The following is a 576,716-nucleotide window of genomic DNA, read 5'->3' as shown; positions in this document are numbered from 1 at the left end:
AAAAAAGAAAGAAAGAAAGGAATTGGTCAAAATCAGGTGAAAATACAACCAAGGAATTTAAGAGAGCAGGATATGGCTGTGTATAATTGAGGAAAAGAGGAGATTAATAATGATTAAGGAAATCCCAATACAAAATTTACACATCAGGTATAAATAACAATAAATTATTTTTCATTGAAATTCCATTATGCTTGCATATATTTTTTTAGGCAGCCTAAAAAAACAATTCTGTCATGAATTCTAGAGAGGCTGAAAAGTTGTCTTACCTCATTTCAAAGTCCTATTTATATTCAGTCAGGAAATGGTGGCTTGTAGAAATACCTGACAGAGGAGCAGCATCTAGAGTGAAGTGCAGAATACACGTGTTGATGGTTAACTGATTCTGACACCTGGCACATTTGTTTCCTGGCTCTCGGAATTCCAGAGTACACTCCCATATGAAGGTAGTCTCCTAAACTTAAGTAAAATATACATCTTTGCTGGTTCTGGGAGCTGACACACTTTCCCCTTTCCTCCCTGCTTTTCCGTATCACATTAGTTTCCTTCCTCTTCCTCTAGAAATCGGCACTGTGGTCTCTTCTTCACTCATCGTGAGCCTGCACTGCCTCTTCACACAGCTGTTTTCAGTTCTCTTGTGGGTTTTATCCATCACTTTCCCATTAAGAGTACAAAATCACAAATGAAAGCAGAAGTTCTTGAAAGTTCTAGGTTTTTCAGAAGCTCTTTTATAAAATACTCTCCTTCCTTTCTTATGATGAATATTTCTGAAAAAGAGGCAATGTCCCTGTTACAAGGACATAACAGTAGCTCAGCAAAAAAGGAAATAAAAGGCAGGTTCCATTTACTTGGAGACTGTTAAACATTTACAGGGAAAGAGAGCCACCAACTGGTCAAAATGCACCAAGACAGCAGCCAAGTCTGGAGAGCAGGCTGTTAGTGAGAAGTAGGCCTCCTTGCAGGAGATGTATCTTCATAGCTAAAAAGAGGCTCTTCCCAAGAAAGAACTGACCCCGGTACTGGATTTAGGCCATTTCCCTAACTTTTGGATCCTAGAGAGAAAAAATATTCCCAGCTTCAGACAGGACCTGTCCTCTTGGGGCAATGGACAGCTATGGGGAAAGAAAAAGGGTCAGGATGTGTCCCTTTCCTCCACCCTGCCCAGCCTCCCCGGGGCCTCCTAACTTATCCCTTCGTCTATGTATTGTGCAACCCTAGGAATTAGAACAGCCTGCCAATCTGGGTGTAGATTTCAAGGGTATTTGACTTTTGGTCTCTCTATCAAGGTTGTGGAACTCTTCATAGATGATATCCTGAAATATATTTTCCAAGTTATTTGCTTTCTCCCTGTCTCTTCTAAGGATGCAAGTGATTCCTAGATTTGGCCTCTTTATACAGTCCCCTGTTTCTTGGAGGTTTTGTTCATTGCTCTTCATTTATTTTCTTTAGTTTTGTCTGACTGTCTTATTTCAGAGAGCCAGCCGTCAAGACCTGAGATTCTTTCCTCAGCTTGGTCTATTCTGCTGTTAATACTTGTGATTGCATTGTGAAACTCTTGTAATGTGTTTTTTAGATCTATTAGGTCCATTAGGTTGTTTTTCATGCTGGCTATTTTGTCTGTCACCTCCTGTATCCTTTGATTGTGATTCTTAGTTTCCTTGGTTTAGGTTTTACTGTTTTCAGGAATCTCAGTGAAATTCCTTTCTATCCATATTCTGAGTTACATTTCTGTCATTGTAGCTAACTTATTTTGGTTAAGAACCCTTGTCGGAGAACTAGTGTGATTATTTGGAGGACCTAAGAAACTCCGTCCATTTGAGTTACTGTAGTTCTTGCATTGGTTCTTTCTCATCTCTGCGTATGAGAGTGTAGCTTGAGTTCAATCAATAAATAGACTTCTTTTCTGGATGTTTTCATAGGGCTGCAGCTTTGTGCAGGGTCTTTATTTGTAGCTGACTTGTCTTTGGTTTAATGAGGGTATGTTAGTGAGATTTTTTAGTGTTGAAGCTTTGGGCATGATCTAGTAGGTGACCCTTAGGTGTAGTGGTCAGTTGTCAGGCTCTTGCTCAGTCATGTGGCTCCCCTATATTTCCTCATGGTTGCAGCCGTGCTGCTCAATGCTATGAAATTGTGGGCTCCTCTCCCACTTGAGTGCTGACTGTAGCTTGTATCTTGGCACTCCCAGGCTGCCCACAACAGCTCTGGTATTATGTCAGGGTTAATGTTTACTCCCCAGCTTGGAGGCATCGAAGGAAGGGACCTTAGTAGTAGTTGTAACTGAGGGTCTTTTGCTTGTCTCCTGGGTGCTCCACTCCAGAGATGCAGGCCAGCAATCACTCAGTGCAATCTGCCTGGAATGGGGGTGTCTGTGCTGTGGGCCCAAGCCAGGGGTTCCCTGCCTGGTGATGTGAGGGGTGGGTGGTTGACCAATGGGAGACAGACTGGCCTCCTCTCTTGGGTTGACTGTAGCTTGTTGGAGGTATGGATAAGGCACTTGGGGTCTTTGCTGCATCATTAGTCCCAAGGTAGCTGGGGTGGCACCACTGCAGAGGCAATGGTAGACAGGCTTTCTGTTGCCCCTGGTTTCTCCACCTCCAAGAAATGTGAAGCCATGTTAATGATAGTGTATAGCCAGAGGGGTGGGGTGGCTGCACTGCTGGTGTAAGCTTGGAGCTTCACTTACTGGGAAACAAGAGGTGAAAATCTCACGAGGAGCAGAGACTTTTCTCCTCCCCATATGGTAACTGCAGCGTGCAGTAAGTTCAGGTGACTGTGGCGTGCTGTAAGTTTGTAAACAAAGAGCTTCGGGCTCTTTCTTTCTTCCCCAGACTCAAGGCAGCAGGGATAAAACTGCTGCGGTGGCAGTGGCAGAGGTAGGATGGCTCTGGGAGCCTCTCCCCAGGGAAACTCCAGGCAACTACCAGTGGATATGCTCAGCCATGGGTGGGGTGACTGTTCTGCAGACACGGGCTGGGGGCCATGCCTCCTGAAGAATAGGGATGTGGATTCCCAGGGAAGAGGGGCTAAATTCCTCTTTCTATGGTGGCTATGGTGTGCTGGAGGTGCCAGTGTAGTGACTAGGCCATTTGTTCCTTCCCCAGCCAAAGGGCTGCTGGGGCTGTCCCACTGCAATGGTAGTGGTGGATGGGTTGTGGGTTGACTCTGGGATTTCTTCCTTGGAGAAATGCTGGACTGCCTGATTGAGGTGATAGGCAGGGGAAGGGTGCCTGTACTAGAGTCTCTGGTCAGGTGTTCCTGGCCAATGAGGAGAGGTGACAACCAGGAATTGCATGGAGAACAGTCTGACCATTCTTCTGTGAGGTAGTTGCTCTGTGCTGGGGATCTGGACCACCCCCTGTTCCCTGCAGACTCTCCAGAGCCTGGAGACAGCAATGGCAAGAGCTGTGAGACAGCAAAGATGGCAACTCACCCTTCTCACTGGGAGCTCTGTTCCAGGGAGTTGCAGAGCTGCTATTGGCTCGATAACCCCAGCTGGTGGCTGCAGACCCACGCCTGGCAGACACACCCAGTGAGGAGATAGGAGATCAGGGATCCACATAACACACAGTCTGGCCATATTTCCATAGGGCTGCTGCAATATGCTGGGGTCCACTCCAGACCACAGTCACCTTGCATTTTTCAGTACCTGAAGGTATCAACAGGGAAGGCTATGAAACAGTGAAGATGGGGGTCTGCCCCTCCCTCTGGGAGCTCTGTTCCAGAGAGGTGAAACCTGTTGCCTGCTACAACATACCTGCAGGAGGTGACTGGAGACCCCAGTTGGGATATCCCGCCCACTGAGGAGAAACAGCATCAAGGACTCAGGTGAAGAAACAGTCTGACCACTTTTTGCTAGAGCAACTGTGCTGTGCTGAGGGTCTGCTACCACTCCCAGCACAGAAGAATGGCATTTGCAACAATGGCTAAGGCAGCTAAACAGCAACAATGGCGACCTACCCCTGCCTTTGGGAGCGCCATCCCAGGGACATTCGAAATTGCTGTCCACCTGAAAACACTGGTGGAGGTGAGTGGAGACCACACTGGGGACATTCCACCCAGTGAAAAGAAACACATTGTGGGATCCACGTGAATAAGCAGTCTGACTGCTTCTCTGTAGAGCTGCTGGGCTGTGCTGGGTGGCTGCTCCAGTCCTTAGCTGCCTTGGATTCCCTAGAACCCAAAGGCTCCAATAGCTAAGGCTGTGAGACAGCAAAGACGGCAGCCCACGCCCTGCCGCTGGGAGCACCATGTCAGGGAGGTGTGAGGCTGCTACCAGTGGCTGGCTGGATTCCCAAGCCAGTGGGTCTTACCCTGAGACAGGCCGTGGAAGGGGGGACTGCCACTTGTCACTGCTCAGCCCCTGGATGAAACCCCTTTCCTAGGGGTATGTAAAGGGGTCTAGCCTCCTGCTTGACTGGAGTTATAGCTTCTTTTGTGGGAGGCCTGGGTAGCTAAGACTCCAGGGTCCCCACGCATGCCTGAGCAGCTGCTCTGCTGAAACACCAAGTAGCCCTGCATGTCAGACTGAAGGCTGTGGTAGAGTGGGTTCACTAGGAGATCTGATCTAAGGATTGCAAAGATCTGTGGAGGAAGCGTGGGTCCCCAGGGCTGCTCACTTACTCACCACTTCCCTGGGCAGGAGAGGCTCCCCTGGCTCTGTGTCACTCCTGGGTAGGCAGTCATCCTGCCTTGCTTTGCTCTGTTCTCCATGGGTCAAGTTGTTTTCTTGAGTCCGAAAGCCTGTACCTGGATGTTTCAGTTGAAGGTGCTGTATTTACTTGCCTCTTCCATTTCTCTCCATGCGAGTGGCACACACTAGTAGCTTCTAGGTGACCATCTTGGCCAACGCTGAAAACTATTTTTTTCTAACTGTAAGTCATGCATAAAAAGAATGCCTTCAGAGAAACTGGAGTCCAATGTTCATCCAGACTCGAGCTCAGCCAGGCCAGCAGCACCCTCGTTTCCCAATGGTCCTCCTGCTTCTTCTACTGGTGGCCCTGGTGCTTTGCAGCTGTGGCCCTGTTGGATCTCTGAGCTGTGATCTGCCTCACAACCATGGCCTACTTAGCAGGAACACCTTGGAACTTGTGGGCCAAATGTGGAGAATCTCCGCTTTCTTGTGTCTCAAGGACAGAAAAGACTTCAGTTTCCCCCTGGAGTTGTGGATGGCAACCAGTTGCAGAAGGCCCAGGCCATGTCTGTCCTCCATGAGATGCTGCAGCAGATCTTGAGCCTCTTCCCCACAGAGCACTCCTCTGCTGCCTGGAACGTGACCCTCCTGGACCAGCTCCACACTGGATTTCATCAGCAGCTAGAAAGCCTGGAGTCTTGCTTAGGGCAGGCAACAGGAGAGGAAGAATCTGTGGGGGTGATTGGGGCCCTACACTGGCCTTGAGGAGGTACTTCCAGGGAATCCAGGGAATCTGCCTGAGAGGGAAGAAATATAGTGACTGTGCTTGGGAGGTTGTCAGAGTGGAATCATGAAATCCTTCTCTTCATCAACAAACTTGCAAGGACTGAGAAGTAAGGATGAAGACCTGGGGTCATCCTGAAATAATTCTCATTGATTAATCCACCATATCACACTTGCACATGTGTCTTTGGTCATTTCAATAGACTCTTATTTCTGCCTTTGTCACAGAATTTATTGAATTAAACTCAGCAAATACCTTGTTAATGATATTCAGCAAGTATATGTTAAAAACATTCAGTGCTGGCCTTCGGTTCCTAAAACATGACTACTCTGATGTTATTTATTTGCTTACTTATTTCCACTCTTTCTGCATCTGTTTCATTTATAATATTTAGAAATTTTACATATAATAACATGTTCATCTTTACATTGTATTAACATTTACAAATGTATTTATCTTTCCATGTTATTCAATTTGCATGTGTTTTATTCATTAAATTCTCATTTGTTTTACCGATTAAGGAAAATATCTTGAAATAATGTTTTCTAAAAACAAAATCCACACCCACATTTTGAACAACGTTGAAGAAAGGACGATAAAATGTATTTACTCATTTATTCCATTCGCATTATATGTGTAAGTTAAGTAAGTGGCAGATTGTAGAGTTCCCCTTAAGAAATACAATTGAATGAAGCACTCTCAGTCTTACAGAGAAAGAGATGTAAAAACAGTATTAATGCTTACTTTATTGCAATTCTTTTAAATGCTAGGAAAAGAAGTAAAGGAAAACAATGTTCTCACAGCAGAAGCTTTAGGTACAAATGATGACAGGAAGGGAAAAACTATATTAGATGTCCTTCTTAAGGTACTTGGGATATATGTACAGTTGACCCTTGAACAGCATGGGTTTGAACTTTTGAACTGCATGGGCCCACTTATACAGGTTTTTTTTTTTTTTTCCTCAAATACAGTTCACTTTCCACATCTGCATTTTCTGCATGTAAAACTAAACATGGATAGAAAATACCGTATTTGTGGGATGTGAAACTCGCATATACGAAGGGGACTGCAGGACTTGAGTATGCACAGATTTGGGTATCCGGAGGACAGGTGTGGAGCCTTAGAACAAAAATCCCATGGATACCAAGGGAAACAGTGATTCCAGAATCTTATTGGCAGCTGGGAATATGGGTCTAGAATGAACAACAAATGTGACGGGCAACGGTATTAATTTGGGGTTTTTTATTGCATGTCTGGTATTGAGGGCATGAGAATGGATAGTAGGGAATCCATTACTTAGCATAGTTATAAAGAGGGAACGTTGAGACAGGATCTAAACCTAGTCCTGCAGATCCTCAACAGTCATAGGTAGGGCAGAGAAGGAGAGTCTGTGAAGGGCAAAGAGCACTTAGGAGAAGTGGTCAGTGCAGTTGGAAGGAGAAATAGGAAAGAATGAGGGAGAGACAATGAGGGGTAGACAGTGGTGCTTTCAGGGAAGATGAAAGCTGACCTATCTTAATGGACTCAAAAACAGATGCCATCAGTGACCTTAGGTGGATCTGGTTTAGTGGAATGAATGGGACAGAAACTTGATGGGAGTGGGTTGAATAAGACACACAAAAAGGGCATTTGGGTGTACTATGTATAAAAAATTATCTTGGGAAGCTTGTTTGTGGAGTTGGGAAATATGATGATACCTGTAGGAGAATGTGGGTTAACATCTTCATGCATATGTTATTAGTGTTTTCTGAAAATCATTTTCAAAGAATAGATGAATTGGAACAAAATCTTTAAACATTTTTGTATATATGTGGTTGAGAAATTTAAATTTATGGATTTAAGGTGCACAACATAGTGTTTTGCTCTAATTATCTCTTGTGTAATGATTCTGACAATCAAGTTAATTAACACATCCATCACCTAACAGAGTTATAACATTTCATTGTGCATGGTGAGAACATGTAATATCTACTCCCTTACCAAATTTGAACTATACAATGCACTATTATTAACTATATTTCCCATGATGTACTGAACATCTTAAATATTTGATTTATTGAACCTATTACTTATTTAGACATTTGATTTAAAATGTTGCTTATTTATTTGGCTAAAATGGTAATTTATCATTATTCTAATTAATATTTATTGGTAGTAAATTTCAATAGTAACCCATTTACTTGCTAGTTTAAATTCTTTTTTCAATCAAGTTTTACAATTTTGATTTTATTTTACCTGTTATTTCATTTACTGTAGTTTCTGTGTAGGTTATTTACATTATTGGTGTATAATTTTATAATTCCTAATCATTGTCAAAACATTTCCTATACATTGTAGCCATAATATTTTGATGGATATTTATTTTTTATTTCATTTGTGTACCAAGCACTGAACAGTTCTGTGTATATTTTTCCAAGCACTGTCTAGAAAATAGAACCACATGCCTCCTTAACTCTTGATTTTACACATATTCAGTTTCTGTTCTTGTAAATATGCTTTTACATTTAATTATGTAATATATTATAATTTTTTCATATGATATGAGAATCCAAATTAATTTTTTCAGAGTGACAAGCAATTATTGCATAACAGTCTATTGAAATTTTATTTTTTCTCATTAATAATAGATGCAGCTCTACCATAAATCTAGTTAATTCTGATAATACAATGTTCTGAGGTTATTTCTGTATTAATATGGTTGCTAAACTTACTAATTGCTACACTTATATTACTTTTGGTATTTTGAAACTCATTTAATTCTTCTGATTGAGCTACCTAAATTCAAGAATTCCTTTATACATTTTAATATTATTGCTTGCATTATTTCCTGATTAAATTTAGAGTTGTTCTAAGATAGACAGCATTGGCTTCATGAAATCATAAACATTTGTGAATCCTAAAACGGCTAATTATACTATATAACCAAGAATGTCAGATAACATAAAAATGAACGAGAGAAACTAGATTAGAGACTTGAGTGTAGGCTGTATTTAGTGATATGCTTCTACCATGTAGTGTGTAGAAGGCAAAAATAGTAACTTTATAGGGCAGAAGTGTAACAAACAGCATCTTAACCAAGTGATTAAGTTAACATCAGCAGTAATAAAACACATCAATATCTTGTGTCTTGGATATTGTGTGATGAGATGATCAGATAAACTCTGTGGTTTTAATCCTTTAAACACATAACCTCAGCATAATCATGAGTTAACATTAGACAAATCAAATTGATGAACAGTCTATGAAATAAATGACCAATATTCTTCAAACGTTTCAATGTCATGAAAGCCAAAGAAAGACTGAGCATGTGTTATAGATTGGAGGAGACTGAAGGTATGACAAGAAAATGCAATGTGAGAGTCTGGATTGATTCTTGAAATAAGACAAAACATCGGTTTTTAAAAATCTGAGGAAATCTTAGTAAAATCTGAATGTTAGTTAGTAATATTGCCCCAATGTTCATTTCTTTGTTTTGATTCATTATACCATGGTCATGTATGTTGCTAACATGAGAAGAAGCTGGGTTAAGGCCTAAGCAAAATCTCTGTAGTGTCTTTGTAATTCTCTGTAAATCTAAAATTCTTTCAAAGTAAAAAGTTAAAAATGAATAGATTTTCAAGATTCTAGACCTTACTGATTTAGCATTTGTTAATGGTTTTAATTGTTTTAAATCATTCATTAGATTCCTAATTTTTTTCAGAAGACAGAAAATTCTATCTATAATGTAACTGTCTGAAAGATTGTTCCTTAGCCATTAAGTTTCCTCCAGTCAGAATGTACAATCAATCCAGAAGCAAACTCTCTGGCCTGCAACATAAAAGGCATCAACCAGCTGCCAAGTGAGGTGATTTAGACTTCGGTCATCGCAGTCCATCTCCTCTAATTCACTGGGCTCTCCTCTCTTCCCCAGAAGTGCTTACATTTCCACACCTCTAACTCCTTTAGTGAGCCCTTCTAGATGTGCCCTCCCTGAGCTCCGAGCCTTCATTTGGTTGGTTCAGTTCTGATTTTAGTGCATGCCTATATCCTGGTGATGACACAAAGGTGTGTGGCAAACAGATAGAAATCTAAAGCCTTGTGGACATTTTCATAAATGGATAGAACTATGTAGGGTTTCAAAGAGTTGCTTATGGATATATTACTGGGGTGAACAAAGTGTTTGGCCAATATATTCAAGTTTATGAAAATACAGTCTCAGGAAGACAAAACCAGGATATATGGGTAAGTAACATGGGGCCCAATTTAATAACAAAACATGTCTGACATGAGCAAATGAAGCATTTCGGTGGAGGAAAGGAAAAAGAGCAGAAGAGAAATAATCTGTCATTATTTAGGTAGGACTCTACTGGAAAAAAAAATGTGGAGTCTAGAAATCAGCTCTGGTTGTTATGACATATGACCAGCACATGCAAGAGTTGAGTACTCTAAATAGGATTTTCTGGGTTCCAACAGTGGCTCCACAGTTCAATAGTTCCCTTGTTCTCTTAAAAATGGGGAAAATACTAGAATTTATCACTGCCTGCTGTAGTCACAGATGTCTCCAGTGACTTAATGGTACAGGGCACATAATAGGTGTTCAACATGTATGAAACATGGGGCCTACTCTTCATTGGGTAAAATGCGGATTGATTTGTAAATACTAACCACAATGCCTGACAGTAAATATCTTCTACAATTTAGCTATTTCGTTCTTTTTGTTAACATTATTTTTGTTATTTAGCTCTATTAAGTTGGGGAAAGTATTGTTTCCAATTATCTATTTCCTTACTTCTTGTTAGACATATGATGAGCAAACTATTTATCTGCTTAATTTATTTATATACTAGGGAAGAATTTAGTGCAATTAACGTTTGCCCACTACACAGAAAGAATTTGAAACTCCCCAAAATTTGCCTTTCTTATGTATAAACTCTTCTGAGTTAGTTGACATGTCTCCCTTGACTCTGTGAAGACAGGATTCAGCAAATCTGAAAGCCAAAACCTGGACCAGAAATGCTTGCTTTTCTTCGAGCCCATGCCCATGCCCACATGTACCATTTTAACCATTTTTAAGTATACAGTTTAGCAGTATTAAGTAAACTCACATTGCCATGCAACTAATCATCAGTTTTTCATCTTGGAAAATTGAAACTGTACTCGTTGAACAACAAGTCCTTATCTCCTCTCCCCTGGACCTCCACCCCTAAAACCATTTTACTTTCTGTTTCTATGAATTATCTACCCTAGATAACTCATATGATTGAAATCATACTACATTTGTCTGTTTGCGCCTGGCTTACACTAGGTCCTCATGTTGTAGTATATGTCAGAATTAGGCTAAATATGTCTCATTATCTGTATATACCACATTTTCCTGAATAATATGATAAGGCAGAATAATCATCCATGGTATAAGAGTGAATAATATTCCCTGATATGTTTAATGGAATATATATAAGGATGAATGGTAGTCCATTATATGTATGTATCACATATAATCCATCTATCAATGGACACTTGGGTTGCTTCCAACTTTTGGCTATTGTTATGAACACAGATGTAAAAAATGTATCTTTGAATCCTGCTTTCAAAAAGTGTTCTAAATATATATCCATACTGGAATTTACTAGATTACATGATAATTCTGTTTTTAATTTTTTTAGATACATCATGTTGTTTTCCACTGTGGCTGTGCGGCACCATTTTACATTTCCACCAACAGTGCACAAGAGTTCCAGCTTCTCCACATCTTCACCAACACTTGTTATTTTCTTTATTTTGATAGTAGCCACCCTGATAGATGTGAAGTGAAATCTCATTGTGACTTTAATTTGCATTTCCCTAATAGTGATGTTGAGGATCTTTTCATATGTTCCTTAGTTCATTCGGGCTGCTATAATATCATCAATTAGGTAGTTTATAAAGAACATAAATTTATTTCTCACAGTTCTGCAGGCTGGAAAGTCCAAGAATCAAGGTACCAGCAGATTTGGTGTGTGGTTGGGGCCCGTGTCCTATTTCACAATGAGCCATGGTGGAATTAATCACATCCCAAAAAGGCCCATGTCCTACCACCATCGCCCTAAGAGTTAGGGTTTCAACATACAAATTTTGGGAGCGCACAAACATTCAGGCCATAGAAACATGCTTGTTGGCCATTTGTATATCTTTTTTGAATAAATATCTGTCCATATTCCTTACTCGTTATGTTTTTGTTGTTGTTGGAGATGTGAGAGTTCCTTCTATATTCTGAATATGCTGTTACCCTTTTATCAGGTACAAGATTTGCAAATATTTTCTGTCATTCTGAAGGTTGCCTTTTCACTCTGGATTTTGTCCTTGAATGCACAGAGATTTTTAATCTTTGTAGAGTCCAATTTATCTATTTTTACTTTAGTTACCTGTGTTTTGGTGTGGTATCCAAGAACTCATTGCCAAACCCATTGTCTGAGCCTCCCCTGAAGATTTTCTTCTAAAGTTGTTATAGTTTCAGGTCTTATGTTTAAATATTTGATCTATTTTGAGTTAATTTTAGCACATAGTGTAAAGTAAGGGTGCAACTTCATTCCTTTGCATGTGTATGTACAGTTTTCACAACCTCATTTTTGAAGAGTTGATCTTTACATTGTGTAGCCTTGGCACTTTTGTCAAAGTTTATTTGACCATATACATGAGAGTTTACTTCTGGGCTTTCCTTTCTCTCCCATTGGCCTATATGTCCATCTTTATGTCAGTATCATACCATTTTTATTACTGTAGCCTTGTAATGTGCTTCAAAATCAGGTAGGGTGAGTCCTGTAGTTTTGCTTGTCTTTCTCAAGGTTAATTACAGTCCTTCAAGATTCCATAAGAGTTTTAGGACTGATTTTTCTGCTTCTGCCAAAAATGTCTTAATGATTTTGATATGGCTTGCATTGTATCTGTGTATTGCTTTGTATAATTTGAACATTATAACAACGATAGTCTTCCCAATCCATGATCAGCAATGTCTTTTCATTTCTCTTCCTTAATTTCTTTCAGCAGTGTTTGCTAGTTTTCAATATATAAAATTTTTCCCACTTTGTTTAAGTTTTTTCCTGAGTACTTTATTGTTTTGATGCTATTGCAAATGAGTTTTTTTCTGGTAGTTTGCATGTGAGTGTGTGTGTGTGTGTGTGTGTGTGTGTAAACTTTAGAGTTTTCTGCATATGCAATCATGCTATCTGCAAAAACATAATTTTTCTTATTCCTTTCCAATATGAATGCTTTTTATTTCTTTTTCTTGTTAATTGCCATGGCTAGATCTACAAATGTTATGTTGTATAAAAGTGGTAAGAGTGGCATCCCTGCCTTGTTCCTCATCTTAGAGGAAAAGCTTTTAGTTTCTTACCATTGAATAAAATGTTAATTGTGGGATTCTCATATATGATCTTTATTATGTTGAGCTAACTTCCTTTTATTCCAAGTTTGTCGAATTTTTTTGTCATGAAAGGATATGGAATTTGGTCAATTTCTCTTTCTGCATCTATAGAGATTATTATGTATATTTTTCATTCATTTTGTTAATATGATGTATTGCATTGATTAATTTTCATATGTTGAAACATTCTTCCAACCGAGTAGTAAATCCCCTTTGGTCATGATGTATAATCCTTTTATTGTGCTGTTGAATTTGGTTTACAAGTATTTTAGTGAGGATTTTTGTATCAATATTTATCGGTGAAAGGGATCTGTAGTTTTCTTTCCTTGTAGAATCCTTGTGTGGCTTTGATATGAGGGAAATGCTCATCTCATAAAATGAGTTTGAAACTATTCCTTCCTCTTCAATTTTTTGGAAGATTTTGAGAAAGATTGGTATTAATTCCCTAAATGTTTGATAGAATTATCCACTGAAGCCATCTGAGTATGGTTTTTGTTGGTGTCGTTGTTATTGGGAAGTCTGATGACTGATTCGATCTCCTTACTAGTTATAGGTCTAGTTAGATTTTTTGTTTATTCATGATTTGGTCTTGGCAAGTTGTTTGTTTCTAGGAATTTATATATTTCTCCTAGGTTAATCAATTTGTTGAAGCATAATTGCTCATAGTAGTCTGTTATAATCCCTTTTACTTCTTCTTCTTTTTTTTTTTTTCTTTTTTTTTTTTTTTTTTGAGATGTAGTCTTGCTTTGTCGCCCAGGCTGGAGTGCAGCAGTGTGATCTCCACTCACTGCAAGTTCCGACTCCCATGTTCAGGCCATTCTCCTGCCTCAGCCTCCTGAGTAGCTGAGACTACAGGCACCTGCCACCATGCCTGGCTAATTTCTTTCTGTATTTTTAGTAGAGATGAGGTTTCACTGTTTTAGCCAGGATGGTCTCAATCTCCTGACCTCGTGATCCACCTGCCTCGGCCTCCCAAAGTGCTGGGATTACAGGCGTGAGCCATCACGTCCTGCCAATACATTTTACTTCCATGCCGTCAGTTGTTATGTGTCCTCTGTTGTTTCTGATTTTCATCCGATTTTTCTCTACTGATCTCTTAATACAGTTAAGGGCTTGTCAATTTTGTTGATCATTTCAAAAGACCAAGGCTTAGTTCCATTGATTTTTTAATTGCTTTTCTATTCTGTATTTTATTAATTACTTCATTAATAAAATTTCATCTTTCTTATTTTCTTCCTCTTCCTTGCTATGGTTTATTTCTTCTTTTTCTACTTCCTTAACTTTCAAAGTTAGTTCATTGGTTTGATGTCTTTCTTCTTTTTTAATATAAGTTTTTATCACTTTCAATTTCCACTTTAGCTCTGTTTTCACGGCATCACATACATTTTGGTATGTTGTGTTTTCATTTTCATCTCACTCAAGATATTTTCTAAGTTCCCTTCTGGTCATTCTTTTTTTTTTTTTTATTATGTTTTAAGTTCTGGGGTACATGTGCACAATGTGCAGGTTTGTTGCACAGCAACACATGTGCCATGTTGGTTTGCTGCACCCATCAACTCATCATGTACACAAGGTATTTCTCCTCTTACATGTTTATCACATTTGGACACACATTTCTTTTCTTTTAGTTCCCACAAATTAAGATGAAAAATCAGACCACTTTTACCTCCTAGGAAAAGTAAAGTGAGAAATATAAATATATTTGTTGTGAATGCCACACAGAACCAACGTATAACCCATTTAAAAATTATATTTATATTCTTTCATTGATATTAACCTGAATATGAAAATGAAAGAAATCAAAATATAGAAAAACACATTTTTACAGTAAAATACTACATAAAAAATGAATATGCAGAAATTCTCCACACAATCTCAAGTAAACAAAGAAAAAATACTGTCTCCCCCAGTGTTTCAAAGACTAAGAATAACAACTTGGGCAAAAATGCCCTGTATTCTCAGGGTCTGATAAAAAGGATGAGCCCAAAATGTAATACAAACTTGTTGACTGAATAAACTACTAAATACATGTATAAAATATACATTTCTGAAATCAAGTTTCCTCTATTATGGAAACCCCGGTGCACATTTCACAATGCAGACTATTTTAATTGCTCAATGATACAAAGAATTTATTTGAATCATTTAAAATAATGAATAATAAAATGTGTTTGGTTATTTTCTAAAATTGATCCATTTCATAATCTCTACCTTTATATAAACAGGCTCATTTTCTACTAGTGTCATCTAAAGATTATCACGTGATTTGAAGCTGAAATTTATAAATGATAGAAAAATGATGTCACAAGTATTTACAGTTCACATACACATTCTGGGGATTTGATCCAGGGAAGGAAAGCTGTAGGATTATCTGGGGGACAGAGGCTATTATTCCTTACTTTTGGGTAGAGTAAATTGTCTGATTCCTATAAACTGTGTGATTGGGAGAGTTTGAATTTAGATATGTGAATCTGTATTTGACACCAGGCTGGTTATTTTCTATTATAACAAAGTAGAGGGCAGATCAAAGATGAAGTCATAAATGGTTAATATAGTGCTGGGCAGAGGATGATATTGTGCTGCTCTTGTAATTGGGATCCCCAGATCTACATGCACCTTAAAAAAACTAGAATCCCAGTAGTTTTAGCAGTAAACTACATGGGCATTATTGACTCTCAGTAAGAGCTGAATGGAAATTTTTGTCATTGTCTATTATAATCCCAGCAACTATGGCCATGATGAAGCAAAATAGCTTCATTCTTGAACACTTCCTAGTAGAAGAAAAAATGAGAAACTAGTAAACCTCCATTTACAAAATATCTGATTTGCTAAACCAGAGCTCATTCCATTTAAGGACTCAGTATCTATAGGGCCAAGACAAACTAACTCCTTATGCAAAATAAAAAGTTAGAGTTAGCCAAGACAAACTAACTCCTTATGCAAAATAAAAAGTTAGAGTTAAGGACCACTCTGAAAGTTAATTCTTTACAGGATAATATTCAGTATTGGTAAATTTATGATTTTAGAACAAAGATGGTCTTTTTTATTCGATAAGAATTGACTTGGATAAGAACTTCTGAAAACCTTTGAAAAATGACAATGATTTAATTGATAATATATTCTAAGTCACATATATTTATTGGAATGATGTTCTTCGAAGGTTACAAAAATTAGTTCTCATAGTATACACAAATCTGACATATTACAATAGTTTGTGACTCTCCAACAAGTCTATCCAACAAAATTTGATTGCTTAATATACATCTTTCTCATTGGGTTTTGTTGTGTAACACATGAGAAGCACTGATATTGAGTTCAGGAAGATACACAAAATATGTGCAAGATCAGTGTCACAAACCTAGGGCAAATAGATGACCGTGATTGGAGGACTTTCTGTCCATTTTCTGCTGGACCTTAAGGTCTTATCACAATTTGTCGATTTAGCCTGCAGAACTTTGGGCTGCCATTGACTATCTTACGGTTATTACTTATGTTTGATCCTCAGTTTTTCAGGATGTTTCGTAGACTTTGAGAATTAAATGCAAATAGCTTATATTATATGATTTATTTCTACTAAAGTTAGTCACACATCAATATTTATGTTAAGTACTGAAAAGAAAAAAGTGTTGGCAATACCTGGATGAATACTGCAGCTAGTGAAGTTTACAAATTATTTTCTCATATAAAGGAAAATTCAAAGCTTCATATACTATGAGAAAAATTTTTAAAACTTATTCACATTTTTAGCAGTTTTGAATGATTGGGTATGTAATTACATTCATATTATTAATGTGTATTTATATAGATTTTTATTTTGCATATGTAATTTCACACAACAAAATTTACATGAACAAATTACATTAAAAGTTATTCCACAGTTCTACCCATCAAATTAAGTTAAATGTCAATAGCTTTTAAACTTAGATTTTAGTTTAACTTTTCTGTCATTCTTAACTTTACATTGAATAAAAAGAGCAAAGTTTATAGTTTTTATCTCTGAAGTAGAGGTATACACAGTATACATAAATAGATATGCCAAATGTGTGTTATTAAAAGTTCATGAAGATTTCAATTAGAAAATAATACCATAAAAAGTTTTGAGTGTAGGTGAAAAATAGGCAATGATGAAAAACATCTTTCAACACATGTAGAGAGTGAATAAAGAAAGCAAAAACAGAGATAGAAAGTAAAACTAGAGCATTTAGAAAATGGAAATTAGTATGTTCACTATTTAAGATCCATGCACAGAGCAACGTCTTCAGAAAACCTAGAGGCCAAGGTTCAAGGTTACCCACCTCAAGTAGCCTAGCAATATTTGCAACATCCCAATGGCCGTGTCCTTTTCTTTACTGATGGCCGTGGTGGTGCTCAGCTACAAATCCATCTGCTCTCTGGGCTGTGATCTGCCTCAGACCCACAGCCTGGGTCATAGGAGGGCCTTGATACTCCTAGCACAAATGGAAAGAATCTCTCCTTTCTCCTGTCTGAAGGACAGACATGACTTTGGATTCCCCCAGGAGGAGTTTGATGGCAACCAGTTCCAGAAGACTCAAGCCATCTCTGTCCTCCATGAGATGATCCAGCAGACCTTCAATCTCTTCAGCACAAAGGACTCATCTGCTGCTTGGGAACAGAACCTCCTAGAAAAATTTTCCACTGAGCTTTACCAGCAACTGAATGACCTGAAAGCCTGTGTGATAGCAGAGCCTGGGATGGAAGAGACTCTCTTGATGAATGAGGACTCCATTCTGGCTGTGAAGAAATACTTCCAAAGAATCACTCTCTATCTGACGGAGAAGAAATACAGCCCTTGTGCCTGGGAAGTTGTCAGAGCAGAAATCATGAGATCCCTCTCTTTTTCAACAAACTTGCAAAAAAGATTAAGGAGGAAGGATTGAAAACTGGTTCAACATGGAAATGATCCTCATTGACTGACATGTCATCTCACACTTTCGTGAGTTCTTCCATTTCAAAGACTCATTTCTCCTATAACCACCATGAGTTGAATCAAAATTTTCAAATGTTTTCAGGAGTGTAAAGAAGCATCGTGTTTGCCTGTGCAGGCACTAGTCCTTTACAGAAGACCGTGCTGCTGTCTCTGTTCATCTGTTTATTTAAATATTTATTATTTACATATTTTTAAGATTTAAATTATTTTTATGTAATATCATGTGTACCTTTACATTGTGGTTAATGTAACAATACATGTTCTTCTTATGTAGCCAATATGTTAATTTCCTTTTTCATTAAATTTTTACTACACAAAATGTCTTGTGTTTGTTTATTCTTTAAGATAAAACACCAACCCTGACTGTACACCTTGACTTAAAAATAGATGATTTAATTAAGTTACCTATCATAATTTTATTCAAGTTATAGAAAAATATATTTTTCTATACCAGGTTATATGTTGTCATCAGGATACAAACATGAACATAAAAACTACAGTTCCTGTTTTCTTCTATCTTTGATTTTTGTCCAGAAAGAAATCTAAAAACAATAATAATGCTGAATTAATATCAGTTATGCTAACTGCTGTAATATGAAGAAGTGAAAAAGCAATGAATTCCTCTTAGCAGAAGGTAGATTGAGACATGTCTGGAAATTAAAGCAGAGATATTCTCTGTAAACTGACTTTCAACATGTAATTGAAAATGTACATTGCCAGTCAGATAAATGAGTTTGCAGTTTTCAAGGAATACCATATCTGAAAGTTCCTAACTGGCAATGGAAAGGCCAAAAATGAAATGGAATGGCTATCCATGTGGTGAGCAAGTGAGGGGGAAAAAGAGACATAAACTGGATTCTGAGGACCTTCCACCATTAAAGTGGGGGAACTGAAGAGACACAAAGAAAACAGAGGTGGAATACCTTAACAGCAGAAGAACAAGAGGGAATAGTGATAAAAGCATATTTAGAAAATAAATGTGCTTAGAAAAAGAATCAATAGACTTACGGAAAATGTGAATTAAAACTGAGCACTACAGCAAGAAAAGAGATGGCAGTGCAGAGCTTACTGAGAGCTGGATTGATATAATTAATCAGCAGAAGCCATACTGGGGTAGGTAGAAGAGTGAATCCGAAAAGAAAAATCAAGATAACACATATAGAAAATTGTGAGAGATCTGCCTTTGCAATGGAGGGAAGTAATAAGGTTGCACTCTCCAAAAATGTGGATTATCTTTTATCTGCATAGTGTTTCCTTTTTGAAAATATATGTCACTAAATTTCATATATTTGATGCATTGGTAAATCATATTAATACATTTAATATTTTATATTTTTAAAGCATAAAATATAGAATTATTTACAATAGTAATTGATCATTATTTTGATTAATTCTCTGTTAAATGTCAGTAAAAACTGACACATTTCTTTCATAAAATAAAATCGGAAACTGGAAGAGATTCTGTTTCTCAATACTTTAGGAACGGGGAAAGGATTCCCTATTTAATAAATGGTGCTGGGAAAACTGGATTGCCATAAACAGAAAACTGAAACTGAACCCCTTCCTTACACCTAATACAAAAATTAACTCAAGATGGATTAAACCTTAAATGTAAAACCCAAAACCATGAAAACCTTAGAAGAAAACCTAGGCAATAGTGTTCAGGACATAGGCATGGGCAAAGATTTTATGATGAAATCACCAAAACCAACTGCAACATAAGCTAAAATTGACAAATGGCATCGAATTAAAGAGCTTCTGCACAGCAAAAGAAACTATGAATCATCAGAGCGAACAGGTAGCCTACAGAATGGGAGAAAATTTTTGCAATCTACCCATCTGACGAAGGTCTAATATCCAGAATGTACAAAGAACTTAAACAAATTTATAAAAAAACAAAACAAACGAACAAAAAAAAAACATCAAAAAGTTGGTAAAGGACACGAACAGACACTTCTCAAAAGAAGACTTATGTGGCCAATAAACATGAAAAAAGCTGAACATGACTGATCATCACAGAAATGCAAATCAAAACCACAATGAGATACCATCTCATGCCACTCAGAATGGCGATTACTAAAAATTCAGGAAATAACAGATGCTGGTGAAGCTGTGGAAAAGTAGGAAAGCTTTTACACTGTTGGTGGGAATGTAAATTAGTTCAACCATTGTGGAAGAAGCCTGTGTGATACAGGAGGTTGGAGTGGAAGAGGCTCCACTGAGGAATGTGGACTCCATCCTACCTGTGAGGAAATACTTCCAAAGAATCACCCTCTATCTGATGGAGAAGAAATACAGCCCTTGTGCCTGGGAGGTTGTCAGAGCAGAAATCATGAGATCCTTCTCTTTTTCAACAAGCTTACAAGAAAGATTAAGGAGGAAGGAATGAAAGCTGGTTCAACATGGAAATGATCCATATTGACTAATACACCATTCCACACTTCCATGACTTCTGCCATTTCGAAGTCTCATTTCTGCTATGACCACTACACGAGTTGAATCAAAATTTTCAAATGTTTTCAGGAGTTTAAGGAAACATCATGTTTACCTGTGCAGGCACTAGTCCTTTACAGATGACCATGCTGATAGATCTGTTTATCTATCTATTAAAATATTTATTTATTTATAAGATTTAAATTTTTCCATATATTATTATGTATACTTTTACATTGTATTTGTTATATCAAAATATCTTCTTTATATTTAGTCAATATATTATTTTGCTGTTTTATTAATTTTTAGTATTAAAATTTCTTGTATTATTTGTTTATTCTTTAATAAAGAAATACCAAGACCAAATGTGAAATCTCATGAAAGAATGGGTGGTACAATTCATTTACCCATCATCATTATATCCAAATTGTAAGTAAAAATTGACTTTTTCTAAACCAAGTTTTATATTGCCCTTAGGATATCTAGGTGAACATAACAAACACAGTTTTCGCTCTCTTGTGTCTTTTATTTTTGTAAGGAAAATAATAACTCTACTTTCTAATACCTGGTACATTAACTGCTATAGTGAGAAGAAATAAAAACAAATGAAATTCAGTAAAACTGAAGGAAGGCATATCAAAAAAAATTTTTTAAAGTAGTAGATACCCTCTACTGTAGAGAAATAGACATCTAAGTGCAAGTGTCTATTGGCAACCTGTATTTTTGTATGTAATTTAGAAGCAATACTATGAAGTGAAACCCTGGAAACAGAAGTTGTCACATAGGTTGAATAGAACGAGAAAAAGACTTAAAATTTATTCCTGCAAACTTCAACTTTAAAGGGAGAGAAGAACCAGGAAAGATTTGGAATGGCCATGCATTGGGACAAGACAGAATGTTGTTAATAGCATATTTAAACGACTGAAACTGCTTAGAAGAATCAATGCATTCATGCAAAATGTGGATTGAAAGTGTCCACTGCATCTGGAAAATAGATGGCATTGTCACTTATAGAGCTAGTTGGGTGGAATTAAGCATAGTGGAGTAAGCTGGAAGAGTGAATCAGAGAAGAGAAATCAGTGACAATACATGTAGAAAATGATCTTGAAAACTGTTTTCAGAATTGGAGGAGAGAAATAGAGTAGGACTTTGAAAAGAACGTAGATTTTTTTCTCTGAATAATTTTTACTTTAAAAAATTTATTTGTCTCTGGATAGATTTTGTGAATTTGATGGACTGCCAAACCACTTTAATATATTTAATATTTTGATTTGAAATTATGACATTTTAATTAATTATAATAATTTATCATTGTTTTTCTTCATTATTTTGATTAATACTATGTTAAATGTCATTAAACTGCTCTGTCGATTGAAACCATTCACTACAGTGGGAACACAGATCAGTGCTGACCTTATGAGAACTGGACAAGTGGAAGTAATAAGCGGAAACTGGATCCAAAATGATAAGTTGAAATTAAAAAGCAAATGCAAAACATCCTCTCATAACTTTCCATTTCAAAGAAAAAAGCAAAATTAGTAATAATGAGACGTTGAGGACAAGGGATTCTCTTATCAGAAGCTTGAAAAAGGGATATCAAGAAAGGAAACAAACATTTGCTTTATTTACTTACATAGTTCCAGAAAAATTGCATAATATGGCATAGAAACATGCCGTTTTAAAACATAATCTGACTGAAATTTTCTCATATCTTTTGACATTTCTTCTTTGATCCATGAATTACTTAAAAGTGTATTATTTAATGTTCAAATATTTGGGAGTTTTCAGATATCTTTATGCTACTAGTTTTTGTTTTTGTTTTTGTTTCTGATTTTGTTTTTGAGATGGAGTCGCACTCTGACGCCCAGGCTGGAGTGCAATGACGCAATCTCGGCTCACTGCAACCTCCGCCTCCTGAGTTCCAGCGATTCTCCTGCATCAGCCTCCCAAGTAGTTGGAATTACAGGAACCTAATTTGTGTATTGTTAGTAGAGATGGGGTTTCGCCCTGTTGGCCAAGCTGGTCTCAAACTCTTTAACCTCAAGTGATCCACATGCCTCAGCCTCCCAAAGTGCTGGTATTACAGGCATGAGCCACTGTGCCTGGACTATGCTACTGTTTTCTAGGTTTGTTTCGCTTGAAATTAAAGAGCATACTCTATCATTTTAATTCTTTTCATTAAACAGAAACTTGTTTATAACCCAGCATATGATCTATATTGGCGTCCGAAAGAAGTCTGTAGAAAAGCACATTATATATAGCAACCACTTTACTATGTATATCAAAATATAAAGTCAATTCTGCTTTCTAATGAGTAGTGTGTTCATGGTATAATTTTTCCATCTTTAACTTTAACCTATCTGTGTTTTTATATATAAAGTTGGATCTTTTTGTTTGAGTCTTATTTTCGTTTGCTTGGTTTTTGGTTTTTATTTTGCTTTTGTTTTCCCAGTATAGCAATCTCCACTTTTTTATTGGAAAGTTTAGACAATAAACATTTAATCTAATTATGTATATGTTTGGGTGTATGTTTCCCATCTTGCTTATTTTATTTTTTCCTGTGGTCCTTGTTCCCTTCTTTCTTAATTTCTTGCCTTCTCCTAAATTAGTTTACTGTTTTTAATAATTCTCTCTTATCTCCACTATCATTTTATCTGCTATTCTTCTAGTCTGTTTTGTTTAAATTTTAGTTTTTTTGTAGTATTCATCACATAATATTTTAAGTTATCATATACTACCTAGAAATTGAGCTATTGTGCTGTATTTATTACTGCTACATGTGTTTTATATCACTGAATAAATTTTTTTGTTTTTTTATTAAACAGTCTAATACTTTACATTATTTTGTGTAGCTCCAAGTTTTTATCTGATATGATTTCATCTCTGCTTGAAGAGCATTTTTAAACGATATTTGTAGTATAGATCTGGTAGTGATGAATTCTCTTAACTTCTGTTTCCCTGAAAGAGTCTTAATTTTACTTTCATTTTTGAAGTATATATTAGCTGGATATAACATCCCAGATTAACAAGTTTGGTGTCATTTTTTCCTTTCAACTTTTAAACATGCCATTTAATTGGCATCTACCTTGCATGGTATTTAATGAGATGTTTGAAAGCATTCTTATCTTTCCTTATATGTAATGTGTTTTTTATCGGTAACTGCTTTTAAGATTTTTCTTTATCACTTGTTCTCAGCAATTTTATAATGATGTGTTTTGTTGTGGTTTTAAATATATATTCGTGTTTATGCTGCCTGAAATTTATTGAGCTTCTTGAATTCATAAATTTTTTTTGTTTTGTTTTAATCCAATTCAGAAAGTCACCTGACATTATTTCTTCAAATATTTTCATTAACTCCCCTCTTCCTTCTTCTGGCACTCCAAGTATCAGAGGTTCATTTCATTCCATGCTTCCTTTTTGACAGATTCTACTGTTTGTCTTTAAAGTAACTGAGCTTTACCTCTACACTTAATTATCTCATTTAAAGTATTACATTTTTCATCTCAAAAAGTTGATATTGATTTTTATTTATATCTTCTGTTTGTTTTCTTCACTAAACCTCCAGGAAGAAAGTCAGGTAAGTTATGAAACACAAGATTTTTGTTTGTTTGTTTGTTTGCTTGCTTGCATTAGGGTCACATTCCAGAGCTGTCTGTCATCCAATTTCTGTAAAATTATGCTGCATATATTTTTTTGTCAGTTCTGTCATTGTTAAGGTAGTAGGACAAGCTCTAACCTTCTCAATAGTTAATAAAACTTGTACTGTACAAATTCTCTTTCAAAAAAATCTTATCTTATGTCTTTCCTGTATTCCATCAAGATCATATTTTCATCTATTGTTTGACAGGAGACTTTGCATTGATTTTTAGTAATCACGATCGCCATAGAGTCATTTTATTGAAATATCACTTTTACCATTTTAATATCAGATAAGTTCTTTCTCGTAAATCTAATTACCACTATAATATAACATTTTTTAGGAATCATGTGTTTTAATAATCTAGTTACCTAAGTTTTCTTTTTGTCACATTGTTTTTACTGTTTTTAAAAATGTGCCTCAGCTGAGTGCAGTGGTTCACACCTATAATCTCAGCACTTTGAGAGGCCAACGCAGGCTGATTGCTTGAGCCAGGAGTTTGAGACCAGCCTGGGCAACATGGAAAAATCCCATGTCTCCAAAAATAAACAAACAAAACAAAACAAAACAAAACAAAAATTAGCTGGGCATGGTGGCACATGTCTTTAGTACCAGATACCAGGGAGGCTGAGGTAGGAGAATGGCTTGAGTCCAGGAGGTAGAGGCTGCAGTGAGCCATGAGTATGTCACTGCACTCTATCCAGCTTGGGCAACAGAGTGAGACACTGTCTAAAAGAAAAAAAAACAAAAACAATCTTTATTATTCTCATTATTCTTATCTATCACTTCCTTTCTTTCTGACTAAGTTAAGACTTGGTCTATAAGTAGAACAATGATTTCATAAAAATTGTTAACTTTTAGGGATTCACAAATAATCATTTTATAATGAACATAACAATCTGGGACAGTTCCTTTATAAGATGGAAAAGTGAAACTGGATCAGAATACTTCTCTTCCCCAGTATTGAAATTAAAGAGCAATATAGGGTGAAAATCAGTTTAAAAATACAGCAACATCCATGAATGAAAGATGGCCAATGAGCAAGAGTGTATAATTTGGGGATTAAAATGTATCAAAATTTCAAACTATAAAATTTAATTACTTATGCAATATAGAATTCTGCATTCAATCTAGATTTGGCCAGGACACATCTGTGATCCTAGGTAATTCAATTAGCCCCTCTGAGCCTCAGTTTTCACAAATGTAAAATAAGATGGAAATAGTCCTGGAGTTTCTGTATCAGAAAAACTAAAACATTTTAAAGCACTTAGCAGAGTATCTTCCAGAGTGCTTAAGGGATGGTGACTATTTTCTTATTGATTCATACAGGTCTATGTAAGAATAGTGAACTCTCCTATTCCACTGTCTGTAAGTGGCTGCAAAATGCTGACAGTCTAAAAAAAGAGAAATGGGAGTTCTGAAGAAGACTCAAAGTTAGATACCATTTGACACTGAAGATATATAATTAATATTTAATCAAAAATTGATGGTTTGTAAATATCTGGTACAGGGATTAGTCTCCTAAACTGAAGTTAAAAGTGTATATGTTATATATTATTATATTATGTATAACATATATTTTAATATAATAATAAATATTTTAACAATATAGAGTACATAATATATAGTACACAATATGTATAATATATAGTAGGTAATACATAATATATACAGATATGTGTATATATGTATGTATATAAATGCCTTTGCACATTTGTGTGCATATACACACGCACACACTTCATTTGCTAATTCTGTTGCATGCCACACTTTTCTTTCCTCCCTGCTTAGCGGATCCCATTCTTTCATTCCCATATCGTAATAGTTTCCTCCCTCTCCAGTGTAGAAATCTCCAGTGTGCCCTCCACATTCACTCCTCATTAACCTGCACTGCCCACTCATATAGCTTTCTCTTCCATCGTGGTTTCTGGCTGTCAGTTTCTCCCTAAAGTGTACACAATTACCAATCGAAAGCAATAGTTGAGTGCAAATTTTTGGTTTTTCAGAAACTCACGTATGAGAGGCCTTTTTCTCTCCTGGTAAGTATTTTTGGAATTAAGGGAATATTCCTGTTACAATGACATAATAGCAGTTGTAGCAAAAAGGAAATAGAGGGCAGGATGCATTTTACCCTGGAGGTTATCAAAAGATTTACAGAGGAAGGGAGCCACCTACTGATTGTGACCGACAGAAACAGCAGCCAAGTCTGGCAGGCAGCCTTCTCTTCTATGCACAATCCTGTTCCCTGGCAGGAGATTTTTCTCCAGAGCTAAAAGGGGCTCTTTCCTGAAAAGAATTGACCTCAATTCTGAAAGTTCATTTCCTTAGCTTTGTGTCTTACGGAGGGGAAATAGTTCCAGCTTCAAGCAGGACAGGTCCTCCTTTTTGGGCAACGGGCAGCTATGTGGAGAAAGAAAGGGTCAGGATGTGTCCCTTGCCTCCAGCCTGCTCAGGCTTCCAGGACCTCCTGACATGTATTGAGCTACACTAGGAATCTGTACAGCCTGCCCATCTGGGTACAGAACTGCAAGGAAAATAAAGAAAAAACTCTTGTTTGATATTACATGAATTCTTTTTAAAAAGATACCTTGCTAATTTACAAATTCACTCCTATGAGATCATGTCACTTGATTTTGTAGTTAGGAGAAAATTCTCATTGTTGCTTTGAAATTTGACAGACTTGTATCCCTTCCAGTAGTACTAAGATACGGCAAGATGTAAGTAAAGGAATTTCAGAGACTATAATAATTGCCAAATGAAAGCATGTGGTCCATTGGGTAGGAAGCATTAGTTTGTGCAATGTTGTAATTGAAGAAGTTAATCAGGAAGTTTATGTGAATTGCTCAGCTAGCAGGAAGGGACTTCGGTGGAGGAGGAATCTTTCAAATGTTTGCTCACATTACAAACCCAATGTTTAGATTTCTTCTTGCTAGATGGGAGGAGGGATGAGTTGGGAAACTCAAAGTTAGAATATTTGACAATATTTTTATCCTTGCCTTTCTTTCTTTGTCCACTGTTTATGGGCGTTCAGTTCAGGAGCAGGCAAAAAAAAAAATATTTCTGGACTCATCTGGGTCAGTCTCTCTCTCTCTCTCTCTTTCTCTGTCTCTCTCTCTCTCTCTCTCTCTCTCTCTCTCTCTCTCATTGCTTAACACCTTTCAAATATTATGACCCCTTCAATTCTTTGGTTTTTTTCTTTATGCTGCTTATTTTTCTAATGTAATTTTACTTTGTTGTTGTTTGTCATTTTATGTTCGGTGGGCAAACATTCCATGATTTTGCTCTGCATTCTCACCTTACCCTGAAAAACTCTGTAATTATATCCCAGTTATATACAATGTTAAAATAAAAAAATTATGCAAGTTACATTTCGCAGAGTTTAATTGAGCAAAAACTGATTTGCCAATGGAGCGGCTCTCAGAGCAGAACATGTTCAGAGAAATTTGAGGCTGCCCCATAATAGGATTATATTTATCAACAGAAAAAGGAAAGTGATATATAGAAAAAAAAGAAGTGAGGTACATAAAGAGTTAGATTGGTTATAGCTTGGCATTAGCCTTATTTGAACATGTTTTGAATAAGCAGCCACCTATGATTGACCAAAGCACAAGTGTGATGATTGGCTGGGACTCAGCTATTCATTACAGAAGTATACTCCAAATTAGGCTTTCAGATTATTTAGGTACTAAGTTACATTACAATTCATTACGTAAGAACTACGTGAGTACAGAAGCTTTCTCACGCTAAATTTAGTTTAACAAACTTTTCTTTGTGGTTAGCCTCTCAATTTTGAGAAATTGACCATAACTTTTGGTGTTGTTGCCACTCTCTGTTATCATTTTAAATGGACGTCTTTGGTCTCAGTATGAAATTCACAATTTTCAACAACACATTAGTTGAAAAATTCTTTATGTTCTTGCTGATCTAGTTAAAGTAAGATCATTAAATGTTCAATGGATGACTGCATACAAAACATTTAAGACTTGAGAGGATACAGTGCACCACGGGGAATATTATGATGACTATCAAGAGGATAATTTCAAAAACCCAAAGGGTACTCCTTAACAAAAGTCCTTGTGAAATAAACTGAACCAAAATCAAACAAGTCAAAGTGCAGGCAACATAGGCAGTTAAGCAGTATTTGAGTCTAATTTTTTCCCAAATGAAAAATTAGCTTCCAATTTACATAATCAGTACCCAACTACCACCAAGAGCAAGACCCCAGGAGTCCCACTAGGGAAACTAGCTTGTCTTTGTCTATTTGAAGGTTAGTCCTAATTCTGGTTGTTGACTATTTTGGCCTCTGATCATATGAGCTATTATGGGACGTTCAGGGAAAGTTAATCAAAAGGCAGGAGTGAGCCAAGCCAAATAGAATGATCCAAACCAGTGAGGAGGCAGAATGGAATAAGCAGATTCTCCACAGACCCAGACCTCAGTGACTGGAAAAAGGAAAACCTAGTTGTGCTTGAGCAAGGATCAGTTAAATTTATTTACCCATAAATCTTCATAGCTACTGAACAAAGCCCAGTGGAAATTTACTTTTTTGTGTGGTTTATTTATAGCATGCTGTAAGGGTGTATAACCACATTTGCTGAAAAAGGACTTTATTGGATTTAATCTGGTGACATTATACAAGCAATTACTTTTACCAACGTGGTAATTCCTAAGCCTCAAAAGTGTATTACCTGAAAGCAAAATATCCTTTTTTTCAGGCAACACTTGAATAGGTTTTCTATATTTGGCAATGATCAGATTATTAATTGGAAAGGTTAGAATGCTGTTTCTATTGAGTGTAAAAAATCAAGTAACAGTGATGTTCAGAGCTTCAAGATTAGCTTTTCACTCTTCCGTTGAAGTGTCAGCATGACTCTCATTGAGAACACAGACATTGGCATTAGTAGATTTGTTTTCTTAATTTTTTTGGTAGTAGCCCACAAACCCAACAATTGCTCTGGTTTTGTGTTAGAACATAAGCTTAAGCTAAAGCTTGCACTGATTATGGTCCCATGTACGTTCCTGTACAAAAAAAAGAGAAATGATTAGGACAGCATGAAGTTAGGTATGCAGTTCCAAGAATCTGAAGGAGTTTTTTTGAGTCGTGAGATGTGGACCAAAGGTTTGAGGCCTTGAAGCTTTACTGCAGTGTAGGTAATAAGAAGAACTTGGTATGGTCCCTTAAAATGGAGTTCAAAGTCAGTATTCCTCTGATGTCTTTTCTAAAAGACACAAACTCTAGGTTCTAGGTCATGAAGAATTTGATTGTCCTTAGTTGGTGGATCATGAAAAACTTCTGAGAGACAGAGAGAGAGCCAAGATGGCCAACTAGATACAGCCAGGAAGAACTTCTCTCACCAAGAAAGACCAGATCATCAAGTAGACTGGCACATTTTAAACAGATCTTTGGAAAGAAGGCATGAAGAGTGGATGGAGGGATGACGCAGACCCCAGACTGAAAGGTGAGGAAGTTGGGAACCCTGCATTTGGTTGCCAAGCTCCAGGACTTATTCCTGACTTGAAGCAGCTTCTGGGGAAGGGGTGAGTAAAATAGGCATAGAGTAAGCCACTCTTGTCATGGACCTCTGGAACCCTAGCTTCAGGAGACCTCATAACCCCCACAGACATTTGAGCTGGCAGGGATAGCTACCTGGAGAGTTGAAAAAGACAGAACTCCAGCCTGCATGGAGCTGAGGGTTTGTGTAGGAAGAGCTGCAGTGGAGCACAGCTCATTCCCCAAGGCTCACATGCTCCTCTAGGTGGCTTTAGCCTTTTTTGGCTGCTGGACTTGGACGGAACAAGTCTATCTTTCCCACGGGATGGACCAGTCCAATGTGAGCACCCCAAGATCTACCAGCCTATCCCAGTGACTCTGCCTGTCTACACCCACTTTTAGCATGGCCTCTACTGCCAAGCTGAGGCACTTGCCAGTGGGCACTGCCTTAGTTCTTTCACCAACAGACCCTACCTAATAGTTAGAGATCTGCAAATGGGCCCCTGCTGGCAAGCACCCACCCACAGCCCTCCCCCACCAGGACTCACTCACTGTAGACTTTCCCTGCTGCTTTCCCAGCATGTCGTACATGGGGGCCCCTGCTGCTCACCACCTCCCCACTGAAGTATTTTTGGCAGCACCCCTCACTGGAGTGCTGTTGCCAGCATACAAGGAACACCTTGGCCTCAAGGTTAAGCATAGCATAGCAGATGCTTAACCTTGAGGGACCAGAGAAAAAAAGCCATAGTCCTGATCCCAGCACCCCCACACCCCAGCATTAAAACATGAAGTTCAGGAGTGCTGAGCTGAAACTTGTACCCCTGAAATCATTCAGAAATGAAACCAATCAACTAAACTCAACTTATACCATAGTCAAACTCTCAAGGGCATCAAAGAATGTAAAATTTTAAAACCCCACCCAAAGGACAGCAACTTCAAAGACTAAAGGAATATCAACCTATACCGATGAAAAAGAATCAGCACAAGAACTCTGGCAATTCTAGAAACCAGAGTGTCTTCTTACCTCCAAATGACCACACTAGCTTCTCAGCAGTGGTTCTTAATTGATGGCTAGAACAACAGACATAGAATTCAGAATCTGTATGGAAATGAAGACCATTGATATTCAAGAGAAAGTTGAAATCCAATCCAAGGAATGTAAAGAATCCAATAAAACAATACAAGAGTTGAAAGATGAAATAGCCATTTTGAAAAAGAAATGGCTGATCTTCTAGAGCTGAAAAACAAGAATTATATAACACAGTCAGAAGTATTAACAGCAGAATAAACCAAGTTGAGGAAGGAATCTCAGAGCTTGAAGACTCAGAGCTTCCCCAACCTTTCTAAAGAAGTTGACATACAAATTCAGGAAATTCAGAGAACCCCAGCAAGAAACTATATAAAATGAACATACCAAAGTCACATAGTCATCAGATTCTTTGACATTAACATGAAAGAAAAAATATTAAAGAAAGCTAGAGAGAAGGGGCAGGTCACCTATAAAGGGAACCCCATCAGGCTAACAACACACCTTTCAGCAGAAACCTCACAAGCCAGAAGAGATTGGGGGCCTACATTCAGCATCCTTAAAGAAAAGAAATTCCAACCAAGAATTTTATATCCAGCCAAACTAAGCTTCCTAAGCAAAGGAGAAATAAAATCCTTTTCAGATAAACAAATGCTAAAGAAACTTGTTACCACCAGACCTTCCTTATAAGAGGTCCTTAAGAAAGTGTTTAACATGGAAATGAAAGACTATTACCAGCCATCACAAAAGCACACTTAAGTACATAGGCCACTGACACTATAAACCAACTGTCGCCCAGCTCTACATAACAGCAGGCTAACAACACAATGACAGGATCAAATCCTCACATGTCAATATTAACCTTGAATGTAAATGGGTTAAATGCCCCCATTTAAAAGACTGAGTAGCAAGATGGATAAAGAAGCAATATCCAAATGTATGCTGTCATCAAGAAATCCATCTTACATGAAATGATATCCATAGACTCAGAGTAGAGATGGAGAAAGATCTATCAAACAAATAGAAAAATAAAGAGCGTAGGGGTTACTATTCTTATTTCAGATGAAACAGACATTAAACCAGTACAATCAACAAGAACAAAAAGTGGCATTACATAAAGAGCTCTATTCAACAAGAAGACTTACTACCCTAAATATATATGCACCCAAAACTAGAGTGCCCAGAGTCATAAGTTTTTAGAGACCTACCAAGAGACTTAGATAACCACACAATAATAGCAAAAGACTTCCAAACCCCACTGACAGTGTTAGACAGATCAACACGGCAGAAAATTAACAAATACATTCGAGACCTAAATGCAACACTTGATTAAATGTACCTAACAGATATCTACAGAACACTCCACCCAACAACAGCAGAATACACATTCTCGTCTGCACATGGTGCATACTCTAAGGTTGACCACATGCTTGTCCATAAAGCAATTCTAACAAATTAAAAAAAAATAATGCCAAGCGCACTCCTGGACCATGGTGCAATAATAATTGAAATTAATACCAAGAAGTTCTCTCAAAACCATGTAACTACATGGAAATGAGACAGCCTATTCCTAGATGACTTTCAGGTAAACAAAGAAATTAAGGCAAAAATGAAGAAATTTTTGGAAACTAATGAAAACAAAGATACAACCTTCCAGAACCTCTGGGGCACAGTTAAATCAGTATTAGGAGGAAAATTAATAGCATTAAATGGCTACATCAAAAAGTCAGAAAGATCCCAAATTAGCAAGTTAACATCACACCAAGAATAACTAGGAAAACAAGAGTAAAACAACTCCAAAGCTTGGAGAAGAAAAGAAATAACCAAAATCAGAGTTCAACTGAAAGAAATTGAGATACCAAAATCCATACAAAAAAGAAACAAAAACAAAGGTTTGATTTTTGAAAGAATAAATAAAGTTGATATACTACTAGCTAAACTAATAAAGAGAAAAAGAGAGAAGATCCAAATAAACACAGATATGACAAAAATGATGTTACACCAACCTCACAGAAATACAAAAAATCTCCAGAGACTGTTTTGAACACTTCTATGAACACAAACTGGAAAACCTAGAATAAACGGATACATTCCTGGAAACATTTAACCTCCAAAGATTGAATCGGGAAGAAATTGAATACTCGAACATACCAATAATAAGTTCTGAAATTGAATCAATAAAAAAAAAAAAAAACTTACCAACAGTAAAAAGCCCTGGATCAGATGGATTCACAGCCAAATTCTACTAGACAAAAAAAGAACTGATACCAATGCTATTGAAACTATTCCAAAAAATGCCTTGATCATTTTATCCATTAATGGTGATTATTGTATTATTTTATTTTACTTTGTTTTAGAGATAGGGTCTCACTCTGACACCCAGCCTGGAGTGCAGTGATCATAGCTCACTGTAATCTCCAGATTCCGGGCTCAAGCGATCCTCCCGCTTCAACCTCCTGAGTAGCTGGGACTACAGGTGCATGCCACAATGCACAGCTAAGTATTTTTGTAGATACAGTGTCTTGCTATGTTGCTCAGGCTGGTCTTGAACTCCTGCGTTGGCCTCCCAAAGTACTGAGACTACAGGGAAGAGCCACCATGTCCAGCCAATGGTGATTTTGATGACAAGTTTCTTTCAATCCTGTCATTGTATTTTAGGATTTTTTTAATATGATGAGGTTAGAAAAATAAAGACAACTATACTAAGTACTGTGGTGGAGTTTGGGGTTAAAATAAGATTATCCTTGGTAAGTATCCCTTCACTGCTTCTATATAGAAAGTACATATAGTCTGCCATCTGGCTTATACAATAGGTCTTTTTGGCACTGGACACTCAACCATTGTCTGGTAAGATTAGGAGGAGAAGAAATTCCTACTTGGAATCTATCAGTAGACAAAACAAAGTCTGGCCTGGAGGTAAGCTGTCCCTTTCAGAAATAAAAACAGTAGGCTGACCTGAAGGAAATGGCCTGGGGAATCAATGACATCCTCAGGGAGAAACTCAGAGCCCATATGGCTGAGCTATTGTTAGACTAGAAATTGTTAGGTCCTTTCTGTTTATTCTTAAAATGACAAAAGAAAACCTCAAGAGTCAAATATAAAAAGGCTTCTAAGTGTCTGCAGTTGATGAGTCAATAAAGGTTTTACTGTAATTCAGTGAATTAATTACTCATTAAATCTTAGCCCTTTTTTACAATTGGCAGAAAAATATACTCAATTTTGATTATTTAAAAGGTCTACTTTTACTTAGGGCTTAAAATTAGTTCAATTTACTCACAACACACACCCGTTGCTCTGTCTACAAAGTAATAGATGGCAACACATTGGTATGTGATGTGGAACTCTGAATCCCTTGTCATCTCACCCGTCCTGCTCACCTGACTTCATGCCCTGACCTCTCCTTGGTTTATAAATTATCTGCTCATATCCACCCTCCACTTCTGTTGATGGGGTCTTCCAGAGAAGCCACTATACTGACTACCCCTAAAGGTTTCACCTTAAATCATTGGCGTTTTCAGAATAGCTCATCTCTCCAGATATATATTTATCTCCAGAAAGTTGCATAAATGAGTAGAATCTAAATATGGTTATTGAAAAGATTGAGTTAATATTTTCAAATATCTTAGAACAGAGACTGGTCTTAGTCAATACGCAACAAATTCCAATGTTATCATTTTTAGTATCATCGTCATCATTATTATCCAGATAAAGAGCAGAATCTTTGGGATTATCCAGTTCTCTTTATTTTTTACCCTGGGTTCCTCAAAGCACTCTTTTCATTGCCTAGGTGGATTTATTAACTTGGTAGCGTGCTCAGGCAAGGCTAACATCTATTATCCTGCCAGAGGAGGCTGCTTGTTCTAGTAATTGGGGACTGGTTGACAATCTCTTGTGAGCTGGTTGGCGTGACGCCTCCCTTTCCTCCTCAGAACTGATCCTATGTATATTAAATGAAACAAAAGAGCAAGTGTCTGGTCTTGCAAAGCTAAGAGCAATTCATTGACCCAGGACTTGGTCTTCTCTGAGCCTCTAGCAGAAACAGTCGTTTCCCTGCCTTTGTGTACCTCAACATTGGGCTCATTCTTCCCCTCTGCCAGAATCCCTAGTCATTGATGTTGCTGCATTTTATTTTGCTACCTTATACTTGGCCATTTTATGAGCAGAAAGCCACTTCCCTTCTTTCACTTTCATGATATTCAGACTTATGTTTTCTGTTTTCTTTCTTGCCCCAAAACAACTATCAAGTTTTGCTTTCTAAGAAAGTTGAAATGAAAAAGAAAAAAATTTGAAGTCATGTAAATTACAGATAAAAATAGCATGGCTCCTTTGCCTTTCTTTTACTTTCTTTAATTTGTGTTATTTTGTCATGAACTAGAATGTAATGCAGAAGCAGCAAGACAAACCTTGCCCAGTAAACCACTATGTAAAAATAAGATACAAAATTTTAAAATAAAAAAATTACAAATAAGTAAAGTAAGGAAGACTCTTTCTCCCTGACAGCAAAGTCTGGGTCTAACTTCCCTGCACTGTCAGAGTGAGTCAGAGATAGAGGAGGAAAGAACCCTTAGATAGAATTGCAATGACTGGATGAGCAGCTGAAGACCATTAGTTTCTGTAATATAAGCTTCTAATGAAAGACAACACCATCATTGATCCCCTGTGCCCACCTGAGAAACACTGAGGATAAGAAATGTTCAATAGCTTACGTAAAAGAATTGAACAATAAAAACCATATCAGGATTCCAAGCTGGGATACTGACATAGCCAGAAGAACACTATTGACCTCAGTTAGCAAATGGTGGAAAATTATTTGACTAATGATGGTAAAATGATTATAATTGGGTAATCCTTTCACCTTTCTTAGACAAAAGAAACCTTTGCTATCAGTATCTGAAGGCTGTCAAAACTTTTGACACCTGGACACATGGGTCAGGAGAAAAGGAGATCGTCCCTGAGAGCTAGGGTCCTTCAGACAAAAACTCTAGGGACACTGGCAAGGGTCTTGGAGGGTTAATTGTTTTGCTCACAAAGTAACCACTCCTCTCTCACCAAAAGAGTTCTGAAGTTATCAGGATGTTGTGAGACTGCTCCCTGGGAGTGAGTCTGGAAGAGTTTGGGTTGAGAGTACTTGTTACTCTAGAGGAAAAGGTATTACTAGATGTGATAAATACCTTGTGAGTGAGGAGATGCTGGGAAAGTAAAATATCTGAGAATTAGAATCTCCACATCCATATGCACCTGTAAAGAATCAGGATTCCAGCTGTGATATTGACACAGACAGGGGAGCACTATTGACCTCAGTAAGCAAATGATGGAAAGAAAAGGCAGTGTATATTAATCCTCACCTGTGGTCCCAGTGAAGCGTAACCACATGGACCTGCATGAATGTTTTCTAGAAGGAAGAAAAACATTAGAGAAGCTCATTCGCTAATCATCATCATCCTCTGTTGTGAATAAAACAGCAAACAAACCCGCGTTTTTGGCTCACATCTGTAATTCCAACTACTTGGGAGGCTGAGGCAGGAGGCCTCAGTTTCAGGCCAGAAGTTTGCAATCAGCCTGAACAACATAGTGGGACCTCATCTCTAACAACAACAACAACAAAAAATCAGCCAGACATGATGGTGCACACTTGTAGTCCGAGCTACTCAGGAGGCTGAGGCACGGAGATTGCTTGAGCCTAGGAGTTAAAGGCTGCAATGACCTCTGATCATGCCACTACACTCCAACCTGGGTGACAGATTAAGACCTCATCTCTAATATCTCTAAAAAACAAACAAACAAACAACAGCAAAATCCCGTTCTTGGTTCTAAAGAGCTTATTTGCTGCAGATAATCTTGTATATCCTAAAGCAAATATAGAAACCCATAGGGCCTGACTTCCTATGTAAAGTAAGGAGGGTAAAAATGGAAGTTAAGGGTTAAAATTTTGTTTCTAGAACAGAGAAAAGGATTTTTTTCATATATATATATGAACATACATTATATATACAAATATATATTATATACACATATATTATATATACAAATATATATTATATACACATATATATACAAATATATATTATATACACATATATTATATATACATGTATTCTGTATATGTGTATATATAAATATATAATATATAAAGTTAGTGTAGTGTGAGTGTATCTGATTATTTACATACATATAGTATATACACTTATGACTTTAGTACCAAAACATTTTTCATTTGATTAAGCATTCATTTGTACTGACACAGCTGAAGTTTACTCGAGTTTGGCTGAAGTCTAATGCAAAATTGATAGATTGTTGTCATCCTCTTAAAGTCATAGGGAGAATACACAAATGAAAACAAAAAAAGAAAGTGAAAGTACAGAGAAATGTTCAGAAAATGAAAACCATTTGTTTCCTATTAAAAGCCATGCATACAAGGAATGTCTTCAGAAAACCTAGGGTCCAAGGTTAAGCCATATCCAGCTCAGCAAAGCCAGCAGCACCCTCATTTCCCAATGGCCCTCCTCTTCCCTCTACTGGCAGCCCTAGTGATGACCAGCTATAGTCCTGTTGGATCTCTGGACTGTGATCTGCCTCAGAACCATGGCCTACTTAGCAGGAACACCTTGGTGCTTCTGCACCAAATGAGGAGAATCTCCCCTTTCTTGTGTCTCAAGGACAGAAGAGACTTCAGGTTCCCCCAGGAGATGGTAGAAGGGAGCCAGTTGCAGAAGGCCCAGGCCATGTCTGTCCTCCATGAGATGCTACAGCAGATCTTCAGCCTCTTCCACACAGAGCGCTCCTCTGCTGCCTGGAACACGACCCTCCTAGACCATCTCCACACTGGACTTCATCGGCAACTAGAACACCTGGAGACCTGCTTGGTGCAGGTACTGCGACAAGGAGAATCTGCTGGGGCGATTAGGAGCCCTGCACTGACCTTGAGGAGGTACTTCCAGGGAATCCGTGTCTACCTGAAAGAGAAGAAATACAGCGACTGTGCCTGGGAAGTTGTCAGAATGGAAATCATGAAATCCTTGTTCTTATCAACAAACATGCAAGAAAGACTGAGAAGTAAAGATGGAGACCTGGGGTCATCTTGAAATGATTCTCATTGATTAATTTGCCATATAGCACTTGCACATGTGACTCTGGTCATTTCAAAAGACTCTTATTTCTGCTTTAATCACAGAATTGATTGAATTAATTCTGCAAGTACTTTGTCAATTTATTAAGCTAGTATATGTTAAAAAGACAGGTTCTGGGGCATCAGTCCCTAAGATGTTATTTATTTTTACTTATTTATTTATTCTTACATTTTATCATATTTATAATATTTATTCTTATATAACAAATGTTTGCCTTTACATTGTATTAAGATTACAAAACATATTCAGCTTTCCATTTGGTTAAATATTGTATTTTGTTATTTATTAAATTATTTTCAAACAAAACTTCTTGAAGTTATTTATTCTAAAACCAAAATTCAAGCACTAGTTTTCTGAACCAAATCAAGGAATGGATGGTAATATATACTTACCTATTCATTCGTTCCATTTACATAATATGTATAAAGTGAGTATCAAAGTGGCATATTTTGGAATTGATGTCAAGCAAAGCAGGTGTACTCACTGCATGACTCTATCAAAAGATCTCGTGCAACCAATAAATATATACACTTACTATGTACCCACGAAAATTTAAAAAGTTATTTTAAAAAAGAAATACAGGTGAATAAAGACAGTTTCTTTCTGTGTTGAATAGTTTTCATTCTTACAGGAAAAGAAACAGTAAAGCTGTACCAATTTCACCATATGAAACACTACAAAGATAAGGAAAAGAAAATGATGTTCTCATACTAGAAGCTTTAGGTGCAAATGATGATGAGAAAGAACAATATTAGATGTCCTTTCTAAGGTGCCTGGGAGACATGAAATTGCAGAAATCTTATTGACAGTTAGGAATATGGGTCTAGAGTGAACAACGAATGCCATGGGCAAAGTTATTAATTTAAGATTCTTTATTGCATGTCTGGTAACAAGGACATAGGAATGAATGTAGTCACTTATAAACAGAGGGGACAATGAGACGAGGACATAACCTTGTCCTGCAGACCCTCAGCATTCAAAGGTAGTGCAGAGAAGGAGAATATGTAAAGGAGGCTGAGGTAAAGTAGCCAGTGCAGTTAGAAAGAGAAATTGGAAAGAATGAGGTAGAGTCTAACGAGGGGAAGACAGTGGTGCTTTCAGGGAAGGTGAGGGCTGAACTGTCTTAGTGAACCTGGAAACAGACTCCATTGATGACCTTAGGAGGATCTGGGTTAGTAGAATGAAAGGGATAGAAACACAACTGGAGTAAGTTGAAGAGGAAATACAAAAAGAGAAATTAAAAACACTGGTTAGAAAATTATTTGGGGAAGGTTGTTTGTCAAGTGGAAAAAGGAAGTAAGGTGGCATCTAAAGAAGAATGTGGATTAAAGTTTCCTGTTATTTATTTTCATGTTTTTTGAAATATGTTTTTAAAGAACTGTTTTCAGAGGGCAGGCGCGGCGGCTCACGCCTGTAATCCCAGCGCTTTGGGAGGCCGCAGGTGGCGGATCGCGAGGTAGGGAGATTCCGACCATCCTGGCCAACATGGTGAAATCTCTTCTCTACTTAAAAAAAAAAAAAAAAAAATGCAAAAATTAGCTGGGTGTGGTGGAGTGGTGGTCCCAGCTACTCGGGAGGCTGAGGCAGGAGAATCGCTTGAACCCAGGAGGCGGAGGTTGCAGTGAGCCAAGATGGCGCCATCGCACTCCAGCTGGCTACAGAGCAAGACTCTGTCTCAAAAATTAAAAATAATTATTTTCGGAGAATGAATACAAAACTTGTGAACATTTGAATATTTGATTTACTTGCTTATTTGTTTGAATAAATAGTAATCTATCCGTGTTCTAATTAATATTACTTTGTAATAAGCTTCAAAATTACCTATTTGCTTGTTAATATTCTTTTTTTCTATCAAATTTTACAATCAGATTTCATTTTATTCTGTTATTTATTTACTCTATATTATATGTTAGTCTATATACATTATTTGTTTATGATCTTATGATTTCTAATCACTGAGATGTACATTTCTCTATATTTTATGTTGGTCATATACATTATTTGTTTATGATCTTAGGATTTCTAATCATTGAGATGTACATTTTCTAAAAATTGTAACCATATTCTTGTGATGGACACTTGTTTTTAACTTCACCTGTATTCAAAGATCTGGACAATTCCTTTTTTATTTAAATCATGGAATGTCTAGCATGGAAGACTAAGCCTCTCTCTAATTGTATTCTACTTTTGACTTGACATATATTTAGTTCCCTCTCGTGTAAATCTGTTTTTATATTCAATTCATTTTGATTTATTTTTGAAATTTACAATGAACACTTAATAATAATGTTTATGGGGTACAAAGTTATGTTTCCATGTATGTATGCATTGTAATGAGCAAATCAGGGTAAGTAGTACATCCATCACCTTAAATATTTATCGTTTCTTTGGGATGAGGACACTCAAAAACCTGGCCAGGTGCAGTGGCTCAGCCTGTAATCCCCAGCAATTTTGGAGGCTGGGGTGGGAAGATTGCTTGAGCTCAGGAGTTCAAGACCAGCCTGGGCAACACAGCGAAAACCCACCTCTACAAAAAGTAGAAAAATTAGCCGGGCATGGTGGTGCGCACCTGTAGTCCCAGCTACTCAGACGGCTGAGGCGGGAGGATTACTTGAGCCTAGGAGGTGGAGGTTGCAGTGAGCAGAGACTGCACCACTGCACTCCAGCCTGGGCAACAGAGACAGAATGTCTTAAAAACAAAACAAAATCTTTTAATTATTTTGAAATATATATTACTGTTAACTCTATTCATCCTACTATTGTATAGTCCATCAGAATTTTTCAAATGTGTGATACAAATGGTAATGTAAGTTGCTTTTTGTTAGAGTGTCAGGTAATATTCCTAGAATATTTTATTAAAATTTTCTTGTATTTTTTATTAACAATTGATACTGTAACAGTAAAACAGCAAAAGAACTGTAACATAACTAACTTCATTTTTATTTAAGAGGCCTTTGTCCATCCCTGCACATAGGCTGGGATAATTTCAGAGCATTGAGAAAATGTGCAAAAACAGCCATCATGTAGTTTTTGAAACTAACTCTGAGATTAAAGGGGAAGTATGTAAGCAACTATGTTTTGTTAAAGATTTACAGCATCATGACTTGATCAAGGACAAAGGTGTCCCCAACTTCCCAGGACCATTGCTGGCACCCAGTTGTCTGCAGTCCTCGGTCACCTGTTGATACCAATCCCCTCTGCTTCCCCTCCATCCAGACTGAACAATTTAAGACGGTATTTTAAAATGCAAGTTTTGCTGGCTTTCCAAACAAACTTGCTTTTTCTCCCATCAATTCTCATCTCTCATGTTTGACTTTTTGAGTGGCGAGCCGCCAGATCTGAGTTTGGTAACAATATATCTTTACCGTAAGTGTAATTACCACCGAGAGTAGAATGCTTTTGAGATTATTTGCCTTATAACTATAATTAGTAAACTTTCTTCATTGTTATACTTTTTTATTACTGATACTTTAAAACATCTAATTTTTCTAGTTAAGCTAGCTAAGGCTAGAAACCTACTCCCACCACTTGACATCAATTTACTTAAATAATTCAATTTACTTAATATTTCAACATATATTGCATTATCAAAAATTTTAATCCACCTCCTTGCAGGAAACAACTTTATTAACTAGAGTACAGTGTTTATGAACAGATTGTTTCACTTTTAAACTTACAGATACCACTTATTTTCAAAATTACATAGGTCAGCAACTTTTACCTTATCCCCCTTTAGTGGGATCGTTTCCTACAATTATAATTCATTTTAAATTGTTTTGTTAAATTCTGCATTCATCTTAGAATCTCCCAACCTCTGAACTGATTTTTAAAATTTGGATACAGTAAGGTCCACTCCTCATGCTATAAAGTTTTATAGGCTTTTACAAAGGCACAGTGACATATATCCACCATTATAGGATCATACAGAATAGCTTCACTGCCTTAAAAAATGTACTTTCATCCATTCACCCCACACATGCTCTCTCCAAACTCTTGGCTACACGAATGTCATACACTTGAATCATGTGTTCTTCTCAGGGTGGCTTCTTTCACTAAGCAATATGCATTTAAAGTGTTTTTATGTCTTAATGGCTTCTTTTAGTCATTTAATGATATTGTATTGCATGGGTATCATACCGTTTTTATTATTTGACCTATTGATGGACATCTTGGTTGCTTTAAAGTTTAGGTAATTATTAATAAAGATAATGTAAACATTTATGAGCAAATTTTTTGGACATGTTTTCAAAGCAGTTGGGTAAATACTTAGGAGCCCAATTGTTGTTTCCTATAGTAAGACTGTTTAATTTTGTAAGAAACTGCTAGGATGTCTTCCAATGTGACTGGACATCTTGTATATCCACCAGTAATGAATATGTGTTCTTGTTGCTCTGCAATTGACAATAATTAGTATTGTCAGTTTTTTTTAAATTTTAGCTATCCTTATATATGTATAATGACATATTTATTATTTTAATTTGCAATACCCTAATGACTTATCTGGGCTTTTTTTTCCCCCCATAAGAGCTACTCCATTCAGCATTTCAATAGCGTTGACCTGAATGACATGGATGTGAACTTACATGGCAACTTTGTTCACATTGACTTTCATGGTTTGAGTAGGGGTCTAAGGTGAGCCCTAGAAACATTGCATCTTAACCAGAAATTGCAAGATCTACCTGTAGGGCATGAGCTCTGGGTGTACCCAAAGGAGATTTTATACATCTCTACTAAGGACATGAAGTTCATGGGAGTCCTTCAGCCCTAAAGGGCCATACATCCACACTGTATTCTCACACTGTGTATTTTTTTAAAGAACTCCTGGAAAAAGGGCACCAAAGTCACTTACCCAAAATGAGACTGCAAATGTCCTGCAGACATCTTTCTGTTCAAAGGGTACCCACATAGTTTTGACAGGATAGCACCAATGTGCTCTACAGGGCCCTCATCAGTTGTAAGCATGTGGAGCCTGAGTCAGGTTGTGTGTGTCAGGAGAGAAAGAGGGAGATGTCTTGACTAAGTACAATGGTGGCATTACCATTCCTTCCAGCTCATTGGGTCATTCCTCCCCTCTTCACTTGTTCTTCCTCTTTCCTGCTCCCCCAACCTCCATTTTCCTCACTCTGCCTCATTTATCTGCAGCCACTGGGTGGCTGCCCCATAAATATTCCCTTCCTGATTACTATATGATACCTTGTCCTGCAATGATGTCATCAAGCTAGGCACCATATAGTCTCCAAGGGAAGAGGTTTACCTAGGAGAAACTCAATGGGGACAATTTATTATTGAGTTCAAAATCTGTGTCTAAATAAACCCCACAAACCCATAGAAGATCACTTATTTTGTGCCTGGGCCTTGCCACATCAACTCCAGCAGTAACCACCTCAGCAATATCACACAAACACTCCCTCTCCCTAAAGTTCAATCAGTTCTGTGTCCATTGGGGATAGTTTTTCTAACAAATACTGCTGTTTTCAGGAAAATATTTTTATCCCTGAATCTTTTCAGATGTGGGCTGTCTTGTGGAGGTTGAGAGGTATATCAAGGTGACCCAGTTTTCATGTCCCTAGCTTTGAAACCACTGGAGAAACCAGTGGAGACTTCTTTCTCAAGGAATGTGAAGAAACAGGAAGATACATGAAGATTTTTCCCGAGTCTGATAGTGTGTTCTCCTTCTACTCCAGATTTTCTAAAACCTTATATCTATTCTGGCTTTTCTTGGGCCTCCTCTCCTTCCTCTCACCCTCCTCACCACCTGTACAGAGCCAGGAGAGTTGGGGTCAGCTCTACTTTTTCATTAAGGCCAAAAAAAGAATTATTGGAAGCAGTGCTCGTCTCACATCCTATGTCAAGAATAGAGCGGAGATCTGGGGGCAAGTAGAAGCTATTCCCCACCAAAAGATTCGAAGTCATGGAGATTTATCCCTACCCTTCTGAACTTAGGGCTACAAAGGTCTAATGCCATTTTTTGGACATATGAAGTATCTTGTCTCCTACTGTTTTTACAGGCTGAATAGGAAATTTTTGGCTCTATGATGCCTGCTTAACCCCAACTACTCCATCCCATGACTGTATAATGTTATATTATTACATGGTCCTTATCGAGGGGAGGATTAATAAATCTATGTTGAGACATGGTATGTATTAGATTTTCTTATTTTTAAAGCCCCTATTTGTATTTTTTGTGTTTTTATGACAATATTATATTAATAAGATTTTTAAACTGAGATATAGTCACAAATACAAATAAAAAAACCCAAAATGAGGTCCGGTGTGCTATGTCACTGTTAACATCCCTCCCTAACCCTGACAACCTTCAAAAAGTCAAAACTGGTTCTCAACTTGGTCTGAAGCTGACTCATTTGGTTTTCTGAGCCCAAGCTCCTGACTAACGCTAAACCTTTCCTAAATATGGCTGAAGCAAAAGACACTTTTTTTTTTTTTTTTTTTTTTTTTTTTAGAAAAAAATAAATATATAGGGAAATATAGATAGGCTACTTATAGTAGAGACAGCCTACTTTGGAGGATGTGGTAAATGAAAACTGATTAATTTTCTCTGATTTAATGGAAACATTTCTTTGAGATAAATTTTTCAGGCAGTGGGGAATGCAGGAGGACATTCTGGTTGACCTGAAAGAAACATGGTCCCAGAGACAGAGAGTGGGCAGGGTGAAGAACAGCCTGATGGATCTCCGGCTGTGTTCCTGAAGTCATGCCAGAGGCCATTATCCAGGGCTTCACATAGCTGAAACATTTTGGGGGCCCTCACTTGGAACCATGAAAGATGGAGGACAGTGAACTGAACCACTGGATACTTGAAGTGTGTCAGATTAGGGGAGTGGTTAAGATCCTGAAAGTGGAAAGACAGGATGAGGTGGGGGCAGGTAAGATGGTGGTATCCAAAGATAAATGGGATCTGGGTTGGAAATAGAGTTTGGTATCTGAGTGTGCTCTGGGTGTGGAAGGAAAAAGATAAGTTGTAGGGGTTTAGGGTGGTCCTGACAACATGGGATCCAGTGACAAAGGAGGTTCTGACTGAGGAAAGGAATCCAATGGTTATATGGTTAAGAAGAAAAAAGTAAGTGGGTGATAAGGTCCAGTCAGAAGGTAGAGGCAAGAAGTAAAGAGGCCAGAGTGAGCTACAACTCAGTGAATCCCAAAGGTGACATCACAAGATATGTATCTTCCCCTGGCTTCATGAGCAACATGATGTCTGCTTTTGTGGTTGCTGTAACTCAGTCCTCAGATAAAGGATCTTGCTATAAATCCTTCAGGAAGCTACTCTGCAAAGGAAGTTTTGCAGGTGCCTACAAGAGATAAGAGGTACAACATATATTCAGAAGCAGGACAGGACAGACAGGCCTGACAGGAGTCATATTCTTCCGTATTTCTGACTCCATGACACTTTTTCCCTCACTCTAAGGTTTGACCTCACATCACTTTGTCTATGGGTTCTCCCTCTCATGTCAACTCCAGGCTTCACTTGGGCCCCAGATTTCCATAGGCAACCTAGGAAGACAGATGTCTGGAATAACGAAGGAGTATAATCACATTTTCTGAGGAGAAAATAGAGCTGGTGCCTCTTTATCATCTTTGCAATGAGTTCTCCAAACAGAGAAGAAAGGAGCCTGAGTACATCAAGTGAAGGCAGAATCTTGTAGGAAGCTGAGTAGAGTGCTCCACTGGGAAAAAAATCTTTTAAGATTAGAATCTGAATGCTCATGATTTAGGATTCAAGTCAAAGTTCCAAGGACAATAATAGTAAGGTTTACTATATAGAGAGCTAGGTCACTTTAAAACACTTTCACATACATTGTACCAAGTGATCATAACAAAAACCCATGAGGTTTGGAGGTTGGCAATCTCTGAAACAAGGAATCTGAAACTTAGGGAAGTTAACTTGCAATATGTCCAAAAGCAGGACTCAGAAATCTTACCTCCAAATCCAACGGTCCTTTCACTACATCTCCCACCACCACCAAGACCCATGGCCCAACTCAATCATTGTTCAGTTTTCATGGATAGGCAGAACAGATATTAGGAGAAATGTCCCAGGCCTGATAGTCTTCGTAAAAGGCTCCCCTCCAAAATCATTACTTTCTGAGAATGAATGATTCTAAGAACTGATCTATTTTATGATTCTAGACCCATGAGCTCATAGAAGAGAGATATTAAGATTAACCTGGGGAGAGCCTGGCATTCAATAGCAGATCATCACCCTTGAAAGCTCCAGACATGGTTCTCTTCCTGCCTCTGTGTTTATGCTGAAAGATAAGAAAAAAAATTTGCCTGGTAAGATAATTTCACTTCCCTCTTTCTAAAATATCAGCAGATATTCATTATTATTAGGTTGGTGTAAAAGTAATTGCAGTTTGTGCCATTATTTTTAATGGCAATTACTTTTGCAGCAACTTATGGTAAATAATGTTATCCTCTACATTGATTTTTAAGATCTGTGTTCTTTCCATGTTAATCATTTTGATCTAGATAGGGATATTTTTTCTAACTCTTTTCTGAGAAACTAAAATATAGAATGGAATTCTGCACTTCTTAGACAAATATTTCACACACTACTCCTCTGCTGAAGAAAGGCATGGAATTTCAGATTTTCAGGATTGCCTGTGCTCCGTGTAATAGGACTTCCTGAGGACGTGTTGAGTGCTCTCTGATTGGAGACTTTGAGAGGCTCAGCATTGCTCTCCATGTTGGCCCTGGGACAAAGGAGAGGCTTCTTGTAGAGACACCTGAGCTGGGAAAGAGGCTGATGAACAAGGCCTTGGGGCCTGTTCTCTTAGGGTGCCTTAATAGACCAATCCACAGCCTCTGCATCTGTGGTCTAAAACTTTATTCTGGAGCCATGTACCACACCCAGGTAGATGGTCTGTGAACAATGGATTGAAGTCTTAGTCCTCGCTGTATCCCTCATCCTAATCATTCTGTTCTATGCTGATGATTTCCCAGTCCCTCCTGAGACTTCCTATTCAAAAACTCTCTATTCTAATAATTAATTTAGAAAAGCAGAGAGAGAGAGAGAGAATATAAGAGTCCATTTATTTTGTGAACTGAACCTAGGGTTCCCTTACCAGACTGATGTTTCAGATTTTTTCAAATGTTGGTAAATATCGACTCCACTGAGTGTATTTACATGACAGCAAGAAGATCCTAACGGCACACAAAACTAAAAGGTGGACCCAAAGTCCCAATGCTAAATAAAATGCAGAAGAACCTAAAGTTCTCCATGATCTGAAGTGTGTTGCTGCCTCAGTAACTGGACACAGAGAATACATGGTTTCATATACAGTCCCAGATCAGCACCACAAAGTTATACTATGATCCCAGAGTGTTCCTACGAGTGGAGGAGGAGACAAAAAAGTGGAAAGGGAGCAGACAGCCCCTCCATACTCTCCATCCTAGCAGATCCCACCATGCCTCTGGTCTCTGGATCCTTCTGCTTTTCTCTGGGACTTCCTGCTTTCTGACTTCAACCTTACAGCATGTCATAAATATGTATATATCTTAGTGTGATGAATAAGCTATCTGACCACTCATTTATCCACTCTCCAAGGAGCTCTCAGATACTATGTAGCCATATTTATACAGACAACCCATTCCCTGAGTCAGGCATTGCAGCCTGAAATCTTTTTTCTTTGATTTGTTAGCTGTTCTCTGTGTAATATTTAGCTTCTGAAAGATATGTGTTTCAGATGATTATGCCTAAATTACCAGGTAATAATTTAAGTCACAGTAACGTATTGTTCATGCTAATAATTCCTATTCCCCTGTGAAATCTACCAATAGGCAAATTTGGTACAAGGAGAGCCAGAGGGTCTCTCATGCACTCTAATTTGGCAACTGTGGCACTGTCATGGTGAGGACCAAGTGACAGCCATCAAAATCAACTGCTGAAGTCTACTCTGTGATAAATCAGGTAATATCCTCAACTTGAAGGTGTTCTCAGTCTCTTGGGAGAAGACAGGACACATGCATATTAATTTGAATGCAGGATAATTGGTGAACTAAAAACAGCCTGTGGAACAGGCTCCAGGAGCTCACTATTGACAGTGAAGAACTTTGTCCAGGATGTGAGGAGCAATTTCCAAGTAGACATACAGCAGAACTGCATTCCTGCAGACAAAACAGCTTGAGCAAAGGCACTTCCTAACTGCAGTGTGTTCCTGTGTTCCTTTTTCCATTTTCCAGCTTTAATTGATAAAAAATGGCATACCATAAACTGCATATTTGAAAATCATGCAATTAGATGATGTTTTAACATATGGATATGCCCATGTAACTATCACTACAAAGAAAAAAAGAAAATATTTACCATCCTTAAAAATTCTCCAGGGCTCTTTTTAATGCTTCCCTAACTTTTCCCTGCCTATCTTTAGGCCACCACTGATCTGAGTTCTGTCATTGCTAGCTTCCATTTCATAGAATGCTATAGTTATGGGCTGAGTGTCTCCCCAAAATTCATTTATTCAAGTCCTGCCCCCCAATGTGTTGGTATTAGGTGGTATGCCTTTGGGTGGTAAGCCTTTGGGTGGTAATTAGTTTAGATGAGGTCATGAGGGTGGAGCCCCATGATGGGATTCATGCCTTTATAAGAAGAGGAAGAGACATTGGAGCTTTTTCTCTGCTATGAGAAGACACAGTGAGAAGGTGGCTGTCTGCAAGCCAGAAAGAGAGCCCTCACTAGAAACAGCATTGGCCAGCACCTTCATCCTGGACTTCCCAGCCTCCAAAAAATGTGAGAAATAAATGTTTGTTATTTAGGCTACCCTGTTTATTTTGTTATGCAGGCCAAGTAACTAAAACAGATATATAAGTGGAGCAATATTATAGGGACTCTTTTGTCTGGTTTCCTTCATTCAACCTAAGTAAGATTCATCCATGTTATTATTGTGTTTATCAATAGTTCATTCATTCTATGGGTATATAGTATTCCATTGTATGATTATACCACAATTTGTGTTTCTCTTTACTTTTTTATGGATATTCGGGTTGTTTACAATTTTTGATTTCACAAATAAAGCTGCTATAAACTTTATTGTACAAGTCTTTGCGTGGACATATTTCTGCAGTAAAACCTATAGGTGGAACGTCTTTGTCTCACAGTAGGAGTATTTCAGAAACTTTCAAACACTTTTCCAAAATGGCTGCCCCATTTTTATTTCCATTAGTGATGAAAGTGTTCCAGTCACTCCACAACCTTGCCAATACTTGATACAGTCAGCCTTCTAAATTTTAGTCAGTCCAGTCATTCTAGCTGGTGGGTAGTGGTATCTCACTGTGATTTTAATTTTAATTTTTCTAATTATTTATGATGTTAAGCATTTTGTGACGTTCTTGTTTGTTATTTGGGTATCTTATTTGGTAAAATGTCTGTTGAAATATTTTTGTCCATTTTTGTGCCTTCTTTGTTCGGTTATAAGCATTCTATGGTTTTAGTTATAAGTACTTTGTTAGATAAACATTTTACAAAGTTTTCCCAGACTCTACCTTCCCTTTTCATTTTAATAATTTTGATTAAGTGAAATTTACCAATTTTTTCATAGATTGTGCTTTTAGTGTTTCTAAGTAAAAAATTTTTTAATATTCTCAAAATTGTACAGTTTTGGGTTTTATACTTAGTTTTGTTACCAATATTATTAGTTAATTTTTTCATGTGGTATGAGGTGTGGGTCAAGATTTATTGCTTTGCATAGGGATGCCTATCTCTTCCAACACCATTTGTTTATTCAGTTATTTTTTTTCTTTTTTTTAATTATACTTTAAGTTCTGGGGTACATGTGCAGAACATGCAGGTTTGTTACACAGGTATACTTGCACCATGGTGATTTGCTGCACCAATCAACCCATCATCTACCTTAGGTATTTCTCCTAATGCTATCCCTCCCCTAGCCCCCCACCAGCTGGCAGGCCCCAGTGTGTGATATTCCCTACCCTGTGTCAATGTGTTCTCATTGTGCAACTCCCACTTATGAGTGAGAACATGCAGTGTGTGGTTTTATGTTCTTATGTTAGTTTGCTGAGAATGATGGTTTCCAGCTTCATCCATGTCCCTGCAAAGAACACGAACTCATCCTTTTTTATGGCTGCATAGTATTCCATGGTATATAGTTGCCACATTTTCTTTATCCAGTCTATCATTGATGGGCATTTGGGTTGGTTCCAAATCTTTGCTATTGTGAACAGTGTTGCAATAAACATACATGTGCATGTGTCTTTATAGTAGAATGATTGGTAATCCTTTGGGTATATACCCAGTAATGGGATTGCTGGGTCAAATGGTATTTCTAGTTCTAGATCCTTGAGGAAATGCCACACTGTCTTCCACAATGGTTGAACTAATTTAAGCTCCCACCAACAGTGTAAAAGCGTTCCTATTTCTCCACATCCTCTCCAGCATCTGTCTTTTTAATGATCACCATTCTAACTGACATGAGATGGTATCTCATTGTGGGTACTGTGGTTTTGATTTGCATTTCTCTAATGACCAGTGATGATGAGCTTTTTTTCATATGTGTGCTGGCTGCATAATTGTCTTCTTTTGAGAAGTGTCTGTTCATATCCTTTGCCCACTTTTTGATGGGGTTGTTTGTTTTTTTCTTGTGAATTTGTTTAAGTTCTTTGTAAATTCTAGACATTAGCCCTTTGTCAGATGGATAGACTACAAAAATTGTATCCCATTCTGTAGGTTGCCTGTTCACTCTGATGATAGTTTTTTTTTTTTTTTTTTGCTGTGCAGAGGCTCTTCAGTTTAATTAGATCCCATTTGTCTGTTCTGACTTCTGTTGCCATTGCTTTTGATGTTTTAGTCATGAAATCTTTGCCCATGCCCATGTCCTGAATGGTATTGCCTAGGTTTTCTTCTAGGGTTTTTATGGGTTTAGGTCATACATTTCAGTCTTTAATCCATCTTGAGTTAATTTTTGTATAAGATGTAAGGAAAGGATCCAGTTTCAGCTTTCTGCATATGGCTAGCCAGTTTTCCCAACACCATTTATTCAATTGCGAATCCTTTCCCCAATGCTTGTTTTTGTCAGGTTTCTCAAAGATCAGATGGTTGTAGATGTATGGCATTATTTCTGAGGCCTCTGTTCTGTTGCAATGGTCTATACATCTGTTTTGGTACCAGTACCATGCTGTTTTTGTTACTGTAGCCTTGTAGTGTAGTTTGAAGTCAGGTAGTGTGATGCCTCCAGCTTTGTTCTTTTTGCTTAGGATTTTCTTGGCTATGTGGGCTCTTTTTTGGTTCCATTATGAAATTTGAAGTAGTTTTTTCCAATTCCATGAAGAAAGTCAACGGTAGCTTGATGGGGATAGCATTGAATCTATAAATTACTTTGGGCAGTATGGCCATTTTCACAATATTGATTCTTCCTATCCATGAGCATGGAATGTTTTTGCATGTATTTGTGTCGTCTCTTATTTCCTTGAGCAGTGGTTTGTAGTTCTGCTTGAAGAGGTCCTTCATATCCCTCGTAAGTTGTATTCCTGGGTATCTTATTCTCTTTGTAGCAATTGTGAATGGGAGTTCACTCATGATTTGGCTCTCTGTTTGTCTGTTGTTGATGTATAGAAATGCTTGTGATTTTTGCACATTGATTTTGAATCCTGCAACTGCTGAAGTTGTGTATCAGCTTAAGGAGATTTGGGGCTGAGACAATGGGGTTTTCTAAATATACAATCATGTCATCTGCAAATTTTTTAGTTGAATACCCTTTGTGATTTTGTTGAAAAAACAATCAACAATATATGTGTGTCTCTATTTGTGCATACTTCTGTCTGTTCCATTGATGTATTTGTGGTTTTTTTTTATTCTAATGCTTTACTGCCTTGATTACTTTAGTCCTGAAGTCAGATAGTATAAATCCTTCAACACTTTGTGTACTTTTTAATATTATTTTGGTTATTTTTTGTTCGATACATTTTCACATAAATATTAGAATCCGTTTTTGGATTTCTATACAAAAAACCTGGTGGAATTTTGATTGGTATTGCATTGAGTCCACAGATTGATTTGATTACAATTGATACATTAACAATATTGAGTCTTTTAATCCTTTAACATGGTATCTCTCTCCATTTGTTTATGTCTTCTCTGTTTTCTCTCAGCAACATTTTATAGTTTCCAGTGTACAGTCCTGGCATATTTTCTATCAGATTTGTTCATAATTGTTTGTTAATTTTGATGCTTTTATAAAAATTAGAAATAGAACAACCATATGATCCAGCAATCCCACAAGTGAGAATATATCCAAATGAAATGAAATCAGTGTGTCAAAGAGATACCTGAACTCCCATGTTCATTGGAGTACTATTCACAATAGCCAAGATATGGAAACAACCTAAATGCTAATGAAGAGATTAATAGATAAAGAAAATGTAGGAATAGTAGGTACACAATGGTATACTATTTGCCATTTAAAAAAGGAAGAGAAATTTTGTCATTTGATACAACATGAATGAATCTGGATGACACTGTGTTAACTGATATAAGCAAGGCATAGAAAGACAGTGCATAATCTCACCTACATATGGAATCTTAAAAAGTTAAACTCATAGTAATAGAGAGTGGAGTGGTAGTTACCAGGGACTGGAGGAGGGTAGTATTAGGGAGATGTTGATCAAATGATACACACTTTCAGTTAAATAGGAGGAATAAGTCCAAAAGATCTATCAAACAGTATGGTGACTGCAGTTAGTCATTAGTAACAATGTGTTATATTCTTGAAAATTGCCAAGAGTGTACTTTTTAAGTGTTCTTACCACAAAAAAATCATAAGTATGTGAGGTAATGCTTATGGTAATGCACTCAATTTGTCCATTCCACAACATACATATATTTCAAAACAACACGTTATACCTGATAAATATAAATTGTTTTGTCAATTTAAAAAATAAACTAAAAAGGAAGAAAAGATTCTTTCTTTTAAATCACAAGCATACGTAGATGTCACCTATGATAAACAGATGCGTTAGATTTTAAGTATGCTGTCATTGAGAATAATAACAAAACCACAGAAAGAAAGGATTGTTGACTTTTTATTGAAATAAAATAAAAAACTGGGTATGGCTTGTCTTATGAAATGAATAAATGTATTTTTTCAATATATTGACATAAAAATGCTCTTGGCCAAGGATATGAAAATGAAGCAAAGATGGCAGATATATACAATGATGAAAAAGCCATTATTTCCCTCAAAAATTGTTATGCTAAATTTGTGCCTATTCAACTAATAATTCTGATTTGATTTGTAATAATGTTGACTTGGTGACTTGAAATATGATAATCTTTTTTAGTATTGTACAAAGGATTAATACATTTTTGAGCTTTGACCAATAGAATATCCTTATATCTGTCCTAAAAACTGTATTAAAAACATATACAGACATTCAATGGGAATCAAGAACAAACAAAATTATGGCACTTCACACACAAACTAAAGATGTTTATCAAATATTAATGATACAATATCAAATGACATAGTACATTATGCTGAAATCTAAAGTATCTTGGCACAAATAGACTGGAGATGTTTATGCAATTTAATTTGGTGGTATATTTTGAACCAATTGGGAAAAAATAAGAAAGCTTTATTTAAAAAGAAAAGTCTTTATATAAAGCAGCTGGCTTCATAAAGGACCTACCCTTTTGTTCACAACAAATGAAAGTAACTTTGAGAGTATGTTTGATAAATGTAAAATGCTAGTAAGAGATATGAATACACTTCCTAAATCTGAAAGTAAATTGGCAAAATGTTAAGCAATTAGAAATGGAGAAATCACTGGATTAAAGTATCAATTCTTACATGATATTATTTAAAATAGGCGTTTATTCACGTCTTAATTTCAACTCTGAAATGGAGATACAAAAATTTAAACTAAGCGTCTTCAGATGTCAAATATTTAAGAGAAGAAATTTTTCAATGAATACATCTGATTTGCAAAAAAGCAGCTAGTAACTTGGCTTTTAAATATTCTGACCATTTACATTCTGTAGAAATTTCATTTTAAATGGTTTTAAGCATTATTCAACATCAGTAATCTGAAATACAAAACCAGTTTCATGTTTAGATCTTCTAAAATGATTCATGAATTTGGTTTAGTATAATTGAATTCAAATTTGGAAGTGGTCTTGAAAATTTTATAGAAAAGACAAGATTAAAAACCACATGATTATTTCAATTGAAGCAGAAAAAGGATTCAACAAAGTTAAACAGCCTTTTCAGACAAAAACTCCCAATAGCTTAGGTATCGGAGAAAACATCCTCAACATAATAAAGGCCATTTGAGAAAAAGTCAGAGCTAACATCAAAATCAATGGGGGAAAAATAAAGCTTTTTGTCCTAGAAGTTCTACCCAGATAAATTAGACAAAAAAAAAAAAAAGAAAGAAAGAAAGAAAGAAAAGAAAAAGAAATAAAAGGCATCCAAAGGGGAAAGGAAGAAATTATCTCTAATTGTAGATGACGTGATTCTGTATGTAGAAAACTCCAAAGAGTCCACCAAAAACTGTTAGAACTAACAAATAAATTTGGTTAAGTTGTAGGACACATAATCAATGTAACGAAAATCACTTGCATTTATATACACAAATAACCTAGCTGAAAAAAATCAAGAAAATAATCTGATTTATAATAGCATTAAAAATACTTAGGAATAAATTTTACCAAAGAGGAGATAGACCTATACACCAAAAACTATAAAGCATTGATGAAAGAAATTGAAGAATACACAAATCAATGTAAAGCAATCCTGTGTTCATAGATTGAAAGAATTTGATGTTGTTAAAACGGCCATACTACTGGTATGTTGTATATTTACAGATTCAACATAATCCCTATCAAAATCTCAGTGATGTTCTTCACAAAAATAGGAAAAATCATCCTAAAATTTGTATGGAACAACAGAAGACCCCGAATAGCCAAAGCAATTCTCTTAAAATATACTTTAAAACTTGTATGCATAAATATATTGCAGTCCGTGCATATAATAAGATCACAAGCAACAATAAAAATTAAGAACTACAATTGTTTACACACAGATGAGCCTCACAAACATAATGGTGAGTAAAAGAAGCTGAATCCGAAAGAATACATATTCTATTTATAGAAAGTTTAAAAACAGGCAAAACTGGACCACATGGTTTAGGATGAAATTAGAAAGAAAACTCAGAATAGTGGTTACTTCTAGTGAGCAAGGATAGAGATACGTCCAAGAATGGGCACATGGGATGGTAATGGTGGCAGAGGTTCCAGTATGTTGCAAAATCTTGTTTTGTTTGGTTAATGGTTACATGAGTATTTGCATAATTATTCCTTAAAATTTACTCTTACGTTTTGTGCACTTTTGTGTATGATTGTTATATTTCACAATAAAAGAAAGCTAATAAACCAAAATGTAAACTGGCAGGCATATTGTACTTACCCTTAACTAAACCTTTCAGGGGATAACCCTGAAAAATATAAACCACAAGAGTATAATGTTTTCCTATATTTCTCAGTTTTCTAAATTATAATTTTAAAAGACAGATTTGGAAAATAGGCAAAACATGAAATTCAAACTCACTCTAGGCAGTAAGTATCCTTTCACATCTATCAGTCGTTCTCCAAGTGTGATTTGAGGACTGCTAGGACTCTTTCAGGAGTCATCAAGTTCCCATCTTTTCCAACTACATATCTGAGACTCGATTTTATTCATAGATGTCAAACAAAACAACAGATCACAAGAGACTTAATGCAGAGAAGTTATGAGAATCCATCTATCTTCTATTCAGCCAGACATTAAAAAGGTTTGAAAACGTCAAAACATTGCTACTGTTCCCATTAATTTGTTGTATTAAGGCATGTAGTTATTTTCTATAAGACTTTGTTTCTATGTTAATACGTAATGGGCTTAGTTTTGTTATTTTTAAGTGGATATATAAAAATTTTTGTAATTTTAACTTATGATAAATATCAATAAATAGAAAAACACAACTACAATCTCTTTGAGGGGAGGCCTATAATTTATGAGTATCAATGAGTGCTGAAACTAAAACATCTGAGACCTGTTGGTATGGACATTTACAAGTATCTATCTGGGTTTTTAATTGGGGGTGAGTATTATGGGTTTATAATAATATTAATCTCTTTTTTATTGGCTGTCCTTTTCAAATCACAGGAACACAAATGTTGCATTTTCCTGACCATACATAGTGACTGTGGTGTAGCACCAGACTGCATTTGGAGGAAAGTCTGTTGGAAAAAGGTGGGGTTGGGAGATAATGAGGACACAGAAAAGGAGGACGAGCTTGGTTCAAAAATTGTATTAAAAAAATGAAGAGTAATCTCACCTAAAATGAGATTTATTGTGATTACTCCACAATAAAAAAAAATGAGGAGTAATCTCACCCAAAGTCTTAATTTAACTATAAAATTTTGCTTAACATAGAGAGTTCCTGTAAAACTTGGGAATCACAAAGAAAAAGCCTAAGTTCAGGGGAAAGGAAAAAGAAGAATCTGTCTTTTTGTTTTCCACTTGCAGGCTCCTTCTCACCCTCACTCTGTGCCTGAAGCTGCCTCTTTTCAGACTGGGGTTTCCCTATAACCACAAGCCAACAGCTGGTGGGGTAGGGAATCCACCTTCAGGGCTCTGACCTGAGGCGATGAGGCAGAGCATGTGCCACTGGTTTCAGACATTTCTCTGTTCCTTCCACCCTTTTCACGTCCTTTGACTAGACTCATTCTTCGGTTTCCCTCCTGGTGACCTAAGGATCAAGCTGGATAATAGGCCACTTTGCTGGGGTCCTTGCCTAACTCCTGCTAATAACAACCCTTCTCCTAAATACAAACACAACACAGGGTTTACATACTTTGTGCCCCAGCCACAGTTGAAAGCTTCCCATCAATAGGTTGATGGCCCAGGGACATGTTAGGGCTGCCCATGTAAATTCTCCCACCATTCGTTGCCAGAATGTCCATTGCTAGAAACTCCACATTGGCCCTATCTGATACAGACTCCAGTTGGCCTCCAGCCTGGATTTACTTTTCCCTTTGGATACCAGGTACTTTTCGGAGCTGGATGGATCTAATCGTCACAACCGTTCTTTGGGGTGAATTAAGCCAGGCCCAGGGTTAAGAAGAAAATACACTGACATATTTACAGCAGTTTAGTTTAAAACCAATACCCACTACAATAATAAAATGAGGGGAATCTCACCAAAGTCCTAATTACATTGGAAAATTTTGCTCAGCAACCTAAAAAGTTTCTGTGAAACTTGGGAACCACAAAGAAAAAGCCTAAGTTCAGGGAAAGGAAAAAGAATTTGTTTTTCTCTCTTCCACATGCTGTCTTCCTCTCACCCTTATTCAGTATCTGAAGCTGCTTCTTCCCACTATGGGCTTTCTCTATAACCACAAGCCAACAGCTGGTTGGGTAGGGAATCCACCTTCAGACCTCCGACCTGGTGTGAAGAGGCAGAGCGTGCTGCTGAGATGTATATGCCACTGCTTTCAGACATTTCTCTGTTCCTTTTCCCTTTCCCACATTCTGGATGTCTTGTCATAGTCAAAAGTCTTTGACTAGATCCATTCCTCAGTTTCCCTTCTGTCACCTTGGAACCCAGGAGGGGCTAGGCCACTTCACTAGGGTTTGGTGGGGGAGCGGGGTAGCTCTGCCTAACTCATGTTAATATCAGGGATCCCAACATGCTACCCCAAAATAATGGCACCTTGAAAATTGAGAAAACTGCAGAATCAAGAAGGTCATTGTCCAACCTTTCTCACCTTTCTGTGTGAAAGTTGGCCATAAAATAATTCTCTGTCCTATCTCCCCTGAAAGTAGGTTGTAAGACCCCCATGTGACAGGTGTCCTTCCCTGCTTCTGGAGGAAAGGAATAAAGACACAGGGACACCAAGAATAATCTGAACAAGCAGGCCTTGCTAAGTCCCCTCTCAGTTTATTACCATTACTTCATATCCCCTTTTTATCCAATATGCTTTTACACGACTGTCCATTTTTCATTAAACCTAAGCATAAAAATAGACAGTTTCCCTGGGTTTTTGGATCTTCATTTCTAAAGCCTCTTGTCTCTCATAAGAAAAATTGTTTCTAAAATTAGTTATGGTTTTCTCTTGTTAATCTTCTTTTATTATGGGGTATTAGCCATGAACCTTGTAATGGGTGATGAAAAGACACTACTTTTTCTTTCTCACAATAATGACCCTTCTCCTGTATGCAAACACAGCCAGAAAGTCCTACACTCTTCACCCCCAGCCACAGCTGGAATGCTCTCATCAATGGATTGATGGCCCAACACAAGGGCTGTGCTGAGGCTCAGAAAATAATACCCCAAAATGACGACCACAGAAGCAGCCTCAGAAGCAAAACTTTCTCTGACTTCCTCCTGCCCCTCTCTCTTTGACGCTTATTCTCTAGAATCCCTCTTCCCAAGGCAGACCATAGAAACCAGAATTCCTTTCCCCAATAACAACCATAAAACCTAATCATATTAATTCAAACTTCTCCCTGTCTTTCTGCATAAAAACTGTCCATAAAGAAATGATTTTATTATAACTCCATTCAGAGAGGGCCCTGCCCCATTCCCACAGTAAAGAATGTTGCACAAAGAAGCCCAGAAAAATCTAGACAGACAGGCCTTGCTAGGCTTCCTCACTCAGTCTATTAGCATTAAATCAGGCCCTCTTTGTCCAGTCACTTTTCTACATAGCTGTCAATTCTTCATTTACTTAAGCATAGAAATGTCATCTTTGGCCCTTCAATCTGAAGGCTCCCATGTCACACAAAACTATGATAAAATTAATTTGTATGCCTTTTCACCTATTAACCTATCTGCCTTTTGTCAGTTGATTTTCAGTGAACCTTCAGAGGTCAAAGGGCAAGATTTCCCCTGGCCCTTACAGCTGCCTACCCAACATCTTCTACCACGTGCTACCTGGACTCCCTCTGCTAGAAACTCCACATTGGCTCTATCCAATACAGACTTCAGTCAGCCTCCAGCCTGGGTTTACTTTTCTCTTTCGATATCAAGCACTTGTCTGAGCTGGACGTATTTAATCCTCACAACCACTCTCAAGGGTAAAGGCAGTCAGGCCTAGGGTTAAGAAGAGAATACACAGACAACACATTTACAGCAGCTGCTGAATAAGCACCAGTTCCATTCCCTCCACAAACACGTGGACATGTCTATTGTTAGTTTTCTGTGGGAGCTTCCTGTCTCTGAAGCAATTTCTGGCACTTCTTTAAAGTTAAACCAAAACCCTTTATATCATTAAAACTTACAACTAAATGTAGTTTTATTTCATCATAGATAAACAGGGACTGTACAATGACTGTACAGGGACTGTACAGTGAACCGGATGGTGCAAAAATAACAATGAGAATGATGCAACAAGTGAAAAGGAAACTAAATGTGAGCTGACAAATTGGATTTGAAGAATGGAGCGGGGATTCCCCTCTTGCCTGGCACTTGCCTGAGGAGAGTGCAGCTTATCTTCACAGAGAAGACGAGTCTTTTTCTGCCTTCCTGAAAGATGCCTGTGTTAGTCTGGTGAAAGCTTTTAGCTCCTTGAATGGTGGACAGAACCAAGAAACCAGGAAAGTAAAGTCTACCATTGTGGATAGCTGGTATGTGTGCCAGGTAGCAGTGCTTCTGTCTATACCCTGGGATCTTTGCTGCAACATGCTTGCCTCAGTCACCAAGCGAATAGCTATTTCTGCCTCTCCGTTGTGAGTATTTGAGCTGGCGTTCAAAAGTTCCCTGGCCAGTTCTCTTGAAATTAACTCACCTTCCTGCAGAACTAGAACATCAGGGAATAATCCTCCAATCAGTTTCAAATAGGAGAGCTCACATGTAAGCACCCTTAGTTACATGCCAGGCATCATTCTGAGTGTGTTATATAAATTAAACAATTAATCCTCACCACAGTTTTACAAGGTAGGACTGTGGTTATCTTAGTTTTACAGATAAGGGAACTGAGCACAGAGAGGTCTATTTCCTTTTCATGTGTTAAGACATCCAAAAATAGTATTCTGCTCCTTGAAATAAAAAACATGATATGGAATATGAAAGGAAAATCTTCAGTGAAATAGCATACATGGCACATGTATACATATGTAACAAACCTGCATGTTGTGCACATGTACCCTGGAACTTAAAGTACAATAATAAAAAAAAGAAAAAAAATCACAACTTCTGGAAATCAAGGACACACTTAGAGAAATGCAGTCTTAACAACAGAATTGAACAAGCAGCAGAAAGAACTTCAGAGCTCAAAGATAAGGCTTTTGAAGTAACCCAATCCAACAAGGACAAAGAAATAAGAATTTTAAAAAAGAACAAAGTCTCCAAGAAGTTTGGGATTATGTTAAATGGCCAAACCTTAGAATAATTGGTGTTCTCAAGGAAAAAGAGAAATCTAAAAGTTTGGAAAATATATTTGAAAAAACAATTGAGGAAAACTTCCCCAGCCTTGGTAGAAACCTAGACATCCAAATACAAGAAGCTCAAAGAACACCTGAGAAATTCATACCAAAAAGATTGTCACCTATGCTTGTAGTCCCCAGGTTATCTAAAGTCAAGATGAAGAAAGAAGCTTAGGAGCCGTGAGGCAAAAGCATCAAATAACCTATAAAGAAGAAACCTATGAGAGTAACAACAAGTTTCCCAGCAGAAACTCTACAAGCTAGAAGGGATTGGGGTTATATTTTAAGCCTCCTTAAACAAGTATCAGCCAAGAATTTGGTATCCACCAAAACTAAACTTCATCAGTGAAGGAAAGATACAGTCTTTTCCACATAAACAAATGCTGAGACAATTCACCACTACTAAGCCAGCACTACAAGATCTGCTAAAAAGAACTCTAAATCTTGAAACAAATCCTTGAAACACCAAGCTAAAACATAAATAAAGCATAAATCTCACAGGAACTGTATAACAATAGCACGATGGAAGAAAATGTAAAAACTTTGTAACAATAAAACAATGGGGATAAAAAAGGTTTTTAGGCAACAACTAGCATGATGAATAGAATAGTACCTTACATCGCAATACTAACATTAGAATGGCACAACTGACAGGAATTTACCAATCAAGTTTCTGCTGTTTTGAGGAGATTCACCTAATACATAAGGACTCACATAAACTTCAGGTAAAGGGGTGGTAAAAGATATTCCATGCAAATAGACAACAAAAGTGAGCAGGAGTGGCTATTCTTATATCACACAAAACAAGCTTTAAAGTAACAGCGTTTAAAAAAAGACAAAAAGGGACATTATATAATGATAAAAAGACTAGTCCAACAGGAAAAGATCACAATCCTAAATATATATGCACCTAACACTAGAGTTCCCAAATGTATAAAACAATTACTACTAGACCTAAGAAATGAGATAGATGACAACACAATAATAGTAGGGGACTTTAATACTCCACTGACAGCACAAGACAGAGCATCAAGACAGATGGTCAACAAAGAAAAAATGGTCTTAAACTATACCCTACAACAAATGGACTTAACAGATATTTACAGAACATTCTATCCAACAACTGCAGAATATACATTCTTTTCATCAGCATATGGAACATCCTCCAAAATAGACCATATGATAGGTCACAAAACAAGTCTCAGTAAATTTAAGAAAATTGAAATTATATCAAATACTCTATCAGACCATAGTGGAATAAAATTAGAAATCAACTCCAAAAGGTACCCTCAAAACCAGGCAAATACATGGAAATTAAGTAACCTCCTCCTGAATTGTCATTGGGATAACCATGAAATCAAGACGGAAATTTAAAAATTGTTTGAACTGAATGATAATAGTGACACAACCTATCAAAACCTCTGGGATACAGCAAAAGTGGTGTTAGGAGGAAAGTTCACAGCATTAAAAGCCTACATCAAAAAGTCTGAAAGAGCACAAATAGACAATCTAAGGTCACACCTCGTAGAACTGGAGAAACAAGAACAATCCAAACCCAAACCCAGCAGAAGAAAAAAAATAACAAAGATCAGAGCAGAACTAAATGAAATTGAAACAAAAGAAATACAATAGATAAATGAAACAAAAGCTAGTTCTTTGAAAATAATTAAATAAATATTTAATAAAATTGATGGACCATTAGTGAGATTAACCAAGAAAAGAAGACAGAAGATCCAAATAAGCTCAATTAGAAATGAAATAGGAGATATGACTACTGATTCCACAGAAATACAAAAGATTATTCAAGGCTACTATGAACACCTTTATGTGTATAAACTAGAAGACACAAGAAATGGATAAATTCCTGGAAATATACAAACCTAGATTAAACGAGGAAGATATAGCAACCCTGAACAGACCAGTAACAGGCAGTAAGATTGAAACGGTAATCTAAAAATTGCCAACAAAAAAAGTCCAGGACCACACATATTAACAGCTGAATTCTATCAGCCATTCAAAAAAGAATTTATACCAATCCTATTGACACTATTCCAATCAAGACTTTTTCTCTTAATACAGAAGTTTAAGCAATTTATATTTATTATTTTAATCATTATGTGCTTAGTTCTCAATTTTGGTTTCTGCTTTATTTTTACATTACTTATATATGTTTTTGATGTTTTAACTGCATTCAATTCTCCAATTATTATTAATTTTAAAATAATATATTTTTATTAAATATTTTTAAACAATATATTTTTATTAAAGAAATTTAATTTTTTTCTTAATTTTTTAATTAACATTTTTCATAATACTTTTAATTGATTTTACTCTTCACTGCCAGTTCTAACTAGGACTGTCACATTTCTAGTTAGCATAGTTTGTGTAAGAGATACGATATTGGTAGACATGCATGTTAATTTATGTTCATATGTAAATTGATAAGAATGTCCAAGAAGTCAGTGAATAAAAATTGATTCCTGAATTTATGAAATAAAAATGCATTAATCTGAATGTTCTTAGAATGAATGTGATTTGGAAGCAATATGATAGATTAGTACCACTTATCCAAATATATTCAAGATAAAATCTTTTAAGGTAAAGCTTATGACACCATACTCATTATTGGCGTGTTCACATTTTCTATTTCTCATGATTCAGTCTTCGTAGACTGTATGCTTCTAAGAATTTCTGTATTTCTTCTGTGTTATTCAACGTATTAGCATATAATTGTTCATAGTAGCCTCTTGTGATCCTTTATATTTCTAAAATATCAGTTGTTATGTCTCCTTTGTATTTATAATTTTAGTTGAATCTTCTCTCTCTTTCCCACCCCCCACCTTTTTTTCAGTTAGTCTACTACACATTTGTCAATTTTGTTTATCTTCTCAAAAACTACTCTTAGTTTTGTTGATTTTTAAAAATTTTTCTTTTTATTCACTCATTTGAATCTGCTGTATTTAATATTTCCTTTTTCTGCTAACATTGAGCTTTGTTTTCTTTTTCTAGTTACTTGAGGTGAAAAGTAGTTTATCTGAAATCTTTCTTTCCTTCTTATGTACACATGTATCACTACAAGCCTCCCTCTTAGAACTGCTTTTGCATCATTCCTTAAATTTTGTAATGTTGTGTTTCTGTTTTTGCTTCAAGATGTTTTTTGACTTCTTTTTTAACATATTGGTTATTCAGGAGTACGTTGTTTATATTTATGTATTTGTAAATTTTCCAATTTTCCTCCTGTTAATTGATTTTTATTTTTTTATTATAGTCAGAAAAGACACTTGATATGATTTCAATCTTTTAAATTTGTTTCTTCATTGGTTTACTGTAAACCATTCAAAATGATCCATCCATTGTTGAAAATGGGGTATTGACGTCTCCTATTATTATCATATTGCTGCCTATTTCTCCATTCAGATCTGTTAATATTTGCTTTGCATATTTTGGTGTTCTGATGTTGAGTACATATATTTTTATAATTGTTATATAGTCTTGATGAAATTCTCTCTTTAACATTATATAATGAACTACTTGTTATAGTTTTTTTACCTAAAGTCTATTTTGTCTAATATATTTACCCCAGCTCTCTTTTGGCTATCATTTGTGTGGAATAATTTTCTCCATCCTTGCACTTTCAGCCTAGTTATGTTCTAAAGCTAAAGTAAGTCGTTTGAAGGCAGCATATTGTTGAATGTTGTTTTTAATCCATTCAACCATTCTATGTCATTTGATTAGATAATTTAATCCATTTGTATCTGAGGTACTTATTGATAGGTTTTAGTATTTTTATATTGTTAATTGTTATCTGGTTATTTTGAATTCTTTTGTTTGTTTTTGCCTCTTTTGCTGTCTTTCCTTGTGACTTGTTGATTTTTCTTGTTGTGGCGTGCTTTGATTCCCTTCTCTTTATCTTTTGTGGGTCTACTATAGGGTTTTGCTTTGTGACTATCATGGTGCTTATATAAAAAATCTAGCAGTTAGAATATTTTAAGCTGATTACAACTTAACTGAACTTCAATTATATACAAAAAAATCTACACATTTACTCCCTCCTCCACATTTTATGCTGTGGGTGTCACACTTTATATCTGTTTTTTTGTTTTTTGTTTTTGAGATGGAGTCTGGCTCTGTAGCCCAGGCTGGAGTGCAGTAACGCAATCCCGGCTCACGGCTCACTGCAAGCTCTGCCTCCCGGGTTCACGCAATTCTCCTGCCTCAGCCTCCTGAGTAGCTGAGACTACAAGTGCCCGCCACCACGCCCAGCTAATTTCTTTTGTATTTTTAGTAGAGACGGGTTTTCACCGTGTTAGCCAGGAGGTCTCAATCTCCTGACCTCGTGATCCACCCGCTCGGCCTCCCGAAGTGCTGGGACCGTAGGCGTAAGCCACCGCGCCCGGCCTTTATCTTTTTGTATTGTGTATCCAATAGCAAATTATTGCAGCTATAGTTATTTTTAATAATTTTGTCTTTTAACTTTTATACTAGCGTTAAAAAGGATTTATCCACCATGATTACAAGTATTAGATAGAATATTCTGACTTTGACTTTGCATTTATTTTTGCCAGTGAGTTTTATGTTTTCATGTTATTGGTTAGCATCCTTTCATTTCAACTTGAAGAATTCCCTTAGTAGTCTTGTACAGCAGGCCTAGTGGGCGTAAACTTCCTCAGCTTTTGTGTATCTGCGAATGTCTTTACCTCCCCCTAATTTCTGAGCTACAGCTTTTCCAAATGTAATATTCTTGGTTGTCAGGTTGTTGTTTTTTTCTTTCAGCACTTTGAATATATCACCTCACTCCCTCCTGGTTTGCAAAGTATCTGTTGAGAAGTCCACGGATAGCATTATGGGGCTTTCCTTACATATAAGGTCTCTTTTTTCTTGCTTCCCTTAAGATTTTCTCTTTGTCTTTGACTTTTAACAAGTTCATTATACTACGTTTTAGATTAACTTTCTCTGGGTTTATTTTGCTTTGGATTCTTGATCTCCATAAATCTGGATGTCCATATTCCTCTGAAGATTTGGGGTGCTTTCAGCTCTGTTCTTTAAATAAGCTTTGTTTTTTCACCTCTGTTTTCTATTATGAGATTCCCACTCCCATAATGCATAAATTTATTTGCTTGGTGGTGTCCCATAGATCCTGTATGTTTTCTTCACTTTTTTTATTATTTTAAGTTATGGGATACATGTGCAGAATATGCAGGGGTTTTACATAGATATACATGTTTTCTTCACTATTTTAAATATTTGTTTTTCTTATTCTTCTAATTGGCTAACAGCAAATCATTTGTCTTTGGCTTCACTTATTCTTTCTTCCTCATGATTGAGTCTGCTGTTCAAACTCTATATTTAATTTTTGAGTTTTGTCATTGTATTCTTATGCTCCAGGGCTCCTTTTTTGTGGTTTCTATTTCTTTATTAAACTTATTTTGTTCATGAATTCTTTTCTTGATTTTATTTAGTTGCTTGTGTTCTCTGCACCTCACTGAAGTTACTTTAAGATGAATATTTTGAATTCTTTATCAGGCCATTCTTAGATCTCCATTTCCCTCATTGGAGCTGGTCATTGGTGCTTTATTTTATTCCTTTGTTGGTGACATGCTTGCCTGATTCTTCATTTTATATGCACCTTGCATCAGTGTCTGTGCATTTTAAAATACAAACACCTCTTCTACTCTTTATAGACTGGCTTTAGCAAGTAAAGATCTTCTCCTGTAACATCCCTAGGCTGATGGGATTGCCTCTAGGATCACAGTCAAGAGAAATTAGAGCCACATCATGTGGCTGTTGCTAGATTTGTAGTGGAATCAGCAGATGGTGGACCTGTTACCGGAAGCTTAGGTGGGCATGGATCCTTTCTGGTCTCTAGGTAGACAAAACCAATTGGTCAGTAGGGCTGATACTGGGACAAGGATCCACTTCAGGTTCCACAGTTGAGTCTGCATATGGTGGGCCTGTTGGCAGGTGTACAGATAGGTATGGCATTCACTGAGTCTCTGCGAGGGTACCCACCAGTGACTGGGAAGGTCTCTGGGTAGGCAGAACTGACCCTGGACCACAGCTGAGCAAGGCTGGAGTCATCGTGGGGCTGCTGCAGGATCTGCAGTCAAACTGAGGTAGGTGAGTTCACCTAAAGGCCATGGAGGAGTGTGTCTCTCACCAGTTACCTGAGTGGGTAGTACTGCTACCACACCATCATTGAGGGGGACTACAGCCAGGCCACAGGGTTGTTTCAGGATCAGTAGTCAAACTGAGGCTTGTCTTCCACCAGGTCCGTGGGCGGGCAGGACCACTCCTGGACCATGTCTAAGAGGGGCCGGAGCTGGATTACTGGCCACTTCAGGGTCCACAGCTGAGACTGAGTACAGCTAGCCTGTTATGCAAGGCACAAGCAGTCATGTCTTCTCCTGGGTCCCTTGGCAGATGTTGCTCGTTGCAGGCCAAAGCCAAAAGGGATGATAACCAAGTCCACAGAAAAATGGTGCTATTTCTGGTTCCGTAGCCAGGACCATGGTCAATGAGCCTGCCACTTGGGTGCAGGCCTGACTTCTCAAAATGGTCTTGTTTGATCTTGGGCTCCAGTGGGGTTTCACAGCCTCTTATCTGAATCCTGGCATGCCCACACAGGCACTTTTGCCCATGGATAGTTGCCAAATTATTGTTTCTGTGTGATAATTCAAGCAAGGGACTTCCTTTCCTCCCACCCTACTGACATCACCTCATAGGTTTCTGATCAAATTGTGTCCACTTTAAAAAATAACCTAAAATAAATAAATATTTGGAAAAATATCTAAGTAAGCTACATATGCAAATAAACTATAGAAGCAAATAAGTTCCTAACCTTCTGAGTCTCCACACTTGGTTAGTCTGATGACATGACAATGAGCTTTGGGTGTTTGGTCAATGTACCTTTCTGATACATCCAAAATTCTTAGTAAAGCTCTACTTTAGGTTCATCTCTTTGCAGTTTGGAGATGTTTTCTAAGTCTGTACCAGAAGACCTTTTCTCAACACCTTCCTTTCATAAGGTACATTCCAGCAGAAGCTCCATCATGATAACTTCATTATAATGTCCTTTCTGATTGGAACAGAGATAAGTGGAGAAATTTTTGCTATAACTTAACTAAAGTTGCTAGACTAGCTAAACATTAGTTTGGAGCAGGTCCTAAGGAGAAAACAAACCAGAACCAGAAGGGGCTGAAACATATCTCCAACACTCAGAAGGGTCTGGAGAAGAAAATCAGGCTGTGCTTTCTTTTCATTCATAAACTACAAAAATAACTCATATATTCAGGAAGATATAAACTTTCAGGAATTCAAGCATCATTTATTTTTAAAGTTTTATAAAGTCTTTATTATATGAAAAATATTAATTAACATTATCTTATTTCTGTATTGATGGAAAATCTTAACTTTCATCTAAAATTTTAAGTGATAAACACTGTCTGTTCTAACTTTGCCTTGTAATAGAGTTCAATGAAGCATTCCATTCACATTGTTCCCTGCTGATACAAAGACAGGAATCATCTTCTAGTACAGACCATAAGAGAAACTGAGCTAAGACAAACTCCCTTTGCTTCAAAATAGTAAAAATGTTGGGTGTGATACAATATAATTAACTCTAAATACTTTGTTAAGATTAAAAGAAAGAGAGGAAGGAAGGAAAGAAGGAAGAGAAAGAGAGAGAGAAGAGAGCTACCTCAGTTCCAGAAATACAACAGGGATTTAAATATCTCATTTCTATGCTCTATTTCCTCAAATCCTACTCTTTAAAGAATAATCAGATATATTTTCACTAATGAGATCATTCTCCTTCCTTAACTTGTTTTTTTCACTCAACATTACTTAATGTGTCATAAACACATTGGAAATTAGTGGGAAAGGATTTACCTCATTGAATTTAATGGCTGCACCATATTCTATAATTCAAAGATACAGTCATTTACTTAACTATTCTCTGCAATGGAATAATAATTTGACTTCAGTTATTCTTGATATAAATAATGCTGCAATAAATAAATTTGTGTTCATATTTGAAAAGATAGATACTTAGGACTGTAGTTGTTTGGTCCAATGCTTTAAAGATCATAGTAGATTTTACAAAATTAACCATCAATAATGGTTGAAATTTTTACACTTCTATCAGCTGTGTATGAGTTCGCAGTCTTACTCAAACCATCACCAATCTTTTTGGTTTTGAGTTAATTAGATTTTTCATATAATTCAAATATTTATGATCACCAGAGAAGTTGCCTATTTTGGTTCTTCTATATATCCACTTGTGTGTATTTCTGCTTTTGTAAATTGCCTTTTCATATTTTTGCTCATATTTATATTTGGTTCTTAAACTTTTTTTTGCCCTTTCTATGTTAAACTACTAATAATCTTCTATATGTTTTAAATTTTTTCCTATCTTGTGTCTTTGAATTTTCTTTATTGTCCTTTGCTGAACAGATTTTTTTTAAATTCATGTGTTAAAGATAGTTCTTTTTCTTCATGGCCTTTTGGTTTCAAGTTACTCAGGATGAGTTTTTCCATATAAAGACATTAAAACTTATTTCATACATCCTTTTCCAAATATTTAATAGGTTTGCTTTTGTTTTATATATTTTGGTTTACCAGGTGTATTGTTTTATATTTACTGAGCATGACAGACATTGTTCTAAGATCTATCTATATATATATATATAAAAAACTCAGTTCATTCTTACAAACATTCAATTATTTAGCTACTTTTATAATACCCATTTAATGACTAGATAACCTGAGGCATAGAGAAGCATAGTAACACGGTCATGGACACAAAATTGTGTACAGTAAAGCTGCTACTGAAACCCAAAGTTGTCTGACCTCCTCTTCTACCCATCCTTTCCTCACAAAAGGTGAGAGTAAGTTGGAGCTAGAAAGAAAGAAAGAAAGAAAGAAAGAAAGAAAGAAAGAAAGAAAGAAAGAAAGAGAGAGAAATGAGAAAGAAGAGAGAAACAGAAAGAAAGAAAGAAAGAAACAGAAAGAAAGAAAGAAAGAAAGAAAGAAAGAAAGAAAGAAAGAAAGAAAGAAAGAAAGAAAGAAAGAAAGAAAAAGGAAGGAAAGAAAAGAAAAGAAAAGAAAGAAGAAGAAAGAAAGAAAAGAAAAGAGAGAGAGAGAGGGAGGGAGGAAGGGAGAAAGGGGAAGGGAAGGAGAGAGAGAAAGAGAAAAACACCCATTATACTGATTATCATACCAGCTAAGAATATCAGTATTCTCAAATAAACTCAATTTTTGATCCCAAGTAATTTTACTCACCTTGATAACCCATCTTGCTCCTCTGACACAAATCCAAATGACTTCCTATTCCTTTCCTTTTTTTTTTTTTTTTTTGTTAGAGAGAGGTATACTTTATTTAGTCTAAGGCTTACACTGAATCCCCTACCACCCCACCCCACCCCTTTTTTAAGACAGTCTCATTCTGTTGCCCAAGCTGGAGTAAGGTGGTATGATCATAATTCACTGCAGCCTTAAACTCCTGGGTTCAAGCAATCCTCCTGCCTCAGTCTCCCAAGTAGCTGAGACTACAGGTACACACCACCTCACCCAGCTTATACTGAATCTTAACCTATAAAAAACTTCACTAAAACAATGAGCAGTTAGCTCTTTGATGTAGACAAAAACTACAGGATTTATTGGTCAAGGGAAACCCTGCCCTTTGTTCTGCTCAAACCTCACTCCACCCTTCCCAGGTATTCATCTCCACCTTCAGTGCTGGAAACTTGGCTGAACAGGATTCCACACTTCTAAGAAGCTGGATTCTCTTGCATCGAAGATAAATCAATGGGATTCTTTCTGTGTGATGGTCCTTTCGCTGCATATCTGCTATGTAACACTGGATACTTAACCCTACACATACTTGCTACATGTTGGCTAGCTTCAGCCTACCGGAAATGAGGAAAATTGCCACCAAATTTTATTACTAATTCATGAGAAGTCTAAGCTAATGTGCAAACAAGTTGTTTTTTTTTTATGGACCAATGAGAAGAATGTTAAGAATTTTGTCCATTTACACTATGTGTAGTATTGTTTTCGTTTTTTTTTTTTTTTTTTTTTTTTTGAGACAGAGTCTCACTCTGTTGCCAGGCTGGAGTGCAATGGCGCGATCTCGGCTCACTGCAATCTCCGCCTCCTGGGTTCAAGCAATTCTCCTGCCTCAGCCTCCCGAGTAGCTGGGATTACAGACATGTGCCACCATATCCAGCTAATTTTTGTATTTTTAGTAGATACAGGGTTTCACCGTGTTGGCCAGGATGGTCTCAATCTCCTGACCTCATGATCTGCCTGCCTTGGCCTCCCAAAGAGCTGGGATTACAGGTGTGAGCCACTGTGCTTGGCCTCATAATATTTTTTTAAATGTTAAGTGTTTTAAAATATGATCCAAAATGATCCTGTTGGAATAATTCAAGTTAGTGCCAAGGGTTTCTTTAAAGTCCTGACCAACCTTTACCAGACTAATTGGGTCCCAAGGAGTAGGTCAGGAAAAGATTATCCAAGATGACCAAACCAGTGAGAGAGAAGAGAGGTCTCCACTGCATGTTCTTCTCTACATATCAGGTCCTTATTTTATTGTGCCCTTACCAGTCACAGATGTAAACCACCTTTTCATCAGTGATAGATGCTTTCATTTTTGAGTCCAGGAGTAGTTGCTCCAAATGGTCTGTACAGAAAAAATAGAGGGCTAAAAAATTTTTATATATAGTAGCTTAACTTCTTAGCAGACATATGTAAAAAAAAATCTCCTTTATTATTTTGCATGTCTTGGAAACATAAAGTAGACCCAAGACTTTCTAATTTCCATATAGGTATTTTCCTCAAATATCTAACTGACTGTGGTAACATGGTTCTGATTTATCTCTTCTTTGTTTTAAGCCTCCATTTAAAAAATTTAAAATGCCATTAAATTAAATTGTATTTATAGGTTTATAAGACTCTACCATATTCCATTATAGAAGGACTAGATTCGTATTTCTAAACTAAACATATTTGGCGTCATTCTTGGTTTAGGCACTGCCTTGAAGAATAAAGTAGAACTTTCTGTTTCATTAGGAAGGCATCAGGGGGTTGGACAGGATGGTTTCACAGATTTTATGCTTACTTCTCTTAGACATTTCTCCTCCCCAAAATTTATAAATCATCGTCTTAGTCCTTTCAGGCTGCTGTAACAAAATACCATAAACTGGGTAGGCTATAAACAACAGAAATTTGCTTTTTGCAGTTCTGAGTTCTATGAAGTTTGTGGTCCAGACACCAGCAGATTCTGTCTGGTGAGAGCTTGTTTCCTGGTTCATAGCTAGCTGTCTTTTCACTCTAACCTCACTTGGTGAACAAGACAAGGGAGCTTTCTCGGGCCTCTTTTATAAAGGCACAATCTCATTCATGAAGGCTCCACCCTCATGATGTAAATCACCCCCCAGAGACCCCCACCTCCTATTTCCATCATTTTGAGGGTTAGGGATTCAAGACATGAATTGGAGGCTGGGCATAAACATTCAGTAGTCATTTATGAAATTAGCTCCTTATCTCTTAAGTTTTGTTACCAGTTGAAAGACCTCAGGTCCCTGGAGGAAGACTGGGAGGATCCTTAGGAAACACTCTCTAAAGAGCCGTGGCCAACTGAGCTGCTTAATGAAAATGGAGGGGAACATGGTAAGCAGTAGAGGAAGAATATCGTACTATCTGATTGTTACCTCATAATCAGTTACAAAATCGGATCTACAGTTTCTATCAGATGTTCGTTCTTTTTTTTTTTTTTTTTGGACTGTATAAAAACTGATATTTTAATTATCCTTTTACTTTTTTAATCTCTTTTTTAAAAGAATCTCTCTCTCTCTCTTCCTTTTTCATATTGGTTTAGTCACACCCAAATTGTCCAGTTGGTTTATCAGCTTTAAAAAAACTCAGGATTGTGATAACATATCTAGGATACTGTTTCTTCTAAGAACTATACTGTCATGAAGTTTATTTGATGCAGCTTATAAACATATTTGGTGTTTCAGCTTGAGGGTATTACAGTTGTAGAGGAGATAAATGAATTGAGCATCTTTGAAATAGTATCAATATAAAGAGGAGTGTAGGTATCGACAAGCAAAGGTTTGGAATGTAGTAGACCATATCTTTTGTTTTCCCTTCTGTAAGATCAGCTCTGCAGCCATGGTAATGGGGCCTGCCAGCTATGTTGTTACTGCCTATGGCCAACAAAAGCAGTATAAGTCAATCAGAAAATGATTCTAAGAATTTGACTCAAAAAACCTAAAGCCTTAGAGTTAGAAACTAAATAATGCTAATGAGAATGTTCTGAGAATGATGGAATTTACCTAGTTCTCACCTTTTCTGATGTCTGATTGTTTAATCTTTACTTGTATTCTGTGAGATATAATAGTATTCTTGCAATAATATCTTGCAGCCTGTATTGATAGAGGTCGTCATGTTTTGTAAAAAGCATGTGTGTGTGTGTGCGCGTGCGCGTGCATGCTTACATGTGTGTTAGGACAGAGAGAATTAAGTCTAATAAGTGCCCAAGTGTATAGAAGACTTCTAATCCCCCATCATCACAGAGTTACCACTGTGGTTGTTTGATTTCCAGTCTTCCACAATCAACCCTCTGTTTTCCAATATGGCATGGACCAAGGTGAAAAGTATGCTTCCTAAAGTTTAAAATTATAATGTGTTTGCCACAATAGGTTCACACTGGGGAGTTGACTTACATGTTTTTTATTCCTTATTTCCTTCATTATTGCCTTCTTGTGTGTTTAATTTTTTTTTAGCATACTGACCAGTTTACATCACATTCTGATTCGTTTATATTTTTAAAACATTTTCTTAGTGGTTACCATGGAAATTACAATTAACATTCTATATTTACAACAGTCTAGTTTGATTTGATACCAGCTTAGATTTAATAGCTTACAAAATCTTGACTCCTATGCAGCTCTGTCTCCCCTCTGACCTCTCCTCTTTAAACATTGTTTGCCCATTCATATAGATTAGTAATTATTGTTTTATGCATTGGACTTTTAAATAGTATAGGAAATAAAAAGGGGAGTACAATAATATTGACATTTATATTTACCTACCTTTACCAAAGTTCTTTATATGCCTTCAAGTTACTGTCTAGTGTCCTTTAATTTTAGCCTAAAAGGCTCGTTAGCATTTCTTGTAGGACAGGTCTACTAATGATGGACTCAGTCAGCTTTTGTTTATCTGGGAATGCTTTTATTTCTCTTATATTTTTGAAGAATAGTTTTGCTAGATATAGAATTCTTGGGTTATTTTTTCTTTCAGAATTTTATATATGCCATCCCACTACCTTCTGGCATCTATGTTTTCTAATAGGAAACCTGCTGTTAATGTTATTGAGGATCCTTTGTATTTCACAGTTACTTCTCTCCTCCTGCTTTCAAGATTTTCTCTATGTTTTTGGCTTTCAACCATTTGATTATCCTGTGTGTCAGACCTATTTGTCTTTATTCTACTTGAAGTGTGTTGAGGTTTTTTGATGTGCAGACTCATATCTTTCATCAAACCGGCAAAGTTTGGGGCCACACTTCTTCATATATTTTTGCTTCCCCTTTTTCTCTGTCTTTTCCTCCTGTAATTCTCATTATGTATATGTTAGTATGTTTGGTGGTGTTCCACAAGTCCTCTAAACTCTATATATTTTTCTTAATTCATTTTTTTGCTGTGTGGTCCTCAGCTGCGTAATTTCAATTGATCTATCTTCAAACTCATTGATTCTTCTGCCTACCCAAATCTTCTGTTAGACCCTTCAAGTGAAGTTTTCTTTCTCAATTTTTGTACATTTTAGCTACTAACTTTCTATTCAGTTCCACTGTATAATTTCTTTCTCTTTATTGGTATTCTTTTTGTGATCAGATGTTATTCTCCTATATTCCCCTAATCATTTAGAAACAACTTCCTTTAGGTGTTTGAACTTATTTAATACAGCTGTTTTAAGTTTTTGTCTAATAAATTTAATATCTGGGCTTTTGGGGGAAGTTTCTATTCGTGACTTTTCCACCTGTGTATAAGGCATAGTTTCTTTGCATTCTTATTTTTTTTGTTGAAAAGTGGACGTTTTAATAATATACTGCAGCAACTCTATTAATTAGTTCCCCATCCCTCAAGAGGTTGTTGTTGCTGCTTGTTGTGGGTTGTTGTTATTTGTTTACTTGCTATCTTTTCTGCACTAATTCTGTAAAGTCTGTATTCATTAGCACATGTGCCCACTGAAGTCTCTAATCAGTTAGCTTAGTGGCCAACTAATGACTGAACAGAGATTTCCTTAAGTATCTGGAACAAATAAATCTCTCAGTTGTAGCCAAGAAGCTCTGTGTGCATGTTGAAGCACATGTTTAATACTTAGCCAGGCAGTTTTCAACCCTGCCTTGGCCTTCAGTTTCTGCTTATGATAAAAGTCAGCCAGAAGTGAAAGATTGAGTCTTTCATGAACATGTGCATAAACTTACACAAGGATGATGCCCTTCTAGATTCCCAAAAGTATGCTAGAATTTGTCACAGCCCTTATAGACATCTCATCTCTGTTTTTCCTTTTAAGATTTTCAGTTGGTTATTATTTACTACAACTGTTATTAATCACCTCAGGTAGATACTACATTAAAACACTAGCCTGTAAATGTCTTTAACCAAAATCCCTCAGGGAGAGTCTTTTAGCTTTGAGTGAGCTCCCAGACAGATTAAATAAAGATAAGTCTTTCTACTAGGATATTTCAAAGTCAAATAATGACAATCTTTAGGAATGAAGCTATGAAGGCGCTCCAGATTTATTCTATTCCCTGTGGTACCAGGAAGGAGGTCCATTGCTTTTTAAGGCTACCATTGAACTTGACAATGGGTGATGGGATTAATTCAAGTTAAAATGCCACAAATCTTGCTATACTCACACTTACAGCTGTCTTCCTCAAAGAAATGCTCCTGGGTTGTTGGATGCCTTGGGATAACTTATAATATTGTAAAAAGATTTATTCTGACAAATTTTGCTCATTTTTTCTTTACTTTTATGAAGGGGCAAAGCTTTTAGAGATTTTTACTCTGCCATGGTTTCTCATGGCACCCCTCTCTACCCATTTTTATAAGTGTTTGAGAAAACTAACCCCTAGAAACAAAATTGGGCCCTCCCAGAACATTAATTTGAACATAATGTCAGGGTTTAACAACCCTGAAGTTCAGTTTTTTGTTTCATTGAAAACACAACACAAACAAATACAGCCTTGTTGTTCTGATTAGTGTCGTGTGTGAATGCATATTCCCTTTTCTTTTTTTAATTATTTAACAAAAATAAGAAATAACAAGATTATCTTGGGAGTAAAAAAGAAAACAGGGATCGAAAAACAAATTTCGCATTTCTGGGATCACTATTATGAGTTAGAGGTTTTATGTGTGCTTCGTTTATGCATTTGTTTCTTTGTTTTTAAATAGGCAGGACATCAAATGTCCTTTCTTTTCATTCTAATTTCCTGAATTATTCCCAGCTAACGACTATGGTAAAGTTATCAGTATGTCCAGTCTCTGAGACAGTATTTGAACTACAGCCAGTAGATGGCAGTATAACATCAAGCATACATATCTGGTTTAGGGTGACAGCACTAGTCAAAGCAACACTACAAAGCTGAGGGTCTGGAGCACAGAAAAAGAGTTCCCTAAAATCTTTATTATTCCATTGTTTTAGCTTGATCCTGTCCAACTTTGGATCAGGATCAGCAAAGAAAGACCATTAAAAACCTACAGAAATAGATGGAGAGCATGGTGTAATGAGGGAACCCTTGGTGCTTATGTGCTACACTCAGACCCAAGAGAATTCATCTGCCTTCTTGGTAAAAGGTTGGGGTAGAGTCTACATGGTGCTCAGGTAAAACTTTCAGTTGTTCATTTCATTATAAATGTACCTTGCTACAGTTTCAAATATGTCTTGAAAAACACTTCAGAAGTTATAACAATCAATGATGGCAACAGTATTACCAGTGTTAAAAAAGTTTTCAATTCCAGGATGAGAACTGTCTTCAGAGCCAGTTTACAGGCTAGACAAGAATATCAAACTCATCACTTTATATTGATAGTATGTTTCTTCTTGAAATGAAAATTGTTTAAGTTGATCACTGTTCTATTGATTACATGACTCCTGAAACTTCCAGGAATATATTTGGAATAGGTGGCACTAATCTAGCATATTGCATCCAAATGCATTCCTTCTAAGAGTATTTAAATTAATATGCTTTTATTTCCTAAAATCAGGAATGAATTTCTCTTCACCAGCTTCTTAGAACTTCCCATATATTTATTTATGAACATAAATTCACATGCATATGGATCTACTTATTTCATATCTCTTATACATACTTACTGTGTTGAGCAAAAGCAACAGTACCAGTAAGAGCTGGCAGTAAATAATAAAATCAGTTAAAAGTTCTGAAATACTTTTAAAATGTTATTTTAAAGTGCTATGTAATTTTTAGTTCAAAAATAAGAGAAAATTTAAATTTCTTTTAAAAATATATTGTCTTTAAATTAATAATAATTAAATAATTGAAGGAAGTATAAATGTCAAAAACATATAAAAGTAATGCAAGAAGTAAAGCATAAAGCAATAAAGTGAAGAACCAAACATATAATAGTTAAGATAATAAATATAAGCTGCTTAAAGTTCTCTATTAAAAGAAAAAAGTCTTGATTGGCTTAAAACCAAACCCCATTATTACTCTACATATGGGAAAAGCCTAAAATTAAAAATACTAAAACAATAGAAGAAAAAGATGGGCAAGAAAGAGAAAAGCAATACAACAAAGGAAAAATAAATAGAGGTGGCAATATTAATATCAATGAGATACTGATTAATATAGATATTGATATCTCCAGGAATTCAATGAACATTTGAGAAAGAGTATCAATATACATAGGAAACAATAAGATTTATAACTAAATTATAAAAGACATAAAACTGAAATCTAATATAAAACATACAGAAAAAAGGTTAGCAAATATAGAGAAACACATAGAAACATCATTGTAATATTGACATTTTTAGCATTGTGATTTAAAATATAGCACAGAAAAATAACAAGAATAATGTAAAATACAATTGAAAATGATACATTATTGGCTAAGATTCTGGAACACTAAGTTATAACTTAGAATAAAAAATATGTTTTTCATGTTTATAAATCATTCACAAAATTTACCCTGTATTAGATTACAGAAAACTATCAATATTCCTCCAGAGAAAAAACTCTCTAAGTTGTATAACCAGATCACAATGCATGGAATTACATTTTAAAATAATTTTTAAAGCAAACATTTAAATATTTAACATCATACTTCAGTTAAGTAAGGAAGAAAAAGTAAAATAAGTAGTTTTTTTAGTTTGAAATGGAACTAAAGCACTATTCTTAAAATATATTGAAGCAAAGCTACATACAGAGGTAAACATACATTCATCAAACATAAGAATTAAAAAGAGATTAGCCTCACTCCTTAAAGTCAATGAAAAGATGCTCAAAATACACTAATATAAATAATAAAAACTACTGTTTATTGAATGTTCACACTGCAACAAGGACTGTGCTAAGCACTTTACAGGAAGCACTTTAAATCCTCACCAATCCTATCAAGCTCTTAAACAATGTCTTATTCTCCACAGCCTGCCAGTAAGTAATAATGACTCTCATTTATTGAGCACCTACTCCGTACAAGAGTATCTATTATGTAGTAGAACTATGATTCAAAGCTAACTTATCTTTCCCCAATTCCATGTTTTCCACTGTGACATTTAAAATCACATTAATAATTAATCATGATTAAGAAGACTATCTTAGAAATAGAAGGAAGATTTGGTGCTATAAAAAATACTCATATAATGCATCATGTAACATTTCAGAGTTGGATAAGTGGTAATTCCATAAGGATTAGTTGTCATGTGGAATTTAAACCAAAAAAATGAATTTTCAAATTATGTTACATAGAAGCTTATTAATAAGCCATACACTGAAATGATCTCTTTTGCCCATGCTAAATCTTATAATATATGAATTGGTTATTTAGGAAATATTGGTTCACTGAGTTATGCAGGTGTTACAAATGTGTATTTAAATTTCAATCTATATTATCGAATGATTCATTGGCTAATATCACCACTATTATCACCACAAAAGTTTTAAGAATAAGGAAGTTATCAACCTCATAAGGACAGATACAAATTTTTCCAAAATTCCAATTTTCTATGAAGATCTCAAATGTTATCACTGGTAACAAATACTGGTGATTGTTGCCCTTAAAGTGACAGGTTCACTTGATAAATATTTTGAAAAACTGTCAAATGCCCAAGTCTCAGTAACTATTGTTTTTCTGTCTGTCATTCTTTCAAGTAAAAATGTTATTCTGCTAAAGAGTGGCTATTTCAGTTCACAATTCAATCGCATGAGTGCATTTCCTTGACACAATCATTTTTTTCAGTATGAGCCGTAAGCACAGTCATGCAGAATATTAAAAAGACTATCACATAGAATATTAAAATGATTGTACTCAAAGTCAAGATGTTGAAAAATTGTTAATTTTTACTGTGCTCTTAAGGGCATTCTTAAAAGACTAGTATTTTGTTTGAATTCAGGTACATCATGGTGAAAAATGTAATAATTACTACTGCATTTTGATGCTACTGCCTTGATTGACACTCAGGCACCAGCAGTTTTACCCACCATGGTTTCTGCACCATTGGTGCAAGTTGCTCACTTGGTGAAAGAGGCAAGTAACGTCAATTTATTACGGGAATAGTTTTGACCTCATGGAGCCTCTTAAAATGTCTTGGGGACCCCTATGGTCAGATGGACCACATTTTGAGAATTTTTGGTCTAACAAATTTCTTTGTACCTGCTCTGGCAAAGCACTCTTCAGCTTTACATCCCAAAGTAATTTTCCTTGGCTCTCAAGTCCAGCATCTTTAACATAAAGCTGTCACTGGGCCCTTTTCCATTTCCCCAGCATCATTACATGACACTTCACCCTTTACCAGTACAGTCTACCCACCCCAGTCTTTTTCACTTCTTTCAATTTTCCGGGTCTTTCCAGCTACAGGGTCACTCTCTATGCAGTTTCTGTTTTTGTTTTGCCCTGGGAAATTTTTCCCTCCACAAGATACTTAACAAACTCCTACCTTTCCTTCAAGTCTCTGACTTCATATTACTTCCCTGGGGAGGGATGAAGGCAACCTAAATGAGCTGTCCGTGACATTCGCTGCCATAGCCTCTTTTATTTCTCCTGTGTAGCCCAGATGCCAAATGTAAATTCCAAACTAGATTATAACTTCTTCAGTGGCTGTGTCCTTTGCTCTATTGTGAATTCCATAAGGGCAAGGATTATGCATCTCATAGTCGAGATCTGTCACCAAGGCCAAAGAATGACTGTAACAAATATTTGTATATTTTGTGTGTAGAATTCAAATTTGAGAACAAGTTTTCTTTAAAAAGAGGAGAATAGCCTTACAATAAACTTAATGAGTTTTTTAAAGTAGCATTTCTATTAATGAGGAAAATGTAAATATATGCTTATATAAACAATACAGCATATAAATACAAATACCATCAAAAATGAATAGACAAGTTAATAAAAATACATATTTATAACCTGAATTTCAGACACAAGATACGATTGACATTTCTTCCAATTCTGAAAGTACTTAGATAAAAGATGCATTTAACATTACTGATAAGAATATGCCAAAAAGGATTCCAGTTATTTTACCACTGAAGGCAAAAAGAATAGTTATGGAAATGACTGAATGGAGTGTGAGCTAGAACATTAGTCATTGAGATTTGGGTTCCCTCTTCTTTCTTGAATTTTCTTAATATATTTTACTTACACTCAGACAATCTCCTGGGCACAGTTCCAGAATTTCCTCTCTTTCAAGAAGAAATGTACTCACTGGAAGTACCTCTTCATGGCCAGTGTAGGGCCCTCAATTTCCAGGGCAGACTCCTGCTTCCCATCCTCTATACCAAGCAGGTCTCCAGGTCTTCCAGCTGCTGATGAAATCCAATCTGGAGTTTGTCCAGGAAGGCCCCATTCCAAGCAGCAGACAAGCCCTTGTGTAAAAGAGGCTGAAGATCCGCTGGTGCATCTTATGGAGGGCAGAAATCACTTGAGCTTTCCAGACAGGAAAGAAGGAAGATTGTCCCCATTTGGCCCAGAGCTTTCCCAAGGGAAGTCTCAGAGGCAGGTTGCAGATAAGGGAATAGATGTGTCAGGAGATCATCACCAATGCCCAATGCTGCCAGCAAGGAGACCGTTGGTAAGTTCCAAAGAGAAGCTCTTCTTGTTAAGATGGGATATTGGGTGCTTTGCTCATGAGCACCTTAAATATTCAGAACATGATTTCATTTTCTGAATTTTCCTCAGATCTTTTTACTTCCCCACTTTGAACTTTTTCTTCTCTTCAAGGACCTGGGAGACAACTCCTTCTGTCTTCTTACAATTGAGTTAAAATTACTCACTAAAAAATTAAAAGTTCTAATTCCATGGGATGCTTATCACCTCAACAAAAATTGACTTTGAACTAATGATAGAGCTGTCTGGGTCTTTCTTCCTGATGTTCAGGACAACTTTTGAGAAAGCTTTACCAGGTTTCTTTTAAAAGATCTTTTCTACCCCTCTAGATTTCCCTCTGGAAAGTGTTGATATACTAGATCATATATGTAAGATACATTGTCTTTTGTTTGTTTGTTTGCTTGTTTGTTTGGTTGGTTTTGTTTTGTTTTGAGGTGGAGTCTCACTGTCTCCCAGGCTGGAGTGCAGTGGCCAGATCTTGGCTCACTGCAAGCTCCACCTCCCGGGTTCACGCCATTCTCCTGCCTCAGCCTCCTGAGTAGCTGGGACTACAGGCGCCCACCACCACACCGGCTAACTTTTTGTATTTTTAGTAGAGACGGGGTTTCACTGTGTTAGCCAGGATGGTCTCGATCTCCTGACCCTGTGATCCGCCTGCCTTGGCCTCCCAAAGTGCTGGTATTACAGGCATGAGCCCCATGTCCGGCCATAAGATACATTATTTATGTGCATAAATCTCAACTTATTATTTGCTATATCCTCAAATACCAGGAACTTAGAAGTCTTCTTGCTTAATTTATGTGTTTTTAATGAATAGGGTTCTTGGATTTCTTTAACATTGGAACTTTCACCTGGCTCAAGATTGGTTCAAGGGACATAGAGCTAGAACAGAAGTTGTTCATCCTTATTCCCATTTGTATGAATTGGTTGGACAATGGCCTCTGGCTTCTAATCCCATAGCATTATATTAAAGTTCACCATTATTATCTAGCTTTCGTGAAGCATCCTCTCACCTCACTGGATTTCCACTATATAGTGGACTTTCCACTCAAGACTAAACTATGCACATCTAGCTTAATATTTCAGACATCCACATTTCCACAACTGTAAACTTTTCTCAATCACTTCCTGAAAGTAAAATACATATCAGCAACCTTCACCAGGATGCTTCAGACGATATTGTGTTAGGGGCACAATTTGAGAATCGGGGGCAAGCTTGCTGTACATACAAGCCTAAACTGTTTTATCTCTCAGGTTTCCTCCTTTCAACTCAAACATACCTAAGCAGAATATATGAATGAATATCCCACTATAGTCAGTAGTGACTTCCTTTTTTTCCTGATGTACAATAATCTGCTAACCTCTTCTCTTCAAAAGGGGGAAGAAAAAGTAATTCACACTCAAAGCCAACAAAAGTAAATAGGAAATGACAGGAAGTGATTGAGAAGATTCTCAATCCAAATGAAAATGTCAGCTGCAGACAGGTCCAGCAGTGGGGGAAACTGGTTGTTTAAAGCAGGTGGTTACCTATAGGGCTAGTTTTCAGCTTTGCAAAATCAGGGAATTTATTTATTTAGTTAGTTGTGTATTTCCTTTTTTTCACTATACACAGTGATTATCAGACTCTGAAGAGTTAGCCACACCAACCACACTCCAAAGAGACTGGGTCATACACTGCGTGTCCATTTAATTCATGTTTGAGAGGTCAACTTTCCCACGAGCTAATAGATGTTAGTCATTTGGAAGGAGTACTCACTCCATTTACATGCTCATGTTCACAGTAAGAGGTGACATTACGATAACAATGTTTATTGATGAGTTGAGAATTAAAGGAAGAGAAGCAGATCTTTTCCAGAAAATTTCCACCCAGTTTCCATAGTTGGGGTTACATTCATTTTCTCCATTGTGGGAATGGTGCCAAGTGCTTATTTTATTCAGGCATTGTACTAAATACATAATATCATCCAATTCAATTTATTTCATCAATGTTTCATAGTTTTATTGTAGATATCATTCACTTATGGTTAAATTTATTCTTAGGTATTTTATTTTATCTTATTTGTGTCGCTTGTTAATGGTATTACTTTCTTGGTTTCTTCTTCAGATTGTTTGCTGTTGGCATATAGAAATGCTACTGATTTTTAAAACTTTTTAAAGTTGGGGGGGTACATAGTAGGTGTATCTATTTATAGAGTACATGGGATACTTTAATACAGGCATGCAATGCATAATAATCACATCCTGGTAAATAAGATATCCATCCCCTCAAGCATGTATGCTTTATGTTACAAATAATCCAATTATACTAATTATTCTAAAATGTACAATTAACTTATTATTGACTATATTCACCCCATTGTGCTATCAAATACTAGGACTTCTTCATGTTTTCTAACTACTCTTTGTACTCATTAACCATCCCCACTTGTCCCCCAGTCCCCCATTACCCTTCCTAGCCTCTGGTAACCATCCTTCTATTCTCTATATCCATGAGTTCAATTGTTTTAATTTTAAGCTCCCACAAAATAAGTGAGAACATGTGAAGGTTGTCTTTATTTGCCTGGAGTATTTCACTTAACATAATACCTCCGGTTCCATCCATGTAGTGACAAATGACAGAATCTCATTATTCTTTACAGCTAAATAGTACTCCATTGTGTATATATACCATATTTCCTTATGCATTCATCTGTTGATGGACAGTTAGGCTGCATTCAAATCTTGGCTATTGCAAATAGTGCTGCAACAAACATGGGAGTGCAGCTATCCCTTTGATATACTGATTCCCTTTCTTTTGGGTGCATACCCAGCAGTGGGATTGCTGGGTTATGTAGTAGCTCTATTTTTAGTTTTTTGCAGAACCTCCAAACTGTTTTCCATAGTGGTTGTACTAGTTTACATTTGCACCAACAGTGTACAAGAGTTTCCTTTTCTACATGTCCTACCAACATTTGTTATTGCCTGTCTTTTGGATAAAAGCCACTTTCAAGAAATGCTGATTTTTGTAAGTTGATTTTGTATCCTGCAACTTTACTAAATTTATCAGTCCTAATAGTATTTTTGGTGAAAAATTTAGGTTTTTTTAGAAAAGGATAATTTGACTTCTTCCCTGTCAATTTGGATGCCTTTTGTTTCTTTGTCTTGTCTAATTTCTCTGGCTGGGACTTCTAGTACAATGTTGAATAAAAGCAATGAAAGTGGTTGGGCTCGGTGGCTCATGCCTGTAATCCTGGCACTTTGGGGATACAAGATGGGTGGATCACCTGAGGTCAGGAGTTCGAGACCAGCGTGGCAAACATGGCAAAACCCTGTCTGTACTAAAAATACAAAAATTTAGCCAGGCATGGTGGTGGGCACCTGTAACTCCAGCTACTTGGGAGGCTGAGGCAGGAGAATTGCTCGAACCTAGGAGGCAGAGGTTGCAGTGACCTGAGATTGTGCCACTGTACTCCAGTCTGGGCAAGACAGTGAGACTCTGTCTCAAAAAAAAAAAAAGAAGTGGTGAAAGTGTGCATCCTTTACTTGTTCTAGACCTTAGAGAAAGGCTTTGAATTTTCCCATTCAGAATGATACTAGCTGTAGGTTTGTCTTACATGGCGTTTGTAGTGTTTAGGTATGTTCCTTCTATACCCAGGTTTTTTTTAGAGCTTTTATTATGAATGAATGTTGAATTTCATCAAATGCTTTTTGAGCATCAGTTGAAATGATCATAAGGTTTTTGTCCTTCATCTTCATGACAACCCATCAAAGTATGTGTGGTTACCATGAACACATAGCAGAGGATAATAAGGTGCCCAACATTATAACATGGGGCAGGCTGAGGCTATGACAAGAAGCCCAGCAGTCCAGCCACAGAGTCCCCATGGTAACCATTAGACTGCTGTTCTAATACATTACACTTCAGTTCTCATTTTCCTTAGTTACCAAAAGGCACCATTCTCTTATTCCAGAGACACTATAATACACTTGAATAGGAGGCAGATAACTTTCCAGTTTCTAGTTCTAGCCCTGCCTTTCAAATGATAGGTTTTGTTGAGTTCAGCTGGATCTTTCAAACTTTCTATTCTCATCTCAGATATTTTTAGACATTATCCAGCTCTTCCTGGCTCTTTTGTACTTGCCCTATACACAATGTACAGACTTTAACCATGCTATGATACAGTAAGAACACTCTCACCAGATGTTGGTACTGTATTCTTGGAGCTCCCAGCCTCCAGAACTGTGAGCTAAATAAACTTCTTTTCTTTATACATTACCTACTCTGTAGTAGTCTGTTGTAGGAACAGAAAACAAAGACAACTAGCCATGAACAATTCAAAAAAATTAAAATAAATATTCCATTTACAATAACATCAACAAGAATATAATACTTGGTAATAAATTTAACCAAGGATGTATAAGATTTGTCCACTGAAAACTAAAAATATTGCTGAAATAAAGTAAAGAAGACCTACATAAATGGAAAGGCATCCTATGTTCATGAAGTAGAAGACTTAACATTGTTTAGATGCCAATATTCCCCAGAGTAATCTATAGATTCCATGCAATTTTGATTCAAATACCAATGGCTGGTTTTGTAGAAATTAAAAAACCAATACTAAAATTTATATGGAATTGCAAGAGACTCTGGATACCCAAATTAAATCTTTTTCTTTTCTTTTTTCAAGATAGAGTCTTGCTCTGTCACCCAGGCTGGAGTGCAATGGCACAATCTCAGCTCACTGCAACCTCCACCTCCTGGGTTCAAGGAATCTTGAGAAACAAGGGCAAATTTGGGGGGGCTCACCCTTCCTTGATTTGAAAATATATTACAAACTACTGTAACCAAAACAGTGTGGTACTTGCATAAAGGTAGACATATAGACCAATGCAATAGAACTGAGTGTCCAGAAATAAACCCATATGTTTATAGTCAACTGATTTTCAACCAGGGTACAAGGACCTATCCAGTGCTAGGGCAACTGGATATTCACATGCAAAATAATGAAGTTGTACCCCAACTTTACATCATATAAAAATATTTTTAATATATCAAACACCTAAATGTAAGAGCAAAGTCTTAGAAGAAATCATAGAGATTAATCTTTATGATTTGAATTTGCCAATGAATCCTTAGATAAGACAGGAAAGGCATAAGCAACAAAATAAAACAGATAAATTGGACTTCATCAACATTTAAAACTTTTGTGCTCAAAAGACACAATCAAGAAAGTGAAAAGGCAACCTACAGAATGGAAGAAACGATTTGCAAATCTTGTATCTTAGAAAGGACTAGTATTCAGAATATATAAATAACTTTTACAACGCAACCAAAAAAGACATCCAATTATAAAATCTGCAAATAATTTGAATATCAATTTTTCCAAATAAGATACACAATGGACAACAAGAACATGAAAAGTTGTTCAACATCATTAGTAACTGAGGAAATGCAAATCAAAACCCCCAAAACATACCACCTCTCACCCATTAAGATGGCTATGATAAAAAAAGAAAAAGAAGAAAGAAAAAAATAACGTGTTGATGTAGAGAAATAGGATCTCTTGTGCACTGTTTTTAGGAATGTAAAATGATGCAGGAATTATGAAAAACAGTATGGTGGTTCATCAAAAATTAAAAATTGAATTATTATATATCCAGCAATTCCACTACTGAGTAAATATCCAAAGCAAAAGTATTCACAGTAGTCAAAAGATAGAAACAACCCAAATGCCTATGGATAGATGAATGGATTGAAAAAAAATGTGGTCAGTACATATCATGGAATATTATTCAGTTTAAAAAAAGGAAATTCTGACACATGCTGCAAGAGGATTCTGGGGCACAGTATGCTAACTGAAATAAGCCCACCACACACGCACAAAAATGGCATATGACCACCTATATCAGGTATCTAGAATAGTCATTTTTATAGATACAGAAAGTGCAGGATTTTGGGAAAGGGAGAAACAGAGAGTTGTTTAGTAAGTATAGGGTTTAAATTTTGCAAGATGAAAAGAATTCTGGAGACTAGTTTCACTACAATGTGAATATAGCACTACTGAACTGCACCCTTTAAAAGTATCTAAGGTGATACATTTTATGTTATGAGCATTTTACCTTAATTAAAATTTTGACATATGGTGGCTCATGCCTATAATTCCAATGCCTTAGGAGGCCAAGGTGGGAGGATAGCTGGAGGCCAGGAGTTCGAGATGAACCCGGGCAATATACTGAGACCCTGTGTCTATTTAAAAATTTAAAAATTAGCCACATGTGGTGGCATGCACCCATAGTCCCAGCTACTCAGGAGGCTGAAATGGGAGGATTGCCGGAGCCCAGCAGTTGGAGGCTTCAGTGAGCTATGATTGTGCCACTGCACTTCAGCCTGGGCAACAGAGCAAGACCTTGTCTCTGAAAAGACAGATACATAAGTAAAGTAAGTTTTTTAAAGTGCTGCATAAACATCTGATTATCATTATATTACTGGGGCTAAGATCATGAGATTTGTTCAGATTCTGAACCAGTATTTAAATTCTGGCTTCCCACTGATTAATTGTTTGACCTTGGAAAATATGCTTAACATTTTTAAGCAGCCTCAGTTTCCTTCTCTATAGAATGGGAATAATAACATCTTTTCTATAGGATTGTTGAATTGATTACATGAGATAATGTATGCAGTACAGAACAATACTTGGCCCTTAAACTGGATTATCATTAATGTTGCTATTAAAACTGAGAAAAGTCTAATGAATTTGTCAATCAGTACCTTGGTGATCATGAGTTAATCAGTAATGAGTTAATCATAGACTGAGGCCTATCTCTGCTTGGTCCACTGAGGTAAAGGTTGGAAAATCACAATGAAGCTTCTTATTCAGGAGCAAAAGTCTTACTTGACTGTTCAAAGTGGAGTAAAAAGACCAAAGCAGGCTGAAGCTCACAAAAAGATGGATAAGCAGACGCAAAGTTAAGTAACTGCCCTAAAGAGTGTTACTTTAGAGAACTAAAGAAGCTTTCTTGAGTTTATTTATATTTATAAAAAATACATGAATGTATTGTCATGATTAAAAATTAGAATAATTCATACAAGTGAAAAGTCATATTGACCTGTTACCATCCCAATTTCACATAGTTAATACTTTAATGAGTATCCTTTTAGTCATTTCCTCATTTATTTAAAAAATTTATACATATAGAAATACTTAGTGGATATTAAGTGTGTTTGTATTTCATAAATGTTTAATTTTTTTTACTTAATAATAGATCTTAGAGATTTTTCTCTATTAGTTCATAAAAATCTACTGAATTGTTTTTAATTGCTTTATTATACACATTTATACATAAATTCAATGCATTCCCAAACAACATATCAACAAGATTTTTAATTGGAATTTGATGAGCTGACTACAAAATGCATCAAAAAATAATACATCAGAAAATCTGAGAAAGGAATAAATTTACAGAGGGACTTGCCTTGTAAAATACAAAATGATCTTATAAGACTGCAGAAATTAAAACCAAATGGTATTATTGCAAGAATAGAAAACTCAGTCAAGAAAACAGAATCAAAGTTAAGAAAAAGAAAATTGAATTTATTGTTTCTTGGCATAAAGTAAAAGTGGCTTTTCAAACCAATGGGAAAAGCCTGTGTTGGGACAGTCAACTAGCCATTTGGGGGGAAAAAAGCCTAATCCTTGTGTTACAATCTCGCAGATTCTCCTTGCTGCTATAGGCCTAGTTCCACAATAACAAGTGCGGAGGCACTACACACCTGCTAGAATGATCAAAATTCAGAATGCTAACGGCACCAAATGCTGGCGAGATGTGCAGCAATGGGAACTCTCTATCATCCTTGTAGGAATACTGCCCTACAAATTTCAAATTATGTGGACTGAGCAAATGTGTTCATTATTTTAGACTCAATTAGCTAAGTTGTCTGTTACTTATAGTAGACGGCACTCTTAATAGATGCAATAACATTTATCAGAGTTAAGCTGGTTCTAGCCTTGGTAGGCTAAGGTGTTGCTTTTTAATTAATATGGGAATTTATTGGTACCTTGTGAGATTAGTGTATTTTTTCCCTTTGTCACATACTAATATAGTAATTACATGAACAGATTATCGTATGTTACCACTGAATTATTGGTTACATTCTAGTTTTTTATTTAGAGCACATCTCTGGGTTTGACTTCCTAATATATAACATGGTACTTTTATCTTCATGTTTATAAAAGTGTCCTACAGTTTGTTGGCTTTTCTTGTTATCTTGGTTATACAATTTTATTTTCATAAAATGAATTGGTTAGTTTTCCATTTGCTTCTATTTCCTGTTAAAACAGGAGCTAAGTATGTTTTACTGAATAGTCTTATGACATAATTTGCCACTTTGCTGTCTCTTCAAGGGCCTTAATGAGGAACTATATTAAAATTTAAACACTTTTGATTATGGATTTGCATTTCTTTTGGATGCCAAGAGAGTCAGAGAAGGAGCAAGAAGACCCACATGTGTTGGGGCTACATTTATCTAAAATAATATTTAGTGTTCTTTTCAACATAAATTGTATTCTCTTTTGAATTTTATTTTTCCTTTGTTCACATTGCCCATCAATGTGCTCATGAGATAGGTGGTTCTCAAATTCTTGTCAAGAGAATTCATTAAATGAACCCTCAGCAAACATTGCCAAGACAACTCCTTGATATTTGACAGTCACAAGCTCATTGAAGCATATATTGCAGCATATATTCATTCAATAAACAATCCTTAAGTTTCTACCATTGGCTGCTGTGCTAATGACTGGGGAGACAAAGTTCAGATTTAAAACACTAATCTTCTGGAAAAGAGAGGATAAAACAAAACATTGATTACTGAACAGAATGATGAGTGTTCTGCAAGTGCTGTATTTGCAAAGAGCCACAGGCTCAGAACAGGGCGTAAAATGGAGAGACATCCACAAGTAAACAGTATTTTAGAACTGATGGAAGGATGCAAATGACATTGAAAATTTTGGAAAAGGGGAGAAAGGACAGAGATGTGCAAGTCATTTGAAAGCAAGAGTTAAGCTAAGAGTTGGCAGAATTGTACATTTTCTAAAAATAAGAAATAAGTGAAAAATAAGAGCTAGGAATGAGACCAAGTTTTCTTCCCTCCAGGGGTCCAGAGTGAGAAGGGAAAGATGAACCAGACTTTGAATGTTCCTACTAGAACTCAAGGAGCAGAATGCTGTTTTGGGATGTCATAACGGGAAAAGGAAATAGACCTTGCTTTGCCCAGTTCCCTTATCTGTAAAATTAAGATAACCACAGTCCTACCTCGTAAAACTGTGGTGAGGATTAATTGTTTAATTTACATAACATGCTCAGAATGATGCCTGGCACTTAAATAAGGCTGCTTACATGTGAGCTCTCCTATTTGAAACTGATTGGAGGATTATTCCCTAATGTTTTACATCTGCAGGAAGGTGAGGTAATTTCAAAAGAACTAGCCAGGAACTTTTTAATGCCAGCTCAACTACTCACAAGCGGGAGGCAGACAGAGCCATTCACTTGGTGACTGAGCCAAGCATTTTGCAGCAAATATCCCAGGATGTAGACAGAAGTACTGCTACCGGCACACACACCAGCTGTCTACAATGGCACACTTTACCTCTTGGTTCTCTCTGCCTTTCGAGGAGCTAAATGTTTTCATTAAAATAACAGAGGCATCTTCCAGGCAGCCAGAAGAATCTTCGCTTTGTGAAGATAAGCTGCACTCGCCTCAGGCGAGCGCCAGGGCAAAGGGGAATCCCCGCTCCATTCTTCAATTCCAATTCGACAATTCACATTTAGTTTCCTTTTCACTTGTTGCATCACCCTCGTTATTTTTGCACCACCTGGTATATCGTACAGCCCCGATGATGAAATAAAAATGTAATTAGTTGTAAGTTTTAATGATGTACAGGGTTTTGGTTTCACTTTGAAGAAGTGCCAGAAACTGCTTCCGAGATAGGAAGCACCCACAGAAAACCAAAAATAGACATGTCCACGTGTTTGTGGAGGGAATGGAGCTGGTGCTTACTCAGCAGCTGCTGTTAAGTGTGTTGTCCGTGTATTCTCTTCTTAACCCTAGGCCTGGCTGCCTTTACCCCTGAGAGTGGTTGTGAGGATTAAATACGTCCGGCTCAGAGAAGTGCCTGGTATCCAAAGAGAAAAGTAAACCCAAGCTGGAGGGTGACTGAAGTCTGTACTGGAGAGGGCCAGTGTGGAGTTTCTAGCAGAGGGAGTCCAGGTAGCACGTGGTAGGAAATGTTGGGTGGGCAGGTGTAGGGGTCAGGGGAAAACTAGCCCTTTGACCTCTGAAGGTTCACTGAAAATCATCTGACAAAAGGCAGATTCATAGGCAAAAAGGCATACAAATTAGTTGTATAGTAGTTTCACGGGAAGCTACTATAGTCGTGACATGGGAGTCTTCAGAATGAAAGCCCAAAGATACTTCTACGCTTAGGTTAATGAAGAATTGGACAGCTATGTAGAAAAATGACTGCACAAAAAGGGCATGATCTAATGCTAATAGACTGAATGAGGAAACCTAGCAAGGCCTGTCTGTCTGGATTCTTCTGGGCTTCTTTGTGCAACATTCCTTACTCTGGGAATGGGGCAGGGCCCTCTCTGAGTGAAGCTATAATCTACCATCAGATAAGGCAGGTCAGATAATTTCCTTATGGCCATCTTTTACACAGAAAGGCAAGGAGGAGGTTGAAGTAATATGTTTAGGTTTTAGGGCTGGCTTTGGGGAAAGGAATTCTGGTTTGTATGGCCTGCCTTGGGAAGAGGGATTCTAGAGAGATTCTAGAGAATAAGCGGCCACAGAGAGAAGGGCGGGAGAAAGTCAAAGAATGTTCTGCTTCTGAGGCTGCTTCTGTGGCCGTCATTTTGGGGTATTGTTTTCTGAGCCTCAGCACAGCCCTTGTGTGTCCCTGGGCCATCAATCCATTGATGAGAGCATTCTAGCTGTGGCTGGGGGTGAAGACTGTAGGACCCTCTGGTTGTGTTTGCATAAGGGAGAAGATGTCATTAGTGTGGGAAAAAACAGTAGTGCCTTTTCTCACCTATTGCAAGGTTCATGGCTAATACCCCTATAATAAGGAAGATTAACAAGAGAAAACCATAACTAATTTTTAAACTAATTTTTATGGGAGACAAGAGGCTTTAGAAATGAAGATCCAAAGACCCAGGGAAACTGTCTATTTTTATGCTTAGGTTTAATGAAAAACGGACAGTTGTGTAAAAGCATATTGGACACAAAGGGATATGAAGTAATGGTAATAAACTGAGGGGGACTTAGCAAGGCCTACTTGTTCAGATTATTCTTGGTATCCCTGTGTCTTTATTTCTTTCCTCCAAAAACAGGGAAGGACGCTTGTTACACAGAAGTCTTACGACGTGCTTTCAGGGAAGATAGGACAGATTATTATTTTATGACCAACTTTCACACAGATAGGTGAGACAAAGTCAGAGAATGACCTTCTTGATTCTGCAGTTTTCTCAATGTCCAACGTGCCTTTTTTTTTGGTATCATGTCAGGAATCCCAACATTAACAAGATAGGCAGAGCCCCCAGTGAAGTGACCTAGTCCCTCCTGGATTCTTAGGTGACAGAACGGAAACTAATGAATGGATCTAGTCAGAGGTCTTTGACTTTTGACTGTGACAAGACATCCAGAATGTGGGAAAGGGAAAAGGAACAGAGAAATGTCTGAGAGCAGTGGCATATACATCTCAGCGGCATGCTCTGCCTCTTCACACCAGGTCGGAGGTCTGAAGGTAGATTCCCTACCCAACTAGCTGTTGGCTTGTGGTTATAAAGTCCAGCATGGAAAGAAGCAGCTTCAGGAACTGAATGAAGGTGAGAGGGAGGCAGTAGGTTGAAGAGAGAAAAACAAATTCTTTTTCCTTTCCCTGAACTTAGGCTTTTCCTTTGTGATTCCCACGTTTCACAGGAACTTTCTTGGTCACTGAGCAAAATTTTCCAATGTAATTAAGAGTTTGGTGAGATTTCCGTTTATTTTATTATTGTGGAGGGTATTGTTTTTGAACAAAGCTCTTCTGCCTTTTGCGTCTGCATTACCTCCCTTTCCCATCCTTTTCCAATAGACTTTCCTCCAAATGCAATTTGAAGCTACACCACAGTCACTACCCGTGGTCAGGAAAATTCCACATTTGTTTTCCTGTGGTTTAAAGAAGACAACCAATAAAAATAGAGATTAATACTATTATATGCCAAATTAACCACCTAAATAGGCTCTTGTAAATATTATCAACATCAGCAGTTCTCAACTGTTTTGGTTTTGGAAGCCATTGACAATTAAAAATTGTGGACACATCCAAAAAGATTGTGCTCATGTGTTTCTATTTATTGATATTTGTCATATTAGTAATATAATTCAGGAAGTTTTAAATGTTCACTTAAAATAACAAAAATACATATATACATGAAGTGTAATGAAAATTAGTCCCATTAAAAAGTAGAAAAGGTAATGAAAAAATAACTGTCTTCAAACTATAACAATAATAAAGCATAAAATACACTGGAATAAACTCAGAAAGAATGCACAATACATATAATCAAGCCAACAGCATAACTTTATTGAAAGACATTTTTAGAATAGCCCAATAATATTCCAATATTCATTATTTCTATTTATGGAATGCTCAATATATAGTATTAAATATTCAATAAAAATATAAATATTTACCAAGTACTTAATATTCATTAATACATTAATTAATAAATATTTATTAAATAAATGTGTATTTATCAGGTGAAAGAAGTAACTGCCTTGTCCTGGCCTTGATAGCATCCTATTGCAGTCTGATTTCCCACCTTAATGATGCTTACCACCCACTATGTGCTTAGCTGTCCCCTGCTCGCTTACAAAAGTAGCAAATGAGAGAAGTTGATTAATCTTCATTGGTGATCAAGGTAAAAAAAAATCACTCTCAACAGAAAAAACTCTGTAGTAATATAATAGTTTTCAATGGTTTTTGATCCTCTTACTTGAATTAAAAATTCAATTGTAGCCACTTCTACATGTAAGGAGCTTGAAAATGGCCACTCTGTCCTAACAAGCTGAACAGACGTAAAATCCAAAAACTCTGTTTGGGTCCATAAGAAGGGAGGACTCAGAGAAAATTACTACTTCCAAGATTGGAGAAACAGGCAGGCAAATCCAGAGGGTTATAGCTCAAACCAGAACAGAGATTCACCAGTGGAAACCACTAAGGGAACCAGGAAAAGGTGATGAATTGGTGAAGGCTCAGTGTGGACAACTGAGAATTAAAAACTCAAGAGGACTCAGTTATAGGAGGGTCCTCATACTTTTTGCATTTTATCTCCAGGTGATTGAGCTGGTTCTCACAGGAAATATCAGAGAAAAAGTCTCTAGTGCTTCCAGCAATAAAGGTGAGAACATTTGGAAGCACTCCATTCTTCTTAACAAGGTCTGCACTCAGTAAAAGCTAGTTGACTAGAGCTTAATCTCCTGGGCTTTTATTAGAGCCTATTTTCATCTGACTTGGAGGAAGAAAAACACCCAACTCCAGCCAGTTCTAGCCACCCTACTCCACCTAAAGGGGGAGGGAGGACACAGAAACACTTTTGAAGTTCACAGTCCAGAGGCACAGGCTCACTAAAAACAGAGACCTAATGGACTAGAGAACACCTCACCTCCCCTTCCTAATACCTTACGGACACATTTTTAAAGGCCTATTTGCAGTAGTAAAATGATGAGGCATACTAAAACACAAAAAGACGGAATTTGAAGATACAGAGCAAGCATCAGAACCAGACATGGCAGGAATGTTGGTATTATCAGACTGAGAATTTTAAACTATGATTAAGTGCTCTGTCAGATAAAGTAGACAGCATGCAAGAACAGATGGGCAATGCAACCAGAGAGATGGAAAGCCTATGAAAGAACCAAGGCTGGGTGTCGTGGCTCACGCCTGTAATTCCTAGCACTTTGGGAGGCCAAGGTGGGCATATCACGAGGTCAGGAGATCGAGACCATCCTGGCCAATATGGTGAAACCCCTTCTCTACTAAAATACAAAAAATTAGCTGTGCGTGGTGGCGTATGCCTGTAGTACCAGCTACTCGGGAGGCTGAGGCAGGGGAATCACTTGAACCCTGGAGGTGGAGATTGCAGTGAGTCAAAATTGTGCCACTGCATTCCAGCCTGGTGACAGAGGAAGACTCTGTCTCATATATTTAAAAAAAAAAAAAAAGGAAGAACCAAAAAGAAATGCTAAAGATCAAAAACAGTCTGATAGTGTAGGGGAATCTTATAATTTTAAGTTGCTTCAGCATACATTTTGAATGTAAGTTTAACTTTGTCATGCCAAAGCAGGGCTCAGTCACCCTCGCACAGTTTATAGTTCTACACCACACCCAAACAGCCTAAGTCAGTGGTCAGAGATAAGAACTTAGTGGCATCTCTCCCACCTAGCAGACTGGGCTCCCTGCTTTCCGGCCATTTCGTATAAATCATTCAAGCATTTTCCTGTGAACTTAAAGTGACACTTACCCTACTCCCTTATATATTCTGCCAGTTGCCCATGTGATTTCTCTCGTTCTTTGCCTAACTCTTCATTCCTGCCTCATTACACCTTTCCTGCCTAGGAGCTGTAAGTAAAGTCTTTGAAGTTCTTGCCTATTGTGGTGGTGTACTAAATTTGAAGGAGGAGGAGTTGCCCCATGCCAGATGTTTTCTGGGTGGCTGGGAAGAAGACAAGCTCAGGCTCTCAGGACCAGGGGGATGGACAGGCAGGCATAAGCTGTACACAGGTGAGAAAAAACTCACGCAGGCATCTGCCAGTATAAACAGGTTTCCCATGTGAGGGATCCCCTGGTCATGGATTGGACATCTAGGCATTATTCCATCTGCCAGGAAAAAGAATTGCCTCGTGAATGACAAATTGTAAACACCCACGACCAGTTTCCTTTCATTTCCCATCAGGGCAAGGCTGCTAGCTGCTATGGTACTGGAAGCTGAGTTTAGATAGAAGTTCTCAGAAATCAAACAAAAACTGAAAAATGCCTTTGATATTATTGGTAGACCAGACAAAGCTGAAGAAAAAATTTCTGAGCATGAGGATTTATCAATGAAAACTTTCAAAACTGAAAAGAGAATAAGAACTAGGAAAAAAGAGAACAGAATGTCAAAGACAGCAAGATAACTACAAAATGTGTAACATCCATGTAATGGAAATATCAGAAAAAGAAAAGAGGGAAAGAAAGAGAAGAAATATTTGAACAACAATGACTGAGAATTTATTCACATTAATGTCAGACATCAAACTACAGATGCAAGAAGCGCAGAGAATACCAACTAGGATAAATGCTGGAAAAATTACACCTAGGCATATCATTTCAAACTACAGAAAATCAAAGGTAAAGAAAATATCCTGAAATAAACCAGAGGAAAAAAAAATACCTTACCTCAAGAATTTAGAAAAAAACCCCACAAACCTAGAATTCTGTATCTTGCAAATTATCCTTCAAAAGTGAAGGAGAAATAGAGACTTTCTCAAACAAAGAAAAATTGAGGGAATGTGTTATCAGTAGACCGGCTTTGCAATAAATTTTAAAAGGATTTTTTTTTAGTGAGAAGGAAAATGATATAGATCAGAAACTTAGATCTAAATAAAGGAAATTTCTCAGAGAAGAAATAAAGGTAAAATAAAAACTTTTTAAAGTTCATAATTTAACATATAACAGTTTTCTCAAAATAAAAATAGCAGCAAGTATAACTGATATGCTAAGAAATGAGAGAAAACAGAATTCTATTAAATGCTCAGTTGAAACCACAAAAGGTAGAAAAAGAGTGGAAAACAAAATTGGGAATGAAGAAAAAGAGCAACAAGTAGAAAATAGTTGTAAGTATGGTAGATATTAATCTAATTACATCACTAATCACGTTCAATGTCAATAGTTTAAATGCACCATTAACAGACAGAGCTTGGGCCAGGCGTAGTGGCTCATGCCCGTAATCCCAGCACTCTGGGAGGCTGAGGCGGGCAGATCACGAAGTCAGGAGATCAAGACCATCCTGACTAACATGGTGAAACCCCATCTCTACTAAAAATACAAAAAATTAGCTGGGCGTGGTGGTGGGCGCCTGTAGTCCCAGATACTCAGGAGGCTGAGGCAGGAGAATGGCATGAACCCAGGAGATGGAACTTGCAGTGGGCTGAGATCGCGCCACTGCACTCCAGCCTGGGCGACAGAACAAGACTCCATCTCAAAAAAAAAAAACAAAAAAAAAAAAACAGAGCTTGTCAGAGTGGATCAAAAAGCAAGAACCAAAAATATGTTGTCTACAAGAAATCCATTTTATTCTTTAAAAAAAATTTCCCAAACCAGGATACATTGTAATATAAAGTGGATATTAGACCAATGCAAATTTTGCATCATGCCAAAACAGTTCATTTAAATCCTTACCACACACAAGAAAACTATTTTATTAATGGCTATGGCTTATTACATCTGCTAAGATACAAGCAAAAAGTTCTAACTATTAATTTGAATTGGAGTCTCTAATTCTCTCAGATCCTGTGATGCATTGTAAAAGGGAAGCATGTGATTTTGGCAAAATAAAGTCACCTTTGACTTCTTATATATATATAATTTAATGTATCTTGTATATATTAAATTAAAGTGGAAATATATTTATGGAATAAATATATTTAATGGAAATATATTTTCATTAAAGTGGAAATATATATATGATATATAAGATATATATCATATATATATTTCCACTTTAATGAAAATATATAATATATATTAAAGTGGATATATACAATATATACATAATTTAATATATATTATATATAATTTAATATATCATATATATGATATATTAAAGTAGAAATATATTATATATAATTTAATATATCCTACATAATTTAATACATATTATATATTATATATAATTTAACATATCTTTTATATATATATATATATATTTCCACTTTAATCTTCATTTTACCTTTGGGTACCATGGCCAAACATTCAGTTTGCCAAGGGAGACGCTGTTTGGAGACTGTTGTTTTGGCTTATAGTGGACTCTTGAACAACATAGGCATTAGGAGCACTGACCCCCGTGTAATTAAAAATCTCTGTACAACTCTTGATTCCCTAAAACTTAACTACTAGTAGCCTACCTTTGACTAGAATCCTCACCTATAGCATATAGTTGATTGACATAAATTTTTATGTTATATGTATTATATACTGTATTCTTACAATAAGGTAAGATAGAAAAAAGAACATGTTATCAAGAAAATCATAAGGAAGAGAAAAATATACTTACTATTTATTAAGTGGAAATGAATCACCATAAAGATTTTCTTCGTTGTCTTCATGTTGAGTAGGCTGAGGAGGAGAAGGAAGAGGAGGGGTTGGTGTTGATGTCTCAGGGGTGGCAGAGGTGAAGAGGTGAGGAGGTGGAAAGAGAGGCAGAAGCAGCAGGCACGATGTAACTTTATGGAAATAAATTATAATTTCTGTGTAACTTTTTTGCTTTTTCATTTTTCTGAAAATTTTTATATATATGGTACCAATCATTCTTCCATCACTTGCTTTAGTTTCAGTGCCCATGTCGTAGAGGGGTCCATGTCCTAAAAGAAGCCAAAAGTAGTCTTGAATAATCAGAACTCTTCTGCCAGATTGTCTAATGCCAATTTGTTTTCTGGCACTGCTTCTCCTATGTTTTTCTTCCTCATTGTCTGGCACTGGTTCAGAAGCACTTATCTCTGTCAAGTCATCTTCTGTTAATGCCTCTGGTGTGGTGCCTATTAGCTCTTGAATTTCTCCAATATCTATATATTGAAACCTATTTCATTAAGTTGATCTTCAATCTCTGATATCCTTTCTTCCACTTATCAGTTCAGCTCTTGATACTTGTGTACACTTTGTGAAGTTCTGGTGCTGTGTTTTTCAGCTCCCTCAGGTCATTTATGTTCTTCTGTAAACTAGTTATTCTAGTTAGCAATTCCTCTTTTATCAAGGTTCTCAGCTTCCTCGCATTGGGTTAGGACATGCTCCTTTAGCTCGGAGGAGTTTGTTATTACCCACTTTCTGAAGCCTACTTCTGTCAATTCATCAAACTCATTCTCCATCCAGTTTTATTCCCTTGCTGGTGAGGAGTTGTGATCCTTTGGATGAGAAGAGGCATTCTGGTTTTTGGAATTTTCAGCGTTTTTGTGCTGGTTTTTCCTCATCTTCATGGATTGATTTACCTTTGGACTTTGCTTTTGGTGACCTTCAGATGAAGATTTTCGTGGTCATCCTTTTTGTTGATGTTTATACCATTGCTTTGTGTTTGTTAGTTTTCCTTCTAACAGTCAGTCCCCTCTTCTGCAGGTCTGCTGGAGTTTGCTGTGGGTCCACTCCAGACCCTGTTTGCCTGGGTATCACCAGTGAAGGCTGCAGAACACAAAGATTGCTGCCTGCTCCTTCCTCTGGAAGCTTCATCCCAGAGGGGCATCTGCCAGATGCCAGCTGGAGCTCTCCTGTATGAGGTGTCTGTCAACTCCTGCTGGGAGGTGTCTCCCAATCAAGAAGCATGGATGTCAGGTACCCACTTGAGGAGGCAGTCTGTCCCTTATCAGACCTCGAGCACTGTGCTGGGAGATCTGCTGCTCTCTTCAGAGCTGGCAGGCAGGAATATTTAAGTCTGCTGAAGCTGGGCCCACAGCTGCCCCCTCCCCCAGGTGCTCTATCCCAGGGAGATGGGAGTTTAATCTATAAGCCCCTGACTGGGGCCACTGCCTTTCTTTCAGAGATGCCTTACCCAGAGAGAAGGAATCAAGGGAGACAGTCTGGCTACAGCCGCTTTGAGGCATTGCGGTGGGCTCTGCCTAGTCCAAAATTCCAGGCAGCTTTGTTTACACTGTGAGGGGAAAACTGCCTACTGAAGCCTCAGTCATGGCAGATGCCCCTCCCCCCACCAAGCTTGAGTGTCCCAGTTTGACTTCAGACTGCTGTGCGGGCAGCAAGAATTTCAAGCTAGTGGATCTTAGCTTGCTGGCCTCTGTGTGGGTGGGATCCACTGAGCTAGACCACTTGGCTCCCTGGCTTCAGCCCCCTTTCCAGGAGAGTGAACGGTTCTGTCTCACTGGTGTTCCAGGCACCACTGGGGTGCAAAAAAAAAAACTCCTGCAGCTAGCTCGGTGTCTGCCCAAATGGCTGCCCAGTTTTGTGTTTGAAACCCAGGGCCCTTGTGGTGTAAGCATCCAAGGGACTCTCCTGGTCTGTGGGTTGTGAAGACCATGGGAAAAGCATAGTATCTGGGTCAGATAGCACTGTCCCTCACAGCATGGTCTCTCATGGCTTCCTGGGAATTCCCCAACCCCTTGTGCTTCTTGGATGAGGCAATGCCCTACCCTCCTTCTGCTTGCCCTCCATGGTCTGTACCCACTGTCTAACCAATCCCAGTGAGATGAACTGGGTAGCTCAGTTGGAAATGCAGAAATCACCCACCTTCTGTGTTGGTCTCGCTGGGAGCTGCAGACCAAAGCTGTTCCTATTCCTACAGTAAGTTTTATTCTTTCATGTTTTTATTTTATTAACTAGAATCCTTTTATTCAGCTTGAAGAATTCCCTTTAGCATTTCTTGTACGTAGGTCTAGTAGTGCCATCCTACCTCAGCTTTTTTGGCTGGGAAAGTTATTTTTCCTCATTTCTGAAGGTCAACTTTGTTGGGTAAAGTAATCTTGGTTGGCAAAAGAAACTTTTAAATATATTGAACTCAATGAAAATAACACAACTTAACAAAAATTTGTGGAATCCAGTGAAAGCAGTGTTTATAGGGAAATTTATAGCACTGAGTGCTATATTAGAAAAAAGAAAGTTGTAAAAATTAATCACCTAAGCTTCTGCTTTAGGAAAGTAGAAAAATAAGAGCAAAGTAAATCCAAGGTAAGTAAAAAAATAAATAAATAAATAAAAATTAGAGCAGAAATCAATAAAATTGAAGACAGTAAATCAATAGAGAAAATCAACATAAAAAAGCTGGTTCTTGAAAAGATAAATAAAATTGATAAGCATCTACCTAGGATAATTAAGGAAAAAAGAGGACACAGATTACTAATATCAAAAATAAAAGTGGGAACATCACTGCAAATTTTATAGGCATTGAAAGCGAATTAAAAGAATACTATGAACTATTCTATGCCTACAAATTTGATAACTAAATAGAATGAACCAATTCCTTGAAAGACATAATCTGAAAAATGTAAAAAGAATAAATAAACAATCGAATAGCCTATGTCTATTAAATAAATTGAATCAATAATTAATAACCTCCCAAAACAGGAAACACAATGCCCAGATGGGTTCACTAGTGAATTCTATCAAATATTTAAAGAAAAAAATTATACCAACTTTCTACAATCTCCTTCAGAAGATAGAAGCAGAGGGAATACTTCCTAAATCATTCAACTAGGCCAGCATTACCTTAACACCAGAACTAGAAAATGACATTACAAGAAAAGAAAACAACAGACCAATATCTTTCATGAACAAAGAGACAAACATTTTCAACAAAATATTAACAAAAAGAATCCAAGAATGCATCAAAAAATATACACCACAACCAAGTAGAATTCATTCCAGATATGCAAGGGTGGTTCAACATTTGAAAATCAATTAACATAATTTGTCCCATCAACAGGTTAAAGAAGAAAATCACATGGTCATATTGATAGATACAGAAAAAGCATTTGACAAAAATTTAATACCCATTCATGATGCAATCTCTCAGTAAACTAGGAATAGAGGAAAACTTCCTCAACTTGACTGTATCTTCCTCTCAATTTTGCTATGAACCTGAAACTGCTCTTAAAAAGTAAAGCCTTTCATTTAAAAAGAAAACAAAAAACATGGAGGAGAGTTAATGTATCTCATTTTAGACCAATCAGCCATGGATAGCTAGGCAACAGCACAGATATCTGCTGTACTTCTGTTTCTGGCAATATTCCAGACAACATTAAAAAAAATTTTAATTATAGACTTGTACTTAATGGTCAAGAAAAATATGAAAATGGCTTTGCCATGTTAATGCTACTCTTTTTTTTAAAAAAACTAAAGTTCAAACTTCATTTACATTTCAGTAGTTTTTTAGCTACTGTTCTTTTTCTATTCTCTGATCTCATTCAGAATGCCACATTACATTTAATTCTCATGTCTCCTTGGGTTCCTCTTAGTTTTGACAGTTCCTCAGACTTTTCTTATTTTTGATGACCTTGATAGTTTTGAGGAGTACTGGTTAGATATAGGGTAATGGTTTTAAAAGTATATTTGTCATGACTTATACTGGGGTAAGGGTTTGGGGAGGAAGCCCATGGGATAAAGTACTGTTCTTATCACATCATATCGAGGTTATATACTATCAATATTGCCATTGATGCTACTCAGCCTTTTAATATTTTTCTAATTTAGTGTATATGCAGTGATAGTTCTCTGATTTCTGAGATTGAGTTTCTCATGTGTAATGATTATTTAGAGTTTCTCTTTTGTCTGTTCAAATTTTTGTCTAGTTTTATTTTCTACTGATTTGTAAGACTTCTTTTTATAATCTGCATATTATAATTCTCTTTTCTGGAGTGTTACAAATATTTTCTGTCATTCTATGGCCTGAATTTTCTCAATGGTTTTTTTTTTTTTTTTTTTTTTTTTGAGACGGAGTCTTGCTCTGTTGCCCTGGCTGGAGTGCAGTGGCCGGATCTCAGCTCACTGCAAGCTCCGCCTCCCGGGTTTACGCCATTCTCCTGCCTCAGCCTCCCGAGTAGCGGGGACTACAGGCACCCGCCACCTCGCCCGGCTAGTTTTTTGTGTTTTTAGTAGAGACGGGGTTTCACTGTGTTAGCCAGGATGGTCTCGATCTCCTGACCTCGTGATCCGCCCGTCTCGGCCTCCCAAAGTGCTGGGATTACAGGCTTGAGCCACCGCGCCCGGCCCTCAATGGTTTTTTAATTTTAAAAATAAGACTTAATATTCATGCCATCTACTTAACAATCTTTTCTTTGTGGTTAGGACTTTGAGTCATAAGACATTTTTCTCTACACTGAAGTCATGATGGCATGCTTCTATATTATTTTCTAAAAGGTTTAGAGTTTTGCCTTCTCCATTTAGACTTATAATTCACTGGATTTTTTTTGTGTGTGTGCATATGGTATGACATATGGGTTCACTTTTACTTTTTACATATAAATATACAGTTATTTCCCTGTTTTTCTAAAAAAGAAAAAGATCATCATTTTCCCATTGTAAAATGCCATGTTTTTTCATAAGTCATTTACATATATCAATGGGTCTTTTTCTGAGCTCTACTCTATTTTATCAGTCTCACTGTCTATCCCCACACATCTCATGCTTTGTTCTAAATCTTGATATTTAGTGGAACATTCTTTCCCATTTTGTTCTACAAGAATATTTTTGTTATTGTCTTTTGGACTTCTATATAAATTTTAGAATGAGGTTGGCAAGTTAACAAACAGTTTTTTTGGGGGGTGAACATATTGACTATAAATTTATGTGGAAAGAAAATATACCTTCACAATATTAGGTCTTTTAGTTCATGAATATGGTATGTCTCTCTGTTTCTGCATTAACTTAGATATTCATTAATTTCTCTCACAATTTGTAAGTTTATTTAGATCTTCATTCATTTAGATCTTCACTAACCTCTCATTTACAATTTGTAAGTTTTCTGAGTAACAGTCTTGCACTTCTTTGCCTAGATTTATTTCCAAGTAGATTATTTTTATACATTGTCTATGGTGTCACTTTTAAAATGCAATTTTTCACTTTTTTGTTGCTAAAGAGAGATGATTGTTAATATTGATCTTGTGCTTGGTGACCTTGCTGAATTCTAATCGTTTATCTATAAATTCTTTTGTATTTTGTATGTAAACAATTACATCATCTGCACATAATTTTTAAAATCTGACAAGTCAACAAGAGATTGAAACAAGCTCTTCACAAAGAAAATATCCAAATGGTCAATAAACATATGAAAAGATGTTGAAACATATTAATAATCAGAGAGATGCAAATTAAACTATAATGAAGTATTATTATACAACAATAGAATGGCTGAAATTAAAAAGACTGACAATATCAAAGTTGCCAAGAGTCTGATACAACTGGAACTTCTCAAACACTGATAGTAAGAATGTAAATTGGTACAAACATTTGGGAAGTCATTACAATATTATCTGCTAAATCTGAACATATACATATTCTATGATCCAGTTACTTCATTCTAGGCATATACCCAAGAGAAGTATGTACTAATGTGCAGTAAAAAATACAGACAGGGAATTTCATAGCAGCATTAATCATCATGGCAAATATTTTTTAAAATTATTAGTAGTAGAAGGGATAAAACATTGTGGTATACTTCTAATTAGAGTAAGATACATTAATGTAAATTAATAAACTATAAACACAAGATAGATGAATTTCACAGATATTCTATTGAGGGTAAGAAACCATTTATACAAAGCTCAGAAACAGGCAGAATATAGAATGTTAAAAGACTGCATGGTAGTGACGTTGGGAGAAGAAAGTAGTGACAAGAGAGAGGAGAGAGAATAATGATTGCGAGGTGCTATAGTTTGAAGGTTTGTGTCCCCCAAATTTCACATGTTAAAACCTAATCCCCAGTGCAATCATTTTAAGAAGTGGGTCCTTTAGTAGGTAATTAGGTAATGGGAGAAGAGCCCTAACAAGTGGGATTGGTGCCTTATAAAAGAAGCCTGAGCCTGAGGGACCTTGTTTCCCCCTTCTACCATATGAGAATGCAATGAGAAGGTGCTGTATACAAAGCAAAGATCAAGCCCTCATCAGACACTGAATCTGCTAGGGCCTTAATCTTGGCTTTTCCAGCCTCTAGAACTGTAAAAATAAATGCTTGTTGTTTATAAGACATTCAGTCTATGGTGTTTTGTTAGAGCAACCCAAAGAGACTAAGACGAGGGAATAAGAGGGCGATTTCTGTTGTGTTGATAATGTTTAGTTTGTGGTTACAAAAGAGTGCAGATGTTTTTATTTTATAATAATTCATTGAGCTATATACTTAAGATTTATGCATAATTTTCTATATATATTATTGTTTTATAAGCTTTTTCTAAAAAGAGGAAGTGGGAATTCTCCTGTTTATGTATTAATCTCTTATGAAAGAATTTGTTGGCCTCCCAAGGTATTTCTGAAAGATTATTTTTGGCTTCATTTCTTTTCTGCCACTGTTTATGTACTTCTCAATAACTCTTCATCTTGTATAATTTATCATTCTTTGACAGGGACCCTCTTCCTTGAGAAATAACTGAAGATATGAGAAGGAAGAGAAGACAACTGAAATGTTCATTTCTAGATACATATAGTCCTGTATAGATAATTATATTCAAAAGAGGAGGACAAATTGGTTCCTATCTCTGAAATTTATAAAAAAGCATTTCCAAATTAAAATGATTTCAAATGACTAGAAATGTCATTCAAGTTTTACTTTCTAAATGTCACTCTGTCTCTCCAAACCTCATTAACCACAAGGAACTGGTACAGGGACTGGAAGTAGTTTTTTCATACAATGAAAAGTTAACCAGGGGAGGAGAGGATATGTACAAAAATAATGTCCACAGAAGGGACAAATAACAAAGGGAAAGACGGCCAGGCGTGGTGGTTTACAGCTATCATCCCAGCACTTTGGGAGGCCAAGGTGGGCGGATCACGAGGTCAGGAGATTGAGACCATCCTGGCTAACATGGTGAAACCCTGTCTCTACTAAAAATACAAAAAAATTAGCCAGGCATGGTGGCAGGTGCCTATAGTCCCAACTACTCGGGAGGCTGAGGCAGGAGAATGGCGTGAACCCAGGAGGCTGAGATTGCAGGGAGCCGAGATCGCACCATTGCACTCCAGCCTGGGTGACAGAGTGAGACTCCCTCTCAAAAAAAAAAAAAAAAAAAAAAAAAAAAAAAGCGGCTGGGGGAAGATGACAAGAAAGGGTTGGGGCATTAATCCTTACAATGCAGATACACACTGGGCTGGTCTAAGAAATAGGTTTCCCTGGTAGACAGAAGGTTAAATAAATTTTCCAGGTTATTCTGATACAACTCCAATAAAAGAAGAGAAATGAAGCTAAAACTTAAAATGATGTATTTAAAAGGAAGAAACTTTAACCCATTCGTAGGTGAGCTTCTGCCAAGATTATTACCAATCCTCAGGAGAAGGGGTAGAGGAGAAACTCCACAAAGGCAACTGGAAGTGGAATATTAGGAAGTGCCTCATGAACACATTAGCAGGAAGTAGCTAGAGAACCAAGAGAAGAAACCAGAAAAAAAAAAAAATTCCCTTTTTATTTTTCTGTTTCCATTCCTTTTGCTGCATTTCCATAGCTATGGCCTTTGTTTCACCCTCCACAGCCATGAGAGCCTCTGGGCAGGACTTCTCCTCACGTCTCCTGGTTCCGATCACCTCTAACATTTCTGCCTATCGTTCTGCCCAGGGAAAAAACTCCAGTCTCTTCTTTGACAAAGACCTCTTGAATGAAGTCCAAATGCTACACTCTGGCATTCAAGACTGCACAGTACAGCTCAACCTCATTTTTCCACCCTTAGTCTCCTTGATTCCTAAAATAAAGCCTGTCTACAATTGAAGCTCCTTGTCTTTGCTCCTGCAAACTTGTTCATTCTCCTGGCTGTGCTTGTTCTGGTCTCTGTCTATCTAGAGCTTTGGATATCATATCTATTGTCTATCATGGTAGCCATTAACCACATGTGTCTGGTGAGCATTTTATATGGCACTAGTCCAAATTGAACTCCACCATGAGTGTAAAAATATGCATCATGTTTTGAAGAATGTACACAAAATCTAATTATCTCATGAATAATTTTATATTGGCTACATGTTGAGATTATAATATTTTGGATATATTGTGCTAAATAAAACATATTATTAAAATTAACTTCACTTGTTTCTTTTATTCTTTCAATATGTCTACTAGAGCTTTGTAAATTGCATATGTGACTTTACTGGACAGTACCAATTGCATGCCCTCGACCACGTCACCTCACCACAGCCATCTCTACCTGTAGTGATCACACCAATTCTTTAGGCACACTGCCTGCATTTAGGGCAATGAATACCTCCTCATCTTCTCCACTAGATGTATTTTCTTTTTTCTTTGAGAGCCATCATCACCACCATGGTTGATACCATGAACCTATCTGAAGATGTCAGCCATAGTCTGCTTGATATTCTACAGGAAAGACCACAGTTTCAAATGCAATCTACCCATGTTAATAGCAGTGTGTATCTTGGGCACATTACGCAGCCTCTCTAAGCCTCATTTCCCTCTTGTGTAAGATGGGGATGATAATAACCTATCTCAAATGTTTACTATGAGGATTATTCAAAGAATGGCAAATAGTAAGTGCTCAATAAATGATAACTAGTACTACTGCCACTACTGCTGTTCTTATTGTATTAGATTATGAACTCTCTAAGGACCATTTCAGGATGGAGGATCAGAGACCATTTGATGTGGGCAGTGATGAGGCCTTCGGTTGCACCTAGAAAGGTCAACTCTATACAAGCCTGCAAGTCACTCTATAGGAGTAGGCCCCAGTGACCCAACTCTTTAGACTGTCTCCTCTTTCCTGAGAGGGACGGCCATCTGTAGGTTGACTAACCTCTGAAGCTCCTTGCATTGGCTTTTGTGCTATGAGCCATGGATGATTCCAGACTAATCTGAGAATGCTTTTCAAAACCCCAAGGAATTACTCAATCACTGACATAACAGACATTTTTGAATGGAAGAGCCGAGATTTTTTTTGATATTCGAAAACTCATTATTTTTAAAATGCATGAGATGGCCAAGGTCTTGCTAAGAGCTGGCCTGCAAAGGCCAGAAGTCCAGAGAGAATGAAACCCATAGAGAGGCAGAATAACCAGAAAGGTTGGGACTTGTTTATTTTATAATGTAAATTAGTCTATTATGAAACAATACTTGTTTACTGGTAGAAAATTGGAAAATACAAAGAACATAAGGAGGAAAAAAATCACTCTTTAGTTTCACAAGCCAAATCAAGCCACTATTAAAATGGTGGTTTACTTCCTTTTATTAATTTTGTCTACATATTTTTGTATAGTCATATTGTATGTATAATTTTATATTCATTTTTCAATATTAACTGGTATCTTTCAAATTTCCTAAGGACAAAAATAATATATGCTCATAATAGAACATTTTAAATGCAAATAAAACAAAATAAAGGTTAACATTTAGTAACATTTATTAAATTTTCTCTAAGTGCACTAAATTACAAATGTAACAACCTAATTCCCTAGTAGCCTAATAACCCTGTTTCCCAGACCTCTTCTTATTACAAGGAAAAACTCACATACAGATAGTTCTAAAGGCATGAAGTGAAAAGGTGAAGATTTTTCTTCCTTGCTGCTTCCTCACCCCATCAGTATTATTCTCCAGGGTAACAACTATTAATAGATAGTAATTCTACCCAAAGGAAAAAAAATATGCATATAACAGCATCATATGTATACCTTTCTAGTAACTTACAAAACAAATGATAATATCATATCCTTTCTTGTATGTATTGCTCTTTTCACTAAATGTATCTGTGATATGGGTCTGTATCAGCTGATTGTCCTTTTTGATGGCTGAATAATATTCCATCTTGTCCACATGATAGTATTACTTGAAAAGCTCCCTACTGATGGACATTTGTCTTCTATGATAGTAATATAATAAACATTTATCTATGTTTTGTATGTATCTATAATACACACGCACATACACATGCATACTTCTGCAGGGATAGCCATAGGTAAATAACTAGTAATGGTATTGCAAGTTAAAGGAACAGTTTCATTGCTTGAAATTTTAAATTCTGAAATACACTGCCAATTTTCATGGTCTCTCCTTGTCAGCTAGTTTGGGCTTTCTCACAGCACGACAGGCTCAGGGCAGTCAGACCATCCTGGCCAAAGGCTTCAAGAGCAGAGTGTCACGGACCACAACTGCTTCTAATCAGCCATCTTCCCAAAGCCTTCTCTTTTTTCTAGTAATAAATTTATATGAGATTCCATCTCAGTACTTTTCTGTTGTTTGGTCTTACAAGAGCTTATTTTTCCTGAACCAGGAAGTGGTTCAGGGTGGTTTTTCTAACTTCACAGAGCTCCCTCTTCTGTCAGCTTTTGTGAAATGGTCAAAAACATAGTAGCCTGCCTTCTGAGTTCTCCATCCCACCCTGGTTGGGGCTTCTCTATCCTTGTCTCTGTTGTTTATATCCTGCTGAAGTGTGATTCTACTTGTGGCAGTTTCTCCTCTGTGTAGGATCCTATCCAAAAAGGGCTGTGACTGGTTGATTTGAAAATTTCTTATACCCTAGACTATTCCAGTGCCTTTCAGAAGTTTCCAAGGCCCTCTCACAGTAAACTATTATCATATTCGGCAAAACTCCTTCTAGTTTCAGCTACTATTCCCTGATTGGCTTTTCAGTAAATCTAGGTATCTCTCAGTCTCTCAGTATCCAAAGAAGATTGGTTCTAGGATCACCATCCTGCTGCCTCAACAGAATCAGGATGCTCAATTTCCTTATAAAATGATGTGGTATTTGCATATAATCTGCACACGTATTTCTGTATATTTTAAATCATCCCTAGATTACTTATAATACCTGATACAAAATAAATGCTATATAAATAGCTGTAATACTGTATCTTTAAAATTTACATTATTTTTGTTGTTGTATTATTATTTTTATTGTATTTTTAAAAAATATTTTCCATCTACAGTTAGTAGAATCCACAGGTACAGAACCCATGGATAGGGAGGACCAACTTTATCTTTTGGCTGTTTTGAGGTTCTTGAATTCTCAGGTCATTTGCTTTCCTTTGCTTTCTCCCAAGTCTTTTTTCACAATTTGCTTTAGTCATTCACTGAAACTTTAAAAAACATTAGAAAATCTTAGAATTTGTATATCTTTTTTTCTAATATATATAACATAAGATAGGAGTTTAAATAAAGAGTTTTAGAAACTACTACATATGCAAATGACATAGGAAAACTGAAAGGGAGAACTGAAAGTGGGAAATTCCTCTGAATAGAGAGAGGACCAGGTCATATAAATAGGCCATACCCATGGAGAAAGGACATTCTAACTGCAAACTTTCGAAGCCTTCGCTCTGGCACAACAGGTAGTAGGCGACACTATTCCTGTTGTCATCATGACCAACAAGTGTCTCCTCCAAATTGCTCTCCTGTTGTGCTTCTCCACTACGGCTCTTTCCATGAGCTACAACTTGCTTGGATTCCTACAAAGAAGCAGCAGTTTTCAGTGTCAGAAGCTCCTGTGGCAATTGAATGGAAGTCTTGAATATTGCCTCAAGGACAGGATGAACTTTGACATCCCTGAGGAAATTAAGCAGCCGCAGCAGTTCCAGAAGGAGGACGCTGCATTGACCATCTATGAGATGCTCCAGAACATCTTTGCTATTTTCAGACAAGATTTATCTAGCACTGGCTGGAATGAGACTATTGTGGAGAAACTCCTTGCTAATGTCTATCATCAGATAGACCATCTGAAGACAATCCTAGAAGAAAAACTAGAAAAAGAAGATTTCACCAGGGGAAAATTCATGAGCAGTCTGCACCTGAAAAGATACTATGGAAGGATTCTGCATTACTTGAAGGCCAAGGAGTACAGTCACTGTGCCTGGACCATAGTCAGAGTGGAAATCCTCAGGAACTTTTTCTTCATTAACAAACTTACAGGTTACCTCCGAAACTGAAGATCTCCTAGCCTGTGCCTCTGGGACTGGACAATTACTTCAAGCATTCTTCCACCGGCAGATGCTGTTTAAGTGACTAATGGCTAATGTACTGCATATGAAAGAACACTAGAAAACTTTAAAATTTTTATTAAATTATAAGTTATTTTTATTTTTTATTTAAACTTTATTTTGGAAAATAAATTATTTTTGATGCATAATTCAACATGGCAGTTTTAATTTTATTTTGATTTATATAACCATCCATATTTTAAAGTTGCTGAGTACCTATTAGTTGTTCTTTTTAAAATATACCTGCAAAGTAGTATACTTTCTGGCCCCTGCCTTTAAGGAATGTAAAATTCAAGAAAGCCATGTGGAATATACAAGGTAAGAGACAATAAGGGGACCTGATCCTTATGGGGGAATAAATATGTATGAACTGCTATGGGACTAAGAGAGAAGAGGCAAGCAGGAGGGTCTGGAACTAAACCTGGGTTTCCCATTGCTCCTACTGTGTGCTCCAGATTCTCTGCTCATAAAGTTAGAATTGAGCTGGCCATCAGGAATAGCCAGAGGAATATGTCAGCTTTTGTGTTCTCCCTAACCTCCCCATGTTATCTGGGGGATACTTTGCTCCTGGAAAGATTTTAAAATAATTATGTGCTCCCCACTATCCCTGCAAGCTTAAGTGTGAGAAGTCCCACTTACTTCCATGACACTATTAAGCAGCAATCTCTTTATTCTGCTCTTCATGGGACAGCCAAGATGTGTGGGTATCTTAGGGGAGCGTGGGTCTCTGTCTGCTGGCATGGCACAGGCATCAGAGGAAGAAGAACACTTTTTATACCCTAGCCATGTGATTAGTTTTCTCCCCATTTTTTCAAAAAAGTAAGTCTGCTTCCGGTCCCCACTGCCTTGTTCATACAGAATTACAGGTATGTCCTGTCCAGTTTTCTGTCACTCTGCATTGCGGATGCCACATAGTCCCTAAAGCCAAATTAAAGGTGCAGCAGTTTAAGTCTGGCTTCAAACCAAGCAAAAAGCCAGGGAACATAGGAGAAAGGGAAGTTTAGGTGGGATAGAGAGGGCATTAATTTTTCCCAGGGCTTACATCGGGAAAACATCAAGGTTTTCTAGGAGCTCTTTGGGCACCTGGTCAGCATGGGCCGACTGGTTAGGTTTTTGTCTTTGTACCGAAACTCAGGAACTTGGGTTATAATGGCTACTACCGCCATTAACAGTTGCTGTTTACTGAGAGATTCTAATGAAATAGGCACTGTGCTGAGCTCCTATGTAGGTAATTGGACTTAATCTTCTCCACAAGCACCCCTCAGGTAGGCACAAGTACGTTATTGCCATTTTACAGGAGAGGAAACTAAATCTCAAAGAAATTTAGTAACTGCCTATGGTCACATAGTGATTTCATTCAGTCTCTAGTGAGTGGAGGTTTAAAAAAGAAGTTCAAAGGGAAGAATCATAAAAGTCTTTATTTGTATCTGGGCATTTTTTTCCTAGAGCAGTACAGAAATCTGAGTTCCTTTTAAAAGAAGCAGCTTTCTGGAGAAGTAATCTGTTCATTAAGAGTTCCAGACAAGCTACTATTGTATAGACAATGAACTCAAGTCTCCCCCTTCTGGTTCAAAGTGGGTAGCACACGGGCTATGCAAACAAGAAATGTCATCCTGTGGGGCCTGCTGCCATTGACTCAAACCAGTCAAGCCCCCCTCAAGCTTCACTCTTCCCCCAGCTCTCCACACCTGCTCTGCCAAAAGCCCTTCTGTAGCCGAACTCCCCTTTTTCTAGGAGTCAAGGACAAGATGAGCAAGTAGCAATGCAGAGTCCAGGCAGTGTCTAGAGCAGCAAAGAGGAAGCTAAAGAAATCTCTCTCAGCAAGGGGCCCCTATTGTCTGCTGCTTTCTCTGGGCTAAACTGCTAAACTGGCCCAGAAACTGGCAAGTTCTTGAAAAGACCTGCTGTACCTCCATGAGGGGACAAGAATGACAGGAGAGAGGCCACTTCTGCAGAATTAGAAATACTGTATCACAGCTTAGCATGTCAGCCCATCCAGAATGCCAAAAATATGTCCATAACCAGTAGAAGATAAATAACAATTAAAATTAATTCCAATAAAAATGAAGGCGACTAGCCCAAAGGTGTACATTTGCATGTGCTGAACCGATGACTAGGCATGAGGAACAAAGTAAAATAATAATATTATTTTGGCTGGCACCAGAATACCTCGTAAGAAAAACACTCTTTGTTTAGAAAAATATCTAATGAGTCTGTAGAAAAATATCTAATGAGGCTTCACTCAATATCTAGTGAGATCTTGAGGTTATGGGTGTGGCAACAGAAAAGACAGTAAAATACTAATAGCACATTTTGTGTGTCAGCTTGCTTTTAAGGAGAAAGGAGACAGACAGAAATCCCCCAAAGCTCTGGAACTGTGACACTACTTGGAACAAGGCAGACAGTGAAAACCTCTGCTGGTGGGGATGAAAAAAGAACTTTTCCAAACAGGGTAGCTCATGTGCGGTGTGAAATTGTGTGCGCTGATGTGTTGAAAATCTGTCCGCCATCATCTCCAAAACTTCAATAAAAATGGCTACCATGAAAAGTCTTTATGTGCATAGAACTTCCGTGTACAAATCACAGAAAGTGCCCGGGCTCATGTTTGAAATAGTATGGGGTAAAAAACATGGGGTGGCCAGACCTTCATAGATAAACCAAATTAGAAGAAACAGAAGGCAAAACAATGACAACAGAGCCACCTTACCCCTTCCCAAGTCACACCTTAGGAATCCACAGAGCTGGATTAGGAGAAGGAGCTGTCTTATTAGCTCTTGAGCAGTAAGAAGGTGCTGGTGAACATCTGGGTTCCATATAAATATTTGAATTTTGCTTAAAATTGCCATACAGATGCAGGGTAGTATCAGCACACATTTGTATCATCTTTTTTGTCATCAACAAAGTTGTTATTTAGGCATTTTAGGTGGCATTAAACAAGTTCAAGTATTCAGATAACATCTGATCAGGAATTTATTCATAAAATACTCTTAAGAAAATGAAAGGAACATGCCACAAACTGGGAGAAGGTATTTGTAAATCATATATCTGATAGAAGACTCGTCTCCAGAATGTATTTTTTAAAATCTCTGAAAACTCAATAACAAAAACACTAATAAAATAATAAAATAAATAATAAATAAAATAATAAAAATGGATAATATATTGGAACAGATGCTTCATCAAAGACATGCAAATAGCAAATTAGTATGTTAACATGGTAAAAGCTTTCTCAAGGATTGTTGTTGGTGTAGGTCAGATAGTGAATGTGAAATGATTTGACTCCAGGGGAGCCCTTTCCACCATGAGGACCTGCCATAGCTTCTGTCCTTTCTGAGCAAAGTTCACCAGCCCTCTTGGACAAGTTCTATTTCTGATGCATGAGAGGTCTGCCAACCAGAGACTGTGGGGGCCCTCATCAACATGGATTTCTTCTTGGCTGGTTTGGCTGTGGGACACACACAGAGAGCCAGCAGCTGGTAATAGAGTCAGAAGATGAATGTCACCCAGAACCATACCTTGTTGATTGCAAACATTTTCTCTAAACACATTGCATTGGTGCTTGTTGAGTCTAAAAAATGAACTGTTTTATGAATCCCTTTGTTCTGAACATTAATTGTTGCTTTTTAAACATTAGTTTTATTGCCTAAAATTTACTAGGATAGTTTAAGACAAACTCAAAAATTGGACCAGAAGTACCAGCACAAAATTATACTCTCTTAATTTAGAATCAAGTTAACAACTTAACTCGTTAATTGACCTGATGGAGAGTACTCCAAAAACATGTTCACATCATAGTTATCACCAAATCAGACAATTACATTTCAATTGTTATTCTGTTTTGACATTCACATGGAGGGTGTTCCTAGAAAACCTATAATGCATTATTCAAATTATATCCCCCAACAATTAGCCTATGAATTTTTTAAAAATGGAGTCCACTTCAAAAGACTCTCTTAAGAGGATTAAAAGACATGTCACAGACTGAGAGAATATATTTGCAAGTCACCTCTCTGATAAAGAAGTTGTATTGATACATAAAGAATTCTCAAGATTCAATGATAAGAAAACAACCCAATAAAAGACAGACAAAAGATTTCAACACATATTTTAGGAAAGAAGGTACAGAGATGGCAAGCAAGACAGGAAAAGACAAATATCTTAACCTTTAATAATGCAAATTAAACAACAATAAGACACTGCTACATACTTATTAGAACAGCTGAAGTTAAAAGGACTCACCATATCAAGGATTGGCAAAGATGTGGAGCAACTATAACTTTCAAAAAATGGTTCAATGACTTTGGAAAACCATTTTTGCAATTTATAAAAAAGATAATCATATACCTATCGCATGATCCAACCAGTCGACTCCCTAGTACTTATCCAAGAGAAAAGAAAGGATGTGTCTATACACAGACTTGTATATGAATGTTTGTGGGCACTTTATTTGTCCATCACAAATGAATGATTAAAGAAATTGTAGTATATCCATACAATGGAGTATTATTCAACAATAAAAGGGAACGAATCATTGATACATACAATAATATGGATGAATCTCCAGAAAAAAGTATGCTGAATATAAGAAAATAGGGCCAGGCACAGTGGCTCATACCTGTAATCCCAGCACTTTAGAAGGCCGAGGCAGGCAGATCACCTGAGGTCAGGAGTTCAAGACCAGCCTGGACAACATGGTGAAACCCCATCTCTACAAAAATACAAATATTAGCCAGGCATGATAGTGATTGCCTGTAATCCGAGCTATTCAGGAGGCCGAGGCAGGAGAATCATTGAGTTCAATCAATTGAACTTGGGAGGTGGAGGTTGTAGTGAGCAGAGATTGCACCACTGCACTCCAGTCTGGGTGACAGGGGAGACTCTGTCTCAAAAAACAAGGAAAGGGAAGGGAAGGGAAAGGAACGAAGGGAAGGGAAGGGAACGGGAATAAATTTTGTATTGGCCTATTTCTATAAAACTCTAGAAAGGAAAATTAATCTATAATGACAGAAAGCAGATTAGCGGTTACCTGGGGGTGGGGGCAGTTGTATTGAGGAATGAGATGGAGGGAGAGTTTACAAAGCAACACAAAGAAACTTTTGAGGGGACAAGGACATTTTCACTATCTTGATTGTGTTGATGGTTTCCGGGGTGTATATACATGTTAAAACTTATCACGGTGTCCACTTTAAATATGTACGGTTTATTACATGTCATTGTACTTCATTGAAACCTCTCACAAAATAAAAAAGTACACATTTACTGAAAAATAAATAAAATGGAGCCAAAGCATCTTGTTGTGTTCCCTTGTTAAACTCAACATACATCGTTTGATGTCTTAAGATCTCTTTTATGAGACTCCAAGATGAGATTAAATCAACAGGCTCTTAGAAATAAAAAGTTATGTTACAGTCTAAGTTCATTGTCAGTTAGAGGTTAGATTGTTAAAGGTTTTTACTTATGGCACATTTGCAATACTCCGTCATATTTTAAATCATAGTCCAAGAAGTGGATCACAATCCCCGCATGCTAAAACTATGGGGGGAAAAAGTCAAGAGCACTTCACACATTGCGTATCTGCACCAAGTGCAATACAAGTTACATATTACAAAGGCCACTGCTTAAGGAAATGATTTTTCCCATTTTTATATTGTGGCCAAATATACTTAAAATGTAGCATTTAAACCCATTTTAAGTTACATCTTAAGTTCTGTAACATTCAGTACATTCATATTGTTGTGCAACCATCACCACTCTTCATCTCCAGAACTTTTTCATCTTTTTCAGTTGCAACTCTGAACCCATTAAATACCAACTCTTCATTTGTCCTTCTCCAAGCCCCTGGTAACCACCATTCTACTTTTTATCTCTATGAATTTGACTACTCTAGGTACCTCATATGACTAATAATATAATCTGTGTCCTTTTGTGACTGACTTATTCTACTTAGTACGATATAATGTCTTCAAGTTTCATCTATGTTGTTGCATGTTTCAGAATTTCTTTGTTTTAAGGCTGTGTATGTTTGTGTGTGTACCACATTTAGTTTATTCATCTGTCCATTGATGGATACTTAGTGTGCTTCCTTTTTTTGGCTATTGTGAATAATGCTGCTATGAATACGGGTATACAAATATCTATTCACGTCCCAGCTTTCACTTATTGGGCTGTGTACCCAGATATAAAATTGCTGAATCATGCAGTAATTCCATATTTAATTTCATGAGAAATCATCAAGGTATCTATTTTTAACTTATGTCTTCATAATGGAAATATTTGCAATGATAGTACAATGCAAACACAACAATAACAGCCACATTTCTTAAGGACTCACTTTCTGCAAGGGATCTGCTGAGGAAGAACTAGCTATCTAGCTAGCTATCTCGACAGATGACAGAGAGATGGATGGATGGATGGATGGATGGATGGATGGATAGATAGATAGATAGATAGATAGATAGATAGATAGATAGATAGATAGATAGACCATGTTATTCAATCATCCAGAGAACCCCTATGAGGAAAGTATTGTTCTCTCCTTTTAATACATAAGAAAACTGAGGCTCAGAAAGGTTAAGTAACTTGACCAAATCCACAGTAGGTAAAGAACAGAGACATATTTGGAACCAGGGATCATACTCTTAACTACTTGTAATCATCTACTACCACACAAAATGCTATTTTTACCCCACTACATAGTACAAATATTGCAATTTAGAGAAGGAACAAGAAGCTCTACTGCCCGGCGGCTAATGCAGCAGCACAACAGCTCCTGGCTTTGTTCCAAGTAGGTGCACTAATGTCCAGTGGCCTGTGGGGATCTTTTGCAGAAAGGGCTGCTATCCTCACTCAAGCAGTTGGTCTCCTTCCATCCCCATTCAAAAGGGAACTCTCGATCTCTCTTCCTTTCTCTAAAGAGTATAGCAGGAAATTCCCATCTGCTCCTTTGCCAGACTCTACGGAGAATATTTTCTCTAAAGGTTTTCGTAAGCAACTGTCTGAATCATGAGTCATCGTTTTTCCCTTGGCAAGGCTGCATTTCCTTCTCTTGACCACTACATTTTTATCCATGTACTAGCAAGACAGCCCTGTGCGCAGTTTCCCTCTCAAGTCTGACACAAGCTGCTTTTGTTATCTCATAGGAATGTTTAAAAACTAAAATGGCATACATTATTTAATGGATATACACAGAAAATTTCTCTTTCCTTTCACTTTTTAATTTCTTGGCTCATCTTCTTTTTATGAAAGTCCAGAGGTAAAACAAATAACTTTCAAAGCAGAAAATGATTTACTAATCTAGAAATGCATGAATTGAAAATCTGTGCATTGAAAGTACAAAGTTTTTTTGTTTGTTTGTTTTGTATTTTTAAAGTTTCCTATACTCTGATGGAAAAAACACAGGGCATGAAGTAATACAAACCTGAGAGCTACTGTGGGTTCTCCCACTTTGTACCTGTATGGTCTTGGGCAAGTTACATAAATTAGAAACAATCATACCCCAAACTCTTCAAGATTTCTATGAGAAATAAATGCAAAAATGGGATGTATGACTTCGTCCAACACAGGGCCTTGTAAATACCACAGGATCTCACTTATATGTAAAATATAAAAAAGTTAATCCCATGGAAACAGAGCATGGAATAGTGGTTGCCAGAGCGGAGACAGTTGGGATGGGTAGGAGAGGGTTGGGGAGATGCTGGTCAAAAAATACAAAATTACAGTTATATAGGAGGAATAAGTTCAAAGGATCTATTGTACAAGCATGGTGACTATAGTTAATGATAATACATTATATTCTTGAAAAATGCTAAGAAATTGGGTGTTAAATGTTTTCACCACAAAAAAAAAAAATAACTATGTGAGATAATGCACTTGTTAGGTAGATTTAACCATTTCACAATGTATATATAGTTCAAAACCCCATGTTGTATGCAATAAATACATGCCATTTTTATCTGTCAATTTAAAAAATTAAAATAATAAAATGCCACAGAGATCTTCAAGGGCTATTAAAATAACTTCTTCCATTATATTTGTTATAAGCCTTATAAATAGTTTAAAGTATGATATATTTTATATTTGGCGAACTGGGTTTAGACCAATTGGTGTCTGTCAGGCATATGTGGCACCTTAGCATCTATTAGGGAAGAGTAGGCCACACAAGGGAGAAAAGCAACATTCAATACAGCTTCCTCCCCTCCAGGCTGCAACGGGATCTCTCCTAAACTCCAACATACCTTTGAGTTCCACCGATTATTTTCCTACTATAAGCCACACCTCTGAAATAATAAATGTGATATGCATGAAAAACTCATTTTCTTTCCATTTATCTAAATTTGTTCTTATTTCTTATGGTTTAATTGTGTTCATTAAGTCACGAGTGCTCAACTTCCCTGGGTTATATTATAAGACTTACTATAATAGTTGACAAAGAAGGGTTCACTTTCAAATTGTTTCATTCAAAACCCTTGACTTCATCCCAGGTTCCCATTGGCTTGGGAGGTATGTATGAAGAAGGAAGTGGGGGAGGTAAATAACCCTCTATGCACCTACTACCTGTGTAGGATTTGTCCAGAAAAACTCCTGGCATGTAGTTATCAATAAATGGTAGCTTTTTCCCTCTTTGCAGGCAATTGTTATATATTATTCTCTTGCTGAAATATAGGAGCCTCTATTTTAAAGCATCCCATCCCTATCCAAAGTAAAATTTCACAAAATCTGTAGAAATTCCCAGATAGTTCAGACAATTATCTCTGTAATTAAAAACAACACCATGACACCATGATCATGTAATTGTCTGGTCAATAAGATAGAGCCTAACACAAAGTGCATGGGCATCTCAAATATATTCATATAATTAGAAAATGGTCTAGGCTCTTATTTTCTGATTGCATGTCCAATAAGCTTTCTGTCTTTCATTGCTCAGTTTCACAGATATTATTGCCGGAACTCAGCCTCCCACTTGAAATCTCATTAGCTTTGGTGCCCCACACTGGACTTCTAGACTGATCTCTCTCCCTTATCTCCTGGTAACCTAGACACATAAATGCAAAAATGAAAAGGATGACAGGAACAATGTTTCATCTGTTAGATGTCTTGTCACAGGGAGCTGTTACTCGTCCCTAATGAGCCTCTGTTCCCTATTCTGTTCTTACTTCCTTATCCAATCATTACTTGGGAATGGAAAAACAGAGGCTACTCACCAGCGGAATAATGTGGGGACACTCAGACAGGGCCAAAAAACCTTCTAAAGGTTCTGAGAAGGGATTGTGGCTATAAAGCTGTGATAACTTCCAAGGAGACATCATCTTATTCAGCAGCAGCATTTTCACCAACAGTCTAAAAACTCTCCTGATTTTTCCTTCTCTCTCTGTCTCTCTTTTTGATTTGCCACAAGTGATAAATGATAATAAGCCAAAGGGAAAACAGTGGTGGAGGGAAGCAGTGAAAGAACTATTTACATTTCTGACATTTTGACCTTAATGAACTGCTGCCATCGATCAACTGGGAGAAGACTGACCTTGTGGAACCCACTGCCTGATTGCACCTTGCTGTGATATGAAGTGGTCACCTACCTGGTTGCGTGTGAAACACAGTTTGTCTCCAGTAGAGAATAGCCTATCGACTAAACCAAAGTAGAAGGAAATAAATTTTCATTCTTTCCCCCAGGTCTGACCATAGAGTAATAAGCTCTGGCGGTGCTCCAAAACAATGATCTTCAACTAGTTGCAATATTATTTCCATCCTGGCCAAATAGTTAACCCAGAAACACACTAGTCATAATGCCCTCTGCATGGATTATACCTTTATCAATACAGCATTTGAATTTCAAAAAAAAATACACTTGTCAAAGTGCAGATTAGAGATCTGAGGACTGATAAATAATTTGCTTTAACTGGTGAGTAAATAGCAGAGGCAAGGTTCTAAGATATGCAAAACTTTAATTGATTCAGGCCAATAGTACTATTTAGTAACTCTTTTCATTTATTAAGTGGAAAGACTGTATTTAGGACACATTCACATGACAATTGAGGACTTCTTAATTTTCTGTATATTTGTTTACACACTATTCATTCTATACATGTGAGTTGGACAGCTTATAACATTCAAGGCATTAGAGCCACAAGGCCTGCCCTCAGGGAGCTCAGTCCTATTGCAGAAGATGAGCAGTTACAAGGCAAGATAAGTGTGTTCACAGAGGTTTTAGAGAGCTATTGAAGCACAGAATGAAGATAGGTCTTTCTTGACACCCACTACTGGGTTCCCTAGCTGGCAAAGCAGACACTCAGTCACAAATACCAATCTGCTTTAACCATAGTGATGAGTCTGCCTTCTCTCCCTCCACCTTCATTATTCTCACCCAACAATCCACATGCCCTCAAAGAAAAAGGAGGATTTCAGCTGCCACCCTCAGGACCCTTTCAGCTGAAAGTGATGGAAACTCAACTCCAACCATAGTAAGTAAAAATGGGATCTATTGCAAGAATAGAATTGCTCATAGCATCAAAGCAATTGTTGCAGGAAGGGCAGCTCAGGGGTCTCAGGAACAGGAACTAGAGATTTTCCTCTATCAGAAATCTTTTCTCCCCTCCTTTCTTTATACTTCTTCCTGAATGAGGCAGGGGGTCTGGGCCACTCAGGAATCACACCTTTATTGCTCCGTGATTAGAGGAGAGAGAGAGAGAGTATTTTACATATATTATTGCTAACCCTTGAGTTGCTATAAGATAGCACTTTCATTGCGTTTGAAAGGAGGAAAGCAAGTAGTAAAGAATTAAGGAATTTGCTTCAAGTTCCAGGGTTGGTGAAGAGCAAGGGAAGTATTCAAGGACTAGTTGGTCTTTCTGATTCCACAACTAACTAATTGCACCACACCGCCCGCCTATCAACATTTGTTGAATGAATGAATACTTGAATACATAACTCATAGATCTGCATGAAAGGTAAACCCTTTCCAAATCCCCCTTGGTTCCTCCAGAGGCAATCTTCATCTTCATCTAACCTACTGGCTGCCAATACTTTCATTTTACTATACACAATCCCCCAGAACGAAGACAGCTCCAGCCAAAAATAAAAATAAAAATTCTGAAGCCTCTAATTGTTCTGGTTTTGATGGGTAGAGACTTTCTGCTCCCAGGAATCATCAAGGGCTCCTCAAGAGGAAATACACCATGAGAGATGGAAGAGTCTGGACTGGTGGCTGAGTACCATGCAAGAAGAGCAAAAGCATCTTCCAGGCACTTCATGTGACTGACAACACATCTCTCTTGATCCAGTCATTTTTGGAATGTGCTTTGAAAATAATGGATAAATGTGAACATACACTTGAAAACTCCAGCAATGCAAGCCCAGGTCTGTAGTAGCATAGGGCCATAATAGCTAACAAAGATCACTGTAGTGTGGGGCATCCTGCTATCCATGCTTTGGCAGAAACACTAGCTTTTTGGAGCATCTGAGCTATATGACAGAATGAAAGTACCCCAGAGGAAAGGGGAAAATATTCTAGGTCGTGTGAAGCTTGAGACAATTAAGTATACAAAAGAGATGGATATTCCTAGTTCAAGATGGCAAATAATCTCTCTTTAACCTCTTCCTTATTCCAGCATCTCTTTGAATATAACAGTAAACACATGATTAAAGAGTGGAATCAGTCATAAGATGTTGTCTAATGAGGACAAAACAAGAAATGAGAGATTTAAGTGTATCATTATACTCATATGTATTCCCACACTATATTATTTTATTATACTTATAAAGTTACCAATGAAGAACCAATGAAGAATGAAAACAACATAACTATTTCTATTAGGAATGCATCCAGCTACAACTAACAAATAGCCTTATTAGCAGTAAACTAAAGGGGTTTATCTTCTCTACCTACAAAAGATCTAGATGGAGGCAGTTAGAGCAGGCCAGCTTTCTAACAATGTGCCTGGGAATTGGGCACTCTTTTTCTGCTCCATTATTTGTACCATGTCACTGTTATATTTGTCAACTCATGGCTATAACATGACGGTTGTACCTGCAAGCATTGCCTCCACATTTCATCAAGAAGTAAGAGGGGTGTTGTCTGAATTAGGAAGTGGACGATCTCTCAGAGTTCCTGATCTTTCAAATGGAGCCTTGGAATGTGAGTGTTTATAGCTGGACACATTGCCTCTGTTAATAAGGAAAACAAAGAAATAGAGAACGCGTAATAGTTATAAAAATAATTGTAGCAATATCCAACAAAATCTGAGAGATAAGAGAAGTGGACATTGATATAAATAAACTATAGTTAGAACATGAAGTCAAAAGTTATAGTCTAAATTGGTAAATCGATAAAGATTTTGGTACATTATATAGATTTACATGGTATATAATAAATGGCAAAAGAAAAGAAACAAAATGAAAAACAAGTTACTTCTGTAGATTGGAAGTAGGGATGGAAAACTGAGAAAGAATGTTTTTTCATTTAACTGCATTGTATAAATCTTTTTTACACTGTGTGCATGTGATGCAGTAATAACTCTAGAGAGAAAAGTGTGAGCTTGTTTTTGTACTTTAAGCAGGTGAGACAGGATAGAATTGTTCTAAGTGTACCTAACATCAGTACTGAACAAATAGTATTTGTGAATAAAATATTTATTTATAAAACTATTTTTAATAAAAATAAAACTAAATATCTGCAAACTTCCCCCCCCTCAAAAAAAGAGAAGAAGAATCACAAAAAGTGACCAATGTTAGAATATCTGGCACTCTTCCATCTGATGAGAGCCAGTCAGTACTTTTGATCAGTGCCTGGTCTAGGTTGGAAAGAAAAAAATAATTTCTCCTGAGTCAATAAAGTCAGTTCCTTTAATGTCCTTTCTTCTCAGTTTTCCCATCTGTAAATGAGAATAAGAATATCCCTTATAAATTTATTTTAGAGAGATTGCTTGTTAGAAAAGTGTAGGAATCTGTGTCAAACATCAATTAGATTTGAAAAGCAACCAATAGTCATTGACTCCATGCTTTAGAAATAACAAGTACCCAACATTAGTATAAAAAGTATCCATTGAATACAAAATAATAACATTGTCAGATTATATTATTTTAGATATTCAAATATTTAGCAATTGGTATGATAGTGGAGGGCAGCAGAAAATAAGGCTGCCAAAAGCCTTAAAACTATATTCCCTTTGATTCAGCAAGTCATTTTCTATAATTTTGTCCTAAGGAAATAATTAGACAAATTTTCAAAAGGTGTTATACAAGGGTGTTTATTGCCTCAGACTTTGTAAATATTCCAAATTTAGGAGAAAAACATAAATTTCTAACTATCAAAAATTTAAAATTATGCTAATAAAAATTATGCTAATTAAGAACAATTATGCTAGATTTCTGTGTGTTGACTCAAAGTATTCCATAGCCAACATATTGTTAAGTGACAGAGGTACATTCTAAACAATATGCATACTATAACCCCATTTTGTGGGAAAATCCATACATATATGAATAGAAAAGAAGCTAGAATTTAACATGTAAAAATAGTAAGGTAAAAATCTCTGATAAATTTGTGAACGAATTTTCTTCTTTGTATTTTTTCTGAATATTTAACACATTCAGTAGCAGGTGATGATTTTTATAATCATGTAGTAATAATAAAGCTATCTTAGTTTTGAGGACTGAAATATATTGTCTCCAATCCTGTCACAATCCTAATGAGTCATTTACTTTAGTTGTATCCTGACATTCCATTTACTACACAATGTCCCTGACAATAAGATAACTGAGAACACGAGCATAAGTTCTATTTGATATAGTTATAAGCCCAAACTTAATTTTTAAAAATCACATAATGATACTACTTTATACCTTGATGTAATTTTAAAATATAATTACTCACTCATAAGCCTACATCGTTAGTAGAAAATGCACCAGATTGGGATTTAGGAGGCTTCAGTACCTTTCCCTTCTTTGCCACTGGCTCATTTGGGCAAATCGCTCTACATAATTTCTTAGGGATTCACTGGGGATTTCAGAGGCTTGAGCCTATGTGATTTTTACTTCTATGACTCAAAGTTTTAATGTTTTATCTGGTTTCTATCTCTCTTTAAGATTATAAGTGAAGGTAAAGGACTTTTCCTGCTGGGTTTTATAGATCTAAAACAGAAGGCCTGGATTAAAAACATTTATGTTTGAATTTTCGCTCCAACATTTATAAATTGTGTGACTTGGACACATTTTTTAATCTCTCTGAGGTCCAGCTTCATTACCTTAAAAACTGGCGAATTAATGATCCGCATCTTGACATTTAAGGAACGAGATATTACATCTAAATCCTTTGGCACAGTTTCTGATACATAAGATAAAGAGTGCTTGACAAATGTTAGTTGTTATTATTGGCTATGCAGGTTACTCACCTCTACTCAAAGATTAATAAGAGAATATATAGGATTTAGAAGAGGAAAACCGAAATTTTGTTAAATACAAGCAGACTTTCATGTTAATGATAAGCAGGAACTGAGAAGATTCTACACCCAGAATTTCCTGGGTACCACTAAAGGAGTTAATACACAAAAACTCGAGAGTCATTTTTTTATTATATAGTAAAACCATATGTTTTAAAATGTTTAACAGCAACTACAACTTAGAAAGCACTAATGAAATCAGGTCTTTATTTCATAATGGCTAAACGATGATTTAATTAAAGTTTTTATTTCAATAGACTCTCCATTTCCATTCAAAAGTCTTCCTCAAAAAATTGCATTTAAACAGTTTTAATACCTAGGCTCCTATAAAGATTGCCTGTGATTTCAGATAAACACAGTTTTTTTAAGCTGTATTTGAAAGCGCTCTTGTAATTTAACCCCTGAATTCTGAATTTCAAATGGAGAGTAGAGGATTAACAAATATGTGATGCAGAATCATGTTTTCATGTTCTTTCATTTTGGCAGGAACTCTTGTTTCAATTGAAAACATTCCCTTACCATTACAGAAACCCGGAGGGCAATCATGAGTTAAGACCTGGAAAATAAAACTGAGAGAAAAGACTGGAACAACATGTGGTTGTCATTTTCAGGGCCACAGAGAGGGGAAGTGGTTTTCCACCACTAGCTAAGCAAAGGCAAGCACACGTAGCACATTAACATGGAGGGCAGGCAGTACAAATACAAAGAGATGGTAGTTCACCTTTTTCTTTTATGGTGAAGCAGGTGCTGACTGGCCCTGCAGTGAGGACTGCATAGTTTAGGATTTTGATGCCATTTCATATTTGAGATAATATCTTTTAATTTCCACTCATGACCTCCCACAAGCACTCTGAGAGATGTGACCACCTTGCATGCTCAGGCTCCTCTTCCATAAAGACGAACGCTGGTAGGCTATGGGGCTTCCCCATGAGCACAGTTAGAAGTTCAATTGTAAATCACTATCCCTGAATTTTCTGGCACACCAACATGGCACAAGTATACATATGTAACAGACCTGCACGTTACGCACATGTACCCTAGAACTTAAAGTATAATAATAAAAAATAAATAAATAAATAAAAAGAAATTGTCTGTCCATGACAAAAAAAAGAAAAAGAAAGAAAAGAAAAAAGTGGTGTTTTTTGTTTTCTAATATCAGATTGTAAAAACAGGATTAGCCTATAGAAATCACTACCATTTTTCCAGTTTCCTTCATAGTGTGTGGTCTGGTCACCTTTTCTATCTTACCTGTTTAATTTCCCCTTATTCACTCCAAACTTACATCCTGTTTCATTCATGCTCAAGCAAACAAGACACATATATAAGACAGCTTAACATTTACATGGGGATGGCAGCTTGAAGGGGAGCTGCCTCACCCCACAGCGAACAGTGCTAGCGGGTTACAGCGCTCTTTTCACCCAGCCCAAATGAAGCCCTCTGAATCCCTCTCACTCCCTAAGACTTGCACCAATTGATTTGGGATTAAACCTCTTTGTCATCTCCAATTTTGAGCACAGTCCCTCTAATCTTTACCCAATGTTAGCAAGTAAGATTGGGTTTCTGAGATTCAGGTTCCTCTCTCGTAAAATGAGGATCGTATAATTGCTACACATTTAGTCCATAATGAGAATTTATATAAAAATACTCTTCAGCATATAGGATGATTGCTATTGTCTTTAATATCTATGATGGTTTTTTATTCCACTCATTTTAGTTTTCTCATGATGACTAGCTTTTCCCTTCAGACAATTCTGGCCTGCCTTGTATACGGTAGCGCATCATCTAGCACAGTGCCCACACATAATTTATTCTCAATAAATGTCACCCCCTCACCTCATTCCTCACTCTTGGTAATATTACTCATTGATCAACTGTTGGTGTTCACAGTGCATTCAACACTACAATCTACCCTAGTTAAATAAATTACAAAGCATAAAATCTCAAAGGATTTTAAAACAGCATCTTGACTGGCTTCAGTAGTCATTTATCCATAAGTCTCTGCAACATTCTTGCCCTTATAGAGCAAAAACCCCAGAGAGAAGTGTGTCAGTGGCAGGGGCAGCTAGGCCTTCTTCTCCCTAAGAGGAGGATGGTGATTGTGGTCATTATGGTAATAAGCATTGATTGAGCACTTCCTCCGTGTCAATCATCAGTCACCAATCTTGCTAACAACCATCTGTGATAATATTTTCTTCACCTTAGACATCAGGAAGTTGGCAAAGAGGTTAAACAATGTGCCATGTTTGAAGGGCTTTGAAATACAAGTTTATAATAAAATACAATTAGCTAAAACAAAGCCTTGAAAACCATGCCAAATATCTAAACAAGCATTTCACCCAGAGTCATCCTTAATTGGAACAAGGACAAGCATAAGTAGATGAAGGCAAGCCAGTACAGTCTATGCATAAAAATGCAAATTAAGGCAATGATATCCACTGCTTTGTTTTTATGTAACTGATGGTTGATCTTTCACAGAAGATAGTTTATATCTATTACAATTATAAAAGTAAATGTGTGTATTGCTGTCTAGTGATGCTACAAAGTTTTTGTTTGTGATTGGAAAATAGTAAATGAAAAGTGGCAAAGACCACATTAAAGTACCAGTAGAGGTATCCTGAAACACCATGCAAGAACAAAGCTCCCTCAGATATATAAATTTGGAGATGTGGAGCCTGCAGTCAAAGCTGATCTATACCCGAGCTCTCTTACAGGAAGGAGCAGCAGTGTGAAGGAGCTCAACATGACTAGTCAATGCTTGCTGGATTGGGCCTTGGTACTACTTCTCACCACTACTGCATTCTCTCTGGACTGTCACTTTCAAAGGCACAAGGGCAACTGGAAGATTTTACAACATTTAAAAAACCTAGGAAAAAAATTTCCTCTGCAATGTCTAAAGGAAAGGAGTACTTTCAGATTCTACCAGGTTTCTAAAAGTAACCTGTTTTCAAAGGGAAGTGCCCTCACTGCCAAATAAGAAATGTTACAGCAGATATCCAACACTTTCAGCCTGAATGTCTCCCTATCTTTTTGGAATGAAAGCAGCTTGGAGAGACTCCTAAGGAGATTTCATCAGCAAATAGAGAAGACAGAGGTGTGTTTGGAGCAGGAAACCAGGAAGGAGGGCTATTCACTCTTGCAAAGGGGGAATATCACACTTAGACAAAAAAATTGTTTCCAAGGGATTCATGACTACTTATAACACCAAAATTATAGCAACTGTGCGTGGGAGGTCATCCATGTTGAAATCCAAAGGTGTCTTCTACTTATTGAACAGCTCACAAGAAGACTCCAGTACCAAGAAACAGGTTATTTACATAAATAACTAATTTGGAGTTGGTTACTAGTATCACTTTAAGATGTCTCCAGAAATCTGATATTTTTAAGCAACTTTTAATTCGGTTTCCGTGACTTAATATTTTCAATTTTCTGGATTAATAAAGTTATTTGAATCACAAATACTAATTTATCAAAAGATGTATCATATTAAATAGTATTAAAACGTTAATATTATATTAGAGGATTTTATATTTATATATAAAATATTTTTAAAATTAAATATATTATTTTATTTGGTTTTATAATCAACTTTACTTTTTTTATTATTATTATACTTTAAGTTCTAGGGTACATGTGCATAACGTGCAGGTTTGTTACATATGTATACTTGTGCCATGTTGGTGTACTGCACCCATCAACTCGTCAGCACCCATCAACTTGTCATTTACATCAGGTATAACTCCCAATGCAATCCTTCCCCCCTCCCCCCTCCCCATAATAGGCCTCGGTGTGTGATGTTCCCCTTCCCGAGTACAAGTGATCTCATTGTTCAGTTCCCACCTATAAGTGAGAACATGCAGTGTTTGGTCTTCTGTTCTTGCGATAGTTTGCTGAGAATGATGGTTTCCAGCTGCATCCATGTCCCTACAAAGGACACAAACTCATCCTTTTTTATGGCTGCATAGTATTCCATGGTGTATATGTGCCACATTTTCTTAATCCAGTCTGTCACTGATGGACATCTGGGTTGATTCCAAGTCTTTGCTATTGTGAATAGTGCCACAATGAACATACATGTGCATGTGTCTTTATAGCAGCATGATTTATAATCCTTTGGGTATATACCCAGTAATGGGATGGCTTGGTCATATGGTACTTCTAGTTCTAGATCCTTGAGGAATCACCATACTGTTTTCCATAATGGTTGAACTAGTTTACAATCCCACCAACAGTGTAAAAGTGTTCCCATTTCTCCACATCCTCTCCAGCACCTGTTTTTTCCTGACTTTTTAATGATTGCCATTCTAACTGGTGTGAGATGGTATCTCATTGTGGTTTTGATTTGCATTTCTCTGATGGCAAGTGATGACAAGCATTTGTTCATGTGTCTGTTGGCTGTATGCATGTCTTCTTTTGAGAAATGTCTGTTCATACCCTTTGCCCACTTTTTAATGGGGTTGTTTGTTTTTTTTCTTGTAAATTTGTTTGAGTTCTTTGTAGGTTCTGGATATTAGCCCTTTGTCAGATGAGTAGATTGTAAAAATTTTCTCCCATTCTGTAGGTTGTCTGTTCACTCTGATGGTAGTTTCTTTTGCTGTGCAGAAGCTCTTTAGTTTAATTAGATCCCATTTGTCAATTTTGGCTTTTGTTGCCATTGCTTTTGGTGTTTTAGACATGAAGTCCTTGCCCATGTCTATGTCCTGAATAGTATTACCTAGGTTTTCTTCTAGGGTTTTTATGGTATTAGGTCTAACATTTAAGTCTCTAATCCATCTTGAATTAATTTACATATAAGGAGTAAGGAAAGGATCCAGTTTCGGCTTTCTACTTATGGCTAGCCAATTTTCCCAGCACCATTTATTAAATAGGGACTCCTTTCCCCATTTCTTGTTTTTCTCAGGTTTGTCAAAGATCAGATGGCTGTAGATGTGTGGTATTATTTCTGAGGACTCTGTTCTGTTCCATTGGTCTATATCTCTGTTTTGGTACCAGTACCATGCTGTTTTAGTTACAGTAGCCTTGTAGTATAGTTTGAAGTCAGGTAGCGTGATGCCTCCAGCTTTGTTCTTTTGACTTAGGATTGTCTTGACAATGTGGGCTCTTTTTTGGTTCCATAAGAACTTTAAAGTGTTTTAATTTCATGGGTACATGTACAGGATGTGCATGTTTGTTACACAGGTAAACATGCACCATGGTGGTTTGCTGCACAGATCACTCCATCACCTGGGTATTAAGCCCAGCATCCACTGGCTATTCTTCCTGGTGCTCTCCCTCCTTCTCCCTACCCTCCAACAGGCCCCAGTGTGTGTTGTTCTCCCCCATGTGTCCATGAGTTCTCATCATTCAGCTCCCACTTTTAAGCGAAAACATGAGGTATTTGGTTTTCTGTTCCTATGTTAGTTTGCTAAGGATAATGGCCTCCAGCTCCATCCATGTCCCTGCAAAGGACATGATCTCATTCCTTTTTATGACTGCATAGTATTCCATGGTGTATATGTACCACATTTTCTTTATACAGTTTATCACTGATGGGCATTTAGGTTGATTCCATGTCTTTGCTATTGTGAATAGTGCTGCAGTGAACGTATGCATGCATGTATCTTTAAATAGACTGTATAATCAATATCTTTTCTCAGTATTCTTATAACTTTGCTCAAAGAATAATTTTCAGACTGCTTCATTTGATAGAGAAAATATTAAACTATTTTTAGGATTATCACTATCCAGAGGAAAAGGCTCTTTTTTTTTTTTTCTTTTTTTCTTTTTTTTTTTTTTAAATGAGACAGAGTTTCACTCTTGTTCCCCAGCTGGAGTGCAATGGCATGATCTCAGCTCACTGCAACCTCCGCCTCCCAAGTTTAAGCGATTCTCCTGCCTCAGCCTCCCAAGTAGCTGGGATTACACGCACGTGCCACCATGCCCAGCTAATTTTTTTGTATTTTTAGTAGAAACGGGGTTTCACCATGTTAGCCAGGCTGGTCTCAAACTCCTGACCTCAGGTAATCTGCCCACCTCAGCCTCCCAAAATGCTGGGATTACAGGCGTGAGCCACTGTGCCCTGCTTGGAAAGGCTATCTTTTAAATGCAGACAGATGATAGGACTATCAGCCTAATAAAGAAGATTGTGACTACGATTAAAAACTTGGCAGTTTCTGTTCTCAACAAATCCGAGGGAAGCAGTAACAAGTCTTCCACCTGGAACCATCCCAATTTTCAGCATTCCCATTTGAATTTCTGGATGTTTTATGTGGTTTCTTAGAAGAATGAGAACAAAGAAAGGCATGGGATAAAGGTGATGGCAGATATGGAAAACAGAAGGAAAAGGAGTGTCTTAGTTCGGACTGCTATAACAAATTATCATAAATGGGGTAGCTTATAAACAACAGAAATTTCTCACAGTTCTGAAGGGCTGGAAAGTCCAAGAGGAAGATGCGAGCAGATTCCGCGTCTGGTGAAGGCTGACTTTCTGACTCATAGACAGCTGTCTTTTCACTATCTCCTCATGTGGTGAAAAGAGCAAACAAATTCCCTTTGGTCTTTTTCATAAGGGCACTAATCCCATTCATGAAGGCTCCACCCTCATGACTTAATCACCTCCCAAGAGGCCCCACCTCCCAATGTGTCTGGAATTGGTGGGTTCTTAGTCTCGCCGACTTCAAGAATGAAGCTGCAGACCCTCGTGGTGAGTGTTACAGTTCTTAAAGATGGGGTGTCCAGAGTTTGTTCCTTCAGACGTTCAGATGTGTCTGGAGCGTCTTCCTTCGGATGGGTTCGTGGTCTTGCTATCAGGAGTGAAGCTGCAGACCTTTGTGGTGAGCGTTACAGCTCTTAAAGGCAGCACGTTGGAGCTGTTTGTTCTTCCTGGTGGGTTCGTGGTCTCACTGTCTTCAGGAATGAAGCTGCAGACCTTCACCGTGACTGTTACAGCTCATAAAGGCCGCATGGACCCAAAGAGTGAGCAGCAGCAAGATTTACTGCAAAGAGCGAAAGAACCAACCTTCCACACTATGGACGGGGACCTGACCAGGTTGCCACTGCTGGTTCAGGCAGCCTGCTTTTATTCCCTTATCTGGCTCCACCCACATCCTGCTGATTGGTCCATTTTACAGAGAGCTGATTGGTCCAATTTGACAGAGTGCTGATTGGTACGTTTACAATCCTTGAGCTAGACACAGAGTTACAGCGTGCTAGTCCTCCAAGTCTCCACTAGGTTAGCTACATACAGAGTACCGATTGGTGTATTCACAACCCTGAGCTAGACACAGAGTGCTGATTGGTGTATTTACAAACCCTGAGCTAGACAGAGTGCTGATTCGTGCATTTACAATCCTTGAGCTAGACACGGAATCACAGAGTGCTAGTCCTCCAAGTCTCCACTAGGTTAGCTAGATACAGAGTACCGATTGGTGTATTCACAAACCCTGAGCTAGACACAGAGTGCTGACTGGTATATTTACAATCCTCCAACTAGATATAAAAGTTCTCCAAGTTCCCATCCAGTTGAGGAGCCCAGCTGGCTTCACCCAGTGGATCCTGCACCAGGGCTGCAGGCGGAGCTGGCCGCCAGTCCTGAGCCGTGCCTGCACTCTTCAGCCCTTGGGCTGTCCATGCTACCGGGGCCCCACGGGGCAGGGGGCGGCACCCGTGGGGGAAGCTCAGGCCTTGCGGGAGCCCACTGCAGGGGGAGGAGCTCAGATATGGCGGGCTGCAGGTCCCAACCCTGCCCCCCGCCGGGAGGTAGCCAAACCCGGCGGGAATTTGCGTGCAGCGCCAGCAAGCCCGCACTGCTGGGGGACCTGGCGCAGCTGCTGGCCAGGGTGCTAAGCCCCTCACTGCCCTGGGCCGGCACCGCCGGCTGGCCACTCAGTGTGCGGAGCCGGCACCCGCACCCGCGCCCACCGGAACTCACGGTGGCCCGCGAGCACAGCGCGCAGCCCTGGTTCCTGCCCGCGCCTCTCCCCTAACACCTCTCGGCAAGCAGAGAGACGGGCCTCCGGCCTCAGCCAGCCCAGAGAGGGGCTCCCACGGTGCCGCGGCAGGCTGAAGGGCCCCTCAGGTGCCGCCAGAGTGGATGCTGAGGCCGAGGAGACGCTGAGAGTGAGGGCTGCTAGCACTTTGACACCTAACACTAATACTATCACTTTGGGGGTTAAGATTTTAAGATACGAATTTTGGGAGGACACAAACATTCAGACCCCGGCAGGGAGAAAGATGAGGCAGAAATTATCAAGATGCATTCCTACTAGCCTTCTCTCTCACACTAAGTAGAGACACCCTAGAAGAGGCCACTCCCTGTTCTTAGATTTCCTGTTATCTCCTCCCCTCTTCAATCCCCCACTTAAGTCCACTAACAATCATAAATTATCAACATGGTTTACTTAGTATTGTCTTCAAGTCTCTGTGAAGCTTGGGACTACATTCTCAGTATCAATTTATTCCGTGTTTTTGTTTTTATTTTCATGTTTCTAGGTGGAATTGACAACTACAGTTTTAAAAACTGAAAAGATTCTCTTCATTGGTGAGTGACTGAATGAGGAACAAAATGATTGCTTAGCTAACAAGATACCTTCCTTTGCACAAGAAACCAATTATTTACAAATAGTTCATAAATAACAATTGGCAAATTGTAAACTAATTATTTACAATTTACAACTGGGCATGTACATTTCTCTGGGTGAGGTTGAATTTAAATGTACTAATTAATATCATTATTTTTTAAACTCTACAATAACTCCTTTTAGAAAAAGAAATATTTCTAAAAGGTTGCTACTTATTTTCTATGTTATGTTTCATTAAATCTTAGTCATATGTACTTCCTTAAAGAAGGGAACTGCTGATTATAGCAGTTGAAACGAGGTCATTGTGCCCATTGTTAAGGCATCCTTGTCTAAGATACTGTCCCACTTCATTCAAGAGCAGCTCTAACCAACAGGACTTTCTACAATAATGGAAAGGTTCTCTTTGCTGTCCAATATAGTAGACATTAGGCCTGTGGCTTTTAAGCACTAGAAGTGTAGCTAGTGTGACTGAGAAATTGATTTTGAAGTTTTATTTAATTTTATTAATTTAAATTTAAGTAGCACATGGACTGGTGGCTATCACACTGGACAGCCCAGTTCTGGATTCCCAAGGATTCTTGGGTGAAAAGGAGGACATAGGAGAAGGCAACTCTTGAATCTGTCTTGGTTCCTTCTTGATGTAAAACACAATGTCCATAATATAGTATGTCTCAAATTACTTAGTCTAGAATGGCAATCAAGCAATCCCTGATCACTTTATATAACTGTAACCCTCTACACCCCATCACTGTTCATCCTGTGTACTTGCTTTATTTCCATCTGATAAAAAAATAAATTTAATAATTTGTTTACTGCCTATCTTCTCCCAATTGAACATAAGCTCCATGAAGACAGGCATTTTTGTCTACTTTGTTCAGTTATACATATGTACACACACACATACATACGTCATACCAGACCCCTATTAACATCAGTAGGGATGGGAGTAAGTTTATGATGCCAAAGAAGAAACGCAGAGCCAGAAAATGAGACATAGGGGTTTGGGGGTTGGTTTTTGTGTGTTTGTCTATTTGTTTTTCTGTTCCCAGAGACATAGGGTTTTATTAGCGGGAAACTTACATACTGGGATGACCCAGTAGTGGCAGGCTGGCCAGAGAAAAACATGTAGTTTATATAGCATTTTCACTTAGCACTCTCCCCATAACAGCCTCTACCTGGCAATCTTCATTTAACCCAAAACAAATGGCCTTGTTGCCCTGTATTGCCCATGTTCCACAGGACAGGACAGGGATTTAGATGCTCCTCATAGACAAGGAGTGAATTTTCAGATTGGCCATTCCTGGATTCCTTAGCTCAGAACTCCAAACACATATTCAGGTGCATCTGCTATACAGGGCATTCTCAGGGTGTGTTTAAGTTATCACTATCAGGTGCATCTACCATACAGCATACACATAACAAATAGATGGCCATGCCCAGCAAGCCTACATCCCTGTTGTATGACTATTGATCCGACTGCCTCAGTAAAGGATAGTCTATACCATCAGCAAATTACGACAAGATGATTGAGTGGATCTATCATGTTTTTAGGGCCTCTGGGCTTCAGGAAAGGATTCTTTAATTTGGACTTTGGGAAATAAAGAATTAATAGAACCAAAAAAAAACCCACTACAGTTGCTCTCTGAGGCTTACTAAACAGCTACTATAGACACATTACATGGACACGTACAGTCTACTATACAGCAATTTATATTCTGCATCAAACATCTATGGCTTAATTTAATCATCAATTCTTTCTCCCTGAGGTAAAGGGGTCCCAAGATGACTATGCATTAGAACCCACTGTGGAGTTTCCAAAATGTCTAGATCTCCAGAATTTCCAAAGGTAAGGCCCAGACATGCAGAACTCTGTGAAGCCAGAAATGAAAACCCCTTCCCTAAATGAAAAAAATTCTTCTCAGATGGCAAATGTGGGTCCCGTACTTGGTGTCCTGTTTTTTACAACTAGGAACTATTTCCCGATCATCTGAGGTATTCTCTGACCTGCATTGCCTCTGTGCCCAAATACCATGACATGAATTTTCTGGACTTGAGCAATGGCATCCCACTTACCCTGTGCCGGATTGGCTTTTCCTCATATTTCCTTATGTGTGATGCCTTCCACACCTATGCTCGGGCAAGTGTTTCTCTTTTCCACCTGCCTTTCTGTGATAGTTCTGGAGTTTTTTCTTCACATCAGTGGTTGTATTAGTCCATTTTCATATTGCTATAAATAGCTACCTGAGGCTGGGCAATTTATGAAGAAAAGAAGTTTAATTGACTCACAGTTCCACAGGCATAACAGGAAGCATGACTGGGAGGCCTCAGGAAACTTGAAATCGTGGCATAAGGTGAAGCAGAAGCAAGGACCTTCTTCACATGGTGGCAGGAGAGAAGGAAAGAGAAAGGAGAAGTTACACACTTGTAAAATATCAGATCTCATGAGAACTCACTATGATGAGAAGAGCAAGGGGGAGATCAGCCCCCATGATCCAATCACCGACTACCAGGCCCCTTCTCCAATTCCACATGAGATCTGGGCAGGGACACAAATTCAAACCATATCAGCGTTTCAAAAATTTAAGTGTGTAAGAACTACCTGGGGAGTTTGTTGTGCCAGTTTCCTGGAGCCTATGCCCAGAGATTCTGGGTTGCCAGAATGGGGTAGAACCCATGCCTTTGCCTTTTTTTTTTTTTGAAATAGAGTCTCACTCTGTCATCAGGGCTGGAGTGCAGTGGCATGATCTCAGCTCACTGCAACCTCTGCCTCCTGGGTTCAAGTGATTCTCCTGCCGCAGCCTCCCGAGTAGCTGGGATTACAGGCTTATGCTACCATGCCTGGCTATTTTTGTATTTTTAGTAGAGAAGGATTTCGCCATCTTGGCCAGGCTAGTCTCATGACCTCAGGTGATCTGCCCACCTCCGACCACCAAAGTGCTGAGATTATAGGTATGAGCCACCGCGCCCAGCCCTGACTTTGCATTTCTAACAAGCTCACAGGTGTTAAAGGAAACCAAACATGGCCTGAGAAGGACTTGTATATTTGGCTTCTTGTGGATAACTGTAACCTAGCTTAACAGGCAAAATTGAAAACCTAACTTAGAAGTAAGTTAATTTAACCATCAATTATTTCTCCCTAAGGCAAAGGGGTCCCACTATGGCTATGCATTAGAACCCACTGTAGAGCTTCCAAAAGATCTAGATCTCCAGAATTTCCAGGGGTGAGTACTAGTCATGCAGAGTTCTGTGAAGCCAGAAATGAAAACCCCTGCCCTAAATGAAAAACTTTTTCAATGCGCCTATAACAATAACTGAGTCCTGGCCAATCCCAGTGGCCGTACTTCAACTACTCATAGACTGCTGAGTGTTCAAATTGTGTTCAAATAAGGCAAACACCACCCTGTAACCAATCCAGCTGTTTCTGTACCTCACTGCCAATTTCTGTATGTCAATTCCTTTTTTTTTTTTTGTCTGTAAGTCTTCTTCCACCACACGGCTGCACTGGAGTCTCTGCGAATCTGCTGTGATTCTGGGGGCTGCCCGATTCACGAATAGTTCATTGCTCAATTAAACTCCTTTAAATTTAATTCAGCTGAAGTTTTTCTTTTATCACAGGTGAAATCCACACTTTGAGAACCACTGTTCTTAGGCGGTGCTCAGCCCAATTTGATGTGGATACAAATCACCTGGGGATCTTGTTGACGTACAGGTTCTGATTCAGTACATCTGGAATGGGGCTTGAAATTCTGTATATTGAATTAAGGCCCAGGTAATGTTTGATACTGCTGGTCTGGAGAACACTTTTTGAGCATCCAGGATTCCAGGGGTTTCACCCATGGTCACTTGGCAGCATGGTGAATAGAACTGGTCACATTTTCTTTCTGCTCTGTCAATGTTGGGGGTTGAATTCTATCCCCAAAAAAGATATGTTAACGTCCTAACCCCGGGTACCTTATTTAGAAAAAAGGTATTTGCAAATATAATCAAGTTAAAATGAAGTCATGCTGGATTAGGGTATACCCTAGTCCAATGACTGAGGTTCTTATAAGAAAATGGAAATTTGGATGCAGACACACAGAGGAGAATGCCACGTGAAGACAGAGGCAGAAATTGGAATGAAGCGTGTATAAATGAAGTGACACCAAGGGCTGCCATGAACCAGTAGAAGCTAGGCAGAAGCAAGGAAGATCACCTGCTAAAGTCTTCAGAGAGACTGTGGCTCTGCCAACACCTTGATTTGGGACTTCTGGCCTCTGGAACTGGAAGACAAAGAACTTCTGTTGTTTTAAGCCACCCAGCTCCCTAGGAAACAAATACAGTCACACAGCTCAGCGACCACATACTGACCCAACCCACCTCAGGACCAGCAGTGGGCTTGCATGGATCATGACATTCTCCCACAGTCCCATAGTCTTCCATATTCCCACAGTCAGGTTTTCTTTTTTTAATTTGCTGATCTTTCTCACTGCACTGAAAAAGAAGACACATCTTCTTGACCTTGTTTTGGATGAAGAGAAAAAGAGAGTTTCTAAGAAAAGCCCACCTGCTGAGAGATGGTACTCCTGGCAGCAATCAATTTTTCTTAATGTGTGATCTTTTAGTGTTTCCACATTTCAAATGTTTTCTTTGCTAGAGGCTTTCAGAAACATCTCATAGAGTTTTCAAAATCTTCAAAAGCTTTTGTTTCTCAGTAAGTTTAATAAAAAATATATGCCATATGTAATTTATAAGATTTAAGAATTAGGCTGTAATAAAACATAGTAGTAAAAGTGATGATAATTTGATTTTTTTAAATGTTGTTTCAGAAAGTATTTTCAAATTCTACCTATGGTAACTGAGGATACATACCCTAGAAATTAATTTTCACAAAAATGTAAATGCATCCATAGCAATAGTCAGAAATTCATAGTTAAATATTGCATGGCAAAGAATGCACAGTATTTAAGAAGTTTTTCCTGTATAACTAAGAGAGCTAATCAAAATCCAGGGGCATGTGCTTAAATATATTAGGTGAGTGCAAAAGTAATTGCCGTTTCTGCATTGTGGAATTTGCCATTTGATACAGGAATATATTCTTAAATAAATGTGGTTATGTTATACATCATTTTAATGAGCATTTCTCACTCTAGGTTTTTTGCTAATGACTTATTACTCATTGTTTATTTCATGTTTATTTTAGACTACTAAAATGATGTTGGACAAGAAACAAGTTCAAGCAATTTTCTTATTCAAGTACAAAATGGGTCGTAAAGCAGTGGTGTTCTCAACATCGCAACATCGCAACCAGGAACTGCTAATGAATATAGTGCAGTGATGGTTCAAGAAGTTTTGCAAAAGAGAGGAGAACCTTGAAGGTGAGGAGCGTAGCGGCCAGTCATCGGAAGTTGATGACAAATTGAGAGCCCTCATTGAAGCTGATCCTCTTACAACTACACAAGAAGTTGCCGAAGAACTCAATGTCAGCCATTCTACAGTCATTTGCCATCTGAAGCAAACCGGAAAGGTGACAAAGTTCAATAAGTGGGTGCCTCATGAGCTGACCAAAAATTTTTAAAAATCATCATTTTGAAGCGTCATCTTCTTATTCTATGCAACAACAATGAACCATTTCTCAACTGGATTGTGACATGCGATGAAAAGTGGGTTGTATATGACAACTAGCAACAACCAGATCAGTGGCTGACCCAGAAGAAGCTTCAAAGCACTTCCCAAAGCCAAACTTCCACCAAAAAAAGTCACTGTTTGGTGGTCTGCTGCCCATCTGATCCACTACAGCTTTCTGAACCCCAGTGAAACCATTACATCTGAGAAGTATGCTCAGCAAATCAGTGAGATGCACCAAAAACTGCAGTGCCTGCAGCCAGCACTGGTCAACAGAAAGGGCCCAATTCTTCACAACAGCACGTGAACACATATCCCACAACCAACGCTTCAAAAGTTGACTGAATTGGACTAAGAAGTTTTGCCTCATCCGCCATATTCACCTGACCTCTTGCCAACCGACTACCATTTCTTCGAGCATCTCAACAACTTTTTGTAGACAAAACACTTCCACAAGCAACAGGATGCAGAAAATGCTTTCCAAGAGTTTGTCAAATCCTGAAGCACGGATTTTTAAGCTACATGAATAAACTTATTTTTCACTGGCAAAAATGTGTTGATTGTAATGGTTCCTATTTTGATTAATAAAGATGTGTTTGAGCCTAGTTATAACGATTTAAAATTCATGGTCCAACTGCGATTACTTTTATACTAACCTAATACTTAAGTTCCTTAGTTTTGAATCCAGTGATTGATAACTACAACAAGGAGAGGCAGTGTGAGAAGGAATGAGTACATGACTTGGGTCAGAAAAATCTGGCTTGCAGTATATACCAGGTGTGGACAGCTATATGTTATGTGACTAGACAGTCAATCCCTGTGAGGCTCCAGTTTCCTTAAGTCTGAAACTAGACTAATAATATTTACCTTTCCTACTCATTAGGAAGATCAAGTGAGACACAGCATATAAAAGTACTTGGGACAATGTTAAATCAAATGTGAAATCTACTACCAAAATACATTTTAATTAAATCTTCTACCAAAAAGTACATTTAAAGATAATTCAAGAAACTATTATCGCATTATTTGCCACTTAAATATTTTAAACCATAATGAAGCCTAACCAACTGCAACATATTTATTTAAGTAGCAAGTTACTGGTTTATTAAGAAGGACAATTTTGTTCTACCATAACTACTATGAGGATGAGGTGATACCTGTTTCATTAAGAAAAAGTTAGCATGTCAATTTCTATTGATTAGCAGCAAAAATATTTTAGCATCAAAGTGAGTGTGCCATCCTTGCAGATTATATAGTTTAATAAATAATTTATTAAATTTTAGCTACAATGAACCAAGCACCGTGCTACCACCACACACACACACACACACACACACACACACACACACACACGGTGATGGGTGATTTGGGGTGTCAACTTGACTTAATTAAGGGATACCCGGATAGCTGGTAAAGGATTATTTACTCTCAATCATTGCATTAATCACCCTCAATGCTTCAGTGAGCACTTCTGTTGAAAAGGGAACCAGGTGGTTTAGCATTTGATTAGAATGATTGGGCTGCCACAGGTGTGTCTGTGAGGGTGTTTTTCAGAGGAGACTGGTGTGTGAGTCTGCAGACAGTGGGAAAGATCTGCCCTCAACATAGACAGGCACCATCCAATCAGCTGGGGCCCCAGATGGAACAAAAAGGTGGAGGAAGGGCAAATTCTTGTTCTCTCTTCCAGAGCTGGGACACCTTTTTTCTCCTGCTGTTGGAAATCGGAACTCCAGGTTCTCCAGCTTTTGGACTCTGGGACTCACACCAGCAGTCTCCCAGTCCCGCAGCTCTCTGGCCTCGGACTGAGAGTTGCATCATTGACTTGCCTGGCTCTGAGGTTCAGACTTGGAAGAACCACACCCTTGGCTTCCCTGGTTCTCCAGCCTACAGACAACCTATCACCAGACTTCTCAGCCTCCATAATTAAGTGAGAATTTCCCCTAATAAGCCCCTTCCCATGTACACGTCCTATTGTTTCCTGGAAGAACTCTAACACACCAAACAAAATATGACTTCTTCCCCACCACAATGCTGTGAAGTTAGAACAAATACTTCACAGACAACGAGACTAGGGCTTAAAGGGATGAATGAGTACCTCACTCAAGGCTTGTTAGGCACTAACTCTAACTTGATCATTATATTCATATTGTTTTTAAAAAGACTTTAACATTTTTGACAATAAATCATTATGGCTTAGTTATCATCTTAAAGATTTTTCTCTTCAGTTTATCACCCATCAGTGTTATCGTCTTCTAAATTATACTCTAACACCTGTGAGGACTGCATCCTCAAGATCTCTACAACACCCCAACACTGGTGTTGTGTATATTTTCCCATATACATATAAAGGGCAGGTCCATCCAGCACTACCAAGCCCATTTAGAGGCCTGTACACTGAGCTCAGGAAGCTAGGCTTACACAGCCCTGCACTCAGCCTCCCAGCCTGTGTGTACAACTCAAGTTTGTACCTTGATGAAATCACAAACATCTTGAAGGTATCTCTCAAATCAAAGCCAAACAAGCTAAATGCCTAATCACCAAAGATCTTCAACACAGTATGCTTCTAGGTGAGCTAACAATTTTCCTATTAGAAAATTTCTGATGTTCAAAGAAACTCTTGAAGACATTCCTTCTCTAAGAGAGAAGGAACCTTAGTTCAGGAAGAGCAGAGCCAAGAAGGTGAGGACACATCCCTCTCCTGTGCATTCCTTGGCATCCTTCCCTCACCCTCTCTCATGATAATATCCTGTCTTTATTTCGTAAGCAAATTCAATCAGTTACTCTCCACAGCATTCTTTTGCTGGGTCTTCAAACATGCATAGCTTCCCAAGTGTGGAGAACAACTTTGATAGTAATATCCACAATTTTCCTGGAATAGGATTCTTTACCATCCCCAAGGAGTCGTTATGAGGTTACCTGACAGCATTCTCAATAGCAGCTGTTTCAAACAACATTAAACCCCAGTTCATGAGTAGCTGCTCCGCACCTAGTATCGTGCTGGGTGGGGGTGAGGATTCAAAGGTTCCTGTACTCAGAAAGCTGGAAGGGTGATAAGAAGGCACACATACAGTCAGTACAGGTTATGGCAAATGGAAAGCCTGAAATGAAAATGAGGACCTAAGAGGGAGAAGCAGATAGGGTAGTGGACAGCAGTAGAGCACTGAGGGCTCAAAAGCAGGAAGTGGTTAACAACTGGCAGAAAAGCCAGGAAGATGAGGTCTGAAAAGCATGCCATGCTTGGCTGTAAACGGAAAGAGAGAGATAAGGCAACAGCTGGAGCAGAAGTCACAGATAAGGGAAAGAGCCTTTAGTTGCATCTTAACCTGCCTTAAGGATGATAGATTCAATTGCTTTAATATGAAGATCTTCCCCTATGGCTGACAGCTGCCACGGAAAATGAAGTGGTGACGGATGGGTATCTGAATAGCTTCAGATGTAATTAAGTTGCAGGGGGGAACATCCTATGGGACGCAGACTGGAATTTTAGATTAGTGTAAAGACAAGCCAAACATTCTGTTTAGTTAATACTGCCTTCTAGAATTCTGAAGCAAATTTTAATTCAGGATTTGTAAAACAGTACATATGTGAAAGCACTGGTCAATCATTTGAGTAGGCCTGAGTTAAAATACTAGCTTTACCATTTGTTAGCAGTGCTAACCCTGGGTAACTCAAATTGTCTGTGTTCCAGTTTCCTCATCTGTAATAAATAGTACTCCCATTGCAGCTTTGCTGGAGGAACAAATTAGTTAATCCACATAAAGTGTTCAGAATAGTGACTAGCAAGAGTCAACCCTCAATCTATTTAGCTGTAACTGGCATTATAATGATTACCATTTGCTCTTGATCAGTTTCTATCAAAGTCGGACTACTTACCTCATTTTACAGATGAGGCAAATTGGCTTCACATGAGTAAATGATTTTCTTTGAGCCCTATCCCAAGCCAGAATTACAGCAAAATTTGCAAACTTTCACTCATACACAGCCTAGTTTCTGTTAAATATGAACAAACCTTTACATGAAGGGCATTACAATTGCAAAGCACTCTAATTATTTTTACGTAAGAATTGAAGCAATAAAAAAAATTAGGCTCAGGTTCATTTCATCATACCTGTACTGGATCACAAGGTCTACGAAAGTTAAATTAATTGTATTGGAAATAATAACAGTAAAATAAATTAAAAGGAAGAAATATTGATATCTGATGAAATATCCAACCTGATATCATTCATAAGCAGCCCTAAGTTCTGTGGGGCCTTGAAAGGGCTCTGATATGAATATAAACAGAACAGCAAATCAGTCCTAAGTTTTTATGTAAGAAACACACCAAGGAAGCTGTTTTCATGATTTTTCCATTTTATAGGGAGTCACAACACTCCTCTCCATCCTTGAAATGCCAGCACTTAGCACCTCACTTGGCATGAAATTGGTTTGTGACAATGAGGGTTTGAATTGAGTGGAAAAGTAAGTTAAAGAGTTGAAAACAATCTAAATCTCCTTTGAAAATGGACAGAAGTATACCATCCACTATAATACAGAAAATAAAATGGAAACATTCAATGATTCTTAATCTGTAACAATAGAGGAGATGACTCTAAAGAGATAAAGCAAAAATCAGGTATGTTAAGCATTGGAATGCACCAAATAATTACAACTTATAGATTTATTTTTATGCTATGCATAAACTAAGACAGGAATAATTTAGTTTTCCAAAGGTCAAATGGTGGGAAAAGGTAGGGGGAATGAAGAGAGAGAGGGAACAACACTCACATGGATGTGGGTCCTACACAAAATATAGTAACAGTTCATAAATATCAAGTTCCCATTTCACGAGCTCTTGAGGGGATCCATGCAGAATAAGGTTTATTTATAACTATGACTAAGTTCTTGATAAAGGAGTAAATAGTATTAGTGTTTCATTTTGAAAATCAGAAAAATGTATACTATATTTTATAACTTCTATAAGAAATCTTTACTTTTTTAAGATTCCCGTGATTGACGTTTAAGTGTCAGTTATCTAGAGAGTTCACCTGTATAATGATTCTGGATTGGATGGAATAATTGGTATCACACTGTAAATGATGATAGAACTTAACAATAAATCAACTCTATACATCTTTCAGGCACTGGACAAGAAAGAGTCCACGGCTGTGGTCCCTGAGAGAAGGATAACACCAGCTTTCTGCCTAGGGGAACTTTCCAAGTCATGGCACAGGGAAGTGAATTCCTATTGGAAAGCAGCAGTCTCGCTGGAGAGAGAAAACAAATGTTGGAGTTCAAGGAGGCTGAAGAGGCTAGACGTGTGCCATTAGAAAGAGCCATACAGTGAGGGATCTCCAGATGTCTTCATAGGTGTCCCCTTGTGTCTTTTGCCAAATGCTAACCTATACAATCACAAGGCAGGGATCTGCAATGCCTGGCTGACAGCAGCTACTAGAAGCTGAGAGCCAAACAGAGACTCCAGAAGCTTTTCCACAGAGAAAGGTGTGGCAGTTCCAATCAGCCAGAAAAGAAAGACTTTACTGAAGACCCTGCTTATTTAGTTGAGACCTGAGACAGGTCATGTTTTAGAAGGGCTACTCTAACCCTAGGCTAATGGCTGCTCTAGATCTGCCCTAAGCAAAAACAAGCTTGGACAGGATCAAGCTGCCTGCCGGTAAATCAACTGCCTGCTAGCACAAAACCCAATATTCTTAAAAGGATAACAAAATACAGAAATGGTATGAGATTGAAAGAGAATCTATGTGACAGAATGAAGAATTTCAGAAATGGTACACATGGGGGTAAAGATTTCCTCCTATTTAAAAATTTATATAAAAGGCAATTGACTTTCTAAAACAAAATAAAATTTATTGTAGGACTTATATGTAGAAGCAAAATGTATGACAGAATATAGAAACAGCAGAAATTATGAAAGTGAACAAATGGAATTTTGTTGTAAGTTTCTTACAATACAGCGTATGTGATGTGCTATAATATTCAGTGTATGTTATGATTATGATACATCTGATAATTCCTAGAGAGATCACTAAAAGAATCAAACTTATAGCTAAAAAGCCAATAGAGGAAACAAAACGGGATTCCCAAAAGTACTTGATAATTCCAAAAATGTCAGGCAAGGAGGGAAAAAGATTAAACAAGGCAAATAGAAAATAAACAGCAAAATGGTAGATATTAACCCAATCATAGCAATAATTGCCTTAAGTATAAACTAAATAATTAAAAGGCAGAGATTGGCAACTAGATTAAAAAAAATAAAACCCAGCTGTGTGCTGTTTATAAGAGACACAGGCAAAATGTTAGAAAAAGGCTAAAAGTAAAGGAATAGGATGAGATACAACATGCAGTCACTTATCATAAGAAAAATTTAGAGTAACTATTAGTATCAAACAAAGTAGACTTCAAGCCTAATATACTGGCAAACAAATCTATCAACACATGAAAATGATGACACATCTTGACTAAGTGTGAGGCTCGACCCAGTAATGCAAGCTTGCTTCATCACATTAACAAACATAATCTCAACAGACGCAGAAAAGTCCTTTGATGAAATTCCATACCTAGTCCTGATTAAAAACCAAAAAACTCTCAGCAAACTAAGAGTAGAGGAAAATCTCCTTAATCTAACAGAGTATCTACAAGACATCAACTGCTAACCTCATACTTAATGAAGAAAAAGACTTAATGATTTCTCCATAGGAACAGAAATAAGGCAAGGATGTCCACTCTTACTACTTCTGTTCAGCATTTTATTGTGGATTGTAGCCAGAGTAATAAGCATGTAAAAGAAATAAAAGGCATAAAGATCTGGAAGAAAGAAATAAAACTAACTTTATTCACAGAGGGCATAACCTCATTCCAAGGCATTTAACAAAATTAAGTACTAGAACTAGTAGAATTTTAGCAGAATACAAGGTCAATATCCAAATAATTGTCCTCTAAAAGAAAAAAACAGGCAAATATTTTTGTCAATCTTAGGGTAGGTACATATTTCTTAGAGATGACACAGAAAATGCTAATCATTAAGAACAATCAAACTTTATCAAAATTAAAACTTCTGTTCATCAAAAGACACCATTAAGAAAATGAATCTGTCAGAATCTGAGTTAAAAACTGAATAGTTGTATATTATAATATATGCACAATACATACATCTGACAAAGGCCTTGTATACAAATTATACAAATTCCTATATTTCAATCAATAAGACATGCAACCCTATAAAATGGAGAAAACACTTGAAGAGATACTGCACAAAAGAAGATATATAAATGGTTAAATAAGCACATGAAACCATACTTAACATCCTTCACCAGGGAAATGAAATTAAAATTGCAATTGTATACTATTATGTACATATGGAATGGCTAAAATTAAAAACACTGACTACATATATTACCAACGACATGGAACTCTCATTCATCACTAGTGGGTATGTAAGTGATTTGATTACTCGGGAAAACTATTTGGCAGTTTTTATTAAATACTATATATATACACACACACACTATATACACACACACCCTATAATCCAACAATTCCATTCCTAAATATTTACCTAAGAGAAATGAAAACAAATTTCTACAAGTAGACTTGTACAAGGATGTCACTAGCTTTCTTCATAATATTTTCAAATTGAGAACAATCCAACTGTCTATCAAGAGAATGGAGAAACAAATTGTGCTATATTCATAAAATGGAATACTACTCACCAAGAAAATGAACCACTGATACATGCAGCAGCTTGAAGGAATCTCAAAAACATTATGCTCAACAAAAGCCAAATATGAAAGAGTACATAATGAGCCCACTTATAGGTTTTAGAACAGACAAAACAAATCTGTAGTGATAGAAATAAGTCACAAGGAAGGGACATGAGACAGGAACCAGTCAACTGAGAAGACATGAAAGAACTTTCTGGGGCAACGGAAATGTTCTATATATTCATGAGGAGTGAGTTATTTTGGGTATACGCTTTTTTGCAAAATTCATTGAATTTTATATTCAAGATTTTTACATTTTACTATATAGAAATGATGCTAAATTTAAAAAGGAAAAAACATTAAATGCGCCAACTTATTCCCTGAAGATGGCCTACTGTCAATAGTATATGAAACCGTGATATTTATTTTGTGACTAAGGACCATCTTGCAACTGTTTGTGTATATTTCTTGTGGTGTGTAAATCAGTGTTTTATAAAAATGGGATGGGATGGTCTGATGCATATACTCTACCTGGTCATATCTTGTTTTCCTCTTTCAGGAATACATAGCAGAAATTTCACCAAATGCGCTGGATTGGCGCTCATTTTATCCCTATTAGCAGAAAGTGTTACAGCTTCTTAAATTTTTTGCCAACCTGATGGATCTAAAATATGCTATTGTTACTTCAATGTTTATTTCCTTGACTATTAAAGAGTTGAGCATCTTTCCATATATTTAACATAAATTTGGATTCTTGGCTGGGCATGGTGGCTCACGCCTATTATCCCAGCATTTCGGGAAGCCAAGGTGAGCGGATCACTTGAGGTCAGGAGTTTGAGAACAGCCTGACAAACATGGTGAAACCCCATCTCTACTAAAAATACAAAAATTAGCCAGGTGTGGTGGTACGTGCCTGTAATTCCAGCTACTTGGGAGGCTGAGGCAGGAGAATCATTTGAACCCAGGAGGCAGAGGTTGCAGTGAGCTGAGATCGTGCCACGGCACTCAGCCTGGACAACAGAGTGAGACTCTGTTTCAAAAAAAAAAAAAAATTTTTGTATTATCTTTTCTGTGAATTGCTTATTTACCTTCTTTGCCTATTCTTTTGCATTAAAAAATCTGTAATCCTATCTTTGTTGAACAGCTCTTTCTAACACATAGGTTGTCCAAATAATCATCTAAATTTTATAAAATGTTTTATTGCCTTTGTCTTTACCTGTAATTCTTTAATTTTATGTGGCGTGTGGTAACTTTCCAAATTTACTTTCCTCCAGATGGATTAACTAGGTGTAAAAGCCATTTCTCAGATAATAATCTTTTGTTCATTGAATTAAATTTTCACCTTTGTCAAACATTAAGTTTCCATATATAAAAAAATTCATTATTGGGATCTTGTTTTTGCTGTTCAATTTGTTTGTTTCTGTATCAATGTTATGAGGCTATGATACAGTCTTATAACATTTTTTTAAATTTTTTTCTTATGATCTATTATCCTATAATTAGTCATTCTCACCATTCCTCTTTTTTATTAATTTCTTAGCTATTCTTAGAAATGCTGTATGAACTTTAAGATTATTTAATTCAGTTGTTGTTGTTGTTGTTGTTTTTTTGAGACAGACTCTCGCTCTGTTGCCCAGGCTGGAGTGCAGTGGCACAATCTCCGCTCACTGCAAGCTCTGCCTCCTGGGTTCACATCATTCTCCTGCCTCAGCCTCCCGAGTAGCTGGGATTACAGGTGCCCACCACCATGCCTGGCTAATTTTTTGTAGTTTTAGTAGAGACGGGGTTTCAATGTGTTAGCCAGGATGTTCTCATTCTGATCTAGTGATCCACCCACCTCAGACTCCCAAAGTTCTGGGATTACAGGTGTGAGCCACCGCGCCCGGCCTATTTAATTCAATTTTAAAGCCTCTTTATGATTCTGATTGGAATTACCTTTGATTTATAGGTCAATTTGGGAAATTTTAAATTTGGAGAATATTAAGGATTCCATTTGAGAACATGATATATTTTTCCACCTGTTTCACCTTTTTATATCCTATAATAAGATTTTTTAAAATCTTCCTTCTTAAATCATGTGTATCTTCTTTATTTCTAGGGATCTTACAGTTTTGTTAGTATTGTGAATGGAATTTATAATTCTATTTTTTTTAAAACTGGTTATGGCTTTTATAGAGGAAGGATTTATCAAAAAAATTTTTTTTGATTAAAGCTCATATCTAGAGCCTTTTGGAAAAGTGAGAGGAGATTATCCCATCACATAAAGGCAAGTCTGAGCCAACAAGATCATCAATCAGGATTTAACAGAACTAGTCCCATTTTTTTCTAAATCTCTGTCTCCTGGTGGCTTCCTTACCTGGCTACTCTCTGATTTGGGCACCCATTTTGCAGTTCTTTTCTGTTCTTCCTTAACTAAATTCTACTGGCCCTCTATTCAATGCCTTAGTGCTCATCATGCCTGCTGCTTCCCAGGGGCTGAGGCCAGCACATCTATGGATCCGTCCTCTCAGACAATACAGTAGACACCACTAAAGCAATCTCCAGCTATAGAGAATAAAACTTTATACGAGCAATATAAAACAAGTAGCCATCTGCACTGTGGTCTTAAAAGTTTTATATGCGGTAAAGATTATTCCTAATGAGGAGATAAGAAACCATTACAATCTTGAAAAGTGGACATTTAAATGTAGTTATATTGAGCTAATAAACCTTAAAAATTAACCGACTAAATCTCAAAGCAGGGTTAACCTGCATTGAGTAGGCCAAGCTTAAGTAGCCCACTACTAGTGTTAAACAGGGGAAGTTTTCTTTCTCTTCCCTCGACCCTGGTATCTAATGTGTAGAGATGCTATCTAGCTATCTAGCCATCCTCTGATACACCCTAAGGAGATCCAGTCTCTACCTACCTTCAACACACCTAGTCAGAGACAGTGAAACCAGTTTTCTATCTGCCTAATAGGCAAATACAAGCATACTTTGCCTATGACATCTCTCTGCCTCCTCTTCCTGCTTTTGTCTAGTCAATCCTTACCTAGAAAACCAGCCCAGATATTCCTATCTGGGTTCAGCCTTGACTTTTTGATTCATTACAGAACCCTCCATTTCTGAATCCATCTCGTCTCTTCCCTCTGTCGCGCTGCCCCTGATCTGCTCATTACCTCCTCTTCTATAATATGACTCCTTCTCAATACAGAAAATGTATTGAGGTCTAAGCTCTTGAACTTCATTTGTGATGATAATTCCTTTGTCTACCATGACTTGACCCCCACTTTTCTGTCTTCTACGGGGCTCCACATAATTTGACAGGCAGCATCCAGGGCTCTACCTTCAAACTTGCTTCAGGCAGGTAGTTTGCTGGGCTTGCCAGGACCTTGGCCTCCATATCGTTTGAACTCTGACAGTTACCTCAGTTAGTCCTCACATGGGAAGTAGAATAGGGTCTGTAACAGCATTACTTTCACTTTAAAAATAGAGGAGCTGGGGCTCAAGAGAGGCTTTAATACTTGTCCAACATCACAGAGAAGTGAAACCTACACTTGAACCCAGGTCTCTTGAACAGGTCTCCTGACTGAAAATTCCTTGCTTCCCGTAACTGTTTGTTTCTGCCTCTGAGAATAATTTAATAAAAATATCTGGCCTGTTATTAAACTGTAATCTTCTTGAGGATGGAAGCCAGGTCTTTTTGCCTTTACATTTGTTATCTCCCAAACATCCAATAAGGGCCCAGGTCTTACACAATATTTTTGATAAACAAGTCTGTGGAGAGTATACACAAACAGCAGAGTGAAAATGTAAAACCAAAGCATGAATGAAGAAGTACAAACATTAACAACATTTACAGCTGATGGCTTTTCTAGGAACAGCTTTTATAGAGAGTGTATATTTGAGAAATTGAATGAATCATGGCATTTTAGAGTACTAGAACCAGATCATAAAAATCTTTATGATCTTCTTATTTAATCCCTCTGAATTGAGAGAATAGCCAACAGTTAGGAGGCAATATGGAATAAAAGAGTCTGAGGAGTAAATCTTTTTTCTTGATCTCAGAAACCCATTATTCAAGGAAGAATTTTTTCTGGTCATGTTTTTATTGGGACTAGCATTTCCTAGCATTGTTAAGTTTATATAAGTATATAATATGAGCTATGTTCATCTACTTAAACATCCAGTGAGTCAATAATTTTTTTTTCTTTTTAAAGAGGTTGGTCTTGAACTCCAGGGCTCAAGCAATCCTCCCACCTCAGCCTCCACAGTTGCTGGGATTACAGGCATAAGCAACAATGCCTGGCTTTCAATAACTTTGAATTTTAAATGCTTAGATCATGTCTTTTAACGTTACCTCTTCGTTTTTTAACTTTCCTTATTCAAAAATAGATTACAAAAGATGTTGCAGGGGCCAGTCATAGTGACTCATGCCTGTAATCCCAGTTACTCAGGAGGCTGAGGTGGGAGGATTGCTTGAGGCCAGGAGTTCAAGACCAGCCTGAGCAACATAGTAAGACTCGATCTCTACTAGAAAAGAAAAAAAAAGTTGCCATTTTCCTTCTTGACTCTGTGTGTATCAAACAATTACAAACTCTTAAATTCTTACAGGCTCATTCATTTAGAAAACCTCTTACCTTAGACTACCAAAAAGCAACACTGCCTTTAATAATGACCAGAATATAACACAAATGGTTTTATCTGAGATACTATAGAAGTAATCTTCTTTTGAAACTATTTATATCTGCAACCCAAATAATGTTCCCATCACCAAAAAAACCTAAACTCTAAAGAATTAGCATATAAGTTGGTTTTCTCTGAGTGATTCCTCTAAGCAGTTTATAAAGTGAGTTAACCTAAGAAAAGTCATTTTCAGTAATCATAGACAATGATGTTGAACAAGAATATATAGAAATGAAAATTTTGAATTTAAATAAAACCTGAACTACATATAACAGGAATAACAGTTTTTAAACATACTGCAGTTGGCTCTCCATATCCGGGAGTTCTGTAACTGCAGATGGAAAATACTTGGGAAAAAATACAAATTAAAAAATATATCACAACTATTTATATAACATGTACATGGTACTCAATATTATAAGTAATCTAGATTGAAAGCATATGGGAGAATGTGTGTAGGTTATATGCAATTATGTCATCTTCTATAAGGGACTTGAGAATCCTGGACTGTGGTATCTTGGAGTGGGTCAGGTAGCTTGTCCTGGAACCAATCCCCCATGGATACCAAGGGATGACCGTAATATGATTTTCTTTTTGCATTTCTTTGCATGACCTTCCTAGCCTGCCAGAATCATCCTTTTTGCCTCAGGAAATTTGGCTTGTGGTAGGAAGAATGTAAAGGAATGAAATGGGTTCATGCTGGGTTTTTACCTATCAAAGTGGGCTCTTGCAGTCCCCAGTGAAGCAATGGTTTTGAGTAAGAGGAATTTCTCAGTTCCCCCAAAGGACTTTTCTTAGGATAGCAAAGCTTAGAGAGCTGTGGACTGAGTTTTACAATAAGCCACAGGGAACAAAAACCTAGGATATGAAAATACAGGAAGACACACCTGCCTAGGGAATTAGTAGCAAGGTTTCTAGGATAGGAGGAAAGAGATTCTAAAAAAGGAAGCATGGAAAAATGGAATGTAGAATTTTAAAAAAACCATATAGAATGGAAAGATCTACATAGCAAAGCCCCTATTCCTTCTCCCCAGCTCCCTACCCCAGGACTAAACCAAAACCACAAATCAGGGCAGGGACTTAGTGAGAATAGGAGATGCCTAAGTTGCAAAATTTAAGCAGGCATCCCCTCTCGGTACTGCAAGCCTGAATGGGAGCTCCTCCTCAAAGTCTGTACCCCAGGTGCCTTGCTAGCCTCATCTACCCAGTCCTGCTACAAAAAGAGAGATGTGGTAATAGAAATATCCTAAGTCAAGAGGTGGAATCACACGCCATAGGTTTAGTGTCCTTTCTCAGGCAGATGCGGGGAATCCTGTGAACTCTTACAGGATTTGGGTAGCACCAAATTCAGGGCACAGTGTGGGAGAGAGAAGGCAGTGCCTGCACAGAAGTTTCCGAATGAACTGCCAGAGGGATGAGGAGATGCAGAGAGAATGAAGAACGAACAGAGGCCTGGAGATGGAAAAGAAGACTGTCAAAGGAAAGAGAGAAGACAGGAGGTGATGGGGGGGTCTTTAATTGGTAGTAAGTGGGCCTAGGTTACTATTAACATATTGAGTGAGGATACATCTAGTGTACAGACACCAGTGCAAGCAAGCCCCTCAAGAAGCTATCATGAACTAAAAGACAACCCAGGGGCCTATGTGTACAGGTCTGAGACCCAGTCTTCACCAACTACAGGTTGTATAAATGCCATACGCCAAGGTGCCTTGCGGGGAAGGGCAATAAATCAAAGAGTCTGCCCTGGAGGATATTGCATTTCTTTTTATTGACAAATTTTGTTTTGTATTGTTTACTTTTCCCTTGAAAAGTACAGGATGTTACATCATAAGCAATAACAAAAGTTATTCGAAACAAAAAAACCCTACATTTCTCTTTATAATGTACTTTGCCTATTTTGGAGGGTTTATTGTCTTCCAATTATTGAGTTTTGAGAGTTCTGTATATATTTGCACACCAGTTCTTTATTAGTTATGTGATTTTAAAATATTTTCTTCTGCTATATAGCTTCTTTTCACTCACTTGAAAGTGTCTTTTGAAGGCCAGAAGTAACTAAGAAATGCTTGCTTAGCTATCTAAGAAGGCTTCTAAGAAGTATCTATGAAATACCTAAGAAATCTCTGCCTAACCCAGGGTCACAAAGAGTTTTATCCTGTGTTTTCTTTGAGAATTTTTACAGCAGGGAGAGGAGTGACCTCTGAAAACTCAAGGTGCTGAAAATTTTTAAAAGAATTTCTTTTGTAGCCAGTCTGTTATTGCCATGAAATATATTTCAAGGTTTTAGCCTCCCAGTTGGTGCTCTTTGGAATGAAAACAAATTGAAGCATTTGCCCAAGGAAAACAAAATTGACATGTTCAAATAATTTTAAAATTTATTCTAAAGATTAGAATATACTAATTCGGTTATTATCGTGGACTCTGACTTTGGTACCAATGGATAACTGGAAGTTGAATATACATACTTCAGCAATGGAACTATCACTGAATGTTTTGTTTTGGTTAAAATTTTGGAAAACTCCAGAAAACTCATACTGGATTTAATTCATTCATCCAACATGTTTACCTACTATGCCAAGCACTGTACTAGGGGCTTTTATCCATTTTCATCTATATATTTTCTTATTTGATCTTTCTAATAATAATATGTGCTTTGGGCAAAAGAAACTTCATTTTTAAAGGTTAAAATTTGTCAAATTCTCACTGTTAGTGAGAGAGAAGCTTCTGAGAATCTATAATCTAGTTTAATAGTCAAGTACCTTGACAACAACAATACCCTAAGATAAATGTCATGATAGACATACGTTAGCCTCTGTGGCTCCCAGAGGGAACCTCTGGGAAGGCTTTTAAAGAATAGAATTTTGACAGGTAAATACTGGGCTTTGATAAGGGGAGGAGGTAGAATAGAAAAATTAGAGGGGAAATTTTTCACAGAGGCACATTGGCCAGAGAATGCCTGGTGTGGTCATGGAACAGCAAGTTGCTGTGATTTTTGGTAAGGGGATAGGATGGTAGGAGATGTCAGCATGTGACAGGTTTGGGGGCAAGAAGAGATATACTGTAGCAGGCAACAGGGAGTCAGCAAAGGATTTAGACCAGGAGAATGGCTACATCAGAACTGTGTTTCAAGAAATATTTTTGCCATCCTTAACTAATCGATGGCAGTCTGTGTAGAAGGAGGAAAGAGATAGGAGGCAGGGAGGCTGGGGGAGGCCATCTTGGTAATGCTGGCAGGATGTGGGCAGGACTGGGAACTGACCAGGGGAAAGGGAGAATTTCACTTTTCATCCAAAATGTTCTCTCCTAAGCTCTTTTTGTACTCTTTCCTTGGGAAATAATGTAGAATCAGCTAACTACTTGATTTGAAAGGATTTTTTTTTTAAAATTTTTTGATTGATTGGCTTGTTCTTTATTTGACAACTAAAAAGGGCCTCTTTTTGTGCAGCAGAAAGATATAACCCAAGATGCTCCAGGAAAGTCAACTGAGTTATGGTGTAAAGAAAGATGTGAGGGATGAGGGAGGCCAATTACTCCTCACCCAGGTACTGGAAAATAAAGAATGGACATAGAACACTACTGATCAGTAGGAGATCTGGAAAGGATGGGATCAATTGAATTTGATTGGATGGGGGTGCTTAATGATGACTCCCCAATTTTAAAACCAAGTGGCTAGAAAAATGGTGGTCTTTCTGTGGGAAATAACACGATGATTTAGGAAGCGAGATAGTATGCTTATTTTAAATAGGCTGAATTGGTAGACGTTCCTATTCAAAAGATAGTCAAAATGATAGGACTTTCATGAGGAAATATCCAAAAGCTATTCATAGGCCAGAGATAGTGTTCATAAAAGAAGAAAGGGCTGAAAATAATAGTCAAAAGTTGTCCACATGGAGATAAAGCCATGTGTGGTTGTCTGTGCTGAGGGATAACATGGTGACAAATAGATGGTGACTAAGGGCAGACTTTTGAGGAAATTCAGCAGGAGAAGAAGACCCATCCAGAGAGACAGAAAGGACATAAGGCAAGAGACGGAGAATATGTAGAACTTCAAGGGTAAATGGAAGACAGGCAGAATTAGTAAAATGCAGCAGACCTGTCAGTGAGCATGTGGATGCAGGGGCTGTGTTTGGTGATAAAGGATCAATTCTTCTGGGCAGGTTTTCCACCTTCTCCCTCCTGCCCCACTCCTGCCATCTGGGTCTATACTTTCTCTCTTGTTGCCTAACCTGAGCGGAGACAGCATTGATAATGGGTTAGCCACCAGTTTACCCTTTGGATCAAATGTTCTCTAAAAGCAAGGACTGTGGGACCTCATCCCGCAAGGTGATACAGGATGGGAATTCGGGGAAAAAGAAACATAATCCCTGATGGAGCAGTGTCAGGAGAGTCAAACTGTAAGGTATTATGGAACAGGAAGATGGTAGGAAATGAAAGAAGCACCTGATCATAGAAGGCAGGCAGGGAGTTATGAGAAGATTCCATTGAGAGAGAAACAGAAAGAATAAAATGTTTAATTGTATGGTAAGAGAGAGTTGTCTATGTCCCTAAACTGCAGTGAAAGTCAATGGAAAGGAGGGGATGACGATGCAGGAAGAGGCGATGGTTAACTACTGATGGAGTGATTCTGAGAAGGGACTGGTAAACACAAGGGTGGGGTTAACCTCTGACTGACCGCAGGGTATGAGAGAAGGTGCAGAGAAATGTAGAGGTGAGAGGTAGGCATAGTGAATGGAATGGACTATGAAAAAAGGAAGCCACGGCTTAATGGGAAACAAACAAGAAATCCCCCCAACCTTGAAGTTCTGATACTGCCATTTTATCAGTTGTGTGACCTGTGGTAAGTGACTTAACATTTTTTAAATGCCTCAACTTCCCTTTTGGTAAAAATGGGAGCACTAACTTCCAACTCCAAAACCAGGCGCCATTGTCCCACTTACTTGCAAGTGCCCTCTTAGATGTTTCTCTGTTTTTGTTTTAACCTTTCCTTTTCTGGGTAGAGGAGCTGGAAGATGGGCTGGATCTTATTAGCAAAGCAGGAGGTTGGGTCATCTGAGTACGGAGACAGTGACGCCATAAGCCTGAGAGATCACCAAGAGGTTTTAGCAGTGCTGGGCATAAGTTAGAGAAATTAACACAATGTGAATAAAGATTTGCAGGCACCAGTGAGGACCCAAGGGAGATTAGAGGGCAGGGAGGCCTGATAAAAGAGGAATCAGGCCCCTAGTTGAAGAAGTTTTGGGGAGGTGTGCTACAAACTTCGTTTTATTTATTTCTGAGACAGGGTCTTGCTCTGTCACCCAGGCTGGAGTGTAGTCGCCCAATCTTGGCTCATTGCAGCCTTGACCTCCCAGGCTCAAGCGATCCTCCCACCTCAGCCTCCGGAGTAGCTGGGACCACAGGCCCGCGTCACCATGCCCGAATAATTTTTGTATATTTAGTAGAGACGCGTTTTCGCTATGTTGTCCAGGCTGGTCTCGAACTCCTCGACCTCCCAGGCTCAAGCGATCTTCCCGCCTCGGCCTCCCAAAGTGCTGGGATTACAGGCATTAGCCACCGCGCCCGGAAAAAGCTTCGTGTCTGAACCTGGCTCACAGGTGGGCGTTGAGCGGAGCCCACCCCAGAATCCACATATCTCGGGAGGCTTGGGGATGGGCTTCAGCGAGTTCGGAGGCCCCGGAAATCGCCCAGATGCATTAATTTTCACAAGGCTTGCAACGGGTTCTCAATACAACGATTAGGACCCTGTAATCAGAGCTTGGTAACCCCTCCGGGAACGCGAGCCGCCTCCCAGCCTTTCGCCCTGACGCGCTCTAGCAGTGCTGCAGAAACTTCAGGAACTTCGTTTTCATCTCTTCCCCGACGCACGACCTCGGGCTTTTTCTTTTTGTAAACTGCTGAGTGTGGAGAGGCCCCGCCCTTCCGCGCCCAGCCGCGGGGCCGCCCCTGCCTCCTCCCGGTGCTCCTTCCCGGACGGCGCTGGAAGCCCTGGCGGCGGCGGCCCATGGGGCCCTTGGCGCTGCCCGCCTGGCTGCAGCCCAGGTAGGGCGCTCGGTCGAATCCCAAGGGGAGGGGGCCCGGGTGGAAGGCCTGGGGGCGGGAGCTCCCCTCTGCGGGCGGGCGGCACCGACCAGGAAGGCACAGCGCTACCGTGCCCAGGCACCCCTTGGAGCTCGTGCAGGTATTTGCTTACTTACCCCTCTTGACCACCCTAGGAAGCAGGCTCTGTTATTTTCTCCATTTTACAGATGAAGAAATGGGAAGGACAGGCTGCATGGCTACCCCTGCCCTTGTGAGCCCTCTGCCAGTACTTCCCTCCCCCACCAGGGGCCCTTCTCTTGACTTTCTCAGATGCAGAGTTGCGGGTGATTTTTAGATCTAACAGCCCTGAAAACACCTATCACACGTATGGATTTCAGGGCCCTGTTGCGGGGGGGAACAGATTCAGTCATATAGCGGTAGGGCCTGGGAGGTGTATATGTTTAACCCACAAACCAGATGATCCTGATACAAGCTGAAGGAGGATGTCCTCTTCCCAAACTCTTTAGCAGTTCCTGCCTTATGGGGGGTGTCCCCAGATAAAATCATTCAGTCTCCCAGCTTATTTTCCTTGTTTCTCGGAGGTTTTACATCTCCAAGGAGGAGTAAATCTTGACCACACTGGCAGGGCCACTCCCGTCACTCTTCTGAACACCCAGGGAACATTTCAAACAGTGCTTTTTCCTAACTCCCTCAAACCATGTATCTGTCAATCTTCTCTTAGTCATCTCCCCAGCAACTCACAACACATTGTTAAACCCAGCTTGACTTCCCTTTTCTGGTATGAGCAACTAAATTGCTTTCTATGTGTATCTGATGAAGGAAACTATCTACCCTTGCAAAATATTAATAGGCAGTGGCAAGATGTTAATACTAACCCCAATCACATAATGTGTTCAAAAGTCAGGTGTGTCCAGTTACTGAATTATCCAACATTTGGATTGCTCCCATCCCTACCCACTTCAGAACTAAAACACTTGTGTCTCAAGTTTCGCACTTAGCAAGCTGAGCTACTGGAACACATAGTGACACGTCAACCCCTCTGCACACATGGATTTTTTGTTGTTGTTTTATTTTTTATCTATTTTTGAGACAGAGTCTTGATCTGTCACCCAGGCTGGAGTGCAGTGACACTATCTTGGCTCACTGCAGCCTCTGCTTCCAGGGTTCAAGTGATTGTCTTGCCTCAGCCTCCTGAGTAGCTAGGTAGCTGGGATTACAGGCATATGCCACCACATCCGACTTTTTACTTTTTTTATTTTTGTAGATATGAGTTTTTGCCACGTTGGCCAGGCTGGTCTTGAACTTCTGGCCTCAAGTGATCCAACCCGCCTTGGCCTGCCAAAGTGTTGGGATTACATGCGTGAGCCACTGCACCTAGCCTGTTTTTTTTTTTTTTTTTTTTTTTAAAGAATATTCAAAGCCGCCTTTGTAGTGGTTTTATTCCTTGGTGAGCAGCAAGGTTAGAACTTTATCAAAGATGAAAGCAGATTTTGAAAAAGCACTATATTTGGTTTTAAGCAAACTCACTCTACAGATGGTCCATGACTCACATTTTTTAAAACTTTGTGATGGTGTGAAAATGATATGTATTCATTAGAAACTGCACTTCAAATTTTGATTTTTAATCTTTTCCCAGGCTAGCGATGTGCAGGTATGATACTCTTTCATGATGCTGGGCCGCAGCATTGGGCCACAGCTCACAGTTGGCCACAGCTCCCAGTTGGCTGCATGATCAGGGAGGTAAACAAGCAGTACTCCACAGAGCACGGTGTTGCCAGATGATTCCGCCCAATTGTAAGCTAATGTAGGTGTTCTGAGCAAGTTTAAGGTAGACTAGGCTAAGCTGTGATGTTCCGTAGGTCAGCTGTATTATATGCATTTTCAACTTATGATATTTTCAGTTTACAATATTTTCAGCTGATGGGGTGTATCAGGACGTAACTTCATCATAAGTGAAGAAGCATCTGTACTTACTTTAGCAGGTAGTGTAGGCTATGGCTCCCTTCAAAATCTGGTATGTACTTGGGGGTAACCAGATAAAAGACTGATATGGAACAGTTTTATTTTGCTTTCTCAGGTTGGCCAGTACATTAAAGGACATGTGTTCAGTGATGAAAGGATGATTATAAAAGAAGTGTTTAATTGTATTTTCCTGTATTTCTAGGTATAGGAAGAATGCCTATCTTTTCATCTATTACTTAATCCAGTTCTGTGGCCACTCTTGGATATTTACAAATATGACAGTCAGATTCTTTTCATTTGGAAAAGGTAAAACTCTCAAACAGTTGTTTTATTTTTAACTTTTAATCCTTGTTTTCGCCTCATCCTGCTTAAATTTCTATACATCTCAACCTAATATCCTTCTCTAAAATGTGTATTTTTCAGCAACCATGTTTATTGCAAAACCTTCTTGGAGAAGGGGGAAGGTGGGATAAGTAAGGGAAAGGGATTTGGCTTCCCTCTGAGTAGGCAGTTTGCCTGAAAACAGAGATGGATGGCACAGGGGTGGCATCATTTCATTGTTTCTTTTCCATTCTGCACCAAACCTTAGCAGATTTCTTGTGGTTTGAGGAAATCTCAGCATAACATTTTATGCAGAGAAATCAGGAATGAATCAAATTCTTCCAGTGTTTGTATTATTCCCCAGGTTTGAGGTAACTGGAGACTACTAGTAAGTGAAATACAAATTTTATATTCCCCAGGCCTCTATTTGGTCCCTTGAAGAAGTAATATGTAAATGACACACTCTGTAGATGTGTACCACTTACATAGTAGTCAGCATCAATGGTTCAAGTCATAAACTTCCTCTAGTTTCCTGAAAAGTAAAGTCACTGTTGGGTGACTAAATGACTATCAAAATAACATTCTCTTCATGTTCCATCCGCACATGGGTAAGTGTCATCACAGTTTACAACTGTTGAGTGACTTGACAATCTAAGCAACTGCTGGCTTCAGCTAAAAACAAATGTTTAGAATGTAGCTGGGAAAAGTCATGCTGTGCTCATCATTTCAGATGTGTGTATCATAAGAAGTTATTCTACTTGCAAGGTCCCATAGCTATGTTATGTTACTTTTCCTTACTGAAAATCTATAGATATATTCTCACCTTTGTTAAGGCCCTTCAAAGATATAACCTAAAGCTTGAGTTTCAACTACAAATGTTGAGAGTTTTCAAGCAGAGGAAAACACAGGTGATGGGAAAACTTCTTTTATATTTTTATTAAAAAGCCATCACTTCCGACCTTTGAGGTTTGCTGAGGTGGTGTAGGCATATTACATGTCATTTGCAACACAAGCCATGGACTGTCTTATACTGCCTCGCCTTTCCAGTGAGAAAAGTTGCCTTAGCGAGTATTTCTTTTTCTTTTCTTTCTTTCTTTCTTTTTTTTTTTTTTTTTTTTGAGATGGAGTTTCCCTCTTGTCGTCCAGGCTGGGCTGGAGTGCAATGGTATGATGTCACCTCACTGCAACCTCTGTCTCCCAGGTTCAAGTAATTCTCCTGCTTCAGCTTCCTGAGTAGCTGGGATTACAGGTGCCCGCCACCATGCCTGGCTAATTTTTGTATTTTCAGTAGACATGGGGTTTCACCACGTTAGCCAGGCTGGTATTGAACTCCTGACCTCAGGTGATCCGCCCATCTCGGCCTCCCAGAGTGCTGGGATTATGGGCATGAGCCACCGTGCCTGGCTCGGCGCATTTCTTTCTCAATTATTACCCTGCCATTATAATTGTAGAAGCTACTTATTATTAAAGAAACACAACTGATTCATTCAGGAGACGGACTGAAAACAACCAAGTGTGGATTCAGTACAATTTTTGAATCAATGTATAAATTATGTAAGTAGCTCAACAGAAACCCGAAACCCTGAACGTGTTACACCTGCTACCTTCTTCCTTCACAGAGCTGTGTAATTCATAACGCTCTGGTACAGTGAATGCAGGGCAGTGGATAAAAGCATGGACTGTGTGCTTCAGGAACCTTCTCTGAAAGGGGGATGATGATAATAGTGTCCATCTCGTGGGGCTGCTGAGAAGAGAAATCCTTAGTGCTCAATAAATTATCATTGTGTGAATTACCACTGGGCAGTAAAGAGAGCAAAATCTTCCCTATGAGTTTCTAAACATGGCAGGATTTCATTTTAAAACTTAAAGCAGCACATTTATCCTATGTAGAGGAACATTTGTTTCCCTTCCATTTCAGTTCCCTCTAAGTGCACAGCATTTCATTTGAACCCTCTGCAATGCAAACCCCAAAAGTCCTGACCGGAGGCCCAAGTTCCAGTGTTTAACAAAATCCAGAAAAGCACTAACCACATATGTATAGAAACAAAGTCCTAGATACATATGTTATTTGATATCATGGCATTATTAGTGTCATTTCCATAAAGTTTCTCTGAAATCATATTTTTTCTCATCTTTGTCATTTCCTTGTCAGTGGAGGAGCTGTGAGCACAGTGTCTTTAACAAGTTTGCTTCTGTCTACACTTGAGGTGGTCTAGATTCTAGGAGGTTACTCTTAAGTGGGAATTGCTTTATAATCTTAGAAGTGGGGAATAAATGCTACATGTACGTTTGCCCATGAAATCTTTCTCAAGTTTCTACTTCTTTTGTAACAGAAGCAATTAAAATACACTACAGTATGGGGTGCTTTTTTTTTGTTTGCATTGTACTCTTAATAATTTAGTAGCTACTTAAGGAATTTTTCACATATACAATGAAAAAGGAAGTGAATACTCTCCATTTGATTTCAAAGTGCTGCATAAATTTGGGTTATAATCCAGTTTTTACTTACTATATCTGCATTTTTAACCCATGGGACACAGATTCAATGGTTGACACTTTTTATGCTATTGGACTTGTGATGCGACTTTGCCAGTCCGTTTCTCTCCTGGAATTGCTGCACATATATGTTGGCATTGAGTCAAACCATCTTCTCCCAAGGTTTTTGCAGGTAGGTTTGAATCACATTATTATTATAGAATCTGTTTCATATTTACATTTTTTCTATGTACAGCTTCTCCTGACTTTTTGGCAGTTAGAAAGCCAACCCTTGTCTTAGGTCACTGATAAGAAGAATTAATTTCATGGAAGGACAACCTTATTCTAAAACTGCACAATTAGAACAACCAGTTGGAAACATTCAGGGCAGTGATGCTTGCTGATCTTGCAGCACTGCATTGGTCCTATTCCGGAAGGAGATTTCATAGCCACTTGCTACTCTCACTATATCACTGCCTGGGGTAGAAGACAATGATAAGGCATAGGATTGGAGACTTGGGTTTGAGGCCTGGCTTTTCTGCTTGCCACTATGGGATCATACCGCCCACAACCATTGGGCTGTTGAGGGAAAGGACACCACAAATAATACCTGGCAAAGAGTAGATGATTAAAAAACAAAAAGCTTCCTTCATCTACATCCAGAGAATAGAGTACTCCTAGGCCATTCTTGGTCATTCCCTCTTTTTTACTAAACATCAATGGAAAGGGGAGATCATTTGTGTTTATCTAATATAGCATCTAAGCATAGACTTGGGGAACACACAGACCTGGATTCAAATCCCAGTTCTACTTTGCACTAGTTGTATACCTTTAAACAGGTCATTTAATCATTCTGAACTTCATTTTCTCATGTGATATGAAAATAACATGTATCTTATGAAGTAACTGAGAAAATGGATACGTTCCTGGCACTTAGTTAAGAATACAATACTTGGTAGCTATTACTACTATTTTCTTAACTATTCTTTGTTCCCTCTTCCATGCCTCTAGCCCTAGATTACCATGTTCTTTGTAAAGGCAGGTTGAAGGAAGATGAGAAATTTACTAGTAGTGACTCCATGTAGAAAATCATTGCTGGATAAAGGCAAACAAAATAAAAATAAAGATTTTCTGTAGATTTTATATAGTTCATATAGTTGTCCCTTTCTTATGGGACGGTAAAGGTCAGGCAACTATAAGAACATGAGTTTAAAGTCTACAGAAATAGGTATCTACATGAGTATAATTTTAGGTATCCTCAAAATAAATTTGAAAAATTGATAATTTTGACAATTTCACATTGTAAAACTAATTAAAATATGTCAGAATTTTATTGTGTTGCCAGCACCTAGCAAAGTGCTTAGAATGTAAATGTACACTTTAAATTTTTGTTAAATGAAAGAGTGGCATAGATCCTTTTATTAAAATTTGTCTAAAATACCATGAAAGCTTAAAAGATATAAATAGTGTAATCCTAAGGAGCCTTTTAACAACTGAGCATTACAAGTTTATGGAATATTTTAAATTTTACTTATTAAATAAGAGTAGGGAAATAGTATCCATCAGGATAAAGACATTAAAAATGTTGAAATATCAAATGTAAAATAAAAATTAGGGTAATGGTGTATAAACTAATAACATAGTAGTCAGTTAACTAGCTAAGACCTAGATGGAATTCCCTTTAACATAGTTCTGTACAAAATCAACGGGGATACAGATCTGTCCCAACAGCAACATAGTATCTGGGAGCATGATTTACTGGTGTTTATTACTTATTTACAATGTGGTGTACTTCGAAACAACCAAAATACATAGAGTACCAGCATCCCATAATGCTAATCTTGGAAAATAAAATTAACAACTAACATTAAATAAAAGTTGTATTCTATCATCTGGAATGATTTTGCTTGGAGTATGACTAAATTCATCTAAAATCTCAGTTATGTTTTCTATTGGTATTTTTTTAAAGGACTTTTTACCTTTTTAGGCTAAGTGGCTACTACTAGTTTCATGGTAAACATTTTCAAAATTAAGAGTAGTGTTATTTTAGTTATTGCTGGTGTAGAGAATGCACCTAGAAGGAATAAATAATTTTGTAAGGAAGAAAACTCACTGAGCAGCTTGAATGTGCCTAGAAAATGTGTACATATGTACTTTACAAAATCAGACTTGTTTAGTAATAGAAATTATTATATAACTTAGAAATCTGATTTCTTGGAGTTCCAGGAATTCCAGAATATACACCTGATTTTAATCACTGCTAATTAAAACTTTAAGGGCTTATAGAAATATAATTGTAACCAAAGAACCAAATCTTGGTTTGGCAATTCAAACATAGTGGCAAATATACATTGACACCTTTTATTCAAAGGCGAGTTTGCAAAGTCTGATGTTAGCGGAGTACAAATAATTTTTAAGTCTTCAGTTACTGGGAGAGATAAGTCAGAGATCACTGTCTTAGGGAAGAAAATTATTCTCATCCTGAGTATTATCAATTTTTGTTGTGGTTGTTTGGCTTCCTCTTTTTGTCTCTTTTGAGATTTTATTTGGCCCCTATTTCTTTTATTAATTTATCATCCTTTTTGTGGTTCCCACAATGGAAATGGTGTTGGATAAAGGTTCAGAAACATGCCATTGTGCCCAAAGTTTCATTTTCTACCTCCTTCTTATATTAGAGTTATGCAGACAATTAGAATTCCCTCATTATGGGATGGCAGTGAGGCCCCTGCTTTAAAATAATGAAACAAAACTCTCAGATTGTGTAATCATTCTTGGTTTTCCTGTTTCCCCATTTTTAAATGAAGAAACTGTAGTTAAGAGAGTGGCTGCTTTTAAGTAAGCTGAAAAACCATGTCTATACAGTTGTCATGTGATTTTGATATTACCGTCAAGAGATTGTTAAGTGGGCCGGGCGCAGTGGCTCAGGTCTGTAATCCCAGCACTTTGGGAGGCCGAGGCAGTTGGATCACTAGGTCAAGAGATTGAGATCATCCTGGCCGACATGGTGAAACCCCATCTCTACTACAAATACAAAAAATATTAGCTGGACATGGTGGTGTGCGCCTGTAATCCCAGCTACTGGGGAAGCTGAGGTAGGAGAATTGCTTGAACCCTGGAGGTGGAAGTTGCAGTGAGCTGAGATCGTGCCACTGCACTCCAGCCTGGGCGACAGAGCAAGACTCTGTCTCAAAAAAAAAGAAAAAAAAAAAGATTGTTAAGTGACAACTGAATTCTTCTTGAGGGGAACTAGTCCTCCAAAATATCTAGAGAAATAATTCCAACCAACAGTAGGAACTGATTACCTAGTTGAGCAATTAGCATTACAGGTATCACGTAGTGGTGGTGTGTCCACAGGGGATCGGTTTGTTTTTATACCGTGTTTCTGTTTCCTGTGCTTTTGTTTCCTGTGCATTTATTTATTTATTTATTTATTTATTTATTTATTTTTATTATACCTTAAGTTCTAGGGTACATGTGCACAATGTGCAGTTTTGTTACATATGTATACATGTGCCATGTTGGTGTGCTGCATCCATTAACTCGTCATTTACATTAGGTATATCTACTAATGCTATTCCTCCCCCATCCCCCCACTCCACGACAGGCCCTGGTGTGTGATGTTCCCCATCCTGTGTTCAAATGATCTCATTGCTCAATTCCCACCTATGAGTGAAAACATGTGGTGTTCAGTTTTCTGTCCTTGCAATAGTTTGCTTAGAATGAGGGTTTACAGCTTCATCCATGTCCCTACAAAGGACATGAACTCATACTTATTTATGGCTGCATAGTATTCCATGCTGTGCATGTGCCATATTTTCTTAATCCAGTCTGTCATTGATGGGCATTTGGGTTGGTTCCAAGTCTTTGCTATTGTGAATAGTGCCTCAACAAACACACTTGTGCATGTGTCTTTATAGCAGCATGATTTATAATCCTTTGGGTATATAACCAGTAATGGGATGGCTGGGTCAAGTGGTATTTCTAGTTCTAGATCCCTGAGGAATCACCACACTGTCTTCCACAATGGTTGAACTAGTTTACAGTCCCACTAGCAGTGTAAAAGTGTTCCTATTTCTCCACATCCTCTCCAGCACCTGTTGTTTCCTGACTTTAATGATTGCCATTCTAACTGGTGTGAGATGATATCTCATTGTGGTTTTGATTTGCATTTTTCTGATGGCCAGTGATGATGAGCATTTTTTCATGTGTCTTTTGGCTACATAAATGTGTTCTTTTGAGAAGTGTCCATTCATATCCTTCGCCCACTTTTCGATGGGGTTGTTTGATTTTTTCTTGTACATTTGTTCTTTGTAGATTCTGGATATTAGCCCTTTGTCAGATGCGTAGATTGTAAAAATTTTCTCCCATTCTGTAGGTTGCCTGTTCACTCTGATGGTAATTTCTTTTGCTGTAGAGAAGCTCTTTAGTTTAATTAGATCACATTTGTCAATTTTGGCTTTTGTTGCCATTGCTTTTGGTGTTTTAGTCATGAAGTCCTTGCCCATGCCTATGTCCTGAGTGGTATTGCCTAGGTGTTCTTCTAGGGTTTTTATGGTTTTAGGTGTAACATTTAAGTCTTTAATCCATCTTGAATTAATTTTTGTATAAGGTGTAAGAAAGGGATCCAGTTTCAGCTTTCTACATGTGGCTAGCCAGTTTACCCAGCACCATTTATTAAATAGGGAATCCTTTTCCAATTTCTTGTTTTCGTCAGGCTTATCAAAGATCAGATGGTTGTAGATGTGTGATATTATTTCTGAGGGCTCTGTTCTGTTCCATTGGTCTGTATCTCTGTTTTGGTCCCAACCATGCTGTTTTGGTTACTGTAGCCTTGTAGTATAGTTTGAAGTCAGGTAGTATGATGCCTCCAGCTTTGTTCTTTTGGCCTAGGATTGTCTTGGTAATGCGGGCTCTTTTTTGGTTCCATGTGAACTTTAAAGTAGTTTTTTCCAATTCTGTGAAGAAAGTCATTGGTAGCTTGATGGTGATGGCATTGAATCTATAAATTACCTTGGGCAGTATGGCCATTTTCACGATATTGATTCTTCCTATCCATGAGCATGGAATGTTCTTTCATTTGTTTGTGTCCTCTTTTATTTCATTGAGCAGTGGTTTGTAGTCCTCCTTGAAGAAGTCCTTCACATCCCTTGTAAGTTGGATTCCTAGGTATTTTATTCTCTTTGAAGCAATTGTGAATGGGATTTCACTCATGATTTGGCTCTGTTTGTCTGTTATTGGTGTATAGGAATGCTTGTGATTTTTGCACATTGATTTCGTATCCTGAGACTTTGCTGAAGTTGCTTATCAGCTTAAGGAGATTTTGGGCTGAGACGATGGGGTTTTCTAAATATACAATCATGTCATCTGCAAACAGGGACAATTTGACTTCCTCTTTTCCTAACTGAATACCCTTTATTTCTTTCTCCTGCCTGATTGCCCTGGCCAGAACTTCCAATACTATGTTGAATAGGAGTGGTGAGAGAGGGCATCCCTGTCTTGTGCCAGTTCTCAAAGGGAATGCTTCCAGTTTTTGCCCATTCAGTATGATATTGGCTGTGGGTTTGTCATAAATAGCTCTTATTATTTTGAGATACGTCCCATCAATATCTAGCTTCTGGAGAGTTTTTAGCATGAAGGGCTGTTGAATTTTGTCAATGGCCTTTTCTGCATCTATTGAGATAATCATGTGGTTTTTGTCTTTGGTTCTGTTTATATGATGGATTCCATTTATTGATTTGCGTATGTTGAACCAGCCTTGCATCCCAGGGATGAAGCCCACTTGATCATGGTGGATAAGCTTTTTGATATGCTGCTGGATTCGGTTTGCCCTGTGCATTTTAAAATGTTTTACATGCACATATTTATTTTGACACCTAGGGAAAAACCGTTATGAATTTCTAAAATTACATACGAAAGGAAAGGAAAAAAATGATTTACCAAAAGATAATAATCATTTAACTGACATATATTTTATTTTTTTATACACTTAGGGAAAAAGGGCAAAACCATAGCATAGCTATTTATAGACTTCCAATTTTTGAAATAATTACATGACAATAAAAATCATATAAGAAAATATAGTAAACTTTGATACTTTTACTTTTTAAAATGGAAATGTTAAAATGGTCCAAAAGAAGCATAAAGGAAATGATAATATAAATGAAAACTAGGTATCTACCTTCTCTAATCCCCTCCTCCCAAATGAGCTTGCATACTTTATTAGCTTAGTAAAAAATATTGAGTTGGAAAAGTAGTTGATTTCAGTAAATTTAATCAAAACAACTTGACTTTTATAGTACAGAATCACTATCAACCCTGAAATGTTGATTTTGAGGGGCTTTGTTCAGTTTGCTTGTACAGAAGCCTGAGAAGGAGATTTTTATTTATACTGCTTTAGGATGTTTCAACTCAAGAAGAGGGGAAAATAGCCAACACTAACCTTTGTGTCATAACATTGGACTGATATCCCCTATAGGAAACCCTTAATAGATTACTCCATCACTTTTTGAGAAATGCTTTACATGCAAATATTTCATTTATAATTGAATTAAAATGATTCAATTACACGTCCTTCTCTCTGTGTCATAATAAACACTCCTGCAGTATTAATTTTACACATTTTTACTCAATTTTTAAAATTTCTTAACCAAAACACTAAAAATGAATACTCCTAAATTATTGTGCTTACAGAGATTCCATTTATGAGCCCAAATCACATAAACTGTTTCTGTATTTGCCAGTAACACGTCTATTTCTGATCAGGGCAAGCAGGGATCTGTTAGTCAAAAATCCCTCTAAAGATTTCACAGTCACATACTCTTAAGAGAACAAATATGAAGGAATTCCCAAAGGAAAGTATCTTAAACCCTTTTAGGCAAAAAGCCAGATTTTACCCTAATTTCTTTTTAGCTGTGAAGCAGGTGCTTATTTGTGTTGCTAGACTAAATCTGACTTTCCTTTAAAATCACATAGATTTTTCTCACTAGTTTTGAGCTTGGAATAAGCTTATATTGTTAGAGAAGAAACTACCAAAGATAGTGTTGAGTTGTAACATTCTCCAAATTTGGAAGCCTCCTGAGAGTGAATTACATGTCCAATTCACTCTGTAGGTAAGATTTTAGATTTTTCCTCTGTTTTTCACATTTGATCCATGTAGTTCTTCAGTGTGATAAGTACAAAGCTATATTCCTAGCATAATTTTACAGATGCTGAGATTGAATTTTTTTAAATTCACAGTCATTATCTACAGAGGAAAATGTTTTCCTGTAAATACACTGTAAATCACTACATTAAAGTATATTTAAATATTCATTTTCCTAATCATAGCTTACATTTATTTGGGCTTTTATGTGTGTCAAACACTTTTCTTAGTTCTTTACATGTATTAACTCATTTAATCTTTACAACAACCTTTTCCTATATATAATAATTACTATGTAACAATAGATGGTAATTATTATCTCTACTATAATTACTTAACACAGAAGTAAATAATGCAAGGTCACATAGGCTTTGAATATTATAGCAGACATTTAAGCTATTTGGCTCTTGAGCTCTCAACTATTATGCTACATTTGTTTAGTGTTTCACCAAGTATAATATAAATACCATGAAGGCAGGGGCTTGGTCTTGTTCACAGCTGTATCCCCTTGGACCTAGAACAGTGCACTCAATAATTATCTATTGAATGATGAATAAAGAAACAAATACAATGATTTAAATGCATTTGTCTTACAGAAGAATGTAATTGGTAGTTTTTGAATATATAAAGATAGATTTCTGAAGTTCTCAGAAAAGTTCAGAGGATTGAGAGTTTAGATTTTCATTTTAGTAACATAGTAGTCTTTGAGACTAAAACTAATTTTAAGATTCTCGAAATTTTCCCTGTAGTTGAAGTATCATTTTACCCTCCTATAGTTTATAAATCAAGTGCTACCTGCCATTTGTAAAGTAACAACTTAGTTTCAATTATTGCTCAACCTGGAGTTGAGGATTCCCAAATAGAACTTTAAAATGCCCAGCATTTTTATTACATAGTTATCACACTTTTGAGTAGATGACATTATCACCATGTTTAATTTAACCCAAGTTGTAGGATATTTACTATACCTTTTACTCTACCTATTTGAGTTGTACTAAACAAGACCATTCTCTGGTAATTAGTCATATTTTCATAGGATTTGTTAAAAATTACAAAGGGCTAAATTCTTCCAAGTGTCAAGCTCTAAATAACTGGCCAAATGGTCATATTAAAGAAGACTGATACATTTTAAAAGCCTTTTCTTCAAAATTGTTCTGGTGTTAAGAAAATCAAGGAGGCTCTTGTTTTAAGGCTTAATTTTTAAGGAGAAGCTTTTTTAAAGAATAGGCAATAACCTGGATACTAGGTGATGGAGTAACTCATATCAAGTAACAATGGTGAAAGAGTCTTAGTATTTCAGGAATTTGAAGTCGTATTGTCTAGATGTTGATTCTAGACTTGTAAGTAAGTCACTTTCAGTTGGTAAAATTCATGTCTTTTGTAAAACGCATATAACAATAATAGCACCTACTTCTTAGGGTCATTATGGAGATAAAGTGAGATGGTGTATATTTGGAACCTGGCACAAACTAAACAATAAAAGCTTTTATTTCAATTTAAGAACATCTCTGCCTAAATTTCCCCGTTGTATTGCCATTGAATGGTCAAGTTAGAGTTAAATAACCATCAGATGATTTGTTAACTAATTACATTGACACCGAATATAGAAGGAGTCTTCACTTGTGTGTGTATGTGTGTTGTGGTTTGGTTTGGGGGGGCCATCCTGTTGCTGCTTTCTGTGCAGCTGAGATTTTATTGCTACCTTGCCACAGTGAAGTGATGATTTTCAACAGGGTGAGTTTCATCATGCAGCTCCAGTCTCTGCCTTTTAGGAGATTTTTCCCCTCTGTCCTCTTCAATTAAGGGGTGACCTGACATCACGGATAGCTTACAACTCTGGAAACCAGGAGACTTTGGATATATATATATATGTTTCCAGGTCTGTTCCCATATTCCTTATTTCTAAAAAGGTGGGGCTGGGCTAGTATCAGAATGTTTTATTTAGAGGAGACCCTAGAGATCATCTTATTGAGAGGTGTCTAAGATTTTTCAGTAGTCAGCCATGTAATTAGAAATCTGTATTTTATTCATGTATCCATTCATGTATGTGTATCTCCTGAGATTTCTAGCAAAAACTAGAAGGTTTTCCTAATTACCAAGCACTGATCAAATATAAGAGAGGTAGAGCCTAAGAACTTGTTTGCTGCTATGATTGTGTATCTGAAGGCTGAGAGGTGTCATGACATCAAGGTTCGATTGTTCAGTAATTATAATTGCAGTTCAGTAGAATTTATTATAGAAACTAAATCAATAGAGTATTATATTGTAAAGAAAGGATGAAAAAAGAAAAACAGCTATGTAGATAGCTTCCATAGTTTGACTAAGGTTTGAATCATATCTAATTCCCCTTAGCCAAGCATAGACCCTCTTGACTCACCACTGTAGTCATGTCATAAACATGCTGATATAGCTTATACACGTGGATTTCTGATCATGTGGCCCGCTGTTGGCAAATCTTGGATTTCTATGCACTAGGTGATTTTCCAGGACTAGCAGCCTATAAATGCTAAGTCACAGGTTATCCCAGTCTTTTCTCCTTGATCCACTTTAAAAATAAAGAAAAATATAAATCATTCCCCTCTTTACTGCAAATTTGACTCTTCAATCTTAAGTATATTTTCCTTTGACCATTAAGAGCAAGTAAAACATTCTATTAAAAACACACAAAATACAAAATGTACAGGATATATTAATATAATGTAAGAAGGCACTTTATATTTAGGTTGGGAAAAAGGAATGTATTTTTTTATTTTTTGAGGCTAGTAATTGGGGCAAAGCCAAAAATGTGTGAAGTCTCAATGATCTGTAAATGCTGACTTGGAATATATTGAATTCTTTTCATTTTCCACTAGCTTATAAGGGTTAGGATTATATTACTCCCCTACTGGAAAAAAAAAAAAAAAAAAAAAAAAAAAAAAACCAACTACAATAGTTTCTCTATTGGATGGAATTGAAATTTCTCAGCCTGTCATTCAAAACCCTTCACAACCCAGCTCCAAACATGTTTTCAATTTCATCTCCTTTTATTCCCTTGTATGCACTCTCCCCTCTAGCCCCCCAGTGGTTCACATTACTCCCCTGGGCACCCTACATTTTCACACCTATGCCTCTTTGCTCAGGCTACTGCCTTTGCCTAGGATGCCCTCTCTCATATCCAGTCTACCTGACAAACTCTTACTCATTTTTCAAGATCCAACTTGGATGAAAAGAAATGTAGCCTGTCTTCATTAATCTCTTTGCATTGTTTCTCTAGGCAGAAAGTATCTTGCTCACCTGTGCTCCCATATCTAGCACACACTGTGCTATTGTTCAGTTCTCCCACCACTGCTACCCTCTCTGGAGCAAAGACTGTGTTTTCATTTTGGCATCTGACACACAGTGGACACTCAATAAAGCCTTGTCAAAGTGAATAGAAACACATGCATGTGGCAAGAAGAAAGGAAATATCCTGATTCACATAAAATATATGTCATTTTTTCATTCATTGTATATTATTTGTAAAATATAGACAAATGAGGAACTGAAATTCAGCCATAACCCTACTCTCTCAGAGGGAGGCATTATTAACAATTTAGTATACATATTTCCAGCTAAAGTATACTTTTGAAAGGAGATCTGGTTTTTAAAATTAGAAAATTACCTACATAGCCGAACAGATGATCCTAATTTCTGACTTTGCTGTTTCTTTGTTAGCTCACAGAGAGAATAATCATCCTTTTTGTGGTGATCACCAGTCAAGAGGAAGTCCAAGGGAAATATGTGGTGTGTGTTTTATTCATCTTTTGGAATCTATTGGATATGGTTAGGTAAGAAGGTAAAATAATGTCTTAAAACAAGGCTAAATTGCTTTCTGCAGTGAAACCAGTACTAGCTGCTTACATTTGGTTACTCGGTACGAGAGAGGAAAACATATCCCCTTTTCAAATTATTTTATCTTGATATAGAAATGTATTTTTAGTGTTCTCCATAATGGGCATATCAAAGATAATGAAAACCTACCATGGTATTACAACAGTAAATCAGCACATTCAGGTTTCTGCAGAAGGTTTGGCATAAAACCAACTTGGAATAACCCTCAGCTATTTCCTAACGAAGGCATTCCTCACAGTTGCTTTAGTACAGTTGCTTTAATAAGCAAAGCAGGTCTTTTATTATATCACCAGAATTTACAGTTAATTTCTGTGCATTCAAAAATCTTTTAAATATAGGGCCTCTCAGGAAGAAAATGCACTCCCACATTCATTTATAATTCCAGTGGGTTCAAATGACTAACTGAAGTCCTTTTACTGCTAATTCTAAAACTTTACAGTGAGATGTGCCTAGTCTTACCTCTACAAGTGGTGGTGTAAAACAGTCCCCTTTGCTCAGTGAGTGCTTACACCTCACTCTGGGGAAGTGTCCTAACTGCTAGGTCAGCTTTCACAAATGAGAATTGTCCCTCCCACTTGAGAGATCTGGATTTGGATAGGTAACACAAGAGCCCTAGTTTGTTTTTTAGCCAAGGGTATGTAATTTTATTATATTTTCAATAACTTAACTGGATTAAAATATGTTTAAATAATAAGTTGAGTCCTAGAGTGAATCAGAATGAAATCTTTTGTTGAAGTAAAATGAATTTAATTATGTATATGAATTAGTAATTTCTCATTTTTGAATTGATAGTTTAGTGGACTTGGGGCAAACTTCATGGACTTTTGTAGCCCATAACTTCTATTCATGAGACAATGGAACATCATTTGGGATTGAAGCTTTCTAGTATGTTACTCTTGGGTATGCTTACTCTTTCAGTCTCAGAGAAGCTCAATAAATACATTGGAGAACAAAACATTTGCACTGAAAGAAGTAGCATGCTGTCATAGGAAGACTTTTGAATATGAAGGTAGAACATCTCTCTGGATGAAACCCACCTCCACTACTTACTTGCTAAGTGATGTTAGGCAAATCACTTAACCTTTCTTATTTTAATAACAACTTTATTGAGATATAATTTATATACTATAAAGTTCACCCTTCTAAAATACAAAATTTGTGAGTTTTAGTATATCCAAAGAGATGTGCAATCACTACTATCCTAGAACACTTTTTCATCCCTAAAAGAAACCTAATACCCAGTAGCAGTATGAGGAGGGTGTAGCAGTATGAGGAGTACCCACTCCCTTCTTCCCCCAGCCCCTGGAAACCACGCATATGCTGTCTCTGTGGATTGCCTATCCTGGAAATTTCATATAAATGGAATCATCCAATCTGTGGCCTTTTGTAACAGGCTTCTTTTACCTAGCATAATGTTTTCAAGGTTCCTTTGTGTTGTGGCATGTGTCAGTACTTCATTGCTTTTTGGGCTGAGTAATATTCTATTGCATTGATTTACCACTTTCTGTGTATCCAGTTATCAGTTGATGGACATTTGGGTGGTTTCTACTGTTTGGCCATGAGGAATACTGCCATGAACATCCATATACAAGCTTTTGTGTGCACATGTTTTCATTTCCCTTATACCTAGGAGTGAAATTCCAAGGCACCTAACTTGTAGAAACTTTTATTTTCCTCTATAAAATGGGGGTAAACTTATCTTCCCACTCTACCCTATAATTATTTTTCCTAAAGAAATGAGCAAGAAATTTCCTCAGCCTGAAAAAAGTATCTATGAAAAATTCATACTAACATGATAGTTAATGATGAAAGACTGATGCCTTCCTCCTAACATGCAGGAACAAGACAAGGGCATCCACACTTGCCACTTATATTCATCATTGTGCTGGAAGTTCTTTCCATGGCAATAAGACAGAACAGAAAACAAACAAAATGGTATAAAAGCCATGTAGGCTGGAAAGCAACAAGTAAAACTACCTCTATTGGCAGATGATATCTTGATAAAAAATTATCAATATGTAAAAATGAATTATTTTTTATACATTTGCAATTAACTACCACAAAATCAAATCAAGAATACAATTCTGGTTATAGCAGCATCAAAAAGAATAAAGTACTGAGGAATAAACTTAACAAAAGATGCACAGAATTTATACATTGTTGAGAAAGCATTGTTGAAAAAATTAAATATCTAAATAAATGAAAGGACATCCCACATGACTTGAAAACTTAATATTGTTCAGATGGCAGTATTCCACAAACTGATCTGCAGATTCAGTGTAATCCCTATTAGAACCCAGATAACTTCATTGCAGAAATTGAGAAGATGATCCTAAAACTCATATTTAAATTCAAGGAACTCAGAATAGCCAAAACAATCTTAGAAGAATATAGTTGAAGGACTCACTCTTTCCCATTTCAAAACTTACTACAAAGCAATAATTAAGTGTGGTATTGTGTAAGGATAAATCACGGAATAAAATCGATAGTCTAAAGATAAACTCTCACACATTTTTGGTCAATTAATTTTTGACAACAATGCCAAGACCATTCGATGGGGAAAGAATAGTCTTTTTTTAACAAATGGTGCTGGGACAACTGGATATATACACACAAAAAATGAAGTTACCACTCACATATAAGTGGAAAAACTATGAAACTCTTTGAAAAAAATATAGGAGTAAATCTTGATTACTAGATTTGGCGGTGGATTATAAGATATGATACCAGAAACACAACAAAAGAAAAAAAGATAAATTGGACCTCATCATAAGTGGCTTTTTTTTTTTTTTTTTTTTTTTTTTTTTTTTTTTTTTTTTTGAGATGGAGTCTTGCTCTCTCACCCAGGCTGGAGTCCAGTGGTGTGATCTCAGCTCACCACAACCTCCACCTCCTGGATTCAAGTGATGCTCCTGCCTCAGCCTCCTGAGTAGCTGGGATTACAGGCACCTGCCACCATACCCGGCTAATTTTTATATCTTTAGTATAGAGGGGGTTTCGCCATGTTGGCCAGGCTGGTCTTGAACCCCGGACCTCAGGTCATCTGCCCGACTTCGCCTCCCAAAGTGCTGGGATTACAGGAGTGAGCTACCATGGCTGGCCAAAAGTGGCTTTTAAACATGAAAAGATGCTTACCTACTCTTCTAATATGAGGGGGAAAAGATGAGATACCATTTTTCACTTTGATTGGTAAAGATCAAAAAGCTTGATTATATGCTATGTTCAGTGAGGTCCTCCACTGCTGGTATATATTTTGTATAGTAAATATGCACATAGATATGTAAATGCAAAAACATTTCTGAAAGAATACCTAAGAAACTGACATTGGCTATTGTCTCTGAGGGGCGGAATTCAGGTCCTGGATTGAGAGATTTACTCTTCCCCATTCATGTTTTCAAGGTTGTTTGGGTGGTTTTGTCATATGTATTTATTGTCTGTCTATATCAGTAGTTCTCAAAGTGTGGTCCCTCGACCAGTGGCATCAGCATCACCTGGAACTTGTTAATACAAAGTCTGGGGTGTACCACAGTTCCATTGGATCAGAAACTTTGGATTAGGGTCCAGCAATTTGTGTTTTAACATGCCATCTAGGTGATTCTGATATATGCTCAAGCCTAATAACTAGTGTCCTATTCAAAGAAATAAAACACAATGTAGACTACTTAATCTATTACATCATAGTGGTAGGCTTAAAGCTCCCTACTATACCCAAAACAGCTCCCAAGGCCAGTTCTTTAATTGATCACATAGATAGTACACCTGCAGAAGCAGAATTGCCAAAGAAAGATTTGGAAGTCACATTTTATTTTTAAATGAATTCCTGAGCTATTTACAAGTATGTCTGTCATTAAAAAACCTAGCTGCTTGGTGCAAAAAATGGGCTTGGCTTTTTAATGAAATTGAAGTCACTAATCAAGGAAATTTGTTACTGTATTTTTCTGAGGAGGGAGTAAGACTTACTTGCTCTGTTTAGCTTTATAATTATTCATGATCTACCCCATGAGACAAGCCAGATTGACATGGTCCCTTTCCCCCATTTAAAAAAAAATCTCTTGCTTAAATTATAGGAAATAAAATACATAATTTGCACACTTTCCAGTTGTATCTCTGTATTTAATTACACAGTACAGTCATTTCTCCTATTTCCCAGGTATTAGCAGAAAATGATGTTTATGAGCTTTTCATCTCTTTTCAGGTACACTTATAGCATGTTATCAGTCATAGGAATATCCTATGCTGTCTTGACATGGCTCAGTCAAACACTATGGATGCCAATTTATCCTTTGTGTGTTCTCGCTGAAGGTAAGAAAAGAGTGACTTGCTGTATTGCTTACTGACAAAAGCCATCTAGTTATAATGGTTCACTAAAGTTTTTGATGATTAAATTACTATTTTTGCAAATGCTTAGCTCACTCAGTGTATCTTTCCTGGCATATTTCCCTTGATGCAAAGAGGCAAAGTTGAAGAGGGAAGCAGCTCTGCACAGTAGACAAAATACTGGACAGAAAGCAACGGCATCTGAGTCCTTCCCTTCATTAACTCACTGTATGAGTTTTGGGTAACTCATTTAACCTCTCAGAGTCTGCTTACTCACCAAAAAGAGGTTAACATTTAGAGAGTCTATGATTTTTAACTTTTAATGCACAGAAATTCAGTTCCCTCTGCTGACACTCTTTCCCACTTACCATTTACCATGTATCCTACCCTCTCTCAGCAACTAGTTAACTCTACCTTGAGATTAATCATCATTTTCTGAGGGAGGCATTCCCTGACTTCCTCAACTGAATTCCCCTGGGTACAGCATCATGAATCTATTTATAGCAGGGGCCCCCAACCCGGGCTATGATCCCGGTCTGTGGCCCATTAAGAACCAGGCCGCATAGCAGGAGGTGAGCAGTGGGCTAGCAGGTGAAGCTTCATCTGTATTTATGGCCACTCACCATCACCCACATTATCGCCTGAGCTCTACCTCCTGTCAGATCAGTGGAGGCATCAGATTCTTATTGGAGCACAAACCCTATTGTGAACTGTGCATGGGGGTCTGGGTTGCGTGCTCCTTATGAGAATCTAATGCCTGATGATCTTTCACTGTCTCCCATCACCCCCAGATGAGACCATCTAGTTGCAGGAAAATAAGCTCAGGGCTCCCACTGATTCTACATTATGGCGAGTTGTATAATTATTTTGTTATTTATTACAATGTAATAATAATACAAATAAAGTACACAATAAATGTCGTGTGCTTGAACCATCCTGAAATCATCCTTCTTCCTCCGGTCTGTGGAAAAATTGTCTTCCACAAAACCAGTACCTGGTGCCAAAAAGGTTGGGGGCTGCTGTCTTATAGGGCTTATCTCAGCATAATTACACATTTGTATGATTCTTTGATTAATGTCCATTTCCTTGACTAGACTCTAAGCTCCGTGGGGGTAAAAGGATGTCTGTGTCTTGTTTCTTTGCTTCCTTCCTTCCTCTTATGTACCAGTATATATGCTCAATAAACACAGAATGAATTATTGAATATAACATGAGTAGGCTAATTATATAGCCTAAATATAAACCTAAAACTTAAGATCAAATCATTCAGATCATCAGTTTGCAGAGTTTGAGGATATTTGGAGGACATATGGTTTCTTCTGCAATGGATTTGGTAGACTGGTAAGGAGCATTCTGTAAGACATGATTAAAGTTTTGAAAATTGAAGGCATAAAATAAGAAAGCATGTTAAGGTAACTAAGGGAAAAACATAAGGACATGGATTTAACATAAAATGATGACATTGACAAAGTATATAAAAGCCAGTTATAAAACAAAAACATGTATTTTCTATCTACTGATGAGCAGATAAAAAGAGCTTAAGTTATTGTAAATCATGTTAGAATTTCTAAATTTATTTTGATTCAAAAGGAAGAATTATTAATTTTGGAATAGACTATGGCAAATTGATCTAGAGAATAATTGTCTTGAAATCCACAAAAAAAACCTGATTGTCCATTCTTTAAGAATCAAATCACCTCTCATTGAAATATCATGTACATGTCTTTATTACATCATAGTACTGTAGAGAATATAGAAAGGAAATGGGGAGTTGTTGATCAAAGGGTACAAAGTTTGTTAGAAGGAATACATTTTTGAGATCTAATGCACAGCAGGGTGACTGTACTTAATAATGTATATTTCAAAATAGCTAAGAGTAAATTTCAAATCTCACCACAAAGAAATGAGTGAGGTGATGGATATGTTAATTAGCTTAATTTAATCATTCCACATTGTACACATATATCAAAACATCACACTGTGCTTCATATATGTATACAATTATGATTTGCCAATTAAAAGTTAATCACATTTACAAGAATATATAAAATAATAAGGTAGAAATATAACTAATCCCTTCCTAGGAATAAGGGATGGATAAATGTATAGGAAACTTTTGCATTCTTGTTATTCCATAATTCGAATCCTTTTCCTTTCTAGGAAAGCCATGTTCTTATATGGTTGCCATACAACTCTTATTCTTTTATTCACTTCATAAACTTATTCTTGCATTTACAAAATAAGGTATATGCAGAAAATTGTCTAGAGATATATATGACAAAAGTGTCAATAATGATTAACTCTGGGTGGTGGAATACAGGTAATTGTAATTTTATCTTTATATGTTTCTGTATGTTAGATATCCCAAAGTATAAAACTACACAGTTAAATAAACCTATTAAACTTTTGATAACTTTACTAATTTTTAATGACTATAATTTCCCATCTGACAAATATAAGATAAAAACAAAGCTTATGTAAATAACCAGATCAACTAATTATACTGATAAAATGCTAGAGACATAGGTGCAGCCTGTGTTAACATTAAACTGCATGTTTGGTGTCAGTGGCAGATCCTGTAATGATGCTACTCATACCTCCACTCGGCTCTAACAGTTGTGAACTCCTGCCTTTTCTTCATCTTTCTCTTTTAAAAAACTTTTTATGTAGGGATAATTTTGACCCATAAGAATTGCAACAATAGTACACCATTCCCATGTACCTTTCACCCAGCTTACCCTAATGATAACATCTTACATAATGTTAGCATATTACCATTTCATTCCATGAAATGTTACCAAAAGTATCTATATATGGGATACAATGTTACCAAAATGTCATCTTTTTTTACCTGATACCAGCTCCCTCCCTCAAAATAATTTAGGCCAGCATTTCTCATAGAGTTCTTCAAAATACTTATTAAGTACAACTGGTGGTTAAGGAGGAAGAAGCAGATATTCTAAGGCCAGTTAGATTGAGGAAAGGTTAAGTGGTATTTTTTTTTTATTGCAGAATTTCTCACAATCTCTACTATGTTAATACATGTTGTGAAACTCTTAAGAGGAAAATATATGCACCATTTTCCAAGTTCATCTGTCTGTCACCCCTATTTGTGGCTAGGTGGACAAATGTATTTTGAGATAACATTTTAAAAAACATTGTAAATTCTTCCTCTGTAGGCACGATGAAGTATACCATGGACAAACATTCAACAAGTCATACTGCTGTAAGCACCTTGCCAACTTAATCATTTCGCAGATTTCTATATTAAACTACGTTTAGCAAAAAGATTCAGCAACTATTACAAAACTGTCATTATCAAATTCAAAATATCCTACAACTATGAAGACATATATACACATCCCTGTAACAACTTGAGGAAAACCTTCATGATGCTTTTCTTTTTTAACAGCATTTGCCATCTATCAATCGCTGCCTTATTTTGAATCATTTGGCACTTATTCCACCAAGCTGCCCTTTGACTTATCCATCTATTTCCCATATGTGCTGAAAATATATCTCATGATGCTCTTTATAGGTAAGTGACTTTTTTGGTCTTGTTTTTGCATTTTTCCTGTGTTTTTTGGTTAGTGCTTGCCATCTACCTTAATATACAGGTTGGTAAACATGGGAGAGACCAAAGAGGAAGCCTGACATGATGAACTAGATCTTGTTGGTGAAGCCCCTGGAGGTTATAATGCTTTTTGCCGGGCATCATGGGATCATATATTTCCCTTTCACTGTACAAATAAGAACAATTTTACTATCAGAAAACATAGCTGCATTATGTATGAGATATAGAAGTTTTGACCATGTGCACAGGTATCTACAAATAAAACCTAGATGTCAAACTAAGAAGAACTGGCTATTTCTGATTTTTCCATTTATATCCATTTTGTGTCTTGTTTGTTTCGCTTTTCAAGCTAGCACGTCCTATCAGGCAAATGGAAGTCGCTGTTAGAGACTCAAGAAAAATGTATGGAACAAAAACTTACCCTTGAATAAATTTGATCATTAAACCTAATCATTTTCCAGGAAATTGGGGAAAAAACTTTCACTATTAAATTTTTGTTTTCCCAGCTCTAACCTTCACAAATCCCCAAAATAATGATTATCTCTAGAAGGTAACAGATATCAAACATAAGAACAACATATAGAGAGAAAAGACAAAAATGTGAAACTTTAGAGGGAGGTGGAGAGAGCTATGCTAAAGAAAGGAAGACAATTCCTTGCATTAAAAAAAGTAGGATAGAAGAGTTTTATTTACTTCTCTTTCTGCATAAAATCTGGACACTTCTTTAAGCATTCCTTCTCACATCTCCCTTGCAAGTGTCTTCTCCCTGGATTCGGGCAGCACTCTGACTGTATTTTAAACTCATTGTTCCTTCCAGAGAAATAGTTAACGTTACTTACTTTTGCAACTTCTTTCTCCACATTAGGTATGTATTTTACCTACAGTCATCTATACTCAGAAAGAAGAGACATCCTCGGAATCTTTCCCATTAAAAAAAAGAAAATGTGAAGTACAGCATTCTAGTGTGACATGAGAAAAGACAGGCTGTGGATTCAACTGCAGTAAATACAACACAGGAAGTATTCTGGTGGAAAAATACCTTATGTTTGATAAAAATCCATTACATGAAATGATTGCACATACCCCCAAAACTGTAGACATAACAGGCTATGTTTTTCACACATTGTATTTTTAAGACATATATATTCTCCATACCCTGCTTCACCAAAATTCCTGCTTCTTTTGGATTTTATACAAGTTATACTTACATTGTATGTAGTCTGATTATTTTCCTGTAAGTTTAATGAGAAATAGGAGATTAACTGCAATAGATTCAATTAAATTAAGGAACCAAACTTGCTAACCTAAATTACATGTATTCTTTTTCACTTCTGAGTTCCCAAATAGATCTGTAGGAGGGGAGGGATAGAAAATATATTCTACAGTTGCCTAGAATAACATATTTTATAGACCGATTTCTGTCTTCAGAGCTAATAATTCAATACTCACCCTAAACATTAGATATGTTTAGAAAATTAAGTATCTTTCCAAGCCTTATGTCTTAGCTCAGGTTGCTATAAGTAGAACACCATAAACCAAATGGCTTCAACAACAGCAACGCTTCTCACAGTTCTGGAGGCCGGGAATTCCACTCAGGATCAAGGCACTAGCTAATGCAGTTCCTGGTGAGGGTCCTCTTCCCAGTTTGCAGATAGATGTCCTTCTGTGTCCTCACATGAGACAGAGAGATCAACTCTCTTGTGTCTCTTATAACGGCACTAATCCTATTCATGAGAGCTCTACCCTCATGACCTAATTACCTCCCAATGGCTCCACCTCCAAATACCATCATATTGGAGGTTAGGGCTTAACACATGAATTTTGGGGGAACACAAAGATTCAGTCCATAGCATTCTGTACCTGGCCCTACAAAATTCATGTCCTCCTCACATGCAAAATACATAAATTCCATCTCAACAGCCTTAAAAGTCTTAACTCATTCCTGCCTCAATGCTAAAGTCCAAAGTCTCATCTAAATCAGATGTGAGTGAGATTCAAGGTACAGTTCATCCTGAGGCAGAATTCCTTTCCAGCTGTGAACCTGTGAAATGAAACAAGTTATGTGCTTCCAAAATACAATGATGGGACTCGCAAAGCAAGAAACAGGAAAAAAGGAAGGTGTAGTGGGTCCCCAACAAGTCCAAAACCTAGCAAGCAAACACCATGAGATCTCAGGCTTAGGAATAATCCTCTTTGGCCTGATACTCTGGCTTCAAGATCCAGTGAGGCAGAGGTATTGCCCCCAGGACTATGTTGGAGGAGGATGACCCCCATATCACCAGGCAGAAGCTGTCAGGCCTGTTGAAACCAAGGCAATGACTGCCCCTTTTGAAACTGAGAAGGTACCCCTGATGTTCTCTGAATCACCGTTTGAGGTCAGTCTCTCCTTTTCTTGAAGAATAGTGTACATTTACAGCTGAATAGCTCTATGGTCCCAAATCCAAGAAGTCCAACAGTCTTCATTCTGTCCCATCTCCATTCGTTTCAATACAAACTGGCAGTGTTCCTGCTAGGGTGGCTGATTAGGTCTGTGGTTCGCACCCACACAAATCTAATTGGATGACTGGTCAGCTACACCCTTAGTGTTCTCTACCAAACATGTTTTCTTACCTTTTTGTAATGCAGACAAACTGATAATTTTCCAAATCTTTAAGTTCTGGTTCCGTTTTGGTTAACAAGTCTGTCTTCATTTTTTGTCACATTTTACTTTAAGCAGTCAAGATAAACCAAGGCACTGGTTCAACACTGGTTGGAGATCTCTTCAGTTTAATATCTAATTTCATGGCTCACAATTTTACTTTCCACAGAACACTAGAACATGAACACAATCATCCAAGTTCTTTGGCATATTATAATAAAGATCACCTTTCTTCCAGTTTCCTATAACAGGTTCCTCATTTTCATTTGAGACTTCATCAGAATGGCCTTTATCGTCCATATGTCTACCAACATTTTATTCATGGTGATTTGCGTGTTCTCTATGAAGATGGAGGCTTTCTCTCCCACCTTCTTGTCTTTGAGCCCTCACCAAAATCACCTCTATCAGTCCCTTCATGGCAATATTGACCTTTTCTAGCAAAAAAACTAGTCCCTCAAAACTCTTCCAGGTACTCTAGTACCTTAAAACTCTTCCAGCTTCTGTTACCTATTGTCAATGCTGCTTCCACATCTTTATGTATTGGTTATAGCAGCACCGTACTTCTTGGTACTAATTGCTGTTTTAGTCAGCTTGACCGCTATAACAAAATACCATAAACTGGGTAGCTTAGACAACAAATATATTTCTCACAGTTCTCGAGGCAGGGAAGTCCAAGATAAAGGTGCTAGACAATTAAGTTCCTGATGAGGTTCCAAGGTGCTAGCTGATTCCTCTTCATGGTTTGCAGATGGATGCCTTTTTGCTATATGCTCACATGGTGGAGGGAAAAACCATCTCTCCCTTGTTTCTTATTGTAAAGATACTAATCCCATTTATGAAGGTTCCAGCTTCAAATGCCATCACGCTGGAGATTAGATCTTTAATATGTGAATTTAATGGGGGATACCAGGATTCAGTCCCTAGTGCTCTGATAGAGTATTCATTAATGTCATGTATTCATTAACATCTTTTAAGTTATTTAGGCTTTGATGCCTTAAAAGACGACCCTGGCCAGGCATGGTGGCTCACACCTGTAATCCTAGCACTTTGAGAGGCTGAGGTGGGCAGATCACTTGAGGTCAGGAGTTCAAGACCAGTCTGGCCAACATGGTGAAACCCCATCTCTACTAAAAATACAAAAATTAGCCAGGCGTGGTGGCACATGCCTGTAATCCCAGCTACACGGGAGGCTGGGGGCATGAAAATCACTTGAGCCTGGGAGGTGGAGGTTGCAGTGAGCAGAGATTGAGCCACTGCACTTCAGCCTGGGTGACGGAGTGATACTCTAGCTCAAAAGAGAAAAGACCCTGATGAAAATAGTAAACCTTTAGCAAATACACAAATGATGCCCCATTCTGTATCTTTTTAATTTTAAAAATCATGACACACACACACATTACAGGAAGATAAAAGGTATAAAAATATAGCAAGTACTTTTTAAAAAGGAAAATTCATGTTTTGGATTATTACTGAATTATTGCTAGTTACTGTAATGTAAGTCATATGTTCTCACAGTTTTGAAAAATACTTTCCTTGAAGATCTAAAAAAAATGTGTGAATAACTGATAGTCATTGCTGTATCATTAATGTATCACTCAATTTTTGGTAAAGAATTATAAAGATCTTATCTAGTAACTATGTAAAAATGTATTAAAAATATTGTGATGTGAGAATGGATTAATAAAAATGTAATTTAAAAAACGGGTCACTTATTTCCACTAAAGAAAACATTTGGAAAGAAACAATTGAGTATTAGGCTGCTTGAAATATTTATAAATATATTTGGATTTTTAAAAATTATCCTTTTAAAAAGCTACATTTTTTTTTCTGCTTTTATAGTTATCTTCTAAATTTTAGAAAAGTTACTAAAAGCTTTAGTGTGCAAGGAGAACAGAAATGCTTTGCAAATTTTAGGTGGTTAATCTTAATCACTCCCAATAAAGATGGCTACTTACACTGCTGAAGTACATGTACAATCAATCACTAAAATGAAGAGAAAATTAGAGAAACTACACTTTACTGGGTCATTATAATAAATTAAAATTTCATTATTAAGTAATGCTTTAATTTTTTTAAACCAGATTACCTTAAAAACTTCTTAAAATTGAAAACCAAAAGAAACAAGTGAATTTATAATTATTTTAAAACAGAAATGAGGATTGACAGTAATTTGAGATATCTGCAACAATTGTAACATAAAAAGATCTGCCATTTCCTTTGGCGACGACACAATTGTTAATACTACTGTGGTTGGTTGCCTATATCCATAATGGAAAGGAATACTAAATTTCATTATCAGTTAGTGAAAAAAAGATGTAATTTCTTTTTCCACTTAAATACATGTTCCCCAGGTTAAGAAACCCAGACATAGTGAAGTCAAGACAGTAACTATCTGGTTAATTGGATGTTACCAAGATCGCAAAGTTGATTTCTTTGACTCTCTGTCTTAACTGTATGTTCACCAAATCCCTATTTCATTTTCTACAGTGTAGACAAAGGCTTACTTTCTCGAATTTAAGTAACATAGATGAAATAGGAACCATTAGATATTTTGAAAGCATATCTAAGACAACTTTTTTCTGAAATTTTTTTTTGTTGTAAAATATAAAATATCGCATCTTAATCATTCTTAAGTGTGCAGTTCAGTAGTATTAAGTAATTTATATTGTGCAACCATCACCACTATCCATCTCCAGAACTTTTTTTAACCTTGCAAAACTTAAATCCTAGACTCATTAAGCAATGGCTCCCTATTCTCCCATCTGCCCTGTCCCTGGCAACCACCTACTTTTTGTCTCTATGATTTTGATTGCTCTAAGTACCTCATATAAATGTAATCATACAGTATCTGTCTTTTGTAATTGGATTATTTCACTTAGCATAATGTCCTCAAGTTTCATCCATTTTGTGTATGTCAGAATTTTCTTCCTTTTTGAAGCTGACTGATAAGGAGGAAATTACTCCTGTCATTTTGCTATTTGTTTTCTACATAGCTTAGCTTTTTCGTCCCTCATTTCCTGCATTACTGTCATCTTTTGTGTGTAGTTTACTTTTTTATAGTGAAGCATTTAAGTATCTTTCTCAGTTCTTTTGTGTATATTCTGTAGCTGTTTTCTTTGTGGTTACCATAGGGTGACATTTAATATCCTGAAGGTAATTTGGACTTATGCCAGCTGAACTTCAAAAATATACAAAAATTCTGCTCTTTATATCTCTGTCAATCACTTCTTTAAGTTTCACAAAATTATATACACTGTGTGTCCAAAATCAATTTTTAAAAATGCAACAGTCTCTATGTAGAAAACAAAAAGTAGTAGATTTTCTAATTGCCCATGTATTTTTCTTTACTGAGATCTTTATTTCTTCATGTGGCTTTGAGTTTTTGTTTAGTGTCTTTCCATTTCAGCCTGCAGGACCCCTATTAGCATTTCTGGCAGGGGCAGGTCTAGTGGTAACATACTCTTATCAGCTTTTGTTTATCTGGGGATGTCTTAATTTCTCTCTCACGTCTGAAGAACAGTTTTGCCAAATACAGGAAATGTGGTTGATGATATATTTTTTTCCTAACACTTTGAATATATGAGCTCACTGCATTCTGGCCTCCAAAGTTTCTGATGAGAAATCTGATATTCATCACACTTATATGTGATGAATTGATTTTTTCATGCTATTTTAAAGATTCTCTCTTTGTCTTTGGCTTTTGATAGTTATGTGGATCTCTTTGAATTCATTCTACTTGGAGTTTGTTGGTCATTATCTGGCTGTTCTTCAAATATTCTCTCTGCCCCTTTCTTTCTTTTCCTTCTGGGATCCTCACAATGTGTACGTTGGTCTGCTTGATGGGTCCCACAGATCCTTATACGCTGTTTACTTTTTTTCCAATTTTTTTTTCTGTTGCTCAGACTCTAATAATTTCCACTGTCCTATTTACATGTATACTGATTCTTCTGCTGCTCAAATCTGCCTTTGAATACCTCTAGTGAGTTTTTCATTTCAATTATCTTACTTTCCAGCTCCTGAATTTCTTTTTTGTATCGTCTTAGATGTTCTCTGTATTCATACTACCATTTTGTTCATCCATTTTTTTTTTTTTTTTGACTTTTTCCACATGCTCTTTGGTTCTTTAAAAAACATCCTTAAGGCAGTTGTTGTACAGCCTTTAGTGGATCCACCATCAAGTCTTTTTCAGAGATAGTTTTTGTTTTGTTTTCATTTGAAAGGGGTATACTTTCCTGTTTATTTGCGTGCCTTGTTATTTTTTTTTTTTTTTGCTGAAAACTAAACATTTCAATCTAATAATATGGTAACCATATCTCACTAAGGTCCCTAAGTTAATGTTTTTCTTTTTTTAAACTATTCCTTACTTTGCCCGCCTTAAGCAAGTTGTCAAATGTGAGAATCCGTATTTATTTCAGAAGTACAAATAGATATAATCTCAATGTCCAAAATATTTCTCCAAAGAAAGAATCTTACAATTATTTAAGTTTATATATGGAGAAAACATTTTATGATACTAAAGTGTTAAAGTGATTTAAAATTAAGTTTAAAATATGCTAAAAATTATCTCCCTTTACCCAGTATCTATCTTCTACTTATTTATTATTGCTTTGTAATAATTATGTTTCCCATTGGTTCAGATAATTTTAATATTCTTCTCGGTCTGAGTTATATGCTAATGTTGATATGACATCTTTCACCAGGGTAGTGTTCAGATTGTATGTTCAGGGAGCAACAGCCACAATTAACAAGGTCACCTGTTTAGAATGCAGATTCCAGGTCTCCACTAAAGATAGTTGAATCAGAAGCTCTGGGAATAAGCTCAGGATCCTACCTTTTGATAGACTTCTCAAATGAGCCTCATGCAGAGAAAAGTTTGAAAACCACTACTTTTGAGTCTAAATTATTTCAGCTTTGGACAGAAAGAAAACTGCTAATAAGAACTACTTATATAAAAGCCACCAATGTTTTCACAACAGAGATGAATTTTTATGGCTTTAAAAATCCTTAAATAGTAGTTCTGAACATGTTTTTAACATGCCAAATAAGAATTACTAACTAGTTTATTTTTGCTAAGGGTAGCTGGAGTTTTAAATCTCATCTAAAATAAGGTTAGTTAATTCCATATGAAAGTCAATTAGTAAAAACATGCCTTACTTCATCACATAAATGTAGGTGTCTACTGTTACTTCATGGCATTCAGCTGAGTGATGGGGTCTTATGAAAGATAATGTGGTGGAATTAAGAGCACTAGGTTTGATTTGAGATCAAGCTCCAGTATTTACTAACTGAATGACTCTGAGTTCCAGTTTCCTTAACTGCTTAAAGTTATTATGAAGACCAAATGACATATAGTAAATTAAACTTTTGCAAATTATAAAGGGCTTTGCAGAAGTAGGACATTTATAACATGTTCTGTTCTTACTTCATGATGGTTTGGTGATTTATATTCTCTGACCATAAGTTCCATGAGAGCAGGGATAACACGTTTTGTTCAGATTGTACCCCAGAAACTTGTATAGTGGCACATAATAGATGCCTTTAATTGTGTGTGCAACTCTCTCTTTAAAGAAAACCACCCCTGCATCTAGAAATATATTTCAAGAAATCTATCAGCTTAATTAGGTAATGAATTTCAATTGTATCTCAAAGGGTACCTTATATTTAGAAGACTAATAAGTTTTGGTTTTGTTTTTCTTTCAACTTATATAAGTATCTTAACATGCTACTTCTAGAATGTTTTGATCGTTAAGAACAATTTCTTAATACACTTCCATTGTCTTCCCAAGTCCCTACATATGTCAAGAATGTGTTCAAGCATTACAGCTATTTATTTGCAGTGAAACACAAAAGTGATAACATTTCAATAACATTTTATAATTTATGAACCATATTTTTGTATTATTTATTTTAACCCTCACAGCTACTTTGTGAGGTAGATCATTTTATCCAAAAAATAAAACCAAACCTCAGGGAATAGTCATTTTTATTCAGTTTCATATTTAAAAATTTAGCTGGAAATGATCTTACAAGCTCCCTATGTTTGACAAGAATCAGATGAGCTAAGTTGTAGTTTTAAAGAAGTTTTTAGTATTTATGAAGATTAACAGATTAAATACATAACTCACAACTTAATACTATATATATATCATACATTTAAGATGAGATTTTAGAGTTTCCAGGATCACAGTAAAGTACTTCCCGCAGAAAATATAAAAGCATGTTACCTCGTCCAGCACCACAGCAGTGATGACACACATTCATAAACGAAGATGATGCTATTGGGTGTCTTTCCACAAAAGTGATGAAGAATGTGAATGGTTCCAGCCGCACTCTGTCCCATAGTTCCATTTGAAGTGGTTCCTATGAATAGGCTGGTTGGGTCAGAAATACAAACTGACCAAACAGGGACCTACCCTCGGGCTTTAATGAAGGCCCCATCTCTTTACCAAATGATCTGATTTCTCTTCTAAAACAGCAATTTACTAAAGTGTTTGCTAAACCTCTAAAACTGCTGCTTGCTTTCAACGTTACTAAGTTACTTCAAGATAGTAACTGAATCCTTAAATCTGACTCCTTATATAATTACAGTACTACTATCTCTGGTTAAAATCATTTTGGAGACATTAATGTCTCACAATTAACTTCAAAAAAGATTATTAACAGCCTTTTGGTTACCATGGAGCCATTCCATTACAAATAAAACACAAAGAGGATTTTAGGCACTTGCATGGATCCCAACATCTGTTCCAAATGTATACTTTTCAAATCAAGGGTCAGAGTGTTTAGATAGTTCCGAGAAACCTATCAGGGCTCAAACTCCACACATTAATTTGTTAGTACATCTCAGCATGCTATTTGTCTTGGCCACTTATGTTTTTAAAAACTAACAGAAGATGACTTGTAAGGAAACTTTCCATAAAGTTAGGAACATCTGGCCTAAAAATGCAGGGCTTCTAGTTTCTGGAGAATAAACCGAAAAATCCTAAGGTAATAATTTAATTCTCACCTGAGGTCATACAGATAGCAAGAGAAAAGGCCTTATTATTCTGGTGATCTATATCTTAGAATGTTTAGATGCAAGAACCTTTGGAGTTTTGAATTTAGAATCTTGAGAGGTTCCCATGAATAAGAAAATACTACAAATCTTATACTCAAGGCTGCTCAAAATAAAAAGAAGGAGCTGCGGAAAAAAGAATAAACATCTTATTTCCTCCCTTTTGTACTCTTCTGTTTCCTTGTCAAGGGCAGGAGCAGGGAAAAGGTTTGAATGAGAAGAAACTGGGTTGAACTGAAAAGGGCAATTTGGGGTTAGAAGACTAGGCTGATTCTTCACCCCTTTACTTGGGCATTGGCAGTCTCTGGCTGCTGACTCAAAAAATAGAGGGTCGTTCTTCAGTGCTCACTTCCTCTTCACTACTCCTGTTTGCCATTCACGTTGCAAGCTGGCCCAGGAATCTGAAGTCCTTCAACCCATGAAGACCTACTCATTTACACTACAGACCTAACTTCTCAATTCCAGAGGTCTACCGATATGAGGCAGAGTTGTTTCTTTATTTGATTATAGCAATCTACATTAAGGATGAATAAGGTTTCATCCTCTGTGGGAGTTTTCATCTTAAAGGGGAAGCTGATGAGCCTGGTGCATAGAAAGAGCATTGGGTTCTCTGCCACTTACTAGTTGTGTTTGCACCATTTTAAAATAGAAAATGCCTCATTGTGATACTGTTGCAAGAGTTAAATAATATAATACAACTGAAAGCTCAAGTATTCTGTCATTTTGATATTTGTTTTCTATCTGCTTTATAGGTGTTTTGTCCCTTATTTCCTGCATGACTGTCATCTATTGTGCTTATTTTTTTGTAGTGAAGCATTTAAATACCTTTCTCATTTCCTTTTGTGTATATTCTATAACTTTTCTGACACCTAGCAGTGAATGTTAGATGAATTTCAACCTCTCATCAGTAGGAAATATAAGCAAGTATATATGGATGGGAAGGAGAGGGAAGCTGGTTTCTAGAGTAAATTTTCTATCTTCTTGACTTCCTTCAAATTCATTTTCCTCTAGCCTAACCTCTAAGGAAGTAATATATTTGGAAAACAAAACTAGTAAAGCTATTTTAAACCTAAGTGGCAAGTACATTGGTGACAACATGAAGGTACAGGCCACAGGGGAATGCTAGAAGCTCCATGGTGGTTGAGCAGCACCAGGCACTGTGCTATGGCATGATAGACACAAAGGTACATTATTTCAGTGGCATAATTTTTCTTCCAATGATCCCATATATGCATCAGTACGTTTATATGATTGGCTAAACACAGAGCCCTGATACTGGCTGTGAGAAAAGTAATTAGCAAACAGACCAAAATTTAAATGCTGGTTGAGTCTCAAGCCATTGAATAAAATGCAACCTTTGAGAATATTGTCACAAACCTTCATTTACATTAGTCTACTACTCACCCTGATTAAGACAGAGATTTGTACTTATTTAAAAAATTGATCTTCAGGGGAGATATCTGTCATTTTTTTGCCAGTCCAGCACCCCATCATCTTTCTTCTGGAGGAACCCCAGTTCAGGTGGTTTGGGTGGGTCTGCCTTGGCCCCTCTCTATGCAGAGACTTAGGAGTGGACATATGACCCAGGCCTGGACAGTTAGAATTCCCCACCTCCCTGGGCCCAGATACTTGCTCAGAGACTCACATGTGACCTACCTCCCTGGGTATAGGGATCCAGTCTGAACCAGAGTCCTCCTCATGTTGCTTCTGCTGTATGTGGGCAGACACCTTTCTTTCCCTTTGAGGTCACTGGCAGACATCTTGCCAGCTACAAGGAATGATCCTGAGAGGAACAAAGCCTGATGGCATCACTGGATTCACTGGATGCAGCTGTGTCAGATGGGATCTACTCTTAAATTTCTTAGTTTGTGAACTAATCTTTGGCTAAAGCTATTTGGAATCGCAACTTTCACTTGCATTCAAGAGAACAAAGCATAAGGAAATTATAGACACCATTAATGAATCTGATTTAGCTAATATTCAATGTTATACTTATTATTTAAATGTGTATAGCAGTTCCAAGAGAGTGTTTTATCAATAAGGAAATTTGTCTAACTCATTGAGTCAATGAATATCCTCATGGAGATTCATGGAAAATAGATCATAATGCCATTGTCACCAAGTGGTGCCGGCACCTTCCCCCATGCCTTAAAACAAAAGTCACACGCACAAAATTGACAAGATTATTTTACTGGAATTTAGCAGGGAGAAGATAATCTATTCAAGTTTTCACAGAGAAAATCTCCACATTGAACTCTAGCCAAATAAAGAAAATCCAAGTTCCTGTTTCAGTCTCAACTGGCCCAGGTACTAAAGCAATGCACTCCTCTCTTAGGAGGCATGTGTCAAGCTGTCAGTGATGTGGCCACCTTTTCATGACCTTGAACTCTCTGCATCATGTCTCAGCAATCCCAGGCATGAATTCTGAAAAACTTCTTCCACTTATATAGTTTTCCTCATCCAGCTGAGAATGCTGCTGGTTACTGCAAAACTGTTCACCAACCATATGCTCTGGTCCATACAGCTTTCTTCTTAAACTCTGGGAGAACTCTCAAGGACAGCAGGGTGGCTAAGGGGACAAAATATAGGTATAGCTGCATTTGAAAAGGTCATTTTGATCAAAAAAGGTGTCAGAACAGAATTTGTCTTTTTCTCACTTGGCTAATGTTCAAGGCTAGGGAGTCCCATCAAGATTTTGGCAGAATTTTAATGGCAGAAAACCATTTATAAATATTGGGGGGAAAGTGTTTTTTTTTTTTATTTTTTATTTTTTAGTTATCCTGTAATCAGTTAATGGGAAATTTTGCAGAATTAAAATGAAAGCTGACTTCTGGGATGCTGGTGATTTTTTTTTTCTTGATGAGGGTGCTGATTACATGGCTGTGTTCCCTTTGTAAAAATCTACTTACAATTTGTGCTCTTTTCTACATGAATATGGTATTTCCATTAAATATTTACTTAACGCTAAAAAACAACAATGAATAACCTGACCCTATAATAAAGTTAGGTTCATGTACTCAATGGAGCAAGTATGACCATACTAAAGTATATCTGAACATGTATCTCCAAGTCCAAACTATTTCTGATCTGTCACAGGTCCCTCTGGGATCAATTTAAAATAGGAAGTTCTGTGTACTTCCTTTAAGTAATTTTTTATATATTTTATTTTAGAATATTAATACAAATGTATTGAGATTTTATTTGAAATATAATAATATGAAGGAATGTAGGTAAGCCAGAGTTACATAATTATTGTATGTGAATCTAATAAGCCTACTATATAATCAAGTGAATATGAGCTTCCTTGGCCCAAATGACTGCTTTCCTCATCCGTATGAGTTGTTACCTTTGTGACCTAAGAGAGTATACCTTTGGAGCAACCAGCGTTATTATGGCCATTAAAAATGAGCACAAACTCCCAGGGGCAAACAGAGTAAGCCCTAGCAGCAAGTCTCTAGGGATGGATAATGTGAAAACATGTCAGACGATAGCCCTGATTTTCAATGAAGTTCTGTGGTTTATCAGAATCATGTGGGAGCACTGTTGTAGCACACACATGCCTCCCACCACTATGAGGAGACAGATTAGAATCAATGAATTCTTACTTGTTTGGCAACCAATAAACTATACCATAGTAATAGGTAAAATATGGATCATACTCTGACTCCAGGCTAACCAGATAAATTATTCCAGAATAGGCCAACAGGCAACTTTCTGAAGGTGAAAGTTTCAGTGTAGTATCTCACAGCATGTCAGAGACATCAGATCAGTGGCAGCCGCTGGTAGGCTCCAGACCCCCAGGTCACCAGACATGAAGGACAAGAACGAGCTATTGTATTCCATACAGCCAATGCCCAAATGACTTCTCAGATCTGAGTAAAATAATCTACATAAGTTTTACAGAAAGATCTTCCATGTTTGTGGATCCTACAATCATAGTTAACAAAGTTGGTAGAGAAGTACAAAAGACACAGTAATCATCTAAATGCCTGAAAGTATGAGAAGTGTCTAGTTTCCCTGGCAAAATACTGTGAAGCTCATTAAAAACACTACTTATAAAGCCAGTATAAGAACAGGTTTAAATGTTTGAAAAAAAATGTTAAAATTAAAAAGGCAGTATTTGAGTTATGTGTATTTTCAATTGTATATGATTATAAATATGTAAGACAACACATACAAAAGGGAGCAAAAGCTTCTTATGGAAAATATAAAAATTGTCATTGGGCAATGGGACTCTGGATTTCTCTTTGCTGCTTTTTAGTTTTCTGAATTTCATGAATTTTAATTAAAATAATATTTAACTATTACAATAAAACATTTTAAAACAATTTAAATAAATGCTAAATTTAAAGGGACTGGCATTCTTTTTAAGTCTACTTTCTGGTTCAAAATGCCACACTAAACAGCTCCAGATTAGCCCATTCAGAAACCAATATAGGTTGAGCATCCCTAATCTAAAAATCCAAAATCCTCCAAAATCTGAAACTTTTTGAGCCTCAATATGACAACACAAGCACTTGTGTCAAAATTCCACACATAAGTACTTAACACCAAGTACCTCGTTTCAATGTACAAAATTACTAAAAATATTACATAAAATTACCTTGCAGCCATGTATGTAAGGTATGTATGAAACATAAATAAACTTTGTGTTTAGACTTGGGTTCCATCCCCAAAGCATCTCCTTATATACGTTCACATATACCTAAATCCAAAAACATCCAAAATCCAAAACACCTCTGGTCCCAAGCATTTTGGATAAGAGATACTCAACCTACAACCACTAGAATGTCATTCTGCTCCACAGACAATAATAATGGCTTTCCCCCTATGTTGAGCATAAAACATGGAAGGAATACCTTTCAAAAGATCCCTGGACTTTGCTGAGAGGGCTTCTTTAGGGCTTTCCATGATGCTGAATAGCCAGTCAATGAACTAGGGTAAAAATGAAGAATAGTGTCAAAGAAGAGAATCCTACCATTAGCAAAAGAACAGTTAGTCCCTTGGACCTACATAGATGAGGCAATTCTCCTGCCTCAGCCTCCCCAGTAGCTGGGATTACAGTTCTTAGGCAATACCTTCCCCAGCTGGAGCAGATGAGACAGGAACCAAGCATAAGATATGGTAAAGTTGGACACAGCTCCCATTTAGTTAAATGACCTGGCAAAGTCAAACCTACATCCCTGTTGAATACCTTGAGAGCTGATACATGATTTTTTTTTTTTTTTTTTTTTTTTTTTTTTTCGAGATTGAGTCTTGCTCTATTGCCAGGCTGGAGTGCAGTGGCGCAATCTCGGCTCACTGCAACCTCTGCCTCCTAGGTTCAAGTGATTCTCCTGCCTCAGCCTCCAGAGCAGCTGGGACTACAGGTGCCCACCACCACACCCAGCTAATTTTTGTATTTTTTCTTGGTAGAGACAGGGTTTCACTATGTTGGCCAGGATGGTCTCAATCTCTTGACCGTGTGATCTGTCTGCCTTGGCCTCCCAAAGTGCTGTGATTACAGGTGTGAGCCACCACGCCCAGTTGCTGATACAGGTTTTAAGAGGGAGGTAAATATGGGCCCAGAGGGCCTCCTATGTGCCAGGAACATTATCTCTCATCACTCTGATGGGCCCAGAGAGATTAAAAACTTTTCTGAAGTCCACTCTCAATGTACAGCCGAGTTAAGATTTAAACCCAAGTACACTTGGCTTCAGAGCCCTATGCTCTTTCTTTGCATCATACTGCCTCCCACCTGGTTCTGTGTGCAGCTTGGTCTAGGCTCCTAGGCTGGGCAGTAAATAGAAAACACATCAGATATAAGCCCCCGTTTCTGAAATAAAATATGTTTCTGTAGATGAGAACAGTTATGCCCAAATGGATATGAAACAGAAAGTTGAAATGCAAGAGAAACGGCATAAAATAATTCACTGGGAAGAGCCAAGCATGTTAATCATGAATAAATCCTGCAAATGAGGTAGACACTCATAGTGTTTATGAGTTTGATCTCTCAGGATGCAGCCAGAATTGTTTTTGAATTGGATACAGGGTAATTTTATCAATGACTGAATGCTGACAATCTTGGTTCATTAAAAACACATATATTGGTGATAGGTAATAGGCATTTTAGTTTCACGTATAGAAGCTAGGTTGAAGAAAGAGTAAAATAGGGAGAAAAAGAAAATATTCCTAATTCCCTGCTTTAATCAAAATTTTTTTTCTTTGTTGATTTTCTTTTTCTCAGTTTTGTGCTATAATATCCTACTAGTAAGCAAAAAAATCAAGCACTACAAATATATAATCAATGCAAGAGGTCTACATTGTAGTCCAAAGGAAACGTGGTATCTCAGTCCAGAAATAATTTAAGGGAAGACCACATTTAAATTATTATTTTTTTGAGACAGAGTCTCAATCTGTCAGCCAGGCTGGACAGCAGTGGAGGGATCTCGACTCACTGCAACCTCCGCCTCCTGCGTTCAAGCAATTCTCCTGCCTCAGTCTCCTGAGTAGCTGGGATTACAGGCACATACCACCACACTCATCTAATTTTTGTATTTTTAGTAGAGACAGGGTTTCACCATGTTGGCCAGGTTGGTCTCAAACTCCTGACCTCAGGTGATCTGCCTCTCTCAGCCTCCCAAACTGGTGGGATTCCAGGTGTGAGCCACTGTGCCCAGCCAAAATTTGATTTTAAATGGGACACAAAGTGCAAAATTTGGGGCAGCAATACTAATGCTTATTAGGTTTAAGAAAAATAAGAGGCATTTTAGTTGAGACACTTGGTGGAGTTGTGCATAGCTAAACTATGGGTCTACAGTTCAGAAATGCTTTTAAAGATTAATGTTCAGATTTCAAGAATAAGCAACAAAAAGTTAGTTTTAAGCTTTCAACTTCATAAAAAGCCAGTTTTGATTAAATGAGATTCAAAAAACAATCTTCCAACCAACTGTATTAAGGACAGGTCAGAAACATATAATGAGAAGTACAGTAAGCACAGTATTACCACATGCTTTGCAGAACAGCTAGTAGCCTGGGGAACCTCAATATTAAAAACCAAAAAATGTTTCCTTTTGGGTCACATGTTTTAACAATTCAAAGTAACACATGTTCACATACAAAGCCCCCAACATGACACAATGTCATCTTCCCCTTCACCCAACTCCTTCTCCTGCCTCACCCCTACTCCAGAAGAGGAACTAGACTGAACAGCAAACTAAACAATTTGGGTTTTCCTGAGGGCAAGGGTGACACTATTAGACCTTTACAAAGCTCTGTTTGGCATCTAGCACAGACCAGGGCACACTGGGTACCTGGAGCATATCTGTGCAAGGGAATAAGCTACGGGGAACCTTAAAGATGCTACAAGAAGATGGATGCTCCCAACCCACATTTCCTGGCACAAAACTTCCTGACCCACCCAGGCATTTTTGATCAACTCCCTCCCTTGCTCATCACTACCATATCTTACTAATCACACCCTTTGCAATCCTGAATTTGCCTTCCTGTCTACCCTCACCTTGAGATTCTGAGCTCTGGGACATACTCACCCTTTCCTCTCCAGGATCAAGAAAACACGTGCCTTCAATAAATGAACGAAAGTATGGGCTTTTCCTCCACCTCACCCCCAGCTATAAGCAAGTTGCCACCTTATTGTTGTTTTTAATCAGCAGTTGTCCCGAGCCTGGGCTAGCCTCAAACTCTGAGACTCTGCATCTGGCTGAGATTTGGGGCTGAGTAGGAAAGCCTGTGGTGTGATTCAAGATGTACTTAACTCCCACCTCAATTCTACAGTAGAAACTGCTGAAGAGACAATGGCTGCCTGCCCTGCTAAGCAGCTGGCTGCCAGTCTCACCTTCTGGGTCTGTTCCTTCCATGGCTCTTTCTGCAGCAGCAGAGCCATGCTATTGGGAAGCAGAGTGAGAACTTCCTGCAGAGTGACCCTGTGCATTGGACTCCTGCCAAGGAAGCTTGGTACTGGCCCAGCCGGGCCATTCTCCTGATGCCATGGCAACCAACTGGCACTGAGACCGAGGAGGAGAGGGGCAGCGTGGTCGGCCCATGCAACCACTGCGGTTGCAAATATCAGCAAGAAGAAGTCCAAAGCCTACGATGAAAATAGAAATGACGTTAGGTCACATGTTTTAACAATTCAAAGTAACACATGTTCACATACACAGCCCCCGTCGTGAGGCAATGTCATCTTCCCCTTCACCCAACCAGCCCCTCCTGCCCTACCCCCACCCAGAAGAGGAACTGAACTGAACAGTAAACTCAGTTTCCATGTTTAATGAAGAGATGTTTTGGGCGTTAGAAGATTTTTGAGGTCCCTTTATGTGAAGGCAGAAGACCCGACAGTTTCATTATTATTGCTCTAACATTTCAGGAGAAACATCGTTTATTCAATTCCTAATCACATCAAGATCCAAATGTTCCTCTGTTTTGATGTTTTCAAAGAGCTTACAAAATGAAGAAATATTTATCGCTATGTAGGTAAAACTAATTTTTAAAAATATGTATACTCTGATTCTACTTTTGAGCAAGTCTTTCTTCATTTTTTATAAGGCAAGTGTTTTAAGACACGGGGTCTCACTATGTTGCCCAGAGTGGTCTTGAACTCTTGAGCACAAGAAATCCTCCTGCTTCGGCCTCCCAAGTGGCTGGGACTATAGACATGTGCCGTTGTGCCCAGCTTCTTCAGGCATTTTAAAAACCTGTCCAGGATCTATCCATTTAGATTTCAGACTAATCTAGACAATTATAGAAATGGTGATTACAAAAGCCACCTCTGAGTAGTTGGATTACTGTGATTTAAACTACACTTCTTTCTGCTTATCTGTATTTTCTCAGTGTTTTAAGGTTTTTGTAAGAAAACAGAGAAAGTTAATAAAAATTTAGGAAATCAGAAGAAAGAGGACAGATCATGCAAGTTCAAAAAAAGTTTAAAAAGTACTTCCTAATCTCTTAAAATTCCTAAACTCACAAATTAAAATTCAACAAGACACACAACTCTTCAGAAAAACTGGGAAGAATTTCAAAAACACCCCAGGTTATGCAAATTTGACTCACATAGTAAACAGAATACTCACGAAGCATGCCTACAGAAAAAAAATTCTACTATTACAAAATGCACAGCTGCCAGCTAAGTCAACACAATGAAGGAAAGCAGGAAAGAGCTGTCTTCGTTTTATTTACTAATACTTTATTTTTAAACTCACCCAAACCTAACACTAGTGGTTCTCACTTTTTTTGAGTCACAGGTAATTTTGCAGGTGTGATAAAAACTCCCCTCCATATGTGCACACATAAGATTATCTGCACACACTCCAAGAACCTATTCAAAGCAGGCATTTTTAGCCATATGCTGGGCCAGTGTGGAGGTCAGAGCCCTATATTCCCACATCCTTTATGGGATCAATCCCAGCTACATAGGAGCTTGGGTTCTCTCTCTCCCAAGTGTCCTTTGTGTTCTGCCTGTTGAGAAACATATTTTGCTGAAAATATTTCTCAAAGGGCAGCCTTGGGTGTCTCCAAGAGCTTGGCAAGAATACTGATTTCCTTGTGGCATCAGAGAATCATTGTGTCTAAAATAAAAGGAAAGAGGGAAAGAAAAGCTGCAAACAGCAACATGTTCCTCTTTTGGGAGCGTATATTTTAGGTATATTTTATATTATTAAAAGTAATGGCAAAAACCACAATTACTTTTGCACCAACCTAATATAAGTCCTATATTTTAAGGAAGCTATAAACTACTCCTCTAGATTTTACCTCATCAAGAGCCATATTCTGAAAGGATGTTGACTGGTAAGCAACATTTCTAATATAACCCATCAGTTCCAAGAGCCACTCCATTCTCTTCAAAACGCCTGAAATGAAAAGGGTATTTTCTTACTAGACCATGGTTTTCCTTTGAAATGTAAAACAGATCAGTAACAACCATCATAACTAAAGCAGAACACCTGGTGAGGACTCCATTAACCAGTTTCATGTTCCCTTGCAATACCCGAGACTTGTGACGGCCTGTGAGAGAGTTCTTTGACATTATTCACATCAGATAACGGTATTTTGGTCTTTGATTTTTCAAAAGCCAATTTATTCTTTAAATCTCCCTGACCACTAGTGATAAAATGCATTTGTTGGAGTTTCTCTCTCAACATTAAATACACTAGGAGAAATCTGGCATGCCAACTAACTAGCAACGTTGAATTGTTGACGATTAGTTGTTTTTACAGTTCTCCTTTGCATAAGTGTTCCCAATTTATGCCAAATCACAGAGGAAACCTAACCCAAAGACACGTAAAGAAAAGCAAAATACAGCCATTATATTTCCATTAGCAGAAATATTGACTTTTTTCCCTTTTCTTTTTTTTTTTTTTTTAAAAAACAGGATTCCTAGCACAGTAAAGACTACTAAGGACGGGTTCCAAAAACAGGAACTACATTTGAGAGCTGGCTGGTTCTGGTTAGAACCAAAGGCAACATCAAACTTATTTCAGTTTATTGCATGTAACTTCATACTTCATTTGAAACCCCTACTAGATTTCTTCCTGATACATACACTTTTGGCTTAGAGTAAAAAAGTCCAGTTTCTCATCATAGGTTCATTTTTCAGTGGAAAGGCACTAATGCAGACATAAAAACTGTTTCAGACTGCCACAGAGGATGATGAATCAAAATTTCTCTCTTTTTTTTTTTTTTTCAAGATGGAGTCTCGCTCTGTCACCCAGGCTGGAGTGCAGTGGTGGCATCTTGACTCACTGCCACCTCTGCCTCCTGGGTTCAAGCAATTCTCCTGCCTCAGCCTCCTGAGTGGCTAGGACTACATGCGCATGCCACCACACCCGGATAATTTTTGTTGTTTTAGTAGAGACAGGGTTTTACCATGTGGGCCAGGCTGGTCTTAAACTCCTGACCTCAGGTGATCCGCCTGCCTTGGCCTCCTGAAGTGCTGATATTACAGGCGATACAGTCTTGCAGAGTATTACAATCATGCTTGTCAGTTTTTCTTCAAAATCATAATACAAGAAATGGATGGGGAAAACCAGGCACATAAGCATATGCAATTTGTCCAGAGTCACACAAGCGTCCCAGCCACATCTACCCCTCAGGAGCCTGGTGCCATTCAGAACTTGAATGTAGTCTCCAGAAATTGTAAGCATATGACCAACAAGCTGGATAGAGCAATGGGGGAACTCTCTTACTCAGTAATTGTTAAAGCATAACGTCGAAAATGGTCTAAAAATTGCATCATGTGATTCATTAGCAGAGTTTCAAGCTTGCTACTGTGGGTAGGGTGGCAGGATTTGATTATTCTTACCCCAGAGAAGTTCTTCTGTAAAATAACTAGCTAATTTTTTTTGTTTGTTTTCTCTTGTTTGGTAAATGACTACCCAAAAGCCATTTTCATGAAACTATCAGGCAGAATCAATTGACATCTTGTGTGTTTGGGAAACTGAAGTTAAACAGGCAGAAGCAGCTAATTTGTTTGTATCTTTGAGGGTCTACAGAGCCAAATACAATACAAAATCACTCAAAAGAATCCATCCTTATTTCTAAAAAGTGGATGTTGTGAGCTGTAACTGCTCATTTCTATCCAAGTAACTCCTCATTTGGCACCAGAAGGCCTAACCTGTGTCAATAAGCGCTAAACCAATGTTTAAGTTGAGAACACAAGTGCAACTTAAAAGCAACAGCAGGCAGATCTATTCCTGTTTCTGATATTCACCCCAGGGTGTCCTCACCCGTGTTGGCATGGCTCACAATCCGTGCCTGGTATAAGCTGTGCAGAATCATCCAGGCCAGCACCTCTTTCTCACGGTGCTGCACAGCAACACTCAGCATATCAGTCAGGTTCATCAGGGGGAATCGTCCTTGAGAGACTAAGTACAGTTTGACAAAGGCAGCCTTTTCTATGTTGCTCTGTAAAAAAAAAAAAAAAAATTGTTTAGTTACTATTAACTGAGGTAGCTACAGAATTTCATGGCAAGGGCAAAACAGAAAAGGTGAGTTGGATGTTATTATTCTGTTCATTTCCTGCAGCACATGACCCATCTGTCTGTGTGCTAAATTAACATGAACATACAACAGAGGGTTGTAATGCCATCTCCTGGCTCCTTCATTAAAACCATAAATCTGTTCAGGAGTTAGTCCATGATGATATTTAGTAAACATACACAAATAATAATAAAATGATGACTAAAAAATACAGTACTTACCGTGTGCCATGCATCACTCCAAGTATTTAACATGTGTTAATTCAGTGGTTTTCAAAGTATGGTACACAGAACTTCTGTGGAACCCCAAGGTGTGTAAGAGGTTCCGTGAGGTCAAAACTATTTTTATGTTAGCACCAAAGTGTACTAGTATTCATTGTATATTGTACTGACATTTTTTTTTCACAAGCCAATTTCACTTAAAATATCCTTGTAAACAAAAATAATTATTAGTTCCATTAAACATTGGCCCTTGAGTAAATATTTTTAAAAATATTCTGTGGGACAAACTGAGAAATACTCATAAGGGAATTGTGCTGCATACCCAAGTATGATGGTGGTCTCAAGCCAAGGAAGAACACTTGTAAGATTAGGCTGTGAAATAGCCACTTTTTTCACAGAACACCATTTACTTGAAAGAATAATTGATGGAAAAACTATGGTTATTCAACCTGGGTATTTGACAGATTATTTTCTTGAAACCGAAGGAAGTGAACCTGTCACTTCAAGAAAAATACCTGATAGTATCTGAACTTTCAAGAGAAAATTAGATTTTTGGAAAATTTGTTTCTGCTTCTATGAGCCTGGCAGCTTCCCAATATGTAAAAAGCTTTTCTGATGAGACTGGTAGTGATATTAACAGTATGATTATTTTATATTGTCAACATTTGGAAGATCTTCAAAGCTTGGTGATTCAATATTTTCCAAATGACTAATGTATGCTATTACAAAACCCTCCATGGATAAAAGACCCAAAGTACACAACAGACCAGTGGAATTTAATGTAACAAAGTATATGAGTTTCATTGATATGGTTTCAGAGTCTACATTGCAACTAACCTTTAAGGAACTACAAGTTGCTGGCCGGGCAAGGTGGCTCAGACCCGTAATCATAGCGCTTTGGGAGGCCGAGGTGGGAGGATCACCTTGAGGTCAGGAGGTCGAGACCAGTCTGGCCAACATGGTAAAATCCCGTCTCTACTAAAAATATAAAAATTAGCCAGGCATGGTGGTGGATGCCTGTAATCCCAGCTACTCTGGAGGCTGAGGCAGGAAAATCCCTTGAACCTGGAAGACGAAGGTTGCAGTGAGTTGAGATCATGCCACCGCATTCCAGCCTGGGTGATAAAGTGAGATTCGGTCTAAAAAAAATTTTAACAAAAAGGAACTACAAGTTGTTGAATTTTTTGGTGAAATGTAAAAGAAGGATATCCGTTAATTATGTGAAAAGACTATTAGCACACATTTCCCCTTTCCTCCTGCGTATCTGTATGAGGCTGGAATTTCTTCACATACTTCACCAAAACAACCTCACAACAGATGGAATGAAGAAGCTGCCATGAGAATCCCAGCTGTCTTCTATTAAGCCAGACATTAAGGAGATTTGCAAAAATGTAAAACAATGCCACTTTTCTCACTAAATTTTTATGCTTTAAATGTTTTTATTAATCATGTTAATATATAATGGTTTTCTTATTATTGCTTTTAAGTAAATATTTAGAAGTTTTCCTAGTCTTTAATTTCTAATAAGGTAAATATCAACAGATATGACCCTTATAATTAAAAGCTCTTTGGAATCCTCAATAATTTTTAAGAAGCTAAAGTGTTCCTGAGACTAAAACATTTGAGAACTGTTGTATTTACTAATTCTCACACCAATTCTCTGCAGTAGATCACTATTATCATCCCACCTTTACAGATGGGCAAACTGAAGCACAGTGGTTAAGCAACTTGCTTAAATTAAGGTCACATAGCTACAGGTGGCAGAGTAAGAAACAGAACTGGGGGAGTCTGTGTTCTCTACCACTATCTTATTCTTACCTCTATTCTTTTCAGAAACAAACTCTGACCTTGCTGAAGTAGTCTACCTCTTTAGGGGACATCAGAACACTAGTTAGTATGTTCCAGTGACAATGTTCTGAATGGTATTTTAGGTAGAAACTCAAGCGAGTAACAGCAACTTTCAGCTCTAGGTACTAAGAAGTAAATGACATACTTTATTTCCAATTACATTACATGCATGTAATAATAGGATATAATTTGTTACATATATGTAGTAATTATGATAATAAATACTGAGTCCTTATCTTGAGCCAAGCAGTACTCCAAATACTCAACATGGACTAACTCACTGAACTCTCAAAACAGATCTAAGTCGTAGGTGTTATTATCTGCCTTTTATAGATAAGGGAACTGAGGCACAGAGCTTATGAAGCTTAACCAAGATCGCATTGCTAGTAAATTGCAGAACTGGATTTCAAACTGTAGCAATGAGGCTCCAGAGTCCATCCTCTTAACTATTTCCTTATGTTGCTTCTCCTTGCTTAAAACAAACTAACTTCCAAAATGTTGATATTCCAAATATTCTTTTTTTTTTGAGACGGAGTTTTGTTCTGTCTCCAGGCTGGAGTGCAGTGGTGGGATCTCAGTTCACTGCAACCTCCACCTCCCGGGTTCAAACGATTCTTCTGCCTCAGCCTCCCCAGTAGCTGGGACTACAGGTGCGCGCCACTATGCCCAGCTAATTTTTGTACCTTTAGTAGAGACGGGGTTTCAGCATGTTGGCCAGAATGGTCCCACCCACCTCAGCCTCCCAAAGTGCTGGGATTACAGGCATGAGCCACCGCACCTGGCCCCAAATATTCTTTAACAGTGGTTTTCAAACCTTAGTTTACACCAGAATCACCTGGAAAAACAATTAAAATACAGACTCCTGGGCTCCATCTCCAGAGTTTCTGATTCAGTAGGTCTAGCTGGGGGCTCAAGAACTCACATTTCTAATCATTTCCAAGGTGATGCTGATGCTACTCATGCAAAGACCATATTCTGAGAACCACTGCAATATGATGTAGATATTCAAGGATATGATTGAATAGGCAAACCTGCCATAAAGTAAAGTAAATGACACGAAGTCCACCAGCTGTAAGGGAGCTCACAGTTCTCTAGACCATTGGTATTAGCTGGTATGCAAAAATGCCATTCAAATGCAAGTGTGTCATTTGGGATGTACTTGTACTAAGAAATGATTCATTATTGATCTGCAACTCAAATTTAACAAAGTATCTTGTATTTTGTTTGCTAAATCTGGCAACTTTACTGATATGCTACTTTTTGCTCATTCATCATTTGACTTGGGCATGGGTGTGGGAGATAAATTATCCTGTGTCAGGGCTAATAGTGCTTGCTTTTCAATCAACTACCTTCTTCATGCCAAAGGATAGGATCAGGTGAAGGACAAAGTGGGAGAAATTGTGTTAAAAAGTTATTCATCCATACAACATTTGTTAAGCACCAACCATATCAGTAGGCTGAACAAGAGGTTCAACAATATAAATGAAATAGTTTCCTAAAATTAACCAATAACAAAAATGAAGCACAACTTGCTTCAGCCAAAAGGACACTGAAATCAATTCTTCAATTGTAATTTCTGCCTCAATAATGAAAAAAGGTATAGAAAGATATGTTATTACCTTAGTAACCTGGGCGATCCGATTGGCATCATCGTCTGTCATTTCTAAGAGGCATTTTGCTATGCTGATATACAGCTCTAGATCCTTTCTCTGATAAAGAAAAATCCCAAACATGTCAACAAACAGTGTAAAATAATGGGTCAAAATGTTCTGACAAATTATTAGATTTTCTTATCCCCACGAACAGCAGCTGATGAGATTTTAATTTTAACCAAACCAAAACATTTGGCCAATTTTTGTCATTTTGAAGACATCCTTCCTGTTACTTTGTGGGGGTTTTTTTTGTGTTTTTTTTTTTTTTTTTTTTTTTTTTCTTTTTGGCTATACCTTTTACTCCTTATCAAAATCCCTTTACCCCAAATAAATTTCTAACCTCTTTGTAAAATTACAATTCAGAGGTCTTTTGGGGGACGGGAAGGGCTGATGCTAAATCATTTTATATAAACAGTATATGGGAAACGATGCCCAAGGATTCTCCAGGCGTAAAGTGTAAGGACTTCTGAGCTTTCTGGTCTTCTACAAGAGGCATTTGATAAAAAGATGTAATAGCAAATTTCCTGATGCAGCACTAGTTAAACTGCTTCTAAGCTTGCTCAAAACTTTGGTTCTAAAAATTCAACCTCAATTTAGATCTTGGAAACAAACACACTCCTAGTAAAGAATGTGGTTATTTCTTGCTAGCCTTCCCACCCACATTCTTAAAACATACACCTCCCCACTTTGCCAAAAAGTCTTTAAAATATCCCAAACATAAATTGTCAGGAATGTAAATATTTTTGTTCCTCACCCGAATCTTATTTGGCAGGAGGTCAAAAATTTTCCCAGTAGCTTCAGAGAGCAGACTCCAGAGGTGGTGGGCAGGGCTGGGCAGTTTCATGGCCTGGCTCAGACCCTGTAAGGCGCTTGGGCATAGCTCAGGATTTCCAAGTGGGGAAGCTGCTTTAAAAACTGCCACCATTAAATTTTCAACAAAACCCAGGATCTGTTCATCAGAGATGTGTTTTATCCACAGAGGTACAGATATCAGGAGATATCTTTTGGTATTCAGCTGGAAGTAAAACAGAAGAGGTTGAATGTAAATAGGCAAGTCTGGGTTTGAAATGTTCAAAACCTGTAGGTCATCACTGTGTTTGAGGGTAGACTGAGAGATAAAAGGTTCAGGTTACTTCCTCCCCTCTTCATTTTCCCACAGCTTCATGGCCCAATGTGCCACCAATGCATGTAATTTTGGCTGCTGCAGTTACTTCTGATCCAGGGTGAATCATGTGTTTATATGGATCTGCCAATCCATCTGTGAACTACTCAGCTTAAACCTTGGATGTTTTCAGTGATGGGAATAAAATGCTACTTCTGAAAGTACATGACAGTTACTTTTCAGTTTTAAAAGGTCACATTCTCTGGCAAGAAAAGCTCTAGAAGATGAAAGGCTCATCTGCCGAAAATCAACAGAGCATCTGATACTATTAATTTCTTCTTCTGAGAAAAATAAGGAAGTAATAAGGAGAAGTGACATACTGGGACCATTTATGACCAAAGTAAAACCACCAGCTGAGCATGTAGAACTGCCCAGGCACCTTAGAGTTCACGAGAGCCAAGAAAGGGCATGTTAGTAACAGCTCTGTTATGCGACAGACTTTAACCAAGTGGGCTTCAAAAATTCTTAGGAATATAAGCATGCTACTAAAGGGGTAGCAAGTCTAAAATAAGTGATCTAAACATAAAATCTGGCAAAATAAGCGATCTAAAAAGTAAAATCTGGCAAAAACTTTTTTTGTGTGCTATTTTTTTTTCAAGATAACACACAAAAGTAGGGGAGGGAGAGAAGAACAATGTTTTCTGCAAATTTCTAAAAAGATCGGTGTAGTTGCATGAGTTTTCTCAAGACCTCATTTTAAACAATATGCCATCTCAGATCATTTTATATTTAAGAAAATGAATTCACAAACTTAATTGTTAATTAACCAAGATAACAATAAAGGTAAATAATCAAAGACAAATGCACATAGTAGCACAGATCTAAAAGATCTGTGTAAAGATCTAAGTAAAAGATCTGTGTAAAAGATCTAAGTAAAATTTAGGAAAATTTTGGAGGCCAACCCAACAGGCTGGAAATGGGTCTGATTCAAAAGGAAGACGGAGTGAATAGAACAGGGCTTTGAAGTCAGATAGATATAGCGCTCTCATTTATTAGCTAGGCAAACTTTGCTTTGACCTCCATTTGCCTCAGTTTATAAGTCTGTTAAAATGGAAATAATAAAATGTATCTCTCAGAAATGAAACAAGACAGACATACAAAAATTCATATCATATAAAATTCCATTCTAAAGCATTTCTAAAATTGATATGAAATGTATATATAATTTATATAAAATTATAAGAATAAAGGTTGTTTTAGAAAGGCAATGCTACAGATAGAAAGCAGATTGGTGGTGGCTTGGGTCTGAAGATGGGAGTGGGGTTTGACTACAAACAAGCACAATGGAACTTGTCAGGTGATGGAAATATTCTTGGTGACGATTGAAAAACCTATAAAGGTACTCAAATTCATCACATTTTATACTTTAAAACAGCCATATTTTAGGCTATATAAATTATAACTCAACAAAGCTATTTTAAAATTATTCTGTCAGGCTGGAGAGAAATTAGGTCTGATTTCTGTAATTACTCACTGAGTGCTTGCAGGTACCAGGTACACCACAAGGGCTCAGTAAGTGGCAGGCAGCTGGGAGCCACTTGGAGCAGACAGGTGGAGTGAAGTTAATACCTGACAGAAAGATACAGACCTTGATAGCATCCACCTTCAATTAAAGACAGTGAGGAGGAGTAGGAAAGGTTTAAAAAAAACAAAAACAGGCCTAGCGTGGTAATCCCAGCACTTTGGGAGGCTGAGGTGGGCAGATCACTTGAGATCAGGAGTTCGAGACCAGACTTGCCAAATTGTTGAAACCCCGTCTCTACTAAAAATACAAAAATTAGATGGGGGTGGTGGCACACACCTATAGTGTCAGCTACTTGGGAGGTTGAGGCACAAAAATCACTTGAACCCAGGAGGCGGAGGCTGCAGTGAGCCGAGATTGTGCCACTGCACTCCAGCCTGGGCCATGGAGCAAGAAACTGTCTCAAAAACAACAACAACAACAACAACAAAAACAGAAATAGTGCTGAACAGGGACAAAGGCCAAGAGACTGAGGAAATGATAAGAGGGCTTTGCATTATTCTCAAACAATTAAAGCCTCCTAGGACAGAAGAATAGGCCAGATTATGGAGACAATTAAAAAGATGACAGCATTTAACTTATATCAACTGGTAAACCTCTAAAGAATCATGGAACATGCTTTGCTGTTCTAGTTTGAAACCTCATCAAAATTATACATCTTTACTAACTTCACATCTTAAAATCTCTTGCCCTATTCTTCCTATCTGTCCTTGGCCTATATGTGAAAGGTGCTAGCCCCTCTATCACAAACACCAGACTGGGTCATTTCTTTCTCAATGCTTTGCTCAAGCTAAACAGCCTAGTAGAGATCTTTTATTCTCTCCACCTACACTCTCCCACCTACATCCCCTGGTCCCCTTGATGTGATACCTAACCGAATCATGGCTTGGTTAGTTTATTTGCTGCCTCCTCTGGGAAAAGGGAAGGATAATACATGGATGAGTCGAGTACATATGGATTTCCTTTCTCTTAATAAGTACTGAAATAATTACACATACTATATAATCAAATAAACATAAGTACAAATAATTCCACAACTTTCTAGCTATATGATCTTGAGAAAGGAACTTTCATACCTCTGATCATCATTTTCCACTTTTTGTAATAAATGGTAGCTAAAGCATGAATAGTAATGGCTATGGCAGGGTTCTGAACTATATAATTTTCCAGTATATAGGCTAGCTACTATCAAACTCTCAATTTTTGTTAAGATCTCATCTGTCTCCTCTTGACTTTGAGAACACACACCCAAATGAATATTAATCTCCTCCTAAAGAACGATATCCTCCTTTTGGCTAACACCCTTAGTTACTACATACACTCAGACTGTGGATCAGTGGTGGCGTCACCCACAAGCCCAACAGTGCAGCTGCATTCTGGGATGACTGTGCCTGGGTCACCATAATTTCAAGGCACAGTTGCTGAATCTCTTCACCTGAAAGGCAAGAAAGGAAAACAATCTGAATAGATAGTTACTTTCCTGACTCATTTTCAGGCTTTAATATCTCAAATCAAAGCATCTGCTTATGTGACTTCTGCAGGTAACAGAACTTCAGTAAACCAGAAGAGATATTTCAAGAGACTTGTTAATTATGAGGTAAAATAACGTGTCCAAAGGCTTCACAGTCCCAAGTCTTGGAACTAGCAAGACCCTTGAACTAGATAGGGGAATTTCTCTTATGATATCCAGAGGAACCTACACACTCAAACACTATCTAAAATACGAGAATATTCTAGCTAGTAATCTCTTGATCTCTGTTTTTCCCTTCTCTCCATCTCATATGCAGACCATGAAGAAATATATCAAGGTGAGGAATGGCTTAAAGATACAGTCACATTCTCTAGTCATAGAGCCTTTCTAGTAGTAAGATTCCAATCAGCACCTTATTTTCCTTCCTTTTTCTAAGGACTTAACTGAAACACAAACATTTCAATATAGCACACAAAAGAAGGAGAGGGACAAAGGAACACATTTTTCAAACGAAATCTCTGGAAACCCAGTATGGTGACATTATATCTTACATAGAGATTAGGTTTATATGAAAGCATTTAAGTGAAAAATTGTACATAGCCAAAATTATCTTTATCTCTGAAACTGCACATAAATTACAGTATACAAGTTGTTTTATATATCATATGTTTTGCATATCATATGCACTCTACTATAAATGATAGAGCACTCATGGCAGGCACACACACAAACACACATAATTTTACAACACTGTTTAAATTGCTCTTCATCCCCCCCCTTCTTATTTTATTTTTATTTTTCGAGTTAGGGTGGGGAAAAAGTACATTAAATTATATTTGCATGTGTAACTCTATTCTGTATAAAATAGGTTGCTGTGGATCAACTCAAGGTGTTGAGGTATGTACTCTGTTTGTTTCTCATCACAAAATAACTGTAGTAAGCAGAATAATGGTACCCAATAATGTCCATATCCTGATACCTGGAACCTGTGAACACACTACCTTATATGGCAAAGAAACTTTGCAGATGTGATTAAGGTTAAGTATCTTGAGATGGAGAGATTATCCTGGATTATTTAAGTAAGCCTATTAATCACATGAGTCCTTAAAGGAGGAAAACCTTTCCTGGCTACAGAGAACCAGAAAGATGATGGTGTGAGAAGACCTTAGTCCTCCACTGCTTGCCTTGAAAATGGGGAAAGGGGGCCACAAGTCAAAAATGTGGGCAGCTTCTAGAGGCTAGGAAAGAAAATGAAGCCTCCCCTAGAACCTCTAGAAAGAAATTCTAATCTGCTGATACCTTGATCTTAGTCTGGTGAGAAACATGTTGGACTTCCGGCCTATAGACCTGTAAAGATAATAAATTTGTATTGTTTCAAGCCACTGTGGTAATTTGTTACAGCAACAATAGAAAATTAATACAGCATCCCACATGGTACTTCTTGAAACCAGTGGCTCTGGAAACATAGTTTGATAACCACAAGGCCAAGCTTAATGGAACCTGTACCACATTCCCAGTGGTGTGCAAACCTCAGTCAAGCATTGTTTTTGGCAGGTGTATCTGGCCTGTGTCTTTAGACCTCTTCTTCCTCACCCTCAGGGGCTCAATGATTGAGTGAAAGTAAACCAACCATCACATCCAACATGACAAACCTCAAGATCTGAAAAGTCTATCCAGTCACTACACATTATGACACAGAATCTTTTTTCCATTCAGGTCAAATACTAAAATCAAAGTCTGAAGACTTAAAAACACATGATATTTACCAAAATTTAGCCTCATAAGTGGAGAGAGAAGTGCAGCCCAGTTCACAGGAGGATATTGGTAGCTTTCTCCAACAGTTGCTATGGGTTTCATCACTAATTTAAGAAGAGAAGGAGGAACAGATTCAGGACCTATAACAGAAAGGGAAAAATAACAGTAAAACACCTGCATACCATCATGGAAGTGGAAAATGCCAACAATTCCTTCCTTCCTTCTAGCATCAAAGGATATGATATTACATCTTCAATTGTGATCAACCCTTCAATTCTGTGCTCTTAATTTCAACTCTATTTGCCAGAAAACCTTGCTCCCTCTGTTCTTCTCTTTTTAAAAAAATTTTCTAAATTTTTCATTGATATATAATAACTGTATATATTTATGGGGTATAGAGTGATATTTTCATACATATGTGCAATGAACAAATCAAGATAAATAGCATATCCATCATCTCCAATATTTATCATTTCTTTATGTTGAAACATTCAACATCCTCTTTTCCAGCTCTTTGAAAATAACAATTATTGTTAACTATAGTCATCCTACAGTACTTTAGAACACCATAACTTATTCCCTGTATATGAACTTATTCCTCATGTTGTTTCCTTTAACCAATCTCTCATTATTGTCCCATACTCCTTCTCTTCCTAACTTCTAGTAACCACTATTCTATACTCTCTGCCTCTATATAAGATCAACTTTCTTTGGCATCGCATATGAGATCAACTTTTTTAGCTTCCACATATGTGATATTTATCTTTTTGTGGCTGGTTTGTTTCACTTAACATGAGTTCTCCAGGTGGCCATAAAGGACACGATTTCATTCTTTTACTTGTCTACAGTCTTTCCTTTTTGACTGGATAAAAATTTTCCACATTGCTACTTAGCTGTCCTCTGCACACTCTTGTCTTTTTATCTAGTTCTCAAAATTAAGTAACTTCTTTTACATTACTACCTCATTGCTCACTTACACCTCAATCTACTTCCAGCAGAGATAATAAGGATTGCTCACTCAGGTACATTCCCTTCTATGGACTATGGATTACCTAGTCTATGTAGTCCTAGACTGCATTCTGTAACATGGGAGTCTCTAGTTTTTCTGCTTCCCAGCCTGTGCCATGGTGACTGTTCTAGAAGTGAGCATCTAAGGGCTGTGTAACAGCTAGTCCATCAGTTAACCAGCTGCCTACGACATAGTACCATTACTTTAATATCACATTCCTTTTTAAGGTAGTGTGTATAGGGTAATTAGAAATTGAAAAACAGATAGTGGAGCATTTGTGAGTGGAAACATATAGTGTAATTAGGAATGGAACAGCCATTAAGGGCCATGTAAATGTGAAGCTATGAGGAGGTCAGAAATAGTATAACACATCAAAATGTAGAAGACCAAGGAGGAGCAAAAGCAGCAGGATCAACATCGGCAGCAGAAAGGAAATTAGCATCAGCAGAAAGAGATGCAGAATCAACAGAAGGAAAAGCAGAGGTAGAAAAAGGAAAAGCAGAGGCAGGATCATCAAAAAAGCACCTGAATCAGAAGATGATGAAAAGGGGGGAATCAGAGTGGAAGTAGAGTCAACAAAAGGAAAAACAGCTTCGAAAGGAGAAGCATAGGAAGAAGGAGAAGCAGAGGCAAAATCATCAGAAAAAGTAGCAGAATCAGTAGATGCTGAAAGATGGGAGAAGCAGATGTGGAGCCAGAGTTAGCAAAAGGTAGAACAGCAGCAAAAAAGAGAAGCACAGGAAAAAGGAGAAGCAGAGGCCACATTAGCAGATGCTAAAATGGGGAAGCAAGAGTCAGGAAAAAAAAAAAAAAAAAAACAGCTGCAGAAAGGAGACACAGGAAAAAGGAGAAGCAGAGGCCATGAACAGACACTGAAAGAAGGGGGAAGTAGGGCAGAGTCAGTAAAAGTGAAAACAGCAGCAGAAATGAGAAGCATAGGAAAAAGGAGAAGCAGAGGCCGAATTGACAGATGCTAAAAGGTGGAAGCAAAAGCAGGGTAGGGTCAGTAGGAGGAAAAATAGCTACAGAAAGGAGAAACACAGGAAAAAGGAGAAGTAGGGGCTACGTCAACAGATGCTGAAAGAAGGGGGAAGCAGGGCAAAGTCAGCAAAAGCAAAAACAGAAGCAGGAATGAGAAGCATAAGAAAAAGGAGAAGCAGAGGCCAAAATAGTAGATGCTAAAAGGGATGAAGCAAGAGTCGGCAGAAAAAAAAGCAGCTGCAGAAAGGAGAAACATGGGAAAAAGGAGAAGCAGAGCCCACATCAGCAGATGCTGACAGAAGAGGGAAGCAGAACAGGGCAAAGTCAGCAGACAGCAAAAGAGCTGCAGAAAGGAGAAGCACAGGAACAAGGAGCAGAGGCCACATCAGCAGATGATGAAAGAAGAGGGAAGCAGAATAGGGCAAAGTCAGCTTCAGAAAGGAGAAGCACGGGAAAAAGGAGAAGCAGAGGCCAAATTAGCAGATGCTAAAATGGGGAAGCAAGAGTCAGAAGAAGAAAAAAAACAGCTGCAGAAAGGAGAAACAGGAAAAAGGAGAAGCAGAGGCCATGAACAGACGCTGAAAGAAGGGGGAAGTAGGGCAGAGTCAGCAAAAGCAAAACAGAGGCAGAAATGAGAAGCATAGGAAAAAGGAGAAGCAGAGGCCGAATTGGCAGATGTTAAAAGTGGAAGCAAAAGCAGGGTAGAGTCAGCAGGAGGAAAAATAGCTACAGAAAGGAGAAACACAGGAAAAAGGAGAAGTAGGGGCCACGTCAACAGATGCTGAAAGAAGGGGGAAGCAGGGCAGAGTCAGCAAAAGCAAAAACAGAAGCAGGAATGAGAAGCATAGGAAAAAGGAGAAGCAGAGGCCAAAATAGCAGATGCTAAAAGGGATGAAGCAAGAGTCAGCAGAAAAAAAAACAGCTGCAGAAAGGAGAAACATGGGAAAAAGGAGAAGCAGAGCCCACATCAGCAGATGCTGACAGAAGAGGGAAGCAGAACTGGGCCAAGTCAGCAGAAAGCAAAAGAGCTGCAGAAAGGAGAAGCACAGGAACAAGGAGCAGAGGCCACATCAGCAGATGATGAAACAAGAGGGAAGCAGAATAGGGCAAAGTCAGCTTCAGAAAGGAGAAGCACGGGAAAAAGGAGAAGCAGAGGCCAAATCAGCAGATGCTAAAATGGGGAAGCAAGAGTCAGAAGAAGAAAAAAAACAGCTGCAGAAAGGAGAAACAAGAAAAAGGAGAAGCAGAGGCCATGAACAGACACTGAAAGAAGGGGGAAGTAGGGCAGAGTCAGTAAAAGTGAAAACAGCAGCAGAAATGAGAAGCATAGGAAAAAGGAGAAGCAGAGGCCGAATTGACAGATGCTAAAAGGTGGAAGCAAAAGCAGGGTAGGGTCAGTAGGAGGAAAAAGTAGCTACAGAAAGGAGAAACACAGGAAAAAGGAGAAGTAGGGGCCACGTCAACAGATGCTGAAAGAAGGGGGAAGCAGGGCAGAGTCAGCAAAAGCAAAAACAGAAGCAGAAATGAGAAACACAGGAAAAAGGAGAAGCAGAGGCCAGGAACAGATGCTGAAAGAAGGGGGAAGTAGGGCAGAGTCAGCAAAAGCAAAACAGAAGCAGAAATGAGAAGCATAGGAAAAAGGAGAGGCAGAGGCCGAATTGGCAGATGCTAAAAGGTGGAAGCAAAAGCAGGGTAGAGTCAGCAGGAGGAAAAATAGCTACAGAAAGGAGAAACACAGGAAAAAGGAGAAGTAGGGGTCACGTCAACAGATGCTGAAAGAAGGGGGAAGCAGGCAGAGTCAGCAAAAGCAAAAACAGAAGCAGAAATGAGAAGCATAGGAAAAAGGAGAAGCAGAGGCCAAAATAACAGATGCTAAAAGGGGGGAAGCAAGAGTCAGCAGAAAAAAAAAAAAAAAAAAAAAAAAAAAACCAGCTGCAGAAATGAGAAACATGGGAAAAAGGAGAAGCAGAGCCCACATCAGCAGATGCTGAAAGAAGAGGGAAGCAGAACCGGGCAAAGACAGCAGAAGGTAAGATAGCTGCAGAAAGGAGAAGCACAGGAACAAGGAGAAGCAGAGGCCACATCAGCAGATGATGAAAGAAGAGGGAAGCAGAACAGGGCAAAGTCAGCAGAAGGTAAAATAGCTGCAGAAAGGACAAGCACAGGAACAAGGAGAAGCAGAGGCCACATTAGCAGATGCTGAAAGAAGAGGGAAGCAGAACAGGGCAAAGTCAGCAGAAGGTAAAATAGCTGCAGGAAGGAGAAACACAGGAACAAGGAGAAGCAGAGGTAAAATCAGCACACGGAAAAGTTGGAAGAATAGGGTAGAGTCAACAGAAGGAAAAACACCTGCAAAAAGGAGAAACATAGGATAAAGGAGAAGCTATGTGGAATCAGCAGAAAACGTAACAGAATTATCAGAAGTTGAAAAAGAGAAACCGAAGCAAAATGAATAGATACTCAAAAAGCAGGCAGAGAAAGAAAAATGAAAAACAGCAGAAAGAAGTATAGGAGAAAAGAGAAGCACATGCAGAATTAGCAGGAAAAGCAGAGTAACTGGAAACTGAAAAAGACAGGGCAGAGGGAGAATCAACAAAAGGAAAAAAGAGCAGCTAAAAAAGGAGTAGCATAAAAAAAAGAGAAGCATATAAAAATGGGCAAAGAACTTAGACATTTTCCCAAAGATGATATACAAATGTACAACAAGCGTATGAAGACAATCAATATCACTAATCAGAAGGCAAAAAAAACCAAACCAAATCGAAACCACAGTGAGATATCAGCCCATACCTATTAGAATGGCTATAAAAACAACAGCAACAAAAACATCAGAAAATAAAAAGTGTTGGCAAGGATATGGAGATATTTGAACCCTTATGTACACTTGGTAAGAGTATAAAATGGTGTGACCACTATATAAAACATTATGGCAGTTCCTTAAAAAATTACACATTATTTTATATAAATATAAAATTATAACTAGAATTGCCATATAATCCAACAACCTCACTTTTGGGTCTATATCCCAAAGAAATTGAAAACAAGATCTTGAAAAGATATTGCAAACCCATGTTCATAGCAGCATTATTCACAATAGCCAAGTGGTAAAAGCAATCCAAATGTCCACTGATGAAAGAATAAATAAACAAAATGCAGGATATACATAACAAGAATATTATTCAGTCTTATAAAGAGAGAAAATCATGTTAGATGCTATAGCATGGATGAAACTTAAGGCCATTACATTAAATTAGTCATTCACACACAAAAAATTCCATTTATGTGAAGTGTCTAAAGAAGACAAATTCATAGAAAAAGAAAACAGAATGGTGGTTACCACGGGCTAGGGAGAAGGGTGGGAGAAAGGGAGTTATTGTTTAATGGCTAGAGTTTCAGTTTTCCAAGATGAAAAGTTCTGGAGATCTGTTTCATAACAATATGAATATACATTCACATTAACACTACTGAATGGAGAAATTCCATCTCTACTAAAAATAGAAAAAATTAGCCGGGTATGGTGGCGCATGCCTGTAATCCCAGCTACTCAGGAGGCTGAGGCAGAAGAACTGCTTGAACCTGGGAGGTGGAGGTTGTGGTGAGCCAAGATTGCACCATTGTACTCCAGCCTGAGCAACAAGAGCAAAACTCTGTGTCCCACAAAAAAATTAAAAAAAAAAAAAATGGTTAAGAGGGTAAATTTTATGTTATGTACTTATCACTACAATTTTTTAAAAAAGAAGATGCATATTCAGAAATAGCAGCATAATAGGTAGAGATTAAAAAAGTAGAAGCAGAAGTGGCAGTGGAGTATTTTTTAAATTTTTGATTTTGTGGGAACACAGTAGGTGTATATATTTATGGGGCACACGAAATATTTTGATATAGGCATACAACGTGTAATAATCACGTTATGGAGGAAAGGCAGAGTCTTTTTTGTTTTCCTTTTTTTGACTTCTGGTGTTCAAGGAACTCTACAGCAGACATTAGCTAATCACTGGCTAAAATAATAGAGCCTTCAAAGACAAAGAATACAGACAGGCTTTACAATTTTGAGAAGTCACTGAACATAGCCCACAGCAAGAAACAAAAACAAACAATGAGGAAAAGACAGACTCTAATACTCCAAGTTACCCTGTTATAATATGCAAAATGTTCATTTTTCAAAGTTCTGAAGCTGGATGGTGGTAATAGTTGCTTAATTAATGTTTAATGTCACATTAATGCTTAATGTCATAAAATTGTATATTTAAAAATTAAATTTTATGTTATATATTTTACCATAATTTTTTTTATTCTTGGAATTAAACTGAATTTTAACATTCAAAAAAAGTCCAGTTTTCAAAAAAATATGGAGCATAAAATGAAACAAGGAAGCTTTGTCAATTCACAGAAGAAATTAATAGAAAATGTCCCAGAGGAGGCAAAGACATTGGACTTACTAGACAAAGACTTGAAATCAACTCTCTTAAATATATTCAGCTAAAGAAAATTATGGACAAAGAACTAAAAGAAACCAGGAGAACACTACAAGAAAAGAAAAAAGAGAATATCAAAAAGAGTTCTTTTTTAAAAGAACCAAACAAATTATAGAGCTCTATACTCTAAAAAATACAGTAACTGCAATGAAAAACTCACTAGAGGGATTAAATAGCAGACTTGAACAGGCAAAAGAATCAGCTCACATAAAGATATGTCAACTGAAATCACTCAGTCTACAGAGAAGAAACAAAGATGAAAAGTATGAAAAGAGCTTAAGGATACATCAAGCATACCAAGGTATGCATAACCGGAATCCCAGAAGGATAGGAGAGAAAGGGGCAGAATGAATATTTGAAAAGTAATGGCCAAAAAAAAGATACAAATTCATACATTTAAGAAGCTCAATAAAGTCTAAGAAAGATAAAGGTAAAGAGATCCATACTAAGACATACTGCAGTCAAATTTTCAAAAGACAAAGACAGAAAATCTTGAAAGCAGCAAAGAGAAGTGATTCATCACATACAAGTGATTCCTAATAAGATTAACAGCTCATTTCTCATCAGAAACCATGGAGTCCAGTAAGGAACAGGATAACGCTTTTTACTGAAAGAAAAAAAAAACCTGTCATCAACAAATGCTGTATCCAACAAAACTATAATTCAAGTATTAGGGAGAAATTAAGATATATACAGAAAAACAAAGCTGAGGGAATTTGTTATCCATAGACATGCCCTACAAGAAATGTCAATGGGAGTCCTTAAGGCTAAAATGAAAGGACACTACATAGTAATCTAGACAATAATTTGAAGCTATACAAAGAAATAAAGAATTCTGGTAAAGGTAATTACACAGGTAAATATAAAAGCCATTACTATTATACTTTTGTTTTATAACTCCCCTTTTCACTTACTGTGCAACTTAAAAGGCAAATGCATAAAACAATGATTATAAATCTACATTAATGGGCACATAATGTATATACATGTAATTAGGGACAATAACAACATAAAGGGGAGAAATAGAACTTCATAGGAGCAGAATATTTGTATGTTGTTGATGCTCAGTTGGAATCAATTCACACTAGATTAATCAAGAAAATTGGCTAGCCATAAGTAGAAAGCTGAAACTGGATCCTTTCCTTACTCTTTATACGAAAATTAATTCAAGATGGATTAGAGACTTAAATGTTAGACCTAAAACCACAAAAACCGTAGAAGAAAACCTAGGTAATATCATTCAGGACATAGGCATGGGCAAGGACTTCATGTCTAAAACACCAAAAGCAACAGCAACAAAAGCCAAAATTGACAAATGGGATCTCATTAAACTAAAGAGCTTCTGCACAGCAAAAGAAACTACCATCAGAGTGAACAGGCAACGTACAGAATGGGAGAACATTTTTGCAATCTACTCCTCGGACAAAGGGCTAACATCTAGAACCTACAAAGAACTCAAACAAATTTACAAGAAAAAAACAAACAACCCCATCAAAAAGTGGGCAAAGGATATGAACAGAAAATTCTCAAAAGAAGATATTCATACAGCCAACAGACACATGAAAAACTGCTCATCATCACTTGCCATCAGAGAAATGCAAATCAAAACCACAATGAGATACCATCTCACACCGGTTAGAATGGCAATCATTAAGAAGTCAGGAAACAACAGGTGCTGGAGAGATGTGGAGAAATAGGAATACTTTTACACTGTTGGTGGGACTGTAAACTAGCTCAACCATTGTGGAAGCCAATGTGGCGATTCCTCAAGGATCTAGAACTAGAAATACCATTTGACCCAGCAATCCCATTACTGGGTATATATTCAAAGGATTATAAATCATGCTGCTATAAAGACACATGCACATGTATGTTTACTGTGGCACTATTCACAATAGCAAAGACTTGGAATCAACCCAAATGTCCATCAGTGACAGACTGGATCAAGAAAATGTGGCACATATACACCATGGAATACTATGCAGCCATAAAAAAGGATGAGTTCATGTCCTTTGTAGGGACATGGATGCAGCTGGAAACCATCATTCTCAGCAAACTATCACAAGAACAGAAAACCAAACACCGCCATGTTCTCACTCATAGGTGGGAATTGAACAATGAGATCACTTGGATACAGGAAGGGGAACATCACACACCGGGGCCTATTGTGGGGAGGGGGGAGGGATAGCCTTAGGAGATATACCTAATGTAAATGATGAGTTAATGGGTGCAGCACACCAACATGGCACATGTATACATATGTAACAAACCTGCATGTTGTGCACATGTACCCTAGAACTTAAAGTATAATTAAAAAAAATATGGGAGATGAAAAATATCCACATTCCATCATTTGTACTAATATAAACTGATTAAATTCTAATGTGTTCAGAAAAAAAGTAGTAAGTTTTCTTTGTTTAGCTAATATTTAGAATTAAATTTTCATGGACGTAGTGACTTTAGCAAAATGAAAAGTATAAGACCTACACCTGGGAGATTTTATGAACATTTAACATGCACTATTGAGTTGACTTAAATACATTCTTAGTACAAATTTATTCTTTAATGTAGCATTCAAAATGTTTTATACAAAAGTACGTAGTAAGTCAAAGAAGTTATTTTGGTAGAAACGAAAATACAAAAGCTTATTTGCTCCCTCTGCTGGAGAGATGGGTGTTAATTGAAAGAGACATAATTTTAAGCTCTAGAAAGCAGTGTGTATGTTTTATTTCTTTAACTCAAGAAGTGGCTTAGTAAGCAAAGGTAATGGCATCTAGAAAGGCAGAAACAAGGCACATTTTAAATTTACTTGGTACTATTCTATTTCGAAAGACTAAAATAAAACGATGTGCTTTTGGAAAATGTTAAATTGAGAATAAAGATTTAAATGTTTGTTTCTAAAGCTTACTTTAGTGTCTATTGCATGGTTTCTCTTCCTAGAGCAACCTGTCTATTTATAAAGATGGAATAAGTGTTTTCTGTTTTTTTTTTTTTTTTTGTAACTGATGATATGGGCTCTTGAGTACTGTATTTTTATACCATCGATACTCAAGCAATAAAACAACAACAGATCTTGCAAAAAAAAAAAAAAAAAGAAAGAAAGAAAGAAAGAAATTTAACAACTATAAACGCATACAAATCAAACAATGGAGCTCCCAAATACATAAACACTGACAGAATTGAAAGGAGAAATAGCTAGCTCTACAGTAATGGTTGGAGGCTTCAATACTCTACCTTCAATAATAGAATATTTAGACATATTAATCATATTAGACATATGATTAATAAGGATATAAAGGATCCTCATTTCAAGACCACATGGAACATTCTCTAAGACTTATCACATGTCAGACCACAAAACAAGTCTCAATAAATTTCAAAAGATTAAAACCATACGAAGTATTTTCATAAACACAATGGAATAGAAATCAAGAACAGATTTCCAAAAAAAACTGGAAAATTCACAAATAAATGGAAAGTAAAAAGGATATTCTTAAATGACCCACAGATTAAAGAAGAAATCACAGGGAAATTATAAAATACTTTGAGACAAATGAAAATAAAAATAAAAATACCAAAATTTATGGAATTGCACAAATACAGTGTACTGGGGGAGATTTATAGCAATAAATGCCTGTTTTAAAAGGGCATTTTTTTAAAAAAGTAGAAATAATTCTAATAAATATCCCCAACTTTATGCCTCAAAGAACTTGAAAAAGAAGAGCAAATATACCCAAAGGTAGAGGAAGGAAATAATAGTTTAGAGTGGAAATAATTAAGTATAGAATAAGAAAACAGGCTGGGCGCAGTGGCTCATGCCTGTAATCCCAACACTTTGGGAGGCCAAAGTGGGCAGATCACCTGACGTCAGGAGTTTGAGACCAGCCTGGACAGCATGGTAAAACTCCATCTCTACTAAAAATACAAAAATTAGCCGGGCATGGTGGCAGACACCTGTAATCCCAGCTACTCAGGAGGCTGAGGCAGGAGAATCACTTGAACCAGGAGGCGGAGGTTGGAGTGAGCTGAGATCACGCCACTGCAATCCAGTCTGGGAGACAGAGCAATACTCCACCTCTCAAAAAAAAGAAAAAAAAAAAAAAAAAAAAAAAGAATAAGAAAACAATACAAACAACAGAACCAAAAACTGGAACTTAGAAAAGATAAACAAAATTGGCAAACTGTTAGCTAGACTAAGAAAAAACCATTAGAGAACATGCAAATAAAATCAGAAATGAATATGGAAACATTTATATGGACCTTGCAGAAATAAAAAGGATCGTAAGAGAATTCTGTGGAAAACTGCATGCCAACAGATTAGATAATCTAGATTAAATCGAAAAATTCCTAGAAGCACAAAAATTGTCAAACTGAGTCAGGAATACATAGAAAGTTTAACAGATCTATAGCAAATAAAGAGATTGTATCAGCAATCAAAAATTTCTCAACAAAGAAAAGTTCAAGACCAGAAGGTTTCATTGGTGAATTCTCCCAGAAACTTAAAGAATTAACATCAATCTTTCTCAATTTCCTTAAAAAAATAGGAGAAGGGAGTATTTCCTAACTTATTCTAAGAGATCAGCATTATCCTAATATCAAAGACACCATAAAAAAGGAAAATCAGAGACTGAGAGACTGATACATATTATGAATATAGATGCACAAATTCTCAACACAAGCAAACAGAATCCAACAGCATATTAAAAGGATTATATACTATGATCAAACACGATTTATCCCAGAAATGCAAAGGTTGTTCAACATAAGAAAATCAATCAGGGTAATATTTAACACTAATAATACAAAGGAAAAAAGCCCACATGACTATTTCAATTGATGCAGAAAAAGCATTGACAAACACCCTTTTCTAGTAAAAAACACTCACAATACTATCTTAACATGATAAAGAAAAATTGTGAAAAACTCACAGTTAAATCATACTCAATGGTGAAAAACTGAAAGCTTTTTCTCTACAATCAAGAATAAAACAGGATTCCCAGTTTCACCACTTTGTACTGGATGTTCTAACCGGAGCAATTAGACAAGAAAAAGAAAAGGCATTCATACTGGAAAGGAAGAGATAAAACTATACTTGCAAATGATAGGATTCTATACAGAGAAAATCCCAAAGAATATTTTAAAAAAACTAATAGAGTTAATAAAGGAATTCAATAAAGTTGCAGGGTATAAGACCAACACACAAAAATTAGCTGTGTTTGTACATTCTGGCAGTGAAATCTGAAAAAGAAATTAAGACACAATTCCACTTGCAATAGCACTCAAAAGAATGAAATACCTGGGAATAAATTCAACCAAGGGGAAAGACTTATACACCAAAATGTATAGAACATGCTAAAGAGATTAAAGTAGCCCTAAATAAATAGAAAGACATCTTGTGTTCATAGATTTGAATACTGAATATTCTAAAACTATAATACTACCCAAAGTGATCCATAGATTCAATGCAATCCCCATCAAAATTCCAAGAGTCCTTTTCACTGAAATGAAAAAGCCAATCCCAGAATTCATGTGGAATTGCAAGGGGCCCCAAATAGCTAAAAAAAAAATCTTGAAAAAAGAAAAATGTGGAGAACTCATGCACACTAATCTTACTATACAGCTATAGTAATCAAAACAGTGTGGTATTAGTACATATAAAGACAGACTTATAGAACAGTGTATGGGTTTATTTCTGGACTCTGGAGAGTAGAAATTATGTATATATAGATACCCAATGGATTTTTGACAAGGGTGCCAAGATCCTTCAATGGGGAAAAGAATGATTTCTTCAATAAATGGTGCTGAGACAACTAGATACTCACATGCGAAAGAAGGAAGTTAGGTCCCTACCTGACACTAAACATGAAAATTAACTCAAAATGGGTTAACAGCTTAAATATAAAGACTAAACCAATCAAACTCCTAGAAGAAAACACAGGGGTAAATCTTCGACCTTGGATTTGGCAATGGATTCACAGAAATGACACTAAAAACCTGAGCAACAAAAGAAAAGCAGATAAATTGGACTCTGTTGAAGTCAAAAACTTTTTTCATTAAAGGGTATTATCAAGTAAATGAAAGGCAATCTATAGAATGGGAGAATTTGCAAATTATAAATAAGGGTCTATTTTCAGAATACACAAAGAACTCTTACAACTCAACAACAGGTAATTTATTTTTCAAAAATATAGGCAAAGAACTTGAACAGATATTTCTCCAAGAAGATATACAAATGGCTAATAAGTACATGAAAAGATACTTAACATTATTAGTCATTAGGGAAATGCAAACCCAAATCACATGAGATACCACTTCACAGCCAATTAGTTGGCAACCATAATAATAATGGAAAATAAGTGTTGGCAAGAACGTGGAGAAACTGGAACCCTCCTATATTGCTTGCAAGAATGTAACACAGGGCGGCCACCGTGGAAAAACAGTTTAGTAGTTCCTCAAAAAGTTAAGCAGAATTACCATACAACCCAGCAATTCCCCTTCTTGATATATACACACCAAGAGAATTGAAAAAGCTGTTCCACCCAAAACTTGTACACAAATATTCATAACAGCATCACTTGCAATAGCCAAAAGGTAGAAACAACCCAAATGTCCATAAACTGATGCATAAATAAAATGTGGCATACCCATGTAATGGTATTTTTATTCAGTTATAAAAAGGAATGAAGTACTGATACTTGCTACAACATGAATGAACCTTGAAAACATTATACCAAGTGAAAGAAACCAATCATAAAGGCCACATACTGTATGGTTCCATTTAAATGACATTTAAAGGAAAGGAAAATACATAGAGACAGAAAGCAAATTATTGGTTGCCAGGGTCTTGGAGAAATGGGAAATGGGGAACAACTAACTGTTCAACGGGCTTAATGTTTCCTTGTGGGGTAATGAAAACATTCTGGAAATAGTCGTGATGGCACCACAATATTGTAAATGCACTAAACGCCACTGAAAACTTTCAAACGGTTAAAATGGCATGTTGTATGTATTTTATCACCAAAAAAGCATAAGAAGCTTAGAAAGGGATGGATGAGTCTTTAGAAGAAAAAAACAGAAGCCACAAGAGAAACTGATACCACGCAGCCCCTGAAAAAGAGAAAAAGAGAGATACAGTCTCAGTGCCTGATATCTTTCTGTTCTTGATACTCCCAAAAACAAAGTTTCTGTCCTTGGATTTCTGTGAAACCTAAGAATCCTTGCAATAAGTATTTTTGAGTTAGTTGAAGTCCGAGTCATTGCTTTCTGGAATAAAAATACCCTAACACAACTGCTATGTAGACATTGGCCCTGTCACTCCACCGAAACTGCCCTTGCTAAGATTTCTAATGGTCATCTAAATGCCTAATTCAAGGGTATTTTCTCAGTCTTTCTTTCCATACTTTTCCATATAAAAAAGTACCATGCCCTCATTCCTGAAATAACTGCTTCCTTAAGCTTCTGTGTTCTTCCTCTGTGAAAGTTCATCTACTTTCATAGTTTTAAATTTTACTTATATGTTGAGGAATATAAACCCATACTTCTAATCCAGGCCTTTCTCCAATATTTTAGACTTATTTCCCACCTGTACCTTCTCAAAAATCAGTACATTTCCTTAGGCTACCCACTAACCTGCTCCCTCCTGCCAACAGGTAGGTAAAACTAGCAGTGTGCCTTCCAGTGATGCTTCTCTCCCCTCCAATAAATGCTCTTTCACTTTTTAAAAATGTTGATGCTCTGGCTCACGCCTGTAATCCCAGCACTTTGGGAGGCCGAGGAGGATGGATCACAAGGTCAAGAGATCAAGACTATCCTGGTCAACATGGTGAAAGCCCGTCTCTACTAAAAATACAAAAATTTGCTGGGTGTGGTGGCACACGTCTGTAGTCCCAGCTACTTGGGAGGCTGAGGCAGGAGAATCACTTGAACCCAGGAGGCGGAGGTTGCGGCGAGCCAAGATCGTGCCATTGCACTCCAGCCTGGCAACAGAGCAAGACTCTGTCTCAAAAAAAAAAAAAAAAAAAAAAAAAGTTGACGCTCAACACACCTGCCACTCTTCTCTGCTATGCTACCAGTAATTGGTGTTTTAGTTGTGTTCCATCTTGAGATGTAATATTGGGAGTTCAAGAAATATTATTAGAGAGTTAATCATTGCTATTAGTATTATTTTTTCTTTTTTGAGACAGAGTCTCGCTCTGTCGCCCAGGCTGAAGTGCACTAGCACTATCATGGCTCAATGCAACCTCCGCCACCCAGGCACAGGTGCGCACCACTACACCTGGCTAATTTTTTGTATTTTCTGTACAGATGGGGTTTCACCATGTTGGCCAGGCTGGTCTCAAACTCCTGATCTTAGGTGATCCACCTGCCTCAGCCTCCCAAAGTGCTGGGATTACAGGCATGAACCACCGCACCAGGCCAACCATTGCTATTATAAGGAAAAAAAAATTCTGACAAATAAAGTAAATACATCTATAAACACATTCATTCATTCAACTATTTACTGAGTATCTATCTATTAGGTATCAGGCACTGACTCCAACAGTGGAGGCAGTGTTGAACAAGACAGTATAGGTCCCTATGCTCGTGGAGCTTATATTCTAATATGAGAACAAACAAGCAAGGCAAAATCAGGTGTAATAAATTATGTGATTAAAAAATGCTATGAGAGGAGTTAACTGGTTGTCTATTCACATAACTCCATGCTGATTACACATATGCGCTAAGTATCTCTACACAACATTGGCTGCAGATAGAAGTCTTTTATTTCACATTAAAAAAACCCACAAAAATTAAGTTGCTTTTTGGGGTCTTTTTGGCACATGATTCATAGAAATAGTTTGATAAACTGGCAGACATTATAGTAAATATCTATGCAAGAATTACATCTCTCCATTTAAGAACAATGTATCCAATTCTGTACTGGAAATCATTAATTCTAAATGCAGTTCTACTTTAAAAAAACTCTCAGAGATTGAGTATTTTCAAAATTACATAAAAATTTTTTTCCAGGTACTTTGAGAGAATCCACTACAAAGACTTTGGAGTTTCCAGAGGATCTAGGGAAACAGGAAACGCATCCAAACTCTCTTCTAATACCAGGAGCCCATGTGAAATATGACCATTTTCCAGATGTTTTATTCTGAAGACAATGAGCTCTCCTTTGACAGGACAACTGTCACCAATAACTGCACTTTACACGTTGCTTCTATATTCACTAGAATTGACCTAATATACATGCAAGTGTCAGCAACAAAGAATAGGGTTGAAAAATTACATCAGTCCAATAATGAAATAAATCTTCCACATTTAAAAGGGCAAGGAATCAATACTGAGTAGTATAACTAGACTCACACAAAATTTTCCACTATTTGTAGGGAACTGATTCGGACACTAACTGGAATGAGAGGAACTATAGTAGCTGTTGGAAATGGAGAAAATATTTAGCTGTTTCATGCATTTTGGGGAAGGTATGGAAAGAAAGAGAGGGAGTCCCAAAGCCAAGGGAGAACACAGTGAACTAGTTCCTTCCCCAGAGATCTTTAGCACTGGACAAAAGAATCTACATCTAAACAACAGGAATGATCAGTTCCTTTATACAGTGCTTTGTCTTTCAAACAAGTTTTTTAGGTAAAAAGAAATAATGAAATGCTTTACGGACAATGGATTTGGAACTGAGAATGCCTAACAGTACTTGTTAAAAAGATCCAGATGTTGTAAAACCTGGAAACAAAGTTACTGTAAATCTCTTATCCAGTTGACAGCCTCAAAGAACCCTGATATAAATGGTATATCCAAACATAATGCATTAAAACAGGACCCATTATTGCATATACTTTGGCTACACAGAGGATCAGATCTCAATGCCACAATTCACATGTGTAACCCTTATAGTAAAAAGTCTGGCAACAAGTAGGCTAACAGCCTGAGTCGGTATATCTTCCATCACTAGCATATTGCTTTTGTGGTTTGGACATATCTTTACTTTCTCCAGCTGAATGCTGCTTACAGGTAACTTAGCTTAGAATTATCTAGTGTGTGTATGTATGTGTGTGTGTGTGTGTGTGTGTGTATATTTGTGTATATGTTTACAGTTATAGATCAACAAATATTAGAAAACTATTACATGTCAATCTGTTCTAAGTACTTAAGATAAAACACAGCTATTCTTCCTGTCCATTGAGGAAATTACACCTAGTCGGAAAGACAGACTTTAAACAAAGAAGTATAAATAATTATGAAAATGATGATACATTAAAAAAAAAAGAAAAAAAAAGAAAATGACGACACATATATTAAGCACCATGAAAATATATAGGAAAGTATTACATAAGTAATCTAACTTAATCTGGGAACATCACAGAAGCCCTTATCTTCCCCCACCAAGGAAAGAATATTTAAATCAAGATGAAAAGGATGAGTAGGATTTTTTCCAGACTAAGTCCATAGAAAACACAGGCAGAGAGAATTACAGCATTGCCTATTAGTGGAAACTAAGAGATGCCTAGTCCCCTGAAAGAAACTACAATCAAGAAAGTTTTTAAAATCAATCGATGATTCTGATACATCAGACGGACACTAAAGGTTGATAGGTTTTCTATCTTAAGACCGAATATTTCAATAACATTTTTTTATTAAAAGCAAAATATCCCAAGGCCCCTTAAAACCAGGAAGGCCACAAAGTAGGGTGGCAGTGAGTGGAGACCTGAGTGAGGAAGGCAGTTTAGGACAGTGGTCCAGTAGGGACAGTTACATCCAGGAGGATTGGACAAATGAGCAAATATATTGAGGATAATGAGAGCCAAGGTTCTTACTGTCAGGGAAGGGAGTTACAAATACGAAAAGAAAGACTTTCATTACATATATAGCTAAATGCAGAAATAAATATAGATGAGAGAGAATAAGCACATATGTTTCCTAGCTCTGTCCATTGAAAGGGCCTAGAGACAAAGATTACCCCAGCAGCAATGAGATGCTTTGCACACGGATGTTAGCTTCTAAATACCAATCTCCACTAAAAGAAACCTGGAGTATCTATTACAGGGCTGAGGATTATACAAAATAAACCTAGGACATCTTCTTGTGCCACAAAGGAACTAGTCAAAGCATGAGAGGGTCATGTCAAAAGGACACAAGAGCCAACTTGTAGAGGCTCTTATTGGTCAAATTAAACATTTTGTTCAATTTATTGGACAAATTGAAGATCAAAATAATAGATAATTGAATAGTTAAATAAAATAGGAATTTAGGAGTGTACACTAATATTGAGAGAGAGAGGAACTGAGAGAGAGAGGAACTGAGAGAGGAGGGGAGGGGAAGGGAGGGGAGGGGAGGGGAGTGGGGAAGGGAAGGGAAGGGAGGGGAGGGGAGGGGAGTGGGGAAGGGAAGGGAAGGGAGGGGAGGGGAGGGGAGTGGGGAAGGGAAGGGAAGGGAGGGGAGGGGAGGGGAGGGGAGGGGAGTGGGGAAGGGAAGGGAAGGAAGGGGAGGGGAGGGGAGGGGAGGGGAGGGGAGAGGAGAGGAGAGGACAGGAGAGGAGAGGAGAGGAGAGGAGAGGAGAGGAGAGGAGAGGAGGACAGAAACCCTTTCTTAACAGCAGAATGCCTAATAAAAAACGTAGATGGATTCATGGATTTTTTAAAATCAACTTTTTGCAACTATCACAGTAATAATTCGGGCAAAAGTACTAGTGAATGCTAAAACTAATAGGTGAAAATAGGATGAAAATAGAATATTTGTGAAGTCTCAAAACATCTCCACAAGAAAGATTTACTGAAGATAAGGGTAAAAGAATAAGTTCATAGTGGAGAAACCTAGAAAACAAGATCCAAGTGATCAAAGCTCACCACCCCAGTGGAGGGAGCTCAGACATCATGTGCCACAGATGGGACGTGGTAAGAAGCGCACAGCTACACGTCTGTCATACTCCTACCAAAAGTGACCCCACCTAACTCTAATATGAGAAATATCAGGCAAACCCAAATTAAAGAGCATTCTATAAAATAACTGGCTTCTAATCTTAAAACTAGTTAAAGTCAAGAAGTCACAGAAAAAACTGAAGAAGTGTTCAGGTTGAAGGAGACCAAAGAGACACAATAAATAAGTGCAGAGCAACATTCTAGTTGAGATTATTTTTTTATTAAAAACATCACTGGGATTGTTGATGAAACCTGAATAGTGCCTCTGGCTGAAAGGAATGTGGAGTTTTTCTTACTGTTAAAAAAGGAAGACAATTTTTGCAACTTTTTAATGCATTATACAACTTTTTTATGTTTCAAATTGTTTCAAAATAAAAGGGTAAAAAAATACAAACAAAAATAAATTCAGAATAGAGAACTCAGAAATTAATCTACATATCTATAGCAAACTGATTTTTGACAAAAATGTCAAGAACACTCAGTAGGGAAGGACAGTCTCTTCAATATATGATGCTAGGAAAACTGGATATCCATATACAGAAAAATTAAACTAGATCCCCCAATCTCTCGCCCTACAAAAATCAACTTAAAATGCATCAAAGACATAAATGTAAGACACAAAATGATAAAACTGCAAAAATAAAACATAGGAGAAATGCTTCAGGACACAGGCCTAAGGAAAGATTTTATGAATAAGACTGCAAAAGCATAGAAAATAAAAGCAAAATAAATGGGATTATATCCAACTAAAAAGCTTCTTAGCAAAGGAAATAATCAACAACATGAAAAGACAACCTGCAGAATGGAGAAAATATTTGCATATTATTCATCTGACAAGGGACTAATATCCAGAATATACAAGGAACTCAAACATCTCAACAGCAAAAAATAAATAATCTTATTTTAAAATGGGGAAATTATCTCAACAGACATTTCTCAAAAGACATACAAATGGCCAATAAACATATGAAAAACTGCTCAGCATCACTAATCATTAGGAAAATGCAAATCAAAACCACAATGAGATATCATCTCTCCTCAGTTAGGATGGCTATTATCAAACAAACAAACAAACAAACAACAGCAAATGCTGTTGAGGATGTGAAGAAAAGGGAACTCTTTCACTGTTGGTGGGAATGTAAACTCATGTACCCACTATAAATAACTGTAGAGAGGTTCCTCAGAAAACTAAAAATAGAACTACAATATGATCTAACAATCCTCCTACTGGGCATGTATCCAAAGGAAAGGAAATCATATCAGAGACATCTGTACCACATGTTTATTTTAGCACTATTCACAATAGCCATGATATGGAATAAATCTAGGTGTCCAACAATAGATAAAAGGATTTTTAAAATGTGGTATACATCCACAATGGAATACTATTAAGCCATCAAAAAGAATGAAATCCGGCTGGTCATGGCAACATGGATAGATATGCAAGACATTATGTTAAGTGAAATAAGCCAGGAACAGAAAGTTAAATACCACATGTTCTCACTCATATGTGGAAGCAAAAAGACAGGTGATCTCACAGAAGTGAAAAGTGGAACAGAGAATACCGGAGGCTGGGAAAGAGCATGGGGAAGAAAGAGATAGGGAGAGACTTGTTAAAGGATACAAAACCACAGTTAGATGGGAGGAATAAGTTCTAGTGTTCTATCATCCCACTGTAGGGTGAGTATAGTTACCAATAATACATAGTTTCAAGTAGCTAGGAGGAGGAATTGAATGTTCCCAACACAAAGAAATGATAAATGTTTGAGATGATAGATATACTAATTACTCTGATCTGATCACTATACATATCATCAAAACATCACTATGTACTCCATGAATATGTATAATTACTAGACAATTAAAAAATAAATTTAAAAAAAAATTCCAAATTTACTTAAAAAAATAAAACCAACCTTTTAAACAGTAAATAAATGTACAAATGTTCAGACCTTCTGGCAATTATATGCAAATGAGAGCAGTCTTAATGCATTACTTTATACCTTATCGGCTTTTATTGTTATCATTTGTTTACTGGGCTGCTTTTTGATATGACATTATAATAGAAGGAATTTATTCTTTATATTGTTTTATAAGTACTGTTATATAAAATGACTCATAATCCTTACAAAACTCTATAAAAAAGAGTTAATTATTTTCTCCATTTTACAGAAGCAGTCAAAGCTTACAGACACAGTTTGCCTGAAGTTATACAGCCAGTAAGTAGTGGAAGTGGGATATGAACCCAGGAAGCCTGAAGCCTAGGCTTATAATCTCTATGTTTTATATTTTTGCAAATTCATACAGGGCTGAGGTACTGAAAACTGGTACAAGCTTTTTGAAGGGCAATGAGACCTGGCCATCCCTACAGTCACCAAATCCTCGGACTCCTGCTCACTACATTACCGAGAACTTCCCTGAAGGAAAGCTGTAGCAGAAGAAAGCTATGTGCATAACGATGTTCACTAAAAGCCAGGCATGGTGGCTCATACCTGTAATCCACTTTGGGAGGCAGAGGAGGGCAGATAAATTGAGGCCAGGAGCTCAAGACCAGCCTAGCCAACATAGAAAAACCCCATCTCTACTAAAAAAAAAAAAAAAGATATCTACCTACCTACATACCTACCTACCTACCTACCTAACTACCTATCTTTGGGCTTGGTGGCACTTGCCTGTAATCCCAGCTACTCGGGAGGTTGAGGAAGGCCAGTCACTTGAGTCTGGGAGGCAGAGGTTGCAGTGAGCTGAGATCACGCCACTGCACTCTAGCCTGGGCATCAGAGCAAGACTCTGTCTCAGAAAAAAACAAACAAACAAAAAAAACAAGATGTTCACTAAAATCGAAATTTTTAAAATGGCTAATGCTAAAATGATTAAGTTTATTATGACTTATGAATTTGATGAAATATTCTCTAGCCATTTAAAAATGATAATTATGCTAGGTATGGTGGCTCATGCCTGTAATCCCAATATTTAAAGAGGCTAAGGCAGGAGGATTGCTCGAAGCTAGAGTTTGAGGCCAGATTAGGCAACATTGTGAGACTCCATCTCTACAAAAAGTAAAAAAATTATCTGGTCCTGGTTGTATGTACCTGCACTTCCAGCTACCTGAGGGGCTGAGGCAGAAGGATCACTTGAGCCGGAAAGTTTGAAGTTGCAGTAAGCCATGATCGTGCCACTGCACTTCACCCTGAGTGACAGAGCGGAGACTTTGTCGCATAGATAATAGTTATTATTATATTATTGTTATGGTGATAAATGAAAACAGGGAAAGTTTATAATATAACATTAAGTTCAGAAATACAGGCCGGGCATGGTGGCTCACACCTGTAATCCCAGCATTTTGGGAGACCGAGGCGGGCAGATTACCTGAGGTTGGGAGTTCGAGACCAGCCTGACCACCATGGAGGAGCCCTGTCTCTACTAAAAATACAAAAAATTAGCCAGGCGTGGTGGCACATGCTTGTAATCCCAGAAGCAACAAATTAAGTAATATCCAGAAATGGTAATAGCTGTAGAGTCATGGGATAATTGATGACAGTTTTCCTTCCAAACATTTTCATGAGGTTTATGAAAACAAACCTCATGAAACAATAAAGGAATCAAACATACCAAAAACATATCTTATTGACAAATGTCCAGAAAACCATGCAATGAGAGTCTTCTCTTACTTCCTCAAGGTTTTTTTTGGAAGACATGGGTGCTAATTATGTCCATTTACATGTAAAGTTATTTTTTTTTCAAAATAAGACAATAAAATAATATAAATTTTATGGCACAATATAACACATACACATACATGTAGAAGGACATTATGAAGGACATATCTATAGTGGCTATCTCCAAGTGGTGACATGACAGAGGATTGTCTTATTTTCTTCTTTATACATTTTTAACTTAGTGTTATATATATATACTGACTTCTAATAATATTTTTTAAAGAGTTGTACAGGTAAACTATTCCTAAATTAAAATACTCAAAAATCACACATAATCTTGGCAACCAACTCCATGATTTCATCAGAAAATAGGACAGCTTTCTCATATCATTATTCTACACTCAAGAGTTCACTAAGTCTGTTCCCTTGGCATATTTCCTTCTCAACAATTACCTCTCATGCTAATAGTCCAAAAATGACTGAAGGAGCATACGCCTACCTGTACTTTGTATATAAGCCCAATACTTACATACACAGATCACTGACCAATGAATCCATATCAAGAAAGAAGGCCATTCATAATGAGTATTACATGGACTTATAGTTTGCTTAGTTAATACTTCTTACTGGGAACTTTTAAAGCCTAATAGGAAAATATAAGCTTAGAAAGTGTTAGTCACATTCCCCAGCAATATAATAACAAAAAATAATGATATTATATAGAAATATCTAATATTAGCTTTAGAAAGAATCACATTTATTAAGTACTTTAAATGTTTCTGATGTATTACAAAGGAAGTGGATAAAATCTTGATGAGATCTGAACAGCCTATGATCTTGAGAAAATCAGAAATCAGACAAAAGAATAAAAGTAGAAAAGAAGCAAAACAGTAAGAGTCAAAAATGAGAGGCTCTTCAAGGGGAAAAAAATCCATGTTAGGAGGAGTTATATGATAAGCAAAGATTTTAAGCCTAGCATAGTCAAGAAATGTTCACAGAAATAGATAATAATGAAAACAAAAGATTAGGGAACAATATATCTGATAGAGAATTCCCAGGGCTATGAGAGAAGAATGGAGAATGTCACATGGTGTAGCAAAACAAACAAACAAACAAAAACCAGTTATAGTCAAAACCATGAATTGAATTATTTAAAAACTGAAGGAATTTCATCTACTTAGTATGGTTTTAAAATGTGGGTCTGCATGAAAGAATGGATGCTATGAACATCTTATATGTTCTATCACATGAGTACTAAAGTTAGTATCCTAAGTGAAAAAGCCCTAAACATTAGAAAACAGATTAACAGATTCACTATCTCAAATTTGATTGGCTAAATTTGAGACCACCATGCCCAATCTCATCCTGGCACAAATGTGGATTGGGGATGGCCCATCACATTTCTTTTCTCTAGTGAGTTGCTCAAGTTAAAAGTAGCACGCAGAGGCAATGAAACCATGCCATCCCTAAAATTTTCTGCCTATGCTAAGCATTATTTTTATTTTCTAAAACCATTTATTCTTCAAAAGAGTTCACCAAAGTTGCCATCCTTCCTATCAGCAGCCCCATCGGGCTCTGATGAGTGACATCCAGACTTTAAACTCAAAAGCTGCTTCAGAAGGGAGTTATTAAAATTCAAATGAGCTGGGTATATTGAAGAAGAAAACACTCGTTTGCATGCACACCTCCACATTTGGCCATCCCATTTAGCCCCATAGAGCAGGGTCTGGTTTTGTTTTTGTAAATGGGCTTTGGAGGCGGAGGTCAGCCTCCCACGGCCCCCACTCCTCTGGGGTCATCATTAGTAATGTGTAAGGCTGAATAGACTTTCCTCTGAATCTAGTCAGCAAACCTGACAAAACGACAGCCCTCTCCCACAACCTGAAAATGCCAAAAATCTGATTGGTAATAAATATGGCATTCTTAATACTTCATTTATTTGTTTTAAAACAGTTTTCAGCAAGACTGCACATAACAACACTGATTCCAGTTCCACTTGATTTTTCAGCCTTATAGCAGAATATTTCCTGTTGTACCATGACTACAGAATTGTAAAAATGTTACATTCAACCAAAAATTTCCCATAAGATTCAGAGAAAATTCATGTCTGCCAAGAAATATGGGTCTGGGGAGGTAGACTAACATTTTATTCACTAGAAAAGAAAAACAGTCTATCTTTCATTTGACCTTAAGAATTTTTACTTTTATTTCTCATGAAAATATCTCACCTCATTTTAAAAGTTCGTATCAATAAGCAACCTAACACGAAATACAGCAGAAATACATACATATTCCTAGCATTAGTTTGGCCATGAAAATTTTAGATGCTCATTTAGTAAGAATTTCTACCTAATGAAGACATCTCTACTATAATATTTATTTTAAGTAGACTTAATTTATGGTAACATAAACAATGAACTAGTTGTACATTATAATATATGATCTGTTTATATATAAATGTGTCAGGTACAACAATGACATAACCATATGTCAATTTTTACTGAGGATAAGTAAATCATGCTAATTCAGGACCCCAGAATAATAGCACAAATTCTAGAACTCCAGAAATTAATGGAATTTGTCTCCAGGCTATGAAAATATTCATAATCTGGAAGCTCCAGGGATTACTATACCCAGTGGGAAATCAGACAACACAGCTTTAACTTCCCTTCCAAAGGTAACATTTTACTTCCATGACCCTCACAAATCAAACTGCCACTTTCAGATTTTTTCCAGTCTTTTTGGTTATTTTTTTCCTTTCTAAAATTGGGATGGTCTTGCTGTAATACAGGCACTGATTTTGCCCAGACTGACCTAATCAAGGAAGACTGACCTAGCCAAGGAAGAATAAAATTAGTAAATCCATCAATGAAAGAATACCACATTAATGAGGCTTATTCCTGAGCCATGACATGTTCAGTTCTAATCCATTTTTTCCTCACAGCCCTGAAAACTATATGCGTATTATTAAGGAATATTTATTCCATAAGTTACATGGCATTGTTCTGGCTCCAGTTAAAAACAAAAGGCACTCAATCTCTGTCTTCAAGTTGCGTGTACTTTAATGGGGGTGGCAGCAATACAGAATCACAAAGGCTCAAATATGTGCAAGGAAAAGAACACAAACTAAAAATAGGAACTAGAGCCAGTGACTTCAACAACACAGAATAATTACAAAAGATGCAGGGAGAAGATCTACTTGCAAGACAGATCCTGGGATAGAAACTGCACCCAGGTATGTTTTCTCTTTCTAGATCACACTCACTTGAAATGTAATCTGTGCTTGTACTTTTGAAAGGGCCAAATGGGAGATTAAGATTTTCGCAGAGCCACCCATGGTCAGGGACAGTGATTCTAAGAAACCACACAATGTGTATATTTATGTACCGATTATTGTAGCTAGTTGCTGGTCATCTCTATTGCAAAGATGGTTTAGTAGACGAAAATATTCACCCCTTCAGATTTGTATTGCTTGATTCTACAGAGGCATGCTTAGGGTACACAAATTTGCTTATAACAACATGCAGCTAGAATGATAAAATTCAAGAAATGTGCTCACTTGCCTTTTTTTCCTCCTGTAATGAAGAAGCCAATGGCTGCTCCAATAAAACTGCTTTCAGGCAAATAGCTATAGTCAGTAGGAACTGTGGAGACAGAAAATGATCAAATTAACCAGTGAACTTGGCAGGCCTAATGAAGGAAAGATAATGATCTCATGCTGCCATATCAACCTAGAGACAAACTGGAGATGTTTATGCCATTAATCTCAGCACAATACTTTGTGGCTGCAACTAATTCTATTAGATTAAGTGACTGGCCTTGAAGTAATCACTTAAGCTATGCAAGCAAATCTAAAATGGTGGCAAACTTAGTAAAGTCTGGAAAAAAAAAAATCACAGAGGATGAACACTTGAGTGAATCGGTTAAAAAAAAAATCCGTTCCATATTGTCACATCGATGAGCCCCAATCCAGTGACCTCCTCAGAGTCAGCAAGGAATCTGATAAGCTTTGAGGCTGAGGTAGGTGCCACTTCAGGACATGCTGAATCAGATATATGAACCACAGAAATTCAACAACTAGTATTAACAGCACCAGTCCCTTACCTAAGGCAGAGACATCTAAGTGACCAACATGTGCAAATAACCAGATGTGGTTACTAAGCTGGAATGGTGAAGCAGTGACATTTATGCTAGTTGAGTCCTGAGTGTCTCCTAAATTCTTTTCCTTCCAGTTTCCCATAATTGTTTCATGAGATGGTTTTTACTGCAAGAAATGACTCAATTGGAAAATTCCATCAGGAACAAGTAGCTGTACTTTTCCAGATACACAATCATTTTGTTCAGAAGAACCTGGGTATATGATGATTCACTAGTACCTGATTTGAGTACATGCGGGCCAGACCAAATATCCCATAATATGGCAATTAAAAGCCTATATAAAAAAGTAAAAGCCTGACATAAATATCCTATCTTACCACGACACTGTGAGATCCCTGCCCTTCAAAACTAGTATTACCCAGGGCTTCCGGTATGACTAAGTTTTCTTATTTTTTCCATTTTAATATGGTAACTTTAGCTGTCTAAAGTTCACTACATTGCCAAGGCTGTGGACCAGTGTCCTATTTCCATAGCTACAGAATGACTGAAGGAAAGGAAAATGGTAATTACAGAGGCCCACATTTATGTTAATGCCATCTGTAGACTACTTGTTAGTGGGTAAGTAAAACTAGGTTTTAATAAGGAATCATTGGTACCTAAACCTCTCTGGCCTGGGTCCAAGATAGCCAGTGGGTCAAAGTCCTATAAAGAGCAAGGAGCAGATGTATCAACAGTCATGCCTTCCCCATAAAATCTCCAAGTACAAATGCACATTACGCATGTGGGGACTGCAAATATTTTTTACTGCTTTTACCAAAAAGCTAGAAATAGAAAAGGCCTTGTTATAATAAGACCCAGAATTTCAATTCCAAGGCTAAGAAGGTGCAAACCTTTAAATGTATTTACTCCATTATTTTTTCAAAATCAGAGGCCAGAACAACTCCAGCCAAATATGAAGAGGTTTTTAATGAAACATGAATACTATACAAACTACCATTACATCTAGCAAAATAAATCTGTTCCAAGCTTGAAGGACCTGTTTTCTAGTTTCTAGATTTGTTACCAAATTAACTCTGTATGTAACTCATGTAATCTTTCTGAGCCATGAATTCTTCATTTGTGAAATATAGGACACTGAATGTCTAAACTGTTCTCTAAGGGAGACAGAGAGAAGGAGTAAAAAGAGTATGAGCTTTGGAGGCCAAAAGATCTGAGTTTAAACCACATGTCCACCACTTACTGCCACATGACCCTGGGTAAGTCAGGAAGCCTTTCCATACACCATTTCCCTCTGATGTAAAATAGAAATGGTAATACCCATTACTTAGGGTTGTTGTGAAGATTAATGCTCTTAACAAAGTACAGAGAGCTGGGTCAGCAATCCCTCCCTTCAGCTACAGTGTTTTACGACTTTAATCTTACCAGAGGCTCTACTTTGACTTGAGGATAGAGTAGATAGATGAAGATGTCCAAGAAGCCAGATTGCATTTGACTGGAGACCAATCACCCCAGAGACACTAATGACCTACAAATAAAAAGTTAACAGTTCAATGATGGGATAAGATCCAAGTTCTGTTTAATAAAAGGTCACTCACAGAAAGTCACCAGTCATTTAGAAGGTGGTGGCTTGGCTGGCAATGAGCAGTCCTATGACAAGATGTAATATCATGTGTCTAGTACACCATACCTAGGTCATACAGATACTCAACAAGTATCTACTGAATGAATGAATGATTCATTCTTTAATCATAGCAGAAATAATTTAATCATACTAGCGGTTTTCTCAAGTTTCACTGAGACTGGTCTCGAAGTTTTCAAAAAAAAAAAAAAAAAAAAAAAAAATGGCAAAAAAACAAAATCCAGAAAGTAGAAAAGGGGTGATAGTTACTTAAGATGAAAATACCTCTAAAAATGGAAGGAGATACCTTTTGTTCTCTTCTGTAAATTATGCTCTACTGCTGCTTTATCATTCATGATAAGGATTTTTAAAATAATAATTTTCATTTACAGATTTTTCTCCCACATTATGGCAACTTAAATTTCAGTAGAATCTTTTTTGAGTATATTTCTATTCATACATGCAAAAGAGAGTTTTGTCTGTTTAGAGATTTCTGTTTGTTTTTAAAAGTCTCAATGACTAAAACTCCTTTATGTGGTAGGTATTATCAGCTACATTTTACAAGAATGAAAACAAGTATGCTAAATGAAAAGGATAAAATATAAAGTTCTATATACAGTAAGAATACCAACTATGCAAACAAAAGAATACTTGAAAAGAAGTATGACCAAATATCAGTAACAGTTGCTTCTGGTTTGAAGGACCATTGGTGATTTTTTTCAGCTTCTTTCATTATGTGCTTTCAAATTTTATGCAACAAATATAATCGTTTTTTAAAAAAATCTTAAAAGATAAAAACATTTCTTAGCAGATTAATATATCTATTCTTTAGTCAAGATATGCCCAAATATTTTTATCAGTGACATCTGAACTAGTGCCCCTTGACCTTTCTATCAAGATCTGCCATGCCCTTTGATCACTTTCTCTTTTTCCTTATCTTTAGGGCCTGACATTCGTTGCAGAATCAGGCTTTAATTTTTTTTTTTGAGATGGAGTCTCGCTCTATCACCCAGACTGGAGTGCAGTGGGGCAATCTTGGCTCACTGCAAACTCCGCCTCCTGGGTTCACACCATTCTTCTGCCTCAGCCTCCTGCGTAGCGGGGACTACAGGCGTCCGCCACCACACCTGGCTAATTTTTTTGTATTTTTAGTAGAGACGGGGTTTCATCATGTTAGCCAGGATGGTCTTGATCGCCTGACCTCATGATCTGCCTGCCTCGGCCTCCCAACGTGCTGGGATTACAGGTGTGACCCATCAGGCTTCAATTTTTAAGGAAAACCAATGTCAACTTAAGTTTACTAAAAAAGTGCCAGTTTTTTCCCCCTTCCAAAGGTAGTGCAACTTTGTCAGTGAACACAGGTCCATACATCACTCCCAAATGCCTCTTGAACTCAGTGGAAATAACCAGAGACTTTCCCATTTTCCAGGTAAAACACGTTGTTTTATGTAACAGAAAAAAAGACAACAAAGGAGGATATGTTTTCCCACTCAAGGATTTTAAATTCACTTGCTTACCTGAGTTAAGGTTCTAATGACTTCATTAAGTCTGCCTTGAAAATGAGAGGTCTGGATGGCTTCTGATTTCAGCTGAAAGAATAAGAAGAAATACTCATCCCACCCACCCCCATAAAAAAGTAAAGAGTTATATTCCCGGTGCATGAGCTATCCATCTTCTAAGCTATGAAACAGTTTATCATTATGTCCTTCTATTTCAAATACATAAGCTATGAGCTCCTCAAAGCAGGGCCCTATGCTTTATCTTTTATTGATTTCCTGGTAACTGTTCACTGTGGCATGTAAGCAATCACTCAATCAACTTTTACTGCATAAAAAAATTCCTTCAAAATTACTTACAAACATATATATGTCCACTGTGAAAATATTTTGAAGTTAAAGAACAATTACATAGATATACATCAGACATTACAGATGCAAAATGGAGTTTCTTGCAAATAACTTTTTTTTTTTTTTTTGAGACGGAGTCTCGCTTCGTTGCCCAGGCTGGAGTGCAGTGGTGCAATCTCCGCTCACTGCAAGCTCCACCCCCGGTTTCATGCCATTCTGCTACCTTAGCCTCCCGAGTAGCTGGGAGTACAGGCGCCCGCCACCACGCCTGGCTAATTTTTTTGTATTTTTAGAAGAGACGGGGTTTCACCGTGTTCACCAGGATGGTCTTGATCTCCTGACCTCGTGATCCACCCACCTGGGCCTCCCAAAGTGCTGGGATTATAGGTGTTAGTCTGCACCCAGCCACAAATAACTTTTGAAATTTCTTATCATTCAATCATCTTTTCTCAGGCAGGGAAATATGTGGAGAGCACCTAAGTTGGCCAGGTTTAATCCCTATAAACCAAATTAAACAAAGAACAAACTTCTATAGAAATAATCCTTGGTTAAGTGCAATTATTCATACAGCAAGGCATTAAAAAGCCTGGTATAACTATTACCATGAGTATAAGTCCTTCTGTTCTTAGCATACTAAGACACTGAATATTCTTCTCCTGCTATGGCTGTGTACACATTTAGATGTCTTCTCCTCCATGGTTCCTTTCTTTACCTGCATTACATCCCCTTCAGAGCCTACCAAGGCCACCATGCCGTGAAGAGCTGCCAGACAAAGCATTGTGGGAGTGCCCTGAAAACAAAGCATCAGAATATGAAAAAAGGGACTCAGGCCTTGGGTTTAGATTCTATAAAACTTATTATGACACAGAGAAATAAATGGTGGAAATGGTAGCAAACTTATAGGGTCAACATAACCCGTATAACTGTACCCAAAATGGAAGCAGACTAAAAGTAACAGATTAAGGTTGTTAGATCATGGGTGGATTCTTGCTTTTATTTTTCAAAAAACAAAATGTTGTCTTAAAATTAAAACACAGACAAAATAGCCAGTTCAAAAAAATTATAATAGTTGACAGAATGCATTATTTATAAGGGATTTAAAAGTATGTGATCTCTTTCACTTAAAATTGCCTATTATTTTACCACTAATGTATATATCTCAGCAACTCCTACAAGTGATCCAATAAAGTAGTTCTTTGTCCATTATAAAAACATGAAATAGCATACAACAGGTGACCTCTACCTCTGTAAGAACAATTCTGATCCAGGCAGGAAGTAGTTTGCTGCTCAAGTCTTCAGCTTTTCCATGTCCACACACAGACAATCCATGAACTATGTTTCCTAAAGCCAGGGCAAAACCTGAAGTCTGATATAAATAAATAAAAATGGGGTGAGAAAAAGAAAAAAAAAAAAAAACAGATTTGGAATGTTTATAACTAGCAACTTAAACACTTTTAGTGCTAACTTTCCTACTGACAAGTTATATTTGTCATCTGAAAAATCAGATACTTAGTGTTTTTTTGTTTTGTTTTGTTTTGTTTGTAATCTAGACTGGTTTGCATCATAAGCTGCAGGGTCTAATTGCAAGGAATTCAGCTTCAGTGAGTAATTTATTTTAGGAAAGTAATACTGCACTATTGAGCAGCTTAGCTCAAACAATCAGAAGAGGTTAGGGTGAAAATACCAAGGTAGACCACACGAAGTCAATCAACTCCTAAACAAAAAGAAAACATCCCATAATAAGCACAGTATAGGAAAACCTCTACCTTTCAATTTTTCAAAACTTACTCTGAATGTAACTGAGCAGGTAAATAACCATAAAACAGTAACAATAATATTACAAGCTTAAAACCAATTAATTATGCAATAAACCATTATCATCAATATTAAGACACTGAAGAAACCTTTAAAAAATCCACATGGGGAAATTCTATAGCATGTGTAATCAGATAAAATATTTTTTCAGTTTTTTTTTTTTATTGTAGCAATGTACACATAAAATTTATCATCTTTACTGTGAATACCAGTTCAGTGGCATTAAATACACTCATACTGCTGTGCAACCAATACCACCATCCATCTCCAGAATCTTTCCCTTGAAAAACTGGGACTCTTCACCCATTAAACAGTAACCGCCCATTTCTCCCTTCTCGTAGGCCCGGGCAACCACCATTCTACTTTCTGTCTCTATGCTTTTGACTACTCTACGTAGCTCATGTAAGTAAAAGCACACAGTGTTTGCTTTTTGTTATTTGTTTATTTCATTTAGCATAATGCCTTCAAGTTTCATCCATGTTCTAGTACACATAAGAACTTCCTTCTTTTTTTTTTTTTTTTTTTTTTTTTGAGACAGAGTCTCGCTCTGTCGCCCAGGCTGGAGTGCAGTGGCCAGATCTCAGCTCACTGCAAGCTCCGCCTCCCGGGTTCACGCCATTCTCCTGCCTCAGCCTCCGGAGTAGCTGGGACTACAGGTGCCCACCACCATGCCCAGCTAATTTTGTGTATTTTTAGTAGAGACAGGATTTCACCGTGTTAGCCACGATGGTCTCGATCTCCTGACCTCGTGATCCACCCGCCTCAGCCTCCCAAAGTGCTGGGATTACAGGCGTGAGTCACCGCAGCCGGCCAGAACGTCCTTCTTTTTTAAAGTTGAATAATATTTCAGAGGAAACATTTTAAGGTTATTTAATTTAGTTTACAGGTACTTAAATTTTCCTATACATATTTAGTCATGAGTAGAGATTTTCTGCCTTGAATTTTCTGAAGTTTGACTTTATCAGAGTCTTCTATGTATTCATATCTTTACAAGTTTTTGTTTCTAGGCTTACATAAATCTTATATTCCCTGGCCATATATTTTATGATCTTATAACTATGGAGTAATAGTTAGAGAGAGAGAAAAGTCTATCAATACTCTCTCAAAGAAAAAAAAATGTCTACAGAATGAGACAGGGGATAAGGAGAGAAAAAGACATCTGTGACTGTTGGCTACAGCTGTGAGAGAAGAGAATAGTTAGAAGTTCCTCAGTTCTAGACACAAAAAATATCCCATTATACTCTAATTCAGAGTAAGTCAAAAGCAGAACTTAGCAGCAGCATGAGACCCACAGAGAGAAATAATCAGGGCACACATTCCAACCTGCTGGCTATTCTCCACTAATAGTCGAAGCTTGTTCATAACATCCTCAGCCTCTGCAGCCTCAATAATTCCAGCACTGAACGCTGATGTACATACACAGCTAAGTGTGTAGGCAAGGACCTGAGAAGAAAATACAGCAGAAAAATGTGTCTTCAGGAGGAAAAATAAAAGAACTTGGTTTAGTTGACAAGATATTCTGTCAAACTTCCCTCCAGAGTAAGAACTGGATTCAAATACATTTCCCATGGATTAAGCACTATTTTGCTGCCTAACTCATATTGTAACATTTCTTAACAATGTGATGATGGGCATGACTATTCCTACTTCATAGATAGGAGCTTTGAAGCTCAGTTTCATGTAGCTAGCAAGTGACAGAGGAGGGATTCAAACCCAGGTCTTTAGACTCATAATAGTACATTTCTTTACCATATTATGCCAGAGTACAGCACCTATCAACAGTAGAAGGAAACAGATTTTCATCACCAGTGAGTGCTACTAATTAATTGCCATGCATTCCCATCCAAGGTCAAACAGGAGAGGAAATTCAAAGAAGTGAAACACTGCTCCATTAAGATTCCCTAGGAGAAGTAGTGGGGCATAACTGGAACAGGAATATGGATTCTGGAGTCAGATAAATTGTATAAAATAGGAATACTAATACCTGCCTCATAGCACTAGTGTGGGAACTTAATATGTTGATGAATGAATGAATAAATAAAATATGAGTAAAAAAGAATGGTGGGAGTGGAGCCAAGATTTGGGAATATGTCCCAAATTGACCATTTACTAGCTAAGTAACTTTGGGCAAGTCACCCAATCTATCTGAGTCTCAATTTTTGCACATCAAATTTAATCATCCCCTTTCTGCTGCCTCACATTTTCGTGATAAAAAACCTCCCTTATAAGAATGCTGTTAAGACAAAGTAGAAAATTCAGCTTCTAGCACTGGTTGATACGGCATGAAAAATGTAAGTGGTTTCTAAGGTAGAAATTGAATAATAAAACATCAGAGGGGAGAAAAAACTGCTTGCTTAAGGCCTTATAAATCAAAACATCACAGATGCATCAGTTATAAAAATGCTGCTTTCATTTATAATCAATTTGCTCCTCGGTTGCAAGATTTTTTCTTTTGGCTTAAAAAAAAAAAAAAGTACTTTTAAATCACACTTTACACTGCTTTAAAAATGGAAATGTAGTGCATGTCTTAGAACAAAACTTCATTCCTCTGTGCCCAAAGAAATTCACCAATTCAACAAGTCCTATTGCTGAAAGCAGAGGAGCTGAGCAGGGAAACACAGCAGCCATTATGTACTCATCAATAGCTCGTGGGCAGGCTGGGATAAAATAGAATCTGTTCTAATGAGAGAGAGAATCAGGCCAGGCCACGAGGTCATACTCTGCTCCTCTCAAAGAGGAGTACAAGCGGTCCAGCTTCACCTGGACAAAATAGAGACGGGCATGACACATGCCTGAAATGTCCCATCTAAAAATACTGTTAACACACATGAACTGGGTCACATGAACTCCAATTCTGCATATTTTTGCACCACAGCAGAAAAAAACTTTTTTTTTTAAGTATGGTAAAGGGAATTTCCTCAATAATATTTTATGCTAGCTGAGATTTAAAAAAATTAAATGCCTTTTGATCGGCAGTTTCTGAAGCTTATTCCTGGCCATTTTTGAAAGTTACATTTGGCTTGAGCACAATTCTAAAAATCTCTAACTTTCTTCCAGAAACTGCAGCTCTTCTTAGAAAGTGCCTTCTAGTGATGCTGAGTTAGGTTTTATATTCACTAAAGGCTCTTATCTTATATGCCACATTGAAGTCTAAGTTGATTTAAACTGCCACACAATTTGAAAACCTTATGATCTAACATTGGTTGTTTGCCATTCGGATTTTCTCTTTGAGGAAGAATTTAATTTATAGGGTCACCAAAGTATGATAAGTCCAAAATAAGTGGCAAGAAGAAAACAAAAGAGAACAGAGGGGAAAAAAATGTAACCTCCATCTCCTACCTCCTGAAATGTTCTGCTCTGGCTCCCACTGTCATCTAGGTACGCAGACAGCTTCCGAAGCGATGCTGCCACATGAACGCGGGACTGCATTTGGCTGCTGTGGCTCATGAGGGACAGAACAAGTCCAACTCCCAATATACAGCCCGTGCTTGGATGTCAAAAAAGATGAGGTGTTAGGATCATAAGCAATCCACATAATTGCTCTTCACTTACCATGGGTGTTTACAGTGCTCTCAAACCTCAGTGAGATGGCTGGATTCAAATTCTGCTGCCTAGTAGCTGGTGTGCCCCATCATCCCTGACAAGTACACCCACCTCTCCCCTCAAAACGAACACCTGACATCTAAACAGGTATCTGTGGCCCATGCTAGTGCCGTGCACCCCCTAGATAAAAACAAAAGCAGGAAAGAGTTTGACTTAAACTTTATGGGTGAGAAGAGGAAAAGGCATAAACCAGCTCTATTTGTGCCCTTACTGAAATGCTGTAGTTTTTCCTGTACTTCCCCTACCTGCATGTTGAATATACTGTGATCAACTGCATAAGGAGAGAAAAGACTAAAATTCAGGATGTGAGCTGAGGACATCTGACTAATAGCAAAGAAGATAAATGCAAGGCATGATTATGAAGTACTACTAAGCGCTTCATGTTTCCTAGTCAACTTCAACAAGTGGAATTTCTTTCCTAAAGAAACTGTGTATTTGTGCACAATGACATTAATCCTTCTCTCCCCTCTGATCTTGCAGAATACCACTGGGTCAGAAGAGAAAATGGACAAATGACAGGCTTGTCAAAAGTTACCCCATGTGACAATTCAATTGACATCTAGGGCTTTGTGTCCCAATTCTCCTGAATGAATATATACCCATTTAAAGAAAATAATTGTTCTCTCAGAAAACTTCAAGATAGTATGGTAAGATGATGCAGCTTGTGGTAATACTTTAAAGAAAAAAGCTTTTGTCATTGTTTTTTAAATGGAGAAAATGCAATAATTTTCAGAAATCACCCTTACTCTGGCTTGCCTTGCCTCTCATCACGATATCTGCTGCTGAAGAAAACACTCCAGGGCATTTCCCCGATAATGTATCTCAATGCCCACATGTTAGGTCATTTTGCTCTTAAACGGCATCTATCCCCTCGGTCAGTGTCAAGAACATTTGCATCATTTTATAAGCATGTTAGTTACTTCCCCCAACACCTCTGTGCAAATGGAGCACCCACACCTAAAAGAAGACACCCAGAAGGATAGACAGGCTACAGGATTTGCTCAAGGTCACACAGAGAGCATCCAGCAGAGCGCAGCCAAGACAAGAAGATTTTTTTATTTCTAGCCTTCTGTCCCATCTGCCAAACCCAATGCCCCTTTCAGTGCCCTGCATGGTGCCATGATGAAATACGTATGAGAAGGCACCATATCTCAAGTGTGTTTTTCTAGTTTCTGTTGCATAACAATCAGCCATTCAAAAACCCTTCGTAAAGAAGCTACTACAGTAACAATCTATCATTAGTCAGGCAGAACTGCTGTTACAGCTTCGTAAACTTAACAAGCTCAACTAGCATAATGCATTTTTGACCAGTTAAAGCAACACCTAAGATCTCTACACAGCATGCTTTTGAGACTAATCACATTTATGGAAGAGGAAAGGCTACTCTTGACTAATATGAATGTAAAGCCTTTGCTATTATTTAGAATCTACAGGGAAGTATAGAATCTATATTGATGCATACAACCATTTGACAGAATTAGGCCAAAGATATAATTAGACAAAATTTGATTAATACTTTGACAAATTTGACATTGTTCCCTCTTTGACTATTTAACTGCTACCTATGCTTAAGATTTCAAATGTTACTTCCTCAGAGACATCATTCCTCGCCCAGCAGAGAGCCTCTTTAATACTCTCCCACAGCACCCTGTGCTAATTTACTTCATACAATTTTAATTATAAACTCTGATGAAAATTATTTGGGGGATTGTTTGATTATTATCTCTTCCCTGGCCTCAAAGTTCCATAAGGGTGGGTACACCTTTTCTGTTTTTTCCCTACCACAGTATCTGCTGCACCTAGTATACTGCTTGGCATATACAAGCACTCAACCAGTATTTATTGAAAGCTGAAGAACTAACCAAATGAAGAATTTTAAGAGTCTAGAGTAGAGAGAAGATCTACAGAAGAAGAAAAAAGCAAGACTTGATTCTTATGTTTAGTAGGAGGCAAATTTTATGAGTAGTAGAATTCACCGAACATATCATCCAAGATTCAACCAAGAAAATTCAGTTTCTGTTTCTTGCCAGGCTAACTGCAGAAAGAGGAATACTAGGCTCATCTGGAAAACAAATTCCTCTCAAAGTTCATGCCAATAGAGTTTATCTTTCTGAATAAACAAGGAAGTATGTAAGTCTTGCTTTTCAGGCTATCCTGGGCACACAAAAATCTCTATCCCCTAGATTGAAGCCCCTCTTTTATCATATCAGGGGACAGACACATTAAGGCTTTGAAAAAGACATTTCTGTTTCTAGTCCACATTTACCTAAAATTTATCATAGCAATTATTACTATAACCTAAGCAAGGTTATAACTCACTAGTGATTCTATTCATTGCTACAATGGCAGTTAACTGACTGGTGTAACAGATGAATATATAACAGTGTATGTATATACATGTGCCAATGTCACTGTTATGGCATATACACCTATTGCCCCTCTAAATAGGTCCCCTCTCATTTCACTCAATTTTCCAGTATGCACCAAGAACGTAGTCCTAAAACTTTATTCCTGATTTCCCTCTGATTTCTAAATCTTCTCTATTTTAATGTGTTTATTTTTGTCCTAAATCTTAAAATGTTGCCCCAGGTGCTTAGTTCAGCAATTCCACATATTTACCTCATTCTAGCTTCTCTTTGATATGTCTGCCAGCTTTGAACCAAGAATAGCTTGGGCAGAGTTGGCTTTTATATCTTTCTGTCCACTGAAAGCAAAAAGGAATTAGGTGTTGGTGTCTTCGACAGAGGAAACAAAAACAAATTATAATATTGGGTATAAAACTGAACTTAGGAATTGCTAACATAAACGTTCTGTAAGAGTGCTAACAAATGATAAAGAGAATTTGAGTTTTTAAATTCCATACACTATTATGTCATTACTTAGTTGAAACTATTATCAGAGTATATTAAAATATCACCAGCAAAAGAAATCCTGAAACTTAAAAGCTAAGCAATTCTGATGTTTGTGTTGCTGTATCAACTCAGATATAATTAATTTTTTTCTAAAATTAATCAGAGATGAATCTTCAATTCCCTAGTTTACTGTAGGCAATCCTGCAGATTAAGTACTAGGCCATCTAATAATTAGTTCTAATAACAGTTAACATTTGTATAGTGCTTTGTAAAGGGCAAAGCACTATACAAATGTTATCGTATTTGTAAAAGCTCAGTAGTAATTAACCAAAGCTTGGGTCGTTGATGACTGCATGACTGCAGTTAGGGCTGTGAGGATCACAATGGCACAATGAGCTACCACTAGATGGCAGTAAAATGTTAGTGATAGGCTCACCAATACCAGCCAGCCCAGGTGTGCGGTTCTTTCAGTAGGGACATGTCCATTAAATCAGGGAAGCACAGTGAATTTGCTCTGGGTGAATTCTGTCATTTGAGGGAGCACGCTCCCACATCTATTAACTACCTTCTAGTAAGACTTCCACTGTTTCACTTGAGGGAGGCTTGCCCTAGACTCCTGCAATCTCATTAGATAAGGGAATACTTTACACCATGAGCCAGGCTTTCAGGTCTGGGTCTAGTTAGAAAAGCAGAAGTAAGAATTAAAACATTTTTAAAAAATGTGGGTGACATTTGCACATCAGAAAAAAACAAATACACAGCATACTGTCAAGCATCAAATTGCTTTCTTTCTATTGAACTGTGTTACCCATACCGTGTTATGTAAGAAAAATGGCTTTGAAGTCAGATGTCCCAGGCTCCTCTCTTGGCTCTGTCACTTGTTAAGTATATGACCTTGAACAAGCTTCCTATATGAGACTCACATTCTTTATCTGTAAACCAAAGTGATGATGATTCCTACTTTAGTATCATGTTTAGGTTGTGACATGGATGTAAGTCCATGAGAAACAGATATGAAAATGCCTAGCTCGGTATACAGCTGCTCAGTAAGTATCAGTTGAATGTGAAGCCAAAAAGAGAACTATGCTGGGTGCAGCGGCTCACATCTGTAATCCCATTACTTTGGGAGACTAAGGTTGGGAGGATTACTTGAGGCCAGGAGTTCAATACCAGCCTAGGCAACACAGCAAGACCCTGTTTCTACAAAAATAAAAAATTTAGTCAGGCATGGTTGCATATGCCTGTAGTACCAGCTACTTGAGGCTGAGGCAGGAGGACTGCTTGAGCCCAGGAGGTTGAACTTGCAGTAAGCCATGATTGTGTCACTGCACTCTAGCTTGAGCAACAGAGTGAGATCCTGTCTCAAAACAACAACAACAACAACAACAACAAAAAACAGAAATGCATAAGGACTGACACCTAGAGAGCATTAGTAATGATGAAGCACTTAACTGTAGGACTAACAGTTTGGAGAGGATGGAGGAAGGGCTTCTTGAAGCTCCTGAGCTTTTAATTGGGCTCTGATAGGCAAGTTTCCACTAAATGGACAGGAAGTCCAGGCCTACCAATACAGTTGTTCATTAAGAAGGTAAGAATCAAGAAAGAAAGAAAGAATGAAGGAGTAAGAATCTTATTAGTAATAAAAATAAATTTTAAAGTTAAATATGCTTAGACATATGAAGTTTTTAAGCACCTCAGCATCTGCATGGTGGGTAATTCATCCCCGTGGTACTCCTTACATTTAAACAACCTTCCTGAAAACTGATGGAGACAATGCCTGAAAGACATTCCTGACTGTGCCACTGGTTGAAGCTTGCGGCATCTTAATCTCAAATTTTTTCCAAACTTTATAACATCTTGAGCTACAGCTATAATGAACATCTTTGGGTGGTATGAGGAGGCAGGAGGAATGAAAAGAGACATAAAAATATCTTATTCCTTGGTTGTAAAAGGCAACAATACAAATGCATGGATTAGGTTCAAAATCTCAACTCTTCATTGAATTCAAATAACAGCTAAATTTCCCTATTTTTCTCATTAATCATTTTCTACATTCAAGAGACTTCAACCATGCCATCAAACTCTTTCTTTACTCATATTCAAACCACACTCTTAAGAAGTCACTTGACCCCAGAAGTGTTTCTTGATAAACTAGGTGAATGGCACTAGTTCCTCTCCAATCTTAGCCTGCATCTGAAAGAAGATCCCATAACTACCACCTACTAAATGGACATTTTACTTTATTTACTCCTGATGAAATCCTTTACACATGCAGCTACCACTACCGTATCATTTACCCTTTTGTCAGTCTGAAACTAACAGTATAGAAGGTATGTATGTAGCTTTAAACTTATGTTCCTAAAGGCCAGAAATAAAAACACTGATTTAATGCATATCTGAGCAGTGCCCATAATATCAAAAGGTAAATGAGTCAATAAACTGGAAGTTAAAGCTTATAATCTGTTAGTTCCTAGTGAAATGAACCCCAGAGGATTCATCCCTGAGGTTCCAAAACACGTGGAAGTCCAAAAACCTATGATGTAGCACCCTCAAGAATGTCATTATTTCCAAAAGCCTAACAAAACCATATATTCACCCATACAAGTCACATAGACTAACTGAAACATTAAATATCTCATTAAATGAGTGTGTTTAACACTTTTTTGAGTATTCTTTTTTGATTATTCCTTTTCATTTTTATCTTTCATTACTGAAATGAGAAAATAAATTTTAAAGTATTTAGTGTAATAGACAAAAATCCTTAAAAACCATGGGGTTAGCATGAGGAAGGGAAAGGTTCTTAATGCTAAGCAGGTTGGTAATCCCTGATATAATGTGTTTGCTTCCATTTCTACTTCTTAGCCACGTTATTTCACAGGGAAACATAAATCATTAGTCAAAGGCCCTCTTAGCCCAATCAAATTTAAATGGCCTCAACAGATCTTTAAAAAGATTAAGTTGGCTGGGCAGGGTGGCTCACGACTGTAATCCCAACACTATGGGAGGCAGTGGCAGGTGGATCACATGAGGTCAGGAGTTTGAGACCAGCCTGACCAACTGGCGAAACCCCACCTCTACTAAAAATGCAAAATTAGCTGGGCGTGGTGACGTATGCCTGTAATGCAGCAATTTGGGAGGCTGAGGCAGGAGAATCACTTGAACTCGGGAGGCGGAAGTTGCAGTGAGCCGAAATTCCACCATTGCACTCCAGCCTAGGCAACAAGAGTGAGATGATGTCTAAATAAATAAATAAATAAAAAATAAAAAGAAATACTTTAAAAAAAGATTAAGTCATGCATCCATGTCCCCATACATGTGCCTCGTATGACAAACATAAGTCAAAACTAAGGTCTTAGTAATATAAGGTGTAAGCTGCAAAATGACAGTTGTTACTCTGAATTTAAGCAATTTGTCTATTGCTGAAACATGGTTTTCAGAACAAGGAAGCTTTAATTATAAGTTTTTTTTATTATTTATTACTGAAAACTCTCTGCAAAGGAATTCAAAATCACATCCTACAAATATTTCTCCATATGAATTTTAGGATTGTTTTTTCTAGTTCTGTGAAGAATGAAGGTAGTATTTTGATGAGAACTGCACTGAATATGTAGATTGCTTTTGGCAGTATAGTAATTACCACAATATTGATTCTACCCATCTATGAGCATGGGATGTGTTTCCATTTGTGTCATCTATGATTTCTTTCAGCAGTGTTTTATAGTTTTCCTTGTAGAGGTCTTTCACCTCCTTGGTTAGATATATTCCTAAGTATATTTCCAAATATCTTTTTTTTTTTTTTTTTTTTGCAGCTATTGTAAAAGGGGTGGGGTTCTTGATTTGATTCTCAGTTTGGTCACTGTTGGTATATAGAAGAGCTACTGATTTGTGTACACTAATTTTGTGTCCGGAAACTTTGCTGAATTCTATTATCAATTCTGGGAGTTTTCTGGAGGAGTCCACGTAGCCAAAGCAAGACTAAGCAAAAAGAACAAATCTGGAGGCATCACATTACCTGATTTCAAACTATACTATAAGGTCACATTCACCAAAACAGCATGGTACTGGTATAAAAATAGGCACATAGACCAATGGAACAGAATAGATAACTCAGAAAAAAACCCAAATACAGCCAACTGATCTTCAACAAATCAAATTTAAACAAAAAACATGAAGTGGAGAAAGGACACCCTACTCGACAAATGGTGTTGGGGTAATTGGTAAGTTACATGTAAGCTTAATTGGCAAACTACATGTAAGAAAATAAAACTGTACAGAAGGATCCTCAGCTCTCACCTTACCCAAAAATCAACTCAAAATGGATCAAGGACTTAAATCTAAGACCTAAAACTATAAAAATTCTAAAAATAACACAGGAAAAACCCTTCTAGACATTGACTTAGGCAAGGATTTCATAATGAAGAACCGAAAAGCAAATGCAACTAAAAACAAAGATAAATAGCTCGGACTTAATAAACTAAAGAGCTTTTGCACAGCAAAAGGAACAATCAGCAGCGTAAACAGACGACCCACAGAATGGGAGAGTCTCTTCACAATCTATACAACTGACAACGGACTAATATTCAGAATCTACAACAAACTCAAACAAATTAGCAAGACAAAACCAAACAAGCCCATCAAAAAGTGGGCTAAGGACATGAATAGACAATTCTCAGAAGAAGATATACAAATGGCCAGCAAACATATGGTAAACTGCTTAACATCACTAATGATCAGGGAAATGCAAATCAAAACCACAATGCGATACCACCTCACTCCTGCAAGAATGGCCATAATAAAAAAATAATAGATGTTGGTGTGGACACGGTGAACACAGAACACTTCTACACTGCTGGTGGGGGTGTAAACTAGTACAACCACTACGGAAAACAGTGTGGAGATTCCTTAAAGAACTAAAAGTAGAACTACCATTTGATCCAGCAATCCCACTACTGGGTATGTACCCACAGGAAAAGAAGTCATTACATAGAAAAGTACTTTCACATGCATGTTTACAGCAGCACAATTCACAATTGCAAAAACGTGGAACCAACTCAAATGCCCATCAATCAATGAGTGGATAAAGAAACTGTGAGATACATACACACACACACACACACACACACACACACACACACACAATGGAATACTACTCAGCCATAAAAAGGAATGAACTAGTGACATTCACAGCAATCTGGATGAGACTGGAGACTATTATTCTAAGTGAAGTAACTCAGGAATGGAAAAACCAAATGTCATATGTTCTCACTCATAAGTGGGAGCTAAGTTATGAGGATACAGAGGCTTAAGAATCACAAAATGGACTTTGGGGATTCAGCGGGAAAGGGTGGGAAGGGGGTGAGGGATAAAAGACTACAAATTGTGTGCAGTGTATACTGCTTGGGTGATGGGTGCACCAAAATCTCACAAATCACCATTAAAGAACTTACTCATGTAACCAAACACTACCTGTTCCCCAGTAACCTACGGAAACAAAAAATAAAAATGAAAAATATTTCTCCATAGCATGCAAGACTTATGGCAGTATAGGAAGCAATGTCTAAGTACCTGTGAGAGTGGAAATAGGAACAACATACTTGTATTCAAGACTAGTGTCAAAGCAGCAATTTTCCAGGGCATCCAAAGACTTCATCAGAAGAAGGTTCATCTCTTGGCCAGATATGTCACTGAATAAAGATCAAGGGGAAACAATGAATTATTTAAAATTAGTCAACTGTCCAAAATGCTTAATACAATATTATTCTCTCAATATTTTACTGGAAATACCAGCATTTCTCTTTTAAAAAGTAACAATACTGATGAGTTGCATATGCTTATTTTGTAGTTACAGAAACTAAGTCTGACAAATTATTCAATAATTGGGTTTCTGAGCAGAATAATCACTTGCAAACCGAAAAACACAAAATCTCCTATTTTTGATTTTTCTCAGTCTATTCAAATTTTAAGTCACTGAAAAATAAAAAATAAACTCAGAATTCCAAATTAATATTTCTAAGAATGCTTAAGTGATTTTCTTCAGAATATTTAACCTATTAAGCTGACATTATCAATAATCATGCTAAACCTCTTTCTTGCAAAGACTGTCACTTCTGATTTCATGTCTCAATTGTGGAGGTTGTAAATTCTATTCCTTTACTTACATTTTTTTTTAAGGGGAGAAAATCCTAGACCTATATGTGTTTGCATTTATACAGCAATTGATGATTTTATAAATGCCTGGGTGTGAAGTATGACTTGCATAGTAAAATAAAACTTAAAAGGTTCTATGGCTGTCCCTTCAGGCCGATTTGTGGGCTTCATCACTGACATTTTAGTAGTGAGAGATTCCTACATCTTAACTCTCATATTGCTACTTCAGATCATGCTAAGTGGAATGTAACTCCAGGAATGACAACCAGGCAGAGAGCACTTTTTAAAACATTTTCCCAAACCAAGACTACAGCAGTTTTGCCCAAGGTGAAGGATTTTTTGCAATGAAACAAACGCCCACACGCACACTCCTCACATCGCACACACAGACTTAATAGCTTTAACTAAATAAATCCTATAAAAGTTGTCCTTTGGAGTAAAATATACTTAAATATCCTAAACAAATGCTAAACAAATCATACTTGTATTTTCTGGCGGTTATGACAGAAGCAAGAAGCTGTGGAACAATATTCAGGAGTCTTCTGAATAAATTCTAGATTGGAACTTAAATTCAAGAGATTTTTCAAAAGCCTTAGCAAAAAACGAAATGATTTTCATAATTCTCTCTCTCTCTCTCTTTTTTTTTTTGAGACAGTTTTGCTTTCTCACCCAGGCTGGAGTGCAGTGGCACAATGTCAGCTCACTGAAACCTCAGCCTCCTGGGCTCAAGCAATTCTCATGCCTCAGCTTCCAGAGTAGTTGGGACTACAGGCATCTGCCACCATGTCTGGCTGGTCTCAAACTCCTGGGCTCACGTGATCTGCCCACCTCGGCCTCCCAAAGTGCTGCAATTACAGATGTGATTCATAATTCTCTTCTACATGGTGATTTCTTAGTCTCTGAAAAACAACATACTGTCCTAATTCTGTTCCCATTAAAGGACCACATTGGGACACATTTGATGTCACTGACTAGTCAAAATCAACAGCTCTCAAAACACTTGCTTTTAGAAAAAAATTTAAACTTTCTCCAAAAGTGAAATTATCTGTTAGTATTGTTACTACCTGGTAAAAAAATTTATTAGTATCAAAAGGCAAATATTTGAGATTCCTCAATTCCAACAAATTGGGAAGGTGGGAGCCATGAATAGTTATATTAGTAATGGCATTACTAACACACAGACTCTAAGTAGAAGGAGGATGCTATCAAACACAGGAACATTAGGGCAAAGTTAAAATTTGTAGTTATTCAGTGGGTGCTCAGCTAAGGAAGGAGCTTCCTGATGTCTTTGCCCAGGGTTTCCTTCAGGTGTGAATTCAAGTTAGACAGACAGGAGTGGAAGACAACCTAGGTAGCAGGGTCAAGAGTTCTGGGGGAATCATCATAGGTTTCTCCAGGGAGCATGATTAAGTTAACCACAAATACAAGCTTGTCAGCCTAAAAGCAGCAGCATCTCCTCCTAAGTTAGTGAAGAAAGTAGTCAGAGCCAGAATAGGATGAAATGAGTTGCCTCGAATTAAACTGCCACGGCTCATTTTTAGTTGCAAAACATGTTGCTTGAAAAGATACCAAAGAAAGAGCATGAACACAGATGGTGAAGAGACTGTCATTTGTAGCATACTAGCAAAGGGAAAAAAATCACTTTCAAGTTTTAAGTCTTTAAAAATACTTTGTGTTCTGTCACACACATAAGATATGTAACAGTCAAATCACATGCAAAGGGCAGTTTTTTATTCATCTCCAGAACAAGACCGATGTTTATTAGTGATGGTGAACAGGACAAAACGAATATTCTGGCCATATTGCACTTATGGCCTCAAAGACTAAGAGAATCATCCCAATCATCTGACAGATGTTTCTAAGAGCTGAAAATGATCATGTGAAATATGGTATTCCCCCAAATCAATAGCAATTCACATAAAAGTTTCACATACTCATGTTTGTGAACTTAATGGTCTCAAACTGAAATAAATATAGCACAGTGTCATCCAGTTTATCCACACCAACACCAGTTCTTGCCTTTGGACAGCTAATTTCTGCCAACCAGGAATTTAAAAAGAATCTAATATCACAACAGAATGCCTCTCCCTATTATCATATTTCCAATGTAGGAAAACAGGGATAATTCCAAGTCACTGACATCAAAATATTCATGATAAGCAAATATTCATGTTGTATCCCACTACAATCAATGTAGATATATAAAATTCTAAGACTTGCTAGAAAATAAAGAATAAGCAGTATGAACAACAAAACAAAAGTAGACTTATGCACTAAAAAACCTTTCCGATTTAGTGGAATTTTCCACCTGAGTCTATTCCATTAGCTCCATTCAAGGGTCAAGTTAGCAGTCCAAAAATGAGCAATCAAAGTGAACAAAGCACACAGTATAATATGCACAGATTAAGACTCTTTAAGGATTATAAAAATGTGGCTAGGGCACAGGAAAAAAAGCAATATTTAAAGTCGGGTACATGTAGTTCTCAGGTGATTCAGTGATTCCCAACACCCCTTAGGCACTAGAGATATGCCAATCCTCTCCTCTCATTTTACATTGATATCAACAAAAGATTGGCAGTTATTTTCATCCCATATAAACCAGAATAAAAGAAGCTTTTTACTTACAGCACCATGAGATTAGACTTTTCTCATGTCCACCACACGTAGGTACCTGCGGCTTTCATCTAAGCATGAAATGATTTTCAAGTAACCAATCACTTTAATACTAGCAACTCTTAAAATACATGAACACCTCCATGATGGTATTTTACACAGATAAATTTACTCATAAAGAAGAAGAAAGGATCAACTTGCCCATCTCAGAAAGTTTGGCAAACACATGTTGCTCAGATACAATGTTTATGTATAGGTGTGTACGGGTACAAAATCCTTTGCAAAAAATCACAAAGAAGAAAAGCAGGAATATTTTAATAAACTGTACCTGAGTTTCTCTTCACACAAGCGAGAGAGAAACATCCCTAAAGCAAGGCCCATGTGGATTTGCACGGCTTGAGACTCATCAGCACTTGGTTTCCCAGGTAACCTGGCAGTCAGCATGTTCAGGATTTCCTCAACCTTCTCTTTGCAAGAGATAATGAAAACTGGCACAAGGAGAGACAAAGCCGTGGCGGCAGCAGAACGGGCAATGGCACTAGCTGTGTTTTCACCAGAATAGGACTTCTAGGACATGCCAAAGAAAGAAAACAGGGTTAGCCTTTTATTTACAACGTGAAGGAAGCATACCTATCAAAAAAGCACTATAAAACCACACAAGCCTCTCTTAGATCCACCCCAGCCGACACCCAAAATAATACACTTTTTAAAAATCCAAACATTTTCGTCTATAGATTATGTTTTCATTATTAATGAAATATTTTGCTACTAAATAATCAATTAATAATATCCTTTTAAATTTGAAAAACCAAATTACAAGTGTTTTCCTTTTAAAGGTTATAATTCCCTCACTATAAGGCTTGAAACAATTTCAGTGTTCCTAAAAGCCCACATGCGTATATATTTAAAAAAAAAAAAAATTTGAAGCTATCTGAGCTTGGACAAACCAGCAAGTCACATTATAAATGTCCATAAAGCTAGGAGTTTTCCAGGAAAGAAAGGAAAAGAGAGGAAAAGAATTTAACTTTAGTATAGAGAAACAAGTATAAATTTAACACAGGGATCTATTGGCACATCTCCCAAAATTTTTTGGTGGGAACACTTCCCAGTAGATGGATTATTTCCTACAGGGGGTTAATTCCTTTTAATTAAAAAGGAAGTTGAAATCCTAAAAGCCTTTGGTTACAAAGCAATAACCAGCTATTCAAAATGAAATGGAGAGCTCTATATGCCCCTTCCTACATGTAATTATGGGAAAAGAAATGAATAACAGCCCTAATAAAATGACAGAGCAGCTGAATATGAACAGCTTCTATAAGAATCCCATGTTAGAGAGTTCTACCAGACATTATATATATTTATAAATATGTCTCAAGTGGGAAAGAAAGCCCATTTATCATTCCTCACTATTATCCAATTTAAAATTTCAGACACACCATAAGGACGGTGTTGTCCCTTGCAGTCAAAGCACATTAAAATGTGTTTTTAATTCTAGACCCATTTGCTCTCTAAGCTTTGGTACTTTAAGGATAAAAATCAAACATACTAAGTTACACTTTAAATTAATATAGCACTATTTTAATGATAATGTTACTCAAAACAACCCAGCTGGTAGCACACAGGAAATAAAGTGACTTTTAAAACACGGCTTTGAAAAGTATGGTAATGCAAAATCTCACAAAGGTAAGAGGCAATCAGAGCTGACTAGTAAAGAGATTATTTTTATTGGTTTGCAAGAACTAAGCAGCATATGAGAAATTTCATACAGTGCCCTGCTCTGGTGAGTATCTGAACTAGATAGTTATTACAAAGACCTCTACATAAGCATCTAAAGTTTTCATTCATCATTAAAGAAATAAGAACACTTCTGATAGAAAATAAATCATCATATAGCAATTAACTTTTTGAGTAAAATTTACCTTCTAATTTAATTCTACACCATCTCATAAGTCATTTTTTTTTTTTTAACCTTGACTACGGTTAAAAATCTAGCTCTAAACCCAAAGCGCCTGATGAATACATACCCGATCTTCCCAAGGGCAGGAGGACAGGGGCACACACAATATACAGAGAAGACTTTCGGCATTGAGGTTTTAGGCTAAATTCATGATCTTAGCAACAGTTCAGAATTTGTATTGTATTTTTATTAAAATCAACTATAATCCTCTGCCACTCAGCTGATTGTCCCATGATCATTATAATTCCCTAGGCAATGGATAGTAATAGGGTAGAACCAAAATAGTTCTACACAGATATAGAAATAAAGCATGTACTACGACCAATAAAAGGAAAAGGAAACCTAAACAAAAAAGTGTTTTCTCATTTTGCTTCAAATCTTAGAATACAAGCATGAAGACAGAGGACAGGTAACAGGTGGCTTTTTTTTTTTTTGTAATGATCAACAACATTACTTTGTATTTACAGAGTATTTAACGGTTTTCAAAACATTTTTACATAAAATATACTATTTGATCTTCACAGTCTTTTTAGACAGTTGGCAAAGCATTAATTTTTACTTTCATTTTGCAGATAAGAAAAATAAGAATGATGAAGTAAGTGTCAACAGTCACAAAAACAAGAAAGGGGGAGCAAGGGCTACAATTACTACAGATGATATTGTTCAATTCCTTCATTTTATAAATAAGGACAAAAAGACTCAAAGAGGTTGAGTGAATTGCCCAAGGTCACACAACCTGAAATGAAAAAAAAAAAACTATGGCTAGAAACTTGGAGTCCCCACATTTCAGACACCGTTTATTCTACTACAACTGTAGCTCTTGACCCTGACTACACATTAGAATAACTGAGAGAGCTCTCAAAATGCTGATGCCCAGAGTTTATCCACGAGCAATTAAATCAGCAGTGGGGACTACACATCAGTATTTCTTTTTATGTGTGTATATATATATATATTTCACATGTTATATATGCATATGTACATACATATATTAATATTTATAGACATTTCTTATAATTTATATGTAATATTTCCATATTTTATATATATAATATTTCTTGTGTATGTGTATTTAAAGTTCCCTAGGTGATTCTAACAAATAGCCAAGGATGAGAATCATTATACTATATAATGGATTTCTTTTTTTTTTTTCTTTTTTTTTTTTGAGATGGAGTTTTTCTCTTGTTGCCTAGGCTGCAATGCAATGGTGCAATCTTGGCTCACCACAACCTCTGCCTCCTGGGTTCAAGTGATTCTCCTGCCTCAGCCTCCCAAGTAGCTGGGATTACAGGCATGCGCCACCACGCCCGGCTAATTTTGTATTTTTAGTAGAGACAGGATTTCTCCATGTTAGTCAGGCTGGTCTCGAACTCCCAACCTCAGGTGATCCGCCCGCCTCGGACTTCCAAAGTGCTGGGATTACAGGCATGAGCTACCGCGCCTGGCCTTTTATATAATGGATTTCATGTGAACAACTGATGTCCTAAGAGTCAACCCTTGAGTTTTCTGATCATGTTTTATTTCTTGCACTTACATAATAAAACCAGGAGAGAAGCCGCCCTCTGGGTTGGTAATGGCTATCCACAATGACCAAGAGTGTATCAAGTACCATGGAAATCCACTCTTTCATTGAAAGGAAATTAGGTTGAACCTGCAGATGAAATAAAAACATGAAATGATTATGGAAAAAAGAAAACAAATCTAAAGATTATTTCTAAATCCAAGGTGCAACTCCCTTCTATATTAAACAATAAAGTATTATCATAAAAAAGTAAATTTCATCTGCTTGGACTATGAGCTTGCACGTATGAGATGTACAGGTAGTTGACAAATACACATTTTACCCTCACCTGTGCCCCAAAAGAAATAAGGTTTACCTTTTATGAACAAGTTAGCAGAAGAGGATAGATGCTGCAAAACAGAACTATCCAAGAGCTCTTCAGAGCTCTCCTGCGTTGAGTGAATCATAGTGAAGATAATATGGAGGTTAAAAGGACAGATGTGCAAAAAACACAATTCAAAAATTCTCATTTCTATGACTTCTTATTTGACAAAGGAGGCAATAAACATCCCACAAAATTCTGATCAACATCTCTAGCATTTCTGGTGACTATTAACATTTAGTTGTCATTTCAAGCATCTTGACAACATTCACCTAACTCACTGAAAGATTAGGTAGAAAACATGAATCATCTTCAGTTTGACAAAGAAGAGGAAAGAGAACACGAAACCAAAACAACAAAATCCCACTCATTAAAAATAAAACTTGGTTATTAAAGTCACTCATGACCATGGATGTCAAAAGCATTCATTAACTCACATGGTAACTGGAATTATTGTAATTCCTTGAATCAAACATGGCTGTCACATCTTCAAATTTTTTGTTGGTGGTCATATGCAGGTTTGAATAATGTTTGAAAGTTTCAACTTTAATTAAATAATGAGGTCTTGAATTTGCATTGAGTAATAGCTAAACGCAAGGTCATCATGAATAAAAGCAAAGCCCTATCGTTGGACTGTGTGGTTTCTCAATGTGTGTTGCAGTGTGTTGGTGTGGAGGAGAAAGTGAGAAAGGCTGGAACTCAAACTCTGAGCTAGACCCCTTTATTACTGGGGAAAATACTGTATAACTGGTAGTTTGACAAAAATAACACCAAAGTGAAGGGATCATTGAAAGGGGCATTGACTTTTTAGGTTGTAGATCTATGCAGCATGTTGCCTCTGTTAAAATATTCCATGGCTCTCTGAAAGACATGAAACATTTCCTCTCTATAAAATTTCCATCTTTCTTATCAGTAAGATTCTAAGTTTAAAATTAAATTTTCATAGGGTAATTAACTAATATCATTCATGTAATAATCCCTTGGCCTCTTTCCCTTCCCTACATGTAATATATATCCATGGCTTTTGCTACACAGCACCAATTCTCTGTTTACTGGTAGTAGCATCCTTTGCAGAGTTCCGTCTTCCCCCCTATTTGAAGGTTAAATGCTCAATCAAGCTAGCTGTCCTACACTATCCAAGGGGTAGGCTTAGGACCCAAGGGACTCTGAATTTTAAGTAAGTGATACAAGGACAATAAATGACTGAAGTTGTTCTCGCCCACTGGAGGTGGTCTGCTTAGATGTTTCGTTAGTACCTGTTGCCTGGACTCCCCAACTTGCCTTGGTTCTTGTTTTTCCCAAAACTCAGTTTTTAAGCTTTGCCTTCAATTCCATGGGCTTCTAGATTCCATATACTTCCTGTTCCTTTTTTGTTTAAATGAGTCATCAGAGTTGGTTGTTTTTAGTGTACCACCAAAAAAACCCACAACAAAAATAGAATACAGCTAGCCCATAAGATACTCCTTGAGGACAAAGACAGACTGAATAGTTTTGAATGGTTATTATTAATGAGGGCTTAGTATCTACGAGCTGTTGTGCTTCATATATATTAATTCATTAATCCTTCCAATAATCCTATCTGGTGAGTATTGTTATCCCTCCACTTTACAGATGGGGAAATAGGTTCTGAAAGAGGAAATTGCTACAAATAGGCCACAGAGGTAGTAAGTGGAGGTAATAGGATCTAAATATAGGACTTTCCTATTCCAAAGTCTATATTTTTTAACAACTCAGTTATGTCGTCTCTATATGATGATGGCTACCAGATAATGAGACTTAAAACAAGAATAAATTCATGCCTTTTTATTTAGACAGATATGAATTATCCAAGAAAGTACATTGGAAATGAACAGTGGCCAGCTCACCACATGTTTAATTAAGAAATAACTGCCTTGCAAAAATTAATAGGCACTTTGTCATTGACATCTACAATTAAAATGCAAAGTACATTTTTTTCAGTCAATAAACACTGCTTATTTATCATTTTGACAGCATTGTTCACTTTCAGTAAGCCTACTTAACCTTGTAAGATTGGTTACCACTGATGTAAATACAAAAAGATAAACCCTATGGCATAACATTGGCACCTTCAAATAGATATGACCACTTAACTGTGATGGAGAAAGGAAAACAGAAAAGCAGCAAAGTTAGGAAGATACTAAGGCTCACAGTATAAAGACCCATCAAGTACTATAACTTGGTGCCATAATCACAGAATCTAACCTTGTAAGCCCAGGGCCAGGCTACTTAAAGCCAGGCTTAAAAAGACATAACCAAAGCCCAATTGTTTAAATTACCCCAACTAACCTCCAGGAGCCCGTCAGAGTCTGAGGAGAGGCTGGCTTCATGTCTAGACACGACGACAGCAAGGCTGCTTAGAGCTAACAGCGCATTGCCTTTCACTACCGGACTCTCCCTGTTCAAAAGGAAAAAAAATTCAACAGAGAACTTTGGTATTAACCAGGAGAAGAGGAAGAGTTAATATAGGAGGGTAGAAGAAGTCAAAAAGCAACTTGTATTCCTTCACAGAGTCTTGTAAATGCAGGTCTGTTTGTTCCCTGAGGCCAACAGTTTCTTTCCTTCCTTCTGACTCTAGAGTTGATTCTGAACTCTTATCAATGTAGTATGGGTCATTATGCCTTTTTATAACTTAAAAATCCAAGCTTAGTAAGTTGTTTCTTCCTAAATTTTTATTTCATCATTTAACATTACATTTCCTAGGCTCTCTTTTGTGTCATTTTTGGCCTATTTAAAATTATTGATTCGTTCTAAAAACATAACTAAGACAGTTATGTCAATAAGCCCAGCCGAATAGAAGGCTCTTTGGCTTTTCTGAAGCACTGGTACGTTGAACTGGCTTCTAGCAAACCACTTCAGATTGAACACCTTACAATTTGACACATGGCAGCTTTTCTCACTCATTATTATCCTCTCCTTCTTTCTCTTAATATGGCAAAGCTATCAACCTGAAAGTCAGTTTGAAATATAATTTGGAGACCCCAGATAAAATACAAAGGAAAAAGCGCTGTTTTTAGACTATTTGGTCTGAAACTTGCCTTTTTATATCATCTAAATGGTAACCTTCTAATATTAGCAATAAACTCTTTTGTTTGACTTCAGAATTTAACACAAAAACCTGAACCTTTTTAATATACTTACCACTTGAAAATGTACATTTAATATTATTCCATAATTCCAAGCTGATCCTATAAAGTCCCCTATGGGACATCAATGAGATGCTCTAGGTTTGCCAATTCTGTTATAACAGAACTCCAGCAATAAGAGCACCCATACCATCAGATTGTTCAGTTCTCAGTCCTATGATGTGGTTTCCCATGAATACAGACAATGTTCCCCAAAATTTGGACTTGAAACTTGAATCTGAATTCAGTGCATGATCCAAGAACCACTTCCTGCTTACCTCAGGGCAGGACTACAGCAGATGTGAGGGATAAGGAAGATTTTCAACTCTGCTCCCTTAATGAGCCTAGTACCTCCAGTCCCAAGCCATAGTCTCAATTGAACACTGAGTCAGTGGGTATTAAATTGTTGGCGCACACATGTTTTCTTGCATTTCTGCTTCCATTTGGTAAGAATGGGACTCAGGACTTGCCATTAACAAATCCTTCCATCTGCCTATTTGCCCATCCCTCCTTCCCCCTCTCAGTCCCACTTTAGAGTGGTTTAGCTCTGTGAAGGCTTGAAGTCTTGATCATTTTGTTCACCCCTCCTCCACTTCAATTTATTCCTCCATGAGGCCCGTCAAAAGTTAATAAGACATCAACATTTATAATGGGGAGGGTTGGAGGAGAGAATGGGAAGGAAGCCTTGAGGTCTAAGCAGATGGCTCCAAGTTGGGTTTTGCTAGAGTTCTGCAAAGAGAATTACTAAGCACTCATATAGCTAATAAGAAAACACAAGGAAACAAGGTGGGATTTGGTCACTCCTAGGTGCCCTAGCCATAAAATCATTTAACAAAAACAAAATTAAATATTTTATTTCTAATAGTATCTCTTTCTTTTAACAGAATATCCTGAGGCCTTTCCTACTGTAAAATGGTCATGAATCCCTAAAGCTGAGTTTTAAAAATAGTTTTAAATTCTGAGTGAGCTGAGAATTAGAGTCCCAGTTTTATTATCCTGCAGAAAACATGAGGTCACTAGAATCTGGATATCAAATGTCATAAAACAAATACATTAGATAAGATAACATAAAAAGTTATTTTTAACCCCAAAATTCTGAAAGAGAAATTAGCCTCAGTTTTAAAACAGTACCAAAAACTATTTTATTTCAAATCCTTCACTAGTCTTGACATACCTGAGTATGTATTGTTCTTAAGTAATGGAGAAAAATTTATTTAAAACCACTGGTAATAAGATCTTTGGTTGCAGAATGAACGAATATTTGCACAATAATCTTTGAATTAAAAACCTAGTCCACTCTACACAGTGCAGCCCTAGGCCAAGTTACACATTTCACAAAGGTACCATGACTAACTTTTCGCATTCCCTTCATGCCTGCCACAATGACTTATGGATAGAAGGTACTCAATACATACTTAGTGAAATGAATTCAAGGAGGAGCTGGAGAGGTGGGAATCTATAACTGGTTCAGTAAAAACTCATCACCTTGTTGCTCAATAACTATCCGCTAACAGTCAAATGGCAACAACTAATTTGCATAATAACATGTCAGCATCCATACAGTATTTATTTAGGCAACACCACTGACATTTTAATTAAATTGTCCTTTAAAACAAAATGATGTTATTAATCTAATTAAAAAGCACAAGGAAGGATGAGTTACACTGATGCTTTCTTACGGACAAAGTATTACATTACATATTAGTAAAGTGACTCAATACTTTAGGGATTTTTATCTTTGGGTTTAAGTCTGTTTAATAAATAATAATGGAAATAAATTTACATCAATCATCAGGTTTTATACGTGTTCTGATTCTCCCTTACCCCATCCCTGAAGCTTTAAAAAGGTTATTAAATGAACAAACCAGGATCTTCCCATGATTGGCATTTTACTTTTTGCATTTAACTTCTAGCTCTGAACAAAACAAGCCCTATCCTGACCCAAATCAGCCTGTGGCAGCCGTAGCTAAGGATAGGGAAGCTAAGCTGGCAGTGGGCAGTGGTGAAGACCTCACAGGGTTGGGAAGAAGACGACAGGGTGACAGAATGATATTTTTCCCCTGCTCTATCACCAGTCTCTCAGCCTCCAGACCTAAAATATCTCTTATTCACTTGCTGCCATTCCTAGTATTGTCAAGATTGCTTTATTAAAATAAGGTCTATAAAATACTTTGTAAGTTTTGATGAGAAGGTAATGCCACGAGAATATGAATTATTTTTACTCATGTGAACACACTTTCTTTAGGTACTAGTCATGAAGTGATGCTTTATGAATCTGAAGATCACAATCACCCTGGAATACAATTTTAGAATGGAAAATTGCAATAGCTACTAGACAGGAGAAATTATAATGTGCTTTAGGAGAAAGTTGGTAGTTTCTTCTGCATTCAAGCTTTTTGTTGCAAAGGTCAGAGCACTGCTTTTAATAGGATCTACGTAGACTACCTAAGAGAACAAACTATGACAGGTAAAGGTCAAAGACAGCCTGCATTCTCATCCCAGCATCCCCTCCCCCTCTGATATGCAACTGTGCCCTCTCCCACTGTGTCTGCAATTCACCAAACTGGAAAAAAAAGACATAAATGAGTCTCTATCTAAGCTCTCTGTACTTTAGTTTTCATTTTATCAACAGGTATCTCCCAGAGCCTTCCATAGGACTGAGTCGGGGAGGATTATCACTTCTATTTCTCTTTATCCAGAAGACATGAGACTGAATAGTAATAATCTGCTGAGATCAGACTTCACAGTTAAGTGTCTGTTTAAGAAATTACTAATAGAAAGCTAACTCTAAGGTAGATCATTTTTTGTTTTGTCTTTAAGGCAAAATCTATTTAGCTACAGAAGGTTTTGCGACATGAAAAGGATAGACTATACTACAATTAAAAATTTCTAGATGATATGGACTTTCAATATACATGAAATTCTCTAGGTCAAAGGTATATCCATGTTAGCTGAAGGCAAAAAAGAAAGGAGTCAAACAGAAATGGCAGAAGTTAAAGGAGATGGTGGAAGGGAGGAGTGTAACTGGCATGTAACTTACTGCCAGGAACAATTAGTCAACTTATTAGTTAACAAAGGAACCTGAAGAGATTGTTCAAGCAAGTTCTGGGTATTTTTTAGTGAGAGCTGGCTTAAGGTAAATAAAAACGATCAAGGCAGTGACAATCAGGTAATTTTTGTTAAAACACCATAAGCATATGACTAAAACTGCTTTTTTAATGGGCCTTGGCATTAGTTTTTAGCATTTAAAAATTCAATTTTTAGATATGTTGAACCCAATAACACCAATGGAACAAAAGGAAGTACTACCAACATAACTCATATTAGCAAGGATTTTTTTTTTATCCCCTTGAACTAAATTACAATCCTTTAAGTCTACGCCAAAGCACATGTCATCTGTTAGGTATATAGTAGGAGCTCAACTTCAGTGACTCCTGATGTAAAAGTTATATGTTAGTACCAATCCCTCTGTATTTTCACAAAAAGACATGTAGTAAGAATTCACCTACTATAAGAAAGGGTAACGATTAATTTTTTTGAAAAATAATTGAAGAGTACTTTAAAATCCTTAAAGTTATGACATGTCCTAAAAGAAGAAAATGTATGTACCATGTACCTGCCAGGAAAAAGTATTTATAAAAAATTTTGATAAAAGACTAAATGGATCTTACTTTGCAGCTGCCTTGGTGATTTCATCAGTCAGCATGTCTCTAACCCTGCAATAAAGATGGAAAATAAATAAGAGTTTATGGTAGAACAAGAAATCATTCCTTTCTCTTTTTTATCAATTAATAAGAACATCCAGCAATGGCTCCAGATCTTAAAACTGTACTAGAATTTCAGTGTAAGGTGAAAGAACTGTAATAAGGGCTCTGCTTCAAAGACAGCTTCATTTTCCTGTTCATGAGGTCACTGAGTGGAGGCAAGGAGGAAGTGAATGTGTAACTGAGAGGGGATATACGACAGCACTGTAACAGTATTATCTCAGATGGAGTGGCGCGTATACAAGTGTCCGTTATATTAGTCTCTACAATGAACTGAATGTTTGCATACCCCACCAAATTCACAAGTTGAAATCCTAATCCCCAATGTGGTGGCATTTTGAAGCCCAAATGGACTAAGACAGTCTCTCTTTTTTACCTGAGAGCTCACCAAAACATCAATTTACAATTTCCAAATTGTACATATGAAATAGTTGCTATGTGTTTATAGAAAATGCAATTTCAAACTTTGGTTATATAGTCACAGGAAAGCCAAAAGAAAATAATTATACTTGTGGGTTAGAAAGAAGGTATGTACAATTCAAATATTTACAGAACCTAATTTTTAAATTCAATATAGAATTTTCAAGATAAAGTAAAAAATAACCACTTGCTGTCAAATTTACTTTTTTAAAAGGATTGTTTTCAATATAAACATTGAATTTTATAAATTTAAAGGTTTCATAAATATTATTAAAGTTATTGCATTTAAATACAAATTATATTGACATTCATAAATATTTACATTTGATATATAATAAAATCTTAGCTATTCAGCACTCTGAGAATGAGTCACTCTTAAGAGGCAAGTTTTTCAGACAGGTGCAATACCTCCTATAGATCCCAATCTTTTATTTTTCAAAAGCATTTGACTGTAAATTTCTCTAAAATGTACTGTCTAGTTTCTGTGTTCCTAAATGGAATATAGTCCATTCAATGTAATATTTCACTGGTCAATGTGGGATATTTACAAATGATGACCTATGTATACTTACATTTAAGGTCAAACCTTCCACTTGTGCACTAAAGCTTCTCTACTCCCTCCTCTCTGCTGCATCACACATTTTTCCATCTCTACTTGTATTATTCCCCTTAGCATGTGAACCTACTGTAGTATTCATCCTCTAAAATAACAAAGAAGAACAAGCCCACCAGCTATTGCCCCATTTCTTAGTCTGTTATACATCAAAACTCCTGTAAAACATTATCTATACTTGATGACCCTAGTTATCTCCTTCTACTCTCTCTAGATTCTGGCTTTTGTCTCAATAACTCTTACCAAAACAGCTCCCGTCATGATCACCAATTATTTTCAAGAGACTGAATCTAATGCTCAATTCTCAGTCCCTATCTTCTGCAGCCTAACAGCAGCATTTGACACAGTTGGTTATTCCTTTCTTAGAATGCCTTCTTTCCTTGGCTTTTAAGATTTTACCCTTTTTTGTTTCTTTTTCTACATCACTGATAACTAATTTTCCATCTGCTTTATTGGTTCCCTCTTCATCTTCCCCACCTTTAAATATAGAACCAGGGCTCAATCTTTTGAAACCTTCTCTTTCTGTATTCACTCCCTAAGTGACCTTACCCAGCATCATGATTTTAAATGCCATTAATATGCTGATGTTTACTAAATTCACCTCTCTAGCCCTGAGCTCTCCCTGGAACTACAGACTAGTCAACAATCTGCTTGCTATCTCTAACTGGAGGCTAATGAGGCATCTCAGGCCTAAGTCCAAAATCTGATTCCTACTCTACACAGACCTGCTTTTCTCTAGTCTTCCTTGTCTTAAATGGAAATGCCATACTTTTGTTTAGAGTTAAAATCTTGGGGTATCTTTGATTGATCCCTTTCTTTCACATCCTTTATTTCAAGTATTAGCATTTATATCATATGGTATCTGCTTAAAATGATTCAAAATCAATGTACGTTTCCACAATAACATCCTAGTCTAAAACACTATTATCTCTTGCCTAAATTATTGCAACAGACTCCTAACCATGCCCCGCAGGGTGTATTTTCAACATAACAGCTAGAGTGGTCCTTTTAAATCATGAGTCGAATTCTATGATTAAGATCTGCCAATGTTTTTCCATCTCACTCACAAAGTCCTCTTTGGGCTGACAAAGACTCTCCACCCTGCAATCTCCCGAACTTCTCTACTCTTATGTCCACTACTTCCATCCTTGCTCTCTCTATGCCACACAGGCTTTGCCAGGTACACTCCCAGGGCCTGTGATGAATTCACTGTTTCCTCTTCCTAGAATGCTCTTCTGCATATCAGCTTGGCTCACTCCACCACTTCTTTCAGGTCTCATTCAAATGTCACATTATTAAAAAGACTCTGAACACCCTACAGAAAATGGTAGCACCGCCCCCCAACCTCCCTCAAGCCTCATTCACTCTCTATTCCCTTTACCATACTTTATTTTTCTTCCACGAATCACCTTCTATCATATTCCATTTGTTTATTTGCTTATTATAGGTTTCCATCTACTCAAGTATAAGCTTTGGAAGGACAAAGAAGGGGCTTTATTCACTACTGTTCCTCTGTGCTTAGAACAGTGCCTGGCACATGACAGACACTCAATAAATACTTTTTGAAATAATAAATCAAGTGACGACTTTACTTAGATTTGGGATTGTGTTCCAGTTAAGTGAGGATGATGAAAAGCTTGCTTCAAGGTAGCTTATTAGTCACTGCAGGTTTAACTAAATGTTTTTTTCTTTCTTTCTTTCTTTTTTTTTTTTTTAATAAAGACAGGGTTTTGCCATGTTGCCCAAGCTGGCCTTGAACTCCTGGGTTCAATGATCCACCTGCCTTGGCCTTCCAAAATGCTAGGACTACAGGTGTAAACCACCACACCCAGCCTATATCATTCTTAAGAAACTTCTAGGGACCTGTCTCCTTTATACCCATATATACACAGCCCATGAGTTTTCACCAGCAATATGTATCGATAAGTCTTTCTACATATTTTAAAGAACTTAGCAAATATACTACTTCACCAATTATCACTTTCAGATGATTAAATTAAAAATAGATGCAAAAGGTATGAGCAAATAGGATGCAAAACCCTCTAATCCTAAATCCAATATCATAATGTTTAAACTTCATTGCCTTTTTTTTTTTTTTACAAATCTAGAAAATATGGCTTAGAATACAATTAATCAAACACACACACGCAGTTTCTGCTTTTCTACATAAGCCAATTGTCAGTAAATGAAAACCTATAATTAAATAACCGTTGGACAGATTTTCAGATTAAAGCAACCTGTGGTTGTAGGCAAAGCTATTTAGGCACTTTACTTACATTTAGGCTGGTGACACACAAATCTGATAAGGTATTCTTCTCAACCCATGTAACAATTTAAGTTGCTTTTATGAGCCAGTACTAATATATTTCTAGATAATATAGTGGGAATTCCCTAGGAAATGTCTGCCAAAGAAATTAAAGCCATGATGTGGTAAAGTTGCTCCTAATAATTATGTCTTGGGGAAGAGGGGAGCAGAAGAGGGGAGAAGTAATCCTTGACTACATGTGAGGTAGGAAAGCAATGAACAGAGTGGGAAAAACAGAATTTTTCATTCAAAAGCATATAAAATAATCAGTTACAGGTGGAAAAGGGAAAAAGCAAACTGTTTCCACATTGTTTTAGAATGTGTGTGTGTGTGTGTGTGTGTGTGTGTGTGTGTATGTATAATTTATAAATAAAGCTCTCCATCTTCTATCTAGGGAATACATCTATCAGCTCTTCTGTCATTTCCCCTTCAGGCTCATATAGAAGTTAAACCTACTAATCTTAAAGCCTTTAAAGTAGTTACCTTTCCCCTCATAGCTCACTTCCCATGACAAATAATGGGCAGCTGAACAGGAACCCTTACCAGAGCCAGGCTGTGCTCTTTTTGTACTGCACCTCCTCGGGTTCTTCTTTTGCATGTTTTAACTGCAACTCCAGCTCTCCTAGTCTTCCCTGCAAAAATCACAGCATAAATCAGCATGCAAACTCGATGGCTGAAGTGATTTTAAAATTTCTTTGGAAAACACAGATATATCATTTCCCATTTGGCCTTAAGTATTCAGGATAGGATATTAGATTATGAAAAAGAATGTGTGAGGAGAAATCATCACATCAATGCTCAGGTATTTCTACATTCACCAAAGAGGTAAAATCCTAGAGAAGTTGTACGTTTGGCAAATTTAGTGCAGAGAATTTCATTTTGGGATACTTACTGAATCAAATTTGAATTTCAGAGGCCCCATTTAAAAAATCTCCTACATGCTAGTGATCTGCCTTTGTTAGCAACTGATAATTTTAGCTAACACCAAAATATACCAAGATTGAGGGACATATACCAGTATTACAACAGAAACGTAGAAAACAAGCTAGATAAAGCACATAACACTTAAGATTCAGGTAAGATACAACATAATTTATTCTCCAACAGCTCCACATCACAATTCTATTTCTTGAGTGAACTTATAAAAATAGATACCATAATTCCCAAATTCTACCATGTAAAAAAAAATATTGCTAACATTGTTCAAGTCCAAGGCCTTTAAATATGTATTATCTTTTCCATTTTTTTACTCAGAATTATTTTAATCAGATGCTTCCCCTTCTACTCCATCACCAATTACGTTATCTAAATGTGATTAAAATATTGATTTGTTAATGGGCCCTAACTTGGACAAGAATTCAGCAGTGTAATGCCCAACCATTAGCAGAAGTAGATGTGCCAGTTTACATCTCACAAGCAGTAAACAAGAGTTCTGGTTACTTCATATTCTCACCAGCATTCAGAACTTTCAGGCTTTTAATTTTTACCATTTTGGTGGATATGAAATGGTCTTCACTATGGTTTTAATGTTATCTCACTATTTACTAGTGAGATTGGGCATCTTTTCACATCTTACTTAACTATCAGAATTTTTCTATTCTGTCCATTTTTCTATTAGCTGTCTTTTTCTTATTGATTTTAGAGTTCTAAGATATAGTCTATAGAAGAAAAGTATATATCTCTCCATACTTATAAAAGTGATACACATTGAAGAGTTAAGGACATAGGCTCAGAATGCCTTGGCCTAATGCCATTTACACTTACTGGCTGCGTAAACTCAGGCAAGTTACTTCACTTCTCTAAGCTTCAGTTCCCTCATTTGTAAAATGTGGCCAACAAATATCTCATGGTATTAAAGCATGACACTGAATAATATAAAAAAGTGCCTATTTAGCATAGTGCCTGATAACAAACAATAGCTACCGTTATTAGATTTGTTGTCAATAACCAAATATCTCTACCCCCCCCCCTTATTTTCTTACAAAACCATCTTTCATGAATTTATCTAAATATCTCCTGAAATAATCCATATTTTTACCTGTATAATCTCATGGAGTAAGAGGTTCCCAAAAATGTAATATCCAGACTATAAAGTTGTATGTCCTAGTACTTCTCACAGTTACTCACCCTGTGAGGTCAAAGACTATTTATCAAACTACAGAGTTTGCGTATTTAGCACAACTCCCAACTCACCATACCCTGGGGCTCGCCAGTTCAGGCACTCTGAGATGTAATGGACACTCTATTCACATCCTTCATAGTTTGTTTGCTTCAATCATATCCATCCTCATTCTCCACACTTTCAAAGATAGAATTCTGGCCCTTTCACTCTCCTGTTTGTTTCTTGGAAACTAGCAAGATATTAATATTGGTCTCCCAGGAGTCCAGGCAAAACAAAGTATAAAACAATTTTTATTGCCTGTCTCAGTTATGCTTCTTAAATTATGCCTCCTTACCCCTAAAACATTTCCTATAATGCTTTTCCAAAAAAGGCAAGGAACAAGAAATTAAAAGTTTAAAATTCGTTTAAAAATAAACAAAAAATAAACAAGAAAACTAGAATACATGTACCTTCTTAAGAAGGCCTACCATTTTAATCTTCCCTGCAGTCACAAACCAGCACAACCATTCTATTGTGACTAAGTCGTTTTCATGTTTTTTCTTTCTCTGAGTCTGTTCTTTTCCATCTCCTTTTCTGGAATGTCTCCCTCATTAATCCCTGCCAGCCAATCTATGTTGGGCTATTTACTCAGATCCATGTTGCCTTCCAATTCTTGACGTACTGGTAATAGAGAGATCCAGCAGCATTCATCTCAGTCATCTCTGCTTTTCTGACTAACATTTTTGAGAAAAACTTATTGGGAGCAAAATGGCTACAGTGATCACCTGAATTGAGGATTTTTGGATTGCCTGTAGATTCCAATGATTAATCTAGCTATCCCCTCTGATTTTTCATCTTTAGCCTATACCATAAGAACTTGTTGATTATAGTAAGTAATTTCACCTAGCTTCCTATACATTTAAAACAAAACAAACATACACACACAAAAAAGGAAAAAAAGTATAAGCTGTCATAGAGTAACTTATTAGAAGCCGCAGTTCCTGATCTGGGCTCTGATTTCAGATTATTTGGCAACTAGACGGCCAATTCAGGAAAAAAACGTCTACAGTTAATTTGCTTTCATACCTCTCTCCTGTTTGAGATCATATTTACAATTCCAAAGTCCTTTTCACAAAGGCTGGAGACCTTAACCTCCACAGCATCCCAGAAGGGTAACAAGATAAAGACTGTAGAGGGCTCCTAACCAAAATGGCCTCTGTACTGTCAGTCAGCTTCTATCTGCATTTTTCATCTTAATGGGAAGAAATCTAAATACCTCTCCATGTCAACCACTTTGATATGCTTATAGTTAAAAACCCCAGGTTCCTACGGAAAAATTAGGTAAGGCTTGAAGCAGACATCTAAGCAGAAGCTACAAGTAGTGTTCAGATCTCAGACTTACATCCTAATTAGCCTCCAGGAAGTAATGGAGAATGTACCTTTTAGTGGGTTTCCTAGGTTTAATTGAATAAAACATTGCTCCTCGAAATGATCCTCTAGTTTAATGCTAAAAAATATGTCTAGCACCAGATGGAAGTAACTGTAATTCCTGTACAGAAAAAGTGTCTTCTAGGACAGAAATTCTTGATATAGACAAGGAGTCTGGCAGTTGCTCCAATTATTCCAAGATACCATAAACTCTATTTAAGTATGTGGACTCATTTAAAAAACTTGTTTAAGCGTAAATGCATCAGTGTACTTTCAAGTAATAGTGATAGCCTAAAACACACTGCTGTACTTTTAAATAATACTGCAAATCTCATTTTAATCCATCCTTTCACTTTCTCTTCTTTTGTCACTAATTCTCAATGGAACTGGACTTACTAGAAATCCAAAGTTAAGGGATTTTAAATGATAAATAAAGATACCAACCATCACCTTAATAGCAGAATAATTGACCCGCATTGCTAAAAATCATGAAAAATCTACAAGTTTTTCATAGATCAAATAGATCTGCCCTTTAAAACATTAAACAAACTTGCATTATTTATTATAACAACTAATGACAGTGTTAGGGAAGATACATGGCACAGTGGAAAAGGCTAAGGCTCTGGAGTCAGACAAATCCAGGTTAAGTTCCTGTATTTTCATTTAGTGCCTGTTGGGTTCCTGAACTGTTTGCTTTGCTTTCCTAGCTAACCCTGCTTCCCCATCTATAATCCTATTATACATGGGGTTAATAACATCCACTTCAAAGGGTTTCTGTACAGATTAATTGAAATAATATATGTTAAGTATTGGACACACACTAGTTACTCAACAAACCATAGCCGTTATTAAAAAAAAATCACGGCTTTTTTTTTTAATCAATTGCAAGTCATCTGCAGAATTATACTATAATCCTATTCAATTTAGCCTCTTACACTAAGAGCTAAATAGAATTCTCAGTTCATTCTGCAGGAGGAGGAGCTCTTCATCCCTTTCTCCAGGTGCCCATAGCATTTTGAACATCCTTTATTAATGTACCAAAGATATTGTACTGGAATTGCTATTGGGCATGTTAGCCTCCCCCAGTGGACTGGGAGCTCATTGTGAGGAAGGAGTGCCCTCAGTGTCCCACACACCCAGCTTGGGACCTCCCCAATAAAACATGTTCCATAGTTTGGTGAAGAAAAAACTCAACATTACTTGGGGAAAAATGAATGTGAGAAAAAGTGCATACTCTGACTTGCAATCTCATGCTTCCTGACTAAAAACTGTAATTGGCTGTTAAAGAAATATAGAGACGTGAGTCATTCATTCATTCACTCATGCATTTATCCAAAACATGCTGGGTGCCCAGATGCTGCTGAAGATAAAAATTGAGTAAGGAAACAATAAGCAAAAGAAAACGATGATTCCAAAGGAACATCTTTAAAATGCAGATTATAGTACATTTAGAGGATCTTCTAAAACCGTTTGCTCAAAGTTTGGCTGGTAGACTATGTGGATTTAAATCACCTGGCAGCTTGTAGAACACGGAGATTCCTGGTCCCCTATTCACTTCTAATGAATCAGAATCTCTGAAGATACATTAGTGTTTTACGAGTTCTAGGATCCATAAGATGGGTTGCAAAAAGGTTTTGCGATTAGAACACCATTGCCCAGACAGTCATTCATCTCAACCTATCCTATGCCCCCCTCACTCCCTCACCTCATTTTATAGGAGAGCTGTTATCTCTAACCACAATACCGCACTTCTAACCCTCCATGGAAATCTTATTCTGGGACATAAATTACTTAAGTAGCATCGGATTTTTCCTATTATCCTTAATAATCAATTTTAAGCTAGGAAAAACAATTAAGCTAGTTGTTTTCTTATATTGTTAACTGTATATTCCCCAACTGATTAAAAATTATTTCTAATTTTAAAAATTAACAAACTATAACTTATAATATTATTGGATCAAATAAACTCAAATTGAGAATATCTCATTCATTTAATGAGCACCTAGTATGTCTAGACACTTATGTCAGGGCCAGAGACAACAGACCTCCTGCCCTTAGGAGCATAGAGACAACTGGGGGTCCTCGCCAAATAACTAACATGATAAGGGCTTCAAAAAGGGAAGCTCAGAAACTAAGCAAGTACACAAGAAGGGCATATAATCCAAGGGGAGGGAAGTAAGGCACACAGTGCCTGACCAGATAAATTGATCTAGAGAACAAGTAGAAATTGGGTAGGTAAAGAACAAGTAGAAATTAGGTGGGTAAAGAGGGAATGGCAGGGTCAGAGACAGAAAGAATAGTGTGTGTAAAAGCTAAGAGGTTAGGAAAGACATACTGAGTTTAGGAAAACAAAGAAATTTAACAAGACTGAAACATAAAAATCTGGGGGAAGGTTTAAGAGATCAGGCTGGAGATGTAAGCAAGTCCAGCTTGAGGAAGTACTGGTATAATGGAAGACGATGAGCTCAGTTTGGGATGCACTCAAGTCAGGTGCTGTGGGGCAGCCAAGCCAGGATGTCCAGAAGGCAGCAGGATGGAGGAGAGTGGCGCTCAGGAGGGAGTTCTGGATGGGAGACACGGATTTGGGGGGCATCGATGTTTAATTTTAAGTGCAGCAATGCTATATATATATATATATATATATATATGCCTCACATTCTTTTATGAGCAAAAACAACCATTACATTTTTGGTAGTGCTGTTTTTCCAACAGCTTTTATATTAAATACACATTTCCAGTAAAACGTGAGATAAGGAGACATTTCGCCAAAGCAAACCTATCCTGTGGTTTCATTACCTGTAAAATGGCATGATAAGCTCGACTCATGTATGCAAGCCAGGCCTGTGGAAGAAAAATCGCACGGTGCCACTCTGAAAGCTGGATATGAACCTGTGGGAAAAATGTACCACAGCATGTTAGACTACACAGTATTAAAACAGAATAAAATTATAACTGTATCATCAGTTCTTTCTTTTCTTTAAGTGGTTTAGATTCTGAAAACAAACCAAATCAGTCTAGGATCAGAACCACAAATAATATCTTTTGGATATTCCTAAGGAGAAGAGTTTAGAGTCTTGTGAAGACAAAATAGAGTAAGCATAGAATTTTGTAAATCGAAGCAAATAAAATCCTACAATAATAACAAGTTAAAATGTACATGTAATACAAATCTACCCTTGAAAATTAGGGGGAAACCCTAATTTCAAGGCCTCTTGCCAATGTCAGGAAACTAGGCATTGTCTAACAAATCCCCCTAGTAATTTTAAATAAAAATAAATATTGCTCATATCCTGGATTTCCAATATGACCATTCTGAAGTAATAAACTTATATTGCCAACAGAAATATCATGTTGTATAGAAACCACAGTGGTAAGAGCATGCAAATGAGTACTGCACACAGCAATTGTGCACACCACTAGATCAATGGCCTTTAATCAGTGTGGGTAAACAAGAGAAAAATTATATATGCCAACATGGAAACCCTGTTTCTCAATAGAAGCCCAGACAAAACATCTGGTTTTCATAGTCATTTCTGTTTCTACCTATTAGTACACGGCTCTCTTGCAACAAATCTTCCCAAGGTCTGCTTCTGTTAAAGAAAGATCAATCAAGAAAAACAGTCACAGTGCATCATATTTCAAGATTCCTGTAACACATCAAAAGTCAAACAACTAAAACTTTAGTCTGTGTCCTACAGACTAGAGAGAGAGAGAGAGAGAGAGAGAGAGAACAAATCTGTATGTCATTACACCAGAATCATGATAACTACTGTTTAATGATATTTTATTGTATTATAAGGATTAATATTCTCCAGTGCCTTGTGACAGGGAAGATAAGAAGATAATAGTCTCTCTGAATACAGTTGGTTCCCACGGCCTCTAGTATGTTCTTTAATCCCAGTCTTAGCGAGGTCCTACTATATACAAGGTACTGTGGAAAGATGAGAAGATTATCTGTGTCTGCAGAGACTTTTCCACCAGTGAGAGACCCAGAAATGGACACAAATAGGAAGAATCCATGGGAATAAAGAAAACAAAGAGATTAATTCCGACTGCTATCTATTACTTCTAATGGCATTGCGGTTTTTAAAAAATTGATCTCATACAGTATGAAACAGATACTCAGCCATGAAATGAACTTAAAAGTAATTATAAAGACAGGACTTTTCCTGAATAAGTACTACAATGAGCAGGGTGAGGGGAGCCTTGTCAACAAGTCAACAAAAATCCTTGAAGGAATGAGTCCTCCAGCTCCTGCTTCTTCTCCTGTTATTCAGGTGGCAAACTACAACCTAGGTTCTATTTCCAGTTGGGGAGGCGTTGATCAGGTTTTGGCTCTGCTCTTTATCTCCAAAATGTGGCCAGTTTTCTTTAACTTTTTTCCTATCAGTTCTGTTCCCTTTTCATAAAATATAATAATTATCTTCAAGTCCTATTTTGACACCTGGATTTAACAGAAACAATACTCAATCACCACAACCAAAACGTTTCTCTCTTACTTTACAAGCTTAAAATATTTTTAAATTTTTGCCAAATAACCCACAGAATCATTGTATTACTGAGAATACCCTTAGCCTCAGCAAATTGGCAAAAGAGCAATTTGCGGGGAAGACAATGGTCTCACAATTGCTTTTTAAACTTGAGTTTTAAAAAGGAAAGGATTATGGAAAAAATGTAAATGGAAATGAGCAAATCAAATGTTCAGCCTCTAAACATGAAAACATTCATGCCAGGAAACCTATTTAAAAGGAGGTTATAAACTCAAGGTTAAAGCTAATCCTCTTCCTGCTGCTTCAACCATAGCTGAAGGTGGGTACAGGAGCACAGTAGAATGCTTCAGCCTAGACGCCAGCCTGAACTCCCCATGTTTTATGGGATTATACCCTAGTTTTAGTGTTCTATGGAGTCAGCTGTGCACAAATCTCTTTAAAAATGCATTTTCTTGCTTTTGCTTTTTCTCTTAATGAAGAGAGACTTTAGAGAAACAGCTTGAAGAAAGTCATGCCCTTAAAGTGCCATTGTGTCACAAGCTAAAAGGACTCCCCTGACCATTTTTAACAAAAACATATTTTTGAATGCTATTTCAATTTAATATACTGTATAGTAATCCATATCACCTATATTTTAGGTTAATGTTACCAGGGTGAAAAATAAATTCAATTAGCATTTATAAAGTATGACAATTATGTCCAATTTGCTACACTTGTGAGAAGCCTTTGAAAAAAATCCAACCAACAAAATAAGTTCAAATCATGAAGTTGCAACCTAGTTATTCAGCAGATGATAAAGTAGGGTTCTCGACCACTGTATCACTCAGTTTTAATGAATGTGTGGAATTTTTTTTTTATATAAGTAACTACACATACTCTTGCAATGACAGCTATCTGATGGAGAATTGAGATGCACGGTCCTATGGCTTAGGGAAGAGTAAAAGTCAAGTTTCAATGCGTAAGAGGCAGTGAGTTATAATGAAACATTACACATGTGCCCAAAGAAGAGATCACAATAGGAATATATACAAGGGAGGGAAGAATGCTAATGAGGTGAGGGCAGGGATAGGAGAAGGTTACAGAGCTAAATAGGGTGGTTAGAGTAGATCTTGTAGAGAAGGTAAAGTATGGGCAAAAACTGGGAGGACGTGAGGATGTAAAGACAAAAGTAAGTGCTAGTGGGAATAAAAAATGGTTCAGCTGGTATGGAAAACACTTTAGTGGTTCCTCAGAAAGCTAAACATAGAAATACCATATGACTGAGCAATTCCACACCTAGGTATATACCCAAAACAACTGAAAACAGGTATTCAAACAAATCCATGTACATCAGTGTTCATAGCAGCACTTTCACAATAGCCAAAAGGTAGAAACAATCCAAATGTCCATCAATGGAAAACTAGAAGAATAAAATATGCAATATGTATATAATGAAATATTATTTGGTCATAAAAAGAATGAAGTACTGATACACTATGGCTGAACCTTGAAAACATTATGCCAAAGTGAAAGAAATCAGGAACAAATGGTTATGTGTTATATGACGTCACTTATATGAAATATCCAGAATAGGTAAAGCCATAGAGACAGAAGGTAGATTAGTAGCTGCCAGGGGGAGAGGGGAAGGGAGACAGGAAGAAAGGAGGAGGGAATAGAAAGTGGATGCTTCATGGGGACATGGTCTCATTTGGAAGAGATGAAATGTTTCGGAACTAACATTTCCAAATAGAGGTGACAGTTGTACAACATTGTATATGTACTAAATGCCAGTGAATTGCACACTTTAAAATGGTTTTATGTTATGTGAATGACACCTCAATTTAAAGATAATGGTAAGGCAAAGGTCCTGGGCAAGCACACAACTGACCTGTTTGAGAAACAGAAAAGAGGCCAGTCTAAATACAACAGACAAAATGAGCAAAATGCAGAGTAGAAAGAGAAAAAGTTCAAGAATTAATGGGGACCCAGAGAATTCACGGCCTTCTAGGGCACTGTTCAGGACTTGCTTTTATTCTTACTGAAGAGAGGACCATTATAAGTTTTTGAGAAAAAGAATTACATGATCTAATTTATATTGTAAAAGGACAATGCTGACTGCTCTGTTGAAAATAGACTAAAGATAGCAAAGGTCAACACAAGAAAACCTACTCAGAGGCCATATCAACAATCCAGGAAAGAGATAAAGGCAGCTCAGAAAGAGCTTTATCAGTAACACAGAAGAATGATGATTTTCAAACATTTAACTATGTAATTCTTCTACCCTATCCCCAAATTCAATATAAAGTAAAATGCCAATATATAAGACAAAAAGCTGAAGCAAAATTTGTCCCGATGAAGTGAGGATAGGCTAGGACCTGGAGTTCAGTCCTCTTAGTCATTTGAGGTTGTCAGGAGATGGAGGTGGTGAAAGGGGCTGACTACAAAGGAGCACGGGGAAATGTCTGAGGGTGGTAGAACTACTCTCATCTTGACCATAGTGCTGGTTGGAGGAATGTGTGCATTTACCAAAAATCATAGAACTAGACAGTAAAATGGGAGAACTCTAGTGTATTCATATTATACCCAAATAAAAATAGAATTTAAAATACCTAGTTTAAAAAAATCACAAGTTTTAGAACATGTACTTCTCAAACTTTCACCTCTCACCATCTATTAGACTTTGCACCCTTCTTTGTCATCATCATTCAAAATGCACCCTTCCTCTTATCTTTCCTGTTCCCGTCAAATATTATCTATCGATGTTCCAGTTACCCAGGTTTGAAATTTCTGATTTATCTTGGGAGTCTCCCTTGCCTTGAGATTCAATTCTTGAGTCTACTTCTGAAATACTTAATATATATGTTCCAACTTTTTCCTTTATTTGGTTTAGTCCTATCTGATTCCTGCCTAGATTAACATGATCTAGTAACTGATCTCTTAACAGCTTAAAATCTTTCTTTGTCCTAACACATCCCCAATGGTGCTGCTCTTACTATTAATACATTAACTCAGAACTTTCCAAAACCTTTGATGGCTCATTAAAGAATAAAGTCCAAACTCTTTTGTATAATGTTCAAAGTCTTTTAGAATTACTTTAAGAAATAACTGCTGGCCAAGACCTTCAACCAATTTCTCCACCTGATGTCTTGCTCCTCTCTTTTATAAAACCTATATTCTGGCTGCATTGAATTATGAACCGGTTCCCAAGCTTGTCTTATACTTTACAGGATCTTTGCACTCACTGCTTCCTCTGCCTTGAATGACCCATTTTCCTCTCATTTCTACTTACCAAAATAATTTTTCTCATCTCCATATTTCCAGTACATATGTGCCTCTCCCACAACACTCCACAGATTCTGTCTTTAGATCTTAATCTCATACAATCCTAAGGAGCAGAGGTCATGTTCTATTCATGCTGGAATCCCTCCCATGGTACCCATAACAGTGTCTCGCACATAAGTGTTCAATTAAGTACCTGCTGAGTTTAACAGAATTAAATACGTAGCATTCTCTTTAAGACAAATTCTTGTTATGTGAAAATCATACTATCACAAGCAAGTATTTGCAGAAAATTGTGGTGTTCAAGTTTTAATCATTCTGGAAACACAACATTTAAAACTTATTTTAAATAGACACAGAGTTGTTGAGAAGCTAGTTTTTTGAGATTTTACAAAAGCAAGTCTAAAATGTTCTAGCCAGGAAAGGTTTAATTCCAGATAAAAACATATTGAATGACATGGTAAAATTTTAAAGCAGATATTATAATTTTTATATATTGAAATTCTGTAAACTTTTAAATCTGTATGATGTAAGCTTTAATTAAGTATACTTGAAATACTATCGCAACAGGAAATGTTCTGCTTAGACACATAATTCGCAATTGTAGGGGAATGATGGGAGAGAAAATGAAAAGGTAATCATGTTTCCTCATACATGTTTTACTACAAGGGACTACATATCCATCTAATTAGTTAATTTACAGTTCAGAATACTTTGTACAAAAATTTGGTATTGCATTCCGCCTCTTGAGTGATCTTAATGAATATGATTATTCCATCTACAAGAAAATACCCATTATAAGAGCCCTTCATTAAATACTATAAATCAGGTAATGAACTTTGATGGCGTTCTTTGATTGTCAAACTAGAATGGGATTGGAAGAGTAGCATGTAAAAACTGACAAGTAAACTAAGTATTTGCTATTAATTTTAAGACCCCGATCTTATAAAGGCATTTTTCATGCTTGCCATATGTAAACATTATTATCAAAATAAAAGTATTTAACTTCAACTGCTACACAGACACACAGATGAATACTGAACCACCACATTTAGCTTTATGACACTGACACACACACACACATTGTTTCCACATTCCCAGAAGAAAAACCATTTGCAACTGGTATTAGAGACCCCAAAAGCCACTCAATATCCCATTATTTATATACAAGAAATAATGGGCTTCAGTATTCCATCGAGAGTAATCTTGTTGGGACAAAATTACTGTTAGACCTGTTCCTCTGACAGATAGTGACAAGAAGAGAAGGGAGGACACTTTTTAAAGTAAAATGACAATCATCTCTTTCCAGGTGTTTTCTGGAAATTTAATATTCTCTCCCCAACGTTTCCTCCTTCCTTCCCTCTCTCCCTCCTTCTCTCCTACCTCTCCACTGTTTGCAATCAGGATAACATTAGCATGAAAGCTGACAATTCAGTCACATTTCAAGTAACCATTTATTCTGTTATTTAATAGAAGGGGAGAAACCCAGTTACCATAACAACTCACATCCACATGGTAATTATGGAGTATCTAAAATATAGCAAACCATACTTTTCACAGTGTTTTCTAGGGGGAATGTGTAAGAAGCACAGATACCACTTCTCTCCACTATTATTCACAATGTTCATCTAATTGTTTCATATTGGCCAGATGCTAACATTATTCCTTCTACTTCATACCAAATATGTTTTTTAAAATAAAGACGACACTGAAAGAAAAAGGCAAATACACTTCTTATATTTTAAATGATTGGTTACAGCATATGTACTTTTCTAGGGAAAAATTTAAAGGAGGCAGGAAAACAAAATTAATTTATTAGGTAAAAAGAATCAAATGATTATCACTTGTAAAAAAGAAGAAAGAATGTAGAACTAAAACTTTTATTTATAATACAGCTGCCAATAGGTCTGAAAAAGTTTTCTCTGAAATAAAAATGAAAAGAGAACTCATTACCTAATGCTGAGGCAGAAATATGGTTGGGTAGCAGCAGCAGAAACAGGCAAATTTGCATGTGCACAAGAATGGAGAAAATAATGAAGCCAGACTGCCATTCTCATCCAGGGACAAATCAGCATCAGCCAATTTAGGTGAAAGTGTCATGTCAGAGTTAGAAACGCCAAGGATAACAAGACTGGCAGCAAATTTCAGGGAAGGAAACTGTCATTCACCTTCAGCTTCCTCTGCAACAGGAGCCAAGTTAACCTCAGGATGAGAAGTAGGTATACATCAGAAGAAAAGAGGATAGCCACTTGAGCTTGGAGAAGCCCTAGCTGATCTGAAATGACCGCTGCTTGTCCCCTGTAAAAAGGAGCAAAGAGAGAGGCCACTTCAGTTTTAGAGAAGCCTAAACAAGACTGTCATTCTGCAGAACTGCTCCTGGTGTGTCAGGCCAACCCCAAATCAAACTTGGATCTATGATTCTTCTAAAAGTAATATGGGAGAATTTCACTTTAAGAAAAGAAAGAAAAAAATACAAAAGTTTTTAAAAATAAGAGGATATAATACTTTCCAAGGAAATTTATCACAGATTACATTAAACAGCTAGCTCTCCATAGCATTGAAAATTACTTAGTTTAGCAACCATGTAGTTAAAGAAGTATCAACAATTAACACAAATCAAAATACACTTCAAAATATGGAAAGCGAAGGTTTCTAGTCCAGCCTGTAAGGAGGTTGGAAGTCACTATTCCATCTTAACAACAACTAAAAAGCTAAACAAACTATGAAACCAACAACTGTTATGAGATCTGTAAAAGAAAATGAGGTCACAGAGCAAAGTGCTGCTCTCAAAGTTGGAGAGACAGACAGGCAGCTACAGAGACAATCACAGCTTACCAAAGCAGAAACCCACAGACAGAAACCACCATAGTAACCAGTGCTGGGGCAGAAAAACCTGAATGATAGTTGATGAATGGCTGGAGGCTAAGAATGGACAAGATTGAGAATTTAAAACTCTAGGTGGACCCAGTCTTAGGGTTTTAGCTCCAGAAGCTCTATGAGTTTTAGCTCTATGGGTTTTAGCTCCAGAAGCTCAATCAGTTCTCATGGTGAATATCAGAAAAAAAAACTCACCTTGTGATCACAGCAGGGGGAGGGGAAAAACATTTTGAAATATAACAGCATTCTATTCTTAACAAGGTCTGCCATCAGAAAAAAGAAACTATACAACAGAGCCTAACCCAATAGAGTTTTATCAGCACCTGACCAGCCTGGAGGAAAGAAATACCCATCTCCAAGATCCTGTAGCCTTCTAAGTAGGTGAACGGAAATAGACAACTCTAGCCCATTCTAGCCATCCTATCCCACTTAAGGAAGTGAAAAAGAGAAAAAAATCCAAATCCTGGGAAACACTTGTGAAAGTTCTAGGCTCACTATGAGATTGAGACCTAATTATAGGGTTATGGAATGACTCTACTCCTCAACCACCTTACCGCTACATTACTAAAGACCTATTTACTTTATTTCCTTTTACCTAATATGTATGTCTGGTTATCAAGAGACAACTACAAGGAAGACTAAAAGGTAAAATACATAGTTTAAAGAGACAGAGCAACTATCAGAACCAAGTAAGGATATGGCAGGGATGCTGGAATTAATTAACAGACTCTGAATTAAAAATAACCGTGATTAATGTGGTAAAGGCCATAACAGATAATAGAGACAATATGTAAGAACAAATGAACAATGTAAGCAGAAAGAGAAAAATCAAAGATTCCCCCGCAAAAAATAAATGCTAGAGATGAAAAGCATGGTAACAGAAATGAAGAATGCTTTTAATGCGCTTATTAACAGACTGGACACAACTGAGGAGATAATCTCTGATATTGAGAATATCTCAATGGAAACCTCTAAAACTAAAAAGTGAAGAGGAAAAAGAATAAAGCAAATAAAACAGAATATCTAAGAACTGTGGAACAACCACAAAAGTTATAACATACACATAATAGGAATTCCAGACAAATAAGGGAGAAAAAAACCGAAGAAATATTTGAAATCATCTTGAGATTTTCCCAAATTAATGTCAGACATCAAAGCACAGTTATAGGAGGCTCAGACAACACCAAGTAGGATAAATGCCAAAAACCTATAGGTATGTGGATATTGTATTTAAACTACATAAAATCAATGATTTTTTTAAATTCTGAAAAAAGCCAGAGGGAAAGATACCTTACCTATAGAGTAGCAAAGATAAGTTTTATATCCACCTTTCTACCAGAAAACATGCAAGCAAGAAGAGAAGAGAGTGAAATAAAGTGCTAAGAGAGCAAAACGACCAACCTAGGAATCTGTACCCCACAAAATGATCCTTCAAAAATAAAGGAGAAATAAAGCCTTGCTCAGACAAGCAAAAATTGAGAAAATTTATTACCCGTACATTTCCCTTGCAGGAAATGTTTAAAGTTTTTTTAGGTAGTAAGCACATTATAGAGATCAGAAGCTCAGATCTAGATAAAGAAAGTAAGGCATCAGAGGAGGGATAAGTGAACATGAAATAAAAGCTTTTATTTTCCTATTCTTAATTAATCTAACAGATAACAGCTTGTTAAAAAATAATAATAGTAGTCTTGTATATGATCATATATGCTTATGTATAAGTGAAATGAATGATAGCAATGATACAAGGAATGAGAGGCAAAATTAGTATTATTTGTTATTATAAAGTATTTACACCACCTGTGAAGTGGTATAGTGTTGTTTTCAAGTAGACATAGATTAGTTGTAAATATATATTGCATACTGTATGGCCACCACTTAAAAAGTAAAAAGAGAAACATAACTGATATGCTAACAAAAGAGAAAAAAATCATACAAAATGTTCAATTGAAACCAAAGGGACAAAAAGAGAATACAAAAGCAGAACAAAGAAAATGAGCAACAAACAAAAAAAAGTAACAAATATAGAAGATATTAATCAAAATATATCAATAATCATTTTGGAAGCAAATTAAGATTGTCAAAGTAGATAAAAAACCGAGACCCAACTACATGTTGTCTACAAGAAATCTACTTTAATGTAAAGACACATACAGATAAAATGTAAATAAATAGAAAAAGACACTATGCTAATATTAATCAAAAGAAAGCAGGAGGACCTATATTAATTTCAGACAGAGAAAACTTGACAACAAGGAAAGCTGTCAAAAATAAAGAGGGACATTACATACTAAATGGGTTAATTCTCCAAGAAGACATAACAATCCTTAGAGTGTATGCACCTATTAATGAAGCATCAAAAGATATAAGGCAAAACCTGATAGAATTCCAAGAAGAAATAGATTAATCCACTCGTATAGCTGGAGACTTCAGGAGACTTCAACACTTCTCTATCAGAAATGGACAGATCCAACAAGCAGAAAACCAGTAAGGACATAGTTGAACGCAAAAACACCATCCATCAACTGGATATAATTGACATCTACAGGCTATTTCATGCAATGACAGCAGAACACACATTCTTCTCAAGCTCACATGTAACATTCACCAATATTGACCACATTCTGAACCACAAAACACACCTTAACAAATTTAAAAGAACCATAACACACACCTTAACAAATTTAACACATTTAGAAATTAACATCAGCAGTGAAAGATGGGATATCACTACAGACTCTCTGGAGACTGAAAGGATAATAAGGAAATAATATATATAACTCTATGCCCACAAATTTGATAATCTAGATGTAATGGGCCAATTCCCTGAAAGACACAATCTGCTAAAACTCACATGAAAAACAGATATATTATTTGAATAGGCCTGTATCTATTAAAGAAGCTGAATTGACAATTAATAACCTTCCAACACAGAAAGCACCAGTCCCAGATGTGTTCACTGGTGAACTCTATCAAACATTTAAGGAAGATATCACGCCAATTCCCAAGTCTCTTTCAGAAGGCAGAAGCAGAGAGAACATTTCCTAACTCATTATATGAGGTCAGCATTACCCTAAAACTAAAACCAGACAAATGTATTAACAAGAATAGAAAATCTCACAGCAATATTTCTTATGAACATAAATGTAAAAGGTCTCAACAAAATATAAGCAAATTAAATCTAACAATGTAAAAAAGAATTATACACCACAACCAAATGGATTTGAGGTACACAAGACTAAATCAATATTAGAAAATCAATTAATGTTTATTCCAGCATATCAACAGGGTAAAGAAGAAAAATCACATAATCGTATCAATACATGCAGAAAAAGCATTTGATAAAATCCAACAGTTTTTCATGATAAAAACTCTCAGTAAACTAGAAATAAAGAACTTCCTCAACTTGATAAGAATATCTACAAAACACCCACAGCTAACATCACAATTTTGAGAAACTACAAGCATTCCCACTAACTCAGGAGTAAGACAAGGATGTCCTCTCTCACCATTCTTTTTCAACATCATACCTGGAAATCCTCTCTACTGATATAAGACAAAAAGAGAAAGTAAAATGTATGCTGAAGAGAAGAAAGAAAGAAAATTGTCTTTGCTTGCAGATAACATGAGTATCTATATAGAAAATCTCAAAAAGTTGACAAAAAACTCCTGGAACCCATAAGCACTTATAGCAAAATTGCAAGACACAAGGTTACAATACAAAAATCAATTGCTTTCCTATATGACAGCAATGAAAAAATAGAAGTTGAAATTAAAAACACAATAGCATTTGCATTAACACCTCCAGAAATAAAATACTTAGGTGTAAACCTACATATATATATATATATATATACACACACACACACACAGACAGACATATAAATGTGTGAATATATATAATACCTATAGGAGAAAATTACAAAATTCTAATGAAAGAAATCAATAATGAATGAAATAAATAGAGAAATATTCCAGGTTCATAGATTGGAAAGCTCAATATTGTCAGGATGTCAGTTCTTCCTAACTTCAATTCTCAAAATCTCAACACAGTCCCACTCAAAATCTCAGCAAGTTACTTCCTGGATAACAACAAACTGATTCAAACGTTCATATGAAGGGACAAAGGACAAAGAAGAGCCAACACAATATTGAAGAAGAACAAAGTTGGAGGACTGACATACCTAACTCCAAGACTTACTACAGAGCTACAGTAATCAAGAAAGCATGGTATGAACCAATGGCTAGAGAAATAGATCTAAGAAACAGAATAGAAAGTCTAGAAACAGATGTATATAAATATAGTCCGTTAATATTTGAGAATAAGTCAGAGTAAAGCAATGGAGAAAGGATAATCTTCTCAACAAATGATACTGAAACAACCAGATATCTTGAGGCAAAAAAAAAAAAAAAAAAAAAAGAATCTAGACCCTGACTTTACACTCTTCATAAATATTAACTCGAAATAGATTATAGATATCAATGTAAAGCACAGTACTGTGAAGTTACTAGAAGATAGCACAGGATAATATCTATAATGTTAGGCTTGATGACAGCTTTTCAGAAACAATATCAAAGGCACTATGTGTTAAATAAACAATGGATATGTTGGACTTCATTAAAATAAAAATCTTCTGATCTACAAAAGGCACTGTCAAGAGAATAGATAAGCCATAGTCTGTAAGAAAATATTTGCAAAAGACAGATCTGATAAAGGACTATTATCCAAAATAAACAAAAAAATCTTAAAACTCAACTATGAAAAGCCTAAAAACTGGATTTTAAAATGAGTCAAAGAAATAGATATACAGATAAAAAATAAGCATATACAAAATGCTTCACATATCAGGGATATGCTAATGAAAATAACAATGAAATGTCACTACACACCAATTAGAATGGCCAAAATCCAGACCACAACACCAACTGCTGACAAGGCTTTGGAGCAACAGGAAGGAGATGCAAAATGGTATAGCCACTTTGGAAGATGTTTTGGCCATTTTTTACAAAACCAATACAGTCCAGCAAGTGTGCTCCTTGGCATTTACCCAAGAGCTGAAAATCATCTCCACACAAAATTCTGCACAAAGATGTTTAAAGTAGTTTTATACATATTGGCTAAAACTTGGAAGCAACCAAGATATCCTTCTGTAGGTAAGTGGCCAAATCAACTGCAGTATATCTAGACCATGGATTTTTATTCAACACTAAAAAGAAGTCAGCTATCAAGCAATGAAAATACATGAAGAAAACAAATGCCTAATACTAAGTGAAATCAGCCAGTCTGGAAGATCTGCATACCATATGATTCCAACTACTTGACATTCTGGAAAAGGCAAAACTATAGAGACAGTAAAAAGATCAGTGGTCACCTGGAGTTAAGGAGAAGGAAGGGATGAATAGGAGATTACAGAAGGGTTTTAGAAAGTAAAACTACCGTGTATAATACTAAAATGATTATATGATTATATGTATGCCACTATGCATTTGTTCAAACCCACAGAATGTTTAACACCAAGAATAAACCCTAATATAAACTATAGGCTTTGGGTAATGTGTCAATGTAGGTTCATCATTTGTAACAAATATACCACTCTGGTGGGGGATAATGGGAAGATGAGTGGTAGGCACGAGGGCAGAGTGAGCAGGGAGTTATATGAGAACGCTCCATACACTGCTCTCAATTTTGCTGTGAACCTAAAACTGCTCTAAAATACAAAGTGTATTTTTAGAAATGAGGACAGAGCACTTCTAAATTCAAAATAAAGTTCTTTTAGCCATTGATTCACTTGCTCACTCACTCTCATGTAGTTGTAGCCATTGTGAAGGGTATAGAACATCCTGTAAGGACATGGATTCTTTAGGGGCTGTTATTAATAGAAATGAATAACAATACACACACTATATAAGGGCTTATTTACATGCCAGTAAGATCCTATTTCTTAGTAAGACCACCGCAATCATTAGATTTACCACTAATTTAATAGTAGCATTTCTGGAAAAAGAAAACTATCCCACTACATGTACATAGGAAGTACAGGAACACCTCAGACAGGTTTGGTCCCAGACAAATGCATTAAAGCTAATAATCCAATAAAGAGAGTCATACATATTTTTGTTTCCTAGTGGATATAAAAGTTATGCTTACACTATGCTATAATCTATTATGTAATAGCATTACATCTTTAAAAAAACAATGTACATATCTTAGTTTTAAAATAATTTGTTACTGCTGGGCATGGTGGCACGTACCTGTAGTCCTAGCTACTCAAGAGACTGAGATGGAAGGATCCCTTGGGCCCAGGAGTTGGAGGCTGTAGTGTTCTGTAACTGTACCTGTGGATAGTCACCGCACTCCAGCCTGGGCAACATAGTGAGGTCCCATCACTAAAAAAATTTTTTAAAAATATTCGACTGATAAAAAAATGTAAATAATTATATAAATCTTTGACAAGTCCTAATCTTTTTGTGGGTGGAAGGTCTTGCCTGGATGTTGATGGCTGCTGACTGATTGGGGTGGCTGATGAATGTTGAGGTGGCTGTGTCAATTTCTTAAGATAACAATGAAGTTTACTCCATTGCTTAATGTTTCCTTTCACAAAAGATTTCTCTGAAGCATGCAATGCTGTTTGATAGCTTCATCCACAGAACTTCTCTCTAAAGTGGAATCAATCCTCTCAAACCCTGATACTGCATTATCAGCTAAGTTTATGTAATATTGTAAATCCTGTGTTGTCAATTCAACAATGTTCACAGCATCTTCACCAGGAGTAGATTCCATCTCAAGAAACCACTCTATTCATCCATAAGAAGCAACTCCTCATGATTGTAGCAGTTCAGTCACATCCTCAGGCTCTACTTCTAATTCTACTTCTCTTGGTACCCTTCCCATATCTGCAGTGACTTCCTCCACTGAAATATTGAATTCCTCAAAGTCATCCAAGAGGGCTGGAATCAATTTCTTCTAAATACTGGTTAACATTGATATCTTGACCTCTTCATATAAATCATGGATGTTCTTAATGACATCTACACAGTGAATCCTTTCCAAAAGGTTTTCAATTTATTTTTCCCAGATCCAACAGAGGAATCACTATCTATGTCAGCTATAGCCTTACAAAATGTATTTCTTAAATAAGACTTGAAAGTCAGAATTACTCCTTGACCCATGGGCTGCGGAATGGATGTTGTGTTGGCAGTCATAACAACAACATCCATCTCCTTGTACACCTCCATCAGACCTATTGGGTGACTAGGTGCATTGTCAATGAGCAGTAATACTTTGAAAGGAATCTTTTTTTTTTTTTTTTCTAAGCAGTAGTTCTCAATGGTGGGATTAAAATATTCAGTGAACCATGTATAAACAGATATGCTGTCATCCAGGCCTTGTCCCATCTCTAGTACACAGATAGAAGAGATTCAGTGTAATTCTTTAGAGCGCGAGAATTTTCAGAATTGTAAGTAAAGTTGAACGGGCTTCAACTTAAGTCATCAGCTGAATTAGACCCTAACAAGACAGCCAGCCTTTCCTTTGAAGCCAGGCACTGACTTCTCTTCAGTTATAAAGTTCCTACAAGGCATCTTCTTGCAATAGATAGCTCTTTCATCTACATTGAAAATGTGTTGGTTAGTGTAGCCATCTTCATCAATGATCTTAGCTAGATCTTCTGGATAACTCACTGCAGCTTCTACGTCAGCACTTGCTGCTTCACCTTGCCCTTTTGTGTTAGGAAAATCGCTTCTTTCCTTACACCACATGAACCCCAACCTCTGCTACCTTCAAACTTTTCTTCTGCAGTTTCCTCACCTCTCTTAGCCTTCACAGAATTAGAGTGTTCCAGTCTCCCTCTAGATTAGGCTTTGGCTTAAGGGAATGTTATGGCTGGTTTGTTCTCTTATCCAGACCACTAAAATTTTCTCTAAATCAGCAATAAGGCTGTTTTGCTTTCTTATCACTCGTGTTCACTGGAGTAGCACTTTTAATTTCCCTCAAGAACTTTTTCTTTGCATTCAAAATTGGCTATTTGGTGCAAGAAGTCTAGCTTTCAGCCTGTCTCAGCTTTCAATATGCCTTCCTCACTAATCTTAATCATTTCTAGCTTTTGATTTCAAGTGACAGATATGTAACTCTTCCTTTCATTTGAACAATTAGAGGCCATTTTAAGAGTTATTAATTGGCCTAATTTCGATATTGTTGTGTGTCAGGGAATAGGGAGGCCCAATTGGGGGGACATCTGGTTGGTGAAGAAATAAAAAAGCACACAACATTTATTAAGTTCATTGTGCTATGTGGGCATGGTTTGTTATACCTCAAAACAATTACAATCATAACTTCAAAGATCATTAATCATAGATCATCACAACAGATATCATAATAAAAAAGAAATATTTCACATAGAAAAAATCAATTTGATGATTATAAACTAGCAATAAGCAGTAAATTAAAATAAAAAGTCTAATTTGAATAGCATCAAAATACTTAGGTATATGTAATACTTACAAAATATGTCCAAGATTTATAATACCAAAAAACCCATAAATAGACAATTATACCTTGTTCATGGGTCTAGATACTCTATTACCAAGATGTAAGTCCTTTCCCAAGTTGACCTACAAATTCAATGCATTTACCATCGAAATCAGCAAACTTTTTTATGGTTTCTTAAAACTGGTTTAAAATTTATATAGAAAAGCAAAAGACCTAGCATAGTCAGAACTTTTTTTGAAAGATGAAACAAAGTTGGAAGACTCATACTACTTGATTTCAAGACATTATAAAGTAAAAGTTATTCAGGTATGTCATTCTGGTGAAAGCACAAACCTACAGATGTCAATGGAACAAAACTGAATACAAAAATAGACCCACACATATATGAGCAAATGATTTTTGCAGAAGTGCCTAGGTAATTCAGTGAATAAAAGATGGTATTTTCAACAAATAACTCATACATTACACAAAAATTAACTCAAATGGACCTAAGCTAAAAAGTAAACCTTAAAATGTGAAACTTCTATAAGAAAACACAGAAGGAGATCTATTAGCTGAAAGGTGGATAAATTAAACGTGGTCTATCCATGCAGAGAAGCATTATTCTCACACAAAAAAGAATGAAGTACTAATACGTGCTACAACACGGAAAACCCTGAAAACATTATACTAAGTGAAAGAAGCCAGACATTAAAAACCATGTATTGTATGATTATACTTATATGAAATGTCCAGAATAGGCAAATCTGTAGAGGCAGAAAGTAGATCAGTGGCTGGTGAAAGCTAAAGACAAGGGAAAATGAGGAGTGACTACTAATGGGTACACAGTTTCTTTTCTGGGTAATGAAATTGTTCTAAAATTGTTTGTGGGAATGGTTATACAACTCTGTGGATACACTGAAAACCACTGAGTTGCACACTTTAAATAACTAAATTTTATGGTTTATGTGTTACACCTTATAGCAGTCCAATTTTACGCTGCTGATAAAGACATATCCAAGGCTGGGTAATTTACACAAGAAACAGGTTTAATAAGCTTACAGTTCTACACAGCTGCAGAGGCCTCAAAATCATGGCAGAAAGCAAGGAGGAGCGAGTCACGTCTTACATGGACGGCAGTAGGGAAACAGAGAGCTTTTGCAGGGAAACTCACATTTTTAAAATCATCAGATCTCATGAGACTCATTCACTATCACGAGAACAGTGCAGGAAAGACCCGTCCCCATAGTTCAATCACCTCCCACTGGATTCCTCCCACAGCATGTAGGTGTTACAATTCAAGATGAGGTTTGGAGGGGGACATAGCCAAACCATATCATACCTCAATTTCTAAAAAGAATTTAAAAGAATAAAAATAAAACACAGGAAAAAAGAAAATGAAAAATTTTTGTAATCTCAGATTAAACAAAAAGCAAGAACCATTTTGTAAAATTTGGTAAGTTGAAATTCTTCAAAATGAAAAGTCCACTCTTCAAAATACATTATAAAAAAATAAAAACTGGGTGCGGTGGCTCATGCCTGTAATCTCAGCACTTTGGGAGGCCAAGGCAGGTGGATCATGAAGTCAGGAGTCTGAGACCAGGCTGACCAACATGGTGAAATCCCATCTCTACTAAAAATACAAAAATCAGCCGGGCGTGGTGGTGCACACCTGTAATCCCAGCTACTCAGGAGACTGAGGTGGGAGAATCACTTGAGCCCGGGAGGCGGAGGTTGCAGTGAGCCGAGACTGCACCACTGCACTCCAGCCTGGGCAACACAGTGAGACTCCATCTCAAAAAAAAAAAGAAAGAAAGAAAAAAGAAAATGAAAAGACATGTAACAGACTAAGTAAAAACAAAATTAATATCTGGAATATATAAAGAACACTCTTTTGAAAACAAAAGCCCCAATTTTAAAAATGGGCAAAAGATCAGAGCAAACATTTCAGGAAGAAAAGAGATACAAAATAAACACATGAAAAGATGCTTCAACATCATTAGTCATTAAGGAAACACAAATTAAAACCACAAAGGGAAACTAATACTACTCATCTACAAGAATGGCTAAATTTTTTTAATTGACTATATCAAGCACTGACAAGAAGGCAGAGCAACTGAAACTCTCATACCTTGCAGATGGGCATGCAAAATGAGATAGCCACTAGGAAACAGTTTGATAGTTTCCTACAAAGTTATATATGAATTTACCACATGACGTTGCAATCTCACTCCTAGGTATTTGTTTACTGAATAAAAACAGAAAAATGAATGTTCACACATAAGATCTATACGAGAATGTTTATAGAAACTTTAGTCTTAATCATTGAAAACTGAGAAAAAACCCAAAGGTCCAACTGGTGAATTAATAAACAAACTGCAATTCTCAAGAAATACTTGGAAATATAGCTGGGCACGGTGGCTTACGCCTGTAATCCCAACACTTTGGGAGGCCGAGGCAGGTGGATCACCTGAGGTCAGAAGTTTGAGATCAGCCTGGCCAACATGGTGAAACTCCATCTCTACTTAAAATACAAAAATTAGCTGGACCTGGTGGCGCATGCCTGTAATCCCAGCTACTTGGGAGGCTAAGGCAGGAGATTCCCTTGAACCCAGGAGGCAGAGGTTGCACTGAGCTGAGATTGTGCCACTGCATTCCAGCCTGGACAGCAGAGCAAGATTCCGTCTCAAAAAAAAAAAAAAAAAAAAAAAAAAAAAAAAAAAAAAAAAAGAGGAAAGGAAGAAGAAATATTTGGAAATAAAAAAGACTCAGGATAAAGTAATGGGAGGATCAAAAGCAGAATTTGAAGAAATTTCATCTGGAAAAATACCAAATTGATTGCAACAAAAGAAAGAGGAGATGCAAGGAGATGATTTAAGAGAGATTTGAGTAATCTTGGAAAGATCCACATGTATTTTTAGAATGTTCTGATTAACCTGGGAGAGAAGAAGGACCATGGAGCCTCATTGCCTGGGTTCAATTTCCAGGCTCCTCTACTTGCTAGCTCTGTGACCTTGACACATAACAGCACCTACCTCACAGTGTTGAAAGTACCTAAATCAATTATTAGCTGTGATTATTGCAATCATTTTTATTAACCAGCTCTGAAAGTTCATATGATTTCTTATCATATAGTTTGAGAAACTTCATGGGTCCCCCAGTCTTTATGTTTTAAGCAAATGAACTATATATACTAAGCAGAATATGGAATCTAGTCTAAAATCCGACTATAGATTTGGCAGAATTCTGTCCAATATGCCTAATTGATCCCTAAAACAATGATGTTATTTTCTCTTCCCTTTGAAATTTTCTAGACTCTCTGCAGCACAAGCAATAAGTGTCTTAAGCCAAAGATTTTCTGTGCTTACATCTTGGACACATCTCATAACTTCTGATGCCACTGCCAAAAGTTATCAGATGTCTTCTGCTGTCCCCTGCATTAATACTTTTTCTTGTTTCTGTTCTGATGGTGACTTTTTACTATAAATCAGCTGTTAACTAACACTTTAGACTTCAGTTTTCCTTCAAATGTCTAAGTGTACAGCTTAAAATACAAAAAAGCACCAAGTTTCTCCCTTCTCTATGCCAACTAATGAGATGGCAGAGACAAACGAACATAGAAATCACCTATGTCTGAAATTAAACCTTCCTAGAGAAACGTTGCTCTTCCCAGATCCTTCTTCTCTTTGTAGTTGAATGAAAACACTACATTAGGCAAAAAAAAAAAAAAAAAAAAAAAAAAAAAAAAAAGGCTTCTGAAACAAGTATTTACACAATTTTAATTCTAACTAAATATGTGAAAGGAAAATGGATGGCAAAGGATAAAGATGGGTCTTTAAAATCCCTCTAAATCTTGCTATGCTATTAAACTGGTGGCAAATGGTGTGATACAGAATAAAAGTGAATCAAATTAATTACAACCAAATGTATAAGATTTTATAGGAAGATATTTTAGAAATGCTAATTATTTTTACATCAAGTTCATTAAATCTTTCCAATTCATATACTTTTGCTTATAACTGATATATAACCTACTATGTCTGAACTATATAAATCTCTTTGCTGTGATATTTTGTTTTGTTATTCATTCATACATCTTAATTTGTATACACCATAATGAGTGTGATAAAATATTTAAAAACAATAAAAATGCATTTCCCAAGGGCTTTCCAGTTTCCCTCTTCCCCCAGTTTTAACATAATCTGCAATAATCAGATTTCATATAAAACATCTAATAGAATCACATAACTTTATTTTTAAAAGGTAGCTGAAAGGAAAAGTAAAATAAACAGTAAAACCAAGGGTTATTTTTCTAAAATGCTTTTATTTACTTTTAATTCCAAACTCTCACAAAATATAAACACTGGTCCCCTACATAATTGCAAAGGATTAGAATTAAGATATAGGCAGTAGTATTTCTTTAAAAAATAAATTGTTATTTATTCTGAATAATGACAGTTAAGCATTGATGAAGTAAAGCAAATTCCTAGACATTACTCCCTAATAATTACGCTGGGCAGTGGGGGAAAACATGCCAATTTCTTTCAGAAATACATCAAAATATTTGAGTATTCAGTTGGGTCAGCTATTTTGGTAGTCTTTCAAAGCAACTTACATTAATTATGATCAAAACAATTATTTCTAAACAAACATCCAACTTCTTAAACATATCATGAAGGGAGAAAACACTAAAACATAAAGAAGAGGACATGGGAACCTACCTCATGTACAAGAGCAAGTGAAGTCTGCTTGAAACTTCGCCCTCTACTGGCCATCAGTCTATTCAATGGTTTTCCATCTTTACTCTGATACATGGAAACATCGTAGCAAAATAACATACCACCTTTAAAAAAAAGTTATAAAGACTTTTTTGTTTTTTTTAGACACAGTCTCGCTCTGTTGTCTAGGCTGGAGTGCATTGGTGCAATCTCAGCTCACTGCAACCTCCACCTCCTGGGTTCTGCCTCAGCCTCTTGAGTAGCTAGGACTACAAGCGCGTGGCACCATGTCCGGCTAATTTTTGTTAAGTTCAGTGGAGACGGGGTTTCACCATATTGGCCAGGCTGATCTCTAACTCCTGACCTCATGATCCGCCTGCCTCGTCCTCCCAAAGTGCTGGGATTACAGGCGTGAGCCACCGCGCCCAGCTTATAAAGACATTTGTTATGGAAAAACTTTACTAATTAGATTCTCAGAAACTGATAATCAATCTGGATAGAGATATTTATAAATAAAAGCTAATTTGTTAAGCAAATTATGATTTCTGACCATTTATGTATAAGGAATTAAAAAACACAAGAGATTTAAAAAAGCTAATATTTAAAATATTATTGGGACAGGTGCGGTGGCTCACACATGTAATTCCAGCACTTTGGGAGGCCAAGGCAGGCAGATAGATCACTTGAGGTCAGGAGTTTGAGACCAGCCTGGTCAACGTGGTGAAACCCCATCTCTACTAAAAATGCAAAAATTAGCCAAGCATGGTGGCGAACACCTGAAATTCCAGCTACTCAGGAGGCTGAAGCAGGAGAATCACTCGAACTAGGAGGTGGAGGTTGCAGTGAACTGAGATTGTGTCACTGTACTCCAGCCTGGGCAACCAAGAGAAACTCTGTCTCAAAAATATTAACGGAATATAATATAATATAATATTATTACTTATTGACTCATAGCTTTTTAGTTAAGATCACATATGAAATATTTACAATTTACTTATGAATAAATAAGCATAAGTATAAATAAATGAACAAATTTCCAATTCTTGACTTAGTTTGTGAACTGTTAGTTCTAGAGAGTCTATTAAGTTTTTCCAAAATTTCAACTAAGGATAAATACTTGCACATATTAATCTTCATGAACACATGATAACATGGGTCCCTTTAGTTTATACTCACAAATGGACAAGTTTTCCCTCATTCCTGTATTCACATATACTTACTTTCCCTCTCCCTGCCCTTTCCACAATGGTCAACTAAGCTCTCAGCCGAACCTCCAGCTTATTTACATTTTTTATTACACTGAGTTTCATTATCTTTATTATTTCTTCCCTTATCCTTTAAGTTTGATTTGCTGTTCTTTTCCAAGCTTCTTGAGATGGAAGTTCAAATAATGACTATTTTCCTTTCTTTTATAAAATATACATTGAAAGTGTAAATTTCCCTAGAGGGGAAACAGTGTTTAGAAATACTATTTTAGCTACAACCTACACGTTGTTATATGGCTTATCTTCATTATCATTCACTTCAAACTACCTTCTAATTTCCATTTTGATTCTTTTCTCTGATCCATCCATTACTTATAAGTATACTGTTCAATTTTCCACCTACTGAAGATATGGTAATCATTTTTGTTATTTATTTTTAGCTTAATCCCATTGTCATCAGAGGACAGACTCTAAGTGACTTCAATATATTGAAATTTATTGAAGTTTGTGGTCCAGTGTATGGTCATTTTGGTAAATTTTCCATGTATAGGTAAAAAATATATAAATTCCATCACTGTAAGGTACAATGTTCTACATGCCAATACAGTAGTCTGTTCATGTATTGTTCAAATATTTTGTAATTTTATTGATTTTCTTGTCTCCTTGCTCTGCCAGTTACTAAAAAAGATATTTTAAAGTTTCCATTATTATTGTGGGTTTGTCTATTTCCTCTTTTAGTTCTACTCATTTTTGTCATATATTTTGAAAGTATGTTATTTCATGTAGGCCAATTAGAATTGATATTTTCCAAACAGAGTGACTTCTTTTTCTCCATGAAATATTCCCTTCATTTCCAGCTTCTTCCTTTGTCCTGTGTCTAATACAGTATATGAAAAAACTACAGAAGCACTAAATGATATCATTGTTAATCAAAGAGTAGTTTTCCTCTCCCCTCTGTTAGGCAGACTGGGTGAAGGACCAATTACTTCAACCTAATCAGGAATTGATCTGGGTTAGGATTGATAATAATTTTTGTAATTTGAGTCCAGCTCTGGTTCACTCCTTTGCCAGGGTGTATCTCCCCACAACACCCCCCCCCACCCCCAATAATTGGCAGTTTAATGAGTCTTTGACTCCTCAATCTGAAACAATTATGGGAGATTTAGGTCTGCCCTCAGAAATTTTCAGCTTAGCTCTTTAGCTTTCCATCCCATAAAGTTTCAAAATGTTGCAAATAACTTAAGAGAGAAATTGCCCATGTGCTCAAGGTCACTCTAGTTCTGAATTGCATCACTCTGGCGCCACATGATTGCCAAGAATGTCTGTTGGTTTCTCCACCTCCTCACCAGCCTCTCACTAAAGTTGAGCCTGAATGCTCAGATTCCAGCTGTGGCCAGAATCAGTAAGTTCACCCAGGTGAGAGCAGTTGCAGATCTTCAGTATCAATTCACCACTCTCTCTAGGGCTTTTACCTCTTGCACGCTGTTTTTTCAAGACCATTCTCCTAGCTCGTCTTTGTTTCCTAAGTATCAGAAGACTAAAAGGGATTTCACTTTGCCTTTCAGAACCTTTCAGCCTAGCTCTTTAGCTCTTGGTGCAAATTCCAAATTCAGCAAATGTCCTACGAGAAAAATCTCTAATTTGTTGCCCTAGTCTCAGGCAATCACTAAAAGCTCCTCTGGTTTATCTTTCTTCCAACAGGTCATGCCTGCGGGCTGAGTGGGTATCCCCCAAGGTGGGGAAAAAACAGTTCTAAAATGTTCTGCTGACTCTGAAACTTTAATTCATCTATTTGCCTTTGCTTCTACAGTTCTGTGATGTCTCTTAAAATGCAATTATTTTTGTAATTTATCCAGATGTTAGTAGCAGCAGCAACACCCTGCCATGGCCTATTACATCCTACTTGGAAGTGGAAGCTAAATCATTACATAAAAAACCTATATTTTTGATACTATGTACTATCCTTACCTGCAAGGCCAGGTTTCAGTCCTGGTTGTTTGTTTGTTTCATACATTTTCAATATAAAATTGGGGATTCCTGCTACAGTCTTTCCTTGGTCTGAGCGGGCACCTCCTTTTAATGCAGAGTGGTATATCCCACGAGGCATATTCACCATTTCTTGCTTCACAAGTGATGTAAAGAATTCCTCCAAAGCTAAAAGAGGATAACAGGAGACCAAAAGTAGAATAAACGCAATCAGCTAGGAGAGAAACATTCGTTCTTAATTCATATAGAAACAACTAAGCTACATTTCTGGCCAAACCTTACCTGGTAAAAAGAGAACTCTTGATCCCCATCCCTTTCTTAGTCTTCCTCCAAATTAAAACATGGCACCAAGTTGCTCAAGCTTAATTCTTCTCTTTCCCTCACTTCTTACATGTAATCCATTAGCAAGTCCTTCTGATTCCACCTTCAAAATCTATCCCAAATCCATCAATTGCTCTCCATTTTTCACTGCTATTTATCTACTTACTATCTTTTCTCCTCCTCATACAAACTAATGTCAAAACTAGTTTACTGAATTCTTTTCATCTTGACCACCCTCTATAAACCTTCCTCTGCCCAGACGCCAGAATTTTGTCATTCCTGTCCCTAACACCTGCCAGTTGCTTTTCACTGTGCATAAAATAAAATCACAACTTCTGACCAAGATCAAGACCTTTTATGATCTAGCCCTGACTCCCCTCAGAGTCCTGACTCCCCTCGGAGTTAATTTCTAATACCCTACCTCCCTGCTACGTTGAATTACACTTCCATATGGCCTCTTTCCATTCCTCAAAAACACAAAGTTGATATTTAAGTCAGTGCCACTGCATTTGCTATCCCTTCCACCTGGAATGTATCAGTCCCACATTTTCATGAGAATGGCTCCTTCTTATCATTTAAGTGTTTTCAAAAAAACCTCTTTCCTGACTATCTATTCTTAGCAATATTAGCACAATTATTTTAAAATGAGATATTTCTTTGCCTGTGTTCCTTCTAATTAAGCCCATGATCTTTATTGTTTGACATTTTACTTACCGTATAATAACACAGAAATGTGATACCAGAAGACAACAGGATGCACAAACAAAATATTTGATAAGACTATAAGTTTACATTCAAATGTGATTTTCCTAAGGACCACTAGAGGTTGCCCAATACAGAGACAAACAAAAAAAATTAAAGCTCAACAAATCATATGGAATGGAAAATGGAAAAAAACAAACAACAACAACAACAACAAAACACTGCATGTAGCTCTTATAGAAACAAAAAGCAAGGGTCCGCCTAACTGGAATGTCATTCTGAAAAGAGCTATCTAAAAGCCTCCTTTAAATGACTGTGATTGAATTACAGGCGGCAAGAGCTCACTGGAGCATTTATTATATACCCAGTTCTGACAGGACCCTCCTAGATGTAATCAAGATTCTCCATTCAAAGTTCAAAAACACCAGTATGCAATGTTTTCCACTTACTCCTTCTTATCTATCCTCTATCCTTCTCAACCCTGCTCTGTGCGCTGGAAAAACAGTCTTTAAAGAAAGGCATTAGCAGGCTCCTATGTCCTCTGGCTTCTGGTTGGTTTCAACCACTGGAGTCACTGGCAGGACATCAAGGGGTGAAAACAGTAAAGTCAGGAGATGTATTCCCCAGACACAGGACTTCCTGCAGGATTGCTACAGGTTGCCCGCATTCCTCTTAAAGTCTTGGCTCCCCTTAGGCACCCCTATTTATAATACAGATACTCTCTCTTCTTCTTCCTCTCCTTATCTCTGTAGGCCAGAGACATTAAGCAGTGTGACATTTCTTGTGAGTTTCCCTTAACCTTGACAACATAACTGTAAATAGGTTCTTTATTAAACTCTCTTCAATTACTCAACCTGAATGTACTCCCCACACCTTCTTGTCATAAATGATCAATATACCATTTATACAAAAAAGATGAGTAATATCCAATTGTAGGCCATGTACCCCAATTTCTGCATACACATACGCAGGGACTGCTTCAAAGTGGATATAATTATAGACTTTCCAGAATGCAGCTATGAATCATCTGTTTGTGAGCGTAGAGGCACTATGATGAAAGAAAGTAAGTTCATCCTTTCTCAGAAGGGATCCTATTCTGGCAAAAGGTGAAACACGCCAAGGGGCAAGTATATATCTGCACATAGACTAACCCAGCAATGGAATTTTTCTGCTTACCAAGCTCTATAGCGAACTACAGATGTTTAACTAACACCAGTCCAGGGATTAATATAAATGAGGATAAGATGCCAGGAGGCTAAGTGTAGCTGATGTACAGAGCTTCGTCTTCCCCTAAATACTAAGTTAGCAACTAGAATTTTTCCCATTGCCTTTGAGCTTTCCCCAATCTCTTTCTTACCAATGACCAGATGGGAATTTAAAAAGAAGCTGAAAATTCATAGGATACAAAGTGTCAGATATCAATTCTCAAAACAACCCAAATGTCCTTAACAGCTGAATGGATCAACAAACTGTGTTACATTCACACAATGAAATGCCAGTCAGCAATAAAAAAGAAAAAACAATTGATACAGGTAACTATTTGGAATAAATATAAAAAACTAGTGCTAATAATAATCCCAAAAGACACAATTCCACACACCATAATCCCAAAGGCTGAAATTCTGGAAGATCAAAATTCCTTAAGTCTAAACTTCCTAACATCTAAAATCCCCAAAATCACAATCCCAAAAGGTTAAAATCCCAAATGCTGAAATCCTAAAAGCCTAATCCTGGGGTAGGAATTAGTGCATTTTCAGTTGTACACAGGATAGTTGCATCATGTTAGGCAGAACTATTACCTTGTTACTATCTTTATTTGGAAGTTAAGGAGATGCATATGGGTGCCAGTTGACGAGGGGTGAACTTGTGAACTTAAGTGTCAACTTGGCTGGCTTAAGGAATACCTAGAAACCTGGTAAAGCATTATCTGGGGTTGGGGAATATAATGGTATTTCCAGAGGAGACTAGTATGTGAGTCTGAGTAGTATACGGCGGAAATCTGCCCTTGATGTTGATGGGCATGATCCAATTGTACAGAGACCCAGAGAGAACAAATACAGAAGGTGAACTGCTCTCTCTATGAGAGCTGAGATAGCGTTCTGCTGCTGCTTTTGGACATCAGAACTCCAGGCTCACCAGCCTATAAGCTACAGGACTTACACCAGCAGCTCCCTGGGTCCTGAGGCTTTTGGCCTCAGATTGAGAGTTACACCACCCACTTCCCAGGTTCTGAGGCCTTCGGACTTGAATGGAGCCACACTACCAGCATCCCAATCTCCAGCTTGCAGACAGTCTCTCACACAACTTAGCCACCACAATCATGTAAGCCAATTATCCTAATCAATCCCCTCTCATATATCTATATACATATCCTATTGATTCTGTCTTTCAGAAGAAATGTGACTAAAATAGATTTGGTATTGGAGAAGCAAAATACCATTCCTTCTTACTATATTCCTTACAACAGAGTGGAAGAGATATGCGAAATTGTTCTCTCACAAAAAGGTTGCAATAAGTTATGTGTACAAGGCTACTTAATGGTGAAAGAAGTTCAAGAGCTAATTATTACTGATGCTGCAAAAGCAGAAAATTGCTTATTTCCAATGGCTGAGCAATAACCAGACTTTCAAATGGAGAACATATACTCACCAAATTTGTAGACCACAACTACTCTCCAAATACAAGTGCAGTTCACATTTTGAAGATCACAGAAGTGAAAACACAGGCAAAAAACACAAGAAATCTCCCCTGCCAAATTATTCAATCATATACAACTTCCGCCCCTTCACACATAGTGCCAATTTGCTATGCTATGTATTTCATCTTTGCATCTATTCCAATACTGGAAATACAAATTACATAAAGACTTCTAAAGAGTTCTAATTGGTTTTATGCATTTTTTTTTTTTTTACAAATCTGACTCCACAAAAGCGCATTATCACAACACTGACTTTGTGTGTACGTATCGTGTACGTATGTAAAAATGTTGAAACTTCCTCAATAAGTAGAGGTGTCATTTTTGTATATCTGCATTTGTGAAACATAAAATATCTTGAGATCTCAATTCTTTGAATGACTGCATATGCAGTGGTGACCCGCTGAGGTTTTTGTTTGTTTGTTTTTCGTTTTTTTGAGATGGAGTCTCTCTCTGTTGCCCACACTGGAGTGCAGTGGTGAGATCTCGGCTCACTGCAACCTCCACCCCAGGTTCAAGTGATTCTCCTGTCTCAGCCTCCTGAGTAAATGGAATTACAGGTGACTGCCACCATGCCCAGCTAATTTTTGCATTTCTATTAGAGGCAGGGTTTCACCATGTTGGCCAGGCTGGTCTCGAGCTCGAGATTTTTGACTGATTTTGTCAAAAGACTTCAGTTGTGCATCAGAGTATTTCAGATGACTGCAGTTACAAAGCTGGGAGCTACAACCACCAATCATAGTGATAAGCATTTATTTGTTCTGAGGGCTATTTATTTATGGATACAGTTCATCTGCTCCTAATTGTTATATTGTGGCTGTTGTTAGTATATCTGTTTATGATTGCAAAAATATGTACATTACTTTGCCTATTTTATTGTGCAAAGTGATCTATGAAGTGCTCTATTGTGTTTTTATGTTTCTCAAGTAAATTGCATTTTAAAATGTAAATATACATCTTTTAAAACACTTTTCATTATTTTTTCTAGAATTATATTTTTGAGATTTCAGAATTGTGATTTTGAGGATTTTAGACTTTAGGTATTTTAATCTTTCAGGATTTCGACAATTACAATTATGGTGTTTGGGATTTGATCTTCTAGGGTGATGGCCCAAACCCCTCAAATAAATAGCTAATCCCTTAAGTTTACACATATTTGGGGAAAAAAACCTACAAAATTCAAATTGGTCTATAGTTTAAGTTAGTAATATTGTGCCAATGTCAGTTTTCTGGTTTTAATATCATACTATGGTTATGTGAAATGTTATCAAGTAGAGCACCAGGGCAAAAAAGGTACACAGAACTCTCTAAACTGCTTTTGTAACTTCTTGCAAGTGTAAAATTATTTCAAAACTTTTTAAAATAATATCAATAACATCTCTATTTAAATAATGCAAATTCCTAGATTCACTTTACAGCTGTTTTTGTGTTCATTTGAAAGGAATTAAAAGGAGAAAGGGGCAGGATTCACTTAAATTCAGCACAATCCACTTTTCTGTCTGTAGCATTTGGTGACTAATATATATTATTCATCCTGTGCATTTTAGGGTATATATTCCTAAGGCTGGTGCCTTTTTCCTGGTTCTTTTTCTAGTTCTCTAGTAATCAAAGGAACACTTTTTATAGTTCTCTAATAATCAACGAAGAAATGTCCATGGGGACAGTTTGCCAACATAGCATCTAGATCACCCACCTCACTCAAATTACTAAATTTTCTCAAACAAATGCAGTTGTTGATCTCAACTCTTCCACTTCTTTCTCAAGCGAAGGTACTAGGAACTACCAAGTACAAACAATGTAGAAGCGCCAGGTAATAGCCACCATAGCACTGTACATTCTGTACTGAGAGGACAAACAGCAGCACCCCTTGGCAACAAATATCCCCCCACTTCTCCTTCTGACACCACACACTGTGATGAGGGATACATATATGAGTGAAAAAATACCATTTAAAAAACCCCAAAGGACTTTTGACTCTAGGTTATTTCAGGTTAAAGAAAGAACTTTGGATAACTGAAGGCTTTTTCCTTCCTTGGACTCATGTTAACTTTAGGGAGGTCTTAGACTCTGAAAAGCTAAGAGGTAGGAAGTGGGGAAGAACAGAAGAGAGGAAGAGTGAACAAGTCTTTGAGGATTCTTTCTAGATACCAGGAGAAGAGAAAAGATGAACTCTTTGTCTAACTTGGCCATTCAGTTTTCTCTAATAAAAGGAGGCAGGGAATTGTAAAAGAAGCTTTGTCTAGAAATAAATAGTATATATTTGGCTGAATTTCCCAGGAATTTCCATGAGGCATGAAACCAGGGGGAAAAAACTTCCACCATTACAGGCTAGTATGATTATGACTGAGAAGATAAAATGGCATTTTTTGCTTTCATTGATCTTCATTTCCAGAAATTAAATTTTTACATCCATGAACATTCAAAGTAGAATTGTAACAAAACTAAGCAAGATGTTGTCTAATATAGAAAAGCTACTTAATCACAATAAATCACTTGGGGAATTTTTAAATAACTTTTTAATGATCAGAAAATAATATTCAAAATAAAATAACGTAAATTCCTAATCACAGTCCACAATCAAACATATTTTTCAAATGGCATCGTCTACCATTTCTTGGGTATGGCATAGAGTAACAGGGGCAGGTGAAAACTTCTAAACACAATATACATATAGAATAATTACCACATATAAGCATTAGAATGCTTTATTTTGTGTGTGTGTGTGCGTGTATGTGTGTGAGACAGAGTCTCGCTCTGTCACCCAGGCTGGAATGCAGTGGCATGATCCCAGCTGCCTGCAACCTCCACCTCCCAGGTTCAATTGATTCTTGTGCCTCAGCTACCCAAGTAGCTGGAACTGCAGCATGCACCACCACACCACGCTAATTTTGTGTTTAAGTCCTGACCTCAAGCAAACTGCCTGCCTCAGCCTCCCAAAGTGTTGGGATTACAGGTGTAGCCGTCACACCCAGCCTACTTTTTAAAAGCTAAAGGCCCTATAAGTTTTACATCAGAACTGAATGACCATACGATTTGATCCATCTTTGAAAAGCATTAATTTATAGCTCTCAAATAAATCAGTAACATCTTTGGCATAACTCTATAGAAAGAATAAATGTATAATAATGAACTACTCAGTAAATCTCTGAATAGTCTAATGATCTTTTCACTCGGCTTATATAATGAAGTATTATTTAAATCAATGACCTAGAGTACCAGTGCAAATTCATCTTGTGGAATACATTTAGCCTTTCAAATGAATTTTAATTATCAGTGAACGCAGTTGTTTACACTAGTTTTCTTGTACAATGCTACTCAGATCTAACGTTTTTTCATATGATTTAAACACCATACTACCTCAAGCTGTTTCGATAGAACAGATGGGTGCATTTAACATTCTGGTTAAAAAATATGCACATAAGGTTAAACTATAGTATGCACCTATCACAAAAGAATATAATCAGACAAATCCAATCACTAAAAAATGCTAGCTTCTCTACTACCAAATAGGAGTCACCTGGTAAAACCAAAGAGGGGGTGAGTGACAACAGTTTGAGATAGCAAGAGCCAGGAACTGAAAGATCCACATCCTCATCATCTTCATCGTCATCCAACTCTTCAGGAATGGGAATTTCTGGTCTTATCTGAAATGATAAGTGAAAAAATCATAGAGAGGATAATAATAAAACATTATGCAAAATCTTTTCTGTATCCTTTTTGTGACAAGATTTTAAAATTTTGTTAGACTCCATCACTCTATAACATAAAAGACCATTGAAATTAATTTTTTAAATCTACTCATTTTTCAGATTAACTAAATGGTCATGACTCTAGTCATCTTATTAGACACAATCTCAGATCCGTATAAAAAGCTAATGTTAACACAGTAAATCACTGTAAGTCACCATAAGCAATAATTACTATAGAAAACTAATAAAATCCTATACCATCCAAAAATAAAACGCAAACACTGATATACTCAATATATTTAACTTCTATAGCTCATAGTTAAATATTTGCCTTGTCTGAACACCTTTTTAAAAATTTGTGATTCTAGTAATACTTCTATGACAGAGCTTAAAATCTTCCAGTAGAATATATAGTAGAGCTCAGGGAACAACAGAATGCTTTAGTTGACTTTTTTTTTTTTTAAAGACTTGGCAGTTTGTTGCTATGGAATACAAAAACACTGAAATCTGTAATTGGTAGCTGTACATTATTGTGTCTAATTTGCATTTTGAAGATTTTGTGGTTGCTCTTTGATTAGCTAGGTTTGTTTGAACCAAAAATGAAAAATGTAAAAAGATTTCCACATTGTTTTCATAAGATGTAACTGTTAAGCAATTAATTAAATTTTTAATACCTTCAATGGCACTCTATCATAATGCCCACATGGAGATAATTAAGCATTAGGGGAGGAAATCAAAATATATAAAAGTGGTTTCTATAACCATAAAGTGCCAGAATTCAGTCATTACCATTAGCCTGTCTCCCAGATTTATTTTTAGAAATAATTAACAACGCCTGCAGACTGCCTTCTTCATAGGTCCCCAAAGCACTGTTCCATTTAGGAACTGTACTGACTCAGGATTCTTGCAGGGGGGTAAAAGAAACAGAAAAGAAATGCTTCTCTTAAGTATAATAATCTCAACTCCAAAGAAGCCTTTCAACCATAACTAGTGTTCTCTTCACTAGTGAAGGAGAAGTGAAAGCAACCTGACTACCCAAGCACTGTCCAAGACAGGATTTATTTCAGACTCAATATTAAGTATCTAATTCTCAGAGGGCTGAATCAGCCGTACTTACAAAGATAACTATCAAGTATACTCTAGATAGGGTATAAAAGCGTCTGTCAAAATCACTGTGTATCAGAGAAACTCTGGCATGTTCACAAACCTTTTAATTCTGACCAGTAGGGTTTTTCAAGTGTCTGGTCTGTGTGAATACTCAGTCTTCCAGGTTTACTCTCATCAAGAGTTGTCTTAAAGATTCTAACCAATCCTAGTGGCCTAAAAAGTCCTAAGAAAGAAGTTGGTTCTGAGTCCTTCTGCCTTGCTTCCTGACATTTTACACATCATAATAACTTGGGAAAACAGAAAAACAGAGTTACTATATGGCCTAGGAGTTTCACTCCTAGGTATATAACCAAGAGAAATGAAAATACATGATCACGCAAAAGCTTGCATACAAATATTCATAGAAGTATTATTTATAATAGCCCCAAAACGGATGCAGCCCAAACGTTCATCAATTGATGGAATATATAAACAAAATATAGTATAAATCAATACCATGAAATACTATCCAGCCATAAAAAGGAATAAAGTACAAATACATGCTACACATGAAAGAATCTTGAAAGCACTATGCTAAGTGAAGAAAGCCCGTCACAAAAGACCACATCTTGTGTACTTCCATTTATAGGAAAGGTTCAGAATAAGCAAACTTACAGAGGCAGAAAGCGGATTAGTGGTTGCTTACGTCTGGGAGAGGGAATGGAGTAATGGAGACTGACTGCCAATAGAGTTTCTTTTAGGGGGGAAAATGTTCTAAAATTAGATTGTGGTTACTCTGTGATTAGTTGCACAATTGTTTCAATATAGTAAAACCACTAAATTGTATACTTTAAATGGGTAAGTTGTACAGCATGTGAATCATATGTCAAGGAAGGAAGGAAGGAACGAAGGAGGGAGGGAGGGAGGGAGAGAAGGAAGGAAGGAAGGAAGGAAGGAAGGAAGGAAGGAAGGAAGGAAGGAAGGAAGGAAGGAAGGAAGGAAGGAAGGAAGGAAGGAAGGAAAGGGAAGTAGCTAAGGAGGGAGAGAGGGAGGGAGGAAGGTATGTAGGCATACAAAGGAAGAGGAGGGGGAGGGGAAGAAGAGGGGAGTAGAAGGAAAAGAGCAAGCTGGGTGGAGAGTCGGGGCACAGTCATTGACACCACCAGAGGAACCTTAAAGTGCTGTGCAAACTATGTCAAATGACCAAATGCTTCCAGAATTATTTAGTATAAAAGGGATATGATCATTTCTGTACAACTTTTATGCTATCCTCCTATCCTGTCCTTCTGCACAGTCAACCTAATTACTTAATACGAGTCACTGCACTTGGGTCATCAATATTTTTAAGGGCCACTAAAGAAACAGTTATTAGACTGGGAATAAAGCAAACTGACCAACCCATCAATCTTAAATTGTCTAATTTCATATTCACATAACTGTGTGCTATATTATATTCTATGCAGTGAATAGCATATGTCTGCATCTTAAATGTGCATACATTTTAGTAAAGAAATTACACATGTATTATAATTTAATAATAGATTATATACTATATGTATTTATAATGGTTTGATCACTCCTTCAATTTTGTTTCCTAATAGGTGAGCTGATTCTCCTGGACAAATTAGCACTTATTATTACATTTTGGTTCCATTAAATTTCCTTTCTCCTCTGATCATTTTTTTTTTTAATTTTTTATTTCCATAGATTATTTGGGAACACGTGGTGTTTGGTTACATGAGTAAGTTCTTTACTCCTCTGATCACTTCTTAAAAGAATTATTTGTTCTACCTTCCCTAGGCTAATACCAGTCTTTCCCCCTGGTTGCATGCAACAATTTAATAAGGTCAATGCAAGTAAAACTATAGAGAATCAAGAGAACTCAGTTGAAAGAATTCCTGTTAAAGTTATAAAATTTTGGCAATAATATATTAGCTGCTAAAACACTCAGAAAAACAAAAAACTGCATATGTATCTATTAGGTTGGCACAAAAGTAAAAAACTGCAATTACTTTTGTGCCAACCTACTAAAACACACATACACACCACCAACAAAAATGACCTACCTCTTATAACTAAGCTTTGTTGAAAAAACTTAAATGGAAAGTTTAAAATGATAATTTACTTTTTTTTTTTTTGAGACAGAGTCTCATTCTGTTATCTGGGCTGGAGTGCAGTGGCATGATCTCAGCTCACTGCAACATCCATCTCCAGAGTTCAAGCAATTCTCCTGCCTCAGCCTCCTAAGTAGCTGGGATTACAGGCCCCCCACCACCACCCCGGGCTAGTTTTTGTATTTTTAGTAGAGACGGGGTTTCACCTTGTCAGCCAGGCTGGTCTCAAACTCCTGACCTCTAGTGATCTGCCTGCCTCAGCCTCCCAAAGTGCTGGGATTACAGGTGTAAGCCACCACACCCGGCTGATAATTTACTTTTAAAACCTGCTTGAAATTGAATATAGATACTCCTTGATTCATGATGGGGGTTGTGTCCCAATAAACCCATCGTAGGTTGAAAATATTGGAAGACAAAAACGCGTTTAACACACTTAACCTGCCAAACATTATAGCTTAGCCTAGCATACCTTAAGTGTGCTCAGAACACTTACATTAGCCTACAGATGGGCAGAACCATCTGGTAACACAGAACACTACAGAATATCAGTTGTTTACCCTTGTGATTCAATGCGATTGGGAGCTGCGATCTGATGCTGCGTCCCAGCATCACAAGAGAGTGGTTTACCACATATCACTAGCCTGAGAAAAGATCAAAATTCAAAATTCGAAGTACCATTTCTACCTAATATGTATCACTTTTGCACCATCATAAAGTTGAAAAATCGTAAGTCCAATCATCATAATTAGGGACCATCTATACTGGAAAGTGTATCCCACAAAATGCCTCACTGTGGGTTCTGAGCCGGACAATCTTTCAACCAACTTTCTGTGTCTGTAACCTATGGAAATCCAAGAGTTTGTGCATAAACAGAGAATTTTATTTGGAACACGTCAAGTATCTGCATAAATTATTCAGTTAAAAAGAGAAACAGCTTCTGATGAATGCAGTGACATTCACTTTAAATCAAAGCCAAACGGGTTACACCATATTTATACCAACCCTGAATGCATAATCAGTTCTTTTATATTATTTCTAAAATTAACCCTAGAAATCAAGAAAACAAGTTTAATTTTTAAATAGGTGAATGTTTTTTAATGAAACCAGGTCAGAGAGGAAAGTCAGTATCTTCTACCTAAATGTTTATCCATTACTGATTCTTTTAACAAGGAAACTTCTCTATAGTTTTTTTTGTTTGTTTTTTCTTTTGTGCTAAAGAAGCCAGGGAAAGTGTAACCAGCTTTTATAAAAACAGAAAAAATAAAAGCTAAAAGGGAAAAATCATTCTTATCTATTTTTCAACATTACAATCAACATGTCCTCAAAGAAGTCCCCTGACATTTTTGAACCAATTTTACATCTGTGTGCTTTAAGTGATTAACAATGATCCTGTTACAAACCAACAAAATACATGCATTCAGTCAATATCCTCAGCTCTTAAGGTAGGACTTAGCACTTCGTACATACCAAATAAATTATTATTAAACCAATGCAAGTATTACATGTCCATCACCTCTAATCCCACAGAAATTCTTAATAACAAATGACAAGGAAGATGAGTTCATCAACATGGTATTCAAATTCTTAACTCATATTATTGTATCTCATTCAGCTCTACCATCTATCCAGTGCCATTTTCCACCTTACCTTAGATGTACTGTTTCATTCAACCCTAAATCTTTGTTCTGATATCTGCCACTCCTCTCTTTTTGTTCTATCAGTCTGTTAACTTTCAACAAGTTATACAACATAAATTGATGTTCAGCAATCAACGTAAAGTATTTCTTAAGTAAATTTAAAGAAAATCAGTACTTTAAAAAGTAGCTGAATTATAATTCACAAAGTAGCCACATTTGTAAGGATACTATATATATATATAACTATATATAAATATATATATATTTTTTAGTTCTATTTGAAATTCACGATGGGCTCAAAAGTTTGTCACAAGTTTCCATAGGTAAGAGAGAATATGGACACATTTTCACTGGAAAAATAGGTAACCTTAAGTCTTGTGTGTAAACCAATTGCCCTTAGTGTAGAGTAATGTCTGTCAACAAAGAATCTTAGTTTCTACATTACAGAAGTCCCACTTGATAGGAACTTCCAAAACATTTGAAAATACATTTTTATAGAAAAATGAGCTGCAGTTTCACATCACTGTTTTATAGTGTCACATCTGCAAAACTAAGGTGAAGCACTGACCAGGCTGTATCCTTAGCCTTTGGGGACTTGTTTGGGATATGAATACATTGAACACTTTCTAGACTTTTAGTCTTTAGGTGTTCGAACAGCCAAACTGAAATGTAGCAATCAATGAAAAGAAGAAGAATGCATGATGTGGTCTTAGAAGCAAGGATTCTCCATAAAGAGATAGGTCCTCGGTATCAGAAGCTGGGGTCAGAGTGAGGAAGACTCTTTCAAACCACTTATACCCCTCATCTCAACCTCAGTTCAGAATATCCACTGCAGCAAGCTATTGTTACTTTTTGGAGTGGGTCATATCCCAGAAGGGGATTAGGGCAGGGAAAAAAAAAAAAAAAAAGCTGAAAAGCATAGCTACAAAAGGATAAGCCTTATAGCTTTCCTTTATAGCTCTTTTCACTCTGATGCTGAAAACCCAAACATATATAGAAAACCCCAACTCTAAGTACATTTACCATTTATGTTGGAAGATATAAAGAGCTATTTATGGCTATTCAGGGATCAAAGAGTTTAGAAGAGTTAGATTAAGGAAGTAGCTAACATTTGACTGAGTATAGCACTTATAAACTCTTGCAAACATAATTGGAAATTGAATATAAACCTCAAATCAGAAAAAAAAAATATATAAACATGTCAATATTTTAAAAGGTAGAGACTAAATGTCAAGAGTATGCTGGAGTTATTTAATAAAAGCTATTACTCCAGCTGGACTATTTTAGGAACAAAAGGTAAAAATAAGGGTAATTTTTATGTTGTGATTTAAATGAATAATTGCCTATTAAAAACAAGAATAAAAGGTACCTCTCCAGATGCTGTAGCTAATCTATTGGCAGGTGTTTGCATATCAAATTTACATGTAGCTTTTTTCCTTTTCTTTTCTTTTTTAAAGCAACAATGGGTATTGCTAGTTACCAGAGTGCAGTCTGAAGTCTCACCTTTTTAATTGTATGAGTCATAAAACATCTTTACTTAAGTTTTCCCATTTGTGATCACTGCATGTCAAGTGGTCAGTCTGTCTTTGTAAGTCCTCAATGACATAGGAAATCCTGCCTGACTTAGGAAATGGTTTTACAAGAGCCTATTTTCAATCCTTTTTATATGGTGGCTCCAATTCAATTTAGTAAACAGAAGTTTGCCTGGTTCCTACTGGCATCTAATCTCAGTATAAACAGAATCCAGAAGAAAAAGTCAAACCCATTTTAATGCCTGAGGATCCCAAGGAATTCACACCAAAACTTCTTGCCACTTAACCTCAAAGACAGATTCTGAGTAATGTTACATGTAACTTCATCTAACACAATGTCTGCTTGACACTTCAGAGGCATTCAATAAACATCTGTATGCATTTGAATTCATACTGGCACTAAATAAGAAATCAGATATTTAACCCCTTAATAGGATCTACTAATTTAAAGCTGATTATAATAGGCAGATACTAGAAAAGGTTGTATGTGTTTAGTTTAGTCTAAAAACGAAGATAATATCACACTGTGTGTTAACCCTTAAAACAGAGTGATACTTTCTTCATCCAGTTTTCTGGGGCTAACCTATATACCATTTAATATATACTAAAAAAAAAAAAAAAAAAAAAAAAAAAAGCAGATTTTTTCATATGGCATCACATTCTTTATCACAAATAGAGATCTTTGGCTGCACAGGTGGTATAAAATCTTAGTCTATGAAGGCCGTGCTTGGATTAAAGTCCAGGATGGTATACTAACTAGGCAAAGTGATTCCTATGAGTGACTCAGCTCTGGAGCAAGTCACATACCCAGTCAACTTAAGATTTCATTTGCATCATTGGTGTCTTCCGTCTGCTTCAAACCTCTGCAGTCTTTTATAGATAAACAAATAATGGGTATGAATTTTTATCTTGCATGGACAACAAATCTAGGGTTACATATATATTCATCAGGTAAGGATCTCCTAAGATGAGACAGACAAAGTTGTAAACCCTAGCAAATTAAGAAATACCAGTGAGAAAGCAGATATGCCTACCTTTTCAGGCAGATGAAGAATAGTGTGTTCTCCTGCACTAAAGTTGGACAGGGATCTATACGCAGCATTTGCTACAACTGGGTCCTAGATAGGGTTTTTAAAAAAAAAAAAAAAAGCAAGTGAACAAAAGCACATAACATACATTACACATCAAATCTGGTGGGGGAAAGAAACCTTCCCCCACCAATCCCAAGATTCTACAGTCAGTGCTTTGAAAATGGTATTAAAGCTTTGCCTAGGCCAAAAGTGTATTTACTAGCAATTTCAGAAGAGAGCAAGAAATTTAATCCTCGTTTCAAAAGAAAATATTGCAAAAAAAAGTGAAAGGGTCTGCGAAGGGAAGTAAGAACAATTGGAAAAAATTATCAGCAATAAACATTTTTCTGGAGAATATGCCCAATTAAAAATGGGCAAGGAGATCAAAAATACTAAATTTTTATCCTAGTTTGAACATTAAATATAAAGTAACTCATAATTGCTCAAGTCTCCATGAAGTAGTATGATTTAGCAGAAGGGGAATAAGGAGTTACTGTCTGATAGGCCTAGGTTTGGATTCGATTCTCTACCTATTAATAGGACAAGTTAGCCTTTTGGAATCTATACTCATTCATCCATGAGTTAGGTATACCACCACCAGCAGTCTCCATATATAATCCTTGATTGGTAACAACATCTAAAAAATGGACTGGACTTTTTGTTTCTTTGGTATGCTTGTTGGTGGGGACAGGGCAAAGCAGGAAAGGGGAAAGACCATATAAAAATATAAAATAATATCAACAGTTCCTCTTCCCATCTGTCAGATTCACCAAGTATTAAGTGCACTTTATGGTAAAAATGTATTAATGGGCATCAATTGAGAATAATTTTTAAAACCAAAACTTATGAATAATCATATGTTTTTTAAAAATTGGGAACCCATTATTTCAAGACAGTTGTACCTTTTATCCTAAGAGTCTTATTTTACAAATTTCAAAATTATTTCCCTAGCTTTGCTCTGATTCACTGACAAGCCTTGTGATAATACCTTGTTTTGAGTATGAGTCCAGAGAAAGCTGAGGACTTGAACTTTAAAATTCTGAAAAGTTAACAAACAAAAGAATAAATTGTTAAGACCAAGCTAAAACTGAGAACAAACAATCCAAAGTAGCAAATAATGAAAATTAAGTCACTTTTAAAATAACATCACCAGAAATTCACTTGATGTGTATTCATCCATCATTCATAAAATGTAAATATTCAGAAACAAACTCATCTTCTAAGCACATGGATATTTTAAACACATTAAGATTTTAAGATTATGAAATTTAGAAACCTAACCATTTCTTACTCTTAGTCCCTTCAAGTACTAACAGAAATGTCACTCTTTCATGCCACTGTTCTAGCCTACCCAGAAGAGAGTTTTCCTTTCTCCAGGTGGCCATATGGCACATGGTGCACCTCAGTATCTATCATGACTAACTCGCTATGAGGTTGTACAACACTTAAGGCAGTGACTATGTGTTTTTCATTTCAAAGACCTAGACCACAGAACCCACACAGTTCCTCAAAGAAGACAAATGTGTATTAAATAATTGATTAAGCATAAAAGCCATTTACCTTCTAACAGTCGGTGGTCTTCATTGCCACCACATCTAACTTTTTGCCCTTCTAAATCATATTAGGTTCCTCTATACCTCCTTGCCTTTGCATATTCTAGTCCCCAAACTTCAATGGGAAGCAACAGTGTATTAATTCTTCCAGTTCCAAGTCCAATAGCACACATAAATAATTTCCTTGGATTCTTGATAAGAATGTTTGTCATTTTCTCCACCACACTCTCATTGCTCTTTAATTAACTGTGCTCATCAAATGTTATTATAATTATCATCACTCATATCTGTCTCCTTTAACTACCTTTGAGCTTCTAGAAGGCAGGGACTGATAACATAGTATAATGTGAAAACAAAAGATATGAAACTAGAAAGTCCTGGGTTCAGACACCAGCTCTCACTTAGCTTTTTAACTACAGTCTGAGTCAAGTTACTTGCCTAGAATATAGCAGATACTCAATAAATATTTGTCAAATAAATAGGTCTCTCAAAGCTTTAGTTTCTGTAACTACACAATAAAAAATGATACCTTCCTATTAGATATTAAAACTAATTGGTATAAACTGGTAAGAGTGCTGGGAATTGAATAGGTACTAAAAATAGGGTTGACTATACTTATTAGTATCTCTAAGACCTAGTGCAGTTTTAATAAATATATTCTGATTCAATGAATAAGTGAAGCAAGCACTGTGCAAAGCAATTCAGAAAATACACTATAATTAAATCATGGACTCTATTTTCAATAAGCTTATAGTTCAATGGGGAAAATAATACATGCATACCTATATCTGTAGTATAAATAGAATAAATGTTCTTAGAACAGTATAAAGAACTTTGGGAACAAAAGACTCCAGCTTGCAGACAAACTCTCAAAAGATGGGATGAGGTAAAACAATCCTTTTCTTCCTAAAATATATTTTTAAATTAAAGATGAAAAGGAAAGTAATTTGAGATAGAGGGAATGCTATGAACAAAGGAAAATAAATGGAAAAGTTTGGAGGAAGATAAGGACACTATAAGCGGTTTAATTTTTTTCGAGTGCAGGATACAGACCACTAATGAGGCCAGATTCCAGAATGCTTTATGGACTTGGTGTAAACAGGTTGGACTACATTTTAGGGAAACTTAAGGTAATGAAGTTACTAGGGATAGAAATGACTTAAGAACTGCTTTGGGAAAAATTAAATTCAACTTTGGCTCACATCCAAACAAATTCTAAGTAGTTAAAAAACCAATTATCTAAACACACACAGATAAAAGGGGGAGGAGGAAGGAGGGTCTCTCCCTTCTACATTTCTTCACTTCTGCTTTTAAGGGGACTATGTTCACTGAAGAGACCCCCCACAAATGGACTGGAAGAGATGGAGAGGATGAACCCAAAGCAGTCTGCCTGAACAACAGAGGAACCCTAATATAAGCATGAAGACAACCAAAATAAGATACCAGAGGAAAAGAATGTAAAATCTGAAAGAAAAAAAAATCTAGTCCAAAAGATAATTCACAACCATGGATAAGCCAACACAAAAAACCAACACACAAACCAATTCATAAATTAACCTGTAATAAAATCTGATTAACTCAAGGTACAAGCAACACAAAGGTATATGATTTTAGCCCCTGAAAAAAGAAAGTAAATACACCCAATAAGGCCTTACACTGGCTTTTAGTCTTAGCTCATTATCAGTAGCCCTGTAGACTCTCTGACAATATAAGAGCATGTGCCTGTGAACTGCAGCCATAAGAAAGAATGTTGGTGAACTATATACTCAGAGTCACAAACTGATTCTTTTTTTAAGACCCTAAAAAAAAAAGGCTACATGTAAGAATAAACTAAAATATCCTGTATTGATTCATTCATTCAACAACTACTTACTACATACAGATTATGCACCAGGTACTGTGATAGGTATTGTATAGCCGAGTAAGGATAAATTTGATTTTATTCATTGTGCAGCATTTAGAATGAGCGGAAGTATCTTCTAAGCCTGTCTTAATCAGATGATCTAAAATATATAAGGGACTATTATTGGAATCTGATGGCTGGAATGGCAGTTTATCAAAGTCTGTGAAAAACTAAATCAAACGAGAAGTTCAACAAGACTGCAAGTGAAAATCAACAGCTGCTCTTTGAGGGAAAAGGAAAAAGGAGAGCATGAAAAAAAACATGGCTTACAAATGTAGAGGCATAAATGTAATTCACTACCCTCTGATGCATTTCACTCAAAGAAGAGATAATGAAGAAAATATTAAGCACTAATATATGAATCTTATTACAAAGAATCTTCCACCAAGTATTTCAGCTCATCACAACGACAAACACTGAGTAATTCACAAAGTTCGGAGAGTCTGTCCTGCCTTTATTAATGTCTTTGTGGCTTATTTTTTAGAATTTAAAACATTAAAAAAATGATTTTAAATTGTTGGCTTTATGAATTCTATTATTTTGGAAACACTAGTTTTATGACAATGACTTTAAAATCTTGACAATACGCTCATAATTAAAAGGTGGTATCCTTTATGTAAATAAGTTTTAGACATAAGATTGATGAGGAGCTATCCTTCTACTCCTAAGAGTTCATAAACGTATCAACATGGTCTCAGAACAACAACAACAGATTAGGAATATTTATTCCAAAAGTTATTATAACACACATCTTTCCAATGAAGAAGCAGGCAATGTGTTGAGCTCCAAATGCATACCTCATATTCAGTTGTATTGACTGTTAAAGAAGGAACCAGAGAAAATAGTTCACTCAGTGTCTTCAGAATGAGAGGTCTTGTGTCACAACTTAGCTTTGGAGAGAGAGCATTCCAAGTAGAGCGAATACAAACAACCTGTGAAGCAAATAAAAAAGGTCAACACCGAACAAGACCCCAACATATATAAAGCCATTAAGTAAGAGTACTATATTTTATTGTAAGGAAACTTAGGAAAAAAATAAGACTATGCCTAGAAGATAGGATTTAATAAGGTACCACCCCTCAAATGAAATTACTTAAACCAATGTAAACTGTTGAAGTTGTGCCTGCCTCACACAATTGCTTTTTTACTACTTTGCTTTTAGTTAACCAAGTAAATAACTCTCTCCTAAGCACATAAGCTCTCACTCTCACCGACACACACAAAATTAACTCCAGATTATCTAGCTATATACATTGTTTAAGAACCAGTCCCTGAAACAAAGTGGGTAAGACAATGCTAGCACATTTTTAAAGCCAGGGTTCCACATTTTTTAGAGTTTTTCAGGCTGTTGAAACAATATCACCACTCAGAAAACTGAAGTGTTAACATATATAAATCAAACATTCTCAAATCACCTTACAAGCTTTTAAGAGGCAGGAGAATAACTGTAGTATTCAACATAATAATTTAAGACATTTTAAAAGTCAATTCTGGTTTTTTAAGAGGTCATTAATGATAAAATAAATCTAAAGCCCAGCAAAAATGTTATAGCATTTCTAACTTGACCCAATTTTCTTAAGCCAGGGGTTCGTCATTCATTTCAATATCTGGTTTTATAGATAGTCAAATGTCTTCTTAAGTTCAATTCCAGCTAACACTGATGATATTCTCACTGATAGACATTTCATGAAAATTTTGAGACTCAGATAGGAAGAATGCAAACACAGATCAATTAGATAGGCTTTAACAAGAATTAATCTTTCTAAAATATTCCAATCTCTTCTTTTAAGCTGTAATTAACACATACAATTATTCTCTATCTACAAGTATAAATTATTTAGAAAAACTACATAAGGTAGTAAATTTAAAAATGTCAAAGATAAATGAGTAATATATACTTAAGGAGACAGATTAAGAAGAGGTTCAAAGAAAAGACAGTAGACAGAGTATTTCTGAGAAAACTTGGATTCAGTGCATTTGCTATTACTTTATACTTCTCGTGAAACAGTAGAATAATAAATACTCTTTGATTTGGGATCCCCTACATGATTTGGGTTCAACTAACCTTTCCTAAGGGCAGTACTGTAGACCAGGCATGACAGTAGGCACATTTACACAAAGAAGTAACTCTGATATTATAAATCATCAGCATTTGAAAAAAAACCCAAACCAATTCTCTAAAAGTTATCAATTCAGCACAGTTGCATACCCAGAGTGGTATACAGTACTCAGAGAAACAATAAAATATAAGGATGATCTAATCCTTCAAAAACTTGACACCTTATTGTAAAGGAAGAAAAAGACACATCATTCTAAATTATTGGAAACAAAAAGGTACATGATATGATTTTAAACTATTTCAACAGAAAATAGTTTCAAGAGGAATCTATAGAGGAAAGATAAGTCAGTGGGCGGGAGTCATCATGGAGGGTATCAAGAGACGATAAGGCTTGGGAAGAGACTTGAAGAAAGAATGAACAGAAATCACACAGCCATGCCACAAGAAAATGGAAAGCACAAGTCAAACACAAAACATGTTGTAGGTACAAAAGCATGAGTATTGGTGGGGAAAGGCTGGTAGATCACAGAATACCTAGAATATCAAAGCAGTCAGAACCAAATCTAAAAGAAAAGGCAGGCTATAGGGATTTCAAGTTAAGAAACACAAAACAATTTAAAAGCTATTCTTAACAGATTCATTTGGGCCTGGCGTGGTGGCTCATGCCTGTAATCCCAGCACTTTGCGGGGCCAAGGCGGGTGAATCACTTGAGGTCAGGAATTCGAGACCAGCCTGGCCAACATGGTGAAACCCCCTCTCTACTAAAAATACAAAAATTAGCCAGGCATGGAGGCATATGTCCCAGCTACTGGGGAGGCTGGGGCACAAAAATCGCTTGAACCCAGGAGGCGGAGGTGTCAGTGGTCCGAGATCATGCCACTGCACTCCAGCCTGGGCTACAAAGCGAGACTCTGTCTCAAAAACAACAACAAAAACAAAGCAAAACAAAGAAAACAGTGCAGAACAGGGACAAAGGCCAAGAGACTGAAGAACTAATAAGAGAGCTTTGCACTATTCTCAAGCAATTAAAGTCTCCTAGGGCAGAAGAAAAGGCCATGATTGTGAGGCTTCCCCAGCCACGTGGAACTGTAAGTCCAATTAAACCTCTGTCTTTTGTAAATTGCCCAGTATTGGGTATGTTTTTATCAGCAGTATGAAAACGGGCTAATAAAAAAATGTGACACCTAAATGCAACATGGGATCCTGGAACAGAAAAAGGACATCTTAAACACACATGTCCATAATTCAGTTAACAGCACTGCACCAATATTAATTTCTTAGTTTTAATAACTGTATTACAGTTACATAAGCAAGATGTTAATATTAGGGGAAGAAGGGTGAAAAAAACATGAAATAATTATCTATTTTCTCTTTTAACAACAGCTCTTTTGATATATAATTCAAATACCATACAATTCCTCATGTAAAGTGTACAATTCACTGGTTTTTGGTATACTTACAAAGCCACACAACCATCACATTCAAGTTTGAAACATTTTTATCACCTCCTCCCAAAAAAACCATAATCATTCATCATTCTTGATTGCCCCCTAAGCTCCTCAAATCTAGGCAACCACAAATCTACTTTCTCTATATATAAATTTGCCTATTCTGGGCATTTCCTATAAATAGAATAATATAATATGTGCTCTTCGGTGTCTGGCTTCTATCAGTTAGCATACCTTTTCCAAGGTTCATCCATGTTGTAGTATGTGTTAGTGCTCACTTCTTTTTATTGCCAAATAATGCTCCATTCTATGTATATATCCTTTAAGCTTTCTATAAGTTTAAAGAAATTTCAAAATAAATTTTTTTAAAGAATAGAAAAAAAACACTAGTCAAATAAGTAATGGCTAAGAATTTCCAAAATTAATAAAATACATTAATTCTCTAACTTAACTTGTAATACAAATAAGCTTATATATTAATACATTATAATATGACCATTAAACACCAAAGACAAAACAACAATCCTCAAAGTTAAAGGGAAAAAACACAGACTACGTGAAAAGGAACAACTGAGAATAATATTTTCTTTCCTTCTTTTCTTTTTTTTTTTTTTTGAGATGGAGATTCACCCTTGTTGCCCAGCTGGAGTGCAATGGTGCAATCTTGGCTCACTGTAACCTCTGCCTCCTGGGTTCAAGCAATTCTCCTGCCTCAGCCTCCCAAGTAGTTGGGATTACAGGCATGTGCCACCACGTCCAGCTAATGTTTTTTTGGGATTTAGTAGAGATGGAGTTTCACCATGTTAGTCAGACTGGTCTCGAACTCCTGATCTCAGGTGATCTACCGGTGTTGGCCTCCCAAAGTGCTGGGATTACAGGCATGAGCCACCATGCCCGGCCAATATTTTCAAAATTAAGACAAAAAGACCATGCAATAAGATCTTAAGAGTGCTGAGGAGCAAATGAAATACTCTTAAGGATAGACCATATGATAGACCACGAAACAAGTCTAAAAGAATTTATAAAAATGGAAATCATATCAACTAGCTTTCCTGACCACAATGGAATAAAACTAGAAATCAGTAACAAGAATAATTTTGGAAACTATACGAACATATGGAAATTTAACAGCATGCTCCTGAAAGACCAGTCAATGAAAAAATTAAAAAGGAAAGTGAAAAATTGCTTGAAACAAATGAAGAATACAAACATACCAAAACATATGGGATACACCAAAAGCAGTACTAAGAGGAAAGCTGATACCAATAAAGTGCTTACATCAATAAAGTAGAAAAACTTCAAACAAACCACTGAACAATACATCTTAAAGAACTAGAAAACAGTAAATCAAACCCAAAATTAGTAGAACAAAAGAAACAAAGATCAGAGCAGAAGTCAATGAAGACTGAAAGACAATAAAAAGATCAATGAAATGAAAAGTTGGTTTCTTGAAAAGATGAGTAAAATCAACAAACCTTTAGCCAGACTAATTAAGAAAAAAAGAGAGAACATTCAAATAAACAAAATCAGAGATGAAAAAGGGAACATTACAAAAAACATTCACAAAGTACAATACCACAAAAATTCAAAGGATCATTAGAGAAGACTATGAGCAACTATAGACAATAAATTGGAAAACCCAGAAGAAACACATAAATTTGTAGACACATATGGCCTACCAAGATTGAATCAAAAAGAAATCCAAAGTCTTAATCAGCCAATAAAAAGTAATGAGATTGCAGCCATAACAGTTTCCCATCAATAAAAGCCCATAATCTGATGGCTTCATTGCTGATTTCTACCAAATATTTAAAGAAGAACTAATATCAATCCTACTCAAATTATTCCGAAAAATAGAAGAGGAGGGAGTACTTCCTGACCCATTCTATGAAGCCGTTATCACCCTGATACCAAAAGCAGACAAAGACACACTACAAAAAGAAAACTACAGGCCAATATCTCTGACAAACACAGATGCAAAACCTCAACAAAATGCCACCACACCAAATTCAACAATACATTAAAAAGATCGTTCCTCATGATCAAGTAAGATTCATCCCAGGGATGCAAGGATGGTTCAACATATGCAAATCAATCAATGCAATATGTTATATCAGAATGAAGGACAAAGACCATAAGATCATTTCAACTGATGCTGAAAAAGAATTCAATAAAATTCAACATCCCTTCATGATTTAAAAAAAAAAAAAAAAAAAAAAAAAAACCTCTCAAAAAAAAAAAAAAAAAAAAAAACTGGGTGTAGAAAGAACATACCTCAATACAATAAAAACCATATAAGACAGATCAACAGCTAGCAGCATACTGAATGAGGAAAACTGAAAGCTTTTCCATTAAGATATGGAACAAGACAAGAATACCCACATTCACCATTATTCAACATAGTACAGAAAATCCCAGCTAGAGCAATCAAGCAAAAGAAAGAAAGGGCATCCCAATTGGAAAAAAATAAGTAAAATTATTTTTGTTTCCAAATGATATGATCTCATATTTAGAAAAACCTAGAGACTCTACCAAAACAAAATTAGGACCATTAAACTCAGGAAAGTTGCAGAATACAAAATTGACATTCAAAAATCAGTAGCATTTCTATATGCCAACAGTGAACAATCTGAAAAAGAAACCAAGAAAGGAATTCCATTTACAATATCTACACATAAAATACATAGGAATAAACTTAACCAAAGAAATGAGAGATCCCTACAATGAAAACTAAAAAACATTGATGACGGAAAATGAAGAGGACACATAGAAAAAAACAAATGGAAAGATATTCCATGTTCATAAATTGGAAGAATCAATATTGTTAAAATGTCCACAATCTATAGATTCAATGCAATCCTTATAAAAATAACAATTACATTCTTCACAATAACAGAAAACATAATGTTAAAATTTATACAGAAGCATGAAGACCCAGTAAAAGCAAAACCATCCTGAGCAAAAACAACAAAACTGGAGGAATCACACTGCCTGACTTCAAGTTATACCACAGAGCTATAGTAACCAAAACAGCATGGCATTGGCGTAAAAACATACACATAGACAAATAGAATACAGAATGCAGAAATAAATGCACATACCTCCAGTGAACTCATTTTTGACAAAGGTGCCAAGAACATACATTGGGAAAGGACAATCTTCAATAAATGGGGCTGAGAAAATGGAGTAAATATATACAGAAGAATGAAACTTGACCACTATCTCTCACCATACATAAAAATCAAATCAAAATGGATTAAAGACTTAAATCTAACACCTGAAAGGATGAAAGTACTATAAGAAAACATTGGGGAAACATTCTAGTACATAAGTTGGGACAAAGATTTCTTGAGTAATACCTCCAAAGTACAGACAATCGAAGCAAAAATGGACAAACAGGATCACACATCAAACTAAAAAGCTTCTACACAGCAAAGGAAACAATCAACAAAGCGAGAAGACAATCTACAGAATAAGAGAAAATGTTTGCAAACTATAAATTTAACAAGGAATTAATAAATGGAATATATATGGAGCTCAAACAACTCAATAAGAAGTAAGATTATTTCCACTCAAAAACTGGGCAAAAAATCTGAATAGACATTTCTCAATAGAAGACATATGAATGGTTAGCAGGTATATGAAAAATGCTCATTATCATCAGAGAAATGCAAATTAAAACTACAATGAGTTATTATCTCACCACAGTTAAAATGGTTTTTATCCAAACATTCGGCAATAATGAATGCTGGTGAGAATGTGGAGAAAGGGGAACCCTCGTACACTGTTGGTAGGAATATAAATTAGTACAGCCACTATGGAGAAGACTATGGAGTTTTCTCAGAAAAACTAAAAATAGAACTGCCATATGATCCAGCATTCCCACTGCTGAATGTATATCCAAAAGAAAGGAAATCAGTACATCAAAGAGATATCTGCATTCCCAGGTTTACTGCAGCACTATTCACAATAGCCAAGATTTGGAAGCAACCTAAGTGTCCACCAACAGATGAATGAATAAATAAAATGTGGTATATACACACAATGGAATATTATTTAACCACAAAAAAGAATGGAATCCTATCATTTGCAACAACATAGACGGAACTGGAGGACATTATGGTAAGTGAAACAAGCCAGGAAAAGAAAGACAAATGTTGCATGTTCTCACATGTGGAAAAAAAAAAAGAATATAGGGGTAGAATGATGGTTACCAGAGGCTGCAAAGGGTGACAAGGAGCTGGGGAATAAAGCGGAAATGATTAATGGGTACAAAAATACAGTGAGAATAAGAGCTAGCATTTGATAGAACAATAGAGTGACAACAGTTAACAATAATTTATTTTGTATTTTCAAAATAACTAAGAGAGTATAATTGAAAAGTTCCAAACACAGAGAAATTATAATGCTTGAGGTGATGGATACCCTAGTTATCCTGATTTGATCATTACACATTATGACTATATCAAAACATCACATGCACACCATAAATAAATACAACCATTATGTACCCAAAAATAATTTTTTAAACTTTAAATATTGAAAACAATAAAAATAAAAAACAACTTATTCAGAAACAAGGAAAAAACACTTAACATGGCTTTCAAGGTTTTTCATGATCTGCCTTCTAGCTATTCCTCCAGTCTCACCTCTTCTGCTAGTTCCTTGACATCATATTTGTTTAATAACTACTATTCATATTTAATATTAGAAAAATGAGGAAAAGGAATAGATACATTTTATTTACCCATATATCACCATTTTAAACCACTATTTCTTATATATGGGAAAGTTTTAATAAATAAATATAAAATTATAATGATGAAGTAACTTCCTGTGAGAATTTTTTCCATATAACTCAATTAAACTGGTTAGACTATAGTTTGTATGGTTTAATGCTTGCATTCTTCCAGGTATGACATTTTTTCCTTTAAAATTAAAAAAAAAAGCTGTCTCTTGCCATTCTTTATAAAGCACATTCAAGTTTAACTTAAATATTAATTTAATTATGTGAAAATTAGTTGAATTATTAAAAATGCAAATCAATGGGTATGCAGTGATTTTTAGATTAGGAATTTAAAAAGTTCTAAGGAAACTGCCACCCCACAATGCTAAATCTACCATTGAAAAGTAGGGGCAAAACATGTAATCAATCAATCAATCATGCAGGATAATACCTAGAAATCATGCACATATAAAATATGAATATTGCTGGGTGCGGTGGCTCAAGCCTGTAATCCCAGCACTTTGGGAGGCCGAGACGGGCGGATCACGAGGTCAGGAGATCAAGATCATCCTGGCTAACACGGTGAAACCCCATCTCTAGTAAAAAATACAAAAAACTAGCTGGGCGAGGTGGTGGGTGCCTGTAGTCCCAGCTACTCGGGAGGCTGAGACAGGAAAATGGCGTAAGCCCGGGAGGCAGAGTTTGCAGTGAGCTGAGATCCGGCCACTGCACTCCAGCCTGGGCGACAGAGCAAGACTCTGTCCCAAAAAAAAAAAAAAAATCTATATCTATAGATATAGATATAGATATGAATATTTATGTACAAATGACTCAGAATGCTCTGAGTCTGCCTCAAAGATACTGAAGAAGTCATTTCATCCTAAGTGTTTATGTTATGCATACTTTGTTGCTGGGGAAGAATGATACTTTTCCCATGTCATTCTTCCACAAGAATCTTACCAATTTCCCATGTTATTCTTCCACAAGAATCTTACCAACACTAAACAGTACAGATTAAAGAAGACTTTATGCAGCGTGGTATGCTGGGAAGAGCACATTTTAAAGTCAGAAATCAAGGTCTTTGATTTGGTAGCTATGTGACTATGGTGAAGTAAATAATTTCCCTCAATCTGTTTCCCCAGCTGCAAAATGGAAATAATACTAGTAACACCTGCTCTATGTACAGCACAAGGTTACCAGTAAAGCCCATATGGAGACACTGTACATAAACCTACTTTATACACTGAAAAATATAGCTATTGTTGTTATAACCAATAGAAAAAAAAATAGTGAACCCCAGAAGAATCAGAGCCTTTCCTTCTAATTCCTGTGCTGTAAAAATGACTTTGTTCTTATGCAGAGGAACAGAGAGCTATCTCCTAATTTTACTTTCAAAAGCTATTTCTAGAAATTCCTGAGAACAGCCTACTCCTTTTGTCCTGATTCTTTACTCCAACAGAGGGAAAGCTTTATAAAAAAAAAAACCTTTAGGCTATGAAAACTGCCTTATCTGCCCTTTTCATAACGAAGGTAAAAGAAACTGCCTTCACAATTAAAGGACTCAAGTCATCATCACGCAGTGAAGCCCTCTTAAGCTAATGCAGCGCACACAATTCATAAAACAGGATGCTTCTGTTACCAACACACAATAACGGGATAAGAGAGAGTTTGAAGAGACACAATCAATGGAGCAGAAACAATGAGAAAAATAACATTCTTTCTTATCCTAATAATATAGGGTTAGGGGTTGTTAAGTATTTTAAAAAATGACTAGCACAGGTTTATTTAAGCAATTCCACAGCCTTTTAATGTCTGAGACTAGTTTATTATCAAGGCAGTGTTGTAGGGGGGAAAGAAAAAAAGAGAAATAGATATTGAAGTACCTTTTTAAAATTCACTTATAATCTAAATGACAGTAATTCTGATGATTTTCTAATATAGTTGGAACAACTTTTGTCCTGTTCATGGCAAAGAATGTAGATGAACATATCTAAATCCCAAACTATGCCTTAGAGAATCAAAAATATTTGGACTTGTTATAGTAAAGCTACTCTCATATTAACAACCCTTAACATCACCATGACATTTCCAAAAGAGGTGCAACAGAAACTTTTTAAATTATTCTGTATTTCTGAAAAACTATTTGGCAGTTTGTAGTACATACTTACAATTCTAATATCTGAATAGAAGAGGTTCAGAATTGTGTGACACAAGTAAAAACAGAGACATTTATTAAACCGATTGATCTAGACTATCAAGCCACCCAAGAGACTCACTACTCAAAAGCCAGAGATGTTAGGTTTCTTTTTTATTCCCCCAAGTGAGAAGTTACAGGTCCCTATGATACTTTCACAAGAAACAGTATTTTCCAGTGCAAACTCCATTGATTTCTCTGCAGGAACAGAAAGAATGACACAAAGAACTCCCTATAGGGACATTCACTTTTCAGTTTTGCTAGATTCTGTCTGTATGAATTTTCTATTTTTTGGTGGACATTCTTCCAAGATGAACTAGCAAATTCATAGAAGAATATGTCAAAAAATCCCTTGAGAAGAAAATGATTAGGGCTTTATTCCCCCAAAATAAGGAGAGGAAATTTTTTTGTAAAGGCCAGCTCCTTCCTTTTTTCTAATAGAGGTTAGACTCCAAGATAATAAAGGAAAATAACAGAAATTCAATCAACATAGCTTAAGACTCAATAAATCAAACTACTGGGAAGTTGTTCAGCAGATACAAAATTAAAAGTAAAGCAAATTGAGTATTTATTAGCAACAAGAGTAAAATATCACCCATCTAAATGTTAAAAAGGGCTAAAGAGGCTATAGGTGAACTGTAGAAAGAGACTGAGAAATACAGTTTACTGTCATTTCATATTTAAAAATCAATTTGCTGTGTATCAAAAACAATTGATGAATTAGGCAGTCACTTCAGAGACACTAAGAACAATTTAGAGAGACACTTTAAACTTCAAAGATAAAGTTTTTAGGAATACCTACTGAGTTTAGTCCACTTTACAAAGATAGAATTCCATGAATGCATTTCTAAGTAACCAATGTTGAGAGTTACTGAAACATAACCTGATTACATGTTCAATGAAAATGATTCTTCTATCCTCCCATCCCACCCTATGTATCCACAGATCTGGGGATAACAGAACTGATGAATTCTTCATGGATAAACAATAGGGAAGATCAGTCTTTTAAGCCTGAGTGGCTCACACAACTAATTACAACCCCCTAATAACAAGGAACAAACATTCCTGTGGTCCCTTTTCATAGAAACAAACAAGTTTCTTCTTAGGAAAATCAAGACTAAAGACAAAACCTATAATCTACAAGTTCAGGAGAGAAAAAGGAAACATTTTAGTAAAACTTCTTAGGAATTACTTTGTTCTTCAGTGCTAGAAAGCTAGTGAATCACAACAAAAATAGTTCCCCCAAAGCAAGGTTTAAACAAGGATAAACAAGATTTTTCCAGTCAAACAAACGCAGCATCTAGCACAGTGCTTGGCATAAAAAAGCACTCATCTCAAAGGTGGTAACTGACCTATCACCAGCTAGGACAGGGCAGAGCACATTTTCTGTCAAGGGCCAGAGAATTAACATTTTAGGTTTCAAGGGCCACATGGTCACTATTACAACTACTCAGTTCTATCACTGTAGCAAGAAAGCAGCCATGGACAATACATAAACAAATGAGCATGGTTTGCTCCAATAAAACTTTACTTACAAAAAAGGTAGTGGGCTGGATTGGAAGAGTCAGCCATGGTTTGCCAACTCCTGAACTAGACTATGTGATTATTAACTGGATACAGCTGAGCAATCAGATAAGACCAATGCTTCTTTAACTTTAATGTACACTTGAATCTCCTGTGGTGAAAGGATCTCATCACACTACAGATTCTAACTCAGTAGGTCTAGAGGAGAGCCTGAGATTCTCGTTTCAAGCTGCCAGGTGACACAGAAGCTGCTAGTTATAAAACTATACTTTCAGTTACCAGATATTAGACTTTATTAGTGAATTTACTTTAAAATTTCAAAACAGGTAGGAAATTAGAAATGTGATGGCAATAAGTCCTGGATTTTACTTGAATTGTTCCAATATCAGGAATTCTGATGTGTTGCCGCCATAAAGTCAAATTCACAATGAATTCCAAAGTTTAACCTTCCACACTGCTCTTCCACTTAAAGGAAGCATGAAGATAAAAGTCAGAACATTTATGCAGATTATCTGGTTTTAGAAACAGGGACATCATATTTTCTAATCCCTTTCTTTAAAGATAAAGACACTAGATGGAAAAAAATTTTTTAATATACCAGTGGAACTAAATATAACATCCCCAATTCCCAATTAAAAAAAAAAAAAGAAAATCCTTTCATGGTTTTCAACTTTGTTTGAAAGTGGTAACTTTTGAAATTATTCCTACAAAATATGCAAAGGAATAAGTTTTCACTAGAGATAGACAAGAGAAACCCTGACACTTAAACCAACTTAAGGTTATCTAATATTTCCATAAGACTAATTATTTATCTTCTTTATTCTTCAGTTCAAGAAATGTGAACTGAGCAACTGCTATGTACCAGGTACTAAGCTGGGCACTTTGGGGGAGGAGGTTAGTTGCTAAAACATACTTTCTATCTTCAAGGAGCTTAGCATCAGGTAGTAGAGACTGATACATAAACATGAATTACAAAACCTTGTGTTAAGCAAAACTGCAGAAGTTTCATACTAGATATAGAGGGAAAGATTACCTGGTCAAGGAAGAGAGCAAAGATCAGAAAGCAGTTCCTGGAGGAAATAATATTAAAGAGCAATTATGTGCCAGACACTCTTGTGTCTTTTAAATTTCCAATTATACCAATTTAAATTAGGCCAATTAAATCACATATGATAAAGGAAAATCAAGTTTAAAGCCTAACTGAAGGTAGGAGTCTTTAAATACTTTTTGCTCATGCAACTCCTAAAAAAGCTTTGAAAAATCATGTAAACTGGCATTTAAAAAGCATAAAGACTGTAGAAGACTTGTTTTCTAACATATGGTAAATACTTCTATTTTAAAATAAAATTGCTATAACATTCTATTAAGTTTATAAAATTAGATAAAATGCCACAGCAATTTTATATCTACCATCATTCATTTCATAAAATCTATATAAAAAATGTCTCTAACACTCCAAAATTGTATATATTTTCTTCCTTGACAGTGTATTTTTGTCATGTGACAATCCTGCACTTGTATCTCCTAAATCTATAAAAATAAGAAAATAAAAAATAAAATAATACAATATTTTTGAAAAAGAAATTGTATTTCTATTACAGTTATGTTTCATAATTGTATTCTAATATATTTAATGGTTCAGAGTCTGCTATCAGTCACCTCTCATATGCCTCTATAACAAAAATAAATTTATAAATTAAAATTATTTTAATTTCTTATGACCATAAGACTAAGAGTTTTTTTTAATTTTGAGTTGCATCATTGTTATGATTATTGCTAATATACAATTAATCAAAACATAAATATTACAAATATTGGTAAGTAATCACCAAACATAAAAGGTTTAAAAAATCGGAAATGGTGTGGTCTCAGTAGAAGAGCAAGATGGTGCCTTGATAAAAAATGCTTCCCCAAAAATCAATATTTTGAATTGTCTCTTTGTTCAATGCCCTGAAATTTTTATACCGGAGAGCAATGAACTAAGAAAGATTTACAAGTAGAGATATGCCTTCTTTTTGTAGAGTAGAAAGGAGGCAATTATGAAAGGACAGTTGGGAAAGGAGAAACAGTTTAATCTAATGCAGATAAATATCAGGGAAGAGTACATAGTGAAGTTGAAGATCTGGAAATGTAGTTACAGCTAACATGGCTGCCTATCCCTTAGAAAGTCTTCAAATACCCCATGTTCACGAGTTTGTAGACCATGGCTTTAATGATTTTTTCCACTGCAAATTAAAGATGCTAACTCTTTGGACCCAAATCTCTTGAGAGTACAGCAAAACCAAAGCTGTCCTAAGCAAATAATAAAGAGTTCAAAATTCTATATGTAAAATCTCCGCAAGTGTAAGTGAGCTATTAATGTTGGTTAAGTTATTCCCAGAAGTCTACATTAAGATTGACTGACTATATTAGAATACCGCAGAAAAACATCTATATAACAATAGTTAAAAAAAAAAGAAGAAGAAGAAGAAGAAGAAGAAAACAGATATAGTTTCAAGAAAGCAGACAGCAACTGTTGGGGAAAAGGAGAGGATAGATGGTTGATTTCAAAGAGTCCACATGCTGTAGAAAATATATTTAAAAAGATGAGGAAACAAAGGGCATCCAGAAGAAATGTTAGCAAAGTAAGAGAACCAAGAAAGTAGAGGGTCCTAGAGTCCAGGAGAGGAAGGAGATGTCTATAAGGAAAGCTTTTCATGACTCTTTTCACTCAAGAGAAGTGAAGGAGGTACTGGAAAAGTATATTGGCTTGGCCATTAATAAAATCCCTTTTTATATATTTTTGTCCAAATTAAAAATAAAACAAAGCACCTTCTGTCTAAACTGCTTGCCTATTATAAACTGAGAGTACAGAGAAATAATGCTTTTTTCTCAATTCTTTTCAAACCTAATTGTCTATTTCACCAGAAATGCAAATCTACCCAATAATAAAGGCACTTGCAAACATAAAGATACAAAAACATTTATCACAGTGTGATTTGTTAAAAAAATAATAATAATGATAATAACAGAAAACAACTTAAATATCCCACAACAGGAAATTCATAAACTACAGTACAGCCATTTGTTCGTTCAATTAGATGTCAAAAGTGGATTATCAACATGACATGGTGCCCCTGGTAAACTGCTGGCTGATAAAACAAGTTGCAAAAGAATGTGTACAGCATGATTCCTTTCTCATTATACATACACGGTGGTTAACTCTGTGGTTTATAGTGATTTTAACCTTCTTTTCTTCCCCTTACAGGTCTCAGAGAATGGTACCCCAAAATGAAGGTCTTGGAAGCAGCTCTCTCTGACCCTCTCTTACCCTCTTGTCTCTAACCCCTCTGTCTTCCCAGAGGCTAGCCACAAAACCTAGAATCCCATGGAAACCAGAACTCTTTTCCCCAAAGCCAGCAATAAGATCTAAACATATTACTCTAACCCTCCCTACCACCTATTTGTGTAAAAACCGGCCATAAAGAAACTACCTGACCTACATTGTTGACTGTAGGCCATGAGACCCCTATTCCAGAGAGGGTCCTGACCCAGACCCAGGAGGGAACGCAAGCTCAGAGAGACAAAGAAGAATTTAACTGGACAGTCCTTGCTGGGTTTCCCCACTCAGTCTATTAGCAACAAATCATGCCTGTTTTGTCCAGTCATATTTCTACATGGCCACCCATACTTTCTTGAAGCTAAGCATACAAATTAACTGTTTCTCCTGTATCTCTGGATCTTCATTCTGAAGGATTCCACACCATGTAAAACTATGATCAAATAAATTTGTATGCACCTATTAATCTCCCTTTTTGTCAATGATTTTCAGCAAATCTTTGGAGAGCAGAGAGAAAGTTTTCCCTTAGTCCCTACACTCCATAATTTCTGACTTTCTGTCATACTCTTAGAATACTTGAGTCTTACTTTAAAAGAAATATACTCATTTTATGAATTTGATCCTTAATCATTTTTCTATAATTAAAATTAATTTTATTTTGCTCTTCACTTCCCTATACCTTACATAAAAACTTTATTTTCACATGACCTCTAACATTATTGTCTTCTCTTTTAAAGATATTTGGCAAAGTGATCATTCTTTCATAAGAACTGACATTTATGTTTTTTCTATTCACTCACTTAAATTTTGTTTTACAGGGAAACTTGGAAGTTTACTACAGCTGCTCTTATTTTACAAAATAAAGCCAAACCTCTTCTACATGGAAAACTTAATATAATTCCTAGGATATCTTATATACTCTTATTGCTAAGCATGATTATCACCCCTCCTTCCCCAAAGCATAATCCAGGAATTAACCAATATTCTTGTCACACCCAACCAAATATATGGCTGGTGGGAACTACACAATCCATAAACACAGACCAGGAAATAATACTGCATGAAGCTAAAAAAAATTAAAAAAAATTCTGAGCAGATGGACTAAAGAGCTTCCTGCAGGTTGTCAAAGAAAATAATAGCTGCATTATAAGAATTTAGACTGAACATACTACAACATGCAATAACCTTGAAAACATTATGCTATGTGAAAGAAGCCAGTCACAAAATAACACATACTGCATGATTCCATTTACATAAAATGTCCCAAACAGTCCCTATAGAAACTAAAAGTAGATTATTGGTTGTGTAGGGCTGGGGTAGGGAGAGATGAAGGATTGGGAGGATAGTAGCTAAGGAATGCAGAGTTCCTTTGGAGGATGATGAAAATGTTTCAAACTTATTTGTGGTGATGACCGTACAACTCTGTGGGAAAACAACTGAACTGCATGATTTAAATGGGTGAATTGCATTATATATAAATTTTATCTCAATAAAGCTATTTATCAAAAAAGCTTGGATTTAGCATGGTTCTACTTGACACCAGGGGAAGAGATGCTTTGGAATCAGAGAAATCTAGGTCAAACTTTGCCCATGCCACTAGGTAGCTATGTGACCCTCAGTCTCCACATCTGTAACATGAAAGGTAATACTAATAACAACCTCACAAAGTTACTGTGAAGATGTTCATAAAAAGACTTGGCACAGCACTTGGCAATGGGTAAGCACTAAAATGTCTTCTCTTGGCATCAGCATTAAGATTACATTCTGTTACATTAACTCTTTAACTTAGGGTAATTTTCCAACAATGAACTGGACATTGGACCACCACCTATTATCAGCACTACGCTGGATATGTATCATCAGAATTCAACTTACATGGCAATCACTCTACTTTCTACATTAATCAACACCATTTCTAGAGTCTAACAAGCCTTGCTACATAGGGTGCTCATTTGGCATCTGATTCATCTAACACAGTCAAATGCACTAATCATGAAACTCCCATAACATTGTTTGAAGAACGCTCCCAAGCCTAATACTAGAATTAAAGAGATTTTAAAAGTTCTCATTTCTCCTTCACTCTCTTTAATCCTCACTCTTATGTAGTGGGCTTTTGGCTGCTAAAACAGTTTGGGGCTGCAGCTGACAAAGTCCAGTTAAAGGGAAAGAGGGGTATCCAGATGTTGGCTGTTTCCATCTAGGTTGGTTCTGGTTTTAAGCTTCAAGAAAGAGAATAAAGGACATTTGGAAGTTTCCTTTGATTCTCTGCAGCCTAATCTCCAGGCAGTGAAAAAGGCAAAACTGGGCAGAAACTTCACATAGAAATAAAGAGTATGCATTTCTCCACAGTGATTTCTTAGTTTCAACACTCAGAAACCTAACTGTAGCCACAGATAAATAGGGCACATGTGGCTGAGGAAGTGCTCTCCAACATAATGACTGAAACAGACATATTCTAGCCTGGAAATCCTGAGAAATGTGCCTAAATGTCTAACTTGAGTCTAGAAGATGTGTGAGCACTCCTCCTTACAACTCTCCAAGTCCATACTACTGAAAGTAAATGTAAATTTCTAGTGCAAAAACTCATAATAAACATTTGAGATTTCCTTCTATTTTCACATTTATTTCAATACATCATATAGTTTATCCTCACATAGCTGTAATCAAATCATCAATAATGCTTATTATGTTAGCATTTGCACACAGTTCACATTTAGTACATAAATGAAAGAATCAGAAATTTAGTTACAATGGTCAATCATGTTTTCCAAAAAAAACATGAAGACACATATAAAAAAACATATCCTATGCAGAAGAGCTTATAGGGAAAGCAGCACTCTCGCATAATACAGGTAGGAGTCCATATGGGAGAAATCTTTATAAATGGTAATTATGCATCATTGCACCAGCAGCCCCATTTCTAAAAATTTATTATAAAGAAATAATAAGAGATATGTGCTATGGTTTAGCTCTAAAGCTGATCACTGCAGCACTGTAGATGACATTAAAAAATTGGAAACAATCTAATAAAATATCCATCAATAAAGGACCAGTAAATGGACAATACACGGCATGTACAATGATATACCACGTGCCATACATATATACATACACATACACACACACACATATATATATCCAGGAAAAAGTGCATAAAATATATCAAGAGGAGAAGAATCAGGTTATACTAAATATGTGCAGTACAATCTCATTTCTAAAAATACTCATAGACATACAGACATGTACAGAAAAAGGCATGAAATTATATATGGCAAATTATTATTAGAGTTATATCTGGATAGTGACATATGGGTAATTTTTTGCTTCTAATTCTGCTAATCCATATTTTCTGATTTTTGAGCATCAAATGTGTGTCATGTAATAAAAGTACTTTAAAAACCAATATGCATATTCTAATAAGTAAAAATTGATTGAGACAATGAGGGAGGGACTGTGAAATTCGACATTTACTGGACAACTCAAAATGTCTCACAAACAACCAGACACTGAAGTCTCATAATAAACTCTTCCCTCTATTAAGGACTAGGACTAGAGATTATGAAAGAAATTAGAAAGAGATTATGCCTCCAAAGTAGCTCACAGAAATACAAACATGAAAATAAGAATTTACAGTAAATCAAGATGTCAAATACAGAAGGAGGCATGGAATAAAAACAAAGGACACAAACCTGAGGGGCAGGAAAATGTCACGAAAGAGAAACAAAAATCACTCAATAAACCCACCACATTAACTTCATTATTAACTTAACAATTAGAAAATATCTCACTAATAATAAGAATTTTACTGACATTCTCAGATTAGTTTAAATCCTCTAAATTCCCAAAGTGACTTAGATCTCTGCTTTGTAGATTTCATCACAACTGAAAATAGGTAAGTGTACCATTAATGGTTAAATAAGGCTAGGAACAGTGGCTCACACCTGTAATGCCAGCACTTTGGGAGGCCAAGGAAGGCGTATCATCTGAGGTCAGGAGTTCGAGACCAGCCTGGCCAACATAGTGAAACCCTGTCTCCACTAAAACTACAAAGCCGTGTGTGGTGTCACATGCCTGTAGTCCCAGCTACTCGGGAGGCTGAGGCAGAGGTTGCAGTGAGCCGAGCTCACACCACTGCATTCCAGCCTGAGTGACAAAGTGAGACTCTGTCTCCAAAAAAAAAAAAAAAAAAAAAGGCTAAAGCTAAATGACCATTTGGTCAGACAGCCAACTTAGAATGGAAATTTCCTGAGGGTAAGAACCATGTCTGCCCTTTATTTCATTATAGCTCTAACATCTAAAGGAGCCTTATGCATAATAGGGAACACAAATTTTAGTTGGAGAAATAAACATGAATGATTAAATAAAAATAAAAATGGTCAGTTGGCTAAATGGCCATCTGGGTGGTTTCTACTTTAGGGTAATTATGAATAATGCTATGAATAGTCATATATTCATGTGTAGTTTATATAGTTGCACTTTTCTTGGGTACATTCTTAGAAATGGGCTTTCTGGGTCATATAGTAACTCCATGCTTAACTTTTCAAGGAACTGGAGTTGGCTTAGAAAGCAGGTTCACTTGCCTGGCCCAAGGTTGTCTTTCATTTCTAACTCAGAATCGTAACTTAGAATCAAACCTTCTCTTAATATTGCTCTGTAACTGCTGACTCTAAACCCTAACCAGTCCTAAGTGGTTCTTAAATTTTCCATGGCTAAATACTCTCTCCAACTCTAAGCCATTATTCTTCAATCCCGTATTTATTAAGTGGCAGCCATTACTAGTAGCACACTAGAATATATGTGTATTTCATTACATGCTGTATACATGAACTATAGAGAAGGAAAATCTAAGAGTTACTGGTTTAGAGGAGGTAGAAAGAAAGATCAAAATCAAAGATTTTTGAAGAGATAATAACAGAGAACTTTCCAAACCTAGAGAAAGATACCAATATTCAAGTACACATAGGTTATAGAACACCAAGCAGTTTTAATCAAAATAAGACTACCTCAGGACATTTAAGACTCAAACTCCTAAAGGTTAAGGATTTTAAAAGGATCCTAAAAGCAACAAGAGAAAAGAAACAAATAACATATAAAATCGTTCCAATAAGTCTAGCAGCAGACTCTCGGTGGAAACATTACAGGCTAGGAGAGAGTGGCATGACATATTTAAAGTGCTGAAGGAAAAAATTTATATCCTAGAATAGTATATCCAGTAAAAATATCCTTCAAATATGAAAGAGAAAATAAGGACTTTCCCAGAAAAACAAAATCAGAGGGATTTCACCAACATCAAACCTGCCCCCTAAGAAATGCTGAAGGAGTTATTCAATCTGAAAGAAAAGGATTTAGAAATCATCTTGAAAACACAAAATTCACTGGTAAATAGTAAGTACACAAACAAAGACAGAATATTATAACACTGTAATTATAGTATGTACACTATTCACATCTTGAATAGAAAAACTAAAAAATAAAGCTATCAAAAATAATGCTAACATATTTTTAACACAGACAGTATACAAGATATACACAGAAACAACAAAAAGATAAAAGCATAAAGGATGAAGTTAAAGTGTAGAGTTTTTATTAGATTTCTGTTTGTTTTTGCAGACTTAAGTTCTCATCAGTTTAAAATAATGGGTTGTAAGATGTTACTTGCAAGCTTCATGATAACCTCATATCAATAACCCACAGGAGATACACAAAAAATAAAAAGTAAAAAATTTAAAATATATTACCAGAGAAAATCACTTTTACAAAGAGGAAGACAGAAAGGAAGTATGGTAGAAAAGACCACAAAAAAACCAGAAAACAATGAACAAGATGGCAGTAATAAGTCCTTACTTATCAATAATCACATTGAATGTAAATGGCCTAAACTCTGCAACCAAAAGACAGCGGCTGAATAGACTGAAGAAACAACATTCAACTATCTGCTGTCTACAAGAAACATACTTCACCTATAGAGTCAGACATAGACTGAAATTAAGGGGATGGAAAAGATAGTACATGCCAACAGAAACCAAAAAAGAGCAGGAGCTGTGACAAAACATTTCCAGACAAAATCCATAAAAAGGATAAGGTCATGATATAATGATAAAGGGGTTAATGCAGCAAGAATATAAAAAACTATACATATATATGTACCCAACACTGGCATACACAGATATAAAGGCAGATATTATTAAAGCTAAAGTGAGAAATAGACCCCAAGACAATAATAGCTGAAGACATCAGCAACCCACCTTCAGCATTAGACAGATTGTCCAGACAGAAAATCAACAAAAATACGTAATGAGCAGTACAGAACAAATAGACCTAATAGATACTTACAGTGCATTTCATCCAACAGCTGCAGAAATACACATTATTCTCCTCAGCACAGAGATCATTTTCAAGGATGGACCAAAGATTAGGCCACAAATAGTATTGTGAAATTGAAAAACAAAATCATGTAAAGTATCTTTTCTGACCACAATGGAATAAAACTAGAAATCAATAACAAGAATAACTTTAGAAACTATACGAACACATAGAAATTAAACAATATGCTCCTAAATGACCACTGGGGTCAATAAAGAAACTAAGAAGGAAATTTTTAAACTTCTCAAAACAAATAAAAATGGAAACATGAGATATCAAAACTTATGGAATACAGCAAAAGCACTACTAAGATAGAATTCAACAGTAATAAGCACCTGCATCAATAAAGTAGAAAAACATCAAATAAACAGCTTAATGATACATGTTAAAGAACTAAAAAAGCAAGAGCAAATCAAACCCAAAGTTAGAAAAAGATAACAAAGATGAGAGGAGAAATAAATAAAATTGAAGTCAAGAAAACAATACAAAGATGAATAAAATGAAAAGTTGTTTTATTGAGAAGATAAAAAAAAAAACCTGACAAATCTTTAGCCAGACTAACAAAAAAAAAAAAACAAGGCCCAAATAAGATCAGAGATGAACAAGGAGACATTACAACTAATACTGCAGAAATTCAAAGGATCAGTAGAGGCTACCAATGAGCAACTATATGACAATAAATTGAAAAACTTAGATGAAACTAATAAATTCTTAGACACATACCAACAAATCTGAACTAGGAAGAAATCCAAAACCTGAATGGACCCCTAACAAGTAAGGAGATCAATACCAAAATAAGAAATCTTCTATCAGAAAAAGCCCAGAACCTGATGGCTTCACTGATGAGTTGTATGAAACATTTATAGAAGAAGTAAAATCAATACTACTTAAACTATTACAAAAAATAGAGGACACAGAAGTACTTCCAAACTCATTCTACAAGGCCCGTATTACACTGATACCAAAACCAGAAAAACACAAATAAAAAAATAAAAAAGAAAGAAAACTCTAGGTCAACATCCCTGATGAACACTGATACAAAAATCCTCCGTAAAATAATAGCAAACCAAATTCAACAACATATTAAAAAGATCATTCATCCTGACCAAGTGGTACTTATCCCAGGAATGCATGGATGGTTCAACATATGCAAATCAATGTGACATATCACATCAATAGAATAAAGCACCAAAATCATGATCATTTCGGTTGATGCTGGAAAAGCATTCAGTACAATTCAACATTAGCATCCCTTCATGATAAAAACCCTAAAAAAACTGGGATAGAAGGAACATACTCAACATAATAAAAGCAATATAAGACAAACCCACAGCTAGTATCATACTGAATGGGGGAAAGCTGGAATCCTTCCCTCTACAATCTAGAACAAGACTAAGGATGCCCATTTTCACTACTGTTATTCAACACAGAACTGAAGTCCTAGCTAGAGCAATTAGACAACAGAAAAAAAGGGCAACCAAATTGAAGAAGTCAAATTACCCTACTTTGCAGTTGAAATAATTGTATATTGGAAAAAACCTACAGACTTCATCAAAAAAAATTAGGACAAATGAATTCAGGAAAGTTAAAGAATTGAAAAAAAAAACACACACATACATTGAAAAATCAGTGGCATTTCTATAGGCAAACAGTAAATAATCCGGAAAAAAAGAAATAAGAAAGTAATTCCACTTACAATACTTATAATAATTAAATAAAATACCTAAGTATAAACTTAACCAAAGAAGAGATCTACACATAAAATAAAATAAAATGAAATACCTCTACATAAAATAAAATACCTAAATATAAACTTAACCAAAGAAGTAAAAGAGTTCTACAATGAATGCTATAAAACACTGATGAGAGAAACTGAAGGGGACACACACAAAAAAATAAATGGAAAGATATTCCATGTTCACAAATTGGAAGAATCAATATTGTTAAAACATCCATATTATTTAAAGCAATCTATAGATTCACTGCAATCCCTATCAAAATAACAAAGACATTCTTCACATAAATAGAAAATATAATCCTAAAATTTATATGGAACCACAAAAGACCCAGAATAGCCAAAACCATCCCAAGCAAAAACAACAAAACTGAAGGAATCACATTACCTGACTTCAAATATTACAAAGCTATAGTAACCAAAACAGCATGATAATGGCATAAAAACAGACACATAGACCAATGGAACAGAATAGAGTAGCCAGAAATAAATCCATACATCTACAGTGAACTCATTTGTGACAAAGATGCCAAGCACATACACTGGGGAAAGGACAGTCACCTCAATAAATAGTGCTGGGAAAGCTGGATAATCATATGCAGAAAAATGAAACTTGACCCTTATCTCTCAGCATATAAAAACATCAAATCAGGGCCAGACATGGTGGCCAACACCTGTAATCCCAGCACTTTGGGAAGCCAAAGTGGGTGGATCATCTGAGGTCAGGAGTTCAAGACCAGCATGGCTAACATGGTGAAACCCTGTCTCTACTAAAAAACAAAAAACAAAAATTAGCCAGGCATGGTGGCAGCCACCTGTCATCCCAGCTACTTGGGAGTCTGAGGCAGGAAAATCGCTTGAACCTGGGAGGCAGAGGTGGCAGTGAGCCAAGACCACACCATTGCACTCCAGTCTGGGCAAGAGTGAAACTCCATTTCAAAAAAAAAAAAAATCAAATCAAAATGGATTGAAGACTTAAATTTTTTAAAATAATGGAGAAATACTCCAGGACATCGGTCTGGGCTTCTAGAAACAATCAACAAAGTGAAAATGACTCACAAAATGACAAAAAATATTTGCAAACTATCCATCTGACAAGAAATTAATAGAATATATAAGGGACTCAAAGAACTTAATTGGAAAAGAATATAATAATCCAATTAAGAAACGGGCAAAAGATCTGAACAGACCTTTCTGAAAAAAAGACACACAAATGGCAAACAGGTAGATGAAAAGGTGCTCAACATCACTGATCATCAGAGAAATGCAAATCAAAAAGACAGGCAACCAAAGCAAAAATGGACAAATGGGCTCACATCAAGCTAAAACACTTCTGTATAGGAAAATAATCAACAAAGTGAACAGACAACAAAGAATGGGAGAAAACACTTGAAAACTATCCATCTGACAAGGAATTAATAACCAGAATATAAAAGGAGCTCAAGCAATTATATAGGAAATAATCTAATACTTCACTTAAGAAATGAGCAAGAGATCTGAAGACGTTTCTCAAAAGAAGACATACAAATGGCAAACGGGTATATGAAAATGTGCTCAATGTCACTGATGGGCAGACAAATACAAATCAAAACTAGAGTGAGATATAATCTCACCCTAAATGAGATAGGATGATATATCCAAAAGATAGTCGATAAAGAATGCTGGCAAAATCAGAGAAATGCAAATCAAAACCACAATGAGATACCATCTCACACCAGTTAGAATGGCGATCATTCAAAAGTCAGGAAACAACAGGTGCTGGAGAGGATGTGGAGAAATAGGAACACTTTTACACTGTTGGTGGGATTGTAAACTAGTTCAACCATTATGGAAAACAGTATGGCGATCCCTCAAGGATCTAGAACTAGATGTACCATATGACCCAGCCATCCCATTACTGGGTATATACCCAGAGGATTCTAAATCATGCTGCTATAAAGACACATGCACACGTATGTTTATTGCAGCACTATTCACAATAGCAAAGACTTGGAATCAACCCAAATGTCCATCAGTGACAGACTAGATTAAGAAAATGTGGCACATATACACCATGGAATACTATGCAGCCATAAAAAAGGATGAGTTTGTGTCCTTTGTAGGGACATGGATGCAGCTGGAAACCATCATTCTTAGCAAACTATCACAAGAACAGAAAACCAAACACCGCATGTTCTCACTCATAGGTGGGAACTGAACAATGAGATCACTTGGACTCGAGAAGGGGAACATCACACACCGGGGCCTATCATGGGGAGGGGGGAGGGGGGAGGGATTGCACTGGGAGTTATACCTGATGTAAATGACGAATCGATGGGTGCAGCACAGCAAGACGGCACAAGTATATGTATGTAACAAACCTGCACGTTATGCACATGTACCCTAGAACTTAAAGTATAATAAAAATAAATAAATAAATAAATAAATAAATAAAAGAATGCTGGCAATAATGTGGAGAAAGGGGAACATTCATACACTGTTGGTGGGAATGTAAATTAGTACAGCTGCTATGAAGAACAATATGGATATTCCTAAACAAACTAAAAATAGAACTAACATATGATCCAGGAATCCTACTGCTGAGTGTATATCCAAAAGAAAGAAAATCAGTTACATGGAAGAGATATCTGCACTCCTATGTTTATTAGAGCACTATTTGCAATAGCCAAGATCTGGAAGCAACCTAAGTGTTCAAGGACAGACAAATGGATAAAGAAAATGTTGTACTTATACACAATGGAATACTATTCAGTCATAAAAAAAAGAGTGAGATTCTGTCATTCACAATAATATGGACGAAACTGGAGAATATTAAGTGAAATAAACCAGATATAGAAAGACTTCACATGTTCTCACTCAATTGCGGCAGCTAAAAATTAAAACAATCGAGAACTCATGGAGGTAGAAAGTAGAAGGATGTTTATAACAGGCTGGCTAGGATAGTTGGTGAACAGAAGCAGGGATGATTAATGAGTACAAAAATGTAGTTAGATATAATGAATAAGGTCTAGTATTTGATAGCACAAGACGGTGACTACAGTCAATAATTTATTGCACACTTTAAAGTAACTAAGAGTATAATTGGAATGTTCATAACACAAAGAAATGATAAATGCTTGAAGTGATGGATACCTCCATTAACCTTGATGTAATTATTAGACATTGAATGCCTGTGTCAAAATATCTCATATACCCCTTAAATATAGACACCTATGTACCCATAAACATTAAAAATTAAAAAAAAATTAAGTGATTGCAAGGTTCAAAAAAAAGGGAAGTAATTTTTGTGTGGAGTCGTGCTTAAGCATAATCATAAAGGATAAAGAAATTCAGGCTGGCTACAGTGGCTCACACCTGTAATCTCAGCACTTTGAGAGGCCTAAGTGGGCAGGACACTTGAGCTGAGGAGTTTGAGACCAGCCTGGGCAACATGGGAAACCCAGTCTCTACAAAAAATACAAGAAAATTACTCAGGCGTGGGTGTGCACACCTTTAGTCTCAGCTACTTGGAAGGCTGAAGCAGAAGGATTGCTTGAGCCCGGGAGGCAGTGGTTGCAGTGAGCCGAGATTGTGCCATGCGCTCCAGCCTGGACAACAGCAGGAGACCTAGTCTCAATTTTAAAAAAAATGAAATGAAATGAAATTCCATAAAGCCAAGGTTAACAGCGCCTCACATAAACCTTATAACAATCCACACCTGGAATAAGCATGGCTAACAAAATGATGAAAACACACACACTCACACACACACACACTCACACACTCACATACACACCCCTATATAGATATACAATATAAATTCATATAACTGGTATGCATAAACTCCTAGGGAATGCCATATGCTAACAGAGAAATGCTGCTACAACTAATCTTTATTGCGGAACTCTCCATTCTTCCTTCAGAATACCTGGCTACTGTACATAACACATGATCCTCTGATGTAAGTGCAAGTAAGGAAACCACCAATCCATATGTTACATATTAGTAAAGCTTAATTTATCTTTTAAAGATAAAAGATAAAAAAGAAATACTCCAATATTTTCTTTCCATACCCCATGGGCAGGCTTATACATAAATCACTTTAGATACTGGTGTTCTTAATAATGTCCCAAACTTCACTAAACATCATAGTCATGGTGAACTCAAAAAATAAACAGTCTAAGCTTTATCTCCAAAGATTTGGATTCAGTAGCCTAAGCTATCTAAAAACTTTTGAAGATCCTACTCTACATAGAAGTCACTGCCAATCACTTTTCTATGAAGTCCATAATGTGGATAGAGTACCTGAGCCAAACAAGTGGAATACAAGGAAATCCACTCTGACTGAGGTTACAAATACACCATAAATGAAATATGGTCAATGACATCACTTTGTTTGACCTGTTATTCTACCATTTCAGATCAAAGTCATATGACCTCGCAAATTGTTTAAGCAAGTAAATTGCTCAAATGACAAGTTACATAAGTAGAGGCAGTGTGCCATGGCTCTGAAGCAAAAAGAATGTTCTCCCCCAGAGAACATCTTACTCATTACTGCTGAATTTAGAACCTGAGGCATAATACATTCCACCAGGCTATTGTGAAAAGAAATAAGCCCAGCTTTTAATAAAGCTCAAAATTAAAAAAAAAAAAAAAAAAAAAAAAAAAGACCTATGTGGTATAATGTCATCTAAATCACAAAAGATACCTAATGTATATTCGAAACATGAAAAAGGCTTTAGAATGACCTCCAACTAATAGTACAGTCCACGAACTCTAAGAATCCTTTTCCTTCAAGTATAATATTTCTAAACTTAAAATAAACACCTTTAAAAGAAAAGGTATATATTGCATTGTTCAAATACAATTTCTGGGCTTACATGCATGCTAGTGAGGCTTTCTGATAAATTATATAACTATGAAAAGACTTACCAGTCTCGCTGTCTTAATTTCAAATTTCCCTTAAGCAAGTTAACTTCTTTCACTAACAATTTCAGTATATGTGATTTTATTCATCTAATCAAGGTTAAGTCTAATTTGGCATCACTAGAGTTTTTAGAAATGAGTCTCTCAGTGATATTTTATCCTAGGCATGGCGAAGGTGGGATACTCCTGTTTTTATGGACATGTTTATGTAGCACAGAAATGAGTTTAAGCCCAACAAATAACACTATTGTTTATAAAAGTTTAATTCTAGATCATTTGAGACTACATGCTAAATAAAATACTTTTAAAAACAGACCTAATATTTCTTGTACAAACATAATGCTTCCAATCAGATTTCAAATTCCAAAACCTTTTCAAACATTAATGTCATTTCGTCTACTGCCCTCCTTCAGTGATTCCGTCTCTATACTCCCTGTCCCCATTTACCCCCTGGCCAAAAAAACCCTACCCATTATATAAGCTTAAACCAGTATATTTTATTCACTGGAATGGTAGAACAGCACACAATTACCATCATTTTAGTCATGTCATTATTTCCAGCTCAGTGGCATTTATTCAGATGAGCACAATTTGCAACCACTGAGCCCAGCTCCTCTGATGTTAACTGGCATCATTAAAACCCTCCCAGTGTCCAGCTCGTTTGATCTTTTAAAGAATGCCCTTGGTTTGTGACTGAGAGCCGGAAACTCACGGCTGGACACCCTGAACAGCCTTCAGGTTTGGTCACAGACTACTCATGTCAGTTAATAATCCTCAGAGATCATGATTTTGATTCAAGTGAGAGAACTTTTTATACAAAAAGCCTTGAGACACAAAATAAACCCCCAAAATGGATAAAAATAAAGTACAGGGGGCAATGGAGATTCTAAATGTAGTAACTTCGAAAGTTGAAATTGTAAATTTTCAGAGTACAGTATCTTAAATGATCGTAACAAATCTGGGAATACTAAAGGGCAGACAGCAGAGAAAAGGGGACTGGAGGATAGAAGCAAAAACTGTAAGTAGTAAAATATTAAGACCTCCATTTAAAAGTTTCCTATTATAAGTTTGGATATAGCATTCAACTTTCCATGATCTCCAAATGTTTTTTTTATTTTAAATAAAACAATCAATTAAAGAATAGCAGTCAACATAATTGTTTTCTTTTTAAGCAATAAACCTTTTATCTTTTATTTCCCTACCCATTTCATACATGACTTATGTGTACTGAATGGTATTCTATTAAACAAACATAATACAGTCAGTTAAAATTTCATTTCGATAATGAAAAACCATACTTAAAAATCTACTTGCAGGGTGCAAAGTGAATGTTAATAAAAGGTAAGTTCCTGCTGTCCTTTTAAAGTTAAAAATAAGACCAAACTACAACTTTCGACTGCAAAGAGTCATTGTGTAGTATATAAAAAGCTCAGCATGGAAATAGATTCAACAAATGTACAAAAAGAGTTTTCATGCTCAGGAAGAACTGAAGGAATCAAAAAAACATGCCCCAACTACAAATAACATAGAGCGCTGTTCAAAAACACCAACAAATTCATTCTCTAATGCATAGCAAGTTAAATTTAATAAACTCTTCTGCAAGGTTAGACAGGCAATCACCTTTAAAAGTCCCACAAACAAAACATAAGAACAACAAAAGAGGGTCCAGAGTGTAATAAATACTGAATCCACAGTAGGCGACAGAAGCCTTACTGTACACAGCTGAGAAAACCTGCCATCAGACAATGGATCACATTTCCATATTAAATTATATTTACCACGCTAAAAAATGCTTAAACAAAATGCAGGATTTCTATTGGCCATTTTTATACCACACTAACTCCCTAAAACCTTCCAAACCTGCTGAGTCCCATTGAAAATCATTCCCACCCCATGGTGCTCCAAAGGAGCCCCTAGACAAAGGGTTAGGATGATGAGAGAGGGCAGGGACAACTATCTTCCACCATGATTTCAGAAAGTAAATAAATAAAAGGGGATAGAATAGCCAAAACATAACCTTGGCACAGGGTATTTCCGGGGAAATCACCGCCGTGACAAATGGCCTGAAATGAACTCTTCCAGCGGTCAAGAATCCCCAGGAAAGGCCGCCCCCCCTCCTTATCTATTGCTCAATCATACAATGCTTGGCTTTGAAAATATAGCACCCTCTTGGAGCTGGGCAAGATGAAAGAGCTTTTCTTCATGATCCTGCAACGCCTATTAATTTTTGCTACAACAGACTCACAGCTGATTAGGAAAATACAGGAGTAAGCACTGCCTCACATCCCCATCTCAGGACTTTGGGAGACAAAATGTTAAAAGTTAATCTCTCTTTTTCAGAACAATGTATTGATTTTAATTTTGGCACATTCTATGTTTCTACTCCAACCCTGGACAATTTGTTTAGACTGAGCATTCTTTTTCTCCTTCAAACATCAGTAGCAATGTTACTTGATTCCTATGCAGTTAGAGAATTATCTTTCAGAAATATTATGACTCATTCACCTCCACATGGAACACAGGTTGAGAAATCAGTCAACGGCTGACAGTAAAATTTAAATTGTTCCTAAATTACACTCACACTTTTATCACAATTAGTAAGGCAACATGATACAATTGTAAAACCACAAGAATTATAGTCAAATGAAAAGAATATCTCGAAATCTCCATGTTACCAAGTATTTCCAAGTTAATTTGGGAATGTTACTTAGACTTTCTAAACCCATCAGTAAATATCACTTATATTACAAGATTATTATGATGTTTAATATAGGACATAATGCACACCAAATGCCAAACATTGTGCATGGCATGAAAAAAAAAAAGGTAGCTTTTATACTTTTGTTTTACTGAAGTAGAATAACATACTGTAAAAAGAACAGATCTTAATTGTATAGTTTGATATTGTAAATTCTGACAAGTACATATATACAGGTATAAAGGTATAATTGCAACCTCAATTAAAATAGAGACCAGGGAAATACAATGTGAGCCACATATATCCTTTTAAATTTTCTAGTAACCACATCTGAAAAGTAAAAAAAAGTAAAATTATTTTAAATATATTATATTTGACACAATACATCCAAAAATTCTCATTTCAATATGCAATCAATTTTTAAAACATTATCAATAAGATATTTTACTTGTTTTCATACTAAGGTTATATATTTTATATGTACAGCACATCACAATTGGGATTAGCCTATTTCAAGTGATCACTAGTCATATGTGGCTAACAGTTATTATACTGGATGGTGCAAATATAAACCCAGTCCAGAAAATTTCCTCCTGTCCCTTCCTGGTCTATCTCCCTACTCCCACCCCAAGACAACCATTACTCTGATTTCTACTCACATAGATTAGTTTTGCCTATTCCTGAAGTTCATAAGGAAGGAATGGCATATGGACTCTTGTGTTTGGCTCCTTTCACTGAACATGTTTTCAAGATATATCTGTGTTGTTGCAAGTAGCAGAGGTCCATTCCTTTTTACTGCTAGTAGTATTCTATTATACAAATACACAACGATTTGTTTACCCATTGACCAGATAACGGACACTCAAGTTGTTTTCTTTTTTCCTCTTTTACAACTTTTAAGTTCTAAGGTACATGTATAGGGTGTACAAGTTTGTTACATAAGTAAACGTGTGTCATGCTTGCTCCACAGATCAACCCATCAACTAGTTATTAAGCCCAACACACATTAGCTATTCTTCTCAGATGCTCTCCCTCCCCCTCCCCCACAACAGGCCCCAGTGTGTGTTGTTCCCCGCTATGTGTCCATGTGTTCTCATCATTCAGCTCCCACTTATAAGTGAGAACATGCAGTGTTTGGTTTTCTGTTCCTGTGTTAATCTACTGAGGATAACTGCTTCCACTTCCATTCATGTCCCAGCAACAGACATGATCTTGTTCTTTTATATGGCTGCACAGTATTCCTGAATAAAGAAAATCAAGTTGTTTTCAAATATGTTATCCTTAACAAAGCTGAAATGAACATTCCGTACAAGTCTTTTACCTCAACATATTTTCATTTACTTGGGTAAATATCTGGAAGTGGAATTGCTGGATCATCAGGTAGAATTATGTTCATATTTATAACAAACTGCACAATGCTTTTCCACAGTAGTTGTACATTTTACATTTGTGCCAACAATATATGAGATATCCAGTTACTTCATATATTCTCCAATACTTACTACTGTCAGTCTTTTTTAGTGATTCCAGTGGTGCGCACATTTCCCAACAACCAGTGATGCTGACATTTTTCTAAGTGTTTACTGTTCAATCATATAACATTTTTTTTGAAGAGCAGTTTGTGAAGTCGAAGACAGAGGTATTACAAAGACAAATTGAGATCACATATGAAGTTATTTGTAATGCTAAAATAAAGGACACACTTCCAAGGAATACTTGGGTCAGGCAGACGATGTAAATCTACACCTAGAGAAGTGCACCAAATTAGAAAACACACTCATCTAAAGGAAGCTTCTAACTGCTACTTAGCACCAAGTGGTCACTGCCATGTGAAAAAGCAAGCCAGGTACGTTACGTACCCAGTGCAAAGAAACTAAAAATCTTGAAAAAAGAGTGGAAGAATTGATAACTAGAATAATTAATGCAGAGAAGGCCATAAACGAACTAACAGAGATGAAAACCATGACACGAGAAATACGTCACAAATGCACAAGCTTCAGTAACCGTCTCGATCAACTGGAAGAAAAAGTATCAGCGATTGAGGATCAAATGAATGAAATGAAGCGAGAAGAGAAATCTAAAGAAAAAAAGAAGAAAAAGAAATGAACAAAGCCTGCAAGAAGTATAGGATTATGTAAAAAGACCAAATCTACGTCTGATTGGGGTGCCTGAAAGTGAGGGAGAAAATGGAACCAAGTTGGAAAAAACTCTTCAGAATATCATCCAGAAGAACTTCCCCAACCTAGTAGGGCAGGCCAACATTCAAATTCAGGAAATACAGAGAATGCCACAAAGATACTCCTCGAGAAGAGCAACTCCAAGATACATAACTGTCAGATTCACCAAGCTGAAATGAAAGAAAAAATCTTAAGGGTAGCCAGAGAGAAAGGTCGGGTTACCCACAAACTGTAGCCCATCAGACTAACAGCAGATCTCTCGGCAGAAACTCTACAAGCCAGAAGAGAGTGGGGGCCAATATTCAACATTCTTAAAGAAAAGAATTTTCAACCCAGAATTTCATATCCAGCCAAACTAAGTTTCATAAGTGAAGGAGAAATAAAATCCTTTACAGATAAGCAAATGCTTAGAGATTTCGTCACCACCAGGCCTGCCTTACAAGAGACCCTGAAGGAAGCACTAAACACGAAAAGGAACAACCGGTACCAGCCATTGCAAAAACATGCCAAACTGTAAAGACAATCAAGGCTAGGAAGAAACTGCATCAACTAACGAGCAAAATAACCAGTTAATATCATAATGGCAGGATCAAGTTCACACATAACAATCTTAACCTTAAATGTAAATGGACTAAATGTTCCAATTAAAAGACACAGACTGGCAAACTGCATAAAGAGTCAAGACCCATCACTTTGCTGTATTCAGGAGACCCATCTGACATGCAGACATACATTTGCTCAAAATGAAGGGATGGAGGAAGATCTACCAAGCAAATGGAGAACAAAAAAAAGCAGGGGTTGCAATACTAGTCTCTGATAAAACAGACTTTAAACCATCAAAGATCAAAAGAGACAAAGAAGGCCATTACATAATGGTAAAGGGATCAATTCAACAGGAAGAGCTAACTATCATAAATATATATGCAACCAATACAGGAGCACCCAGATTCATAAAGCAAGTCTTTAGAGACTTACAAAGAGACTTAGACTCCCATACAATAATAATGGGAGACTTGAACACCCCACTGTCAACATTAGACAGATCAACGAGACAGAAAGTTAACAAGGATATCCAGGAATTGAACTCATCTCTGCAGCAAGCAGACCTAATAGACATCTACAGAACTCTCCACCCCAAATCAACAGAATATACATTCCTCTCAGCACCACATCACACTTATTCCAAAATTGACCACATAATTGGAAGTAAAGCACTCCTCAGCAAATGTACAAGAACAGAAATTATAACAAACTGTTTCTCAGACCACACTGCAATCAAACTAGAACTCAGGACTAAGAAACTCAATCAAAACCGCTCAACTACATGGAAACTGAACAACCTGCTCCTGAATGACTACTGGCTACATAAATAAATGAAGGCAGAAATAAAGATGTTCTTTGAAACCAATGAGAACAAAGATACAACATAGCAGAATCTCTGGGACACATTTAAAGCAGTGTGTGGAGGGAAATTTATAGCACTAAATGCACACAAGAGAAAGCTGGAAAGATCTAAAATTGACACTCTAACATCACAATTAAAAGAACTAGAGAAGCAAGAGCAAACACATTCAAAAGCTAGCAGAAGGCAAGAAATAACTAAGATCAGAGCAGAACTGAAGGAGATAGAGACACAAAAAACCCTCCAACAAATCAATGAATCCAGGAGTTGGTTTTTTGAAAACATCAACAAAATTGATAGACCGCTAGCAAGACTAATAAAGAAGAAAAGAGAGAAGAATCAAATAGACGCAATTAAAAAATGATAAAGGGGATATCACCACCGACCCCACAGAAATACAACTACCATCAGAGAATACTATAAACACTTCTATGCAAATAAACTAGAAAACCTAGAAGAAATGGATAATTTCAGGGACACTTACACTATCCCAAGACTAAACCAGGAAGAAGTTGAATCCCTGAACAGACTAATAGCAGGCTCTGAAATTGAGGCAATAATCAATAGCCTACCAACCAAAAAAAGTCCAGGACCAGATGGATTCACGGCCGAATTCTACCAGAGGTACAAGGAGGAGCTGGTACCATTCCTTCTGAAACTATTCCAATCAATAGAAAAAGAGGGAATCCTCCCTAACTCATTTTATGAGGCCAACATCATCCTGATACCAAAGCCTGGCAGAGACACAACAAAAAAAGAGAATTTTAAACCAATATCCCTGATGAACATCAATGCAAAAATCCTCAATAAAATACTGGCAAACCGGATCCACCAGCACATCAAAAAGCTTATCCACCATGATCAAGTGGGCTTCATCCCTGGGATGCAAGGCTGGTTCAACATAAGCAAATCAATAAACGTAATCTAGCATATAAACAGAACCAAAGACAAAAACCACATGATTATCTCAATAGATGCAGAAAAGGCCTTTGACAAAATTCAACAGCCCTTCATGTTAAAAATGCTCAACAAATTCGGTATTGATGGAATGTATCTCAAAATAATAAGAGCTATTTATGACAAACCAACAGCCAGTATCACAATGAATGGGCAAAAACTGGAAACATTACATTGAAAACTGGCACAAGACAGGGATGCCCTCTCTCACCACTCCTATTCAACATAGTGTTGGAAGTTCTGGCTAGGGCAATCAGGCAAGAGAAAGAAATCAAGGGTATTCAGTAAGGAAAAGAAGAAGTCAAATTGTCTCTGTTTGCAGATGACATGATTGTATATTTAGAAAACCCCATTGTCTCAGCCCAAAATCTCCTTAAGCTGATAAGCAACTTCAGCAAAGTCTCAGGATACAAAATTAATGTGCAAATATCACAAGCATTCGTATACACCAGTAACAGACAAACAGAGAGCCAAATCATGAATGAACTTCCATTCACAATTGCTTCAAAGAGAATAAAATACCTAGCAATCCAACTGACAAGGGATGTAAAGGACCTCTTCAAGAAGAACTACAAACCACTGCTCAGTGAAATAAAACAGGACACAAACAAATGGAAGAACATACCATGCTCATGGATAGGAAGAATCAATATCATGAAAATGGCCATACTGCCCAAGGTAATTTATAGATTCAATGCCATCCCCATCAAGCTACCAATGACTTTCTTCACAGAATTGGAAAAAACTGCTTTAAAGTTCATATGGAACCAAAAAAGAGCCCGCATCTCCAAGACAATCCTAAGTCAAAAGAACACAGCTGGAGGCATCACGCTACCTGACTTCAAACTATACTACAAGGCTACAGTAACGAAAACAGCATGGTACTGGTACCAAAACAGAGATATAGACTAACGGAACAGAACAGAGTCCTCAGAAATAATACCACACAACTACAGCCATCTGATCTTTGACAAACCTGAGAAAAACAAGAAATGGGGAATGGATTCCCTATTTAATAAATGGTGCTGGGAAAATTGGCTAGCCATAAGTAGAAAGCTGAAACTGGATCCTTTCCTTACTCTTTATACGAAAATTAATTCAAGATGGATTAGAGACTTAAATGTTAGACCTAATACCATAAAAACCCTAGAAGAAAACCTAGGTAATACCATTCAGGACATAGGCATGGACAAGGACTTCATGTCTAAAACACCAAAAGCAACGTCAACAAAAGCCAAAATTGACAAATGGGATCTAATTAAACTAAAGAGCTTCTGCACAGCAAAAGAAACTACCATCAGAGTGAACAGGCAACCTACAGAATGGGAGAAAATTTTTGCAACCTACTCATCAGACAAAGGGCTAATATCCAGAACCTACAAAGAACTCAAACAAATTTATAAGAAAAAAACAAACAACCCCATCCAAAAGTGGGCAAAGGATATGAACAGACATTTCTCAAAAGAAGACATTCATACAGCCAACAGACACATGAAAAATGCTCATCATCACTGGCCATCAGAGAAATGCAAATCAAAACCACAATGAGATACCATCTCACACCAGTTAGAATGGCAATCATTCAAAAGTCAGGAAACAACAGGTGCTGGAGAGGATGTGGAACACTTTTACACTGTTGGTGGGATTGTAAACTAGTTCAACCATTATGGAAAACAGTATGGCGATCCCTCAAGGATCTAGAACTAGAAGTACCATATGACCAAGCCATCCCATTTCTGGGTATATACCCAAAGGATTATAAATCATGCTGCTATAAAGACGCATGCACACGTATGTTTATTGCGGCACTATTCACAATAGCAAAGACTTGGAATCAACCCAAATGTCCATCAGTGACAGACTAGATTAAGAAAATGTGGCACATATACACCATGGAATACTATGCAGCCATAAAAAAGGATGAGTTTGTGTCCTTTGTAGGGACATGGATACAGTTGGAAACCATCATTCTCAGCAAACTATCACAAGAACAGAAAACCAAACACCGCATGTTCTCACTCATAGGTGGGAACTGAACGAGATCACTTGGACTCGGGAAGGGGAACATCATACACCTGGGCCTATCATGGGGAGGGGGGAGGAGGGAGGGATTGTATTGGGAGTTATACCTGATGTAAATGACGAGTTGATGGGTGCTGACGAGTTGATGGGTGCAGCACACCAACATGGCACAAGTATACATATGTAACAAACCTGCACATTATGCACATGTACCCTAGAACTTAAAGTATAATAATAATAAAAATTAAAATTAAAATTAAAAAAAAAGAAAAAGCAAGCCAGGTACTGCAAGATCTTCCTGTCTTATCAAGAGAAGGTAGATATTTGTATGTTTATCTTTAGTTAATATTGGAATTAATTTTAAAACTATTAATCCTACAGTAATCAAAGAAAATAAACCATAAGTTTTCAAACTTTTATTTATATAAATATTAGTGGCTTTTATACTAGGACAAACATCCTTATTATAATAAACATTAAACCATTCAGCACTGCTATTGGTTACTCTTGAAAGATGATACCTATTGCTCAACATCACTAATTATGAGGGAAATTCAAATTAAAACTACTATGAGATATAACCTCACACCCTTTAGGATGACTGTTATCAAAAACACAAGAGACACAGAACATTGATGGAAAAAGGGAACCCTATTACACTATTGGTGGGAGTGCAGATTGATACAGCTATTATGGAAAACAGTATAGAGGTTCTTAAAGAAACTAAAAATAAAACTGCCATATGACCTAACAATCCCTCTTCTGGGTATATACATAAAGTAGCATACGCAACTTTGTAAAGACATTTGCATTCCCATGTTCATTAGTCACTACCTCATAAAGATATCACGGCCTTACAAAGACATCTGCACTCTCATGTTTATTAAACCATTGTTCACAGTGGTCAAAATATGGAAACAACCTAAGTGTCCACTGACAAATGAATGGATAAAGAAAACGTAATACATATTAACAATGGAATATTATTCAGCCTTAAAAATAGAGGTCCTGTCATTTGCCACACCATGGATGAAACTAGACGGCATTATGCTAAGTGAAAAAAGCCAGGCACAGAAAGATGGGAAGGGTAGTGGAGGACTGGCGGGGAGGCAAGGATGGTTAGTGGGTACAAAGAAAAAAGAGAATGAATAAGATTAAGTATTTTATAGCACAATTCAGTGACTACAGTCAACAACTCAATTTTACATTTTAAAATAAAGAGTGTAATTAGATTGTTTGTAACTCAAAGGATAAATGTTCAAGGGGATGGATACCCCATTCTCCATGATGTACTTATTTCATGTTGCATGCTTGTACCAAAGCACCTCATGTACCCTCATAAATATATATACCTACCATATACCCATAAAAATTAAAAATTAAAACAAGAATGAAGGTAACAGCTAATAATGCTTCAGTTGTAACACCTACCCAGGAGGATCTGCCTTATTTGGGGAGAATAGAAGAAAAGTAGATGTTGGAGAGAATGTAAAACAGAACTGCCACTTTTGAAAACAGTATGGAATTCCTCAAAACAGTTAAACACAGAATTCGCATATGATCCAGCAATTCCATTCTTAGATATATCCCAAAAAAAAGGATGAAACATACATCGACATGGAAGCTTGTACATGAAGGCTCACAGCACCATTATTCATAATAGCCAAAAAAATGTAAACAAGCCAAATATTCATCAACTGATATGGCCATACAACACAATATTACTCAATCCTAAAAAGACACTATAAAAAGTATTGATACATGTTGCCACAAGAATGAATCTTGAAAATATTATGCCAACTGAAAAGCCAAACACAAAAGGCAACATACTGTATGAATCCATATGAAGCGTCTAGAATAGGGAGATCTATGCAGACAGAAAGTAGATTAATGGTTCCCTAAAGCAGGGAGGTATGGGAGGATTAGGGTTCAATGCTTAAGGGATGTGGCTTTCATTTTGAGGTAATGAAAATGTTCTAAAATTGATTTTAGTAAGCTTTTCAAAACTCTATTCAAAAAGTCACTAAATTATGCACTATATAGGTGAACTGTATATTTATGAATTACATCTCAATATCACAGAATATATGAAGAAAAAAGAAACATACAGGTGAGCTATTGAGCCTCTTTCCTCTAGTTCCTAATCTTTCTCTCTGCTACATGAAAATGCTGCTTAAGGTTTGAAATATTCTGTTCATGTGTCTTCTATCTCTCCCCTGAACATTTCTAAATTTTAAATACATTTAGTGTACTTAACACCATGTTTCCCCTACCAGACTGTGAGCTCCTAGAAGGCCAAAAATGTCTCATAAATCTTTACATGCAAAAATCCTTGCACAGCCTGGATCAAGTTTTCAATATTTTTATTTTAAAGTTAACACATTTTGTGTCCTACCTACAGAAATCTTTACCTCATGTTTGCTGCTGCAACAGACAGGGTTTGAAGGAGAAGCTGTGCCAACTTATTTTCCCTTGCTCTCCTCACCACCACTGCTTACCAGAGAATGAACAAATGACAACTGGCCAGAACACAGCTGAAAGGCTGCCAACCATTCTATTTGAACATCTTTGGGAACAGACAATAACCTTTATGAGATTATGATATCAAGAGGATCCCTTGTATACTTACAACCACAAACCCAAATACCTGTAGAACAACACTGTGACAACTTCATCTTCTTTTAAAAGAAAAACTTGTCCAAAAAAAAAAAAAGAGAAGAAGAATTGCTTTAAAGCTATGGATTTAAATAAGATCTCTAATCAATAAAATGAATTTCAAAAACATCCTTTAAAGGTACTCATAGGCCAGGCATGAGATTATCATGCCTATAATCTCAGTACTTTGGGAGGCCAAGGTGAGAGGACAGCTTGAGCCAAGGAGTTCAAGACAAGCAGCCTGGTCAACATAGTGAGACCCTGTCTCTACGAAAAATTTAAAAGTTAGCCAGATATAGTGGCATGCACCTGTAGTCCCAACTACTCGGGAATCTAAGGTGGGAGGATCCCTTGCACCCAGAGATAGAGACTGCTGTGGACATGACCACACTACCACACTCCAGCCTGGGTGTCAGAGCAAGACCTCATCTCAATAAATAAATAAGAGAGAAAAATGGGAAGCAGCTTAAACATTCAATCAAAAATGAATCATTTGATTACTAATAATATTTTCATTGAATGGAAAGTAAGTCATTAAATTATGTTGCTACATCAAAAATCTTTCTAGGAAAATGTAAACTAATTAGAGAACATAGAAACTCTGTGAAATAATGTGTAAAGAAAATATAATGAAAAGGGATATGAAAACAACTTTGTGAGAGAATAATGAATGATAATACTTTTTTTTCATTACCCAAAGTAAATGTGATGCTTTAAAAACCTAACATCTTTGGAAATGGGATAACAACACTTCAACACACCTTTAAAAATATAAAGTATAATATGCAATCAGTAAAACACTAAAAATTAATATACTTTAGCTCAAAACATCTTTTTCATTAAGACCTTTAGGCAAAGTCTTAATAATGCAAAACCTTAATCCAGTCTGTCACTGATGGACATTTGGGTTGATTCCAAGTCTTGGCTATTGTGAATAGTGCTGCAATAAACATACGTGTGCATGTGTCTTTATAGCAGCATGATTTATAATCCTTTGGGTATATCCCCAGTAATGGGATGGCTGGGTCATATGGTACATCTAGTTCTAGATCCTTGAGGGATCGCCATACTGTTTTCCATAATGGTTGAACTAGTTTACAATCCCACCAACAGTGTAAAAGTGTTCCTATTTCTCCACATCCTCTCCAGCACCTGTTGTTTCCTGACTTTTGAATGATCGCCATTCTAACTGGTGTGAGATGGTATCTCATTGTGGATTTGATTTGCATTTCTCTGATGGCCAGTGATGATGAGCATTTTTTCATGTGTCTGTTGGCTGTATGAATGTCTTCTTTTGAGAAATGTCTGTTCATATCCTTTGCCCACTTTTTGATGGGGTTGTTTGTTTTTTTCTTATAAATTTGTTTGAGTTCTTTGTAGGTTCTGGATATTAGCCCTTTGTCTGATGAGTAGATTGCAAAAATTTTCTCCCATTCTGTAGGTTGCCTGTTCACTCTGATGGTAGTTTCTTTTGCTGTGCAGAAGCTCTTTAGTTTAATTAGATCCCATTTGTCAATTTTGGCTTTTGCTGCCGTTGCTTTTGGTGTTTTAAGACATAAAGTCTTTGCCCATGCCTATGTCCTGAATGGTACTACCTAGGTTTTCCTCTAGGATTTTTATGGTATTAGGTCTAACATTTAAATCTCTAATCCATCTTGAATTAATTTTCGTATAAGGAGTAAGGAAAGGATCCAGTTTCAGCTTTCTACTTATGGCTAGCCAATTTTCCCAGCACCATTTATTAAATAGGGAATCCTTTCCCCATTTCTTGTTTCTCTCAGGTTTGTCAAAGATCAGATGGCTGTAGATGTGAGGTATTATTTCTGAGGACTCTGTTCTGTTCCATTGGTCTATATCTCTGTTTTGGTACCAGTACCATGCTGTTTTCGTTACTGTAGCCTTGTAGTATAGTTTGAAGTCAGGTAGTGTGATGCCTCCAGCTGTGTTCTTTTGACTTAGGATTGTCTTGGCAATGTGGGCTCTTTTTTGGTTCCATATGAACTTTAAAGCAGTTTTTTCCAATTCTGTGAAGAAAGTCATTGGTAGCTTGATGGGGATGGCATTGAATCTATAAATTACCTTGGGCAGTATGGCCATTTTCATGATATTGATTCTTCCTATCCATGAGCATGGTATGTTCTTCCATTTGTTCGTGTCCTCTTTTATTACACTGAGCAGTGGTTTGTAGTTTTCCTTGAAGAGGTCCTTTACATCCCTTGTCAGTTGGATTGCTAGGTATTTTATTCTCTTTGAAGCAATTGTGAATGGAAGTTCATTCATGATTTGGCTCTCTGTTTGTCTGTTACTGGTGTATACGAATGCTTGTGATATTTGCACATTAATTTTGTATCCTGAGACTTTGCTGAAGTTGCTTATCAGCCTAAGGAGATTTTGGGCTGAGACAATGGGGTTTTCTAAATATACAATCATGTCATCTGCAAAGAGGGACAATTTGACGTCTTCTTTTCCTAACTGAATACCCTTGATTTCTTTCTCTTGCCTGATTGCCCTAGCCAGAACTTCCAACACTATGTTGAACAGGAGTGGTGAGAGAGGGCATCCCTGTCTTGTGCCAGTTTTCAAAGGGAATTTTTCCAGTTTTTGCCCATTCATTATGATATTGGCTGTGGGTTTGTCATAAATAGCTCTTATTATTTTGAGGTACGTTCCATCAATACCGAATTTATTGAGCGTTTTTAGCATGAAGGGCTGTTGAATTTTGTCAAAAGCCTTTTCTGCATCTATTGAGATAATCATGTGGTTCTTGTCTTTGGTTCTGCTTATATGCTGGATTACGTTTATTGATTTGCGAATGTTGAACCAGCCTTGCATCCCAGGGATGAAGCCCACTTGATCATGGTGGATAAGCTTTTTGATGTGCTTGGAATCAATCCAAATGTCCATCAGTGACAGACTGGATTAAGAAAATATGGCACATATACACCATGGAATACTATGCAGCCATAAAAAAGGATGCGTTTGTGTCCTTTGTAGGGACATGGATGCAGCTGGAAACCATCATTCTCAGCAAACTATCGCAAGAACAGAAAACCAGACACCGCATGTTCTCACTCATAGGTGGGAACTGAATGAGATCACTTGGACTCGGGAAGGGGAACATCACACACCGGGGCCTATCATGGGGAGGGGGGAGGGGGGAGGGATTGCATTGGGAGTTATACCTGATGTAAATGACGAGTTGATGGGTGCTGACGAGTTGATGGGTGCAGCACAGCAACATGGCACAAGTATACATATGTAACAAACCTGCACGTTATGCTCATGTACCCTAGAACTTAAAGTATAATAATAATTTTAAAAAAAAAAAACCTTATACATTAACCAATCAAAAAGAAAATGGAAGACGATAGGAAAAAATTCCAAATACTACTCTAAAAAAAAGTTTTCACCAATAATACAACATGACAAGGTAAAGTGAACACAAACACAACCACCAAAAGCACACAATGTCAGCAAGTGAATTTTATCTTAATAAAAACTGTATTGAGGCAGACTTGGGTTTGAGTCCTGACTACTATATTTTAGCTGTATGAATTTGGGCAATTATTCAACTTTTGTAAACCTCTCAGAAGAAAACGGTACCTGTCACGATTGGGGTTTTCTTCAATTGTAGGAACTAAATGAGATAATAAATAATAATGACTGTAGTATATGCTGTTAACTATACCAAAAGTACTCACTCAATAAATCAAGAGATGCCTACTACTGCTGCTACAAATATTATTAAAACATCTTTAGCAGTTTTCCAGCTGAAAGCATTATGCTAATTTCATATAAAAACAAAGAAAATGTTACACATGAACAAAGTAGCAAAGAATAACATAATGTATGTTCATCTGATCTCTTCTATGGTTTGATAAGCTCTCTTTGTAGTGAAAGGCCCACAAACCAAGCTCATGCTTTCAAGTATCACTTACTTAGAGGCATCAGGACAGAATTCTTTTACTCATCATTCCTATAGAAATGAAATGTAACCTGGCTAATCAGGGAAGCCAAAAGCAATAAAGAAGGACATATTCAAAGGATCTGAATAGACAGTTCTCCAAAAAGGTAACAGAAGTGGCCAAAAATAATAGGAAAAGATGTTCAATATTATTAGTCATCAGGGAAATGCAAATGAAAACTACATGGGATATCACTTCACGCTCATTAGGATGGCTATAGTTAAAAAGGAAAACAGATAATAAAAAAATGTTAGGATTAACATCACTGATCATTAGAGAAATGCAAATCAAACCCACAAGGATACACTATCTCACACCAGTCAGAATGGCAATTATTAAAAGGTCAAGAAACAACAGATGCTGGTGAAGTTGTGGAGAAATAGGAACACTTTTACACTGTTGATGGAAATGTAAATTAGTACAACAATTGTGGAAGGTGCAGTTTTTCCTCAAAGATCTAGAACTAGAAATACCATCTGACCCAGCAATTTCATTACTGGGTGTATACCCAAAGTAATATAAATTATTCTATTACAAAGACATATGCGCATGTATGTTCATGGCAGCACTACTCACAATAGTAAAGACATGGAATCACCCCCAAATGGCCATCAATGATAGACCAGTTAAAGAAAATGTGGTACACACACACCATCGAATACTATGCAGCCATAAAAAGGAATGAGAGAGCATGCTGTCCTTTGTAGGAACATGGATGGAGCTGCAGTCATTATCGTCAGCAAACTAATGCAGGAACAGAAAACTAAACACCACATGTTGTCAATTATAATTGGGATTTGAACAATGAGAACACATGGACACAGGGAGGGGAAAAACACACACCAAGAACTGTCGGGGGAGGGCGTGGGGGGAGGGACAGCATTAGAAAAAATAGCTAATGCAAGTTGGGATTAATACCTAGGTGATGGGTTGATAGGTGCAGCAAACCACCATGGCACACGTTTACCTATGTAACACACCTGCACATCCTGCATATGTACCCCAAAACTTAAAACAAAAATCAAAATTTTTAAAAATAAAATCACTTTCTTGAAAAAAAAAGTGTTGGTGAGGATATGGATAAATTAGAACCTTCTTACACTGCTGGTGCAGATGTAAAATTGCACAACCACTATGGAAAATAGTTTGGCAGTTCCTCAAATGGTTAAACACTGAGTTACCATATGACCCACCAATCCCACTCCTGGAGATCTACCTACCAAAATGAAAATATGTATCCACATAAAAACTTGTACACAAATGTTCATAGCAGCATTATTCAAAATAGCCAAAAAGGGAAACAATCCCAATGTCCGTCAATTTCTAAATACATATTCTATTGTTTATATTTGAGACTTTCAACACGATGTCATGGAATACAGAGAGTAAAATGGCTATGACAGTGGAGCAAACTAATATATCTATCATCTTACATAGTTACTTTTTTATGATGAGTAGCTAAAATCTACCTTTTTTTTTTTTTTTTTTTTTTTGAGGCAAGGTCTTGCTCTATCATCCAGGCTGGAATGCAGTGGCTCAATCATGGCTCACTGCAGCCTCAATCTTCCTACCTCAGCCTCCCAAGTGCTGAACAGGTGTGTGCCACTATGCCCAGCTAATTTTTCATATTTTTATAGAGACAAGGTTTGCCATGTTGCCCAGGCTGGCCTCAAACTCCTGGCTTCAAGCCATCTGCCCACCTTGACCTCTTAAAGTGCTGGGCTCACAGGTATGAACCAACATGCCCAGCCAGAATCTACTTATTTAATAAAAATCCTTAACAAAATAAAATTTTATTAACCTTGGGCCTCACGTTTTACATTCACTATCTAAACCCGTTCATACATACCTTCTATTTTGTATCCTTTAACCTACATCTCCTATTTCCTCTTCCCTCTCACTGCTGTGGTAAACACTGTTTTATTCTATATACCTGTGTATCAGAGCTCTTTCTTTTTTTTCAGATTCCACATATAAGAGAGATCATGTAATATTTTTCTTTCCGTGTCTATCTTATGTCACTTATCATAATGTCATCTAGGTTCATCTACGTTGTCCCAAATGGCAGGATCTCCTTTTTTTAAGGGTGAATAATATTCTATGGTGTATATACATACATGCATACACACACACACACACTCAATATTAACAATCACATACACACCACAATTTTCTTTATCCATTTGTCTGTCAGTGGCAAATTTCCATCAATTGATAAGTGGATAAACAAAATGTGGTAGAGCCAAACAGAATGATATTCAACAATAAAAAGAAAGAGAGTACTGACATGCTGTAACATGGATGAACCTTGAAAATATGTTAAGTGAAAGAAGCTAGTTACAAAAGACAACACATCATATGATTCTGTTTATAAGAAATGTCCAGAATAAGTAAATCCACAGAGACAAAAAGTAGATTCGTGGTTGCCTAGGGCCAGGAGAATTGTGGAATACGGAGACTGGGGTGACAACTAAAGGGTATGGAGTTTTGTGGGGAGTTAAAAGTGTCCTAAAATTGATTGTGATGATGGCTGTGTAACGCTCTGAATATACTTAAACTCACTAAATTATGCACATTAAATGAATGAATTGTATGCTTTGTGAATTATATCTCAATAAAATTGCTTTTTAAAAAGATTATTGCTTATTGGAGCCATCATTCTGTATTCAGACAGAAGGAAGAAAATTAGGGGAAATGATGGTGGGTGGGGCAAAAAGTAATGAGCAAGCTCAGTGGAAAAGATATGAAAAACTGAATGCAGGAATATTAATTATTTTCCTTTGAAAATGACAAATTCATAGTGTAATGATAAATAAAATTACTACTTTCAATGCCCACATTTTTCAAAGGAAACAAGCCTGGGAGTAACAAAAGAGCATGAGAGACTTCGGAGTCTTGAGACTACTTTTGTGAGCCATGTGTTAAATTGCCAGAACCTCTGTTTCTTCACTATAAAATGAAGTCCTACAATCCCGATATCATAAAATGTTCAAATTCACAGTAGGTACCTGTATTAATTAGGGTTCTCTAGAGGGACAGAACTAATAGGATAGATGTATGTATGAAGGGAAGTTTATTAAGGAGTCTTGATATCACAAGGTGAAGTCCCACAACAGGCCATATGCAAACTAAGGAACAAGCAAGCCAGTCTGAGTCACAAAACCTCAAAAGTAGGGAAGCCGACAGTGTAGCCTTCATCTGTGGCCAAAAGCCTGAGGGCCCCTGGAAAACCACTGGTGTCCAAGAGTCCAAAAGCTGAAACACTTGGAGTCTGATGTTCAAGGGTAGGAAGCATCCAGCATGGGAGAAAGATGAAGACTGGAAGACTCAGCAAGTCAAGTCCTTCCAACTTCTGCCTGCTTTACTCTAGTCATGTTGGCAGCTGAATAAATGGTAGACTCTCAGTTTGAGGGTAGGTTTGCCTCTCCCAGTCCACTGACGCAAATGTTAATCTCTTTTGACAAAACCCTCAGATGCACCCAGGAACAATACTTTGCATCCTTCAATCCAATCAAGTTGACACTCAATATTAACAATCACAGAACCTAAGAAACATTAGCTATAATTTTTTAAAAGCAATTCAGCCCTAAAAACAAACTTGTAAATTCCCAAATCAATACGTCAATAGCATTAAGGAAGGGACAAATTTCTCTTTGCCAATTCCAGACAGCCAGACTAAATTTTTGCCTTTATGGTCAGCCAAGATTCCTACAACCTTCTCTCTCTGTTGTTTGTTTAGCAAAGTAGCACTAAAGAAACCCATACTGAAAACACAATCTTTACCTTGACAGAATTGGAAGGTAGATAGAATCCACCCTTTTAATCTTTCATTGATGTCTAGGATAAATAATTAAGCAGCAATAATTCTATACTTAACCTGATGCAAGCAAAGACAAAAGAATTTCATGATTACAACTTTCAAGATGAAAGAGTTCACTTTCAAACCTAAGGGGGGAAAAAGCTACTTATTTTACAAAGGCAAAGTGGGGAAAGCCCTGCAAAATCCAATTTTGGGTACTTTTCCAACTAAGGTATTTTCTTAAAGATAGAGTTATTCAATTTATTCTCTTATCTGTATTAATTTGTTTTATTTCACCAAATTAGGCTGTCTTTCCATATACCTAATTATATTCGATACTTAAGGATCTAAAGAGTAACAGATAGACAAATCCTTACCAAATGCTACCGGGAAATGGATTTATAACTATGCCAAATGTTTTCCTTCTTGAAATCTTGGCTACATCACGCTTCACACATGATATCAATTAGAAAACAAAATAACTGGCTTCACAGAATACAAGCTGACCTCTGTGAATAGCACTCTGGACGCAAAACAAAACAAAAGATGAGCCCCAAATTAGTAAATGCAGCATGGCAAGAGCTGGGAATACCAAGTATACTTTATGACTGTAACACACATCACAGGACATAACAGCAGCAGCTTCACAAGTAATGAACACACACACACACACACAAAGCTTGGAAAGCCTTAAACAAAACAGAAAGATATATTACTACCATCATCAAGCTTCAGAGGAAAATAGATTATATCTACTTATTTAGATAAACACAAAGCTATTCATTACCAAACATTAAAAAAATTATCATCAAAAGTAACAGTAATACAGTCACTTTCAACAAATTCCACAATTCTGGACATTGGTAATATCTATAAAGAAAATTGGCATATAACACTTAGTAAGCATCAATAAAATCGTTTGCTTTAGTAACCATCAATAAAATTTACTTTCTAGACAAGAATGAACAGATTAAAAACAAGAGGTAGGAAAATAAGCATTCTTTAAAATAAAATGAACTTAACTGATTAGTGGTATTGCTTTATTATTTATTAATACCTACGTGAGCAGATACTACACTACATCTTTTTTGTGTATAATCTTATTTTATCCTCCTCTGAAGGAACGAAGTTTCAGAGAAGCTAACTAAACTAGTCAAAGGACACATAGAACAACAGATATATATTACGTACACTACTGCCTAAAAAGAAACATGCTTTATCTTCAGTACTAACCACAGTTAATGATGATGGCTTAGAGAAATGGAATGAGAAATGTCAGTGCCAAACTCAGGGTATTTCTTATGAATTAATAAGCATTGATAAACTATAGAGCCTTATAGTAACAGGAGGGGATGGGCAGAGAAAACAACGGAATCATAAAAGCTATAAGGGTAAATTACTATTTATTGTAAGAAAAAATGTTAATTTCAGAAATGAGTTGATACCTGTTAGGAAAAAATAAGGAAAAGGAAATACTGCAAAACAGTAAAAATGGTCACCTTTTGGAAGTGAAAGTTTAGAATTCTTTCTTCTCTCAAAGCTGGTTTAAAAATAGAGTTTAGAATTACTTATTATGAAAGCAATACAACTATTAAAGAGATATTTCCCAATCTCAGATAACTGATAGAAGCAGTAAAATCAAGTGTCCTTGGGTATGCGTGGTATTCTCCTGCTATAACGGCCCCTTGCCATTAAGTTCTAACAACTTTTCCAAATATTGGGCACATGATGTGAAACATTGTCCTTACTACCCATCAGTTTTTAAACAGCAATGATTTTCACTGCCTGCTGAAATAAGTGTTCACCAAAAAGAAGAGAAGTGTATTCTCAAACCAAGATCCTGAGTAAATATCTACCCTCTCTCTGGGGTCTATCTTCCTCATCTGTAAAATGGTGTTAATCCCTATACTGCAGAGTTGTTAAGAAAAATACATAAAAAGTGCTTAGCCCAAGGACATGAGCATAACACTCATTATGGCTGTCACTTATATTATCATATCATTATATTCATTACTATCATTATCAACCATAACTAACCATAACCTTAAGGTGAGAGAATTCTACTTAGTCTCATTCACTAAAAAACTACAATTGAGTATGTATGTTCATTAAGTCAAAAAGTTTGGTTAGGTCAATGAATGATCTTTGGTGGAATTACCACATTTCTCTAAAACAGTAGATTCTCTCTGCTGTGTTATGACTCTGGGAACAGTCTGAAGTTCAGAAAATGATTTACAAGTTTAGTTCTAACATTTACCCACCCTACTCAATCTAATCACTAGGAATGAATGGTTCTTTCCCAATCGTTTAGCAAACAATAATTTTTGTTAGCTATAAAAGTGCCATTGGCCCACGACAATTTCTTCACCTCACCTGTTTCTAAAGCTTTCTAATCACAAAATTAAGAAGCAACTATATTCTAGAGTTCTCCTATAGGCACAACTTTCCCTTTTGTCTTAACAAAAATAAATAAGAACAAAGAAAAACCTGAAGTCTGGTTTTCTTTGATCTCTAGAGAATGCCTACATGACGGGATGTTTCAAGATTCCCTTCTAGAAAGAATTTGTAAAGTAGGTCTTGCTTCACTTTTCCAAGAAAAAAATCACTGGGAATGAACACTCAGACTTTCAGTTATTTGAATCTAATCTTACATTCTTGTACCCACTCTGCCTTATAAAAGATTTTCTTCGAAATTATCCGAAGCAATTTAAAAATGCCTACCTCAGCTTGACAGAGTGCATGAAGACCTTGTAATACCAAGGCTGCTGGAGTAGCTTGATCAGGCTTGGTGCATTCATTCAATACCTGAGAAATAGCTGCCAACATATCTGCACCATGTTGATATGGCCTACAAGAAATGAAAGTTTAAAAGCAAAATTAATGCTAAAGAGCAATTATCACTCCCAGATCTTTTGCCTAAACAAAAAGCATCCATCATTTTCTATACTCTTGTGCCACTAAATGGTGACACTCAAATATTAACACCATGTTTTTTCTTCAAAAATGTGCATCATGATCATTTTCTGCTATAATTTTATGCTCATTTTTATACAGAAATAACCCAAAAAGATACTTTTTAACAAATTTCATTCATCCTAAATCACAAATCCTCTTGTCTAAATTGAGAAAAACTCAAGGCTGTATTAATGTAAAAAGAACTGAATTACCTAATTGAGATTATTGGTAAAGATAGAGCTATTCTTGCCTGATAGTATCAGATACTCATTACAAAAGCAGGAATTTGAGAACAGGAGATGATTTGTGCTAGTAGCAATACTAACTAGGGTGGCTGCACCTATCATAATAATGATGATAATGATAAAAATTATAAAAACTATAACCGACTGAGCTCCTATCTCATGCCAGACACTGTGTTAAATTCATTCACTCATCCTCCTCCCCCTCCTCTCCTTTCTAATCCACATATATTGTGCTATCGCCAGAATATCATTAATTTCACAGTTATGCAAGTCTATTCCCTGAATTCCTTGTTACCTTTCAATAATATCTTTTCTTTAATTAACAAAATGTAAATTGATGAAATTGCCTGTCAGAATTCTACTGTTTCACTGTTCCACAAGTGGAAATAATTTTCCAAAATGAAAAAATTGTACAGATCTGGAGGTAGTATCTGAAACGAATACTGAATAAGTTATCAGTAGACTCTGATCTGGTTTGATATTCAGTCTATTCTGAGCCTCAACTTTAATTATATAAAATAAGAATATCAGCCAATAACTTTCATCTCTGAATTTTTTTCCATGCCAATAGCTCAATAAAATTCAAACTCCCAGTTCTTGGGTTATACACATGTAATTCCTTTTTTTTTTTTTCTTTTACACTGAGGTCATTTTTGTGTTGCTAAAAGATGGAAGCTTAGAAAAGAGGCAAAATTGCTAGGGCTTAGTTTCTGTATATTCTGATCCAAATTTTACTTGAAACAGGAATCATCCATGTTATCAGCATCTTAGCCAACCCATTGCACAGCTTCAGAAAGTAGCATTCACACTGCTGTCATTAACAGAAGTGAGAATGATGTTACCAGGAATTCAATGCAGTGGCCTGATCAACAAATGAAACTGCTGGACTACAACTATTTCAAATGCATCAAGTCTATTTCCTCTGTAAACATTTTCATCTTAGCACATGCAAGAAAAAAAGTTTTGATATGGTAGAGCTCGACTTGTATTATTTCAGTCTTGTCACCTCCACCCTGTTCATTAATCCATAATCTAGAACAGCAGAGTCATCTTCCTAATTTCTTTATGTTTTCCTAAAAGCTTACAACATACATAAAAATTCATCATCATTTTCTTCCTTGTTATAATTACAAATAATTCCACGCAGTAAGTCAAAATTAAGGGCTCCCCATTAAAACTACTTATCTCCCTACTTAAACCAAGGGAGAATATAAGAAAGAACAGTTTATGACAACAGTCTACTGTGTAGTTTTCAGGGATTCATATATGGAAAAATAGAAAACATAATATCACATGTTTTACTGCAATATTAAATTATTAATCAGAAAAGGATATAAATATCCTACAAACCTAGATACAAGACTAGACATGAAAAGGAAAGACACACTTCTCAAAGCTATTGTTCAATATTATTAAATTTTATAATCAGAAAACTTAAGATAAAAAATTACTACTACTCATATATTCTCTGCCTATCTTTTCTTGCCTCTTGCTTGCAATAAAAAAATTAAATACAAAATAATATATCATGATATACATTCCTAAGAGTTAACAACATCATACCTCTGCTTACATATATCTCTGATTGATGCTGCTTTTGCAATCAGTTTCTCCCATTGGACTTCCTTGCCCACCGAAAGAGAAGGTACATCAGACATAGCCATGAAACGCTGCAGTTCAGGATAGACTCGGTCCTACAAAAGCAATTTTACAAAAAAGGTAGTTTCCCAACTTGAGTTGAATAATCATCATCTTCCTTTTATGCAGCATTTTCACCTCCAAATCCTCCATTTGCATTGCAAATTATAATGTAGTTCTTCTAATCAGCAGAGAAGATTGCTGTAGTGATTACTGGGGATTTTCTTATAGACCAGTGTACTGTTGATTTCATAAAACAAGAAGAAAGTGGCTAAATCTCACCCTAATTACAAAGGCTCTAATCATTTATATTTCCATTATTTCTCAAGCAAATGGAAAGATACATTTCAGAAATAAAGAAATAAGATTTTATATTCTCAATTTCTCTGAAAGTCAATAGCAACTAACTGCATTACAAGTGCATCACAATAACTCAAAACTTTTTCAATGCAATCATTGATGCCACTCATTAATACCACTAAACCAAAGCATTGCCATATATGACATAATTATTTTCCTTCAGTGAAAGGAATATATTTAATACTCATGCAAGTATATATCTGAAATTACCTGCTTTTCCCACAATGATGTCAGCAAACGCAAAGTGACAGCTCTTAGTCGTGGGGTGGTTCCAAGTAGTTGTATTACTCGTAGAATTTGTCCTACACACACCTAGAAAATATTCAAGAAACTCTAGTTGTATAAACGTGAATGCAGACAACCTCGAGGTTACCAAAAGGATTTTTAAACCCCTTGTTATAAAATGAAGACTGAAAAGAAAGTTTGCTGCAATATTACCCACCTTCTTAAAAGATGAAAGATAGCGTTGGAGGGGCTAGATAGCAATCCCGGGGACATAAGGACCTAATCTCAGAAAATGGCCAAAGTGAAAACTTGGATACTAAGTAATTTAACAGAATTAATTATTAAATATTGTAATAAATACTTTTGTCTTCAGATATTACCTCCTAGCTCAACAAGAGAAGTAGTGATTATGGCAAAATTTAGGGCTCAAAATTTCATAATACTAAAAAGAATTCAATGTATTATTCATGACTCACTTTTCTCCCCAACTAAATTAATTAACATACTAACCTTGTGAACACCAAGCTTAGGTAAACTATACAATATATCATTATATAACATAGGTTCCAGTGGTCTTCCCAATTTGAACATCAAAACTGGAATCAGATTTGGCACCTAAAATAAATTTTTAAAATATATTACATATGCCTTGTTACAAAAAAGTAATACATAATGGAATATTTATCTTTTTTTCCAGAGGAATAATATGAATATGAATGAATTGGAAGACTTAGAATATATCAGTTAGCTATTATTGGCTAATGATAATTTCATCACTAGTATTCTACCACTATTATAATTAGCTGCCAAACACCAATCAAAAAGTGCTTTTCTTGACCAACTATAACATCACTTCTGAGAAATACGATAGCAGTTAAGATACGTCCTGCCTTGCCAAGCATGGTGGCCCACCCCTGTAATCCCAGCACTTTGAGAATCCAAGGCAGGAGGATTGCTTCAGTCCTGGAGTTGAAGGCCAGCCTGGGCAACACAGGAAGACCCTGTCGCTACAAAAAATTTTTTAATTAACTGGTCATGGTAGTGCACACCTGTAGCCCCCACTACTTCAGAGGGTAAGGTGGAAGGATCACTTAACACTGGGAGCTCAACATGGCAGTGAGCCATGATTGCACCACTGCACTCCAGCCTACATGACAGAGCAAGACCCTGTCTCAAAAAAATAAAAAGATATATCCTGCCTCAAAGAAGTTTAAAGCTCTAATGAACAGCCAACACTTAAGATACATAAACAATAAAATTTCACATAATGAAACATTCAATTAGGTTACTCCAGTAAGAAGTAATTAAAGTCAGTGTACTACAAAGGAGCCAATGGACAAAAATTTCCCTCTAAGTCCTCATTTCAATCTCTATGCATAACACAATAAAATGTGAAAACAAATATATTCATGGATCAGAAGACATAATATTGTTAAGACATAATTGTTTCCCAAATTGATCTTGAAATTAAATGCAATCTTTATGAAAATTCCACCTGGCTTCTTTGCAAAAATTGAGAAGTTGATCATAAATGCATGTGTAAAAGCAAGGAACACTTAATACCCAAAATAATCCTGAAAAAGAAAAACAAATTTGAGGACTCAAACTTCTCACTTCCAAATTTACCACAAAGCTAAAGTAATCAAAACAGTATGGTACTGGCATAAGATTAGAAAGACAAATCAATGAAATAGAATTCAGAGTCCAGAAATGAAAACTTACATTTATAATCAATTGGTTTTTGACAAGGATCCCCAGAAAAAAACAATAAGGACAGAAGAGTCTCTTGGAGGAATAGTGCTGGAATTCAACAACTGGATACCCACACACAAAAGAATCAAGTTGGACCCCTTTCTAACACAACATGTAAAAATTAACTCAAAATGGATTTTAGAACTAAATGTAAGAGCTAAAACTATAAAATTCTTAAAGAAAATATAGGATTAAGTCTTTGTGACTTTGGGGTAGAGAAAGCTCTTAGACATGACACCAAAAGTACAAGCCACAAAAGGAAAAATGAATTTCATCAATGCGAAAATGCTTGTCCATCAAAAGACACTATAAAGAAAGTGAAAGGACAATGCAAAGAATGGGAAAGAGTATTTGCAAACCATATAGCTAATAAGAGATTTGTACCTAGAATATATAAAGAACTCTTAAAACCCAAAAATTGTGAAACCCCGCCTCTACTGAAAAATACAAAAAATTTGCCAGGCATGGTGGCAGGTGCCTGTAGCGTGAGGCTGAGGCAGGAGAATGCCATGAACCCAGGAGGAGGAGCTTGCAGTGAGTCGAGATCGCGCCACTGCACTCCAGCCTGGGTGACAGAGTGAGACTCCATCAAAATAAAAATAAAATAATAATAATAATAATAAAACAATTTACCAAAAAAAAAAAAAAGGTTTTAAAATAGGCAAAGAATCTGAATACACCTTTCTCCGAAGAAGATAAACAAATGGCCAACACAGGAAAATATGATCAATTTCTCAGACACGATAGAATGCAAATCAAAACCATGAGATACCACCTCACACATCATGCAAAAGCTATCATCAAAAGATAGACAATAACAAAAGTTGCCAAGTATGTGAAGAAATTGGAACCCTTTAACACTGCTGGTGGTAATGTAAAGTAGTTCAGTCCCTTTGGAAAACATTCTATCAGTTTCTTAAATGGTTAAACACAGAATTGCCAAATGATCTAGCAATTCGATTCCTAGTTATCTACTTAAGAAAAAAGAACACATATGTCCACACAAACTTCTGTAAATGAATTTTCAGAACAGCATTATTTACAATGGCCAAAAAGTGGAAACAACCCAATGCCCATCAACTGATGAATAAACAAACAAAATACAGTATAACCATACAATGGGATATTATTCAGCCATAAAAATAAATGAACTATTGTTACATGCTACAACATGGATGAACCTTGGAAACATTACGCTAAGATTTAAAAAAACACAGCCACAAAAGCCTCGTGTTGTATTATTTTACTTATATGAGTAGAAGGCCCAGAATAGGCAAATCTGTAGAGATAGAAAGTAGATTAGTGGTTGTCTAGGATAGGGGAAGTAAGAAGCAGGGGGTGGTCAGGCAGGGTGAAAAAACAGGCAGTGATATCTTATGGGCATGGGGTTTCTTCTGGGGGTAATGAAATGTTCTCAAATTGGTTGTGGTAATGTTTACAAAACTCTGTAAATATAATAAAAGCCATTGAATTGTACACTCCAAATGGATGAATTATATGAGATGTAAATTATATTTTAATGTTTTTTTAATTCAATTCAAAATTATTTGCTAAATATCTACTATAATCAAAGCACTTACTTGATAGCACAAACTGTAATGTCAAAAATTTTTATTTGCCATATGCTACATTTCAAAAGTTTGTTGTCCAGCAGTCATTCCTCAGTATCAACAGGGATTGGTTCCAGCACGGTCAGACACACAGATACACACACCCCATTCCATGGATAGTGAAATCCAGAGATGCTCAAGCATGTTATATAAAATGGCATAGTATTTGCATATAACCTATGCACATCCTTCCATATACTTTAAATCATTTCGATACTACTTATAATGCCTAAAACAATGTAAATGCTATGTAAATAGTTGTTGTACTATATTGTTTATTCATATTATCTTTATTGTTAAATTGTTATTTTTATTTTCTTCCCCAAATATGCTCTGTCTGCAGTTGGTCAATCCACAGAGGAAAAACCAGCTGATGTCAAGGGCCCACTGTATTTGTTAATTTTCTCTATCTGTTCTATTCTTAGAAAGCCTGTTCCTTCTAAACTTAGAAGACATCTATTTTAATTCAATTTCAAAAGTGAAAAAATATCCTCTTAACTTTACCACCAAGACATTGACAATTAAACATTAATTCATTAATGACCCTGACCACGATACACCACAGCAGCATGTGGAGCTGTACATGTAACAGCTACAATCTCACAACAGACAGCCAAAATGCATGATGTTTTTAACAAGTGCAGAGACTTGATTGGAAGAGAAATTCTATCACTATCACCTTGGGCAAATGAAAGGAGACAAATTTTTGAACTGACTTTTCAGTTCCTATTTTAATTAATAACAAAAGGTTATCTTAAATTGGCTTACACTGATCTCAATGCATTATCCACTTCTAGAAAGATTTCTACCAAGACACACTGACAGATTCTTAGTTTTCAGAAGGGCAATGAGTATATTTAGTGACATTTTATAAACTAGCGTATTTAGTTGTGTGACTTTCAAACAAACGTTGTAATTATAGTGTCAGGAGAGAAATAAAGTACTGTATTTATGTCTAAGAGTACACAGTTCCTTTATGAGACTTGGCCCTAAAAAAAGTATGTAAGGGTGTGTCTTTTCCTCTGGCCAGTTCAGAAATAAACAAAGTAGGAAATGTTTACAGTAAATAATCTTAGACTTAACAGTTCTCAAGGCATAGTAGCCCAAATTAAGTCCCCAATTAAATGGAAAAAATAAAACAGAGACTGTTTCACTAGGGAAAAACAGATATAGATAGACGTCTGTGGAAAATACTTTTTGCATAAAGGATGGGCTAATTTTTTAATTATTATTAATTAAATAATTATTTCCTTATGAATATGTATTTACTTAAGATGTAATTACCAGCTCTTGATCCTCCTAATCTTGAATCTTATACCCTTCAGAGGCTGAAAATACAACGAATACTCGGATTTTACCTTTAATGTAAAACAAGCTGGAGACGGGCGGATCACGAGGTCAGGAGATCGAAACCATCCTTGCTAACCCGGTGAAACCCCGTCTCTACTAAAAAATACAAAAAAAAACTAGCCGGGCGAGGTGGCGGGCGCCTGTAGTCCCAGCTGCTCAGGAGGCTGAGGCAGGAGAATGGCGTGAACCCGGGAGGCGGAGCTTGCAGTGAGCTGAGATCGCGCCACTGCACTCCAGCCTGGGCGACAGAGCGAGACTCCGTCTCAAAAAAAAAAAAAAAAAAAAAAAAAAAAAAAAAAAAAAAAAAAAAAAACAAGCTGGAAAGTGCCCTATAATTGACTTTCTCAAGATCTGGCTTCATATAACTCAATGCTTTCTCTTCCCTCCTCCAGAGTTCAAGTTCCTTGATAAACAAATTAATTAAGAATCACAGGACTGCTATGGGAGCCCCTATAAGACTATGACTAGATTTCTCAGCAGAAATCTTGCCAGCAAGAAGGGAGTGAAATGATATATTCAAAGTGCTAAAAGGTGTGGGCAGGAGTTAGTGGGCAGGTACTGCCAACGAAGATACTGGATATTATATCTGGTAAAACTATCCTTCAAAAATGAAGGAGAGGCCAGGTTCAGTGACTCATGCCTGTAATCCCAACACTTTGGGAGGCCAAGGCGGGAGGATCACCTGAGATCAGGAGTTCGAGACCAGTTGAGCCAACATGGTGAAATCCCATCTATACTAAAGAAAAATACAAAAATTAGCTGGGTATGGTGGTGCACGTCTGTCATCTCAGCTACTTAGGAGGCTGAGACACAAGAATTGCTTGAACCAGGAGGCAGAGGGTGCAGCAAGCTGAGGCTGTGCCACTGTACTCCAGCCTGGGCGACAAAGCAAGATTCTGTCTCAGAAAAAAAAACAAAAACAAAGAGAAATAATGATATTTCCAGATAAACAAAAGCTGAGAGAGTTCATCATCACTAAACATGCCTTACAAAAAATCTAAACGTAGTCCTGCAAGGTGAAACAGAAGGGCTCCAGACAGCAACATGAAAGCATATGGAAATATAAAGTTTCCTGGCAATATATAAACAAAGAATCCTATAATATTATAACAGTGGTGCCTGAATCACTTTTAATTCTGGTACAGGGTTTAGAAGGCAAAAGTATAAGTAACATTAAAAAAAAAAAAACATGTAAATAGATGAACTTTATTAAAAAGATGTAATTTGTGACATTGGTAACATAAAAAGGGAGGGAGAAGTAAAAGAGTAGTTTATGTATGTGACTGAAGTTTATGTAACTTGTTATCAGCTTAAAATATTGTTAGATATTGATGTAAGTCCCATGGCAACCATAAAAAAAATACACGTAGAACATGCACAAAAGAAAATGAGTGGCTGGGTGAGGTAGCTCATGCCTGTAATCTCAGTACTTTCGGAAGCCAAGGTGGGTGGATTACTTGAGGTCAGGAGTTCAAGACCAGCCTGGCCAACATGGTAAACTCTCGTCTCTACTAAAAACACAAAAATTAGCCAGGCATTGGTGGCACACACATGTAATCCCAGCTACTTGGGAGGCTGAGGCAGGAGAATCACTTGAACCCGAGAGGCAGAAGTTCCAGTGAGCCAAGATCGTGCCACTGTACTCCAGCCTGAGTGACAGAGCGAGACTTTGTCTCAAAAAAAAATAAATAAATAAAAGAAATAAAAAGAAAAAAGAAAAGAAAAGGAGTGAGGAATCAAAGTGTCACTACCAAATCAATGAAACGTAAAAGAAGACATCAAGAGAAGAAACAAGGAGCAAAAAAATGCTGTAAGACAGACAAAAAACAATTAACAAAATGGCAATAGTAAGTCCTTTCCTACCACTAAGTACTTTCAATGTAAATGGATTAAACTGCTCTATCAAAAGGCATACAGTGGCTAAATGGATTCTGAAAACCCAAACAAGATCCCATTATAATGACATCTACAAAAGAGTCACTTTAGATTTCAGGATACACTAGGCTGAAAGTGAAAGGATATTTAATACAAATGGTAACCAAAAGACAGCAAGGTTGTCCATATCAAAAATCATCACAAGAGAGAAAGAAGGACACTATATAATGATAAACAGGATAATTCACCAGGACAATATGATACTTATATATACATATATATATATATATATGCAACCAACATCATAGCACCCAGATATATAAAGCAAACATTGACAGAACCAAATGGGAAAACAGAAAGCAATACAGTAATAGTAGAAGATTTCAATATCCTATTTAAAATAATGGAAGGAACATCCAGACAGAAGATCGATAAGAAAACAGAGGACTTGAACAACACTATAGACCAAGTGGTCCTAACAAACTCACACAGAACATTCCACCCAACAGCAACAGCATGTTTTCCCTCAGGTGCGTACAGAACATTCTCTAGGATGGATCACATGTGAGATCACAAAACAAGTCTTGACAAATTTAAGACTGAAATCACACTAAGTATCATTTCCAACCACAAATTAGAACCATAATGAGATGTCACCTCATACCCAGTGGGATTAACATTATCAAAAAAAATAAGAAGTGTTGACAAGGATGTGAAAAAATTAGAACATCTGTGCACTGTTGGTGGGAATGTAAAAAGATGTGGCCACTATGGGAAATGGCATGAAGTTTCCTCAAAAAAAAATTTTTTTTAATCTACTCTATGATTGATCTTGAAGTTGCTTATGCAAAAGAACTGAAATCAGGATTTTGAGGACATATTCACATTCCCACATTCATGTCCCATTATTCATAATAGTCAAGGGATGGAAACAACCTAAATGTCCATTGGTGGATGAATGGATAAACACAGTGTGGTATATGCATACAATGGAATATTATTCAGTCTTTAAAAAGAAAAATTCTATCACGTACTACAACTTAGATGAAACTTGAGGACACAATGCTAAGTGAAATAAGCCACAGAAGGACGAATGCTGCATTATTCCACTTACATGAAGCATCTAAAGTGGTCAAACTCTTAGAACAGAAAGTAGAATGGTGGTTGCCAGACAGTCAGGAAGGGAGAAGTGGGGAGCTACTATTCAATGAGTATAGAGTTTCAGTCATGCAAAATAAAAAAAAGTTCTAGAGATTTACTGTACAAAAATAATTCATATACTTAACAACACTGTACAGTACACTTAGAATTTTTTAAGGTAGATTTCATGTTATGTTTTTACCATATTCAAAAAATCCTGGGATTGTTTTTTAAGAGTCAGAAGATATCTTATCAACTTCATTTAGTTTAACAACTTTATTTTACCGAAGATTAAACTGAGGCCCAAAGAGATCACAAAGTTAGATGATGGCAAAACGTGGAGAGGAGTTCATGTCTCAGTTCACTCCTCCATTCTACCTTGGCAGACTAACAGCAAAGATAGATTCCAACCTATCTATAACAGAAACAAAGAGCCATCATGCAAGTCTTCACCCCATAAATTGGACAAAACATAAAGAAAAAAACAAGCAGGAGAGACACAAACCAGCATCTCACTGAAATCACGCAGACAAAAAAACAGAGTATAAAAATTCAACTCTGGATTCAGAAAAAACATACATGTTGGCAACACTTCAAGAGGCTGCAGAAAAAGAGCATAATTTTTCAGACAGTTCTATAATGAAAATCATAAGTAGTGTTATCTACTTATAAATTATGAGAAATAAAAAAGGGCTTTGTTACTATTCATCATGGTTAGAAGATGAGACAGTATATAATGTTTATAACTATTCCTCTTTTTAAAAAATATGATAGCTCATACTTTATTACTATATGAGATACATAGTAATAAATCAGTATAAATAGAAAATAAAGTTATCAGTGGAACGAAATAATTCAAGATATGATCATCCAATGGAAGTGAGAGGTAAAACTCCAAAGCAGTATCTGCTTTTAACTTTTCAGAGTCATGTTTTATAAAACTAGACCTGAACTACAAAAGTGTATTCTTAGTTCACATTTTGCCCATAGCCTTAGATTCAGTAAATGCTGACTCACTCATCTTTGCATAAGCCTTTGTCCTGAGGAAAAACTGATCTAAATTCTATACATACAAGTGTGTTTGCCATTTTTAAAAGAATGGTAAGATAATAGTGTCTATTCAGTTAAATTGAAAAGATAAAACATAAAATATAAGAATAAATATGCTTGCATGATATATACAGAAACATAATTCCTTAATAATTTAATATTAGAAGAGACTTTTAAAACTTACTCACTCTACAAAAAAATGACATAATAAATGAATAAGCTTTTGAACATTACTTAATTCTACCTTCCTCAATTACTTGACATTTTTACTTATGATGTTTGCTTATTATTTAGTCCATTGGAAAGAAGTTTATTGACAGAAATGCTAAAAAGCTAATTATTTCCTCCACTTATAAGGAATCTGTAGGCATGTAAGCAACATCACACAAAAAAAGGTAAACAGTATAATCTTACTCTTCTAAGATTCAAATTGTATTTATATACTAACATTATAATTAAAGAAGTATTCTAGAGTCTTGAAGTTCAACCTTTGAGAGTCAAAAAATGTTCAAGGAAAGAAATGTACCTAGAATAGCAAAGGCCCCAACCAGGCAATCTTTCGATAGTGATATATCACTCTAGCCTTATTCCAATCCAGCTTGGGCATCTGATCTGTAGTGATTCCTTGAATAACAACAGCTAGCATTTATTGAAGACTAACTATAACAGTCTCTTAAGCACTTTGTAGAAAATCATGATTATCACCATGTTTCAAATGAAAAACTGAAGCTTGTACTGAAGTTAGGACCGTATCAAAGCAATCTAACACTAAAACCCATCCCATGTACTTGTCACTTAGCCATACCAAAGACAGGGATGACATCTTATTCACCTTTGTGTCCCTAGTTCCCAGCACACTGTAAGTGCTTTTAGAGTATAAATTATGTCTAATTTATCTCTTCAAATTATATAAGCAAATGGATCTTATAATAATGTTGCAACTATTTGATTCTATGAACAAGTTCTGATCAAATTAACTTAGAATCAGAAAAATTTACCCATCCAATAAAGGTTACTAGGATGCCAAAAACATAAACATCATCAGAATCTGAGGTATAAATTTCCTATGTAGAAAATAAGGCCAGCAATACAGGAGGTTCAAGTATGGAAAGACACAGAAAATACTGCAGACTAGAATAAGATAAAGTAAATATCGTATCACTTGAGAGGTTTGATATAGAAGAAAACCACAACCCTTCCCGGCCTAAACTTTATTCCCAGGTGAGTCTCATTAGCCATCTGAATATTATCTCTCAGAGTAAGAAAGCTTATTTATTTAGAAAACAGTATAAGAAAACTTAAATCATGATGTAATGGTTGGCTACATTACCAATACATAACTACCAGTAGGAAAAAAAGGAATATAATCAACAGTTACATCCATTGCTAACATTCTGAAACTTACATAAATGATAACTATAGCGACTGAATTCCTATATCCATAGAATTTTCTTCTTGGACAAAAGTAGTTACACTTTTCTGCCATGTGAGCTCTAAATCTTCGGCCGTCTGACTGGTCAAATAAAAGTTAAAAGCCAATGTCCTATAAGTAAAGTACATGTATAATTAGGTGCAGACAATTTCTACTATTATGTCTCTCATTGCCAATGTGTTTTACATTTACACTGGATGGAGGAGTTTAAAATTCCTCCAACAATTAGATATTATTAAATATAGCTCATCTAGGTAAGTAATTATGTAACTAAACTAGATAGATTCAATGTTTGGGGGTTTAATAAAATAGCAGATTTATCAAAGAACCCATACATGTTGCTTGCCATAATTCAACGCTGAAGGAATTCAGTACACCCTGTGTGACTTCACTGGGAAAGGACTCTAGGAAGCTTCCACTTGGTGTCTTCTAGGCTTTGCCTCATGAACCTTTTCCTTTGTTAATTTTGCTTTATATCCTTTCACTGTAATAAATCTTAAGCATGGTTACAGCTCTATGCTGAGTCTTGTGTGAGCTCTTTTAGAGAATCACTAAACATGTTAGTCGTCTTGGGGACCCCCAAACTAGAATCATTCCACATTTTGCTTTAAAAGAAAGTGGTAATTAAGAAAACAATGGTTTCTAGGATTTCTAAAAAGAATAACTTCTAGAGTATTCCAGTATCAATAATAAACAGAAAACTCTCCTATGAGTTACATATCCAGCCATCAAAAATATGTGAGGGCCAACTCTACACTGGGCTTGTGTTAGGCTTTGATGACACAACTGACAAAAGACGGTCCCCTGTCTCAAGTAGTTCAGTCTAGTTAAGAAACTCACAACTATAATCTCAAGCACAACTAATGGAACAACTTGAACTCAACTTTAAAGATTAAAAGTATAAAAAATAGTTTCTATAGACAAAAAGCAAGTCAAAAGAACAAGGAAACATTTTAAGATAGTCTTTGATGCATACAAAATAAACAGTATAGCTAATGATTGATTTTTATTGTTCAGAGGAAGAGAGAGATTCTAGAGCTAGGATGCCCAATACAGTAGCCACTAGCCGCCTCATGTGGCTATTTCAATTTGATTAATCAACTTGATTAATTTAAATTTGAATTTAAATTAACTAAAATTAAATACAATTAAAACTTCTGTTCCTCAGTCACACTAGCCAAATTTCAAGGACTTAATAGTTACATGTGGCTAGTGGTTACCATATAAAACCGCACAAACTATAGATCATTCACATGATAGCAGAAAATTCTTTTGGACAAAGCTGTTCTAAAAGGCTGAGATGACTGAGAAGGCCTCAGATGTATGTAACAACGACAAAATCTTGGACAACTTAAATGTCTATCAGTATGAAAATGGTTACTACATTAAATTGTTGATACGTTGTGAACACCAGCAGCCTCCAAAAACCATAAGTTAGATCTGCATAAATATGGTAAAACAGCCATAACGTCTTGATGAGTGAAAAAACTACAAAGAAACATGTGCAACATAATGCTTTTGTGTACATTTCTGTGTATACATTTTTTGGGGGAACATATGAATATTGTACGTACTATTTCATTGATTGGATATTTTACATACTACTATTATATGTTACATATTTAAAGAAGTTACTTTAGTAAAATAAAATGTTATTTTACTAAAAATTACTTTCAGCAAAAATGGTATGACTAAAGCGGATGTTAAATGGCCAAAGGACATAGAACTACTAGGTAGCAAGGTAGGAAGTAGCTAAGCCGGCCACAGCACCCAGCAAAGGCTCAGTAGAAGAATGAGACAGAGGATAGATTTCCTGCCCAAAGATGACAGTCGATGCCAGGAGACAAAGTCTAATCATGCTTCTCCCCTGCCTCCCCGATCAGCTTATTTTTCAAGGCACATCTATTCCCTCCTCCTGCTCACTGAACCTTGTGTATGTTCCTCCTTTTTTCAACCTGATAGTTCAACTATTGACACACAGAAAATATTCACACCCATAAAATATAATGTTTAAGGATAATAAGGTAATTACCTGCCCCCTTTCTAGGCAAAGAATACTCGAAGTACTGTTTGCCACTCTAACTTTGTGCACACCTTTATTCCAGTATACTTAGGGTCATAGTTACTCATTCTCACACACACTAGCCTGTGAATGCCTTACAGGTGGCAAACCTGCCTCTATTCTTCTTGTATTTATCCAGGACTATAAATGTAACAAGAAGTCAGTAAATGTAAGCTGAACTGAACTTACCAATAACTGAAAAAGGAAGACAAGGTTAACAAAGTATAGGTATTGAGGCTGGCTATTTCTGCCACCAAAAAATACCTGCCAGACATTCCATTACGCTCTTAGTACCAACATGAAAACCCCATTTGAAAAACTCTTGTTCTTGACCATTTTACGTTTCCGCTCCACTGCAGAATCTGTGAGGCTATTTCTAGCTAAGCAAACCAATAAGCAGTCTTCCTTTTTTTTTCAGACAGAGTCTCACTCTGTCGCCCTAGAGTGCAGTGGCGCCATCTCAGCTCACTGCAACCTCGGTCTCCCGGGTTCAAGGGATTCTCATGCCTCAGCCTCACAAGTAGCTGGAATTACAGGTGTGCACCTCCATGTCTAGCTCATTTTTTCTATTTTTATTAGAGACAGGGTTTCACTGTGTCGGCCAGGCTGGTTTCAAACTCCTGGCCTCGAGTGATCCGCCCATCTTCGCCTCCCAAAGTGCTAGGATTACAGGTGTGAACCACCACACCGAGCCTAGGAGTACTTCTAGGTACATATTTACATTTATATTGAAACAGTGAGCACTGGGAATTTTTACTACCTTTACCATTCAACACAGTAGCCACTAGCCTCATACGGTCACTGAGCATTTGAAATGTAGCTAGTCTGAATCAAGATGTGCAGTGGGTGCAAAATAGTACCAGGTTTGGGAGGCTTAGCACAAATATATATATAATATGCTTCAGTAATAATTTTTATGCTGATTACATAGTGAAATAATACTTCAAATATACTTAGTTAAACAAAACATGTTGAAATTAATTTCACCTATTTGTTTTCACTTTTTAATGTGGCTGCCAGAAAACTTAAACTTAAGTATGTAAGTTTTTACTTCTATTGAACAGCACTGTTCTCTATCCCCTTTTTGCATCTAAATGTTGTTTAAAACTGGCGCGTGCACACACACAGATAATAATTAATGTCTCCTTTTTGATGTACTTGGGGAATAAAATATGATGATAGCCCCAGAGGGACAAGGAACATGTCATCTAACTAAACAGTCTAGCACTGCTCCTGGAATATAAGGTAGCAGACAAATAATTGTGAAATGAATTTAAAAAGTTATAAAAATCAACTATAATTTTAATAATACATAGCTTTCATCAAACACTGACTATAAACCAGTACTATACTCTGGATTATCTCATTTAATCCACACGATGAATTCAATGAGGTGGGTTCTTTTGTTATTTTCATTTTAAAGATAGGAAAACAGGTATTTGTAGAATTATAACAGAATCTCTAATATATTTTGAAATATTACAAGAAATAAACCAATTCAATTTAATCTACGCAGACTGTTTACATAACTTTCTTTAAACAATAAATCTTTCTTGAATGCCTCTTATCACACGGTATTATACTGGGTGCTATGACACTAAGAGAAATCACAGGTTAGTGCAACCAAAATATTAACAGGTATAGGCTAAATCCTGCTACAAATAAATTCCACTATAATTATCCCACATATTACCAAAATATTAATAAACCTAATAGCTAACAATCTAGTAACAGAAAAAGCTTGCTGAATTTAGATGATCATTAATAGATGGAATTCAACGTAAAAAACTAGCATTTACATGGTACTTTACAACGTTTTTTCATGTACAGGATCTTTCAGTCCTCACAATGACCCTGAGGGAAAGGTATTATTAAAGGTTGGGTGGGATCTTACAAGTACTTAGATTCATTATTTGATGTATGAATGCTCCTTATCAAGTTTTAATTCTTATTCTGTAGCTTGTCTTACGGTTAATGCCTAGAATTTTTGAGGGGGAAAGGGGGAATTTTAGACAAACTGCCTACAAAATTAGTTCTGGGTTCCAGATTCCTAGCATCTTCAGAAATAACAACCTTGGGCTGAACAAAGCACGCAGGTATAATTTTAAAATGTCTAAGAGGCTGAAAGAGGCAGGCTCCAAAAACCTGACATTTGAGGAGGCAGGAAGCATTCAAATTTAAAATAATGCTTCATATAGAATAATTTAAATAGTACCCATCAGCGGTAAGTCATCGACACGGGCTTCTTTCTGAAAACATATTTACTAGGGCTCAAATCTTGGATTACCTTGAAAAATAAAGCAATATTTGGTACTCACTAAATGGTCAACTTAATTTTTAATGAGTAAATGACATGGCAAGAATGGTCCAGGTACTTGTAAATGCTAAATGTCTGGGTATGTCTTCATTGGCTTTTGAACAGTTTCAAAGAGCAGACATGAGGATTCATTAGCTCTTAGCACATATGAACCTGCTCCAAAGGCAGCCAAGAGAGTTGCCTAGCAACAGTGCATTTTGCATCTCTCATCATCCCCAAAGATGCTGCTGCAGCAGCAGCTAGGTCAAGCCTCTCATTAGCAACCTGACAAAGGGTTTCTATCTCCTATTTTACAAAATTATTTTTATTTCCAGGTGAAGCTCAAATATCTATGTATTATTCTTTCTGACAATGTATCCCCTTTCCCCTATTCCTTCATCTTCCCAACCCCCATTTCAACAGATATGTTTTAATGAACCCATCAAAATACCTGTAACAAAAGCAGACACTGAGAAATCTAACAGAATTTATATGCTTATGCACATCACTCTAACTGTTCCATATCTTTTGGGCAATAAAATAAGAAAGCTTTAGAAGAAACAGGGGGGAAAGATGCTGAAATAAAATAATGGAAGGAAGAGAAACTCAGGTATTTGACCTCAAAATTAACAAAAAAAAAATTATCCAAATCGTTTGCAATAGTATTGCTGAACACTTTGTTTCTTTCTTGTTCCCACAAAAACAAATCCCAACCATACAGCACAATAGCAAAAAGGCAGAAAATTCCAGAGTGGTAATAAATTGTAACAAATGGATTGACAGTTTATAACAAATATAATCCATTGGAAAGGAACTCTGGTTGCCACTTGAATAACTGTGTTATAAAGCTTCACCTCAGATCAATAGCTATTCATTAACTTCTGAAAATATTTCTTAAAATATTTACTGTTCAGTATGGTTGCCATGCAGAACTAAAAATATATATTCACATAATCCTCCTTATATACATTCAAAGGCCCTTAAAAGAAAATAAACAAAATAAGCAGATAGACTTTTCACTTCACGTATCTTAAAGTGCTTAATCTTGATTTTGACATAAACCACATCCACCCTCGTGTCTGGGCTTTCATGCTAACGTGAATTTCCCTATGGAAACTATTATAGAACGTGCATGTTACAAAAGACAAAGTGTGGTCCTAATAGACACAGATTAAGAAGGGTGTAATGGGAAACATTTAAAGGCAATTGTTATCAAACCAAATCAAATTAGGTAAATTTTTTAAGTGATCTGAAAGGAATAATGTGATTTTTCCCTGACACCCCCCCGCCACCCAATTTTTTTTTCCAACGTGCAAGCAGCAAAGAATGAATCTTCAGAAGGATTTCCCAGAAGGGTGTCATTTACCACTAAAATATTTCATTCCAGCAGTTGAAAGACCATAAAAGGGTGAATGTCCTCCAGAGTCTCTAATAACGGTAATAGATCTTGTGTTACTATTCACCAGTGACCTCTCAGTCAGGCGATTTAATTTTTCCCCCTGCAGCATGGTTGGTTTCACACACAGTGTAATAACAGTTTTTGCACAACAAGACAATTCATCCGATTAGAAGGACTGTATTAAGTCTTTCATGAACAGCATGTGTCACTATAGCTTCAGCCAGGGTTTGATTTAAGACAGCATAGTATATGCATGCATGATTCTTCATTTTTCTGCTGTTTTAAAAATGATCCCAGGACTTTCTTTAGCAATTTTGCAGACCATTGCCTGAAACCTCCCTGGCTTCAAAAAGTAACTAAGAACTCATCAAATGTTCACTGAGTACTTTAAAACAGGCACCAAAAATTCTCTATCAAGCTAGTGAAATTCCACTATTGTCTCAAAGGGAAAAAACTGAAAAGCAACAGAATGGGCATACCTGATTATCACAAATACTTTTTTTTTTTTTTGGCTTCATGATATTTCATCAATTTATCATTAAATTTAAAGACATATGACATCACCAAGGAAAGCTTAAGCTAAAGTGAATTTTGAGACTTCTACTTGTAAACCTCAGGAACACACACACACACAAATTTACAGTGGAAACCAAAGGAAAAGCTGTGAATCGAACCCACCTTCTGGCAATTTCTGCTATAGTAAATGGTTTGGCATTATCAATCAGTGCCCACTGAAGCCTAAACTTGAGATTATCTCCACATTTCTTACTCCCACACTGATGAGATTAGGAAGGTTAAATCCAGAATCTCTGTGGCAAAGGGCCACAATGGTAACCAACAGCATTCTCAGGGATCCCCTTAACCTTACAACCTTTAATTGACGCTGATAGGCTTGGCTTTCCCACACCACTTCCATCTCTGAATCTGCTCACCCTAGGGAGCAATGTCAGCACTCCTTCAACACTGAGTTAGGGTGTCTGCACATTGAACAGGTCCCAAGGGGATTAACCTACTGCTCCATAGCAAGGAGCCCAAGTTTGCAAGATTAAGTTCTCTTTAGACTCTTGATGTACGAGAGATGTTCTCCTCTGTTCCACAATCCTTAGGATCCTGCTTCTTTCAATAGAGTCCTGTACACTCCTCTAAGCAGCCCTATCATAAGAGATCTGAAACAATTCCCCTAGAGTTCTCTTGCCCATGTTCCCTATGTTCTGTCAAAGGGAACACTAACACATCTTTTACTTCAACAAATTCTAGATCCTATACTGCAGTACTCTCTCCTTCACTTCCACTATCAAAACAACTAGGCAGACCATCACTCCCTTTTCAATTTTTCAGGTAGTCACCAATTCACTGTATCCATTTGTCCACCCCAACTACAAGGGATACACATTAAGCTGAATTGGAGAGAGAGAGGCACAGGGGGCAGGTAGAAGGTAGGCTGAAGTTCCAGTCACTAGGCTTGAGATAAGGAGCTACCACTTGTGGCACTCATAACCCTCTAGCAACTTTCTCCAGCAATCCTCTCTCTTCTTTTCACCTGTCCTCTCATTTCCTAAAAACAAGGCATCTATAGTATTTCAAGCTGAAGGATAATTCCATAAGTCCACTTAAAGCAGATCCAGCTGCACCTCTACCAGTAAAAACTGAATACAATTTGACACTAAATAAAGCAAAATGTCACCAGTATAACTATTATTAATAATAATTCACACTACTGGAAATAATGAAAGGAGGCAATATGGAATTAGAGAAAAATGTTAAAGAAATAAAATTCTATTACTTCCACATATATACTGTAACGAACTAATTAGCCAAGTGTTACCAAGTACCAGTCCCTGCTGATCTGTTAAAGAATAGATAATTCGACCATTTTAAATCACCACATTCATTGTACCAAAGCAAGTGAGCAAATTCAAACTGCCTAAAAACAGTAGCTTCAACACCTGCTTCTGTTTTAACTCAGCCTGTATCAAATTACCCTGAGCTCTAAATTAATAGGATTTCATTTAATGAAATTTTACTGCAATCCAACCTAACCTAAACCCTGTCCCTGGACTCTACAGTGTTTCATCTATTAGTCTGAATAATATATGACAATATTGGAAAATAGTTTATTTGTTCTAGGACAGAAGGTAGACACATCTAATATATTTTGTGTTAATTAAGTCAACAACACACATATCAAAGCCCAAGAACTGTCCAAGGTTACTAGGAGGTAAAAACAAGTAAGACATGGTTTCCCTTGAGAAATTCCTTTTATGAATTCTAAATCTAATTGTATCTACTAAAAATTCCCTTTGAAGATAGCTTACATTCAGGATAACTACAGGACACTTCAAAAGGAAGTGTAAAGACATTTTGTCCTTACTCATCTTATTCAGCTTTAGTGCTACTTGATTCTCTAATAAAAAAAAAAATTCAAGTTATATATATTTTTACACCCTTGTTTTCTTTAGAGACAAAAGGAAAAATACACAAATTGTTTTAAATGTAGAAGTAATTCATTCTCACAAAAAAATGGTAACAAGCAAGAATGACAGGACACAGCTTCCAAAAGTCCAATCAATACAGCACAAGCCTGCCAGGTAGAAATCATCCCAAATCACTTCTTAACTACCTGCCTGGCTCCACTTAGGTTGTAACCATGTCTACCCATTTGAAATACATTTACATCCGAGTGTCCAACTTCATTATATTAACTGTCCTGAAAACTTGCCTAACAGTCTATTATAACATCTATCGTGAAAAGCTCAAAACCGTCATTGGTCAGGTAGAAGCACTGTGTGCTCAACAGACAAACGGACTGCACTCGAGACTTCTGGCAAAGGAGTTAACACAGCTGTCCAACTTCAGGCATTCTGGGGTTGACTTTTCCCACCAAATCCACCAAATCATAACCCATCATTTCAATCACAGCTATCACATATTAGCATAATTGTGACTGTGTGTGACTGCCTTTCTTTGACTCTCCAACAAGAAAATTAAATCTGAAATACAACAGAAAAGTACTGCTGATGAAACTATGGTTCACAAAGTAAAGAACTAACACAGGACCTCCAGATATGTATTTTATTCCACTGTTTGCTCAAAAATGGTACTCAAGGAGGATCATGTAAACGTCATGCATAAAATAAAAAAAGGCCCCTATTATGACTTTTTACAGGGTATATCCTGTCTTCCCTATGCATTGAGTGCCTCAATAACTGTATTTGTATCCTAAATTCCAACTAAAATGTATATTCCAGGGCAGGCGTGGTGGCTCACGCCTGCAATCCCAGCACTTTGGGAGGCCAAGGCGGGTGGATCACTTGAGATCAGGGTTTCGAGACCAGCCCTAATTACACACATAATTTTATTTCTTTTCTTGAATTGATAATGACCAGAACCTTCAGATGAATAGTAAAACTGATGTCAGACAGAATTTTTTCATTACTAATTTCAATGGAATTGCTTGCAAATCTGACTTAATCATTATAAAATCTCCTCTTTGTCCCATGTAAGGCTTTTCACCTTGTATTCTGTATTATCTATCTTGGATGAATATATTAAGAAATGCTGTGTCTTTTTTTTTTTTTTTTGAGATGGAGTCTCGCTCTGTCACCCAGGCTGGAGTGCCGTGGCGCTATCTCAGCTCACTGCAAGCTCCACCTCCCAGGTTCACGTCATTCTCCTGCCTCAGCCTCCCAAGTAGCTGAGACTACAGGCACCTGCCACCACGCCCGGCTAATATTTTGTATTTTTAGTAGAGACGGGGTTTCACCGTGTTAGCCAGGATGGTCTCGATCTCCTAACCTCATGATCCACCTGCCTCAGCCTCCCAAAGTGCTGGGATTACAGGCATGAGCCACAGCGCCCAGCCCAAAACATGCTGCGTCTTCTTAATCATTTATTTAGCTTTTCATTTTCATCATTTAATTTTCAATTTCAGGTCTGTCTCTTGAAAACCGTACACAAGTGAATTTTTTAAACCCAATATGAGCCTTTCTTTGATAAGGGAATCTAATTCATTCATAGTAATTGTGGTAACAGGAATATTTGAACTAGCTCCTAAAATCTTATTTTATGCAATATTTGTCATTTTTAAACATTTCTTTTCCTTTTGTTATATTATTCTGAAATTATAGAAGACCGATTGTTACTAATAAGGTAACATTTAAGCTTGTTTTCCTATCGACATCTAGAACTACTCAGTTCCCAAAAAACATTCTAGTCTATCATGTTCTCACTCTTCACACTATCAATACCACTATTCACCCCCAGTCACTTCCCATATTTTAATTAGCTAGGATTTTAGGTCCAGGGAGTTATCCTGTTTTATGTTTTATATAAACAATTATTTAACATTACTAATAAAATTTTCTGGATATTTTGATATCATTCAATATTTCTTCTCTGCTTGCTTAGATTCCTTTTAAATTTTGTATGAATATATTCTTTAGAGTAAGCAAAAAATATTATTGAAATATTGAAACATTATCAAATTCTTACAAATCTAAAAAGGGCTTTATTGCCATTACTCACAAAAGATAGAATAATGGAAAGAAATATGCCAGGTTCAAAATTAGTTTTTTTCAAGAAACTGGAAGATAATCCTCCAACGTATTCCAATGCCCAGTGTGCTATTAATGAGAAATCTAAGGTCAATATAATTTTAAGTAAGTTTTTCTTCTCCTATTCTTCTTTGAAATCCCTTATGATTTTCTCTTTATCCTTGAGGTTCTGGAGACATATTTAGGTATTAATAAATCATTACTTGTGCTGCTTAGCTTTCAGAGGGTCCTAACAATCTGTAGTCTTCTGTCCTTTTTCAGCTCAGGGAAAGAGTTTTCTGGTGTGTTTTAAGTTTCCATCCTTCATTTTCTCTGTTTCTTTCACCCTGGAATTCCTATTAGAAAGTTGTTAGAACACCAAGTTGACCCTCATAGTCTTCACTTTTTCAATTTCATCTTTTTGCTCTATATTATGAAATATTTAGATGAATATTTTACAATCTCCATAATCATACAAATCTAATCTAATCTAATCTCCATATATACACTATGGCAATCACATTTTTAATTTCTGAAATCTCTTGCTTTCAAATGTCTTCTTTCTCTTAGTAGCATTTTTACATACAATACAAAAACATATACAGTATCTTTCCAACATCTCTTAGGACATAAATCGTTTTTACATTGCCTCCTGCTCCCTAAGTTCTCTTACTTCTAGAGACAGAAGCTCTGGTTAGTTACGTTGTTAAATTTTCTCTTAAGTCTGGTGAGCCTTAACTATTCATTTATATTTATGAATCAAGGCCAAGTTGGTTGCAGGGAGGTGGCATGGTTTAATTCAAGAGATATAAATAAATGTTTCCTATAAATAAGATTGTCCTTTGATTTGAAGGGCTGACTGTGGAAGGGTTGAAGAATGATGAGGCATGTAAACTTGCTGCTCCACTTCAGGTTGTCTGGCCATGGTACAAGTATGTAGAGGACCAATCCCCACTTCGCCCTTCCCTCTCCACTAAATAAATAAGAAAAATTTTGTTCTAGCAATGATGGACTTCAATGTATTTTCCCTTGAGCAAAATTCCTCCTACCTATTATGAAATTCAAAGTTACCACAAAGTCTGCTCTGATTCCCTCTCACAGTCCTTCTACAACACCAGAAGTTCATCCCTTGGAGAGTTTTAACCAGAAACAAACCTACTAGTCCCTGATATCAGTTGGAAGCAGATAGACTCCACTGTTCTGAATGCAGTTTTGGACCCCTTCTCCTCAAACTCCACCCCATCCTTTCTGATGCTTGCTGTTCAGTGACACACCCAGACAAACGGATTTTGTTTCAGTACATCAGTAAGTATCACACTGGTAGGGGTTTAACTGAAAAGTTACAATTCCTTCAATGAGAACTGTCAGTCATTTCTACACCCAGACAAACGGATTTTGTTTCAGTACATCAGTAAGTATCACACTGGTAGGGGTTTAACTGAAAAGTTACAATTCCTTCAATGAGAACTGTCAGTCATTTCTAATCTGTAGACCAGTCAAAAGTAACGGCCCAACATTAACACCCAGGAGTCCCAAGAAATTAACACAGAATTACTTCCCTGTGTATAAACTCTAGGCTTTTTGCACACAACCAGGAAAACACAAAAGGGATCAAATGCCAGTTGAAAGCTTTTTATCCTTCAGATATATATGTAAGGTTTACAAGGAAGAAATAAACACATTGCCACAGGATGGGGTACATGCAACTTGACCTTGTATTTTGGTTGTGTTTCTCTTCACCTAATTGCTCCATGCTGGCACGCTCATCCCAATTTTTCTCCAGGTATAATCGATGCTATGGCTACCAGGGAATAGTAGTACACTACTTCTTATCTATCAAGCTATTTATTAAAAGTACTGTACATTCTGGTTTCTTTTTGCTGGTGTGAAGAACACAGGAAGCCGACTGACTTCAGGGGGTAGCAATTCATAGAATTCAGTGACAACAGAACAAAGTACAAAGTGTCCAAAGACTCTTTGTGCAAGTTCTTTTATAGAATATATTTTCTCTTTTTCTCACAGCAGTAACTTACAGATCATTAAATTTCATACATTTCCTATTCATTTTCCATGTTAAAATATGGCTTATGACCCTGAGTAGAACTATCACAGGATTCTGCCCTATAACTCAACTTTTACTATTTGATAATATATGACTTTTCAAAGACCAGCAAGTCATGGCCCATGAACCTAGTCACATAGTGATTTCAAATGGATCAAATGTGTACACTTTTACACATGGAAAAAAACTGAAGCTCTGAAAACGTCACAAAGAATAAAATAATTGAAGACTGCAACTGTTCCCATTATGCAAGACCTTTAACTAGACTTAACAACCAAAATGTAAAAAGACAATAAAATACCTCAGTGTTGTAAGATGCAAGTAAAAGCAAAGCAAAATAAATAAGCATGACTCTATTCCCACTTCCAAATAAGAGAAAAACAAGCAAGCAAAAAGAATTTGAAAGAGGCACTGAGTTTTGCAAAACTTAATTTGTTAAGACCATCATTGGGGATAGATTTTAAGGAAAGAACCTGCGGTTCTCTAAAATCAAATTTATGAGCTTTTGCTCTTTGGCATATTCTATTTTATAAATCAGTCAAAAAGAAATTGATACACCTTACACACAGTATTTAGAGTTATTCCATTGAAGGCGAGATACTAAACTATTTACACTTTTATTTTAGACCAACTCCGCCTATCTAAAAATTACTCATCTTTGTGGTTGAAGTTCAATTCAGATACCTAAGCATTTAATCTTACCAAAAACCCTTAAACCTCATGGATAGAAATGTAGGAGGAAAGACCTTTTTCTCAGGTCTTAAAACCACAAACAAATAGCCTTGATTTCCAAAACAATATAATCTTTCGTCAGGTATTCCCTCTACAAATATTTATCAGATACTATGAAGCATCCTGCCAGAGACTTCAGGCAGCCTGAGCTAAGACAACTAACTGGCTGCCAGAATGCTGAGAGGGGATAATATCTCAGCACACCTACCACATATACCACATTTCAGTGGCCCCCAAAAGACAAACTGAGAAGTTCTGCTTTACATTTTTTGCCTATTCAGCACATTCCCACTTCTATGACCAGTACACTATCTATTCTTCCTTTGGGGGGCCATCTCACCCCATTCCACATAAACCTGATGGCAGAAACAATTTTAGGACCTGATACTTCACCTACTTCTATTCTACCCAGGATGGCCAAGTAAAGTGCCCCATTATCCCATCATGATGGTTGGTCCAGTGTAAACACATGACCTAAGCAAGGCCAATCTGAGGATTCTTTACTTCTCTCTTCCTTTTGAATTTTGAATATAAGCTTATAAGGCTTTGGGCTTCCAGCAAATTCACAGAGGAAAGAAACTGTAGCTTGAAAATACTGTCCAGACCATGAATGTCCTAAATACTAGAGGTAACAAAAACTAGAAGAAAGGATTTTGAATGTTTCCAACATGTACACACAAAAATGATAAACGTTTAAGGTGATGAATATACTATTATTAATTATCCTGATTTGATCACTGCAGATTTTATACATATATCAAAATATCACTCTGTATTCCATAAGTATGTACAATTGTTAACTGTGAACTAAAAATAAAGGGGAAAAAACGGTTTATGGCAGTTTAAGATGGGTTTCTGTTACTTATAGAATTTGATCATGTTTGATCAAATTTCCTGTGTGTGTGTATAGATAGATGCAATATATGTTTTATACCAGTGGTGTAGACAGAACAAGGTAACCCACTGTATAACTTCAGTGGAATCCTTCTTTAGATGATCTCCAGGCATTATCTGCATTAACTGTTCTAGCGATTATCCTACCAAGTGTCAACACTGAAAGAAAACATTGGTTACAAGTAGGATCACTATAGAAAATACAAGGAGAGATAAAGCAGAAAGCAAGTTAAACTGATTCACATTATGCATACACCATGAAACAAAAGTATTTTGAGTACATTACAAATCCACTTGCAGAATCAGAACAGATGAGGTCAGAGAGAAAACTTTTTGTGAGATATCAGCAGTTGTTTACACAACAAAAAGGAACAAGTATGACAATTTGAGGTTAAAAAGGAATTCCAAATACATTAATTTCATATCTGGTTCTTTTTTTTTTTTTCCTTTGAGACAGAGTCCCAGGCTGAAGTGCAGTGACACGATCTCGGCTCACTGCAACCTCCACCTCCTGAGTTCAAGCAATTTTCCTGCCCAAGCCTCCTCAGTAGCTGGGATTACAGGTGCACTTCACTGCACCTGACTAACTTTTGTATTTTAGTAGAAACAAGGTTTTGCCATGTTGGCCAGGCTGGTCTCAAACTCTTGATCTCAAGCGATCCGCCCACCTCAGCCTTTCAAAGTGCTGGGCTTACAGGCATAAGCCACTGCACTCACTTAACTTCATATCCCCGATAAACACATTTACCCCTTTTCTACCATCAAAGTTTTTCCTCTAGGAACACATCACTTTTCCATTGGGAGACGGAAGGTTTCTTCATCATTCTTGAAAAGAAAACCAAGCACAGATACTAATAAACAGAGGATAACAAAAATGTCAAAACTACTTGGTTAGAAAACCTTTCCTTTATAGGAAATGCATTCTAGAGATTCTATCAATTGGAGAAAAAGAAAGTCACAGGTTATTATGCTAAATATGTGGTTGGTGTAAAAGGCTGCAGAAAGAAGTCTTATTAACGCCTGACTGCTTTCTCATTACATCCTAAGTTCTGTGCAGATAGGAAGAAAAATTGTTTACCCTCATATCCTAGCATGCAGATCTGTACCATACATAGTAAAAAGTCCATATTTTTTAGCTTATTAAATGACTCAATAAAGATAGTATCAAACTGCAAGAAGTTAAAAAGATATTAATGTCTATTGTATAGGCTCCTTTATCCTGAATTGATTAATCTGTGTCCACTTTAAATGATCAACATTAAAACTAATGGATATGTATCTTGGAATAGGTTCCAAGAGTTGGCAAAAGCATTACAAAAGAGCAAATCCACCAAAAAAATTGGAAGAACCAGAATAGCACCATGTGCAGATTTCCTTGCAAAGTATGCTTTCATTTAAAACATGTTTGCATCATTAAGTATACATCAACTCAGAGTAAGGAAAAAGAAGAAAAAAATGGAAGGATAAAGATAGCAAAAAAAAAAAAAGAAAAGAATCATCAACCAATAATTTAAAACTCTGCTGCAAATAATCCACAAAGCAGGAATCATCTACAATTCCAATGATTAAGCTTTCTTCTCATTATTGTTCCATCACTCTCTTGCTTTACCTGGGAGGAATCTGCTTGGGCTAATTCTGTAGTGACCTTCAGTATTTGGTGAAGATTCTGTCCTTTGTCTTCAACAAGGAGGTGAGCCAGCAGAAGAAAAGCAGGCACAGGGATCACAGTAGTAATAGGAAGCAATGACTCTACTGAGGCCAACCAGTCACTTGCAGCAGACGAGTCTCTCATTACTTCAAGAATCGTCCAGGCTGTAAATATTGAACCATACATACTGGTTACAGGGCACGCAAGCTTGTAGGAGAGCTGAAAAATAAAGACAAGAGAGGTATAAATAAGTGAGATAAATATATTTGTCAGAAATATATTTTTGGCATTCGTATATTTCATTGTAAGATATCACTCCTTCCAAAATATGAATACAAATTGAATTACTGCCAAAATCTTCTCCGCACATAATTGAGGTAATAGGATTACACAAAGAGAAAAGAGTTGTTAGATGGAACTCTAGAAGAGTTTTATCACAACTTTCCCTCATATTTACCATTCGTTCCCCATTAAGGCAGAAAATATGAATCAATATACAAGATCCAGAGGCAATTGTGTATGGAAAAAGCTATTATCACTAAAAAAGTATTCACCAATGAAAAAAAGATTAAAAAAAAAAAAAATACTGTATTTGCCCAGCTCCAGGCCCTACGCAGAAGCAGTTTGGGGCAGATGGCAGACTTGGACTGAGGACAATTCATTTCTGTAACAGACAGTACGTTGATAGGAACAAAGTTGGTTCAGCTGGAGCCTGGGAATTCATTAATAATTGTAACTTGTGCAATAGGAAATGGCCTGACAGCTCTAAGCTGAAACAATACCCAGAGATGATATTATCCTAAATTAATCTGAGAAATGGCTCCTCGCAGAAATAAAGTAGTACAGACAGGGCCAGAGGGTAGCCAAGGTGAGCTCTGTAAATAAACAACTCAGGAGAAGTCACAGACGTTAAAGAATCATTAGACATTGCTTGCTAATAAAGTAATTCAAATCATGTAGAGTGCTTTGTGACAGATTAGAAATCTCTAGATTATAACTGTCTGGTCAATAGAGGCTGACTTATATGAATCAGGATAACAATTGAAAGGATGGAAAGTAAAAGTTAAGCTTTATAAAATTTTTAAATAACAGCTTTATTGAGATATAATTTGCATACTATAAAAGGCACCCTTTAAAAGTGTATGATTTATTGGATTTTAGCAATTCATTTCTAGAACTGTGTAACCATCATCACTATCTAATTTTAGAACATTTTCATCAACCCACACAAAAATCCCTTACCCATTGATAGTCACTCCTTATTCCCCCAACCCCACCTCCAGCCCTTGGCAACCACTACTCTACTCTGGTTCTATACTGGCCATTTCAAATAGGAAACACATAATATGTGGTCCTTTGTGACCAGCTTCTTTCACTTAGCATGTTTTCAAAGTTCATCCATGTTGTTACTTGTATCAATAATTCATTTCTTTTTATTGCCAAATAATATTCCATTGTATGGATACATCATATTTTGTTTATCCATTATCAATTGATGGATATTTGGGTTGTTTCCACATTTTGGCTCTAACGAATAATGATGCTATGAACACTCCTGTAAAAGTTTTTGTGAGGTTATAAGTATTCAATTTTCTTGAGCATATATCTAAGAGTAGATATGAAATGTCTTTGACAATTAAATGTCACAGTAAAAACAAATGAGGAAGCTCTCACTGTATTGATATAAAAAGATTCCCCCAAGTGAAAATATAAGATACAGATACTATGACTGGAGTGCTATCGATTTTTTTTTCAAAGTGAGTGAGGAGAAAAAGAAAATATACTTATAGTTGTTTGTATATGCAAAGAAAAGTATATGGACAAATACAGAAGAAATTAGTAACCACTAAATCATCTTCTGTTTTGGAGAGTGAGAACTGGACAGCTGGAATCAAAGGCAAGAAGGCAGCATTCATTATATGCAATTTTCTACTGTCTGAACCATTTGAATATATTACTATTTCAAGAAAATTACAAATTTTAAAAATTAAATAATATCTAAATTTATATAGGTCCAGCTCTCTAAGAATATTTTTTTTTTTCCCAAGAAGAAGGAATTCATTAACAACCATGGCCAACTTTTTTAGACTAACGACAAACACCATAAAATTTAAAGGGCCAGGACTTCAGCACAGCCATGCCAGCTATCAGCCATTACGCAATTTTTCTAAGCCTTACTTTACTCGTTTGTAAAATTTAAGAAATGACTACTTTCATGCTTAGGTTGTAATATCTAAAAAACACCTAGCACGGTGCCTGAAGTTGCAAAATAAAGGGAAACAGTATTGCTGTCATCTTCAGAAGAGAAAAATAAAACTCATGTAAATAAATATAATTTGGAAATTACCATGAACCACAAGTTGAGTAAAAGCAACAATATAACAGGGACATGTAAGAGGAAATAATGAAACAGAAAGCAATCCTAGGTTACTTGAACTGTTTTTTTTTTTTTTTTTTTTTTTTTTGAGACGGAGTCTCGCTCTGTCGCCCAGGCTGGAGTGCAGTGGCCGGATCTCGGTTCACTGCAAGCTCCGCCTCCCGGGTTTGCGCCATTCTCCTGCCTCAGCCTCCCGAGTAGCTGGGACTACAGCCGCCCGCCACCTCGCCCGGCTAGTTTTTTGTATTTTTTAGTAGAGACGGGGTTTCACTGTGTTAGCCAGGATGGTCTCGATCTCCTGACCTCGTGATCCGCCCGTCTCGGCCTCCCAAAGTGCTGGGATTACAGGCTTGAGCCACCGCGCCCGGCAACTTGAACTGTTATGTCCAGGTTTAGGCTCTTAAGTTTGTTTGTTTGTTTGCCTAAGGTTAGAGCAGCAGGAGAAATTGTCCCATTGAGTGACAGCTGTCACTGGCACAGTCCCAGGGCAAGGATGCAATCAAGAGTTTTCTCTCAGCACCAGCTACCAAATCCTGGCCCCATAGCCTGAGGGAGGACCTGTGAAAGTGCTAGTAAGCTTTGCTTTTAGAGGAGAAAGTAGGTGTTTAAAAATAAAAGGTTTATGTTAAATAAATTATATACCAATAAAAAATAAATCACAGAAAAATACATTTAAACAAATACTGGGTGGTTGTAAGACATCTTTTATAGGTATAAAATAACTGAGAATCTTTATTTTAAAAAACATTTAATAAAAATGTGCAGGTACATTAAGTAGTAACAATAAGACATCTGATAGTATTTCTTTGTCAAAATAGGTCTGAAAAAGAAATTGTGAACAATATTGATTTACATTAACTGTAAAGAATGGCATTAATCTATAATAGTGACTAAAACAGGCTTAACAAAAGTAGAGAGTGGGTATAGGAACTCAAAACTTATAGACCCTTAAAAGTAAGACAGATTTTTGCTAGAGGCTATCACTCACTCACCAGTCAAGCACTATGAAGACTCTAGCACTATGAAGACCACGATGAAGACTCTAGACATGAGTTGAGAGATTTGGGAGTGGTTTATTATAACCAAGAGATAACACACCATCCTCAGTCCCACGTCTTTCAGAAGATGATGATAGAAGCACATCTAAGATTTACTAATTCCTTTCTAAGTTTCAACCAGAAGTCTAAAAAAAGTTTATTTCAATATACTACTAATTCACAGTTTGTTTCCCCGTAAATCTGAAATACAACTGTTATTTACTCCCAAGTTCAGCACAAAGATGATAAAATATTGTGCCAAAAAAAAAAAAAAAAAACAAAGAAAGAAAACAAAACGAAAGTGCTGGTAACAGGATTTAGGCTCAAGAATCAAACAAAATCTGAACTCCAACTCTACCCTTCACTACCTGCGTAATCCAGACAAATTAACCTCTCTAATCTCAGTTTCCTAGCTTGTAAAATAAGTATTTTAAGAATACCATCAGTGAAATGCAAAACAAAACAACAATGAAATACCACTTTACAACTACAAGGATGGCTAAATCAAAACGATAGACAGTAACAACAGTTGGCGAGGACAGGGAGAAATTGGAACCCTCATACACTGCTGGTGGGAATGTAGAATAGTGCAGCCCCTTTGGAAAACAATCTGTCCATTCCCCCCAACAGTGAAACATAGAGTAATCACCTTATCTAGCAATTCTACTCCTCGGTATCGACTCAAGAGAAATGAAAACATTTGTCCACACAAAAACTGACACATGAATGGTTATAGCAGCACTAGAGCCAAAAAATGGAAAAGAGCCAAAAATTCATCAACAAAAGAACAGGAAAGTAAATGTAAGGTATCCATACAATGGAATATTAGTCAGCTCTAAGAGAAAATGAGGCACTGCTACATGGCACATGCTACAACATGAACAAACCTTGAAGACATTATACTAAGTGAAAAAAGCCACTCACAAAGGACCACATATTGTATGATTATATTTGAAGGAAATGTCCAGAATAGGCAAATCCATACAGAGACAGTGAGCAGATTAGAGACTGCCTAGCCTGAAGGATGAGGAAAAAATGGGGGAATTAGGGAGTGATGACTACTAGTGCAGGGGTTTTTTAGGGTAATAAAAATAAAAATGTTCTAAAGTTGATTGTGGTAATGAATATATAATGCTGTGAATATACTAAAAGTCACTGAATTGTACACTTTAAATGAGTGAAGGGCATATGTGAATTACATTTCAATAAAGCTATTAAAAAAGAATTGGGTTCCCACTGCATGACAGTAAGTTATTTACCTTCTTTATGCCTCAGGTAACTCTTAGGTAGAATGAGATCAATAATTTTACCTACTTCAAAGAGTGTGAGACAAAATCAAATTAGTTAGTACAAGCCAAAGTGCTTAAAATGAAGCCTGCACATATGAAGTGCTCAATAAACAACCCCATGAAGGTGGCGTTTTGTTACCCACTTTACCAGGGCCCAGATACCACAGAGATTGTCACTAGTCCAAGGCCACACAGCTGGAAATAGATTTAAAAAAAAAGAAAAGATACTTATTTCATAGTTATTGTAAGAAATATGGGTTGGCCCACATAATAACTCCTAGCATACCGCACATGTTCAATAAATGTTAACTTTAGCTATAAGTAGGACAAGGACAATTCCTTGCAAATTTTATGATTTTTAAGAAACAAATATTCTGCTTCCTTTATACTACTTCAAAGCAATTTCAAATAAAAGCTACTTGGCAAAGCTTTATTACCAAAGACCCAAAAGTACCATATTTAATTTTTAAAACCGCACATAAGAATGAATAAACACATGGTAGACCCCAGCTCAGTCAAGCTGTCTCTAAATTGTTCTGCTGACTAAAACAGTTCCATAGAGATGAATTGTGCCTCCTGTACAACTACAAGAATTTAACTTTTAAGTCTTCTTTTCCACTTCATCTCACCCATCCACCCTTACTCCCCTCCCAAAAAAACTTTTCCGATTCTGTCTTACTTCCTGAGCCAGTTACTCAATGTGTTAACTCTCAGCTCCACATCCACCCTTCTTTGTCTATGTGATCCTACAGTTGTGCCTTTTCAGCATTTCTCCTTTGCCCTCTGGTCTAATATTAGACCTTGTCAATAGAGAGCACAGGAGAGACATTGCAAGGAAAGGAAGAAGGGGCTTCTCTTCAGGTTCCTGTGTGCTTCTTTGATTTCTCCTATCACAGCTGCTAGGGACATGCAGGATATCCCAGAGGTGGCTTCCAGTGGACCAGCTCAGCCAATTCCGGCCTGCTCACACCACGACAAGTGGTTTCCTGTGGACCAGTTCTAGCCTATGGCACCCCAGCAGACTATATCACCCAGTAGGCCTTCTCCACATTCTCTCCTACCAGGTCTCTCAGTGTTGTCTGGGGAGACCTTTTTAGTTCCTTCCTTGGGAACTCTGCCTTGGTCTTAGCTTAGAGGTAGTAGCTGCTCCCTACATGTACTACTGTAATATTCCTTAGATGCTTTTTTTATAAGTTTTTGTAACTAAACACCTCTTACTAATAATTATTTGCATTAAGTTTTCCTTGTTCAAATTGCCAGTGTGTTTTCTCTTTCCTGACTGGAATCTGACTCATACACTGATGCAGTCTCTCTTTTATTCCCCACGTTCTCTTGTGGGAGTGGAGGGGAACAACGAGGAAGCAGAATGTTTCAAGCCCCTTAGAATTTACAATTAATGTTCAATTTTTTAAAAAATATTTATTTATTTATTTAATTTTGCCTGGGAAGAATGTAATAGGTAGTTTTAAATATCACATTTAATAGCCAAGATCACACCACTGCACTCCAGCCTAGGCAGCAGAGTGAGACTCCATCTCCAAAAAAAAAAAAAAAAAAAAAAATTGAATAGTCAAATAATCTTGACTTGGGGAGGAGGCTGAGAATATTTGGCTGAGTCCTGAAGAATGAATAGTTCAGGCAGATGACATAAAACAGCATTCTGTACAAAAGCAAAGATTCAGGAAGAGACTTGAAGAGTTTGGGGCATGTTAAATTCATAGGTGTGATCGGAATGTAAAGTTCCAGATAGGAGCAGGAAAAAAAAGCCAACAGTAAAATGTGGCTTAAATTTTTTACAACAGTGATCATATATCTACTGAAAGCCTCCTTAAAGCAGCACAGTATCATAAGGGCTATAAGATATTTACAGCCCTAATAGTAATTCTGCCCCTCCCCTTTACCAGCTGCTAAAGAGAAAGTCCAGATATTAGTGTTGATGAATAAGATTCACACACATCTGAGCAAATAGTAAACAAAGTACTTATGTATTAGAGTTGGGGTGATCCTCAGTAAATAACATGTGTGATTTAAAGGAATAGAACTCTTGCCCTGCCCCCACTCCCATTCAAGATCCAATCATTGCTCTATATGGGCAAACCAAGAGGTAAAGTAAAAAAGCTACTAGAATTTTTTTTTGTCAGATTTTGCACTCCTATTAGGGCTGATGCAAGAACTTCTCTCTCTTAATTCAAATCAAATACCTGTTTCAAGTTTTAAAGTTTTAGCCAAACAATTAGGATTTAGGAAGCTGTAGTATACATTCAATTTGCCTATAATTATTAGTCAGTTTCTGCTACATGCTCAAACAAGAAATAATAATGACTGGATTTGTGCTGCTGGGGCATTTAACATAAGAGGTATCTCTGCTTTTGCAGATGAAGCCACAACCATCACTCTAGTTTGTATTTACATAGTGCCTCTCTTCATGGAGATTTAAGGTGCTTTGCCAGCTTCATCTTATTCAATCCTCATTTCATCCCCATAAGAGGAGTTGGAAAATAATGCTTCATTTTGATACAGGCAAAACTCAAATATCATAACAAAAAAAGTCTGGCAAATCTAGGCCTAGAACCCAACCAATATCCAAACCATGACAATACTTGTACATTATTGTAACAGGAAAAGTGAGACTGAAAAAGCAGAAGGAGGAAGGCAGGATTGGAAAAGGAACGTGGCAGGCCTGTTGTCTTCCAGTTGGAGGCAGCAGAATAGGGGCATACACAGGGGACATCGAGAGTCATTATGCCAGGGAATATGGCAAGAGGTACCATATTAAATAAGGAAGTTTTAGTTCTTACTGATATCAGAAGTTTCAGGCATTTGAGGACTATTTCCCACCTTGGATTATCCCAAATCTAGCAATATGCTATACTTAACTAACAGCATAATTTTAAAAAATGATTCCATGTTAAAATATATTAGAGAAGCATCAGGTTAAATAGAATTAGTTCCTTTTCTGAAGAACCCTTCAGGATCTTTAACTAGTATTATGCACTGGATTTTCAAAGAAGAAAAGATATAGCATTTCCAAACTTATTTCACGACAGGATTACTATCCTTTCTTATAGTCCAGAAGAGTATGTTAAGATCTCCAACAGCATTACCTGACTGAAGATAAAGTCTGATAACAAACAGATGCTTCATCAGGAGGCAAGATTATCCGTATACCTAAATTCCACATCGACACTTTATTTAAGAGAAACAAGGATAGATTCATTACCTTTTGGTGGTCATCTCTGTAACATTCCTGCTGTATCATTTCCAAAAGGTTTAGAGCCAACTGCTGCCTAGAGGGACCTTCTTCATCCATAGATATACAGTCTTCCAAGGCAGTAGAAGATAGTATCTGCAGAACTGGCATCACTAACAGCATAGAGGACTTTGGGATTTTCTGATCCTCAGTAACAGAGAGGAGCTTCAAAGCTATTCATCAAAATAATAACGCACGTTTTTAAAAATTAATACCACAGTCAAACAAAATGCAATTTTGCTTAAGAGTGATAAGCAAGAAAGTTTTCTTCCCTTTTACAACTGGGTCAGACACATAACTAGGATGATAAATTTTATCCTAAGATGAAATAAAAGGAGTATAAAGAAACTATTATATAGAATAAGGTGTTAATGTATGTAACTGAAAAATTGATGATACTCTTTTAGGTCAATATAAATTTTTTTAAAAACACAATTCAACATTTGTCCTTAATATCCTCTGAGATGCTAGTATTGCCCTCAGCAAACAGAACTAAGAGACCAAGAATTCCTGGATCAGTGGATAACAAGGCCAACGTACATGCTTCCTTTACAAATGCAGCTAAGAATCCTATTAGCAGATGCTTAAGTAAACAGCAAAGTGAAGCAGGACTGCCCTTCAGCTGTAATTGCTAAGAAGGAGATTGTGAAAGTCCCAAAGTCCAGAACCAAAATAACAACAATAAACAAAAAAAAAAATTAGTGAATGGTTCTTTAATATGGAAACAACTTACACATCAGATACATACAGTTATGCAATAACTGAGTTACATGTAGAGTCTCTATTAACTCAATGAGTTAAGGCATAAATATACTTTTTTCACAATATTTTTTCAAAGTGATGTAATTAACCCTGATTTACTAAAAGATGTTATTCATGGGCTTCAAAGTTACATTATCAAAATATTCTACTGATTTCCCCACTACAGCAAAAATAATTCTTCAAGCCTTGAATCATGTCAATGAGTTGTCAGCATTTTATTTTACATCATCTGGAGGTCAAACCTTAACATCATATTAAGTACAAACACCTGTTACTGTAACACTACTAATTTACTTTTCTTGCCTAAATATTGGTCTTAATCCATAATTGTTTCTGATACCATCTCTACTAAAAATCCATTATCTTTAATACAACAGGAAAGGAATATAATACCAATATTTTAATAGCCTCTATTATAAATCTAAATATTCCAGGCATTTTTATAAATTGCTATTCGTAATCAAGGCTACAGTTAACAATTACATAGTGTAATATTACATTAATGTAAAAATAAACATATATATAAATCTTTTAAATTTGGAATAATCAATATTCTCTTGGTGATCCCATTTCTTTGAATACTCTTTCCCCACAGCTCTTCCTTATTTTCTGACAGGACATATTGGCTTAGCAGTGCTCAGTACAGTTTATTCACTCTAAGGTAACTTTAAGTCAGAGATGTTGGTTTACTAGAGAAAGAAAAAGTCTGCTAACCAGCAAATAATGAAAGTATTTGAGTGTTTGATACTGTATTATCTTTCTCTTACACATGAACCACAATATAAGAACATAGCTTCAGAATTTGAAATGTAGCTTTTTGGAGGCTTTAGAATTTTTTTGTCAAAAAACAAAATCCATTCATATGAAATGTCTAGAAAAGGCAAATCTATAGAGACAAAAAGCAGATTAGTATTTCTCTGGGGCTGAGGGTGAAAATGAGGATTAACTACAAATGGTCACAAGAAATTTTGGGCGGATGATGGAAATATTCTAAAACTAAATAGTGGTGCTGGTTGCACAAATCTATAAATTTACTAGAAAACACTTTATTCTGAATTTTATGGTACATAAATTACACCTCAATAAAGCTGTTTTAAAAAATAAAACTACAGCTGTCAGAAGTACCAGCACTGGTAAATTATACCTATGGGAAGATCCCATGTGCACTGCTATAAGAAAAACGCAAAACGGGATCAGACTGTGGAGGGAAGGCATAAGTAAACATAAAGCCAGTGGCCAAATGCAGGGTAGGAATCAAAGCCTAGGAGGCAAGGATCCCCTCCATGTGCTAAAGCCATTTCCAAGACACGCTGTAGGTGAAAGAGCAATTCACTCCCAAAATCATGAATTAAAATGCCCAGAAGAATGAGCTATACAATAAGTATTTATCTCACACACTTTTTCTTTTTTCTTTTCTTTTCTTTTTTTTTTTTTTTTTTTTTTTTTTTTGAGACAGAGTTTCGCTCTTGTTGCCCAAGCTGGAGTGCAATGGCATGATCTTGGCTCACTACAACCTCTGCCTCCCACGTTCAGGTGATTCTCTTGCCTCAGCCTCCCAAATCACTGGGATTACAGGCGTGCACCACCACGCCCAGCTAATTTTTTTTGTATTTTTAGTAGAAACAGGGTTTCACCATATCAGCCAGGCTTGGTCTCGAACTCCCGATCTCAGGTGATCCACCCACCTCAGCCTCCCAAAGTGCTGGGATTACAGGCATGAGCCACCACGCCTGGCATCTCATGTACTTTTCAAAAATAAGAATGGCAGTATAGGCCGGGCGCGGTGGCTTAAGCCTGTAATCCCAGCACTTTGGGAGGCCGAGACGGGTGGATCACGAGGTCAGGAGATCGAGACCATCCTGGCTGACACGGTGAAACCCCGTCTCTATTAAAAAATACAAAAAACTAGCCGGGCGAGGTGGCGGGCGCCTGTAGTCCCAGCTACTCGGGAGGCTGAGGCAGGAGAATGGCGTGAACCCGGTTGGCGGAGCTTGCAGTGAGCTGAGATCTGGCCACTGCACTCCAGCCTGGGCCTCAGAGCGAGACTCCGCTCAAAAAAAAAAAAAAAAAAAAAAAAAAAAAAAAAAAAAAAGAATGGCAGTATATTACCATATACTGGCACCATACAGCATAATTTAGAGCTCTCATTGTTATGTGGATTATTTTGGATCAGACCAAGTAAAGTGAGGCAACACCAATGTAAAAGCCACATTTTAAAAGTATGTCTTGTTTACCAATCTGCCAGATAGGGCAACTAGCTTCCTTACCACATTCTTCTTAACTAGAACATTTTTGCCTCTCTTGGCCCCCTCCTTCACTTTTCTTTAAATCAATACTGGACTGTCAAAAGAATATTATCTTTCATTTGTTCTAGCTAGATTAAAGCAATAACCATAAGTTAAATTCTGTTCAATGTAGCACATTTTGAATAGTAAAGGTATGGAGAGTTTTAAAATAACTACAACTACTAAATACTTTTCTTTCAAGGATTTTATACTAAAGCTTTCCATTTTGCTGTACAATGCTCAATAAGGTGATATGCCATTCAATATATTCCCGAATGTTACTACTATATACGGTTAGATTATAACCTTCTAACATGTAGCCGAGATACTTGGTAAATTATGTTATATCAAAGCTTGCACAAGGTAACACCTAATTAGACACGAAAAAAATTCTATTTTATAATTTTAAAAATTACAGATGGAAACTCAAAATACACAGGATAGCATGATACATAGTTCAAGTGAATCCTGTCAATACTCATGTTATATCTACATTTTACTCTAGTGACTGTATTTTTATTTACCTAGATTTAAGATTGGCTTCTGCTGACTTGCTGGAGTCTGTAGAAGTAGTAAAGCTATTCCAATTATGATCAGTTCAACAGGAAAATCCTAAAAGGATAGAGGGGGGAAAAGGAGTTGTTAAAGAAGTTCCCAGAACCATGGCTTTGTAACATGTATCCAGGAAGAATATATTTAATATGAAAGACTACAAGCCTATTACACAAATTTATTTATACAGCAAGTATGCTCTACTAAAGAAAGAATTGGTCGGCCAGTTGCGGCAGCTCACGCCTATAATCCCAACACTTTGGAAGGCTGAGGTGGGTGGATCACGAGGTCAGGAGTTTGAGACTAGCCCAGCCAACTTGGTGAAACTCCATCTCTACTGAAAAAAATACAAAAAAATTAGCCGGGAGTGGTAGCAGGCACCTGTAATCCCAGCTACTCAGGAGGCAGAGGCAGAGAATTGCTTGACCCAGGAGCCGGAGGTTGCAGTGAGCCGAGATGGTGCCACTGCACTCCAGCCTGGGTGGCAAAGCGAGACTCCATCTCAAAAAAAAAAAGAGAAAGAATTGGTTGATGCCACACACTTACACATAAATTCAAAATGTTGTATTATATGGCCAAAAAGCAAGAAGCTACAAACCAAATAATTCAGAGGGAAAACTCAACACAGCAGATCAGCAAGTCTTCTAAACAGTCAATCTTTGCAAACCATTGAAAGTTGCCTAAAATACTAAATTTAATAATATTTCATTTCTGTAAACTGGTTCAATATCCTACTTACCTAATACAGACATGATCCATCTATATAACTTGCATAAGGAATTACACTAAAAAAATTTAGTAAATCATGTTATAATAAAAGAAATATTAGTGCCAGGGAGGTAGAGATTATTTTCAAATTACCGTAATTCATTAAGCATTAAATGTAGCAGAGCAATGACCATAGAAATAACCAAGTATATAAACAAAACAAAACAAAAAAGACATGTATATTAGGCTTTAATAAACATTAATAAAACACAAGTGACATGTTATTTGAGGTTTCTAAATAAAGTAAATCTTAATGTATTATGGTACTAAAGAAGAAAGGTTCAGCTAAAACGACTATTCTGAAGTTTACAGAAGTGCCTGCAGAGCAAAAGTACCTATGAATAATAAAGACAGGCAAAAAAAAAAAAAAAACCACACACACACACAAACAACAACAACAACAACAACAGGAAAATAAGGAAATCTGTGAGTTAGAGCCACATGTTAAAGGACCACCTGCCTGAGTGAAAACAATACAGTCTGGCACACTCAGAAGTTAAAATCTTGAAGATACTATCAATTAACAAATACCCTCTAAAATCTCAGTTTTATCATTCGAAGAGTGAAATTCACCTACAAAATCCTCTCATGTGCTTGTTTATTGACTTTTGAAAAACAAAACAGCAAAAGAAAAAAATTTGTGAATTTTTAAAAATGGGATATATTCCAATCTATGTATTTTGGGAATATATGTGTTCACTGTTTCGAAATAGAGTTGAGAACAATGAAGCACTCTTATCTATTTGAGGATAATACATGCATTTCAAAACCAACACACTTACAGTATATACTATCACACCATTCTTTGCTATGTCTTCCCCAATTTCATTTCAATTTCTGCATGTCCATAAAAAACAAAAGGAAAACCAACAAGATCATTTAAACCTCAGATTCACTAGATTCCAAGAGAATCAACAACAAAGAAAAGCACTGCTATATAGTAACACTATTATTGGAAAGCCTTTTTCACACAAGCTATTACTGCAAGGGCCATAAAGTAGCTTTTTAGAGTTCTGAAATGAAATAGAAGTATTTTTATTAAGTGGATGGAACTTAAAAGTATGAAGGCAAAAATGAAAATGGCCTTCTCCAGCAAAGGTGAGACTGGCCTGTTCAGATAGAGGGTGAAAGGAAAAGAGTGGAGATTCAAGATCAAAACTAAGGGAAAGTAATTGGTGGAGGATTAGATCACATAAATCTTAAACTACTTACAAGTTTAGTGGTTACAAGTTTTTTGACTGATTGATTTTTAATGGACACCAAAGGATGGTACCATTTAGTAAGATCTTTTAATAAAGCCCAGTGTTGGACATCCCATTTGCACACTTCAAATGCTACAGCTATTGCTGTGGTAACTGGTACTGCACAGGTGCAACCTAATGGTTGTCCCCTAAGTCCCCACCATACACCTCTTGCTTCCTGCCCCAGAACAGCGCACTCTAGAAATATAAGGAAGTTAAAGCCCCATAGGCCAAAGCTGACAAATTGGCAATAGTACCCAATAGATAAATGCTTTCCCATTAATTCCAGATCCTTCTTTCATAAGGCTTCTCAGAAGATTTTGTGGGATCAAGCAACTAGTTGCTCGTAGCAGTAGCCTACTTGATGATGCCTGTATTGCCTCTCCCATCTTCCATACTTCACTCCTCTTGTCCCTCTCTCCAGCTGCTTGCTGGGATCACATTGGCAGATTAATTCCAGTCATATAAGCCTTTGCTTTTGTGGGAACCCAGTCTCTACTTTTGCCTTTAGGGAAACTCAGGCCAACTCACAGCCTGAAAATAAAATAAATAAATAAAAATACAATAAAAGAAGGAAATAAAATACATAAAATAAAATAAGAAATTTTTTTAAAATGAAATAAAATACAAAAAAAAAAAAAAATGAGTAAATGCCTTTATACTCAGTCACAGATGTTGGAGGAGTCCCAGTAACAGAAAACTACCTGGAGTCCACATTTTTTGTCCTCAAGTCAAATGAAAATAGCACTAAACACCACCTATGTACCAGGCAGTAAGTACATAAGCTGGGTCTACGAATGCCACTGTGCACAAAATAGTCCCTTTTCTCAGGGATTTTACAGTAAAGTCATGGAAAAGTATTTTTAAAGAGAAAACAAGGCATGAGAAAGTAGCAGACAAAACAAAGATGGTGGCCCAACTCACACAACCCTCCAGTGCCATAACTTTGCTACGTACTCTGTTCCCTGGCCAGAGCTTCAGCAAGCTAAGATGGGCCAAACAGATCATTTGTCCTACAAAATCTGAAAACTTAGACACCCAGTGAAGAAAGTTGGTTGGAACTGAGTCATCAGCTAGTAGTGTCTTAGAAACCACAAGTTTCCGACCCTTCCCAATGCTGAAATGTTTCACTCATTCTTCACTTTGAGAGCTACTCAATCTCCTCCCAATGCGCATCATTTTTGCCTAATTTTGCTGGTCAGGGTGCATTTATTTTGCTTGAAATGTAAAGGACATTAAATTATGATTATTCTAATCAGGCTAAAAATGGCTCAACTAAGACCAAATCCACAAAAACTAATGCAGGCTAAGAAACAAATCCATTTTCAATATACAATGATACAACTCTAATATAAGAGTAGAAAGAGAACAGAGTGGGGAAAAAGTTAATATAATATTTGAACAAAACATCCAGTTGATAAACCCAGTGATACAGAAATGTGGGTATGGTGTCAAAATACATAAGACTTCTTCATTCTACTTCATTTTATTTCAAATTATAGTACATATAGACCTATAGTATATGTTTGCAAATTAATTTTCCTAGGCTCACTTTTTTAACCTCAGGAACACTAAGATGGGGATGGGGGACAGAAAACTTCATAACACAAGTATTTCCACAGTTCTACTACTTGTTATTTCCTTCTAAAACTGTTAAAAATATTGGGCAAATGAGAGACATAAATAGGACTTTCCCTCATCAAAAATCTTTTCATTCTTCTAAATGACATTAGTATCCTGTGACTCTATATCATAATCAAAAACATTTTAACAATTAGACTCAAGAGCCAACTTTATATTAATAGATTCCCAGTGGCCAAAATAAGACAATTTAAAATTCAATAAGGATAATATCTATGATAGACTGAAGCGCATCAAATATGTTTAAATTCATGAATTCATAATACTTTTTAAAGTTAGTAAAGAAAAAGGCAAAAGAGTAAAGCATTTATCCTAACTTTCCTTTACTACTGGATAACCAACTAGTAGGCTGTTGGGGGAGGAGGGTTCTTTTTATGGAAGTATTCCAGCTAATAAATGAAGAAGGAATGATAGGATTAGAACATTACCACTCTGCAACTCCTAATTAACAGAACTAGGCATTGAGTATCAGCAACTACTAACTTCATAAAAAGAAAAGCAACACACATTGTGCTTCTTGATGACAGAACACACCACCCCCTGTAGTCTTGGAAACAAAAAACAAAATATCCTAAATCCAATCAAGCCTTTAGAGCTAACTACCTTTGAACAGCGAAACACTTTAAAGCAGCGGTCCCCGGCTTTTTTGGCATCAGGGGCTGGTTTCATGGAAGACAATTTTTCCACACATCTGGGGCAGTGAATGGTTTCGGGATGAAACTGTCCCACTTCAGATCATCAGGCATTATTTAGATTCTTATAAGGAGCACACAACCTAGATCCCTCACATGCACAGTTCACAATAGGGTTCATGCTCCTGTGAGAATCTAATGCATCGGCTGATCTGATAGGAGACGGAGTTCAGGCAGTAATGCTGGCACTGGGCTGCTCACCTCCTGTGTGTGGCCCAGTTCCTAACAAGCAAGGAACCGATACCAGTCTGTGGCCCAGGCATTGGGGACCACTGTATTAAAGTGCACCATATGGATGCAATCAGCAAAATCCAGAAGATAGGAAACTCTCCAGCTCACACAAGCCAGGTTATTCAGTACACAAACTGCAGGGAAGAAAAGTGGGGGAGGAAACGAAAGGGGATGAACTTTAATTGGAAAGAAACTTAAAAGATCTCACACACACACATAGCCCAAAACATATTATGGTGATTAGAGATACACACTGAGATGATAAAAGTATAAAGAAATGTAAGGAAGTGGTTACTACAGAAGTCAGAATAGTCAGGGGAAACAGGAGGTTATGATTAGGACTGGGCTTGTAGAGAACTTCTGTGGTGGCTAGAAACTTCTATTTCTTGATCTGTGTGATGGTTTCAAAGTTCTATGTTTCGATCTATGTGCTATCTGCCTTATGTGCAAAATAAATGATAAAATCCCCTGTGGGTGTTACTTTAAAATAGAGATATTTGGGCTGCATTTAGACCCGCTAATTCAATATCATTAGGGATAAGGCCCAGGCATGTGCATTTTTAACAGACTCTGCCTAGTGATTTTTATGCACACTAGTTTGAACCATTTGACTAAAACATGAGCTTCATGAACCTTGTCTGCTTTCAACTAATTGCCATAGCAAAGTGTTTGCCATAGGCATCTGCTTAACAAATATATGCTAAGGGTGCAGGGGAAATATACAAAAAAATGGTCAGAGAATTATACTAAAAAGGACTAAACTCTATGAAATTATAATTGCTACTCATATGAATTTACTAAAAGCACAGGAAAAAATATGGGGTTTACCCATGGATATTATGTTTACAGTTAACAGAACTGGCAATTTATCTACATAATACTGATCTATAAAATATCTTTCTGTATAATATTTAACTATAAAACATCTATCTATATGTATATACTATCTATATGACATATAACATAATTATATCTGTAAGATATAACTATACCTGATATATATTATATATATCTACTATACATAAGATACATATATAACTATACAGTAGAAAAATATGTTATTTAGAGTCCCAGTATATGTAAAATCATTCTAATCATAAGATTGGCAAATTGACAAATAACTTATAATACTTGAGTCTTCCTGGGTTCCCATCTTCCATCAAAATCTACATTTACTCTCTCAATTCCTCACCTGCCATTCACACTCCCTTAATTCCAATTTCCCCACCACCACCACCACCACCACCACTACTCTGCTGAAACTGCTCCCTCTAATGTTAAAAATAAGCTTTTATGTGCTACATCCTGAGAATACTTTCTATCCCTTACTTTTACATCATTGCTCTATAACATATGACACTGTTGACCATTCCCCCTTATTGAGATATTCCTTCCCTTGATTTTCTTGTCATCTGTCTCTGCTGGTTATATATGATCCTTCTAGACATATTTTCTCAGACTCCTCTTTATCAGTAAATTCCAAATAACAACCACCCTAGAGTTCCACCACAAGCCCTGTCATCCAATCCCATGTTTAAAATCCCCACCCCAAAGTTAATGTCTACAAATGTACACCTTTAGCCTAGACTTCTAGCCTGAATTTTAAAACCATATATCCAACTATCTATGATCCATACATACCTCGAGTCAAGCATATCTGAAATAAAATTAATCATCTTCCCTCCAACATCAGCTACCATTTCTCAAAGTAAATGGCATCATCCAGTAGCCCAAAATAGAAAGCTTAGATTCTATCAAGGACCCTTCTCCTTGACCATCTAATCAATCATAAAGCCCTACTGATTCTATCTTCTGTGTCTCCCTTTTCCCACTTCCATTTCCCTCATTAGGCCCTCACTATGGACTGAACTGTGTCCTCCCAAAATGTATTTGTTGAAGCCCTAACACTCATGTGACTGTATTTGGAGTGAGGAAGTAATTAAGGTTAAGTGAGGTCATCAGGGTGGGGCCCTAATCCAATCTGGATAGTGTCCTCATAAGAAAAGACACCAGAGAGCTCATACTCTCCCTACCATGCGAGGAAAGCCAGCTGCAAGCCAGGAAGAGTCCTCATCAAGACCAGAATCAGCCAGCACCCCGAGCTTGGACTCTCCAGCCTTCAGAACTCTGAGAAATAATTTTATTCATTTATTTATGTATTTTGAGACAAAGTCCTGCTGTGTCACGCAGGCTGGAGTGCAGTGGCACGATCTCGGCTCAATGCAACCTCTGCCTCCGGGTTCAAGCAACTCTCCTGCTTCAGCATCACAAGTAGATTACAGGCGTGTACCACCACACCCAGCTAATTTTTCGTATTTTTAGTAGAGGCGAAGTTTCACCATGTTGGTCAGGCTGCTCTCGAACTCCTAACCTCAAATAATCTGCCGCCTCGGCCTCCCAAAGTGCTGGGATTACAGGTATGTGCCACTGCACCCGACCAATAAATACATTTTTGTTGGTTAAGCCACCCAGTCTGTGGCTGCCCTAACTGCCTAAGAGTTCCTCATCACTTCCTACCCTATTGGTGAGTGGTGTGCAGCCCCAAACTCTTCTCCACCCACCTACAAGAAAGATCTTCCACACATTAAAAAATGACATCTGCTGAAAGGTCTCAAACGGCATACAGGATAAAATGTAAACTCATTTGCGTGGCATGGAAGACAGGCCCAGCCCTATTTGCCACATCTCAATCCTTCAGCAATATCAAACATCCTCTTGTGTTTTTTTTTTTTTTTAAATAAGCTAAGCCTGACTACTCTTTCATGTTTCTTTATTTGGGCACATGCTGTTCAACAGCTGGAATGCCCTTCCCAGGCCCTTGTACCAGGCACATTCCATTCAGTCTTCAAATCTCAACTCATGCCCTACCTCCTGAAACTTGTTCTCCCATTACACTTTAAATATACTCCCATAAAATCTTTTCTCTTATTGTACTATAATTTTTTATAGTTATTGCATGTCTGTAAGTCTCTTGAGGTCATAGAATTTACCTTTTCATCTATGTATTCTATAAAGCCTGGCATATAGTAAAAGTTCAATACTTGTGTTCTACATGAATAAATGAAAAAAAAAAGTCACAGTGGTGATCTTTAAATGATGATCTGAAGAGTATTTTAATGATTTCTTTTTCTAACAAATGATATTAGTAGTAGTGCAATAGCAATATGCTCTAATGGTATTAGATCAAAATGCCTCTGATACGCAAACTAAATAAGCACATCCACCCAGTTATTGAAAGGCTCACTTGAGTGATAATTGACACAATAAAATGTCTATCTGATATGGTTTGGATCTCTGGCCCTGCCCAAATCTCATGTTGAACTGTAATCCCCATGTTGGAAGTGGGGTCTGGTGCAGGTGACTGGATCACAAAGGTGTTCCTCATTAATGGTTTAGCACAATCCTCCTGGTGCTGTTCTTGTGATAGTGATTGAGATCTGGTTGTTTAAAAGTGTGTAGCATCTCCCCACTCCTCTCTCTCACTCCTGCACCAGCCATGTGAAGCGCTGGCTCCTGCTTCACTTTCTGCCATGATTGTAAGTTTCCTGAGGCCTCCCCAGAAGCTAAGTAGATGCCAGCACCGTGCATCCTGTACAGCCTGCCAAACTGTAAGCCAATTAAGCCTCTTTTCTTTATAAATTACCAAGTCTCAGGTATATCTTTGTAGCAATGCATGAACAGTATAATATACTACTATCCTTACCTCCTTCAGAAGTTCAACACAGTGCTCTAAAAGGTGAATTAAAGATGAACATTCACCAGTTATCTTTAAGCTGACTTCACAGACACACAGCAGCTGAAGAGTCATCTGGGTAAGCTGAATTTTCCAGAAAACAGGATGACGCAAAAGGCTTAAATATACTTCCTCAATAAACATCATCGCTTCTGTTGTCTGTATCAAATCTTTTATCTGTTTAAAAAAGTCATTATATGATATTAAAAAATACACAAACCAAAGGATAATTTTAAGGTACACAAAAAGCTTTCAACAATATAATTTTTTATCTAAACCTATAAAGACTTAAAGGAGATGGAAAAAAGTTACAGAACTCAGTGAAGGATTAACTATACAACTGCACCTTATCCTTTGGTTAACCAAAATCCAATTTGCTACTGTTTTTGTTACTGCTGGCTGACGCAACTTTCTCTTCCCTTATTTTTCTAGCTTCTCTGAGTGCAGATGTCTTAAAACAAGTTACATGACAATGCCAACATGTTGAGGGAAATTAAGTTCAGTTTTGAATTCTCCAAATGAACTCTCATTTCTACAATTCCAACATAGATAACCTGATAGTAAAGGGTCAGCATGTTATTCTAACACGGTACTAAGCCCTTTATCTGCAAGATATATGCTCAGACAGCCTAAACTGAGAGTATCATTTCCACACTTGGCAGATATAGTAAAAGACCATATTCAAATGGTAGTCTTCTCAACAGGCTAATGTATTAGAGAGGAAGGACTTGGGTGCTCTTGAAAATCCCAATGCAATTCAAACCCAGCTGTTCTGATCAAAATTCTGGAGCTGGTATTAAGGATATGGTCCTGCTCACAGACACACTGGCATTTCCCAGAGATTACAAACAATGGACCATCTGCTTCCATCAGGAGCCTGTGTCTGTTAAATTCATCAAGAAGAAAGCCTACGGTTGACCAGCTGTACCTTTTACCAGTGGTTATCACCATAATAACACAAATGACTATTAGTTATACACAGAGACAAAAATTAGTTGCTAGCAAACAAGAGAAAAAAGATATTAAAAGATTAAAGAGAAGAAATAGCAGAAAACATTATTATAAAAAATAAACAGTCTGGTATAAATTATTTTGCTCTCTTGCAAACATATAGTAGGAAAGTCAAAAGGCCACAGAATAAAGCCTAATGAATATTTGACAATATATTTCCTTGAGTGCATTTATGTGCACATTTCTAATTTTCCATTAAAAAAAGTTCAAAAGACAACCTCAGCAAGCTAGCATTAAAGGCTCTCTAATCTTTAACATTATCTAAGTTCTAAACAAGCATAATTTTGAAGTAACATTCTGTCTTTACGTAGAAATATATTATTTAATAATACAATAGGTAATATGTGAGGTGATAGGAATCAACATTAAAATGAAAAGGACAATTCTACAACTATAAAATGAAAGAGCAACTGGCATGAGAAGAAATAGAAAAAGGAGTTTCACTGACCATTCTTTCATCATTGGTCAACAAGGTTGCATGGTTATTTCTAAAACTTGTTTTTTAAAATTTAAATGTGATTCTATCCTAGTGCTCAGTATAAGTAAGACCACATCAACAGCATTGTAGTCAGCTCTAAGAAGATCATTTCATAGTAGCACATTTTGAGCACCAATAAACTAGAAAATTCCTGGCAAAACAAAACAGAGAAAAGTCGGGAAACCATTTGCAATGGAGAGATTAAGAAAGTGAAGAAAAAAATAAGGAAGGGAGGGAAGTGAGGAAGAAAGGAAGGAAAAATGGGAAGGAAAGAAGGGAGAAAAACAAGACAAGAGAAGATACAGATGGGGTATCTTCTATCTCAGCTTTTCTGAGAAGAATGAAAACGAATGAGTAATTAGAAAAATGAAGGTCAATAAGTACTTGCTAAAAAAAAAAAAAGGTTGCTTTGCAAAACAGTATGCTTCCTCTATCAATATTCAATTAGCCATAAGATAGTCATGTTCCAGAGAGTATAAGAAACATCTGTATTGGGTGGAAAATGGACTATATTCTCTCTAAGACCACTTCCAACCCTTACATGCTTCATTCTAGTAACGCTGATTTGTTAAACTGATTAAGTATGCTAATATCACTAGTTCCAGTACTTCCAAATGATGTATTCCCTTTTTTTCTCACATAATTGTTAGGTTAAAAAGCCACAGATTCCCAGAAATATTCCACAGAGCTCATTTCTAAAAGCATTTAAGCTTGTCAACACAGGTTCATAAGATGAAGACAAACCTTTGCCAAGGAGCACAGCACAGGGTAATGCAGCCATGATGTGAAAAATGTACCCTAGTTCAAGATGTTCTGCCTAAACATTGCTTTATTGTCCGCACAAAACAAAAGCTTTGGAAAAGCCACAGGAGAATTCATTTTAATTAAATTTTCTCTGCCTTGATTACAGGAAAGCCTATTTATGAGTCGCAAAGGAAAGATTTACTCTAGTCACTCCTTGCTAACACAAACTTAAAACAGGTCATGTGTGACCTCAAGTGATCACTTTGAAATATGTTCACAGATTCCCTCCATCAACTAAGCAGCATGGTGCTCAGATTCCAGGCAAATAGCAAACCTAGATGATGGGAAGAGATGGACTGATAAATGAATCACTACGCTAAAATCCCAACACCTGGGCAACTGGACTTTTTTTTCATTTGCAGTTATAGAGACAATGACTCAAATTTCTCTTTCCCCTGAACTGTGTCCATGTTTTCTCCATACCTCCGTTAACCACTTTTCATCTTTCTACTTTGAATTATAAGAATATATGTACAGTACTTGTCCTAATTCATTTACTACATGTGTGCTTCTCAAGAGCAGGATCCCTGAGAGCTGCTGCATATGTTGCAAGGGGACATGTGGAAGCTGGAAGCTAGCTGGCACTCAGCTGGCCAGGCTTTGCATCCTCAGAGCTATTTATGCCCTGAGACACACCCCTTTTTTTTTTTTTTTCCAATGTGCACAGAGGTCTTTTTTTTCCTTCTTACTGTCCCAATGTCTACACAGAAGAAACTCAACTCAAAATCTTTTACCTGATAACCATTTCTTAAACAAAGGAAAGTTTTCACACCTGCTAATCCCAAAATGGACTATGTTGATTTATAATTTCTGCGAATTTAGTTAACATCGAACATAATACACTCATGTTAAATCTAGATTTTGCTTTTTTCATCTTCCCCAAAAGATTGTAACCATTTCTAGAGCAAGGATCATGTCTGAGTTTGTCAAATCACTTATTTTCTAGAAATACTTTGTCTGTGACAATAACAACACTTACCGATGCCGATGCTGTATTTGTGGAGGATGAAGACCTTACCTGCAAACATGGAACCATGTCACAACACAGTTGAAGAATCTGCTGTTCCAGTATTGATGGTTGATCTTTGTCACAAAGAACCTGGGGTTGAAGTAAGACTTTCAGCAGGGCTAGTCGGAGTTTAGCATATTCTTGTAACTGAGATGGTTCACAATACAGATACCACAGAAATGGTGCCATTATTTGAATGCATGAAACTTCTGACCTATAAGACATGAAATATGTTAGCCAGTGAATGAGCTAAACACACTATCATGCAGGTAAAGTAGCAAATATCATCTTATGGTTCATGAAATAACATAAACTACCATATCATCAAGTGTAACTTCTTTTTATGATTCTTCTATTCCACTATGACCTGCCTACATCTATGCCAAACAGTTCTTTGTACACTGAGGAAGATTATTCAACACCTGGAGACTGTAAGCTAGATACCCAGGATGAAGAGAGTCTCTATTTGCACATTAGAACAGCAACTACATCTCCAAAATCAGTCTTTAGTGAACATAATAATCATCTGGACGGGGCGCGGTGGCTCATGCCTGTAAAAATCCCAGCACTTTGGGAGGCCGAGGCGGGCGAATCATGAGGTCAGGAGATAGAGACCATCCTGGCCAACATGGTGAAACTGAGATCACGCCACTGCACTCCAGCCTGGCAACAGAGCGAGACTCCATCTTAAAAACAAAACAAAACAAAAAAGAATCACCTGACAACCTTTCTAGAATTACAGATGGCAGGATCACCTCTCCAGGAGTATGAAACAAACATGCATTTTTAGAAAAAACTCTATAGGTGCCGGGCGCGGTGGCTCAAGCCTGTAATCCCAGCACTTAGGGAGGCCGAGACGGGCGGATCACGAGGTCAGGAGATCAAGACCATCCTGGCTAACACGGTGAAACCCCGTCTCTACTAAAAACACAAAAAACTAGCCGGGCGAGGTGGCGGGCGCCTGTAGTCCCAGCTACTCCGGAGGCTGAGGCAGGAGAATGGCGTGAACCTGGGAGGCGGAGCTTGCAGTGAGCTGAGATCCGGCCACTGCACTCCAGCCTGGGCTACAGAGCAAGACTTCGTCTCAAAAAAAAAAAAAAAAAAAAAAAAGAAAAAACACTATAGGTGAGGATCTATCTACATAAAACAAACCCAGACAAACATCCCAAGATGATTATGATGGCAGTTAACATTTACTTGTTAACCTGTTAACCCTTACAGTGTTCAAGTTACTGCATTTTACGTCTTTAAATCCATTTAATCCTCACCACAACTCTATGAAATAAAAAATAATATTATCCTCATAACACAGATAAAGAAACTGAAGGAGAGAGAGGTGAAGTAATTTGTCAAGGTCTTCTTAAGCACTTCCCACTCTACAAATCTTTTGTATCTATTTAGATTTCATTATATCCTGAAAACTCGTAGTACAAATTCACTAAAATACCAGAATGATCATCAAAAATAAAAATATGGTCACGTCACTAGCCTAAACAGTGTCTAGCCCAATTCACACACACACTCCATCATTTGGCCTCTGTTTATCTTTCCAGCTTCATTTCTTCCCCTTCATTCACCACTAAACCATACTAAACTCCCTTCAGGTCTTTATCAAGCCATCTGGGCTTTCTTCTCACTTGCTATTCCTTCTACCTGTAATATTCTCCCCTTCTAGCCTTCCTATTCTTTCTCCTATCTAGTTTCTATCATCCTTCAGTTATCTGCTTTAAAATGACTTTCTCAGATCCTTCCTTGACACTTCACCTTCATCAGATAACATCAGATGGGCTTTTAAGATACAATGCCTTTATTGTCATTACATTTTTTTTAAGAGACAGGGTCTTGCTACATTGCCCAGGCTAGAGTGCAATGGCTATTCACAGGCACAATAATAGTGCATTCCAGCCTTGGATTCCTGGGTTCAAGCAATCCTCCTGCCTCAGTCTCCCAAGTAGCTGAGACTACAGGCTGTTATCATTACATACTTAATATCTGTATCCCCTGCCAGACTATAAACCAAATGAGGCCACGGATTTCTGTTTACTGCTATTATCACCAATAACTGTATATACTAGGCCTTCAAAGAGACGCTCATTTAATTAATTCAGTTACACTAAGTTACAAAGTAGTTTTATAATTAGCATGCAATTAAATGTCATGATTTTATTTTCTAATGTTTTTCACATTATATATAAGGAATGATTAGATAATATACAAAGATGAAATAAGAATTATCTATCCTCAAGAAGCATATGGTCTGACAGAGACAATCAGTTATAATCCTGAACTAGATGACAGAAAGTGAAAACTGCCAAAAGAGTGGTATAAAGTGCAATTGCTTCATGGAAGAAATGGTATTTAAATTATGTTTGACTGTTCTCATTTAAGAGTGGGAGCTAAACCTTGGGTTCACACAGACATAAAGATGGGAACAACAGACACTGGGGACTTCAAAAGGAGGGTGGGAAGGAGTGGGGACAAGGGTTGAAAATTTTCCTGTTAGGTACTTTGTTCACTACTGGGTAACAGGATCAATAAAAGGCCAAACCTCAGCACTACACAATATACCCTTCAAACAGATCTGCACATGTACCCCTGAATCTAAAATAAAAGGGAATTTTTTTTAATTATGATAAATTATGCTTGACAACATAATCGTATAATACCATACATTTCATAGCAATGTGATTTTAAAATGCCATTAACATTAATAAAAATGTAAAAGTTACCAAGCCAATTAAATTTTATTCATTAATTTATTCACTTGGTAAAATTTACTGACCACCTACAGTCTACCTCACTCATCTATGTGATGGAAACAAAGCAAGAAATAAAAATAGATTAAGTTCCTGCTCTCATAGAGCTCACAGTCTGAAGAAATTTTTTTATCATAAGCTCAAATACTTATACAATCTATAAAAATCAAAAGGACTTTTGAGGTCATAATTATTACTGAAACGTATATCTTTATCACACCTTCTACTTTAGGAAACTAAAAAAAGATAGATGAAGGAATCAGATAATGTATGTATAAAATACAAAGCGCAAGTTTCCAGAAAAGAGATTTAAGAAACTTCCTTCTCCATCTCTCTTTAATAATGTATTCCCCAAATAATAAATACTATCCAGGTGTCAACAGCATCCAGGGATAGCTTATCTGTTTTCTTCTACTTTGAGATGCTGAAGGTGAAATGTAAGGTTCATATAAAGAAATACATTTCCAAGATGCCATTATGATTTGACATCAGGGGCAAACGCTGAACTTTCTTAAGGACAATATACTATTTAAAAATCCCCTTGGCTTAATCTGTTCTGATTTTAGATTCTGCATTTCCCATGTGGTATCTGATGATTAATCATCACTTCAGTGGAGTAAGAAATTACCAGGGCTTAGGAAAAAAAGAATATTAAAAAAACAGATAATCTGAAATCTCAAAGTGATTTAAAATGTTTTAAAATGTAACCAATTATGTATGTACCTACACACAAGTCTTTTATATTTATGTTCACCACTAAGGTAGAAGTTGCAAAAAAAAAAAAAAAAAACAGACCTAGAGAGAGAGTAAAAAACGGAGGCTTGGACCAGGCACGGTGGCTCACACCTGTAAGCCCAGCACTTTGGGAGTCTGAGGTGGGCGGATCATGAGGTCAGGAGATCAAGACCATCCTGGCTAACACAGTGAAACCTCGTCTCTACTAAAAATACAAAAAAATTAGCCAGGCATGGTGGCAGGCACCTGTAGTCCCAGCTACTTGTGAGGCTGAGGCAGGAGAATGACGTGAGCCCGGGAGGAGGTTGCAGTGAGCCAAGATTGCGCTGGGCAACAGAGTGAGACTCTGTCTTAAAAAAAGAAGAAAAAGTGGAGGCTTTAGGCCCAACTCCACCACTAGTTAGCCAAGAAACCTTCCATAAGTCATTTAATGTCACTCTCCTCAGTTCTCTCATCTGAAAAATTATGTTAGACTGGATAATCTTAAAGTAACCCAGCCTAAAATCTATGATATTATCAATTTGTACCATTCTCAAATTCTCAGTTCCTGAAAGGTTAAAGTCATAGGCCTTCAATAAATAAAGGCAGAACTTAATTATAAAATATACCTAAATACTGGGTGCAGAGGTGCATGCCTATAGTCCCAGCTACTCAGAAGGCTGAGACAGGAGAATCACTTGAGCCCATGAGTTCATGTCCAGCCTGGGCAACATAGCAGATTCCCATATCTTAAAAATAATAATTATAATGCCCCCCCAAAAAATCTAGCATGAAAATATACTGTCATTTTAGGACATATATATAATATTAAAAATGAACATAAATAGCTAGCTAATGTTACAACATTTTGCTTTCTTCCCAAAGTTGTGAATCGTTACTCATATTCTTATTAAATTAACAACCTGTCACCCAGGCTGAAGTGCAATGGTACAATCTCCGCTCACTGCAACCTCCGCCTCCTGGGCTCAAGTGATTCTCAAGCCTCAGCACCCTGAGTAGCTCTATTACCTTCTAAACAACAGACTGAGTTAACTGGCCCTAAAATTATATCTCAGGAAACTAAGTCTGCAGCCAGAACTATCAATTTCATACTGCAAGGAATACTTCTACAGTACAAACATAAAAATGAGGCTATTGAAATTATTCTTTGCAAATAAATACAAAATAATTTAGAATTTCAAATGGCTCTAGATAGCATATTCTAACACCTGAGAACTTAAGTAAAAGGAATGAGTCAATAAAAGCTTAACAGTAAATAAACCAAAGTCAATTAATATTTTTTCCTTATGATATCTAGACAACTTAAATTAGAATAACTACTTCTAAGTTCCAATTATAATACACCCTTGAGATAAAAGTAACCAAATAGTACATTTATTATTTACTAAGTAAAGCATTGGAAAAGTTACGCATTCTTAAGAATTAACCTATAAATGAGCTCAATAACAAAAGCAGCGTGGCAGCAGCAGCAGCATCTTTTATAAAGCAATTCAATCTATTTAGCAACAGAGAGAAATTTCATTAAACAAATGTGTTTATAAATTTCTTCAGATTTTTTGTTTGTTTCTGACAGAGTTGAACAAAGTCTTATTTAGTAAATATTAATGTCTTACCTTTGAAAATGCAATCCTACATGAGGGAAGACAGGATGACAATGATGTTCATTTTGAGCTATTCATTCAACTGTTAACAAAAATTTTCCTCACTAGCAGCCAATTACAAGATGCTATGGGCTGAATATTTGTGTCCCCCACAAATTCATATTCTGAAATCCCAACCCCCAAGATAGTAGGAAGTGAGACCTTTGGGAGATTACGCGATTATGAGAATGGAGCCCTCATGAATGAGATTAGTGACCCTACAGAAAAGGTCTCAGAGAAGTCTCTTGCCTCTTCCACCATGTGAGGATAGAGAGACAAAATGGCCCTCTGAGGACCAGAAAGTAGGTCCTCACCAGACTCCAAATTTGCCAATACCTTGATCTTGGACATCCCAGCCTCCAAAACTGTAAGAAATAAATTTCTGCTTTTTATAAGCCACCCAGTCTACGGTATTTTGTTATAGCAGCCCAAACTGACTAAAACACAAAGTCTCCTATATCTCTTTAAAACTTCCAGTGGCAGTATATCCTGCCTCAAAATTCTATGTAAAACTGAAGTTATGGACTTAGAAATGGTGTTCTAAGAAACTATATTTATAAGATACTATAAAACCTTCAAAAGCAAGAAAATATGAATGTATCTGGCATGGTGACTATAACTCAGGCATTACCCAGAATAATGGTATCTTTATCACAACCTTATATGATGATATTAAGTATGTAGTGATACTATATATTTTAAGGCACTCTACAAACCACTACCTGAGCCCTTCTAATCCAGGGTCCTCATGAGCCCTTCTAATCCAAGGTTCTCATTTAAAGAAATTCAACATTTATAAAGCACCTAGAAATGTGCCAAGCATCATTAATACAAATAATATGAAACACAGTCCCTGCCCTCAAGAAGGTTTCACAGTTTATAGAGGAGAGTAATTATGAAAATGTCACAACTGCAAGGTATTATGTAACCATGCAAGAGACATGCCTAATACAGCTTCTAGTAAGAAAAGAGCCTAGGGCAAAAAAATGCCTAAACAGAGATTTTAAATAAAGAAATTTATCAGGAAGAGAGTGGGGTAAGTTTCAAGAGAGTACAGTAGGTACCAGTAAGTAAAAACATGGAGAGAAGGAAACAGCACTGCTTCCTGTGTGGAACACAAGGCAAGTCAGTGTACTGCTAAAGCATAAACTGAGATGAAGATAAGAAAAGATAAAGCTGGTGAGACAGATTGGAATTACATCATTTACTAAACCTACTATGACATATTAGATTTTATCCTGTAGTCCAGGGAATTTCAAACTGTTTCAGAAACCAAACCTTTTTGTTTTCCCATAGAAAGCTTCCACAAGATATCAACAAGTAAGTGCTATGAAAACAGAGCTGAAGGGGTGGGAACATGCTCCATGCTTAGCCCATGCACTGCAACTGCAGTTTGAAAACCACGGCCACAGAGACTTAAGCACGGGAGTGATACTGTAAGATTCACTCTCTTGATATATCCTTCTGAGGAATGCTTAGAGAATGGATTTGAGCAGGACATGACTGGAGGCAGAGACACCAGTTAGGAACAGGTGGCAAGAGCCACAGCAAGAGATAACGAGGCCCTGAACCAGTGTCATGGTAGTAAGGATAGAAGAAAAGGGAGTAGCTTTGAGGACCATCAAGAGGCCTTGGTGAAAGTACACTAACTGCACATATGGTGGCTATTTGATCCCACTTGGCAGTTAATACTTTATCCCAATTGGCAGTTTTCTAATAGAGAGACTAACTTATTAGCCAATTTCCAGGGGAAAGAACCTATCTTCTATATGTATAGTGTACATAGAAGATATGTAGCTTACTCAATTTTTCTAGCCAACTTTCCTAACCACTTACCAATGTTTAACTTCTTTAATAACAGCTTTTCTCATATTCAACATTTCAACAACTAATCTGGTATTTTTCTTCTTTTACTCTTTAAAAGAAAACAGAAAACTACAACCTGCTCTAGGATGTTTCTTCGGGAGAAAACATTATAGATCAAAGCAGCTAAAAAGAAACAAAACAAAACAAAACAAAAAAAACCCTAGCTCTAAAATTGGCATATACCATTCTGTCTCCCTCACTTTATTTTACATTTTAATTTTATATTACCTTTCAGGGCACTGCTGGAAAAACGCTGTCAGCTGCTGCAAAAATACTGGCCAGCAATCAGGTCTGTGTTCAAGCACAGTGATCAAAGGATGAGGATGATTTCTGAAAAACACAAAAAGTCACATGGGAAGCTGTCATTCAAGACTACACATTTTCAATATCCAAATATAGCAGCAAAGAAGCCAATATCATCTAGAGACTTTTTTCAGGATTCATAATTGTCACAAAATGATCACTTGCTCCATTTGTTGCAGAGTTGGTTCATCAGAACTGACTCTCCTCCCTGCCTTTACCTAACATTTTTGCAGAAAACAAAATGGACCCAGGAGCCTCAGAGATCCAGATTTGGGAATGGGCTCTTCCATTTAACAGCTCTGTAACTCTGGCCAAGCTCCTGAATCCAGGAGCTCTCTCATATCCATCCCCTTGATCCTTCATTCCTAGAGGTCACAGGCCACCTTCTCCTCCTGCTACTGCTGCTCTCTTTCCAAGCCTGGAAATTTCCATTTCCTCCAACCTTACCCCAACCCTGTCTCTCCCTCTCTGTTTCCACTTCATTATTCCCATTGTATAGTTCTGTGTGTCCCAGCATATTTAAGAATAGAAAAAAGGAAATATTCCTTCCATCTTAACAACAAACTATCCAAACTGAAGATGCATAAAATTTCTGTTGAATGCAGATGAATCCTTTTATTTGAGCTACTTCCATTAAGATACCTAAAGAGACTATATAAAACATAAAATCTGAAATTTGGATTCTCAAAGAATGGGGTTTAACCCAAAAAAAAAAAAAAAAAAAAGCACAACCATGAGTTATTTTAAATAGTTCAAAAAGGCTACTCTACTAATAATTGTAAATTGGTCAGCTTTTTAAACTATTAAGTACTATAAAATTTTTAGTTATTATTTATGTGGCTTTTTCCTCCAAGAAAATATTTAAATAAAATGTAAGGTGGGACGCAGTGGCTCACGCCTGTAACCCCAGCACTTTGGGAGGCCGAGACGGGTGGATCACCTGAGGTTGGGAGTTTGAGACCAGCCTGACCAACATGGAGAAACCCTGTCTCTACTAAAAACATAAAATGAGCCGGGCATCATGGCGCATGCCTGTAATCCCAGCTACTCAGGAGGCTGAGGAAGGAGAATCACTTGAACCTCAGAGGCGGAGGCTGTGGTGAGCTGATATCACACCATTGCACTCCAGCCTGGGCAACAAGAACGAAACTCCATCTCAAAAAAAAAAAAAAAAAATTAAAATGCTCATTGTAAAAACATGCAAACAATACAAAAAGATCAATCTTTTTAGCATAAAAGGAACCACATACATAATGCTATTCTTTAATTTTAATTTTAACCCAACTACGTATCTCCAGCAACGATTTTTCAAAAAAACAGTAACTATCAGACCATCAGTTACACTCAAATGATTTTTTAAGACTGCCTTCATGATGATTCTCAAAATATGATGCCTTACTAGTAAGATCAACTGGGAACTTGTTAGAATAGCAAATTCTCAAGCCCTAGCCCAGACCTAATAAATAGCCCTGCAGGAAATTCTGATGCACTGCTATAAAGCAGTGGTTCCTAATCTTGGTTGCAAGTTAGATTAGCTGTGGAAATCCTAATACTAATGCCCAGGCCTGTTATCTTAGACTTGCTAGGAATGAAGTTTGTCCCTTAGCAATTTTTTAAAACTCTACAGGTAATTTTAGTATGTTGCCAGGATTCAGAACTGCTACAAGTAAAAACTACTGCAGGGGTGTTGGTGGTGGCAAATGTACTATTTTTTTTTTCTCTTTTAAAAACAGAAGAGTACAGTAGATCTATCACGTTGAAACACACATGAAACACCTCTCTGACACTACCACACAGTTTCTGGGTATAACACTATCTCTTTATTTCTTCTTAACCTCACCTAACCTATCATGTACTAACTAACTTCACATGCTGGCAGCCTCCTGTTTGCTAAAGCACAGGCTATTTCTGACTGATGGGAATGCTATCATTGCTAAGGGATCACTCCAAGCAACTTTTAATGCCAAAACTCAGAAATCATATCAAAATCATTCATGTTTCCCAATTCCAAACCCTTTGGCAGTTAAACATACCTAGGATTTGCTTCCACTCCGGTTGCCACAAATACTAAGAAAAATATTACAAATCCTAAAAGTCTCTCAGGTATGTCACATCAGATGAAATTCTTAGATTGGAAGTTCAGCAGGTCATGTTCAATTAAAACCACAAAACAGGCAAGTAGCAGTGATTCACACCTGTAATCCCAGCACTTTGGGAGGCCAAGGCTGGAGACTTGCTGGAGGCCAGGGATTTGACATCAGCCTGAGCAACATAGCAGGACCCAGTCTCCACCAAAAACAAATGAACAAACAAACAAAAAAACACCACATAAAAAGGAAGAAATAGCAGAAACAGTACCTACAATTATTTCAGCAGCTTTGGGTTCTTCTGATAAGAACCATATTGCTATAAAGAGTATCAGATATAATCATCCATTAATCTTCCAGATAATGGTGGCACTTACAAATATTTAAGAAGAAAACTCAACAAGTTACCAAAAGGCACTGAAGTGCTTTTTAATATTCTTCCTTTATAAGTCATCTCCCTTCTATCCTTCACACACCACCAAAAAAACTACTAAGGATCTATCTCCTTTTAAAAATACATAGTTTTGTCCAAATTGAATAAGGTCAACAGAAATAAAAAATAGTATAAAATGGGATTAAAAGTGATGTATACATGGCAAACAATTCTATTATAATTTACATTTATGCATACCGAGGGAGCCACCCCAGCTTTGTTGCATGATGCTGAAGGACTGTTTTGCTAGCTATTGGATTCAGCAGATTTTATTTAGTATTTCAGACCTAAATTCAAAAAATGAGATTAAGTAACATACAGTAGGATAGGGATCATAAAGATTAATTACTGATTTAGACACCTAGATAATTAAGTTTTTCAAAAAATTGATTATGTCAGATCTCATATTGCAGGTAATGATACACAATATTGATTCCAAGAAGCTGAAAAGCTTGAGGGAAAAGGTAAGTATAAGAGGAGAACACTGAATCCTCCTGTTGATCAGCATTTGATTACTAACATACTATTTCAACTAAGTATACTAACCTATGCCACAATTTTAATACCTTAATCATAATGAAGCAAAGAGCTAAATTCTCCCTTGAGTCATCAAATTGGTATGTAATACATATATAAAATAATCCATAAAGCCTTAGGCTCATGTAATAGAACGGATGTATTTTTTAACTCAATAAACTTCATTGCACAACTGCCCATGCATGAGAGTTTCTCAGTCTTAGCACTACTGACATTTTGGGCCACATAACTCTTTATTGTGTGGGTTGTCCTATGCACGATGGAACATTTGGCAGCATCCCTGGCCTCCACCCACAAGATACAAGTGGGATTTCTCCTATTTATAACAATCAAAATTGTCTCCAGACATTGCCAAATATCCCCTGGAGGACAAAATTGTTCCTGGTCAAGAATCACTGCATTGAGTAAATGACAAGTACTATGGAAGGCCCATCACATCACTGAAGAAAGCATTGCACCAATCCCGAACTGTTAAAAAAAAAAAAGACTAGGCTTCTACTTTTCTACTTTCACCTTTCCTTACACTGAACGAAAAGTAGTTAATCAATCATGATCAAAGTTGTGATTTTCTTAAGGAAATATAGTTATCAAACTGGATGCACAAGAGTAACAGAACACAGTAGAAACTAAAAGCCTTAAAATGGAAAACAAATGTAAAATCATTCCTTTACAGAACATAGAACAAAGGGCATTAAAGAATATTCATGCTAATTTGGATATGACAGAAAATGAAGTTATTTTCCTACTTAAAATATTATAATTAGAGCATTTAAAATTCAATAAAGCTAAGTATAGCTCAGTCTTGCTGTATTCAAGAGTTGATTATTACATTTATGGATTACTCAAGATTTTTCTTTACTTTTTTCCTCTCACCCACTGCTTGTTAGCCTTTCCATTTTTTCAGATATATCCAACTGAGAAAGGTCAAGGTAAATGAAAGGATCCACAGTTTAACTGAGTCAAGTTAACAACTTTAAATTGGAAGCATTACTGATCAAAAAAGGGGAGAATGTGGTATGAAAAACGCCAAAACACAACCTGAGTCATGCCTCAAATTTCTAATTATCCCCAAACCGGCTATTCAAGTTATGAATAGTAAGTTGCCTAACAACGCTTTATTCAAAAGGATAGATGGGCTGATGAATCAGCCCGATCACTTGTAAATAAAACTAACAGTAGCAGACAATAAGCTATACAAGTTTTGAAAAAATAAACACAAACATGGCACATTATCATCATTATTATTATTTACATTAATATATGCAGTGACTACAGAATATTATTGGAATCACTTACTATTATGTAGCCATGTCCATATCTCAGAAAATAGAAGTGGAGAGGTGAGATAAAATTGTGAGGGAAAAGAACTGAATTAAAAGAATCAAAAGTTCCAAATTTACATCCTGGCTCTGCCACAAATCACGTGATCTCACGCAAGAGAATCAACCTCTCTTGGCCAAAGTTTCTTCACCAATAATAAAATAAGGCGATCAGACTAAATACCTTCCAGAGCGAATACTGTATAACCCAAGCCACCCATTAAAACCCTAACCTTAGTACTGCTCAGGACTACAGATTCAAACAAACCCTGCAAAGGCAAAAAGTATTAAAGATGGCAGCTCTCAGCTACTAATAATTCTATCCCAAGCTTAAATGGCTCTAAGTCCAATGTCTAATAAAACCTAAGTCCTCAAAAAAAGGGACTTCTATTTTTAGCTCAGAGATAAATCACCCTATTTTTTTTATTTCAGAAGGAAGTAAAGTGCTATGTCCGCAGAAATTTTTAAATCAGAATTTTCTAACTCCTGAGATAGCCAATAGATTCTGCTTTCTCCTTAAAAGAGAATGACATTATTTCTAAAGATCAAGATCAATACAAACCAGGCAACCAGGTCACCCTTCATTGGTCTCTAGTGCCTATAATGTCTCTCTTACTGTGTGCATTTTTTTTTGGGGGGGGGTATTGTTGTTGTTGTTGTTGTTCTGCAATAGATGATCCAATTTGTTGTACATTCTTTGGCACTTCCCCATTTCGTGATTTACAAGTATTTTAATTGCTATTTTAAGTAAAGCATTTAATACCTAGCAAATAGAAGAACTACATAAGTGGGTACAATTATGATTATCATCAGGATAGGTTTGTTTCTTAAATTACAGCATAAGCGGTATGAAAGCTGGGTATGTGTCTTTTTAATATTTTTGTTTCCCTTTCAGTGCCAAATGCCTATCTACAATAAATATAATTATCACACACATACTTTCCCCAAATCACCTTCTTAAACTCTTAAACTGGTTGATTCATGTTGTTGCAAATGACAAAATAAACTGGATCATGGGAAGCCAATTTATCACAGTCCCTCTAGCACATTGTCCCAAAGTCAACACTGTTCAGAGAAAAAAAGCACAGAGGAAGCACACAGAGTTGGTATCTAATACTTCAATATTCCCACTCTTTATTAATATCATCAACAGCACAGAGCAGTACAGTACATGTATCCTAACAGAACAGAGTGAGGAAGGAATGAATGATAAATGCATAGTTCCCCCAGACTAGCAGACGCAATGATAAAATATGTAACTGGATTCACCTTTCCAAGTATAAATACATCTATCCTAATAGAAATGAGGGGGTTAAAAAAAATACTCTGTGGTAGGCAAATCAAAAAGCAAAAGTTATTTGTAACCTTTAGGTCACCTCAACCTTCTTGTTACATCTCTGAATATAGGAAAGCTATGATTTGATTTACATCATAAATTCAGCTACAGACACAGATTGCCTTTTCTGTGTGAGGAAACAATGCCTGCAGTCACCATGCATTTTCATGTATGCAGCTGTGACCCTGGCGCTTTCAGAAGCATTGCATAGCACTTACTACATCAAATATGCATTTTAAAAGCATTTCTCTACCTGCTCTGAATTTTGATTTGAAACTGCTGGTTAGAAGCTAAAAAGAGATTTTTTTTAATCTGCAGATTTTAAGTTAAAAGATGCATAATATAAAATTATGAAGACTCCACCATGAATATTACTATAAAAAAGAAATAATAATTCAAAAGGAAAAACTAAACAATAATTGTGAATTTCTATAGATCCTATAACATAATTTTAAGACAAATGCATCTTTATCCTTCCTACATAAGCTCCTAGAAAAAGACTTGGAGCAAAGCAATTGTAATTTTGTCATTTTTGAGTGACAACATCTTTTCTTTGAGTCTATAAGGCAGAGACAGTATAAGATTCCTTTCTTTGAAAATATACTTCCTATTACAATGATTCTCCCCCAACAATGAACCTTTCCCAGAATCCCTTTTAGAGGGCCAGGGTTTTAATGCAATGGTGCCTGACAACGTCAAAAGTCTGGAACTATTTTAAGTACAAGGTAATTGGTTAGGGGGAAACATAAATGTACTTAGGGATCCACAACCTTCCTTTCATTAAGTTGTGTGCTATGATCACTTGGTGGGGGGGACACTTAGAGACAAACAAATAGGCTAATAAGCAAAAATTACAACATTTTTGTGGCCTTAAAGACATTTATCAGCAAACTATAATACCAATCTTTCAATTAAACATCTACAATTAGAAGACCATATAAGGTGTTTTCTGGTGGCTACTGCTAACTGGAAGACTGTACGATGGGTGCAGCTTATTCTAAAAGTAAATCCTAGGTGTAAACCCCAGGTGATTCGACCCATAAATTGTGAACAAAGACTTTCCTGAATAGAAAAGAGGAAATGAAAACAGGAGCAAAACATGTAGCTAGAGAGAAAGAATGGAACTGCAAAGAGACAGATGGCCCTTGCAAAGTACTACTGGCTATGTTTTCTCAATTACTTTCCTACCTTCTTCTTTATCCTTAACTCTGCTGGGCTTTTTCAGGAGCGGATCTGACTACATCCTTTCCCGTCTTCTTTCTCTGATTTTTCTATAATGATTTCTACAAGCCCACTGAAACCATACATAAAATTTTTAGTATATATGCATGTGTACATTTTCTACAACAGGAGAAAGTCCAAAACTTTTATGTAATTCTTAAAGAAGGTCCTGACTACCCTCCCAAAAAAGGCTACATACCAGTAAATTAAACCTAAGTATATCTAAGGTAGTTGCTACAATTCAGTCTCATTAGAACTTCTGCTTTCAAAAACACCACAAAGACCATTTCCAAAAAAAAAAAGTTATATGATATGTTCTGTCCAGAAATGGTGGCTCCCTGAGTGTAAGTTTTTGTAACTTCAGTAAAATAAAAATAAAATTAATTATTGCATTAATGTATTCCACTGGTTTCAATCCCTTATGGCAGCTTGATTGTAGAGGTGTCATACTTACATTATGCTAAGTAAAACCAAACATTTATACCTCAGGAGATCCCTTCAGATAATATATTCAAGTATTAAAATAATCAACCCCCCAAAAGCAAAATGCTCACTTTGAAAACAAAGCCATATGATAACAGCTGACGGTCGATTTTTTTAAGAGTTAGAGGATGAGCGACATCATTGAGAAATAGTAAATATAATAATGAAATGTATCTAGATATGAAAAACAACTAAACTACTCTAAGGACTACAGTTCATTTTCAGTAACTTACAAAAAGTAGTTTACCTTTAAAATATATATAAAAGGCAAAAAAACACTAAAAATGCAAATGGGTAAATAAAATTTTATATCTATGGAATGGATTAAAAGGAATGAAGTATGGATGCATGCTACAACATGAAGGAAACCTTGAAAACATTATGCTAAGTGAAAGACGCCACACTGTATTGTTCCATTTATAAGGTAAATCCAAAGACACAAATAGTAGTGTTTTCCAGGGGCTGGGAATAGAGTATTGGGGAATGACTGATAATGGGTATGAGGTTTCTTTTTGGGGTGATGAAAATATTCTGGAATTAGACAGTGATGATGGTTACATAACTTTGTGATGATAATAAAATCTACTGACTTGTACACTTTAAGAGTGAATTTTATAGTATGTAAATTATATCTCAATAAAAAGACATTTAAAATATATCAAACTTAACTCAGCCACATATTATTTTTAATTAACCTTTTTTCGATTTTAGAAAGCACATGTATCAGCAGCATAAGTATACTGCTAATGTAAAAAAAAAAAATTAACTTGGATTTCCCCTAGAAAATAAGTCCGAATCAGAATCTGATTTATCTAGTTAATATCCTTGATTGATAGCTTAATAGTCATTTCCACCTCTAAACCATATAGCTAACTCTTTTGCCACTAATAAACATAAAGGGAGTGGTGCAGTTGGGAAAATCACCATTTTGTAGTCATCACAGTGAAAACTGGTTGGGAGTGCTGAGCTTAATGAGGAGCAGAATATTTGCATGGTCTCAAAATGTATTCCCCACAGATTGCTTATTAGTTCAAAAAAATGATAACTATTCAGTACAGAAACCACACAACACCTCAACTGGGTAACCAAAATTAAAATCCCCATTGAGAGGCAAGATGGACACCAGTACCGCCACATGTGATTATCCTCAGAAGGACACAGCATCATTTATATGGAATTCAAAAATGCCAACATCATTAAAAACAAAGAAGGATGAGAAACAGTTTCAGATGTTAAAAGGCTAAAAAGGTATGGCAACCAAAGGCAACATGTGATCCTAAACTAGATCCTATACATTAAAAAGTAAAAAGGCAAAAGGTAGGACATTATTGAGACAATGGACAAAACTGGAATATGGACTGTACGTTATAAAAAGTAATATCAATGTTCAATTTTATATTCTGGTTATATAAGAGAATATCGTTGTTCTTAGAAAACACACTCTTGAATGTATGCAATTTACTCTCAAATGTTTATTATTAATTATACAAAGATAATGACAATGCAAATGTGGCAAAGAGCAAAATCACTAATAAGTCTGGGTACATGGTACATGGGAGTCTTTGGTACTATTCTTGTAACTTTTCTGGAACTTTAAAATTATTTCAAGATAGTAAGCTAAAAAGAAACGTTTTTAATGACTTCCCACTGCTCTTTAAGTACAACCCACTCTTTGCCATGGCCTTGCATATTCTAGCCCATGCCTACCTCTCCTGAGCCAATGTCCCAGCCTCACCCTCCCTAGAGCACTAAACTCCAGCCACTCTGCCTCCTGTTAGTTCCTCTCATGGGCCAAGCTTCAGGGCACTTGCTTTTCCTACGTCTGAAACACTCTTCCTGCACTCTTCATGCAGCTGGCTCCGTGTCTTCCTTCAAAACAGACAATAGGAGAAAATGCAAAAACAATGCTTAAAAAGCAAGTTATTGAAATTAAAAATGGAGCTACATTTTGATATCCACAACTGCAAACTGGTCTTTGTGCAGTTAAATCAGCATTTATCTTGGGCTTGCTCTTGCTTTTCTTTATTTGATGGCCTTAAGGGATGACTGCATTTGCCCTCAGTGATAAGGAAAAAAATCAATATGAATTACAAAATATCTCAGCCTTTAGGATACACATCTTTAAGTCCTCAAACTTAACTCTCCCTCCAAATAAACTACATACTACTACACAAAGAGATGAACAAATACAAACATAGGGCGCATAACTTTAATCTACTCAGGGTACAATCATCCATTACTGTTGGCCTAATTGCCCACTTCAGAGCACACCATCTGCCACAAACATTTAATATTCCCTTATTTCAGAAAGTACAGCTTGATGTTTACCAGACCAAACCCTCCCACAAATAAGATTCTTAACATTTGATATTTGTGCATGTCAGCCACTGTCTGGCACATCAAAAAAATACACGAATTCTGGAACAAGCAGTTACTGCTCATGAATTCACAGCTATTTCCTCACTTTAGCTGAGGGAAGAGAGATCTTTAAAAGATTGCCGTAATATGAATATGCAGAGAAAAAATTAAAAGCAAAAGCACATGATATAATTTCATGGGGAAAATGGCATCTTACAAAGCAAATAAGAAAATTAGCCTCTAATACTTTACAACCCATGAAAATTTATTCTTCCCTGCAACCAAAATACCAGCCAAATATTGATTCCCTGCCCCACTTCCTGCACAATCGATATTAGAAAATGTTTAAATAGGCCCAGCGCCAAGGCTCACACCTGTAATCCCAGCACTTTGGGAGGCCAAGGCAGGTGGATCGCTTGAGCTCAGGAGTTCGAGACCAGCCTGGACAACATAGCAAAATCCTGTCTCTACAAAAAATTAGCAGGGTGTAGTGTAGCACCTGTAGTCCCAGCTACTGGGGGAACTGAGGTGGGAGGATAGCTTGAGCCTGGGAGGCAGAGGTTGCAGTGAGCCAAGACTGCACCACTGCACTCCAGCCTGGGTGACAGAGTGAGACCCTGTCTCAAAAAAAAAAAAAAAAAAAAAGTTTAAATAAATATAAGTGTGTTACAGAAAAGACGGGTTCTAGCTAAACAAAAGAAAATTCAGACCAAATAAAAAAGGGAGAAAAAAAGAAAGTGTGAACTAAACGATACCACATAGTGGTTTAAAAAAAATGTCAATTAGTATAACTAGAAAGGGGCTTCTGAAATTCTTGAAAATAGTACCTGCATCAGAGGTCACAAACTTGTTGCCCATGGATTGCATCTTGTAAGCAGATGTGTTTTGTCTACCCACCTTACATTTTAAAAAATTTGAATTGGTTGTCAGCATTCAGTCAAAAGATTTCACATAAAAAGTTTATTTATATTGAAAAATCTGAACGTGTGGCAACAAAGAAGTCCCATTGTTTCATGGCAACAATTGGCCAGCAGTTCTCCACCCTTACCTGCACACTGGAAATCACACGGGAAGCTTTTAAAAAGATTCCAACACCTCAGACCAACCCTTCAGTCATTCTGGGTAAAGGCCAGTCATCTATATATTTCAAAGCTCCTAAGAGGGCTCTAATGTGCAGCCAGAGTTGAGACTCATGGGCCTAGAGTTTTATACTTGGCATATGCTCTTTAGCTATTCACAGTAGCCAAATGTACTGCACTATGCTTCCAGTTACAAAGGTAACTGAGAGTTGCAGCCCTATTTAAATATCTATGCCTAATCTTGTTTAAGCCACAAAGCTAAAGAAAAGACTGCTTAGAAAGGAGGGTCCAGTTAAGCAATATGAGCTGTATTAACTACACATGATTCTAATCCAGTGTTTCTCAAAGCCTGGTCAGTAAACCACCTCCATTCAAATCTCGTGTTAAAAATGCACAAGTCTGGGCCATGTTCCAGACATTAAAAACTCCAAAGATGAGCTCCTTATGCACAGTAAACAAGTGTCAGTTTCTAAGAGGATGTTCAAGATTCTCTTCCCCTCCTCCTCCCACAACCACCTACCCACCGTCTGACCATGAAGAACACTAACATGTGTTGGAGCCACAGAATTTTTTCATTGAACAAATCCATGATCTCTTACATTTTCTCTCTAGCATCCAAAGTTGGCTTGCTCTCTTTGGACTGCTTTTCCTTTACAGTCACTCTTTGCTTCTGCTCTTGGCCTATTGTCCATGACTGACACATGTAAGACAAATCTGGTGCCTTGGTACTTAGAAAGAAATAGACTTCTTGCCACCCAAATAGAGAAAAGGAGGCATGGTTAAGCCACCCAAGATCCCGTCTAGTCTACCTCAAGGGAAACCTTGAAGCTCACATATGGTACCATCAAGCTCCCAGATACTGAAGCAATAGTTCTCATGTGTAATCCACAAATTACATATTTCCATATCATTGAGCAACTGGATAACATGCTGATTCCTGAGTCTTACACAAAACCTACTGAATGAGTAAGAATCTCTGGCAAGTAGGATTCAGAAGCTGTACTTTCAACACACTGCCCCAGTGGTTCTTATGCAAGACAAGTGTGAAAACCACTAAGCTCTAGGTACAATAAAAAGAACACCATCTCTAGAGCTCCGTCATAAAATTCAGAGGGGCTAAGGGAAGTCACTGCCTAATATTCTTGGTTCTCATATCTCTCCTTTTCTGTCCACTCCCATACTGGCACAACTTACTCGGTTCAGCACAGACCATTTAAGATGACCAAGTATTCTGTTGTACTGTAATTCAAATTAATCAACTATTAGGAGAAAAAGAAGTAAGAAATACTTAAGCCCCAACTGAATACTGGCATAGCGCTTAATACCATAAAAACAGATTAGTTGCATGCCCAGAAAGCTTACATTTATTTGTCATACTCCTTCTATTTTAAATTAATCCTACAGAATAACCAGAAAATACCTCTCAGTGGAGTTCTAAGTTTCTCATATCCCTTTTATGCTTTCATACACAGCTCACCAGTTGCCTCTTTAAGGCTGGATGATATTGCTAACCAACATGTGGCAAAGAAGGCTCTAAAACAGCATGACAATTTTATGCTTGACTCAGGTAATCATAGCTCTCTTGAGGGGAATATGCTCTTCAGGCTCACCTCTCCTCTGTTTCTGCCATCCACAATCCCCCTTGGAGGAACTTAAGGCTCTTATACACTCGATTACACTCTACTGATTTACAGTGCCAAACGGTCATTCACATAAGGGCTCTCCATAAACATGACCGGATTATGCCAATTCAGGTGACTGATTATGGACCTCTTAAGGTGCCACGTTATCTAAAGACAACCCTATGTATCCAATTCTTTTCAGCTTCTCAAACTAGTCTTCCTATCCACACCTTGCACCAATTGCCTTTTGAAACAAGACTGAAGTTAAGAGAATCAACTACAGGAAAAAATGAATTAACAGGTCAAACATTACAGATAATTAAAGGTCTAACAATTGCACATGGTGAAGACAATCAGAATTAAAATGAGTAACCCAAATTCTCTGCATCACAGAAAACTTCTTTTTACTATCATATAAACTGATGCTTCTTATACTTTAAGGTGCCTATAAATTACCTAGAAAATCTTTCTAAAATGCAGTTCTGACTCTGGCACTCTGAGATGGAGTCCAAGGTTCTGCATTCTTCACAGGTATGCTGATGCTGCGGTAGCTCTGCTACTCAATAGTGTGGTAGGGCAACAGCAGCATCACCTGGGAGCCTGTTAGACAAGAATCTTGAGCCCACACTAGACTAAGGAAAAAGATTCTGCACTTCAGCAAGGTCCCCAAGTAATTAGGATGCACATTTTAGAGCAGCTGACACACCATTTTGTACTCACTGTGAATGACAATCACCTAGGACACTTTTAAAACCACTAGGCCTCATGGCAGAGACTCTGATTCATTTTGTCTAGGGTATTTGATTGTTCCCATGTTTGTCACTTTTTAAGCACACCCAGGTGGTTCTAATGAGCAGCCAGTGTTGGGAACCATTGAACTAAAAATACTTCCCTGAGCAGGGAGAAAATATGGAGTGACTGCTAATTGGTAAGGAATTTCTTTGGGGATGATGAAGATGTTCTAAAATTGCTTATGGTGATGGTGGCATAACGCTGTGAATACAGTAAAAGTCACTGAATCAAACATTTTAAATGGGTCAGTCATATGTAAATTATATCTCCATAAAACTGTTACATAAAAATTTCAATTAAAAACTTCAACAGCTTCCCTATTTAAAAATAAATAAGCCCCTCTTAACAACAACTAAATTGAATTATTTTCTATCCTGAACTCTAGCCCGAGTTTGAATTTCTTTCTAAAAAGTAGGAAGTGCAGATGTTTATCCAGAAATATTAACATCTGCTCATTTACTCTGCAGGCTCAATTCTAGTCAAGGCAATGGATAAAGAATAAACCCTTACATCACAAAGGACACCACTACTTAAAAAAAGAAAAGCATGTTTACCAATTTGGAAAGCTTTACTCTGCACACCTCAAGTTTTCATAGTATTTTCAAAAAAACAAAAATTTCCTTTTGCTTCCCTTAAAAATAAATCAGTTAATTCATTGTACCACATTCTTCCAACTTGTATGTTTGAAGATATTCACAAAATATGTTAAGAAAAAAATATAAAATGCAAATCTTGACCTTGTTTAAAAAATTGCCTTAAACAATAATATCCTCATAAAAATAGGAGATCACAAATATCACTAAAAATTATAGGAAAGATCATGGTATACGAGATATACCATGACACAGACCATCCCATATACAGTATATGAGATACTACTTACTTATTATCAAAAAGAAAGCACTATAAATACAGGTAAGTAATAGACACTCCTCTGTATTTTGGAGACAAACTCTCTCGCACTTCTGATACCTGTGGTGTCAAATACTGAAGACTAAAGGTGCTATAAGATCAATTCAGTAGTGGCTCACAACAAAAGCACCTCATTTCCTTTCCCTGTTTGATCACCGTAGCCCATGTAAGCCATCTTCCCCACATGAATCAACGCCCTTCTTTATGGCTCCATGCTGTCATTCTTTTGAAGCAAACACATTCTGAATGCCTCACTGAACAGAGTTCCTAGGGCAACATACACTGATTACATGCATCTTCTGGGTCCTCTGCTAACTCAGAGCCCCTCTCTTAAGAGATGGCTTCCTGGGTCCTTCAAGGCAATAGGTAAGGTCACCTTCACAAGGGAGTATGATTCCCTCCCTTGACCACAACCCTCCCCCGAAAATCCAGTGCATTGTAGTATTATTGCTGCTGTGTATATTTTATTTTTTTAAAATAATTCTACCTTATTACATGCTACAGATGACAAAGAAAAGACAAATCAACACTCCTAACTACTGACCTTGGCCTAAGTCACTCGGAAATAGCAGTCTCTTATTGCTTTTTATAGTAAGGCAGATTACCAACCTGCCTAACCTAAATCCCCTCTGCTTTAAGTATCTTTGTTCAAGGAAGTCTTCCATTTTCATAGTACTGTGAAGATGGTTACATATTCTAGAGCAAACAGAATAATCTGAGTTTTGGGTAAAAGATTTCAATTCCAAATTAGCAACCCTGAAACCCACACTGGTGATACTCATCATGTTGTCAACTCTATCTCAATTCTCTGAGTCTTCGAAATGCTAACTTCCTGAGAGGTCAACACCCACAATCACTGTGTGCATACCCTGCTGAATTAAATAACTAATTCTTAATGGATTATCATGTCACAGTTAATAATTTCATTAAAAATTCACATTTGTTTAAGAAAAAAAATGAAAAGAGAAAAGGCTTACCTAATGGTATATATATTCTGAATATTCCTTTCCCCACCTTGTCCTTCCTTAAGAGCTTGCATTTGTAGTAATTTCATAATGGCTTTTATCAAGCCATGTGTATTTCTGTAAAGAAATATAGCATGTTAAATGTTAGAGATAAAAAGTGAATATTCTAATAAGGTGCTTAATCCTATAATTTTAAAATAATTTTAATACTTGCCACCCAGATTAAACAGGAGCCACCCACAGGCACTCAACTCATTCTACAGTACAGCCCAAACCCATCCAACACACTTAAAGGAGAAGAAATGGAGCCAAAGAATCAAACCACAAACTTATCAATCATCTGCCTACATACTCTTGGGGGAAAATCAATCAGGAAAAAACAAACATTAGCCCACATAATTTCAAGCAGTGACCACATTGGTTACCCGCACCGAATGACCAAATCTTTCATTTATAAATATTAGCAGACCATGAAAAATAACCAAATATATGAAATGGATCAGCCACTCTAAAAAGTGGGCCAGGGAACCAATCAGAGCAAATAACTCCCATTAAAACAGAGCTAATAGAAAGGGAATAGCAATTTAAATTTTTTCCTTATTTTTGTAAGAGATAAGAGGATAAACATATCAAAAAGAAAAATAGGCTGCCTTTCTTAAAGAGCTCCCTGGAAAATAGAAAAAAAATCTTAGAAACAAAAAACTCAGCTGCATCCATGTCCCTACAAAGGACACAAACTCATCCTTTTTTAATGGCTGCATAGTATTCCATGGTGTATATGTGCCACATTTTCTTAATCCAGTCTGTCACTGATGGACATTTGGGTTGATTCCAAGTCTTTGCTATTGTGAATAGTGCCGCAATGAACATACGTGTGCATGTGTCTTTATAGCAGCATGATTTATAATCCTTTGGGTATATACCCAGTAATGGGATGGCTGGGTCATATGGTACATCTAGTTCTAGATCCTTGAGGAATCGCCATACTGTTTTCCATAATGGTTGAACTAGTTTACAATCCCACCAACAGTGTAAAAGTGTTCCTATTTCTCCACATCCTCTCCAGCACCTGTTGTTTCCTGACTTTTGAATGATCGCCATTCTAACTGGTGTGAGATGGTATCTCATTGTGGTTTTGATTTGCATTTCTCTGATGGCCAGTGATGATGAGCATTTTTTCATGTGTCTGTTGGCTGTATGAATGTCTTCTTTTGAGAAATGTCTGTTCATATCCTTTGCCCACTTTTGGATGGGGTTGTTTGTTTTTTTCTTGTAAATTTGTTTGAGTTCTTTGTAGGTTCTGGATATTAGCCCTTTGTCAGATGAGTAGATTGCAAAAATTTTCTCCCATTCTGTAGGTTGCCTGTTCACTCTGATGGTAGTTTCTTTTGCTGTGCAGAAGCTCTTTAGTTTAATTAGATCCCATTTGTCAATTTTGGCTTTTGCTGCCGTTGCTTTTGGTGTTTTAGACATGAAGTCTTTGCCCATGCCTATGTCCTGAATGGTACTACCTAGGTTTTCCTCTAGGGTTTTTATGGTATTAGGTCTAACATTTAAGTCTCTAATCTATCTTGAATTAATTTTCATATAAAGAGTAAGGAAAGGATCCAGTTTCAGCTTTCTACTTATGGCTAACCAATTCTCCCAGCACCATTTATTAAACAGGGAATCCTTTCCCCATTTCTTGTTTCTCTCAGGTTTGTCAAAGATCAGATGGCTGTAGATGTGTGGTATTATTTCTGAGGGCTCTGTTCTGTTCCATTGGTCTATATCTCTGCTTTGGTACCAGTACCATGCTGTTTTGGTTACTGTAGCCTTGTAGGATAGTTTGAAGTCAGGTAGCGTGATGCCTCCAGCTGTGTTCTTTTGACTTAGGATTGTCTTGGAGATGCAGGCTCTTTTTTGGTTCCATATGAACTTTAGAGCAGTTTTTTCCAATTCTGTGAAGAAAGTCATTGGCAGTTTAATGGGGATGGCATTGAATCTATAAATTACCTTGGGCAGTATGACCATTTTCACAATATTGATTCTTCCTATCCATGAGCATGGTATGTTCTTCCATTTGTTTGTGTCCTGTTTTATTTCACTGAGCAGTGGTTTGTAGTTCTCCTTGAAGAGGTCCTTTACATCCCTTGTCAGTTGGATTGCTAGGTATTTTATTCTCTTTGAAGCTATTGTGAATGGGAGTTCATTCATGATTTGGCTCTCTGTTTGTCTGTTACTGGTGTATACGAATGCTTGTGATTTTTGCACATTAATTTTGTATCCTGAGACTTTGCTGAAGTTGCTTATCAGCTTAAGGAGATTTTGGGCTGAGACAATGGGGTTTTCTAAATATACAATCATGTCATCTGCAAAGAGGGACAATCATTCTTAGCAAACTATCACAAGAACAGAAAACCAAACACCGCATGTTCTCACTCATAGGTGGGAACTGAATAATGAGATCACTTGGACTTGGGAAGGGGCACATCACACAATGGGGCCTATCATGGGGAGGGGGGAGGGGGGAGGGATTGCATTGGGAGTTATACCTGATGTAAATGACGAGTTGATGGGTGCTGACGAGTTGATGGGTGCAGCACACCCACATGGCACAAGTATACATATGTAACAAACCTGCACGTTATGCACATGTACCCTAGAACTTAAAGTATAATAATAATAATAAATTAATTATTTTTTTAAAAAGGTAAAAAAAAAAAAAGAAAAGAAAAGAAACAAAAAACTCACTATTTGTTAAATTTAAAAAGTAATTTTTTTTTTTTTTTAGATGGAGTTTCATTTTTGTTGCCCAGCCTGGAATGCAACAGCATGATCTCAGCTCACTGCAACCTCCATCTCCTGGGTTCAAGTGATTCTCCTGCCTCAACCTCCCAAGTAGCTGGGATTACAGGCATGTGCCACCACATCTGGCTAATTTTGTATTTTTGGTAGAGACGAGGTTTCACCATGGTGGTCAGGCTGGTCTCAAACTCCTGACCTCAGGTGACCCGCCTGCCTCAGCCTCCTAAAGTGCTGGGATTACAGGTGTGAGCCACTGTGCCCAGCCAAAAAGTAATTATTGTTTAATTGTGGTTGTTAACATTTATTGAGCATTACCATAAGTTAAGCACTCTTCTAAGTTATTTTACTATGTCATTTACTATTCAGAACATAGTTGATTAGAAATCAATGTTAACTTTATTTTTGGGTTAGAACACTACTTGGACTTAATTAGGTATCATTTGTGGCATTTATGTGAGATGTTACTCAGTGTATTTCTTTATGGCATTTAAAGTTTTTCAACTGACAAAAGGTTTGACCACTTAGTAGACCTGCACAATCCAATATAGTAACAGCCACATGTGGCTACTGAGCACTAGTAACATGGTTAGTCCAAATTCAGATGTTCTATAAGTACAAAATACATGCTAGATTTAAAAGACTTTGGGACACAAAAAAAGAATATTAAATACCATGTATAATTTTTTGTATTGATTACATGTTGAAATAATATTTTTGATATATTGTGTTACATAAAATATATTATTAAAATTAATATCATCTATTTCTGGTTTTTTAATGTGGCTACTGGAAAATTCTAAATTACATATGTAGCTTGCCTTTGTGGCTAAAGTTGTATTTCTATTTCACAGCACTGCTATAGACACTCAAATGGTTTAGTGCCTAAATGGATTCTCTGGGGAGTATTGAGATTTCTTTTGCAGCTGAAGCATTCACAATCTACAATGGTATGTTTTCTCTTCCATACGGATCCTCTTAGGACCATGCAGTATAACTCATGGATGAATCTCTCATGACATATGTCACATGTCTACGGTTTCTCTCCTGTGTGGATCCTCTGGTGAACACAGAGGTACCAACACTTCATGAAGCCTTCTCCATTAAGATTCTATCTCCTATGTGTGTTCTCCAATGGATGTCAAATTGAGATTTGGCTTGCTCCCATGCTATACATTGGTACTGTGTCAATTCTATAGTACTTTGGCCCACAAAATGGCCAGTGAATCCCACTGTAACTCAGTGAAAATTAAAATGGAAATTTTTTTGTAAACTAGAATGAAGTGTATTGCCTTAAGAAGGTCTGACTGCATGGCATCTCCTTGAGGACCTCCTTGGTAACCAAGGTATGGCCTTGTCTTCTTCCTTTGGAACTGCTCACATTCTTCTGAGAAACTTCTCTATTGACACTGAATTTCTAGACTCCTCTTATGCCAGAGCTTAGGAAAAAGATACCTCAACATCCAGACTTTTAAAATAAATTCCTTCTTTGCAATTCTTCACAACATTTACTTTTTCAGAATCAGAACCTTTTTATAACTGAGAACTCTGGACTATAAGGACGGGTATCTCCCAGTATATCCTCCAGTTCTTCACAACCCTTCACTACACCTTCCTTTACAAAGACCTGGAGATCCCTCAACATAACTGCTCTATCACCAATTTATCAAGAACCTGTATCTAGTTACAAATGTCTGGACTCAGTCACAGGGCAGAGTTCATACAGCCTCCTCAGAAGTTCTATGGGATCTGACGCCTCCAAATATGTGATTTTTGTAAGCTAACTTACCAGGTCTCAGAGATGCAGTCCTGCAGCTCTGACCCAGGCCTGTGCCTAGATGTTATATGATACCACGAAATATAAGATCTCGTCATCACTAATTGGGTGAGCAATTCTGAGACTCCAGTACCTGACTAAAGCCTATCATAGGGAGTCTACTTTGGTCTGTCCTGGTGAAAGAGTCACTATATGTTTAGAAGCATTCTTGTCTTCTAGCCTTCGATGTCTATACAACTGAAAATCAGCTTTCAAGTCTGATTTAAGCTATTTATATGCTACTGAAGAAAGGCCAGGCTTCACCTAGTAATCTCGTAAGACCGCACTCTGAGCCTAATGATTAGTTGAAATGACCAGTGTTGACTGAATTTCTGACTGAATTTCTTCCAAAAAATATGAATTAATTAAATAATCCTTTTTTGCATGTGAAACTATATTGGTTTTCCTTAATTATTTATTCATCATATGACCAGAGTTCTAGAGATAACAGATAACAGATCTATGGTTTTTATAGTCTCCTACCTTTTTATGAAAGCAGTGAAATCCAAGAGAAAAGAATAGACATCACATTTACTTTTAATTCCAAGGGATTCACAAATCATCAATGCTGATAAATGAACTCCAATTTTTTAAACTTTAAGTTAGGTCTCACTTACTCTTATCTGTGGATCCAGATTTTATTATGTAGATAACTGAGTCTGTGCTGTATTTTCAGCAAGTAGATTATAATTTTTGAAAGATGATGGCATCAATCAAATTACATATAGAGAGCCATTCAAATGGTTACACATTTGCCTTAAATTTAATTGAAACTATCCCTCTCAACCCACTTGAAATAGACATTATGTATATTAATAAGTATTATGTTTAACAAATAGTATTTACATATTTCAATTGGGTTGAGAGGGATACTTTCAGGTTAATATTTATTTAAACCCCTACTTCAATTCGAATTAACTAGGGAATCTTGGGCAAGTCACTTAATGCCTAGTGATCTCAACATCCTCGTCTTTATAATCAAAAATCATAATAAGCCCATCTCTTATGTTGTTTTAAAAAAACAAAGAATAGTATGTTAGTAAATTACATGCTTTTTCAAAAAGTTGGGATAATTCAAAACTTACACTATAACATAAAGATAATAATGTTCTTCCCTCTTTACAGATGAAGCTGTGTAAGCACAGGCATCAGAGTTAATGAATGCTGAAGCCTGGAATTTGCCTAAAGCTAACTACAAAGTCACCCTAACTCCTAAAAATCTCTAGTATTTTCCATCTCTTATTGCAAAATCTGCTTTTCCTGTTTTCAAGCCTTTGTTATTCTGGATCTGAGATCTACTCCTGCAAAATGAAAATTATTGTTGAATTCTGTATGATTTCATAAAGAGGTTATAGTAATCTGAATCACGCTAAAACTCAAAATAGTGAATTAAAAGAACACATAACCACTGGAGAAGCAAAAGTCAAAGAAAATTTCACTGGACTTACGTCTTCAAATTGAAAAAGCTTCCAAGTACTAAGCAAGAGTTCTGAAATAATTGCTGACAATTCTCAAAGGATAAAAAAAAAATCCTATGACCTCTTAAATTTTATAAAACAAAAAAAATTATAAAATAAAAACAACTAGACTTGCATCATTTCTAATTTGGCATCAGCATTCTTGTCTACAAACAACAAAACTGAGAGAAGCAATGCATGTGGATTTGTAAGAGAAAGGTTTATAAAACTCAGTAAGTCCAAACATGTCCCCCCAAAAAAGTGAGTAACATACGAGAACAAAAGAAATATTTTCACACATAAAACTCAGAAAACTTTTCTTAAAGAGGTTCGTTCTCCAGTTAAATTAGAATGCATGATTGCACAGCCTTGTAACTATACTGAAAACACCGAATTATATACTTTGAAAGTGATTTTATAATATTTGAATTATATCTCAATAAGCTGTTATTTTTTTAAAAGATAAAAAAAATTGAAGAGGCCAGGCACAGCGGTTCATGCCTGTAAACCCAGCTACTCTGGTGGCTGGAAGCCAGAGGATCACTTGAGGTCAGGAGTTTGAGACCAGCCTGAGCAATAGAGAGAGATCCTGTTTCTTAAAAAAAAAAAAAAAAAAAAAAAAAAAAAAAAAAAAAAACCTTAAAAAATAAGCCAAGCATGATGGCGCACACTTGTAGTCCCAGCTACTCAGGAGGCTGAGGCAGGAGGATCACTTGAGCCCAGGAGTTTGAAATTACAGTGAGCTATGATCTCACCACAGCACTCACACCTGGATGACAGAAAGACATGTCTCAGGGAAGGAAAAGAAAGGGAAGGGGAGGGGAGGCGAGGGGAGGGGAAGGGAAGGGAAGGGGGGGGAGGGGAGGGGAGAGGAGGGAGGGGAGGGGAGAGGAGGGAGGGAGGGAGAGAGGAAGGAAGGGAGGAAGGATTGAAGAAATAAAAAGTATGTAAACTACAAGTAACTTTGATGCATGAATATCAGAACATACAATCATTTTTCAAATGTGACTATAAAGATTAAAGCAAATTGTTCTGAAAGAATTCATGGTGAAAAAATGTAAAAAATAAATAAAAAGAAAAACCTGTAACTAAAATTCCAGATAGTTTCAGCAAAGTCGGTAGGGAAGGTTTTCAGGGCAGAGAGAAAACAAAGTTAAGAGACAGTCTAAGATAAAATGTTTACAGCATACATGCCCACAAAATAAGAAAAGCAACAAAATAAAGCAGATCATAAAATAGGAAAATGAGCAGAGAACAGAGAAACACAAACCAGAGAAGAATAAGATTCATAATACTCAGTGTTAAAGAGTAGGCAGGGGAAATAAGCACTTTCATGTTGATATGTTGGTTCAGCCTTTGTGCAGAGCAAATTGACAGCATCTATGAAAATTTTAAATGAACATACCCCTTTTCCCATAAATTCTGCTTCTATGACCCCATCCTACCTATATACCCTTACCTATACTCAGAAGAAGATATTCTTATAATCCCAGCACTTGGGGAGGCCCAAGGTGGGCGGATCGCTTGAGCTCAGGAATTTAAGACCATCCTGGGCAATATGGCAAAACCCCATCTCTACAAAAAATACAAAAATTGGCCAAGTGTGGTGGCATGAGTCTGTAGTCCCAGCTACTTGGGGGACTGAGGTGAGAGGATCACTTGAGCCCAGGAGGTTGGGGCTGCAGTGAGCCGTGATCACGCCACTGCACTCCAGCCTGGGTGACAAAGTGAGATCATCTCAAAAAAAAAAAAAAAAAAAGAAGAAGAAGAAGAAACTATACTGTATATGTTATCTTTTAAAGAGGAAGAGAAAAAAAATACGTATTTGTCATTAGGAAAATGACTAAAATGTGACTCCTCTTAAACAGAATACAGCTGTTAACAAGGTTGCAAACTGATTTATGCATGTGACATGGAAAAATCACCATCACATGTTATGTGGAAAAATGAAAGTTTTAAAACAAAATACATGTGAATGGAATATTCAATTCTAAAACACCTGGCATATGTACATATAATTTTTTGTATAGGTCTAGGAATGGGATTCCAATGTCACTGGAGTTAGTTGGTTCCTAATTCCATGTCAAAAAAATTTGACTTCAGGTTACCCTGGCTTTCTCCATATCCTAGCAGAAACCAAGACCAAGATGTGAAGGAACCTTTAAGACTCCCTATTAGCCCTGAGTCTTTCCAGTCCTGCCATTTCCTACTTTTCATCAGGGCTCAATAACAAAAGTGATTTTTAAGAAAAGAAAAAGATGACAAAAAGTAGTTTCACCACTTACTTCCATTACCTACAATTTCCACTGTTTGCACAACTTTTATTTTGTATTAGTTAAAAAATATTTATAATCTCAAAGTGTGAAAAAGACTTCTTTTCTTTTCTTTTTTTTTTTTTTTTTTTGAGACAGGGTCTTGCTCTGTCACCCAGGCTGGAGCACAGTGGTGCAATCATAGCTCACTATAGTTCATCGCAGCCTCGACCTCTCGGGCTCTAGCGATGCTCGAACCTAAGCCTCCCAAGTATCTGGAGCTATAGGTGTGCATCACCATACCAGGCTAATTTTTTATTTTTTGTAAAGACAGAGTCGCACTATGTTGTCTAGGCTGGTCTCAAACTCCTGGGCTCAAGCAATCCTTCTGCCTTGGCCTCTCAAAATGCTAGGATTAGAGGCGAGAGCCACCGTGCCTGGCCCACTGAGGAAGGACTTCCTGAACACAAATGAAAAATTAAACCTGATCTCCTGGATAGACAGTATGAGGATAAATTGAAATAAACAATGAAACAACCATGGTGTCTTCTGCTTAGGACTGTATTCAGTTACAGTTTAGCACAGACACAAAAACATGTCATTTAATTTGAAAAAGCAGATTTCTGAGGAACACTTTCAGGGACTGGAATTAGACTTTAGACAAGTAGACTGTATGAGTTTGAGGTACACAGGTACCCAGAAGAGTTAATTAACAAATCAAGGTAAAGACTTTAATCAGGGCAAAAAAGAGCTGATTAGATATTATGCCTAACTTATTCATAGTATAATGCATTCAGGGGATATCAACAAAAAAAGGCATATCCAGCTGCCTACTAGACATTTCCACTTTAGCATCTGAATTGTGCCTCATATTCAACACCTGGTCTTCTAATGTTCCCTATCTAAATGTAGAGAAAGCCAGAAATCAAGGAGTCACCTTTGACATACCCCTTTCAGTCATCTACATATTCAATACACCACAAATGCTTCATCCCTTAAATATCACACAAATTCCTCTACTTTCCCCATCTCTAGTGCAAGCAACCATCACCTCTCACTCGACTACAGCAACAGCCACCTAATCTCTGTGTATCCCATCTAGGTGCCTACCCCAAACCCAATACTTTCAATTTTAATCTTCATACTGCACTCCAAATGGCCTTTTGTGGAATCACTAACACCCACTAGATAAAACACTTCAGTACATTCCTTCTCCACCCAGGATAAAGACCCAAATCATCGAGATTGTCAATTATGCCCTGCACTGTCTGACTCCCACCTACCTTCCCAGCTTCATTTCATACCACTCTCCCCTCACTCTTAGCATTCTTTCAGGTCATCTTAACAGCCATCCTCCTTCCCACAACAGGAACTTGGCATATGCTACCTCCTGTAACTGGAAAGTTCTACCCACTCCTGTTTGCCTAGACAACTTTCATTCACTCCTTAGTCTCATCTTAGGTGTCAATTCCTCAGGAAAGCCTTCTTTTACCACCATGACTAAGTCAAATTTCATATTAAAGGCATTCTCAACACAGTATACTTAGAATGTAGTTTCTGTAACTAGGCAATTATGGCAATCTCTCCATCGAAACCAAAAGCATCATGAGTGCAATAACTACAATAACTATGTCTGCATTCCTCACCATGGTACAACAGCACCTAGCACAGAAATACAAGAGATGATACATATACTTGGGAGAGTATTAGGGAAAAGATTTAATGCATGCTGGGCTTAATACCTAGGTGGTGGGTTGATAGATGCAGCAAACCACCATGGCACATGTTTACCTATGTAACACACCTGCACATCTTGCACATGTACCCCAGAACTTTAAAAAAAATTAAATAATAAATAAATATATTCAATAAATATGTTTAACTGGCCGGCACAGTGGCTCACACCTGTTATCCCAGCACTTTGGGAGGCTGAGGCAGGCAGATCACCTGAGGTTGGGAGTTCAAGACCAGCCTGACCACCATGGAGAAACTCTGTTTCTACTGAAAATACAAGATTAGCCGGGGTGGTGGCACATGCCTATAGTCCCAGCAACTCAGGAGACTGAGGCAGGAGAATCACTTGAACCCGGGAGGCAGAGGTTACGGTGAGCCGAGATCACAACAATGCACTCCAGCCTGGGCAACAAGAGCAAAACTCTGTCTCAAAAAAATACATACATACATATATACACACATATATATATATGTGTGTGTGTTTAATTAATAGATGGATGGATGGATACAGCTCAGGTACTATCTTGCTTGGCTCCAAAGGTAACCTCTGAAGGTATTTCTAGTTCTATCATTACATGACTTTATATATGCACATTGAAATTCATGTATCTGATCTCCAACATCGAACTTCATTATTTGGTTTTTTACAAAATAATATGAATGCTATTACTGGTTGTGTTTCTAAAAGGCCTTTCATTTAAGGGATCAGACATTTAGCAAACAGGAAAACTGTAAATACTGGGACGATGAAATTCATGTAATATCCTTATATTATCAAGCAATGAATTCTATTGGGAAATGAAGTACTTTTTTGGTGGTGTTGTTTTGGAGATGATGTCCTGCTGTGTCACCCAGGCTGGAGTACATGATCTCAGCTCACTGCAACCTCTACCTCCTGGGTTCAAGAGATTCTCCTGCCTCAGCCTCCCAAGTAGCTGGGATTACAGGCATGCACCACCACACCCAGCTAAATTTTTTTGTATTTTTAGTAGAGATGGGGTTTTGCCATGTTGGTCAGGCTGGTCTTGAACTCCTTACCTCAGATGATCTACCCGCCTCAGCCTCCCAAAGTGCTGGGATTACAGGCATGAGCCACTCAGCTCAGACAGAAATGAAAGTAGTTTTTTTGTTGTTAAAGTTTTTTTTTTTTCATTTAACTTATCTTAATATACATTCCTACAACATTAAAACCAACTTAAGATTCCTGATGGAATAAGAAAAGTAAGAGAGAAATATTCAGATGTATGCAGAGATTTAACTACTATGAAGACTGCCCATGACATAACTAAATCTACCACCCTGCAAATTAATTCCTAAGAGATTCTTAGGAACATTAGATGGTTCCTACGACTTAATATAAGACGGAGACAAGAAGTCCTATTTGGAATATGCTGTTTCTTTCACTCTCCTCCATCTTAACTCACTTGTTGTATATGAAAATCACTGAATAGCAATAAGATTTGTGAAACTTTGTAAATTCCCCTCTCCTCTCTCAAGCTGCTTCTAAAGAGTGGATCCAAAAACAGCCTTAAAAATAGAGGAGAAGAGGACTGAAATACATCAAGTATGTTTAAATCCATAAGCTCATTATAATTATTTTATAAGAAAATGTAACTGGTCACCACTGAAAGGATGCTTTAAAAAATCATTATTTTGTCGGGAGGCTGAGGCAGGAGAATGGCGTAAACCCAGGAGGCAGAGCTTGCAGTGAGCTGAGATCCGGCCACTGCACTCCAGCCTGGGCGACAGAGCGAGACTCCGTCTCAAAAAAAAAAAAAAAAAAAATCATTATTTTGGAATTTAGTAAATAAAAGAATTACACATATATCCTGCCTTTCCTATATAAATTATACCTCTGGGTGACCAAACAGTAGATATGGGGAAGACTCTCTTTACAGAAGTATTTCAGGTAATAAGTGAAGAAAAAAAATGGAATTAGAATGTCACCATTTGAAATTCCTAATGAATTAATGGATCTAGTCATTGAGCATCAACAGCTGCTAACATCATCAAAAATCAGATACTATGTCCTCCTGAGAAAAGAACACAGTCCCACCTAAGAAAAAGTCTCCCCCAAACTCCCAGGGTTGTTTTGAGAATTAAGTGGGGAATTCTGGGTAAAGCTCTAAAGTATAAGGCAGGGCACATAGTTTATATTCAAGAAAGGCTAGTTTTATTCCTTAACCCTCTTCCCCTAGAAAACAAAGCAGTGGTTTTTTCTATTATTATTGCTGTTTAGAGAGATAATTTATAATTTAAAGAAAATACTCTGGGGATTGGGGGAAGTCAAGGCAGTATCCCATCATCACAATTAAACAATTATATTTGACACTGATTCTCCGTTCACTCAATCTCTCATCCTTCTATCTCTGTCCGAGAAACATAGATCTAATGTTAAGTCACTTGTATTTAAGCACAGTTATGTTTCAAAGCTAGAGCTGAACAGCTGAGAAATACCTACTTGCATGTGGCTTTCCTCCAAATTCAGTCCCAGTGCAGAGGACTCATCAGGAATAGTATTCCAGTTTCCTGTCTGTTTTGGAAAATTACCACACCCTCTGCAATCATATGGTTACTGTATAAGTGATCCTAGCACACATATGCTCACACAATGAAGACACAGTGAGTAGAGAGTTAAATTGTGTCCGCCCAAAAGATACATCTAAATCCCAACCCCCAGTACCTATGAATGTGACTTTACATGGAAATAGGGTCTTTGTAGATAAATTATCTTGGGGTATCATCCTAGGTGGGTCGTAAATCCAATAACTGGTATCCTTACAGAGAAAGTGAAGGGATACTGTATTGGAGACACAGAGATACACAGATAAGTCAGCCATAAGAATACAGAGGTGGAGACTGAAGTTACAAAGCCACACAACAAGGAATGTCAAAGATTTCCATCCCACCAGAAGTTAGTAGAGAGGCATAGAACAAATTCCCCCACAGAGCCTCCAGAATGAATCAGTCCTGCTGACGCCTTGGTTTTTGGCTGCAAGGCATCATGAAATCATGAAATAATAAATTTCTGTTGTCTTAAGCTATCAAGTTTATCATCATGTGTTACAGTAGCACTAGAAAACTAACACTTGAAAGAGCTGACTGATCCAGCTCCAGGTCCTACCATTGGAAATCTGCAATTGTGGCCAGGAAATTCCAATCTCAGTCTGGCTGCCTCATATATGAGATGTTAAGCCAGGAGCAGGTGGTGCCCTGTGAACTAGGAGGCAGAGAAAGTCTGCAGGAAGAAAGAAGAATGAAACACACAGTTTATACCCCATTTGTTTCTGAGGCCTAGGTGCATATTTATTCTTGGGTCCTATGAGATAGATACTCCTCTATCAAAAAAATTAATCCATTTTTGCTCACACTAGTTCAAGTGGACTTCTGTAACTGGTAGCCCAAAGAGGCCTAATACACTTAGGAAACTGCTGCTGAAAGCCTACAATAAAGATCAGCTGGAATAAGCCCTTTCTTGGGCAGGTGCCGGGAAAAGATGAATTTACTCAAGAACCATTAAAGAGAGCAAAGGAAACTTCAAAACTAAGCCACAAGCACAGTAGCAATTGACAATGCAAAAAGGTGCCACAGTTTTCACTAGGCATTAAGAGCCAAGACCCACATCTCACACAGACTGAGCATCCCTAATCAAAAAATCCAAAATCCTAAATGCTCCAGAATCCTAAATTTTGTGAGCACTGATGTGACACCACAAGTTGAAAATTCCACACCTGAAGTCATGTGACAGGCTACAGCCAAAACACAGTTAAAACTTTGTTTCATGCACAAAGTTATTTAAAATGTTGTACAAAATTACCTTCAGACTATCTGTATAAGGTGTACATGAAATATAAATGAATTTTGTGTTTAGACTTGGGTCTATCCAAGATATCTCATTATATATATGCAAATATCCCAAAATTCAAAAAATATTAATCTGAAACACTTCTAGTCCCAAGCATTTCAGATAGGGGATATTTAGCTTGTAATGAGAGTGAGTATGGGTCAATGATGACACTGAAGATTCAAAAAAAATTTTTTAATTTTTAGTCAAGTTCTACCAACTATACTAACAAGAAAACACTCAGGCAAATTGCTTTTTGCTAGGTTAATATGGCACGATTACTACTGTGCATATGAATAACATGTATCAGATTCCTTTTGTTTGAGAATTATTTCATTACAGCATTAAACATTGCTCATGTATGCTGGGTCTCTTTTTGAAAGAGTACATATAATGCTTGGTTCTTTGCTTTCAAAATATACCAAACATGAGGCACAGGAATGTACCCATATTTCAGATATTTAGGGGTAGAATTAAAAGGGTTTGGGTTGAAGAGAATGACATAACATCCCAAGAGGGATGCATCCCTAGGTGTCATGGGAACAAATGTGGCTAAGTCCCTTTTTAACTGGAAAGGATTTCAGATCCCTGAACAAGATAACTCATCAGTCTTAAGCATAGTAAGTCACTAGCAAATAAGAGAATGATAAACACTAGAAAAACAATCACTGCCTAAATTCATTATAAAACTATATGAGAAAACTATAAAACTGTATGAGAAAGATAAACAGAGACAAGACGACAAGGACAAAATAAACAGTTCTGAGAAATCCATGCTTAAATGAATGACCAAAAAAAAAAAAAAAATGCTTCTTTAAAATAAAATCTAAGAGATGTAATGTTACTGAGCTTTTGCGTAACAAAGTCCTTTGCACTTATTTGTCTTCTATGTACCAAAAACGGCCTACTTCTTCTGAAGCATTTTTCCATTATAAAAGTAACATGTGTTCAGCAGCCACTGTTCTTAAATCACCTAGAAACATCTTAGCATAAATACATGACTCTACAATGGAAGATTTTGTGACAAAGCCTTCAACCAGATCAACAAACTTAATAAAAAATAGGGCAGAATGTCCTAGATCAGAAAAGTGGCTGGAACCACTTTTGTGATTAGGAACTGAAAGTTGAGAGAAATTCTGGGATTTTCAAGGGGAAAAAAAACAGAATTGGGGAAGAAAAGGAAGAAGAACATCTAGAAATAAGCTAATAAGCTTAAAAGGAATATTTAAAAGACAAGATGGGGAAACAGACATGGACTAGCAATTCTGTCACTCTCTAATAAGAGTTAAATAAGCCATAATATCAATATAAATATAAACCTTGAAACCATGTCAAATTCAGGTAGTAATACTCTGACACCCCAGCTGCAGATTAAAATGTGCTGCCTTCCCTAAACCTTGGAGGAAACCTCATAAAGGCATCCTTCCTTGGTTCTTCTTCTCTTGCCAAATAAAATAAAGAGAAAGAAGCTAAATAATACAGAAAAGCTTCAATAATATAACAAGATATGAATACAGTTGCTAGCCATTTCCTACATAAGAAAGCAATTAAGTTTCCCAAGGAACAGGGTCATCAATAAAAGAGAAGACTCTGAGAGACAAGAATTTTCTCCATAAATCATCCTAAATCTTAACTCCAAATGATTCTCAGAATCATTTTTAACCACTGAACCTTCATCAACCCATGATCAAAGACTCACTGGATCCAACAGAGTTCCTCAGGACCCACTACAAGAATTTTTAATATCCTATGCTAAATTTCATTAAAAGGCAGACTTAGAAGTCTCAGAAAATACACTTTAATTTCCCACACTTTAACACACTTTATATTCCCAAATACCTTGAATGCAGGTCCCTTCCATGTTTAAAAGCACAGAAGGCATACAAATCAAACCTAGTTTATCCAGAGTATAACCTTCCTGCCAAGCACATTAAGACAAGAAATGGGGGAAGTAGTTGAGGTGAAATTACAGGCTGTCATGACACCTCAATATCAAAACTGAATACCTGGTTCTGCAGGAGAGCAAGATTTTTTATTCACAATCCTGTTACTAAGCAACTGTAACAATGGTTGCCATGAACCTTCTAGAAGCCAGCACAGTTCAGGGAAAAAAAATTCTAAGGAAAATTCCTTGCTTTGGGACTCTTTACTTCAGGATACAGTCAATGTAAAAACAAAAACAAACAAAACCAAAACCAACCTAAACTCAAAACAATTCCTGAAAGGTCTACAAAACTATATGCTACTATATATCTTGCACTTTATTTTCAGTTTCACTTCATTTCAAAATTCACATTCGAATGGTGATAATGATTTCCTTACTGTGTTTCTTTTGTGGTCCCCTTCTTTCCTTCACCCTCCCTAGGGAATAATTTTTTTTTCAAATTTCCTTACTGATGAAAAGAACAGTTTAAGGCTCTTAAATCCATTTCTTTGTTTACAGAAGCTATAAAAACTAGTTTACAATTGTTTCATGTTGCCTCAGCTTTGAACAGAGAACACTCTAGGACATGAAACTACTCCTTTGAAGAGAACAGTCTCTCAAGCACAGCCAGACCCTTTCCCAGACACTCCCTGAAGTTTAGACAACCAGAGCATTGCAAATGTCAAGTCTTTTTCAAAGTTAGACTATACAATGTAACCCGCTCTAAGCCACTGTTTCTCAAACTGTGGGCTTGGATTCAGGTGGGAGGGGGGCTTCCAGACGTGTTCCAAGGGAATTTTATCGACTAGACTTTCACAGGACCAAGGAGCAAGTTATAAGGCTGGAAGAGATGGGCACACCTACTTTTCCTTCCATCTTCCTTTCATGCTTTCAAAATCTGCTCTAAATGCCGAGAAAACTCAATAACCTACATTCTCTAAACATCTATTCTATAGAAGGCTGTTTCTCACTATTGGCTTTTTCTATCCACCCCCCTCTTGCTTTCTCAGTTCCTGAAGGATAGTAGGCTAGAAGATAAATAGGCAAGATGGAAAGATAAAGTTTTAGAATTATTTTTCTAAAGCAAAGATAAGCAATCATGGTGTGTCTTAGTTCCCAAAGTACCTTTAGATTCCAATAAGCCTCTAATTAAAGAGAAGTCAGACACAAGCAGAAATTTAAATAATGGAAACTGAAGACCCAAAGTGTCTCACCCAAAGTCATTCCCTGCATTGATTGATTGATTGATTGATTGATTGATTGATTGAGACAGAGTCTCACTCTGTTGTCCAGGCTGCAGCGCAGTAGTGCGATCTTGGCTCACTGCAACCTCTGCCTCCGGGTTCAAGCAATTCTCCTGCCTCAGCCTCCTGAGTAGCTGGGACTATAGGCAGGTGTCACAAAGCCCAGCTAATATTTTTGTATTTTTAGTAGAGATGGGGTTACACTTTGTTGGCCAGGCTGGTCTCCAACTCCTGACCTCAAGCGGTGAGCCTGCCTCAGTCTCCCAAAGTGCTGGGATTATGAGCATGAGCCACCACGCCTGGCCCATTCTTGCCTTTAGGTCCCAAAGACACAGATGGTTTTCTGTCTCAGAAGATTCCCTGAGGTTCATTTTGGAGGAGGAGGAGGCTATTTGAGTCTCCTGTTCTTAATTAGCTTGTTTCTTAAAATGGATTCTCATTTTGTTGGGTTTTTTTTTTTTAAACATAAATGGTACAAAGTATAGTCTTTGTAATCACTACATACCACAAAGTTCTGCTACTTGAAAATAAAGCAAATGAAGAAAATTATGTTTTCTGTCATATAAGAAAATATTATATCCACTGGCAACAAAAAGGAAAACGTAGCACTTATATATTTTATGATCGAATTGATTCAAAAATTAAACTGGTTAGCTTCAGCATCTACTCTCTATATCTCCCTGTGGATGACAATTTAGACAATATGAACATTCTCAGATAAGAAATTTTGTTTAAAATGTCCAGCATCCTTCCACTGCTAAAATTCCTATATTTGCTTACCAAAATTCAAGGCTTTCTTCCATATGTTGGCCAAATAGCCAAAGAACCTTAAAAATTTATGGTCACCTATATGTGTAAGATTAATAACTGAAGCACTGTCTATTGTAAAGGATTAGAAATAATAGGAAATTGCTAATTATGGCTCATCCACACAATGGAATATTACGCAGCTAGAAAAAAATAGAAAACTGTTTATATATTTTATAGAATGAGCTCTGAAAAGGTTGGGATGTTTGTCCCCTCCAAATCTTAGATTGACATATGATTCTAAATGTTGGAGATAAGGCCTGGTAGGAGGTGACTGAATCACCGGGGCAGATCCCTTATGAATGATTTAGTACCATCCCCCTGGTGATAAGTGAGTTGGTGCTCAGTGAGTTCACATGAGATCTGGTTGTTTAAAAGAATCATGGACCTCCCCCTCTCTCTCTTGCTCTTGGCTCTTGCCATGTGACATGCCTGCTCCCACTTTGCTTCCACTATGACTATAAGCTTCCTGAAGCCCTTGCCAGAAGCAGATACCGGCACCATGCTTCCTGTCAGCCTGTAGAACCGTAAGCCAAAATAAACCACTTCTCTTTATAAATTACCCAACCTTAGGTATTTCTTTATAGCAATGCAAGAACAGCCTAATACAAGCTCCAAGATACATTTTTTCACTGAAAATGCAAAATAAAGATGACTATATAATAGGCTACTATTTCTGTTTGTTAAGAAAAATATACATGTAAATATACACACACACATTTTTTCTATTATATGCTGCACAGACTATAATAAGACCTACTAACACTTTGTCTTCCACAGTGGAAAAAACAAAAACAAAAAAACACAGATACTGGAATAACACAAAGCCTTTGCCTAAAATATTCAATGTGAATTATTATTATCTATTCAAAAAAACACATTTTTTTTTCTTTTTTGAGACGGAGTCTTGCTCTGTCACCCAGGCTGGAGTGCAGTGGAGCGATTTCAGCTTAGGCTCAAGCAACCTCCACCTCCTGGGTTCGAGCAATTCTCCTGCCTCAGCCTCCCGATAGCTGGGACTACGGGCATGTGTCACCACGCCCGGCTAATTTTCATATTTTTAGTAGAGATAGGGTTTCACCACGTTGGCCAGGCTGGTCTCAAACTCCTGACCTCAAGAGATCCGCCTGCCTTGGCCTCCCAAAGTGTTGGGATTACATGCATGAGTCACCACACCCCGCCCAAAAAACACATTTTTAAATTTAAAAATAACTAAGGTTACCCACAAATTACAATATGCAGAAATGACAGGATAATTCACTATCCACAAAGTTTATACTTTGCAATTTACAATAGGGATGAAGAATTAATACTGATGTGTGAATGATATCTCACAGCAGAATAATTTTCTAAGATTATCTTCTAGAATAAAAGGTATAATCTAACCTGCTCTAATTATACCTTAAATATAGAGAAGATACTACATTGGCCCCATGAGCTGCTGATACTTTAACTTATGAATATAAATAGTACAAGTACACAATGCAATTAGATTTTACATTTGCAGATTTTTAAGGCATTTGAAAACATTTGGGGCGGGGGGCAACAAATACCATACCTGTATTTCACAAATAAAAAAGGTAAGGTAACATCTAGGTGGCTTGCTTAAGATCAACCAGTACATAAGAAAAAGACACATAAAAAGCTTAACTTTTCAAAATTCTCCTCAAAACTACTTTTTTAATTGGTATACAACAGAATCCTTCTAAAATTTTTGTGAATGTGTGTAGAAACAGAAAGACAGAGAGAAAGTAGTAAGTTTTCAGCCATGATCAAACCTTCACTTATTCAGAAATATCTAGGCAACTACTAAGTGTCAAAGAGTGTGCCAGATACCAAAATACAGGTTTAAAAATAATACACACAGGCACATATTGTGAAACAACAAGTAGTGCAGCAGAGAAGTGGGAAGTGTCTGGACAGGAAAGAGGACATCGGAGCACAGTCTGAAAGGATAATAAAGATGATGTCAGACAGAGAAGGGGAAAGAGCATGCCATGCTGGTGTGGAACACACACAATGGCACAGGAAGACTGAAGAGTTGTGGATGTCTAGAGAAGAGGGTTCACGGGGGGAAACATAACTTGAACAGAAGGATGGGTCTAGTTTGGGAAGGGCTTTTCCTTTTGCAACCACAGACTGCGAAAGGAAAAGAAAAACCAAGCCAGGAATGCTGGCACACATCTGTAGTCCCAGCTACTTAGGAGGCTGAGGTGGGAGGACCACTTGACCCCAGGAGTTTGAGGCTTCAGTGAGCTATAATACCTGGGCAGCATAGCAAGACGCAGTCAGAAGGGAAACAGAGAAAGAGAGAGAGAAAGAGAGGGGGAGGGGAAAGGGGAGGGGGAGGGAGGGAGGGAGGGAGGGAGGAAGGGAGGAAGGAAGGAAGGAAAGAAGGAAGGAAGGAAGGAAGGAAGGAAGGAAGGAAGGAAGGAAGGAAGGAAGGAAGGAAGGAGAGGGAGGGGAAAGAGGGAAGGGGAGGGGAAAGAGGGAAGGGGAGGGGAAAGAGGGAAGGGGAGGGGAAAGAGGGAAGGTGAGGGGAGGGGAAAGAGAAAAGGGAAGGGGAGGGGAAGGGAGGGGAGGGGGGAGGAAATGGAGGGGAGGGGGGAGGAAATGGAGGGGAGGGGAGGGGAGGGGAGGGGACGGGAGGGGAGGGAAAAATTAAGACCGAGGTACCAAAAGACACAAAGAAATGATCTGAGGAAACAGGAAACGATTTATAAAGAAAGGTTAAAAGGCTAGGGGTTATTTAACCTAAACAACTTCAAGCCCAGGAATCTTTCCACAAATTGTTGTTGTTGTTAAGATGGAATTTCACTCTGTCACCCAGGCTGGAGTGCAGTGGTGTAATCTCAGCTCATTGCAACCTCCACCTCCTGGGTTCAAGTGATTCCCATGCCTCAGCCTCCTGAGTAGCTGGGATTACAGGCACGCGTCACTATACCTGGCTAACTTTTGTATTTTAGTAGAGGTGCAGTTTCATCATGTTGGCCAGGCTGGTCTTGAACTCCTGACCTCAGATGATCCACCTGCATCAGCCTCCCAAAGTGCTAGAATTACAGGACTTACACCGCATCCAGCATCTTTCCACAAATTGATAATTACAGCTGTACTCCATCTCCACTGAAGGCAGGGAAAAAACTTAAGTACTCAGCCCAATGATACTGTAATAAAGGTGAGTGAAAAACACTAGAAAAACAAGCAGCTCCACAGAGGAGAAGGGAGGCTTGGTGAGAGGTGAGTAAAGGGGGCAAAAGCCCAAATGATTTGAAGCAGTCAAAAATTAGGACATACAGATCAAGACAATTTCTTGAAGCAAAGAGTAACAACTCTTTTTCAGGGAGTATTTTATAACAGAGGCTCACTGGTTCAAACATGGTCCTGTTTGACCATCTCTGAATGGATCCCTCTTATTCCTTATTATCCCATTACCTCAGCCTGTAAATGGACTAAATACAGTCATACCAAACAAATTCAAAGAACAAAATATTATTAACTTGGAATAATCAAGGGGAAGACATCCCTAAATCACAAAATATTTGAGAAATAAGTGCCATTATTTTCTAATGCACTAATGCCAAGGGCTGGCCAAGTAATGTCACTACAATGTATAAACTATACCACTGTGGAAGAATCATTGCTTATGGACAATCTTCTTTCTTAAAATGTCAGGAATCGGGGGGGGTGCCCAAGATGGCCAAATAGGAATAGGTCCAGCCTCCAGCTCCCACCATGAGTGACACAGAAGACGGGTGATTTCTGCATTTTCAACTGAGGTACTGGGTTCATCTCACTGGGGCGTGTTGGACAGTCGGTGCTGGTCAGCGGGTGCAGCTCAACCAGGGGGTGCAGCCCAACCAGCGAGAGCTGAAGCAGGGCGAGGAATTGCCTCACATGGGAAGCACAAGGGGGAAGGGAATTCCTTTTCCTAGCCAAGGGAAACTGAGACACACAACACCTGGAAAATCAGGTAACTCCCACCCAAATACTACGCCTTACCAAGGGTCTTAGAAAATGGAACACTAGGAGATTATAAACCACACCTGACCCAGAGGGTCCCACGCCCACAGAGCCTCCCTCATTGCTAGCACAGCAGTCTGAGATCTAACTGCAAGGTGGCAGCAAGGTTGCGGGAAGGGCTCCCCCATTGCTGAGGCTTAAATAGGTAAACAAAGCACCCAGGAAGCTCGAATTGGGTGGAGCTCACGGCAGCTCAAGGAGGCCTGCCTGCCTCTATAGACTCCACCTCTGGGGACAGGGCATAGCTAAACAAAAAGCAGCAGAAACCTCGGCAGATGTAAATGTCCCTGGCTAACAGCTTTGAAGAGAGCAGTGGTTCTCCCAGCATGGAGGTTGAGATCTGAGAACGGACAGACTGCCTGCTCAAGTGGGTCCCTGTACCCTGAGTAGCCTAACTGGGAGGCATCCCCCACTAGGTGCAGACCAACACCTCACACCTCACACTGCTGGGTACACCTCTGAGATGAAGCTTCCAGAGCAAGAATCAGACAGTAACACTCGCTGTTTAGCAATATTCTATCTTCTGCAGACTCCGCTGCTGATACTCAGGCTAAAAGGGTCTGAAGTGGACCTCAAGCAAACTCCAACAGACCTACAGCTGAGGGTCCTGACTGTTAGAAGGAAAACTAACAAACAGAAAGGACACCCACACAAAAAGGCCATCAGTACGTCACCATCATCAAAGACCAAAGGCAGATAAAACCACAAGGATGGGGAAAAGGCAGTGAAGAAAAACTAGAAATTCAAAAAATCAGCACGCATCTCACCCTCCAAAGGAACGCAGCTCATCGCCAGCAACGGAACAAAGCTGGATGGAGAATGACTTTGATGAGTTGAGAGAAGAAGGCTTCAGTCAATCAAACTTCTCCGAGCTAAAGGAGGAACTATGTAACCAGTGCAAAGAAACTAAAAACCTTCAAAAAAGAATGGATGAATGGATAACTAGAATAATCAATGCAGACAAGACCTTAAAAGAACTGATAGAGATGAAAACCATGACACGAGAACTACGTGACAAATGTACAAGCTTCAATAACTGACTCGATCAACTGGAAGAAAGAGTATCAGTGATTGAAGATAAAATGAATGAAATGAAGCGAGAAGAGAAGTGTAGAGAAAAAAGAGTAAAAAGAAATGAACAAAGCCTCCAAGAAATATGGGATTACGTGAAAAGACCAAATCTATGTCTGATTGGTGTGCCTGAAAGTGAGGGGGAAAATGGAACCAAGTTGGAAAACACACTGCAGGATATCATCCAGGAGAACTTCCCCAACATAGTAAGGCAGGCCAACATTCAAATTCAGGAAATACAGAGAACGCCACAAAGATACTCCTTGAGAAGAGCAACTCCAAGACACATAATTGTCAGATTCACCAAAGTTGAAATGAAGGAAAAAATGTTAAAGGCAGCCAGAGAGAAAGGACGGGTTACACACAAAGGGAAGGCCATCAGACTAACAGCAGATCTCTCGGCAGAAACCCTACAAGCCAGAAGAGAGTGGGGGCCAATAGTCAAACATTCTTAAAGAAAAGAATTTTCAACCCAGAATTTCATATCCAGCCAAGGAGAAATAAATTCCTTTATAGACAAGCAAATGCTTAGAGATTTTGTCAACACCAGGCATGCCCTACAAGAGATCCTGAAGGAAGCACTAAACACGGAAAGGAACAACTGGTACCAGCCATTGCAAAAATATGCCAAAATGTAAAGACCACAGATGTTAGGAAGAAACTGCATCAACTAACGAGGAAAATAACCATAAAATATCATAATGACAGGATCAAGTTCACACATAACAATATTAACCCTTCAGAGTGAACAGGCAACGTACAGAATGGGAGAACATTTTTGCAATCTACTCATCTGACAAAGGGCTAATATCCAGAACCTACAAAGAACTCAAACAAATTTACAAGAAAAAAACAAACAACCCCATCCAAAAGTGGGCAAAGGATATGAACAGACATTTCTCAAAAGAAGACATTCATACAGCCAACAGACACATGAAAAAATGCTCATCATCACTGGCCATCAGAGAAATGCAAATCAAAACCACAATGAGATACCATCTCACACCAGTTAGAATGGCGATCATTCAAAAGTCAGGAAACAACAGGTGCTGGAGAGGATGTGGAGAAATAGGAACACTTTTACACTGTTGGTGGGATTGTAAACTAGTTCAACCATTATGGAAAACAGTATGGCGATTCCTCAAGGATCTAGAACTAGATGTACCATATGACCCAGCCATCCCATTACTGGGTATATACCCAAAGGATTATAAATTATGCTGCTATAAAGGCACATGCACACGTATGTTTATTGCAGCACTATTCACAATAGCAAAGACTTGGAATCAACCCAAATGTCCATCAGTGACAGATTGGATTAAGAAAATGTGGCACATATACACCATGGAATACTATGCAGCCATTAAAAAAGGATGAGTTTGTGTCCTTTGTAGGGACATGGATGCAGCTGGAAACCATCATTCTTAGCAAACTATCACAAGAACAGAAAACCAAACACCACATGTTCTCACTCATAGGTGGGAACTGAACAATGAGATCACTTGGACTCGGGAAGGGGAACATCACACACCGGGGCCTATCATGGGGAGGGGGGAGTGGGGAGGGATTGCATTGGGAGTTATACCTGATGTAAATGACGAGTTGATGGGTGCAGCACACCAACATGGCACAAGTATACATATGTAACAAACCTGCACGTTATGCACATGTACCCTACAACTTAAAGTATAATAATAATAAATAAATTTAAAAAAAAAAAAAGAAAGAAAATCATCAGATGGAATTTAAAATGTTACATACTATTTACAATAGACACATCTAAAGCATATGGCTACAGAAGAGTTCAAAGTAAATAAATGTATAGGTAGAAAAGCATTATTTGCAAATATAAAGCAAAAGAGAGTTTGTATAGTTAAATTCATACAAAACAAATTAGACTTTAAGGAAATATGATTACTGAAAATAAAAGAAAACATTCTGTAATTATGAAAAAAAAAAAAAAATTAACCTTAAATGCAAATGGACTAAATGGTCCAATTAAAAGACATAGACTGGAACATTGGATAAAGAGTCAAGACCCATCAGTTTGCTGTATTCAGGAGACCCATCTCACATGCAGAGACACACATAGGTTCAAAATACAGCGATGGAGGAAGATCTACCCAGCAAATGGAAAACAAAAAAAGCAGGGGTTGCAATCCTAGTCTCTGATAAAACAGACTTTAAACCATCAAAGATCAAAAGAGACAAAGAAGGACATTACATAATGGTAAAGGGATCAATTCAACAGGAAGAGCTAACTATCATAAATATATGTGTACCCAATATAGAAGCACTCAGATTCATAAAGCAAGTCCTTAGAGAATTACAAAGAGACTTAGACTCCCATACAATAATAATGGGAGATTTGAACACCCCACTGTCAACATTAGACAGATCAACGAGACAGAAAGTTAACAAGGATATCCAGGAATTGAACTCATCTCTGCACCAAGCAGACCTAATAGACATCTACAGAACTCTCCACCCCAAATCAACAGAATATACATTCTTCTCAGCACCACATCACACTTATTCCAAAATTGACCACATAGTTGGAAGCAAAGCACTCCTCAGCAAATGTACAAGAACAGAAATTATAACAAACTGTCTCTCAGACCACAGTGCAATCAAACTAGAACTCAGGACTAAGAAACTCCATCAAAACCGCTCAACTACATGGAAACTGAACAACCTGCTCCTGAATGACTACTGGGTACATAAATAAATGAAGGCAGAAATAAAGATGTTCTTTGAAACCAATGAGAACAAAGATACAACATATCAGAATCTCTGGGACACATTTAAAGCAGTGTGGAGAGGGAAATTTATAGCACTAAATGCCCACAAGAGAAAGCTGGAAAAATCAAAAATTGACACGCTAACATCACAATTAAAAGAACTAGAGAAGCAAGAGCAAACACATTCAAAAGCTAGCAGAAGGCAGGAAATAACTGAGATCAGAGCAGAACTGAAGGAGATAGGGACACAAGAAACCCTCCAAAAAAATCAATGAATCCAGGAGCTGGTTTTTTGAAAAGATTAACAAAATTAACAGACCGCTAGCAGGACTAATAAAGAAGAAAAGAGAGAAGAATCACAAAGACGCAATAAAAAAATGATAAAGGGGATATCACCCCCGACCCCACAGCAATACAAACTACCATCAGAGAATCCTATAAACACTTCTATGCAAATAAACTAGAAAACCTGGAAGAAATGGATAATTTCCTGGACACTTACACTCTCCCAAGACTAAACCAGGAAGAAGCTGAATCCCTGAACAGACCAATAGCAGTCTCTGAAATTGAGGCAATAATTAATAGCCTACCAACCAAAAAAAGTTCAGGACCAGACGGATTCACAGCCAAATTCTACCAGAGGTACAAGGAGGAGCTGGTACCATTCCTTCTGAAACTATTCCAATCAATAGAAAAAGAAGGAATCCTCCCTAACTCATTTTATGAGGCCAATATCATCCTGATACCAAAGCCTGGCAGAGACACACACAAAAAAAGAGAATTTTAGACCAATATCCCTGATGAACATTTACGCAAAAATCCTCAAAAAATACAGGCAAACCAAATCCAGCAGCACATCAAAAAGCTTATCCACCATGATCAAGCGGGCTTCATCCCTGGGATGCAAGGCTGGTTCAACATATGCAAATCAATAAACATAATCCAGCATATAAACAGAACCAAAGACAAAAACCACATGATTATTGCAATCGATGTTTCCAGAAAAGGCCTTTGACAAAATTCAACAGCCCTTCATGCTAAAAACTCTCAATCAATTCGGTATTGATGGAACGTATCTCAAAATAATAAGAGCTATTCATGACAAACCCACAGCCAATATCATACTGAATGGGCAAAAACTGGAAGCATTCCCTTTGAAAACTGGCACAAGACAGGGATGCCCTCTCTCACCACTCCTGTTCAACATAGTATTGGAAGTTCTGGCTAGGGCAATTAGGCAAGAGAAAGAAATCAAGGGTATTCAATTAGGAAAAGAAGAAGTCAAATTGTCCCTGTTTGCAGATGACATGATTGTATATTTAGAAAACCCCATTGTCTCAGCCCAAAATCTCCTTAAGCTGATAAGCAACTTCAGCAAAGTCTCAGGATACAAAATCAATGTGCAAAATTCACAAGCATTCTTATACACCAGTAACAGACAAACAGAGAGCCAAATCATGAATGAATTCCCATTCACAATAGCTTCAAAGAGAATAAAATACCTAGGAATCCAACTTACAAAGGATGTAAAGAACCTCTTCAAGGAGAACTACAAACCACTGCTCAGTGAAATAGAAGAGGACACAAACAAATGGAAGAACATACCATGCTCATGGATAGGAAGAATCAATATTGTGAAAATGGTCATACTGCCCAAGGTAATTTATAGATTCAATGCCATCCCCATTAAACTGCCAATGACTTTCTTCACAGAATTGGAAAAAACTACTTTAAAGTTCATATGGAACCAAAAAAGAGCCCGCATTGCCAAGACAATCCTAAGTCAAAAGAACACAGCTGGAGGCATCACGCTACCTGACTTCAAACTATCCTACAAGGCTACAGTAACCAAAACAGCATGGTACTGGTACCAAAACAGAGATATAGACCAATGGAACAGAACAGAGCCCTCAGAAATAATACCACACATCTACAGCCATCTGATCTTTGACAAACCTGACAAAAACAAGAAATGGGGAAAGGATTCCCTGTTTAATAAATGGTGCTGGGAAAACTGGCTAGCCATAAGTAGAAAGCTGAAACTGGATCCTTTCCTTACTCTTTATATGAAAATTAATTCAAGATGGATTAGAGACTTAATGTTAGACCTAAAACCATAAAAACCCTAGAAGAAAGCCTAGGTAGTACCATTCAGGACATAGGCATGGGCAAGGACTTCATGTCTAAAACACCAAAAGCAATGGCAACAAAAGCCAAAATTGACAAATGGGATCTCATTAAACTAAAGAGCTTCTGCACAGCAAAAGAAACTACCATCAGAGTGAACAGGCAACCTACAGAATGGGAGAACATTTTTGCAATCTACTCATTGGACAAAGGGCTAATATCGAGAACCTACAAAGAACTCAAACAAATTTACAAGAAAAAAACAAACAACCCCATCAAAAAGTAGACAAAGGATATGAACAGACACTTCTCAAAAGAAGACATTCATACAGCCAACAGACACAAGAAAAAATGCTCATCATCAGTAGCCATCAGAGAAATGCAAATCTAAACCACAATGAGATACCATCTCACACCAGTTAGAATGGCGATCATTCAAAAGTCAGGAAACAACAGGTGCTGGAGAGGATGTGGAGAAATAGGAACACTTTTACACTGTTGGTGGGACTGTAAACTAGTTCAACCATTGTGAAAAACAGTATGGCGATTCCTCAAGGATCTAGAACTAGAAATACCATTTGACCCGGCCATCTCATTACTGGGGATATACCCAAAGGATATAAATCATGCTGCTATAAAGGCACATGCACACATATGTTTATTGCAGCACTATTCACAACAGCAAAGACTTGGAATCAACCGAAATGTCCATCAGTGACAGACTGGATTAAGAAAATGTGGCATATATACACCATGGAATACTATGCAGTCATAAAAAAGGATGAGTTCGTGTCCTTTGTAGGGACAAGGATGCAGCTAGAAACCATCATTCTTAGCAAACTATCACAAGAACAGAAAACCAAACACCGCATGTTCTCACTCATAGGTGGAAAGTGAACAACAAGATCACTTGGACACAGGAAGGGAAACATCACACACCAGGGCCTATTGTGGGGAGTGGGGAGGTGGGAGGGATAGCATTAGGAGATATACCTAATGTAAATGATGAGTTAATGGGTGCGGCACACCAACATGGCACATGTATACATATTTAACAAACCTGCACGTTGCGCACATGTACCCTAGGACTTAAAGTATAATAATAATAATAAAAAAAAAAAGGTTGCACCAAAAATGTTTGTTGAATGATTACCAATAACGAAGTTTTATTATCATTTTTATCCAAGGGCACTGTATTTCGTTATGTCTATACTCACTCTTGTGTTTATTTTTGGGGTTTATGTGACAGTATTATGTTCTTTGAAAACTAAATAAGAAAAAATTTGAAAAAATAAATATTTTCAGTGGGCTAAAAAAAAAAAAAGTCAGGAATCTGCATTGCATTTTTGAATTATAAACATTTAGCTATGTTCATCTTAAAAAGAGCAACAACAAATTTAAGTAGAGCCCCAAAACTTAAGTACTACAAATGACCACAAATTCTGAAACTGTAGGATTTAAATTAACATGATCTTTTCATATATGAACAGCAACTGCATGACATTTTAAGAGCAAGAAAAACAACTGGCAGGTAGGATGAATGCTGACTCTTAATAGGGATTTAGTGAATTTTTTGTCCTAAAAACTTAAATCATTAACTGATTTAAATCATAACTGTCAGTTATGATTAAAACTTAAATCATAACTGACCAAACACTGAGGAAAATGTACCTGGTTGATGGAATCAGATTGAGTATCCCATTGAGAACATAGCTGAACTCTGCATGATCCTGAGCAACGAGTGCCACCAGACCTTCACAGCAGGCTGTTCGAACCACTACATTGTCACTGCAACACTTCTCCCACAGCAAGTTCAAAGCAGGAGTCTGAAACCAAACCAGTGATTAGAAGACAATTCTGATGAGCAGCAAACACACACACACCTTCAGTCATTCATCAATGAGTAATTTGTTCACAGTAGGCTAGCTTTCCTTTATAAAGATGATAAAGGAAAAATTCTGTTCCTAGAATAAAATGAAGTCAATTTTCCAAGAGAGGTAATGGAGGTAACAGCAACTCTCTCTCACCTGGCATCATCGCTGTAAAACAAGGCTGGCTGCAGGCAGAGGTATGACCCGAGTTCAAGCAACACAACAAAGCTGAGACTTGGCTCTAGCACGCTGCTCTAACCAAACAATTTAACCAGACACTAACAGTATCAGTATATCAGTTAGTGTAAGTTGAACTCCAAATAATATTTATGCCATAAGCCTTCAATTACAATAAGTTATTTTCAGAAAATGTTCCTGCTCTCCTACCACTAACCTTTATCACCTACATATACCTCACCACCACCCACAAGGCCCCTGCCACAATTTCTTGAATTCTAATATGGGCCCAGATATAAAAGAGAGAAGTAAGACAGGCCACCAGCAAGCTGCTCATTCCATGGCTAACAACAAAAAAAAAAGCCTAGGAAAACTGCTTGCCCAAGAAGGAAACTGACTTTCCCCCCCTCACACTGTGACTCTGTCTTCATTGATAGAAAAGCATGAGAAGGACATATAAGTAAATATAAGTTTTCATTTTAGAATGTGTTGCGGGAAGTCAGGGGCCCCAAACAGAGACATTGAGACATGAGAATTGCTTGAATCCAGGAGGCAGAAGTTACAGTGAGCTGAGATCGTGCCACTGCACTCCAGGCTGGACAACAGAGCCAGACTCTGTCTCCAAAAAAAAAAAAGAAAAGAAAATCAACATCATTTGTACCCATTTTCCCTCTGTAGCTGGCTGAGAATCTATTCTATCTTAGCATCCCACTATTAAAATAACAATACAGTTAACAATCACTTTCTCCTTTTATTCAGAAAGACATTGTGTTCAGCTGTACTGACAATATCAAAGGGTTCTAAATACCATCACTCAATTATTACACCAGAAAAACAAAACAAACGAATAAATAAACTGCTGCCTCAGGTAAGACTGTGTAAGCATTCATTTTTAGTAGAAGAGGAAACAGTTACAGGGATTTGACATTCAATAAATCCTGGCAGTTTAAGTAAAACCACTAGATCTTCTCAAAGTACACAATGTGATTATAGGCAGGATTAAGATCAGAGTTCTCAGAAAACCTAATTTATATGACTACATACAAACACCAGACAAATGCCAATTAGTGAAGTGTGTCCTACACTTACTTCAACATGTCTGCAGAAGCAATAAAGAAATGTAACTTGGAGCAGCTAATCAAAAAGAATGTGAGAAAAAGGAAATCAATTTATTTCTGCTGTGAATAAAAAGAATCTTATTTCCATCACTTATGTTCCCTACAGAGGACACCTGAGAACACCTCTCTTAAGAAGAGTTTCCCAACTAGCAGGTCAAAATACACAACGTTGATCAAACAAACCCCAAGTGGTATATCTCAGTAAGCTGGCATTGCTTCAACTCTGAGCATTTACCTGCTGTTTGTGTAAGATGGAATTTTTCAGCTTTGACTGTCAATGTATGACCTTTCCAACCAAGAACTCACAGCTGGGGCTGAGCTGAAGCATGAGAAATCTACATCCAAACAGAGCCACTCTGTTCATTCTCTTCATTACCCAAATGATTTCCTCAGAGATAACTCTATCAATCTTCTCTAAAGCATGCCTTCTCTCATTCCATCCATATTATTTTTCATCAATAGTCGTAAGAATACTCCTCTCCAGCCCCTCCCTCCATTTCTCATTCCTAGAGTGTGTTTTAATAAATTTAAAACTTTTTTATTGCTATACACTAAAAAGACAAACAAAGTATCAAAAAAGGCAATGAAGTTCTCACAGTTCAAAAACATTTCTACTGTAATGTGAACTATCAGGGAAACAAGACAGGTGCATATGTGATCCATCTAGTAGCAATCTTATCTGAAGAAAATTGAAGCATAAAGTTAAACACAGACCTGATTTGTAGATTGGTGAATCTTTTCTGAAAAACCATTTTCCTTTAGGACTGCAGCAATAAGATGACCCACAGCCTAAAAAACAAATAAAATTAATGAACACAGTCCCTTAGAAGTTATTTCCAAATATCAATACTAGTTGATATGAGTATATCAGGTAGTCAATTGGGAATAAATAAAATTCCCATTTACTAAGTGTGTGCTATGTAGAAGGCATTGAATTAGGCACTCCACATGCATAATTTCTAATCTTCAGAATAGTTCTCAAAGTAGGCATATCTATCCCAGGTTACCAATAAGCAACTATAGTGCATAGAGGTTAAGAAAACTGCCAGATTTTTGGTTCAAATTGCTGTCAGTCTCAGAAGTTGAGATTGCTTACTCCATTAAAACATGAGTGAGAAACCCCATAGTTTTTAAAATCATCTTTGCACTGAAATGAAATCCATCATGCTTCATCACACCGTTAACGAATATGAAGAAAACTCGTCTTTATGACTATAGCGCAAACAGACATGAATCAATAGGGCTTCCCTCCACCACCACCCTTCTCCCTCCTGTAGGCCATATAATTTTGATTCCTTTATCATTTTTATAGGTTTCAGCCCTTAAATTCAATTTAAACATAAGCTTTCAGTCTCATAAATCTCTAAAGTTTTCTCATATCCTGCTTTAGTCAAAAAACCCAAAATTAAATTCAAGTCTCTTATAGGAGTGCTGGTTATATAAAGACATAAATATCATTACCTCCTACTACCTCAACTTTATTCCCCTAGTTCTTCAGCACTACCCAGCACTACAGTCTTAGAGCCAATAGGCTAGTAACAATCATTGCCATTCTGTGTACGGGTTGGAAAAAACTTCACTATTCCAACAACTGTCCAGCCTGCACTTGGGACCAAATTACGGTATAGCTGTGAATAGCTGCCAGTTCTGCAAAGTCTCTAGAATAGCTCAAATAAAAACACAGCACCCACTCCTTCCTCATTTTTCTCTTTATATTTCACACATTGGAAATGATTTAAGACCACGGTGCTTGTGGTCTAGTTTTGCAATATAAGTCACTCATTTACATGAATATTAAGTTTAGTCCAACTTACTGTCTCTTATCTCCTAGTAAAAGGAATAGTAACAAGAACTGAGCGCCTGTGGATAGGCTGAGCTCCTGTTTTACAAAATATACCATATTTCACTGAATGTAACTGACCAGGAATTGCAAGTTGCACCATTATACTGTGTACCACTAAGAAAGAAAAAAGGCTGCCAATTAGTCTATGATATACAATGCTTCTTATAAGTTAGAATTTTGGTTTTATAGTCACACAAGAGTTCTTCTAGACTCATGTAGAAAACCATGCCCAAGTTCACAAGTGTGCAGGCAATACCAACTGTATCTCAACTGCTGCCATCAATTACTAGAGGCAATTCAATTTCAAAGATGTTAAAATCTGAAAAAAAATGTGTGTGAATCAATGAAATATGGTGCTAATATTGAGCAGTAGTTACAGAAGAACAATAAGAAATATTTGCAAAGGACAGGACACAATCACAAGAACCTAACAAAACCAATATGAAACACAATAGCGACAAAGAAAAAACTATAGTTCATATTTAGAAAAATAACTAAAAGAAAAGAAGCTTAATTCCCCATTCCCCACCAGATTCAATTTCTCTAACATACTCTTCACTTCATCTTCTAACAAATCAGAGATATTAGCCTAAACTGATTTTTTAAAATACAAAACCCAAGGATAAATCAGCCTACATTGCTACTTAAGTGTTCTATAACAGAATTCAAATAGGCATCCTATGCTAAATTATATATATAAATATATATATATACTTTTCACCTAATTTAACAGTAACATATATGGGCATTTCTTATTTCTTGATTGTCTATGCTAAGAAAGAGACTCCAGGCACAGAAAAATAAAACTGCGAACAGTATCCTCCAAGCCTTCATCTTCTTCTTCATGGTAAGGACCTGTAGGATATGACTCCAACCCAGCCAGGTAGAAGGGAATCTTGCATAAGGAGTGTTCTACTCCTCATGGAAGGGTTCCCCACTACCCAGCTAAGTCAATTCCCACAGCAGACATCTCCGAAGTTAACTGTTGAAAGTATCCAAGGCGCTGTACGTTGTTAAGTCTTCAAGATGGCTTCTGCTGATCTGTTAGCTTTACTCTCACAAGAAAAGACAATAAGCTATTATGATACCTTGATTAACCAGAATGTTTCTAGTTACCTAAAGGCTAACCAGAAAGCCATCTTTGTTTTAACCATTTAACTATTGAAAACCTCTTTAAAGTTATCACAATCTCCTATCTTAGTAGATACATCAAATTTTTTAATCCAGGATATTTTACTTATTAAATGTCATTATTATAAAACTCTATATAAGGGGTAGGATATGTCTTCTTAAATATTAATCCCTCATGCTCTGTGGAAATATAACTATTTACCTCTGTTCCCAATAATTATAGGCCAAAAAAAAAAAAAAAACCAACATATTCAGGGGCCTACTAGTTAATCAAGGTTTTATTATCGCTAGGAAGAAAAGTATGATATATAAACAGAAGCTGAGATTGATCAGTTTCAACTATTTGCTTTCCTATGTCAAACATATACTTTCAAATTAACTCATAAAAGTTGCTTCATAAAATAATATAAATCTCTACATGTAGAATAAAATATTTAATGTTAAATATATAAAGTTCAGTTAACAATCCACAGAACAGGTTTATTTGTTACCATGAGCAAAAATAAACAAACAAAATTACCTGTGATTGGATAAGAGAATTTGGAAATTCAAACCTTTTCCTGATATCATCTGACATTTTTGCTTCTCTTACATGTATGTATGCAGCTTCTGTAACCAAAACAAAAGAATATTTGTTAGTCTTCCAACTGGTCTGAATTGGAGCTCCAATTAATTATTCCTCAAATAATGTGAACGCAATCCATTCCAAAGACAACAATGGAAATAAAGCACAGGGCTCTGCAGAGTAATCCTTGGAATAACTTCATTGTCATTCAGCACTCAAATGTCATGATTGATAAATAAACTGAAAATGCCCAACAGCTTTTGGTTTTTCCCATGAGAGCTAACCCTGAAAAAGATGAATTTGCACTACGGAAATGAAAAAACTATCCAAAAGTTCAACCACACATTTGAAACAGAAATTAATTCTTCTGTGGATCAAAACTTATAAGAGAGAAAGAGTCAAACTGTCATAAAATTACTTCATCTATGCCTCACTTTGGCACAAGCTTTCATCTAAGCACTAATCCAACTGCTAGTGACAAGTGTGAAGTCTAGGTGAACTTTTTTCAAGAAGTGTAGAAAAGACCTAGAAATTCACACGTTAAAAAAGACTGCTTGTTTCCTACAGGAGGAACAAGCGAACAATTAGCATCAACTTTCAATATTTATATCTCACTTATCATTCCTACTGGGCTCATAAGAAAAGTAAAGAAAAGAAAAGAGGAAAAGAGAGAGAAAGAAAGAAAGATAAAAAGAAACAAAGAGGCTCAAGCCTGTAATCCCAGCACTTTGGGAGGCCGAAGCGGGTGGATCACGAGGTCAGGAGATCGAGACCATCCTGGCTAACATGGTGAAACCCCGTCTCTACTAAAAAATACAAAAAACTAGCCGGGCGAGGTGGCGGGCGCCTGTAGTCCCAGCTACTCAGGAGGCTGAGGCAGGAGAATGGTGTAAACCCGGGAGGCGGAGCTTACAGTGAGCCGAGATCGCGCCACTGCACTCCAGCCTGGGTGACACAGCGAGACTCCGTCTCAAAAAAAAAAAAAAAAAAAAAAAAAGAAACAAAGAAAGAGAAAAAGAAAGAAGAAAGAAAGAAAGAGAGAGAGAGGGAGGGAGGGAGGGAGGGAAAGAAAAGCATGCAAAAGGATGGGGAAGGCAGGTGGTAAAGCAGGAGCATGGAACTAAAAAGAGGATTTCCTAAGGATCCCAATTTATCCCATTTTCAGGAAGCACTGAACCTACCAAATTACACTACTTTGAAAAACAGGGTATTCTAGGTCACCTACTTACTACAATATAATTAAAATTAAAATTTATCTCAACAAACAACCCTAGATTAACTTATAACAAGCAGAAAAACCAAGTTCCCCTGATCTCAAAATACAAAGCATATTGTAATGAACCTGCAGCCTTCTCTAACTATAGGTTGAGCAACCCTAATCTGAAAATACAAAATTCAAAATGTTACAAAATCTGAAACTTTTTGAGCACTGACTTGACACTCAGAGGGAACGCGCATTGGACTATTTTGGATTTTCAGATTGGATTTTCAACTGGTTTAAAGTATATGCAAATATTCCAAATTTTTTTGAAAAAAATCCAAATCCAAAACACTTCTGGTCCAAGAATTTCAGATACGGAGTACTCAATCTGTACTTTCCACCCTTTAATCCAAAGCTAAACTCCCTGAATGGGTAATTTATCCTGGTATTTTTCTTCAACATCTATGTCCAACTTTCCTCCCTGAATTTGACATCCCATAACACTGAAACAACTTGTTATAAGATTGTAAACTATTTTTCCTATCTAAATCTACTTATTAGCTTAAGCAGGTCAAAATTTTTTAACTTCCCAATTGTGTCAATCACAACTTTCTTGTAATTTTCTCCTCCTCTGAATTCCATAATACTTACAACAGAATCTCCTAAAGTGTGTCCCTAGGAAACACAGGAAAAAAATATCTCCATGGGTGAAAGAAAGATGCTATGGGGACATATAGTCCCATCTTGAAATTCATTCTCTCATTTAACAAATACTTATTAGTTGCCTATTGTGTGTCCAGCACAGTTCTAGGTGCTTGAGTTATATCAGTGAACAAAATAGGCAAAAATCTCTGCATTCATGGAGCTTACAGTCTAGCAGAAAGCAGCAGATAATTTTTTAAACAAATAATACATAAAATATGTTAGAAGATGGTAAATGCTAACAAAAAAAAAAAAGAAAGAAAGTGAAGCAGAATAAAGGGGATGAGAAATGGGAGAAGTGCACTCTTTCTATTTTAAATATGGTAGTCCAGGTCAGTCTCTTCTCGAGAGGGTGGCATGTGAACACATTTAGAGGAGGGAAGGAAGTTAGATAAGCCAAACAGGTATCTAGGGGGAAGAGTATCACAGACACAGGAAAAGGTCCTAAGCTAATAAACTGCTTAAGCCCTGTCTTAGGAAGAACAAAGAGATGTGCATGCAGCAGAGTAAAGGAGGAAAAGAATGGCAAATCAGGTCAGAGGATTCATGAGAAGCTAGGCCATAAAAGGCCTTGTATGCCACTACAGAGACCTACATATTTATCCTGAGTGAAATGGAAAGCTACTGCACAAAGAGGTGGTAGGGTTTCAATAGAATCACTTGAGGTACCATGTGGTCAGATTCTGGACATATTTGAAGGGAAAGCCAATGCGGCTGCTAATGGATTGGGTAAGAGTATAGAAAGGGCCGGGCACAGTGGCTCACACCTGTAATCCTAGCAGTTTGGGAGGCTGAGGCAGGCAGATCACCTGAGACCAGCCTGGCCAACATGGCAAAACCGTGTCTCTACTAAAAATGCAAACATTACCCAGGCATGGTGGTATACATCTGTAATCCCTGCTACTCAGGAGGCTGAGACAGGAGAATCACTTGAACTCAGGAGGTGGAAGTTGCAATAAGCTGAGGTTGTGCCACTGCACTCCAGCCTGGGTCACTGAGTGAGACTCTGTCAAAGAAAAAAAAAAAAAAACATAGGAGAAAGGAGTCAAGGATGACTCCGAGGTTTTTAATCTGAGCAACTTTTTTTTTTCCACTTTTTTTTTTTTTTTTTTTTTGGTGAGACAGAGTTTCACTCTGTCACCCAGGTTGGAATGCAGTGGTGCGATCTTAGCTCACTGTAAACTCCACCTCCCAGGTTCAAGCGATTCTCCTGCCTCAGCCTCCCAAGTAGCTGGGATTACAGGCATCCACCACCACGCTCAGGTAATTTTTGTATTTTTAGTAGAGACAGGTTTCACCATGTTGGCCAGGCTAGTCTCGAACTCCTGACCTCAAGTGATGCACCTGCCTCGGTCTCCCCAAAGTGCTAGGATTACAGGCGTGAGCCACCATGCCCAGTCTGAGCAACCTTATTTTTAATCTCAAATCCTTTGGCCATTTTACACAAGGAACAAAACAATTTCAGTGTTACTTCTCACCATGGCATTTTTTACTAAAAAGAAAAGATAGAGCTGCCATCACCTGAGATGGGGAATCAAGTTTTGTGAGGAAGACAAGGAATTCCAATTTGGACAGTTAAGTTTTAGATGTCTCACAGATATCCCAAGGGGAAATGTCTCATAGAAAGTCGAATACAGGAAACTAAACTTGGAGGTAGAGAATCATATTGGAGATATAAATAATGGTGCATATTATTAAAGAACATGAGAGGGTCTAATACAAGAAGTCTATTTAACTTTGCTTAACCCAGAATTTATCAAATCTATCTGGTGATGCAAAAATGGAAATACCTGCTAACCATCTATACTATCAGTCTGTCCTGGGATACACATTGGGAAACACTGTTTTACTGACTCCTGTTCTTCCATGCACTCTGCTCCTCGAGTGCTATCTTCCTTCCTGGAGGCACTCCCCAGCCACTCTGCCTTGTGCTGTTGTTCCTCCATACAAACTCTCCCACAGCTCAGTCATCATCTCACACAGATCTCCAAATGCTTCCATACTTTCTCTTAGGAGGCTCTAAAACACCAGAAACCGGGGACATCAAAAACAAAACACATATTTCCCCTCAAAAAACTGTCACTCCAGTTCATTTTTCCCCAGTTCTCCTCTCACAATTTCCTTCACTACCACTCTCTAAATCCAGTCAGCCACAAAATCGGCTTCCTTCTTGCCAGCACCTCAAAGGTTACTCTTCCTCTTCATTCTAGATTCATTATCTTAGTTCCTCATGGCAGGTTTACTCCAGTAACTGCTTAGTCTTGGGGCTCTCCATGCTGAGTTCGTACACTGCTGTCAGACTAGCTGTACTGAAATGCTGTTCCCATCACATCACTTCCCTGTGAAATTTTCATACTGGGTTTTCAGTTGTTTGTTGGATTAAATGCAAATTCTGGTGCCTAGCTTTTATGCCTTCCTATCAATAGTCTTGCCCATTCAACTTCATTTCCACTGCTGTAATTCTAATCTAGCTAAAACAGTTTCCAAAATTGTCCCAAATGTTCAAAATCTGCTCAATTCTACAGGATTTCATTTCTTCTCTCCCAGATAAAATGTCTTCTATATGCTTCCACTGCTTAAATATTAAACTCCTTTCATAGCACACTCTGTTAAGCCTCTTCCAACTAGCTACATCTAACAGTAATCATACTGCTTTATATTCAGTGTTATTGCATTTGGTCTGACCCACATGTAACTATTTATATCAGGACTAGAAATCTGTTTTCTGTAAAGGGCCAGAGCAACTATTCAAGTCTGCCACTGTAGCACAAAAGCAATAGGCAATACATAAATAAATGACTATGGCTGAGTTCTGATAAAACCTGATTTACAAAAAGAAGTGGGTGGGCCATAGTTTGCTAACTCCCAGTATATATAACTATTTTTAAATTAATTTACAAGATTTCTTGACATAATTCCTACAATTAACATTCAAATTTGGCCCTGTGCTCCCAGGCAGCTAGGGTAAATAAACAAAATAAATGATACTTCTTTTATAATCTAAAAGATAAGCAAATATCCTTTATCAAAGAAAACAAACATTTTTGTGACCTGAAACTCTGAAGGAAATTTTTCACATTGGGCTTTACAAATGGAATACAGAGTGATATAATAGGCAATATTCTCAATAACAAAAGCAAAAGGAAATGTTGTATTACTTTTTTCTCTTTTTTTTTTTGCCCAGGCTGGAGTGAAATGGCATGATATCAGCTCACTGCAGCCTCCGCCTCCAGGTTCAAGCGATTCTCCTGTCTCAGCCTCCAGAGTAGCTAGGATTATAGGTGTGTGTCACCACGCCTTCTAATTTTTTGTATTTTTAGTAGAGGTGGGGTTTCACCATGTTGAACAGGCTGTTCTCAAACTCCTGACCTCAGGTGATCTGCCCGTCTCGGCCTCCCAAAGTGCTGGGATTACAGGTGTGAGCCACTGTGCCCGGTCATATTACTTCTCTTTTAAGCAAACCCTCGATAAAGCCACAGGCATAATGTAACATGTTAATCAGCCAAAAAAAAAAAGAAAAAGAAAAAGAAAAATCCCAGCTACTGGAGTCCAAGTGCAGAGTTTTCTGATGATCTAATCTAACTCAAAAGAAGGCTGACTTTACAGTATCCAGAGAAGCAGGTAAGATTATTGATATGTCACAGAATATATTTACTCAAATATCAGTGGTGATAGAACTATACAGAAGAAGATGTGGGGCTATGTACTCTGATCCAGGCCCAGAATGCTGGAATTCTAATATGGCTTTGGGGACCAGGTGAGCAGCTGGGTAGGCTAATAGCTTATTATAGAAGCGAAGAAGCTGAGCCATCCAAAAAGATGACTTTGTTTTCAGGAGGTGTACCACTGTGGTAAAAGAGTATTGTTTTTATCCAAATTACCTAAGTATAGATGACAAATACCAAAGATTACAAAAGACAGCCCTAATTTCAGTGAGACACCTCAAAGAATGAGTATGTTTTTTAAATCCATAGTAACTTTACCTTTCCTAACAAATGGCCATTAAGCATTCTCAAAACCACTACCCAAGCTGCAATATGATTTTATATCATTCCTGATTTGCTATCACTGGGCTACAAATTGCAAGTGTTTTTCATTTGCTGAAGACTTATATTTCAAGGTTAGTCACAACCATTGGCCTTTCTAGGTATAAAAACATCATATCCTCCTATGGAATTTCAAAAAAGAGTAAACATGGTCACTTTAGCATTGGCAAATGTAGCACATGTCCTGCCTTTTTTTTTTTTTTTTTTTTTTTTTAAGAGACAGAGACAGGGTTTCACTTTGTCACCCAGTCTGGACAGCAGTCTACTTTATTTTTAAACTCAATTTCCTTTAGGTATTTTATACATTAAGAAAAAACAATTTATATATTACTTCTTGTCATGCCATTTTACTAAAAGGAAACCAGTAACAATATAATCCATAAACCACATGCTACAGAAATGTATGTTTGATTTTAAAAGATTTATCTCCAACCTGTCAGTATGCCTTTTTTGTCTGTCTAAATCTAAATCAGAAAGGTAATTTTTAACAAGGTCTTTAAGTTCCCAGTGAATCAAAGCAGTTGTTTAAAGTAAGCAATTATCACATTATCTGCCGAGGTATTTCAGCCCCATAAGAATACTTTCAATGAAATTAATCTATCAATTGCACTAATAAAAGAGCAGCAGAAAAAACACTTTGGGTTTTCAACTTTCTTTCTCAATAGTTTCTCTAGAATACTGTACAACTACATATCACACAAAAGTACTTAATATCAAACCTAAAATAAAGGACACAATCTGAAAAACAAGAGGAAATCTAACAATTATGAAAACACAGCAGAGAGAGTAACTGATTATACAAGGTAGTCGGAGGAGGAGGATCCAATGGTCACAAAGACAGACATTTGACTTTGAGCGCTCTTGACTACCAAATTTCTATATAGGAAGGGCTCAACGGCAGTCATCCGGCTGAAACTCAGTGCTATACAGAATATACATATATATATATTGTTTTTTTTTTCTTAAGAGAGAGCGTCTCACTCAGTCACTCAAGCTGGAGTGTAGTGACACAATCATAGATCACTGCAGCCTCAAACTCCTGGGCTTAGGTGATCCTCCCATCCTCAGCCTTCCAAGTAGCTGGGACTACAGGCATGCACCACCATGCCTGGCTAAAGCTTTTTTTTTTTTTAATTTTGTAGCGATGGGGACTCCCTCTGTTCCTCAGGCTGGTCTCAAATTCCTGGGCTCAAGTGATCCTCCCACCCTCAGCCTCCCAAAGCACTGGGATTACTACAGGTGTGAGCCACCACAACCAGCCCAGAGTACATTCTTAAAGCTAGTTTACATGAGCAGTATCATCAGCAAACTGAGAAAATGGCTGACAAAAAAATGAATACTTCATTCACACTAATGGGCTCTACGTTTCAGAGACACAAAATCCAGGACTTTTCTTTTTCTAACATTTTATCAACTATTCCAATTATCAGTTATGGAATTTACTTAGTTTCTTCCTCCCACAAATTAAGCTATGGAACCATCAGCCTAAAACCATACTTTTAAACACATATTTTGACAATTTTTATCTTTTTTATTACTTTTTGTGGATGGCTTATAGAAAACCTGATGGGCACTATCAATAAATTTTGGGGTGATTTTATAAATTTATCAAGACTGTGGCTCAAGGATGGATTCTAGAGTCCTCCAGCTGATTGACCCTGTCCCTCAAAAAAGAGGGGAAAAATTCTGCCTATACTTTTCAAATGCCCACCTTGTTCTACTGTCTAATATGGATCTCTTTCTCATTCTTCTGCTGCTTAGCTTCTCATCTACTGCTTCCCAGTCCCTAAGTATTTCTATATATCCTCTCTAAGATCAGGCAGCTTGATTCTGTTTCATCACCTTGTATTAAATCCTGACACCTGCTCACACTTAGCCTCAGCTCTTGCTTCAAAAGCTTTAAAAAATCCGACTGCCACCTAATTCCCAAATTAACAGGACAAGATAATTGGAACCCTTTTAATCACAGGTGATCCTTGATAAAAGGTCCATTTATATGTGGCTTTTCTTCCACCTCTGGCACCCCTGAGACAGCAAGACCAACCTCCCCTCTTCTTCCTCCTCCTCACCCTACTCAGCGTGAAGGTGAAGTTGAAGACCTTTATGACGATCCACTTCCACTTAATGAATAGTTCTCTCTTTTATGATTTTCTTAATATTTTCTTTTCTCTAGCTTTGTTATAAGAATATAGTATATAATATACAAAATATGCAAGAATCAACTGTTTATAATATCCATAAGACTACTGGTAGTTAAATTCTTGGAGGGTAAAAAGTTACATACAGGTTTCCGACCTCATGAGGGATTGGCACCCCAAAACCCCAAATTTTTCAAGGATCAACTGTATATGATTCATGAAAATTCATAAAAATTGAAAGTTTTCAACATTAAAGAGTAAGTGCAAGAAAACAGTAATTTTTAGTCATTATATTCTCAGAGAGACCACTAAGACACATTAAAATTAAACCCAGAGTAGAAAACACTTTTATCTCAGCCAGTAATTTCAAAATCAAGCTGAAGTAGATAGCAACTCAGTGGTGTGACAGAGCCACTTGGTCAATATTATAATCAGAGAAAGCAGCAACCATATGACGTGGAAGAAATTGCTATTTATCCACCAATATCTGTTCTCTTCTTTTGTATTAACAAAACTATAACCTGAACAGCTTCATTACATTTTCCAGGCTCAAACATGGTAAAGTATGAACATGTGATCAAGTTCTCTCCAGTGGTGTTTGAGCAGAAGTGACGTGCCATTTCCAGGCTGGAGTCTGCTTCCTCTGCTCTCTCTTCCGAACCACAATGAATTCTGGGCAACAACCTACATGCAACCATATGTATGAAGACAATGGCCCTGGGACTCTGTTGAAGATACAAAATGGAAAGAACCTGGATCCCTAAATGATAGCTTGCTGCACAGCTGCATACCTGGAACTCCAACTATTACAGGAAAAACTTCTACACTGTTTGAACCATTGCATTTTGGGGTCTCCTTGTTGCAATATCTAGCACTTGCTTAACTAATATAATGGACCTAACATCATCTCCCTCCCTACATTTGTTCACTAGAGAAATGAAGAAACAATGTCAGAGAGGTTAAAGCAACTTGCCAAAAAGGGAAGTCATCATGACAGAGTTCAAGTGAGAACAGAGGTTTCTTGACTTCCAATCAAGTGTTCTTTCCACTGGACCATCGGTAACATGAGGCATGGCCTGCACATTCCACGTCACTTACCATATCCCAGGAATTTTAAGATCAATAATTCAAATACTGAAAAAATCTACATGACGATGAGTTCACATGATCTCACTGGTTGCCATTTACTAAAAGTACAATGAATTCTATCAAATTCCTGCCTTTACAATTTAGTTACTTCTCAATATCACATGCTACCTACAGATTTTGAAATGGGAGTCTAAAATAAGATCAAAGGCAGGAAATTCCAAGTCAGAACTGATTGCTGTCCAGGAAAACAAGACATTAAAATAAAAAATAAAACCACAAACTTGGCCAGGCACGGTGGCTAATACCTGTAATCCCTAGACTTTGGGAGGTCAAGGCAAGAGGATCACTTGAGCCCAAGAGTTTGAGACCAGCCTGGGCAACATAAGGAGACTCCATCTCTACAAAAAATTTAAAAATTAGCTGGGTATGGTAGCTCATGCCCACAGAAACAGCTACTTGGGAGGCTGAGGTGGGAGGATCACTTGAGTAGATCAAGGCTGCAGAGAGCCAAGATTATGCCACTGTATTCCAGCCTGGGTGACGGAACCAGACCTTGTTTTAAAAAAAAAAAAAAAAAAAAAAACCCACAAAACTGAATAATGCCTAACTAGTTACAAATGTTCTCTAATTATTCTTGAATACTGTGTTTTAAAGCGTGGTATATGGATGTGTATTTATATGCTAAATATATGAGTATATCAATGAAAAACAGTTATTTTTTAAAATCTAAGGGCTTATGAATGTCTAGAATTTTTGTAGCATCCAATCTAAATCTTCAAAGTTAGCTTTTTTATTTTTTCCAATATCATAAATTTTAAGTGTTTTTCCTTCACCAAAACAGTTACATATATTGCTCAGTACAAAACATTTTCTAAATAAAGACTTCATGTTCATACAAAATATCTACAATATATTTACAATAAAACTGATACCCAATTATTTTAAAGGTGTTACTGGCCAATAAATGTCTAATCTGAATAGCAAAATCTCCATATTTACAATCTTACTTCAAATACCATTCAGTCAGCTAAAATTATTAAAACATCACAGAATGGATGTTTTAGATATTTTGCTTATATTTTCTCCCTTCAAAAATGACTCAAATTTTGTATACTCTCTAAAATAACTTACCTAATTCTTAGCAAATATTAATATGGTACAAAGTATACACAGTGTAAGGATGTAATATTTGGGATTTTCTATAAAATACCCAAGTATAGAAAGAAAAATAAAAGAAGATTGATAGATGAAACAGGAATGTCTAAATGTTGATAATAGGTACACTGGAACTCATAATACTAGTCTCTATTTCTATGTTTGAAATTCTCCATAATAAAAGGTCTTTTAAAACCCATGTATGTGTCTCTTACTAGGGGAAAGGCAATATTCTAAGCATTTTACATGTATTAACTCATTTAACCCCCATAATAACCCTGAGATAGGTACTCATTTTACAGATTAAGAAACTGAGGCACAGAAAATTTAGATAACTTTCCCAAGGTCACAAAGTGACAGAGCTGGAATTCCAACCTAAGTAGTCTCGCTCCAGAGTATATATGCACAAAGAAAAGCCCAGAATGTACAAATTGTGGATAATTTTTATTTTTGCTCATTCCTAGTTTCTAATTTTTCTATGAGAATATGTGTTTTGTAATTTTAATAAAGTTACCAAAATAGGAAAATCTTGATTCACATTCTAATACATTTTGTAGAAATAGAGGATACAACTTTCTGACACCCAAATCACTGAAAGCATAGAAATCCATCATTAAAGGGTGTCATAAAGTGAGCAGCAATTTAATAGAAAAATTGTTGATAAAATGATGAAAGATTACTTTGTTACTTATGTTTACCAATGCTTTATGAAAAGAGTAATACTGAAAAGGGGCCAATGTAATTTAGCCAGACAAACCACTTAAAAGTTTTCTTCCTTCATTTTCAAGGAGAAACATAACCATTATAATTTCCCCAAGTAGACTCCTAGGAAATCTTCCTCCAAAATAAAAACTCTTATTCTGGAAAAGAATTTTATAGACTGATTACAAGTTTATTGGCAAGATTTTTTATTGTTGCAGAGTGACCAATCAACTTTATTTGGTATTTTTTCTAAAAACTAAATTACTAAATTCATGTAGAATGGAATAGATATGGTTTAGTTATTTTAATTTGCATACTTAGTGTTAATGAAAGCTGAAGACCAAATGAACAAAAAAATTTTACAGGAAGATAGTAAATTTCTCTATTTTCAACAAAGTCAATGTACATACAACAAATGGACATGGAGAGTATCTCTATATTTGAGTACTTAACGGTCACAAGGACAAAAACAAAGTTATCGCAGTACTGTTAGAAGAACTACAGTGAAAATGGTCGAATGAATAAGATCAATAGTGCACTGTGAAGCAATGACATATATTCTTTTACAAACTCTAAGATTGTCCACAGAGAAGATAACACCTTAATCTGATTAAGCTCACAGTCTTACATACCTCTATCATGCTAACAGAGCAATCTGACACAAAGAGCAAAGCTCTGAGGGGTTTTGGGGAGCCCCCTTTGGGAGCTAAAGGGAGCAGGGAACCATAGACCTGGATGCAAATCGTGGTTCCAGCACTAGGCAATCACTTACCATCTTGGAACCTGTTTCCTCATTGGTTAAACAAGGTCTTGGGAATAACAATATAAAGTACACCTTAAAGCCAAGAGAGTCTTGCACATAGCAGGTACTGTAGAAATGTGTGCTTCCTCCCTCCCTCAGTACCACGTGGGACAGTCAAGGAAGGTAAATGATGGAAAAGAATTTGAATTTAAGTGATAAGTAGGGAGTCTCTCATCAAGTGAGCAGTAATGAAGTAGAAAAATTGTTTTAATGATAAAAGATTAATTACTTATATACAAAGATGGGATCTTACATGCAAGCCACTAGAGAGAAATAAGACACTAGCCCCAAGGTTAGAATATACGTAAGATTCCCATTTAAAATACAGTTTATGCAGCACTATTCACAATAGCAAAGACATAGAATAAAATACAGTTGACTTTTAACTCATATGCTGAAAACTTTTCAATAGTTCCCCATTGCAACTCCATAGGAAGGCCGAAAGGTCCTGGTCTCGCAACACTCCTTCAGTTAGGGTGCTTTAGCCACATGGGCCTTCAGTTTCCTCCTTGATCCACCCCAACGCCCACACCCTCAGCTCCTTTCACATCTGGGTCTAGAACTCTCAGGCCCCTCAGCCTCAAGTGCTCTTGACTTGTTGTTCAATTGTTCAAATAAGCTGTTTCTTCTCTCCCTTCACATGTTCCCTCGAATCTTCCCTATCTCCCCACCACCCCCATAGCCTCATATAGTTTCCTACCTGCCACCACAGTGACCCACTACTGTACCATTCATAGCTTTTATCACAGTCTCAAATGATTGGTCATTTACTTATTTCTGCTTCCCTACTCTACTCCCACCTCCCCAAATGCAAACTCTTTAAGGCAGGGACTTTTTTCACCACTATCTCCCCAGCATATAACAAATACCTATTCAATAAAGATTCACTGAATAAGTGCAAAGTATGACATAGAATTTGGAATGCCATGTTGGATTAAACAGCTCCTATGTGCTAAGCACTCCACAAGACACTTTAATTCCACTAGATCCTCACAATAACTTTGGGGTAAATATTAACTCCATTTCCCACATGAGGAAGTAGGAGCTCAGAGAAGAAGTCACTTGCCTGAGGTTATATATTAGTATTAACAGTCAGGATTTATTGAGAATTTCACCATGTGCCAGGCAGGTACTGTCTCACTGGTATTGTATTCTCTCACTCAATATTCAAAACAACCCCATGACATAAGTACTACTATTAACTTTACCTTCATATGTAAAACCAAGTGAGGAAAGCAGAAGTCAAAATTAATCGCCTAATTATGTAAGAAGCAAAAGCATGAATATAAACAGTCTGCCTCCAAATCTCACGTGCTTAACCACTCTTTAAGAAAGTTTAGATATAGTTGACTTAAAGTTTTTGTAAAATTAAGATCACCAAGCAGCCGGTGGCTCATGCCTGTAATCCCAGCACTTTGGGAGGCTGAAGCAGGAGGATCACTAGAGGCCAGGGGTTCGAGATCCACCTAGGCAACACAGCAATCGATACCCCATCTCTACAAAAAATTTTAAAAATTAGCTGGGCATGGTGGCATATGCCTGTAGTCCTAGCTACCCAGGAGGCTGCAGTGGGAGGATCATTTGAGCACTGGAGATTGAGGCTACAGTGAGCTATTATCATGCCACTGCACTCCAGCCTGGGCAATAGAACAATGCCCTATAGCTAATAATAATAATAATAATAATAAAGTTAAACAACTAAAGCTAAATTAAGATAATCCATTAAAGCATTTCACTCAGAGTCAGGAACATAGCAAACAGTTTTTAAATGTTAGTTATTATTCTTAGTCTGAATCTAATACCTTGTTTTTTCCATTGTATTTTGCTGCATCTCAGGAAATCAAATAAATCTTTAAATGAATTACCTGGGTTTGCATATAGTGTTAAATTAACTTCCCAAAGCAGCTTATCAGCGTATGCAAACAGCTTTGTATCTTTGTATATACTGCAATCCTAAAAAGGTAATCAAGTATAATGTGCACACATTACATATTAAAGGGTTACTCTTTGCCCAGAGCACAAAACATAAAAATTGTTTATCTAAACTTAACATTCATCTTTGTGGCACCATCACCAGCAATACATCTCCCACATCTGTATATGTTCTGTGGTTGTATGCGTTTATTTCATCATTGACTGTTCAGTTTAAGTTCAATGAGTATCTAACAGAGGATAACAATTGGCCACTTCCATCATGACAACTGTCAATCTGTAGTAAATCTATGCTTCTTGTCACTGATATCAACACTTTCACATTTATATTTTCTGTTTTTTTTTAAATAAGCAAATAATCACTAAAATTAATTAAAGCAATCATATACCCAAATGATTGCTTAAACACTACACACATACAGATGGCAATGCCACTGCAAATGAATACTTAGCTGGCAGGAAACCCCACCAGGTGACAGGTGAAAACACAGCTCAATGAGACAGGGAAATTTGTGTGTACACAAGTTTATTTGTAAAAACAGGGTTTGAAATAATACTGGAATGCTCAGGAAGAAATGTCCAGAAGCAGGAAGATCAAGAGGAAGCCACTGCATGTTCTTTCTCAGTTTCTGCAGCTGCCTCAGAAAACAGGGCTTGAACTAAGACTTGGCATCACATTCCAGGCAGAGGGAATATGAGGATATGGTTTGAGGACAAAGCGGAGAGCTAAGATCAGTCTCTAATGTCCCTTCCAGCTCTGAAAGGGTTATAATCACTTCTTAAGACATTCTTGTCTCATCCTGAAGGGCCTAGTTTCCATCTATGTAGCAGTTGTACCTGCTCAGATGCCAGTAAAGAAGAATCAGACCAGTGGCGCCAAGACGGCCGAATAGGAACAGCTCCAGGCTCCAGCTCCCAGCATGAAAAAATGCTCATCATCACTGGCCATCAGAGAAATGCAAATCAAAACCACAATGAGATACCATTTCACACCAGTTACAATGGCAATCATTAAAAAGTCAGGAAACAACAGGTGCTGGAGAGGATGTGGAGAAATAGGAACACTTTTACACTGTTGGTGAGACTGTAAACTAGTTCAACCATTGTGGAAAGCAGTGTGGCGATTCCTCAAGGATCTAGAACTAGAAATACCATTTGACCCAGCCATCTCATTACTGGGGATATACCCAAAGGATTATAAGTCATGCTGCTATAAAGACACATGCACACGTATGTTTATTGCAGCACTATTCACAACAGCAAAGACTTGGAATCTACCCAAATGTCCATCAGTGACCGACTGGATTAAGAAAATGTGGCACATATACACCATGGAATACTATGCAGCCATAAAAAAGGATGAGTTTGTGTCCTTTGTAGGGACATGGATGCAGCTGGAAATCATCATTCTCAGCAAACTATAGCAAGAATGGAAACCCAAATACTGCATGTTTTCACTCATAGGTGGGAAGTGAACAATGAGATCACCTGGACACAGGAAGGGGATCATCACATACCGGGTCCTATTGTGGGAGGGGGGGAGGGATAGCATTAGGAGATATACCTAATGTAAATGACGAGTTAATGGGTGCAGCGCACCAATATGGCACATGTATACATATGTAACAAACCTGCACGTTGTGCACATGTACCCTAGAACTTAAAGTATAATAAATAAATAAATAAATAAAATATACATGTCTGAGCAAATTCCAGTATCATGCTCAATAGTGATCTACTTGAAGTGCTTCCATCAATGTGACTTTTATCTTTAATTTTATGTAATATTGTGGACATATCAGTAAATGGTATTCAAAAAATTTTACAATGAATTTTCACTATCGGAAAGTTGAAGCCAAAATTATTATTTTTTATTTTTAAAAATGCCATTTCATTCCTAGAAAACCCCAAATAGTCCAGTGGAGAAATATTAGAAATAAAAAAAAAAATTGAGAGTCATTTGCCTGATTACAAAATTAACAGCTTCCTTATGTATTATAACTGGTGAAGTAATGTGATAAATAAAATCTCCTTTTCACAAAAGCAATAAAATAGTAAAATATTGAGGTATAAATTTAATAATATAATTTATATGACTTGTGCAATAAACGATTTCAACCATAGAACAAGTTTTGTAAATAGAATGAGTTCATTGTTTTTAGGTAACAAATTGGTGTTCTAGAGATTGCACCTCTCTAAATTATGTAAATTCAATATTGTGACAAAAACAGGAAAGTAATTTTGCAGCAAACGAATTATAAGATTTAGTGGAGAAATAAGCCCTGAAGTATAATGTAGAAAACCTAAAAAGGGGTATTGAAAGTTCATTAGGCTTGAAAAATTTTTAAATGTTTCAAAATATTTCACCAAGAAAATTTTGTTGCACTTCATAAAAATATATATCAGTGTATAAAAAGATGCATTATAAAATAAACTCACACATATGTAGAAATTTAGTATATAATAACTATGGTATTTAACTGGGTGGTTATTTAGAAAAATTCTGAAACTCTATCTCAGATGTTCTATTGAACACACAACATACACACAGACCCTATCTCCTATTAGATCACAAATTTAAAAGTTAAAAAACAAAACTCTTGGTTAAAAACCATGGCATTCTTTCCATAATATGGAGTGAGGAAACTCCAGACAGGAAATGTCTATCTTATAAATTTTAAAAAATAAAAGATCCATTTAACTAAGTGAAAATTTAAATGTTCTCCATGACACAAATAAAGCCAAGATAAAAAATGCCACACTGGGAAAAATATTAAATACAACAACAACAACAACAACAAAACCCCCACAATATCACCTCTGTGTATTTCTCATTGGGGTAAAAGGAATTTTAAATAATTTCTTTTAAAAAAAGTAACATTTACTAATCTTCTATTATACAGTGAGCATTACTCATGGCTGTTTTTATTTATAGGGTGCTTAATAATCAGATATTAGTTAACCTTTGCAATCAGCCTGGGCAGGAGTTGATTAGTCAATCATTTCATATTAGCATGGAAATATCAAGCAGCATATTCAAGAATCAGAAGAGGATCTTGAAGTGAAACACTGACATCCAATTGACAGAGTACAGTATGTAGGATGTCTTTCAGATAAAGTTTGTTTAAGAATTTTATTTAAACAAATATGGAGGAGGAGGAGAAAGGAGAAAGGGTTAAGATATAATATGTAGTGCTTCATAATTTCTTTTTATTATTATTATTTTGAGACTGAGTCTTGCTCTGTCGCCCAGGCTGGAGTACAGTGGCACCATCTCGGCTCACTGCAAGCTCTGCCTCCTGGGTTCACGCCATTCTCCTGCCTCAGCCTCCTGAGTAGCTGGGACTACAGGTGCCCACCACCATGCCTGGCAAATTTTTTGTATTTTTAGTAGAGACGGGGTTTCACTGTGTTAGCCAGGATGGTCTCGATCTCCTGACCTCGTGATCCACCCGCCTCAGCCTCCCAAAGTGCTGGAATTACAGGCGTGAGCCACCGCACCTGGCTGCTCTTCATAATTTATTTAATTTCACAAATGTTAAAACTAGTACATAGGATTTTCATACATAGAGGCCTAATGGAACTTTTCAACACTCTGTTTTAAGTAAATGACTAACTAGAGGAACAGCAATAGCCACTCCATAGACCAGCAACTTACAATAAAGTCAGTGTTTAAAAGAGTTTCATTTCACCCTCAAAGACTACTTCTGCCTTTCAGCCCAAATTGAAACACTATCTAAGAAATTGCTCCCAAACTGGCTTACTGCCAAATTGACAGAAGGGTTATCAAAGATCAGATCAGCTCAGGAACAAGCCACACAAATAAGGCAGAACCAGCATGATTCCAAGAACCACAAAAGTATCCCCAAGTCCCACCTACCATACCTAATTTCATAGGGAACTTTAGCGCCATGAAGCTAAAAGTCTGAGGTAGGCCAAAAACTAAACCACTCTGTGGAACTGGGCAGCCTGAGCAGTGTACTATCTGACACTTCTTGGCTATATCCCAAAGTGTGCCATACATCCTTCAAGTTCTATTCAGTTCCCATTTTAAAAGTGAGGTAAGAATTGAAAAGGCTTAAAACCAAGCACACTTTGTGCAAAAGTATTCATGGATAAATCTAAAAGATAAACTAAGGACTATGCAGATAAAATATTGATCAGTAATTGAAAATAACATTTGTAAAGAGTTTTAATAATGTAAAGAAAAGCTTACAATAAAAAACACTTGAGAAATTTTTACATACAACCATGAACGCGACAAAGTTTAAAATATAAGCCAGGCGCAGTGGCCCATACCTATAAGCCCAACACTTTAGGAGGCTGATTTCAAGACCAGCCTGGGCAACATACAAAAAATCTCTACAAAAAATAAAAAATTAGCCAGGCACAGTGGCATGTCCCTGTGGTCTCAACTACTCAGGAGGCTGAGGTGGGAGGATTGTTTGAGCCCAGGAGGTCGAGACTGCAGTGAGCCAAAGATTGCAGCACTACACTCCAGCCTAGGTCACAGAGCAAGACTCTATCTCAAAAATAAAAATAATTATACATATATGTGTGTGTACACACATGCACATATACACACACATATAGTATATATAATGTGTGTGTATATATGTGTGCATGTGTGTAATATAGAAATATTGAATTAAAAAAACAAATAGGCAAAAATGTTGATAGGGTTATTTCTGAAAAGGATGATGGCTGATTATGTAACCTACTGTATTCCCCTTTGCTACTTTTAATTTTGTTCTTACAATGGGGCATACATTATTATTTTAAAGTACAAAGCAATTAATTCTCTTAAATAAAAAGATACAATTTTTAATTGCAATTTTTTAAAAAGTGATATTATTTACTCACTTGAAACCATGGTCTTTTATCATTCTCTAAAGAGGTGGTTTCACCGCAGCACACACCAAGACAAAAAAAGTCTCACTTGATCCAATTATACCACTTATTAAGAACTATTTAATGAGAAAGTCACACACCTTTGAGTTATTAGAAGCTATAATGGTCCTGCAGAGTTCCAAACAAGTAAGCTAACAGAATTACCTTTGATTCTAAAGTGTTTGCCAGGAGATTTATCCATCTGTGCCCGAAAAAAAATCAAGTGTTCCTCCAGTATGTTCAACATCCTCCAGTCTCATTTTAATCAAGTATGTTAGCCTCAGTCTAGAGAGTATTTTTAATTGCTTGAACTACAGTATAAGTAGTTTCTTATTTTAATTTTCCAAATTCATACACAACATAATACCAAGAAAATCAAAATTTTAGTCATCAATAGGTAAATTTTAGAGAGGTCTTTAAACGTTTTGGCATCTGTCGAAGAATAAAAAAAGCTTTGATAGTGACATTTGAACAGACACCTGAAGGAAGTAATGCACAGTCCAAACAGGAGGAATGACCTTGAGACGGAAGCATGTTTGGCAAGTTTAGGAAAGACCAAGGACACCAATGTTGGCTGGTGCAAGTTAGCAAGTTGGGCAGTGAGAGGTTACAGAATGAAGCAGAAACCCAGATCATGTAAGCCTCTACAGGGTGCTGGGAGCCTTTGGATGTTTCTCAGTGAGATGGGAAGTCCTACAGGGTTTCGGAAAGAGGAATGGCATATTTGACTGACATTTGTAAAAGATCATTGTGGTTTCTAGGGAGAACAGACAGACCATAAAAGGACAAGGATAGAAAAAAAGAAAAAGAGAGGGACCAGTTAGGTTACATCAATAATCCAGGAGATAAATCATATTGCCATAGACAAGGATGACAGCAGTAGAGATGGTGGGAAGAGGTCAGACTTAGGACATGTTTATTTTTTTCCAGATTTATTGAGGTATAATTGATGTCTTAGTCTGTTTTCTGCTGCTAAACAGAATAGCTGAGATTGGGAGTATTTTATAAAGAACAGAAACTCACTGGCTCACAGTTCTGGAAGCCGGAAAGTCTAATATCAAGGTGTCAACATCTGTGGAGGGCCTTTGTGCCACATCATCACATGGTGGAAGTGCAAAGAGACAGAGGGCAGGAAAGGACTCACTTTTATATCGGCACCAATCTCACCCTTGAGGGTAGCGCCCTCATGGCAATCACCTCTTGACAGTCCCACCTCTTAATACTGTTACAATGGCAATTAATTATTATTTTTTGAGATAGAGTCTTACTGCTGCCCAGGCTGGAGCATGGTGGCATGATCTCAATTCACTACAACCTACATCTCATGGGCACAAGCGATCTTCTCACCTCAGCCCCCTAAGTAGCTGGAAGTACAGGCTTGCGCCACCACATCCAGTTAATTTTTGTATTTTCTTAGTAGAGATGGAGTTTTGCCATGTTGCCTAGGCTGGTCTCGAACTCCTGCGCTCAAGCCATCCACCTGTCTCGGCCTCCCAAAGTGCTGGGATTACAGGTGTGAGCCACAGCACCTGTTTAAACATGAGTTTTAAAAGGGACAGGCATTCAAACCATAGCAACTGACAAATAAAAACTGTATATATTTAGAGTGCGAAACCAGATGTTTTGATATATATACACAGTATGAAATGATTTCCACAAACATATCTATCACCTCATCTAGTTACCATTTTGTGTGTGTGTGTGTGTGTGTGTGTGAATGGTGAGAACACTTGAAATCTACTTTTAGTAAATTCCAACTATACAACACATTAACATTAACTATAGTCACCATGTTATATATACATTAAGTCTCCATTTGGTCAAAGGGTACATGCCTGCAGTTGTAAGTATTTCAGATATATTTGGTAAGATTTGCTAATGGACTAGACGTGGAATGTGAGAAGAGTGAAGGATGACTCCAAAGTTTGGGGTTCAGACAACTGGAATAACAAAGCAGTCATACACTAAGATGCAGAAGTCGAAATCATTTATCCGTTTCTAAAATAATGCAGCAATGCATGAGTTGCCTAAATTCTCGGAAGTTCAATTTACTTTTGTCCATATCAGCTAAGAAAAGCTACATGATAAAAGGATGCAACACGCAGACTGTATAAGCTTCATCTGCTTCTCAATTTTATTTGGGGCTAATCTTGACTCTACACAACAAATGTTAAAATGTGTAAGCTGAGCTGCAGCCTGGATTTACATTCAATTCATACCTAACACCAATGCTGCAGTCAATACCTGCCCCGGTCCTATCCACTTTCCAATCCCTGTAAGGCCTCAGTGGCCCCCTAATCCATACCTATCCCACATAGCTTTTAAAATATTATAAATTGAAACCAGTAAGATAGAGAGAAGGAGAGGAGACAGGCAAGTCAGTAGGTAGATGGGTAGATAATCCTTACTTCCCTATATCACCTTCCTTTATTGTCCATTCCATTTCATATCTCCTTACAGGCTTTATGTCAAATGTTCAAAACGTACTGAAGGCATTGTGTACGTGTCTAAATGTGGGATGAGGGGGCAGGGAAAAATTGATTGTATTGTAAAAAGAAACATGAAGAAAGAAAAAATGAAAGCATAATTACATGCTTAAGAAAAATCTCTACCAATATGAAGTTACTTTGTTAATATATAATTTGATTTGTGAATGAATCATCAACTGTTGCTAAAACTATTAAGTTAAAGGAAGATAGGGAACTTTATATTAGAGGGATCAGAATGATCCCACTTGAATTGATTGATTCATCTTAGCATCACTAAAAGTAAGAATACCACACACATTGTATCCTCAAGAGGTGATGGAATAGGACACACACAGGCTTCTGTAAGAATACTCTTACCTAAAAACATTTGCCACTAATATACACAGCTCTCTACATTTAATTTCCAACTTACAAGAAATATATGAGATACAAGAACAAGGTACCTCTTCTAGGACAATACCACTTGCAGAGCAATAGGTCAAGTCCAGAATTTGGGACACTTTACAGGACAAAGGACTCAGTTTCTCCAACAAATCAATGACAAAGGAGAAAAGGAGTGGAGGGTTTGTACAGAATAAGTGACTAAACACACATAACAACCAAATTATATTATATTTAGGAAACTTACATGATTCTGATTTCAAAAAACCAATTCTACTAAGACAACCTTGGCACAACTGAGAAATTCTGAAATACGGACTGTACTGGATAATATTTAGGAATTGGTATTAATTTTGTTAGGGTTGATAATGAATGGCCTAGTAATTGCACTTTAAGAAGTCCTTATTAATTAAAGACAATTACTTTAAAAAAAAAGCTAGGGAGGAAAAAATGTTAGAAAAACAAGACTGACAAAATGTTGATGCTGTTGAAATTAAGTTCATTCACTATATTCCCTATTAATGTGTGTGTTTTAAATTGTCCACAGTAACACATTTTTAAAAATAAAAGAAAATAGAAAAAAAAAAGTAACTAGAGATTGTAAGATTGCAATGTGAACTGTTAAAAAAAATTATTACCATTTTCAACCGTTAATCTGTGTGGATGAAAATTTCCTTGATGATCTACAACAAAACCAAAATACAAAATCACAATACAAAAATAAACTGGAGGCTGAAGCATATAGAGATTATCATTTTTATTCATAATCATTCATTTCAATGTTACGCTCCTTATAATAGCTTCATGGTTCAGACTGACTTTATAATAAGAGTATGCTATAAATTCAAATGTAAAATAGCTTTATTTTGAATAATAAAACCTTTATTTTGAATAACAAAACATTTATCTGAAGTTCTCAGTAAGATATGTGGAGGTGGAGAGACAGTCTAAGACCTTAAAAAAGGTTTGAAAATTTTCTGCCCTAGACTATTACTTTCACCTGTTTCAGCTTTGCTGTGAACAAAAAATGTTACGATTCACAACTCAAAGTGAAGAGGTTGCTATTAAGTATCAAGAAAGGTGTTACATATAGTTAAGAGGATATGATAATCTCGCAAAGAATAAATTAGAGTCTGGATGTGGAAGAATACTTGGTCTAGAAGACCTCTTTTAAAAAATGGATTGCAGTTGGGCGCAGTGGCTCACACCTGTAATCCCAGCACTTTGGGAGGCCAAGGCGGGAAGATAACTTGAAGTCAGGAGTTCGAGACTGGCCTGGCCAACATGGTGAAGTGCCATCTCTACTAAAAATACAAAAATTAACCATGTGTGGTAGCATGCACCTGTAATCCCATCTACTTGGGAGGCTGAGGCACAAGAATTGCTTGAACCTAGGAGGCAGAGGTTGCAGTGAGCCAAAATTGCACCAGTGTACTTCAGCCTGGGCAATAGAGCAAGACTCCATGTACATAGATAGACAGATAGATAGATAGATAGATAGATAGATAGATAGATAGACAGACAGACAGACAGATAGACACATAGTGATTGCAAAAGTACCTGCAAAGGAGACCAGGAATTTCCTCAGATAATGGCCCAGAGCTTTTCCATAAAGCATGGAAGAGATACCTAAGCCTGAAAAAGGTTGCAATACCTGTCATTCCTTCATTCAAGAAATATTTATGAGATGCCTACCTTGTGTCAGACACTATACTAAGCACTGGGAATACAGAGAAAAATCCCTGCCCTTATAGATTACATTTCTAGTAGAGGGAAGATAAGAATAAGCAAATAGTAAATTATATAGCATTTCTGAAGATAAGTGTTATGGATAAAAGTAAACCAGGGTGGAGGATAGATAGTATTAGAGAGAGGTTTCCATTTTTAAAAGGACGGTCAGGGAAAGCCTGAGGAAGTACTCAAGTAGACTGAAAGGGGCTAAAAGAGCAGTTTCATCATCTCAGAAAATAAGATTCTAAGCAGAAAGAGTAGCAGTGCCAATGCCATGGTGAAAGCAGGCCTCCGATGTCTGAAGAACAGCAAAGAGGCTAATTTGAGCAGATTAAGCGAGAGACGGAGAGAGTGGCTGTAAATGGAGTTGGAGAGGCAACAAATGGGTCAGATCATGGCAAGCCTCACAGGACAATCCCAAGACTACCTTTTACTTTGGGTGGTAACGGGAAGCCACGGGAGAGTTTGGGGCAGAGAAGAGATCTAACTCATGTTTTTATAAAATCACTCTGGCTGCTGTTCTGACAATACTGCAAGGGGAAAGAAAGAAGCAATCCGTTAGAAGGCCAGGACAGATTGCAAAAAATGGCCTTCGGTTGCTCCTAGTCTCTGTATACAAAGCGCTTTACAAAGTGACTTTGCTGCTCCCCTCGGAAAAAAAGTAGACTAATTTTCTATCCCCTTCATCTGGCTTGACCTGGTGACCTGCTCACACCAACAGCAGGGAAAGTGAAGCTGTAGAAGTTCTAAGCCCAAGCCTCAAAAGGCCACATAGTTTCCTCTTGTTATCTTGCTTCCACTAGACCACCATGTAAAGAAACATAAACATGAGATAGTTTACTGAACCATGTAGAGCAGAGACAAGCCATCTCAGGTGAGGCCTCCAAACCTACCAGTCCCCATCACTACATGAGTGAGCATGGGCAAGACCAGCAAAAGAGCTGCCCCCCATCTACTCCAAGCCCAACCTAAGCTGCCAACCACAGAATCACAAACTAATAAATAACTGTTGGTTTAAGCCACAAAATTTTGGGGGTTGGTAACAATAGATAACTAATACAGAGGCTACTGCAAGATCTGGGACATAAACAATGGGGGCTTAGACTAGGGTGACAGCAGTGGGTAGTGACAAGTACATGGATTCTAAATACATTGTGAAGGCATAGCCAACATGCTTTCCAAAGTAACAGTATATATATAGATTATGAGAGAAAGAAGAGCCAAGGATGATACTCAGGTTTTTAGCCTATGTCATGAAAAAGATGGAGTTTCTATTAACTGAAAGAGGGAAGATTATAGGTAAAAAAGGAAATTCAGTTTAGTTTGAAATATATATTAGTCATCCAAACAGAAAATGCTGAGTAGGCACTGGATATACAGAGTCAGGAGTTCAAGGGAAGGCCAGACTGAAAATATAAATTTGAAAGCTAGTAGGGTATTACTAGTATTTAAAGCTAATATTTAGGCCAGGCGCCGTGGCTCACACCTGTAATCCCAGTATTTTGGGAGGCCAAGGCGGGTGGATCACTTTTCAAGACCAGCCTGGCCAACCTCTCGACTAAAAATACAAAAATTAGCCTGGTGTGGCGGGGCGCACCTGTGGTCCCAGCTACTCAAGAGGCTGAAGCAGAAGAATCGCTTGAACCCGGAAGGCGAAGGTTGCAGTGAACTGAGATCGTGCCACTGCACTCCAGTCTGGGTGACAGAGGGAGACTCCATCTCAAAAAATAAATTGGCCAGGCGCAGTGGCTCACGCCCATAACCCCAGCACTTTGGGAGGCCGAGGCGGGTGGATCACGAGGTCAGGAGATCGAGACCATCCTGGCTTAACACAGTGAAACCCCATCTCTACTAAAAATACAAAAAATTAGCCAGGCATGGTGGCGGGCGCCTGTAGTCCCAGCTACTCAGGAGGCTGAGGCAGGAGAATGGCGTGAACCCGGGAGGCGGAGCTTGCAGAGATCGCGCCACCGCACTTGAGCTCAGGGGACAGAGTGAAACTCCATCTTAAAAAATTAAATAAATAAAATAAATAAATAAATAAATAAATAATAAAGCTAATATTCAAAGGTTGAATGATATGATCCAGAAGTATAAGGTCTAATGACTGAGCCCTGAAGCACTTCAGTGTTAACAGCACTCTTATTAGGCAGATAAGGAAAAACCAGTAAAGGAGTCTAAAAAGGGACAATAGGTAGGAGGAAAACCAGGAATTGTGGCATTTTTGCTAATAAAGGAAAAAAGTGTTTTAAGAAGCAGAGAGTGGGCTGGCACAGTGGCTAACACCTGTAATCCCAGCACTTTGGGAGGCCGAGGCAGGTGGATCACTTGAGGTCAGGAGTCCGAGACCAGTCTGGCCAACGTGGTGAAACTCCATCTCTACTAAAAATACAAAAATTAGCTGGGTGTGGTGGCACATGCCTGTAATCCCAGCTACTCAGGAGGCTAAGGCAGGTGAATCACTTGAACCCAGGAGATGAAGGTTGCAGTGAGCCAAGGTCAGTGCACTCTAGCCACTGTCACTGCACTCCAGCCTGGGCAACAGAGTGAGACTCTGTCTCAAAAATAAAAATAAAGAAGCAGAGAGTGACTGTCTCAAAAAAACAAACAAACAAACAAACAAAAAAACGCTGACAGATCAACTGAGAGGTAGAAACTTGGAAGAGATCTTTAGATTTGGGAAAAAGAAAGGGCGAGGCATGGTGCCTCCACCTGTAATCCCAGCATTCTGGGCTGAGGCTGGAGGACTGCTTGAGGCCAGAAGTTCAAAACCAGCCTGAGCAACATGGTAAGACCCCACCTCTACAAAAAGTAGAAAAATTAGCCAGGTATGGTGGCGCATATCCGCAGTTCTAGCTACTCAGGAGGCAAAGCAGAAGTACCACTTGAGCCCAGGAGTTGAAGGATGTGGTTAGCTATGATCACACCCCTGCACTTCAGCGTGGGAAACAAAGCAAGACTCTGTCTCGTGATGAAAAATAAAGTCACTTTTAGAAAAGTAACTTCTCAGAAAAGTTACTTTTACAAGAGTAATTTTTTGATAGAGGTGAGGGAGAAAACCGGATTAAAGTGAGTTTAAGAAAGAATAGAAGGAAAGTAACTGGACATGAGTATAGTTATACCATAAGGGGTAACAAATAAATTGTGCAGTGGCTTAAGCAGGAATGGGGTCAAAAGCTATTATTTTAACATGGAAAAATACCAGCATACTTGCATTACTGAAGGGAATAATCCAGTAATGAGGGAAAATGCTACGTTCAGAGACAGAGATGCTGGAATCAAATCCTTGGAAAGGTAAAAGGAATGAGACCTAGTGCCTGAGTGAGGAGCTGTCCTTAGAAACAGACTGTAGGTGAGAAAATAACAGATGGCAATCTTAGGTAAATGCAGGTATGCCCACCTCCCACATTCATGGCAATTTTAATTCACATTAAGGCGTTTTTTACACCTCTGGGCCCAGAATTGACCTAAAAATACTCAATATAACCTTCTAATCCTACCAATAGATAAGAATTGGCACACATGATGAAATGTATTTGCAAAAGTATTTTGGGAGCTCAGAGGTCAGGAAAAGGTACATAAAAGCAAATAGGCTACACTGTCCATCCTTTCTCCGACAGATAATACAAATATTCACTGGAGACATATATGTTATTTTTAAATTTAGAAACAGTACTATGCCAACTGTCCTACTGTAACAGAAACTATAATGACTTGATGGATAAATGTTAACAACAGAAAGTTTCATCAAAATTTAAATTCCGGGAAACTGCCCCTTCTCGGGGTCATGATGGGCAGCAAGATGGCATCTGCCAGTAGGGTCGTTCAGGTAGTGAAACCACACACTCCATTAATAAGGTTTCCTGACAGAAGAGACAATCGTAAACCCAATGTATCAGAAGCTTTGAGATCAGCAGGGCCACCATCTCACTCTTCTGTAATTTCACAACATTCTAAGGGAAGTAAATCACCAGATTTGCTGATGTATCAGGATCCACCAGATACTGCAGAAATAATAAAAACATTACCTCAGAAATACAGAAGGAAACTTGTGTCTCAAGAAGAAATTGAATTTATCCAACGTGGAGGTCCTGAATAACCATGGTGGCTGCTGTTTGTCATCAGACAATAGAATTATCTTTACAATAAAGGACTTCCAAAATGACAGATGAGAAACTGTATATTAAACACCTTTAATAAATACTATGAAAAAAATAAAATATAGAAAATTTAGATGGACACTTGTATTTCCTAATTTATGTATCTTGGTCAGCTTCTCCACAAGCTTACCTAATTACTTATACACTTTATACTTACTAAAGTATACATTTTTAAATAGCCTATTAATTTAATCTTGATTATCAAACATTACCAGTGTTGAACTATTAAAAGCACATAATGTATAGTAAACTATCATAGGATTCTTATAATTTCACTTTTCTTTCTGTTTAGACATGGAAAAATTTATCAGTCAGAATTGCTGTTTTAGGTATATGATTTTCCTGAAACTGGGTGAGGATCAGTAAAATAATGACTCTATTACTTGTTCTTAATTCTCTGTTCTCTAATGTTTTTTCATTCACAAGTTTACTGGAGTAGAACTGGCTTAGTAAGTATATCCTACTTTGAATGATAAAAATATAGTCAAGCTAAAATAGGTGACTATACTATTAAGATAGAGGCAATCATACAAAAGGTTCCAAAGAAAGTCAAAGAGCATAAAACGGAAAATAATTAAGAGACCAAAATGAATATAGCATAGGAATAAAGATTTCACTAGAAATTGCAATTTATTATGTTTCGGAGATTGTAAGGAAGTCTTGTTCTTTGGTTTATTTTACTGTTTTATGATCTTGTATGCAAATCCTGATAACCATTAACTTTCTCAAACTTAATGTCTCAAAGCCTCATAAAATCAACATAAATATTTACTTACTAAGCAGTTTATGAAACTTTAATGGGGCCCCTCCTGTGCCAAGGGTATATATATTATGAAGCAAAGCCTCACAAAGCTAAATAAATTCTCTTCCATACCTTTAAAAAAAAAAAAAAGTTAAAGTCCAAACTACTAAAAGCTATCCATATGCTTCAGAAAAGTGCTGTCACCCTAACACCCAAATCTAAGCTCTTTCTAACCTGTCTTCTCCTCTAAATAATCTTTCTTCGCTCTCTCACTCCTTCCCAAGCTTTTATACTGATACCATAGTCAATAAGCTTTCTTACATCCTCAGCCTCTTCACTAGATGCTCCCTGTACCTCCTAGGCCTAATACAAACTAAACTCCCCTTCTTTGGTGGCCCCCATCAGTAAAGGCTAATCATCCCTCCAAGCCCAAGGCCCAGAAGAATGTTTCCAGGCCACTCGCCCCATCCCACCCCCACCCTCTGTGCCTTTGACATCTAAGTATCTTCATCTCTCACATATACTGATCCATATGCAATCTAAACCTCAGAAATGAGGATCACATTCTACCCTTTCTCCCTGGGTACCACAGTCATCTACAGTCATCTGGGTGAGCAATTCATCCAACACACCACCAGTCTCATTGTTCCTGAACACCTCCATTTCTACCATCTATATCCACAGCCAAACCCTACATGCCATCTATACCCTAAAAATCTTAAATTCCAATATTCTACTCTGACCAGAGTATTTCCATCATTTTCATTATCTCCCTTTTAGCTACAAACACTTGTATATTAACTTCATCCAGACTTTTAATCATTTTAATCAATTATGTTATCTCAATCTTTCAGCTCCTCCTGGCTCTATCATCATCCCTATCCAGTCTAAACTTCACATTCCATCACTCTGACCGTTCTTTCAACAATATTTTCAACTCATTTGCATTCTCACCATATGCACATAACAAAATCCAAATACTGTATCAATCCAACTACTTATCATCTCTGGTTCTAGTGAATTTTGCTGCCAAAAGTCACAGAATCATATGAACTAGATTATTACAAATTAATGATCCTGGCCTATCTGGGAAACCTTCCAAAACCTGTAGTTGGCTCTTTCTCCTATTCCCAATGGCATCTGACCAGTCTCTTCTTGTTGAATTCTCTCCCTCTTTATCTTCTAGACGTCCAGTGTCATTAGGCTGTTCCTTCTGTCTTTTTCACTGAGTCATCTTACAGAGCAGTGTTTCCCAGGGTTTCCCTTCTGTTTTATTCTTTCTTATTCTATAAACTCTCTCTTAAGCATCTTCCATTCTCACACTGTTTTAACCACCTGTAAGTTGATAGCATCCTAATCTCTATCTCCAGCCTAAAATCCTCTCTTTATCTCCAGACCAAAGCTGCCAAATGCCCACTGAACAGCACCAATTGTGTGACCCAAACCCATGTCCAAAGCTACTGATCTTATTCTCCCCATATATCTGATATTCCTAATGTGATTCCTATCTTGGGAAGTCATAAACCTAGGAGGTATCCTTGACTCCATCACTTCTTCATCCCCTACATCCATCTGGCCACTAACTCAACCACCTTAATATAGCTGGAATTCATCCTGTTCTCTCAAGCACCACTGAATTTTCGGAGTTATGTCATATGTAATGGAAATGTTTGCCTTACTCCACTACAATTCATTCCTCACACTGCCTCACGAAACTGATCTTAACTTTCTTCCACTTAAAATCTATTACTCATGGATCACCACAGCCTCCAGAATAAAGCTAAAAATGGCTAACATGGTGTGGAAGAGAGCTTTCATTACTTACTCCTTGTTTACTTTTTAAAGTTCATCTCTCTATTCTCTCTCTTAACACATTAGGGGTCTATGTTCTGTCTCTAACCTATCTGTCCTCACTGCTTTCTTGTCCCTGGAATGTCTTATTCTCTAATATCACCAACTAATTCCTACTCACTTTCAAACTTTAACTGAGATGAAAATTCCTCCATAAAGCCTTCTCTGAATCTCCTCAAACCTCACACACAGTTTTCCCCCACTATACTATGTAAACAACTAATCATAATGTTTATCCCATTGTATTTTGACATTATTTATGGAGTCCATGAAATACTGTAAGTTCCTTAAAGAAAATTTAAGGACCTAGTATCGAAGTAGTTGCTGTCTTTACTGAACAAAGGAATAAATAAAAAATAGAGAATACAATACCTTTAATAACTATGAATCTTTAAAAAATCACATTTACTTAAATGTTTCAACAATTAAAAACATTTAATAAAAAGTATCCTCCATTCCTCTCCATGTGTATGTCCTAATAGCATATACTAAAATCAGGTTTGGTTACATAAACCAACATGCGCAATGATTGGAAAGCAAAGTAGAACTTAAGACTACATTATGAAAGCAGGTAGGCCAAATAGAAAGGCTCATCAAGAGAGAAGGGAAAGATAAACCCTGGCAACCAAAAAAACTTCATAATAAAACTACAGTTACAACACTTACAATTACTGTATGACATTTGTTCAACATACTTATCAACCAAATTAGCAAGAACTCATCTGACCAAAAGGAGAATAGAAGATACCTTCGAAGGCATAAATCTCCAGTTTAGGAGCTTCAGTGGAAAGCTTCATTGGTCCCCAGGCAAGTGAAAAGATAAGTCTTTAAATAAATAATGGTAATAAACTGACCATCTATGCAAGTTGAATTCTCAACTTCCTTTGGCCTAAAGAAATGTTTTCCCATCATGAACACTAGAAAGCTATACAGTATTTAAATTCAAGGGTTTTGAAACATCTTCAAAATATATAAAACTAAAGTAACTCAGACTAATTAAATGAAAACCAATATAAACTTTTAAAATCATAAATGCAATTTTATTACTTCCAATATGACCTGAGTAGGGAAAAAAAAACAACAACAATGAGGCCAGAAGTACTTAGAGGGTTATAAAAACTATATGTCAATCCATTGTTTGAAAACAGATGGGCTCTTCCACATCACTTAAAATGTTGTTGTTTCAAATCATTTACATGGAGGAAATTCACAAATATCCCTTGTCCTATTAGCTTAGCAAATCTTGTTTTATCATGTGGAAATAGTAACAAAACCTCCATCAATCTATTACTAATTGTGAATCACAGACTTATACTCATGTAAGTATAGCATACTTTATTATACATCTCTAGATCTATAGATTTCTCATCTCCTAAAGAAATACATACTACCCACTTGATCAAAATTTAAATTATCACCCTAATTTTCTTTTTGTACTTAAACCAAGTTCATTGTTATACATCAAGAAAAACTGATTAAGATCAAGTTTTGCTATAGACTAATAATCCTGACACTACTATTTCCTTAGACTTCCTCCAAATATAGTTATTATTTCTCATGGTGTTTCGTTTTTGTTTTTGTTTTTTCCGCTAGATTGTTAATGTCCTCAGCTCTTGAATTTTCCCCCTTAACTTTCTAATCTTGATCAGGTCCATTTCTAGAACTAAAAGATGTAGCACTGACATGAAGGGATCGCTTGAGGTCAGGATTTTGAGACCAGCCTGACCAACATGATGAAACCCCGTCTCTAATAAAAATACAAAAATTAGCTGGGCGTGGTGGCATTCGCCTGTAATCCCAGCTACTTAGGAGGCTGAGGCAGGAGAATCACTTGAACCCGGGAGGCGGAGGTTGCAGTGAGCCGAGATCGCAGCATTGCACTCCAGCCTGGGTGACAGAGTGAGACCCTGTCTCCAAACAAAAGCAAACAAACAAAAAAATGTAGCAAACGCAAATATTTAAAAAGTTATATTTTCTTAAATTTTCCAAACTCCTGATAGTGATATACACAATTTAATTCAACTAATCATTTGTGGACAATATCCCAAAAGTATCATGAACCTAAGAATATTATGCCTCAGACTGTTTCATAAATCATTTTAGACAGGGGTGGGGGGCCAAACGATTTACTGGTAAGCACCATCAATCAGTCAACAAATGAAAAACTCTGGTTACACCTCCACGAAAATTTTGATTTCAAACTATTTATTGACCTGGTTATCAGGCATTAACTGGAGGCAACAATCAATTAAAATCCAGTAAATTTGGGGTTAATTAAACAAATGTTAAAATAGATTCAATACTGATAAATATTAGCCACGCAATGGTAACTTCCTAACATTGATTAAGTAAGCAAATAATCAAGGCAGAGGTTTTAGCTTCCACTAATCTATAAAAGCAAGTCAAAATGCTTTGAAAATTGCATTTTTATGCAATTGTTTCAATATCATACCTTTGTATGTAACATTAAAAAGCTCATGATTACTACATTTCAAAATTTAGATGAGTCACAGTGCTTTCTACGCAGGAATTGGATGTGAATCAAAATTGTAAACATGCACTTGCTTGGTAGTCAAAAAGTGAATGTGGACAGATACAATGTTCGTTGACACAGTAAAACATAATCATAAAATACATCCTGTGTTTTTAAAATAGTTACTTCCTAACTGCTAACACATTTCAGGAAACATACCATCTACCCCTCCTCTCTTTGAAAATCTCAAAATTATACTAATCCCATTCCCCTTCTTACAGATAGGCCACTGAAACCTAGAGTCATTACTTATACAGTTATCAGGATTACACCCTCAGAGCCACCATAGTTTAAGGGATACTAGAACCTGAAAATAACAAAAAAAAAAAAAAAATTGCAACTCAAATCTAGACAATAAAACTAGCATATAAACTGTAAGAAAACGCAGGAAATGCCGATTTTAGTATCTGGTATGAGGCTGACCATCAAGGAATCCATCAAAAAAGTTTGGAAAGTATGAATGAATGACTGCATGAAATTGGCAGGATTTCATTGATTTCAAAAGCTCCAAATTCAGGAACCACACTGAGAGATCAGGACGCCACAGCTGAAACTAAAACTCATGAAGGGTAAGTGCAACACAACTGCACGTCTCCACACGTTAGCTGCTGCGAAAATTTCAAAACATATATCTAATACACGCTTTCTTCAGGTAATTGCCGCAAGTGCGGACGGAGCCAGAGAACTAGGAGGCTGAAAACAGGCCCTGCTCACCCATAAGCCTTTGCATTATAAGTGGACATGATCTGAGTGAGTCACCGGGAATGAGAAGGAGAGTCACCCAGGCCAGGCAGGACGCGGCCAGAACCTCCTGCTCTGTCCCCAACTAGGGAACCGGTCGAAGGAGAGTGGGACGACTGCAACCTGCTGCAGCAGGTCTGCCAGAAGCGCGCCGACCGGCTTTCGAGTCGGGATCCCACTGAGTCCCACTGCAGCCACCACAGCCATCCCTGCCCAGGTATCTCGTAGCTCCGTAACCTCATAAGGCCTAGTCCTCCAGAAGCTGAGAGCCCCGTCAGGACCGGACGAGGGCAAAAAGCAGGTCCTGCCCCCCTCCCGGCTGCCCCTCGCCGCGACGCGGCCTTGCCGCCACATGCTCCACTGCCCCGTCTCCCAGCTCAGCCCCAGCCCCACAGGGCCTCAGCCGCCCTCCATGCAAGCCGACCGGGCCGCAGGCGGCGCGACCCAGCGGTTCCTGAGCAGGGGGCAGCGGTGGCAGCCCGCCGCCCCGCACGGCTTACCTCCCTTCTGCCACAAGCTCAGCCCAGCGCCGGCTGCCTGACGTGGCCCGCCCCGCCGCCTCGAACACCCGGGGGCGGGGACTGCAGAAGAGAGCCAATGGGCTGCACATCGCGAGACCCTGTTCCGCCTCCTCTGCCTGCGGCCCGCCCTCCCCGACTCGCGCGCACGCGCGTCTAAGGCCCGGGCCGCGCACTGCGGTTGGAAGGCGGCGTGGGCGGCGGACCCGAGCTCCGCAGCTGAGCTGCTGCGGGGAGGGCTGCGCGCGGGGGCTGGCTGAGGAGCAGCACCGCAGTGAGGAGTTAGCCCAAGGAAAAGCATACTAAAGGAAACTGCCTAGAGATGCCACTGCAGCGTGCCCGGGTAGTCCTGTTGGCAGCCTGCCCCTATGCAGCTTTTGGCGATGCAAAACGGCTTCTTGGTATTTGGAGATTTTGTTTCCCGGGGGAAATAAATAATACTGATAACATTAAGGATTCAGAAAATTTAAAGCAGACAGCCGACTTGCCGCGAAGACACTTCGTTCTTCGCCTAGTACCTAGGGCTTGGTGTCTTTACTTCACTTGGCCAACACAGAACACTGCAGCTCTCCACGCCACTGTGGTATATCCACTTTTTAGATAGTCCTGAGGGCGTTCTAGGCCAAGTGTTTCTGTTGATGTAATCTAGGGGGAACTGGCGCGAGTAATTATTGCTTGTTATTGCTGTTACGATTTTGCCCAATATTTACTGAATGATAAACATGTATTTTCTCCTGGGGCGGGGTGGGAGCTCCCACGTGGGAAGGCTGTGACAGACAGACAGCAGCCACGATGAAACACGCTGAAAAGAGCCAGCATAAAAAATGAGGAGAGACTGGTATAACGGAGAGGAATTCCGGTTGTGGATAACAGAATGGAAATTATACGCAAGATGAAAGAGTTAAGGCAAATTACTCTAAAAATATCTGACTTAGTTGTTTCTAAACCCTGGGGCACCCTTAGGGGGAAAAAAAGTGCCTGGGTCTCGTCACTTGGTTGAAAAAGCTCTGCTGCGGGACCTTGACATTGATATTTTTCTAAGTTTCCAAAGTTATTTTAATGTGTAGACAAGAAGTTCTGTCTCTCATTTGTAGGAAGTGTTTGGTTCCCCATCACCTCAGATAAGTAATTATGTATCACAGACCGTTATCAATGTTCCCAATAACAGACTATGCATTCACTCTCTAAGAATTTATCTAAATTAATTTTGGGGCCAGGTGGGCTGGCTCACGCCTGTAATCCCAGCACTTTGGGAGGCCAAGGCGGGCTGAGTTCGAGACCAGCCTGAGCCACATGGTGAAACCCCACCTCTATTTAAAAAAAACATACAAAAATGAGCCCGGCGTGGGGTTGCGCGCCAGCAGTCACAGCTGCTCTACTCAGGAGGCTGAGGCAGGAGAATCGCCTGAACCCGGGAGGCGGAGGTTGCAGTGAGCTGAGGTGGCGCCACTGCACTCCAGCCTCTGATGGAGTGAGACTCCGTCTCAATCAATCATTCAATCACTCAATCAATATTGAACCTACTTAAAGGTATTCAACCTCTGTTTTCCTTTGCGTGAAAGGAGTTTTATAAGGCTTATAATTCCTTTTTTATGAACATTGATGATATTCTCTTTCAGTCTTCCAAATGCACCAGTATTTCTTTTAGGACTATTTTAATATTTTTTCTTCTATTCCTATATTTCTTGAGGCTCATTAGTCAAAATGATAATTAAACACATAACTATGTAAACAGCGCTGTTCTAAGTATATAAATTTATTTAATCCACAGAACAACTTTATGAGGCAGTTACAGTTATTACCCACATTTTATAAATAAGGAACTTGAGGTACAGCAGGTGAAGCACCTTGACCAAGGTCATGCACCTAGCTAATGGCCAGGCCAAAACTTGAATCCAAGCACCCTGGTTCTCAATGAATAAACGTACTGCCTCTGTTGTAGAAAGCCTGGTTTTAGGAACACACAGGGAAATGCCCATTTAAAGAATGATATTGAGTCTACTTTTGACACTGTCTTAGCATGTTCAGGCTGCTATAACAAAATATCTTAGACTGGGTAATTTATAAACAATAAAAATTTATTGTTCACAGTTCTGCAAGCTGGGAAGTCCAAGCAAGGTGCCAGCAGATTTGGTGTCTGGTGAGGTTCCATTCCTCGTGGATGGTGCCTTCTGTGTATCATCACAGGGTGGAAGAGGCAAATAGATTACCTGAAGCCTCTTTTATAAGGGCACTACATAAGTCGTCATAACCAAATCACCTCCCAAAGGCCCCACCTCTTATCCTGTTGCATTGGAGATTAGGCTTCAACATATTAATTTTGGGGGACACAAACATTTAGACCATAGCAGACACCTATCCTAGATTCAGATTTTGAACAGGATTGAGGGACTTGACTATTAAACTTGGAGCCTAGAACCAACTTGATGGCTTTTACTGCAGATCTAGGGTTAAGCTGAAAGTCCATGGGCTCACCCCCTCCTCCTGGGGTATACTCCTTCCATACAGGAACTGCAATTCAGCAGGAATCATTTCACCTTTTATTTAATCTAATGCTATACCAGGCCCTGTGGTAGGCACAGGAGATACCAAGTTGAAAGACATATTTTAGAGCCTTATGGAGCCAGCTCATTCTGGAGACCAAGTCAACAGCCACCAGATTGATTTTGACAAGACTACAGAGATAGACTTTTAGAACGAGAAAGGATCTCAGAAGTTACCAGTCCATTACAAAGTTTTCTCTGACAAATTCTGAAATTAAAAAATATGGACAATGTATTAAGTTTTCACAAAAATTAAGAACCCTGGTTCCCTGACTCCTACTCCTATCCTCTTTCTACTGCATACCTACTGAATAGCCTGCTTTACACACTGGGATATAAATTTTTAAAAATTTAAATTTTTTTTGAGACAGAGTCTTGCTCTGTTGCCAGGCTGGACTGCAATGATGCAATCTCGGCTCGCAACCTCCACCTCCCGGGTTCAAGCGATTCTCCTGCCTCAGCCTCCCAAGGAGCTGGGCCTACAGGCTTGCACCACCATGCCCCGCTAATTGTTGTATTTTTAGTAGAGACGGGGTTACACCACGTGGGCCAGGATGGTCTTTATCTCTTGACCTCATGATCAGCTCACCTCAGCCTCCGAAAGTGCTGGGATTACAAGAGTGAGCCACTGCACTCAGCCAATAATAACAAATTTTAAAAGAAATTAAGGTGAAGGCTGGACAAAAAACATTAGAACAGATTCTAATAGTCCATCTATGTTGTTAGCCAGGAGGAAAAGGATTCTGCCTGCCTAATTAATCATATAACTAAATAGCTTACTTTCCTTCTGAACTGAAAGCAAAGAATGGAGCCTGAAGGAATGTAGCTACAATTTATAGTTTAATTTTGATTGAGGTATAACCTAGGAAAGATCAGTTTAACTTAGTTGGGCAAACCTACATCTGATGCAGATGTTTGTAGCTCTACACAGCTGGTTCACTGACTTTCAGCCTGAGGAATATTTCTGAGAAACAGCAGAGAGAGGGTGGTCCTTCATAGGGGTTATAAGAGAATCACCTTCATTCATGTAACCTGTGGAGGGTGCGCTGGACTCAATTCCAGAAGGCCCAGCTCTGATGCAAATTTCAATTGAAGGATTAAAACACCTTTCAAATCTATATATTCTGGAATTGTGCATGCAAAACTCTGCCTTTTAAATATTTAAGACAAACTACCGTCTTTAAGAGGTAGGCAGGCAGATAGTATTTCAGTTCAACTCCTTGTATTATTTCCACTGAAGTAGTTAAGCAGTTCTCTATTGTATAAGACCCTTTAGATAAGTACACGTTTTGAAGTCAGTGTAGAAGGGCCTATTGACTTTAACAACAACAAAAAAAAAGAGAGTAAGAAAAATGTGCCCACTCCCAAGTCATTAACAGAGCTGAAAAGAATATGCTAACAAAAAAAAGACACTGTAGTCTGAATCCTGTACTGTAAGGAAGGTCATGTCACCCACAGCATCAGGAGAGAGACACAAAGCCTTGAACTCAGGCCCAAGCATGCTGGGCTGGCTCAACACGCCCACGCATTCATCACCAGGCACGAAGACTGGGAGGAGAAATTCAGTACTAAATCACAGAGCTCTAGTGTCAGCACATCACAGAAAGCAATCTTATTAGATTTAATTAGATGTATGTGGCTCCAATGGCTCCCCCATTTCTTTCTAAGTAAAAGCCAAAGTCCTTACAAAAGCCAGCAAGGCCATACGTGATCTCCTTCCCCTGCACCACATACCTCCATCCCCAACACACACACACACACACACACACACACACACACACACACACACATACACGCACGCAGAGTGTCTGTTGCCCCTTTGACCTTGTCTTCTACACACCTCCCCAACTTACTCACCCTGCCTCCTGGCTGCTGCAAGATCTTGGCATTTCTCCCCAGATATCTTTGTGACTCATTCCATCAGATCATTCAAGTCTTTGCTGAGATGTTACCTTCTGGATAAGGCCTTCTCTATCAGTCAGGATCCCAGCAAGAAACAGATGGTACAATCAAATTAGGAAAAATTGAAGAGTTTAATAAAAACCTATAAACAGAGGTATGAGCAGGGATTAAAAAGATCACAAGGGAGACTCAGTAACATTGGGTGCCCCAAATCACCCCTGAGCTGAAAGCAGAAAGGAGAGAGAGTAGTTACAAAACACAAAGAAGACGTGTTTGGGGCATTTGGTCAAGTAACACAGCCAGTCCACAGTGACACTACAGGGAGGGGGTTCAGGGAATTAATATCGTCACTTTCCTCATTCTCCTCTCTCTTAATCTCCTGAAGCAAGGGGAGCCTGTGCTGCAGTTCATATAATTCAGCCCCCTGCAGCACTGTGAAGGGGCAAAAAGAGAATATCTGACACACTTACCTTGGTCACCTATAACAATTAGAGATTGCTGTGTAACAAACCACCCCAGAACTTAGTGGCTTACAATCACAAACATTTATTCATTCTCAGGATCCTGTGGTTTCCTAGGAAATTCATATTTAGGCTGGTTTTGCTGGTCCCTCCTGGATCTCTTTACATATCTGCAGTCAGCTTAAAGCTTGGCTGGTCTAGGATGACCTCATTCACATGCTTGGTAGTTTGCTCAAGGTCAGCTCAGACAGTAAGAATGATGTAGCCATGTACCCCTACTAACTACAACCAATCACTTTTCTTAATAACAAGACAATATCAGATCCTTACTAATATTGACATACTATGTAATCCCCATGCTAAAAGTAATCCAAATTTTTATTTGACTCAGCAATGTTCCCCGCCCCAAGGGATAAAATATGATTGATCTAAGCTAGCAATTTCTTTCTGAAATGGACCAGACAGTAAATTTGCCTCAAGTCTCTTTTTGTTCTTCCTGATATAATGTTTTTAATTCTTGGGGGTGCTGAGAGGATTCGATAAAGCAAAGGATATGTAAAAACTTCAGTATATCTACATATACACACACACATACATACATTTTTTTATCCATTCATCTTTTGACAAACACAGGTTGTTTCCGTATTTTGACTACTATGAATAATGCTGCAGTGAACAAGAGTGCAGATATCTCTTTGAGATGCCCGGTTCATTTCCTTTGGATCTATACTCAAAAGTGGGATTGCAGTATCAGACATAGTTCTATTTTTAGTATTTTGAGAAACCTCCACACTGTTTTCCATCAGGGCTCTGCCAACTTGCATTTCCACCAACAGTATGTAAGCATTCCCTTTTCTCCACATCCTTAATACTTGTTACCTTTTCTAACAGGTTTGAGGTTATATCTTATTGTAGTTTTAAATTTCTCTGATGATTAGTGATGTTGAGCATTTTTTTTCCTGTACCTATTGGCCATTTGTGTGTCTTCTTTGGAGAAATGTCTATCAGATCCTTAGTCCATTTTTTAATAAGGTTACTTGTTTTTTTTGTTTTTTTTTTTTTTTTTTTTGCTATTAAACTGAGTTCCTTGTATTTTTTTATATTAACCCTTTATCAGATAAATAGTTGGCAAATATTTCCCTCATTCTGTAAGTTGTCTCTTAACTGCGTTGTTTCCTTTGCTGTGCAAAAGCTTTTTGGTTTGATGCAATCCCACCTGTCTATTTTTGCTTTCATTGCCTGTGCTTTTGGGGTCATATTAAAAAAAAAATCATTGCTCAGAACAAGGTCAAGAAGCTTTCTTCCTCTTTTCTTCTAGTAATTTTACAGCTTTAGATCTTATGTTCGAATAAGATCTTATGGAATATTTCATCCATTTTAGTTGACTTTAGCACATAGGGTGAGATAAGGGTCCAATTTCATTCTTCTACATGTGAATATCCAGTTTTCCTTGTGTGTTATTGTTTAAGATCAGTTGACCATAGATATGTAGATTTATTTGTGGGCTCTCTGTTCTATTCCATTGGCCTATCTGTATATTTTTATGCCAGTACCATACTGTTTTCGTTACTGTAGCATTGTAATGTACTTTGAAATCAAGAAGTATGATACCACCAGCTTTGTTGTTCAAGATTGCTTTGGCTATTCAGGGCCTTTTGTGGTTTGATATAAATTCTACGTTGCTTTTTCTATTTCTTAAATAATATTATCGAAATTTTATAAGGATTGTATTGAATCTGTAGGTCATTTTGGGTGGTAGGAACATTGTAATGGTATTCTTCCAGTCCATGAACAGAGGATGTCTTTCCATTTATTTGTGTCTTCTTTAATAAATGGATTTTGATGTTTGAAAATTTCCTTTCCACTTGCATCGAAATCCAAAAATGCTATTGGAACTGTAGTTTGATCTTGGAAAATATATCTCCTGCAAATGTTTGTGGGAATGGAGCTCTTGCTTCTTTTTAAAACTTTGACAGCATAGGAACTATATTAAGCAGGTTGACATTACTTGTGATTGAAACAGCATTAGTTTTTGTTAAAATGACTTTACCATAATGTGAGTTTTGGATGTAAGCACTGTTTGCCTTGTAATTTTATATTGAGAAACATGATGAAGTCTGCAGCAAAAGCTAATTTTTGAAGCCACTCATGTTCAATAACAGTAATTGAGGGAGGTTCTTCTCATTCCAGAAGTCTCAGGCCTGAGTTTTAAAAATTGCAACAAAACTTTACCGCTGCTAAGCCATCAAACTGCTGTGTGATAGGGCAAATCAGGATATTCAGTTTCTATTTTTGACAAAAGTTTACAGAATTGATCATTAAGTCCAGCCGAGTAAATGAAGTTCACCATTGGAGCTGCTGGGTCGGAAACACACAATAGATTCAAACACTTTCTGCAAATTACCTGCTGAGGAACAGCGTAATAAGTAACAACGGGCTTTAAGCATCTCACATTTTCAAAAGTTTTATTAATTTGTCCAACTAAGCCTTTTCTACTCCATACATATTTTTATCACCATCAGTTATAAGGAATCTTAGCAGATTCTACTTCAGGTTTTATTAATGTTTTCCCAACTTCTTTGAAAATATACTTGCCCATAGTTGTTCTACGCAGATGATTCATAGGGGCTAATTCTTCAGTCACTTTAAACTCAGCATTGACTCCTTGAATAAACAGCTGAGCACTATTGGTAATACCTGTCAACTCATCAAGAGCCAAGGAAAACCACTCAAAATCATCTACCTTGTTTTGTAATTAACTATTGATATTGCTCCCAGTGTCTTCAACTCTTCAAACAACAGGTCTCACTGAAAGGTTAAAATAGTCTGAAACAAGTTTATTTTCTTGGGAAACAATTTTTTCAGCTGCTGTGATCAAATATGATTTAATTAACTCATCATCGGTAAACAGCTTTCTTTGCTTGGCCAACAAAGAAGCCACTCAGAAAATTACTTTGGTTTCAACTCTTTTATTTGTTATTTTTGTGAAGAAATTCTGCTGTGATGACATATTCCATTGTAAATTTTCACATTTTCTCACCATTGTTGTCCTGTGAGTTGAGAATACTGTGATGAATCTGGCAATGTTGATATATATTATCTTTTAGCACAGGTATAGTATCACTGCACAATAGACACATACTTTGTCACCTAATTTGATAATAAAATAATCCACATTCCACTGTGCCTTAAAAGCATGACATAAAAAGTTCACTTTTATCTTCTTTTCTTGTTTTGACATGATGGTATATATTTTTATGTAAAAACTATTCTTAGCCTGAAAGTGTTATAAAATTAGGTGATCACCCAGATTTAGCCCACAGACTATAGTTTGCCTGCCCCTAACCTAAGCCAACCATGGCTCTCTTCTTCCCCTTTGCCAGACACTTTCCCAGACTTCCTTACAGCAAGTCATGGCCATGTGATTCAGGGCTGGCCTATGAGACTTAGAGAACTAAATTTATAGAAGAAAAACTTTTTAACCAGAAGAAGAGGGTCTTACAAGGAAGAAGTCAATTGCCTTTGATTGTGGCTCTTGCATTTTTGGAGAATGTGCACCAGAGAAGTAATTGGTTCTCTTGCTGTTTCCATAGGCTGCTTCCATAGGTATGGTTCTGCCCCAACACTACCCCATCTCACCCCGGATTCTGACACAACCTCTTACCCCAGGAACTTATTAAGTAGGTATTGGGGGGAAATTTTGAAGGAATCTGTTCAATCAGGCTTCTTAAATTTCAGTCCTTATAACCATGGGGCAGATGAAAAGCACAGTTATCATTTATTCAACAAATATTACTAAGTAAATAGTATCAGTCCAATGTCATGCTAAACACTGATTATACAGAGCAAAGTCAAATAAAATCATCATCGTCCCCCAGACTTTCAAAGAACACATGGCCCACTTTCTCCAACTTAATAGGCAAAGCTGACCAGTATCTTTTGATGGAACTTCATGAGAGTTGTTCAAAGTGGCACCATAGTCTGGACTTCAAAGATGTGCTCTCAGCAGGGGTTGTTAGGGGTCTTGAAAAATTTCCTTCCCCTAACATTCTCTGTCAAGAATTAGGCCTTTGGAACATTTTCATAATATCCAGGCCTAATTGTCCAGCGGTGTGCTGACAAATGTTTAATTACCAGCTCTGGTGGAAAGAGATAGGGGTGAGGCTGACGTGTAGTGTTTGCCAACTTCCATGGTATAAATACAGTATTCCCACATGATCAATTTCCACCTGGAGTTGGGAAGAGGTGTACACTTATACATAATTGTATAATATTTCCACCATAGCGACAATAGCATAAATAGCCTCAATAGCATAAATAATAATAAAATGTAGAAAAATAATTCAGATGTAATAAACTTAGAACACCTAATATATTTATTTCTAATATAAGATATTTAATTGTAAGTTGATATAATTTGCTTTTTAATAAGGGCTGTGTTTAACAAGTAGTTTGCAAAGTTCCTGAAATTTAGCAATTGGCTCTTGTGACAAACTGACTCCAACATACCACTACAGATAGACCCAGTACCTCTCTTCTTATCCAAACTGGTAGCAAAATGTCTTGATTTAGCCTTTTTACCTTAAAGAACAATTGACAAATTTTCAGCTAATTAAGAGTAAAGAGGAATACAGAAAAACTTTCACAACTTGACAATTAAAAAAACAATCTAATTAAAGAACTTTTATTAATTAGGAGTCAGGCGCAGTGGCTCACACCTGTAATCCCAGCACTTTGAGAGGCCAAGGTGGGCAGATTGCTTGAGCTCAGGAGTTCAAGACCAGCCTGGGCAACATGGCGAGACCCCATGTGTGGCACGCACCTGTAGTCCCAGCTACTTGGGAGGCTGAGGTGGGAGGACTGCTTGAGCCTGGGAGGCAGAGGTTGCAATGAGCTGAGATCACGCCACTGCACTCCAGCCTGGGTGACAGAGTTAGACCCTGTCTCAAAAAAAAAAAAAAAATTAATTAAATAAGTATAATTAAATAAAAATGTATAGATATTTCTTCAAAGTAGATATACAAATAGGTAGTAAATAAATGAAAAGATGCTCAACATCATAACTCCTAGGAGAATGCAAATCAAAGCCACAATTAGATACCACTTCACACCTACCAGGATAGTTACAATAAAAAAGACAATAAATGATGAGGATGCAGAGAAATTAGAACTATTATACATTGTTGATGTGGTTTATACATTTATATATACCCTATATATATAAATATATATGTATGTATAAGGGTATATATGTATATATGACTATATACATATATATTAGTTTTATATATAAAGGTATATATGTATATATGAATAAGGGTATACAATGTATATATACACATATACATAAGGGTATAGATATGTATATGCCCTTATGTATATGTGTGTATATATACACATATGTATATAAGTATATATACACATACATATATATACACACATATATACATATATGTATACCCTCATATATGTATACCCTTATATATACGTATACCCTTATACATTGTTGAATGTAAAATGGTGCACTGTTATGGAAAAATAGTTTGACAGTTCCTCAAAATGTTAAGAATAGAGTTATGTATGACCTAGCAATTCCAATCCTACGTATATGCCCTAGAGAAACTAAAACATAAATCCACATAAAAGCTTGTATTAAAATGTTCATAGCAACATTATTTGTGATTGTCGAAAAATAGAAACAACCAAGGGTAAAAACAAATAAGAGTAACTAGGCCTCCTCTTCCATTTCCCTCTATACTGGCAAAATCTTCCCCAAAATACAAGATATCCTGCTACCATTCTGGAGTGGTTTTCAGAGGGTCATTGCCACTGCATACTCCAAGCAATGGGAATAAAATCTGAGTATCTTTACTGCTGATACTGCTAGAAATGGCCATTGGCTTCCAAAGTGAATACAAATTGTTGCCTAATTATCAGTTTACTTCAATAAGTTATGTATTAGAAACTATTAGTTTATTTAAATAAAAGCAATTTGTAAATAGATTTAAATCCATGGAAGTGAAGTTTGGTGAGTCCTTTTGGTGACCTAAATTGTTTAACCAGCTAAACAATAATATTTTAAGTAACATAGGTTTCTCCTGTAGTTCTTTGGTTATTTTTTTTAATAATTTATTTTCGACATGGCGCAGTGGCTCATGCTTGTAATCCCAGCACTTTGGGAGGTCAAGGCGGGTGGATCACCCAAGGTCAGGGGTTCAAGACCAGCTTGGCCAACACGGTGAGACCCTGTCTCTACTAAAAATGCAAAAATTAGCTGGGCATGGTGGTGGGCACCTGTTATGCCAGTTACTCAGGAGGCTAAGGCAGGAGAATGGTGTGAACCCGGGAGACGGAGCTTGCAGTGAGCTGGGATTGCGCTACTGCACTCCAGCCTGGGTGACAGAGTGAGACTCCATCTCAAAAATAAATAAATAAATAATAATAATAATAACTTATTTTTAAGTTATAATTTATTGATTTCACTTGTTTAACTTAAATATGTGTTGCACAAAGGCCATAGGGCTTGATATTTATCAATAAAGATGCTCGATAGTCAAACCAGCTCCCATAGCCTTGAAAAATTGTCAATGGAAAACTTTATAAAAATTATATTATACTTCTCACTTCTTCTACAGAGTATGCCAATTATGATTCAACCTTTTGAATGACATTGCAATGCACTTGTAGTTGAATTTTAAAAACTGCAATATGCCAGCAGGACCTTTGGAACAATCTTCCATAAAGTTTACAGGAGTTTTCCTTATTCATTTTTCCTTATTTGTTACCTTCACATAAAAGTAGAGTATGGTTCCCTATCCCATGTACACACTATGGCGTTATGTTGTCTTCATAAGCTACAGTCAGTGGTATGCGGGTAAACAGGCTCTCCAGGGAGAAAAAAAAAAAAAAAAAGTACAACAGTTGCTGATTTCTGTGGTGTAAATATTCCTATTATGGCCAATTTCAAACTATGAACCTGATGTCACTGAATATGAAATTCGAAAGAGATGTACACAATTAGCTCTCAGGAGCCTGTACAAACCAGTTGCAGCACTCCAGAGTGACAGCTATGATTTAGATGTCTGTGTATGTCAGATTACTTTTGAGAGTTGGCACATCGCATCTTCAAAGGTGACTGTATTAGGGAGCAATACAGGAAACTTTTTGCCCTTTTTTGCCTGTCAGGAGCATAATTATTTGCCCCAGCTTCTGTTTAACAGTAACCCATTTTCTCTCTTCTCTCTGCATTCTTTCTTCTTTTTAATCTCTCCTATCTTTTATTACATGTTACTATACTAACCTATCTTTGTGAGAGAATGATGCCTCCCTGGCAAGGATGGCTAATAGATGGAAAACTGAACAGTCACCATATACACACAGAGATTCTGCTCTCCTGTTGTGCACATTTGAGTCTGGCTGCTCAGATCCTCCTGCACTCCACTTAGAGAAAGCTTGTTCTGGGCTGAAACCATTCTTCAAGCTTAAGGATTTTAGAAGACTGGTATGAGATAGCAGGATTGTCCACACAATAATTGGAGAAGTGAAATTTGGTTTCAAGGCATATTCCATTCTTAAGAGCTTTTTCCTCTCTATTTTAAGGCTTCTACTTCTTGAAATTTGTCACTGAGAGTTCAATGTATAGACGTTTATATCTATGTAATTTTATCCACGGTGCATATTTCAATATAAGACTAAGAGTTCTAATTGGCCTGATATATTTATAAGGTTGTAGGCATCCATGACACAATCTTTCATTTATATTATATTATATCCATGATATAATAATTTCATTGCCCTATTTACAGAAGATCAGAAATGTAATAAAATATAAGACTGAAAATACATCTTTCTAAGGAGAGAATGTTCTGTAGACAATCAGAGTCTCTTATACAGTTAGTATTTACTAGCTGGGATTTAAAATTTTTTAAATGATAATAATTGCTAATTTTTAATATCAAGTTAATAGAGTTGTTAGAGGTAAACTCAATTAATGCCCAAAGATAATCCAAAAATCATTCAATTCTTCCAGAGTGCCTATTGTGGGCAGAGTGGTTAAGATCTTAGACTTTGGAATCATAGAAATGGGGATACAAATTGCAGAGGTTAACCAACTGTGTGACCTTGGGCAAACTAACTCTCTAAGCTTCAGGTTCTTTATTGTAAAATAGAGATGATATGGTTTGGCTGTGTCCCCCACCCACCCCACCCCAAAGCTCATCTCAAATAGTCGTCCTCACGTGTCTGTCAAGGGAAGGACTTGGTGGGAAGTGATTGGATTATGAGGGTGGTGGTTTCCCCCATGCTATTCTCATGATAATGAATGAATTCTCACAAGATCTGATGATTTAAAAGTGTGACACTCCCTCCCTTTCTCTATTCCTCCCCTGCTGCCATGTAAGATGTGCCTTGCTTCCCCTTTGCCTTCTACTATGATTGTAAATTTCCCGAGGCCTCCCCAGCCATGCAGAACTGTGTCAATCAAACTTCTTTTGTTTATAAATTGCCCAGTTTCAGGTAGTATCTTTTTAACAGTGTGAGAACAGACTAATTCAAGAGATAATGATATTTACCTCACTAGGTTGATTAAGGATTAGATGAGATTATTCATATAAAGCCCTTAACCAGTTTCTAAATTTAATCTACCCATTCATTACTGCAACAAATAAATACTGTGCATCAAGCCTTGGGCACATAATAAGAGCTCAATAAATACAGATATTATTGTTGTTAAGGCTAAGTTCTTACTATGTATAAGGTGCTCTAATAAACACCATGGGTTAAAAAGATGCATAATAAACCCATGCTGCCATCATAGGGCTTGCAAAATTTTAAATGACTTTTAATTTTATTTTCTAATACTTTTTCAGTTCTCACAATTCCTCAATGATTAACCATTTCATTTGCAAATATGTCAGAATCTGGACTTCATGGGTATATGACCTATGTAGTCATATAGGAACCCACACTAAGAAAGTTCCTGTGCTTGCTTTAATGCTCTGCTGTTGGCTTCCTTGACATTTTCAATAATGTTTCCATGGGCACCCTGCATTATCTTTATTTATTTATTTATTTATTTATTTATTTATTTATTTATGTATGTATGTATGTATGTATTTTGAGATGAAATCTTGCTCTGTCACCCAGGCTGGAGTGCAGTGCCATGAACTTGGATCACTGCAACCTCCGTCTCCTGGGTTTTCAAATAATTTTCTGAGTAGTTGGGATTACAGGGTGCTTACCACCATGCCCAGCTAGCCTTTGTATTTTCAATAGAGACAGGGTTTCACCGTGTTGGCCAGGCTGGTCTTGAACTCCCGACCACAAGTGATCTGCCTCCCTCGGGCTCCCAAACTGCTGGGATTACAAGCATAAGCCACAGCACCAGGCCACGTTTTCTTTTTTCACTGGCCTTACAATTTACGAAGCAACACAAATCCAGTCTTGACCAGGATATGTTTCTGGGCCCAAGAATCCTGAATTCTTTTAGAATAACCAAGTTTTCACCAAGTGCTTCTCAGGCTTCTGGTTTTTTTGTTATTTTGGTCTGTGCTGTTTTGAAAATAAGAAAATAATCCCCTCAAACCAGCTCAATTAAAGGAAGGGCTAATGTAAGGAACTGGTGACAAAATAAATCTAAGGAGGGCCTCTCTCCGGTTTTGACCCTCCCCTTGCACAACCCTGAGAATGAGGACCTCCTTAAATTTTTTTCATCCTAGGACCTCACTTGCCTCACTCTAATCAAGACCAGCTGTGGTCCTTGGTGAAGTACAAGGGCCCCAGGAAGAAAGAAACCAGGGAATTAAATATCCAAGAGCAGGGAAATAAATATTCTCTCTCTTCCATCCTCCGGTCTCCAAACAGGATTTCCTATGGAAGTCACAGGGCAAGGAATCCCCTTTGATGCAGTCCTTTGAAAATGTCAGACCAGAGCTGGGTTGGGAGGCTAACAGTGAACCTAGAGGAGAAAACGGGGAGCGTGCCACACAGACTGGGAACAGGATGGACAATAAAGTTTGTCTGGTGAGATCACCACTCCTTATGCTACGCATTTTGTTCCCGTCCAGAATGTTGCTACTTTTGAGCTTTGCTACTTCATTCCTATTATTTGTTTTAAAGGTTTCTCCGGATAAGTCAGGATTCAATCTCCTGACAAGGCTAATACAAGGCGTAGACCAGCTCATATGTGGAAGGTGACCTCCTCAGAGACAGCCATTTAACTGGCTCCTGACAGATTCAATTACGACTAATGGATCTATTCAGTGGCCATCATGCCCTGTAATCACACCATTTAGGATTTGTCCAATCTTTATAGCCTATCCTAATTTCTCTCCTTTTCCTCCCCCTGTAATTTTTTTATGTAGATGTTGCCTTATATCGGAACATAAAAAATAGAAATATGAAAACAATAGTTAGCTGTTCGTAACTGCTTCTAACCGCCAGGAGTATTTTATTGCACAGTATAATAATGCTAGCAAATAAAGCAACTTGCTTATATTAATAAACATTTATAAAATGTTTCCACTTGATTCACATTTCTATATGAATGGGTTAAGAGGATGTCCTTCATCTTGCTTCTCTTTTTGTATCTAGTTGTCAAAATGGAGTCATTAAAGATCATATAATTCTGGGGTCATTTTCTGCCTTATGATTAAATGTTAAAAGTATTCAGCAATGAACTCTCAAATAGAGGAAAACAAAGGGAAATTTGTCATTGTAATTTCACTCCTCACTCTTTAAAATACAAAAATGAGATGCAAACAAAACCAAATTTCTTCTCTATCATATGAAACATGGAAATGTATTTATTTACAGGAAACTGTACAATTAAATTGTATTTCACTCAGAAATTATTAGAGATAATAGATCTTCTTTCAGCAAATGTAAAAGAAGAAAAATGTATACTTCCATTTCCCTGTCTAAACACGCTTAAATCTTTTCTAGTGGCATCTATAATCAACTAAAAAAAATTATGATTCAACTCAACTTCTGTTATCTACATCAGAATGATCTTTTTGGTGTATACAGAGAAGAAAGAATTCGGTCTTTATTAGGGAGGTTTTTTTCATATATGGTTTTTATTTTTGATTTTTGTTGATGTTGCTGTTGTTTTTAATTTCTTAATTCTTTGGAAGTCCAAGATTTTTCAGACATAATCTCACCACAGACTGACCATGAAGCAGTATTATTCCTGTCACAATTGTGACCATGTCAAAAAGGACTTCAGCTGTCAACTGTAAAGCACCTAAAAGATACTTGGAATTTCTGCAGTGGTTTCCTGGGTAATTCCTTTCTGTCCTCTTGGGGATGTTCCTGAACCCCAGGCTAATATTGTAGCATTAGAGAGAAAGATTCCTTTGTCAGGGATGTGACCAAAAAGTGGGATTAATTTTGGATGGGGTTAAAACAAAGGAGACGCACTATTTATTGTGTACTTTTTATTTTATAATTTAAATTCCCAATTATAAAATTATATGGTACAAACTTGTCCTCTTCTTTCTGGGTTAATGCATTTGTAGACTTTGTTTTAGCTTTAAGACTGCCAACAAGACTTATAAGGCCATTTCAATCTCAAATAAACATGTGGATTATTTTTAGTTTTTTCCTAAAGTATATAGCCTTTGATTACTTATCAGAATATTTTGAGTAGTGAAAATTTTAATTTTTAATTGATCAAGATGATAGTATGAGACATGGTACAACATGTGCATTTCACATGAGGATGATTTTAGTAACTTTATAAGATACACAAAGAAAGAGAAAATAATTAGTGGTAGATTCGAAATTTGATTTAAATGTAATTATTAGTAGATTTAGAGAACAATGGCTATGAAATTTGCCAAAATATAAAGTGACTTCAAATTTAAATCAATTTGTTTTTTCCTAATGGGTAGATGCAAAAGTAGTTTTCATGGGGTTTTTTGTTTGTTTTTGCCAACAAGAATATTTCATATTTCAGGAATATTGAAGATATAGTCAAAAAATAATTTATGGATTTATTTACACATACATGTTTACAATTTCAAGTTATCTAGTATTGTAGAATGTTCCCCAATTGATGTGCTTTTCCCACTTGTATACATTGAACAATTTTAATCAAACTCTTCACCGGCACCTGCAGCATCAGTATTGTTGTCGCCACTGGAACCACATTTTAAATCATCACCATAATTTTGTAGAAAATACCCTCTTCTCTTCCATCTAAATTGTCTGAGGTTAAGTATTTACTAAATCTATATAGAAACTCTAATTGGAAACTTCATTCCAAATCATTAAGTACCTATTTGAGTAAGAGTAAGACAGGTTTTGTTTGTTTGTTTGTTTGTTTGTTTTAAGATAGGGTCTCACTGTCACCCAGGCTGGAGTACAGTGGGGTGATTTCAACTCACTGAAACCTCTGCCTCCTGGGCTCAATTGATCTTCCTGCCTCAGCCTCCCACATAGGTGGGACTACAAGCATGCACCACCACTTCCAGCTGTTTTTGAATTTTTTTAGTAGAGACGGGATTTCACCATGTTGCCCAGGCTAGTCTCGAACTTCTGAGCTCAAGCAATCTCCCACCTCAGCCTCCCAAAGTGCTGGGATTACAGGGGCGAGACAGTGCACCCAGCCAGTTATTTTTATTCATACTATACGTAATATTTATGGTCTTCACCAAATAACCACCTAATAGAATGCATAATAATATGAGTAAATAATTTAAACAATGAGATACTACTACAGAATTTTTAACAACAAATGAACAAACAAACAAACAGAAGCCAGCAGTCTTCTGACCCATCCTTTCCCACACTTGATTCCAGATCTCTAGTGACAACCACTTTCAAGTCCATTCCTTTTCCTCTCCCTCTTTGTATTTACCTTCCTAATTCTTAATAGATTATAGTAATATTTCTTGATTTTTAAAAAATGTTTTAGATGGTATCTATTGACTTGCTACTTTGAAAGACAAGGATTTAATCTTTCTTATACATGTCTGTCTCTGCAAAACGCATACATACATATACACTTTCTCATCATCTTTTCAATGCAGTTATATCACTGTTTGGGGTTAAATCAATATTCAGTATTTATCTTATTATGACTATGGTAATATTATTCACAAATTAGCCACCTTGTGTACTATGGTAACATTTTCATTCATGTGCAATTTTTTTTCTTTTTTTCTTTTTTTTTTTCTTTTTCTGAGACGGACTCTCACTCTGTTGCCCAGGATGGAGTGCAGTGGCATGATCTCGGCTCACTGCAACCTCCGCCTCCTAGGTTCAAGTGATTCTCCTGCCTCAGCCTCCTGAGTAGCTGAGATTACAGGCATGCACCACGATTTCCTGCCTTTTTTTTTTTTTTTTTTTGTATTTTTAGTAAAAACAGAATTTTTGCCATGTTGGCCAGGCTGGTCTCCAACTCCTGATCTCAGGTGACCTGCCTTGGCCTTCCAAAGTGCTGGGATTACAGGCGTGAGCCACTGTGTCTGGCCTCATGTGCAATTTTTTGGTTTGTTTTTCCTGGTATTAATGATCACCTTATTTGTTCAGTCTTCTATGTACCTATTACTAATTAATTCTCAAACACTCAAAGAAAACTGTAAACCTTTGTTTAACATGTCTAAACACAGGTAATCTATGAGTTATGTGTATATGTGTGTGTGTGTGCGTGCGCGCGCGTGTGTGTGTGTGTATATATATATACACACACTCTCTTCTTTTTGAGATAGGGTCTCACTCTCATCCATGCTGGAGTGCAGGGGAGTGGTTTCAACTCACTGCAACCTCCGCTTCCTGGGCTCAATTGATCCTCCTGCCTCAGCCTCCCAAGTAGGTGGGACTACAAGCGTGCACCACCACTTTCAGCTGTTTTTGTATATTTTTGTTTTGTATTTTTTTGTGTGTGTGTATATATATCCACATATATATATATATTTTTTAGACAGAGTCTCACTCTGTCACCCAGGTTGGCGTACAATGGCGCAGTCTCAGCTCACCGCAACCTCCACTTCCCAGGTTCAAGTGATTCTCCTGCCTCAGCCTCCTGAGTAGCTGGGATAACAGGCACCCGCCACCACGCCCAGCTAACTTCTGCATTTTTAGTAGAGATAGGGTTTCACCATGTTGGCCAGGCTGGTCTCGAACTCCTGACCTCAGGCAATCCACCTTTCTTGGCCTCCCAAAGTGCTGGAATCACAGACGTGAGCCACCGTGCCCAGCCGTTAAAATCGTATATTTCCATTATATTCTGGGTAACAAGAGATTAAAACCTGGGAAATGCAAACATTTAAAGGACTTTTATTCCCTTTAAGAACTAGTTTTCATTTTGTTCATCTGCTTAGGCTTGCGCTGTCACACTTTTCACCAACATATTTACTCATTTTCTTTCACTCTTATATTTCTAGAATCAAATAATTGTATAGACAGATAAAAGGTGGATACGAACTTACTCGATCTTGTCCTGACACAATACAGACCACAGTTCTGAGGAAGTGACTGAACTGAAATCACTAACCTTTTTATTATAGAATGAGATAGAGAGATGAATTAGCTGATTCATCATTCATTAGTTACAAAAGATAAAGAGTTGGGCTTTATCGTCCTAAGCAGTGTAAACGTAATATTTACATTTTCTGGGAGTCACTGCCTCCCAGAAAAGGCTTTGCAAATTAGAAGATATTTATGTTTTTCACTATCGTCACTATCATACTCTTCTATGAGACTTGGAAACCTATACAGTTATTCTAGGTCTTTAGACTTCTTGGGACTCATTCTTACTCTTAATAAAACTTCAAGCAAGGTTTTTCTTTCTCTTTAGCAGTCTCTAAGCCGGTAACTCTAGCTCTATTAAGGCATTAACAATCAAAATGCCTACTTAATCTAGCAGAATACCCCCATACTGGGGCACTCTACCATGGCTTATCATTTTCTTTTCTTAACTAAGTCAACTAACATTGCCACCAACTTATTCTTCATAGGGCAGAATACCAGTTTTGTCATTTCTCTGCTTTAAAAAAGTGCAATGTTTTCCACTATGTATAACATTTCAAAATACCAAAAACTGGTATTTTGAAAAATAGTTTTATTGAAGTAAATATGACATACATTAAACTTTATGTATTTAAAGTATACAATTTAATAAGCTTTGACATATTTATACACTCTTGAAACCATCACCATTATTAAGATATCACCCTGGGCGGGGCACAATGGCTCACGCTTGTAATCCCAGCACATTGGGATGCTAAGTCAGGAGGATTGCTTGAGGCCAGGAGTTTGAAACCAGCCTGGTCAGCAAAGCAAGACCCCATATCCATGGGGAAAAAAAAAAAAAAAAAAAGGAAAGAGAAGAAAAGATATCACTCTGATATTTGAATCTCTCCACTACAAGGTTTCTTCTTTATGGGATTTGTCTCTCCCTTCCTGCTTATTTGCCTTATTCCTCTTGAATATATTATAAACTTATAAACTCTTCAGAAAGACTGACAAAGCCCTACTTGTTTTTGGAGCCCTAAAAATGCTTAGCAAATAATATGCACTGAGAAATGAATATCTGTTTCTAATTGAGGTCTGATTTTTTGAACCATTAAATAGAATCAGTATTAATTAAACTATTACTTTTTACCTCTTTTAATAAAGTAGGTATTTCCATGGTCATATTAGATGTCAGATCACTTAGTCGATATGGCAGATCACTTAGTCAACATCATCTCACAAATAGATACAAATGTAATACTATAAACTATTTTTTATTTATATATGGGTCTAGAAATACAGAACTTTTTAAAAGGAAAAGGTATGTTATTTAAATATGGAACTTTTAAAATTACATTTTCTGCAGAATCTTGAGGAGAAAACAGGGTTAATACCATCATTCCATTAATAATTAATCAAAACAACAATGCTGATATTTTCACTTCACTGTTGGAAAAGTGCTTTGAAATGTATTGTCTCTGGATCTCATTAAGACAAAATAACAACACAAAATAGGTAACTGGGAAAACAAATTTAAAAGACATCATCCACTAGTGATTTACTTCATGACATTAATAAAGAATAGAAATAAACATAATCCCTACATGTTTATTTTTTCAAGTATGCAGATTGGGAGAAAACATCATACAAAGTATATTTTGTAAAGATACTGGAGATGGTTTTTTACAGAAAATGTGTTTTAGAGAAATGGAAAATTCAGAAGTCTGAAAAGGAAAGTCTTTCAAAAAATAGTGTGATATCTGAAGTAGCCTCAGGTTTGAGGTTACATATTGTTTTCCTCACACCAGAATTTTAAAAGCATTCTGGTATGATTATTCAAGTGCCAACTATATTGAGTTCTTTGAAAACAGGGCCTGTGTCTTAGAACTGTTTTTGATGCATAGCATTTAATAAAATGTCTATTAACTGATTAAGGATAGATGATAGATTGGAAGATTGCAAACGTAGTCGTCAACTGTGTGTGTGTGTGTGTGTGTGTGTGTGTGTGCGCGCTTACATGTAGTAGGTAATATGGACCGCTGGTAGAAATATTTCATTAAGAAAAAGAGTGCCGGCCGGGCGCGGTGGCTCACGCCTGTAATCCCAGCACTTTGGGAGGCCGAGACGGGCGGATCACAAGGTCAGGAGATCGAGACCATCCTGTCTAACACGGTGAAACCCCGTCTCTACTAAAAAATACAAAAAACTAGCCGGGCGAGGTGGCGGGCGCCTGTAGTCCCAGCTACTCGGGAGGCTGAGGCAGGAGAATGGCGTGAACCCGGGAGGCGGAGCTTGTAGCGAGCCGAGTTCGTGCCACTGCACTCCAGCCTGGGCGACAGAGCAAAGACTCCGTCTCAAAAAAAAAAAAAAAAAAAGAAAAGAAAAAGAGTGCCTCTTAATTTATTATATTATTTATTGTTTGCTTGTTTGTTTTTGAGACAGGGTCTTTCTCTGTCACTCAGGCTGGAGTGCAGTGCATGATCACAGCTCACTGTAACCTCAAACGCCTGAGCTCAGAACTACAGACATGTGCCACCATGCCTGACTAATTTTTTATTTTTATTTTTTTGTAGAGACAGAGTCTCATTATATTGCCCAGGCTGGTCTCAAACTCCTAGCCTTAAGTGATCCTCCCACCTCAGCCTCTCAAAGAGCTGGGATTACAGACATGAAGCTATCACACCTAGCCTAATTTAATTTGCAAACATAGTGACTGTTCCTTGATATTGTCAGAAGTAAAAAACCTTTTGTTACATAGTTTGTTTACTGAGAATAAGATACATTGTAAGTGTTACTATTAGAATTGTAACTTTGAAAGGTTATATTGAAATACATTAGACTCAAGACAACTGGATACAAATAATTTTCTATTATGTTATTTGAATTATTCCTTTAAGTGTAAGTGTCTTGATTTTTCTATTAAGTATACTATGCATTGAAAACTAAATCTTTAGAATGTTATCAAATATATGTTCCTGACTCTTCCAAAAGCAGGCTCTGAGCCAAAGTTCAGGTTGCAAGATGTTTATAAGGGATAAATATCTGACTGGGTGCAGTGGCTCATGCCTGCAATCCTAGCACTTTGGGAGGCTAAGGCAGGATGATCACTTGAGCTCAAGTGTTCAGGACTAGTCTAGGCAATATAATGAGACCCCATCTCTAAAAAAAAAAAAAAAATCAGGCCGGGCGCGGTGGCTCCAGCCTGTAATCCCAGCACTTTGGGAGGCCGAGACAGGTGGATCACGAGGTCAGGAGATCGAGACCATCCTGGCTAACACGGTGAAACCCCGTCTCTACTAAAAAATACAAAAAACTAGCCGGGCGAGGTGGCGGGCGCCTGTAGTCCCAGTTACTCGGGAGGCTGAGGCAGGAGAATGGCGTAAACCCGGGAGGCGGCGCTTGCAGTGAGCTGAGATCCGGCCACTGCACCCCAGCCTGGGCGACAGAGCGAGACTCCCTCTCAAAAAAAAAAAAAAAAATTAAAAATAGAAACAAAAAGGTATAAATATCTGTCAAACGTGTTGGGGAGTGGGGAGAGGAAGCAGAATTGAGCAGGAAAAAAGTTGAAACCAGATGCAGGCTGGGCAAAGTCCCCAGTAACCTTGGCTGGGAGGTTAGCAGGCTAAAATTGCCCTTCAGAGTTGTCCCAGACTAAAACGTCCCAGTCTTTATTCCCTCGCTTCTCTCTGTCACTAAATGTAAACTGTCTTGGGAATGGCATAACTTTGGCTAAGATGGCTCTTTACCCCTGAGGCTGACCCTTAAGGAGCTGACAGCTGGAGGCTCTTGTGTAGACTACCTTCTCCACAGCTGGGCAGTAATTCATTCCTTGTAATGAGATCTAGACTGTGCATCTTCATGGCTATTACAATGTAGCTTGTAATTATATATATATATACACATACACACATATATATACATATATACACACACATATATGCACACATACATGTATATTTCCACTTAATGTTTAGCAACACAGCCACATGTGTAAAAAATAAGAACAACATAAAAAGTTTACAGTGACATCATGTCCCATCCACTACTTGTAGATGTTTTCAGCAGTTCTTTATGCAACTAAGGCAAATATCATATGCATTCATAATTCCCCATTTTTATAGACAAACGGTGAACACTCTACCATTGTTTTTTACCTTGCCTTTTTTTCACTTAATAATATATCTTGGTTATCTTTTCATGTCAATATATAAAGAATTTCCTCATTTCTTTTATAGTAGCATTTTTGATGGCCATTTTGGAGGTTTCCAAGCTTTTACTAACAACAGTGCTGCTTTTGCCCACATCATTTTGTACCTGCCTAAGTATATCCGTAGGGTAAAGTGACAGAAGTAGAATTTCTGGGTCTAAGTGTACATGCCTTTGTAATCTGGTAAGTATTACTGAATTAACTTCCATAGGGCTTGCAGCAATATGTACTCAAAGTATCCTATGTTTAGTAATATGAAAATTAGACACAATGACTGATTTTCTAAATATTAACCACTTTCTCCCAGTGTGACAAAATGTAAAACTGTGGGAAGAGAGAGAGTGAGAAAAAGGAGGACATTGAGAATACCTCAGTTTAACAGTTCCCTCTTAGATTTTAATTTCCTGCCCAGTCTGTGCTCCTTGGCCCATCAAGTGAACAACTGCCTCCCAACCATTTAAATTCCCTCATTTTTAACACCTCCCTTTCCCCACTCCTCACAACCAACTCAGGTTTTTCTATCACAGCCTGCTGCAAAACCCAGTCTTGAGACAATCTTATAATGCATGTTGTCTATTCTTCCTCCTACAGAACTCAGCACATTGGAGACTATCACACATCTTTAAGTGTTGCTGACACTACAATTTCAATGTTTCTCCTGTCTATTGAGCCCTTCATGCTATTTCTCAGTCCTTTTACTGATCTTTGCTTGTCTCCCAATCCATTCTCCTCTACCACATTTTTCAGATAACTTTGCTTCCGTACTTCTCAGAGAAGACCAAGAACATCAGAGTGAATGCCATCATTTTCAGTTGCCATTGCCAAACATCTCCACAGCCTCCTTAGCTCTCTAGCTGTGCTCTTAATTCTACTTCTCTACTTTCTCTAAAACATCCCTTCTCAACTTTTTCCTCTCTGTCTTAAACCTCCCCTCTTCTGCTGACTCCTTTCCCATAGTCTGTGAACATGTTCAACCACTCCATTTTAATCACAGTCTTGTCATGGAGTGTCCCTATAATTTTTGCCCAAATTGCTCGCTCTCTCTCTCTCTCCCTCTCTCTTGTACTCTCTGTCTCTCATATCCTTCTCAGCCATGATTCTTCTTTTATTTCTACATCCTCTTTTTCTAAGTTCTCAAATCACTATAATCTGACTTCTGATTCGTCTCCCTCAAACCCAAATAAAATGATCCTTGCTGGGGCTACCAGCTTTCTCCTACTTTTCACATCAAGTGAACACTTTTCTGAGTCTGTTACTTGGTATCTCTGTGGCATTGACACTGTTGGCCACTTCTCATCTTGGTCTTCCTTCTACCATTCCAACCAAACTCTTGCTGTCTCTTCGGATCTTCTTTTTCTGCTAATCTCTACATATTGGTATTGAAATGTCCTCAGATTTTATACTTACCTCTTTTCTTCTCACCCTATAGAGATCTCCTCTCTAAGGGATCTGAATATTTTTCCGTAATTTTAACTACCAACTACATGAAGAGGCAAATCACCTTGTCAAGATACATGCTGTAAAACCAGACTGTAAGGGCTATAAGCCTGGCTCTACCACTTCCTGGCCAAGAGTAACTTTGGGTATTGTTTCTCTGCCTCAGTTTCCTCATCTTTAAAATGGGAATAACAACAGTTTCTACACCATAGGTCATTGTAAGGATATGTGATATCCAAAGGGTTCAGAACATTGCTTGGCACCTGATAAGCCCTGGGTTAAGTGTTAACCATAATTACTATTATTGCTGTTATTATTGCTGATGACTCACAAGTTATTGTCTGTAGCCCCTCTTATCTCCTCATCTCCACATCTGGATATTTAGCTACCACTGAACCTGTCCACAAGGATGTCCCACAGGTACTCCAATAAAACATCTCAAAAGCCAAACTCATTATCTTGAAAACGAAACTAAATTTTCTTCCTAAATTTCTTACTTCAGGCCTTGATGGCATATTATTCACCCAGCCACTTGAGCAAGGAACCTGGAAAATGTTGCCAACTTATCCACTCTTTCTCCATTAGTTTCTACCTCTGAACTATCTCTCAAATCTCACTGCACCATTCCCATGGTCACTGCCTTATTCAAGTCCTTACCATCTCTTGCCTAGACTGATGCAATATCCTAACTGATCTGCCTACCTGCATCTCACTGCTTTCCAATGCTTTCACATTGCCATCAAAATGACTGCTTCCCTGCACAAAATCTTTCAATGACTATTACTACATTAGTTTGCTATGGCTGCCATAACAAAATATTACAGATTGGGTGACTTAGACAACAGAAATTTACTTTCTTCCAGCTCTGGATGCAGGGAAATCCAACATCAAAGTGTTAGCAGGCCTGGTTTCTCCTGAGGCCTTGCTCCTTGGCGTGCAGATGACCACTTTCTCACTGTATCCTCACATGGTCTTTCCTCTATGTGCATACACCCTGGGTGTCTCTTTGGCCAAATTTCCTCTCTTACATCTTAATCCCCTCTTTTTCTTTGTTTGTTTGTTTGTTTGTTTCTTTCTTTCTTTCTTTCTTTCTTTTTCTTTCTTTCTTTCTTGCTTGCTTACTTTCTTGCTTTCTTGTTTTCTTTTTTTTTTCCTTTTTCTTTTCAAGATAGAGTCACTCTGTCACTCAGGCTGGAGTGCAGTGGCGCCATCTTGACTCACTGCAACCTTCTCCTCCCAAGTTCAGGCAATTCTCATGCCTCAGCCTCTCAATTAGCTGGAACTACAGGCACACACCACCTTGCCAGGCTAATTTTCTCCTTAACTTTTTTTGTGTGTTGGTGGGGAGAGGAGCAGAGTCTCACTCTGTCACCTAGGCCAGAGTGCAGTGGTCCCATCTCGGCTCACTGAAACCTCCGCCCTCCAGTTTCAAGTGATTCTCCTGCCTCAGCCTGCCAAGTGGCTGGGACTACAGGTGCACACCACCACACCCAGCTAATTGTTTGAATTTTTAGTAGAGATGGGGTTTCGCCATGTTGGCTAGACTGGTCTCGAACTCCTGAACTCAGGCAATTGCCCACCTCAGCCTCCCAAAGTGTTAGTCGTAAGCCACCACACCCTGTCACTTAATCACCTCTTTAAAGGCCCTATTTCCAAATACAGTCACATTCTGAGGTACTAGGGGTTGGACTTTCAGCATAGGAATTTGGGGGGAAACAGTTCAACCCATAAGAATCACCTACCAATTAAGAATGGAGTTAGTCGTTATAACCTGCAAACCTACTCATAATACGACCTCTTCCAACTCTCCAACTTCATGTCTTCTATTTCCCTCTGTTATTTTAACATCAAAGGGCACCAAATTCTGTATAGTTCTTTAAATATCCAGTCTGTTTGGTGCTTTTGAGCCACACACTCCTTTTGACAAGAATGCCCACCCTACCCTCTTCTCACTGGTAAACTGCTATTCATCCTTCGAATCTTACTCTGAGACTTTTCTGAAATTCCATTCCCATGGATCAGCAACTGTTATTTATTATGCTGTTTTGATAGTTTCATTGTATTTCCTAGTACCCTAGTTCCTAAAGACAGAACGAGGAGCATATCTTTTTTCCTCTGAATGAGTGAGCCTGTATAAAAAAGAAACAGAATCATAAAATATAAGCTTTTTTCCTGGACCTAGTGAGAGGATGAGAGACACTTACCAGAGGGAAATAAAGGACTGCTCCAGGCAAGATGAACATGAAGAAGTGAGTGAGCCTTGTCCCATTAGACTTGCCTCTTGGCAGAAACTGAGTCTTGTCTTGTCCATTCAAGACAGGAACAAATCCTCTGCGAGAATGTCAGAGCAGCCACACAACAGGGACAGGTGTCTGTCCTGTTGCCTCAGTCCTGCATAGTTTATGCAGCCAAATGAGAAAGCAAGTTTGCATCAAGAGAAATCAGGCATTCAGGAACTGGGCTATCCAGGCATGAGAAACTCATCTATACTTTCAAACTTTATGGCTTAAGGCCAGTCACACCTTTTTTCAACGTAGCACTTGCAGGTAAATCAAACCACTACATTTCAATCACGTTGAATCATCTAACTTTATATTTAAGACATACTACTTCCCTCCCACTCCCTTCTTCAGACTGTCTTGCTCTATCAGCCAGACTGGAGTGCCATGGTGTGATCTCAGCTCACTAAGCCTATCTTGGCTCAAGTGATTCTCCTGCCTCAGCCTCCCCAGTAACTGAGACTGCAGGCATACATCACCACACCTGGCTAATTTTTGTATTTTTTGTAGAGACGAGGTCTCCCTGTGTTTCCCAGGCTGGTTTTGAACTCCTGGGCCCAAGTGATCCACCTGCCTCAGTTTCCAAAAGTGCTGAGATTACAAGCATGAGTCACTGTGCCCAGCCAAGACCTACTCTTTTAACTCATTTAGGCGATGGGGTGGTGCCCCAAAAAAGAGAGCCTTGCTAGAAAATATATTGGTTTTGTGTAGACCTAAGCCCAAAAAGGAACCTCTAAGATCCCTGAAAAGGGATCTTTACCAATATCCTTAGTAATCAGAAACCCACAAGTTAGGCAAAATTTTACCCTAGACTGAAAAGAAGGTGTCCGATTTAATAAAGAGACACTGACCTTCAAGGTCTTTTTTTTCTTGTAAATATAGCTGTATTTCTTTGCCTTGTGATTACGAGTAGATTAAGTCATGACTTTCAAAACACTAATTTTGTCACCACTATGAGTTGTTCTTGTGCTGCTGTAATAATGCTCTATAATTCTCTGGCATAGGATAGGTCATATTTTGTTTTTTGTTTTTTTTTTTTCAAAATCAGATCAAATCAGGGATGATCACAGTCATCTTTCTGAGGCACCTCCCCTCCTAGTCTCTGAGACTAAGGTCATGAAAGATGACTTGTTGCATCTGAGTGATGTTGTTGCAAGTCCTGGTCCCTCACCTTCAGAAAAGGCAGCCAAGTGTTGCATGCCCCAGGGATATGCCACGGGCTGCAGAGCCAGCCAAGGAAACCTTCATGGAGGGGCCCAAGGGAATGCCATGAGTGTCCTGCTTCTTGTATTCACATAGGTACCCCATGTCCTGCTGCAGGACTGGGTTTCCATTTGCGATATTCATAAAACCCTCAGAGACCTGACAACTAGTCTGTATCTCAGTTTCCAAGAAGACCAATTCTGGGGTTAAGTCCCACTCTCTTTTTCCTAGAGGCACAAAATCCATAGAACTGAAGAAGAGGAAAAAAATTAAGTTTTCTTTCTTTTGCTGATGAGATTGGATGAGGAAAAAGAGACATGAAGTATACCTCTACTGAACTTTCTAAAGTTGAGTTCACAGTTGGGTTATTGACAGGAGTTTTAAAAACCTTTTTTTGTAAAAGAAAACACATTCCATTCTCCCCATACTCCCACAAAACCTTTGTAAACCTTCCTCTGACCATCATTACACCCTCTATACCTGAAGAGGTTCCTTGCTCATTACTATTTATTATTTGTTTTTGTTGTTGTTGTTGTTGAGACAGAGTCTTGCTCTGTTGCCCAGGGTGGAGTGCAGTGGCGTGATCTTGGCTCATGCAACCTCTGCCTCCCAGGTTCAAGCAATTCTCCTGCCTCAGCCTCCTGAGTAGCTGGCACTACAGGGATGCATCACCATGCTCAACTAATTTTAGTATTAGTAGAGATGGGGTTTCACCATGTTGGCCAGGCTGGTCTTGAACTCCTGGCCTCAAGTGATCCACCTGCCTCAGCCTCCAAATGTGCTGGGATTACAGGCGTGAGCCGCTGCACCCAGCCTCTTTTTATTTGTGTACCTTTCACATAGCCCTCTTATTTTATGTATCTACAAAAAGTGGAAGCTCCCTAATAACAAATCTGATCTGTTTTGTGCACCACTGCAGCCCCAATGCCTAGCATGTTATTTAGTAATAGCCCAGACTCTTAATAAATTTTCATGGAAATGAATTAAGTATTGATATCAAATCAGCTCAGATATCTAGTCAAATGATAAAGGAAGAAGGAAAGCAAGTATTGGTATACCTTACTTCACTGTGCTTCTTGGATATTGCTTTTCTTTTTTTCTTTTTGAGATGGAGTCTCACTCTTTTGCCAGGCTGGAGTGCAGTGGTATGATCTCGGCTCACTGCAACCTCTGACTCCCGGGTTCAAGTGATTCTCCTGCCTCAGTCTCCCAAGTAGCTGGGACTACAGGAGTGCGCCACCACACCCAACTAATTTTTATATTTTTTGTAGAGACAGGGTTTCACCATGTTGGCCAGGATGGTCTTGATCTCTTGACCTTGTGATCCCCCCTGCCTCGGCCTCCCAAAGTGCTGGGATTACAGGCATAAGCCACCGCTCCCAGCTGGATATTGCATTTTTCACACCTTGAAGGTTTGTGGTAACCCTGTGTCGAATAAGTATATTGGCAACATTTTTTCCAGAGGTATGTGTTCACTTCATGTCTCTGTGTCACGTTTTGTTAATTCTCAATGTTTTAAATCATTTCGTTTTATTTGTATCTCTTATGGCTATCTGTGATCAGTGATCTTTGATGTTACTCTTGCAATTTTGCTGGCGCACCATAAACCACACCCATAGAAGACTTGAATTTAATTGATAAATGTGTGTGTCCTGATTGTTCCACGCTTCCACAGATCAGACATTCCCCCATTTCTCTCCCTTTGCTCGGACCTCCTTATTCCCTGAGAAATAACAATATTGAAATTAGACCAATAATCCTATGACCTCTAAACGTTCAAGTGAAAAGAAGAGTCACACATCTCTCATTTGCAATCAAAAGCTAAAAATGATTAAGCATCACAAAAGCCAAGGTAGGCTGAAAGCTAGGCCTCTTGCATCAGTTAGCCAAATTGTGAATGCAAAGGAAAAGTTCTTGAGGAAAATTAAAAAGAGCTACTCCAGTGAACACATGAATGCTAAGAAAGCAAAACAGCCTCATTCCTGATATGGAGAAAGTTTTGGTGGTCAGGATATAAAATCAAACCAGACACAGCATTCTCTAAAGCCAAACCTCATCCAGAGCAAGGCCCTAACTCTCTTCAGTTCTATGAAGGCTGAGATGCATGAGGAAGGTGCAGAAGAAAATTTAGAAGCTAGCAGATTGGTTCATGAAGTTTAAAGAAGGAAGTCATCTTCAAAACATAAAAGTGCAAAGTGAAGCTGCAAGTGCTGATGTAGAAGTTGCAGCAAATTATCCAGATCTAGCTAAGATCATTGATGAAGGAGGAACACTAAACAACACATTTTCAGTGTAGATGAAACACCTTTCCATTGAAACAATATGCCATCTAGAAATTTTATAGCTAAAGAGGAGAAGTCAGTGCCTTGCTTCAAAGCTTCAAAGAACAGGTTGACCCTCTTGTTACGGGCTGATGGCTTTCATTTGAAACCAATGCACACTTACTATTCTGAAAATTTTAGGGCCCTTAAAAATTATGCTAACTCCATTCTGCCAGTGTTTTATAAGTTAAATAACAAGCCTGAATGACAGCACCTCTATTTATAGCATGATTTACTGAATATTTTAAGCCCCCTGTAAAGACTTGCTGCTCAGAAAAAAAAAAAAGATTCCTTTCATCCTCACTGATAATGCACCTCGTCACACAAGAGCTGTGATGGAGATGTACAAGGAGATGAATGTTATTATTATGCCTGTTAACACATCTATTCCACAGCCCATGGATCAAGAAGTAATTTCAACTTTCAACTCTTGTATTATTATTATTATCGTTATTGTAAAGCTATAGCTGCCATAGATAGTAATTTGTCTGGTGAATCTGGGCAAAGTAAGTTGAAAACTTTCCGGAAGGGATTAACCATTATAGATGCCATTAAGAACACTTGTGACTCATGGGAAGAGGTCAAGATATCAACATAAACAATTTAGAAAAGTTGATTCCAACCTTCATGGATGACTTTGAGGGGTTCAAGATTTCAGTAGAGGAAGTCACTGCAGATGTGGCAGAAATAGCAAGATAACTATAATTAGAAGCGGAGCCTAGGGTTGGGTGGCTCGCGCCTATAATCCCAGCACTTTGGGAGGCCGAGGTGAGCGGATCACAAGGTCAGGAGATTGAGACCATCCTGGCTAACACAGTGAAACTCTGTCTCTACTAAAAATACAAAAAATTAGCCGGGCGTGATGGCACACGCCTGTAGTCCCAGCTACTCAGGAGGCTGAGGCAGGAGAATCGCTTGAACCTGGGAGGTGGAGGTTATAGTGAACCGAGATTGTGCCACTGCACTCCAGCCTGGGCAACAGAGTGAGACTCTGTCTCAAAAAAAAAAAAAAAGGTGGAGCCTAAAGATGTGACTGAACTGCTGTGATCTCATGATATAAACTGGAACAGATGAGGAGTTGCGGAGTGCTTTTTGTGGATGAGCAAAGAAAGCAGGATTTGAGAGGACTGACCCCAATTTCTAAAGAAGTTCTGCTGTGGGTAAAATGCTATCAAACAGCATCACATGCTACAGAGAAATGTTTTGCAAAAGAAAGAGTTAATTGATGCAGCAAACTTCATTGTGTCTTGTTTTCAGATATTTCTGCAGCCACCCCAACCTTCAGCAACCACCACCCAGATCAGTCAGCAGCCATCAACATTGAGGCAAGACCCTCCTCCAGCAAAAAGATTACAACTCAATGAAAACTCAGATGATTATTAGCATTTTTATTGGTAACATATTAATAAATACTGTGTTTTATTGATAGCAATAGTTTTTTAAATTAAGGTATGTACTTTTTTTTAGACATAATACTGTTACAAACTCAATAGACTCCAGTATAATGTAAATATAACTTTTACATGCACTGGGAAAAAAAATTCATGTGACTTGCTTTATTGTGATATTTATTGCAATGATCTGGAACTGAACCTGTAATATGTCTAAGGTATACTTCTAATCAGCCAAAATGATAAATCATCAGATTGAAAAAAATTCCAGAGTTAATATATCGAAAGGTAAAAATGAATGAGAAGTAATACTGTACCTTAGTAATCTTAACTCTCTTCTCTGTATACTTTTGTTTCTCAGCTAATGGCTCTATGTAACTAGGGCACTGCAAAGTTAAAGGATTTTCTGAACACCAGGATTTTACTACTAATAGAGCCATTCTAGAATCTGGCCCTATCCATATTTTAGCTTATGGGCACATGATTTATCCATCTCTCTGTAATAATTTATCAATTCTATTGCTAGTAAATAGAATAATAAAGGTTCTTGAAATAATATAAGACATATATAGTTCTTCTTTCACCCCACCAATAGAAATAATAACTCTGAATATAAAATGGTAAGAGGTGGCCACGTGCAATGGCTCATGCTTGTAATCCCCAAATTTTGGAAAGTCAAGGTGAGAGGATAGCTTAAGCTGGGATTACAAGATCAGCCTGAGCAACATAGTGAGATCCTCACATCTACAAAAAATTTTTAAAAATAAAAATTATCTGGGTATAGTCCTACTATTCCAGGCTGAGGTGGGAGGATCACTTGAGCTCAGGAGTTCAAGTTTGCAGTGAGCTGCGATCATGCTACTGCACTCCAGCTTGGGAAACAGAGCAAGATCGTATCTTAAAAAAAAAAAAAAAAAAAAAAATGGAGAGATGTCAAACGGATCATAACCAATATATGTGAAATGGTGGTGAACAGAGCCTAGATATATCTTTTATGTATTGTTGGATCCCAGAACTGAGAACAGATGCAATATATTAAGTCAATGAATTGCCAGCTATAGCATCAGCCATGTACATGCAAGATTTGACTAATCCTGGTCATCTTTTCAGGGAAGTACAGAACTGTGGTGTAACCATGTCTTCCCCTTTTTATCTCTTCAATGGAGGAGAGGGGGATAGATGTCTCAGGCCAGATGTTGCTGGAACAAGAAGACAAGTGTCAGAGGGAGAGGGAGACAGCTGAGACCAAGCGTGTCAGAGGGGTAGCCTGCTTTCCTGCCATTTGAAAACGCATTTCCTAAATAACAGTTACACTGTGCAATGTAATAATATTTTGTCACTAAAAAGACAAGGCAGCTCTACGCTTACCAGTATGGAACAGGCTCCAAGTCATATTAAGCTGGAGAGGGGTAAAGGATGGGAAACAAAATGTAGAACAATGTATATAATATGCTATCATATGTGTATATAATTAAATATATACTTATGTATGTATGTGCTTACATACACCTGGAACACGTTTGGAAGAATATTGAAAATTTGAGAGCTGGGTATGGTGGCTCATGCCTGTAGTCCCAGTTACTCAGGAAGCTGAGGTAGGAAGATTGTTTAAGCCCAGGAGTTCGAGACCACCCTGGACAACATAGTGAAAGAAATCTTGGGGGAGACAAACAAAGCAGGGCTTCCATGTAAGGCCACACATGATGGAAATACAACCTTCCAGAGGCATCAATTACATAGGCTCTTGCTATTCAAAGGTGTGGTTCCCAGACCAGCAGCATCAGCATTACCTGGGAGTTTGTTAGAAATTCAGAATCTCAGCTTCTACTCCAGACTTACTGAATCATAATCTACCTTTAAAGAGGACTCTCAATTATTTTTTAATTGCATCAAATTTTGAGAAATACTGTTATAAATGCAAAGTGTATCGAGCCTTCTAGAGTTGTACACTGCATAACCTTCATAACCAAGAGTAAAGGGAAGACCCGTGAGTAAAGGATGGAAAGAAGTCTCTTCACCATAGAGGCTTTTTTTTGTTGTTTATTTTTTTGAGATGGAGTCTTGCTCTGTTGCCCAGGCTGGAGTACAGTGGCACAATCCAGGCTTGCTACAAACTCCTCCTCCCAGGTTGAAGTGATTCTCTTGCCTCAGCCTCCCAAGTAGGTGGGATTACAGGCATGTGCTACCACACCCGGCTAATTTATAGAGCCTGTTTGCATTTGATACATGTTGAGTCATGTGGTACTGAAATAATTCTAAATATTGAAAGTTAAACTAAAGCAAACAGGGCTTTACAGCCTAAAGGGGATGACTTTAATAATTGAGAGTAGGCCAGGCACTGTGGCTCACACCTGTAATCCCAACATTTTGGGTGGCCTAGACAGGAGGATAGTTTGAGGCCAGGAGTTCAAGACCAGCCTGGGCAACATGGCAAAACTCCATCTCTACAAAAAATACAAAAATCAGCTGGGTGTAGTGGCACATGCCTACACTCTCAGCTACTCAGGGTTGGGGTGGGGAGCTGGGGGATGGTCAATGGGGGCTGAGGCAGGAGGATCACTTGACCCTGGGAGATTGAGGCTGCAGTGAGCTGCAGTTGTGCCACTGCACTCCAACCTGGTGACAGAGTGAGAGTTTGTCTCAAAAAAATAAATAAATAAATAATTGAGAGTAACTGATCATTATGGAATAAGATATTGATGACGAAAGCCAGTCAATGACGAAGAGCATTTCAACTGAGCACAGTGGTGGTAGTTTTTGGAAGCCATAGAACTGTTTCATGCTTATATCTCAAAGAGATATTGGTTACATTGGGACATTAGTTTTAACAACTTTTGCAGATAACTAAGTTAGGTATTGGAACATCCACGTAATGTGTTTGGGTTCCCAAATGGGAGACTAATGCCTTAAGTGTGACTTCTGTTCCACCTCCCAGTCGCCCCACTTTCTGCCCTGTAGGACTTGTGTACTGTACTGCCATTTATGAGGCAGCACCAAGCTCATATTTTACTTCAGATAGCATCATTATTTAGGTTGCAGTCTCAGAGTTATTTTATCATTTCAATAATAAGCAAATACTGCTGTATAAATGAGAAAAGGGGGTAATGTTTTAAGATTTAATTATATTTACACCCTAGAATTATATACATTCACGTGGAACACAAAGTATAAAAGGGGTACAAGGTGAAAAAGCTCTTCTTTATAGCTATAATCCAGTTATACTGTTTCCTTTTCTAGAGGCACCTACTATGAGTTTTTGTGTATCTTTCTGAAGATAATTTATACATAAAACACAATTTACATTATTTTACATCCTGTTTTTAAACAAAAGATAGTATACTATACATATCATACCTTGCTTTTTCTGAATAACATTAGATCATGGAGATAATCCTGTATCACATAAAGATGATCCCCATAGCTACTGCATCCCTAGGGATACATTATTATGTATATCCTCTACTGGTGAAATCTTTTGGTATTATAAACAACGCTGTAATGAGTAATCTATTTCATACATGAGTGAATAAATCTGGGATAAATTCCCAGGAGGAAACCTGTTGAGTTACATTGTTAATTCTGTGAGATAATGGCAAATTGCCAACTTACACTCAACTAGCAACGTATGAGAACACACTGTCTAATCAAACCTTTAGATCTTTGCTAATACAATAACTTTAAAATGATATTCCAGTCATTGGAATTTGGATTTCTGTTTTCGTGAATAAGACTGAACATCTTTTCATATGTTTAAAGGTCATTTGTATTTTCTTTTATATAATCAGTTTTCTTTCCCTTTCTTTCCTTCTCTTTCTTCTTTCTTTCCTTTCCTTTTTTCTTTGACAGAGTTTCACTCTTGTTGTCCAGGCAATGGCACAACCTTGGCTCACTGCAATCTCTGCCTCCCAGGTTCAAGCGATTATCCTGCCTCAGCCTCCTGAGTAGCTGGGATTACAGGAGCCCGCCACCACACCCGGCTAATTTTTTGTATCTTTAGTAGAGACGGGGTTTCACTATGTTGGCCAGGCTGGTCTAGAACTCCTAATGTCAGGTGATCCACCCACCTCAGCCTCCCAAAGTGCTGAGATTACAGGCATGAACCACCATGCCCAGCCTGGTCATTTTCTTATTGATTTTCAAATGCTCTCTCTGTATTAGAAAGATTAGCACCTGCCTGTGTTATAACTAGCAAATATTTTTCCAAGTTCGTCATTTGTCTTTTGAATTTTTGTTTATCTTGCAGAACTTTATTTTTATTTTTTTATGCAAGCAGATTTTTAAATCATTTCTTTTATGGCTTCTGAATGTTATGACATATCTAGAAATAGCTTTCCCATCCCCAAATTTTTTTAAAAGGAAATCTTCAGAGCTTTCTTCTAGCTCTCTTACGTTTTCATTTATTTACAGGTAAATATTTGAACCAACTTGAATTTGTTTTGAGGTAAGTTAGGAGATACAGATCCAATTTATTTTTCTTATATTTTCTAGATGTCTATTGGTAGTCCTAATAGTATTTTTTATATAAATCATTTTTTCCCACTGATTCAAACGCCTGATTTTATAATTTACTAAATTCTATTTCTGAATGTTCTCATTTATTCCATTGATTCCTTTTAAGATATAAAAAGGCTAGTTTAGGCCGGGCGCGGTGGCTCAAGCCTGTAATCCCAGCACTTTGGGAGGCCAAGACGGGTGGATCACGAGGTCAGGAGATCGAGACCATCCTGGCTAACACAGTGAAACCCCGTCTCTACTAAGAAATACATAAAAGACTAGCCGGGCGAGGTGGCGGGCGCCTGTAGTCCCAGCTACTTGGGAGGCTGAGGCCGGAGAATGGCGTGAACCCAGGAGGCGGAGCTTGCAGTGAGCTGAGATCCGGCCACTGCACTCCAGCCTGGGCCACAGAGCAAGACTCCGTCTCAAAAAAAAAAAAAAAAAAAAAAAAAAAAGGCTAGTTTACCTTCACACTCTAGGCTTTTCCTACATTTTCCTAGATACTATTGCTTGTTATTATTATTATTATTATTATTTTTTTTTTTTTTTTTTTTTTTTTTTTTTGAGACAAAGTCTCACTCTGTCGCCCAGGCTGGAGTGCAGTGGCGTGATCTTGGCTCACCGCAAGCTCCGCCTCCCGGGTTTGAGCCATTCTCCTGCCTCAGCCTCCCGAGTAGCTGGGACTACAGGCGCCTGCCACCTCGCCCGGCTAGTTTTTTGTATTTTTTAGTAGAGACGGGGTTTCACCGTGTTAGACAGGATGGTCTCGATCTCCTGACCTCGTGATCCGCCCGTCTCGGCCTCCCAAAGTGCTGGGATTACAGGCGTGAGCCACTGCGCCCGGCCGCTTGTTATTTTTAAATATAAGCTTTAGAATTTGATTGGCTAAAATAAAATCATCTTGTCTTTTTATTGGATCAATCCGTGTGTGATAGTAAGTCTTCCTGTTCAAGAATATGCTATGTCTTTCCATTTGTTCAAAGTTCTTTTGAAACTTCAGTTGCGGTTTAATGATTTTTTTTCTTTCAAATAGATTTTCTACATTTTCATTGGTTTTGTAAATGGAATCTTTTTGTCCATTATATCTTCTAAACTAACTAGTTAATATATGTAAATGAATTGACTATTCATTTCCGTATGCTAATTTTATACTTAGGCAACTTACTGAATTCTCTTATCATCTGTAGTAATTTTTCAGTTATCTCAAGTTTTTCGGAAATGCAACAATAATATTTACAAATAATTATAATTTTACCCTCTTCCTTTCCATTTTTTATACTTCTCATTTCTGTCTCCTTTCTTGCGATGGCTACTATCTCCAAAATAGTGTCAAACAGAGATGACAGATATTTTCACCTAGCTCCTGATTTTAATGGTACTTCTCCACATGTTTCCCATGATGCTGGCTTTGGGGTTGAAATACATGTATTTTATATACTACGACTATTCACTGTGTATCAAATTAAGATTTAAATGACTAATGAAATCACGAGGGATCTCTTAGAGAGAGATGATACCTTGTTTGGTCCAAATTGGTAATATATGGCTATTCATGACTTATCAAATGTTTTTTACTTGTATCAGTTATCTCACTGGATCCCCACCATAATCCTGAGTTAGATACGCATTCCAGCATTTTTTTTAATTATCATGCCTTGTTCTGGCTTCTACCAGATAATTAGAAATGACGTACGAATAATGAGAAAATTGTTCTTCCTTTGAAAGCACAACAAAGTGGTCAAGAATAGCAGAGATTTAAAATAAACTATTTTATAGGACACGGTTTCTAGAGTATTAACAATATGTTCAGTGTCTCCTGTGGCCAAGAGACAGTTTAACCCTCCATTTTTCCTTATAGTTAAATCAGAGAGTTCCTTATTACTAGAGGCTAAGCCTAAACACGCAAAGTGAGAGCTGGCCTCGAAGAACAGATTTGATAATCATCCATGGGCAGGTTATAATTGAAGCCGTAGGATTAGATGAGATAATCCACAATAATATACTCTAGAAGGAGAAGATAAATAAATCAAAGATGAAAGCCTGAATAAAACCAGTAAGAAGGATGAGTAAAAGAAAAAAGGTCTAAACAAGGGAATAAAAGTGAACGGCAAGAGTTAAAGAGAGGAAAAAACACAAGAAAATTCATTACTGAAACAAAAGGAGAAGGGAATTTCAAGAAGTTGTCAACAGCATCACAGGCTTCAGAGACTAAAATAATTCCAAGAGTTGAAAAGTATTCGTTGTAATTAGCAACAAGGTGATCACAGGCAAATTTGACAATAACAATGTCAGTGGATGCAGTGGCTATTGTCTGCCCAGAATGCCTTTCTCTTCTTCATCTGGCAAGAAATCCTGCTTCTCTGTCCACAGGAGTAGGCACATGATTCAGCTTGTGCCAATTATAGCATCACATCTTCCTGGCTATAGAGATAGGCAGCATTCAATTGTAGGCATATGGCCAGCCACAGTGGCTCATGTCTGTGATCCCAGCCTTTAAGAGGCTGAAGCGGATGGATCACCTGAAGTCAAGAGTTCGAGATCAGCCTGACCAACATGGTAAAACCCATTCTCTACTAAAAATACAAAAAAATTAGCTGGGTGTGATGGCATGCACCTGTGGTCCCAGCTACTTGGGAGGCCGAGGCAGGAGAATCACTTGAACTTGGGAAGTGGAGGTTGCAGTGAGCCGAGATCACACCACTGCACTCCAGCCTGGGCAATAGAGTAAGACTCTGTCTCATTAATAATAATAATAATGATAACAATAATAATAATAGGTGTATGACCCAAGCTAGACCAATCTGAACATTTGCATGGAATTTTTCTGTCTGGAACTAATGAGAAAAATCTTTTTTTCCTTCTGAATGATGGAAATATCAGAATGAAGTAAACATACAGAGATATGTAGAGATGAAACATGAGCAATGGAGAAAGAGAGCATGCATGTGCGCTCCTGTGAAAGAGAAATATCTGCCCCACATTTTTTTGAATCTTAATTCTCTTCACTTAATTCTATGAGCTTCCTTAATGTCCTTCAAATAATTTCCACTACTTCCTCCTGCTTTTTTTTTAGTAACAAAAGAATTAAGATTAATAGGTAGAAGTCAGATTGTAATTGGCTTAGAAATGAATGATATAAATACTTCAGAATAACCATAACAAGAAATGGACAGGAACGATATAAATAAAACTACAAAATTTTACTGAAGATCATAAAAGAAGACTTGAATAAATGGGAAGTCCTCACACGTTCCCGGGTAGCAATGACTATTATAAATATGTCAGTTCTTCTCAAATTAATTTATAGGTTTAATGCAACTCCACTCAAAATCCAAATAGGATACCTTTTGGAGTTTGAAATGGTGGTTCTAGAGTTTATTAGCTTAAAGAAAATAGAAAAGAGTGAGGAAATAAAAAAAAAAAGAAAATTGATGAGGGAAAGAGTGAACAGTTATTAAGTATCTTCCCCAGCTCAAAGGATTCAATAGGAGTGGCTCTGTAGCTCTCTTTCCTTGTCAAAGAGATCCTTGCCTCTGGGCACACGGTCTATGGATATTCTCCCTTTTTCTTAAAGTAAGTTAAATACATTTTTGTTACTTGTAACCAAAAGAGTCCTAATTCAAGAACTTTCCCCATCAGATATTAAAACAGTACATAAAACACAGTACTACTAGTATAAATGTTTATGAGCATATCTTTGGGACAAAATAAATAGCCATAAATAGATACTATCTCTTACTTATAAAACCGATATAAATAATAAAGTTGACATCACACAGAAATGTGTAAAGGAAAAAATCATTCAATAGGTTGGTTAACTGAAAACTTAAGTTAAATTGTCAACTTGCAACATATACTAAAATAAATTCCAGATATTAATGTGAAAAGTGTTCACTGTAAGACAAACCAATGACTATTAAAACATGTGTCTGAAACATAGTAAATGTTTGCCAAAGTGCTGGTTAAAAAACTAGGAGATTATTTAGGGAACTATTTACTTGTTCTTGAACTGAAGGAAGAATTGTCTAAATATAAAATCAATGGACTAAATCACAAAGGAATCAACATCAAATATTTGACTACATGAAAAATTCAAGTCTATACAACAGAAGCCATCAAAATGTGAAAGGTAAATTATAAAGTAGAAAAATATTCCAATATATCTGACAAAAAGCATGTAGTAGTTTAAATCAATAATGAAAACACTGAAACTTCAATGGAAAAAAGTACAACAATGTGCAGAGAAATCTCAGAAGCAAAAATATAAATGACCAATAAATATGTGAAACAATTCACTTTTACTGCTATAAGATAATACAAAAAGGTTACAATTTCAATGATATATCATTGTATTCTACTAGAAAAGTTACTAAAATTTACATAATTTAAGGCTAGTGAGGTTGTTTCAAAAATAAGATCATACACTCCTATTAAGAGTCTAAACCGGCATGTAATTTTTAGAAAGCAATTTGGCAACATATCAAGAACTTTGTAAAAGATTCGTATTCTTTGACCCAGATTCCCATTCTAGAACGTTTAAAGGCACAAAATGTATCCCCTGTTCTCAGAAGTGTAAATATGCATGAAGCATAAAGTTGACAGCCAGAGGGAAAGAAGGCAGTAGGAAGAGAGAGGTGGCATTAAGATTCTGGTTGTAGTCATTGAAGTCCCTAAAACGGCCCTGGTTCTTCATAATCTGTGAGCTATCTCAGAACCTTTCCAATAAATCCTCCCCTATGATCCCTTAGTCTCTGTCCCCTGCACGAAAAGATAATTGACTAACATAATGACCCTGGCCTGAAATATGTATTCCTTCCTTTTGCTAGATTAACCTACTGTATAATTTTGGGTAAAAGGTGCTGATTGCTTTGATTCATTGCAGTTGGTTCTAGTCCAAGCTTAATTAGTTTGGAATTAAACTGGATCCAATACTGGCACCTTTTATAGTGTCTATTTAAATACAATATTAGAGTGATGAAATTCTTCTTGAATGAGAGGTGTTGGTGAGATTTTTTAGCAAGACAAAGTACTAGCTGTATTAGTCAGGATTCTCTAAGGGGACAGAACTACTAGGATATATGTATATATGAAGGGGAGTTTATTAGGAGAATTGACTCACACGATCACAAGGTGAAGTCCCACAATAGGCCATCTGCAAGCTGAGGAGCAAGGAAGCCAGTGTGAGTCCCCAAACCTCAAAAGTAGGGAAGCTGACAGTGCAGCCTTCAGTCTGTGACTGAAGGCCTGAGAGCCCCTGGCAAAGGGTAAAGTCCAAGAGTCCAAAAGTTGAAGAACTTGGAGTCTGATGTTCAACGACAGGAAGCATCCAGCACGGAAGAAAGATGAAGGCTGGAAGATTCAGCAAGTCTGCTGTTTCCAACTTCTGCTTGGCAGCTGATTAGATGGTGCCCGACCAGCTTGAGGGTAGATCTGCCTCTCCCAGTCCACTGACTCAAATGTTAATCTCCTTTGGAAACACCCTCACAGACACACCCAGATCAATACTTTGCATCCTTCAATCCAATCAAGTTGACACTCAATATTAACCTTCACACCAACCAAAGTAGATCAGAAACAAAAATTAGAAGAAATTTACTGGACTTAGTCCTAATTAGTGAGATAGAGCTGCTTTGTGTGGTGCTGTGGTTAGGTGATTAGGTAATAATGATCAAAACACAATAAAATTCAACATTCTGAGGTGATGCCTTATGAATCCGTTCCTCGTTGAAAAGCCTTTAACACAGTGGACTACTCTTTTCTTGTCTTTTCCCTAGCCTTCACAATTCCACACTCTCCTGGAACTTCTCATTAGTCACATTCTCTCCTGGTTTTAATAATAATTGGATTAGCTTAGACAAAGGCTAGACTGAGGTAGCAAGAGATAAAAAAAATACTTAAACAAGATAAAGAGTTATTTCTCATGTAATATTTTGTGTATATTGTCCAGGAATAATATGGTGGCCCAATAGGTTAGAGAACCCGAGGTCCTTTTGATGTATGACAGCCACTGGGTATGACCTTCATCCATGTGGTCAAAATGACCTCACTGTCATATTTGCATTCAACCCCATGGAAAGCAGGGACATGCTTCTTTCCTATAAAAGGCATAATTGAGAAAGTGCAAACATCATTTCTAATAAATCCCGCAAATCAGAACCTAATCACATGGCCACAATTAGCTGCACAGAGGCTGGGAAATGTCGTCTATATTTGGGGAATTGCGGGCCCAGCTAAAATTCTATTTTATAGAAAAACAGCACTTTCTAATACTGAGGTTTACTAAATATGTCTCACTAGTTCAGATTTCTCTCCTGATGTTCACACTTATTTATTCAACTATTTACTGAGCATTTATTTATTCAACAAATATTTAACTGAGCTCCTGTGTTACCAGCCACACTAAAAAAGACGCTTTTTCTATTTAGATGTTATTCAGAACTCTAACATGTCCAAAGCTGACCATTCCATATTCCCTAAACTTTCCTCCTTCCTATCTAGGTCATTTGCACCATCATTCGACCAGTTGCCCAACTCAGAAGTGAAGGTGTCTCATACTTATATTCTCACCTGTCTCATCCAAACAGTCACCAGGCCTAATCAAATCTACCACCTAAATAGATCTTCATTCTAGTCACTTTTCTCCACATACCTCCTTTTAACTGTCATCTAGGGCTCAGTCCTCTCTCTTTTTGAAATTGAAGTATAACATATGTACAGGAAAGTATGTGAAGTGCACTAATATAAATGTAAAGTTTAATGGATTTTATATATGTACATATGTGCACACCCATTTAACCACCATCCAGATCAAGATACTTCTCAAGATTCTCTGTGTTCTTTCTCAATCAAGCACTATTTCTCCTGTTTAGATAGTTGTTGAAGCCTTTTCAATGGTTGCTTCTCATACAATAAACTCACTGACCATATTTCAGTTTCTTTATCTCTCTGTTTCTGACTGCCTGCTTGTCTGTCCATCTCTCTCTCTCTCTCTCTCCCTCACCCTCTCTCTCTCTGTATCGTGTGTGTGTGTGTGTGTGTGTGTGTGTGTATTTCCCTTGCCCCTGGGGCTTCATTTTACTCCTGTTCTCTCTCTTTCTTTTTGGCTGAAAAATCCTTCTGTAACCCAGATCTCAGCTGAGATATCACCTTTATCAAGAAACCCTGTCAGTTGCTGGTATGGGGATTTGCCTAATAATCTTGTTATGGTTATCTTAGCTTAGGAAAAGGAGAGAAAAAAAAAACCATGTTGAATATGTTTTGATGTAGAATATAGAATATATTTGTTTTGGGTAAATGAATTGGAGATAATATTCTACTCATCAGAGGGGCCTGGTCACCAAAATATTTTCATTCCTAGTATTAGTTTAAACGTTGCTGCTGTAAGTTAGCTATCACAGCAAATCAATAATATTTAAGTCATAGCTCCTTTCAGTGGATCTCACTAGTAAGTAAGCCATTGAAGCCATTGAAAAGCATGACCATATTTATTTTTAGTGAACTAATGTTTTATAATTTACATCTAGTAAAGTATACATAACTTAGTGTATAGTTTGATGAGTTTTGATGACTGTATATCTCTGGGTAACCAATATCCCAATTGGTTTCCAAAGCAGAACTTTTCCAGCACCCTAAATAGTTCATTTGTGCCTTTTTGGTCAATTCCTCTAAAAGGCAGTTACTGTTCTAATTTCTACCACAATTCATTGGTTTTGCATGTGTTGGAAAGCCATACAAGTAGAATCAGACAGTATATATATATATATGCTCATGTATTTTGCTTCTTTTGCTCAACATAACATTTTTTCAGATTCTTTATGTTGTTGCATATATGAGTAGTTCATTCTTATTTTATTACTGAACAGTATTCCAACATAGTATATATAGCACAATTTATCCATTTTACCAATTCTCGTGTTGGTGAACTTATGGACTATTCCCTATTTTGGCCTATAACAAATAAATCTACTATGAACATTCTTACATAAATCTTGTGAAGATATGTCTTCATATTTCATAAACACCTAGAAGCTGAATAGCAGATGGATCACAGAATAGGTATATTTTTATCTTTATTAGAAACTGTTAAACAGTTTATCCAAGATTGGTATTATTTTATACTCCAACTAGAAATGTATGCAAATTCTACTTGTTCCACATTCACATCAAAATCTAGTGTTGTCAATTTTTTTAATGTTTGTCCTTTCAGAAGTGTGAAATGATTTCTCATTGCAGTTTTCACTTGCATTTCCCTAATGACTAAAAATATTGAGCACCTTTTCTACATTTCTGTCCTGGAATCTTTAAAGTGTGGGTTTTGTTCTCATTCTTACAAAATGGCTGCTGGAGCTCTAGCTGTCACTGCGTTGTAGGCAGAAGGAGGAACAAAGGGTCCAGATCTTACAGTCATGTATCTGCTGAGTCTTTCTCAGAAGCCTCACCCATGGGCTTCTCTTTCTATCTCATTGGTCAAAATTATGTCACATGCCCAACCAATCTTCCAGGAAGGCTGGGAAATGCAATTTTTTAAGTGGATCTTCCAGGTATCTATTACTGTGAAACAAACCAACTCAAAACTTAATGGCTTAGAATGAAAATGTGTTTTTCTCACAAATAGGCCATTTGGGCAAAGCTCAGCAGAGACAGCTTGTCTCTGCTTCACTTGGCATCAGCCTAGAGGCAATTGTTGCTGGCTGCTGGCCAAGAAGACTCACACAGTTGGAACTGTGGTTAGAACACCTACACATGAGCTTTTCATGTGGGTTCTTGGACTCCCACACCACGATAGCTGAGTCCCAAGGGTGAGGGTCCCAAGAGAGACCCAGGTAGAAACCATATTGCCTTTTATGACCTGGAAGTCACACATTATCACTTGTGCTGTATTCTATTCATTGTGGAAAATACAAAGGTCTGCCTGATTAAAGCGGAAGAGAAGTAGATTTTACAACTTGATCTGGGGGTGCAAGGTATGGAAGAGCAAGTGGACCAAAATACTGCTGTGGGCTGGGCACAGTGGCTCACGCCTATAATCCCAGCACTTTGGGAGGCCGAGGCAGGTGGATCATTTGAGGTCAGGAATTTGAGACCAGCCTGGCCAACATTTGAGACCAGCCCATCTCTACTAAAAATACAAAAATTAGCCAGGTGTACTGGCACACGCCTGTAATCCCAACTACTTCAGGAGGCTGAGGCGGGAGAATAGCTTGAACCTGGGAAGCGGTTGCAGTGAGCAGAGATCGTGCCACTGCACCCCAGCCTGAGTGACAAGACTGAGACCCCATCTCAAAAACAAAAAACCAAAACCAAAGTATGACTGTGGCCATTTTGGGGAAATACAACCTTCTACAATTGGGCACGTTGCTTACCCCTAACTAAGCTGGGATTCTCTTCAAAGGGAAGATGTGGCAAATAAATGTTGGTTAGGCAAGCTGAGTTTCTATCATGTTCTTTACACATATAACATTATAATTGTTTGCTTTCCACTAGACTGTAAACTCCGTAAGGGCAGCAGCCAGATTTGTCTACCTTTGTTAATTATTGGTTCCTTAGGGCCTAAGGAAAAAAAAAAATAGGCATTCAAGAAATATTTCTCAATGAACAGGTATTAAACTAAACAAAACCATATCTAGAATATCAGTTTTAGAAAATAAACTGTGATGTAACATTAGGAAAGAATGTAAAAATTGGAATTTTAAGTCAATAACCTGCCAGGCTGGAGCTGGGAGCTGTTGCTCACACCTGTAATCCCAGCACTTTGGGAGGCTGAGACAGGTAGATCGTTTGAGCTCAGGAGTTTGGGACCAGCCTGGGCAACATGGCAAAACCCTGTCTTTACAAAAAATACAAAAATTCATCAGGTGTGGTGGTGCATGCCTGTGGTCCCAGCTACTCAGGAGGCTGAGGTGGGAGGATCACTTGAGCCCAGGAGGTTGAGGCTTCAGTGAGCCATGATTATGCTACTATACTTCAGCCTGGGTGACATAGTGAGACCCTATCACTAAATCACTAAATAAATACCTGTCAGGCTGGGCAACATAGTAAGACCCTATCTCTACAAAAATCTTTTTTAAAAATTAGTTGAGTGTGGTGGCATGCCCCTGTAGTGGCAGCTATTTGGGAGGCTGAGGTGAGAAGATCACTTGAGCCCAGGAGTTCAAGGCTACAGTGAGCCATGATCACACTACTGCATTCCAGTCTGGGGGATAGAGTGAGATTGTCTCTAAAAAACAGTCAGTAACCTACAAAAAGCCTAATAAATACATAAGCTAAGGATTAAAACAAATCTCATTCTACTTTTTAAAATAAAAAACAAAATAAAGTACTATTCAGGGAGGCAATCAGAGATCAAAAGTCAGTCCTTATGATTTTTCTATACATTACTTTGTATCGGTTTAGAATATCCAACCCTTGACCATTATTTGCTATTGTTGGAGACAGTTTGGAAAATGCATACTCCCTGATCCTTACTGGATCAGTATTGAGGTAAACAATTTGTTCATTCTGTGAGCTATCTCTTCTTCATCTTTAGGTACATTGTTAGCTTACATAGTTTAAAATCTTTATTTTCTCTTTTTAATTTTTTTTCATTTTAGAGACAAGGTCTCATTCAGTCACCGAGGCTGGAGTGCAGTGGCACTATCATAGCCCACTGTAACCTCAAACTCCTGGATTCCTCCCACTTCAGCCTCCACTTCCCACAAGCAATCCTCCCACTTCAGCCTCCCGAGTAGCTGGGACTACAGGTGCACACCACCATGCCCAGCTAATTTAAAAAAAAAATTCCTTGTAGAGACGGGGTTTCTGTGTTTCCCAGGGTGGTCTCTAATTTCTGGCCTCAAGCAATCTTTCCACCTCGGCCTCCCAAACTGCTGAGATTATAGATGTGAGCCACTGCACCCAGCCTTAACATTTTTTGACTTATGTTGTTTCATATATTTAAATATTTTTATCGTTTTCATTGGTTTCACATTCCCTTTCAAAGAGTTCTTCAATGTTTTGTTTTTCTTTTTCTGGTCCATTTAATAACCAGTTTGCCATTAACCATGGCTTTGCATGGCACATTCCTGAGGACTGTGACAAATATTATCATACTGTGATCTGATTATATCATACCTCTGCTCAAATTTTTTCAGTGGTTTCTTGTCAGGCAAAGAAAACTCTTAAGGTTTCAAGCATGAACAGAAGACTCTTTCTGAGGAGACTCCTCATCTCCCAACACTTTCCTTCGGTCAGACCTTAGAACAATTACAGCTACTGAGCTTGCCATACCTTCTCTTTTCTCAGTACCCCTCCACCCCCACCCTTCCTAGCGTCTTTCCAGGCTGAGGGAAGAATATCTGTTAAGTGTTTGCTCCCAGTTTCAACTTCCCTCTCCTCATCCTGGTGACAAACTCTTACCTTCCAGTATCATCTCAAGTGTTAATGCCTCAGTGATTCTTTCTCTAAGCTCCCATCTCAGATTGGGTGCATTTTCCTTGTCTTATATTTGCATACGCAAATCTCAATTAGACCTCTTTTTTTTTTTTTTTTTTTCTACTTTCTCACAGCAAATAGTTCTACAGAAAATCTAGGTGGAAGGAACCAAGCACAATCATTTATTTAAATAGCATTTATTGTTTCTTCCTCTCTCTATGTCTTTTTATAGAAGGGAGATATGAATTGGGGGGAGAGGCATCCTACTCTGTTGTTGGCTCTTTTTGTACCTAGTATTGGCCAAAGAAGGAGAAGATAGGTGGAGAGTAGTGATGCTCCTCCTGGAATGCCAAGGTGGAAGGAAAAGTGAGTGATTTGAGAGGTGATTGCATAAGCTTAGACTCAAAGGCCCTGCTGATATGTTTCCTATCTTTTACTTGCACCCTTCACCAGGTGAAGGAGGTTTTAGGGCATTTTTTGCATCTGCCCATGGGAAAACCCAGCCATTTTCTCTGTCCTCTGGGCTCCCTGCCTTGAAGAGGCTTCTTACTTAGTGTGGCGTTGTCACAACAAGGCTGTAACTGTGATTGAAGGGAAAAGGTCAAAAGACGCAGACAGCGGAAAGTTTATTTAATAGCCATGAATATATAAATGTACAGAAACAGTCAGGCAAAGCAGAAAACAACATAAAGTACTCCCAGTTGGATTTACAGACTTTTCAAGTTCCCCACTGGGTCCCACTTAGGAAGAGTGAAACATCTTCTATGCCATTTTATCAGAGAATTTCCAATCCCCCTCCTCTCTCTGCCTTTCTGAAGATTCTGCAATTGCCTTGCAGCTCTCCAGCTGCAAGCAATTGATGCAAATCAACCCTAGTAAATTCCAGAGTGTTTATTGGGAGACTAGGTGAGTTGAAGGTGAATTTCTACTTGTAGCGTCTATAAGTAGAGCATCTTGTAGCAGGCCCAGATTTCAGGGTTGCTTTGGTTTGGTCCATTTCTACACATGGTGTTTCTATATTTATTAGAGTTATCCCTGCATTGTTATAAAAGAGAAAACATGTTAATAGCCTGGAGTATGGAATTAGATTGCCGGGGTTTGAATTTTAGGATGACCAACCATTCTGGTTGTGCTGGGACTGAGGAGTTCGACAAGGATGCAGGACTTGTCAGTACTAAAACGAGGACAGTGGTCACCCCAGAACTTTGCTACTTACTAGCTCAGATCTAAATGGAGGTAAAAGTATTCCAACACTATGGAGGTGTTGTTGGAGTAAAAGTTAATATTTGTAAAGTGCTTACAACAGTGTCTGACATATGTAAGTGTGTGTTAAATCAAAAACTTATGGAAGATATGACTTTTTTCTGGGCATAATCGCAGTGTCCAAGCAATGTTTTTAATTTTTGCCATCATCTTAGGGGTTTACAAAAATGAATTCTTATTTATCCACACATTTATATGTACACATATGCAAATACTGTTTGGGTTTTTACCATGTAATTTTCACATAAAACAATACATACTCAAAATAACTTCGCCATAGTAATGTTGAACTACAAAATAGCATGAGTAAAAAGTGATGTGGGTAGTAAAGAAGGATGTCCAATTGTGAACAAGTTCCTCCAAACTCCTGCCCCTCTTTCCTTTCTGCTCTTACTCTACCTTGATCAAAACCCTGTTAAACAATTACTGTATTGTATTGGAATTATATGTCTGTTGCCACCAGATAGGGTGTGCAAAAGGAGAGCCTGTGTTGCAGCTGACAGTATGGAGGGAAAAGAGAGCTTGGGCCAGTGGCTATTCATTACTGGAACCTTTCACCAGAAATGAGAGACTCAGTGAGTGTCTGACCCTCACCTATCAGATTAGCCATCCCTCCTCCAAAGCAGGGGTATGGGCAGTCCTAGAGAAGGCAAGAAGTATTCAGGCCATGTTCTATGGAAATGAGAAACAGGTTTGGATCACAGATTTATCCCCAACCTACAGCCTTTTGACTAAAAGCCTCCTACTTTAAAATATTTGTTAATAGTTTGAAGCTTTTTTTTTTTTTTTTAAAGTTTTTGAATCCCTTGTGGCTCAAATGCAGAGCAGTTCTCTTGACAAGAAATGAACATCATGTGAACATAAATATTTTTAAATATCAAGACCTTTAGATTTTTCTTGAACCTCATGAAAAGGACTCACAGACCCCCAATACTTCTTAAGAATCCTCCCTTCTTTTCCCATTGGCTACTCTATTCAGCTAGGCAGAATGATCTGTTATAGCCCACTTCCATTTTCCCCACCCCAAACCTCTTTCACTCTTAAGCCTAGAAGTCTTTGGGACTTTGTTCCTATTCTTTTTCCTACACCTCTGTGTTCTTTATTGTGTAAGAAATAATAATTAACTTAATTTCTTTGCTAAATTGTTGCCTTCTAATACTCTTAAATTCTATATTGTGATGTCCTTCTAACATGCCAGCACCATCTTAGCTATTGAGCCCTTGAAAGGTGGTGAATCCTATTGGAGACATACTGTGGCAACCTAAAATCAGTGAGAGACCAACTCTCCAAAGAGTTTATTCAGGAGTAGCAAGGGATTGCAATGAGGGATATGTGTGCGATGAAAATCATAGGTGCATCCAAGAGAATTGAGGCAAAGGGGAAGCTTTTAAAGGCAAAATAAATGTCCATATAAGTCATTTTGAAACAAAGGCCATTGATTACAGGGTCTCATTGCTGGAGTTGTTAGCTTATTGGTGGAAATAGCCACTGTTAGGCAAGTGTCCCTGTGCAATCAGGTTACTGCAGTTTTGAGTAGTTCCCATCATAGGCATACATGTGTGAGACCTGTCCTTCACGGCATCCCAGCTCCATTGTGTTAGGGTTTTATATTAGTGACTCCATTTTGGTACTGATAACTTTCACAACTGCAAGTGTATACACACTGAATTTCAAAGGCAGAATGAAAAGGAATGTAAAAGATAGCAATAATAATTTTTAAATTAATTTCATATTGAAATAATATTTTGGTTATATTGGGTTAAACAAAATACATGTTAAAACTAATTTTATCATGTTGCTTTTTAAAAATATGGCTACTAGAACATCTAAAATTATATATGTGCCTCACATTACATTTCCATTCAACAATACTGTTCTAGATTGGGTCAGCAAACTTCTCCCATAAAGGCCAGATAGTGACAAAGATGTTTTGCTTGGCCAAACTTTAGTCAGGCTGCCGAACCTCCTCCTAGACCCGTCTGTGCACTTCCTAACTAAACTCAGTTTTAGGAAGAACCCCCTACCCTTGGAAGCTGACCATCTTCAATATCTGATCAGGCTCCTCATCCTCCACCATCCTCCAGGTGATGTCTGGTCACCCTGGCCTGCCTTCAGCAAAAATCCTGTTAGGTCAGTTTAGGCAGACTCACTTTTATCCCTGATGTTTCCTCTTAGTAATTTCCATCCACTGAACCACACCCTGCTCCTTGACTATGAATTCCCACTTGCCCATGTATTTGGAGTTGAACCCAATTTCCCCGTCCGCTGCCAGACCTTGTTGTAGTGGTCCCTGTACCTGTCTTAATGGTGCTGAGTAAAGTCTTCCTTATTGTGCTTTCATATTTCTCAAGGATGATTTTGTTTCATGTAGAGACTTTTTTTTTTTTTTTTTTTTTTTTTTTTTTTTTTGAGACGGAGTCTCCCTCTGTCACCCAGGCTGGAGTGCAATGGCACGGTCTCAGCTCACTGCAAGCTCCACCTCCAGGGTTCACGCCATTCTCCTGCCTCAGCCTCCCGAGTAGCTGGGACTACAGGGGCCCACCACCACGCCCGGCTAATTTTTTGTATTTTTAGTAGAGACGGGGTTTCACCTTGTTAGCCAGGATGGTCTCGACCTCGTGATCCTTCCGCCTTGGCCTCCCAAAGTGCTGGGATTACAGGTGTGAGCCACCGTGCCCGGCCGAGATTTTTTTACTTAGTAAACAATCATAGTCTATAACTAATTCTCTCCCTCCCCCTTCTTGTATATTTCCTCCATTTATTATGGTTTTATTCTTTGCAAAGCACATTCTTTTCTGAAAACGGCTTTTAAGTGACTAGTAGATATGAACTGTCATGACTCAAAAAAGGCCAGGCTTTTAGTTTTATTATCTGAGGGAGAACGAGTACTTAGCAAACAACATGTGTTCACTGAAAGAAAAAGCAAACAAACATGAAAACTGATTTGGGGGTTCTAAAAATATTGTTGTTTTTACCTTTGACTTAACAGTTACTTTGGGGTCATCTTTATTTTTAAGTTAAATACATTTTCTACTATTGGCTTAATGAAAAATTATTTTGAAACGATTTTTTTTTTAATATTTCTACAATAGAGTAAGATGGCTCAAAATGGTTATTTTGGGCAAGTCTGCTATCCCTGAACTCTGCCAGTTGGAGACAACCTCTCCTGTCAAAGAACTTCCTTTTTGAGACATGTGCTTGGCTCAGAATTACTTCTGCTCCCCAGTTTTGCCAAGTGGGCTTGCTTATACCCGAGAGTTCAATCATTTTATCTTTGACATTAAGGAGAAGTTTAGCCAATTTATATTTAGGTCAATATTTTTAAAGGAAAAAAAAGCTAAGATTGATTTAATGCCATTTTGTAGCATTTTTCATTTATCTGCATATGAGTTCAATGAACTCTTGTGTCCAAACATGTAAAATTAAATCATAAAGCCTCAGCAATTACCTTCAGATCTAATGTTTCAGAATTTCTACCCATGTAACACAAAGCAGCTTTTCAAAACAACCAATATGATAAAATACTGAAGTGGAGGGGAAAAGAATGAAGCTAAAGACTCCTGCTATAGTACAACCAGAATCAGGAGTGTTCTGATTTATCCCAACTGGAAAAATGAGGATTGGTGTACCTCAACCTTGACAAAATTCATTAGTAATGACAGAATCCTGTGTAATGACAAATGCCCTTGCATCTCCATTTCTAAATTGTTATTGAATTCAAACTATGCCTTATTATTTTATTCATATTGTTTCTTGTTATTTAATGAGCAGACTTATGCTAGGAAACAGATCATCTTGAAAAACTCAAAAACTAAATACCTGCAAGTTTTTCAACATTGTCTTTTAACAGATTTTCTTATTTCTGTAAATACTTTGAAGTCTTTCTTACCTGTGCCTTTTTACTTTTTACTTTTTATTTTTGTAGAGATGGAGTCTTACCATGTTGCCCAGGCTGGCCTTGAACTCCTGGGTTCAAGGGATCCTCCTGCCTCAGTCTCCTGAGTAGCTGGAATTCTTGGAACTATAGGCATGAGCCACTGTGCCCAGCTTTTTCTTATGTTTATCTCTTTCCTTTAGCCAATATAGCTCCATCCAAATTAACTTTCTGTTGAATTCTATTTCAAGTTGCAGAATTTAATTTTTTGTGCTTTATACATAATAGTTATACAATAATATTTGTGTAATAAATCTATAATGTTAGGGAAACTAGCTATTCTTTTCTGTTCTGTATTTGTTGAATATGTTATATCAATAGAATCAATAAACAATTTCATCCACTAATATGGTTATTGCCGTTTTAAGTAGAACAATTACAACTTCTTCCCATTCTCTCCAAAATAAAATAAAAATCAAAGCCTTGAGTGTCTTGCCAAGAATTTGTACCAAGTTGTTGAGTCAAGGAAGACAAAATGACTTGGAATATTTTGCATTATGACCTAGAAACTGTGTTTATATCTTTTTCCTGCTATGTGCATATGATCACTGCCTTACGGTTCAACTTTAGTTTTGGCTTGAAGTCAGACCATTGCGTTAGCTCTGTAATCGAAACGTCTGGGATACAGAGAGACCAGTACATAGTTTTAAATATAGGGTTGTATAAGAGAATTAAAGGCCTTGATTGAAGGAAAGGTTAGGAGGTCTGACATCTCTAAAAGACACTTCTGGTGCCTTTTCTTTACAGAGTACCACAACTTGGGTAAGAACCACAGTATAACAACTAATGAATTGAGAAACTACATGGACTGTTATATACAATTACAGCTTCCACATTGGGATTGCTGAATAAAAATCAAAACCAGTCTCTGAATGCTTTGCCTTTAGAGTAAAAAGAATTTTTCCAGAACACTGTCATCGTATTTATAATTCCCATAAATTTTGCTTTATGGTCTAGTTTGGAAGTTTTTATCTTAAAGTGGTTTGGATTTATTTTGTTTATTTGTTCTTTATTTGGCACCTGATTTTTTAAATTCACATTTTCACTCAATGACCTTCTCTACCCCTCACAGATATTTTAAGGAGTGAGTGGCGCCTTTGAGCATTCTCTCTCAAGTTTGCAAAGGAAACATAGAGCTCTCTACCCTGTTATTTAGTCTACTCTTTCCACATTCCTCTCTGGTACCTGGTTGGCAAAAAAATCTCCATAAAGATCCTGGGTATAAAATGACAGCTCAAAGAGCAATCTGTTAATCTGCTATTCGTTCAAAACTGCTGGCCAATCTTTAGACATTGCATTGGCTGTACTTGATCAAGAAAAGGTCCTATTCTCGATTTTGAGAAGTACTAACCTGACAGGTGTCAGAGGTAGGTGACCTTTAAAGAAAATATTAACTGAGAACAAAAGCATTAGATGGTTTCTAAATGAGCCAAGGCTACTCATCCAGCTGCCCTTGAGCAATAAAAAAGGAAAGTCAGTGCATTATACAACGGGTCAGTGATAAAAGCCATGAAAAAAATAATCTTTCTAAGTTAGACAATGCTGATATTGGCAGTCCTTGAATGCTATTAAAACACACACACTTCTTTTTGAGAAATGCTTAATGGGGCACAATTAAGCGGTCTGTAGAATTGAATGACCTTTAAATTGCTGTAATCTCATGAGGAAAACCTTTCATACACAGCATCTACTTTTGAAAGAACATTCCATGAGAATATTGTCACTAATTTAGCAGGGCATGCCAAACCTATGTCTAGTTTCCTGCTCCCTTTGGAGTCCTTCATTCCCAGGGAAAAGCTGAGATCACCAAATATGCTGACCTCAAACATGTCACTCAACTAAAAGCCATCACATTATTATCATTCAAAAAAAACTTGGTGATAGGCAGAAAGGAGAAAACATAAAATAGGTAAAGCTTTAAACTGACAAGAAAGAAAAGAAAGGAAGAAAAAAGAAAAAACCTATAACCTCTTTTACATAAAAAGAAAATCAGTTATATTGTAATATTTTCTCTTCTCATTTGTCCCACTTTTGTCCTTATTAAGCATATATTTTTAAGAAAAAATCATCAAATAACAGATATAGAACTGTGACTTCTTAAATTAGTTCTGAATCTTAGGAGTCAATTTTTCCCCTACAATTTATATTTTGAAAAAAAGAGACTAGGCATGATGGCTCATGCCTGTACTCCCAGCGCTTTGGGAGGCTGAGACAGGAGGATTGCTTGAGGCCAGGAGTTCAGGATTAGCCCTGGCAACATAACAAGACCTCCTCTCTACAAAAAAATTTAAAAAAAAAAAAAAAAGCAGGGCATGTTGTCTGGTGCCTGTAATCCCAGCAACTCTGGAGGCTGAGGTGGTAGGTGGATCACGTAAGTCCAGGAGTTGGACGGCTGCAGTGAGCTATGAATGTGCCACTGTACTCCAGCTGGGGAATAGAGCAAAATCTTATCTTTAAAAAAAAAAAAAAAAAAAAAAGGCAAATTTATTGAAAAGGCAGTACAACGATCATTTCAATTCATTTGCTTTACCTCTCTTTTATCTTAATCTGTATCTTTGTTGTTTTGACTCACCTCCTTGAGTGTAAGTTGTAGACATGACACGACCCTAAATACTTCGACATGTATTTTCCAAAAACTAGGAGAGTCGCCTATCGAATCACAATACTATTAGCACAATAAATTTAACTTTGATAATATCTTCTAATACACAGTATAGATTCAGATTTCTCAAATTGTTCCAAGAATATCCTTTAGGCTATTTTGTGTTTTTATGTATATATATGTTTTTGGATCCAGAATCCCAGTAAGTATTAAACATTGCATTTAGTTGTCATGTTTTAGTCAACTTTCATCTGGACCTATCCTCATCTTTTGGGTTTTTTTTTTTTTTTTTGGCCCTTATGATACTGATATTTGAAGAGTTCAGGCCAGTTATCTTGTAAAATGTTCTACATAATCTGGATTTGTCTGATTACTTCCTCTTGATTAGATTCATGTTAAACATTTTTGGCAAGAAAAATACCTAGGTGGTGATGCTGTATGCCTTTTATTGCATCACATCAAGAGGCACATGATGTCAGCTCTTTCCACTGGAAATGATGGTAAGTTTAATGACTTCGTTAATTGGTGTCCATGAGATTTTTCCACTGTAAAGGTCTCTTTCTCCCTTTGAAATTAATATGTAATCTGTGATACTGCAACACTAAATTAATATTGATATATACAATTAATATGTAATCTGTAACACCAGACTTTGTGAATAATGTATTTCCCAAAATCTTTCACTTATATACTGATGAGCCTTGACTAAATCTATTACTGTTATGGAGTCTGCAAAATTATGACTTTTCTAATCCTATTGTTCCTTTTATGTATATTAGCTAGCATTTTTCTGTAAGGAGAAGTTTTGTTTTCAACCTTCTTGTTAGTTTTTTAAAGTACCATTATGGAATCATAGATTCTTTCTGAAGTTCCAATTGTCCCAAATTTGACCAGTTGGATCCCTTAAAAGTAAAATTTTAATTTGGAAGTGCTCTCAATACTTGTTTTAATCTTAGTAAATAATTTCAGCGATTTTTTTAAAGTAGAGGTTACTACAATGTCATGGCAAAATATTTTTTTTTTTCTTAAATAAGGATACAAGTGAATAACCAGGGCTTATTGCTATGTACTTAATAACATCTTTCATTTGTTGTGGCAACCTGTCAACTTTAATTCAATAATTATGAAATGCTTTGAAATAAATGAGAGTTAGAGGCATCCTAAACTTACCCTGATTTGAAAGGACCAAGAAAAGTAGCTGACCTTCAATAGAAAGTCAATAAAAGTTAACTGAACACATTAATCATCAAACTAAAATGCTAAAGTCATGAAACAAAAGAAAAAAGATTGAAATAAGAAATGTTAAGGGTTTGATTGTACAGAAATAAAGTAATTTAGCTATTCAAAAGTTATTTTTATCTCCTTGTTACTATATGAAATTTCTCCTAAACTGTTATCAATATAGTACAGAAGACAGTTCTTCACTAACTTTCCCTTATTTGGTTTCATAGGGCATATGTAATAGACTTATAATTAGGAATAGCCTTTAAGAGTTCTTTTGATTTAGCAAACTGTAAATGAATATTCCTTCTTTCCAATCGATTGGTATTGCTTCCTAGATCAAGAGTTTTTTGCCAAAGCACCCTATATCTGGGATGAAAAATTGCTTAATAAAATTTAGAAAGTTTTTCTTAATAAAATTTAGAAAGAGCTCCAAAACAGAAAGGATGAAATCATATATAAACTTTTCTGTGAGAAAAACTATGAATGGAAAGTAACAAGTAGATGCAGTGATACACATTTTGTATAGTTTTAAAAAAACCTGCCTATAACATAAATTTACATTTAACCCCCCCTCCCCCCACCACACACACATAAATTGCGTCATTGTGGGTTATCTACAAAGTAGGTAATATACTCATGGATTATTCAAGGCTGACTGTAAATAGCTTAACCCAACCAGGATACTTGATCCTACCAGAAGGTAGTAAATCACTGGCTTCTTAGAGGCTTAGTATTATTTTCAAGCCACTGTCACACCATTTAGTAGATGGAAAGGAGTTTTTTTTTTGTTTGTTTTGTTTTTTTTGTTTTTTTTTGAGACAGATCTCACTCTGTCACCAAGCTGGAGTGCATTGGTGCAATCTCAGCTCACTGCAATTTCTGCCTCCCTGGTTCAAGTGACTCTCCTGCCTCAGCCTCCTGAGTAGCTAGGACTACAGGCGTATGCCACCACATCCAGCTAATTTTTGTATTTTTAGTAGAGACAAGGTTTCACCATGTTGGCCAGGATGGTCTCAATTTCTTGACCTCATGATCTGCCCGTCTTGGCCTCCCAAAGTGCTGGGATTACAGGCATAAGCCACTGTACCAGGCCAGGAGTCACTTCTTTTTCCTAAGTTTTTGGCAGTTTTTGTTGAAATTTGAGCTGTCCAAATTAGTTCATAGGCCTGATATGTTATTTTTCCATTTTTACCATATAAGACAAAATATATTTTATTATTTTAAGATAAAGTGATTATTTTAAGCCCTGATTCATTATATGTGAGTGGTAGAGGTGAACTCATATATAGAAACAAACAGAATTTCCATTAAAAATAAAAGAGATCAAATCATTACATAAAGAAAGAAGGAACGTTGCACGGTAGCATTTGAAGAGATGCCAGAGATACATAAAGATATTGTCATTTGGTCTACTTTTTTAGATATTGTTTCACAGCAAGCACTTTCTTTTTTTTTTTTTTTTTTTTTTTGAGACGGAGTCTGGCTCTGTCGCCCAGGCTGGAGTGCAGTGGCCGGATCTCAGCTCTCTGCAAGCTCCGCCTCCCGGGTTTACGCCATTCTCCTGCCTCAGCCTCCGGAGTAGCTGGGACTACAGGCGCCCGCCACCTCGCCCGGCTAGTTTTTTGTATTTTTAGTAGAGACGGGGTTTCACCGTGTTCGCCAGGATGGTCTCGATCTCCTGACCTCGTGATCCGCCCGTCTCGGCCTCCCAAAGTGCTGGAATACCTATAACTATTCTACTAAGCCTCCTGTATATATTAGGGCAACACTTTCAATCACATTGTATCAGCTGTCCCCCAATACTTATTTTGCTTCATATTGCTGGTTTTACATGACATCCTTGATTAATTTTCAGGCCTTGAGGTGCTATTTATTAAATTAGGGATACAGCCCACTAAATTAATAAATTATTACTGTGGAGGCAGTCTTGTCTTCTGCATGTATAAGTGCATTGCTTAAATTACTCTCAGGGAATAATTTACACATGAAGAGGCTCTGGTGGTTAAAAAAGCTCTGTGTATTTCTTATCTCTGGAAATAGTCCTGGACTAGGTGCTCAAATGGCTATCAAAGCAATTTTTTTTTTTTCAAAGTAGTAACGATTCTTACCATTCTAGTGTTCCCAACACACTATCCTAGAATCATGAATTAAATATAATGTGATACACGTAACAGTTTGAACCAAAAATTTCCATAAGAAATGGGGAGGCGATTTCAACTGAGAATTGCTCATGATCTTGAAAAGACTTAGCTTTCTTTCATTGCGGGATTTTTTTTTTTCTCCCTAAAAGAGCTGTAAAAAAGGTGAACATACAAAATACTTCAGATCAAGAAAAAGGAAATTAGGAATTGGTTGCCGTTGCAAGAAAGATATCTGCCCCTCCCCACCTTTTAGGTATTAAAAGGTGGAATTAAGGACAATGACTCCTGGCTTCTAATCTCATTCCACTGTTTTTCCTGTCCCTGGGCTGTTCATGTCAGGTTTCTGTGTTCCTCGCTTATATATGACACACATCTTATCCCAAATTTAGGTGTTATGAAATTTAAAAAATAAAAACAAATGTTTTTGGTGAAACTTCTCCCCTGGTTTACAAACTCTGATATCAGGAACCCTGTCATTCTTATAGTCTTAGGGCCTAACTCTCTGCCTGAGACATGGAATGATTTGGGTGAATAAATACAGAAAAAGGTGCACCATTATGGAGGAAGAATCCTTAATTATTTTGAGTCTGATTTTTGCAAAATGTCTGTGTAGTGTCTGGCACATTTTCTAGTTTTTTTCCCATGCTTCTTCTTCCTCTTTTCTTCCCAAATCTATACAGCAATGATGAGAAATAAATGGTAAATATTTATTGATTTGAATGTCTGCATCAATAATCTATCACAACAAATAGATAAGTTTATTTTAGGATGCTCCTTAACACTCTAATTACACTTTCAAGGCCCTCTCTTTGTTCTGCCAGAAACATGGAAACTGGCTTTAGCTTCCAGACTAAACAAAACAATTGCAAATAAAAAGGCTGGAGCCAAAATGATGGTGGTAGGGCAATGATGATGGTAGTGGTGGTAGTGATCTGTCACAGACACTGTTCTCTTTTATTCTTCATCACGATTTTTATTTGATATGTTAATTACTTTTCTGATCTTCAAACTAACCCCATGGTGCTTCATACTGTGCTATATACTACGGTATGAATTTTGGTAAGATAATTATTCTTTGGATAAGTAGATGATTTTATCCCTTATCACTTCCATTTTAGTTATTATATTACTATTTCTGTATTTAGCACTGAAGTTTGCCTTAAAATTTATTTACAATACATTTTCTGTAATTACATTGTCAAGTACACAAAAGGTTATTTTCCACATTTTTACCTCACGTAAAAGTGTGAAGATCTCCAGATAATGCTGCACAGGAAATTAATCTATTTTAATTGTTTTTAATGGCAAGCTTATTAAAATAGGTTGTAATTAATAAATTGAAAGACTTGCATAAATTCCTTTGTCCAAAGTTGAATGGAGAGTATTCAGGCTTGTGTTTTCTTTTCTTTCTTTTCTCCCCCTAACTGGTCTTTTTGTTGTAAAAGGGTCACGTAAGGACGTCCGTGGAAGAGCTCCGTGCGCCATCTACTGACGGAATCTAAATGTCCAGTATTTGTAGATTGGGAATAACTATACATTGGGTTGTTAGCACATTCTCTGAGAAAGGAGGGGTACTGGGAAAATACCCTTTCAGACTCTATGGCTTATTAGTGATTGCTGGAATAAATCTGAATTCAGCAAACACATAGTTCAAAAAAGAGACCTCTATCTGTTGTGCGAGTACAAGTTTTGGAGACAATCCCAAGAGATTCCGGTGGCTGGCGTCGGAAGAAGTTAAACCCTGAAATCAACTCAAACGGAGAATGGGATTGTTGTTTCTTGCCTGTGTCCTGAGCTACACTCGCTGTTAATTTTTACTTCCTAATAAGAAATGGCTTTACTAATGGCACATCCAGAAAACCTTTAGTTTCCAATATTATTATTACAAGGGATTGCTCTCCAATTTGATTATTTTATCAAAAGTTTAACAATGCACAGCAAATAGGTCCCCCCTTCACGTAGATACTACCCACACAGCTTGTCTCTGTGAATATAAATTTAGTCCTTGTACACATACAGACACAGCGACACATATACCTGCAGGATCATATGCATTTAGGTATATATGTGTCAGTTGATAAATCTAAGCCCTTGGATTTAGATTAAAATGTTTCTCCCTTCGGTCGTTTGCTCCATTCTATGCTAAATCCTGTAGAAGGCTGGGAAGAACTGGGGACCTCAACCCAAAGAAGTTTCTTGATTATAGCTGACGGGCAGCAGAATATCAGTTTTAGGGAATCAAAAGTTGAGTTGGAAGGTTGCTGGTTTGGAAACTAAGGTTGGTTCTAAGTGGTCCGACCTGATTCCCAGGATCTTTTTGAGAGCTGCTAGGATAACTGAAAATTAACAGCGAGGACCCAGGACGCCCTAGGTAACCTCCTCCCCGCTATTCTGCTCTTCTCAATTCAAGGGCCGAGACAACTAGCTTTTGTGGAAGAGGGAAGAAAAGGGAAAAGAGGAAAGCAAGAAAGTTGAGTCAGAAAGAGGAAGAGGGACAAAGAGGAAAGGCAAGGAGAAGAGAAGGAAAAATCAAGGTTCAGCAAGAAGTTGGAAGGTGAGGGAAAAAGGGGAGTAAAGAGACGGCAAAAGAGGTCTAAGGTCTAGGAAGACGCAAGGATCTTTGTTTAACGAACCAAAGTCACACCCATCTTTCACTTTCAAATCAAACGTCTAGATCTTATCCGTTTCCTTTTTAAAGGTTGTCTGCG

At 37.1% G+C, this 576,716-nt stretch overlaps 5 protein-coding genes, 1 non-coding gene and 2 pseudogenes across 13 annotated transcripts; 6 read left to right on the top strand and 2 right to left on the bottom strand.

Moving 5' to 3' along the window:
• Positions 1–4,951: 4,951 nt before the first annotated feature.
• On the top strand, positions 4,952–5,549 carry LOC140713055 (interferon omega-1-like; annotated as a pseudogene).
• Positions 5,550–17,068: 11,519 nt separating this feature from the next.
• On the top strand, positions 17,069–18,052 carry LOC140713054 (interferon alpha-17-like). The gene has a single exon (XM_073022176.1). It carries the CDS (start codon positions 17,118–17,120, stop codon positions 17,685–17,687), a length of 570 nt encoding a protein of 189 aa, XP_072878277.1. The 5' UTR covers positions 17,069–17,117; the 3' UTR covers positions 17,688–18,052.
• An 18,506-nt stretch (positions 18,053–36,558) lies between these two features.
• Positions 36,559–37,754, top strand: IFNW1 (interferon omega 1). The gene has a single exon (XM_073022175.1). The coding sequence runs from the start codon at positions 36,745–36,747 to the stop codon at positions 37,405–37,407; it is 663 nt and encodes a 220-aa protein (XP_072878276.1). The 5' UTR covers positions 36,559–36,744; the 3' UTR covers positions 37,408–37,754.
• Positions 37,755–109,428: 71,674 nt separating this feature from the next.
• Positions 109,429–110,270, top strand: IFNB1 (interferon beta 1). The gene has a single exon (XM_073022174.1). It carries the CDS (start codon positions 109,502–109,504, stop codon positions 110,063–110,065), a length of 564 nt encoding a protein of 187 aa, XP_072878275.1. The 5' UTR covers positions 109,429–109,501; the 3' UTR covers positions 110,066–110,270.
• A 45,463-nt stretch (positions 110,271–155,733) lies between these two features.
• On the top strand, positions 155,734–193,022 carry HACD4 (3-hydroxyacyl-CoA dehydratase 4). 4 transcript variants are annotated; one of them, XM_073021661.1, is made up of 9 exons: positions 156,682–157,102; positions 159,267–159,370; positions 161,926–162,053; positions 172,695–172,807; positions 177,067–177,173; positions 177,324–177,429; positions 177,985–178,037; positions 180,601–180,726; positions 181,628–193,022. In XM_073021661.1, the coding sequence occupies exons 1-9, from the start codon at positions 157,065–157,067 to the stop codon at positions 181,708–181,710; spliced, it is 858 nt and encodes a 285-aa protein (XP_072877762.1). In that variant the 5' UTR covers positions 156,682–157,064; the 3' UTR covers positions 181,711–193,022. The 4 variants fall into 4 exon arrangements, with proteins under 4 accessions (XP_072877759.1, XP_072877762.1, XP_072877760.1 ...); XM_073021658.1 differs by lacking the exons at positions 156,682–157,102; positions 177,324–177,429; positions 177,985–178,037 and adding an exon at positions 155,734–155,900; XM_073021659.1 differs by lacking the exons at positions 177,324–177,429; positions 177,985–178,037 and having other exon boundaries at positions 156,960–157,102.
• FOCAD (focadhesin) lies at positions 192,626–514,789 on the bottom strand. 5 transcript variants are annotated; one of them, XM_073021655.1, is made up of 44 exons: positions 514,723–514,789; positions 480,893–480,981; positions 478,113–478,187; positions 475,904–476,058; positions 446,424–446,528; positions 431,193–431,294; positions 423,977–424,181; positions 420,636–420,842; positions 412,332–412,419; positions 408,731–408,933; positions 400,769–401,026; positions 375,484–375,588; positions 374,959–375,060; positions 374,314–374,444; positions 372,272–372,398; positions 322,399–322,533; positions 319,134–319,184; positions 318,110–318,193; positions 310,535–310,661; positions 303,282–303,467; positions 300,112–300,233; positions 279,098–279,190; positions 273,316–273,404; positions 269,342–269,386; positions 264,835–264,943; positions 262,179–262,295; positions 259,016–259,254; positions 255,522–255,611; positions 246,812–246,959; positions 244,796–244,915; positions 242,901–243,023; positions 242,370–242,447; positions 241,328–241,399; positions 239,615–239,717; positions 237,658–237,738; positions 212,070–212,198; positions 210,152–210,267; positions 206,903–207,163; positions 206,116–206,205; positions 202,175–202,352; positions 200,202–200,299; positions 198,289–198,540; positions 195,314–195,389; positions 192,626–193,023 (listed from the first exon to the last, which is right to left on the bottom strand). In XM_073021655.1, the coding sequence occupies exons 2-44, from the start codon at positions 480,947–480,949 to the stop codon at positions 192,950–192,952; spliced, it is 5,406 nt and encodes a 1,801-aa protein (XP_072877756.1). In that variant the 5' UTR covers positions 480,950–480,981; positions 514,723–514,789; the 3' UTR covers positions 192,626–192,949. The 5 variants fall into 5 exon arrangements, with proteins under 5 accessions (XP_072877756.1, XP_072877754.1, XP_072877758.1 ...); XM_073021653.1 differs by lacking the exon at positions 514,723–514,789 and adding an exon at positions 503,103–503,122; XM_073021657.1 differs by lacking the exon at positions 514,723–514,789 and adding an exon at positions 500,942–501,095.
• Positions 403,629–403,757, bottom strand: LOC140713128 (small nucleolar RNA SNORA30/SNORA37 family). The gene has a single exon (XR_012094966.1). It is a non-coding gene; the product is annotated as a small nucleolar RNA SNORA30/SNORA37 family (small nucleolar RNA).
• On the top strand, positions 503,131–513,842 carry LOC140712937 (alpha-ketoglutarate dehydrogenase component 4 pseudogene; annotated as a pseudogene).
• Positions 514,790–576,716: the final 61,927 nt, after the last annotated feature.

Source organism: Chlorocebus sabaeus, chromosome 12 (assembly GCF_047675955.1).
Source record: "Chlorocebus sabaeus isolate Y175 chromosome 12, mChlSab1.0.hap1, whole genome shotgun sequence".
Lineage (NCBI taxonomy): Eukaryota > Metazoa > Chordata > Mammalia > Primates > Cercopithecidae > Chlorocebus > Chlorocebus sabaeus.
Note: the sequence above shows the minus strand (reverse complement) of the source record. Positions and strands in the feature narration are given on the sequence as shown.

Coding starts and splice junctions, on each gene's coding strand:
- LOC140713054 (XM_073022176.1), top strand. CDS start 17,118: ATGGCCGTGTCCTTTTCTTTACTGATGGCCGTGGTGGTGCTCAGCTAC.
- IFNW1 (XM_073022175.1), top strand. CDS start 36,745: ATGTCTTCAGAAAACCTAGGGTCCAAGGTTAAGCCATATCCAGCTCAG.
- IFNB1 (XM_073022174.1), top strand. CDS start 109,502: ATGACCAACAAGTGTCTCCTCCAAATTGCTCTCCTGTTGTGCTTCTCC.
- HACD4 (XM_073021661.1), top strand. CDS start 157,065: ATGGGGCCCTTGGCGCTGCCCGCCTGGCTGCAGCCCAG. Junction 177,174..177,323: donor TTTGTGTGTTCTCGCTGAAG/GTAAGAAAAGAG, acceptor CTTGATGCAAAG/AGGCAAAGTTGAAGAGGGAA. Junction 178,038..180,600: donor CCCACTGATTCTACATTATG/GCGAGTTGTATA, acceptor CTTTTTTAACAG/CATTTGCCATCTATCAATCG.
- FOCAD (XM_073021655.1), bottom strand. CDS start 480,949: ATGTCAGATGATATCAGGAAAAGGTTTGAATTTCCAAATTCTCTTATC. Junction 318,194..319,133: donor GGACTCATACTCAAAACAAG/GTATTATCACAA, acceptor AACCCTATCTAG/GACCCAGTTGTAGCAAATGC. Junction 255,612..259,015: donor TTGTGTGAAGAGAAACTCAG/GTACAGTTTATT, acceptor ATCTTTATTCAG/TGACATATCTGGCCAAGAGA.